Source organism: Trichosurus vulpecula, chromosome 6 (assembly GCF_011100635.1).
Source record: "Trichosurus vulpecula isolate mTriVul1 chromosome 6, mTriVul1.pri, whole genome shotgun sequence".
NCBI lineage: Eukaryota > Metazoa > Chordata > Mammalia > Diprotodontia > Phalangeridae > Trichosurus > Trichosurus vulpecula.
Genome location: NC_050578.1, coordinates 255,296,703 through 255,873,418, shown reverse-complemented (window position 1 = coordinate 255,873,418; position 576,716 = coordinate 255,296,703). Strand labels below are relative to the sequence as shown.

At 43.6% G+C, this 576,716-nt stretch overlaps 4 protein-coding genes across 7 annotated transcripts; 1 reads left to right on the top strand and 3 right to left on the bottom strand.

The window, feature by feature from the left end:
- The first annotated feature begins 195,571 nt into the window (after positions 1–195,571).
- Positions 195,572–253,827, top strand: ALX4 (ALX homeobox 4). The gene is made up of 4 exons (XM_036765593.1): positions 195,572–196,031; positions 245,947–246,257; positions 252,059–252,187; positions 253,501–253,827. Exons 1-4 carry the CDS (start codon positions 195,572–195,574, stop codon positions 253,825–253,827), a joined length of 1,227 nt encoding a protein of 408 aa, XP_036621488.1.
- A 28,177-nt stretch (positions 253,828–282,004) lies between these two features.
- Positions 282,005–471,376, bottom strand: EXT2 (exostosin glycosyltransferase 2). Of its 2 annotated transcripts, XM_036764387.1 has the most exons (15): positions 471,188–471,352; positions 463,524–464,089; positions 462,432–462,521; positions 442,842–442,958; positions 438,589–438,784; positions 434,033–434,172; positions 429,630–429,723; positions 380,314–380,445; positions 355,223–355,412; positions 341,221–341,387; positions 292,513–292,656; positions 290,607–290,735; positions 288,599–288,681; positions 284,840–285,060; positions 282,005–282,722 (listed from the first exon to the last, which is right to left on the bottom strand). In XM_036764387.1, the coding sequence occupies exons 2-15, from the start codon at positions 464,057–464,059 to the stop codon at positions 282,664–282,666; spliced, it is 2,298 nt and encodes a 765-aa protein (XP_036620282.1). In that variant the 5' UTR covers positions 464,060–464,089; positions 471,188–471,352; the 3' UTR covers positions 282,005–282,663. The 2 variants fall into 2 exon arrangements, with proteins under 2 accessions (XP_036620282.1, XP_036620283.1); XM_036764388.1 differs by lacking the exon at positions 284,840–285,060 and having other exon boundaries at positions 471,188–471,376.
- A 2,430-nt stretch (positions 471,377–473,806) lies between these two features.
- On the bottom strand, positions 473,807–495,476 carry ACCS (1-aminocyclopropane-1-carboxylate synthase homolog (inactive)). Of its 3 annotated transcripts, XM_036765414.1 has the most exons (16): positions 495,360–495,459; positions 494,961–495,015; positions 493,078–493,368; positions 488,258–488,317; positions 486,931–487,001; positions 484,798–484,867; positions 481,984–482,050; positions 480,429–480,526; positions 479,196–479,273; positions 478,437–478,537; positions 477,960–478,049; positions 477,109–477,154; positions 476,859–477,000; positions 476,472–476,614; positions 475,756–475,909; positions 473,807–474,235 (listed from the first exon to the last, which is right to left on the bottom strand). In XM_036765414.1, the coding sequence occupies exons 3-16, from the start codon at positions 493,366–493,368 to the stop codon at positions 474,138–474,140; spliced, it is 1,509 nt and encodes a 502-aa protein (XP_036621309.1). In that variant the 5' UTR covers positions 494,961–495,015; positions 495,360–495,459; the 3' UTR covers positions 473,807–474,137. The 3 variants fall into 3 exon arrangements, with proteins under 3 accessions (XP_036621309.1, XP_036621308.1, XP_036621310.1); XM_036765413.1 differs by lacking the exon at positions 494,961–495,015 and having other exon boundaries at positions 495,360–495,476; XM_036765415.1 differs by lacking the exons at positions 475,756–475,909; positions 494,961–495,015 and having other exon boundaries at positions 495,360–495,476.
- A 5,149-nt stretch (positions 495,477–500,625) lies between these two features.
- On the bottom strand, positions 500,626–520,513 carry LOC118854129 (1-aminocyclopropane-1-carboxylate synthase-like protein 1). Its single transcript, XM_036764463.1, has 14 exons — positions 520,156–520,513; positions 519,486–519,545; positions 518,243–518,313; positions 516,688–516,757; positions 515,378–515,444; positions 512,059–512,156; positions 511,761–511,838; positions 511,021–511,121; positions 509,595–509,684; positions 508,257–508,302; positions 507,995–508,136; positions 503,631–503,773; positions 503,328–503,481; positions 500,626–500,918 (listed from the first exon to the last, which is right to left on the bottom strand). The coding sequence occupies exons 1-14, from the start codon at positions 520,465–520,467 to the stop codon at positions 500,626–500,628; spliced, it is 1,725 nt and encodes a 574-aa protein (XP_036620358.1). The 5' UTR covers positions 520,468–520,513.
- Between the last annotated feature and the right edge of the window lie 56,203 nt (positions 520,514–576,716).

The window sequence follows — 576,716 nt, the reverse complement described above, 5'->3', positions numbered from 1 at the left end:
TTCTTTCAAGGCCATCCTGATGGCTGCCCAGACAGCACAGACCCCATGTGGGGGCCTTCACGCATCCTTCCCAGTTTCAGTGGTCCGTGTATCTTCTCCAGGGAGGAGAGGGAATGTCCCCGAGACAAGCCACCTCCCTGTCTTGTGGTCAGACTATTCTTGAGACTTTGCTTTTTTCCTCCTCGGCAGGGGTGGCAGACACCACCTCCGCTTGCCAGGCCTGGCCCATTGTGTGAAGCCTTTGGAGCCTGGCGACGTGGGTGGCGCAGGGGCTTCTGCAGCCTCCACACCCACCTGGGGTTCTTGCTGCTGTGGTGGGGAGTATGCTGAGCGGTTGACATTTCAGGGTGGAGGGGAGGGGGCGCCTCTGGGGTGGTGTTCCTTCTTGGCCAACACTGGCAGAACAAAAGAGGCCTTCTCTGTTAGAGGGGGGAGAAACTCACTTCTAATTGTGAAACAAACAAACAATCCTCCTTCCTTCCCCTTGGGGATGAAGGGAGGGAAAAGAAGGGTAATGGCCTGGTGTAGCCTCCTCCCATTTCCCAGACATGGAGTCAGGGTGAGAGGAAAACACTGCCCCCCCACATACACATACACATTCACACACATACACACACACACATGACTCATACACATACGCACATACACACATACACACACACACACAACTCATACACATACACACACATACACATACACATACACACACCAACCACTGTGACCAACTCATGGCAGGTTTGTAGGAGCACAAGCTACAAGGGACCTCGGAGATCATCAATTTGGAGTTGGAATGGACCTTGGAGGTCATTGAGCCCAACCCTCTCATTTCACAGAGAAGGAAACTGAGACCCAGAGAGGGCCTTCAGGACACAGCTGGTAGGTAGCCAGGGAGCTCCCTCCACCATCCGTCCAGTAGAGAGTTGGGAGCCATCCCCAGTCATCCTGATTCATATCTGGCCACTGGACCCAGATGGCTCTGGAGGAGAAAGTGAGGTTGGTGACTTTGCACAGCCCTCCCTCACTTACATCCAATCCACTCACAAGCATCACCTTCCTGATACCATGGTCTTCTTAAAGAATGAAGGACGAACAAAACAACAACAACCCGCCACCCTAGTGGAGTCTCTTATCACCTCTTACCTGGATTATCATGATTACCTCTTAAATGGTTTCCCTGTCTCCATTCTCTCCCAACTCCAATTCATTTATTTATTCGATATTTATTGAATATTCAACATTTATTCAATAATCACACCATCCTTCACATAGTTACCGAATTTATATTCCTCACAAGGTCACACTCCTCCTCAGTGAGCTCCACTGGTTTATTGTTTTGAGGAGAAAAGGAAAAACTGCTCTGGAATGGAAAGCCCTTCTCAGTCTATTATTTAAGTCTTATTATACAACATTCCTTGTCCTATGCTTTATATTCCTCTGTTTCTCATGCACAGCATTCCATCACCTGCACAGGCTTCCTTCATACTCTCTCACTTCATCTCTTCCTCTTAAAATCCTGTGCTTTCCATGAAAGCTAGGCTCAAACACTACCCCTCCCTACAATGAGCATTTTCACACCCACATCTTGAGATTCCCTTCTATGTACTATGTCCATATTTTATGTAGACTTACTTGTATACAGGTTGTCTCTTCTGGGAGACTGTAAGCCCCTTGAGGGCAGGAAATATTTTCTTTTTGTCTTTGCATCTACAACAGCTAGTGCAGTCCCTAATACACTGAAGGTGTTTGCTGTTTGACTGACTGTTTGCTCCTCTCTTTACATCTCAATACTTTGTTTCTGCAGGTGCTGAGGGGGTGGAATTCCCTTATTGCTGAGGATAGACGATACTGATGACACACTGCACCTCTCTGTGAGAAGGGATCTGATGGACCCTGAGATTCAGCAGAAGAGGCTGGCTTGGGGTCCACCTAAAGGGGGTTGAGTGCTAGAAGAGCTTTCTTACAACATGGTCCCAACCTTTGAAGTGATATCTCACACCATCACTTCTAAAGCTGCTGGTAGAAATCATCTTTTATGGCTCCAGAAACCTGTCTCTCCTGATGAAACATGAATATAAGCTCACTTTTAGCCACATCTGTAGCCGCTTGTTCTGGTTAGCACTGCATAATGGTGCTAGGACTTTAGGAACATAGAATGTCATGAGTTAGATGGAAAAAAAGCCTTTGAATAGAGACCATAAAACATCAAAGGTGAGAAGGACCATAGAACACAGAATGTCAGAGCTGGGAGGGACCTTGGAACACAGAAGGTCAGAGCTGGGAGGGACCTTGGAACATAGAATATCAGAGCTGGGAGGGACCTTAGAACACAGAAGGTCAGAGCTGGGAGGGACCTTGGAACACAGAAGGTCAGAACTGGGAGGGGCCTTAGAACACAGAATATCAGAGCTGGGAGATACCCTGGAACAAAGAATGTCAGAGCTGGGAGGGACCCTAGAACACAGAAGGTCAGAGCTGGGAGGGGCCTTAGAATATAGAATGTCAGAGCTGGGAGGGACCTTAGAATACAGAAGGTCAGAGCTGGGAGATACCCTGGAACAAAGAATGTCAGAGCTGGGAGGGACCTTAGAACACAGAAGGTCCAAACTGGGAGGGACCTTAGAACACAGAATGTCAGAGCTGGGAGGGACTTTAGAACACAGAAGGTCAGAGCTGGGAGAAACCCTAGAAGAAAGAATGCCAGAGCTGGAGGGGAACTTAGAACAGAAAATATCAGAGCTGGAGGGATCTTAGAACATGGAATGCCAGAACTAGAAGGAACCTTAAAATACAAAATATTAGAACTGGAAGTGCCCTTAAAAATGGAAGCTTCAACATTGTCTGTTGTGATCACTCCATTTTAGAGATGCACAGATAGATGACTTTCACAAAATCATATAACTTGAAGCATGACTTTCAGTGTGTGTACTTCTGCTAAAGCTCCTTTCAGTTTTTGAAGCCCCCACCCCCTTGTGAAGATGTGCTAGAAATCATGAAAATTTTCATTTACTCTTGGAGGCAGGACTTTCACTTGCCCTCCTCCCCATTTTGAAATAGTTACATATTCCTTTTGCCAAGGACACTCATTTCCTGATCCACCCCCTTAACCCTCCCTCCCTCCCAGTGGTTATTCTCTCTCTCCCTAACACCTTGTATTTAAGTGCCTGGTCCCCATTTTACATTCATTCTGCATTCTCTCTTACAAGCTCTGAGGTCCTTTCCAGATTTATATGCACAGTCCTATGATATGGACATGTTTTCTCTCTCATAGATTAAATTCTTTAGAGCCTATTCTCAATAGAATAGCTCCTTAATAGAAGGGACTGTTTCATTTTTACATCTTTGCATCCTCAGTATCTAACACACAATGGGCACGTAATCAATGCTCGTGAATAATAATAATAGCTAGGATTTCTATAGCATTGTATGGTTCGCAAGGCGCCTTACCAATATCTGATTTGATCTCGCAACCCTGGGATCTAGGCACTATTATTATCTTCATTTTATAGATAAGGAAACTAGGTAGACAGGCTAGGTGACTTGCCCAGGGTCACACAGCTAGTGTCTGAAGCTCTTGGCCCAGCAGTCTATCTGCCCGTATGCCCTGTTGACTAAATGTTTTCTTGATTCTGTCTTCTAAGGTTCTTGCCGCTCTAACATTTCATATTCTGAGAGGGTCCCTTTGAACTCACGCATGCTGCTTAACCGATGCTTTGATTGATGGGTTGCTTTATGGTACTTTGGGGATAAGATCAGCAGAGTAATGCCATCCATGTGTGGCACGGGCTGGCTGAGAACCATAAGTTATGGTGATGGCACACTATTTCTGGACTGCCTCCGAAATAAAAATTGCCACCAGGGAAAAAGCATACCTACCCCCACCCAAAGAGATACATAAAATTCAGTGCCCTGGGAGAAAGTGCCAGTGGCCTTGACCTAGTTAGAGAAGGGCAGTAGCAGCCATGGCTTTTGTTCCCAGACAGGTGTTACCAGAAATACTGACTGCCCAGTGTGAGGCAGAAAGAAAAGCATTTGGACTTGGCTGACAATGGTTGGGCTGTTGAGGAGGGGAGGATAGGGAGGAGACAGAACCAGAGGGGGAAAAGATGTTTTTAATGTGCATTATATTATGCAGCCAAACCAAGGGGCCTCTGCCCGGCTTTCCAGGCACGTTCCTGCCTGAAGACAACTTGATGACTTAAAGGGAACCGCGGTCAGATTGTATACCTGTCAGCTGCAGCTCAACACTCCCAGGGCCCGGGAGCCCTTAATGAATCCTGACACCTGGGGAATTCCACTGCAGATGGAGCAACCGTGGGGGCGTGGCATTGGCTGCCCTGGCCAGCTCCAGCCACCCCAGTGGACAGGCTTTCCCAGAGGAGGGCTTCACATTCCCCCGGGCCACTGGCTTAAGTAAGGAAGAAACCTGGCTCTGACATAGTCTCACCCATCATTCTATGGGGAATGATCCCCCACAGCACATACCCTGAATCTGCTGTTAGAGTGGACCTTTGGTGCCCTTGATACAATGAAGAAACATAAATAATGTCCCTTTTGGACACATCCATAGCTTCTCATTCTGCGTAAAGCCAAGCAGCAGCCCCCATGGAAACACCTCCTGTGGCTCTGAGTTCAAATCCCTCCTCTGACACTACCAACCTCTGGGACTTTAGACCTAAGCTACCTGGATCTCCATTTCCTCATTTGTAAAAGTGAGAAGGCCAGATTAAATGGCTTCTGAGCTCCCTTCCAGCTCTAGAGCTAGGATCCTATGGAAAGACCTTGGAAGATAGACTGTCACATCTGGAAAGATCAAAGAAGGAACACAGAATGTTAATGTGTAGAGGCTCCTAGAACATAAAATGTCTGAGCTGCAAGAACCCTTAGAATACAGAATGTTATATTTGGAAGGGCCCTTAGAACACAGAAGGTTAGCAGTGGAAGGGCCCTTAAAACACAGAATGTTAGCAGTGGAAAGGTCCTTAGAACTCAGACTGTTAGCGGTGGAAGGGACTTTAGGACACAAAATGTTAGAATTTCACAGTAATTTGGGAGTTGGAAGGGACCACAGCCACTAATTAGTCCAGTATTACTTAATTGTGGAGTCCATGAGATTCGTTTTATTTTTTCTATAACTGTATTTCATTATAATTGGTTTCTTTTCACAGTCACATCTTTCATTTTGTGGATTTAAAAACCTGACTCTGAGGTACCCCTGGGCTTCGCCAACCTTCCAAGGGGATCCATGGGACACAAACAGGAGCCTGTGGTCTGGACCAACTCATACACAAAAGGGCTTTGAAGGTTGGAAGGAATCTTAGAACAGAGAGAAGAGAAACTTCCAGGGCTGGAAGTTTTCAGGTTTTCTAGACCTTTAATTGACTAATGAATGAAAAAAAAACATTTATTAAGCTCTTATTGAGTGCCAGGCACTGGGGCATTCAAATGCAGAGGTCAACTTATATCCTGTGAGGGGAGACAAAATGCATATAAGGAGATAGACATGTGCCAAATAAATACGGTACAACAAATCCAGTGTCTATCGGAGTGTACTAGCAGAGAGGGGCAGACGGGATGGGAATCAGGAAAGTTGTCATGCAATCAGACAGGGTATAACGGGTATGAGAGATTCTGAGAGTTGGAGGTGAGGTGGGTGGGAGTGCATTCCAGGCATAGGGGACAACCAGTGCAAAAGCAAGGAGATGGGAGATGAAATGCCTCATGTGAAGAGCAGTAAGGCCAATTCCACTTGACCTTAGAGTGAAGGAACAAGGCCCCCGCCCTCCCTTCCCTCCATCTCCCTTTATATTATGTCAGGAAAATCTGGGTCCCAGCTGGGACATCTCAGCCATGTGGAAGGGAGCTGTCTTTGCAGGTCCATTTCCTAATTCTGGTTAGAAGCTGGTCTTATGCGGGGCCAGTGTAGGCGAGAGCATCCTGGCCTTGGAGTCAGAATCCTTGGACTCCAGAGTCCTGATGCTATTACTGACTAGCTATGTGACCACGGGGAAGACACATCCCTCTCTGAGCCTCATCTGTAAAATGGGCATGATAGCACCCACTTCCCAGGATTGTTGTGAGGATAAAAGAAGTTAATATTTGTAAAGCATTAGATAAATGCTATTGTAAGCAGAATCAAATACAAATAATGTCCTTTGAGGGGCCTTACTCACGTCATTTGTAAAATGAGAGGGTTCAACTAGATAATATCTGACATCCCTTCTAGCTCTATGATCCTCTCCAACTAGTGGGGTCACTAGCCCTCAGCTCAGGCCTTCTGATGACCCTGGTCATCACAGAGCTCCTCCCTCCCTTTGCAGGCCCCTGGCTTCCTCTGCCATCTGGAGTTGCCAAAATTGAACCAGATCCTCAGCCTTTCCCAACCTCAGCACCGCTGAGAGATCAGAGATTTAGTCTAAACAGAGACACTACACTCTGGGCTGTTCCAGGGTCCCACAGCTGGCAGGGGTCAGAGATGAGTCAGATGGGGCCCAGTTCCACTCCCTGTTACTACCCCGAGGCCAAAATATACCCTTGCTAGTAGAAACCAAGCACGATTGAATCACGGGATTTAGAAAGGGAAGGGGCCTTTGAAATCATCTAGTTCAGTCCCTTCATTTTACAAATGGAGAAATTGAGTTTCAGAGAAGGAGAAAAGTTCTGCTCATGTTCGTATAGGTAGTAAGTAGCAGAGGAAGAAAAAAATTCACATGACTCTAGTTCCAGCGTGGAGTTATGGAAGCCATTAAAGCAGCTGAGGTACAGAGCTTAAATAAAAAAAAAGACAGTGGTTTGGGATCTGAGCTGCAGCAGGCGTGGATGAAAAGGACAATGGGTCCTGTGAGATGTGTTAAAGGAGGCAAAGAGTGGAGATGAAGAACAGATGATACCTGATGAGAACTATCAGGGAAGGAGAAACTCCAGGTTCACAAAGGGGGTCCACAGGGAAACACTGCAGAGAGACATAAATCCTGGAGCACCCTGGTGGAGCTCCACCTAAGAAAGTAAGTTAGGGAGACTTTACAAGGCTTTGGAGGTGAGAGAGGTCCTTCCAGGGAAGGGGTTTGGTATCAATGCTCTAGGGACTTAGTTATGTACCTTTTGTGTGGCCATTAATTTGTAAAGGAAACTTATTTTGAGTCTTGTGAACTAGAGTGCTTGTAAGGAGAGCTGATGGCTACCCTTGGGGTGTACCACATGTTGAAGTTTCCTGGTTATCTGGGTGGTGTCAATAAGTCACAGAAGTAAGAGGTCTTCAAAGTACATCCAAGTCTTTTGTGTCATGAGGAGGTCTCTTACTCAGGGATTACATCTAAGGATGCCATTTAGGACTGATCACACTACTTGAATGTATGCTTTCTTTTTCTCCAACAACTTTTCTTGTCAGTTGAATCTGATTAAAAATGAATGACAAAGTCAGCTTTTAATCATAAAAGAAGCTATGAAAATACAGGCTTGGGAGGGGGAATATATTTAATAACATTAATAATGCCTTACATTTATATAGCAATAGATAGAAAGCACTTTGTATGCATTATATCTTTCAGTCTTTACCACAACTCCATGCAATAGGGAGTGAAGTGCGACTATCCTCATTTTCTAGAGAGGAAAACTAAATCAGAAAGCTTCAAAGGACTTGCCCTGGTTTTGCTCCATTTCTCACGGGCAGTGTTCTTGGAGAGATAGCAGAAAGTAAAGGACAGTCGTCTGTCTGGGAATCATAGGACCTCAGTAGAAAGTCTCATTTGCTCTGGGGCTTCCTAGTGGTACCAGCTAAGTTCCTTCATTTTATCTTCAAAACAAGAATGCTGGATCAAGGATCCTACCAGTTTTAACATTTTTTCCAAGTTCCTTCCAGCTTCTGTGTTCTAAGGTTCATTTGGTCTCTGATACTGTGTTTCAAGAAATCTTCTACCTCTAGCATTCTTTTTAACATCCTCTTGGCTCTGATATTCTATATTCTAAGGTCCATCTCAGCCCCAATAGTTTATGTCCTAGGGTCTATCTCAGCCCTGATCATCCATGTTCTAAGGAACCTTTCAGCTCTGGGATTCTATGATCTAAGGGCCCTCCCAGCTCTGACAGTGTATGTTCTGAGGTCCTTTCCAGCTCTTATGCCCTACGGTCTTTGACCTAAGCTTCCTTCCTTCTAGACCTAAGTCCCATAAGACTGCAGAGTTCTTCATTTCCATAGCTAGTAAGCTATGAAGACAGAACTCAGACCTCAATCTTTGGGGTCCTAGTACTTGTTGCCCTACAACTCATTGCTTTTATCAAAACACTACTCAGAGAGACAGATGAAAACCAGGCCCTTGATCCTCCAGAGGGGCTTGGCTGGGTCCCACCTCATCTATCTCCAAGAAACAAGCAGAACAGTTCTACTTCCACCAACATCTCTTGAAAAGACCTTCTTTCTCATTCAGAGACCTTGGACCCTGGGTGTAGCATTAAGTGGTCAGTTCTTTACGTACAGTTGGGTATGATCAAGGGAAAAGCTACCTCCAAATAATCTTGCCAGTTTGCATGACATAGTGGAATAAACACAGGATGTGGAGACAGAGGACATGGGCACAAGTCATTGTTATGGTTGTTGTTGAGTCATTTCAGTCATGTCTGACTCTCCATGATCCCATTTAGGGTTTTCTTGGGGAGGATACTAGAGTGGTTTGCCATTTCCTTCTCCAGCTCATTTTACAGATGAGGAAACTGAGGCAAAGAGGGTTAAGTGACTTGTTCAGGGTCACACAGCTAGTAAGTATCTGAGGCCAGACAAAGAATTTGGAGGCAGAGGATGGTATAAATTTCAATTCAGCAAGTCAGAATTTCTCTGTATCTCTTTCCCCATCTATAAAAAAGGGAATTCGATGTCCTCCGAGATCCCTCCCAACTTTCAATCTACGGTCCTATGATTCTTTGAAAACTGTGTTAATGAGGCCAGATCTCTAGACTCTATCCCCACTGGGGGAAATCAGCTCTATGCTCCATAACCAGCAATAGTACCAGTCTGACCAATCTGTGACTCATCTATACTTCCTGCACATCTGTGTCACTGGTCAGTGGGTAAAGAATCATGTATGATAACAGCAGAAAGGGTCCTCAGGCCGTATAAGATAGACTGTTAGAGCTGGCATATGATTCCTCTGCTCTAAAAACTTCAGTGGCTACTTATTGGCCAATGAGTAGGTTCAACTCCATCTGGTCTTACCCTTCTGTTTAGATGTTTCAAATTCCTCCCCACCAAATGGCCCATGCCCCAGCCAAGCTAGATGAATCCTCTGTCCTCTCCTACAACCTGGGCTTTCCTGCTTCTACTCATGTCTCCAATGCCTTCCTTCCTTCCTCTTTTCCCTTCTTTCTTTCCTTCCTTCTTTCTTTCCTTTCTGTCTCTTTTTCATTCTTCCTCTTTCTATTTCCTTCCCACCTGATGTCTCTTAGATTCCTATTCATCCCTTACCACCTGATTCAAATTCAAATTCAACATTCAGTTCTGCCCCTCTGGTATATGGGCCAGTATTTTGGGTACTTTTGGTTGTCCAAATGTCTTTGCACTCTTCTGAAGTGTACGCTCTGTGAAGTAAGGAGGAGGATTAATATACATTTAGCATCTTCCCCAACACATAACATAAGGCTCTGAACATTCAGGAGTCTATTAAGAAATACTGAATTGAAATGAATTGAATCAAATTGGAGGTGGAAAAGACCTTAGAACCTAGAGCGTAAGAGCTGGGAGAAACCTTACGACAAAGAATGTTAGAGCTAGGAGGGACCTTAGAACATAGAAGGTTATAGTGACAAGTAACTTAGAACAACAGTACCTAGAATGTTGGAGCTGAGAGGGACATTGGAATAGAGAAATGTCAGGGCTGGAAAGGGACCTTAGAACATAGAACATAGAAGGTTATGGTGAGAAGGAACTTAGAACAATATAAAACAGAATGTCAGAGATGAAAATTACATCAGAGATCAGAGAGTCCTCAAGGTGTGGTGGGACGCTACTATAATCCCTGCTCTTGAGGAAGCTAAGACTAAGTCTAGAAGCTGGTGAAACACTTGAACTTAAGAGTTCTGAGTTGCAATCAGATGTCTGCACTAAGTTGGAATCCAATATGCTGAGGACCTGGGAGCCTAAGAAGGAGTGAACTGGCCCAGGTAAGAAGGGAGAAAGTCGAAGCTCCTGCTTTGATCAGTGGTAGGGCCAGGTAGGTCAGTAGCTACTGCATTTCCAGTGTGGGTGGGGTAGGGAGACCTAATCTTAAAAAATAAAATAAAAAGAAAAGAAAAGAGAGAAAGACAAGAGGGAGGGAGGAAAGAAACTAGTAAAGGGTCAGAAATATGGATGGAATAGAGAAAGAGGAAGAATGAAAAAGAGAGAGACAGGAAAGAAAGAAGGAAGGAAGAAAAGAAAGAAGGGAAAAAGGAAGGAAGGAAGGAAGGAAGGAAGGAAGGAAGGAAGGAAGGAAGGAAGAAAGGAAGGAAAGGAAGGAAGGAAGAAGGAAAGGAAGGAAAGAAGGAAGGAAGGAAGGAAAGAAGGAAGGAAGGAAGGAAAGAAGGAAGGAAGGAAGGAAGGAGAAAGTAAAGAAAGAAAAAGATCGTTTGTCTCAAATCCCCATTTTACAGATGAAGAAGCTGAGGCCCAGTGAAAGAGACTTGCCCATGAAGAACTTCTCAACTCATCATAGGCCAAAAGGTAGTCAGTCCATGGGTGGATAATAAATCAACAAAAAAGGCAAAGTCAGTCAATGATGAAAAAAAGATGTGGAAAGGAGAAAGATTTGAGGAAAGACCTGTGAAGTTTCGGAAGAGGAGGTCCAAGCCAACAAGAAGAAGACATTCTCCCCAGCTGGGAAGGCAAGAACAGTCAGCAGCACCATTTATTAGTTTACTTCTTAGCTGGAAATATGAGCACCCAGCACTCTCCATGTAAGCCAGAGGAGCCCACCATCCAGGCTGCAGCCAAATTTCACTGACCCTCAACAGCAGCATCTTTCAAACCTTTTCCATCTGTGACTCACACTTGAGTTTGCCAGGACTTGAATGTGGGTATCCAAGCCCTCCTCTCTCCACTCATCATCCCATTTCAGTTTTCTCTCCATCTGTCTTTTCCCAACCCTGCCAATCACACTCCACCTAGGTAGTATTGCTAAGAGGCACTAAGGCCCAGTTTCCTCACCATTTTTTTTTTGTTTTTCAGTCATTTCCCTCGTGTCCGACTCCTTATGACCCCATTCAGGGTTTTCCTGTCAGAGACTGGAGTGGTTTGCCATTTCCTTCTCCAGCTCATTTACAGAAATGGAGGCAAACAAGGTTAAGTGACTTTCCCAGAGTCACACAGCTAATCAATGTCCGAGGCTGGATTTGGATGATCTTGACAACCACTAACACTTTATATTCTAAGGTCTATTCCTGTGCTAACATTCTATTTTCCATATTCTAAGGTCCATTTCATCACTAACTTTTTATTTTATGTTCTCTGATCCATTTGAGTTCTAACATTCTTTGTCCCATGTTCTAGGGTGCCTTTTGGCTCTGACATTCTATGTTCTAAGGTCTCTTCTAGTTTTGACAGTCTGTCTTCTAAGGTCACTTCTCACTCTGACATCCTGTGTTCTAAGATCCCTCCAAGTTCTGACATTCTATATTCTAAGATCTCTTCCAACTCTAACTTTCTGTTTTAAAGTACCTTTTGGCCCTGACATTCTATACCCTAAGGTCTCTCCCAGTTCTGCCCTTCTGTGTTCTACATATACACACAGAATAGCATCCCTCTACTCTCCAACATGGACACTGCCACCTCCATATACCATTCTGTGGTCCCCAGATGGCCAAAGAGACAAGTACATTCCATGATGTGTGGAGGCGCCCCCCAGATGCTGCTTGCCTGGGGATCCTTGTTCTTGAAACCCTGGCTTTCACCTCCTTACCTCCTGCCTCCTTTGGAGGAGTAAGAGAAGGAGGGATAAGGAGGAAGGAGGGGAGCGAAGGAGGCTCCAGAGAGCTTTCCCCTCCCCCCTTCCCATGCACCATTTCAGTTTCCCTTTTTTAAAAAAAAATTCTATTTTGGCTCCAAAGCACATACAGATGTGGGCCTGTCGGCCACAATCACTGGGCTCAGGTGGGGAATGGGGCCTGGCAGCCCTTGGCTTGTACTCATTTGCCTTTGCTGCAATTTCCCCATAATTACACTTCCTAACTTTTTAGCATCTGTGAAAGATCATCTTCTGACATAGCAGAATCAGGCTCAGGACATTCAGGAGGTGCGCGCCTTTCACCGGGAATCATTCCCAACAGGCAGAGGAAGACGGGCAGGGGGAAGCAGTCCTTTTCTTTTCCAGAGGTAGCTAAGGATAAGTGAATGAATGCCAGGCTCAGGGTGAGGAGACCTGGTTTTCATGCCCCAGTCCTGATATCAGCCTGGCCCTTTGACCTGCTTCTCCTCAGGGGTCAGTTTACTTATCTGTAAAATGGGCACAGACATACTTGCCCTAACAATAATAATCACACTGCCTCACGACTGTGGATGGCAGCAGCTAGTGGGCAGAGCAGATAGCTGGATTTGGAGTCAGGAAGAACTCAGTTCAAATCTTGCCTCACACTTACCAGCTTTGAGACTTTGGACAGAACACTTCATTTTCCTGGCCTTGGTTTCCTTATCTGTAAAGTGGGGATAATCTGAACACCCTTCTCCCAAGGCTGTTGTGGTGATCCTCTGAGGTATCGTATGTAAAATACTGCAAACTTTAAGGCAATATGAAATGCTAGGTATCATCATTACTATTAGCATTATCATTAGATCTCGCAGAGATATTGAAAAGTGAGATAAGGAGCTTTGGAAATAAGTTCGATACCAGCATCAGCTATTTCCTGGGAATTCCAGGTTCTTCAAGGGGAGAGTCCGGTTTCAATAACATTTACTCACCCCCAATTGATCCCTCCATCTCTCATCCTGTCATACACCGTTCCCCTCCTTCACTCCCACCATCCCCCAGTCACCTTGCTATCAGCTTACCCTCTCTCTCTCCCTCCCTCCCTCCCTCTCTCTCTCTCTCTTCCTCCCTCCCTCCCTCCCTCTCTCTCTCTGTCTGTCTGTCTCTGTCTCTCTGTCTCTGTCTCTCTCTGTCTCTCTCTCTCTCTCTCTCTCTCTCTCTCTGTCTCTCTCTGTCTCTCTCTCTCTCCCTCCCTCCCTCCCTCCCTCTCTCTCTCTGTCTGTCTCTGTCTGTCTCTCTGTCTCTGTCTCTGTCTCTCTCTCTCTCTGTCTCTCTGTCTGTCTCTGTCTCTCTCTCTCTCTCTCTCTCTCTCTCTCTCTCTCTCTCTCTCTCTCGCTTCACATCTCACCATCACACCCTTTTGCAGGTCATTGACTAGATGTATGACCTTGGGCAAGTCTTTAGGACTGAGTTTCCTCATTGTAAAAGGAAGAAGTTAGACTAAGTGACCTCTAGGGTCCTTTCTGGCTCTAAATCTATGAGTCTTTCTGTACTTCTTTACCCCTTGGGTTCATGAAAGATTTATTCCAAGGTTGTAGAATTTAGCGGTAGGACCTTGGAGATCAAGGGGCCCACAGGTTCTTAACCCATTAAATTTCAAAGGGCTCATGAACTTGGATGGAAAAAAACACATCACTGTTTTCACTAACCTCTATCTAAAATTTCATATTTCCTTCAGTTATTAGTGTGGGCCTCAAACAGTATTCTGCCAAGTGGCCCAGACTACCCAAGAGAACACATACACAATAATTTAAGCCTCTTAGCTAGTTCAAATTTCTCACCTTGCACCTGGGGAAACTGAGACCCTGGATGCATAATTAGTAAGCAGCAAGGCCAGGATTCAAATCTATCTCCTCAGATTCCAAATCTGGTGATGTTCCCACTAGACCATGAATAATAGGTGCTGGAAGCATTCAGAGTCCAACAAGGGAATCCCAGGATCTCAGCTGAGGAACCAGCATCTCCTAGAAGAAGAAGGACAGGAAGGAGTAACCTCAGCTATCCTGGTAAGAAAAGGGAGATGGTTCCTTTAAAAATGAAAAAAGGCATTGTAGATAGAGCTGAGGCCATCAGGAGCAATCAGTGACTCCTCCAGGGAGGACCTGTGACTGGTTTTTGTGAGTATGTTGACTAGGGATGCCTCTGGTTTTCCCTAATCTCCTCCAAATGTTCTTCTGATTACTCGGCCTGACAGCAAGATAGGGGCCCTGGAAGGAGCTTCACTGCCTCTGGCTAAATCAGATTGGGAGGCGGTGACTGTGAGGAGGGCTGTCATCCTTCTCCCAGTGTGGGAGAAACAAAATCCCGCATGGGAAATGAGTCATGCCTCCCGTCTCCTTTATTCTTGCCGCCAAGACTGCTTTCCTTTGCTCTGGCAATGTCCAAAGTGCGCCTGCAGGCCAAGTGGAACCCTCCCTACCTCTGAGACCAAGAACCACAGATCACGGAACCAAGGTTGAGAGCTGCAAGGGACCTTGGAATGTGGAATGTCCAAGTGGGAAGAAAGCTTAGAATTCAGAACATCTAGAGCAGGGAGAAGCCTTAGAACATAGAATATAGATAGTCAGAGCTAGAAGAGAACTCAAGGACGTTGAATGCCAGCACGGGAGAGGACCTTAGAATATAAAACATAGAATGTCGGATCTGAAAGAGAACTGAAAATATAGAACATGAAAGTAGGAAGAGACTTTAGAATATAAAACACAGAATGTTAGAGCTAGAATGGAGTTCGTAGTGTAGAATATTGGCTCTCAGAGGACCTCAGAGCTCAGGGAAAGCACGGTAAATGCCTGAGTAAGGAGTCTCGCTCGAAGGCGAACTCACACCCCATGTCCACAAGTGGGCTGTGAATTCCATGAAAGCAAATGCTGGCAGAGTGGGAAAAGTGGATCTTGGCACAGGAATATCTGGGCTTACGGCCTAGCTCTACAATTTAATTGCCAGGTGACTTCGTGCAAAGCCTTTTCCACCCTGAACCTTTATTTCCTCATCTGTCAAATGGGGCTAATAATTCTTGCACTCCTTAAGTCAACAGATTGTGGTGAGGAAAGCTTAAAACCTTAACTCCCTCGAGAAGCAGGCAGTATTATTCTAGAGGCCCAACAGTTATAACCCTGCAACTGTCAGCAGGCTCGAAGGATCATAGATGGAGAGTTGGAAAGAACCTCGGAGGCCACCTGGTCCGACACCCTTTGTTTACAGATGAGCCCAGAGAGGTAAAGCAATTTGTCTGGGGGTCACATAGGGATTAAGCTCAGGAGGTGGGATTAGAACCCCAGGCTCCTGACTCCAGGGCCAAAGCTCTCTCCCCTGCATCAGGAAGCCCAGAGACCTGGATTCCCCTATTGGCGAGCTCCAGGTGCAGTGGAGAAAAGATAGGGCCAGGAATCAGGAAACCTGGAACGAAGTTCTGGCTTTTCTACTTCCTGCCTGTGTGACCTCGGGCAAGTCTCTTTTTTTGGGGAAGCTGGAATGGAGGACCCTTCCAGACCTAATCCTATGATCCTAGAAAGGTGAGGCACAGGAGGGAAGCCCGTACAGTAACAGCAATGATCATGATAATTGCTATTTATGTGGCATTTCAAAGTTTGAAAAATGCTTTTCCATCTCTGTGAAACGGAAAGCAGAGTACACGCATCTGGGGGTAGAGAGGGCTGAACCTGTGATCTCATTGACGCAGAGGAAATTCTAGCGAGGAAATTTCCTCCACCAGTGCGGATCAGCCCCTTCTCTGCATACTGTAGCAGCTGCTGCTGTTGTTCGGTCATCTTTCAGTTGTGTCTGATTCTTCGTGACCTCATTGGGGGTTTTCTGAGCAGTTTTCCTTTGCCTTTTCCTTCCCCAGCTCGTTTTATAGATGAAGAAAACAAAGGCAAACAAAGTTAAGTGACTTGCCCAGGGTCACAGAGCTAGGAAGTGTCTGAGGCCAGATTTAAACTCAGGAAGATGAGTCTTCCTGACTCCTGTCCTGGCATTGGATTCACTGTGCCATTTACCTGCCCTTAATACCTTAATAGTTTACTACTACTACCACTGCTACTACTATTACTACTAGCTAACATTCAAATATTATTTTAAGATTTGCCAAGCACTTTACAAAATTATTTCATTTGATTTTCACAACAACCCTGTGAGGTGGATGCCATTAATCCCCATTTGACAAATGAGGAAACTGAGTCTGACCCAGGCTCAGTGACTTACCCAGGACTATACAGTTTGTAAGTGTCTAAGGGAGGATTAGAATTCAGGTCTTTCTGACTCAGGTCCAACATGACGTAACTGCTCTGGGGTTTAAGCCAGATCTCTGAATTCTTTGTTCCACATGCACAGAATCATGAAATGTTAGAAATGGAATTTCACACCCAGCAAGGCCCTCCCTAACCACAGATCCCCAGAGGTGGATTCCCCATTCTTCAGGCCCAACCTTATTGGAGCAGGGAAGGTAACAGCTTCAGACCCATTCCCCAGCACATTTGTCTTGCTGCCTTGAGGCAGCTCGACAGGACCCTTAAATCTCGACCTGCTCCTCATTCCCCTTAGTCCTTGACAATAGATTTGCCTGGTGTCGATGAGAAGTTGAAACCGGAGGGAGAGTACCACCTGGAAATAATCTTTCCCCAAACTAGCTACTTAAAAGTGAAAGCCATGCTTTTGATAGTCACCAAATGGCCTTTTTTCCTCTCTCCCTTTCCCTCTTTTTTTTAAATTGGGGGAGGAGGGGTGAAGGATAGATAAAGGTAGAGACAGTGAAGGAGGAGCAAGGAAGATCGCCTCAAAGACAACCGCAGCAGAGGCCCACTAAGGACACAGACACCACTCTACCGCTGACCTTCCCACCTTTTCCTGACTGTTCTCATGACTTCCTAATTGGTCTCCCTCTACCCGTCTCTCCCCAATCCAGCCCACCTCCCACCTGAGAAAGTGGTTTTCCTCAACATTGAAGTCTAAACATGTTACAACCCTACTCGATAAACTCCACTGTATTCCTGATACAGCTAAGATCAAATAGAGACTGCTTTATTTGGCAATGAAAACTCTTTACACCCTCGCCCATCCTCAGTTTTTCCCCATTCTTTTCCACATTCTCCTCCTGGCCTCTCGGACTCTTTAGTCCAGTCATATTGGCCTCTGTACTATTCTTCTTAACAGGATAGCCCATCTCCCAACTCCAAGCTTTTGCTTCTGGCTGAAATACCGCCCCCCCCACCCGCTTCTTGGTAAATCCCACTCTCTCACTTCTGCCTCTTAGAATCCCTGGATTCTTTCAAGGCCAGCTCAAACCCTATTTTCTCTAGAAGACCTTAACTTGTACACCTTAGAAGAAGGGGGAAAGGGAAAGAATTTATATAGCCAGGGGCAGCTAAGTGCTACAGTGAATAGAGTGCCATGCCTGGAGTTGGGAAGACCCATCTTCCTGAGTTCAAATCCAGCCTCAGACCCTTACTAGCTGTGTGACCCTGGGAAAGCCACTTAACCCTGTTTGCCTCAGTTTCCTCATCTGTAAAATAAGCTGGAAGAGGAAATGGCATACCCCTCCAGTATCTTTGCCAAGAAAGCCCCAAATGGGGTCACAAAGAATCGGACACAGTTGAACAACCACAATGTACCAGGCATTGTGTGTGCCAAGCACTTTTATAATTATTCCCTCATTAGATTCTCACAACAACCTGGGAGTTAGGTGTTATTATTGTCCTCATTTTACAGGTGAAACAGAGGTTAAGTGACTTGCCCAGGGCCACACAGCTAGTACACATCTGAACTCAGGTCTTCCTGACTCTAGGTCCAGTGCTCTATCTACTATGCTACCTGCCAATGCCTTCTTCTCCAAGGTAAGGTACTCTCTATTTATCCCATCTGTACATGTTGCCCCTTCCTTAGAATGTAAGCTTCTTGAGGGCAGAGACTGTTTGTACTTTTCTTTGTTTCTCTAGTACCTGGAACATAATAAGTGCTTACTTAATAAATACTTCTTGATCCCTCCTATTGACAGTAGGTCAGTCAGATTTACAAAACACTTTCCTGATGTCAGAGTCCTTTAATTCCACCTTGTACCTGCACAAAATCCTCTCTACAACAAGGACTTAAAGGTGGAAAGGACATCAGAGAAAATCTAGGCCAACCCTGTCATTTTACAGAAGAGAAAGCCAAGGCCCAGCAAGGTTGTGACTTACCCATGAGCAATCACATAGGTAATAAGTGGTAAAGGTAGGATTTGAATCCAGAGCCTTCCACTTTCCTGTGATGTCTCCTACCTCCCTGGCAAGTAGTCAGACAGTCTCTGTTTGAAGACTTGCAGTGATGGGGATCTTGCTCTTTCCCAAGAATAGCTCATTTTCACTTTGGAGTAATCCTAATTGTTGGGAAACTTTCTCTGATATCAAGACAAAGCCTGCTTCTCTACAAGTTTCCTTATCTGTTCCTAGATCTGCCTTCTGAGGCCAAGTGGAACAAATCTATTAGGTCTGATTGCTTTGCAGGTCCTGGAAGCAGTTGTAGACTACCTGGTTTTCTCTTCCCCCTGTGTCTCAATCCTAGTAAGAGAGACAGGATGTGGGGCTTGGGGATATGGGTTGGGATTTGAATCCAGGTCTTTTGACTTCAAATCCACTGTTTTTTCTTCTTCTGTTGGCAGGTAAAAGGGTCACACCATCCCCTGTCACCTTGAAAGATGACCCTTCTGGTCTCTGGACAACAGTGTGTCTTTGTGGATCAGCTTTAGAACCACAGGTGAGGAGGTTGGGAGCTAATGTCTTCATCTTGCTGTCCATGTGCCTTGTCGTGGCCCTCTAGAAGCCCTGACGGGGCTCTGGGCTCCATTCTCCTGGACAAGGGCAGATCAGGGAAGGAAGGAAATAAAAGGCTGAGTGTGAGCCTTAGGACTGAGTTTGCAGGGCTGTTTTTTTTTCTTCTGTTTCTTCATTTCTTCCCCAATATCAACTTAGGTAATATACCTGCAATTTGGGCAAGCTGCCACCAGGTGGGGTCTCATGAACAAGGCCTGCCCCTTTTATCTGTACAGTCAGATTTTCATAGGAGTAGTCAGTTGAGTCAAAGATAGCAGCGAAGGACAGGGGAAAGAGTGAGCCAGAAGGCCCAGGTTCAAAGCTCATCTCTAATACTTCATTTGTAACTTAAGCAGACCCCTTACACGCCCTAGGACTCAGCTTCTTCATCTGTAAAATGAGGAGGCTATGCTTGGCCTTTTCTAGTGCTAATTCTGATCCAACAAACATGAATGTGATTTTCTTCAATGCTTTGAGGATCTTTGTTTACCCTGTATATGTTTTCTTTGTACATAGTTGTTTGCAGATCACCTCCTCCTTTAGACTGTGAGCTCCTTGAGAGAAGGGGTTATTTTTTGCAGCCAGGTGGTTCGGTGCTGAGCTCAGAGTCAGGAATACTGGAGTTCAACTCCAACCTCAGCTGTGTGACCCTGGGCATGTCATTTAACCTCTGGTTGTCTCAGTTTCCTCAACTGTAAAATGAGGAATAATAATAGCCATTTTTGGCTGCCATATTTTAGGCAGAATATGAACAAGCCAGGGGATGCCCAAAGGAAGGTAGGGAAAATAGTGAGGAAGCTGGAGGCCATGTCTTACAAGTATCCTGGAAGGAACTGTAGAAGAGAAGACTTAATGGCAGAGCATGTGTTACTATGTGGATAAAATAAGATAATATTTCTAAAAAAATGCTTTGCACAGTGCCTGGTACATAGGAGGCGTATATAATTGCTTATTCCCTTTTCCCTTCCCTATTATGATCATATGATTCCTTCAGGATGAAGGTCATATGTTATCACCTCCATGAAGCCTTCCTTGATTCTGTCTTGCCCTCCTCCTTCAATCTGGAAATTATATTTCTTTTCTTATGCCTCATTCAGCATTTATTTTGCTACTCTCTGAGGCTTTACTTTGTATTGTAATTATTTGACCAATCAGTCAAGCATTTATTAATCTCCTATTAAGTACCAGGTACTGTGCTAGGCATTGACATATATAAGATGAAGCCAACTGCCCTCAATGAGCTTCTCTTTGGTCATGGCATCACTGTCCCGATGTCATGGTCTGCTTTGAGAATGAAGAACAAACAACAAAAACTAGAAGGAAGCTTTGAGCTCATCTGGTCAACTACATGAGGAAACTGAAGCTCAGAGCAGGGAATTCATTTGCCCAGGGTCAGATAGGTTGTAAGTAGCAGTGTCAGGATTTGAATCCAGGTCTTTGGACTTCAAATCCTGTTTTTTCTCCTTCTGATGGCAGGCAAAAGGGACACACCATCCCATGTCACCCTGAATGATGACCCCTCTAGTCTCTTGACAAGAGCGTTGTATCCTCGTTGATCTGTCTTTAGAACCATGGGTGGGATAACCAATTTGGACAACAAGGTTCAAAGAAACAAAAGAATGCATCCTCTCCCTCACCCAGCACACACTGACCAGCAACTCTTCCCGAGTTTCAAGCAGCATCCACTTGGTGGTGCTACAGCAATGTTTCAGTCAATCTTCGTTTGAAAACAATCTGAGAGCTTTAGTGGCCCACAAGCTCAACAGGAGTCAATAGTATGACACCTCAGCCCTACCCTGAAAAAAAAAGTGTGACTATACTCTTAAGCTACATCAAGAGAGGTGATGTTCACAATGTAGGAGGACATACTGTATTCTCTAACTTTGGAGATCACGTCCAGAGTACTTGTGTTCCATTCAGGGCACCATATTTGGACAAGCCAGGGATGCCCAGAGGAGAGCAAATAAATGGTGAAGAGATTGGAAGCCATGTTTTACATTTGTGGAAGAAACTGCGGCTATTTATCCCAGAGAAGTAAAGACTTAAAGGATGGAAGTTGGGGAGGGGAATCACTGTCAAGTTTCTGCTGGATTGTCATATGGAAAAAAATGGAATGGGCTGCTTTGGGAGGTGGCGAGCTCCCCTTCACTTGAGGTATTCAAGCAGAACCACTTCTTGGGTTTGTTGTAAAGAGAATTTTCACTCAGATGCAGGTCAGCCTAGCTGACCTCTGAGGTGCCTTCTCACTCTGAGATTCTGGGATTGTTTCTGCTTATCTTTCCATTAAATTACATGACATGTAGATGGCAAGGGCTATCTCTCAGGAAGACTTATAAGCTAGCTGTCTTCAATACTGATAGAAGTTGGGTCTTGGATTTATTCTTGCAGGTTTACACTCAATCTGGGTAGCATCTGGCTGAGAACCAGGAATTTATCAGGAATAAATATCCTCTGTACTCTCATTACATAATTAAATTAACTTTTATGGTGATGGAGCAAACTGAGTTAATGAAGATATTTTCCCCATTAGACAAAGGGGCAGCACTTTCCATCTCCTCCACCAGGATCATCTCCATCTCCAGGTCTCAAACTGTACACCAGTGGATCCCTTTTTATTGTATCTTCAGGCTAGAGAGTAAACTCCAGGAAGACAGAGCTCCACCCTGAATAAATCTTGATTGAATAGAAAGATCAAGATTTAAAGAAATACAAAACCTTGGAACACTGAGCCAAGCTCACTAAGCTTCAAATCATTGCCTGATCTAATCTTGGCTTCTCCTCAAAGTTTATCCAGATTCCTCACCCTGAACATTTCTTGAAGTAATCTGTAGCTCCAAAACATTCAGGGTCAAAACTCCTGAGCCTTTCTAAGACTCCCCCAGAAAAAAAAATTACTAGCCAAGACAGCACTTTGTTCCTCTCCCAGAGGTCTTTAGGCTGACTTGCCTGCATCCACCAAGAATTCTCTGAGTATTCAGAAATCCTGCATCTTTTTCTGTTCCCATAATATTTTAATAATAGAAATAATTATATTTTATACTTATTGATATGGGGCCCTATGATTTACAAAGTACTTTCTTCACATCAACCCCTTGAGATAAAGGCTTTGAATATTATTGTGCTCACTTTATAGATGCAGAAATTAAGGCTCGGGGGAGGCAGGAAGGAGAAAAAATAATCTTTTGTTTATTGAAAAAATACAATTAAATTTGAACAAAAAAAAAATCAAGCTTCAGTGGCAGAGCTGGCTCTTGAACTGAGGTCTTCTCACTCTAGGACCCAAGGCTTGCAAGGACACCCTGGTGTAACTTTCTCAATGACCTTTTAGAATCCTAAAACTAGAAGGAAACTTATGAGTCCAACACCTTTAACAGATGAGGAAACTGAGGCCCAGAAAAGGAAAGTGACTTGACCAAGGTCACATAGGTTGTTGTTCAGTTGTGTCTGACTCTTCATGACCCCATTTGTTGTTTTTTGTTGTTGTTTTAGCAAAGAGACTAAAGTGGTTCACCATTTCCTTTCCCAGCTCATTTTACAGATGAAGAAACTGAGGCAAAGGGGGTAAAGTGACTTGCCCAGGGTCACAAAGCTAGTAAGATTTGAACTCAGGTCTTCTCAACTCTAGACCTGGCACTTTTATTCATTGGGTCACTCAGAATTCAGACTGTCCTGATTGAGATCCCAGCCCTTTCCTCTCCACCCCATCCTACCTCCTGCTATTCCCTCTCAATTCTCTCCATTTTTTCTGAGGTAATTTGAAATTTTCCAAATATCTCATTCTCCAACCCCCAATTCTAATAATAAAAGGAAATTTAGAATTAATCAAGTTGCCAGGAGAGATTGGATGCCTGGGCTAGAAAAGCAAAGTGAAAATTGGCACCCCTCCCCCCATCCTCATGTTTGAGTTAACACTAAACATGCTTAAGGATGGATGCCTGGGGTGGAGGACGGAAGGTGACACTAGAAAGAGCTGAAATGCTAGTGATTCATGTACAAGATGTCCACACAGGCTGTGACCAGCACCCAAAGGAGCCCCTCTCAGGGATCCAGCAGCCTCCCATGGACCTGGCAGCCCAATCAGCAGGTTGTTCCGGCTCTCCCACACATAGTCCATGATGCTTGCTGGCCCCCACAGCTCCAACAGAAGCCAGACTAGGGCTAGTGATGGCTTCATAAAGCATTGAGATCAATTTACCCAGGCTACTTAGCCCAATTAATTCCAGCATGCGGGAGCCATTAAGGAGTTACTGGAACAGATAAAGCCTGAGTTACCCTTAGCCCCTGTTTCTCAATAAATATTCCACTGGGCTTCCTGGAGTGTCAATTTGGAACTCCAGCAATTAGCTTCCCTCTCTCTCTCTCTCTCTCTCTCTCTCTCTCTCTCTCTCTCTCTCTCTCCCGCTCCCTCTCTCTCTCTCTCTCTCTCTGTGTCTTTGTCTATCTCTCTCTGTCTGTCTCTCTTCCTCTCTGTCTCTGTTTCTCTCTGTCTGTCTCTCTTCCTCTGTCTCTCTCTCTCTCTTTCTCTGTCTCTATCTCTCTGTGTGTGTTTCTCTGTCTCTCTGCTGTGACTGTGGCCAAGTACCTTCACATATCTGGGCCTCAGTTTCCCCCTCTGTACAATGAAGGTGTTAGACAAGATTAACTCTGCAGTCCCTTTTGGCTTTGAATCTGTGACTCTGATCCCATGACTCTCTATAAGAAGCTGTATGTCACAGTGAAGAGAGTCTATGACTGAGAGTCATGACGAATTCAGTTCAAATCCCTCCTCACACCTTTCCTTGATGCATGACCCTGGGTCATTTAACTCCTATCTGAACTTTCATTTCCTTATCTATAAAATGGATCCCCTATTTAATGAGGATCAAGTGAAATAATATTGGTAAAGCATTTCACATTCCTTTAGGTGCTAAATAAATGTGCACTAATATTCTTAGATGATCCTGCCTTGCCTTCCTACAGGAGATTTAATTTGAGGACTGCTTCTCTCTTTTCATTGTATTCCAATTTGGCCCATCTGGGGTCTTCTCTAGAAAGATCTCCAGCCCCATTTCAGGCTGGACCCCCTGGTAAACTAGTGGGGCCCATGTCAGTCACCTTCTAAGAGGTTCAGTGACTTCTGTGGAACTTCCAGATGCCACACGGTCCTTGCCAGCCTCTACAAGTGGAGGGCTTAGGAACTCCCTGGAAGGGAGCCAGGAAGGCAGGTAGGACCATTTCCCCCCTTATCTGAACACTGAGTATCACAAAGGTAAAGGTATTATTACATATATATAGCATTATAAAATATAAAAATATCATACTATAGCCCATCCCATCCTATATTATATTATGTCATGCTGTGTTAGCTCGTAAAGGACACATGTTCAAAAGCACCCGGAAGTTGGAGCTCCAGAGTGAGCCACCTGAGACTCTGGGGAAGGGAGGTATAGTAGCCAGAGAGGACCTGGGTTCAAGTTCTGGTTCTGCCACTTACTAAGGGTATAGCCTTGGCCAAGTCACCTCAACTGTACAAGCCTCAGTTTCTTCACCTATAAAATGGGAATCATACCTATTCTATTGCAGATAAGGTAAGTGAGGATTAAATGAGAGTAAATAACAAGTTACAAAGTAGGTAACATATTACAAAGCCCTTTATCGATGGAAGTGCTTAGAGTAGTCTGTACAAACCTCTGTCCCCTCACTGACAGCACTAGGAATTTCAGCCCCTGATAACAGTCCCTATAGAGAAGAAATTCCTGAATTTCCGGTGACCAAAGGGGAGGAGGGGTGGGACGGGACATATAGGAACTCATTAAAATCATAGATTTTGAGCAGGAAGTCAACCCTCACTCTTGCTTTACAGATAGGAAAACTGAGGCTCGGGTCACACAGATGCTAAGTAGCACAGCTGGGTTTTAGTCTTGGGCCATTGAGGATAGGCTGCCTTTCACCATGCGTGTTATCAGGGCTTCTCTCACTGCAGCCCTATCTTTCCCAATTTTTCCCTCCACCCCCCCAACTCTTACCTCTGTCTGCTCCCTGCTCCCTTATGGTGGCCCTGAGATCAGGTTCAGTCTCTCTACCTTCCTGTCTGCTCTGTTTTGACCCTCACATGTATGGATAGGGCTGGGGGTGGGAGCGACAGGGAGGGGTGGATTGTGGAGGTCCACAGAGGGAGAATAGGGAGAAGGAGGAGGAAGGCAGCCCAGGGTTAGAGTGCCATCCCCCTGGGGGGAAACAGATGAGGGTCCTGCTTGAGCTTCTCAGTGTCTGCCCCTCCACCTAGGGTCTCTTTGTTGGGCATCCAGCCCCGAGGGGGAGGGCTGGAGACAAAGCCCTCCCTCTCTGGGCTGGGGGCACGACCCTGGCTCACTTTAGCTTATACACATCTTTGCGATCCCCGACTTTATCAGATTAACTTTAATTAGAGAAATAAAAATCACATGGCCCAGGGAGGAAGTGCTCAACTTTCAGGAGTTCCTTTCAACAAAGGGAAGGCAAGCAGGGTGGGGGATGTGAAAAGAGAGAGACATTGTGCACCAGTATGTGGGCAAACAGATGATGCATAGGTAGAGAAGGAACCACTGCCAGTGGATACCATTAAATCCCATTTCTACAAGTGAAACGAAGCACTTTCCTCACAACTTTGAGAAAGGAAGCGTGAGTATTATCATTCCCATTTTACAGACAAGGAAAGCAAGGTGTCCCTGTTTTTTCTAACATTGGCATGTTCTTCGAACCTTTGATTTAGAGCTGGGAGGGTCATAGAACCCATCTTCTAGAGTTGGAAGGGACCTCAGAAGGTCTTGTCTTCACTTTACAGTTGAGAAAGCTCAGACCCACTGAGGCTGAGTGATTTGTCCAATGTCACATGGGTAAGTAAACACCAGAGTTGTGATTCAAATCCAGGTCTTCTGACTCCAGAACCATCAGTGTTGTTGCCCATGATGTTAAGTGGCTTGTCTAATGAGATGGAGGTGGAGACAGCAGGACCAGAGAGGATTCAAATCCAGCTTCTCTGACTCCAAATCCAGGGCTCTCTCCAATGTGTCAGACCTGGGGCCAAAGCTAGGATACTCTGACTACGAGACTAGAAATGCCCTGTCGGCCAGTCAGTTGTAGTCAGCCAATAAGCTCAATAAATACTACTGAACTGGAGGATGACTTTGTACCAGGCACTATGCCAGGTGCCGAGGATATAAAGAAAGGGCAGAAAGCCAAGCCTAGTTCTCAAGGAGCTAATGGAAGAGACAACATGTAAATAATTAGATACACACAAGATATAGACAGAGGGAATGGAAAGAAAATGGTATCCAGCAAGACTGTATGGTCTGAGGTTATAGTAGGTGCCTCTCCAGTGCAAAGTAAAATGCCTCATTCAAAGAACTCATGGCAAGATAGGGTCATAAAGTTGAAAAGGACCTTAGATATCACCTGACCTAACTTGAGATCCCTGGGAAGAAGGATTAACTCTGTTCTGCTTGACCCCAGAGGGCAGAACACGGAGCACAGAGTGGAAGCTTCAGAGATGCAGATTTAGGCAGGATGTCAGGGAAACCATCCCAGCAATGAGAGTTGACCAACAGCGTGACCGGGGCTGCCTCAAAAGGTAATGGGTCCCTCCTTACTGGAGGTTACTAAGAGAAGTCTAGATTACCCTTTAGAAGGTTATAGAAGGGATGCCTTGTCAAGTATCTGTTGAGCTAGATAATAGCATCATGGGTTTTTATAGAATGTATCAGTTAGTAAGTCAACTAGCATTTATGAAGGACCTACTGTGTACCAGGCCCTATGCTAAGAGGTTACCCAGGCTAGAGGCAGCGAGGTGGTTTCAGAGTCCTAGACTTGGAGTCAGGAAGACCTGAGCTAAAATCCTGCCTCAGACTAGCTGTTTGACATTGGACAAGTCACTTTCCAACTCAGCCTCAGTTTTCTCATCTACAAACTAGGGGTAATAATATCACCTATCTTCCAGAATTATTCTGAGGATCAAATGGGACAGCATATATAAACTGCTTTACTAACCTCTATCACTATTCAACTTATATTCAACTATATCAACTTAGCCTTGAGGAAACTGATAAAAGAACCAAAGTTATAGAGGTAATAAGTGTCAGAGGCAGGATTTGAACCTAGGTCCTCTGACCCCAAATCTAACATTATTTCCACCCTACCATACTATCTTACATTACCCTCAGATGGCATCTGAGATCAACTCTAATTAAAATTCACGATCTCCTCTGTAACCTGTGACTCAGAACCAAAGCTCTGGGTTGACATAGGGCGAGATGGATTGTGGGAGCCTCTCTCACAAGTTCTTTGTGACTCTTGAATTCACCCAACTTTTCCCTGGGACCCCCTAATCAGGCTCCTGTCTAAGTATCCACAAAAGAGAAACTCTTAAGTCTATGACATTCAAGCTAAGAATCAAATGAATTCAGGACAGGATTCGACAGAGAACACTCATGAGGCCATGAGCAATCAGAACCTCTTCAGTTGGCCCAACTTTCCCCAAGGACCAATCTGGTCCTTCAGAGGTATAGTTCTCACCTGTGTGGGATTCCCTACAAAGAAAATGAACTTGGAGTTGATAAAGCATTGAGTCCCTTTCCTAGGATGAGTCTTTATTTCCTTAGAAAGCTCGTTAGTCCTCCTGACTCCAGACCTACACAATCTACATAATTTATAGTGTTAGTGATTCAGAAACCCAGCTAGAAGTGTCTCCTCTCCATTGTGTTCTGGACACTGGGTCCTTGACTCATCCAGCACCAATTCCATCACTCCACTGGCTCTGGCTCTCATTCATTCATCAGTTGGCTCAAGCATGACTCACCACTCCATTTCTGCCTCCCTCCAGGAGGCTCAGAGTTGCTCAGATTCCCCACCCCCCAAGAATCAAGCCCGAGCCTCTGAGTCCCCACTTCTGTTTATCCTTCCCACTGCTTGTACTCATTGTCATCCGTCTTTGGTCTTATCAAGGCCAAATCCAAGGTGCTCCTCTAATTCAGGTGTGTGTCCAGCCTTGACTCAACCATCTTCCAATGAGATGCCAATGGGCACATTCATACAGATGTCTTCAACGCCAGACAAAACCCTCCTGAGTGGCTAGCAACATATGCTGAAGAATGCTGAGATGCATCCTCCTAAAAGTATAACTCTCATTTACAGTTGAGGAAACTGAGGCTTCATAAATTACTTCATAAATCAAAGCTAAAGAGCAACAGAATAGAGTCTAGAACCTGGCTCTCCTCATTCCCTGACCATCGTTCATTATCTTTTTCCCAGTGCCTGTGATAATGACGCCTTAGCGGGGGCCTTCTGAAGGAGAAGGGTTGGAGACACCTGAGATTCTGTTGAACTTACTTTGCTTTTGGTAATAAATCAAACAGACATAAATAAAAATTATCCAATGACAATGGATGGACGTTAAGAGCTGTGATAGCGCCAACCTACTATGTTTAGCACAAATACTTTAATTCAGTAACTGTCTGGTGCGTTATGCCTGAAGCATGGAGTCCTGTACTGAGACAAAAGATAACTGAATTCTGGTCCAGGTACACCATCCCCTCCCGAATGTGCTAGTGTCTGCCTAGCTGGGGCATCAACTACAGAAAGGGGGAATCATAGAATGGCAGAGCTGGGGGAGGGGGCAGGGAACAGGCATCTATTAAGCACCTACTATGTGGTAGGCACTAAGTGCTTTACAAATATCACCTCAATATAGAGTTTCTCTGTCCAAGGGTGACATGATGTCCCTCTCAGCCCTGCATTTTAATACAGTTCACTTTCCATTGTGTTGTCTAATCAGAGATGATTGCTACCTCTCAGAAATACCTACTCTTTGAAGGGTATATGAACTGTGAGCCCACTGTCATGATTCTCTTTGGTCTAAGAGAGACAGTCAAATAACCATCCTTTTAATAAGGTGCTGGCCTTACTCAAAAAATGATTAAATTGCCCAGAAAAAATATCACTTCAATTGATCTGCACAGCAATGCTGTGGGGTGGGAGGTTTAGGTGCTATTATCCCCATTGTACAGTTGAAGAAACTGAAGGGAACAGAAGTTAAGTGCCTTGCTCAGGGTCACCCAGCTGGGAAGTATCTAAGGCTGGATTGGAACTCAGGTCTTCCTGACTCCAGGGTGAGTGTTTTATTCACTCTGCCACCTAGACCTCTAAGGAAGGATCTTAGAGCATCAAATGTTAAAATTGAAAGGAATCTTAGAACATAAAAAATAGAATATTAGAGCTAGATAGGACCTTGGAACATAGAACCATGGAATTGGAAAGGGCCTTAGAATATAGAACATGGAATGCAAGGGCTGGAAAAGGAATTTAGAAATTATCTCATTTGACCGCCAGATTTTAGAGGGATCCAAGAAAGGAAGCCATGCAAGGTCACCCAGTAAGTTAGTAAGGGACCAAAATGAAAACTGAGAGCAGAACCCTAGGCAAATACTCTGCTGAGGAAACTTCTGACTTTAAGGTCTAAGATTCTGTGTACTTGATCAGAGGGAGGTCCTGGACAGAACACTGGTCTGGGACCCAGGATACCTAGACTCTAATCCTAACTTCACTGCCATGAGCAAGTCATTTTCCCTCACTGGCCCTCAATTTCCCTATCTGTAAAATGAAGGTGCTCGATAAAATCATCTCTAAGGTTTCTTCTATGGGCTGAGATTTGGTGCCTGCTATTATCCTCTCCTTTCTCCTGTTCATCCATCTCTGGCCACTGGGCTCAGGGTCCCTAAGAGCCTAGACCCCCTAGAAGAATAACTAGGCATTGCCTATAAGGCCAAAGGGACCCCCCCCTCCTCAGCACTCTGGCAGGTCCCTGTTCTCAGGGGGTAAATGAGACCAGGGCAGGTCTTGACTTTTCCTCAGTGGATCTCCCTACCCCAAGCCCACCCGGCTGAAGCTAGGAGCGTCAATGAGACTCCATTAGGGCAGAATGGCCCCATAAAACCAGTTATGGGGTGTTGCTGAATTTACAAGCCTGTTCTTGTAAAGTTGCCAGATTTGGGGCAGCTATGGCCCCTGTGGAAGAATGACTGAAAAGGATTTCTTCTCTCCACCAGCTCTTGCCACCCACATGCCAACAGTTTCCATGGAAGCTAAAGGAAGGCCATTTCCTTACCTGGGGGCAGAAACTACCAGTTCCCTAGAGCTTATACATTACTCCTACCATTCCCCTTCAGTCTTCTTTCTCCTATCTCAGAATCCTTCCTCCACCACCTCTTACAGAGAGAGAGAGAGACAGAGAGAGAGAGAGAGAGAGAGAGAGACAGAGAGAGAGACAGAGAGAGACAGAGAGAAAGAGAGACAGAGAGAGAGACAGAGAGAGAGACAGAGAGACAGAGAGAGAGACAGAGAGAGAAAGACAGACAGACAGACAGACAAAGGGTTGGAGGAAACATTGTGATACTTTGGAAAAGGAGGGTCCTCGGAACCATTGGAGGTTAATATTTAGAGTTGACCTGAGTGGGTGCAAATCCCAGCTTAACCACCACATCAAGTTAGCTTGGCTAGGTGTTCATTTTCTCCTCTCTGGGCCTCAGTTTCTTCATCTATATAATAGTTTGGTTGCATTAGATGATGTACAAGATCACATCCACCTCTGATATTCTGAGGTCCACTTTAACAGCTCTAATATTACAAGATCCCTTTTAGCTCTGATATCCTATGTTCTAAGGTCCCTCCCAGCTCTGATGTTCTATGATGTTCTAGTTCTGATATTCTATGTATTCTATGTTCTAAGGACCGTTTGAACTCTAGGATTTAACAATCCTCCCATTCTCACTGAAGTGTTAGAGACCTACAGTTTCCCAAAGCTTCTACATTTAAAAAAAAGACCCACAAGTAGGACCCAATCCATTCCTTACCCAAAATAAACCTCCTATGGTAGACTTTCAGGCACTGTGCCAGGCAGATGGGGTGACATTTAAGAGCAAGAATTCTTGAGGAACGCCCTTTAGATCCCTTGTGTGTCTGCTTCCTGCCAAGCACTGTATGGATCCCTGGGTATATAAATACAAAAATGAACTTGTCCACAACCTTCAGCGAGCTTATATTCTTCTGGGAGTGGGAACAGTACACAGGTCAATGTATACAAATTATATACAGAATAAAGACAAAGATAATCTTTCTGGGAGTTGGTGGGGAGACCAGGAGAGATTCCTCAGGGAGTTGGACTTTGAACAAAGTTAAAGACTTTGGGATAGAGGCAAAATGGAAGCACATTCCAGGCATGGGCAAGAGCCTGAGCAAAGGTCTGGAGTCAGGTGGAGCATTGTGTGCTGTGAACAAGGCCAGTTTTGCTGGAACTTGGGGGGATGGGGAAGAGTAACAGGATTGCCATCTGGCTGGAGTCAAATTATAAAAAGCTTGGCATGGAAGATGGAGCCATCCATTTTTTCTCCTAGAGGCAATAGGGAGTACCTAAAGTTTCTTGAGGAAGGAAGAGAGTGACACAGTGAAACCTGTGATTTAGGAGCGTAAGTTTGGCAACTGTGTGGAGGTTGGCTCAGAGAGAGGTGAGAAGCAGGGAGACCACATCCATGACCATTCATTTTGGAGATATTGCTTTTGTAGCTCCTTCTGGCCCACAACTACAGAACCCAGCCCCACTCTCCCTCTTCTGGGTTGGTGACCAGTGGGTTGGAGGAGGAGGGGAGATCCACTGGTAGGCCTGGTTTGTGTTGCTGCCCCTACCATGTGCTTTGGGCAGGGCACGCAGGACTGGCCTGATATGTGATCTTTGGGGCTCATGTCCCCTGTTGTCAGCCTCTGGGCTAGAATGGTCTGTGTCAAAGCCCTCTAAAATGATTCAACCCAGAGCTGTGGGGAGCCTGGTTGGAAGACCTGGAAAATATGAGGTTACAATTGTATATTTCACCAAGGCACTTATTCCTTCAATAAACCAGGCCATCCCAGCTGTGAGAATTAAAGGAAAAGGGCAGGAGGATGGGGAAAGTTTTTCCCAGAGACTTTCATAAGCATTTCTAGGGAAGGAGCCCAAACTAGGGTTTGGAGTTTCTTGCCCAACACCCTAAGAGGCCCCCGGTTGCCTGAACTGGGATGGGGTAGGAACGGAGGGAGGGGGCATCAATATCTTGTCCCCTCCCTGCATGTTGCTTCTCCAGGATTGGAGCTTTAGGGGAACTGGGGTATGGTCAACACCCATAATCACTAATGCCAGAGAGAGGATGGTCCAAATCCTAAGACCTTCTCCAAGGATCACTATATCCAGAGCAGACAGCAGCCTTGGAGACTGTGCAGTTCAGTCCCATAGTTTTATAGGTGAGAAGGCTGTGACTTATCTCGGATCTTCTCTCCAAAGCTTCCTCATGAATCACAATATCTCACATTTTAATGGAAGTTTGCAATTTATAAAACACTGTCCTAAAAGAAAGTTGTGTTCAATCATGTCCAACTCTTCATGACTTCATTTGGGGTTTTCTTGGCGAAGAGACTGGAGTGGTTTGCCATTTCCTTCTCCAGCTCATTTTATAGATGAGGAAACTGAGGCAAACAGAGTAAAGTAACTTGTCCAGGGTCACACACAGCTAGTAAATGTCTAAAGCTGGATTTGAACTCAGGTCTTTGTGACTCACCAACAACAGTTTCTTTTAAGACTCTGTAGGATCAGATAGGGGAAAGATACCCAAGATCACCCTGTAGTAAGGATTCAAAAATCCAGTCTTCTGACTTCAAGCCCAGTGCTTGTCCCATTATACTTTGAAAGAACAGTTGAATTCAAAGAAGAGGAGGGAGGACATTTCAGGTGGTTGTATTGCTGCCCCTGGTGATAGTGGTTGCATTGGGAGAAACAGCTTGAGAAAAAATATGGAGACCATATTACAAGCGATGTGTCTTGGGGATGAGAGTTAACCAGTTTTTCTGGAGAGAAAGATCACTGTATCATAGATCTAAAGCTATTAAAAAGCCAGCCCCCTCATTTGACAGATGAGGAAACTAAGGCCCAGGAATATTACATAACTTTCCTAACATCACACAGGTAGAACATTCCAGAGGTGAGAATTGAGCTGACTCTTCTAACCCCAGACTTTGCCACACTGCTTCTATAAGGGAAAGGGCAGGAGACAAATAATGAGTGAAGTTTGGAGAGAAAAATAATGGCCAGATTGTGAGGAGCCTTGAATGCCAGTCTAAATAATGTAGTATATTTTGGTAAAATAAGAGCTTCTTATGAAGGAGTTTATTTTTGTCTTTATACCCCCAGCACCTAGGACAGTACCTGGCACAATGGCTGGCACAGTGTAGGCATGTAAAAAATATCTGTTGATTTATTGATTGACTGAAGTTTGAACTTTATCTTGTATGAAAAATGGAGGCAGTGAAGATGTTAATGGATGAGATTTGGGAAAATTCATCTGAGAGTAGGGTATGTGATGGTTTGTAGGGGAAGGTGACTCCAGTGTTTCCACTAGTTTCCATTGTCACACTCCAATCTTTATCATCTTCTGTCTTTGTTTAACCAGATCTATCCAGCTATCTCCCTGGCCCAAATCAGTCATTCCATCATCTTCCCCTCCACCCAAGACTTCTGCAGCTGCACTATGCATGGAACACCAGAGTGAGTCTGGAAACTGAGGCTTTACTCTTGGTTCTCCTAATAAGTGACAATGTGACCATGGGCAAGTCTCTCTCTCTCTCTCTCTCTCTCTCTCTCTCTCTCTCTCTCTCTCTCTCTTTCTCTCTCACTCACTCTCTCTCTCTCTCTCTCTCTCTCTCTCTCTCTCTCTCTCTCTCTCTTTCTCTCTCACTCACTCTCACTCTCTCTCTCTCCCTCCTTCCCTCTGTTTTCTCATCTATAAAATGATAAGGTAGAACTAGGTGACCTCTAAGATTTCTTCCGTCTCTGATATTCTATGTTGTAAAGTCTTTTCCATCTCTAATAACCTTGTGTTCTATGGTTCCTTACAGCTCTGACATTCAATGTTCTATGGTCCCTTCTAGTTCTGAATTTTATGTTCTAAAGTCCCCCTCCAACTCTGACATTCTATGTTCTAAGGCCTCCCTCAACTCTGACATTCTATGTTCTAAGGTCCCTCTCAATTCTGCATTCTCTGGTCTAAGATTCCTTCCAGCTCTAATAGTCTATATTCTTCCTTCTAAGGTCACTCCGGATCTAACAAACCATGTTTTAAAGTCCCTTGCAGTTCTAACATTCGTGTTCTATTGTAGAATCAACTAAAAGGTTAGTTTTGTCTTCTAAGAAAAAAAATTCAAAATACTAGCAAAGAGATTACAGCAATATATGACAAAGATCATATGCTATGACCAGTGGGATTTATACCAGAAATGCAGAGCTGGTTCAATATTAGGGAACCAATAGACATCATATTATTATTTCAATAGATGCAGAAAAATCTTTTGACAAAATACAGCACCCATTTCTATTAAAAAAACACTAGACAACATAGGAATAAATGGAACTTACCTTAAAATTATAAGCAATATTTATCTAAAACCATCAGCAAGCATTATCTGCAATAGGGTGAATCAGGGGTGAAGCAAGGATGTCCATTATTACCTCTATTATTTAATATTGTACTAAAAATGTTAGCTATAGCAATAAGAGAAGAAAAAGAAATTAAAAGAATTAGAATAGGCAATGAGGAAATAAAACTATAACTCTTTGCAGATGATATAATGTTATACTTAGAAAACCCTAGAGAATCATCTAAAAAGCTACTTGAAGTTATTAACAACTTTAGCAAAGTTGCAAGATACAAAATAAACCCATATAAATCATCAACATTTCTACATATTACCAACAAAGTTCCTCAACAAGAAAGAGAAAGACAAATCCCATTTAAAATAAATATAAATGATATAAAATATTTGGGAGTCTACCTGCCAAGATAAACCCTATATTTACAGAACTATAAAACACTTACACAAATAAAGTCATATCTAAATTGGAAAAATATTAGTTGCTCCTGGGTAGGCCGAACCAATATAATAAAAATTATAATCCTCCTTAAATTTATTTATTCAGTGCCATACCAATCAAATTATCAAAAATTATTTTATAGAGCTAGAAAAAATAACAAAATTCACTGGAAAGAACAAAAGCGCAAGGATATCAAGGGAAACAATGAAAAAAAAACTGCAAAAGAAGGTTGTTTAGCCATACCAGATCTCAAACTGTATTATAAAGCAGTAATTTTCAAAACAATCTGGTACTGGCTAAGAAATAGAGTGATGGATCAGTGGAATAGATTAGGTACAAATTACATTATAGTAAATGACCATAATAATCTAATATATGATAAACCTGAAGATCCAAGCTTTTGGAACAAAAATTCATTATTTGGCAAAAATTGCTGGGAAAACTAGAAAACAGTATGGCAGAAACTAGTTACAAACCAACATCTCACACTGCATACCAAAATAAGGTCAAAATTGGTACATAATTTATATATAATGGGTGATACCATAAGCAAATTAAGAGAGCATGGAATAGTTTATCTGTCAGATTTATGGATAAGGGAAGAATTTAGGACCAAAGAAGATACAGAAAACATGACAAAGTATAAAATAGATCATTTTGATTATATAAAATTAAAAAACATTTGTACAAACAAAACCAATGTAACCAAATTATAAGGAAAACAGAAAACTGGTGTGGGGGTGGGGGAGGATTTTGCAACAAGTATCTTTGATAAAGACCTCATTGGTTTTTTTTTTCAATTAGAACTTGTTTTGTTTGTTGTATTTCTTTTTTTAAAAGTTATTTATTTTTAGTTTTCAACATTCACTTTTATAAGATTTTGAGTTCTAAATTTCCCCCCTCCATCTCCTCTCCCCTCCCCAAGACAGCATGCAATCTGATATAAGCTATACATGTACAAACATATTAAATATATTTCCACATTAGTCATGTTGTGAAAGAAGAATCAAAACAAAAGGAAAAAACCATGAGAGAGAGAAAAAATAGAAAATAACATGCTTTGATCTGCATTCAGACTCCATATTTCTTTCTCTGGACATGAGTCTTTTGGAATTGTCTTAGATCCTTGCATTGCTGAAAAGAGCTAAGTCTATCAAGGTTGGTCATTGAAAATGCTGTTGTTACTGTGTTCAATGTTCTCTTGGTTCTGCTCACTTCACTCAGCACCAGTTCATTTAAGTCTTTCCAGGTTTTTTTGTAATCTGCCTGCTCATCTTTTCTTATGGAACAATAGTATTCCATTACATTCATATATCAAAACTTGTTCAGCCGTTCCTCAATTGATAGGCATCCCCTCAATTTCTAGTTCTTTGCCACCACAAAAAGAGCTGGTACAAATATCTTTGTACATGTGGGTCCCTTTCCCTCCTTTATGATCTCCTTAGGATACACACCCAGTAGTGGCACCACTGGATCAAAGGGTATGCACAGCTTTTAAAGGCCTCTTTTCTCATACACATAGAGAACTGAGTCAAATTTATAACAAATACAAGCCATTCCCCAATTAATAAATGGTCAAAGGATATGAACAGACAGTTTTCAGACAAAGAAATCAAAACTATCTAGTCATATGACAAAATGCTCTAAATCACTATTGATCAGAGAAATGCAAATTAAAATAATAAATCAGAATGACTGATAATGACAAAAAGAGGAAAATGATGGATGTTGAAGGGGATGCGGGAAAACTGGGATACTAACACACTGGAGTTGTTGGTGGAGTTGTGAACTGATCCAACCATTTTGGAGAGCAATTTGGAACTATGCCCAAAGGAGTATCCAACTGTGCATACCCTTTGATCTAGCAATACTACTACTAAGTCTATATCCCAAAGACATCCAAAAAAAGTGGGGGAGGACCTATTTGTACAAAGATATTTATAGCAGCTCTTTTTGTGGTGGCTAAAAATTAGAAATCAAAGGGATGCCCATCAATTGGGAATGGCTAAACAAGCTGTGGTTTATGATTGTAATGGAATATTATTGCCCTGTAAGAAATGACAAGCAGGATGATTTCAGAAAAACCTGGAAAGACTTGCATGAAATGATGCATAGTGAAATGAACAGAACCAGGAGAGCATTGTACACAGAAACAGCAATATTGTTCGATGAAGAACTGTGAGTGACTTAGCTATTCTCAGCAATACAATGATCTGAGACAATCTGAAAGAACAAATGAAACATATTATCTGCCTTGAAAAAGAATTGATACTGATTGACTTCAGACTGAAGCACACTATTTTCACTTTCTTTCTTTTTTCTTTTATTCAAGTCTTCTTGTACAAAATGACTAATATGGAAGTGTTTTACATAACCACACATGTATAACCTGTATCTGATTGCTTACTGTCTCATGGAGGAGGAAGGGGAGGGAGGGAAGGAGGGATAGAATTTGGAGCTCAAAACTTTAAATAAAAATGTTTAAAAAAATTTAAGGAAGAAAAAGAAAAAATTTCAGAATTTTTGAGGAATCACATAAATTCAGCACCAGCTTATACCAGGCCAAAGAGTCAAACCCAGGCACCCTTTTGATCTCAACTCCAACAGCTGAGATGGTTTATGAATTGGTTAAAAACCGCTATGAAGCCTGTGACTCATTGTGCTTTCTGGGCAGCTTCCTCTCTCCCACAGCTCCTCCCCACATTGTCACAGTCCCAGGGGGCTTCACTGTCACCTTCTCTGACTCAGTCTCAGAAGAGTGTGGGATGGAGACTTCTATTGTCAGAGACAGAGTTTCTCCAGCTTTCTTCCACCCTCTGCCTTTGAATCTGAGATCTGCCCCTGGATGATAAATCCTGGGGTTTTATTTCTTTGTTCCTCATTTCAGGCCCCCCAAGGCTGGGGGGCCACCAAAGTGCCCATAAATGAGACTTGTACTATTAGGATTGAGTAACAGCTGCAAGTGACGTCAGCAGACCCTGGCCCTGAGGCAAAGGGAGGCCATGGCTTTGACCCCATCCGGGCCATCTGGTTCCCAAGTTCCCCACCTATGCCCATCCAGACAAAAACTGGAGGCTTCCAGGCCTGGTGCTGCCTGACATTGACTGGGCTCTGTGTATAAGGTGGGGCCCCAAAGTGGCCTAGACCCTGGCTGGAAGGTGAAAATGCAAATGGTCTTGGCTGTTGAGGTCTATACAACACCAAGTAATTTACCTTTATAAAAAAATTAAATTCAGTTCAAATTTTTAAGTGTCTACTATGTTTTATACACTAAGAATACAAAATGACAAAAATTTCTCCTTCCCAGGAGTTTATATGCTACTATGGGGCAGAGAAAGGGAGGGGATGGAAAAGATTAGCAATCTAAAGCTGGGTCCATGGACACCATGAACTCGATCTTTTTCTTTTACACACAAAGACACTGGAGCTCAGCAAGGTCACAAAGCTTATGAATGTCTGAGGCAGTATTCGAACCTAGGTCTTCCTGGCTTCATGTCTAGTACTCTATCCACCAAAAAGGCAATGGAGCCCTGAAAATAGATTAAGAAGAGCCAAATTCAAATCCTCATTCTGATATTTGCTATTCATGTGATGTTGAGGTAACTAAGTGGATGCATTGTTGGGCCAGGAGTCAAAGAGAACTGAGTGTGAATCCAGCCTCAGACCCTTACTAGCTGTGTGACCATTGGCAAATACTTAACATTGTCTGCCTCCATTGCTTCAACTGTAAAATAGGGGTCATAATAGCACGTATTCCACAGGATTGTTGTGAAGATCAAATGGGGTACTCTTTGTAAAGCTCTCAGCACATTACTTGGCTGGGCTAAGTAGTTGCTTAATAAAACCTTATTCCTTCCCTCCCTCCCCGCTTGAATAAGTCCCTTCCCTCTCTATGATCCTCAGTCATTATATCTATACCTATTTCTTTTTATTTATTTTAAATTTCATTTTCTCTCAATTACATGTAGTTTTTAAAAAAAACATTCTTTCTTTAAATTTTGAATTCCAAATTCTTTTCCTCCCTCCCTTCACCCCTCCTTGAGGAGGCAAGTAATTTGATCTAAATTCTACATTCTCCACCTGTTCCTAAGAGTCCTTTCAGTCCTTCCTAAATCTCCTGATCTTGAGGTCCTCTTTGCCAAGGGAGGTCAATAGAATCAGGTCACTCTGGAGCATTTTGGGGGTCCAATTCTGAGCACCAAGTTCAAGGAGAGATATTGACCAAGAACAGTTCATCCTGAGTAGAGTGACCATGATGGGCAGCAGTCTGGAAACCATTTCACATGAGGAGCAGCTGAACAGACTGGGGATATTGGCACCCTCCACCCCCAAACGCCTCAGTATTTCCTTTGACTATAGGGCTTTTATAGATGTTGTTTTCGGGAATAGAATATAAGCTCTCTGAAGGCGCAGGGACTGAACCTTTCTAGTCTTTATATCTCCAGTGTCTAGAGTAAAGTGGATACTTAATAAGTGTTCATTGAATGATTAATACGGAAATAGGCTTTGCATGACTTCATATTATAATGGGTATCATACTGGTCACCTTCCCAGTGGGTGGGGAAGGGGCTGGAGGGAAGAGCAGAATTTGAGATTCAAAATTTTTAAAATAATGCTACACATAGACAGACAGACAGACAGATGGACGGACAGGCAGATAGACAAATGGAGATAGATAGATGGATGGATAGATAGATAGAGACAGACAGATACACAGATACATAGATAGATACATAGATATATAAATACATAGATACATACATTGATAGATACATAGATACACAGATACATAGATAAATACATAGATATATAAATACATAGATACATACATTGATAGATACATAGATACACAGATACATAGATAGATACATACATAGATAGATACATACATAGATAGATAGATACATAGATACATATATAGAAATAAATAGATACATACATAGATAGATACATAGACAGATGAACATGAAAGTAAAATTTTTAAAATGCCAGCTGATTGATTAGGAAGGTGTTGAGAAAGAGTGTTGTACTCAGACCCAGGAAGGTCTGGGTTCAAATTATATCTCAGGCGCTTGCTGTGTGACCCTGGATAAGTCACTTAACCTTCTTGTACCTCAGTTTCTTCCTCTTTAAAATGAGGAGGCTTGATTCCAAAGTCTCTTCTGGCTTTAAATCTCTGATCCTATGGTGGCTTGATTTGAGTGACCAAGAGTCAGAGAAGGCATGATCTCTGGAAATACCTGAAGGATTGTCATGTTAGATGTGTCCTGCTCGGTTCCGAAGGGAGACCTAGGAGGGATGAGTGGATGAGAGAAAACCTAGTACACAGGGGAAGGAGTACTCTAGACTCTGAGCAGGTGGAGACCTGGGTATGAATCTCAATTCTGATACTAATTGTAAATAACTTCTCTACATCTCAGTTTGCTCATCTGTAAAATGGGGCTGACTACCTACTTCACAGAGGTTTTGTGAGGAAAATGCTTTGTAAGCCTTCGAGTGCTATTTTGAGTGTGGATAAGGGGATGGATGTAGTAAAAAAGAGTTCTGCCTCTGAAGTTAGAGGACCCAGGTTCCAATCCCACCTTTGAAACTTGCTACCTTGTGATTTTGACCAAGTCACCTAACTTCCTTGGGTCTCAGTTTCTTCAGAGAGTCGGACCAGATGAATTCAACAGTGAAGAAACCTTTTTTTTAATGGACAGTCTTGCTAGAGAATGTGCTCTCCATCCCTGGAGAGGCTCATGGAGAAGATGGATGACCGCTTGTCTGTGACACCATACTAGCTCCCATTTGTGTGTTGGTCTGTTTGCCCTGTAGGCTTTTTCCAAAGCCAGGATTCTAGGATTCTGTTGATCAGTCATCCCCTGTGCAGGGACCTATGTTTCCCTTGACAGCTTTTACCAAGCATTAGGGACAATTATAAATCTGAAAAATGTAAGAGTGTATTTCTTTTGGGGTTTACATTGAAAAGCAAGATGGGAGTTGGAGGTCCAGATAAAATCCTTCATGTTTGCTTAGCCAGGGGTGGGGCATGGGGGGTGAGCAATAGCTTCTTTAGAACTGAGAATAGTTGGCTGGTCTGCTTTCACTCATCTAAGATCTATAAGGTACAAGAGCTTCAGATTTCAGTATCATCCATGGAAATAACCAGAATGGCCACAAAAGGATTTGCCCCACAACTTGCAGCCCAATAAAAGTTCATAGTTTTTCTATTTTTCTTTATGAGAAATAAGACAGAAAAAGTGAATCCACATTCTGTTCTGTGAAGTGTATGACTTTGGACAAACTTCAGTTACTTCATCTATAGAAAGGGAAGGTCAGTCAGTTAGGTGGCATCATAGATCTAGAGCTGGAATCAGGAAGCCTCAAGCTCAAATCCTGCCTTAGACATTTATTAACTGGGCAAGTCACTTAACCTCCCTCAGACTCAGTTTCCTCATCTGTAAAAAGGGGTAACAGTAGCACCTATTTTGCAGGGCTGTTGTGATGATCAAATGAGATAATATATAAAGCACTCTAATGTAGAAATATCACTTAATGTTATTGTCATTATTTTTTATTTATTATCATTAGATTTCTAAAGTTCCTTTCAGCTCTCCATCTTGTGATCGTGATCCCAAAGTTCAATTGATGCAGGGTGAGAAGGGCTGAGACATCTCAGATGGAGCCAGCTTCAGCCTCTGCACCACCTCTCCATAGCTATCTCTCATTCCCTTACTTAAGAATCTTAAATGTCTCCCCATTGCCTAGAGGAGAAAATTCAAACCCCTTAACCTTAAACAACTGGAATTTTGCCCTTCATCCCCTGGGTCCCAAGATGCTTCTCTGCCCTCCTTTCCCACAATCCCACTGAAAGAATACTGGCTTTGGCATTGGAGAACCTGGTTTCAAATCCTGGCTTTGCAGCCTATATTCTGTGGACCTTGGCACAAGTCACTTCCCTCTCTGGACCCCAGTTTCCGTATCTATAAAATGAGGCAGTTGGAAAAGATGCCCTCTGAGGTCCCTCCCAATTCAACAAGTGTTTATTAAACACCTACCATGTACAATGGCACCAGGATGGGTTTTAAGGACATAGAGACAAGAGGAAAACTCTCCTGCCCTCAGGTAGCTAACATTCTACTTAACGGTTGCAACTTCCAAACTGATGAGCAAATATATTATTTGAGGGCAGAAAGAGATCTATCAACTGGGGGTGGGGGTGGAGTGAAGGAGAAGATCAGGAAGGCTTCCTGTAGAAGGTAGGACAGAAGGTAGAAAGAAACTAAGGATTCTAAGACAGAGGTGAGAAAGGAAGGCATTCCAAGCATGGCACGCCAGGAGATAGAGTGCCAAGTTCAGGGAACAATGAAGAAGTCAAGGTGGTTTGAGATTCTATGATCCCATGGACCTTGTGTTCCAACTAAACTGGTCCCTTCTTCCTTTGATACCTTTGCTCATGCGGTCTGCCCACCTCTTTCTTGGTTTATCTAAGTCTTCCCCATTCTTCAAGGCTGAGTTCCCATTCTCTCCCTCCTGAGCCAAGTCTTCCCCAAGCCATCCTTCCTAGTAATCAGCATTTTAAAATCCTCACCAATCATGTGACACCTCTTTTCATCTCCAAACATCTTGTCTCTCCAAAGAGATACTCAGTTCCTTGAGGAAAAGAATTGTAGCCTCCCTTGGCATATGAGAAGTTGACCCATGGGTTTAGTTACCCAACCTGGTCCTGACACTTCCTTCCAAACTTCCCTGAGCCTGTCCCTGTGTAAGTGAAAGTCACTTGCTCCATTTTTGATATGACCCTTCCTTCTACCTTCATGTCAATAGAACACCCAGTGACTGTACAGTGTCACAGAGACACGCACACCATTAGCAAAATAGGAGTAAGTGTTGCATAACTATTTAGAATCACTGAGTGACACAATGTTAGAATCTGGAAGGAATGTTCAAACCTAGAACACAGAAAGTTGGATCTAGAAGAAACCTTGAAACCTAGAACAGAGACAGTTGGGAGGATATCTTGGAACCTAGAACATAAAATATTAGGAGGATACCATGGAACCTAGAACATAGATAGTTGGGACTAGAAGGGATCTTAGAGCATAGAATGTTAGAGCTGGAAGGGAATCTTAGAACAGAGACTGCTACCACTCAGAGGGACCTTAGAACATGGAAGGGCTTTTGAATATAGAATGTTAGACCTGGAAGAGACCTCAGATCATAGAACACAGAAAGAGCTGGAAGGAACCTTAGAACATAGAATGTTAGTGCTAAAAAGAACCATAGAGATCTGCCTATTACTAGTTATGTGACTTCAAAGTACTTCCCTCTGGGTCTCAGCCTGCTCATTTGTAAAATGAGAGTTGGCTCTTAAACTGGCTTTCTTCTCGTGTGGCAGTCTGGTAAAGCCTCCTAAGGTCCTCTCCTCAGAATGGTGTTTTTAAATGCTTGAAGTAAAATACATAGAATTTCAAAGGAAACTAAATAGGCAGTATTTAATTACACTGGACTCAATGACAGTACATTTAGATGGAAGCTAGCTGTTGAATGACCAAACCCAAATGAGTAGTAGGCATTTGATGTTAACTTGGAAGAAGGTCTCTAGCAGAGTGCCCCAGGGATCTGTGTCAATCAACATTTTTATTAATGACTTGGATTAAGGCATAACTATAATGCTTAGGCAAATGGTACAAAGCTGGAAGGTCTGGATAGCACAATGGATGACAAAATAAAGATCCTGCTAAAATCCTGACCTGCTAAGACAATGGGTTAAATTAATGAAGGTGAAATATAATGGACAGGAATAGGGACTGGACCTGTGATTTCATCTGGATAGGGAGTTCCCAATAAAGAACTTCCCTTACTCTCATCTTCCTCTGTAACTCAGATTTTTAGAGGATTTCCTAAGGCACTGAGGGGTTAAGTGGCTTATCCATGGTCACACACCTAATATGTTCTAGGGGTGGAACTTGAAAGCAAGGCTGGTTTTCTATCCACTATGCAAGATTACTTTCATTAAATAATGTTTAAGAGAAATAAATGAGAAGTCTTACTCTTGGGTTAAAAAATTCCACTCACACATAGGATGGAAGAATTATGACTAGGAAACAATTTCTCTGAAAAAAAGATCTGGGGGAATTAGTGACTGTAAGTTCAATGCAAGTCAGCAGTATGATATGGAGGTTAAAAAAAGTAATTAAGCAAGGAATATTATCTGGAGTGAAGGAGGAGTTTGTGCTCTGCTCTGGTCAGAGCCTATCTGTGTTCACTTTCAAGCTACACATTTTAAGGACATTGATTGAGAAGCTGAAACCCACCCAGAAGAGGGTGGAACAGTGAGAAGATAATGTCCTGTTACATTAGTTGAAGTATCCAGGAGCATTTAGCCTGGGGAAGAGAAGATTGAGGGTGGGGGAGGAAGGGGAACTGGCATAATCAATATCATGCTGTATTAAGAGGGATATCAGTCAGACTTGTCATTCTTGGCTCCAGAGGCAGATCCAAGATTGAGGGAGGGAAGATCTTTGTAACAAACAAAACTATCTCAAAGTAGAATGGCCCACTTAAGAAGGTAGTGAACTCCCCAATGCTAGGTGTCTTCAAGAAGACTTTGAATTACATGCACATTGAACTAGATGGCCTCTGAGGCTCTTTCCCACTTGGAGAATCAGTGTTTCCAAGATTCCTTCCAGTTCTAAATGATTCCTGTGATTTGATGACCAGGTTTCCCCATCTGAATAAGGACATATATTTTCAAGATCTTACTGGTATTATGTGTCTAAAGCTAGAAGGGACCTTAGAGGTCATCTAGTCCAAGAAGTCAAGCAGCTTGCCCAAGGTCACACAGAGAAGTAAATATGAGAGTTAGGATTTGAACCCAGATCCTTGGGTTGGTTGGTTGGTTGGTTGGTTGTTGTCCTTTGTTCTCAAAGAGGACTTGAAAATGATATTATGTTTGTAATACATCCAACGATGGCTGTTCAGACCAATAAGAGCTTGGAATGCTCTAGCACAAGTCAGACAATAATAGTCCATGTGAACATTTGGAGTGGATTCTCTCAATTTGCACATCTCAACTCTTTTCTCAGTATATGAAATTAACTGGCCAGGACCAAAGTTAGCCCCTGAGGTAGGGAGCAGGTCAAGACAACTTGACTCCAAATAGCAGACCCATGCCTCCATGAAACACCATCCCCTGCTCTACTGAGCTAACCAACAATAATACCACAGCTTTCTGGAAATGCCCCCAAGCTACTGGCTCTTGTGGGTAGGTAGGTATTTAGCCAGACCACGCTGTCTCTCTTGTCCTGGGCCATCTCAAGTCGCCTGTTCTCCATCAGCTCCTCTGACAACCATGTATGACTATTAGGGAAATGGGGTTTGGGTGTTAAATAATGAGCATGCGATTTATTTTGACAGCAAGGACCAAGGGGAGGAAATTGACAGTGGTGATTTTTCCATAAGCCTTGACAACTCTAATTAGTCTTAACTCCTTTGCAGGGGAGCCAACAGCCTGTGATAGCCTGGGTTGAGCCAAGGCCTATTGCCTGGTGATGGAGGACTATAGGATTTACAGCAGGAAAGGGACCTTGGAAGTCATCAGTCCCAGTGTTTTCTTATAACTGAAGCTGAGACCCAGCTAGGTACAGTGACTTAAACTCTAGGATCCAGCGGGATGGTGGTAAAAAATGCCTTAGATAAAGCTTAACCTCAGGCCAGAAGACTCATCCTCTCTCCTCCTGGGTGTAAGGAGTCATGGGAGGAGGCTGGAGAGGTGAGAAGTCTCAAAGGATACAAACATAGCTCACTCCCTGGTGAGCTTTCTCATTCCTGGGCAAGTTGGCCCTTCCCAAACCTAGCCTGACATTGGATAAATGGAGGAGCTGGCCAAAAGCTGTTGTTAGAGCCTGGATCTTTTCCCTTTGAGGATCTCTTCCATGCTCCTGTTTTTCTCCTCAGTCTGGACCTTCATCCCTACCCTATCCCCTCTCCTAGCCAGATCCCAATCCTGTATTCATGCCATTGGGAGCTGGGCCTCTCTGTATCTATCTCTTTGACTTTGTTTCTCTCTGTCTGTTTCTCACTCTCTTTATGTCTCTGTCAATGTCTCTGTGTCTTTGTCTGTCTTCTGACTCTAGGGCCAGTGGTTTTTCTGCTCTTCTAAAGGCCCTTCCAACTCTAAGTCCTACGATCAAGTTCAAATCCCATTTCTGCCATTTATCAGCTACATGACCTTGGATAAGTCAAGTTACCTATACGGGCCTCATATGTTTTTATGGTCTTTTAGCATTCCTAAAGTGATATTCTAGGATAGGAATTCTTAACCTAAGGTCCATGAACTTGGTTCTTTTGGTTTTGTTTTGTTTTTAGTAATTTGGTTTTGCTGTTTAGTCATTTTTAAGTTGTGTCTAAATCTTTGTGACCCCATTTGGGGTTTTCTTGGCAGAGATACTAGGATGATTTGCCATTTCCTTCTTCAGCTCATTTTACAGATGAGGAAACTGAGGCAAACAGGGTGAAGACACTTGCCCAGGTTCACATAGCTAGTGTCTGAGATCAGATTTGGACCCAGGCCCTCCTGACTCCAGGCCTGGTGTTCTATCCATTGTCCCACCCAGCTGCCCTATATTTTGCTAAATGCATTTCAATGTAACTGGTTCTCTTTGCAATTTTATATAGTTTATTTTATACATTTAAAAATATGATTCTGAGAAGGGGCACATAATTTTTACCACATTGCCAAAAGGGTCCAGGACACACAAAAGGTTGAAACCCCCCTGGGTAGTCCCCTTCTCCACTTCTGAATGCCAGGCTTCAAAGCCTTCAGCATGTTTCCAGCCCAGCCAACTGGAGGATTCCAGAATCTGGCCCTTTGGGGGAAGAGATACCTACCTCATCTGGCCACTCCATTAATCTGGCAAAGCCTCTTCCACTCTGAGAGATTCCTGCCTGTCCTAATCTGGGCCCGCGCTGGAGTGAAAGGGAGACCAGATCCCTCCATGACAGGGCATCTGCTCAGGGCCAGCCCCTTTTTACCATCTTGCCATAGACAGGAAGCACAGAGCCCAGCCCAGGCCTCTGCCTGGGGTCTGTCTGGGCCCCTGCTTCCCTCAGATGTCAGGGCTCTGCACTCAAACATCCCTGGGAAGCATGCCAGGGACTTTCATGTTTTGGATTTCTAGAATTAGAAAAGACCCCAAACTACCAATGAATCATCCCAGAACTATGTGGGGCTCCGTCTGGTGGGAGACCTTGAGGGTGAACACTTGAGCGGGCGTCCACTTTAATTTCACATGGTGTTTTCCAAACCCAAAACTCTTTATGCTTCCCAGGCTCAAGAAAGTTCCAAGAAAAGAAAAGCCCATTTGATGTTTCACACATCTAAGGAATTTATGTAGTTGTACGACCTTGGACAAGTCACCAGACCTCCCTAGTTTTCACTTGTTTCATCTGTAAAACGACAGGACTGGACCCTCCAAGATCCCTTCCACCTATGATATCCTATGATCTAAGGCCCCCTTCAGCTCAAATATTCCTTAGGATTGTAGATTTAGGCTCAAAAAGGCCCTTAAAATCATATAGCCTGACCACCCGCATTTTACAAATACAGAAACAGACTCTGGTGTTAGTGTCTTAGCCGTAAGTAGTAAATTGCTGAGCTGAGATTCAAACTCAGATCTCTCGGCTCCAGGTCAGCAGTCTCTTTATGGCATGATACTGCTTCCTTAAGGTCCGTGTTTTAAGGGCCTTCTCTGGTCAAATACTCTAATAATGAAAACAATTGTGACAAAGGCTAGCATTTATATAGTGTTCTAAGGTTTGAAAAGTCCCTTACATCTTTATCTCATTTGATCTTTACAACAACTCTGTAAGGAAGTTACTATTATTGGCTCCAATAACCGAGGCAAACAGGGTTAAGTGACTCGCCCAGGGTCACACCACTAGTAAGTGTCTGAGGACAGATTTGAACTCAGCTCTTCCTGACTCCAGGGCCCAGCACTATCCCCACTGCATCATCTAGCTATGGTAAGTAGGAATTTTTTTCACTTGAGACAGAAGTAGTTGGGGGGAAGTGTATAAAAGAGGAGAGGGAAGGAGGATAGTGATGGCAGCATAGAGGGGAGCCTGGCAAAGGGTAGGTCCACTTGGGGGAGGGGAAGAGGGTGACTTGTCCCCTAAAAGAACTGTTTTGACCATTACATACTGTGCCAGGTTAAAGTGACCCAGCTTTCTCGCTGCTCCCCTCTGTCCCTCTCTAAAAAGGATGGGACATTATGAGAAGCTCAAACTGTGCCAGTTCCTGGGATAGCTCTGTGCCAGTCAAGTCTCTACCCGCTGGCCCAGGATGAAAGATCCAGATGCTTTTCTGAAGCCAGCTAGAGACACAGGAATTTGCTTTTTGCAGTGTGTCAACAAGTCGGATTGATCTCTTGCATTCTCACAGACTTTTCCCTGTCCCTCTTCCCCATCTCCCCAGACCTCCCCCTACCACCACCTACCCTACCAGCTTCTCCTGCCTGCAGATGCCCAGGCTCAGCTCTTTGGCCTGGCAGAACAAGCAGGATCGTTATCTTGCTAAGACTTTCTGTGAACTCATCTCAAGCAAACAGAAATTTATCTCCCCACCTAGAACAGTCCAGGGAAGGGCAGATGTAGGTCAAGAAAAGCCACTCTGAAGTCCCAGGATGGGGCAGACCCAGAGTAGCATCCCTATAGATTCCCCTTGCCAATAAACTGGAACTAGACGACCTCTGAGGTCCTCGATGACCTCCAGGACCATCTGAGGTCCATCAGTCCTTCTGAGTAAAGGATTCATAGAATCTTGGATGGGGAAACTGGGTGGTGCTGGAGATAGAACACTGAGCTTTTGAGCTTCCACAAGAAACTCTTGATTCATGTGACCAAGCAGGTCACTAAAACCCTTAAATCTTTTTTTCCCCACAGTACCTATTGTCTAGCCATGCTTCCTCCATCCCGTTCTGATAAAGTTGAATGTTTGAACCCCAAGATAAAGCTTTATATTCCATCAGTTAGTCAGTCAACAAACATCTGAAATGGCCCATTGTGGAAGTCTGTTGAGATCTATACAAGGTGTTAGCTATTAAAGCTTGAAAGTTCACTAAGACTTTTGGGACACCCCGCATATGCAATTTTTGTCTCTCCTATTAAAATGAAAGCTTCTCGCGAGTAAGAACTGTTTTGTCCTCTGTCCTCTTATCTCCAACACTTAGCACAAGGTCTGGCGCATAGTGGGCCCATGCTGAATATTTGTTGGCCAATTAATTGATTATTTGAATCCAAACTTCGTCATTCAACATGTTAGCCATGTGCCCATTCACAGGATCTGTGAATCAGACAAGTATACCATCTATGCCTTCATATGAGTCATTGATAAAAATGTTGAACACAGGGCTGAGCACTGAGACCCTCCCTTTCTCCAAGTTGATAATGCCTACTCTTTGGATCCAGCCATTCTGAAACCACCTAATCCCTACCTCTCTACAACAGGTCCCAAAAGTCTTACTGTACTTTGAGGCTTTCAGAGCCTTTGGGGCTAAGACTTTTGAGACACTCCGTATCAAATCCATAACATGAAAGACACTCCCAAATACTTTGCTGAAATCTAAGCATATCATGTCCACAGCATTTCCCCAGTCTACTAACCTAGTTGATAAAGCTAACAAAGCTAACAAAGGAGTCTGGAGTGACCTGTTCCTGATGGAGCCAAGCCATATTTTAGTGATCACTGCTTCCCTTTCTAAATGTTCACCTACCAACCCTTTAACAAAGTGTTCCAGAATCTTGCCAGGAATAGTAGTCAAGCTAACTGTTTCTTCCCTTTAAAAAAGTGGAATAACACTTACCCTTTTCTAATCTTGCGTACCTTTCCTGTGGTTCAGAAGTCAAATCCACCAGTTCTTTCTGCACCCTAGGGTAGAGTTTATCCAGTCCTGTTTACTTGAACTCATTGGAGGTTAACTAGAAGCTGCCTTGTCATAATCTCCTCCCTTGCATTGGATTTCCACTCCTGGCTAAGCATCTTTGGCCATTCTCTCTAGAAGAGAAAGCAGAAGAAAATTAAAAGTTGTCACTCAGCTTTCTATCTCATACAGCCTCGGCAGGGGTTCTATCCCTTCTTTGACATATTCTTTCTGCTTTCAGAATAGCTTTGAAATCCCTTTGTGTCCACAGGATGACATTAAGAACTGCTGCAGAGTAAAGGAAGTAGGACCGGGAAAACAATATACATGATGGCTGCCATGTTGTCAGTTGAAAAAGCAAAAAAAAAAAAATGCCCTATAATTATAATGCCCTAGCTTAGTCTTTAGAATTTTATCACCAACATCAAGTAGTCCTGTAATTTAACTCAGCTGAAGCCATTTGTATAGAGTCCAGGAGCAAGAACCTGTGGCCTCAAGGCCCTCTAGGTCCTCAAGTGTGACCTTTTGACTGAATTCAAACTTCACAAAACAAATCTTTCTGATCCTCTGATCCTCTTTTGGATTCATCCTAAGTTACTTGTCCCTGCTTCCACCTTCTACACACAATCTGGGTTCCAACTGGGCTCTGAGAATTCATTTTTTCTTAATTATGCATGTTTGTTAAAAGAGTTTCGTTGTTTTCTTTTTTCTTTTTTTTTCCATTTGAAGCAGCAAGGTGAGAGGGAGAAAAAAATAGGTATTTGTTCATTGTTTAAAATGAAATAAAATTTAAATACAAATACATATACAGGTACATATGTGTGTATGTATACTATATACATATGTTCGTACGTATTGTATGTTTGAGTATATACATACATACATACATGTGTGTGCACACTCATAAGAAAACCAGCATGATGCAATGGAATGAGCTCCATACTTGCTGTTAAGAAAATTTGCCTTCCAATTCTGACTTTGATACTTGCTAACCATATAACCTGGAGAAAGTCATTCATCTTTCTTAATCTCAGTTTCCTAATATGTAAAGTGGGAGCAATGTCACTTACAAATACATTGTTGATAGGATTGTTGAGAGAGAAAATGCTTTATAAATCTTAAAGGTCTGCAAAAATGTGAATTACTATTATGTGAAAATGAAGGGAACTGAAGGAAGAAGTACGGTAGAGGTTGGTTGAGAAAACCATATGGCCTGGGGTGGTTGAGGGATACATGAGCTTTGTACTGAGGCTGACCAAAAGGAAACTGGTGCACAAATAAAGAAGATGGTCTGGGATAAAGCAACGCCTATATTTGCTTATTACAATATCACACATTGAATTGGCAGAGAAAGGCACATTCAAGTCAGTTTAGGGGCTGGATAAATGTTACCTTCATGGAATTCAGTGTCAGAAGAGGGCATCGATAAGCTAGAAGGGCTCCAGAGGAGAGTAAATACGGGAGTGTCCAGTCATACAGGAATAGCAAGGGATGAGCTTCCTCTTTAACTCCCTAAACTCCTGAGCTTCCTTCAAGCTTCTGCTCAGGTTTTGTCTCCTCCTTGACCTCCCTTCTTGATAACCCCAGATGCGACTGCCCTGTCCCTTCCCACTTCATTATTTTTTTGTATTGACTTTTACATATTTTGAATTTATCTGTGTACGTGCTGTCTACTGCAGTAAAATGTAAATTCCTTTTAATGGCTTTCATTCTTGTCTTTGTGCTCTCAGCACCTGGCACACAGTTGGCCTCCAATTAACGCCTGCTCAGTGAATACATGACTAACAGATGGACAGTCCCATGGTGAAAATCATAAAAGTCCCAAGGCAAGGCCCACCAGGTATTGGGAAGCTCCTCTATGGAGAAATCATGGAAAGAATCTCATGGGATGAGGAGGCATGCATGGGTTAGCATCCTTTTCCTATAGGGAGTGTCCATATTGATTGCAAGAAGCAGTGAGGTTTGGGAAGAGAGCCTGTCTCTGGAGTCAGAGGATCTGAGTTTGCCTTTTCCTTCTGGTACCCTGTGATGCTGGACCAGTTACTACACAGCTCTGGGCCTCAGTTTCCTCATCTGTAAAATGAAGGATTTGACTAAATGGCTTCCAGGGTCCCTTCTTGCTCTGGAACTATAATCCTATGACCCCCAGAAAACATGGGTCCAATGAAGTAATTATCATAACAACGACAATAGTAATCATTAGAACTTACACAGGCTTAGGGTTGTAAAGCTTTTTGCATATATGTTAATGTATCCTTTTTTTCCCAGCCCTCTCAGAGCTGGCCAATGGGGTCGTGTGAAAGCTCTTTGTGTCCTATCCACTAATATTCAAGTATCAGGGTTTCTCCTCACCCTTATCCAGTACAGAGGGACAGCCTACGTCTGGGCTGCAAGTGTCTGCTGCGTCAGAGGACCCAGGTTCAGATTCAGCCTCTGCAGGACTACCCACGTGACCTTGCATAAGATCCTTCCCCATTCTGGGCTTCATTTTCCTCATTAATAAAATTCATTTGGGCTAGAGAGCTTCTAGGATCACCTTTGGCCTGGAGAGTTATGACCTTACTCAGGTTGGTCCTTATTTTCGTGGTTTACCTGGGACTGGTCTCCAGATCCCAGATCACCAGGCTGTCTTCCCCAACAAGGGCTCATGTTGGTTGGCTATCTCCAAGGAACACAAGCCAAGATGAGAGGAGAATGGTGGGGTTGTGCTTATTGGAGCCAAACCTTGCAAGGCCCAGCCTGAGACAGAGCAACATCCAGTCTGGCAAGCCACCCCTGGGTCCCTGGAAAGGAGCTTCTCTCACTCCGTGGAATTGTGAAAAGGGCCGGGGGGGGGGGGGGAGAGAGAAGGAGGGGAAAACCAACAAAGAGAACACATCAAATGCCGGGCAACCCATGTGTTCTGGCAAGAAGAAAATTCTTGGTATTTCATTAGTTGGGGTCTGAGCTGAGAAGGGAATTCTCAGTTCCAGAGCCTTCCGCGGGCCACGGATTCTTGTATTTTTTTCTTTTTAATCTTAAAAAAATAAGAAAAGGAGAGAGAGAGAAAGAAAGGAAAAGCCTCTCCATCCTTTAATTGAATTACTGAACTGCCCTCTGGGGCTGACATTGGAATACATGAGTCTTTTGTATAATATCTAGAGGAATCCAGGGACAGAGGGAAGAATTTCAAAAGGGGAGGCAAAGGAAGGGGGTGGGTGGGGGGGTACTAAGCATAGCGTAAACTAATAGGGATGGGAATAATTCTTCAATGCTGGAGGGATAAGGGAGGTGGGGGAGTCTGAAGAAATTTAAAACTGCCTCTCCTTCCTCGCCCCAGGCCTTGCCCTGACCTGGGGTAAGTGCCCTCTCTCCAGACACCAGGACAGAGTTCAGGACGCGAGGAAAGCTGGATAAATATAAGACCCCTATCAGTGGCCTCATCCTGACACAAGAAGACCCTGCTGTCTATTCAAAAAGGAGAGCTCAGGATTACAGGCCTCCTCCCCTCTTCTCTCCCTCCTCCTCTTGTTGGGAGCCTGGCCCTGGATTGACTCTAACCCCTTCCCAATGAAAATGATGTCTTCCAAGTTTCCTTAGCATTCAACCAAAGGAGTGTAGTGTTATGAGAAGGCAGTTAAATTTGGAGTTAGAGGCCTGGCTTCCTAAGCATCAAAGGATCATGGATCCAGAAGCCCACAGAATGGACCTTAGAGGATATCAGCAGATGAGGAGCTGAGAGACAGTAAGTTGTCAACATCACACAAGTCTCAGACTCCAAAGCCAAGACTTTTTCCTCTGTATCATGCTTCCTCTTGTTCTGGCTCTGCCACCTTGGAACAGCTTCGACCCTTTCCTAGGTCTCAGTTTCCTCAGATGTAAATTCAGGAGTCTGGAATAGATGATCTTGAACATCCCTTTCTAATTCTGATCTATGATAACTCTCTCCAAGCTTAGCCAGAGCAGGAAGGATACTGAGTCAGTGGGCTTTTCTTGGCTCCCAACACCGGTCATGATTGCCAAGGGTTGGGCACCATTGTTGGCTCAGAGAAGGCAGGGACACAGAGGACATTGGGGAAAGGAAGGCCTGGGAGTCAGAAAAACAAAGGTCTAGTTCAAGTTCTAACACTCGTGGAGTTATCCTGAGGAAGTAATTTCTTTTCTCTGGACCCTAGTTTTCCCAGCAATCAAATGAGGAGATTGAAGCAGGTAATTTCCACAATCCTTCCTATTTCAAACAGTCTAAGATCCCTCCCTTCTCTGACAGTCTAAGTTCTAAAGCCCATCCCAGCTGTGACATTCTAGGTTCTAAGGGCCCTCCCAGCTCTGACATTCTAGGGTTTAAGGTCCCTCCTCATCTGACATTCTATATTGTAAGGTTCTCTTTCAGCTCTAATGTTCTAGCTCTAACAGCTAGGTGACATAATGGATAGCGGGATGGGCTTAGAGTTAAGAAGACCTGAATGGAAATCCAAACTCAGGCACTTAATAGCTGTGTGACTCTGGGGAAGTCTATCAAGCTCTGCTTATCTCCACAGCTATAAAATGCAAATGATAACAATAGCATCTACCCCCCAGGGCTGTTTGAGGAGCAAATGTTTGTAAAGTTCTTAGTACAGTGCCCTGCAGACAGAAGGAGCTTAATAAATGTTTGTTTCCTTCCCTCCTTCCTCCCTCCCTTCCTCCTTCCCTCCCTCCTTTCCTCCCTCCCTTTCTCCTTTCCTTCCTTCCTCCCTCCCTTCCTCCCTTCCTCTCTCCCTTCCTTCCTTCCTCTCTCCCTTCCTTCCTCTCTCCCTCTCTTCCTTCCTCCCTCCCTCTCTCCCTCCCTCCCTTCCTTCCTTCCTCCTTTCCTTCCTCCCTTCCTCCTTTCCTTCCTCCCTTCCTCCTTTCCTTCCTCCCTTCCTCCTTTCCTTCCTTCCTTCCTCCCTTCCTTCCTTCCTCCCTCCCTTTCTTCCTTCCTCCCTCCTTCTCTTCCTCCCTCCCTCCCTTCCTTCTTTCCTTCCTTCCTTCTTTCTTTCCCAGCTCTGACATTCTATATTCTAAAATTCCTTTCTAGCTCAGTCATTCTGTGTTCTAAGTCCCCCTCCAGCTTTGAAATTCTAAGTCCTGTGGTCCTTTACTAGCTCAGGCATTCTGTGTTCCAAGGTCTCTTCTAGCTTGGACATTCCACATATCCTATGGTCTTTTTCTTGCTACTTCAGTCAATGAATGAATGGATGGACATTGATTAAGCACTTTCTATGTGCTAAGGCTAGGCTCTAGGCAAAGACAAAAGTGAAATCTTTTCTGATCTCAAGTGGTATAGTGGATAGAGTACCTGGCCTGATACACATCTTCCTAAGTCCAAATCCAGCCTCAGACACTTACTAGCTGTGTGACCTTGAGCAAGTCACTTAACTCTGTTTGCCTCGGTTTCCTCGTCTGTAAAATGAAATGGAAAAGGAAATGGCAAACGACTCTAGTATCTTTATAAAGAAAATACCAAATGGGGTCATAAGTCAGAAACAACTGAAAGTGACTGAACAACAACAGCAAAGGTGCTGATAGCTACTCCTCTGACCCTGTTCAATCGATGAGCAAATAAAAAGTACATAACAACAAGAAAACAGCATGTAATAAAACCTCTAGTGAGCATTTGCCAATCTGCTTCTCTCCTAGATCCCAGACATCTTTAGACATAGGTTGAATTGGAATTAGGAGTATGTTGGCAAATGTTTAACAATCAGCTTCCCAGGAAAAAAAATGTATGCAAGACATACTTTTAATTTTCATCTGCATTATAGACATTTTCTCCCTCACTTTCTTAATTCTAGACAATCAAAAACAACAAATCACACCTTGATTTGGAGCCTTTGCTGATTTCTGAGGTGTAAATGCTTACACTAAAAATGTCAAAATTAACTCTCTCAAGCAGTTTGCACTTGCTCGAGTACACCCATAGTTGGAACCTAGAAGTTCTAGGAAACGGTCCAAGTCATCTTTCAAATGGGCAAAGGTGTGTAAAGAATAGTTTTCACAGGATTTTCGCCTCACTTGTGTAGAGTGGCTGATCTTTTGATGAAGACATTGGAATTCTGGACTTGCAATCTCAGCTCAGCCCTTGGTGTGGAACCTGTGCACACCAGAATTCATTACCAGGAAGGGGGGAGGGAAGGGAAAGGGAAAATATTTATATACAGCCTACTATGTGCTGGCCACTGTGCTAAGAGCTTTTCAGATATTATCTCTCCATAACAACCTTGCAATTATTGCTATTACGTCCCCATTTTATAGTTGAGTAAGTTAAGATTAGGTGCTGTCCTCCATCTCAGCTGACAGGGATCTTTGACTTCTGGCCTCAGCTAACCCATCATGGAACATGACCCAGTACTCAGACCCAGCAAAGGGCACCACCACCTTTGACCATATCTCCAATGCAGTCCACATCTGCTACAGCTGTGAGACTTCCTCCAACCTCTTCCTCTCTTGCTTCCCAAAGGGTCAACAGCCCACCGCCGCTAGCAGTGGGAAAAAAGGGACAGATGGGGGCGGCGAGTGTCTTCTTCCATAGCCCTTTCAATTTCCTCAGCTGGAAATTCAAGAGTTTGGGATGGGTGGTCTAGAACATACCTTCCTAATTCATAACCCTCCAGTTTAGCCAGAGCAAGAAGGAGATCAAGTCAATGGGCTTTCCTTGGCTCTCAACATTGGCTATTATTGTCAAGGGTAGGATCAGGAAGGAAAGTTAGAATAACTATACAGTGGTAAATATGGACAATAGAGTTTGCCAAGAATTCAAAACCCAGGCAGGACCTGGATCTGTGTCCATCCCCCCTCCCTTCCTTGGATTCCACCTTCCCTTATCTCTGCCCCAACTCCCCTTCTCCCTGCCATGTCTTCCTCCCTCCTTCTTACTCCCTTCTTCTGTCTAGTTTCTTTCTCTTTTCTTCTCATTTCTTTTCATTCTCCTCCCTCTCTCTTTTCTTCTCTTTCTCTTTCTTACCCCCTCCCTTTGTCTCCTTTTCCTGTTTTCTACTTCCTCTTTTCTCCCTCTCCTTTCTGGTTCCTTTTTCTTTCTCCCTCTCTACCTACCTTCTCTCTCTTCTTCCCCTCCTTTCTTTTCTTCCCTCCATCATTGCTTTCTCTTTTGCCTCCTTTTCCTAATCTTTCCTTCCCCTTTCCCCTTCTTTTCTTTTCTCCCACTCTTCTCCTCTCTTTCCCCCTCTCCTTCTATCCTCCTGCTGTGACATCAGAAAGAGGGTCAGAGCCTCCATGCCTTCCACATCTGTCTGAGAAACCAGTCACTCATTTACTACTGATTTCATTCTTTTCCATATACAAATGAAATTAAATCAGCTTCAGATGTGTAATTAAAGCATCCCGCCTGTTGCTATTTTAAAACCCCCAAAATAATTGTAACACTGATTAAAATTTTATAAGAATTTTTTTTAAAAAATCAGCCATCTAGCATCCCCACAGGACTCCACCTAATAGTCACTTTATTAATACAAAGTCTGGAACCAGGGATGTCTTGCATTACAATGATTTATTTTTTCCATGTATGTGGTGTGTCCTCCTCGGCTTCTTTTTAATAAATCTTGCAGGCTTCTCCTTCTGGAAAGACCTCCCAGCTGCATTATTTATACAACCACATGGATTTTTAAATAGGTGTGAAAGAACTGGCTTTAGAGTCAGAAGCAGAGTCTTAACTAGGGCAGGGTGACTAGCTCTCTGTGCCAGGATGCTGAAATTTAGAGTGTGTTGACTATACTTGTAGTCTTTCAAGAGTGTAGAAACAGCTAAGTTTGCAAGGATGAATGATTAAAATAGATAATCCTTCTTCCTTTGTTGGCAGCACCCCAAACAAGCTCACCCTCCATCCAGCTTTCTTGTGCCTTATTCATCCATCCCTCCTCTCTGCGATGGACCACACCAATAGCATCCTCATGGTGACTTCCTCCCTTTCTGGTCCAGATATATTTTGTACTACTTGCCTCAGTCACAAAAATTACTGGTTACAGCTCTTTTCAGAAGACCTGGGTCCAGATCCTGGCTCTCTCAATGACTACATGTGTTAACCTGGGCAAATCACTTTACTTTTGTGGTCTTCCATCTTCTCTACAAAATGAGTGTTGAACTAGATGGTCTCTGAGGTCTCTTCTAGCTTTAAATTCCAGGATCTTTCTAAATTTTAGTTCTTAAGGAAGCTTCACAGATTCCAGAGAATTAAAGTTGAGGATCACCAAGAGGGCAATGGAGAGATGCACAGTGGGCTAGAATAGGCTATAACATATTACCAAGGATGAAGAAGAGGAGCCATGCAAAGCAAGTCATCAAAGAGATGTGCAACCAGAAAAAAGTGGGTAGATTCATAGCCAGAGTAATGAATAACCATTGAAGAGCCCACGTATTCCATTTGCTTCCACACAAAGTCAAAAGATCTAGAGGAAGGCCCTCACCACATTACGTGAAAGTACCAATAGATTTCTGTGAAGACTTGACCAGGAGTTATGAAAGATGGGAAGACATTAGTGGGTGATAAACTGCCTTGGCAGAGGAAGAACTCACATCGATCTTCTCATAGATACACAGAAGTGTTGAATTCCATAGATATATCTTAGAATTCTCTTTTCTCCCAACCTTTGGGATATTTGAACCCCCATTTAATTACATGTATACACATATACACACAGAGAGTAACCTCACACTGTCCTCACACCCCTCTTGTATGCACAAAGACTATACTTACTATAAAGAACATTATTTCTGCATTTTTTGTCTAGACTTCATTTCATTTGTGCAAGGATGGTGTAGACATTCCCTCCTCCAATGTAAATCAGCAAATCATCTATAACTTGTAGTCTTTTTTCTTTTTAAAATTTATTTATTTATAGTTTTCAACATTCACTTCATAAGATTCTGAGTTCCACATTTTCTCCCCATCTTTCCACTCTCCCCACCCAAGACAGCATGTAAATTGATATAGGCTCAAGATGTACATTCGTATTAAACCTATTTTCATATTAGACAGATTGCACATAAGAATTAGAACCAATGGGAGAAACCATGAGAAAGAAGAAACATGAAAATAAAAGAAAGAGGGAGAGAGAGCACAAATATGTTTTGATCTGCATTCAGGTTCCACAGTTCTTTATCTGGACATGGATAGCATTTTCCATCATGAGACTTTTGGAGTTGCCTTAGATCCTTTCATTGCTAAGAAGAGATAAATCTATCAAAGTTAGTCATCATATAATGTGGCTGTTACTATATACAGTGTTCTTCTGGTTCTGCTCATTTCACTCTATATCAGTTCATATAAGTCTTTCTAAGTTTTTCTGAAGTCCGCCTGCTCATCATTTCTTATAGCACAACAGTATTCCATTACATTCATATACCACAGCTTGTTCAGCCATTCCCTGATTGATGGGCATCCCCTCAATTTCCAATTCTTAGCCACCACAAAAAGAGCTACTATCAATATTTTTGTACATATGGGTTATTTTCCCATTTGTATGATTACTTTAGGATACCGACCTAGAAGTAGTATTGCTGGGTCAAAGCACAGTTTTATAGCCCTTACATCACAGTTCTAAATTGCTCTGCAGAGTGGGTGGATCAGTTCACAATTCCACCAACAATGTACTAGTGTTCCAATTTTCCCACATCTTCTCTAGCATTCATCATTTTCCTGTTTTGTCATGTTAGCCAACCTGATATGAGTGATGTGTGATTTAGAGTGTTTTTTCATATGACTATATATAGCTTTGATTTCTTCATCTGAAAACTGCCTGTTCATATCCTTTGACTATTTATCAATTGGAGAATGACTTATATTCTTATAAATTTGACTCAGTTCTCTATATATTTTAGAAATGAGGCCTTTATCAGAGACACTGGTAGTAAAATTCTTTCCCAGTTTTTTGCTTCCCTGTTAATCTTGATTGTATTGGCTTTGTTTGTGCAAAACTTTTCAATTTAATGTAATTAAAATTATCCATTTTGCATGCCATAATGTTTTGTATCTCTTGTTTTGTTCTTTCATTCTCCATAAATCTGACAAGTAAACTATTCCTTGCTCTCCCAGTTTGATTATAATTTCACCCTTTATGCCTAAAGTGTTTACCCATTTTGACTTTATTTCGGTATACAGTGTAAGTCTATGCCTAGTTTCTGCCATACTACTTTCCAGTTTTCCCAATATTTTTTGTCAAATAATGAGTTCTTATCTCAGAAACTGGGGTCTTTGGGTTTATCAAACAGTAGATTACTATAGTCACTGACTACTGCATCTTGTGTACCTAACCTATTCCACTGATCTACCACTCTGTTTCTTAGCCAATACCAAGTAGTTTTGATGCTTGCTGCTTTATAATACAATTTAAGATCTGGTATGGCTAGGCCACCTTCCATAGCATTTCTTTTCATTAATTCCCATGATATTTTGGACCTTTTGTTCTTCCAGATGAATTTTGTTATTATTTTTTAGCTCTACAAAATAATTTTTTGGTAGTTTAGTTGCTTTGGCACTGAATAAATGAATCAATTTAGGTAGAATTGTCATTTTTTATATTGGCTCAGCCTAACCATGAGCAACTGATGTTTTTTCCAATTATTTAGATCTGACTTTATTTGTGTGACTGTAACTTGTAGTCTTAACAGAGCTTATCAGGGCACTAAGAAACAGCACAATATAGTATATTGGAATTAACCCAGGACTTGGAGTCAAAAGATATCCCACCTTTGCTCCCAACTAGCTATGTGACCATAGGCAGAACACTTTACCTTTCAACCTCAGTTTCCTTATTTGTAAACTGAGCAACACAAAATGGGTATCACCTGCCTCATTGGAGGGTTGATTTGACATAGTGTGTGAAAAGTCCTTTGGAGCCATTCAGGGCTGAGTGAATGTTAGCTACTATAGACCTGTCTGCCCTGTGCAGAACTATGTCCAACTCTCATACCAGCTTACTCTTACACACTACAATACATACCTGTCACCATTATACAACACATACATACACACACACATACACACACACACACACACACACACACACACACCCCTGCCATGCAGGACGATTCATCCTTCAATAGGCACTCTACCCCAGACATCCAAGCACATGCTTTCCTAAGAATTGCCAGCAAATATTCATATAGTGCTTTAAGGTTTGGAAAGTCCTAGGAGGCAGATACAATTATCATCCTCATTTACAATTGAGGAAAATGAGCCAGACAGAGGCCAAGTGACTTGCCCAGGGACACACAGCCAGTAAGTATCTAGGGCAGGGTTTGAACTCTGGTCTTCCTGACTTGCATCCTAAGTGTTCTATAGGGGCTGAGAGACAGTAATGACAGTAATAGTATTATAATGATAGCCTATGTAGAAACAATATAAATTTTACAAAGTATTTTCCCCATTAGCTCATTCGATCCTCACATTAACTCTGTGAAGCAAACGGTATTGTTATTCTTATTTTACAGGTGGCGAAACTGAGGCTTTTAACTAATAAGTGTTTAAGGAAAGATCCAAACTCAAGTCTTCTTTACCCCAAGTCCAGTGTTTTCTATAGTGCCATGTCTCCTACTATCTGTAGAAGTCCATGTAGGGCTTTCTTCTTATAGCTAGTGAAGCTGGTCTGTTTCTGGCCATTTCCTGGGTCTTTTACTCCTAAGGCTTCAGTTCTATGACTGTCAGTGAGCACAGTAGGAAGGTACCAAGGTTCCAGCCAGGGAAATCTGATTATAGTGTTAGGAAATTACTTGATCATATCAAGTAATCACATTTTCAGGAAATAATAGATTCTCCAGTAAAGACTCTAAAATCTACATAAAAACTGACTCAGGTGACCCAGTACTTCTTTTTTGAAAGCTCAAACTTTTATTCCATAAGTCTGGTTTTGGTCAGGTGAGGGTAATATAAGCAGAAAACAGGCTTTAGTTAACCAAAAAGTTGCAGGAGGAATGGCTCTGATGCCTGAACAAGGGCCTATGAATTTGGCCCAGTACTTTATGGACAGGGAGGTGGCATTGACTGGGAGTGGGGGGGGAGGGAGAATAGACAAGAAAATATGGGGCCAAAGATCATAAAGGTTGTCTTGGGATATCTTGAAATTTAATAATACCCCTAGCTCTGCTGGGAGCCTGTCCTGGCCCTTCACCTTGGGATTATATCATAGAATTTGAGGATGCCAAAGCTAGAAGAAATCATTGACCATATGATGTGAAAGCTGGAAGGGACTTTAGTCCATAGAAAATAAAATTCTAGAACTGGAAAAGATCTTACAACATAGGATGGTCAGAGCTAAAAGAAGCTACTTAGACCACTAAACATAGAATGTTACAATGGGGAGGAACCTTAGAACATGGAATGCTAAGGCTGAGAAGGACCTTAAAACAAAGAACATAGATTTCTAGAGTTGGGAGGTACCTCAGAAATCATCTAATCCAGCCCTGCTCTTAAACAGAGAAGGAAAGTTAAGCCCAAAGAGTCACACAGAAAAATCAGAATTAGAACTGAAGGTGTCCTGATTTCCAGTCCAATACTTCTGCTACTGTCACAGTATCACAGGCTTCAACAGTGTCTAGTCAACATTTCTATCAGTTCACCACCCTCGTCTTTACTCTGAGGGTAAATTGGGAATTTTCAGTCCACAGGATAGGCTCTCTGGGGAAGCTGGTGGTACCACTTCAAGAGTCTACCTTGTCACAACTTATTGGTTCACATCCAGTGACAAGCCTGGTTTGTCTCTTTAAAATCTACTGTATCCAGATAAAATCTCTGAGACAGTGTTTTCTAGTCATCTGTCCTATCTCTTCATGCTCAGTCTTTGACCTAATCCCAAGAAACCCAGTCTTAGCATCATTACCCAAGCAATCTATGGATATTCTTTGATCCCTTCCAGATACAGAAAGAAGGGGATATGGAACTCTTGAAAAGAGAAGCAGGTAAAGGGTCAGAAAGATAGATGGAATAGAAAAACAGAAAGAGTGGAAGAGAGAGAGAGAGGGAAAGGGAGGGAGAGAGAGAAAGGGAGGGATAGAAGAAGGAAGGAAGGAAGGAAGGAAGGAAGGAAGGAAGGAAGGAAGGAAGGAAGGAAGGAAGGAAAGAACAAAGGAAGGAAAGAAAGAAGGAAGGAAGAGAGAGGGGGAGGGAGGGAAGGAAGAAAATAGGAAAGGAGGGAGAGAGAAAAGAATAGAGAAAGAAGGAGTGAGAGAAAGAAGAAGGAAAGAGGGAGGGAGAAAGAAAGAGAAGATGAGAAAGAGAGAAAAAGAGAGACAGAGAGAGTAAGAGAGAAAAGCAGCCTTGCTTGACAATGACAACTTACCAAGGGAACTGAGAAAGACTGGTTTATGGTCCAATGTCTCTGACCTCATTGGCTTGTAAAAACCCACTGCCTTTCTTCCTCTGCCCATGGTGGCATAGTTTGAGGAAAGAAATTCAATTCTCTTAATAACTGGAGGGGTGGGGCTGGTTTTTCCACTGAGCAAGATGATGACTGCCCAGGAGTGGGCCTCTCTCTGTTCACCCACCCTGGGGCCAGTGTCACCTGGGGAGCAGCTTTTAGAAAGTCTCCTCAAAGGCATGTGCCAGTTTGTTTCTTTTCGCTTTGTTATAAGGAAGGGTTCTATATTTTTTATGAAATTGGCCCTAAAACTAAGAGCCTAAGTCTTTAGCTAAAGAACAAAGCCACCTTCTTGATCAACAATCTAGATATGATCCCTATCCCACCCCCATGCACTTTGCTATACTCTCAATATGCCAGTTTTGCCAATATGGGCCCCATGGGAGGTCAAAGGTTGTGGTAACTGAATTATAGCCCCCAGTGGAAGGTAGCAAAGCCTGTGTCTGGGGACAAGTTGACCTGGAAGAGACATTGAAGGCAATCTAATCTAACTCTCTCATTTAACAGATGAAGAAATGAAGGCCAGAGGATATGAGTGATTACTTGCTCAACACCACAGAGCATGTTAAAGATAGAGCTAGGATTAGAACCCAGGTCCTTTGACACCAAACCCAACATCCCTTTCTGGTTTCTATGTGGTCTAGGGACTTGGTCAGGGAAGAGAGGAAAGAGTTGATATATTGGACAAGAAGAAAACCAGGGGAGCTGGAAGAGGAAAACCCAACAGATTGAAGAGGTCAAAGTTTACTCGATGGTATCAGGGCCTCCTTTCATCCCAGCACTTCACCGTACACTGGAATCTTCCCTCTGCTTTACTTTAGGGAAGACCATGCGCTCTTTATTTCTGGTGCATGGAGATTGGAGCAGGAGGCTCAGTGTGGTGTTTTAATAACTTTGACTCTCCTGAACCAGAGACACATGCAGGCAGTTAGGGGAGTCTATAAACAGTGGTCTTCAGTCACAAAAATGTACTACGGCTGGTCCTCAGATAACCTTGAGGAGCCTGAGGCCAGGGGGAAGAGAGACAGGAGGCATGAATCCCACAGAGAAAGGAGGGGTGCTGCCAAGGCCCCTCAGCCAGAGACCCAGATGGCTAGTTGAGACACAGCCAGGCCTCTGGGGACCCTGGAATCCACAGAGCCCAGGGCCAGGGTCCTTGGCGATTCTCAGTGTCCCAGCTGTGTGGGAAAGGATATGGGAGATGTGGCAAATAAATATGGGGGGGGGAATCTCTGGAGGACCATTTTCAGTCATCTGGGACCATGTCCTTCATTTCACCAAGGACTCAACCAGCGCATAGGACTCCAAGGGAGGACGGAAGTATTTACACACTCAGTTCTGACCTGTGAAGTCAGATGGGGTGGTATAGACAGCAGCATGGCAGATCTCAGAAGTCAGACTCACATCCTGGGGGTAGAGGTGTACCTATCGCCTTTGGTTTTTTTCAATTTAATTCTCTCCCTTTGAATCATGATCAACCCAGCTCAGATCCTTGTCACCTACCTCCCAGACTACTTCATTAGTCCCTTGTTGGACCCCCAGCTTCCAGTCTCTCCTCTCTCTAATATAACCTCTGTTGTTGTTGTTTTGTGAATTAGTTATATCCAACTCTTCGTGACCCCATTTGGGGTTTTCTTGGCAGAGATACTCAAGTGCTTTACCATTTCTTTTTCCAGCTCATTTTATAGATGAGGAAACTAAGGCAAGCAAGGTTTAAGTGACTTGCCCAGGGTCACACAGCTAGCAAGTGGTTGAAGTTGGATTTGAACTCAGGTCCTCCTGACTCCAGGGCTGGTACTCTATCCGCTGTACCACCTAGCTATACCAATCTATCCTCTAGATACTGTTTAAAGGTTCTGACCATGTCCCTCCCTTGCCCAAGAATATTCAGTGGTTTCCTACTGCCTCTAGAATAAAATGCTAACCATAGAACATGGCATGTCAGATCTAGGAAAGACCTTAGAACATGGAATGTCAGAGTTCCAAGGGACCTTAAAGAACAGAATGCTAGAATTGTAATGGCCTTAGAACATGGAATATCAGATCTAGGAGAAAACTTAGAACATGGAATGTCCGAGACCTTAGAGAAGAGAATGTTTGAGTTGGAATGGACCTTAAAAGATAGAACTTGTAATGTTGATGCTTCAAGGTGTCTCAGGACACAGACTGTGGGAGGTAGAAGGATTGTTAGTGGTCTTCAAGTCCACCACCCTTTCCACCGTAGCCAGTTATCTTCTAAGGAGCAGAGATAAAAAGGAATAAGGAGTATATGTTTGGGGCCCAGGTGTTTCAAAAGAATCACACCTCCCCTACTTCCCTAAATCCTTAGGGAACAATAGAAGCCAAGACCTAAAATATTGGTGAAGTGATCCCCTCATTCATTAGGGATCCCCTGGTTGGGAACACAGACAGTGGCCTCCTTGCTCTTCTTTGGATACTCCATCTCTCAACTCCCAGCACTCTCATTGGCCAGCCCTCATACCTGAAATTCTCTCCCTCCTCATCTCTGCCTCCTGGTTTCCTTGAAATCCCATCTAAAATCCCACCTGTTACAGGAAGCCCTTCCCAATCTCCCTTAATGCTGGTGCCGTCCTATCTTCCTTGATTATTTCCCATTTATTCTGCAAATAGCTTGTTTGTCTAGTTAATCAACAGCAGGAACTGTCTCTTGTTCTTCTTTGGATCACTAGTGCTTAGTACCGTGCGTGACACATCATAGATACCTGACAAATGTTTATTGACTGACTAGGGCTGATGGACTTGAGATATAGGTTGAAATTCTGCCCAAGGAGCCCCAACATGACAGGGAGCCCAGAGAAATATGGGGCTCTCCCCTGGAAAGCTGCCACCTCATCATAGACTCATAGATGGAAAGTTACAGATAATTTAGTCCAACCCCTTCATTTTACAGATGAGGAAACTGAGGCTCATTGTGGTCAGGGCACTTGCCCAAAGTCATATTGGTAGAAAGTAACAACAGGGTTGGGATTCAAACTCAGGTCCTCTGACTTCAAAGCCAATACCCAAATCCAATTTCATGGAACCACACTGGGCAGATACCCTTAGCTTTATTTTTCCAGCTGGGAGGTTGGCTCTATTTAATAGTTCCTTTCCAATCTTTCCCAATAATTGAACTTGATCGACTGTGTTTATTTAACACCCACAACGTTCTCGGCTCCACATTAAACACAGAGAAGGCACAGTCCTCAGCCTCAGACAACTCGCCGCCTTCTGAAACTGAGCCAGGCAACCGCCATTTTGGTTTGCCCCAAAGAACCACAGATTTTCTCTCTCCTTTTCCAACATCGTTCCCTCCTTGCCACCTCTGGATCCCTATCTTAGCTTTCTTCTTGGAGAGTTCCTTCTTTTGTTTTCCCTTGCCTATTCTCTTTGTGTGTCATGGTTAAAAGCACATTATTGAAAGAACACCCAAATGCAAGTCTCTTCCTCTGTGCCTTTTTTCCACCCTTCTCTGGCACTCCCTTTAGCCCTTTCTATTGCCTCCTCTCTCCCCAAGCCCTTGCCGAGTCTTTCAGGGGCCACATAAGTCAAATGTCACCCTTTTCTCCAGAGACATTTCTGTCTGCTAGATTCTGTCTCCAGCTCTCAGACAGTTTTGGCCCTTAACCAGTACACTGTCTTCCTCCTGGGTGTGCAATGAGACACTGAGTGAGTTTGCTGCCCTGCCCTCAACAGATAATAAATAAAGGCGATTACTCCAAATCTGTTCTATCACAGCGTGGTTTCTGCTCTGCCAGGAGGAGTCGGCTGCTGGCCACATTCCCTCTTGCATGGTAAGTGGAGAGGCTCACAGCCTCACAGAAGCTACAGCCTAAACAAGCCTATATCCAGTTTAGTGTAACCCAATAAAACACTCTTCATTTCAGTTCAACAACCATTATTAAATGCTTAATGGGCTAGGGAATGGGATACAAAGAAGAAAAAAATAACACAGTCTGCCCTTAAGGAGGTTATAATTTAATAAGGAAGTGGAGTAGTGGACAGAGCATTGGACTTGGAGTCAGGAAGACCTGGGTTCAACTAGCTGTGTGACCCTAGGCTAATCATTTAACCTCAGCCTCAGTTTCCTCATTTGTAAAAAGAGGGCGCTCGGCTCAGCTCCAAATCCAAATAGCTATCTGTAGTACAAGTTGGGATATGACTTGGAGAATAGGAGAGCTCATGCAGAGTAGTCTGAGGAGTTCAGGGACAGACTGACCACTTTTACTGGTAATTGGGGAAGTAGGAAAAGAGGCTATCGAGAAGACTTCATGGAAGTGAGGACACCTGAGCTAGGCCAATGATAAAGAGAGGATTTTTAAAAGGTGGGGAGAAGTTCAAGCAGATTTTCTTTTTTAAATAAATTTTTATTTGATTTTTTTGTTTTGTTTTTATGTCACTGGAATTTTCCCTAGTATTCCTCATATCTCCTCTCCAGAGAGTCATTCCATGCAATAAATAATATGTTTAAAGGGAAAAAAAGAAAAAAGTAAGCAAAACAGATCAATACATTGGAAAATTCTAAACATATATGCAATGTTCCATACCCACGGACCTCTCATCTTTGCAGAAGAAGAGGGGTAGAGGGTCTTCTCATATGTCTCCACTGGGGCCACGTTTGTTATTTATAAATATGTAATTCCAGGCATGGGGGACAGCCAGAGAGAACACTCAGAACCAAGAGATGGAGTATCTTGTTCATGGAACAGCCAGGAGGCCAGGGTCACTAGACTGAAGAGCAAGAGACAGGGAGAGAGGTGGAAGAAGACTAGAAAGGTAAGAGGGGCTAGGTGATGAAGGACTTTGAATGCCAAACAGAACTGGAAGGAGCTATCTAATCCAATACCCCCTTGTTTTTACAAAAGAGAAGCTGAGCTCCAAAAAGGTTAAGGAACTGATTGCACAGGTTGGGAGATTTGAATCCTGATCCCCCGATTTTGGAACCGACTCTTTTTATACTATCTCCTACAGGTGTTAATATATTCATAAGAAAGCTAGGTTTCAATAGAAACCAAAATCTATACTCCCCGAAGAGATCAAAGAAAAGAAAAAAGGAACCATATGCACAAAAATATTTATAGCAGCTCTTTTGTGGTAGCAGAGAATTGGAAACTGAAGGAAAGCTCATCAATTGCGGAATGGCTGAACAAGTTATGGTACATGGACATGATGAAATACTGTTGTGCTATAAGCAATGGTGAAGGGGATGGTTTTAGAGAAATCTAGGAACACTTGTATGAACTGATGCAGAACCAGGAGAACAATTTACATGATAGCAACAATACTGTAAAGACAAACAGCTTTGAAGACTTAGGCACTCCAGTCAACACAATGACCCAGCTATAATTCCAGAGGACTCACGATGAAACAGGCTACTTTCCTCCAGAGAGAAAGAGCTGAAGGACTCAGAGTACAGCCTGAGACATATTTGTGATAGGTTTTGTTTTTCTTGCTTTTTTAGTGGAGGTGGAAGGAGAGAATATGGATCTGAAAATTGAACCAAAAAAGCAAAGATTCAACTATAACCATATCTATAGGAAAAACAACAAACCAATAAAGACCAAAAGATAGAGAGAATATGAGAGCTGGGCTGTAGGGAAGTTTATAAATAACTGAGGAGGTTTACAAAGGGAACTTTGAAGTGAGCGTGGAGAAAGGTAGGGACTTGGGGAGGCCCGGATGCATTTTGCTACGGGGAGGAGAGGACCAAGGCAGCAGCTGGAATGTGCCCCTGCCTTTCTTATCCCCATCCAAAGGTACAGGGATTCAGGCTAGATAGCACAGTAGGGACAGTTAGCCCCAGAGGGAAGGTGATGGACCCCTGGAGGAAGCAGCTCAGAAGCCAGGGAGATGGGTGGAAAGCATTCTGCCAGCTCATGGGAGACAAGTGTGTTCTTATGGAAGCATATTTTAAAAACCTATTTTTTTTTCAAATTCAACAGAAAGTATTAAGAAATAATATTTTCTCCAGACTAAAATCCTTTCCAGACTTTTCCTTTTAGGAAAGCAGATAGAGCAAAAGCTAGACCCTTTCTTAAGGAAACAGATTAAGGGTAATAACCAAATTTAACTTCTCTTTTATTTAGTAAGAGAGGTTTGATCCATGATATAGTGAAGGGTAGTGTCCTTCCCAGGGAGCAGGCCTTCCACACTTCATCTCTTGGCTCTGGGCATTCTCTTTGGCTGTCCCCTATGCCTAGAATACTCTCCCTCCTCTACTCCAACTGCTGACTTCCTTGGCTTCCTTTAAGTCCCAATTAAAATTCCACTTTCTATAGGAAGGCTTCCCTAACCCCTCTTAATTCTAGTGCTTTCCCTCTGTTATTTTCCTACTTATCCCCTATATAACTCGCTTTGTATATAATTGTATGTCATCTCCTTAATAAGATAGTAAGCTCCTTGAGGGGAGGGACTGTCTTTGGCTCTTTTTGTATCCACAGTATTTAGCACAGTGCCTGGCACGTAGTAAGTCCTTAAATGTTTATTGATTGATACTGATTTCAGGGAAGAAGTTTTTTCTTTTTAATCCTTGAAGTGTGTGGTACAAGAAGAAACCGAGTAGTGAGTATTGGAGAATGTTAACCCCAAACTATAATTTAACAGTATGATCTTTTCCTTGTTCAAGATTCCTGTAACTTAGAGCCGAAATCATCTTGGGGTAGAGATTCACTCTTGAGAGAGCACAGCAGGATCATGCCATTTTGAAGAGTTCTCTCTCTCTCTCTCTCTCTCTCTCTCTCTCTCTCTCTCTCTCTCTCTCTCTCTCTCTCTCTCTCCTGGAAATGCTTAGATATTAGATGAATGATAAATAAGTTTGTTTCTGCCAGACTTGTGCCTTACACCAAGCATAGTATTAATATCTTTCCACTGATGCCCTGACTTGCCAGTCCCTGGGGAAAACCTCTGCCTGCACAGCACTAGCTCTGATTCCTGTCCCTGCCCCTCCATAGAACATAAACTCATTGAGGGCAGTGGCCATTTCATTTTTGTCTTTGTGTCCCATAGTGATATTCCATATCCCTTTGGCACATAGTAGGCACTTCATGAATTCTTGTTGATTGATTAGTTTGGAGGGGGCAGGATTTGAACCTGGTTTTTCCAGACTCCAAGCCCAGTAATCTATCCATGATGCCAAATTACCTCTCTCATTTCTACTGTGGGGCTGATATTAGCCTGGGCTGCTATTTCTTCCCACTCACCCCTCTCCCATGCTCCCCCTCACCCAGCCCATAAAACTTCTTTGATCTGCTCAACAAGGGTCTCCTCTTCCTTCCCCTCCCCTCCAGCTGTGGACATCACATAGACAGCAACCTGCAGCCTCAGATGTTGGAGGGTAGGGGCAGGGAGAGAAGGGGAGATAATCCTCCTCCTCTCCCCTGCTCATTGTTCAAAGGCATGCTCACCATCAGTCCCATCTTGGACACGAGGCCCCCTCCCACTGGATCCTGGGCCCAGAGCAAAAAAGCACAGGCAAAAGCTCAAACATTGAATGAGCAGAAGCTGAAGATGCGGCTGCTCAAGTCAGAGGCAGAAGAATGAGAGAAAAGATGGGGCTGGGGATAATTACTTTCATCCAAATCCTATTCCCATAAATCCCCAGCCCTTTTTGAAGGCAATTTTCTCTTAATAAAAGGCAGGGTTATTAATCTATTCAAGTGGGAGCTTTTCTGTGCAGGACAATGGGCAATTCCCCAGGCAGGTTTGCTTCTTGCCTCCTGGACAGTACATGTCTATATGAGACCAACAGATGTATACAAATATCTGGTTCTGGCCCTGTGTCCTTTGTTGAAGTCAGGGAACAGCCCTGCAATGGAGTTTCCAGGAACACAGGCAGAAAAGTTCCCTTGCATCTCAGAAGTCCCTGCCCTTTGGCTACAGAGGCACAAAAAGCTCCACACAAGGGGTCCTAGGAGGGCACAGTTGAAACTCTGCTGTGTTGAAGCCATTAATTCAACAAGCATTTGTTAAGCTCCTGCTATGCACTAGGTACTTCAATAGGCACCAAGGATACAAAAACACAAGTGAAAATAGTCCTTGTGTGCAACAAGCTCTCAATCTGCTGCATCAGAGGGGAGGGAAGTAACATGTAAACACATAAGTAAATATCAGATAGATACAAGGTAATTTTACAAATAGATGGCTCAGGGGAGCAGCTAGGTGGTACAATGGATAGTGAGCCCTGAAGTGAGTTCAAATCCAGCCTCAGACACTTATTAGCGGTGTGACCCTGAGCAAGTCACTTAACTCTGTTTGCCTCAATTTCCTTATTTGCAAAATGAGCTGGAGAAGGAAATGGAAAACCACTCCAGTATCTCTGCCAAGAAAACCCCAAATGGGGTGATGAAGAATTGGACATGTCTCAGCAACAATTTTGTAACACAAAGTAATTTGGGGGTATAAGAGAGCACCAATAATTCGGGAAGGAAAGAATAAAGAAAGGTTTCCTGGAATGTCACATATAGGGAATATCCATAGTTTGACTGAAAGACTGAGTATGTGAAATAAATCTAAAAGGGTGGCTTGGAGTCATTGTAAAGCTCTTTAAATTAAAAAAAATACAGAAGAGTTTGTATTTTATACCAAAAGCAATAGGACACCACTGAAGCTCCTCAACCAGTCATTCCTGTCCAAGCGCAGACCTACACTCTGTGTAGATGCAACCTTTGAAACTCATCTCTCACTATTTGCTTTGCATTTGTTGGTGAACCTTTCCCTCAGTTACCCCAATGCTACCACCCTTGCAAGATTCCTTAATGCCACCCTATAGTCACAAACTCCTAGGTGTCTCCGGTCTCTTCTCTGGCCCATCCCTCATCACACACAGAGTGTCGGATGAATCTTCCTTAATGCACCACTTTGATTATGTGACTCCCCTGCTCAAAATCATCTGCGGCTCCCTAGTGTCTGCAGAAGTAAGTCCAAATTCTTGGGTTTGGTACTCAAGGCTCTCCAAAGTTTGGCCCCACTCTACCTTTTTGGGTTTATCTCAAATCACTTATCTCTGCTACATACTCTCTGCTCCAGCTAAACTGTAACACTGTCCATACTTCAGTCGTACCATACCACTATGCCTGGAAGGATCTCCTCTTTCATCACTGCCTATTGATACTTGACCCATGCCACTAAGGCCCCAATTCAAAATCCACTTCTTTATGGAATCTGAAAAAAATCCCCTTTACAAAGTCTTTAGTAAGTAGGCTTCTGGCCTTTACTTGTAGATCTCTAGAAAGGGGAGTACTCTAACTCCAGACTATCCATTCCAATCCATGAGAGCTCTAATTATTAACAAGTTTTTCTTGATATCAAGCCTACATCTGTGTCTTTATAATTTAGCCCCCATGGTCCTTCTTCTGCTCTTTGAGGTCAAGAAGAACAACTCTAATCTATGTTCCATGGAACACCCCTTATGAAGTGTAAAAAATAATTGCGATGCTTGAAAACAACTATCATATCCCTCCCTAAGTTTTCTTTTCTCCAAGTTCAGGCTTCCATGAAGTCTTCCTTGATTCTTCCTCCCTCCACAGTGGGATATCATCCTTTCTTTGAAGATCATAGAGAAAGGGATGGTTTCAGAGAAAATTGGGAAGGCTTTTATGAACTGATACAGAATGAAGTAAGCAGAACCAGAACAATTTCTACAATAACAACATTATAAAGATAAACAACTTTGAAAGACATGGATTTTTGACCAACTAGGACTCCAAAGAATTCAGGATGAAACACTCCTCCTACCTCCAGATAGAGGTGATACACTTAGACCAAAGATTAAGACATTAGGAGGGGACATGGCCAGTGTATGAATTTGCTTTTCTCAACTATATATGTTTGTAACAGAGGTTTTTATTTTCTTATAAATTTGGGAAGAAGAAGGAAGGATGGAGGAGGAAGAGAAGATGGATTTTTATTGACTGAAAAAGAATAAAATTTAATTCAAAAAAATTTTAGAGATAAACCAAGATCATAGAAGGAGACATAGAGCCAGAAGGGACCTCAGAGGTCATCTCATCCAGAAGTAGCCAAAACCAGATTAAAATGTAATTGGAAAATATTTCACAAAATAAAATAAAAATACAATAGAACATAGGCAATGCTAATATGTGGTTTTTTAAGTCAATATGTAGCCCACAGGGATCTTTGTTCACAGTTTAGTGCCCCCCAGTTCTATTTGAGTTTGACACCACTGATCTAATCCAACTCCTTTCTCCATTTTACAAAGAAAACTGATACTCCAAGGAGTTGAGTGACTTGCCCAAGGTCACACAACTAATAAGCATCAGAAGTGGGACTCAAACCTAGGTGTCTTTCTACTATACAACAAAAAGACCTGAATTCTCCACTTAGCTCCTCCCTTCCATCAATCAAATGATAAGTATTTACTCATTTGTTCATTTATGAATCCAGCTAATATTTATTGAGCCCCCTTCTGGGTATTAAGCTGCTATGCTGGAGGTTTGCTCTCTAATTAGAAACAAATGAGTCTAAATTTGTAAAGTGCTTTGCAAATCTTAAAGTTGTATATGTTAGCTGCTGTTATTACTGCATGGCAGATGGGAATGACAAAAGTAACCATCACTAGAAGAGAGCCTGTGTTAATGTCATGTGAATGGCTAAGATATTGGGAACTACTGAAACCCAAGGAAGGGAGTACTCGCTGGAGGCTGGGGTCGTCAGGGCTGGCTGGAAGAACTTGGGGCTTGAGCTTGACCTTCAAGAGAAGTATGAATTAGCTTGCTGGAGGTCAGGAGAACAGGAAAGAGGTCAGAAGCAGGGCTGTTCCAGGCCCTTGCTATGAAGCTAGAATGGACCACCACACATACTCCAGGCTCTAGCTCAGGCTTCTGCCCTTGGGATCCATGAAGTTGGGATTTTAAAAATATTTTGACAACTATATTTCAATATCATTACTTTCCTTTGTAATTATATTTTATTTATGTATAGAAAATATGCACTTAATGGATTTATCCACATATCTTATTTTATCCATTTAAAAACATTAATATGAAAAAGGGTCCAGTGGCTTCACTAGACTACCAAGAGGGTTCAGGACACAGACACACACACACGCACACAATTCTATTGGTTCCCCCTTCCGTTAGTGCTTTCTCCCCTCAAGAACCTGCTCTAAGTGTATGATACAAGGTAGGATCTGACCCATTCCCACAACATGCATGGCTCCCCAGTACTGTTATCACAGCATCTGAGGGTGGGTTTTGCCACTAGGACTCAGAACACAGACCAGACCCTCACAAACACTCTTAGAAACAATGAGCCTTGTGGGGTTGCACTGGCTAAGGCTACAAACTCCAGCCTTAACACACCCTAACTCTCTTATACAAACTGTGGGGTGTCCAAGCCACTGCCAACCCCTTCCCATAAGCTAATGTTCTTAAGCACAACTCCAAGGCACAGACCCACCAGAGGCCCCACTCTCAAAACTGATTGTTCCAAATGACCTCTCCTTTTCAGGAATCCACTCTGACCCTTGATACTGAAATCCAACCAATCCTATCAACAACCCACATGCTGAAACTCTTATCCTAAGCCAAGCTGCTCATGGTTCCCACAATGCCCCATACCAGCATCGAGGGTACCCCGGATGTCTCTTCAGCAGGACAGAAAAACGGCTGTCAGCACAGCCTCTGAGGCAGTCACTCCTCTTTTTAACCCAAGCCTCCTCAAGTGCTAACTCTGCTACACCTGAATTCAATTAAACAAACCAACAAAAAAAAACCCTCAGGTGGAAAAAGTTCTGCCTTTGGAGTCAGGGGACCCGAGTTTTAATCCCACCTCTGAAACCTAGCAAGTGCGTAGTTTGTGACCTGAGGCAAGTCACCCAGTCTCACTCAGTTTCCTCACTGCGAAATACGGATGATAATATTTGCATTATTGGGTTGCGACGAAACTTTATAACTCATAAATCGTGAAAGAAATGTGACTTGTTGCTGTTACTATGTATAAGCACTGTATTATGCACTAGGGGAGACAAGGTTTAGATAAGATTGAATCTCTTCCTTCACATAGTTTCTAGTTCAGTAGGGGGGTATAGAGCACATACAGAAATAATAATATATATCTTTAAAAAAAACAGAACTGTGATTCCATCTGCATAATGAATTCCCAGTGAGGAAAACCCCCTTTACCAATGCAGAACAATATCTACTTTGTAATTTGTAGTTTTAAAGAATTGCCCAGGGTCACACGGCCAGGATGTGTTAGAGGCATAATTGGAACCTGACTCGCCCTGACTTCCAGGCAGACTCTCTAACCAATCTGCCACACTGCCTTTCACACACTCAGAGATAACTATAATCCATAATAAATGAAGTGGAGGGATATTTCTATCTTTAGTCTAAATTTTAATATTTCATCTTGTCTATTCATGACCTATTATTATTGGGCACTTATCCTATGCTCCTCCATGATGAGTGTGTTTTCTTTCTCTTTGCCTGCAACCTAGCATCTGCCTTAGGTGCTAAGCTCCCCATGGGGAAGGTCACAATTGATGGACAGACATTGGTCTTTGTTCCTTCTTTAGAAGAGGATATGCTGCTCTCCCACCCTTGCCAAAGCCTCGAGCCCAGTGGGCTCAGACCTCCTCAACTGGGGTTGACTTTGCCAGCCAAGGAGGTCTGAACTCTTTTCTCTAACCCTGGCACTTTCTGCTCAGCCCAACCAATCTACTTTCAGGGCTTCTGTCATCTCTTTCCTCCTTTTGATCCTGTTCCATTCATAGATTCACAAACTAGTGGAGCTAGAGTTGATTTTTGGGGATCGGCTAGTCCAATCCCTTCATTTTACAGAGAAGGAAACTGAGACTTGGTTAAAGGCTTGCCAGGTGTCATACGGCCAATGTCATAGCCAAGGTCTAAACTCAGGCTCTCTCCACTCCACTCTTTAAGTACCTACCATGTGATAGGAACCTGCATTAGTTGCTGGAGGAGATAGAAAGAGAAAGGAACTCCTCAGTGCCTGCCCTCATAGAGGTTACAGTCTAGTAGGACTGTATGTGTGTGGTGTCACATACCCAAGGTCCACTCTTTCCCTGCTGACTGTTGCCATGCTGGCTTTTTATTCTGGGGGATTCTCTTCTACCTGACAAAGGCTGGTTCCTATTGAATTCCCCTCTTTTGATTTCCCCAGTCCCCCAAAATACTCCCACGCAATCAGAAGAACCCTCTGAACTGGCACCCTCTCCTTGCTCTCTGGCTTCATCCCCAATCATTCTGTTTTCCAGGCTCCGCAATCTAGCTCTCTCCATCTTGAGCTACTGGTTCCCATTGCTAGGAAGCTCCTTATTCCTGGCTTGGTCAGGATGAGCTTTGGAAACAATGCGTCATGGATCTAAGACTCTTTCCGGGCATGGCCCGTTCCCTGTGCAGGCCAGGGCGGGAACTGAAAGCAAAAGAACAAAGAGACGCCAGAGAATGGAGCAACGAGGGCCCCAGAAGGCCTAGGCTCTGTAGTGTGACTTCCAAGGGGCCGGTTTGGGAAGCCTGAGGGCGGGGGCTCAACATTGTGGTCAAGGGGGGTGGATCTGTGTTTGAGCCAGGTCCAGAGAGAAAGAGCAACCCGCAGCCAATTTTCCATGACATCCTGCCTAGCTTGAGCCTCCCCCAGACAGGGAGGAGGTTGGAAAGACAATTCTGCTCCCAAAGATACACTCAGAAAAAAATCCATCATTTGAGGGCCGTGGGGAAAAGTTCCCTCCCATAGGGATAGGATCAGGGTATCCTCCAGAAACATAACAGCGATAATAGCTAGCATTTACACAGAACTTTAAGGTTTACAAAGCACTTTATGTATTATCTCATTAGATCCTCACAACTACTCTGAGAAGGTGGCGCCATTATTATCTCCATTTTACAGACAAGGAAACTGAGGCAGAAAGTGGGTATTTTCCTTGTCCTGGGTCACAAAACTCCTAAATTTATGAGACCAGATTTGAATTCAGATCTTCCTTATTCCTAGTCCAATGTGGTACTTTCTAGGCTTCCCAGCTGCCTCCTCTCTAAAACAAGGGGACTCAGGTCCTAGGTCTTCCTCACTACAGATCCAATGCTTTATATCTCTGAGGACTTAAGAGAAAAATACGATCCCTCCAATTTCAGCAACCCCTATCCAGTTTCTCTATCAGGTGACCCCAAGATATGTGCAGTTGATGGGGGCAGGGAGAAAGGGGGACAGGGAAGGCATGTTCATATTTGAGGTCAAAGTCAAATCCACATCAGATCAGTAAGGCTGACTGGGAGGCTTCCCACAATCAGTGATCCCAATGTACATCTGACAGGTAGTGGGTAATCCCTGGCCATCCACCCTATATGGAAAGAATTCAGATGGTCCATACGCTTCCCACAATGTCAACCAGATGCACAGCACATGGAAATGAGAGACATGATTGAAATGACTATTTTCCTTCTCCCAAGCCCATCTTCTCCAATTGTTCCCTGCCTTCTATACCCATCAAACCACAGACTAATAATAAATTTCATTTATCACATAGATGTGTGAAATTTGACTTCATTCCATGCAAGCAAAACCCACATAGGAAAAAAAGTAGATAAAGAAATCTTTGTTCCTGACCATGACATGCTACTGGGTGAATAATCTGTAAAGCTAAAAAAATCAGTATATCCCTCTTGGGCAGATGCTACCAATGAATAGGAAGTTAGCCCTAGAATTGGGCAGGAAGAAGAGAGAAGGCTGAACTGAATTTGTCAAACTGAGCCATGCTTCCAATGATCCCACACCCCCCTCTGGCACAAAAATCCACCTTTTCAACTCCAGTTTTCTTTCAGAGATGCTACTTGACCGGGAATCATGGAATAGCACAGTAGCCAAAGAATTAAAAGTGAGAGGCCCTGAGAGCAAAGAATTGACTCACGGTGGAGTTCATATACCTACATAGGCTTCTCAGTGATAAGAAGTAGAGGAAAAGAGTGTTGAAGAAAAGTACCCTTGAAAAATAAGGAAAATGTAGAGAGAGCAGAGGGTAAGAGAGAGAGCAGTGGTAAGTGAAGCTTTTACTATCCCACGAGGTCTAGATATTAAAAGATCTAGACCATGGGCTTTTAACCTAGGATCTGTGAACTTGAAAAAAATTATAACTATATTTTAATATGTTTCCATTGTAATCAATTTTTATGCACTTACAAACATGATTCTGGAGAGTCCATAGGTTTCATCTGACTGCCAAAGGGCTCTGGGAGAGAAAGAAGAGCTAAGAGGAAGGCTTCCTGCATAGTGGATGGGTCGTCTTGGAGGATTTATGGGAGGACATGGACAAGAATTGTACAAGATGACAAGTTATAGATGGGTGGCAATCTGCACTGTTGGAGGGGTGCCCATGATGAGTTCATGGATCCGTTACAGAATTGAAAAATTGAAGAAGGAAATCATACAAACTGCAAACCAGGAGTTGATGAAGTGATGGCATTTACTGACCACTGTGCCAGGCTGCTGTAGTGACTATGGGGTTGGGTGCCCTCTAGCAATTGTTCCTGTGGTCTAGGATCCCTTTAGAATCATGTGTAGAATCATGGGTATAGACAGACTCAAACCAAGTGCCTCTTACCAGCTTTCATAATGTCCATTCGTGGGACTCTATCAGATGGGGTGCCATTTAACTAACTTGTATTAAGCATCAACTCTATGCAAGGCTCTCAGCCTGGGGCATACAAAGAGAGACACAAAACAAACCTTGCTCTCAAAGAGCTTCCAATCATGAGAGCTGAGTTCAAATCCTGTCTTTTATACTTACTAGCTGTGTGACCCTGGGCACATCACTTAGCCTCTGTTGGCCTCAATATCCTTCTCTGTAAAATGGGGATAATAATAGCACCTTCCTTCTAGGGTTGTTATAAGGCTAAAATGAAATGATTTTTGTAAAGCATTTTTCAAACCTTAAACTGCTATATAAATGCCAGCCAGTATTCTTACTCTAATGTAGCTGGTTGCATATTTTTACATGGGAAAGAGTAGGCCTTAGGCAGATAGAAAGCATAGCATCTAATGGGGTGTCCGAGTAGGACACACCTTGACTCACTTCTTACAGAGGCCTATTCACTGAATGGGTGTTACCTCACTCTAAGTGGGTACATGAAAAGGCCTTACCCTAAAATGGCCAGAGCCTCCCACTGCATCCTGGGTCATCTCCAGTTGTCCTCATGGATATCAGGCCATTGGACCCAGATGACTCTGGAGGAGAAAGTGAGGCTGGTGACCTTGCACAGCCTTCCCTCTTTCAAATCAAAGTCAACTACAAGTCATGTCATCATTTCCCTAATGTCATGGTCATCTTCTAAAACAAAGGACAAACGCAAGTCTGAGTAGGAAGGGTGAGAGACAATGGTGAAATACAGAGGCAGGAGATGATGAGGGGAATTAACTGGGACCCCTTGGCCTTTTGGGTGGCTTCATTCAGCAGAACACTTGAGCTGAGTAAGTCCCACCAATGCTGGTGTGTTCTCGGACTGGTTAATATTGAACCATTTGAAAGGACAGCTCTATGGGGAAGAATAAAACAGTAGGACCTTTCCCTTTTCTCCCAGTGTCTGTGTATAATCAGAGCATATCTTCTGCTCAAAAATTTTCACTAGCTCCCTCTGGCCTACCAAATAAAGTTGGAATTCAAGAGTATGGACCATTCACACGGTCCATACATTTCCCACAATGTCAACCAGATGCACAGCACATGGAAATGAGAGGCATGATGGGAAATGACTGTTCTCCTTCTCCCAAGCAGGTCTTCTCCAGTTGTTCCCTTCCTCATATAACCATCACACCACACTGCAGCCTCATTGCACGTGGCCCTAACCTACATGTTCTATACCTCAGCCAGACTTTCTGACCTCCATTCTGCCCTTCATCCAGACATTCTTCCCTCTCCCATTTTTATCTTTGTTCATGTCCATTCCCATGCTTGGAAAATGCCCTTCCCCCCTCATTGGCTGATGTCCCTCCCTTTCTTCAAGGTTTAATTGGGTGGGATCGTAAATTTAGTCCTAGAAGGACCTTAGAGGCTGCCAAATCCAACCCCCTCATTTTACAAAGGCAGAAAATGAGGCCCAGAGAGGCTGAGTAATTTACCCAGGGTCACATAGCTAATTAAGTGTCTGGGGCAGGATTTAAACTCAAGTTTTTCTGACTCCAAGCCCAGAACTCTAGCCCCTCCCCGGCTTCTTCCATGAAGCCTCCTATGACCTCTCCTCAGGTAAAAGTGATTACTGCCCCCTCAGACTGTCATAGCACTTTTCCAAGCCCTTTATCTCCTTCCTGTCTCACATTCTACCCTGACTCATCATCCCTTGTGTATGTGTCAGATCCTCTCTGCTCCCAGTTAGACAATAATCTTTTTGCAAGTGGGGCATATGTCCATATGTCATTTTTCATTATTGCCTACAAAACACAATGTCTTGAATATAATAAGCACTTAATAAATATTTATTATTTGCTATTGGCTGTCCACCAATTCCCTGGAAAACATCTTCAGAAGCACAAATAATGTTTATGGCCCTCAGGTTGCCTTAGCGACTTTGAAGCTACATTTTTGTGCCATTTTGAGGGTGAACTTAGGTCCCATTGATAGGTGGACCTGCATCCCAGATTCAGTCTAAAGCTTCCTTTCTGAGAGCCCTGCCTGAGCCCACTTCCTCATCCCTAAGTGGTGTGTCTATTTCAGGGATGAGAGGTGAGCATGGGAGCCATAGGGATGTCCAAGATTCTCCATTGTCTTTTTTCACAGCTCCTGAATGCCAGAGAAGTTAATTTATCAGAGAAGTTAATAATATCCCTTAGCCATTGCCAGATCATGGGCTTCCCTCTTGAACTGGTGGCAGAGAATGAGGGAGAGGAGGTAAGCCAAGGCCAGAAATTCCTCCTGCCTTCCTCAGTGTGTGAGCTTTGCATGACCCCCGTGTCGTCTGTTAATTACATTGACAGGAGAGAACGCCTTCTTCATTATTTAGCAGGTAGTCCCACAGTGCTCAAAGGGAAGCAGCAGCTATCAGGAAAATCAACATCTGGTTTGGATAATTCTGCGTATTTAGATTTTTCGTTGGAGAACTCCCTTTGGTCCCAAGTAATTGAAATCACTTATTCACAGCTTTGAGCAAGGGAGTTGGCGCTGGGCTCTAGTTTCGTGCAGTAGAATCTAACACCTACAGGTTCCAAAAGTCTCCCAGGTGAGGCTGGAAGTGATACGGCAAAGAGGGTTGAAGCAGGATTGGGCCGAGGGGATGGGGACTTCCACTGTGATCTTAGTTCCTCCGTCCCATGCCACTTCCATCCCTCTCAAGAACCGTCCTCCTCCCCAATCCACACCCAGGCAAGAGGAGCGGGGTCCACTGCTACTTTGGGGGAAAAAAACCAACCCAGCACAATTAGACTTGCTGTTTTTGGCTTGACTGTGTGTGGTGAAGTGCCCAGTATGACTTGGCAAGGGATCCGGCGGCCAGAGAGGTTCCCATGGTTAGATCTGGAGCCCGAGTGTTTGGAACAAATTAACACCAGCCAAGAAAGTGAGCTTAATTACTGAAATGCCAAGAGGAGGAGGTTGTTCTGCCTGCCACAGGCTGACTGCCATCCCAGGAGCCTTCCAGAGCTGCATTCCCACCCCATCCAGCCTTTGCCTCTTCCTCTCATCTAGAGACTGGCTAATGGACAGAGCTCTGGCCTTTCAACTCCAGGGCTACGAGGGCTACCAAATATGTCAGCAGCCCAGCAGGCTCATACAGGGCCGGGTAGATGGGATTCCGTAGCTTCTCTGAGAAACAGTAGGGGACCCTGGAGATGGGGGCAGGGATGATGGAGGAAAACTCACTCCTTCCATCTAAGTTTTCTCATTAGTGGTTTGCATTGTTGAAAAAATATCTTCATTGGAGGCCGAATGTTACAGCAACATGCTGCTTTAATCCAGGGCCTTTAATCTGGGGCTTGGAAAATGTGGCCCAGAACCCCCAATAAGAGAACAATTCTTTGCCCGAGTGCTATGCTAAATGCCAGCCTGTTCATTTTTCTCTCTACTGCTTCCCTTTCCTCACCCCTGTGTCTGCCTCTGGGGACAATTCTCTGTCCATACTACTGTCAACTTGGAGTCTGTTCCATATGGTTTTTGAAATATAGCCTCCTGTCGCTCTGTCTCTTTCTCTCTCTTTCTTTTTTCTGCCTCTGTTTCCCTCTTTCTGTATCTTGCTCTATATGCTTCCCTTTCTCTGTCTCTCTCTCTCTGTCTTTCTCTTTCTGTTTTTTCTATTCTTCTCTCTCTCTCTGTCGCTGTCTCTCTCTCTCTCTGTCTCTCTCTCTCTCTCTCTCTCTGTCTTTCTCTTTCTGTTTTCCTATTCTTCTCTCTGTCTCTCTTCCTTTTCTCTCTTAATCTCTCTCTCTGTTTCCCATTCCCACCTCTATGCTGACCCCTGTGACTCCCTCTGTCTTTCTTCTTTTTTCAATCTGCCCCTCACCTCCTACTTCTCTCTCCCTACTTTTCTGTCTCCTCTTCTGCTCTCTCCTTCTCTGTATCTCTCTGTCTGTCTGTCTTTCTCCCTCTGCCCTAAGTGGAATGTGTTAGCAAGAAGTAACTAGGACTAACATCAATACCCCAACTACAAGAAGAATTTCAGACTCTTAGCGTTAGAGGCAATCTCAATGGTCCCTCTTATCCAACCTTTCATTAAGCAAGAATCCCTTCTATAACATTTCTGACAAATGATTGTCTGTCCTCTATGTGAGAAGCCTAATGATAGGGAGCTCACTACCTCCCAGGGCAGCCCATTGCACTCTCAGATGCCTCTAATTATTAGGAAGTTTTTCTTTACAATAGATATGCCTCTTTGCAGATTTGTTCTGAGTTCTACCCCCTGGGGCTAGGGAGAATAAATCTTTAATACTTGAGGCGGGCCGTCAGCTTCCCTCAAAATCTTAAACAGATCTGACAACCCCAGCTGGAGGTCCATGGTCGGGCAGTGTTGCAGAAGTGGCCAGAGAATGTCTGGGGCTGAGAGATCGATCCATTCCTGGAGCCTGCCATGAAGGAACCCGACAGGCTCCTGCAAGTTCTCTGGGCAAATGAGTGCCTGCCTTTTCTCCTTGAATCCTACCTGTTTGGTCATGGAAGCCTCTGTCTACAATCTGGGCCTTTTCTGTTCTCACCCCCTACCCTAGCTCCTTTTGGATGCCTCTGCTCCTCTTCCCAAGTGCCCTCTTCTTGAACCAAGACCAAAGTGAGTATTAGAGGGCAAGAAAGTTGAGGACTTTTAAAAAATAATGTGGGTCCTGGCCTGTGCTTTTCATTGGTGTAGGGGATTAGAAATTCCCTCTCCCAGGGCAGATCTCTATGTATTCTACAACCTGAAGTCTCAGAGAGATGCTTGGGATGCTCGGAACCCCATCACCTCCCCCAAGAGACACCAGATACCTTGGTCCATTCTATCCTTTCTCCTGGGAATTTCCTACCTTTTCTTCTTCATCTATTAAATTCCTACCCAGCCTACATGGAGTATTCAGCAAACTCTAGCCCAACCCAGAACTAGAGAAATCAGTCTATAGTGATAAAGGCCTGGGATATGGAGACAGAAGAGCCAGGTTCAAACCCTAGTTCCATGAATTACTTAGTTGTGTAACACACGGTTCTGGTCCTGTATCCTTCTCCACCCTGGGGGAATAGGTGCTACTATCTCCTCATTTTACAGTTGAAGAAACTGAAGCAAACAGAGAGTTAAGTGACTTGCTCAGGGCCCCAGCTTTCCCTCTAAGAATCACAAACACTGCCTGGACAGCATTCAGGTTGACTGGATCTGACCCACTGCTAAAAACTGAAGCCCAAGAGATTGGCTCTAGATGTTTGGCCATGGGCAGATGGGCAGTAAGACAAGTGAGAGGGCAGACCCCCAGGGGAAGCTAGAATCTTGCGAACAGTAAGACTGAGAGTGGTGGCTTCCATTCCAAAAGTTCTCTGGATGAACCCTCCACACCCCATAGGAAACCATCCCCCATGAAGCTAATGAGAATTACTCACATTCAGAAAAATAAGGTGGTTGGATTCAGGATTCCCAGTCTTTTCTTGATGTGGCCCCTAACTCATTTCTTTGCCCCATTCCCTTTGTCTTATTATCATCAAAAGTTGTAAGATAAGGTCCTGCCCTCAGTAGATCTGACAGCCTATCTGTTCTAGGAAGTCTATCTCACTGGATTTCTAACCCTGAACCAGAAAGATGAGACATTGTCAGACACTAAGGTTTAAATGAGATTTTTATTTGTGTGTGTGTAAATATATATATATGTATTATACATACATACACACACACACACGTGTGTGTGTGTGTGTGTGTGTGTGTGTGTGTAACTCTTTGGAAACTTTAATTCCCTTTATAAATGTCAGCTGTTGTTAAAAGCATTGATAGAGGGAATTTCTTTTCCTGGAATCACAGGTAGTTAGCCAGTTAATAAGCATTTATTAAGCCACTTTACAGAAAAGGAAACTGAGTTTTAGCAGGCTAAGTGGCACAGTCCCTAAAGAACATATCTGAGAATCATGCCCAGACACTGTGACTTTGTAATTTGTTGTGAGTTTGAAGTATTGTTCAGTTTGATTGTTTCTTTGGTCAAGTTCTGCCATCAGTGAGATGAGACAACAGAGGTGTGAAGAAGTGGTTTGGAGATTGCCCTAAGAGTTCCAGCCAATACTATGTATGTCTGGTTTATCCCTCATGGTCTGGGGGAAGAATATTATCTCTAATCCTAATGGATCTGAGTCCATTTCACATAGAGATTCACAGAATGCCAAAGCTGGAAGGAAACTTGGGATGTGGATATCAAAATGAAACTCCATCACTTAGCAGGCATTCATTAAGTGCCTACTATGCGCCAAGCACTGAGTTGGGCATTAGGGATGCAAACAATAAATGGGACAATCCCCAAAAGGCATCTTAGAACATAGAACATTGACTGTGTTTGGATTCACAGAATTCTAGAATCTCAGAGTCAGAAAGAGGCTCCGTGGTCACCAAGTCCAGCTCCCACCTGACCCAGAACGAGCTCAACAACCTCCAAGGGGAGATGAGTTAGTCTTGGCCTGAAGTCTGCTGGTGAAGGGGGTCCCTCTGTCCCGAGGTAGTCCAGGCAACTTGGGGACAGCTCTGATTAGGAGGAAGATTTTCATGTCAAACCTAGACCCGCCTTACTTCTGCATCCTCTCCTTGTCCCTAAGGTTCTGCCTCATGGCGCCATACACAATAAGCGCGACCCTTCTTCCACGTAACGACCCTCATAAAGCCTTGAAAACAGCTATGATAGCCCTCCACCCCCTGCTACATACACACTCTCTTTTTCTCCAAGCTAAAATCCCCCAAGTCCCTCCTCCCATAGGCCTATCCTCATAAGGCTTGTTCTCTAAACCTTTGAAGCAACTAGAGGGCACAATGGGCCTGAAGTCAGGAAGATCAGGTGGACTCAGGTACTACCTGGGGGGCCCTGAGCAAATCACACCCTCTGTTTACCTCAGTTTTTCAACTGTAAAATGGGGAGATGTTAACACCTACCTCCCAGGGTTGTTGTGAGGATTAAATGAGATAATATATTTAAAGTAATAAGCACAGTATGTGGCAAACACTAGGTAATAAATGCTTGTCTCCTTCCTTTCTTCATTCTTTTCTTCTTTCCTTTCTTCTTTCTTTCCTTCTTTCCCTCCTTTCTTCCTTTTTGCCTTCTTTCTTTCTTTCCTTCATCTCTTCCTTATTTCCTTCTTTTCTTCCTCCATTCCTTCATTCCTTCTTTTCCTCCTTCCTCTCTTCTTCCTTTCTTTTCTTCCTTCCTTCCTTTCTTATTTCCTTCCCCTTCTTTCCTTCCTTCTATCCTTCCTTCTTTCTTTCCTTCCTTCTTTCTTTCCTTCCTTTCTTTTCTTCCTTCCTTCCTTTCTTCTTTCCTTCCTTCCCTTCTTTTTGCCTTCCTTCCATCTTCCCTTCTTCTTTCCCTCATTTTCTTCCTTCCTTCCTTCTCTCCTTCCTTCCTTCCTTCCTTCCTTCCTTCCTTTCTTCTTCCCTCCTTCTCTAGCCAGATCAGGTGGACAGTATTCACAAGGTCATCTTCTGGATCCTGCATTAATGTGGTTGACCTCTGGTCACTTTGGAGTGTTGGGCAAGTGAACCAAAGCCAGCACAGGCCTGAAGCAGCTTGGGATCCAGAACAATCTCACACTTAGAGTCTAAAGACCTGGGTTTATTATGTACTCGGCATTTCCTCCATCTCTGCCACCCACATTAATGGGTTCTCTGGATAGATTTTAAGCGCCAACTTTTCTAAAGCCAAGTTCAAGTTCACTGAGGTAATGGTGACCTTTGGCACTTACGGCATTCTCTCTGGGATTGTTCTTGCTGACTTCAACGAATGCTATAATCATTAGAACAAGATCAAGCCACTCATCGGTATGCATTTTTTCTTTTTGGTCAGTCATTTTCGGTCATATCCAACTTTTCATGACCCTGTTTGGGGTTCTCTTAGCAAAGCTGCTGGAGTGGTTTGCCATTTCCTTCTCCAGCTCATTTTACATATGGAGAAACTGAGGCAAACAGGGTTAAGTGACTTGCCTAGGGTCACACAGCTAGTGAGCATCTGAGGCCAGATTTGAACTCAAAATTTCCTGACTCCATACCCAGTGCTTTACACACTATGGCGCCACCTAGCTGCCCCCATGCATTTATTAAATACATTCTAAGAACCAGGCCGTGTGCTAAGATGAGTTAAAAATGAAGATAGCGATATAAGGACCTAGGGTTTGAATCTTGAGTGTGTGACTTTAAACGAATCACCTGACCTCTCTGGGCCTTACTTTCCTCATCTGTAAAAAGAGAGAGTTGGACTAAATGGTCCTAAGGTCTCAGCTCCAGAACCACGATCCTGTAAGCATCTCTTATCCTGTTTTCTTAGTTGTAAAATGAGGAGATTGGTCCAGATTATCTCTTAGATTACTTTCTGAGGAAGCCTGAGGTACAGTGAAAACAGCACAGTGTCATGGAGTCAGGAAGACCTGAGTTCCAATCCAGTTTCAGACACTTACTAGCTCTGTGACTCTGGGCAAGTCATTGAACCTCAGCCTGCTTCAGTTTCCTCATCTGTAAAATGAGAAGTTGGAGTCCATAGCCTCCAAGGTCCCTTCCAGTTCTAAAGACCCAGGCCGTGGGAATCCCCTTCGGACTTTGCTAGTGGCTGGACAAGTGCCCCCAGCAAGACTGTCTCTGAGAGTCCTAAGATCAAAGGATGAATGCCCCAAAGCCGGAAGGGACCTTAGGGGTCATCAAGTCCTACCCCCTACCACCTTCTTCTCTAAGATACTAAATATGAAATTATGTATTTATACATATACATATGTAAAGTATTCCAGCATAGCAATTGGTGGGGGGGGGGGGTAAGAAAATGTGTTTGAGTCCCTGGAGTCTCTGGAAGAGACTTACCTTGGCTCAGCCCAGAGGACAAGGCCATGGCAGACAAAAAGGATGGGGGAGATGAAGAAAGCAAGAGCCATCCAATACCGAAGGCCTGGGTTGCCATCTTTTCAGAGGCAAAAAAAGCCTGAGCTTCCTATATGCATGCCTCTTTCAAACTTATACCCCGAAAGCTATCCCTGACTATGGCCTTTGGACTGACTTAGTCCATGTGCCATGAAGGTGTTGGCAGAAACCTCTTGGCATCAGTATCAAAGATCAACTGTCCATCCTGGTGAAGCTCTGCTAAGAGGCAATCAGTAGCCTTCTGTGTGTGGTTCTTTCAGTTTCCCAGGAGACAGGTCAGAGGAGTTCCACTGTACCCCTATGGGCTCTCTCAGGGCCCACCCACCATGAAAGGAGTTCTCTACCTCTGGGTGGTGGGGAAACCTCACCCCTCCCTCCTGGGGTTGGAGGTTCCTTGGCCCAGATCCAAGGTCCTAGTCTCCCAAAAGTGGACTTCTTACACCATTCAATGAGTCCCAAGGCTAATACAGTGTGCTGCTTACTAAGAAGAATGATGTTTGCCTTGGGGCCAGAGAACATTATCACCCTCCCTGCACACACACACACACACACACACACACACACACACACACACACACCAGCTTTCTGTATTATTTATGCTCTCTTTAAAGAAGGCTTGCTGAAAAGACACTGAGAAGAAATGGAACTGTGGTTAGAGATATAAGGAACCAAACGCTCTGAGAAGCCCAGACTGGGTGTTTTTATGAACTATTATGGGCAGTTCAGAGGGGAGGGGGGCTATCGTTTTTTTAAAGAACTGGGTCATGCCTCATCAGGGCTGGGGAGGATGTGGGTGATGAGGTAGGGAGGTTCTTTGAGCTGCTTTGGAAATATGTAACAGCCCCATTCTGCCATATGACAAGACAGTGGAAGAACATGGCCTCCAAATCCTGTTCGGTATGTGTGGGTGACTTCCAAGGGCGTGGTGTCCTAATACAGAATGTCCCAGACAGTGTCAGTGACTCCTGAAAAATGTACTTCAGCCACAGAACCTTCTTGAATGTACCCATCTGGACAGGGGCACCAGGAAAGTAGCTTACAGCCTGGAAAAACAAAAGGGGCTTTCCATGGGCTTGTAAAGAGAATTCATGCATGGGATCTGAAGCTAGAAGGGAGGGTCCTTAGATAACAACATTTTATTTTACAGATGAGGAAACTGAGATCCAAAGAGGTTATGCTTGCTCACTCACACAGCTAGTCAGTAGCAAAGCTAGGATTCAAACCCAGGTTTTGTGACTCAAAATATGACTCTCTTTCCATGATAACATGCAATATTTAGTCAGCCATTTGACTGACATTTATTGAGGCTCAACTAAGAGTGTGCTGGTCAATATTCAACAACCAGCTCTCTAGGGAAAAATAATACTGTACACAAAATACACTTTTAATTTTGCTCTATATTAGCACTTTCTTAAGCCTAGATAATCAAAACATTAAATCAATCTCTGACTTGTAGTGCTTACCAATTTCCAAGGTATAAATGCTCACACTGAAAATTTAACAATCAACTCTTTGTGAGTCATTTGGAGCTAGCTTCAGCTCCATGTACCAACTGTGTGCAAGAAACTGTGGAGGATTAAAAAAAATAAGACTTGCCCTCCTGAATGTTATAGTCCTGTAGGGGATTTAAAACACTTACAAAATGTGACAGAATGGGGAAGACACTAGATTTGAGTAGCAAGAACTGGGCTCTGATTCTGGCTCCTCCATTCTATAGATGTGTGATTTTGGACAAGTCCTTTGACCTCTGTGAACTTTAGTTCTGTGAAATGGGGGTGATATCAGACTATATGAGAAAAGTGATTTATGGAATCATAAAGTGCTTTAGAAATGTGTTAGTAATATTACTACAACATAGAGTACGGCAACTGACATTCCAGTTTTGATATTCTTTATGTTTGGTTTAAAGCCCCTCCTAGCTCTGATATTTCATGTTCTAAGGTCCTTCCCAGCTTTGACATTCTATGTTCTAATGTCCCTTTCAGCTCTGACATCCAGTGTTCTAAAGCCCCTTCTAGCTCTGACTCTCTATGTCCTAAGCTCTCTTCCAGGTTTGACATTCTATGTTCTAAAGTCCCTTTCAGCTCTGACATCCAGTGTTCTAAAGCCCCTTCTAGCTCTGACTCTCTATGTCCTAAGCTCTCTTCCAGGTTTGACATTCTATGTTCTAAGGTCCTTTTCTTCTCTGAAACTCTATGTGATCCAAGGTCCCTACCAGCTGCAATATTCTATACTCTCTGCTTCCTCTCCAGCTCTAACATTCAATGTTCTATGCTCCCTCCCAGCTGCGACATTCTAAGTTTCTTCTAGAAGAGCTGTCTGGCAGGAAATCTAGGCCCCTCTGAAGTCAAAGGTAGATGAAATGGGATTCTCTTTTCCTCTCTAGATCCAGAGATGAGCAGCAGGGAATTGAAACCTGGCTAGATTTTTGTTATCAGTCAAGCACCAATGTCAGGGACTGAAACAGATGGCCAAAGGTCTGTCCTAGGGCAGTGAATAGCCCATATGGAAGCTTGTCACTGAGGACTTGGAATCAGGATCCAGAGCCTGGTCAGCAGGCTGCAAAAGGCTAGCAGTGTGGCATATCTCTGCCACATTTGTTCTCCACCTCGGTTTGCTGTGTTGGGACCTTGAAGTCTCCATAGAACTTTTCTTTTGTCTTGGATACCTTTATAGTGCTGGCAGCCTTCCCCTATCTTGAGAGCACTTCAAATGGTCAGACCTAGGAATCAACTCAACATGGGGAATAGCTTGCATTTCTATAAGGCTTGACCATCTCCAGTCCCTTTATCTCACAACAATCCCTTCTGCCTCCGTGTACAAAGTGTGAGTATTATCATCCTCATTTTACAGATAACAAAAGTGAGGGACAGAAAGACATGATGTGAGTTCACCCAAAGTCACACAGCTAACTAACTGCAGGCAGAGATGGCTCTCAAATACAGGTCATGAAACAGGCCTAGTGCCATTTCCACTAAACCACAGCTTCAAGTGGGGCAGCTAGGTGAATAGAGTGCCAGGTCTGGAGTTAGGAAGACTTGACTTCAAATCCAGCCTCACACATTTACTAGCTGGGTGATGCTGGGCAAGTTACTTAACCCTGTTTGCCTCAGTTTCCTCATCTATAAAATGAGCTGGAGAAGGAAGTTCAAAACCACTGCAGTCCCTCTGCTAAGAAAATTCTAAATAGGGTCAGACAAGACAGACCAACTGAACAATGACTAGCACCTAGGACAGTGACTGACACATAGTTGCCATTTAATGAATGTCTGTTGAATGAATGAATGAATGAATGAATGAAGTGACTTGTTGAAGGTCACAGAAGTGACCTTGACTTTCCTATATAAAGCAAGTAATAGTAAGCCTAGGATTTGAAACCATTTATTTTTTATTTATTTATTTATTTATTTGCTTTTTGGCAGGGCAGTTGGGGTTAAGTGGCTTGCCCAAGGTCACACAGCTAGTACATGTGTCAAGTGTCTGAGGCCAGATTTGAACTCAGGTCCTCCTGACTCCAGGGCTGGTGCTCTACTGACTGCGCCACCTAGCTACCCCTGAAACCATTTTTAAAAAAAAGTATGTGTTTTATTTTTCCCCGATTACATGTTAAAATAATTTTTACATTTTTTTAAGTTTTGAATTCCAAATTCTATCACTCCCTCTATTCCTCCCCTTTCCCCTTCCTGAGACAGCAAACAATCAGATATAGATTATCCACATGCAATCATGTAAACCATTTTCACATTAGGCATTACATACAAGAAGACTCGAATAAAAGAAAAAGAACGAAAGAAAGTGAAAAATAGTTCCACCGGTAGTCGGACAATATCAGTTCTTTCTCTGGAGGCAGATAGCATGCTTCATCATAAGTCCTGTGGCATTACCTTGGATCATTGTATTGCTGAGAATAGCCAAGTCATTCACAATTCTTCATCATACAACATTGCTGTTGTACTATGTACAAAGTTCTGGTTCTGCTAACTTCACTTTGTATCAGCTCATGCAAGTCTTTCCAGGTCTTTTCTGAAATCATCCTGCTTGTCATTTCTTAAAACCCAATAACATTTCTTCACAATCACGTGCTACAGCTTGTTTAGCCATTTGCTAATTGATGGGCCTCCCCTTGATTTCTAACTCCAGGATGAAAAGAGCTGCTATAAATATTTTTGTACAAATAGGTCCTTTTTCCCTTTTTTATGATCTCTTTGGGATATAGGCCTAGCAGTGGTATTGCTAGATCAAAGGGTATGTACAGTTTTATAGGCCTTTGGGCATAATTCCAAATTGCTCTCCAGAATATTTGGGTCGGTTCACAGCTCCACCAACAGTGCACTAGTCAGACCTCTAACTTTAAATCTAGTGCTCTTTCCACTCCCCGACTCTAGGGATTCAGGAGGCAGTTTCTATGCTCTCATGGAAATTGAACCTAAATGATTCCTATCCTAGGATGGAAGCCCCTTGAGGCTGGTGGCCCATTCCTGGGCACAAGAAGCCTCCCTCCACCTGATGAGGACTGTCCTGCCATAACACCCTGGCAGGAACCCAAGCATCAGAAGTCTAGCAGTTAGTGATCCCCCCAAAATTGATCCTGTGTATTTCATAGAACTACTAATCTATTGTGGGAACCTAAGGTCTAATGAAACAGATAAGATGAGTTCACTGATGTGTTACACTTTGACTGGGCAGCTGACTAGAGGTAGCTAGGTAGCACAGTGGATTAAGCACTGGGCCTGGGTCAGGATGACCATGGCCTCAGATACTTAGTAGCTCTGTAATCTTGGGTAAATTACTTAACCACTGTCTACCTCAGTTTCCTCACCAGTAAAATTGGGACAATAATAGCACTTCCCAAGGTTTTTATGAGGATCAAATGAGATAATAACTGTACATGCATAGCACAGTGCCTGGCACATAGTAAGCACCATACAAATGTTAGCTTTTATTACGATAGCAACAGACTTTGGCTGCAGTGTCATTACCATTATTCTAACACCCTCCAGCCATTGGGACATAACCCATTGTCTCTGGGAAGAAACTGGTCCCACCCCTCTCCTAGAAGATGGTCCAACAGAGTCCCAAAGGGAGGTGATTGACTCAGACAATTGAGTCATGCAGACAAGGAAAAGATTCCCATGAGTTCTGTGATGTTTAAAAAGAGCCCCGTCTTCTAGCAGGGCACAAGCTTGTCCTGGTTTCCCCCACACTGAGAGGTGGTGGCTTTTTTAATAAAGTAGAAAGCGCCCTGGCTCTGAAATTAAGACCTGGGTTCAAAACCACCTGTCACTCGCTACCTGTGTCACTTTGAGCAAGACATTCTATCTCTCTTGGCCTCGGTTTCCTAATCTGAAAAATGAAGGCATTAGATTAAACAGTGCCTGAGGTCCCTTCCTGTTCTGGCTCTATGATCCAATGATCCTCTGGGGTTAGTACTGACTTCAGTAAGTTCATGGATTCATGATGTCATTCACATAGGAGGCCTTTCCTCCAGAGCTGTCCCGGGGTCTTGCCATGAATCCCTCATAAAGAATGTGCTCAGTGGGCTGGAGAGCTTCCTCTGGCTCATGGATACCAGCACAACCCTCGGGCTACCCCTCAGTCATTCTTTTGTCCTGCTCTGGAGCTGGCCCTTCTTCTCTTCAGGTCACACAACTCCTTGTTGATGCCACTTCTTGTGGACAAGGCCTCCATGACCTCCTTACGCCCACCATGTTGGTGAAGGATAGGAATCATGACCACTCCCATTCCTATAGAACTATAAGGACCATGAAGCATTCTCCTCACAACAGTCTTAAGAAGGTGATGATGAATGCAACATTATCTACATTTTACAGAGAAGGAAACAAGCCCATGGAGGTGATTTGACCAAGAACTATACTATAAATCAAAGCTGGGATATGAACGCAGGTCCTTCCTGGTTCCAAGGTTGAAATGTTTTCCCTTATACTAGCTCAGAGCTATAGCTAGCAATTTTTGGCCACTGCAGAGCAAGTGGCAGGGGTGAAGGAGGTCTGACCAGGGGATGATAGGATCATAGATTTAGCTCTGGAAGAGGCCCTAGGGATCATCTAATCCAATTCCCTCCTTTTCTAGAGGAGAAAAATAAGATCCAGGGAGGTTTAAAAGGAAGGCCACCTCAGGCCCATCATGAGGTTTCTGTTTTGCTGAAGCAGGCAGCAGAACTTAGAAGGTGGCTATGAGAGGAGAAAGAACATTCTGGGATTGTCCTGTCTGCACTCTATAAATTCTCCACCCTGAGACAAAGCCCCCTGATATCACCCTAGTTACAGTATTGCTCCAGACTGCCCATCTAATTTACAGGGGACAATTCAAACCTTCAGGTTTGTTCGTGAGTCACTCTCAGGGCCTATGGGCCTCTCTAGTCAGCCATGCTCCTGGCCCACTTGTTCAAAGGTCATTCTGCCCTAGGCTTTAGAAGACTTTCCTTTGTGGAGGGAGCTGTTGATTCATATACCCATAAAGCCAACCATGTTCGGGCCCTAACAGCTCTCTGGCCCACCCAGGATTGGGCCTAATCACAGCCCCTAAAATTAGCTTCTTTGCCAAAAGGGCAGACTCAGAAGGGAAAAAAATGCCAAGTAAAACAAAACTTTAAAGTCTTAAGCTTATAGTTCTTTGTCCCACGTCCCTCAGCTAGATCCTTTACCCTGAACTGGCTATCATGCAAACTGGAGACATTCTCTAGCCAAGAAAGCTTACCACCAGCAGATTTTCAAGAATGTATGGGATTCTCTCCTTCTTCCTCCTGCCCCAAGCCCACCTAGCCCAGCCCTGTAGAACAGCTCAAAGCAGCTTGTCTCTAGACTCTGTCATTGGGGCCATTTGCTGCTCAGGGGTCCCTTTGGCTTGTCCCCAGCCAGCCAGGGACCATGGATGGGTTTCTCGTAATTCTGGTTCTCAGCCCGGCTCCCTTTTTAACATCATAAATTAAAAAATGTTTCCTTTATAAAAAAGAAAGAAAGAAAGGGAAAAAACACAACTCCAAACAAAACATAAAAGCCATTTAATGGAGGATATAATGAAGCCGAGGGAAAACAGGCTTAGCATTGAATTTCTTTGACATTTCACCTATTAAATTATGAACTTCTTAAGGAAGAACTTGGATTTTTTTTTTGGCCAATTAAGGTTCTTTAATGAAGAACAAAGCTACTATTGTCTTCCTTCAATGAGACCCAAGTCACATGGGTTGGGGGGGGTGGGATGAGCTCCAAGGGATGACCCTTGAGGTAGAAAAGCAGTCAGTCTCTCTCTGGAAGGACTAGAATAGTCAGAGGCCTGGCCCAGGGCCCAAAGCCCAACCCCCACCTCATGCCATGATCTCTAGACCAGGCTGCTCAGACCCCAGGCAGATCTTGGGATGGAGAAGGAGAGAGAAGAGAAGGCTCCAAAGACACTACCAGATTCAAAGTTATTGTTTGAATACAATTGAATCGAAGCCCAGAGAGATAGCAAACAGCATCAGTGGAATTTGAACTCACATCATCTGACTCCAATTCCAGATCTCTCTCCCTTGGGTCATGCTATCTGAAGACCCATGATACAATCTCAATTATTCTCAATTCTGTGCAATGTGGGGACAGTTCCTTTTTTTCCAGGCCTGTTTCTTCATTCCAATCCAATCCAACAAGCATCCATTATGAAGTGCCAGGCCCACATTTAGTGACATAAAGGTAAAATGTATGTCCATCCCTGTCCTCCAGGGCCTTACATTCTGGTGGTCTCTGTGCTCCCTTCCCATCCAATGGCTAGAGAGCCATGTTGCCCTGGGCATGTGGAAAGACCCCAAAGAGAAGGGCCACAGTCCCCCTTGAGAAGGATGAGATTAGAAAGGCAAAGGGAAACAGAAGACCAAGGGTCAAATTCCAGCTCAACCACTCTATCCATATGATCATGAGCAGATCACTTAACTTCTCCAGGACTCAGTTCTCTCATCTATAAAATGAGGGGTCTTAAGTGGCCTCTCTAAGTCTGTGATGCTAAAATCCTAGTGAACCCTGGATGTGGGGAGATCTCAGGATTGAAGGAAAAATATGTTCCCAAGTCTGTAAAGGGACCACAGGGAGTCTGGGAGAAAGTGTCTAAAAATAGAGCTGTCTTATAGATGGAAAGCAAAAAATGATACCCCCTTGGGATCACAGGCTCAAGGCTGGAAGGGGTGGACCTTAGAAATTATCTAATTTAATCCATTCATTTTACAAGGTATCTTATTTGCCCAAATTCACCAGCTCACTGAAAACAAAGCCAGGACCAGAGCCCATATTTTCTAACTTCCGGGCCAAGACTCTGGGAGCTTATTTCTATGAGTGACAGACAGTGAAGGTGATGGATTGTCTGTTGTTTCTCACCTGGCCTCCTTGGGAACCAGCAGCATACAGAGATCCAGAAGGAAGGATGTATTCTGTGGCTTAACATGAACAGTGTAAGCATCAGTTCCCTTAGGCAGCATGCTATAATGGATTTTCTCATTGACAAGTCATTATTCAGTCATGTCCAATTCTCCATGACCCCATTTGGGGTTCCTTGGCAAAGATACTAGAGTGGTTTGTTATTTCCTCCTCAAGCTCATCTTACAGATTAAGAAACTGAGGCAAACAGAATTAAGTGACTCATCACATAGCTAGAAAGTGTGTGAGACTGTATTTGAACTCAGGAAGAGGAGCCTGGTGCTCTATTCACTGCCCCATGCCATAATGGACAGGATGCTGAATTTGGAGTCAGGAAGACTGGAGTTCAAATCCTACACCATACTTACCAGCCTTGTGAACCCTTGTTTAACTTCTATGCCTCAGTTCCCTCATAAGGGTGTTGGATTCAATGCCCTGTAATGTTAATTTCTAACTTTAAATACATGATCCTATGAGCTAAGCTCTTAGGCCTTGGGTTCTCACCTACTACACTAATCCCCACTGATTTGGACCTGGGAAACCTAAGTTTGAATTCCTGCTCTACTAGTAAGCTGCATGACCTTGGGCAAGTCTCTTGACCATCCTGGTCCACTGTGTCTTCATCTGTCACAAGTGAAGACAGCCACTCAAGTCTCTTTCCACCTCTGAATTTCCTGATCTCATAGTGCAGGGAAGAAAGGAAGGAAGGGAGAAGGAAGGAAGGAAGGAAAGGAAGAAGGAAGGAAGGAAGGAAGGAAGGAAGGAAGGAAGGAAGGAAGGAAGGAAGGAAGGAAGAAGGAATAACAAGAGAAGAAAAGAAAGGAAAGGAAGAGAAAAGAAAAGAAGACAAGAGAGGGTCATTGAGGCAACTTTTTTTTTTAATGCAGAGGAAAAAAAAACAGAAGGAAGATGAGAAAGAAGCCTAAACCTTCAGGATACCTTTGAAAGCTACAGATTGAACTTACTATATACTTAAAAAGAAAAGCAGGCTGCACATAATAAAGACCTTCAGTTTTACATGCAATCCTTTTTCTGTTTTACAATGTAGATGGAAATGCCCATTTTGTTTGGTATTTGTAAAAATACCAAATACCATTTGTAAAAATAAAATAAAACGTATTTTAGAATCTTGACTTTTGTCCAATGTGTTAACTTTCTTTCATCTACAAATGTGATTTTTTTAAAATGCAGCTCATACTGACACTATTTATTTCATTGGCATAAGGGACACCCAGGTGAGGAAATTCCCTTTACTACTGAAGGTTGGTGCCTTCTTTGCCACTTACAGTCTTAAAGAATCGCCTAGAAATTAAGAGATTTGCCCAGGATCAAATAAGCAGTAAATGTCAAAGGCAGAACTTGGACTTAGGTCTTCTTGACTTCAAGGTTTCCTCTTTGTGTGCTTGGCCATAATGCCTCTCATACCTTTGTCCAGGTAATTGACAAAAATGATGAACAGCACAAGATCAAAGGCAAATCCCTCTGGAGAGGTTCCAAGTTGACACCAAGCATTAATGACTACTTTTGGGGATCAGGCCTTTTAACCATCTCTAGGTCCACCTAATTATACTATCATCATACCATCTCACCATCTTGTTCTCTTAGCAATAATATTAGATAATTTGTCAAATGTTTTGATATAACCTGGATGATTTATATTAAACAGCTGTCAAATGCTTTGCTAAAATATAGATAATCTAAATCTAGAGCCTGACCTGTTCCTGATGACACCTAGAGCCTGACCAGTTCCTGATGACACTGCTCACATTGGCTCTTCATGGTCACTATTTATTTTTCATTGTTTGCTAACCACCCCCTTAATGATATGTCATACCCTTATGTTAAATGTGCCAATTATGTCAAATATGCCAATAATATGTCAAAGCCCCTTGTGTGACCAAGAAAGCATGCCAGTCACTGTCCAGAGTGATGAAGCCAGCTAGGGAAGGTGAGCTAAAGCAGAGATTGAATGAGAACTAAAGAGGAGAGATTAGGGGAAAGGCTCCCTACTAGCGGCAGCTGCTGAATTTCCCTTCTCTGTCTGCCATGGTGGAATTAAGATAACCAGGCAGCTTACATAAACTTAGCAAACTCCCTTAGACTTGCATGGTATTAAAGGGATGTAAATACAACTAGATGCATACACTGGATAGCAGGTGAGAAGAAGAGGTAAAGATTGGGCAGTTGGGTCATCCAGGGAATAATGGAATTCCAATGTCCTCTGGGGTGATTTATTCATTTTAGGCACCCTGTTTTTTCTAAATACTAACTCTGGGTGCCCCATTTGTAAGAAAACAATTCTAAGTCCAGATTCTGGACCCTAGGGATGTTTTAAGTTAAAATCCCTGAATAAAGGCCCTGAAAGAGGATAGGAACAGAAGGGGCAAGGCAGAGAATGAATGGTCACTGAGGACATTTATAATACACTGCTATAATTTCTTTCTCCCATTTGTATTAAAGCCTTTCAATTGGTATGCTCATGTAAATGCCCTTAAATGAAATGCACCAGCGGAAGGACATAAGGAAGGAGCCAATTGGATGGGAGCCTGAGCTGTATATGACATGTGATTGAATGATGTAGACATAATCTCTACACTTTTACCATTCATGAAAGGCCAGAACCAAGGGATTTGTCAAGATGCTTTATTTTGTGTTTACAAATATATAAATGACAAGAGAGAGGGTCTACACTGTAAAACAGAAAAAAAGGATTGTATGTGAAACTTCAGGCCTCTATTCTTATTCTATTCCTTTTCCTGAAGAAAGACATCATACCTAGCTGATCAAGATTGGGCTCCGAGAGTCATTTAGAACTGTTGAGACAAATGCTATAACATTCTATGAGTGGCAAAGAATTTGAGACCAAGGCATTCCTTGTAAGATTTGGGCTCCTCATTCACCCCAGAAAGAACCACAAGAGTAGCACAGTGGGGGATTCCAATTGGCTAGCTTCCTTCGGGAAAAAAGGCCACATCTCTGTAGGAAAGTAGGAGAAGTGAGCTTCCAGGGCTTTCTCAGATAGGTTCTTTGGTTCAGAAAGTGATTGATAGTTCTGCCTGTCTTACTTGTCAGTGCAACCCTCTCTCCTGGATTGACTTCCATAACTTCAGCCCCATTTGATCCTCCCTATCCCTTCTCTGAAGCCTTTGAAATCTGCTCTACAAAAATATTATCGTAATTTCTAGGGTGTATGTCACAGTATTCCTCTAATATGAGTTCTAAGAAGGAATGGCCACTTCCCTTCAAGATGACCATGATTTCTAATTCAACAATTCATTCTGCCTTGTTTTTGGAGATTGGATGTTGAATGGGAGTTGCCCTTGTTGGTCCCTCTCTTTTTTGAAGGATGAAATTGAAATTAAATCCAGTCAATAAATTATGTGTTGCTCTGTTTATGGCAAAGAGAACTCCGATTGATGGCTAAATGAAATCCACCATTACAACTACATCCTGTGTCTGGGTCAGGCTGTGATCTATTTCCTGACATCCTCATCTATTTTCTCTCTTTGTCTAAGCATTGTGAGGTGGACTCTGATGATGAGGTTGCTTCACTATGTTTTTCTGTCTCCAGTCCCTGGATTTCCTCATATGGTCATTTCTTAATTACAATACTGTTCCATGCCTCCTTTTGGCCTATCCTATTACTTTTGAATAAGGTATACCTTTCTATATGTCATATTCTAGCCATGGATTTCATTATTTGCACCTTGCTCATCACTCTGGAATGTCTATCTATCTCTGCTGCCTTCTCATCCTGGAACATCCCTCCATCTTTGCAGTCCCCTTTTCCCATTTGATGAGTTCTTTCCAAGGTCCCCATTTTGGGGAGAGTCCAGATTGATCAACTTTCATTTCCCTCTCAGCTCTGCTTCTGACTTTTCAAATGTTGCCAGCTGCTGTCTCATTCTGGAACTTCCCTCAGTGCCTGGGGTCTTCTCACCCTGTAATATCCCTTGACTTCTCGCAGTTCCCATCATCCCATTGGTACATTCTTCTTGTAATCTCCATTTTGAGGAAGGGGCAAGGCTGCCCAGCTTTCATTCCTCTCTTGGCTCTGTTTCTTACTTTTCAGACTTCCTCAATGTGCCCCTCCTCCCAACCCCCACCCCCATGCTGGTACCTCCCCTCCACCACACATGATTATAGCTCTTTTATATGTCATCTTTCCCCTCTCCCCATTAGAAGGTAAGCTCCTGGAGGGCTAAGACTGACTTTCTTTTTATTTGTTTTTATATCCCCATGAATTGATAAATGCTTATGATCTGCTTGTCATAGTTGGTACTTTGGTATATAAACATGAGTTTTATGGTTTGTTCCTTTTTTTGATCTTGTCTCCCATGAATTTCTTGATTCTTCCTCCTATATTGTATCTATCTTCTATAGCTTATAGCTTGGTACATATACTTGGGCAGTTTCCTTTCTCCCATTTCATTTTCAGTGGAAAACAGTTTTGATGAGTTTTGACAGGTTCCAGGCAAATAGTTAGGTACATTCCATTCCTGGTCAAAAGCCTGGCATTCCTATGTTTTAAGTTGTAATGCAGAAGTCCAGATCTCATTCTCCAGCACCCTCTACTCATTCAAAAGATTTAGGTTTAAGTCCCAACTCTTCTACTTACTATGTTTCTAGTTATAGAAGCCTTCTGAGCCTCAATTTCCCCATATGAAAAATGAGGGAGTTGGACTAAATAATCTTTATGGCTTCTCCCAGCTCAGATGTCATGATTTTGTGTTTCTCTCTTCAATGAGACAAGGTATGTAAAATCTACTGTGAACTTTCAGGATAATATAAATGGCAATTACTATCATTATTCTGTGTTATATAGTTTCTTGAAGCTCTAACATTCCATGATGCTAAGATTCTGTGATCTTAAGTCACAAACACTTTGGTGTGAATTTGTTTTATCAAATAGCAACCTCTGAGGCAGAGGTAATGAGTGAATAATGTAAGGAGAAAACACCACTAAAACCAGGCATTGTTTTACATTTTATATAAAGTCTGGTTTTATATTTTATACAAAGCTTTGTTTTATGTTTTATATAAAGCTTCTTGGCTTTGTTTTGTACTTTTTCCTAGGGATCCCCTGTGGCTGAATGAGCAACTCGCGTCCAGACACTCTTTTTAGTTCTTTCTTCCCTAACCCTTCTCTAACTGTAAAGATTCTCAGGACACCCCCACTCTAAATTAGAGGTTTTTCCTGTCAATCAGGAATTCAAAGGAAAAGATAAAAAAATCTCTGACCTCAAGGAGCTTAAAATCTGTGCAAGGAGATAGCATATTTATACAAAACTGAGCAAAAATAAGGCAGCAGCTAACATAGTAAACAGAACTCCAGGCTGGAATCAGGAAGACCTGAGTTCAAATCTAACATCAGATGCTTACTAGTTGAGCAAGTCACTGCACCCTCTTTGCCTCAATTTCCTCATCTGTAAATTGAGTTAGAGAAGGAAATGGCAAACCACTCCAGTATCTTTGCCAAGAAAACCCAAATTGGGTTATGAAGAGCCAGGCACGACTGAAACTCCTGAACAACAATAGACATAAAGTGGAGGAAAAGTGTCTGGACCTGGAATTTAGTTGATATAGTGAGTTCCCAAATAAGGAACCTTCCCCTACCGTGGCAAGTAGCATCTACCTTAGGCAGTGAGAAATTTCATGCATTTCCAGGATCACATGACCAATGCTTGTCTGTGGCAGGACTTGAACCCACTTTTCTAGCTCTAAGACCTGCTATGTCTCCCCTTCACTAGGCTGCCCCTCTTTCCGGCAACCCTATCTCCCTCACCCCCAGAGTCAGCCCCTCCGCAGAGGGAAGGTGGGAAGCCCCACTCAGCTCTGCTCAGATACTTACTAGCCTCACGACCCGGGCCAGGCTCTCCACCCCCAGAGCTTCTCAGTCCTTCCCTGGGGCTGGGTCCAGGTTTAAAGGGAAGGCATTAGGCAGGCTAATCGCCAGTAATCACATTGTTTGAATTAGCATTGCTAGTACTTCCCACTAAACGGTTTGTTATTTTAAATAACCCTTGGTGTTTTGAATTATGTTCCCTGGACGGAATGCAGGGAGCTCCTCTCCAACTGCTTTATGGGGGGAAGGGCCTCATAAACCACAGGGTTTGCTCCATGAATCCTGACCTTTGTTCCCTGGGCCCAGCATAAAAAGGAGGTAGGGGTTGGTATCTTACTTGGTTAGACAGCAGAACTCTGCTGAGCTCTAAGAACCGAGAGAAGTTAACTCACCATTTCTAGGGTTCATAGGCAGCCTTGGTCAGAAAGAAGCCTAACTGATCGATTCTGTCTCAAAGAGAAAGAAACTGAGGCTCCAAAGTGACCCACCCACATTCACCCAGTTAAGACACGACAAACCCAGGTCTCAGGACATAGAGCCACCTGCCACCAAATTCAGCAGTCGTTGGCACTATCGCATGGCTTAATTTGTAGAGCGCTGCAGACACACTAGTTGTGTGACCTTGGGCAAGTTTGCCTCAGTTTCCTCATCTGTAACAGGGAGGGGGTGGACTCAGGGACTCTCTCAGCTAATTCAAAACAGTAGATAATCCAAACGCATTTGATGATTAGTTTTGGAATATGCTGCCCCGATTTCTAACCCACCCAAGGTACCTTCCAAATTAGTGTTGACTTAGACAAAGGTTAAAATCAGCTTACTTTTTATGAGAGTGAGGTTTGAAGGCAGGCTAAAAGCATATCTAAAGGCAGACAAGTCTAGACTGAAGTCTTGACTCACATCTCCTACCCCAGAGGTTCTTCACCTGGGCTCTGTGGACTTATTTTTAAAAATATTTTCATAACCGTATTTTAATATAATTGGCTTCCTTTGTAATATTACGTCTTATGCACTTGGAACATTATTCTGATAAGGGCTTCATTGGCCTCACCAGACTGCCCAGGAGTGGGGGTCCATGCTCTACACAGTAGAGAATCTCCACCTTGGGTAATTGAAAGAGACAAGGCTGGGAAGATCAATCATTTTGTTTTGCCAACTTTCAGCTACCCCACAAATCATTCCCCAGATGCCCAAAGCTTCATAGGGCCAGCCAAGCTCTCTTTTATCCAATTTGCTCTGAGTATCAGCCCTAAACTTCAGTTATAGCTGATGTTGAAAGGAAGAGTCACCCCCAATCCTACCCCAGAGGGCATGTACCATTCCTGTTATCTGCTCTTCATTCTAAGAGTCAAAAAACAAGAATAAGAGAATTAGAGACCATCAGACACTTTAGAATATGGAAATTACATGGGAAGGATTTTAAAACATAAAACATAGAATGCAAGAAGGAGGACTTACAGGATGGCAGAGCTGGAAGATGCCTTAGAACTATAGAACATGAAATGCTAGAACTTTAAGGGAACTTTAAGGAATATTAGAGGGGGACTTTAGGGATCATGCGAGCATCATTTTTAGAGCCCCATAGGTAATGTAGTCTAACCCATCTTTGTCAGATGAGGAAACTAAGGCTAAGAGGGATTGACAAGGGTCTCACATGAGCCATTTGAGGCTCCCACGTTTCACAAAGGGGCTCTAGAATGCAACCAACCAAAGTGATAGAATGACTCCTCTGTTAGAGCTGAACTGAGCAGCTCTATTCTCCCTTCCCAGGGCCAAACCTGGGCCAAGTGAGTTTGAGAAATACTAGCTACTTTATTTTTGTTTGCATCACTGGCTTAACCAACTCCAGAAAGGAAATCCCTGACTTATCACCTATCAAAGGATGCTGTCCAAGAGGAACTCTCAGGCCAGAAGACAAAGCTTTTCTTTCTGTCTGAGTATAGTAGGATGAACTCAAAATGCTCCCTGACTGTGCTCAGTGGAGTCTGGTGAAAGATGTGCCAGATGTAGAAAGCTGGGCTCAAATTTGGCCTCTGATTAGCTGTATGACCATGGACAGATCACCTTACCTCTCAGTTTCCCCATCTCAAAATTAGTGATAATAATACATATAGTTCTTCCCCCAAAGGCTGTTGCAAAGTTCAAAAAAGATGACCACGCAGTCATCGAGCATTTACTAAGAAGCTACTATGTGCCGGCCATTGTGCCAAGTACTAGTGATAAAAAAATAAAAATAGTCTCTGTCTCAAGGAGATTTTATACGATGAGGGGGAAGTAGGGGGAAAGAAGAGGTACGTGTGTATATGGTGTATGTTGGATTTATGTATGTATGTGTTCAAAATTAAAATAAGGCAATTTGGAAGTGGCAGTTATAAGCCTTAAAATATTACATAAAGTGGCTTAGAGTCCATTTACATAAGAGTCTTCATTGGTGGAAATTGATTACTCAGTGCTCCATGCGTTTGTGAATGGTAGAATAGATGAGAGCTTGGGAGAAGAGAGATCCTGGTCTTCTGCTTCCATCTTTGAGAAAGAAGAGATTCTCTTCATATCCCTGAAGGGAGAGGAAGACTCTGGGAAGAGGCTGACATATCGAGGAGCTGGTGTCTCAATCAAGCTCCACTCTAGAGCTAGAGTAGAAACTTCAGCAAATTTGACCAGCAGATAAGTTAACAAGGAATATAAGAGAATAGAATGGAAGATAGCCACCAAGACACATAAAGGAATCCAAATATTTCTAAAAAAAATATTTCAAGACAAAGGAAATTGAACCTGATGAGACATAGGACTCTATGAAGTCCCAAGAGAACATGCAGTCACAGACAGATGTTCTTAGATGGTTCAAGAGAGAAGAAGAAATGTGGAAGCAGAATTTATGCCCTGCACAGCAGACAAACTGGAAAAAATAGAAAAACTTGAATCCAAGACACTCTCCAAAGAAATAAAACAAAGGACAACTGATTAGAAACACAAATATACAGAAGTGAAGAGCAATCTGAAAGAATATAAGCCAAAGGCAATGAAGTTAAAAGAGTACACAATTTATATAAAAGAAAAACATATTGATCTTGAATCTATTAGATTGTGAGGGCTCCTTATAAGGGCAAAGACTTTCTTTTGCCTCATTTTCTATCCCCAGCACTCAGCATAGTACCTGGCACATAGTAGGTATTTAATAAATATTTGTTGATGGATTGATTGGATTGAAGACAGTATAAATAAAGGCAAATTAAAGACGGGAGGCCTCTAAGAACATGAAAAGCCAAAAACCTTAATACCAGAATACAAGAAATAATTCAAGAAACATCCAGTTCTGTCCAGAACTTCTGAATACAGAAAACAAAATACTAATGGAAAGAATCCACAGATATCCTCCTCTCCAGGAAAACAACTCTATGCTACAAATTCAAGATATATAATGGTTAAATGTATGATTCCGATGACAAACAAGTTCTTCAAGTGACAAGGCAAAAGACCTTCAAATATGAAGGATTGAGAATTCAAACAACACAAGATTATTTTATACCCACCAGAAGGGAATGAAATAAAATTCCAAAAATCAAAAGAGCTCCAGATATGACGTACACTGCAAGCCTAAGCCTAATCATTAATGGAAAAAATATATGGACATTCAATAAAGGGGAGATAGTTGAAACATCCCTATAATAAAAACAAGATGTGAGCAGATTATTCAATACGCAAACAACTCAGATAACAGAAACACAACAAAGGTAAATAAATAGAGTAACCAAGGAAAACACAAGTAACAAAATCAAATACTCCATCTCTGTTGACTATTAAAAGGGGGTAAAAACTAGAAAGAGAAAAACACCTACAGGAATTTTAAAAACTGCAACAACAACACAATAGAATGATAATTTTAAAAATAGAATTTAATTTTTAAAAATCTTGTCAAACTCTGTCATTCCTACCCTCTCAACATTTATATTTCTCATACCCCCTTCTCTCTGCACTCAAGCCCATCAACCTATTATAGGTCCTAATCAAGGAGCTTGTACTTGGGATGACAATATGTGCACAGATAAGCCTGTACAAAATAATTTCAGAAGGAGAGGAAACTAATACTTGAAAGGATCAAAAAAAAAAGACCAGCATCAGATATGGCAGTTGTGCTGAACTCTGAAGACAACTAGGGATTTTAAGAGGTGAGAGTGAAGAGGAAGTGGGTTCTAGCCTGTACAAAAGCATCATGGAGACGGAGATGAATGAAGGTTGTTCGTTGAATGAATGAAGGGAGCAGACACAGAATGAAGACACTAGGAGAGACCCAGACAAATATTTCAGCCTCCCCAACCTTCCCTAGAACTGTGTCTAATTCTCCATCTGTGGCACCAAAATGGCCAAGCAGGTAGCAGGCTACCATTCAAAGAGGACTGGGAGAAGGGGTAGATATTTTCAAATGCCTGGGGACTTAGGCTAGCAAGACAATGTTGGGTTTCCTGGGGTGGGGAGGGGGACTTCTCCAGGCCTTGCCCTGACACCCAGGTGAACCTTGAACTATGAAATTAAGTGAGATAGGGCAGGGCCAAAGGTGAGGGGTGCCCCTCTTAAGGCCCCCACATGGTATGGGAAATTAACTAATTAGGACCTTTCAACAGTGAAGTCCACAGAAGCCCCAGCTGCGCAGCTGGCCCTGTGCTGGAAAAGGCCCTTTTAGACTTAAGAGGTCTAAAAGGTCAGTCCTTCCCTGAAAGCAGGTCTGTTCTATCCCTGCTTCCCAATCTCTTCTCCCAACCTTCTCAGCCTGGGGGCCCCCAGGATGCCAAGGAAAACAAAATGTGCCTGTGAATACAAACATATACACACATAAAAATAGACACATACTTACTCAGATGGAGCTTATTTATGCCATTTTCTTAAGGTTATTGGCATGGTATAGGGCCAGGGACTTGGAGTCAGAGGACCTGGGTTCAGATCCTGCTTCTGGCATTTCCTACTTGTGTGACCTTGGGCCCCAGTTTCTTCAACTTTGAAATGAAGGAGTAGAAACAGATATAGATAGCCCTTCTACCTCTAAATCTGAGATTCTGATTCTGCCACTGCTGTGTAAATTTGAGCAAGGGATTTTACCTCTCTGAGTCTCAGTTTCCTTCTCTGAAAAAATGAGGGCAATGATATTTCTGCAATCGACCTCACAGGGCTATTATGAGAATTGAATGAGGTAATGTTAGAGACATAGAGCTTTCTGTAACCAGCCTATGAAGAGCTGTACAAATGGCAGGCAGTCATGGTAGCTGTTTGGTAGTGGTTGTCATCATCATGGTAGTAGCAACAGCACTACAAACAGTGTTTATGAGATCAGCTTGGGAGAGCTGTCATCAGGTCCCATCAGCAGAATTGACAAGTGTATGAAAGGAGAAAATGAAGGAAAGCCATTCTTGCCTTCCTGCATCATGGCTTTCCATTAGTGGTGTCATTAATTGACTGGCTCTTGCTTTTGCTAGGTTACTGGGTTTTCTTGCCAGTCAGACAACATGATGATCCTGGGCATGTTGTCAACAATCTTTCTCTACTCCGAGGCCAGTAGTTTCCTGAGGTCCTTGAAGGAGGTTGGAGCAGAACTCAGTTTGAATTAAATCACGCCAATTTCCATAACTCTTTTCCTCTCTCTTTTAATTCAACTAGCTAACAGTTAATTTAATAGTCTTGTTTGGTTTTTCACACAAGAAAAAGCAAGAAATAGCTCCTACTTTTACTTGTCAATTTAATGTGGTCTTTTGGCTTATAATTTTGTTACTCTCTTCCTTGATTTTCAGAATTTCTACTTTAGTGTTAAATTGTGGCATTTTGATTTATTACTTTTCTAGTTGAGTTTTTTTTTGTAACATTCCCTCCATATCACTTTAAGATTTACAAAGAAAGTTCTGCTTCATTTTACAAATGAGGGTCTCCTGTGGGATGTGTGTCCTTGTCCCTTCCTGTTCATAGGATCATAGATTTAGACCTGGATAGGATTGTAGAAATCGTCTAGTTCAAGTCCCTCATTTTATAGTTGAGGAAACATACAAGACATGAGAAGTGACTTGCCTAAGGCCACAGGAGTAATAAGTGGCAAAACCCAGTGTCAAACTACAATTTCAAACCTAACTTTGTTTTTCTACTGTGCCATCCCACTTTAGACTTTCTTTTTTCCTAAAAGATCTTATATTTACCTCTCTATGTACATAATAAATCCTTTCTCTTGACCCCCTCTTTGACCTTCTCCACCACCTATTCCTAGAAGAACATACACTCCTTGAGGACAGGGACAATCTCATATTTTGGCCTTTCTATCCCTGGTGCCTGGCAAAGGTCATGGTACTTCTTTGGGGTGTGTGGAAGGTGTGATCTGGGTCTGGGTTTCATTAGTGCAAGGAACTCTCATGAGAAGATACCTGTTCTACAATTTATAGTCTTGGAAATTTTTCTGCAGCATTCAGAGATTAACTGATTTGCCCATGGCCAATACAATCAATATGGCCTCAGAAGGCCATACAACAAATATTTCTCTGAGGAAGAACTTAAACTCAGGCCTTCCTAACTCTGAGGCCAGCTATCTATCCACTTTTCCATGTTGCCATGTATATAACAGGTATTTAATAAATGCTTGCAGAATGGAGTTGCATGAAAATATTACAATTCATGAAGGTCAAGACATTTGTTGCAGGTCAGAGCCAGGACTGGAACATAGGTCTTCTGACTTCTTGACAGGTTATCTTTCTACCGCAGAACATAGCTTTTCTAAGCACTTTCAGTGATGAAGATGTGAGGGACAGGGAAACCCTAGATTTTAAAAAAAGTCTTGAAGCTTTCTTGGTAATAACTTAGAGCAGGAGTTCTTAATGCTTTTTGTGCCATGTTCCGCTTTGGCAGTCTTGTGAAGCCTCAGCATCCTTTCTCAGAATCATGTTTGAAAATGCATAAAATAAAATATGCAAGATTACAAAGTAAACCTATTTTGTTGAAATGCAGTTATCAAAATATCTTTAAAAATCAAATTCACAGATCCCAGAGTGAGAACCCCTAGCTTAGAATCATGGAAAATGTAGTTCTTAGCCAGAGCTAAGGAAGTAGAGAGGGAAGGAAATGGATAGATACAAAGATAGACAGATGGGGGGGGGAGATCAATAGATAGATAATATATATAGTGCTAAGTTCTAGAGATACAAATACAAGCAAATAACATAACTCCTACCCTCAAGGAACATATATTCTAATAAAGGAAGACAATATGCAAAGGGGAATTGGCAAAGGAGGAAGGAGGAAGAATAGCTGTGCAGGCTCAAGACTATGGTCTAGGAAAAGAATGAGTCTGGATTATGAGCCGCAGCATGAAGCACGGCCAAGGTCCTTCCCAAAATGGTGGTTAGGTGAATAAGTCCCCAATCAGTAGGGCTGAGGCTCAGGTCAGAGATCTCTCCAGGAGAGCAAGGTGACAGGCCAGGAGAAGGAAGAGTCCTGAGAGGGAGGCCACATACCTTATACATCTATCTACTCAAAGCCCAGAGAGAACACTAAAGCTCAGAGAGATTAAGTGTTTGCCCATGGTCATGTAGCTAGTAATAAGAGGCAGGATTCCACCCCAGGACATGCCTGACTACAAATCCTATATTCTTGACATCATACCAGTGTATTAACCAAACCACCATCTGAATGGCTCTAGCTATGGGGACAATGCCTATGCTAGATCCCAAACAACTCACTTAGAGTCTTAGGGAATCCAACCTGTTCATATGCTGTAGATTTCAACTCTAGCCCCAGAGTCAAATATTCCCCACATAAACTTGGGGCTCACTTTCTCATGCTATTTATGGGAAGAATAGGCACACACATGGAGGATGTTAGTAGAGAGTCACACACATAGGGGGTGCACATGGCCAAGGTAACTCCCACATCTGGCAATGCAGGACCTCAAGGACATTGTTTTTCTCATGGTGTCCTCATGCTGGTCCCGCTGATCTCAGCTTATCTACTCGGCTCTCTGGGCTTCCTCTCCTCAGAAGCTGGATTTTCTGGACCCATTCTCTGCTGGGCATGGCATTTTCTACTGCAAAGTTGCTCTGGTACAAGACACCATTGCAGGAGAGCTAACCCCCTCGCCCTCACCATGCATTCTGGGAAAGCCACAAAGGAAAAGACAAGGAGTGAATCCCAAGGGAAAGATCACCTTCATTTTGGGGGGGTCTCTCCCTCCTCAGAGGGGTAAATAGACAAAAAATGAACCTCCTTTGGGAGGTGACAACTGAGTCTTGAAGGACACCCAGCTATCAAGAGACAGATGTGAGGAAGGCATCTTAGTCCAAGCCCCTCAATCTTTAGGGTGCAAACCCAAAGTCACACAGGTAGTAACACTCAGAGGCAGAAGTTGGAGGAAGACCTTCTGCCTCCAAATTAATCATCCCTCCAACTATAGCAAGCTGCCATCTTATTTTCTAATGACAAGTCCCTGCCTCACCCTGACTCTCAACACCATATGTTTATCATTGAATTTTCTTGAGCTGCTGTTCAAGACTTGTCTCCACCCCAGCCCCACCTCCTGGAAGCCTTTCCAAATTAGCCTTGTGGGTCTCCAGTCCTTCCCTCCAGTCCAGGGCTCTTTGCACAAAGGCAAAACTCCAACAAGTAGTCCTGGGCTCAGAGGCAGCTTCTGGGCTTTCTTCTGGCTACAGAATCCACATCAGCCTGTGATGAAGGAAGGGACCAGCTGTGTGATGGCCTTCTTACACTGGTGAGGCCAGGAGATGAGCCAGAAGCACTGCCTGTTTCCTCTCTTCCTCCCAATGACTCCATAGTCCCAAGCCCTTCCAGGTGTGAGCTACAATTCTCTCTGCTTATTTTCCCCAGCCCTTCTTCTTGCCTGAAGCCAAGAGTTTCTAAGCAATTAGTTCTTTTCTTTTCTTTTCTTTTCCTGGGGAAAAGGAAGTTTTTGTTCTCTCTCTTCTTGCTCCCTGGATCCCGGGAATACTCTAGTAGCTTGGAGGCACAGGTCTCCGTGATTAATAAGATCATTGAATATAAAGTTAAAAAGACCTTTAGGGATCATCTAATTCAATCCCTTCATTTTACAGTGAGAGAAACTGAGGCCCAGAGAGGAAAAGTAATTTGTATAGGTCACACACACGTATGCACATGCACATATACACATGTACATACATGTGCACACATAGACACATACATATATTTGTGTATATACACTCATATATACCCATTTGTACATATATTTACATATACACACATATGTACATACACACAATACAGACACATATCCAATCAGTTTCCAAATCTTGTTTCTATCCTTCACAATATCTGCATCCTATCCCTTCTCTCTACTCACATAGTTGTGACTTTCAGTCCTTCATCATCATCACCACTTGCATTAATCACAACAGCCTCCCACTTGGCCTCCCTGCCTCAAGTCTCCCCACTACAGTCCATCTTACACACTCCTGCCAAAGTAACCTTCTTTAATTATGGGTCTGACCATGTGATTCTTCCACTCAGTCAACTCAAGTGGCTTCCTATTGCATTTAAGATAAAATAGAAGCTTCTTTGTTCAGCTTTTAAAGCCCTTCACCACTTGGCCCCAATCTATCTTTCCAGTATTATTGTACCTTTCTCCACTTAAACATTGTGATCTGGTCAAATTGGCCTTCTCTCTGTTCCTCATACATGACACACTCTTTTCTGCCTCCACACTGCTGTAATGGCTGTCCTTGGTGACGAGAATGCATTCTCTCCTCACCTTGACTTCTCTTTTTAATGGACAGCTCAATCACCATCTTCTGCATGAAGTCTTTACTGAGCCTCCAACAGTTAGGACCTTCCCTCCTAACCTACCTTGAATTTAATTACTTTGCATATATTTGTATGGGCCAAGGGAATTCGGTAAGAACAGCAAACGCTGAAGGTCTGCAGAAACTAAGAGGAGACTTTGAAAAGTAACAGGGATGAAAAATACACACTCCCCACCTTAGAAAGTATGAGTCTTGAATATCAGAATTACATATAAAAGAGTACAGCTAAACAACGAATGTGGCTCCAGGGCATAGACTTTAGTCACCATCATCTCTAGCTAGTCATGTGTACAAGATTCCCAAAGGAGTATGGAAGGGGAAAAAAGGCTGATCACCGTAAAGGAATATCAAGTGGTTTACAAGGGGAAGGGGCTTTTGAGGGAGAAAGAATATGTTGAAAGAAGAGATATCTTCTCTCTTTTCTTGTCCAAATGGAACAAACACAGAGCTGAGGCTCTGAGAGAAGCAAATGGAAGAAACTTTTGTTCCTCTTAGTCAATAGTTAATAAATATTTATTAAGCACCTACTATGTGTCAAGCACTGTGCTAAGTCCTGGGGATACAAAGAAAGACAAAAGACAGTCCTTGCCCTCAAGGAGCTCACAATCTAATGGGAGAAGACAACAACATAAAAGAAACCAGAAGGGGGCAGTATGGAGGCAGTCAGATGGGAAATACTGGGAGGAGGTGTGAGTTGCAGAAGTGATTTAATCTTGCAGAATAATGAGTTTCTGGAGATCATGAAATGCAGGCAGTCAGTCAGGTAGAAAATGAGGTAAAATCCCTGGTTACTCTCTTCAAATAGAGGGAGAGATGGAACTCAGTGGTAGGGACTACAGAACAGGTAAGAGTTTCAGAGTTAATATCATCTTGTAGAATAATGAATTTCTGGAGATCATGAAATCCAGGAGGTCAGCTAAGGGAAAATGAATGGGAAGTGAGGGTCATTGTTCCAGCTAAAAGAGCTTTTGTGGCACTCTAGCTAAAGGCAGTACCATCCATTAAAGGGTAAACCAAGGATACTGGGAAATGAATGTGAGTATCCACATAAATACTATGCTGTGAAGAGCACAGTGGCAGAGTACTTTAGTAGCCAGGAATATACTTTAAGTCCCTTCTTTTGGGACTCTGGGTATATTTACGGGAAAGTCTACCCCTTGTGTTAGGAGAAATGATTTGTAACTACTGTTTTGCTAAATATCTAACTAGTCCTACTGTCTGATTATAGGTGAAACACACTGGTGGGGGCTCATGAGCTAATGTTTAAGAGGATAGCCATGTACAGAGTTATCTCTGGAACTCTAGGAGTAGTAACAGCCACCTTTATGAGGATCTCATGTTATATGCATTTATTCACTTTATATTATACTATATGTATTCATACATATATGTATATATGTGTATGTATGTGTATACATGTATATGTGTATATATACATCCACATATGGAGATATGTGTGTATATGTATGTATTTGCCTTTGCCTTTAAAATTAACTTCTTGCTAATAGGAATTATTAGAGCACTGGAGTCAGGAAGCCCTAAGTTCAAACCTGTTTTTAGATACTTACTAACTGTGTGGCTCTGGGCAAGTCGCTTATCTGTGCCTCATTTTCCTCATCTCTAAAATGAGGATAACAATAGGACCTCCCTTTCAAGGTTCTTGTGAGGAAAAAAAAATGAGATAATATTTGCAAACTGCTTTGCAAACCTTAAAGTCTAGCTATTATCTATAGCACTTAACATAGTGTCTGGCTCCTACTAGAAGCTTAATACATATTTTTTGAGTGCATAGTTGGTTGTTTGGCTAATTAGAAGAATTTCCTCAACGTCACACAGGTAGGAGAGCTGGGATCTGAGTCCACGTCTTAAATGTACTGCCTAGCCACCATTTTAAAGCACTTTTCCCATAGCAGGGAACACTGCAGCCGAACAAGAGGTCTTCAGTCAAGAATTTCAAGGTCCATTACAACATCGTCAGCCTTACTAGAAGGAAGCTGGTACTCTAGTTCTCCATTATATAGATGGGGAAACTGAGGCACAAAGTTAAAGTGTGGTCCCTCAAGAAATCTGAGACCAGGAACAAAGGGTTTTTTTGCTCTATTTTGAATCAATGGAATTAAGATGACCAAAAAAAAGCAGTGTTTACTATGTGCAAAACTAAGCACCCAGGTAGATGACTAGGAGAGCAGAAGCTTCTCTCTCTTTTGGGAGATTTTTGTAAAGCAGGTCTGCAGAAATCTGAAAGACCTCATCTCATCCATCCTCATCCCCTCTGTGGAGACTCGGAGTAATACTGTATGTGTCCCCATGTCATAACTTCATAAATTAATTATCGATTCAATATGCCATGGCATCTGTCTTTGGGTTTGTCCCATGAAACAAGTGACCCTTGACTCTCAAATGTGAGTCCCTTCTATGTCCATTAATTTGTAAATAAAAGCTTATGTTTTACTTCTTGTGATCCTGAGTATCTACAAGGGGAGCTGGGGGCTGCCCTTGGGAAAATGCCACATACTGGCGTTCACAGCTCATCATGGAGGCAACAAGCAAGAGAAGGGGGAGGGTCACAAAGCATACACAAAGCCAATGTCAATAGAGAGCCTCTATTACAAGAGTTACAGAACACTACAACTGAGTGGAACTTTAGGACCTAGAATATAAAATGTTGGAGCTGCAAAGAACCTTAGGACATAAAACACAAAATGTTAGTGCTGGAAGGGCTATTCTAATCCCTACTCCAATTATCTACTCCAATCCTCTCATTTTACACATAAAAAAGAAAACTGAAGGCCAGAGGAACAGTGACTTATTCAAGATCACATAGAGAGTTAGTGGGACAGTCAGAGGTAGAATTTGAGTGTCCTAACTCCAACTCCAGTGTTTTTTCCACATCTTCATCATCATCATCCTCTTTATACAGCATTTAAGCATTTGCAAAGTGCTTCTACAAATATTATCTCATTTAATCCTCACAACACTGGGAGGTAGGTGTTATAATTCTCCATTGGATAGATGAGGAAACTGAGACAGACAGAGGTTAAGCAGTTTGCCCAGAGTCATACATCTAGTGTCTGAGGCCAGATTTAAACCGATGTCGTTCTGACATTGCAGAAACTTCAGACAGTTATCAGATTTAAACCAAAACATCCCAACTAATTTCTTTGTGACCTAATGATAAGTTTATGCATGGCTATGTCAAGAAGGTAAATTGTGGCAGTTTCCAGCAGGATGCATAGGTTTCAAGGAGTGTCCCAACAATAAGTGCTGTATCTTCCTCCCTAGGACCAGCTTACCTAAGTCCAAAAAGATTTGGCTGGCCACATTATGATGCATTCTTTGGCCAAGGTAACTCAAGAGATAAAGAAAATTTTAAAAAGACCTTCAGTCCTGTGTGATCCCTATCAGTAACAGTCGCAGAGTGAGAAGAAAGGCAACAGAGGGTAGCAATAATCACAATTTTTAGCCTACCTATAAAATTGTCTTAACTGTTGGTATGCTAAATATCCAATGACCATTGTGTTGACATATTACTAGAAGAATTGAATTGTATCAATCTGCACATTCACACTATAAATGAAACCAGATGACAAAAGGAAGTTACAGCTAAGAGGAAAGAAGGCTCACAGGTTCTCCTTGGAGAAGTAAATAAGGGAGTTGTCGGTGTTGGTTTTATGATATGTCCAAAGGCAACAAAAAACATCATTTCATGGGATACGTGGCCATCTCATATTGCAGGGTTTGTGATGAACATTTGCAGAGGGACCACCATGAAGATAATTGCTAGACTCATGTACCAACATCTGTTGCAGAAGATGAGGAGGTAAAGAAATTCTACCAAGAACCTGATAAGACCTTCCAAGTTAAATCAACATACACTATAATACTTGATGGCTTCAATGCAAATATGGTCATTGGGGAAGAGAATGAAAAAGCTATGTTGGAAAATATGATTCAGGACTAAGAAATGAGAGAAGTCAAAGGTTTGAGGACTATTGAGAAGCCCCCTGCCTAGAGATCATGAATATTTTCTCTGAGAAGAAAGTCAGGAGTCATTGGACATGATGAGTACCAAATTACATCACTATGAAATGAGATTGATTATATCCTAATGAATAAGAAATGGATGGTTACCAACTAGGGAGTTATTTATGTTTCAGTAGCTTATGCACAATCAGATCACTGACTTATTAGTGGAAAAATCAAAGTCAATATCAAACCAGAAGAAATACAAATGAGATGTGGCATACAATCAAAATAGTCCCAACCTGACCTATTTTTCAAATATATTGATGACAAAATTTAGAGAATGGATGAAAGAACAGACATTGACACATAGCACTCTTTCAGCCATGAAAATAAGGAGACCTAAAGAGCCCAGAAACTACTTCAGCTAGAAATGCTTGATTACTTTGCCAAGCAGCCAATGGCAGCATCACTTTAGAAGATAAAGTATCTTTTAGTCTTATGGTTGAAATTAGTAGAAATAAGAATTATTAGAGGCAAAGAAAAATACTTTTAAATCCTTGATGAGAGACCCAATTAAGCATACTCATCCTGAGAGTATTAAGGATGAAATGGAAAGGAAGATGACAGATGAAAAAAAAAACCTGGAAAGATTCTTATAAGAAATTGTTTTCACTATCAATGACCATCAAGCCACTACATTTGGAATTTAATACCACAATTCCCAGTATGGTGCATAAAGATGTAGAAATGACAGGAAACAAATACTGGAAGATTACCTCAACTAGACCAAGTATACACAGGCCATCTACATTGGTGGTGACACAATCTTGAGAGATATAAGGGACTGAGTTGCATATATCTGAGAAGACGATAGTCAATGCTTGGGGGGAAATCTCCAATCTTATTGTTACAAGCCTGTCTTTAGACCTTCTGCTCTTCTTTCTCTACACTCTCTCACTTGGTAACCTCATCAGCTCTCATGGGTTTAATTAACATCTTTACACCGATGACTAGAAAATCTATCCAATCCTAGTCTATTTCTTGAGCTCCAGTCCACATCATTGTCTGTTTGATATATTAAACTGGACAACCCAGTATTCAACATGTCACTTATTCAATGCCATTCCAATGAAACTACCAAGGTATTACTTTATAGATCCAGAAAAAATAATGAAATTAATTTGGAGGAACCAAAGTATGAGACTCTCAAAAGAAATAAGGGGAAAAGTGAGAAAATAGGGATTCTAGCAGTATAATATTTCAAACTTTTCTACAAAGCAGTAATCACAAAAAGAATTCTGTACTGGCTAAGAAATCAAGAGGTGGTTCAGCAGTAGAGATTGCATACATAACACACAGATACCAACTAACCTAGTAGCCTAGAGTCTGATAAACCCACAGACCCAGCTTCTGTGGTAAACACTATCTTTAGGAAAATTGGAAAGCATTCTGGCAGAAAGTACATACCAACATCTCACAACATATACTGAGATAAACTTTAAATGAATACATGACTTAGATATTAAGGGTTACATCACAAACAAATTAGTGAATCACGGAAGAAATTGCCTTTCATATCTATGGATAGGGGAAGAGTTCATAACTAATAAGACATAGAAAGGAACACAAAAGGTAAAATAGACAATTTTGATTACATGAAATTTTAAAAACTTTTAGCCTTTTCAAAACCACAAACCAATGCAGCTAAGGTTAAGAGAGGAAACAGGTAAATTTAGTGTGTGTGTGTTTGGCGGGGGGGCTTTTTGCAGTAAATTTTGCTGATAAAGGTCTCATTTCCAAGATATAAAAAACCTGATTCATATCTGTAAGAATAAGGTCCATTCCCCAAATGGTCAAAGAGATGAACAGGCAGTATTCAAAGTAAGAAATACAAGCTATCAATAACCACAGGGGAAAAAACTACTAAAAATTAGGGAAATATAAATCAAAATAACTCTGATGTTCAACCTCACACCTTCATGATTAGCAAAGTTGACCAAAAGGAAAATGACAAACATTGGGAAAACAGGGACATTAATGATCTATTGTTGGAGCTATGAATTGGCCTAGCCATTATGAAAAGCAATTTGGAATTATGCTCCCCAAATTATTAAACTATTCATATCTTTTGACTCAGAGAAAGTATTACTAGGCCTACATACCAAAGAAATCAAAAAAAGAGGGAAAGGATACATATGTACAAAAATACAGCATGCCCAAAAGTCTTAACGCAGCTTTATGTGCTAATAGCTTAAAACTGCACTAAGACTTTTGGTTAACCCTTTATCTATAGCAGCTCTTTTTGTGGGCACAAAGATGTGAAAAACTCCATCAACTGGGGAATAACTGAGCAAACTATGGTACATGAATGGCATGAAATACTATTGTGCCATAAGAAAAGGAAGACAACAGTTTTATAGAAACCTGGGAAGACTTATATAAACTGATACAGACTGAAGTGAGCAGAACTAGAAGAACAATTAATACAATAACACCAGTCTTGTGAAAACAACTTTGAAAGCTGTAAGAACTCTCATCAATGCAATGAGCAGCTTTGATTTCAAAGGACTGATGATGAAGCATGCTACCCACATCTTAACAGAGAAGTTATGCTATCTATGTATATGTTTAGATACATATAAAATAGGAATTTGTTTTGTTTGACTATGTATATTTGTTTTAATAGTTTTTTTTTACTTGCGGGGGCAGAGTAATCAATTTTTGTTCATTAAAAAATAAAATTTAATTTTAAAAATTTTGAGTGAAAAAAACCATTCAACATGTTCAAAAGAGAATGCATTATCTTCACCCCCCTGCCAAAAAAAATAACCTTTTACTGAATTTCCCTATTTCTATTGTAAAATCAAGGTCTTAGGCCTGTCTTGTTGTGTGTGTGTGTGTGTGTGTGTGTGTGTGTGTGTGTGTTTCTAGAGAGCTTAACATTACTGCCTGTGGGCAGAATAGGCATTGCTAACCTGAAGAATCTGTGGGTGGGAGAAATTTTCCTTTCCATGGGAAAGTATGCTGTCTCTAGGCAGAATAATAAAAGGCACCTCTTTAACTTGCCAGACTAGGTCCCAGAATATCCCAATCCCAATTTGGCTACTGTGCCTTTTCTTCCTCTCTCTCACATTGTATTAATCCCCCATTTTCTTTCTATTCTACTTTCAACCTTCTCTTTTTCTTCTCAATATAATTATAAAACTATAAATTAGTCATCCATACTTAACTTGGGTAAAGAACAATGCTGTGAAGCATGTTTTCATATCCATCTTCCAGTTATCCCCTCGTGTCCACAAATAAGATGATTTTGTTATCTAAGGAAGACAAATGCAGAATATTGAGGCAATTCTTCAATACTATTGAGAAAGCCACTATCCTTCCAACCACCCAGTTTCACAACCACAATTACCCCCAACTCACTGCTCTCCCTTACCCTATCTACCCAGTCAGTTGCCATGTTTTGTCAATCCCACCTTCAAAACATCATTTAAATCTGTCTGCTATATAGATAGAAAGTGTCACAGCCAGGATGTTCAGCAAGACGTGGATCATGCTGAACTGTAAATCAGAAAAGAAAAGATGGGTGGCTATATGGATTTGGGAGTCATCTGCATAGTGATGGTAGTTGAACTCATTGTAGGTTATGAGGTCCCCAGCTGAGAAAGAAGAGAGAGAATGGAAGAAAGTGGATAAAATTGTTGGTGTCAGAACAAACCAGAACCAATACCAAAACCAAAACTACAACCAGAAAATTTAGAAATCAACAAAGGTTTATGGAGTTTACCAGCAAGGGAACCCCACCCACACTGACAGAGACTTTTCAGGAAACAAAAGGACAAAGCTTATATAGGTTTCAATTTAGGCAGGAGATAAATTGGATATTGGGTGCCTTAAGATCAGATGAGGCCTGTTGCTGGGGGCATGCAGGGTAGAAATAAGGGATGTGGTATTCCTTTATTGGACAAGGCTGTGTTGCTGGGGCTAGTAACAGGAAAGGCTCTTCTTTAGGTTAGCTATGCCTTGTAATTCCACCCTAATAGATAAGACTGTTCTTGTTATTTCAGCAGTAAGGAAGGTCACAGATAGGGTGAGGGTCAGGGCAAAGTAGAGGAATTACAGACAAAAACTGAGTTGCTTTAGCTTTCTCTGCTAAACATAAGAGCCTGGGACAGAGCCATCAGGTACACCCATGAATGGGGGATAAGAAATAAGTATTGGTCTCATGATGGAGCCCCAGAAGGAGCAGCCATTCTTAACCAATTTATATACATGCATTGCACTAGTTAATTTAAAAATTACAATTCTATTTTGTTAATTGGGGGGAAGTATAAAAAACCCAAGAGAGTTGGAGAGGGCAGGCCATTTACAAAAGCCCTCCATCAATTTCAGCCCCCAATCTGTATTTTCAGGTCAAAAAAAAGTAAAGATAATGACATTACACTTTGTGGAGAAGCATTCATCAAATAAGAAAATAAGTGTAAAATGCTTTGAAAACTTGTTGATTCCATATAAATATTTGTTATCATTATTATCAGCCACATCTATGATATTTTTGGAAATTTCAACTTAACAGATTTTAAAGACAAGTGTAAATTTCATATCTATGGCATTTTGTCAGCAAATTCCAAACATTTTCAGAAGATAAATCTCACATTGAGGTTTCACATAGGCAATCCCCACATTTAGACAAATTACCAATATTTTGATAGATTCACAAGTATACTGATATAGGTATTCTCTCTTCCAGTGCAGATCACCATCCATACGTGCCTTTTGTCCTTTGGGTTTTATGATGTCTAACACAGATGAAAGAAAGAAGGAAGGAAAGAAAGAAAGAAAGAAAGAAAGAAAGAAAGAAAGAAAGAAAGAAAGGGAGGAAGGAAGAAAGGAAGGAAAGGAGAAATAACTGACATTTCTAAAGTACTACAAGGTTTACAAAGTATTTTATAAACATTGATATCAATGGATCCCAGCATTCTATTTTTTTCTGTTTCAATATTTCATAAATGCTTATGCAAAATTTTGGGCATGTATCTGTTATCTCTCACTTCCAATATAAAACTATTTTGCCTCCTTTTTCCAGTCATACAAATCACTGACAACATCTCTTCTGCCACATCTTGGATGCATCCATTACATACTGGTACATGTACAGCCTGCTGACACTCATTTTTCCATTGCTCCCAGAGTCACCTGCAATTACACTTCCTCTGAAATCACATGTTTCGCGATTTGCATGTGTCATTGGAAGAATGCTCAAATACTCTAATGCAGCTGTGATCTCATCATTATGGGTATACCCTCTACATGTGCAGATTGTAACCCACCCTTGCCTACCCATCTTCTGCGATCATTGTCTATGTCCTCCCAGAAGATTGCCACAGGGCACCCACCTGATGGATGTGTGGCCTTCCTTACTTTCTCCTCCCATCCAAGGGTACCAGAGGAGCACCCAGGCCATCCATCTATCAACACTACCACCTAACAAGCTATTTTCTCTTCCCATTATACATTACTTCAATAATATCTTTTTTCTTCAAAGTTCTCTGTTGATTATATGTTACAGCCTGTTCCTACCCACTGTGTGCCTCACCATTACTTTTTCTGTGATACTCATTTTCAGTTCTTCAGAGAAATGTGTTCTATACCTCACAACCACACAATGCCAGAAGAAGATTGGTGTTAAAAAAGACAGATTTGGATGACAGCAAACAACTTAAATTGGCAAATTCTCTCTCTCTCTCTCTCTCTCTCTCTCTCTCTCTCTCTCTCACACACACACACACACACACACACACACATACACACACAGGCATAAACATATATACACACACCTGTAATAGAACTGAGTATGGGGGCCCAGTCCTTAGAGCATGTTCAATGTTCTCTGGCTACTACATATGCATATGTAGGCTTCATGAGCCTGATTTGGGAAATGTATACTTCAGAACAGGTGCAGATATACCATGACTGATTCCCGTTGGCTTAATATATGGTGAAGAGAAGCCTTTTAATTGGCTGCTGAGTAGTAACTGAAGTAACCTGTGTATAAAGCAGACAGGAAAATAAGAACACTGTGGACCTTAGAGGGGGGAGTATCAAAGTCAGCCTCCCCAGGGACAATAGGAAGGGCAGAAAGGGGAACCCATTTGCCTTGTCCAACAGAGTTTGGATTTCCCAGCCAGACAGCAAAACTCATTACTCATTAAGAAAGTGAAACTGAGTGGTTAGTTTCCTGATAGGAAAGTTGTCCAACAGCAAGACAGATAAAAAATCACTTGACTGATGGAGGAAAGTTCTTTCCATGTTCTTAATGATCTCTAGGAGGTCTGGTCACGTGGGAAAAGAAACACTGAAATATGCAGCATGGAAAATCCATAAAATCCATAGCACAAGAATGTTATCCAGCTCCAACACACAAACCAAAACTGGTACAACTCCTTCATTGTTACAGGTGAAGAAACTGAGACAGAGAGAACCTGAGTGAGTCACCCAAATTCACATAGAGAGTAACAATCAGAGGCAGGATTCGAACCCATGAACCCACTGGCTCTAGAGCAAATGCCTTTTCCACTCCATGTTATTCTACAGTCTCTTAATCACATCTTGCCACTATTCAAAACCAAGAACATAAGTCATGACGCAGGAGTGTGTGTGTGTGTGTGTGTGTGTGTGTGTGTATGACTTTCACTAGCATCTAAAGGGGGCCAAGTAAGCCAGCATATAGAAAGGAATAGAATGGAAGCCTAGAGAGGTAGGAAGGGATCAGGTTAACAAAGATTTTAAAAGCCAAACAGAGGATTTTATAATTGAATCTAGAGGAAATAGAGAAGGAAAGGAGCATTTATTAAATGCCTACTATATGCCAGGCATTGTGCTAAGCACTTGTCAGACATTATCTCATTTGATCCTCACAACAATCAGAAGCATAAAGAAGTTTAGTGACTTGCTCAGGGTCACACAGTTACTAAGTGTCTGAGGCTGAATTTGAACTCAGGTCTTCCTGACCCTGGGTCCAGCACTTTACCCACTCTACCACCTAGCTTCTTACACTCTAAGGTTGTTGTTGCTTTTCTTACTTCATTCAGTACTTTTGTCTTAAACTGAAGATATCCTCTGCTTGACTTATGAAAATGAACCCATTGATGGGGGCTCATGAGCTATAGTTTTAAAAGTGTGGACCCACAGGGTACATTGAAACTGAAGAGGTCATCCTCTGCAAGACCTGTCCAGAGAGTAAGGTGGGTGACCCCAGGCACCACGTGTGCATTATTTCATTTAAGCCTCCCAACTATGCTATAAAACAGATACTAAAGTTATCATTATCCTCATTTTATACTAGGGTGGTATGGCTAGTCACCATGTAGAGATGCGATTCAAACCCAAGTCTTCCCAGAGCCAAATCCAAGAAACCTAACCATTATTCCAAGAACCCCAGCTTTCTAGCTTTTAGTCCAGACTCCTTTCATTGAATCACTGTTCATCAGGCCCCAAATAAGAGATAGGAAGGTACAGTAGTACAGCAGATAGAGGTCCAGACATAGAGTCAGGAAAACTCATCTTCCTGAGTTCAAATCCAGCCCCAGACACTTACTAGCAAGTCATTTAACAGCGTTTGTCTCGGTTTCCTTATCTGGAGAAAGAAATGGCAAACCACTCCAGTATCTCTGCCAAGAAAACCCCAAATAGGGTCACAAAGAGTTGGATGTGACTGAAATAACTCAACAACAGCAAATAAAAGAAAGGCTTTGGAGTCAGGGGACCTGGGTTCAAATCCCTGCTACTTACTAGCTGTATGACCTTGAGCAAGTCACTTAACCTCACTAGGCCTCAGTTTCTTCACTTGTAAAATGAGAAGATCGACTAAATGGCCTCTTTGGTCCCTTCCAGCCCCAGCTCAATGAACCCATGAATGTCCACCCACGAGCCACTCTATTTCTGACCTTCTGCCCAGAGACCAGAGAAGGTGGGTAGAGAAAGGAAAGGCTCACCTCCACTATTACCCTCTGTGGAGCCAACAATGTCCAGCACAAGGGCAATGGCTGTGGAGAGCACGACTGAGGTCAATCTTCCCCCCCCACACCCGCTGCCTCCCCTCAATCGCCCCCACCAGTACCACCATATCAGTTCTGATTTTTACTTAGCCCCTTTTCGGCTGGATTTCAAAAGACAGCATTGCTAATGAGAAACACACAAGTTTTTGAAAGAAAGTTAACTGGGGGGGGCAGCAGAGGGAGGGGTGCCCTTCCTTTGGCTCCATCATTCTTTATTAGAACCACATTGTCCAGAAGAGTGGAAAAGCCGTTCTGCTTCTGACAGAAATCCGGGAGTTCTTTTTCACTAAGAGATCCAGGGAGGAGGCCTCTAGTACTGTGGCCTGGCACCCCTTGAGTAGGAAAATTCGATTTAAATTGTAAAAGAAAAAAAAGTAGCATCTTCACGTGAAGAGAATCCAGAATCTGTGTGACCACTCACTCACTCACTCCCTCTTCTTCCCTTCCTTATGGTGTGATCATTCACAGCACCTGTGGGAAAACAACCAAGGATGAATGTTGCAAAATCCCCAAGAACGTGTTTGGTTCCTAAGAAGATTTATGAGCAGAGACCCCTCCCCACTCCTTTGCAGAGGTGGGGAGGGGAAAGAGAGATGGGTTCTATGGGTATGGAACATTGTATACTAGTTCCAATTTTTTTCAATTTATGGATAGTTTTTCACTGATTTTTGTTTCTCTTTTCTCTTTTTCTATATAAAAAACCCCTCTTTGTTATGGCTTTCTGGGAGGGAGAGGGAAGCAGGGAGGAATTTGGGCAATGGAAGAACAAAAGAAATCAATAAAAAATTTACTTTCAAAAAACAGCATCCCCAAGGGACCAGGGTGATTTTTTTCTAGCCTGGTATGAAGAATGATGCTAACGCCTGAGCAAGCTTTTCACCTGAACTCAGCAGCTATTTAGGAAGCTTTTGTCTCATTCTGAGATCTGAAAAGTCCTGGTCATGGAAGGAGGGTGCTAGGAAGGATAGGAACCTCAGGCCTGTTCTGGAGCTCAAACAGAGGAAAGCCCAAGCCCTGAGAAATTATTTTAAGATCATAGAGTTGGAGCTGAAACTCACCATAAAGACCATCAAGTCCAGCCGATCTCAAACTTTTTTGGTCTCAGGACCTCTCTGCATTCTTAAAATTTATTGGGGACCTTAAAGAGTTTTTGTTTATCTTCTAATATTAACTATTTTGGAAACTAAAATGTTTTAGTGTTGGTATGAAAATGATTTTGACCTTCTAGACTTTGGGTCCCCGGACCACCAGCAAACCATTGCTGTGAGCTCTTCATTTTAGAGATGAGGAAACTGAGGCAAACAGGAGTTAAGTGACTTGGCCAGGTTCACACAACTAGTAAGTGACTGATGTGGAATTAGAATTCAAATCTTCCTGACTCCAAGCCCATTTCTGTATTCATTGGGCCATACAGCCTAAATCATTTTCATTTTTAGTCGTAGCATCCTCCAACCAGAAGAAAGCTAACCCCATATGTTCTAATGATCATTTTCTCTCCTGATGCTCTTCTACCAATCCACCAAAAGCCAGATGTGTTACCTTCTATCTGATTTCCATTCTATCTTCCTTGGTCATTATTTTGAGGAGCAGAGCCATATTGGAAAGAGCACTGAATTGAGCACCAAGAGACCAGGGTTTAAGTCCTATCTCTGAGACTAATCTACTGCATGGACTTCTCCATCTGTAAAATCAAGATGGTGGTCCAGATGGTCTCTCATATTCATCCCAGCTCTAACATTCTGTGTTCTAAGATTCCTTCCAGCTCTAATACTCTATGTTCTAAGGTCCCTTCTAGAACTAACACTTTATGTCCTATGTCCTAAGGTTTCTTCCACTTCTGACATTCTGTGTCCCAAGGTCTTCCAATGCCAACATTCCAATTGCTATATTTTAAAGACTCTTCTTTTGAATTTCTAAGCCCGTTTGGGGGAATAAGCATTCATAGAGCATTTAGTACATGTCAGGAACTGCCTTAATAGTTTTGCAAATATTTTCTCATTTGATCCTCATAACTCTAGAAAGTGATGCTATTATCATCCACGTTTTACAGTTAAGGAAACTGAGGCAAACAGAAGTTAAGTGACTTGGTCAGGATCTCACTGCTTGTAAGTATCTGAGGCCAGATTTGAACTCAAGCCTTCCTGACTCCAGGCCCAGAGCTCTGTGCACTGGAGGCCTCTCTACCTCATTTTTCACACTGCCGCTCCCTTCGAACAGCAAAAATCTCTTGTGCTTCTGTCCAAATATTGGGCTTCTACATTGGCTAGAAGTGGGACAACTCTATAGGAGAAGAAAGAAGGCCTCACAAACAGACATTCCAGTAGGAGGCACACCTGGGAATGGTCAGATACTCCAGGGCCCTGAGGAGACAGCAACAGAGGCCTGGTTGTGGATTCTGGACGTCAGAAACAGAGCTGGAAGGGGCAAGAGAGCTTGTCAATAAAATCGAAAGAGGCCATTGGGAACCACCTGTCCTAGGTAAGGCAAACCCAAATTTAATAATCTTTTTTAAGTTTGTTCATCATTCAGATTGTGTCTTAGGCTAAGTTTTGTATCTTCCCCATGACTGGTAGAGTGATTTGTACACGGTAAGCACTTAATAAATGTTTGTTGTTCAGGCCAATTCAACAAGCACTTATTGAATATCTGTAATGTGCTGAACACCCTCAATGCATCTACAATTCGAAGTGAGAGAACAGAAATAACATAAAGTAACAAAAATATGCACAAAGTCAATGTGGGTAGCACAGATATCATTACATTCTGATAAACCAAAGAGAATGGTGTGGCAAGAGAAGTATCTGTAGTCAAAAGACTTGAATTCAAATTCCTGTGTAACCCTAGGCAAGGGTCACCTTCCTTCCCAAGGCTTCAGTTTCACCATCTATAAAATGGGGGAGGGGCTTAGACTAGACTATCTCTGAGAGTTCTTCTTGCTCCCAGTCTTCCGCTCTGTGCTCCCATGAATACCCCCATTGTCCAATATTGGCACAGCTCCTCAAACAAATGATATGAAGGAAAACCATAGAAGGTGGTGTAGAAAGGTTGGCAGAACAAATGGAAACCAAGAATGGTGAAGGCGCCAGGGGCTGCTGTGGTCAAGATTGCCCTCTTGAGTGTCACAGACCTATATACCTTCATCGACAAAGAGGCTCCCTCTCCAAGGGCCAGGCTTTCCCCTGGGGGCTCATGCTCCCCACACTCTCTCCAACCATCCAGAGGACTAGCTAAATGTTAAAGATATCAATGCGCAAGATCCATTTCAGACCTCAGGACTGTGGTGGGCCCCTTCTCTGCATCTGGGGAAGAAATGTTTTCAGCAAAAGCAGGACCCTGAACAAAGCAAACTCTGAAAACTCCTTTGGTCACCTTGAAAGCAAAATGGTTTTTTCATTACCGTTTTATTTCTCTATCCACCATCCCACCTCCCTCAATAAACCAGGCCCCCAGGCCAGAGCTTCCTTTCTGTCTCAGTCTTCACAACATCCTCAGGCAGCTGGAAGGGAGTGATCTCAGCCGCCAACCACACAGAGTCCACCAGCACCCCCTCTGGCCCCCCTTCTCACAATGAGTTGTTTTTTCCTTCCTTGCCCACTGAGGAATCTCCTGGAGAGTTCCAGGTGGAGAAGCCTTCTTCCCTGCATGGTCTCTCCGCCTCCCAGTCTGAAGATATCCATCCAGAGGAGCTGTCCAAATGGCAGGAAAGTCATAGCACTCCCCCATCCCCCCCCCAAGATTGTTCCAGGGTGGTGGTGGGATTCTCCCTTCCCCTGAGGGTAGATCATCATTAGGATTATTTCCTTAAAAGGGAAGTTGGTTAAGGGCTGAAGCTGGGATGAATGCATGCTCTATGTAGTGTCTAATTAGTCAAATGGTGGGTTTTTTTTCTTTCTTCCTAAGGAATAGAGACTAGACCTACGATTTTATTGGTAGAAAGAATTCCCAGGTGAAGAAACTTGTCTACTGATGTAGATTGACATCTTGTCTGCAGTTCACAGTCTTAGAGATTTGCCTAGAGTACAGCGGAGAAGTGCTTTGCTCAATCCCAGTCATCAGTGGTGGGACTTGAACCCAAGGCTTCCTGGCTTCAAGGCCAGTTCTATATTCACTACTTTGTGCTCTTATTTACAAAAGGGGCCTGGGAGTCCTCTCACACCAGACAGTGGCAGGTACCAGTAACAGCAACGGTTAACATGTCCTTGGACAGAACCATGCCAACACCCAGCCTTCTCTGATTAGAGATCTGTTTCCTTATTAACACTCTCTCTGGGGTCAAAGGCAGTCTAGGGTACAAAAATCCTCAAGTTTGTCCAAAATACAGAAAATTTTTCTTCAATCAGCTCATTTTCACCCTAATCCAGACCAAGGAAAATTTCATTGTTTCAGCTGCTCTCTCAGTCCCAAGCCCCATCATTAGAGTTGTAGCCATATCAATTAGCATAAAAACACAAATAGACGTTTTTTGAAAGATGTAGTTGACTACAACATGACTCAGCAATGGATGAGTTAGATCCATTACCTGCTCCCCACTGATAGGAATGGAGAAACTGGGTGATAAGTGGTCACATAGGAATTTCTTTATCTTGGAGCCCCAGGGAATATTAGTTAATACCTACATTTTAATTCATAATCTAGGATCACATACATTGTGTTATAGAATCATAGGTTTAAATCTGGAAAAGACTTTAGAAGACATTGCATCCAATCCCTTCATTTTATTAATGAGTAAACTGAGTCCCAGGAAAGTTAAGCAATGTGCCCAGCAGACATAGCTAGTAAGTATCTGAGATGGTATTTGAACCCAAGCCTTCTTACTCTAGATCCAATACCCTATCATAGATGCCATTGATGAGTGCCTTGACTATTATGCCTTTCCTATGCCAGATATTATCATTATCATTGTTTTGTTATTACTGTTACTAAGGCAATGTGGAGTGGTGAAAAGAGCTCTGTGCAAGGAATCAAGAAGATCCCACTTCTCACACTTGAACAAGGTCAAGTCACTCAACCACTCTTGGACTCAGTTAACTCATCTATACACTAGGGATAACAACGCATATAGTACTCTACAAGTTTAAGGATCAAATGACATAATGTAAGGAGAGTGCTTAGCAAACCTTGAAGACCTTCATAAATGCCAGCTACTAGTTCTGCCACCAGAAAAGCACAAAAATTCCAACCCCCTGCTATTTCTCCTCAACCACACTCCCTCCTGTCTCCTCTGAGCTATGCTAGTTAGTCTAGTGTAAACCCTGCTCATTCCTGAGGGGAGAAGCCACTTCCTGAGGTGGAGTTGGTTTCTTCTTGAGATGCTATCTAGAAGACCAGCCAGAAATTGCTCAATTTCTAGCTTTTGGAGACTGCCCTCCCACCCTGATGCTCCCCAATATTCAACAGAGGATGTGGTTTCTAATAAGATTAGCTGTGAGCAAAAGGCACTTCCAGCCATCAGACAAGGGTGGCCGCCAGCAAAGACAAGACTAATGACCTCCCCTTTCTTCAGCCACGACCTCTCTTCCTAATTAGGCTGAGATAACATCTGCAGATGTGATACGTAAAACCACTCAAGGTGGGCTTGGAGGAATGGAGGAAACAGCTGGGCTCAGGGCCAGGCTAAGGCAAAATTGGGAAATTGCATGGATCTGGGGATTCTTCCCTCTCTCACCTTCTCTCCTCTTTCCTAGCCCTGACATCTTGTGTTCTAGGATCCCTTGCAACTCTGACCTTCTGTGTTTTCCCAGCTTTGATGGTCTCTCTTCTAAGGTCTCTTCCAGCTTGAGGTGTAGGTAGCTAGGTGGAGCAATGCATAGAGAATTAGGAACACCTGAGTTTGAATCCATCTCAAACAATTACCACCTGTGTGACCCTAGGCAAGTCACTTGACCTTTGTCAGTCTCAGTTCTCTGGGCCTCATTTTCCCAATGAGTTAAATGAGAGAACTTGATTAAATGACCTAGTTTGATTAGGCCCCTTCCAGCTCTAAATCTATGGTTGTGTCATTGTAACAGTAAGGCAATAAACACAATACCAACGATAATCATGAATATGCTTATGTAGTTCTGTATTGCAAGGTATGAGAGATTCTCCATAAAGAAGGTAAAAGAAGTATAACATTTATTCAGACACCAGAAAATCATATCCCATAACCAAAATATTCACCTCCCACAGCCAGTCAGCCCACTTTATCATAACAGCAAGGAATTTAAAACACCATATAACAGTCTGGAGCCTTGCCATCCCAAAACCTCTCTGACCCCCTGCTGGCGCCTTCCCCAAAACAAACTCTCAGTACAGCTAAGTCAGCCTGTTCAGTTCTAACAATCATGAGGATGGCCATTAGCAGCCATAACTGCTCTCTCTCAGCATTTCCTGTGACATAATTTCCTTTTCCTGTCAGGAAGCTCCTCCCACCACACGTGACTTGGACTTCCTGTGACGTAAGCTGGTCACATGGCCTATTAATGGGTGGGAAAGATCTTCAAATCTAAATTGCTACTACATATCTGCTTTATGTAATTTGAATAATAGAACATTAGGAGGAAGTACACCTCTAGCCAGAATGATGGTCTCGAATCTGCAAATTAGAAAACAGCAGACGCATAAGATCCAAAATACTGAGTACTGGACTGTGAGGGAAAATGTCCTACCACCGTATCCAGGAATACCTGGTTCAGCAGGATATGATTTACATTGTTTTGAAGACTTTGGGTTGGATAGAAAAGAGATAAGAAAAATCTCTACTGGGATATGTATGAGAATCTCTAAGAATCATTTTTGGATGGATATTACCTAAACCAGGATTAGCAGCTTAGGGAATACATGTGTTGGCTGGAGTGATAGATTCTAGTTATCAAGGAGAAATTATTGTGACACTCCAGAATTTAGGTGAAGAACCTATACAGCTGTGTAAAAATGATAAAATAGTTCAATTGATTATTATTCCTTGTGAAACAATACCTCTTGTGAAAACTGACCCTCCTCCAAAATAAGTATGAGAGGAAAGAAAGGATTTGGTTCTACTGATAGAATAAAATTGGTGGCTAAACTATGTGTAAAATGGAAGCTGGACTACATTCCAAAGGCTGCAGAAATGATAGCACATGGGAAAGACAATACTGTAACAGTAGTCTACCCAGGAGAAAATAATTATGACATTATACTCTTGATTCATGTATTCTATTGTGAATAAGGCTATGATAGTCTCTGTGTTTCTTTTTTGGCTTTTGTCCATTAAATTCATTTGTGAGATGTGTTTCCTGCAGGCTTAGTACCATCTACCTGCTTATGCCTGATCGCTTAAGCCAGGTGTCACCCTCTGATGTGTTCAGATGTCACCCCTGGACCGGTCCATGACTGTGATGTGTCATCCCTGGACCTGATGTCAACTGAGCTCCAGATGCCAGCTTGTTAAAGAGCTGAGCTCTCTAATAGGACTCTTAATCTCTTGGGGCAGGGACAGCTCTATGTCCAATTTCAGCAGGAAGAAGCTTTAGAGGACAAGACTTCACCCCTTACCCCAAGATTTTGAGCCCCATTCATTCAAGGGGGGAATGATGACATTGTTTTATATGCTTATCTTGTGTTATCCCTGTTATATTGTTTGGTAAAGTTCTGTTGACACCAGTTATCCCAGAATTCCCATTGCCCTATGTAATGGATAAGGAAGTTCTTGGGGCTGAATGTATTAGCAATTTAGATTTGAAGATCTTTTCCACCCATTAACAGGCCATGTGATCTGTTTACATCACAGGAAGCCTAAGTCACATGTGGTAGGAGGAGTTTCCTGACAGGAAAAGGAAGTTATGTCAAGGAAATGCTGAGAGAGAGAGAGAGATGTTATGGCTGCTAATGGCTGCAAATGGCCGCCCTCCTGATTGTTACAACTGAACAGGCTGACTTAGCTGTATTGTGAGTTTGTCTTTGGGAAGACCCCAGCAGAGGGTCAGAGAGGTTTTGGGATGGTGAGGCTCCAGGTTGTTATATTGTGTATTGAATATTTTGGGTTCCTTGCTGTTATGATGAAGTGGACTGACTGCATAAATGGCTTGTGGGATATGGTTCTCTGGTGTCTGAATAAACGGTTTACTTCTTCTACCTTCCATGTGGAGAGTCTCGTATATTTGCAATATAGAACTACATAGGCATTTTGACAATTATCATCTACGTTGTTATTGTTGCCTTACTGTTATAGTCCTTAAGCAAATACTTCCCCTGGGGATTAAATGTTCTCATATGCTCATGATCTCCCACAAGAGGGTGGGGATGTTCATGGGCCACTGAAGAGGATGTCTTTGGTAGGCAAATGGTCAGAAGGGGAGAGTCTTGGTAGTCTCTACATCCTGTTTTAGGGAGATAAGCAAGACCTTGGTCTTGCCAATTATTTCACAGTGGAAGCTAACCTTTACCATGGTAGTAGATGAAATCATACACACCTATACTTGCATGGAGAGAATAGGACTTTGTCCTATGACCCCAGTGTGGGGTTCCCTAATGGTTTACTGCTAGTCCATCATCGTGCAGCTTTACCACCTCCAAGCTGGCATTTCCAGGGTCCTCCACTTTTGAGACAGCCTTCCTACTCCAGAGGGTGAGAGCTGGACTTTCTGGGGAAATGGACCACTTCCTTTATTAATAGCAAGCCCAAGTGTTCCCCTCTGTGCCAATGGTTCCACCAACACCGAACCCCCATTGGCTTCCATCTTGCTGCAACCACCCCACCCCCACCCCAAACATTTTTGTCCCAGATGAAAAAAATTCTGGGTTACGATTCTGACAAAACAGAAGTATTGGCCACTGTCTGAATTTCTTCACTACTGAAAGGCAATTGAAAAGGAAAAGGAAAGGAGGTAAGGAACTGGGATTGGAGTGGGTAATTGGGAGTGGAAAGCAGGGTGATTAGTCTTCATTCTGAGGCTTTGATTTAAGTGGAAGAACAAACTGGCTGATTCAGATCAGTGCTAAGGAAGCAGCTCTGAGTGGGTAGGGTGGCCCCTCAGATGCAGCCCCAGGCTGGTTTGCTTCTAACAGTCCAGCTTTCATGACCCACTTTAGGCTCCAAAACAGCATGTTTACAACCTGGTCCAAAGAAAGAGGCAAGGGATTCATTGATTTCCAGGATTTCAGCCTTGAGGGACAGGGTAGAGGTTGGAGGGGATATAGGGAGGGGAGTGGTGTCACAAAGAACACTTTAAACAAAAATAATGATATTCTGGGTTTATATCCCAGATAAAAAATGCTTTCATGGGTATTATATCTCTACCAACATGGCAGAGTGGGAAAACACACACACACGCACACACACACACATATATGTGTATGTATTATATATGTGTGTATGTACTGTGTGTGTGTGTGTGTGTGTGTGTGTGTGTGTATGAGGAGTCAGAGGTCCTGGATTCAAATCCTGATTCTACATTTTACTACTTATGTGTCCTTGGGTTAAGTTCATTTGCCTATCTGAGGTTCCTCACTTTCCTCATAAGTAAATATGAGGGGTTGGTTAGGTAGGGTCTTAACCTTGAGTTCATGAACTTGGGGTTTTTAAAGATGTTTTATAACCAATTTGACATAACTGTTTTTCTTTGTAATCCTATGTAATTTATTTTATGCATTTAAAACATTGTTTTGAGAAGGAACCCATAGACTTCACCACTGTCAAAGGGGAAACTGCATTCCAGTGGCCCCTGTATCCACTCAGCTCTTCAGCAATGGCCCTGTAATGATGCCTACTCCATAGGTGACCCAGGTAGAATCAGTGTTTTCCCCCAGAACTTCTCCTCCTCTGATTTTCTTTCTGTGCCACAAATGCTACATTACCTGACTGCAGTTGAGGCAACGAACCCCAAACCAACATGAACCACACTAATTTTCTGAAGCCCAAACTGAACACAAATATTAATTTTCTACTAGACCTCAAACCAAGCTGAAGCTTTTTGAATGAATGAATGAAAAGGGATTCATTAAGTACACTTACCATGTACTAGGCACTGTGTTAAACCCTAGGGATAGAAATTCAAAAAGTGACAGTTCTTGCCCTCAAGGAGCTTACCTTCTAATATGGGAAGATAACATATTTATGGGAGTGTTGGCCACGAGAGGGGTGTTCTGGTCAGGGAAGTAACAGAGATGGTGAGTGGAGTCAGAGTAACTGACCTGCCTCTCCTTTCTCAGGGTTAGTAGTGGTGAAATGACTATTTTTCCCAAAGCTAAAGTGGTGTGTGTATGGGAGTATTTGTGTGTGTGTGTGTGTGTGTGTGTGTGTGTGTGTGTGTGAGAGAGAGAGAGAGAGAGAGAGAGAGAGAGAGAGAGAGAGAGAGAGATTGGAGGGAGAGAGAGGAGGAGGGGGGAAGAGGAGAGAGGAGGAGAAGGAGGAGAAGGAGGAGGAGGAGGAGGGGGAGGAGTACTGCCATGAGAAGGAGGATATCATATCAAACAGCTATCCTGAGAAATGAAAGCTGTCAGCCTCAGGGGGTTTAAGAGTCCTCCCTTGGTTTTTGAGTCAGTGCCCATGGCCAACCATGCCCCTTTTGGAAGAGAAGGTGATCACTGACAAAAGTGTCCTGATCCTTAAGAGATTAAGGACTCATGACTGTCTGACCAGGAGATCAGGACCTCCTCAGTTTCTCAGACAATATAGAACTGAGGTGAACATGGACTGTCTGTCCAACAATCTTTCAAAGTTGTCTTTATATCTTGGGAGCATATCATAGGTGGGATGACATTTTAAGTATTTGTTAACGTATGTTTATGTATGTTTTGTGTCTTAAGAATTTATTTTGAGTTTAATATGAATATATGTATAGAGCCTATATCAAATTACATGCCTTCTTGGGGTCAGTGGGGAGAAAATTAGAACTCAAAATCTTATGGAAGTGAATGTTGAAAACTAAAAATTTGTCAATTAATTTAATAAAAAAATAAAGAATTTCTTTTGAGGAAGAGGAAATAAATTGCTATCTGAGGCCAAATGACTGAACACATTAAGTACCTTATCCACAAGGAACTCTATTGGTCCCTTTTAGGGGATATCCTAGATAGGAACCGCACTTAAGCTTTGTTGTAGAGAGTTTCCCCTGGAACTCCAAGGTGGGGATACAATGAGCCAAAGCTTGATTTCTTTCTTTGGGGTCAAGATCCCCCAGAATTTAATCTAGTTTGTATGAGTCCACAGCAAAAGCCTTCCAGGCCATGGGTCACATCTATTATCTTTATTAAAAAAAAAAACTCTAAACCAGAATAAGGGCAGATATATCAAACATCCTCTAGACTAAACCAATCAAAAGGCTCTTTCTGTGTTTGAATACCTGACCCCAAAAGGTTAAAGGTGAAAAGGCAAAGAATATATTAGGCAGACAGCAGAAAGCTGTCCCATTTGGAAGGAATGGCCCGGCGTGTAATGACTTAGCTTGCCCCTCCTTTGCCCCCAGCATGGTCCCACAGAGAGTCCCATCCTGCTCACCTGACCACCTCCTTTACACAGAGCATATCCAATTGCTTCCTCTTACAGAGAAGCAAGAGCTAGAGAGGGGGAAGCCGCCGTCCCTCTTGCATGATCCTGCCCCAAAGCTGTCAGTTACAATCAGGACCCGAGGGAGGGACAGAGCAAGGAGCAGATCAGCAGGGACTGGGGGTCCTTTGGTCTGAAATATTTCTGTAAATGGGGTCTTGGGAGGTGGGAGGGGTAGCCGTTAGACAGAACCACTGAAGAAAAAGATTCTCTGTTCATGAAATATATGGAAATGAGGGTTTGCGAGGGTTCCGGGGGTGAAGAAAATGATTGCCAGTTCAGGGAAAAGGGATTCCTAAGGTCCTTTTCAGCTCCAACATTCTTTGTCCTGCATTCCTGCCCTGATGTCCCGAAGGCAATGTGAGGTAGTGGAAAGAGCCCTGGAGAGTTAGGCAGGAAGGACTGAGCTCAGGTTCTGCATTTCCTACCTTTGGGACTTGGGGCAAATTATTGAAATTCTCTAAGTCACATCTGCAAAATGGGGATAATACCTACCTAACAGGAGTGTTGTAATAAAAGCGTATTGTTATGCTAGAGCAGGGATTCTAAACTTTTCAAAACCAGAACCCCTTTGACAATCTTCATGAAGCCTATGGACCCCTTCTCAGAATCATGTTTATTTTTTTAATTATTAATTGAAGGACAGGCAGCTAGGTGGCACAGTGGATAGAGCACCAGCCCTGAAAGTCAGGAGGATCTGAGTTCAAATCCTGCCTCAGACAGTTGAGACTTACTAGCTGTGTGACCCTGGGCAAGTCACTTAACCCCAATTGCCTTACAATGGATCAACCAATAAATAAATAAATAGGAATAATTGAAGGAAATGTTAAATTTCAGTTAGAGGTGAGTGAAAATAAAGATGTCCTTTTCCCATCCAAATTTAGTCCCCCTGAAATCTACCCACAAACCCCTTGAAGGAGCTCATGGATCCTATATTAAGAACCCCTGCTCTGTAGAATTTTGAGCAAGAAGGGACCTTGGAGATCATGGAGTCCAACTCCTTCATTTTGCAGATGAAGAAGCAAAGAAAGCGGAAGGGATTAACAAATCACACCCCAGTAAGCAGCAAAGCCAGGATTCAAGCTCAGGTCTTTGAACCCTAAAGCCCAAGCTGTACTGTTTGTTCTCCATGGTCTAATGGATCCTTCCAGCTCAGATTTTCTTTGTTTGATTGCTCTGAGACTTTCAAGATTTTCACATTCTGTTCTAATGTCCCTTCGAGCACTGATACTCTATGGCTCTCCTTTGGTTACTGTGATTCTATGAAATACAAAAACAGAAATCATCCAACCCCCTCACTCATGTCCATTTTTTTCATGCGGAAGATGCACCTTGGATGGACTCCTCGTTTCTGTCAATGTTTGGGGCTACAAGAGTTTTGCAGTTTAGGCAGAAATCCTCTGGATAGTTCCCATAAGGCTGTGCATGTGCCTACAGTATGGTGATGTGAGCCATCACTGATTCTAAAGGTTGAAAGAACACTGAGGAGGAGTTAAAAGTCTGGGAGAGTCACAATTGACCCCAAAGTGGGGCAACTAGATGGGAGAGGAAGCAGATGAGAGCAGCAATTGTGTGGAATGAAAAGCCAGAGGTACATAGAGCCTTGGAAAGGAACATTCCTAAACTCCAGCATTCCATCTGGACCATGCTGACGGTGACAGACGCAGTGACAAGAGGCTCCAGTTTCCATATGGACTTGAGACATCTATATTCTCTAGATTCCCCATAACACTGAAGAAACTATAAATAGGGAGAGCAAGTATGGCCCCCAAATATTGCTCTTCGGCCATGAATTTGACCCAACAGTGACTTTTTCCTGGTATAGGAAGAATTCAAAGACACTAACGAAGGGTTGATTAGCGTTCCCCTGGATGTGTGGTAGATGGTGAGTCTTTCTATGGGAGCCAATACTTTTAAGTATCCTGTTGTATGAGGCTGTTTAATTTTAATTAGGACTTAATAGTGAGGTGATAGGGGGCTGTATTCACAGGACCTTGGGTTCAAATCCTAGCTCTGACATTTATTGTGGATGTGACACTGAGTAAGTCATTTAATCTTAGAGGCAACCGGTGGTGCAGTGGATAGAGTCCTGGACCTGGAAGATTTGAGGTCAAATCCAGCCTTAGACACTTACTAGCCATATCACCCAGGGTAGGTCACTTTACCTCAGTCTGCCTCAGTTTTCTTATCTGTAAAATGGAATCAAATAGTACCTTCCTCCCAGGGTTGTTGTGAGGACCAAATGAGACGAATCTGTAAAATGATTAGCACAGTGCCTGGCATGTAGTAGGTGCTGAAAAATGACTAAACAACAACAAATCCAGGAAGTAGTGAGGGGTCCCAGAACTGTGGGCCCCTGAATGAGATCCATGCCAAAAATCTTGTTTTTTTCTGCCCTGAGAAGCTTATAGGTTTCCTTTCCAACTCCCATGACATTCTTGGCCTTTACTACCTTGGAAAAGAACAGGATTGCCCTCCCAGAAAAGTCTTAAGGCAATAGCAGAATGGCCACATTTTGAGGTATGATATAGAGGGGATTGTCCTTCAGGTAGTTGGGCTAGATAGTCAAGGAGAATCTTTCCAACTCTGAGACTCTGAGTTTCTGTGACTCAGATTCAGAGACACAGAAAGACCTAAATGCTTCAGCTTTCTTTCCGTTTAGTTATGGAGGCTATTGGCCTTTGTAAGGTCAGGTGACTTTATCAGCCAATAGCCAACCTCCAGCCGTAGAATACGGCAACTGGCCCACAAGAAAGGTGGTCTCAGATTCAGGAGGGATGGTCATCTATCAGTCCCTACAGAGCGTTTGGGAAGAAGGAAAGGAAAGGAAAAGCTAAAGGGTAACTAGTGACATTCCAAACATCTCATCTTACAAAGGAAGAATGTTAAGTTCCTTGAGGTCAGAGGTGTAGCCCTAATGACTAGGAGAATGTCTGACACATAGTAGGAGCTTAATAAAGGCTTGTTTCCTTCCTAATTGATTGATTGGTTAATTAAGAATCAGAGGCCCAGAGGGAGCAAAAAAAATGATTAGAAGGAATCAGAAAAGACTAAGTTTGAAATGAAAGCAAGCTTCTTCATTAAGGAGCAGGCATTTCAAAGGGCGCAGTGGAAGGTGTGGGTAGATCTGAAGTGATGCCTTAGTAGGATAACATTGAGGTAGATAAGCCTAAGGGAACAATGAGTTGGGTCATGGAGAACAGGTAGCAGTTACAGAGTATTGAGGTGAGCTGACCACACAATGTTGGCAAGTCATTTAAACTCTAAATACCTTGGAAACTTTCTAAGACTATAAGATGCTGAGCAACTGCCAATCTGCAATGGTAGAGTGAATTCTCTACTCTAATGAAATCACAAGTCTGGTCCATAAAGTTGTCATTGCTTGTCCTTTGTTCTTGAAGAAGACCATGACATCAGGAAGGGGATGCCATGACATGCAAGTGCAAGGTCACCAGCCTCACTTTCTCCTCTGGAGCCATCTGGGTCCAGTGCCAAGACATAGATCAGGATAACTGGAGATGGCCCCAGAGGCAGTGGGAGACCTTGGCCTTTTTAAGCTAAGATCTTTCCCAGATCTCAGTTTGTCTGAGGTAATACCCATTCAGTGATTAAGCCCAGGTAAGAAATGCGACAAAGAATGGCCTCTTTTACCTAGTTAAAAAAAAACCAATATGGAAGGGCAAGACCCTCAGGGTTTCTGGCCAAAACAGAAATGATTTACACTCACTCTAAACCACCAGAACCCAAACAATGACCAAATGAGGCTTGAGCTGGGACCTTTGTTGGCCAATCAATGAGAGCCAGAGTGCTTTTGGTTTAAAGCAAGGTCTTTAAAAAAGAAATCTAAGCCTGTAAACCTCAAGATATATTGAGAGGTTTCAGTGATCAAAATTTATGTTCCTTTGGGCAGAGCACCCACAGGTAAGAGTATGATACCATAAGTGGACATACAGAGAGAGAAAAGGAGAGAAGGAGGGAAGGAAAAAAGAAAAGAGAAAAGGAGAGAAGGGAGGAAGGAAGGAAAGACCCTTTGCTTGTCCATACAGTACCACATAGTACCAGTTGTTATAAATATCAATGGGGATCATGTATATAAGCTGCTTTGCAGCTATATTAATGCTATATTAATCCTAATTATAGAGAGAGGAGAAAGACAGAGACAGATGGAGAAAGAGAAGAGAGGAGAGAAGAGGAGGAGGAGGAGGAGAAGAGAGAGACAGAGACAGAAAGAGACAGAGAGCGAGAACCGTTCCTGACAGAATAGTTATGGAGGAAAGCTGTGCAGACAGGCAGGCCTGGCAGCAGCAACCTCAGCCCTTTCAATAAAGCATTCCCATCTGCTGGCCCAGAGCATGCTCAGTACTCCTGCCCCAATGCCGTCACTCCTTTCGGCCACTGTAGGAACAAACCAGTGGGAGACTCAGTGATTGACACCATCCAAGATGAGGCCTGTCATCTTGGCGGCTGTTAACTCTGCAGGGGTGAAGCCAAGGGGGAAGATGAAGCTATATGGCCTGGAAAGAACTAAAGGCCCTCCCAGAGTGAGGTGCCTTCCCCAGAGCCAAGCCAGCTAGCTTCAGAGCCACCTATAAATCATCCCTAGGGACCGAGTTTTTGCAGACCCACTCCAGGCACCTTCTGAAACACCCTACAACAGCCCCTTAATGGAGATGGAGGGTGGAGAAGATACAAGGTGCAAGATTGATGATTTCATGGTGGATTTAAGGATAAGTCTCAATTTCAGGAGGCTGGGACGAGGGGCATTCCAAGAAGCCAACACGTCACTCTCAGGCCAGCTGCAATGACAGGGCCCATTTCACAGATTATCTGAAGATGCTGGTGGTCCTGAGGAGAGACCCCACAAGGGTGGATCAGATGGAATGGGGCAGCTGCAGCCATCATATCAGTTGATACACTTCTGGGGCAGAGGGGGAAGAAGGTTGGACTTGGGAGTAAAAAGAAACCCAGAGTCAAAACCTTGTTCCAATATTCGTCAGACCTTAACTTCTCTGAACAGAACTATCATTAGCCTGGGAGTAAATGAGACTGTTCCGGGGCACCCACATGTGGCCGGGCACAGGAGAGCAGGTTTCCTCCCAGGAGATCTGGGCTTCTTTCCTGAGGGCAGCCATCATCCCTGCATGTGACCTTGAGGCACTACTGATATGCTACAACACCCCAGGGTTCCATTGTGGCATCTCTCTCCCAGGCCCAGAATCCTCCCTAAACCCCAAAAGGGTAAGGATCTGACTGCCCATTCTACTGCACTGGAGGTTAGACTCTCCATCTCCCACCCATACAATTCTGCTCCACCACCACCACCCCCCAAAATAATATCCAGATAGGGTTCTGTCACCAAGCCTCAGTCTTCTTATCTCTAAAATGGGAACAATGGTGCTTTGCACTGCTTACCTCACACAGCTCTAAAGGGAAATCTTGCATAAGATGTGAAATGTTTTGCAAACAGAATTCATTGTTGCCCTCTAAAGATAGTTTTGAGATTTGGGCCTCCTTAGGACAGGGCAGGCCAATCCCCCCAACACTTCACTCGACCATCCACCTTCCAAAGGCAGCTGCCCACCATTTTCTCTATGAGTTCTGAGAAACCTCCCTGCTCTGCTTTCTTAGGGATGAGGCACAGAAATGGCAAAGGCTTGGTGTTCACCCAGTGGCCTGGGATCCTAGGACTCTGTGTACCAACAGCCAGTCCCCTAAACTGGGCAAGAGCAGCCACACCTGACAACGAGTGCCCTCTCTCTAGGCCCAGGCCTCTGGAAGCCTCCTGCTGCACATGGGACTGACTTTCAGCTGTCTGTGGTGTGCTGTGGGGTGGTTTAACGAGGGGAATCACCCCAAATTACCCATTTCAGCTTGTTCAGATCTTCCGCAGAAAAGCTTGGATCAACTGGAAAATCCTAACTACAGTTACATTTAAAACCTTCTCACAATCCAAATGTCAACACCAATAGAAACAATATGCTTATTTTCAGACCTCCTGCCAGACTGGATTAATTTCTACAGGCGGAGAGCCCGTTTTAGGACCGTAATGTCTCAATTTTACAGAAGAAAAAAAGCCCCAGGCCCAAACTATTCTCTGCCTTTTCTTTCTTTTTCCCTCTCTCTTTCTTCCTTCCTGTCTTCTTTTCTCTTTGTTGTTTCTCTGCTTGCTTCCTCCCTTTTTCTTCTTTTTTTTGCTTTCCTGTCTTCCTCTATCTTCCTTCCTTCTTTCTCTCCTCTTCTCCTCTTCCTCTCCCCTCCCTTTCTCCTCTCTCCTCTTCTCTTCTCTTCCCTCTTTCCTTTCTCTTCCTCTTCTCTTCTTCTTCTTCTTCTTCTCTGTTATTATTTTTCTCCTCTTTCTTCTTCTTCTTCTCTTTTCTCCTTCTTCTCCTTCTCCTTCTTCTCCTTCTCCTTCTTCTCCTCCTCCTCCTCCTCCTCCTCCTCCTCCTCCTCCTCCTCCTCCTCCTCCTCCTTCTTCTTCTTCTTCTTCTTCTTCTTCTTCTTCTTCTTCTTCTTCTTCTTCTTCTTCTTCCTCTTCTTCCTCTTCTTCCTCTTCTTCCTCTTCTTCCTCTTCTTCCTCTTCCTCTTCTTCCTCTTCTTCCTCTTCTTCTTCTTCTTCTTCTTCTTCTTCTTCTTCTTCTTCTTCTTCTTCTTCTTCTTCTTCTTCTTCTTCTTCTTCTTCTTCTTCTTCTTCTTCTTCTTCTTCTTCTTCTTCCCCTTCTCACTTTTGCTCACTCTTTACCTTTTCATAAATGGAGTTCATACTCCTGGTCTTCCACTGCAAGAGCACACCTCCACTCAAAGGTCCAAAACACTCTTCTCCCACCCAAATCCTCAGAGCTGTAACTAGGACAAGGACACCAACTCCCAAGGATATGGTACTTCCTCCATGTCTCCTGACCCAAATAGCCATCTCCCAGGATCCTGTTGCTGTGGCACTCCACTCCAGGGGCCCACCCAGCTGCTACCTCTGACACTTGTCTCCTCCTTGAGGTCAATGTCAGTTGTGCTCCAGGGACATAAGCTGTCCTGTGTGGGGATGGGCTGTCTCCTCTGCCTGGACTGGACCACTGTGCACAAGAGAGTCAAGTACCATGGCATCTTCTCCCAGTATGATTGCCATTGGGGAATGGATTGTCTCCTATTCCTATACCACATATCCCCTTACTCTCTCTCTTTGTCTCTCTGTCTCTCTCCCTCTTTTTCTGTCTCTGTCTCTCTGTTTCTGTCTCTCTGTCTCTGTCTGTCTCTCTCTCCCTCTCTGTCTCTTTGTCTGTCTGTCTTCTGTCTCTCTCTCTCTCTCTCTCTCTCTCACACACACACACACACACACACACACACACACACACACATCTCTGCTGGTTCTGGTGCCCATTGAATCTCCATCATTGATCACCTCTCCTCTAGGCACACCCTCTTCTCTCCTCCTTCTGCCTCAGTATTTCCTTTTTTTCTTATGGCTCACTAAGTGCTTGAGCTATTAGACTTAAGTGTCACATGCCAAACTGAGGGAAGAAACATCTCCTAGGCAGGCCCTTTGCTTGGGGCCCAGATGAGCTGTGGTCTGTGTTTGTGGCTTCCTAGGGGTAGCCCCTGTGTAAAGTGATCTAAAAAAGCTATGTTAGACTCTTATAGCAGGAGTACTTGTTCAGAATGAAACACATGGCTACATGAGATTAGGTACAAACGGAATTCCAGCAGAGACATGATAGTGACTCCTGGATTCCTATGAGTCATGGATAGATACTCCATCATGTCTGTATGCAATCTCTAATTTGTTAAGAATTAATTAGGTACCAACTATGTGCCAGGAGGCAGCTAGGGGGTGCAGTGGATAGAGCACCAGGACCAGAGTCAGGAAGATACTTACTAGCTGTGTGATCCTGGCAAGTCATTTCACCCTATTTGCCTCAGTTTCCTCATCTGTAAAATAAGCAGGAGATGGAAATGACAAACCACTCCAGCATCTCTACCAAGAAAACCCCAAATGGGGTCAGAAAGAGTCAGACACAACTGAAAAATGACTGAACAACGAATATGTGCCCAAGTATTCAGGATAAAAAGGAAGACTAAAAAACATGCCTTCCCTTATTCCAAAGTGCTCCCCTCCATTCATTCCCTGTTCCAGTCCTCCTGGCTGATGCTGGTACATGGAATTCCATCTTCTATCTGCATGCCTTCGCACACAGACCCCCACCCCATGCCTGAAAGTTCCTCCTTCCTCCCCTCCATCTCTCTTTAGCTTCCTTCAAAGGGGAGCTCAAAAGCCACACAAACCCTTTCCTAAGTCCCCTGGGTTTTTGGATCCGCCACAACAGAATACAAGTTTCTTGAGGGCAGGAATTGTTTCACTTTTTGTATTTATAGTACAGCATCGTGATTAATAACTGTTTCTTGGATCAAACTGAATTGAGGGTAGTGTCCACCAACTTGTCCGCCCATATGGAGAGAACTATGCCATGCTTCTGTTTCAACAGTTTTCTACCTCTCTTCCACACAAAACTGCTACAATCATTCATTCTTTCATTCATTCTATGTTTCAGCAAACATTAATTGGGTATCTCAAAGGGTCATGCGCCAAGGTCATAACATTTCATCCCCATCCTTTGTCTTCCATCTTCCAACTTGCCTTAGAACTTAACTCCCCTATTAGGTCAACTCCTTGAGAACAAGAGCCCAGCTCATTTTGCTTTGGCTCTTTCCCAACACCTAGCATCATTTATTGGTAGAGAATTCATAGATTTTTCTTGAAGACAGGGCTGTTCCTCACAATTTTTGCACCAATGACAAGTCTAAAAAACTGCGCCCACTGTTAAGCATCAGGAAATGTGCCCTCAAACATAATTGGGGAGGCAGCTGCAGGGATCGGGGGTTGAAGTAGGAGAGATTGTTGGTGTCCTTGATCCTTGAAGAGGACCAATAACTTCAGGAAGGTGATGTCTTGACTTGTAAGTGAACTGGCTTTAAGTGAGGCGGGGATATGCACAGTCACCAGCTTCCTTGTAGGAGAGAGCTTACCTGAAATGCAGCCCGTCCAACTTTCTATTTTTACTTATTCCTGCTCACTAGGTGGTGCTAAGTTCAATTACTTCAGTGCTACCCAAGGACTGCAAGGCAAAGCTCCAGTCACCCCACCTTTGTTCCAGCTCTTCTTGTAGGCTCAGCGCAAGCCCTGATCCAGAGTAGTTCTTTCCATTTTGAAAGGTTCCAGGGAGAAGCATATTATGTTCAGCTCAGGAACAAAAGGAGTCTGAGGTAGGACCCACTGGGGAGTATGAGCACATATATGAGCACATCTGAGGGGGAAGAACATTCCTGCAGTCACTTTTTTGTGGGGGAGAGGACCCAAAGCCCAAACAAGCCACAGAGACCTACCTGCAAAACCCTCAAACCAGCACAACTCAAATATTAGCTTTTGTTTTTAACCAGAACCATCAGTTAAACCAAAGGTTTTTTGACAAAGCCCTGAGAGCGTACCAGCTTGAACCAAACATCAGTTTGTCTATTTTCTAAATCTGCTGAACCAGAACTAAGTGGGAACATCCATCCCTGAGTCAAGCTGATATTTCAGGCTATTCAAGGCCCTTCATTTCTACTGATCCACTGACTTTCAGTGAAGCTGGGCTTGTTATTTGGTTGGGGGTGTAGAAAGGGGAGGGAGAGGTGAAGAGGAAACAGAGCACAAGAGAGAAGTAAAGAGCGTAGATCACATCTAATATAACCCGCTCATTTTATAGATGAGAAAACTGAAGCCCAGAAGAATTGTGACTTATCCAGAGTCACCTAGAATCATAGGTCTAGAGCTGAAAGACACCTTAGGGGCCATTTAGTCTAGCTCTCTCATTTTACAGATGATAAGGCTGATAAGCCCGAGAAACAGCAACCTCTCCATCCCCAACATACACATGCACTGCCACAACCATCATCACCATCTCCAGGGTCCTGAAATTCAACAAACAAATCAATTAAGTATTTCTTAAGCATCTCCCACATCTGAAAGCCTTGGTTGGGAGCTAAGTTTACAAAAATGGAAGATACTCCAACTGATAAATGGTAAAAAGATGTGAGCAGGCAGTTTTCAGAGGAAGAAATTAAAGCTATATATAATCATATGAAAAAATGCTCTAAATCACTATTGATTAGAGGAATGCAAATTAAAACAACTCTGATGTACCACCTCATACCTATCAGATTGGCTAATATTACAGAAAAGGAAAATGATTAATGTTGGAGAAGATGTGAGAAAATTGGAAAACTAATGCATTGTTGGTGGAGTTGTGAACTGATCCAACCATTCTGGAGAACAGTTTGGAACTATGCCCAAAGGGCAACCAAACTGTGCATACTCTTGATCCAGCAAACCCACTACTAGGTCTGTGTCCCAAAGAGATCATAAAAAGGGAAAAAGACACACATGTACAAAATATTTATAGCTGCTCTTTTTGTGGTGGTGGAAAATTGGAAATTGAGGAGATGAATGTCAGTTGGGGAATGGCTGAACAGGTTGTAGTATAAGAATGCAATGGAATACTGTGAAGAGCAGGAAGATTTCAGAAAGACTATGAATTGATGCTGAATGAAGTGAGCAGAACCAGGAGACTATTGTACACAGCAACGGAAACATTGTTGTGATGATTAACTATCATAGACTTAGCTCTTCTTAGAAATACAGTGATCCAAGATAATTCCAAAAGACTCAAAAGAAAATGCTGTCCACATCCAGAGAAAGAACTATGGAGTCTGAATGCAGATCAAAGCAGACTATTTTCGCTTTTTTGTTTTGGTTTGTTTTTTCTTTCTCATGATTTTTCCCTTGTATTCTGATTCTTCTTTCACAACATTACTAATGTGGAAATACATTTAATGTGATGGCACATGTATAACCTATATCAGATTGCTTGCTGCCTTGAGGGGGGGAGGGGAAAGGAGAGAAGAAGAAAATAAATGGAACTCAAAATTTCACAAAAAAAGAATTTTGAAAACTATTTTTATGTGTAATTGGGAAAAAATATTATTAAGGGGGGAAATGGGAGATAACACAGTTCCTGCCCATAAGAAGCTCACTATCAGGTTGTGAAGGGCTTTAAAAGCCAAACAGAGTTTATATTTGAATTCGACAGGTAATAGGAAGCCTATGGAAGTTTACTGAATAGAGAATTGACTTGGTGAGATCCTGGTCTTAGAAAAATCACCTGGTAGAAGAGGGTGTGGTTGACAAAACTCTTCCTGCACATTTGGAGAAGTCCAGAGGAGCTCGGCTGACTGGCTTTTTTAACCACAGTGTTACCCTTTCCTCTTCATTCTCCTTTACCCCCACATAGCCAATCAGCTGCCAAATATTATTATGCCTACCTTTACAACATCTCTCTCACCTGACTTCTCTCCAACCACAGGACCATCCCCTTAGTTCAGACCCTCATCACCTCCTATCTGGACTATTTCAATAACCTGATGGTTTGCCTCTCTACCTCAAGCCTTCCCCCCCCCCCAAGCCAACCTCCATCCTGCTGCCAGAGTGGTTTTTCTAAGACCAGGATCTGACCAAGTCAATTGTCTGTTCAGTAAACTTCCATAGGCTTCCTATTAACTGTAGAATTCAAATATAAACTCTGTTTGGCTTTTACAGCCCTTCACAAACTGACCCCATCCTGTCTTTCCAGATACCACGCTCAGTCAAACTGTCCTCTCTCTGCTTGTCACACACAGCACAACACCTCCAATTTCCATGACTTTGTATTGGCCATCCCCTATGCCTAGAATGCATGCCCTCTTCACCTCCACTTCAAAGAATCCCTCTTTTCCTTTAAGACCCACTTCACCTTCTGTAGAAGCCTTTCCTGAACCCCCTAATTGATAGTGTCCTCCCTCACTAACTACCCTGAACTTACTTTTCCATAGATAGATAAATGATAGACATGCACACACGTACGTACACACACATATGCATATGATTGATTGATCCATAAATTTATCTATCTATCTATATATCTATCTATTGTCTCCCAAAATAGAAGTACTTGAGAACAGGAATTGTTTCTTTCTTTATTTCTGTATCCCAGCACCCAACACAGTGATCATTAAATATTACACAATAATTAATTAATTATTAGGCAGGTCCAATTATACCGCCCACAACTCAGTATCTAGCTGCTCCCTATTACCTCCAGGATCAACCACAAAATCCTCTGTTTTGGTCTTCATAACCCAGCCCATCTCCCTCACCTTTCCAGGCTTCTTACACCTTATCCCTTCCACATAACTCCAATCTAGCAACAGTGGCCACCTTGTTGTTCCCCAAAACAAGACATTCTATGTGAGCTCAGGGCATTTTCTTTGCCTGGAATGCTCTCCTTCCTCATCTCTGCCTCCTGGCTTCCCTGGTTTCCCTCAAATCTCAACTAAAATAATGCCTGAAAGGGGCCTCAAAGATATTGGAGTTTAATCCATTTATTTTACAGATGAAGAAACTTATGAATCTCAGTTAAGGGAAGGGGCTTACCCTAAGGGCATAAAAACAGTAAGTTTACAGAGCCAAGATTTGAATTCAGACTCCAAACCCAGAATTCTTTCCACAGCACCATGGCTACCTTCCCTGTTACAGGGTAATATAGGCTAAAGCACCCTGGAATTCGATATTCTGGAGACCTGACGTCTAATCCCAGCTCTACACTAACTGACTGGATGACCATGGACCAATCATATTCTTACTCCTAGACCCTACTTTACCTATATGCCAATGAATGGTGTCCCAGGGGGTGTTATCTGTTGTTGTTTGTCCTTCATTCTCATAGAGAACCAATGACATCAGAAGAGTGATGTCTTGACTTGCAAGTGAATTGGATTTAAGTGAGGCAAATTATGTAAAGTCATTATCCTCACTCTCTCCCCAGGAGTCACTGGAGTCCAGTGGCAAGACATAGGTTAAGACCACTGGAGATGGCCCTGGATGCAGGTCTTTCCCAGGTCTCAGTTTGTCTGAGGCAACACCCATTCAGTGATTCAAGGTTAAGTTAGAAATGAGTGGAAAGATGACCTAGTTTGCCTTCACAAAAGAATCAGTCATGGAAGAAAAGACCCTCAGAGTTTCTCTAGGAGGTGCTACTTGGTGCCCCGAAGGCCTTGCTTAGTTGGACAGGAGGAAAAGGACAGCTCCCAGCTGCAAGACCTTCTGGAGAGGCAGCCTGGTATAGTTAGTGGCAAGAGCAGTGAATTGGATTTCACATAACCTGGTTTCAAATCCCAGTGCTACTTCTTACTGGTTCTGTGACCCCAACCAAGTTTCCTGGGCCTCAGTTTCTTCATCAGTTCAATGAGGTGGTTGGACAAAAGGATCTCTAAAACCCCTTCCAATTCTAAAACTGATGGTATAGACCTGCCCGCAACCACCCTTGCCCAGATGAGGGCAGCACTCTGGCCCCTCAACTTTCAATCTGCAAGAATTATCAGGAAAGAGAGGTCTCAGAACAGAAGAGTAAGATTGGCTGCCAAGAGCCCCTACCAGTTCGTGTCCACAACAAATGGGGTCCCTTCGTGGAAACATTTGCGAGAGTTACAGTGGCATCCTTTTCTCATCCCCCCATCCCACCCCCAGGGCCTCTCCTTTTCCAACTGGTCACAACCCCTCCTCCCCCTACAAGAAACTTCCAAAGCAAATGGGGAGGGGTGGGGTGGAATTGGGCAGGGACCAGGGAACTGGTCTAGCTACTGCTATTAACTCAATGTGACCTTGACCCTACCTAGCTTTAGTATTTTTTTTTCTGAGAGCTCAAGAATAGGAGGATGGCTTGAGGCCACCTTCTGGGAGATCTGATAAAGGCAGACCCAGGATCCAACCTAAGAAGACCAAGGCATTTTCTTGCAGCCAGTTCCTGAATGTCAGCAGCTTCTGTCCATCATGCTTGTAGGAGCTGCAGGCAGCAGGCTTCCCCTAACCCCTAAGGAGTTTCTTGTCATAAATGAGCTGTTTAGTTTTCCTGGGTTTCATTAATCTGCTGAGTCCAGGGGGCAGCCCTGAGACCACTGTACACCCGAGAGTTTTTCAGCATAACAAGAGGGCCCCTGGTACTATCAGAATAAGAGCCACACTGCAATTCAAGCCCAGGCAGCTCAGAAAAAGAATCTTATAAAATAAACAGGCACCATTCCTCTAACTCTCTCTCTCTCTCTCTCTCTCTCTCTCTCTCTCTCTCTCTCTCTCTCTCTCTCTCTCTCCCCCCCCCCAAATCCTTTCCTGCCAACCTCTCCAATTTTCCTGATCCAAGTTGGGAATTGCTTCCAATTAGACATCAAAACTTTGGAGTGACCCTAGCCAAGATCTGTCTCCTCTGCTTTGTTAGGGCTTTGGAGAACAGGCGGGTGCCCTCCTGGCTCAGCCACCAGGCTGAATCTCAGGTTACTATTGTGACAGGTCAGAGGGGGGCTTTACCTAGAATTCTGTCACAGGCCGAGGGACAGGCTTTGATCTCTAGAACGGTTCCATGATGAGTCTCTTTATCCCTGCCCCCCCCCCTTACCCCAGAAGGCTGGGCTGTCCTAATCAACCCACTAACCTGGACTAAGGGGAAGTAGAGGTCATCTTACCCCAATTGCCAGCATTTAGATTTTTCTCTGCCTGCCAGTCCTCAATCCCTCCCCCTCTTCTAGCCAAGTCCAAGGTACAAATGCAGACTGAGGTCATCTTTTGGGGCCTAGCCATGAGTAGCAACATCCTACTCCTAACCTCCTACCTTAACTCTAGCTACCCCTCCACCCCCACTCCTCACCAAGCTCAGCCCACAAATACCTCACATTCTTCAAAATTAGGATGTCCAGTCCCCATTGCTAGGGAGATGCAAGCAAACCTAAAATTTTCATTTTGTCAGTGCCCCCCCACAATGATTACAAGTTTTCTTGGGGCAGGGATTGGGTGTCCTGACTTTATTGTCTTTCTTTAGCTCCCAAGTTCTGGGTGCCACTTGAGTTTCCTCATAAGCCATAATAATAATTATGATTGAAAATAACCACTGCCTTGGCTTCCCCTGGCTAACCTGTAATTTGGGGTTGCTGATTTCTGGGGTAAGCTAACAAAGGCAAATAACCCAGTGCTTTGGCCTCACAGTTAATCTTCAGAGCAGATGTGGCTTGTATTACTGAAAGTGATTGAGGAAAACACTTCAATATTCCAAGCTGGTCTTGTATCTTTTCCCCCTAAAACGCATACACAATTTATAATGATGCATTTAATTAATGGTAAATGAGCATGGAATTCTGAAGGCCAACCCATCTGACAGCCACATTAGCACCAGATGAGGGGGTGGCAGGGTGTGTTGATATGGCATGGCCCTGGGAACCAAAGTGAATGAAGAGGGAGGGAGGCTGGGATTGATGGGGCCCCTCTGGTCCAAATCACTGGGTTTCAAAAGTAAAATAAAGAAAATAGGGATGAAAAGTCTGCAAGTGAGTAAGACAAAAATAAAATAAATTAACCTTCGTTGGTGATTAAAAAGAAAAAAACCAGATTCCCATTGAAATGTGATTTTTCTAACTTCAAGGAAAGGAGGAAGAGTGAACCCCAAGCCCTAGGCATGTTTTGTGTGAAAAGGATCCTCTGGGCTCCTGATTAATCTGTCCATTTCTGAGATGTCTGAAAGGTCATTTTAAAGAACAGATCTCCTCAAGATGAAGAGGGGCAAATTCGTTATTATATTGGATGGCTCTCTGGGAGAAAGAGAAATTTAGGCAATTTAAAAGCAAAACATCAATAAAAGTTAATGTTTAAAAGTTTAAAAATTAAAAGGGACTTAAGCCTAGTAATTGACCAAAAAAACTAGTATGTCTTATCAATACAATTGATAATAAAATATACTTCAAGGAAGGTGGAATTACCAGGATGGAATGTTATGTACATTATTAGGAGTGATCACCCTATGGGGTAGTTTTGCTTAACTGTTTTTCTTTGTTATAAAGGAGGGCTCAGTTTGGAGACTAGGGGAGTATTTCCAGATAAGACCGTGCTGTTTTAAAAAAAGGCATCAGATAAAACTTTTGTTTTTAAAAATTAAAAAGCTTCAAAATGGAGGGTGACCCCCTAAGAAGCCGAAGATCGGAAGAGTTTCCTTTAGTTAGAGATCGCCCCAAGCCAACTGGTGGTCTTTTCCAAAAGAGGCTGGGAGCCCGGCAGAGTAGAATGGTCTGTGCTCTCTTCCCTGGAAGTAAAGCTCCGACCTTATTGAAAACATTATCTTTTCCATCAATAATACCTCTAAGTTCTTTATTAGCAAACTCCCCGGCCAGGGCTGACATATTTACAGCGCGGCAGTAAACTTTATGTATCTGCAACAATATTAAAAGAGGTGGGGGTGAGGGGAGAGAGAAAAGGCGCACGGTCAGTGACCACAGCAAATCATCCAACCTTGCTTAGCTTGCTTCAGTGAAAGCTTAATTGTCCCGGAGTGCGGCCTTCCTGACAATCCCGGTCCTTTCCACCGCCAGAAAGAGTCTTAGCAAAGATGAAAAAAGTCTGTCTGAGGATTGGAAACATAAGAATACATAGTTTTTAAAAAAGAGAGAGAGAGAAGTCCAACTGATAGCACCGTCTAAGCTTAGCCAGAAACCTGATCTTTGCGCTGGAATGGTTAACATTTGGGGCCGTTTGGAGAGAATTGCTCCAAGCTGTTTGTGTTTCCAAAGTAGAGTTAAGGTAAGAAGCGCTGGGCAGGCAGTGCAGGTCAGAGTCACTGTGGGAGCCATTCCCCCCATTTCTTTCCAACTGACAAAGGTAGGGGCAAATTACTATTTTTCCCCTCCTCCCTTTCTTCACTGCATGGGCTGTTCGTTAACAAAGAGCTGGCCCCGAAAAATACCGACAGAGCTGGTTCCTTGACCCCCTCTGCCTGCTCTACTTTGCATCATTCTGCCAGCGTTCTCGTTCTCTCTCTCTATCTCTCTCTCTCTCTCTCTCTCTCTCTCTCTCTCTCTCTCTCTCTCTCTCTCTCTCTCTCTCTCCCTCTCTCTCTCACCTCCATTTCTACCCCAGCCACCGAGCTGGGGGCCTGGGATCCCCAGTTCCACTGGGAAGATTCTGGCCGCTTCATCCCCGTCCCCGCCCCACCAGCCAGTGTGGTTGAAGCGGGGCCGGGCCGCTCTGGCCTCCCGTTTGCTTCGGAAGAGGAAACCCGGCTACGAGAGAAAAGTTTGGCCTTGAAATGGGAAAGGAAGGGGGAGAGAACTAGGACCTCCGAAGATCTGGCCCAGCTTTGCAACCTGGGAAAGGATTTAGGGGAGCCCCTAAAGGGAGGAGGTGATGCTTTTCAAAGAAACCCCTCGGTCTTGTGAAAATTAGGCGCACCGGGCTTAGTTTGTAGCCGGGTACCCTGAATCCAAACAGAAGAGTATTAGGAAACCACCAGCTTCTGGGGACAGATGTATTTTTTTTTTCGTTTCATTTGATTTAGTACTTTTAGGGGAAACCGTCGGTCCAGGACAGTAGGCCGAGCTGCCTTGGCCCCTAGGAGGAATGGAGAAAAGGGATTTCCCTCCGGGAGCGGGGCTGCAGGCCGCATTTAGGAGGCACTTTGGAGCAGGCACTTTCAGAGTACTGCTCCCGTCTAGGGCCGGGGTACGATGCCAGTTCCTGAAATGCTTTTTCTTTCCAGGCCCATAGGGGGTTTTCTCTTAGGTCTACCTCCATTCATTGCCAAAAGAAAAAAAAAAAGGAAGTGATGAAAATTCGAACGCTCATTTTAAGGGTGTGAATCTGCATTTCACTAGACAAGGGGGAAGTGTGCAATCGTTCCCCAAAGGGAACTTTTCGTCCAAACCAACCCGAGAAAGTGGCGTCGAATGCCAACCTTCTCCATCGCCGAGCCCTGGTCCAACCCTCAACTGGGCTGCCCAGGTTTTGTTGTTGCTGTGGGGATGGGGGGGGGGGGTGAGATCTGTCAGAAACCGTCAATTTAATGCTGGTCCAAAGACTGCGCGTCCATCTCCAAAGGTTTGGGAGAGCAAGCAAGAAACCCGCCGCCGCCTCCCCCCCGCCATGTCCACGTGCCTCCGTACTTTTGCAGCGTGCCTCTTAAGTAAAGCCTTTTGTTTACATGTGTATGCATGCACACCAGGGTGCACAACCCATTGCAACAGGACGCTGGGTGGCGGAGGCTGCTCTAAGGGCCACGGCTAGGGCGAGCGGTCAGTTCTCTCTTCTGCTTTCGCATTCTGACCCGGGGAGGAGGAAAGGCGCGCAGGCAGGGCAGAGGTCTGCGAGTTGTTTGGGGTTGGAAATTAATGCCACCAAAAGCAACTTTCCTCTGAGTCCGAGGCAGCGGGGTGCCGCTGGGGGAAAGGGCGCCGCGTTGGGAATCCGACGGCCCGACGGCCTTGGAATCCGACCTCCATAATTAACTATATGACCTTGGAGGACTCCCTTAATCTCTCGGGGACTCAGTTTTCTCTTCTGTTAAATGACCAACCTGAACTAGAATGATCTCTAACGTTCTCTCAAGCCCGGTATCCCGCCGGGTATCACCCAGGACAACGAGGGTCGGGGCTGACGATGGAGAACTCGCCTTCGAAAAATCTTTACTTTGTCCCACGCGCGCTCTCTGAGCTGAGCAGCTCAAGGGATGAGCCCCAGTAGGACCTGAAGGGCGCTGGAATGGCAAGGGAACAATATTGGTAAAGCGTGACATATTGAAGGTCCCCTCCAGGTGGAAATCTACACTCCAACGATCCCATTTCTTACTGTTTCCTTAAAAATGCTTAAAAAAAAAAAAACCAGCACTGTCTCTCCCGGCCCTCCTCCGTCTGTTTTCGATTTTAAATCCATGCTGGAACTGTTTGGATTTCTGTTTTATCATCCGGAGTATAGCTGTTTCAGAACTGAATGCTGTGTATTTGAGGTGAACAGGCCTGAATTGAGAGGCCCTGGAGTTCAGATTTGGACGATTGAGGGTGCTGGGGTGGGGTGGGAAGGGTTTTAGAAAATTTCGCCCAGGCCTAAGTAGAGCTCTCTGTCCGGGGGAGTGGATTGGGGTTAAGGCTGGAGGGTTGGAGGACTGGGTGGAGGGCCTGGATGGCTGGAGCCGGCGCGGTGTGGGTCCCAGGCCAAGCTGCGCCGTCTCTGGTGCAGCTCCTTAGTCTGCCCCAGCCCCGGGGACCGCGGCGAGCTCCTCCCGGACTCCCTGGGACGCGGAGAAGGCTTTGCTGAAATTAAAAATGGAAACGGATTTTTTTAATGAATGTCTCTGTTGGGGGGGTGGAGGGACTACATGTTTTCGTGTGTTCGCTTTCTGGGGCAAAATTTCCTGTGCGGTTTGCTCCGCAAGATCAAAGGAAGCTAATTAACTTTTCTATAAGGTAAACAAAACTTTAACTTAAAATGGCCATCCCCCTGAAGTATGTGGGAAGCCGGTCTTTTGTGCGACGGAAAGGAGGGAGGGAGAGAGAGAGGGAGGGAGAAAGAGTAGAGCAAAAGAGTGAGCCCCCTCGAACTTGGCTTTCCAGCTCTGCAAGACACGGGAACATGATGGCCTAGGGAGGCGAGACTCGGAGTGGCTCTCTGCCTCTCTCCTCACTTTCATGTCTCTTGCTCTGTCTCCTTCTTCATCTCTTTAGCGCTCTCGTTTTGTCTGACTGACTGTCTCTGCGTCTCTCTCATTGTCTTTGTCTCTCAGTCTCCGTCGGTGTCTCTTACCGGTTTTGTCTCTCTACGGTTCTCTAGCTGTATTGTCTCTCTTCGGTCTTTTTCATTCCCTCTACCTCTTTTTTTTCTGTCAGTTTGTCTTTCTTCTGTTTCTTTCTCTCTCTCTTCTCTCCCTTTTGTCTCTCCATGTGGGTCTCTCTGTCGCTCTAGATCTCTTCTATGTGTCTTTGTGTGTTTCTTTTCTTTCCACCAAAATAATCTTTAAATCAAACGGCTGAAGCTCTGCCAAGTTCAAATCCCTCCTAAGATTAATAGCGCATTGTCCCGTTAATAGAAAATTCATTCTCCCTAAAGCCCCTTTAAGGAAAGCAGAGTGTGTGAGGGGACCCATACAAGAGTGTGGGAAAGTGGAAGTTATGGATACTCCCATCCTCCCCTCCACACCACCTCAAAAATGGGGTTTCGTTAAGAAATCTTGTTTTATTTTCAGTGATCCCAGGTGGTGTGTGTGTGGAGGGGGTGCATTCTAAATAAGAGATCTTTGTCTGAGCCATCCATCCAAAGAAATAAAATATGTAAGAAAGATGGGAAGAAAGAAAGAAAAAAGGAAAGGAAGAGAGAGAGAGAGAGAGAGAGAGAGAGAGAGAGAGAGAGAGAGAGAGAGAGAGAAAGAAGGAAGGAAGGAAGGAAGGAAGGAAGGAAGGAAGGAAGGAAGGAAGGAAGGAAGGAAGGAAGGAAGGAAGGAAAGTTGATTCAAAGGTATTTTCTTCACCCAAATGGAGGACTAAGCCCTGGATTTGTTTGGCGTCCTTTCCTTCCAGGTTGATCTCCTTTGCTCAGGACCCAAGCAATAAGCTGGAGGAAATGGCCCCTATTAGGGCATTAGGCTCTTTTGGGTTTTCCTCCTTCCCAGTCTCTGACCTTGGTTTAGGAGGGGCTTATAGGAAGGCCAGAGCCTGCGCCTTCCCTTTCACAGGCTGAACAGCTGCAAGAAGCCTCTTTCTGCTTGGAGAACAAAGAAAGCTTGGCTCTCAAGAGACAGGATTTGAATCTTACCTAGTTTCTCTTGGCTTCAGCCTCTCAGGGTATAGGGCTATCAGCCCTTTCTCCATTTGGGGGGAGGATGTAAAGGGGACTACTCTGTTCTTCCTTTGGTCAGTCACTTAGGGAGACAGCCTTGGGGATGGAAGGAAGTCAATCCCAACTGGTGCTTAAAAAAAATAGAGCTTAGCCTGAGTTACATCAATAAACTCATTTCTCTCAGTCTCAATTTCCTCATCTTTCATTCAATATGCATTAAGTATCTATGTTCCAGGCCCAGTAAAACATACTTAGGCATACAAAGACCAAAACAAAATACATCCTGCCTTTACAAAGGTTGTATTTGATTCAGTGACAATGTATTGTACACAGATAAGTAAATACAAAGTGAATGGAAAATAAATACAAAGTAATGAGGAGAAGTCTAAGAACTAGGGGATCCAAGAGAGGTCTCCTAGATGATTGTGCTTGAGATGAGCCTTAGATAGAGCTGAGTATTAGAAAAGGCAGAGTTTGAGGAGGGAGCACTTCCAGGTAGAGGGGACAGCCTAGGCGAAGGTGTGGCCATGAGGAATAAATGGAATGGATGGCTGCAACAGAAAGTGTTTGAGCTAGAGTAAGGCATAAACACCACTAAAATGTACAACATAATGCCTGCAGTGCCTGCCCTATCAAGTTGTTGGGAGATTCAAATAAGATAATGTACTACATATGTAAAGAACTTAGTAAGCCTAAGGGGCAGCCAGGTGATACAGTGGATAGACTGCTGGCCCTGGAGTTAGGAAGACCAGAGTTCAAATCTGGTCTCAGATTCTTACTATCTATGTGGTCCTGGCAAGTCATTTAACCTGTTTGCCTCAGTTTCCTCATCTGTAAATAAGCTGGAGGAGTAAATGACAAACCAGTCCAATACCTTTTCCAAGAAAGCTCTAAATGTGGTCACAAAGAATCAGATACAACTGAGATGACTCAACAACAACAGGCTTTATTTAAAAAAAAATCAGCTTCTAGCTTCTCCTCATTCTTAATATCACCCAGGCAAGGCAGAGGGAAGACCCCTTTTATGCAGACACACCCTTCAGGCTCTATGTGCTCTGATAGAATAGAAGCTCATTGAAAACGGGGGTTGTTTCCCTTTTTCTATCTTTGTAGCCCCACCCCCACCCTGCCTAGCATGTAGTCAGTGTTCTGGACTAATTGATTCAAAGCCATGCTGGAGGCAGCTTGGTCTATTGAAAAAGAATTTGGACTTGGGGCCTCTGACTCCAATGTCACAACTCTTTCCTCTGTCCTACACTGACTGGATTTGACATCAGGAGACATGAATTCAAAACCAAGACATATAACTAATTGTGTCATTGTGGGCAAGTCATTCTTCCCCTAGACTCCCGTCATCACTCCCCCAGTGCCTTTCCTCCCAGATTACTTTTCTTCTACTCTATAAATCTAAAGGATTCCCTGATATTTACATGTTTGCTCCCCCATTGGAATGTAATCTCATTGAGGGCAGGGATTGTCCTTTTGCCTTTCTTTGTGTCTTTAACACAGTGCCTGGTACATAGTAATCACTTAATAAAAAATGTTATTTACTGGCTGGCTGCCTTTCTGAGTCTCAGTTTCCCCAACTATAAAATGAAAATAATACCTGTATTCCAAGACTCCAAGGATTGTTTTGAGTTTTCTAAACCAGAAAGCACCATAGAAATGAAAACTCTTTTTGATATTATAATGAACTTTATCTCTGCAAAAATGGTAGGGAGAAGCCAAAAGAATCAAAGACCCAAGGATTTCCAAATTCGAAGGGGCCTCAGCACCACCCTACTACATACCCAAAATGAAGCCATCCTTAAATCAGGGGGAGTGCCTACCTCCCAAGGCTGCCCACTCCACTTTGGGATAGTTCTAACTATTAGGACATTTTAGGAAGCTCCCTGCAACCCCCACTCATTGCACCTGATTCTTTCTTCTGGGACCAGAGAGAACATGGTGCAGTGGGGAAATGGGCTAGCATTTTAAGATCAGAGGACCTCATTTCAGATCCTGACTCTATAACTTACTACCCATGCAACTTTGAGCAAGTCACCAAACCAATCATTGTGAGTCCCTTGAGGAGACAGATGTGATCTCCAGTGTCTGGCACATGGTAAATGCTTAATAAATCCTCATTACCTAGCACTTGTATAAATTATATAATCATATAAAGCTTTATGGTTCCTAAAGAACGTTACAAATATTATCTCATTCTGTCCTCATAACAACTCTGGGCCCAGTTTACAGATGAAGAAGCTGAGACAAAGGAAGTTGAAGTGACTTGCCTAGGGTCATACGACTAGTGTCTTTGGTGGTATTTGAACTCAGGTTGATTCCAACATTCTAACCTCTATAGTCATAGATGGCAGTTTCCTCATCTGTAAATTAACAAAATGACCTCTAAAGGAAGCAGGACATGCTTCCTAAAGCCATTGACCATATCTCCCCTACCTTACGACCTCTGAATCTAGACTATCTGTTTCTCTGTCTGTGTATTTCTCTATGTGTGTCTGTATTTCTTTGTCTTTTTGTCCATATATATGTGTCCATTTGTGTCTCTTTCTCTCTTTATCTTTTTCTCTATCTTTTTGCACCTCTCTCTGTCTCTCCCCATCTTTCTGTCTTTCTTTGTCTCAGTTTATCTCTCCTTCTGCCTATCTCTGTCTTTCTTTAGGTGTGTCTCTCTGTGTGTGTGTCTCTGTTTCTCTGTCTCTCTCTGTTTCTCTGTACCTCTGTCTTTCTGTCTCTATGTCTCTGTCTCTTTTTCTCTGTTTCTGTCTCTCCCTCTGTCACACACACACACACACACACACACACTCCATGAACTGGGAATACAATTCCACAACGGCATATCCACATCCCAGAACTGACTGTGAATGCTTTTCATCTCTCAGCCTAAGTGTAAGGACTGCTGTGAGGTGTCTCCTCCTCCCTCCCCCAAGCAGGAAAGCCCTGGTGAATGGATCTACATTTAACTCTTATGTTGATTGTAGGCTTCAATAGAATAGCAATAACATTGAATGAAATATGGATTTCTGAAGCACCTATTATGAGTAGTTCTAGGCCCAAAATTTTGGAGCTGACCTTTAATTTCTTTGGTATAAAGAACTCCTGGGAAGGAAATTCTCTATCAACGCAGTTCAGCATCTGTTCTTTAGAATGTTGCCTGGGGCATTAAAAGGTTAAATGACTTACCCAGGATCTTTTAGCCTGTATATGTCAGAGATGGGACTTGAACCCAGATCTGCCTGAGGACAGTTACTTCTCCACTCTGACCCACTGCTTCTCCAGAGACAAGAATACAAAGACAAAATAGCCCTTGCTGTCAAGGAGTATGTATGCTGCTAGAGAATTATAATGTGTATACAAATAAGTGAGCACAAAACAGATGCAAAGTAATGTGAAATAATTTTAAGAGGGAAAAATCAATGTCAAGTGAAGGCCACAAGAATTTGTTAAGTGCTTATTATGTGCCAAGCAATGTGGTAAGTGTTGGGGATATAACTACAAGAAAACTAAAATAAAAATAGTTCCTCCCCTGTGGAGGTTACATTCTAATGGGGAAAGATCCCACATAAAATGAAGGTGACAAGTAGGGGTAGGGAAGAGAGAAGGTACCCCCTAGGAGGGCATAGAAGAGTAAGAAGTCTAGAAGGTCAGGAGTTGGCCCCAGAAAGGAATAATGGAGTGAAAATGGCTGGCTGATCACTTCCTTCAAATGGAGGTTATTCTGGGAGAAACTGACCAAAGCAAAAGAAGGACCATGGGACTGGAGGGATCTTCCAGAGGGAAAATGTTTCCCGCATAGCAGCATCTTCCAGGGTGAGAATGCTGTTGGGGCATGGTGGAGAAAGAAATCCATAGGGTCAGAAGAGAATCAGGAAAGTCATCCCTGAGCTGTGCTTTAAAGGAAGCTGGGAATTCCATGATCGGGAGGTAAGGAAAGAGTGCCTTCCACACATAGCGCAAAGCCACAGAGGTGGCCAGTACACAGTAGAGCCCCGCCTGGGAACAGAGCACCTAGAAAATGTTTTTAAGGGTGATTATCCAAGTTTTATGGAAAGGGAAACTGAGACAATGAGTTCAGAAACAGGCTGGATCTGAACTGAGCAGTTACCTCACCGGTTACATGGGATTCATTGTGCTGTTTTGTCCCTTTTGTAATTAGACCTAGGACCTGAAAGTCAAGTTTTGTCTACATCTCTTTTGCTCTCCTTTCCTGTGACTCTTATCTATGTTCTCATTTGTGGGCTCTTCCCTTTAGACTCCCAGAGAAAGAAGACGGGAACAGTATGACTTAGTGGGGCAGGCAAAGGAGTAGTGTTGAATGGAAAAAGCAATTGACTTGTAGTCAGAAGACCTGGAATGTCCCCACCATTGGCTTCTGCCCATTTGAAGAGTAGAATGAGCACCATGGCACTGAAGTCTATGTGGCCATGGCCTGTTTAAGGATGCCATCAGGATATTCTGGGCTAGCACAGATTTGCTTCCACTAGTTCTTCCACTGACTAGCTATATGTTTCCCAAGTTTCTTCCTCTGTGAAATTAGGATACTAAATAAGATTCTGATTTCTCTTCTAAGGTTTCTTATGACCAGGATCTGGTGGTAAATGTTTAACAACCAGCTCTCCAAAGAAAAATATACTCAAGGCACACTTTTAAGTTAAATCTGCATTAACATTTTCTCCATCACTCAAGTCTATAAAATCAACAAAACAATAAATGAAGTCTTGATTAGTAGCATATGCTGATTTCCAAGGTGTAAATGCTCATGCTGAAAATTTAACAATCTAGTCTCAATATGAGCTGGATCCCTCACACCACTGCTTTCAGCTATAACTTTGTATATTCCCAGATCCTTTCCTCTTCTATCATTCTATATCTAAGGTCCCTTCCAGCTCTGACATTCCATATTCTAAGGTCTTGAACATTCTGTGTTCTGAGGTCACTCCCAACTGTAACATTCTATGTCTAAGGTCCTGACATCTATGTTCTAGGGACCCTCCCAGTTCTAACATTCTGTTCCCAAGGTCTCCTACACCTCTGTTCAGCTTATAAGGTCCCTTTCAGGTCTGATATTTCATGCTCTTTTTACTCTAAAATTGACTCTAAACTTGGAACAAGGCTTCTCATTAACCTAAAGCCATTATGACTATGAGGAACAAAGTCTCAGAGCCAGGCCATTTGGGGAGCATGTGCCCCATGGCTCTGCTTGATCTAGGATCCTGGAACCCCCACAAGGCTCAGCCTGTAGTGCCACTCCCTGTCTGGTAAGCTCAGCCAGCTGTTTCTAATGTGGGGTCCCAGGAAGCCCTACACTTCTCCTACACACACACACACACACACACACACACACACACACACACACAAATACATTTAGTGTCCTGTCCTTGACTTGGAGCCTTTGGGAGGGAAGGTAAGAAATCCCAGCTCTAGAAGAGGAGGGCCCATGGGCTTGCCAGTGTCCTTGGAGGGAAAACTTGGGCATCCCAGATTTCAGCTTCCAGCCCCAAGTGGGAACATTTGGTGTGTAGTCAGTTAGAAGATGTTGAGTGTTACTGGCAGGAGCATGTGGCTGGAATGGAACAGATGCTACTGTACTGAGGAGGGTACTTCCTGGGGATTTTCCCACACAGACTGAAAGCAGAGATGTTTCCCTCCCTGATACAACTAATGGCATCCATCCTCACTGCTGGTGTCCTCAGGATGACTTACTGCAATACAGCAATATTTTAAAGCTCTGTGATTTCCTTGTGGTAGGCGGTCCACATGTGCAGATTGCAGCCCCTCTGTGATTAATTTAGTAGGTGGTACTGGAATGCTGCTGTCGCTGAAGATTCATCCCTCTGTGGCCAGTATGGTTTGGAGCCTCTCTGAATTTAGTTAGATTAGTCTGAATGATGGGCATATAGTCTGTTATCAGGCTAGTCCTGGAGACTTTCCCAGCTTGGTAGGATCTGTCCAAGCCTAAATGCTAGAATAGCCTTTTAGAACCCAGTCAGTCCACTCCGGGCAAAAGAGGGAGAGGAAGAGGAGAAGGAAGAGGAGGAGGCTTTTTATTACTTAATTCAATTCAAGGATCATAGATTTGGAACAAGAAGGGAATTTAGAGGTCATTGAATATAATCCCTCATTTTACAGATTTAGAAACTGAGGTTCAGAGGCTGACTTGCCCAAAGCCACACAGGTAGTGTCAGAGGTGAGACTGAACTGCCACCAGTGTCCGTGCTTTTCCCATTACCTTTTTTAATTCCTTTCGACAAACTTGTGTTAAAGCGCCTACTTTATGTTAAGCACTCTGCTGGGTGCTGAGGATGCAAAACCAGAACAAGACAGCCCTTGTCCTCAAGGAGCAGCCATTCTGCAGAGGAAAGACAACAGGTACACTGATTGCTGACCATACTCTCCATGAGGTTTTCTTTGCAAAGATACTGGAGTGAGAGGATCTGTTTGCATGTTGTCTCTACATTAGATTGTAACCTCCTTGAGATCAGGGACTGTCTTTTACCTCTTTTTGTATTTTTAGTGCTTTGCATAGTGCCTGACATGTAGTAGGCACTTAATAAATTTTTACTGATTGATTGATTGAGGAGCCTATGCCAATGGTGGGGGAGGGGGGATGATACTGGAGTGGCTCATCATTTCCTTCTCCAAGTACACTGATAAGGAAATGCAAAACATACAGAGTTGGGTTCTTGTTTGTTTTTTATCAGACCTGTAATCCTATCATTATATGAAACTCCCAGTGGGAAAAACCCCTCTAGCAGTACAGATTGGCACCTGCCAAGCAACTTATAGTCTTAGAGTCACCTAGAATTATGAAAAGTTAAGTGATTTGTATAGGGTCACACAGCCAGTATGTGATAGAGGCAGCATTTGAGCCCAGGAGTTCCTAACTCAAAGGCCAGCCTTCTATCCACTGCCTTTTTGTATATGCAAATTAACAAAAGGAAGAGAGGTGCTAACAGAGAAAGAAAAAACCTCAGGTAGGAAGGAGCACCTGATCTTTGCTTTGAAGGAAGCCAGGGATTCTAAGCCATGGAGATGAAGTGGGAATACATTCCAGTATATATGGGAGACAGGTTGTGCCAAGGCAAGAGGTGGGAAGGCTGTTGGAGTCTTCCATTTATATTCAGGAAGGTGCTTGTTCATCCTTCCTTCTCTGAGAAGACCAATGACATCAGGAGGGCAAGAGATTGACTTGCTCATGAAGTAGATATGCGTGAGACAGAACCATCAGCCTCATTCTCTCCTCCAGAGTCAGGAAGGTAGGAGCAAAGTAGTAGCAGAAGCAGCAGCAGCAGTAGTAGTAGTAGTAGTGGTAGTGGTAGTGGTAGTAGTAGTTGCTGTTGTAGTTGTAGATTTCACTGCCATTCACCCTTCATTTTCAGAGGACCGATGACATCACAAGGGTGATAACTTGCAGATGAATTGGATGTAAGTAAGGTAGAGCTGTATAAAGTCTTCAGCCTCACTCTGTCTTCTGAAGTCATAAGAAACTAAAGAAGGAGGAGGGGAAACTTCTCTCCTCTGCTCTCTTCCATGTTTTTTTTTCCTATATCAACCTGGTTAGTAGACTAAGGAGAATATGCAACCCACTCCTTAAACACGGAGTAGTAGAAAAAGCCCTTTATTCAGATTCCAAGGACATGAGGTCAAATCTAGTCTTTTTCACCTACCAATGTGACCCTTGGTAAACAGCTTTCCCTCTATGGGCCTCAGTTTTCCCATCTGTAAAATGAGAGGATTGGATGAGATGATCTCAAAAGTCCTTTCCAGTTCTATGGCCTAAGGTCTCATAGCCCCTGGCAGGGACTCCCCATGCTGACTCCAATGTGTCAAGAGAGGCTGCCCTTAGGGAACATACTGTGTGCAGAGAATTGCTGCCACTGTGTGGCTACTGAGTGGCCCCTTCATAGCCAACCCTCACTGCTGAAAGCCACTGAGCCCTGGATCTGTGCACAGAATGGCTGTGCTCTGCATAGGAAAAACAATGTGGTGCAAAGGGATCCGTGGGGTTGGCTCTGGAGTCAGAGGACCTGGGCTCCAATAGCCTCACTGGCATTAAGACTTTAATAAGACTTTGATTTCGTAGGGGTACAGATTCAGAGAGGTACTGCTGGCATGGTTATATCCATTTCACAGATGCTAGTATCACAGATTTTTTGATCCAGAATGCTCTGCTTCTTATCATCTGTGTGACCTTGGGTGAATAGCCTCACCTCTAGGGCTACTTCACACAGCAATGCACCAGGCTCCTTCCAAGGTCACTGCTGAGTGCAGTGGAGCTGTCCTCCACATCTGCCCAATTGCATCCATTCAGCCCCCTGGCCAGCCTTGCAGACTGACCCTTGTAATGGAGCCTGAGGATGGGGAGGGGCCAGAGGGGACTTAGCAGGCTGGTGCCAGGCACAGATCCTAATCATTAGGCTTTTTCCTGCCTGGTTTCTGAAAAGTGCCAAAAGAGGAGTGGGATAGGATGAAGAGAACCTCCTTTATGGGGTTGATGCTCATAAATCCATTGTGGAGTAATTTATAGGAGCTCCCTGTAACACCTAATGCCAGTCAGTGTGAGAGGTTAATAGGAGAGGTTAAGGAACTGAGACTGAGGTGATTTATGGTCTAGTGGCTTTTATCCTGGTCACAGGTCTGGGGCCTATTGAAATTGAGAAGAGAGGAAAGGACAGAGAAAGGAGGGAGACAGAGATACGGAGACAGAGATACAGAGACAGAGAGACAGACAGAGACAAAGACAGATGGAGAGACAGAGACATGCAGATAGAGACAGAGAGAGGGGGAAGTAAGGAAGGTGGAGGGAGGGAGAGAGAAAGGAAGGAGACAGAGATACAAACAGAGACAGAGAGACAGAGACATGCAGTTAGAAACAGACAGAGAGGGAGAAGTAAGGGAGGAGAGGGGAGGGAGGGACAGAGAAAGGAGGGAGACAGAGATACAAATGGAGACAGAGCCAGACAGAGACAAAGACAGATGGAGAGTCAGAGACACACAGATAGAGACAAACAGAGAGAGGAAGAAGTAAGGAAGAAAAGAGGGAGATGAAGGGGGATAAGGAAGAGGTCAGGAAAATAGGTGAAGGGAGGAGAAAGATGGAAGCAGGAGAGGGGAGACAGGAAAAAAGAAGGACCAGTAGAAAGTGTGAGGAGTAAATAAGACAGTGAGGAGGGGGGTAGACAGGGAGAGAGGAACAGAGAGAGAAGAGAAAAGAAAGAGTGAAAAAGAAAGGGAGAGGAAAAGAGAGAGGAGAAGAGAAACAAAGCGCCTGTCAAACTTAACTGTGTGGATGTCACCCCTGGAGTAATGTATGCTTTAAACATAGTAGGTGCTTAATACTTGTATATTGTTGTGGATGAAATTGAAGGGGGGAAGAAACAGAAAAGACAAATTCCAGGCAAAAAAGTAAAAAGTGTTAATTTTTCTTTATGGTCTACAAAGTACTTTACTCATCTGAGCCTCATAGCACAACTCTATGAGGTAGATCTGATCTTTTCATTTATCATTTCTATTTTATAGATGAGGCTTCAAAGCCTCAGGAAAGTCAAGGGACTTGCTCAGGGTCACATAGCTAGTAAATGTCTGAGGCAGGACTCCAAAACAAGTCTTCCTGACTTCCAGTCTTGTGGTCCTTCCACCATACTAACTCAAGAAAGTGAGAGGTAAGAGATATTCCCAAAAGCATATACCTGTTTATAGGATCACAGCCATGGTGCAGTGGTCAGGGAGATGGTTTCAGTTCCCCTAGTGAGACAACATCCTTCCTAATCTAGACTATGTGTGTCATGGAATTGGGATTTCATCAAAGTTGGAAATGCCCAGAGTGGAAATTCACTCTACAGACATATATCTACACCTCCACTATAAATTATAAATGTAAAGAATCACCTGGTACCCTGAGAAGTTAATGACAGCCAAAGTCACACAGCCATGAAGTGTCGAAGGCAGAACCAAACTAGGTTTCTGACCAGGAATTATGCTACTTTTTCTCTCAATAGATAGCCAGAGATTGCTATATATGTATGTAAATATATACATATATTTATATGATCTTTTCACTTATTGTTATTCAAGATGCTACAGCTGGAAGTCAGGGCTGGCCCTCTGCAAAACTGCAAATAATGACCATACCTCACCTTAAACAATGCTTTACAATTTATAAAGCACTTTGCTAATCTATGAAATCAGGATTTGGAGCCACATGACCTCAAAAGTCCTTTGCCACTATAATACGCTGACATTGTGACTCCCATTCTCTGAGCTTCAATTTCCCCATCTACAAGAAGGATGGTTCACATCAAGACTTCTTAAATTTTTCCGCTCATGACCCCATTTTGCCCTTTGGCAGTGTTGGCACTGTGTGCCTGAGGGCATATGAAGTGCAAAGTGCTCATGGCTTTGTGTTCAGAACCAAGGCTCCAGTGAAGTTGTGCCATGCAACACAGGCAAGCGCTGCCAAAAGCACCTCAGATTCACTACGCTTCAGATTTTTTATTATTTAAATTGAATTTAATTAATTTTTGGTCATTGCTCATTCAGAGACCTTTTACTGCTGCCAAATTTTTCACAACTCCATATCAACCCACAGTTTAAGAAGCGCTGGTCTACGTGACCACCCTTCTTTCTTCAACACTCTATGCTTCCATGATTTCCATTCTTTGGATCTCAGTTTTCCAATTTGTCAAATGAAGATCTGGGACAACATAACCTCTTAAGCTCCTTTCTGGCTCTAACTCCCTTTGACTCTGATTCCCAGGCTCTAAACTCCATGTTACTCTTCTTTAAAACAAGGTTGGACTTGGTACCCTTCTAATTCTGGAACCCATAAATTTCCAAGAAAGTCTAACATAGGGGCAGCTAGGTGGTGCAGTGAGCAGAGTACCGGCCCTGGAGTCAGAAGGACCTGAGTTGCAATTTGGCCTCAGACACTTGACACACTTACTAGCTGTGTGACCTTGGGCAAGTCACTTAACCTCAGTTGCCCTGCCTTCCCCCCTCCAAAAAATAAAATAAAATAAAAATAAAGGGTAAAAATAAAGGGAGAGAACTTGGCATAAAAAAGAAAGTCTAACATAAGAGATTGACAGCTGCAGGGATCTGGAAGGATTTCATGCAGGAGGAGGCACATGCGATGAACTTTGAGGAGAATGGGCCTTTAATAAAGACATGTCGATTGATTGATTGAATGAAGCTAAAGATTCTCCAAGTTGAGTCATACAAGAAGAGTTCTAGAACTCTGCACAGCTCTAATGGTAGAGTAGTCTTTTATAAGTTAACATCTGCCTGATGCCTTTGCTCGAGAAAGCCCACCCAAGTCCCGAAGGCTGCTCACCAGGCTGCCATTTCAGCCTCGTTGTTCCCCAGATGTTCACAGCTGGGGCACGTTGTTAGACAATGCCCTTGGGGGGATGGGGCATGAAGTGTTTCTTCAGCCCACCAGGCTTGCTTCTGTCTGCTCTAGACCCCTGCACAGAAGTCTCTTGGCTACCCCACTTTCAGTTCCGCCTGCTTCATTCACACACCACCCAATACAGGTCTATTATGGACTTAAAACTGGATCTGCCATCAGTTCTCATGTCCTGAAAGCCAATGTTGCCCATTACTGTGGCATCTAGAAGGGAGAGGTAAGAATGAGCAGCCCCCATGACCCTGACCTTAAGTCATATCTTCTCAGACAGATTCCTGGGATCTCACAGCCCTGATAGGTGAGCTCTAGCCTTTTCTTCTAGAGGCAACTGGGGGCACAGTGAATAGAGTATGGGGCCAGGAGTCAGGAAGACCTGAGTTCAAATCTGGCCTGAGATACTTACCAGCTGTGAGACCCCAGGCAAGTCATTTAATCTCAGTTTCTTCAATTGTGACACAGAGATCATAATAGCGCCTACCCTGCAGTGTTGCTGTTAAGATCAAATGAGATATTTTCAAAAAGTCTCAGTTTGGTACCTAACACAATGCAGGTGCTATGTGTGTTTATTCCCCGCTCTCTTGCCAGGCTGCATCACTTTCTGGTCATATCCTCAACATGCTGCCACTTGTACCCCTCATCCCATATTCTATTTCCCACTTTGTGTCTTCTCTTCTCCCATTAGAATATAAGCCTCTTGTGGGGGGAGGCTATTTTGCTTGCTTAAGTTTTATCTGTCTAACTCTTCCTTTCCAAGGTGTGAAATATTATTGAAAGTTTGGGTGCCAAATGAGGTGGGGAAATTGCTATAAAGTGGGAAGGGAACCAGCTTGGGCATCAAACTAATTGTATCACCTTGACCAGGTCACTCTCCCTTCACCGGGGCTCAGGTTCAAAGAACCATCCAAGTCTGAAAGAGACCTTAGGACATAGGATGAGAATTGAAAGGAACCTTACAAATCATTGAGTTCAAGAGATTTTTTTCCTCCCATTCAATTTTACACATTTTATTGAGGCCAAGAGAAAAAATAGGACTTTCCACAAAATAAGGAGGATAATTTGAGATGATCTCTAAGGTTTCTTTCAATTCTAATATTCAAAATCTAAGGTCCCTTTCAGTTCTAAGTTTCTATTTCTAAAGTGTCTCTGATGATTCTCTTTCAAGTTCTAGTGTCTGTCCCAGCTCTGATACTTCGTATTCCACTGTCCTTTTTTAGCTCTGTGTTCTAAAGACCCTCCCAGCTCTAACATTCTGTGATTTCTCAAATACATTTGGGTCAAGAGTGGTAGATTTCATCTTTGATCTAGGGCCAAAAGCAACACCAATTTTACAGTTTAGAAACATTCAATTATGTGGTTGGAGTAATGGTGTACATTAAAAGCTACCAAGGAGAAATCTTTATTAACCAGCTCTTTAGGGCTCCAGAAGTGTGCTTAAGGTGGCTATTTATAACAATGACCCTAGGGGCCTTCAAATCCTCGGTTATCTTCTGAATATTCAAAGAAAGATCAATGTTGAATAGATTTTGGATGTTGAGTAGATGTAGGAGTTAGGGTGGAGTCTGGACTTGTGATTTCATCAGTGTGGGGAGTTTCTTGTATCATAACTCCTTCCAGAAAGCCAAATTTGCAACTCTTCTATAAATTAGAGTCTTAGAGGGATGCCCAAGGCATTGAGTGTTTAAGTTATTTGCTCAGGGTTATACAGCTAGTACAAGTAAATATTGAACTTGGGTCTTTTTTGATACCATGTTGTTATTCAGTCTTTTCAGTCCTATCTGACTCTTTATGACCCCATTGAGGTTTTCTTGGCAAAGGTACTAGAGTGGTTTACCATTTCCTCCTCCAACTCATTTGACAGATGAGGAAACTGAGGCAAGCAGAATTAAGGGATTTGCCCAGGATCATACAGCTAATAAGTGTCTGAGTTCAGATTTGAATTCTGGAAGATGAGTCTTCCTGACTACGGGTTGAGCACTCTATCCACTGCACCAGCTAGCTGGTCTTGACTCCATAGCTGACCGTCAATTGGCTGTACCAATTTGCCTCCCATACTTTATTCGTTTAAAATTAGACACCCTTGTACAGAATGTACAGTAATTCTCTAGGACCCCAAAGACTCATTCAGGATATCAATCACTCTGAAAAAGAGAGGGATTGCAGTAGTCTAGTCCTCCCCCTCCCTCCTCCAAAGGGGCAGTAAAGGAATGTTCCACATCATATCTCACTTAGAGATTGTCAAATGAGGAGTCAATCAGTTCTAAATGGGTCAGATTTTTGGTACTTCCTTCACTTCATTAGAACAGCACAATCCCAAGTTTCTTCTGAAATGATCTCCTTTGGGGTCTTTTCGTGATCTGATAAAGTGAATGAGTCAAAGTAGAGACAGCACAGAGGCAGAGGAACAGATGTTAGAGGTGGAATCCAAGGGCTTGGGTTCAAATCCTGGCCCTGTCAACTGGCTAACAGAAAAATGAGCAAATCACATCCATTCTCTGGACCTCATATTCCCCATCTAAAAATGAAAGGGTTGCACTACATGTCAACTAGGGACTCTACCAGTTCAAAATCCATCCGGCATCCTTCCCTAATTAGTAATCTACTAGTACTGAAAGCATGGGGAGAAAGAAAGCTCTGGGCCAGGTATTTATTCCTCCTATGCCCATTAAATCTAGGTTACCAAATTAGTCCAAACATGGAATTAGAGCAATTCATTCCAAAAAGCATTATTAAGCAGCGTGGCAGAGAGGACAGAGAGGGATCTGGCATTGAATCAGGGAAGACCTGTAGTGATGGGGGTAAAAGAGCCCCCAAGTTTCCACTTCAGACACACACTGGCTCTGGGACCCTAGGCAAATGACTTGACCTCACTCACTGCTCTAGGCAACTTTCTAAGCAGGGGCTGCCTTACATGAATAGACAGTTTCCCCATCTGGGAATTCCCTTTAATAATGAAATCATAAGTCCTGTCCCTATCTCTCTGCTGAAAAATGACATTTCAAAGACCAAAATGAAGCAGTCCCTACCCTTGAGGAACTTATAGTTTATCGGGAGAAATAATATGCTCACATAAATGGAAACAAAGTAAATTTACCATAGTTTGGGGGGTGAGAGGCACTCAAATCTTGGGAAATCAGGAAAAGCCCCATGGAAAAGATGCACTTGAGCTGAGTTTGAAAGGAAGCCAGGGATTCTAAGAGGTGGGACATGCTGCTGTGCTCAAATTCCAAGGCTTCAAGGGTCTGTGATTTTACCAGGTTGGGTACATCCTCTCCAATCATAGCCACAGGAGGTGGTTATCCCTGGGTCTCAGTTGCAGTCTAAATGAGAGGGTGGATATTCTGAAAAGCAATTTGGAACTATGCCCAAAGGGCTATAAAACTGTGCTTACCCTTTGATGCAGCAATATCACTGCTAGGTCTATACGCCAAATAGATTTTTTAAAAAGGGAAAAGGACCTATTTGTATAAAAAAAAATTTGTAAACTATATTTATAGCAGCTCTTTTTGTGGTGGTTAAGAATTGGAAATCGAGGGGATGCCCCTCAATTGGGGAATGGCTGAACAGGTTGTGGTATATGAATGTAATGGAATACTATTGTGCTATAAGAAATGACAAGCAGGATGATTTTGGGGAAACCTGGAAAGATTTACATGAACAGATGCAAAAGGAAGTGAACAGAACTAGGAGAATGTTGTACATAGTAACAGCAATATTGTATGATGAAGAAATATGAATGACTTAGCTATTCTCAGCAATACAACGATCCAGGACAATCCCAGAGGACTCATGATGAAACATATCCACCTGCAGAGAAAGAACTGATACTGCATGACTACAGACAATAGTAGCATGCTCTTTCTTTCTTTCTTTCTTTCTTTCTTTCTTTCTTTCTTTCTTTCTTTCTTTTTCTTTCTTTCTTCCTTCCTTCCTCCCTTCCTTCCTTCTTTTCTTTCATTTTTTGGAGTGTTCTTATACAAAATAACTAATGTGGAAAAGTTTTACATGATTGCACAATTATGATTTGTATCAAATTGCTCACTATCTCACGGAGGAGGGAGAGGAAGGAAGAAGAGAGGGAGAGAATTTTGAACTCAACTCTTTAAAAATGTTAAAAATTGTTTTTAACATGTAATTGGGAAAAAACAAAATAATATTTAAAAATAAATGAGAGGGTTGGACCAAATTGTTTCTATGGTCCTTTCCAGGTCTAAATCTGTGATCCTATGATCATGAGCGGTGTGGACCAAGGGGAAAAGAAACACCACCTTGGGCCCACCCTGTGCCTCTCTGAGCTTAGTTAAGTTACTCCACTTTTGGGTTCTTTGCAAAGCTTTTTCAGATCAGTAGGAACTTCCAGGCTTGGTGTTTCATTAGCATGCCCTGGTCCAGGGCCATGACCATGATTTCATGAGGCTGTGGATGAGGACTTTGAAGTAGGGAATCATAATAATTCCCATATATGTGGGAATATGATGCTTTGCTTTCCTCACAACGGACCTATGAGGGAGTCCTAGTAGTAGTAGTAGCAGCAGCAGCAGCAGCAGAAGTAGTAGTAACAGTGGCCGCAGTATCAGTAATAGCAGGAGGATCAGGTTGTGTGGTTTGTCTGTCATTCTCAAAGAGGACCGTGACATCAGGGAGACGGTAACATGACTTTGATTTGAGTGAGGGAGGGCTGTGCAAGGTCACCAGCCTCACTTTTTCCTCCAAAGGTATCTGGATCCAGTGGCCAGATATTCATCAGGATGACTGGAGATGGCCCAGGATGCACTGGGAGGCCCTGGCCCTTTCAGGCCTTAGTCTTTTCAAGTTCTCACTTTGAGTGAGATAACGCCCATTCGGTAAATAGACCTCTTTAAGACGTTAATCAAGGGATGGCCCCTTTAATAAAAACGATCAGACTGGGAGGGAAAGACTCTCAGAATTGCCGGCCAAAAGAGAAATAGCTACTATTTACATTCAGAGCCAAGAGGGCCCAAAAAATAACCATCTAGTGGTGCTTGGGCAGGGACCTATTGTTGTCCAGTCCCTGAGATCCAGACTGAATTGAGTTTAAAGCTTTGTCTTTGAGAAAGAAATCTATCTAGTAAATCCCAAATTAACTATGTAGTTTTGCCATCAAAATTTCCCTTCCTTTGGGCAGAACGTCCTCAGCAAAGGTGAGGGGAAAGGAGAGGGAAGGGGGAGAAGGGGAGGGGAGGGGAGGACCAGCTGAGTTGCCCAACTGGGTCCCCATTCAGGCAGCTCAGACTACTCACAGGCTGTGGTTTGTCCTTCATTCTCGAAGAAGATCTTGACATTAGAAAGAAGATGCCATGACTTGTAATTGACTTTGATTTGAGGGAGGGAGGGCTGTGCAAAGTCACCAGCCTCTCTTTCTCCTCTAGAGCCAGTAGCTACTACTCCAAAGCAGCAGCAGCAGCAGCAGCAGCAGAAGCAGCAGCAGCAGTAGTGATGGTGGTGGAAGTAACAGCAGCACCTAGCATTTTGTATAGCACTTTAGTGTTTGTAAAGTGTTTTAAATATGTTATCTCATTTGATGTACTAATAATATTATGCACATGAGGAAACTGAGGCTTTGTGATTTACCCATTGTCATATACCTAGCAAGTGTGGGAGAAGGTATTCAAACCCAGATCTGCTGATTCTGGGGTAAGCTCTCTTCCACTCTATAATGGTCTTCCCATGCATCCTCTTGACAGCATCCTCATAAAAACATTGTCTCTTTCCCTATTTCCATGCAGTCATTTTGTTTCTGAGAATGCTGAGAGAGAGAGAGAGAGAGAGAGAGAGAGAGAGAGAGAGAGAGAGAGAGAGAGAGAGAGAGAAACCCACTAATATCAGCCCCTGATCAGGCTTTCATTTCCTTCGGGCATGGAGCCAGGGTTCTGCCTCCTGAATGTGAGATCAGAGGACAATACCATTTGGGTCAGGATGCCAAAGGTTTCATGGGGTGTAAAGTGCTCAGCTCCCATTAAAACTTGGGAAAGGAGGGGGAGGGAGAGGAGAGAGTCCTGACTAAAAGGCTGCCAACCACTTTAAAAAGATCCAAGAAAAAATAATAAAGATCCAAGACTAGTCCTTATCTAGCTAAGCCCTGGAACCATTTATCTCTTCTTCCTTGAAATTGTTAAGGTTATTCATTTTAAAAATAATTATAATAATAAATGCAAGGACTGATGGTGAGTGCTTAGAAATAAAAAGACCTTTAAGTAAAGTCTGGAGTCAGACAGGGTACAGAATGGGATACAATCTAGTCCAATTCAGTCAAAGGAAATTCAGCTTCTTAACATTCACTGTTAATCAACCAACAAATATTTATTAAGCATGAATCAATTGACAAACATTTATTTGAAGCCTATTATGTGTTAGACAATGTGATAACTTATAGAGATAAAAGGACAGAAGTGAAACAGCATCTGCCCTCCAGATGCTTACACTCTGCCAGGGGAGATAAGATGTAGACCTGTAAGTATAGAGAGAATATATTCACAATTTGTAGAAGGCAGTTCAGAGAGAGAGGACACTCACAGTCAGGGGGATCAGGAAAATCTCTGTGTAGATGTTGGCTCTTGAACTGAGTCCTGAAGGAAACCAGGGATTCAAAGAGTCGGTAGTAAGGAGGGAAAGCATTACAGACATGGGGGACAGCCAGTCCAAAAGCACAGTGATGGGAGCATTTTATTGATATGTGTTATTATTGCTGTTATGACATGCAGCACTTTGCATTGGGCTACTGTGGGGTGATGCAAAGAAGACAACTTTGTCCTTGCTCTCAAAAAATTCACAGTCTAGTTGGAGAGGTTACAGGCACTGAAGAAGCTTCAAAAAACCATTCAAGAGCTGTTACAAGGCAGCATATAAATGATTGTCTGATGAAAGTAAGTGATATCTGAACTGAGGAAAGTGGTCTGGGGAGTCCTCCTAGAGGGAAGTGAACCTAAAATACCTCCTCCCTAGACCGTGATAGAGTAAGATGGGCAGATACCCTTAGACATGCCTAAAGTAAAATCCAACAGGTGTGTAAGCATGGGATAAAGAATCATTCATCAGGAAATTGTTTAGGTCCAGTTCTGCTCTGAGGTAGGAAAATAGAGTTACAACACAGCTATGGAATAGTATACATAATGATTCAACTTCCTGTAATGCTTCAAGGTTAATGACCTTGCTTCACAACAACTCTATGAGTAAGTTGTATTATTATACCCATTTTACAGATGAAACTCCCAGAAATGAAGCACCTTGTCCACACTGCCAGTTGGTACAGGAGTTAAAGTTCAAGTCAATCAAGAAACCTGCTTTTGTTATGTGCCCACTCTGTGCTAGGCAGCTGCCCTCAAGAAGTTTTCAGTCTACTGTGAGGGAAACAATATGTAGTCACACTAATATGTACAAAACAAATTTCATAAAATAAAACTTACAAACCATGCTAAAAAATGAGGAAGGAAAATGCTACCACAAAGTCCCTTTATCAAGCAAATATGGTGGTCCTCCTCAAACCAAGGGAAGCATAAAGAAAAGAAAAACTGTAGAGCAACAGCTCTCTGTATAAAGATGAATGACCAGTCAATAATGAATATTGATTCCAATGTTTTAAATAAAATCATCACAAAAATACTACAGGCACAAAAATCTACAAAGTACATATAAGGTAATTTTATAGATGGGGAGGCATGAGTGACCTGAAGGAAAGATCCCATGGGAGACGATCTTTGAAAGGATTTTTGAAAGAAATTAAGGTCTAATACATGAAGGTGGGAAGGTCTGATAATTGCTGTCCATGCTCTTTCTACTATAAAAGGACGCTTGTTTAATGAAAAAGATTCTTAATTTGAAGTTAAGAGACCCAGGCTCAAGTCAGCCTGTGACCTGAGAAAGTCACTTAGCCTCTGGACCTCCACTTCCTCATCTGTAGAACGGAGCTAGGAACAGTCACCCTGGATCAGATATGATCTAATGTCTGCAAAGTGCTCTGTAAACCCTAAAAAGCTTTGTAAACCATAAAGCACTATATAAATGTCAGCTGTTATTATTATCATCAACTTAACATCACTCCCAGTACTGTGGTTTTAATGCATAGGCATAAGGAAGGGGGACTGAATATTTCTTCCAGGTCTGAAATGAGTTGAGTCTATTTTATTTTAACTGGTTAAAGTCTATTTAAAATGGAGATAGCTGGTAATGCCTAGAAGGAACCCATAAAAGCAAAGGGGAAACTCAATGGGAATCCTCACCCTCAGTGGTCACCCCGATGGCCACCAGGGACAACAGCTCGTTGGCTTTCTAAAAACTGCTCATCACCGAGACTGGTTGCCCCAATCATTAACTGAAGACACTCCTTTGCCCTTCCCTGATTTCCAAGTGCTGGTTTTCCAATTTGTAGGGGCTTTATTAAAACCATCAGGCTAATCACCACTGAAGGGCTGTGTATTTTTGCCTTCCTCCTCCATACTGCCAGGCCCAACCCCAACCAAGAGCCCCCACCCCTTCTTCTGGAATGTAGCCATCAAAACAAACATTAAATGCAAAATGTTTGGCTTGAGTTATTACTTGCGAGGGTGCTGGGAGGAAAATTTATAGCAACATTACTGTGTTTTGCTAGAAATCTCTTAATGCACCAAAGTGGGAAGGTGTGTGTGTTTTTTATTAAAATGTTACACTCAATAAATCTGATCCACTGGGAGGACACAGGTGGCCTTGGCACTCAGCTGAGGGAACTGTCATTTCTAACTTTGGGGCAGGCGTTTCTGACTGTCTCTGCTCCCACAGCTGAAGATGTCTCTCTTTCTCTCCCTTTCTGTCTCCTTCCCTCTCTCTCTCCTATGCTCCAAACACAGTCTCTGATGCAGGCTAGAAAGCCTTGGAATCAGTGTGATCCCTTCTTATTACCATCATTCTGATTCTTATTTTTTAACAACTTTCATTATGCTGACCTTGGTCAGTCAAGGGCCATATGATTTTTTTCAAGCTCTAATTGGACACTGGGGGTCTCCTTGTATGTACCTACTTTATGAAGTTTCCCACAGTGCTGGGTTCAGTTTCAATTAAGCAACAACCACTGATTAAAAGCCAGAATCATGCTTGGCAGGGGGGTTGATGCAAAATAGATGAAATGGAGTTCCTGCCCTCATGGGGAATCCAGTCCACTAAGGGAACAGTTTACTTAAGCTTTGTTTGTATTTGTATAGTTCAATGAGCTCAGATCTATGCTGGTTTTTCATATTTCAGAATGCTCTTTTTAAAAATTATTTTCATTGATATCTTTTGTTTATACATCACATTCTCAAGGTTCTAATTCAGAGGACAAAAATCCTGTGTCACTCTATAACTCACATAATAATGTAAAAGGAGATGATATTCAGATAAAAATGTAGGTATGTAAGTATGGCTATTTTCAGACAGGCCCCCACTCTAAACCAATTAGCTACATGAAAATTCTGAGTCATACAAATGATAGTGGAAAGTGAACCTCCGTTTCCCAAAAGTATCCAAGGTAGGACTTCTTCTTAAAAGGAATCTTAAAAGGCACTTAAAATGCAGGTTTTTTCCTGAAAAGCTCTTTATCCATAGCTTTGCAGAGGGGGGGGGGGTAGCAGTGGGGGCTTTCTGCCCCTTGATATGACTTTTCACTTCTTTTATGTCACTCTGTGAGACTTTGTAGCCAAACACACGCATGGAGTATCACACGCTAAACTGTAAAGCAATTGATCACCAAACATTTATTAATAATGGGGGGGGAGGGGGCTCAGAGATGTTGCAGAGAAGAGAGGATGGTTTCCTATTTGTCTTTCTACAAGAGAAGTTCCTGGCACACAGTAGGCCTATTTCTTGTAATATTTTGTTCTAACAGTCCTGTGCATGCTGCATCTCCCAATAAATCGTTAGGTCCTGGAGAGCAGCGATTATTACATTTTGTTCTCCGCATCCCTAGAAGAGTGGACAGTGCCTAGGACAGTGAAAATGCATATAAAATGTTGGAATTGAATTGAAGGGAACTTGAGGCCTCCTTGGTTTGAAAGGAGGGGCGTCTGTCCATACGATGTGCCAGAGTTTCTAAAAGGCGGTTAGCTCCTGGACCTGCCAAGAGTGAGGGACCCTGTGCTAATTTTGTCTTTGGTTCCCCACCTCCCTCACCTTGTGCCCTCGCGTATCGTTCGCCCAAATTTCGTTTTTTCCAAACAAATTGATAGGACTTTGCAACTCGGGAAACTTCCAGCTGATTCAATTCCTTTAAGCCCAGAATATGTTCAGTCATAAGCGCCTGTGCTTCCGACTGAGGGAGTCGCAAAGAGTAAATAGATAGTGGCGGTCCTATCTCCGATATTCAACAGAAGAGAAAGCGACGCGTCCTGTGGAGGAACTGCTGGGCTCTCCGAACGCTCGGTGGAAAAATAAAAACGCCAAAAGTCCCCTAGGTGACTAGGACCCGCCTCCTACGAAATCGCCACCTTTCTATTCAGCAAAAGACATGGCAACCTTTTCCCAGACCCTACAAGCAAGGCAAATTCAGGTTTATCTCCCTGAAAAATTGAAATCGGATGAGTTGCCTTGGCAAGGAGAAGGGAGAAAGAGGGGGAGCCTGGACTTTTAAACCGAGCGTGTAATAAGCGTGAGCCAGAGCGGAGGGTCCCAAGCTTCCTTCACTTCACCCCTCCAAGAGGCTTTCGCTGGAGCTTGATCGAAAGGACAAACTCACTTAAAGACTGCTCGACCGAAGGGCATTTATTTCATCAGCTGGGTGATTTTATGGCAAACGGGGACTTTCGCAAGTTTACGACCCTCTCCTGGGGTCAAGCCTAGAACAGACTTGGGGGCCTCACCGCGCAGTTATACAACCCTGCCGAACCAGCAACTGCTGTAGGGACCCTCAGGGAAGGGGCAGCTGCAGGGGATTTTATACTGAAATCATGGAAAATTTCTGGGAAGCTCGGTAATCGGTCGCCTAAATTGTTTCAATCTCCCAAGACGCAATTTATTTTAGATAAAAATTAGTAGTTGGTAACAGAATTCTGAAAGTCCGGTTGATCGGAGGAAGGACAGAGCAGCCGCCGGAGGGATTGGGGGGGAGAACACTCAACGACCCAGTGCGGAACTCAGTCCAAGCAAATAGCTGCAAGGACACGCGCTGGGCTTCCAGAAAGGCACGGGGACTGCTTTGGGGTCGTAGCTCGTCTCAGGTTGCTCGATCTGAGTCCAGTCCTCCCCGACTCTGCCCGAGAAGCTCGGGATGGCTTTGCCCCGAACTGCGCAGTTCGAATTCCCCCTGGCCAAAACTCGGAATAGGGGATGACTACGTGAGAAGAGGTGAGATTTGTCCCCGAGGCCGGAGGAGGTGGGCAGAGGTCCCTGGGCTTCACAGTGAAGGCATACAGAAAGGAAAGTCTGCTTTTGCCCCAGGCCGTCGAGAGGCTCAGGGTAGGGCGCAGCATAGCTTCCCCTTCTTCCGTTAGCTCACCCAGCCAGTTCTCACCAGGAAGGACTCTCCCTTCTTTCTTTACAGAGACCTTGCTCGGAGTACAGCTTCCCACCACCCCCTAGCTCGTTTGCCCTTTGTCTTTCCTTTGTGAGTAGCCGAGGGGGGGGGGAGGGGGAAAGGAGTAGAGTAGCGAGCCGAGGTGAAGCCTTGCAGCACCCGGGGGCCGCCCAAGCTGAGGCCGGCCCCTGGAATAAGCAAGCAGAGAGGACCCGGGCCAGATGTGGTGGCTCCAAACGCCCAGAGAGCGCTGCGGCCTGCATTTGCTTTGATTACGTTATCTTATCGGCCGCTCACTGGGCTTTCAAAGCCGATTCGCTCCGGTAACGGTAACCTGGAAGGCCAGGCCTACGCCTGGTGGAAAGAAAGGCTGGGCCTTTGGGGGAAAGAAGGAGGGAGTTCGCCTAATCTCGGTGATTCGAGCTGCAGGACTCTTCATGGGGGGCCAGGGGTGAGCAGGGAGGAGGGAGACCCGACTCCTGCGCCTGGCTGTAGGTGTGAGGGCAGCTCGCAATGCAGGGAGTTGATATTGGACCAGAGACGTGGAGAATCGAGCAGTGAGACAGTAAGGCCAAGGTGGTGGGGAGCGGGCCCACGCACCCAGCCTTCCCAAGGGCAGAGAGAGACTCTCGCCTCACGCTTTCCTCCACACCTACCCTTGATCTTGGTCAGAGTAAAAGTTTGAAGAATTTTCCCTAGGGGAACTGAACCAGAGAGCTGGCATTTTCTTTGTGTCCAGATCTGGAATTTCAAGGGAGTGGGGAGCTTCCGGCATGCATGAAGTTAGACAATTAACTGATCCGTAATTTATCATTTCTCAGAGTCGCCTGGGCCACTGAGAAGTTCAGTTAATAACGTGTGAGTCCAAGGAAGGATTTGAACCGAAGTCTTTTTGACTCGAAGCCTGGCCAGCTGCGTACCACGGCACGCTAACTCTCTGTTGTTGGTATTATATATCTCTGTGGGCATCTGGGGGGCATCTTCCTATTTAATTCCCAGAAGACTGGGGAGAAGGAATAGAGACGGAGAGGGGAACGTCTTCTTCGCTACAATAGCAGCTAGTAGGCTAGGGGTGGGGGTAGGGGGGAAGAGAATGAAAGAGATAGGGCTGGGGATCTCTCTGGAATACTTTACCCAAGCATTGTATCTGCTTTTTCCTCTTTGTCTCACCCAGTCCTCACCACCACCACACACTCGCAACTTCTCACCCCACCCCCAACTCAGCCTTCTTGTAACTGCCCCCATCATCCAGTCACACGCCCCCAGGCTGGACTCCGGTTGCCAGCGACAGGTGCACCATCCCAGACCCTTGCCCTCACCCTTCCTCTCCTCCCCTTCCATCCGGAGTGTTGTCTCCTGCCTGACTGGGGGTGGGAAGAAGGATAAACCAAAGATGGGCGTGACCCTGGAGCCAAAGGCCGGGGTCTAGACCTCTCTGCCCTAAGCTATCCACGGTTCTCCACCCCGCCCCCATTATATCTCATCACCGGGACCTACAAAGAACACCAGCCCCTCCTTCTCTCCATCTCCTCAGCCTAGAACGATGAGGAGCAAGAATAGTAACTGCCCCTTTACCCCAGGACCCCAGCACCCCCTTCTCCCTCTATCCCACCCACCACAGGCAGTGAAGCTCCGGCTGACTTCAGCGCCCTGGAAGTCCTCACCCCTGGGAAGGGCCGTGGGAGCCTTGGGTTCCCTTCCCCCTAGCAACTTCAAAGGCTTTTTGGTGGAGGGAGGAGGGCAGAGGGTGAAAGGGAAGTCAACTCATTTCTTCTGCCATGCTGTTGGGCCCTGGCCCATCCCTGGATCAGAGGACCTGGTAGGAGAGCAAGAATGCATCAGCTAGCTCAGACTAGACAGTTCTTCAGATAGAATGGAAAGCAGACAACCTATAGCTTGCAGGGGGGAGGGGAACAGCAGTGTTTTCTGCGTATTTTTCTTCCAAGCCCGGCTTTCCCTGTCCTTTCCTTCCAATCTGACTCTCTCTGATTTCCAAGTCTTTCCTCATCATTATTCCACAGAAGCAGCATGGAGTAACCCAAACAATACTTCCTGGATTGGGAAAACTTGGTTCTGACCACTCTGTGGACAAATAGCTTAACATCTTTGGTCCTCAGTTTCAGATTCTGGTTATTCCAGCTTTGTGTGACCTTGGACAGGGTGCTTAACCTCTCTGGCCCTCAGCTTCCTCATCTGTAAAATGAGAGGACTGGACTCTGAGATCTAAGGTTCTTTCATAAATCTAAATTAAAAGTAGTTATTTAAATAAGCTCTGAATCAAAGCCTCCTTCCCATCAAAGGGAGGAAGAGTTAGAGAATAGTGTTGAGGGAATAGAATTTGGGTCATCAAAGTCTTTCCTCTATGGAATGATGGGCTATGGGGAAGGTGAAGAGTAGGTACAAATTGAAACCTTAGGAAAGACTCCAAAGTACCTGGTTAAGGGAGGGTGGGATTTTAGGAGTTTTCTAAAGGAGATCTGAAGAGGGGCTAATCATAGGATGACAGATTTAGACCTGGAAAGGACCTTAGAGATCATCTCTAGACCAAGTTCTCTCCTTACAGCTGAGGAGGCTGAGGATCAGAGAGGTTAAGCAACATGTCCAAGGCCACACAGGGAGTGGACAAGTAGGAGTTCTGATTCTAAATCCTTCCTTCTTTCCACAACTACACCACCCTGTCTCTGAAGATGGATTGTGATTGAAATGTATGTGTATATATGTGTGTATATATATATATATATATGTATATATACTGTCTACTTAATATATAGTAGTGGGAACTGTATATATGTATATTATAAACTGTCCATATGTACAGTAATGGCAACGGTGTCTATATGTATATCATAAATACTGTGTGTATATAATATGCAGTGGTGGGAACTGTGTGTGTGCGTGTGTGTGCGTGCGTGCGTGCGTGTGTGTGTGTGTGTGTGTGTGTGTGTGTGTGTGTGATCCTGAATACACATTATAAGGGCAGCTATGTGGTGCAGTGTATAGAGCACCCAGCCTGGAGTCGGGAACACATGAGTTCAAATGTGACCTCAGACACTTACTAGCTGTGTTACCCTGAGCTAATCATTTAACCCTGTTTGCCTCCCTTTCCTCACCTGAAAAATGACCTGGAGAAGGGAATGGCAAACCATTCCAGTATCTTTATAAAGAAAACCCAACAGGGGTCAGGAAAGGTCTCAGACGGACTGAGAAAGGACTACGATAACAACATCCATTGGTGGCACATCCAGGACTAGAGAGGAGTTCAGGACACTGAGGTTCCAAACAAAAGAAAAAAGAGAGGAGGGTGTAAATCTGATCGTGTCATTCCTCACCTGGAAAGTCCAGCGTTGCGCCCCATTTTTCGGCCTCCCCATGATCTCCCTGCACACTCACTACCTTGTCTTGATCCAGCCTCTTCATTTTAGAAACGAGGAAGCTAAGGACCAGCAAAGTTAAGCAATCTGTCCAAGGTCACAGAGCTAGCAGAGTTAGGACTCGAACTTGAAGCCCAGAGAGTGCACTCTATCGTCCAGCCTATTTGGACTGCTGCCTGCCCTTCCTACCCCCACTCCCTAAAAAGAGAAGGCAAGGGAAAGGGCATTCATTAAATGCCTATTGTGTGCCAAGCATTGGACTGAGCGCTGGACAAATATTACTTCGTGGGATTAAAACAAAATAAAACAGCATGCTCTTCACTCTCCCTCTCCCTGTTTCTCTCCTCTGTACTCTCCACGTTCCCTGAATCTCTCACAACCAACACCTTTGGGTGTTGAATTCTACCCTTCATAGCTCACACTAAGTGCAGCTTCCTAAGAGAAAATACCCCTGATCGTACCAGGAAGGTCTTCCCCTTCCAGCCTCTCGTAGCGCTCGGTTTGGCCCCTCTCCGAGCGCACCTTCCGAGTCGTGCTGCGTCTCGTGGTGCTTTCTTGTGTCTGTCTCCTAGTCCCCGTGTGCTGTTCTTAGGTCTCTACTAGACTGTATGCTCCTTGAGGGTAGGTACTAAACCTTTATCTAAAGTGGGCTCTGAACAGTAGGCGATTAATACTTGTTTGCTGAATAAATGAGTGAATGAATGAATGACAACATATGGGACCGCAATCTTGGGCAAAGCCCTTAATGGTCTGCACTCTAACATACCAGAATACATTTATGAAATCAGATATAATAAATGTACTGATGTAAGTCAATTCAGAACCAGCCAGATGCAGGACATGAGTTTGGGAGTTGTGGGGAAGAAGCTTCCCCTCCTGGGACTTGTTGGGTCTCCCCTGAACCGCCAAGAATTTCCATATTTGCTCTCCCGTGCCCCAAACCTGCCTGGGTGCGGATCTGCCGATCCAGATGTGGCAAGAATCCGTGAGAGCGGTGCGACCCTGATAGGAAGAAGGAGGCTATCAGCTGGGACTCCCCCACACCTGCTACTGCCAAGCTGGGGTTTCGGGGGGCGGGGGGGTGGGGAGTCTCGAGGCCAGGAGAAAAGGCGAGGCTTCTGCATTTCAGAGTGGTGTGAGAGGAGATACTTAAAGACGTCTGAGGTGTCTGGGCTGAAGCCCACAGCTCGGAAGGATAGACAGAGGAGACAGAGGGGGAAGGATTGGCCCGCGTCAGACGGGGATAGGGGGGCAAGATACGGGCAGATGGTACTTCCTCTCACCTATTTCCCCAGGCACAAGGAAGAGCTCCAGAATCCTAGCGGCTAGGGAAAAAGGGTCCCATAGCACTAGAAGGGAAAGAAGGGGGAGACACGGGAAAGCCAAAACCCACCCCCGCCAACTCCCGGTCCAGGGCAGGTTTGGAACAGCCCGGGAACTCGGGGCAGGGTGAGGGGAGGTGGTGGGTGTTGGAGCCAGAGCTGGCCTGGCGCGCTCCGACTCTCCCACACCAGCAGCAACTGGGAAAATCTCCTGCAACAAGAACTTGGAGAACGCAGTGTCTGTGGTCCTCTGGTCTGCTATGTTCTCCATCGCCTTACACACCCGGAGCCTTCCCTCAGCGTCTGCACTCATTATTGAGATGGAGAGGGCCACAGCTGCCTCCCCTACGGGGTTCTAATGTGGTCACGATTCTTACGCGCCTGAAGGGACCGGTTTATTCTTATCCCCCTTCTCCTCCACCCCTCAATAATCCCAGCGCTGTGCTGCCGGGGAAAGAGCGCAGGATTTGGAGTCCGGGTCCGGAGACCTGGCTTTGAATCCCAACCCTATTTACTCTCTTTGCAGGCAAAGCATGGCCCCCCTCTCTGCGCCACGGTTTCTTCCATAAAATGTTCTTTTCCTAAAATCTGACCTTTTCACTTCCCTACACAATAGACTCCAGTGGCTCCCCATTGTCTCTAGAATCAAATATAAGATGTTCTCTTTAAAACATTAAGCCCTCCTGAATGCTGATCCTGACCTGACTTTCCAAATATTTCTTATATATTGCTCGCCTTCCCCTCCCCCTCCCGGCACTCTTCAGTCGAGCCCAACCGGGCTTCTTGCTGTGCTAAGTCTTCTTTCGCACTCACCATTGCGCCAGCAGTCCCGGTACTTCGAACGCTCTTCTTCCTCGCCTCTGCCTCTGGATTGTGTGCTTTTGGAGAGCTCAAAGGCCATCTTCTAGAGGAAACCTTTCTGGATCCCTCCAGCTGTTAGAACCCTCCACTACCCACCCCAAATCATTTTGTATTTAGTGTGTGTGTGTGTGTGTGTGTGTGTGTGCATACATATATACGTACCTTTGTGTGTGTGCATACACAGTATATAAATGTGTCTATGTGTTGTATATATTTATTTGGTATACATACTTAAATGTGTGGCCCGAGTGAGATACACACCTGTACAGTCCCTACTGCCGCCAGCCTAAGGCCAGTGGATGGCTTGAGTTCAGTGGTCTTTAAGGTCCGGCACTGGCAGTGAAAGACCACTAGGAGGCCTAAAGAGTGGCAGAAGTGCAGTGGGTAGAGTCGCAGCTCTGGAGTCAGGAGAACCTGAATTCAAATCCGGGCTCACTTACTAGCTGCGTGATCTTGGGCAAGTCACTTAACTCCGATTGCCTCCACACGAAAACTCATTAGGAAAAAAAAAGAAAAAGAACTGATGTGTGTGTGTGTGTGTGTGTGTGTGTGTGTGTGTGTGTGTGTGTGTTTTAAAGAGGACAGAATTGATTTAAGTGGGGAAAACAGCAGGTCAAAGTTTCCCGACTAGGCTCTGGGTGAGATAGGAACCCCCAGGCTCAAACAAAACAAAAAGTAACTTATTTGTGTATTGTCTCCCTCTAAGGAGAATGTAAGCTCCTTAGGGGCAGGCACCACTTCATTTCTGTCTTGTTATCACCATAATCTAGTTCTAGCACAATGTCTGGCATATAGTAAGTGCTTAATAAATTCTTGGCCATTGATCGATTGACTGAAGTGGTTGGTTTCCAGCGGTAAAGTCAAATAGTATGCGAACTCTCCCAAGGTAAGGATTGTGTTATTATGTACCCCACCCCACCCCCAACCTACAATCTAGTGCTCTTAAAAAATGCTTCTTGAGTTGAATTATCCTAAGAATCTCTGGGTAGCTATGTAGCAAAATGGATAGAGTGTCCAGCCTGGAGTCAGGAAGACTCATCTTTCTGAATTCAAATCTGGCTTCAGATACTTACTGGCTGTTTGACCTTTGGAAAATCATTTAAGTCAATTTGCCTCAGTTTCATCATCTGTAAAAATGAGCTGGAGAAGCAAATGGTAAAGTATTCCAGTATCTTTGGCAAGAAAACCCCAAAAGGGACCATGCAGAGCTGGACACAATTGAACAACAACAAAGATCTCAAACCCTAGCAATCACTTTCCCTGTTGTCCCCGATCTGTGCTCTAAAGACTTTTCATCTGGTCTCACTTTAGGCTGAGAGCATAGGGATCAGCTTAGGGAGACTGTGAGGGGCACGGGGAAACCAGATGACTCTGGGTACTGCATAGCTCCCATACCTAGTCTTTCAGAACAGAGTTAAGGGGAGAACAAGACTGGGCTATTCATGCAAAGAGAATCATGGGCTAGAAGTGCATCGGCCCCAATCAATTTTATAAAGAAACTGAGGCTGGAAGGGGGGGGGTGACTCATCAGAGATTGGACACCTGGAACATAATTCCTTTGAAACCCCAACACTATATTACCCTCCCTTTTTAAGAGTTACTCTGCTAAGCAGCAAGGAAATCAATATTTCCCTCTGATTCTCCAGACCTATCCTCTCTGTGAGGTACCTTTGGATTCTTAATTTTGTCAAATGCAAAGGAGTTCTAGCACTACTACACATCCTCCTCTTCCTTTTCTTTTTAAATCTTCTGAGCTTTGGTCCCCACACCTGGCACCCCTTTGGTTTAAAAGTCAAACCTCTTCATAAGAACTTCATTCTACAGTGCCTTGCAATTTGCATGTCACCTTCCCCTTGATTCTGTAACAGAGTAGTGGAAATATTAGTATTCTTGGTTAACAGTGTGGGAAACAGGTTTGGAGAAATGAAATGTCTTACCCAGGGTCATACAGCTAATAAGTCTCAAAGTCAGAATTTGAATCTTGGTCCCAAGACTATTCCACTCTGAAGGGAAGCGAAGGAAGTTTTTGTAAGATAAGAAAGCAGAAGATCTGGGTTGAGTCCTAGCTTCCTATACTTTCTAGCCATATGTCTAGAGATTAAATCATTTCATCTCTAAGCCTCAGTTTCTTCATCTGGAACATAGGGTTAGAGGTACTTGTACCATCTAACTCCTCAGATTTCTGTGAAGAAAGCAATTTGTAACCATGAAGTGCTATAAATCATGAAACTACATTCATTGACTCTAAAGAAGGAAACAGATTTTCCGTTTAAAAAAAAAGTCACCACTGTCCACTTCCTCTAGGCACTTGGGGTACCTAATAGGTTGGATGAGAGGAATATTGGTATGGTGGATACGATATCAACTGGACTTAGGGTTAGAAAGAATTGGATTCAAATCCTGCCTTGTAACACACACTAGCCTTGTGACCCTGGGCAAATCACCTAACCATTCTGTGCCTCAGTTTCATCATCTGTAAAATGAGGAGTTGAATTAGATGGCCCTCCAAGGTTCTTTCTAGCTCCAAATCTATGGTCTTCTTTATGATGGCAACAAAAAACATAGGAACAGTCTTGGAAACCAAAGGATCTGGCACTAGTCTTCAAATCCCAGTAGCTGAGAAGGATGGACAGAGTTAACACCCCACTACTGCTAAGCCTGTATATAGTTCAAGATAGTGACTGAGCCCTGAGATGCCAGTAGGGCCCCAAAGCCATCTGGAGATGTGGTTGGTGGGACAGGCAGGAGAGATGGAAGCAGAGGGGGCTGCTGATTCCTTGTGGGTGCTGGCACAAGCACAAGTTAATTGCAGAATATCGATGAATAAAAAGACTTTGGAACCTAAAACACAGGATGTCACAGTTAGGAGTTTCAGCAGAATAGAAAATGTCAGAGTTGTAGAGGACCCTAGAACACAGATGCCAGAACTGGAAGCAGCTTAGGACATAGAACGTCAGAGTTGGGAAGGATCTAAGAACATGGAACCTCAGAATTTGAGAGTCCTTAGAACAGAGAACAGAGAACATGGGAGCTTGAAGGAATGTGAGATCCAAGCACAACTCAGATATTTTCAGGTTAGTCTGAGGGGAAAGGTCACACAGCTAGCAAGCAGAAGAGCCAGGTCTGAATCCTTCATTTTATACCCAAGGATATCAGCAAGTTTGCTAACTCTTAGTGTCTTCGGCTGGCAGGGTGGAGCAGCCTGTTGCTGGGGTCGGAGCAGGGCTGATGAGACTCCAGAAATAAATTGCAGCTACTCCCACTCCCACCCCCTCTTCATTCCACAGCCCATTTTGTGAGACCCGAGCAGAGGGTGGGGGAAGGGAGGGAAGGGGACCATTTCTAGCCCTGGTTGTATAAATAGGCTGCTAAGAATAACCTTGGATCTCAGCTCAGGTACCCAAAGGCCAAAAATTTCCTATTCTCCCCTAGCAAAGGATCTCCAAGCTTCTACCACTAGGACTCTTTAGCAGGCCTCAGTTCTAATAGCTTGGATCCAGATCTGAGGTGGTAAAGAGAGAAAAGAAAGCCCCGCCCCCCCCAACCCAAGAGAGGGCATTCTATTAAGACTTGCCTGGTCCTGGCTACCTTCCTGGGATAACAGGTTGGGAGCTAAGAGAATACTCTAAATATTCCACTAGGAGCAATTCAGAATATTGGACCTAGAAGGAACTGGAGAACTAGGATGTTAGAACAAAAAAAAATTTTTGAAATTGAGTCCCAAATGAGTGGAGTGATACACTGGTTCTCTCTTCCTTCTTCCCTCAATGGGAAGTCTGCTTTCAGAACCACATTCTATAAGTTATAACTCGATTCTTGTAGTTGGAGTGTCATATAATCGAAATCTCCCAACCCGAAGGGCTCCAGCCTGGGTTACAAGGACCTCTCCCTTTCTTCCCTTCTCCCCTTCCACCCAGATGACAGAATTCCCTTTCTCCTCTAAGGCCAAGGCTCAGCTTCCCACTGAGATGGGGGAAACAGGTCCTAGACCAAGGGAAGAACTTGCGACTAAGGTTCGAGACTCTTCAAGCTGAAAAGAACCCACAGGCATCCTAAGCCCCAAATCAGTGCCATCATCCACATAGACATCCTGAATGGATCAGCAGGGGGAATATTAGAGGTCATCGGTCCAGTCCCTTATTTTACAGGTGAGGAAGTTAAGACTCCAAAGGTTAAGTGACTTACTACCCAGGGCCACCCCCCTTGTAAATGTCTCAGAAAGGATTCGAAGTCAGGTCTTCCTGACTCCAAAACCAAATCCAGCACGCTATCCACTTGGCCTTTTCGGAGTGCTCCTCTGAAGAAACTTTCAGAATACAAACTAGCTTGCAACTCTGAAGTTAACAGGGTGGTGGGGAGAGAAAGGACTATATCCAAGCCCTTCTATGCCCCCAAATTATTCTCTTGTAGGAGAGTTCGGCAAATTTAATGAGGTGGTGAATAGGAATCGATTCATTCATTGTTTGTATCTCCTGTTCCTACAACAGTGTCTAGCACATAGTAGGTATTTAATAAATACATGGTGTTAATTGATTTGTTGGTCTTCTAAGTCATAAGATCAATAGTTGACATGGACCTTAGAATTCATCAAGTCCAGCCTTTTAGTTTTACATATGGGGAAACTGAGGCTCATAGAGATTAGGTGATTTGTCCAAGGACACATAGGCAATAAAATATCAAGAAAGGATTTTCGATGTCATTTAGTACAACATCCTCATTTTGCTGATGAGGAAAGGAGGATCAGAGAGGGAAAGCTAATGCCCAAGGTCACACAGCTAAGTCTCCTAACCCCCAGTCCAGGGTTCCTTCCAACACCCCTGGTCACATTGTATCAGCTTTTTGGCCTCCCTTTCTCCTGAGGGGAGAGAGGTGGTATGAGAGGCTTCTCAGGCCTCCATCCTCTAAAACCAGTTGTAAGACTCCTTCCAGCTACACCGCCCCTCAGACTCTTAGCAAGAGGAAGGAGCTCCCTACAGGACAAGACTGGGCTTTTTGAATAATCTCTGCCTTGGGTCTCTCCCTCAACCTTAACCAGGCAGATGCTTGGAATCATAGCTTCAGTTCATAAAGCTATTGTTATAGGGAGCTTCAGATACCATTGAGCTCAACCCTTCCCCTTCTTATTTTAAAGTTGAAACAGATTCCCAGAGATTTACATGACTTGCCCAAGGTATCAACAGGTAAACAAAACACCAATTGAAACTCAGATTCTCTGATTCTCACCTTTTCCACCATAGGTTCAAATGCTCACTCTGTAACGGGCTGGGTGATGTAGGGCAGGTCACTCCCCCCTCCCCCAGTATCAGTTTCCTGTGTCAAAAGAGGTTAAACTTTATGGATGAAAAGAAGGTACTCATTAAGCACTTTATATTGTATGTTCTCTCTCTCTCTCTCTCTCTCTCTCTCTCTCTCTCTCTCTCTCTCTCTCTCTCATCCCTTCCAGCAATGACCCTGAGGCCCCTTAGCCAAATACTCTGCCCCCTATCCGAATAAGGCTCTGTCTTTGAATTCCAGAGGGAGGGTCCTTGTGGTAGATTAGTAGTACCTAGTCTTAGACTGGGTGCTGGTGAAGTCAGGGCCAAGGAACCACAGCTGCAGCTTTGCCAATCCACAGGCAGGTTTCTTTTATGTTTCTCACAGCCAGGATAGTATCAGAAGGAAAAACATTCCTTTTTTCCCAGAATCAGCCCAGGAGCATCAGGTACCTAGGACACTCAAATCTGGACCTCTAGCTCCTGTCCAATTGCAGTAACTAGATGGGTTCACTGTGTGAGCTGAGGACAAGACTCCAAGGCCCTGGATAGCCCTGGTCTCTGATATCCAGAACAGCAGCCCCAGAAAGAGCTCTGGCTCCTTTGAGCCTGAAGACAGTAAATGAAGTTCAAGGTCTCACTTGGAAACTCCCTACCACTTCCTGGGCCTTCATGGATCATTAACCATGAGAGAATCCACTGGTTGGAAGGACTGGTAACCATAAGGGCTGTAGGTCTTGGGGAAGAACCCATACCCACAGACTATTAAAACAGAGATCTTCCAGATGGACCAAAGTTTCCAAGAAGGAAGGGACCATAAAAGGTCATCCTGTCCAATCCCCTCATTTTACAGATGGAGAAACTGAGACCTAATAGAGAAGTGACTTACTCAAGGTCACACCGTTAGTAAGTGACTGAGCTGAGGATTTGCCAAATCCAAATCAATTGGGATTTCCATTACTCACATGATTGTGCCCGGAAAAAGCCTAGAAAATAGCAATCTTCAGGGGCCTTTTGGTACCAGCTTATTGCTATTGCCCCTCTTCTAGAAGGAGGTCAGGGCATTCAGGGTTGCTAGAGTTGCTTTGCTGAAGGGAGTTGTAAGGAAAGAAGGCCTGGAAGCAGGGTGGGGAGGGGGCGGGGCGAAGAACATCTAGTTGGCACGCCACAACGCCAGTACTCAGGGCCCTGTAGTTACACTCTCCTGAGGGTTACTCAGTGCTGGTTCCCTGGTTAGGAGAAGAAAGAGCTGGGGCCTGAGATCCTCGGGGTCCCATCCCCTAAGCCCGAGGACTGGATCTCCTTTGTAAACCACAGAACCCCAACCGCAACGAAAGCCGAGGATCTGGACACTAAAGGCAAGGGGCATCCTAATAGCCTCGAGGCTGGGCCGAAACAGCAAGACCTGGGAGCCTACTTCCTGGGAGCAGTTGTAAAGGGGTCCCGCTTTCCAGGCAGTCTCGCCTACAGAAATGAGGACGGCCTATTTTCCCTAGGGCCCTCGCCCTGCAGCATGGAAGGGGCCCGGGAACCTTAGGTGACCCTTCGAGCAGCATTTGATTTTGTTTTTTAAAGAAATAAACGATTTTGAGGATTTGGTCTTTAAAAGGCTAGCTCCGGAAAGCTGGGGAAGAAGGAACCCCGGTCCGCAGCCAGTTAGTATCTAGGCAGATGCTCCGAGGTCCTGACACAGGAGAGCGCGGCGACCGTGGAGTGCGCTCCAGGCAACTGCTCAAAACCCAATTCACACGCGCGCACACTACCTGCCCCATCTACCTTGATCCTTTGCAAGCACAACGCCCAGTCCCAATCGTTCGTTCGCGCTCCCAAGCACCCCCATTCTTCCTCATGCACACCCCTTCATCCGCCTCTCATGCTCAAATACGGTGGGCGGATACACTTATCCCTGTTCATACACAAAAACACACATTGGCGATTCTGTCACACAGCCTCTCAAAAATAAAGTGTATTTGTATGATCTCGACCCCATTCACACACAGAGATTAAGTAACAGTCTCAAAGCCTCTCATAAGTACAAAAAAGTGAATGTGTACACTCACCGCCTCCCCAAATTAACACAAACAGTGAGGTCTTTACCTCTGCGTCTGGCACAATGTTTCTCATGCATAAACGGGTGGGGGGTGTTCCCTATGATACTCCCCTACACACACACACACACACACACACACACACACACACACACACACACATACACACCCTCTCACGCACACCCCCTTCATTCTCTCTCCGGATCCCAGCACGTGCAGGGAGGTGAGTTTGTAGAGCTGCAGCTCCCCACCCCCCCATTCTGCAGGACAAACCCAATCCCTTGCACACTCCGTGGCGGCGCCTGCCCGCGGGAGGGGGGTAGGAGTGGGGGACACGCTGCGGGCGGGAGTGCTTTCCTAGAGGCCCCAAGAGTAGCATTTTTACTCGGCTGTAGACACTACAGTGCCTCGGCTACTCTGGCTCTGACGAAGCCACTAGGGTGGGGGTAAAGGCGGGGGAGACCGGGAAGCATTAGGGGGGAAATCCTATTAATAAGCAAAGAATTAAGCAGGTAATAAAAAAAGACTCAAGGAGGAGAAGGCGCTGAAAGCTTTCTGGGGCGGAAAGCTGAGCTCTGCGGCTGGGCTTCAGCAGCCCGGGAGGCGGTTTGGAAATGCAGATGTGACCCCATCTGTATCTGCTCTGGGAGGACGCCTTGTTAGCCGGGTTGCTGTCTGGCGCTGAAGGCGGCCCCTCGCTTCCCCTTCGGCTTCTGCTTTTCACCCACCCTCGACTTTTCCTCCCCCAAATTCTTCTCTTTTGGGTCCTAGGTTTTAGAACTGGAAAAGACACCTAGTTTAACTCCTTTTATTCAACAGACTGAGGCCAAGGGAGTAAAGAGACATTGCCCGAAGTCATATTAGTAGAAAATGGAAGGGTCCAGATTGGAACCTAGGTCCTGGGACTCCAGATGCAGAGTCTTTTTTCAACTCTTTCCTCCTACATTTGTTCCTGGGGACTTGGCCAAAGAACAAAGCATCTCTTTACTTCCAGGAAGGGAAACTGTGTCACAAGAGAAGAAAGGCTAAGTTATTGATTGCTCAGCAGCAAAGCACTAAAAGATTGGCCCACACCTCGGAGAGGGGGCCCCACCGCCTCCCTCCACCACTACCCGTTTCTCTAAGATGCTTCTCCTCTCACAGCTACAAGCTTGAGGACACCGGGTTGTGTATCAGAATCTGCATTATCCTAATCATGGGAGGACTGAGTGAAGACTTGGGAAAAGGAATAGGGAGCAGCCAAAACTCCATGGTGGAGAAGGGGACACCGTGCTTGGGATTAGAGTGGGGGAGACAGATGAAGTCGAAGTCCCTTCTAAGACAGGAGGGGAAATGTTAGCAATATGAAAACACTTGGGGATCTTAGGTAGGGAGTGGGCACTGTGTGTGTGTGTGTGTGTGTGTGTGTGAGAGAGAGAGAGAGAGAGAGAGAGAGAGAGAGAGAGAGAGAGAGAGAGAGAGAGAGAGAGAGACTACAGGAGAAACACATTTACAATTCATTGTTTTTCGTTGTCTTTTAAACTCTCTATTAGCGTCTGTCAGAATAGGCTTTCTAGGGACAATTATAATGTCTGTGAGAATCAGGAAAGCCGGGTTCTAGTTCTAATAATAGTTATTTATGAGCTTCTAAGTAAGTCATTTGCCTTTTCTCGGCTTGCTCCTCCTTAAAGAGAAAGGGGAGGATTGGATTAGAATCTAGTCACTAGATAATCTCTAAGGTGCCGTCCATCTAGAACCAGTATCCTCTAAGGTCCTTCGAAATTATGACAAGATCTCTTCCAAATCTTAGATTCTGGATTCTATATTCTAAAACCTCTTTCATCTCTGACATTCTGCGGTCTGTATTCTAAGGCCCTTTCCATCTCTGACACTGTGTCCTCTGTTCTAAGTCCCTCTCCACCTCTGGTATTTTGTGTTCTACGCTTCAAGACTTCTCCAACTCTTACGATCGATGTTTTATGTTCTAAGGTTCCTCCCGCCTGGAACATTCTGTGAATGACGGGATCTCAGCCTGGTACCTTGGGTAGGCGCCTCACCAGCACTAGGCTAGCCCCAAGCAAGGTTCTCTGCCCCCCTGAAGCCCAAGACGGAGGCCCTGGGGCCACGGAGAGGAACTGCCTGGCCCCGGCACAGAAGGGGTTACGGCCCCGGCGCCCCTGGACGCGGGTTTGCGTAATATCTTTATTAGGCAGCACTTCAAGGTAAGCGCGCAATGGAAACCAGATGTGTGGACGCAAGAACCGCAGGAGAGCGAAGACTAAAAATAAGGGCGGGGGGGGGGGGGGACGGACAGCGCTGTCCGAGAGAGCAGAGGCCGAGGGGGCGGGAGGAGGGCACTGATTAACAATCTGAGGGGAGGCCAAGCGAAGGCAGGGGGAGACCCGCACGGAATTTTCTCTTCCAAGTTAATGGTTTATTCTTTTTAAAGGGGTGTTGAGGGGGATCTTCCCACTAGGCCTCTTCCTGCCCAGTTCTAGGTCCCACCTTGCTCTGTAGGCAGGGTTTCCCATGGACCCCTCCCTCTTTCCGCCACCCCTTCGGAGTAGGGCCTCTTTGTGGCTCCCTTCTGGCGGGACTTTTGCCCCCGGGCCTCGGCTGTCCTCCCGCCCGGGCTTATTAGGGATGAGCTATGGAGAGCAGGGAAGCAGTGACGTTTGGCGTCTCCCAGGCGCGGGGCTTCCCGAGGCCTCCAGCTCCCCTCCCCCACCCCACCCCACCCCGGGTGTCAGATCGCTAACACGTCTTGCCTGGGGGGCGGGGGGGGGGAAGAGAGGGGGCGGGGAAGAGATAGAAGGCCGAGCTAGGCCTAAACAAGGGAGTGAGGCTCTTCCCAGGGGGAAGGGAGGGAGGCAGAGAACACCGTGCCATCCTCCCAATACCCTGCCATCCCTGCCCCGGTTTGCGAGGTGGTGGTGAAGGGCGTCATAGATATATGCAGAGGGAAGGGAAACAAGGCAGAGGGAGCCCCATTTCCTTCTCTTCGACACTTTACCGTGGACAGAGAGCGAGAAGAATTGGGAAGAAATGGGGTGTCGGGGAGATTGTGGGCGTGTGTGTGTGTTGGAGGAGGGGTACTGAGGGAAGTCTTAATAGGCACCTTAAAGTCAGATGCCCAAAAAGTAACTGAAGTAGATGGGTGGAAGTCGGCTTCCGTGGAAGGAAACAGGACGGGAAGGCCAGGGCAAAGGACCAGGAGAAGGGCAGAAAAGGCTAGATTCCTGCAGCTACTCTTCCACAGCCAAGGGTGAAGAAGCCAAAAAGGATGGAGTGAAGCAGGAACCGGAGAGATCTTCCTCCTCTCTCCTCCTCTTCCTCTTCTTCCTCTTCCCCCTGCTTCTGCCACTTATAACCCCCAAACAGTTCCACAATCCATTTCCTCTACTAGCTAAGATTTGGTGGAGTTTTTTCTCGATCTGGAAACTATTTCTTCGTGTAACACCGCCCCTCAAAAAATTCTGACTGGGGACCCTCTTATCAGCGAGTACCCGTGCTCACTGGGGACCCTTCTCCGCCCATCGTCCACCGCCTGCTGCCGCTGGGGCGAGGAGCGAAGGAAGAAAGGAGGAACAGAGAGGTCGGGGGCTCGGAATCTCAGGCACTGGACTAGCAGCATCTCTTTAAGAGGAAAGGAAGGAGGGAAGGAGAAAGGGGTGGGAGAGGGAGAGAAGAGGAGGAGAGAAATAACACAAGGGAGGGAGAAAGAACGGGAAAGAGAGATTGGGAGAGAGAAGAAAGAAAGCATAAAAGATGTCCCTCTTTGCTCTTCAGAGCTTGAAGAGGGCTTTGGGGATCTGGTCAATTTTCCGAAACGTCTGAATCTTTTTACAACCTTGACTTCCGTCTGAAGGAGAGAGACAGAGAAGGGAGGAAAGGAGAGAGAGAGAGAGAGAGAGAGAGAGAGAGAGAGAGAGAGAGAGAGAGAGAGAGAGAGAGAGAGAGAGAGAGTTTTCAGAGCTGCTGTGGCTGCCTCTCCCTCTCCCTCCCTCCTCCTCCTCTTCCTCCCCCCTCCTTCCTCCTCCTCTTTTCTCTTCTCTCCTCCTCCTCTCCTCCTCCTCCCCCCGCACTCTCACCTCCCTCTCCAAATGCTCGCGAAGACCGGCGGCTTCTTGGCTGGCCCCCTCCCCTCGGCTCTGTCCCTCCCACTCCAGGCATGAATGCTGAGACGTGCGTCTCTTACTGTGACTCGCCCGCGGCCGCGATGGACGCCTACTACAGTCCGGTCTCCTCGCAGAGCCGCGAGAGCTCACCTTCTTTTCGGGCATTCCCCGCGGCTGACAAGTTCAGCACCGCGTTCCTGGCGGCCAAGGGCCAGAGCTACGGCGAGGCCAAGTGCCGGGGTCGCTACACCCCTCAGCAGCAGCAGCCGCCGCCGCCTCAGCCCCAGCAGCAGGACGCGGCTGCGCCCCTGGAGAGCAGAGCGGGCCAGGCGCAAAGCGGCGCCGGGCCGCGGGGCTCCTTCAGCAAGTATCCGCCGCCCCAGCAGCCGCAGCCCCAGCCTCCACCGCACCTCTACCTGCAAAGGGGATCTTGCAAAACGCCCCCGGACAGCAGCCTTAAGCTCCCAGAGGGCAGCGGCGGCCACAACGGGCCCCTGCAGGTCTCCTGCTACGGTGAGTGACTCCGTACTTCTTTCCTTGGGGAAGCGTGGGGAGCGGGGAGCAATTTGGGCAGAGCTCTCCCTCTGGAGTGCTTCCATTCCCGCGCCCCGGCAACGTCCCGGTTCCCCAAGTCAGACAGCACCGGAAGCCTCCGAAGGGTGGGGCAGGAGACAAGAGGCAAACCTGGGGGGAAGAGAAGGGAAGCGCAGGTCTGGGGGCTCGGGCCTGGCAAGTTGGCTCTTGGACAAGGACAAGGGGGTGAAGTAGACAAAATCGGGTTCCCTGGTTGCCTCCATGTTTTCTCTCGCCACCTCATAGGATAGTGTCCCAATTCCACGGCCAGACCACCTCACCCGAGCCGCCTGGGGACTCCAGGGGTTCGACTGAATTAAAAACCCCGTCTAACGTCCAGTCTTCGAGCCTCAGTCCTCCCTGTAGCTTGGGCAGGGCAGGGCAGACAGATCCCAGAATCTGGGGAGGCCCAAAGTTTCTTTTGGGCGGCTGAGACTTCGAAAAATCTAGGGGCGCAAAGTCCCCGGCTCAGGGCAATCACAGAGCTTGGGGTCAAGCTTCCCTCCCGAGCTCAGTAGGGCTGCCTCCAACCGTTCCGTAGGTGAGAAGTGTCACAGGTGGGAAAGCTGAAGGACCAAAGTTAGGTGACTTAGTTCTCTTCTTTTTTTCCCCCTCCTCCTCTTTCTCACTTCTTACCCGAAGTCTCCTGCGACTGTTTCTGAGACAAATACGTTTGGGAAACTCTCAACACTGAGACGTCCTGGAGAATCTGGGTTCTAGAAAACCAGAGATCTCTGGGTCCAGATCCCTGTAAGGCTTGGCAGCCAGCATTGGGGTGCGGGAGGGAGACCGAAGCCCGAGGTAGGGAGGTTACCCCCAGACTTATCTCCAGCTGAATCCTTGTCCCATCTGTATTCCTTAAAATAGTGCCAGACTGCCCCGCAAAGGGAGGGAAGCTTCTGAGAATAAAGCGACGGACACCCCAAGGGTGGGACCTGGTTTCCCTGTCCTTTGTCTAAGGCCAAGTCTTTTCCCTTTCCTTTCTTCCAGATCATAATTATCCACATTTTATATGGTCACAGTTCTTCACAGTTTACAAACGAATTTCCTAATAACTGCCCCAAGGTGAGGTCATCCCACCCCACTGGAAGGCCCTGAGAACTCAACTCACTAGGTCCTCAGTATAATCTCTGCTTCGACACATTTTTAGCTGCCTGTGTCTTTGGGCAAGTCATTTTTCCTTCAGTTTCATCACCTGTAAGAGGAGAGAGTCGGACTAAATGGTATCTGAGGTCTCTTTTTGACTTCCAAGTTTTGAAATTACATTTTACAAAAGAGAAAACTGAGGCTCATGGGGCTGGACCAACTTGCCCAAGGTCAAAGGACTAAGAAGTGACTGAGCAAGCCAGAAATGAAACAGTACTGTAGACTTTAAGTCTAGTGCTCTTTCTTTAGCAGGGCCTGACTCTGTCTGTCACAGAGCACCCTTCATCCTCTGTGGTTCCCAGGTCTCTATTTCTTGAGGAGTCCTAATGCCATTCCTTATGGGAGCATGATAGAGTGGAATTCCACAGAAGCATCTCCCTCTTCCTTTGGGGTGATGCCTGGAAGGCTAAGGAAAAATGTAATTTGGTCATTTCTAGGATTACCTCCTGAGCCCGGCCTTCGGTGGCCCTGAGGACTTCATTCCAGTCAGAGAGAGACCCATGGTTAGCCTTGGTATGGGAAGTACTCTCATAGGAGCCAAGCAAGGGGTCTTGGGCTATCTATCTGTGAAAAAAAGTGAAGATAGGGAAGAAAGTCATGCATTCCAAAGGGATTGAGGTTATATTCTTTTCTGCTATGCCAGGGGTTTTTAATCTTTTGTGTGTGCCTTAAACCCCTTGGACAATCTATGGACAACCTTCTCAGTTGTGTTTTCAAATGCATAAAATAAAATACATAAAATTACAATAGAAATCAATTATATTAAAATTCTGTGTGTATGTATGTGTATATATGTATGTATGTGTGTGTGTGTATATATATATGTATATATATATACATATATATATATATATAGTGTGTGTGTGTGTGTGTGTGCGCACGTGTATAAAGTTCATTGAGCCCAAGTTGATAATGTCTGCTCTGGGTGATGGGATGGGACAGGCTGTGGGTGCAGTTGACCTTGAGAGATATTTTTCCTTTCTCAGGAAGGAAAGAACTGAGTCAGATCTAGGGCCCAAATGTCCCCTGACCTGACCTCCCTCCCCAAGCTATTTGCCCCTACCAGGGGACTTAGCCAGATAGAGACTTGGTTTCCTTTTTAATATTCCCTGGGCACCTGAAATTCAGCAGGCATCCAGTGTAAGCTCAAGCCACCTGCTGATGCAGAAAGCTTCCACAGAACCTGGCAAAAGGACCAGTTCACTTCAGGAATAGGCCATAGGAATGGGGTTAGGCAGGGATGTAGCTTGAACTAACTTGGGAAAAATAGTACTCTGCTCTATATTCCCAGCTCTACCACTAACCAACCTGTAACCCTGAGGAAGTCATTTCATTTCTCCAGTCTCAATTTCCTCATCTGAAAAATTAAAGTGGTTGAATTAGGCTGTCTCTAAGATTTCTAGCAGCTATGAAAGTCTAGGGTTCTAAGTACAGGGACATTTGTCTACACCAGGTCCCATTTATCTAGATTTCTAGATCCTATCACTCTAAACCTAGGGATATGCACACATAAGCACATGGACATGCTCCAAGAATTCCCACCAGAACACTGAGACATACAAGTCTACAGATTTGGCTCTAACCCCCCTAACCTACCCTCACATGCTTTATCTCTCTGTTTCTATCAGTGAGACAATCAGTTTCTGGAGCTGGGGTCGGTGACCACCCCCTCTACTGCCCTCCCCACCCCACACACACACAACATAATCCTTTACCCCCTAGGATTGCAAGAACTTCTAGTCAAAATCCACTGTCTCTTGGGCTGGTGTTAGCTCAAACAGGGAGATGATGTGCCCCTTACATGGAGCCTTCATTTCTGAGGGTACTCAGAGATCTGTTAGCAAACTGCCAGCTATTGTTCAGCTGGAGAGGCTGGATCAGGAAAGGGGGATGTGGAGGAAGGGAGATTGCCTTGCAGTTCCTATAGGAATTTTTAAAAATAAAAAACAAAACCTCATCAAAGAGGCCTCCTATGTGGTTTTGTTTATGGGCCAAAGGGGCAAAAATCCTTTGGATAGATGAGATCTTTCTTCCTGGCCCCTAATGCTAACCCTTTTCCCTCTGAGAAAATGACCCTGAGACTAGACTCTTCCTTCTCCAGTAGTTACAAGGCCCTATAGCCAGAGGCTGGAGGGCTTGAGATGACCTTCGGTTTTGGGTGGGGGAGAGGAGTTGTTTATAAACCTCATTGCTGTCTCCCTGTTATGCTCCCTGGGATCTTGATAGCTGTTAAAACAAGTGAGGGTTAGTAAGACCCCAGACTCAGCTTCAGGGAGGATTTGGAGCACCAGATGACTGAGGTTTTCAGTCCTGAACCACCAAGATCTCTCCCTGACTCTTCGCTCCACCCAACCTGGCTTTCCCAGATTCTCAGACATAAAAATGATTTATTATCTCAATCACATAGACTTTTAAGCCTGAATAGATAGAACCATAATCCAGAGCAAAAACCTCTTCATTTTTTTCTGATAGGGAAACTGAAGGCAAGAAAGGTCAAATGATGCCTAGATGCCTAGAGTCCCATGGACAGAAAGCAGCTGGAACCTACAGCTTTTGTCTTCAGTTCCAGTGCCCTTTTTTATTACTGTTCTTGTTTTAATCCCCATTCTCCACTTCTTGTCTCAGATAAGAACAGAAGGGTTAGATTGAGGGTGATCTTTGAAAGGTAGAAAGCTGGTATTGGGCATAAAAAGAAGCAAAGGTACTGAGAAGACACAGGGATCTTCACATGGAGATGGGGTGGAATGGGGGGGGGGGCAGAGACACTTCTGGCCTCTAAATGTGTCACTTTTTCCACTCCCAACAACAGAGTAGGTATAACTTTGGGTGATATTCTTACAAAATTTGCAATCAGATTGCCCCCCAAAATTGAGGAAAAGTTCTGTCTTTCACTTGGAGGAAAGGATTCCATTTAGGAAATGGTGGTTGAAGTGTCTGCTCTCTTCCTATTTGAGTGTCAAGGCTACAAACACTACAGGGATTCAGGATTTCAGCTTCATGTGGTGTTGGTGATGGGGTAGGGGGGGGGAGGAAGGTTCCCTACCCTATGAGGGAAACCAGGGAAACTTGAGTTGGTAATTTCCAATCTGGCTGAAAGGAAAATATAAAGAAACCCGGTACTGGCCTGGGAGTTTGGCCACTGCCTGGACATCTCCAAGGAATGGCCCAAACTGGCGTCCAGCTGTCTGGAGGGAGGTCGACCTCCCAGCCGTAGGCCCTCCGGCTCCCTGTCCAACCTTTCCCTCCTGGGTCCCGAGCTCCCCAGAGAGAGGAAGGGACAAAAGGTGACCTTGGCTAAAACTACTACCCAGGACCTTTAAATACTCTGCACTCGAAGGGAGAACTCAAAACAGCTCCGTTAATGCTGCCAGACTCCGATGGGAGCTGAGCCGACCTTCACTCCCTACCAGTCCCCTTGTTCCCCTTTCCCCAAACCAGGTCTGAGCAACTCTGAGGGCCTCGTGTCTCCCGTTTCTTCAAGGTCCGTCTCAGGTCCTTCAACCCGAGAGATGGAGGAGTTTGGGAAAGTCAGCTAGGTCCACAAGTCTTTGACTCGGAACTGCCTTCTTCCTGAGCTCCGTGCGGAAAACAGTAGCAGCCTCAGTCTCAGCCTCCGATGGGCACAGCGTGGACACCTGGATTCCCGGGGCCTCTAAGAGCTCTTGAGGAAGAGGTGTCCACCTCTGAGCCCTGGTATGCATGAACATAGTGGAGAACTGGTCGTCCCTGGGGCTCGGTATGCTTGACCACTGTCTGAGACACCAGCGGCAGTCCCTCGATTTACTGAATGAAACCCCCAGGCAGCAGCGATCAGGCCTCTCCAGCTCCGCAAATCAAAGAGACGGGAACCCAAGGTTGTGGGTAGATGGCTGGGCTGTGTGAGAGAGTCCTCCGCTTTTTCCTTCTCTTTTGATGGGGGTGGGGAGACGAAGTTTTTGCTTTGATCCAACATTTAAAAACGGATCTGTCAAATCTGATCTCGCCTCCCCTGGCCAGGGGTTAGTTACAACCAAGTCCTATCGAAGCTTTCCCCCAGGAGCCGGCCGGAAACCCTCAGCACAGGGCCTGTGGAATGGGGGAAGGAGGGGGGAAGCAAGGATTTCTTTTTTCGATCAAATTAGACAGAATGTTTGGGGCTGGGTTTTGTTCTGAGTTTTCCCTCTGCGGTAACCTTGAGGCTGAGAAACAGAAAAGTGGTGACCGTTGGGTCGGGATTGTATCTGATCAGAGATTCTTACTGTTAAAGAAGAGATAGACAAAGAAAAGAGAATCTGGTTTAATCACAAAAGTGTTGAGAGAGAGAGAGATTGTAAACTCAAAAAACTAAAGAGTAAATATCATTCATAAAAAGGGAATAGGTGTCTGAGAGAGATACATATTTTCTCTCTCACAGATTCTTTGACCAGATACAAACCCAACCCAAAGATCACCACTTTGTTTGGTGAGAGGCACAGAGACAATGTGAAATGGAAAAACTACTATGTGTTTGTGAGAGGGAAAGAATGACAGAGAACAAAAGACTAAGTAGACAAAATATAAATTGTAAAATGTTATATGTGTACGACAGAAAGACAGAGACTAAAAGAATGGGATGGAAAAGCGACTATGTATTTGAGAGGAAAAGCGACAGAGACAGACATGGACAAACATATGATTTATAAAAGGGAATAATATAGAGAGAGATGGCGACAAAGAATGTGGCTGACAACATGAAGATAAGAGAGATGGGAAGGCAAAGTGGAGACAGTGAATGTGAATTCTAAAGTGGAATAAGCTTATAAAAGAGAGATCGAGAGTGGAAATAGAACATGAACATGAAGACAGAGATCAAGAAAGAGAGAAGCAGAAACCCAGAAACCTAAAGAGAGGAACAGAGAAAGTGAATTGTAACAAGGAATGTCCGTATGACAAACACAGCCTGAGGAGCAAGGACAAAGAGAATGAGGTTGTGGGCACAAATATGAGAGAAACGAAGAGACAGAGATTACGGAAGTATGAAATGGAATATATGAATGAGAGAGAGAGAGAGAGGAAGAGAGAGAGAGAGAGAGAGAGAGAGAGAGAGAGAGAGAGAGAGAGAGAGAGAGAGAATGGAATGTAAAAGAGAATATGTAAGAAAAGGGAGAGACGGAGAGAGACAAAGAGGCCGAGAGAGAAAACGGATTATAAGAGGTAATTAATGTATGAGATAGGGACGGACTCTGAGAGAATGAAGTTGTAAACGCAATTATGTATCGGAAGAGAGAGAGTTAAACAGACTGATCGACAGACAGACAGAAACAAGAGACATAGACCTAAAGAGACTGAAGGCAAACGGCAATTGTAAAAAGGACAGACTCAGAAAATGTAGTTGAAACAGTGAGTGCGTGAGACAGAGGAAGAGAGAAACCCAGAAAAAAACTGATGGTAAAAGTATGATTGTAAGAGTGTGTACGCGTGTGGAGGAGAGAGAAAGGAGAGGCGGGATTGGAGATTGTAAATGTGTGCGAGCGAAAGTGAGCGGGAGTGTGGATTTAAACAAGATAGCGGCGCCCTGGGTTTCAGATAAATCCGATTGCGATGAGAGGGATTTCCTTGTTAAACGGCCCCGCATCTAACCCGTAGTGTGGATTTTCTCCCATTCGCGCCCAAGCCCGGAATAGGCTGGCGACCAAATATAAAAATTAATGGATTCCGAGAGAGCTACCCAAGCCCAAGCTCTGAGGTGGAGGGCAATTATTTGTATTTATTATTACTGATTTGTATTTAAACACTTCGTGGTGTTCAGTTAGTTGAGGGTGGGGAGAAGACCGTGGAGTCAAAAGTTCCGCAGGCTAGGGCGCCTGGTTGTGTGTGCCTCTTCTGTCTAACTTGCCAGGGGACTGCATAAACGCGGCTGTTCGCCGGGCATGTGCCTGGAGCGGGAGGGGCAGTGCGGTGAGCTCTTCCCTGAGGCTAAGTGGTGCCTGAGGGCAAGTTGTTGTGCCAATAACCCGAGAACTTTACTCGTTTCCCATCTTTTATTTTTGTTCTCGAGGAAAGCCTGCGTGTCTCAGAATCACTAGGGCAGCGCTTTAAAACCCGACGTGAACACACCATCAATAAAAGTACTCCCCATCCCGGGGGATTTGCCCCTCAAGGGAAAAAAAAAATCCCAACTGTTTGCAATTATTTCTAAAATTAAAAAACAAAAGCAAAAACAAAAATAAAGTAAAAATGTGAGCCCTGGGGTCCCCCGGACCGTCGGATCTCGGGCCTCCCTCCGTCTGGAGTTGCGTGTTCTTTGTTGGGGGCTCAGAAATAGAAATGAAAAGCCGCTTTGCAGCTGCGCTCCAGAACCCCACTCGGGCTGGAGCCCTGAGATACGCACTCCGGGTGAGCTTCTGGGAGTCGCGGGGTCCAGGGGCTGTGAGTCCGCGCCCTCCTCAGGCCAGCAGCCCTCTGGCCGCTTCCCATGCGACTCGCGAGCAGCAGCGGCTACCTAAAATATGGGCTGGTCCCACGCGCCTCCTCTGAGGCTGCAGAGGACTGAGGGGCTGGGCGAGCGAGTGTATATTGGCGAGGGGCTTGGGGGCCCGTTATGTGGAGCTCGGCACGTTTTCCGGGGTCATTTCAGAATCCCTTGCTAGTAGCGAGTCTGACACAACTAAAGGAGCAGGGGCTCGAATCCCGCCTTCGACGCTTTGGTCACTACTTGTGTGGCGTTGGGCGAGTCACTTGATGTCCCTGTGCCTGTTTCCTCATATGTAAGATGAAGGGATTGAACTCGGTGATCTCTGAGGTTCCCTGAAGCTCTGAATCTTCTGTCCTATGATCCCTTAGCCTCCATCTCATTTCCATTAGGGTAAATGGAGGCCAGCCGAGCTGAAGAGTGCCTATTCCAACACACCCAACCACCCACTCCCTGCCCCAGGAATTGGAAAAAAAAAAAAAAAAAGGATTTAGGCGTCTGGAGTTCCCAGGGCAGCAATGTTTTTCTCCTTCTCAACCTCCCCCCCCAAAGTTCCAGACCTCCTGCGGTGTTAGGAGGGTCCAGAAATCCTCTTTGGGGGGTGGGGCTGCGGGGCAGAAGTCATTGTGCCTTTCCCGAAAGCCGCTTTCTTCCAGGCGGTGGGAGGGCAAGGACGACGTTGGCATCTTCTCCTTTCAACTTGGGGGATGGCCCCGCTAGGCTTTTGATAGTCACAGCGGCGCCCAAGTTTCTCAAAACTGTTGGGGCTGGGGACGGGGGGCGGGATAGCAAGTGATGTCTGAAGGAGAAACTGAGTCGAAGAGAAACACCAAATCTCTCCGGCGATCCCAGAGGCAAAGCTATGCCAGGTGAGCAGACTGTTCCACAAACTTAGTGGAAGGGACAGACTCCTCAGCAAAGATCCACCCACCGAGAGTCGCCCACGGGTCTGGAATAGTTTCCTTGCACTAGGAAGGACCTCGTGGCCAGATCACCGGACAGCTACGGTGTGGGGAAGGACTCCACTCCAGGCGACACCGAGGAGTGTTCCAGAAGGAGGGAGAACAAGATAACCTATTCCTTCTCTCGTTATCGTGTCTCCCTCCCCCCCCGCCCCCATCCCAACCCAGCTCCAGCCCCAGCAGCCTCTCCTCTGTCGCCGGAGGCCCAGACTTAGAGGTGGGCGGGCAGGCTCCGGTACAGATGTTGCGGCCCTGGGCCTCTGAGTTGCAGATGAGCAACCCTGCTTCCTCCCGTCCCATTCCAGATGTGCTGCCGGCACCGCCCCTCCCTTTTTTGTCCTCCTCCCCTAGGCTAGTTGCAGGTGTACGGAGTAGCCCAGGAATTTCTCTGACAAACACGACTCCCAACGTCCGCCTGTCCTTCTTGTGTGTGTCCAGGGCCTAGTAAATCCCAATCGGACCAGATCCCAACCACCTCACCCCTACCTTTCCAAAACTTTTAACTGATTTGCTTGGCTGCTGGACTGACTCAGAGGCGCCGCTGCTAAGATCTCCTAGGTGGAGGGGGAGGGGGCAGAACTGAGGGAAGCTAGGTAGCAAAGGAGAGCAACTGTGGATACAGCCTGGCTCCTCCATTGGCCACAGGCTCCTGGTTCTGAACAGATGCAAGCTCTTGGGGAAGAAAGGAGATAGTTATCTGGACTGGAGAGCGGACTTAGGGTTAAATTCCACCTTGGACGTTTACTAGCTGTGTGGCCAAGGACCAGTCATTTAACAGCCCTGGGCCTCAGTTTCCTCATCTGTAAAACGACTGCACTCCCTGATTTTCAGGCTATGATCTTTCGAAGGATGGAGAAAGTCAGTGGAAGAAAGAGCCAGAGACAATCTGGAGTTTTTAGAGAGCTGTGGTTTAGTAGCAAGTCCACTACACTGAATTGGAGTAGAGGGGTTATATTATTTACCAGCAAAGCAACCTTGGGTAAGTCACATCAGTTCACTGGGTCTGTTTCCTCTTCTGTAAAAATGAAGGGGCGGGACAAGAAGACCTCTCAAGTGCCTTCCAGCTCTAACTGTTATGGATTGACAAAGACTGAAAGGAATCGGGCCCAGAGGATACAGCCTGTGTGTTTTCTCCACTCAGGCTTCCTGTCCAGTCCTCTTGAATCTCCTCAACAAGCGGCTGGATGGAGATGATGGTACTGCCTGGGGACTTTTTCCCTTAATAGAAGATCAGAATTAGGGTTAGGGTCACAGACTGCCATACCCTGGCCCCAGGGGAAGCTCAGCCTGGCTGAACTATGAATGGCGGTGGTGGGCTCTCAGAGAGAAAGTTGGGGGTTTGAAGAACTCAGAAAACTGGCTTGGTCTCTAGAAAATAACATGTTTATTCATCTGGGGAATTAGATCTGCAGAAATGCATGGGGCTCTAGTTTCAGCTTAGGGGCAGTGTGCTCCCAGACCAGCTTGGGAGGCAGAAGATCTGGGTCATTGTGTAGCCCCTTCTAGCTATAGCCAGGACCAGACAGGCACCAGCTCACAGCCAGGGAGCCAGAGACCAAGGGGTTTAAACAGAGATACCAAAAATTGGGAGGAAGGACTAAGGGTCAAATTCTCATGACCACCTCCTCAATGAAGTCCCATTAACAAGGACTTCATCTTTCCAACCTTATCTCATAACATTCCCAGAATGCTTATTGTGCTTCAGACCAACTGGACAATTCTCTACCCTACCCAGCCCACACACCTCTACACAGATTCACACTCTACCTTCCAAGGCAGGCTTTTTCTTAGCCCAGGAACCCCATTCCCTTCCTCTCTTAACTACGGACTCTTAATTTGGTCCAATTCAATTCCACCAGTATATATTAAAGCTCCTACTATGGTCCAGGGAGCAGGGCATAGAACACACAAAAGGAAACAACCCCTGACCTTGAGGAGTTTTCAGAATACCTGGGGATTGGGGAGGGAGGGAAGGTGGGGTGCCTACAAGTTCACAGATAAGAAAACATAAAATACAGACTTACAAAGGAAAATAAAGGATACATACAATGTTATTTGGGGCAGAGCAGGGGAAAGCCCTAAAAATGAGAAGGACCAGGAAAGGCTTCATGCAGCCTTTAGAGTGAGCTCTAAATGCAGTAAGGGATTACAAGTGAAGGTAAGAAAAGGAGAGCCTTCCTGGCATGGGGTAGAGCCCAATTCCAATGCCACCTCCTCCAGGAAGCCTTCCCTAATCCCCTGGCTTTGTGAGGAACTCCCCCTCCCCTCTCCCATCTTGACTTCCCATGACAATTTCAACAAACATTCTTTAGGACCTCACAATGCATCAGGTACTATGGGGTTACCTGCCCTCAGAGAGCTTATTTCCCTTTGCATCAAATATCTATGAAGAGCCATTCCCTAATGAATATGTTCTTAGACAGTCATAGATTTATGGCAGAAACTCAGCACAACCACTTCATTTTAGAGGTGAAGAAATTATCTTAGCTTAAGTGACTTGGCCAGGGTCATACATAGTTAGTAAGTGTATGAGGTAGATGAACTCAGGTCTTCCAACTATCTCCTTTCATCACTTTGTTGGGCTCCCTCTAATGTTTTTATTGTGAATGTCATGTTTTCTACATCCGTTGGTATCTCACCCTTACTAGACCCAAATCCATGAGATCAGGGAACCTGTTTCTTTTATCTAAACTTTCTATCTTCCCACCTAAAGGATCCTAGATTTGGAGCTGGAATATATGTTTTATTATTTTTTTGGAGGAGGGGAGGCAAGGCAATTGGGGTTAAGTGACTTGCCCAAGGTCACACAGCTAGTAAGTGTCAAGTGTCTGAGTCCAAATTTGAACTCAGGTCCTCCTGACTCCAGGGCCAGTGCTCTATTCACTGCACCACCTAGCTGCCCCAGGAATACATGTTTTAGACCAGAGTCCAACGCTTCCAAAATTTTTCGAAGGAAGAAACTGATCTTGACTTGCTGAAGGTCACACAACTAAATTAGTAGTTAACACACAATTAGTGCCTACCACATACCAGCTCTGTGACCTTGGACTAGTCACTTCTTGGTGCTCTGAGCACTGGATTCCTCTAAGATTATAAACTGTAGAGAAGGTGCTGATGTACATTGGTGGGGGTAGTTTTTGCATAAAGTACCTATTTGTTGTTCAGTCTTTTCAGGTGTGTCCAACTCTTCATGATGCCATTTTGAGTTTTCTTGGCAGAGGTACTGGAGTGATTTGCCATTTCCTTCTTCTTACAGATTGAGGAAACTGAGGCAAACAGGGTTAAGTGTCTTGCCCAGGGTCGTACAGCTAGTAAGTGTCTGAGGTCAGATTTGAACTCAGTTCTTCCTGACACCAGGCCTGGGTTCTATCCATTGAGCCACCTCACTGCCCTCATAAAGTCCCTATAACAATGAATTAAATCATCAGTCCAGTTAAAAAAATTCTCCCTGAACCAAGCATTGTGCTCAGCACACAGGAGGCATCTAATAAATGCTTGTTGAATGCTTTTGAATGCATTCATGAAGTGAATGCCAAGTGACTATGTGCGCAGCGTGGATATGTGTAAGACAGCAGGGTCAACCTTAGGGCTGGCAAACAGGGCCAATAATACTGTAAGCTACCCCTGCCTTGAAAAAGAAACAGAGCAGCCTTGAGCTATGGAAAGAGGTAAGGGAGTCTTGTGGCCGGGGATCTACCTGGAGCATGTGCATCAGCAATCACATTTCTATGCTTCCACTATAGGCTTTCATTGAAATTGTGTGTGGGGGGGGTGCTTTTTTCTTGCCAGCAGCTTGTGCTATCTTTTTCTCACCCAGGATTGCCTCCTTGGCTTCTAGCCACCTAGTTCCCTTGGGCTGGCCTCTATATCTCTACTCTTCAAAAAGAAAATCCTGCTCCCAAACCAAAATCCTAAACTAGGGACAGCTCTGTGTGTGACCAAGGGCTAGTGCATCTGTGAGTTATACAGTGTGCCGTCAGATAAAGGTACCTGACATTGTATATGTGGACAAAAATATGCTTACGTCTTTGTATGTGTATATATCTCTGTGTGTCATTTACTAGTCCTAAGTGTTTTCCTACTGTGGAAGCCCACACCCAAGGGTTCTGCTACTTACTGCCTTATGGGCAAGTCATTTAACTTCTCTGGTCCTCAGTTTCCTCATCTGTAAAATGAGGAGGTTGGGCTTAATGGCCTCTAAGGTCCTTTCCAGCTCCAGATCTATGATCTTACATTCTGATGATTAAGCCAGTTGTTCCTGGGTCAAGGCTCCTAGGGAGAAAATGACTCAGAAAAAAACTGACCTACTTTCATCCCAGGGACCTAGCTGCCTCCCACAGTATACAGCGCCAGCCACCCCTCTGGCCCACCAGCCCAACAAAGTCCACTCCAATCTAATGGACCCATATTTGTCCTTCTGATCCCTCTCCTGCCAGAGCTTATCGGGAATAAGGTGAACCTCACCCTACGGGCATGATGGCCTTTGGCCAACCCAACCAGAGACCCTCCTCATAGAGGCCTAGAAAAACTTCACAGATTAAACACTTCTCTGTGGATGAAATAAACCTCCAGCTGGATTCTGGAGGGGGTCTGGCTGCAGAGAGAAGGGGCCATCCAGGCTGTCAGTCTCAGCCCATGTCTGATGCCATATTGCATTTTGGGTGGGGCAGAGGGCATCTGAGAGCTGATGGGATGGGAGGAAATGAGAAGTGAGGTGGGCATATACATCTTTCTGTGAAATGGGAGCCAGGGCAACCAATCCCTTAGGAATGGAGGGTGACAAAGAGAGCATTGTTTCTACTCAAGTTATTTGGGGCTAGAAGAAGGGAGGTGGGGGAGAAAACATTTGGTGCTAGGGAGTGAGCAATGAGCTTTTATCAAAGCCTCTGCCATTTGCCATTTATGTGACCTTAGGGTTACCAACCTCATCTCCCCACCTGTAAAATGAGAGACTTGACTTAAATCAACATTTCTTAACCCCTTTCCAACGTCATGGTCCCTTTTGGCATTCTGGAAAAACCTATGGCTCCCTTCTCAGAAAAAAAAAATCATAATTGAAGGAAATGCTAGATTTTAGTGAGAGATTAGTGAAAATAAAGATGCAAATTTTCTCCCATCCAAGTTCATGAACCTCCTGAATCTGTGCACCTCAAGTTAGGAACACCTGGATAAGATAACCTTTGGGTTCATGATCCAAGACCAGCTCTGTTCTCTGGGGTCTCCTTCCCTCTTTTTCCCTCTCCCACTCTTTCCCCAACTCCCCACACCGGACAGCATCTCTCTCACCTCAGTGAGGTCTATTTCCCATGTATCTGTTTGGACGGAGAGACCAGATTTGAGTCAGGTCTCTCTCTGCATCTGGAGAAGTGCAGGGTCTCCCCTCTTCCCCCTCAGGAGCAGGTCTCTGTGCTGTCTTTGAAAAGGACCGGGTAAAGAGATGTTGAGGTATCATCTTGATCGGAGATCTCCTTCCCCTGGTGCTGTGGTCTGTCTGGGCTTGCTCTCTCTAGTCCACCCTCGGAACTCTCTCAGAGGCAGCTATACTCATGGTTCCCAAGAAGCCAGCATATCTACAGGCCCCCTTTAGGGTTGTAAGGCCTTGGTTTCATGTCCACCTGCATGAAATGCCATTCATGGGCCCCCGAACTGCCTGAATGGGAACAATTCCAACTGATGGCACCTTTGACATTTTCCAAAGTTCTCTCTCCTCACAACAGACCCAGAATGTAGTTCCTACAGAGATTCTTATCCCCATTTTGTGGATGGGGAAAGTGAGATCCAGAAAGGTCATATGATTGACACAGCTTATACATTTCAGAGCCAGGTGTGGGGAAGGCTCTCTTTCTGGCTCATTTCCTCCTCTTCCTCCTTATCTGTCAAATGAAGTAAAGCGGATTTTCCAAGTCAGTGAATGGGCCCCTATGCCCATCCAAAAGCTTCTAGAACTCTCATCAGAATCAGGCTTCAGGGCTCAGAGGAGTTGAGAGGAGTGAGCAGTAGGCTTTCTTTCCCCCTCTTCTCCTTTAAGTTCCCCATAGTCAGTTTTTCTTTCACACCTCTCTTCTCTCTCCTCTTTCCCCTTTTTCTCTTTCCCTCCTGCTCTTTTCCTTTTCTCCTTCTCTCTTCTCTTTTCCCCTTTTCTTCTTCCTCATCAACTAGAAAATATTTATTAAGTGTCAGACACTGTGCTAGGCACCGAGGATACAAAGTCTGAAATGAAACCATTCCTGCCTTCAAGGAACTTACTACTGGGGAGACAATATGTACACATTTAATCATATAAAATCTATACAGGGTGATTTTCTAGGGTGAGTCGCTAACAGCTGTGAGAATGGCCTCATGGAGGACGTGGCATTTGAGCCAGCCTTGAAAGAAACTAAGGTCTCTAAGAGCTCTCCGGAGCCTTGGAGATTATTAAGAACATCAAGAAACAAAATGAAGGAGCACATTCCAGGCACACAAGATAGCCTGGCCAAAAGCAGAGAGGTGGGAAATGGCACACTGTGTGTGAGCAAGCATCAACACTGAACTTGACTCAAAAGGCAGAGGAACATACCTGGCGGGGTAGACAAACAGGGCTGATGACTTGTCTAAGTGATATCAAAGATCTCGATTAGAACGCAGGCGACAACCTTCTCCACCCCTCTTTTTGGGACGCCCCTCACCATTTCTCACACTCTTGTTCTAGCCAAATTGGACTCCTACCTTGGAACTTTAGCACAGGCTGTTCCTCATTTCTGGTATGCTTTCCCTCCTTATAACTGCTTCTTAGAACCCTTGGCTCCAATTCAAGGTCCAGCTTAGCTGCCACCTCCTTCCAAAGGCCTTTCCCACTAATTAATGCCTGCTCCCCACCCCTCATCACTCTGAATTTATAGTTTATCCTATGTATAGTCACTCTGTTTACTTCTCTGTGAACATGCTAGATTCTCCCTGGAGAGTATGAGCTCCTTTCTGGCAGGGACTCACTACAGTATTTGTATTTCCAGCAACTTGGGCAATGCCTGGCACAGAGTTGGTAATTATTTAAAGCTTGTTGATTGGTTGGTTGGTTGACTAGGAAGGAGGTGGACTGGTCATGGTCAAGATCAAGAGAGAAAGAGGTCGATAGCCACATGTAGCATTTTAAAATGGAGTAAGAGCTCCATTGCTATAGCTGGTAAGTGGTACAGATGTGGTGACCTGCCACCAGAATGGTTCTTGACAGATGAAGTGTTGGCATTAGCATATAACTTCAAAGCAAGATTCCTGGAATTTCCTCTCAACTGGCTTCAAAACAATTGTTCTTCATTTAGTGTTTGGGATCCTCTCTTCCTCTAATCCAGGGATCTTTAAACTGTCATCTGGGAACTTATTTTTTTTATATTTTGCTAACTAGATTTTAGTACACTTTTCTTCAGTAATTTGGTATATTTTGTGTTATATGTTTAAAAAATGTTCTTCGTTTAGTGTTTGGGATTCTCTCTTCCTCTGATTCAGGGATTTTTAAACTGGCATCTGGGAACTTTTTTTTTTTAATATTTTGCTAACCAGATTTTAGTATAATTTTCCTTTGTAATTTAGTGTATTTTGTGTTATATGTTTTAAAATGTTCTTCATTTAGTGTTTGGGATCCTCCCTTCCTCTAATTCAGGTATTTTAAACCTGGAATCTAGGAACTTACTTTTTAAAAATATTTTGCTAACCAGATTTTAGTATAATTTCCTTTGTAATTTGATGTATTTTGTGTTACATGTTTAAAAACATTATTCTAAGAAGGTGTCCATAGGGTTTGTCAGACTGCCATTGGACCCATGCAACAAAAAGGGCTAAGAATGCCTGCTCTGCTTGCTCCCAACACTTTCAGCTTGAAATCTAAGTTCTTTCTTGTATTCATTTAACAGTATTTATTAAGCCACTCCTGTGTACAGAGTGCTAGGGGAGGTACAAAGTTTAGAGAAGACCAGATTCCACTTTCATGGAGCTCATGGTTTCTTAGGGAGCTAAGATCCAGGTAAAGATAATGATAGCCCACCATCTTTCCAAAGTACCTTGAAGAAATGTGAAGTCCTCTGTTAGGGTGTAAGAGATAAGCCATTGCCAACAGGCTTGATCAGGGAAGGCTTCCAGGAAGAAAAGGTTTGGATCCTGGCTCTGTCCCTTACTACCTATGTGACCTTGGGTAGGGTACCTCACTTTACTCAACCTCAATTTCCTCACCTGTAAAATGAAGAGGTTGAACTGGGTGTCTTTTGAGGGTCCTCCATGAAGGGTTTATGGGAGGAAAAGGTTAAGAATCTGACTCCATGAAAAGCCTTGGGGGGTTGGTGACCTGATTTGGGAGAGGAAAGACTGTAAGGGATAGAGGTAGATAGATGCCATGTGGCCATTGAAGGCATCGTTTGGAGGAGGAAGGACACGGGGCCATAGTAATAATAATGGCTACCTCATTTTCTCCTCACAACAATCCTGGGAGGTAGGTGCTGTGTTCACCCCCAGTTCACAGACAGTTTCCTACCTTATAACTCAGGGATTCTTGTGAGAATCTCAGTCTCAGTGATGTCTATTAGTTTCTTTCTGATTTTTTCAATCATACCACACAAATGATAGTCATCACTATTATTGTCATCATTATGACTTAAGTGGGAAGGAAAAGAAGAAGACATAAGATTGATGCTTGTTTGGAGGCTGGGGTGGGAGGAAGTGTTTTAATGGCTACAGTAGGGCAGCTAGGTGGCTTAGTGGATGAAGTGCCAGGCCTGGAGTCAGGAAGACCTGAGCTCAAATCCAGCCTCAGACACTTAGTAGCTATGTGATCCTGGGTAAGTCACTTACCCCTGTTTGTCTCAGTTTCCTCATCTGTAAAATGAGCTAGAGAAGGAAATGGCAAACCACTCCAGTATCTTTGCCAAGAAAACCTAAAATGGAGTCATGAAGAGTCGGACAGGGCTGTAAATGACGGAACAACAAAAACAGTGAGGCAATTGCAGGCCCTTCTCTGTCCGCAGCTGGTACTGGCTTTGGGGGCCAGAGAACCTGGGTTCAAATCGGGAAAGTCACATACCCTCCCTGATCCTTGGTTTCATCTGTCAGAGGAGAGGGTGGAACTAAAGGTGACTGAGGTCCCTTCCATCTCTGTGGCTAGATCTGGATTCCATGGGTGTATCCTAAGGAGACTTGACGCCATCCTGTTTTTCCCTGGACAATCCAACAGTAAATTCTTCTGGCTGTTGGTTTGCAGGGCAGTATCTCAGGAATATCAGGCCGCCTCCACGCTGAAAGAAGGACTTGAGTCATAGGACCTGAAGTCTCACCCTTCCTTTGGGTCTCTGAAGGCTTTTCCATCTCCTAGAACTGCCTGCGAAAATGCCGATGCCTGAGGAGGGGGTTCTATCTCAAGCCTCAAAGGTCCTTTCCGGTTCTAAATCTACGATCCTGTGGTCTTTCCCCTTCTTTGGATCTCAGTTTTCTCGGTCCGACTAGCTGGCCTTGGTGGCTCCTTCCAGTTCTAGGCCTTTTCCCCTGTGAGCTGTTAACTAATCCCCATCCCAGGTTCCTCATCCAGTGCGATGCCCGGCCATGCCTTTCTGTCAGTCCTCCAGAGAGGATTAGAGGGCCATGGAGTTGGAGGAGTCTACTCAGCCCCCATCTTAGAGATGATGACAATGAGGCTGAGGAGGTTAATTGAGTTGTCCAAGGTCACCAGGGAGTAAGCATTACAGACAGGATCTGAACCCAGGTCCCCTGACTCCAAAGCCAGTGTTGTTTTCACTATAACATGGTGAGAGAAGACAGGTACCTGAGAGAGAGGCATCACCTGGGAATCAGGAGTGAGGAAGAGGGTTCAGAGAGAGAGAGGAAGGCTGAAAGGGCCATGAGAGGGTGCTAGAGAAGAATATTAGAGCCACTGAAATGACATGGCCACCTCTGGGGCAAATGACCACCATCCCAGGCATCCAGCTGATGTCTTCCCTGGAGACATCTGGAAATGCCAACCCTTGATTGGGCCTCTCAGGGTCTCTGAGGTCTCAATAGACTTATGAACCTATGACCTGCCAAGAAAGGCATTATGGAAGGAACTTTGACCTAGGAATCTGAAGCTCTGGGCTCAGAATCTTGGCTCTGGTACTATCAATCTGCAAATTGTTTAGCCTCCGTGGGCCTCAGTTTCCTCATCCATGAATTGGGTACATTAATGCCTCTTCTGGGTCTCAGTTTTCTCATTTGTAACCTGGGGGAGTTAAGCTGGATGAGTTCTATGTTCTATGAACTTCCAGTGGTTCCCCAGCATTCATCTGCATAAATTCTAGTTGTCAAATGGAACACTTTCAGAAACAGCCTTTGTCAGCCTGCTTGCTGTTCTCCGAACTCAAAATTCCATCTCCTGCCTGCCTGCCTTTGCACAGGAAGCCCCTTGTGCCTGGAATGCCCTCCTTCCTCAGCTTGGCCCTTCAGCATCACTAGCTTCTAGTCTCACCTCCTAAGCCATTTCCCTACTGAAAGCCTTTCCTGGTACCCACAGTTTTCTGGGTTCCCTCCCTCCTCAAATTATCACATGCATTTCCATCTGTTAACATGTTGCTTCCCCCAGTAGAATGCCCTCCTTGAAGGACTGCTCCTTGAAGGCAGGAGCTGGTCTTCATCTTGTTTGGTTTGCCTTTGGCCCCGCCAATCCCTGGCATGGTGCCCTCCACTTAGTGGTCACTTAATACGTGCTTGTTTAATTGGATTGGAGGACTAGCTGGTCTAAGGTCCCTTTGACCTCTCATTTCATAGAGTCTGTCTATTAAAAGCAGCTGAGGGCAGTGGGGGGGGGGGATTGTTGGCTACTCTCTGACCCTCAGGTCTTTTTTTAGCACTTGGCTATAGGAGGCTCCTCCTCTACTCCCTACACACACCCCCCCTCCACTTCTGAGTCACTGCCCAGCTGCCTGAATCCAGCAGCATAGACTAGGAGACACCAAATGGAAGCCCTGGGGTGATTGTCCTGGTTTTCTGCCCCCAGGGGTGGCTTTGGTCAGAGGAGGTGGTGGGGGGAAGCTGGGTCCCATGGAAACACCACCAGGTTTCCTTCCCAACATTTCTCACCCTGGGAGCCTTTAGTCGCCTGGGAGTCTCTCCTCCTGCTGACCCAAAGGAAGCCTTGGTGTTTTTCTGTTTCTCCATTCCCTGCAGAGAATTCCAGGGCCTTTCTTGCCCTGCAACCTGACTCCTTGATCTGTCCTTCCTTCATTTCATTCTTTGGAGCTCCCTGCCGAGAAGGGCCCATGTCAGGGGGCTAGAGAGAAGGAAATGCCTCTTGGTCCCCATCATCCTCCCCACCACTCACACACCCCCACGGAGAATTCTGAAGCTGGGCCTACCTCGAAGAAAAAAAAAACCTTTGTATCCCTGCTGTCCTCAGGCTCCCACACATGGTGGACCCTAGCCAGAGCTTTCTGGGGGCCTCATTGCCTTTTTGCCTGATCTGCAAGCCCTGAGAAAGATGCTGGGGTAACCTTAGCCTCCAGCCCTTAGGGATGGGTAAGGCCAGCTAGTAGCCAATGCCTCCCACCCTCAACTACAGTGCCTCAGAAGACTTACCCTTCATCAACAGAGTCTACACTCCTGGCTTTCTCTTCTCCCCCTCACTCCCAATCCAAACTTGTCTGTCCAATGTTTCATCCCCTGAGATCCCTGCTTTCTGGTAGGTGAGGGTGAGCTGGTCTAGGACAAAAAGGTTAAGAGTGAAGAGGACCTCCTTTAGAAACAGTCTAGTCTGAACTCTTTTTCCAGGCTAAGATATTAGTGAGCTCTGGGAAAATTGGGTGACTAACCCAAGATCTAAGAAGTGAATCCCAATTAGGCAAAGAGATTATACCTGTGAGTTCATTGGGATAAGGAACTGCCAGGTGAGGGAGTCTTTCTACTAATGCCAGCCAGTGCCTTCTCCACAACTTACAGTCTGAGAGAGGTAATCGGGATTTTAGTGTGAGATGAATCCACAGGAATACAGAATAACATAATTTTTCAATTAGGAGGGACTTGGGGACCATTTAATTCAACTCATACCCCCCAAAAATCCATATTTCAACATACCTGACAAATGCTCATCCAGCTTCTGCTGGGTGATGGAAACCCCCACCTCAAGGCAGTCTGTTGGGGCAGCCCTAATAGTTAGGAAATCTTTTCTTCTATTAAGCTTCAATTGGTCTCTTTTCACCTTCCACCCATACCTACTGGATTTACCCTCTGCTGCTAAGCAGTCTATGCCCTCTTGTGCATGACTATGCTGATGGTTTGAGCTCATCCAAGGTGCCCAAAGGCTCTCTTGTTATCTCCTTACTTATCTTAGTGATCAATTCCCTATTGGCCATTTTTGTTCCATCCACCCATAGAGAAAGCAGGTCTGGCGACTCCTTACTTCAGTGAAAGCCCCAATCCACTTAGAATCTGCTCCCCATCTTGTCTCTAGGAAAGAGTCTGCCAGGTTCTCCATTTCTGCCCCTTGAACAACAGCCCTGCAGCTGCTGTGACCCCTCTAGGTCTCTGGTCCCCTGGATGAGGAAGCTTCTCTATGGGACTCCAAAGATTCCCTTTGTAGGCTTCAGGTCATCCTTTGATGGTGACCTTTGATGAAGATGTGCAGCTGCCTTCTTTACCCCCCCAGGAGGCTCCGAAGCTCTGGGCTCCTAGAAGTTTTACCCCTCCACCCTGGTCTGTTTCTCTCACTCCAGGCCAGTGTGACTAAAGTACATTCCTTAATAGGGAGTTTGGTTTTGTTGCCTAGTGGTCTAAGCTACTATCTTTGCTTAGACTCCATTGATTTCTTGGGTCCTTGGTGGGAGGCTTAGACTCTGCCTGAAAGCAGAGACAGCTCCTCTCCATTCCAAAAGCCTGCCCCCTGCCTCTACACATGCTCGCTCACACACACACACACACACACACACACACACACACACACACACACACACGCACTCACACACCCCTCACTTTGGCCTTCTCATCAAACTTCCATCTCTGACTGATACTCCTCACTCTTTTGCCAAATACAAATGATTGGTGGATCTTGAGCCTGAAGACACATTGATCCTTCCCTCACTCAAGCAACCAATAAAAACCCCTGCCCCAAATTTTCCTTGATTTATCCCTCAGGTGGCATTACTTCTACCTTTCCTAAATCCTCCCATTATAGAATCCACCAATCACAAAGCAAAAATAACAGTCACATGTTAGCAGAGCTGCCGATTGGCTGGGTGACCCTGGACTAATCATTTCATTCCTCTGGGTCTCCAGTTCTTTACCTGGAGAGGTAGAGTCACATAGAAAATGGCATACTAGACTCAGAGAAAAGACAAATCGGGTTCAAATCTAGTTTCTTTTGATCAAATGATATCTAACTCCCCTTCCAGACCTAACATCATTCGCTCTGAGGTCTCTCCTAGCTCTGATATTCTACATTCTAAATTTCCTTCCAGCTCTGACATTCTATGTTTTATATTATAAGCATTCTTCTAGCTCTGACAATGTTCTATGTCCCAAAGTCCTTCCAAGCTCTGACACTTTGTCTTCTAAAGTCCCTTCTAAGGGACTTTCCTGGTTGGACATTTTATGTACCATTTCCTGAGGTCCTTCCCAATGCTGACATTTTGTGACTGTAATTTTTGCCAAGGGAAGAAGAGGGCTTTCACTCACTGAAGGATCCTCTCTGTCTGGCTCAGTACTTATTATCTCATTGACAAAATATCCTCCGAGTGGAGGGTACTGAAGAATCCAATGGCTTTGAGAGACCTATAAGGTCATCTAATCCATCCTTTTGTCTTGAGATCAATGAATGGCTATTTTCTCTGAGACTGGGTGTTATGTATTCCTGAGAATTAGGGATGATAAGTTGGTGAGTAAATAAAAAAACATCACCAAATGAAGCCAGTCATGATACTTTGACTTTGAAATTGTCTGAGATTAGGCAGAAAGATCCAGACCATCTAATTACCATCCATAGAATGATAGATTTTATAATTTGAAGGGGTTAGAATTTAGAAGTCATTTAGTCCCCTTCATCTCATAAAGAAGGATGGTGAGGCCCCCAAAGTCTATACTGACTTGCCAAAGCTAACAAAGGTGGTCAGTAAGCACCAAAATAGGTATATGAACCCACATACTCCAACTCAAAAGTCCGCATTCTTTCCATCACACCATGTTTCTCTAATTATTCAATCAATCAACTATTTAGTAAGCATCTACTGTGCCCCAGAAACTGAGCTGAACCTTATAAATACAAAGACAAAAATAAAACAGTCCCTGTCCTCAAAAAGCTTACATTCCATCAAGGGATTCAACCATTCTCTCTCTCTCTCTCTCTCTCTCTCTCTCTCTCTCTCTCTCTCTCTCTCTCTCTCTCTCATCCCTGTGGTTCCTGCCTCCCAAGTGGACCTCTTCTTCTCTCCATCCTAGTATCTCTCATGGTAATTTGCTCCTCTTTCACATACTTACATTTCAATTTTATTTTTGCTTATCAGTGTTTATTTTTCTGAAACAGGATTATTTCCAGTCATCCTGCAGTCTGGCTTGGGTTAGTGATTTAGGGTTTAAAATAATTCTGAAAACCTAAGTACAAATGTTTCTCCCCAGGATTGGATTGTTACTCGGTATTTTATTTATTGCATGTACCAGAAAGTAGAAACCAGCTTTGCACCCTCCTGTTACTTGGGAGAAATATTTTCTGATCAGGAAAGAGATTATGTTTAGAGAGAATGGACATTCCTACATCCTAGAAACAGTTTCAAAAAAGAGTACCCTCCCCTATCAAAAATCATTTTGTCTTGCCTGTGTCTTATAAATGTATATTTATATGAATATATATGATTATATACATTTAATATATATGTATATATAAAATGTTTCATGTACTTTTTGGGGGGAGGCAATCAGGGTTAAGTGACTTGTCCAGGGTCACACAGCTAGCAAGTGTCTGAGACTGGGTTTGAACTCAGGTCCTTCTGATTTCAGGGCTGGTGCTCTATCCACTGTGCCACTTAGCTACCTCTGTATTGTGGTTCAGCCAGCCTCAAAGTAATACAACTTCCCTTTCTTTCATAAATATATAAATATATATATGTATATATATACATACATGTGTGTATATGTAGTATGTGTCACACATACATATACATATATATGACTCTGTGACTAGCCAGTCACTTGAATTCTCTCTGCCTCAGTTTCCCCATCAGCAAAATGGGGATAATAATAATTTCTGTCTCTTAGAGCTGTGAGGATCAAATGAGCTTGTGTCTATCATGTGCTCTGAGAATCTCCAAGCACTAGAGAAATGCTAGCTCTAATTAGAGACATTTGGGGACAGCATCATCATGAAGTCTGGTAATGGAGTAAAGCAGAAAGAACACTGGACCCAGAACCGGATCTCGTTTCGAATCTTGCTTTTGTCATTTGTATCTGTGAGACCTTTCATTTGTCTAAACTTCGGTTGTTTCATTTGTAAAGTCCAAGGGTTAGATTAAGTGATCCCCCCCCCAAGGTCCTTTTAAGCTCAGAATCTAGGACCCCAAGCCTCAATCTGTCTCTCATCAGCCTCCTTCCATTGCTGCTAATTCTTCTCATTCAGGCTGAGCAGAGCAAATCTGACCCATCTTGCCTATGACAGCCCTATAAAGGCCTAGACTCAGCTCACTCATTGACTGTCCAAGTATCTCTTCAGCCTGTCCCATTCTTGGGAAGGACAAGTTCCATAAACTTTGTCCTTGCCATGGGAGGCAGCATCATGGAGAAGCAATATGACTTGGGGTCAGAAGACTGGAGTCTGAGTCCTTATTCTCCCATTCATCAGCCATATGACCTTAGCCAGGTCAATTTACTTTTCCAAGCCTCATTTTTTTTCATTTGCAAAATGAGGCAGATTTCATTAAATAATCTCTAGGCTCTCTGTCATATTTAACAGGCTAGGATTTTTTTCAATCAATCCCAGCTCAGCCACCTGTGGGCAAGTCATTTTTTACCTGAAACCTCATTTCCTGTTCTATAAAATGGAGGTAATCCTATCTACATTACCTTTCTCACAGGGTTATTAAGAAAATACTTTGTAAATTGTAAAGTGTTCTAAAAAAGTGACCCAGTATTCTGGTTGTTATTATAGCACAATCAGAGTACAAAGGATGAGAGCCCAGAACCTCAGGGTTCTTGGCTCTTTTTGTATCTTTGATCCTACATTAACGTGATCTTCTTCTTAGGACTGGGCAGCTGGTACAGTGGGTATAGCCAGACCTGGAGTCAGAAAGATCTGAGTTCAAATTACTTACTAGCTGTGTGACCCTGGGAAAGTCACTTAACCCTATCTGCCTCAGTTTCTTTACCTGAGTTCAAATCTGGCTTCAGATACTCACTAGCTGTGTGACTGTGGACAAGTCACTTAACCCTGTTTGCCTCAGTTTCCTCATCTGTAAAATGAACTGGAAAAGGAAACGACAAACTACTTCAGTATCTTTGCCAAGAAACCCCAAATGAGGTCACGAAGAGTCCAACCAGAATTGAACAACAGCACCTTCTTAAGGATGCAATGAGAAAAGACCTTCATGGACGGAAAAGTACTGTATAAATGGTGGTGATTGTTGTCCCACATTAGGCTCAATGTCTACTTTCTCACCTCTCCCACTGAAAAAGACATTCAATCTCTGCCTCTTTACCTTCCAAACAGCGCCCCCTCCTCTCCTGTCTCCTAACCTGTAAGCTAATTTGGGACAATGGAAAGGACATTGAGCCTAGAATCCTCTGACTCAATTCAATTTAAATCTGGGCTCTGACATTCATCACCTCTGTAATCCGAAACAAATCATTTAACCTCTCTAGGTGTTAGTTTCTTCATCTGAAGGAGGAAGAAATTGGACTATATGACTTCCAATGTCCCTTTCAACTCCAAGTCTATGAACCTATCATCTTCAACTCTCCTTTCCAAGAATTCCAGAACAGTGAGATCCCTGAGGATCCCCAGAATCCATCCTAGGAAATGGGGACAGACCCTTCAAGCCCTAAGTTGAGACAACAAATCATGGCAGTCTTCCAATATCCATTGGAAGCCTAGGGATCCCCTGTGGTAATAGCTCTTCTCCCTGTCCCACAAGAGGATCTAAGGGACCTGAGGGGGGTGGGTAGGAGCCAAGTGGAACCATTTTAAGCCTCAAATTCACTGCACTAGGCATGTACGTGCTCCTCCATCTGAGGTCAGCTAAGGTTAATGGAGCCTGAGGTGTCGCTGTTGTATCCAGACCTTTGGGAGTAATTAAATTCAATATTTATTTAGATTATGAAAAGGTTACTGGCAGAATCCAGGGAAGCCAAAGGAAAATACTTTGGAAATGGCAAACTCCCTTTCTTTCTTTACATAGTCAGCCCCATCAACTTCCTCGTGGGGATTGGAATTAAAGAACTAGACAGGAACACTCCATAGAAACAACATTTTTGTTTCTCTTCCTGAAGTCATCCTGTTGCTTACCGACTTGGTCATTGCATATTCTTCACAGCCGAGGCTAATGGATAAAGGCTTCACTAAGGGAAGATGCCAGCACCACACCATTAAAAGCATCAAATCCATGGAAAGAATACTGGCCTTTGGATTTAGAAGACCTGCTGTTGAATTCTAGCCCTGTCATTCTCTGGCTATGTGACCTTGGCAGAGACATAACTAGGGCAAGGCAACTAGGACTTTGTCCCCAGTGACTATGACATTTAGGAGGCACTGACAGTACTTATATATTTTTTCCCAGCCACAGAGAACCAGCTGATGGTAAGAAAAGAGCTAGATTAATAAAAACAAAAAGTTACGAAATGATCCTAGCAAGCAAGCAACAATAACAACAACAACAACAACACACACACACACACACACACACACACCTATCACCACCACCACCACCTCCACCACCTACACCACCTCCACCACCACCTCCACCACCTCCACCACCACCTCCACCACCTACACCACCTCCACCACCTACACCACCTCCACCACGTACACCACCACCTCCACCACCTACACCACCTCCACCACCTACACCACCTCCACCACCTACACCACCTCCACCACCACCTCCACCACCTCCACCACCACCTACACCACCTACACCACCTCCACCACCTCCACCACCTCCACCACCTACACCACCACCTCCACCACCTCCACCACCTACACCACCTCCACCACCTCCACCACCTCCACCACCTACACCACCACCTCCACCACCTCCACCACCTACACCACCTCCACCACCTCCACCACCACCTCCACCACCTCCACCACCACCTCCACCACCTCCACCACCACCTCCACCACCTCCACCACCACCTCCACCACCTACACCACCACCACCACCACGGGCTGCTCCAGCAGCTGACTCACAATGTCCCAGGATCTCTTTAAAATGACTCTTTTTAGAGAATGTTTTGTGACACTTTCCTTGGGCATTAAAATCCTCCAGTTACGGATCTGGAGCTTCTGCAGGTCATTCAGTTTTTCTGAGCTTCAGTTTCCTCATCTTCAAAATGAAAGAGCTTCATGAAGCTCAAAAATCCTCTGATCTTCTTTGTGATTTGGATAATACTGAAGCTAGATCAGAAACCTCTATGAAGTGAAAATGATCCTCCATTTCAGTACATTAATAACATTTGCTCAGATTAGTAGAAGGTTTTGGAGACTACAAAGTATTTGATAATGATTTCAGGGTCATTTTGATAAGAACGTGCTAAGGTAGATGATGACTTCACTAAAAACAAGAACAAATCAAAACTGAAATGACAAATTTGTGTATAATTTTATTGGGGGGGGGGATTGGTAGTGTTTTTTTCCTGAGGCAGTTGGGGTTAAGTGACTTGCCCAGGACCACAAAGCAAGTAAATATTCAAGGCTGGATTTGAATTCAGGACCTCCTGACTCCAGAACCAGCACTCTATCTGCTGCACCACCTAGCTGTCCCTTTGCATATATTTTTAAAATGAATTTTGCTATTTTATTTTAAGTCTTTATAAATTTTGCAATGGATTTGAGTTACAGATGTAAAATTTTAAAAATAATTTATTTCATCCAAGTGGGAAAGGGTAGGAGGGAAGAAGCAGATACAACTTGTACCCAAGTAAGTAAATACAAGTAATTTCAAGAGGGAGAGAGTACTAATGGGGAGGGAAGAGCTCAAAGCCTTGCTCTAGACAGAGAAGAAAAAGAGGAAGTGCATTCCAGACATGTGGGACAACTGGGGTTACCCTGAAGTGCTTGTTATGTGCCAGCTTTGCCATATTTTACGTTAAAATTTCTTAGTTTTTATTTACTAAAAAGATCTGAATAAAAACTCAATTTATCTTTTAAAATCTGATTTTAAAACATTTTTATAGGTAGCCTTTTCCAAAGTGCTGTAGTACAAGATAGGTCTTGGTTGAGACGGAACATCTGGTCTCTATTTCCCATGAGGAACATAAAATACTGTGCTGTGAAATAGGAAGTCATGAGCTATCAACAGAAGAGCTGATTATTTGGTGAGGGGAATGGAGGGTGGCACGGGGGAAGTCTCTGTTTTGATGACCCTACTTTTGTCTAGTAGGGATAGGTGGGGGAGGGAGCCAGACAAGCCCTGGGAGTATTTGAAGAAATACTACTTTCAGCTGGGGGTCAACAAAAGATACAGTGGGAAGATGACACCAGAGCTGAGCCTTAAATGTCAGAATAAGAAGTTTATTTCCTATCTTAGACGTAATAGCGAGCCACTAAACTTCTGAGGTGATATGATCAAACCTGTATCATCGACATTTTTGACAACTGTGTATTTAGAGGATCAAAGAAGGGAAAGGCTGGAAGTAGGAAGATCAACTAAGTTATTATAATAGTCTAGCAAAGAGATGAGGGCAAGTAGGTGGTGCAGTGGATAGAGCTCTGAGCCTGGACACAGGAAAACTCATCTTTCTAAGTTGAAATCTGGCCTCAGACATTTACTAGCTGTGTGACCCTGGGCAGGTCACTTAACCTTGTTTGCTTCAGTTTGCTCATTTGTAAAATGAGCTGGAGAAGGAAATAGCAAACCACTCTAGTATCTCTGCCAAGAAAACCCCAAATGGAGTCATGGAAAGTCAGATATAACTGAACAACAGCAAAGGAGAGAGATGAGAACGTGAACTAAGGTGATAAAAGCAAGAACAGAGAGAATGGGGCAGGTGAAAGATGTCATAGACATAGAAATGACAAAATTTGTCAACTGATCGGAGATGGGTGTGAAGGAGAGTCAAAGACCTTAGACATGTGTTTTAAGGGTCCTTCTAGCACCAGTGTCTGCCTCATTAGAACACTAAACTCCATGCAAGCAGGGATTGTTTTATTCTTTGTATTTGCATATATTAAGTGCTTAATTAATGTTTGTTGGTTGCTTGCTTATAGTAGGTGCTTAATAAATGTTTGTTGATTGATTGCTTGGAAGGGCATTTTCAGCACTGGTCTTCTATGTGCTAAGGTCCGTTTTATATTCTACAGTTCCTTTTAATACTGATTTTGATTTTCTAAGGTTACTGCTAGCCCTATGTCAGCTACATACTATGTTTTAAAGTCCCTTCTAGCTCTGAGATATCTTTTCAGAACTGACATTCTATATTTTTAGTTCTTTTCTAGCTGTGGTGTTCTACATTCTAAGTTCCTTCCCAGATAAGATATCCTATTAGCTCTTGCAGAGAAACAGATGACAATTAATCAATTTTGTTGTTGAGTCGTTTCAGTTGCAACCCACTCTTCATGACCCCACTGGGGGTTTTCTTGGCAAAGATACTAGAGTGGTTTGCCATTTCCTTCTCCAGCTCATTTTACAGAAGTGGAAACTGAGGCAAGCAAGGTTAAGTGACTTGTCCACAGTCACACAGCTAGTATTTGAAGCCAGATTTGAACTCAGAAAGATGAGCCTTCCTGACTTCGGCCCCAGCACTCTACTTTGCCACCCAGCTGTCCCCATTATTAATTAATTAATCAATTAACCAAGTAGCCCAGTTTTTTACTCCCCTGCCCTACCTAAAGAGTGTAGTGACATGTCATTGTGTAGCATAGCAGATATTTGGAGCCAGGAAGACTCAGGTTTGACATCTGTGAAATGGTGTTTAAAAATAGCACACTTCACAGGGCTGTTGTGAACATCAAGTGAGGTGCGTATAAAGGACTTTGCAACTCTTGGGGAGCTATAGAAATGTGAACTATTATTGTTGTGAAATGTGAGCCGTGACAATGACCGAGAACATCGTGTTGGTGCCCTACGGGGAGGACAGAGAGGAGGCAGCAGCTGGGTTGCTGAGATCAGCTTTGCCTCTCCCTCCTCTCCCCCAGCCCCCACCACCTTCCAGGCCCTGTTAGGCATTAGGAGCTAGTCTCCAAATGTTGGCTCTGAAACGGGATTGTTCTCAGTCATCCCAAAGTCTGGTTTGGGTTAGTGATTTAGGGTTTAAAATAATTCTGAAAACATAAGTACAAATGCTTCTCCCCAGGATTGGATTGTTACTCGGTATTTTATTTATTGCATGTACCAGAAAGTGGAAACCAGCTTTGCACCCTCCTGTTACTTGGGAGAGATTTCTTCTCCTCATTTCTTCTCATTATGGTCAGAAAGAATAGACCTTCCTACATCCTAGCAACAGTTAAAAAAAGAGAGAGTACCCTCCCCTAGCAAAAATCATTTCGCTTTGCAAATGTATATTTATATGTGTATATGTACTTAATATATGTGATTATATACATTGAATATATATATATGCATATATAGAAAATGTTTCATCTACTTTTTGGGGAGGCAATTTGCGTTAAGTGACTTGCCAAGGGCCACACAACTGGCAAGTGCCTGAGGCAGAGTTTGAACTCAAATCCTCCTGACTTCAGGGCTGGTGCTCTATCCAGCTCTATCCAGCCTCCCCGAACGCACTTTTTAATGTTTGTGATTCCCCAAAAGAACGTAAGTTTCTTGAGGGGAAGGATCGCCTCATTTTTCTCTTTGTATTGCCAGTACCTTGCACATAATAAGTGCTTAATAACTATTGATTGGTTGATTCAAATAAAGCAGAGATCCATTGGAATGGTAACCTGTGAGTTTACAGAATCAGTATTTAGAGTCGCAAAGGATCTTGGGGATTGTGTCCAATTCCCCTCCCCTCCACTGCATTTTGCACTGGAGACTGACAGGAAGAAAGGGAAAGTGAATTGTCTAAATTTGTGCAGCTAGGAAACATCTGGGGTGAGCTGCAAACCCAGGTTCTTGACTCCCAATCCAGTGTTCTTTCCACCGCACTATAGTTCAACCAACCTCGAAGTGATACAACTTCCCTTTCATATTCATATGTGTATGTATGTATGTATGTGCATATACACACATGTGTGTACGCGTGTACATGTATACACATACACATATATACATATATATAGTTTCTGCACCAACCCTGATGTGGTTACCTGGTCTTTGAAGATTGGAAAGAAGATTGTATTTGGAGTCATAGAATAGAGAGCTTGAACTGAAATCCCAGCTCTGTCCTTTCCTACCTATGTGACCATAGGCAAGTCACATGATCTTTCCGGACCCACACCTATGGTCTCATTTCCATTTCCATGTTAAATGAGGAGACTGGACTAGGTGACCTCTAGGGTGCTTTCCAGCTGCACTCGCTATGATTCAGTAAACTCCCATGACAGAGAACTTGTTCTAACCTAAGTTATCAGTTCTATATGGGTACAGTTCTAATTCTTAGAAAATGTTTCCTTATATTGACCTGAAATTTTCCTCCTTGGAATTTCCACCCTTTGGGCTTTGTTCTGCCCTTTGGAGCAGCATGGACTAAGCCACCCCCCAGTTAGAGCTCTTCATATCCCCAAGAAAGGACCTTCAATGCCTCTTTGTATGGCATGGGTTCTAGTCCCTCCACCATCCCAATCACCCTCCTCTTAGTACTCTCCAGATTGTCCCAGTCATTCCCACCACGCGCAATCCAGAACAAGACTCCAGATCTATTGGGTCCAAGGCTGAAGGCAGCCCTGCTTTCCCCTCCTGGGTTCTGGTCACTAGGCTTCTTGAAATTTCCGTGTTGTTCTTTCTCTGCTCTTTCATTTCCCAACAGGACTAGAAAGTGGCAGTAGTTCCGAAGGCTGGGAGAAGTTTTTTCAGTACAGGTGTCTGTGAGAACAGTCTCCATCACCCCACTCTCACCTCCACAAGCATCCACCCAGAGCCTGACTCAGACACTTACTATGTGACCCTACAAGCCACCTGACCTTTGTCTGCCTCAGTTTCCTCATCTGTAAAATGGGCATGATAACAATAGCATTTACCTCCCAGGGTAACTGTGAGGATAAAATGAAAAAAAAATTGCACAGCACTTTGCAGATCTTAAAGCACTATATATTCCAACTGTTTTTGTTATTCGTATTGCTGTCAGAGGGAACATTGCAAACATATTAACTACCTCCTTAGAGACGCCAAGAGCAGAAGAGCTGGGGAAAGGAAGATATCCTTTCTTTCTTTTTGCTGTTCAGTCCTTTCTGTCATGTCTGACTCTTTGTGACCCCATTTGGGATTTTCTTGGCAAAGATACTGGAGAGGTTTGCCATTTTCTTCTCCAGCTCATTTTACAGATGGAGAAACTGAGACCAACAGGGTTAAGTGACTAACCCAGGATCACATAGCTAGTAAGTTATCTAAGGCTGGATTTGAACTCAGGAAGATGAATCTTCTTGACTCCAGGACTCTGTGCCAAGTTGCTAAAGATCTTCTAACAGATAAGGAACAAGGCCAGGGAGACCAGAGTGGTGGAAGTACCATAGAATCATAACTTTAAAGCCAGAAGAAGCCTTAGAGGGCACCAAATTCAACTCCTTCCTATGTTACAAGCTTGAAAACAAGCCCCAAAAGTGAAGTGACTTGCCCAGGGTCACTCACACTTACTGAGGTGTGTTTTGTTTCCAGGTCTTCCAGATTGCAAGTTCAACACCATCCACTAGGAATCACACATGCATATATCCACTTTCCCCTCCCCACCATATTTCTTGAGTGGGATCTATTGTCCTTTCTCTGATGCTGAATGATCATTAGGTGGCTGGGGTGGCAAGATGGGGGGGGGAGTGCTAAGATCAAAATTATATACAGAAAAACCATGAGAAAGAAAAAGCACAAAAAAGTAAAAATACTATTTTTAGACCTGCGTTCAGACTCCATGGTTCTTTCTCTGGATGTGGATAGCATTTTCCATCATGAGTCTTTTGGACTTGTCTTGGATCATTGTATTGCTGAGAAGAGCTAAGTCTATCATAACTGACCATCACACAATGTTGCTATTACTGTGTACAATGTTCTCCTGTTTCTGCTCACCACTCAGCATCAGTTCATGGAAGTCTTTCCAGGTTTTTCTGAAGTCTGCCTGCTCATCATTTCTTATAGCACAATAGTATTCCATTACATTCATATACCACAACTTGTTCAGTTATCCCCTTAATTTCCAATTTTTTGCCACCACAAAAAGAGCTACTATAAATATTTATGTACATGTGGGACCTTTTCCCTTTTTTATGATCTCTTTGGGATACGGACCTAGTAGTGGTATTACTGGAACAAAGGGTATGCAGTTTGATGGCCCTTTGGGCATAGTTCCATTGCTTTCCAAAATGGTTGGATCAGTTGACAACTCCACCAAAGATGCATTAGTGTTCCAATTTTCCCACATCTTTTCTAACATTTATCATTTTCCTTTTCTGTAATATTAGCCAGTCTGATAGGTGTGAGGTGGTACCTCAGAGTTGTTTTAATTTGTATTTCTCTAATCAATAGTGATTTAGATCATTTTCATATGACTACTGATAGCTTTAATTTCTTCATCTGAAAACTGCCTGTTTATATCCTTTGACCATTTATCAATTGGGGAATGACTCGTATTCTTATAAATTTGATTCAGTTCTCTATATATTTGAGAAACAAGACCTTTATCAGAAACACTGGCTGTAAAAATTGTTTCCCACCTTTCTGCTTTCCTTCTAATCTTGAATGCATTCATTTTGTTTTTGCAAAAACTATGTAATTTAATGTAATCAAAATTATCCATTTTGCATTTCATAATATTCTCTATCTCTTATAAAATCACCCTTTATATCTAAATTATGTACCTATTTGACCTTATATTCATATACTGTGTGAGATGTTGGTCTATGCCTAGTTTCTGCCATACTATTTTCCACTGTGTCTTATGTACCTTATCTATTCCACTGATTCACCATTCTATTTCTTAGCCAATACCAAATAGTTTTGATGACTGCTGCTTTATAATATAGTTTTAAACCTGGTATGACTAGGCCATCTTCCTTTTGCATTTTTGCATTAATTTCCTTGATATTCTTGACCTTTTGTTCTTCCAGATGAATTTTGTTATTATTTTCTCCAGCTCTATAAAATATTTTTTGCAGTTTGATTGGTATGGCACTGAATAAATAAATTAATTTAGGTAGAATTGTCATTTTTATTGTATTAGCTCGGCCTAACCATGAGCAGTTGATATTTTTCCAATTGTTTAGATCTGACTTTATTTGTGTAAAAAGTGTTTTATAATTGTGTTCATACAGTTCCTGGGTTTATCTTGGCAGATAGACTCCCAAATATCTTATATTGTCTATAGTTATTTTGAATTTATCTTTCTATCTCTTGCCACTGTTAACTTGTTTTTTAAAGGTTTGATAACTATATTTCAACATATTTGTTGTTATATATTTAAAAAAAAACATTATTTTGAGAAAAGGTCCATAGGCTGGCCAACAGCTAGGTCACTAATGCAGTGGATAGACTACAAGGCCAGAGTCAAGAAGACTCATTCATCTTCCTGAGTTCAAATCTAGCCTCAGACATTTACTAGCTGTGTGACCTTGGGCAAGTCATTTCACCCAGTTTGCCTCCATTTCTTCATCTGTAAAATGAGCTAAAGAATGAAATGGCAAACCACTCCAGTATATTTGCCAAGAAAACCCCAAAATGAGGTCACAAAGAGTCAGACATGACTGAAATGTTTGAACAACAACAAAAAAGAATATTCAGTCTAGATTGCTCCTAAGGTCTGTTCCAGTTATAGTTCTGTGACCATGGGGACCAGAGAGGTTAAATAACTTAGGATAAGTAGATGATAGATTTAGAACTGGACTGGCCCTTACAGGAATCTAGGCGAAATTGCTCATTATGCAATGAGAAATCTGAAGTGAAGTGAGAGGTTAAATGACTTGTCCAAGGTCACACAGCTTGTGAATTTCTGAGGCAGGATGTGAGAACAGCTTTTCCTGGTTCCAGGTCCAGTGCCCCATTGACTATACCATGCCAAGGGCAGCATATTGAGGTGGTGATGGATCAAGGAGCAGAATCCTGCCTCTCTTGAGTTTCATTTCGATGTCTTTGCCTCCAAACATATCACTAATATATCTACTTAGCAAAGGATAGGGGTAAGAAGAACCATAGTGAGTATTTAGTAAGACATCTTTCCTGGCCTCAAGGGGCTCTTGGCCCAATTCAGGAGACAAACTATAGATATGCATGAAAGATGGCTGAAGTTGGATGTGCTCAGAGCCCAACAAATGGCTGGCAGAGACAATATTCCAGGGAGGAAAGACACCTTGGTCAGTGGAAGAGTCAGTCAGCCAATAAGCACTTAGGAGAGGGATACGAAGTGGGATCAGCAGGATGGGCAAGATTTGAGCAAAGATGGAGGAGGAAGACATCCCGTATGAGGTGAATGGACTTGGGGATTAATGACATGAGGGAAAATGAATATATTGAGATGGAGAAAAGTGAGGAATGCAACAGGCTTTCCCAATTCCAATCCTCCATGGCCACCAAAATTAGATACTAATTAATTAATCAACAAACATTTATTAAGCACCTACTTTGTGCCAGACACTGTCCTGAAACTAGTCTCATAATGTGACCCCTTCCAACTCTAAATCTATGATCTCACGTTCCTTGTCTACTCAAATCTTCAATGGCTGCCCATTGCCAGGTGAGCAAAGTTCATGGTCTGTCTCTTGGCACTCAAGATTCTCCACAATCTGGCACCTCATACCTTTCCCACCTCACTTCAAATCACTTCCCTCTCTGTACTCCATGCTCCAGCCAAGCTGAACCACTATATTCTTTTGTTTTTGTAAATTATAGACCACTATAGGAATATGGGCTATTGCTCCTTGTAGATAGAAAGTATTTTCCAGGCACATAGAATGAGACAGGTAGAAAGGATTTCACATGGTTCCTAGTCCAACCTGTACCTGAAACAAGAATTCTCTCTCTAACATCCCTGACAAGTAGTTTCCCTGCCTGTGCTTAGAGGCCTCCACCAAGGGGAAAGCCACTACCACCAGAGGCAGCCCAGTCTGCTTTGGGATAGCTCTGATTGCTAGGAAGTGTTTCCTTACAGCCAGTGAAAATCTACTGTCTAAAATCTTCCACCCACTGCTTTTACTTCTACCCACAAGGACCAAGTAGAATAAAGCTAATCCGCCTTTCAAGTGAAGCTCTTCAAATTCTTGAAGGTGGCCCTAGACCTCTGCTGCCCCTTTTTCCCCAATAAATCTTGTTTTCCTCAGAGTAAAATGTCAGTTTCTTATGATCTATGGCCCTCCATCATTCTGATTGCCATCCTCTGGGCAGTCTCTAATTTATCAACTGTCCTTCTGACAATAGGACATGAAGGAATTCTTCTTGCCTCTCTGGAATAAAGCCAGCATGTACCCAAGTCTCTGGCACTGCATGATAAAGAGAGGAGAAATTAGTCCAGCTGAGGAAGATCAGAACTGAGCCATGAATTCATCCAAAGAACTCCTTGTCTCACCATCTAGTTGTGAAGAAAAGGCTTTGTGAAACCAATTAATATACAACATGACTGTGGATTATTATTGGAGTTTCAAAGTTGGAAGGGACCTTAAAACCTAGAAACTCAGAACTGGAATATAAAACTCATATAAAAGAATATGAGAACCTTTAAAGGCAGAGCTAGAAGGGACCCTAGAACATAAAACATAGAACATTAGAGCTGGAATAAACCTTAGAATATAGAATTTAGGATGCCAGAGTTGGGACAGACTTTAGATATTAGAATAGGAAGTATTCAAACTGAAAGGGCCCTTAGAACAGAAAATGATGGCTTTGGAAAGAGCAATTCTTTTCTGATATCTCGTGTCTGGGAAGGCTTCATGAAGGAGGCAGGGCTTGAAGGAGGGGAAGGACTTCAAGTGGTGAAAATAGTAGGGGGAACCTCTAAAAGTATTTGTGAATTTCTAGCAGGAAGACATGGCTCGATGTAAGAGAAAACATACCAACACTTACAGGTGTCTAAAAATAAGATAGGTTGCCTTATGAGGTAGTGAGTTCCCCATCACTGGAAGCAGAGGTTATATGACCTGAACCAGGTCCAAGGCTAGGTCTCTATTCATTATGCTATACTTCTCCATTTCCATCATATAAAAGGAAGAGGAAGAAAAGGAGGAGGAAAGGGAGAAAGAGAAAGAGGAGGAAGCAACACAGGAAGATGTTTGTGGCTTAATGCATTGCCCTGACTGGCATCACTTACATGATCAAAGAGAACCCAGACTAGGAGAGGGCAATGCTTAAACTCAATGGAATTTAATCCAACAAATTAAGTTCACATGCCACTGACCCCATCTAATTTTGACTTGGTCCCCTGAGAACCTTGGTGTTCTAAGTGGTCAGAATGGCCCAAGCTGGCAGGTGTAGATGAATGCATTGTCCCACACTGGGAAGGCTTTACCGTATGAAAACAGTTCCCATCCCCAGCCTATCCCAAGCTTCCCTAAAGGATGCATAAGGAATAGGAGATGCCCAAGTCCAGAAGATATACTACCCATTCCTAGTCCCCATTTGCTCCTCTCTACAGGGGATGGCTGTCTAGATTTGAGGCAGACACCCAAGGAAAGGACACCCTTCTCCTAGAGCTGGGTCCTTTCCAGTTGGGACCACATTGAGAAAAGAGTCCTCCACTGGTAGCCTCCCTGACAAAGCAGGGTTTGCGACTAGATCCAGTATGAAACTTTTTGAAGGTTCTAGATTCAGGAGGGAAAGGATTGGAGTTTGCAAAGCAATAGGGTTGTGAAAGGATGAGCATTTTCCCAAAGCAGACCAGGTTAACCCTAGCCATGGAACTGACTATTGTATTAGCCCCACCAATCAATCCACTATGAGTCAGCATTCACTGAGCTGCTAGAGCTTAGAATATTAGTCTTGGGAGGGGCTTTAGAACATAGAATGTCAGACCTAGGAAGGACCCTTAGATCATCCACCATCAAAGCTATGAAGGACCTTATATCAATGTACATCAGAGTATGAGGTACCTTAGAACACAGAATGTTAGAACTGGAAGGAACCTTAGAACCTTAATAAATAGAATGTTTTTGCCTTCTTTTGTATTCCCAGTGGTTAGCACACTGCTGGCACATTAATAGATGCTTTAGAAAAGTTTGTTGACTCGACTCAACTTGACCTTAGAGCATAGAACACAGAATGTTAGAGAATGAAGAAACTTCAGAACAGAGTATTGGATACCAGAATCAGAAGGACCCTCAGAGATTGCCTAGTGACTCCAACCTTTTTAATTTGTATATAGGCTCTGAGAGAGAAAGGGACTTTTTAAAGGTCTCATAGCTAGAGGCAGAGCCTATTCTAGAACTCTCGATGCCTCCCCTCCCTTTTTTCTGAGACTAGATCTCCATGTCTCCTCCAGGCTAATGCTGGCTCCCTCCTATTGGTGATCAGCACAGAAGCTTTGACCTGGACAGGTTTGCCCCTCTTGAGGCAGTCTGGTGGTCCTCTGATTCTGGGGGCTTATCACTTTGCTGTCAGACACTGGATTGACATTAACTCGAGAGCAGCTCAGAATCCTCAAACCCAAGTGATCCACCAACTTCAGCCTCCCTCTGTCCCAGCAGCAGAGAGTATAGGCATGCAACACCCCCATCCCCCCCCACACACGTGCCCCTGGATCTAATGCCCCCTTTAACAAGTTGTGTTGCTTTTGTTTATTAAACCACAGTCATTTCAAAATAGCCTCTCTTCCCGGGGAAGCTTCCCTTGTAGAAATAGAATACAGTATATATTTTTATACAAATAGGAACAGGAGGGCAAAGCCTTGCTAATCTAACAGGACACGCAACTTAGTTGCCCTCCTCTCTACCTAGAGGGGAGAAATGTGTTTCACTATCTGACCTTCCAGGACCAAAGCTGATTATCCATTAAGCCTGAAGTCAGATGCCTTTTAGGCAATAATTAGGCAATATTTCCATTTATACTGTTGCAGTTGCCACATACATGGTTCTCCTGGCTCTACTTTCTTCCCTTTGCATCAGTTCATAGAAGTCTTCCCAGGTTTCTCCAAACTCTTCATATTCATCAATAACCCTCCGTTACATTTACATGCTACAGTTTGTCCAGCCACTTACCACTCTGTTTCTAGTATTTTGCTCCCACAAAAAGCGCTGTAAGGAAAATTTTGGTATCCATGGGGTGTTCACTTCTCTTTTTAAGCTCCCAGGGTACGTGTCTAACAATGGAATCGCCTGGGTCTAAAGCTAATACTCTTTTCACTATGTAATAGTGGGTACAAAACACCGTACTTGGTATGGAGCATGAGAGGGAGAGAAGGAGGTGGAGGAGGGGGGAAGGAAAGAGAAGGCGCGATCTCTGCCCTCCAGGTGTTTACAATCGCTCAGGATCTCCCTAGAGGACTGACATCCTTAGCCTGGGGCGGGGTCTGTGCTTATTTATTGGGACTGAAGTGTCTCCTAGTGGCCAGTCTGGGTAACTGCAACCTTGGAGTTTGCTCTCTAGCTCGTTATATAACCTGACAATAGACCTTGGAAATCCATCCGTCCACAAATCAGCAAGAACTGATTAAGCACCCACTGTGTGCCAGGTAATGAGAAGAACGAAGCTTTCCTAATCTGCCCCCAGCACCTGTTCCTCCCTCCCTATCTCCTCTGCTCCCCCTCCCCATTCTTGATTATTTCTGCCGTCCATTGGTCTACTGGGTTCCATATTCCCAAGTTGACTTGTCTTTGGTGGAGGTGGTAATGGTGGTGGTAGTGGTGGAAACTGAGGCACTAGACAGTAAAGTTTTGCGGGGGGGGGGGGGGAGGGCGCGCTATGCTGTAATCTGTGTATCTGCCCCATCATCTAGCACAAGGTATGCACATTCTAGGGGCGGGGTGGGTAACAAATGTTGAACGAGTGATACAGTTTTTAAATCCTCCGGTGGATCAGAATCATGTGCTTTTTTAAAAAATTTTTAGAGAACTGCGCTTCATTTGTATTCCCCAGTTCCCTGCTTCCGTTCCTCCCCTCATTAACTCTTTGAGTTGGAGAGGCTAAGCAATTTCCCCGGTCATTTAGCCAGAAGTTATCTTTCAGTGTTTTCCTCCTTGTCCTGCTGCTGAGCTCACAGAGTTCCCTGCCCCCTCCCCCCACCTCTGCCTGCCTCCACCGCACATCTGACCATATCTGGCTCTTATTGGGGATGAGGCACTCCGGGGTTCAAAGCCCAGCTCTGAACTCTGCCCAGCTTTGTTATCCATGAGCCCCTGGGCTCCTTAGGTCTAGAACTGGAAAGGACCTCAGAAGCTGTCTAATTCAAACCCATGGTTTAACCCATGGGGAAACTGAGATACAAAGCAATGGTCACACAGGTCATAAGTGGCAGAACCAGGATTGGAAATCCAAGGTCCTGCGACTCTCCATAAGTTCAGAGCTCTCGCCATTGCTCTACACTAACTATGGGGCAGGTCTCTGAGGGAGGCCCCCATCTGAGGCCCCTAAATACTTCATGAAGTGGGTCCCCAGGCTAGGCTTTGGCAGGAGCTGGAGTTTTTGAGCTGCAGCTGTGGTAGCAAGAGCAGCAGCTGAAGCTACAGGAGACATCCCTCTACCTCCCCTATCCCAAGCCCTGAGTCCAGAGCCCTCTGAGGCTTGGGTGAGACAGAAGTGGACTTGGTTAGCACCTTTTAAATAGCATAAATGTGCAGTAAGATTGCCTATTTCAATCCCTTAGATCATTACTTCGTCTCAAAGCTCCAAGTCCTTCAGCTCTGAGTCAGGCGCATGTGGTTGGACAGAAGCAGAAAGATCAACCTTGTTCCTATTCCTGTTACATACATGTTGTTTCATCCGATGACCTTGTGAGAAACACACAGGGACTCTGACATGCATGTGAATTCAACTAGGCATAGGATTACACATCATAGACTTAGACATGAAAAGGACCTTAGAGGTCTGATCCCTCCTCATTTGAAGAAACTGAGGCCCAGAAAGGTTGATTTGCCCAAGGTCACACAGCTGGTAAGTATCAGAGCCAATTCTCAGCTACAGGTATGCTTGATTCCAAGTCCATCACTACAAGGAACCCCTCCCCCTCCAGACACAGGCAAATAACTCAGACCCCACCTTAATGGCTTATTGATTCTACATAGATGGCATTTAACAATCTTTGAGTTTTTTTAATGAAACAAATATTTAAAGCCACAGACTCTCCATATGAAAGAAGGAATACTCTTGAGCACAGTGAGGGACTAGCTGCATTCATATGCCACCTTCTATGTGCCAGGTACTTTGAAAAAAATATTATCTCAAGAGATCTTTACAACAACCCTTAGAAGTAGGTGATATTATTATCATCCTCATTTACAGTTGAGGAAGTTGAGGCAAAGAGAGGTTAAGTGACTTGCCCAGGGTCATACAGCTAATAAGCATCTAAAGTTGAATTTGAACTCAGGACTTCCTGTCTAGCATTCTATCTGCTGCACCACCAGCTAGCTGCCTCATGCTGTTGTTTCAGTTGGGTCCAACTCTCTGTGACCCCATTTGGGGTTTTCTTGGCGGAGATACTGAAGTGCTTTGCCATTTCCTTCTCCAGCTCATTTTACAGATAAGGAAATTGAGGCAAACAAAGTTACATGACACAGATAGTAAGTGTCTGAGTTCACATTTGAACTCAGGAAGGTGAGTCCTCCTGACAGCAGGCCTGGAGCTCAATCTATTGAACTACCAGCTGCCTCACATGCAGAGCTGATTCTGGGAGTAGCAATCACATCAGGTGGTATCACAGAAGGGGGTGTGTGTAAAGAAAGGCAAGAACTACTCAGTTAGGTGGTGCCTCATTATCATCATCACTGCTGGTTTTCATTTCCTGCCTCTGACCCTTATTAATGAGATAAATGTAAAGCACTTCACAAATCTGAAAGTACTGAATAAACATTAGCTATTGTCAGTTGTAGGCTGCTGCTGCTGCTGTTACTACTACTACTGCTACTACTACTACTACTACTACTACTACTACTACTACTACTACTACTACTACTACCACCAGCACCATTTCAGCTACTGCTGCTACTGCTTACTACTACTATATGTGTGACCCTGGACACATCACATCTCTTATGTAAGCCTCAGTTCCCCCATCTGTAAAATAAGGAGACTGGACCATCTGCCTCTAAGATTCCTTCTGGCTCTCCGCTAGAAGCCAGTGAAAGCCAGCCCTCCTTGTCCTTCTCACATTCAACTTCATCTTATACTTACTACATGTGGGGGAGGGGGGTGACAAGGTGGAAAGAGTGGGAGTCAGTGGACCTACGTATAAGACCTTTTCTTTCTTCAATCTCTTTGGGGTACAGACCTAAAAATTCTACTTTTGGAACAAATTAAATGATACTCAAACTATGTGACTTCTGGGATTTAAAAAATCTGAGTCTGCCTTATGTCAGTCTAGTCCTTTCCCCTCTTCATCTCCTTCTCTGTTGCATTGGTTGAAGGAAATGGGGCTATTTAGCCTGGAGAATGGAAGGGGAGTGGGGAGGAGCAGACTTCATTACTGTATTCAAATACTTGAAAGGTCATCTTATGGAGGAGGAATTAGACTTATTGGGACCTACTATGTGCTATAAGACCTACTATGTGCCAGTAAATCTCAGAGAATAAGTTTTTAAAGAGGAGAATGTATGTTGTATATATGTGTGTGTATGTATATATATGCATGTGTGTGTGTGTGTGTGTGTGTATACTTGGAAATATTAATCTGCTTCATTAACATTTTATCCAACACTTTTTTTTAGTCTAGACCAGGGCTGTCCAACCTTAGATTTTTCTTGAAACAATAGACAATATGTTTTAATTTGCCATTTTAGTGAGAGCTCTGCAGTAGCTCAGCTTCATTTACAGTGTTTGCAGTGTTTGCCAATTTACGAGGTGTGAATACTCATACCAAAAATTCAACATAGCTTGTCTGAGATGGCGCCAGCATGCCCCTGTATGTATGCATGTATGTATCTATGTATGTGTGTTTGTACCTATGTGTATGTACATGTATGTCTCCAGTGCTTCAGACAGAGTAGTCATTTAATAATTGTTTGATGAAGGAATCTGAAGAAGTTTCTAACCAATCTGAGCCTTGTGAAAGTGAACCAGGCTGCCTCATGAGTTGGTGAGCTTCCTGTCAGCAGAAGTGTTTAAGGAAAGGGGAGATGACTGCTTGTCAAGATTGCTGGAGAGTCAGTCACTAAGCATTTATTAAATGCCTATTGTGTGCCAGGCACTGTGCTAAGTGCTGGAAGGAGCCATGCTTCAGGCAGGTGTTGGACTGTATAAGCTCTAAGGTTCCAGCTCTGAGTTCCTATGTTGTGATAATTAGGGATTTTTAAGCTGGGGTCCAGGAAGTTGCTTTTTAAAATATATTGAAAACTGTCTTTGAATATATGTAATATAACAGGACTTTTCGGTCGTATGTATTTTACTTTATGCATTTTTAGAATGTTGTTCTAGCCCTCAGCACAGCTCTGGGCATACAATAGGTGCTTAATGAATTCCTGTTGACTTAATAAATGCCTGTTCTAAGAAAGGGTTCATGGGCTTCCCCAGGCTGCCTAAGGGTCCCTTACACACACACACACACACACACACACACACACACACACACACACACACACTTCATAGTCCTTGCTTTTAGAGGGAGTGCAGGATAATAGGAAGAGCTAGGGAAAGATCTAGAATCAGACCTGGGATCTTAGCCCTAGGTTAGAGCCTAACAGAGTAACCCTAGAAAGCGGCTGAAATTCCAAAGACTCCGGCAGATGCAATTCTTCCAGGAGGAAGAAAATGAGGATTTTTCTAAGAGATTTGGAGTTTTAGAAGACAAGGAAGGAAGATGAAAGGAAAGGCAGGCAAGAAAGAATGGATCCCACAGTGGGACCTCGTCCTCTAAGTGCACCATCAGGAGCTCTGACCTCAGGATGTGGTCATTAGTAGATTAGTCATTAGTCATTAGTGATGCTGTCAGAAGCACTGAAGCTCATAATGAGCTGAGGCTGGAGAAGAACGCTAAGGAAACAAAAAAAGTTCATTTTTAGAAGGGAAAAGAAGGGTGATCAAAGAAGAACGAGGACCCCTGCTCAGTCAACAGGTTAATGATGATGGATGAAGGCAGAAATACTCAACTCTTGTTACGTTTCTCTTTCCTCTGCCAAGAAGAATGATCTTTGGAATAGAAAGGAACCAACTGATTGATCAACCAGCACCTCTTAATCACATACTAGATGCCAGGTACTCTGGGAGGTGCCAGAGCTATAAATGAAACCATGACCACCACAATAATGATAATAGTAACAACCCCAACAGTTCCTACTCTCTAAGGGGCTCCATTTCATGAAGGGAGACAAGTATAGGGATGTATATCAAAGAATAAATGAGTGTAGTTAAAATGAAACCACGCCATCCCATTTTAGCCTTGATACCTTAACTCTAGGTAAGAATATGTCTCAATCATTAAATCATTTATAGGCCTTAGATGAAAGAAGGAAGGATAGAAGCATTTATTAAGGCACGGTGTTAAGTGCTTTATGAATATCTCCTTTGAACCTTACAGCCACCCCAGGAAGTAGATGCATCTTACAGTTAAAGAAACTGAGGCAGAGAGATGTTAAGTGACTTGTCCAGGGTCACACAGCTAGTAAAAGTCTGAGGCCAGATTTGAACTCAGGAAAATGAGTTTCTCTGACCCTAGGCCAGGCACTCTATCCACTGCAGTGCCACCTAGCTGCCCCTTATTAATTACAAATCTCCAAACTCATAGGATTCAACCATACACTGTGATATGTATCAGCAGCATCAAACAACATAGAAAATGCCAGTGAACATAAACAGTGACTTGTTAAGTCATGTTTCAGTTGTGTCTGACTCTTTGTGACCTCATTGGGGATTTTCTTGGTAAGGATACTAGAGATTTTCCATTTCCTTCTCCAGCTCATTTTATAGATAGGGAAACTGAGGCAGACAAGGTTAAGTGACTTGCCTAGGTTCACACAGCTAATAAATATCTGAGGCTGGATTTGAACTCAAGAAGATGAGTCTTCCTGACTCCAGGCCCAGCACTCTATCCACTGCAGAGCCACCTAACTGCCTACCCTGCCCTCCTCCCCAAATAGTGACTCACAGGTATAATAATCCATTTGATTCCCTTCCCTTCCCTTCCTTTCCTCTCGCTACCTGCCTCTACACTAGCTAGAGAGGGACAGAAAGGGAGGTGTGATCAGGAGTTCCCACAGCATATAGACCCAGGGAGGCTGGGAACAAAGACCTGTCCTCTGCTTGCTCTCACCAAACAGCTGGCAGTTTGACCCAATTTGGTCCTGGTCCCTCTCCTGGGTTTCCTATCCTCCCTCCTTCTGGCTGGCTCCAGGCCACCCCTGACATATGCCTGCCATTGATCCGCTCTCATCTTCCTGCTTCCATGCACACTCCCCCAAAAGATTTTCGTTCGTACTTCACATTTCCCTGCTTTTGTTCACAGAGGGCAGTGCACCTGTCCCAAGATCCTTGCTTTGATAGGACAAGTACAGCACTGAGGTGGCCACTTCTTCCTGACCCCATATATCTCCCCCCCACCAAAAAAAAATCCTGGGTGAATGTCTCTTCAAGGCCCAAGGACACTGGAAACCTGGGAACTCAGGGAAAATGTGTGTCTGCCCACACATTCCAACCCCCCAACTTTCTATGACTTTTAGTCTTTCAAAGTCCATGATCCCTGGAATGGCCTTCTGCATCTTCTTGGTTCTCAGAAAAATGCAACTATACTATAGTCTTTGTTCTTGGGTCCCTTCCAGCTCTAATATTCTATGTTCTATAACATTCTATGTTCTACATCCTCCAGATAGAACATTCTATGACTGTAAAATTTGCGTTCTCTCAGTTCCTGGCTCCATCCAGAAGCACTATATTGCCTCTAGAGATCGGCCCATCCTAAGGCTGACTCCAGAAGATGCTGGCTACTGTATTTGTAGATTTTGCTTAGAGGCCTACATGGTCTGACTGACAAATCAGGGTCTCCTCCCAGGAGGAGAAATATGGTGCTGCCCCCAGCCCATTAAGACCTTCCTCAGTTTCATTTCTGGGGTCTGTTGCATATTCATTTTGAGTGACATTGGGTGGTTTTCTCCCCCTTAAGAGCAGTTTTTTAAAAATAAAATGATTCGTGCCCAGAGAAGATAAATATCTTTGCTGAAAGCTCCCAGCCAGCTTGCCAGCTGCAATCTGCATTGTGCTGTCTATGAAGCTCAGGCTTGGCAGACCCATCTGCATCTGTGTGTGTCTGTGTGTGGGTGCGTTGGTGTGCGTGCGCACGCGCACACACATGCTGTGCAGCTGCTGCATCCCAAAGGGACCTGCCCATCCAGGCAGCTCTCAAACCAACTCCTGGTCCCTTGTCCACCATCTTTAGCTCTTCTTAGCTCCAGTCTCCTTTTTCTGAGGGGAGCATTAAGCCAATGACCACATTTCTGTGTATCTAGTGGTAATTTGTGATGAGAGGTTACCTTGTTTGTCTGTCCTGTGGCTCTATGATCCTCTTTCAGTAAAGTATGGAATCCCATTGCCAGTAGTAAAGATGGGCTGTCCTGAGCCCTCTTCACTCATCTGTATTTAGAAGCCAATTCCCTGCCTGGCCCAGTGGGTGCCAAACTTGCCTAATCAGTTGCGTGCTCAATAATCCATCACTGTGTAATATCAGGCAAGTCCCCTTCTTTAAGCCTCAGTCTTTTCAACTGGAACAAGGGCATGATAATATTTGCTCCACTTTCTTCACAGGGTTATTGAATGGGACATGTTTTATAAATCTGAAAGTTCTGTATAGAAATGGGGGCTGCGACTTCTCAGTTTCTAAATGTTTACATCTTTCTGGCTAAATGTACCCAAAGACTGGGGCTGGTGAAGCAAAAACAGAGACCTGGGATCAGAGGACATGAGTTTGAGTCCTAGTTCTATAGCTCGCTAACCACATGACATGAGGCAGGCCACTTCCTTCTCTGAACTTCAGTGGCCCCGTCTCTAAAATGGAGATAGTAATATTTTTACATCACAGGGTTGTTGGGGGGGGATCAAATGAGATAGTGAATATAAAGTGCTTTTAAGCCTCAAAGCCTTATATAAAATCAGCTCTAAAATGGGGATGATAACAGCAGAAATGGGGCAACTAAGAAGTGCAGTGGATAGAATGTCCAGCCTGGAGTCAGGAAGACTCTTTGCCCTGAGTTCAAATTCAGTCTCAGACATTTACTAGCTGTGTGACCCTGGGCAAGTCACGTAACCCCAATTGCCTCCAAAGAAAGAAAAAACCAAATTGAGAGGGCCTTGATTCTCTACCTTGTTACCATGCCCCTGGCATCTTACTCTTTGGATACTGGACAGGATGATTCTCAAGTGTCTTCGAGCCCTGAATTCAATGTGTATGGGACTACTCCAAAGAGCTTGAAAACAGACCCATAACTAAAGCATCATGACTCCGGTGTTGTCTCAGGGCAGCCCCGTTTAGAGAGCGCAATGATTTATTTTAGCACATGAGCTCCTGGAGTCAGACTTTTGGAATAAATTCCCTCTCCCCCTCTACTGAATTGGTCTTGATTCATCCTTGTAATTTTTTTTCATATTTATGAGTTACAAAGTTTATTTGAGGGAGAATTCATGTTGCTTGCTCCAGACATGATTCTCCCCCCAGCACATCAGAGTCTCCTAATCATGTTTCTTTTCAATTATCCCCTGAAGTTTTGAGGCTTCTTTGAACATTACAGGTCCAATGGGTTTGCCAGCCAAGATCAGAACTGAGAAATTACCACAGTGGCTGCAGGGGTAACTATGTGACTTTGGCCACAGGGCCACGGCATCCTGTTTTCTATGATTCTATGTTTAAAGGGACTCAGGGCTTGGTCCCAAAGACAACAGGACTGTTATGAACAGACGTTACGTGAAAAGATAGAAAGTGGGAGCAGCATAGCAGTAGGGAATGTTGTGGGGAGAATCAGAGTGGCAGATTGAAAACAATGTTGGGCTTAGACTCAAGAATCCTGACTCTTCAATTTAGTTGCCTTAGGTGAATCTCTTAACCTCTCTGAGGCTCAGTTTCTCCATCTGTAGAATGGAGATAGGAATGATTGCTCTACCTGCCACACAAAGCTTTTGTGAGGCAAACGTTCAATCATTCATTTGATAAGCTTTTAAAAATTTATTTGTTTTAATTAGTAAAATCCATTTTCTCTCCCTCCCAACCCATCCCGCTGGAAAAAAGATAAAAAAAGAAAAACAAAATCTTTCAACCACCATTTTAAAGTAACTGTTACATACCAGACACTGAAAATATAAAGACAAAAAAAGAAACAGTTCCTGCCCTTGAGGAGTTTATACTCAATCTAGAGAAACAGACTTTATACATTTGAGTAAATAGGAAATAGATACAAAGTAAACACTTGGAAAACATTAAAGGCAGCCATTATTCTAAAGTGGCCACCTCTGTGGATGGGTGTTCAATGTATCCTCATTATCAATCTGGGGCTCTGGAGTGGCAAAGGAGGTTATGAGACTAGCAGAAGACCCAGGTCACCAGTCACTTCTCATTTCACCTCCCAGAGGCTCAGTCCCTCCTCTGTAAGATGAAGAAGGGTTGGATTGGATGAATTCTAAGGTCTCTCCCAGCTGTACATCTCTAATCCTGTGATCCATCTGTAAAATGAGGGAGTCAGGCTAGGTGATTTCTCATGTTCCAGTTCTTAAAATCCCTGGCTGGAACCATGCCCTGCTTGATGGGGATGGCTATGGGCCAGCGTCCACCAGCTGTGTCCAAATGAAGCCAGATGTGACAGACTGTCAATTAGCCCTGGGAAAATGCACAGGGAGTCTGTCAACCCAGCACTGTCAATGGGAAGATCGTCAATTTACACCTGAGTATCCCTGGCTGGCAGAGGAAACAGGGAATGGGCACTGTTTTCAATCAGGAAACATGACCCACTGCAAGGAAAACAAACATATCTTTCTGTCTGATAATGGGCAAGACTTGGGAGAGACATGAGATCGCCATGTGGGTCCACTCAGCAGTTGTTAATCTCTGCCCAGGGACAGGGTACATGCAGCTGGTTCTGGGGTGGGGCAGAAAGTAAGCACTGGGCTTTCTCACCATCATCCCACCAAAAAATTTTTTTAAATGGCCACAGTGAGGCAGGCAGGAAGTGAGGAGGAATCCTAAGCATACTGAAATGCTGCCCATTGCCAAAGTCCTGGCTGAAGTAAAAATATCATTGCTCTTGGTGCCTCAGTTTAACTGCCTGAAAACAGAGACAGTATCCACAGGTCAGCCCCTCAGAGAAGTGTTAGGGAAGTAAGGACCTGGTCCCAAAGATCCAGAGACTAAAGGAGATCAGGGACTAGAGACCATGGACGTTCATGGCATGGGCTACTCTGATCATAGAACCATGGATGTGAGCTGGAAGGGTCCTCAGAAGTCACCTAGTTCAACACTTTCCATTTTCCCAATAAGGAAACTGAGACACAGAGAGGGGAAATGTCTTTCCCAAGGTCACAGAACTAGGATTTGAAACCAGATCCTCTGGATTCAAATACAACAATCTTTGCACTGTACAACAAAGCTCATAGGGAAGGGCCATGGAGGTAACATACCTACAGCCTCATGGTATGGGAAGTTACTTCTTCTCTGTCCTCCTTTCCCTCTCAATCTTCACATGATTGGAGCCATGCCTCAGTTTTCATATTCAAGAGTGACTGGCCTGGGTGGCCATGGGCAAATCACTGGATTTCTCTGAGCCTCAGTTTCTCCACCTGAAAAGTGGACAGTACCATTGGCTGTAGTTATCTCTCAAGTTTGTTGTGCATAAAGTCATTCTTCAACCTAAAAGTCCTGGAGAAAACCATAATGTTATTATCATGATTGGCTTTTTGGCTACCTGCTTAATTGTCTGTATCTTTATTTTCTTCCTTTTCTACCTCTCTGCCTGCTCCCTCAGCCAAAGAAAGTTCCTTGGGAGAAACTGAGATAGCACCCAACTCTGATGCGGTGGGGATGGACAGCAACTACCTCGGCGTGAAGGAGGCTGGGGTAAAGGGTTCCCAGGACAGGGCCGGCACAGATCTACCCAGCCCCATGGAGAAGGCCGACTCAGAAAGCAACAAAGGGAAAAAGCGACGGAACCGTACAACTTTCACTAGCTACCAGCTGGAGGAGCTGGAGAAGGTTTTCCAGAAGACCCACTACCCAGATGTGTATGCCCGAGAGCAGCTGGCCATGAGGACGGACCTCACAGAGGCTCGGGTGCAGGTCAGTCTGGTGTGGGGTCAAGGAAGGGAGGGATGACAATCTGAGAGGCTCTCTCAGGCCCAGAATTCAAGCCAGGTCAAGAGGTCAATCAGGTACACCTGATTTGGGCAATTCGAGGGAGGAGAGAAGAAGGCAGCATCCTTGCCTTTGAGGGCCTCACACTGATGGGTTAGACTGGAAAAAACATTTTTAAAAATCAAGGAACACAAACATCACAGAATCTCAGAGTGGGAAGGGGCTATCTTGGTCCAACTCATACCCAAACAAGAATCCCCATGAATCCCCCACTAGAACATTCCCTACAAATAGTCAGCCATTCACTGCTTAGAGATTTCCCAGGAAGGGTAACGCCTCCCCCAACTGAGATAAAAAGTTCTAATTCTTAGGAGATTGTCCTTTACATGAAGCCCAGATCTTCTCTGCAACCTCCCAGCAGAAACAGTTGTCACCTTTTAAGAAGAGGAGGACATGTAGGATGTGTTTTAAAAGCTTGGCATAGTGGATCCTGGATTCAACTCCTACCCTACATCTTGGCTGTGAGACCCCAAGTAAATCCCCTAACTTCTCAGTGCCCTGGATAATTCTCTGAAACCATAAATTACAGAAAAGGGGCCAAGCTGCCATGGTAGAAGGAGCTTCCTTCAATGAATTCAACAGGTCTAGTTCATGTCCCTTCAATTAAAAAGATACATTTTCAAAGCCCTGTTTATCTAAGATGGTAAAGTCTTACCCTTGAAAACCTTACCTTCATCATTTTATTGCATTCACTCTTCATATTGACTCTATGTGTTAGAGCAGGAAATATTGTCTCCATTTGACAGATGGGAATATGGAGGACAAATGATTGCCCAAGGTTACCCAGTTGACTGGTGGCTGAGTCCAAACTAGCTCTCCTAAACCAATGATCTTCCCATTATCCCTGGTGTCTTTAATCAACCACCACCTCTTTTTGCTGAATAAAGACACCCAGCTAAGCCACAAAGCAGGAAGTGGAGGGAGCTGAATAATGTAACGTAACAAAGTGAACATTTATGAAACTCCTACTGTGTGCTTAGCCCTGAGGAATGTGTTTAGATAAAATACAGCTTCTGCCCTCATTGCATTTCTTGTATAGTAAGAGGATAGGGAGTTAAAAAAAACACAGCGTTATGTGAGAGCTGATGGAGAAGGTTGTTACCAACTGGAGGGAATCAGGGAAAGCTTCCTGTAGGAGGTAGCATTCAACTCAGGATTTAAAGAATAGATGAGGATACACAAGGCAGGGGGAGCCAAGCAATGACACAGGTGATTGGGACAGACAACAAGCAAATGCGATTAGAGCACAGAGTGTGTGAGGGGAAGAATGTGAGATAAGACAAGACTGGCCCCAGACGATGAATGGCCTTGAATGCCACAAAAAGAAATCTGAACTTGACTCAGTAGACGAGGCAGAGGTGAGGCCAAAGCAAGGTTCTAAAATGAAGAAGGTACGTGTATTGGTGGAAAAGAAGGCTGAGGGAAATACTAAGCAGGAGGAACAGTTCATGCCTGTAATGAGGAGACATCAGTTCAATAAGCATTTGTTAAGCACCTACTATGGGCCAGGTGCTATCCTGGGACCCAAGGACCGCAATGAAAACCAACTCTGCCCTCAAGGAGCTTCCATTCCACTAATATTATAACACGGGAGTGTGGTGGAGAGGAAAGATCACTGCGCTAGAAGTCAAGAGACCCGAGCCCCAAACCAGATTGTGCCTTCAATAAAGGAACAAATGAGTCAATGAATGGGTGAATGCACAAATGAAGGAATCACTTACTATGTGCCAAGCACCATGCTAAACGCTGGGGATACAAATCCAGAAGCCATGGCGGGGCCCCTGGTATCAAGGTGCTTACATTCTAACAGAGGAAGAGGAGAGGAAAGACCAGGAAAGTTACTCCCTGAGTGATCCAGGGGACATCACTTCACATTTGTACCTGTTTCCTCATCAGCTTGTGCTTGCATGTATCTATGTGAATGTGAATATGTGTATGTAGGTCTGTATACACACATAACATCTATATTATACATACGTGTGCATAACAAATACACACATGCACACATACATGCTACTTCCAAGTTATAAGGCAGGAAGTGAAAGCCTTTCTCTGCCTGGAGAGAAGAGCATACTGGAGGACCAGATGACTTCCACCCCATGCAGCCTAGGGACTCTCCTGCTGGGGACCCTGGGTGCCTGGAGCCAAGCTGAGGAGAACAGAGATGGAGTAGGAGGGGTGGACTTTTCCTAGGAGGGAGCCTGACATTTGGCTGGGCTCCAGGTGCTGGAGGGGCCTCTTCTGTGCCTGTCTAGAATTCCAATCTCTGCAGCTGGTGTCTGAAGACAGTAAGGCCTCCCCATCCCTGGCCCACCCCACCCTGGCCCCAGATGGGCTGTGGTTGGTTAGTGTGAGCTTTGCCAAGGCAGTTGGTTCCTTGCGTGGCTCAGCCCCCCAGAGAGGCCTGTGTTGAGTAGGCCTATGCTTGGGGCTGGGGTTCAGAGGCGTGGTGGTCCCGAAGCTCAGGATTTGAGAACTTCAGCAGCTTCAGGACGCTAGCACTGATGAAGACCAGGCACTTAGAATTCTTCAGATCCTGGATTCTAGAATAGAGACCTTGGGGAATCCACACAATTCCAAAGCCTGAGGACTTGGGAATGTGGCTGGGGAAAAGGAGAGGATCTGAAAGCCAGGGATTTGAGTTTCAGGGTGGTGTGGATGGGGGAGTGAGGAGTAGGGACAGGGAGCTAGACTTTGTAGATTTTGGAAGCCACAGGATGGAAAGCCTGTCAGGTTCTAGGGCTCAGGAATGCAGACTCTAATCAGTCAGTCAGTCAGTCAATGAGGATTTGTTAAGGGCTTACTATGTGCCAGATACTCCTTCCCTAGGGGAGATCTGCCCCACCCCTAATTCCACCCCTACATCCTGGTTGGACTGTAAACTGAGATTGGATTTAGAACCATAGAATGTCAAGAGTTCAAAGGGACCTTAGAACAGTCTGAGCTGGGAATGACCTTAGAACATAGAAAGTCAGAGCTGGATGGAAGCTTTGAACATAGAATATAAGAGCCAGGGGGGAACTTAAGACATAGGACAGAATGGAGGAGCTGGATGGGACCCCAGAACAGTCATCCATGAGCTCTCTCTGTCTCTCTCTGTCTCTCTGTCTCTGTCTCTCTCTTTGTCTCTCTCACCTACTCCTGCCTTTTTCTCCTTGCACACTCATTTAACATTGGTGGAGCTCACTTGGAGGGACCCTCCTCCCTTCCCTTCCCACAGATATCTTTATCTGCATTAACCCCATTCATCCTCCTTAACCAGCATACTAATAGCCTTCTCCCTCACACCTGTCTTGCTTATTCCTCACCTCCACTTTACCTCCTCTTCTCACCTCACCCCCTTAACTCCTCTCTTCCCCTAACCACTTGTCTCTCCTCCTCCCTCCTCCTTCTCCTCCTCCTCCTTCCTCCTCCTTCCTCCTCCTCCTTCCTCCTCCTTCCTCTTCCTCCTTCCTCTTCCTCCTTCCTCTTCCTCCTTCCTCTTCCTCCTTCCTCTTCCTCCTTCCTCTTCCTCCTTCCTCTTCCTCCTTCCTCTTCCTCATCCTCCCTAGAGAAGCAACATGCCCCTATCACCTTCTGCCCCACACATCTAAACAACCCTCCTTTCTCAAGGCAGTTCCTAGGCTAAGATGTTCATGTGTCAGGGAACCCCAGCCCCCTCCCAGGCACCAGCCATTCCCAATTCACCCCCACGAGGGACCTGAGACTTGAGCAAGTGGGAAAGGAAGCTTTAGAGGCTGCTTAGCGTTTTCCTCCTTGTCTCTTTCTTCTAAACAGGAAAAAAAGCAGCAATATATCTTGATGCCTCTCATCCCCCTCCTCATGTAGCCCCCCCTTGCCTTCCCTCAGCTTCCCCCACATAAAACCCTGGGAGGCTGAGGCAGGAGGGGCGGAAAGACTGAGCTAAGCCTGCAGGAAATTAAACATGAAATGAAAACAAGCTTTGGCTCTTCCCTCTCTCATCCTGCCCTCCACCCCCCCCCCATTCCAGGCCACTGATAAAACAGGATCCAGTTTCATTGGGAGATGAAGCCTGGCTCTGTGCTCTGGGCCCTTAGGGATGAGAGGCAGGCTGGGGCATCAGCCTGGGATGTTCATTGGCAGGAAGAGGCAGGGGACAGGACAGTATGGCACCGAGGCCCAAGGGAAACTCGGGGAGCAGAGTCAGGGGAAGCCCAGGGGAGAAGGAGCCATGGGAGGACATGATGACTGCTTCTTAAAGAAGAGAGTCACATGTGTTTTGCTTGGTCCCAGAGGGCAAGGCTATGAACAATGGAGAAAAGTTACAAAGAGGCATATTTAGACTAGATATTGGGGAAAAACTTCCTGACTCTTAGGGTTATTTCCTGGAAGTCTTTAAACAAAAGGTGGATGACCCATTGCCAGATATGTTGCAGTGGGGTATGGATTAGGCTAGATCACCCACCACTGAGGTCCCTTCCTACCCTGAGACTCTGTGACTAATGTTCTAACCCTAGCTCTGCCTCTCACTAGCCAGCCATACAACCTTGGACACATTCCCTGATCTCACCGGGCTGCTGCAAGGATCAAGTGAGCTGGATGATGGAGGCAATGCATGTCTGACTAGAATCCCCATTTCACAGATGATGTCTTTGAATGTGCTCTGCTTCTCTTGGCCTACCAAACCCCTCTGCCCCTTTCCTCTATTTCATCCTTCCTGGCTTTGTTTTCTCTGGCAGTGTCTCCCCTAATCCAAAGGAACCTTTTTAATCAGCTCCCAGTTAGAGGTGAAAAACCATTCCTGTACTTGATGCTGCCTCTTCCCACTTTCTCCTGCCCCGCCCCAGCTCCCTCCAACCCCAGGGCACAATCAGAGTCATAGAGTTTCAGGGCTGGCAGAGATCTCTGACACCACAGAAGTCACAGGATTCATCTCGTCCAACCCCCTCCTTTCACTGATGACCTAAACCAAGTCCAGAAGGAGGATGTGACCTACCCCAAATCACAGGGATCATAAGTAGCTGAGCACATATTTTAAAAGCAAGTCTCCTGACTCCATATTCGGAGTTCTTTCCACTACAACAAGCTGCCTTATTTAGAACAGCCCCAACTTCAGTTATGAACTCCCTCTACAACAGTCAGAAACAAGCCTCTGCTTGAAGACTTCCCATGACAGGGAGCTCCCTCCCTCCCAAGGCAACTCATCCCATTGTTGGATAGATCTAACTGTTGGGCCATCCAGCGAGCGTCTTTGTCCCTGGAACTGCTATCCATTGGTTTTAGTTTTCCTTGCCACCGCTAGCCAATGTGATGATGACAATGATGTCCAATGATGACATCATCACCACCACCACCATCATCATCGTCATCACCACCACCACCACCACCACCATCATCATCATCAATGACAACATAGCATGTCTGTGTCAGAACCTGAAGACATGCAAACCATTCTACATATATCTTTTAATTTCATCTCCACGTCTTTTGGCAGTAATGGCTATTATTACTTCCATTTAACAGGTGAGGAAACTGAGTCTGAGTGAGGTTAAATGATTTGCCCAAAGTTACAGAGCTATTAAGTGTCTGCAGCATAATTTGAGCTCAGGTCTTCCTGAGTCCAAGTCCAGAGCTCCTACCTATTGTGCCACATCTCAAAAGGATTAAGGAATTAAAAGCTAAACAGAGCACTGGGTGGGGCCCTCAGACCCTGTCCTTAGAGACCCTATCTCTACCCCACTCCCCACATGTACTTCTATCCTCAGGTCTGGTTCCAGAACCGACGGGCGAAATGGAGGAAGCGGGAGAGGTTTGGGCAGATACAGCAGGTTCGCACCCACTTCTCTACAGCCTATGAGCTGCCCCTCCTTACCAGAGCTGAGAACTATGCCCAGGTGAGTGCTCCACCCCAATCCCAGTCCAGCCCCAGCCCATGCTAAGATTGGGTATCGAGTGTTGGAGAGTGAGGACCAAGGTCTTGTCATCATTTCTCCCTGACCCCTGACCCATCATTTGCCATCTTTTGGAACAAAGAACTCATGAGCGCCGCTCCTTCCATTATGATAAGTTCTTTGAGATCCTGCCTCCAAGAGCACGGAGAAGAATGGAATGTTGGGGTTATTGGGGGAGGGAGTGGTGGTCTAGGAAGTTTATGCTCATCCCAAAAGAGATGCCATGCCAGGGAACTCTGTGACAGCTGGCTTGCTGTCTCCTCTCTGTGCCTACAGAGCTTTGGGGGATCTAGGGGACAGAACTTGGCTGGGCCTTAGGGAAACAAAGATTTATCTCCCCATTTTCCCTTTTTCTGATTTTGTCACCTTCTGGGTGAGCAGCCTGACTCTTGGCCATCTCACAGAGGAAGCCCCTCTTTCTGGCCTCCTCTCTGCCCCACCAAGCTGTAGTTCTGCTTTGTCTGAAGTGCCTGGCCTCCAATGTCTGTACAGGCTAAGGGATAGTGGGCTTCCCATCCCCAGGAGGCCTCCTAGAGAACTTGGTTCTCAGGGAGGGGGGGGCCTGAAACCTGGGAGCTTCTGGGAAGCCTGGCCCTCCAACCTGGCCTACATTTTCCAAAGCCCCCAGGCTCCCAACCCAGATGCTGGGCCTGCTTTCTGCAGAACTGGGAGGTCAACAAAGTTTGACTTTGGTGCTTCTCAGCCCCCTGCTCTGGGCCCCTTCCCCCTTCCTGGCCCCAGCCTTTCTTTAGATGCCTCTCCTATATCCCATTCCCTATTCCTATTTTCAGAAGACATTGGTCTCAGCTGGTTGTCAGCTAATAAAATCTTAGTGACCTTAGATGCCATCCCCTCCTGCCTCTCTCTTAATACAGAAATGCCCTCAACAACATCCACAACAGATATTTGAATGACACCAGTGATGCAGACCAGTGCCTTTTTAGACCCTGATTCTGTGATGCTACCTGCCTTCATATATCTGCCATCCCATAAAGACCCAAAGATAGCTCTCTCTCTCTCTCTCTCTCTCTGTCTCTCTCTCTCTCTCTCTCTCTCTCTCTCCCTCTCTCTCTCTCTCTCTCTTCCCCCCCCCCCCGCCCCCCTCTCTCCCTCTCCCTCTGCCTCCCCTCCCTCTGAGGTGGGGAAGATGTTCCAGTATCCTTCAAATGGTACCCCTCCATTTACCATCACATAAAGGCCCCCTTGGCTGGTTCTCTAGGAGCCAGCCTGTGATTTCTCTACTTGCCTCTTCCTAGATCCAAAACCCATCTTGGATTGGTAACAATGGAGCAGCTTCGCCTGTCCCAGCCTGCGTGGTCCCCTGTGATCCGGTGCCCACCTGCATGTCTCCTCATGCCCATCCCCCTGGTGCCAGTGCTGGCGTCTCTGACTTCCTGAGTGTCTCCGGAGCCAGCAGCCATGTGGGCCAGACACACATGGGCAGTCTGTTTGGGGCCACGGGCCTCAGCCCTGGCCTCAACGCTTATGAGCTCAACAGTGAACCTGACCGGAAGACCTCCAGCATCGCGGCCCTGAGGATGAAGGCCAAAGAGCACAGTGCTGCCATTTCTTGGGCCACATGACAGGGCCCCTCATACTTTCCCCCTACCCCCTTCCCCTGCCTCGGGGCATTGGCCAAGCCCCTGGTCCCCAGGCCAACTGCCAATTGGACTCTCCTCATTGCCCAAGGCCCTGGGAGCCAGGGTAGTTTCAGGAAGATGGGAGAGCACTTTTAGCTGCCCAAGGTCTGGGCTGATTGAGTCCTCATGGACTTCCTGATGGGCAAGGGAACAGGCCTGGCCTCTCCTCACTCTGAGGCTCTTGTCCCACCCACTCTGGGTAAAAAGGCAGTAGAAAAAGTCCTGTTGTCAAGTTCTGAAGCTTTTCGTCCATTGGAAATGGAGACCATCTCTCCACAGTCTGAGCCCCAATTCCCTCCAACAAGATTCCCGTCCAGATAGGGCCTGACCCAGGAGTGGAGCCCATCCCTCTTTGTGATCTATCTCTTCCCCTAGCATGAATGCCTTTTTCTAGAATCTTCTAGTGGAATGGTCACTATGCACCAATGAGACATTTCCCACCCACTCCTCCACCTCCCCTTCTCTCCCTGATCTAACACAAGTGCCTGCCTCTGAAACCCAGGGCTACCCTGCTTCTCTCTGCTGCTGTCACATTTGCCAAAGCCCAGATTGGGTACTTGACTGAGACTCCCTTAAACTGGATGCCCACTGGGAAGGAGGGGCTGGTGACCTTTGTGGAGCTTTTGGGGAGGAGGGGAGGGAGGGAGAAGTCACAAAAAGATACATCCTTAGGACTGATGGGATGCAGATTGGGTCAGGGAGGACAGGAGGTTGGGGTGGAGGCTGGGACAGAAGAATGGACAGATACCCAAGGAGATAGTCTCCCATCTTCCTCCTGTCCAAGAGACTGAGTGCTAAGAATCAAAGGGGGATAAAGTGGAGGAAGAGAAAGATCAGACTCAGGGGATAGGCGAAGAGGAAAGAGGGATCTCTTTCAGTGCTGGATTCCTCATATCACTGAATCCAAAAGGAAAGGACCTCAGTAAGGAAGAGCAAGCTGCTGTGTGTGGAGGGAGTCCCCAGCACAGTAACAGGCTGGTACTAAAAGTGCAAAGCACAGAGATGGGAGGTGAGCCCAGAGAAGAGCAAGGGACAGATAAAGGGAAACTGGATCCTCCTCATCCTCATTTCCCAACCTGCCCCAGCTCACAAGTTTGGGAGACAGGAGGGAATGGGGAGGATCCTCAGTCTGCTGAGGCAGCTAGGTCCAGATCCCCTAGAGATGCCAGAGACACTAGCTCTAGGTCCCCAGGAGAGACAGACTAGAGCTTTTCGGTGAGAAACTAGAAGGAAGGCTTTATACTATCTTCCTACTGCTGGGGAGGAGGTACTTTGGAATGGAACCACCAGAGGTCATCTGGTTCCTCCTCTGCCCCCAGGCTGTGCTGCCCACCAACTATCTCAGATCAATTCCATTCTTTTTCCCTGTTGGTGTTCTTCCAGCAGTTCATAACTTATTCTGCCAGGGTATTATTTCATCTAGCCCCAATCCTTCCAATAAAAGTTGAAATTCACACTCTCCTGACCCCAGATAAAATAGTTATTGTCTTCATAACAGCCCTGAAGACCTTTCAATGAATTCCTCCTCAGCCTTCTCTTCTTCAGTAGAAAGAACCCCCTAACCCTTTATTCTTTCGAGCTTCCATAGAAGAAATCAAATGTTTCTAGCTAAGGGGGTGGCTCCTGACTCTTTACCCGCCTCTCTGTGCAATGCCACATGCCCAGTGGCTGGATCCTGTGCAGTCTGATGCTTTACCCACCTCTCTGTGCAATGCCACATGCCCAGTGGCTGGATCCTGTGCAGTCTGATGCTTTACCCACCTCTCTGTGCAATGCCACATGCCCAGTGGCTGGATCCTGTGCAGTCTGATGCTTTACCCACCTCTCTGTGCAATGCCACATGCCCGGTGGCTGGATCCTGTGCAGTCTGATGCTTTACCCACCTCTCTGTGCAATGCCACATGCCCAGTGGCTGGATCCTGTGCAGTCTGATGCTTTACCCACCTCTCTGTGCAATGCCACATGCCCGGTGGCTGGATCCTGTGCAGTCTGATGCTTTACCCACCTCTCTGTGCAATGCCACATGCCCAGTGGCTGGATCCTGTGCAGTCTGATGCTTTACCCACCTCTCTGTGCAATGCCACATGCCCAGTGGCTGGATCCTGTGCAGTCTGATGCTTTACCCACCTCTCTGTGCAATGCCACATGCCCAGTGGCTGGATCCTGTGCAGTCTGATGCTTTACCCACCTCTCTGTGCAATGCCACATGCCCAGTGGCTGGATCCTGTGCAGTCTGATGCTTTACCCACCTCTCTGTGCAATGCCACATGCCCAGTGGCTGGATCCTGTGCAGTCTGATGCTTTACCCACCTCTCTGTGCAATGCCACATGCCCAGTGGCTGGATCCTGTGCAGTCTGATGCTTTACCCACCTCTCTGTGCAATGCCACATGCCCAGTGGCTGGATCCTGTGCAGTCTGATGCTTTACCCACCTCTCTGTGCAATGCCACATGCCCAGTGGCTGGATCCTGTGCAGTCTGATGCTTTACCCACCTCTCTGTGCAATGCCACATGCCCAGTGGCTGGATCCTGTGCAGTCTGATGCCAGGGACCCTTCAGAGCTAGACAGAGAGACTGATCGTTTCTGTGAATGTTTCCTCCAGGAAAACCTCCCAGGGGTTGGATATAAATAGAGTAGATATCGATTATCATCATCAGAACCTTCCAGCCTACTTGGCCAGTTCCAATCCCCACCAAGATCTTTAGCTCCAGCTACACTAATGAGAGTATCCTCCCCCATGCTGGTTCCTTTAACTTGAGTCCAAAACCCTTGCCCCCGTGGTGGCAAGTCTGGAGTGGTGTGCACACTGGCTGCTCTCTCTGCGATTCAAGCCAACAGACATTTATTATTGCCTATCTAGTATAAGATATTCACAGGAAGGGAACTCAGAGGCTACCCATTCTAACTCACTCATTTTTACAGATGAGGAAACTGAGTCCCAGGAGGTGAAGTTACTTGCCCACACAGGTAGCAAATCTCAAATTGAATTTAAACCCACCCCCTCAGCCTCCAGAGCCAATAATCTCTCTAAGGGTAAGATTTGGTGGGGGAAGAGATACCACAGAGGCTTAGTTCTCAAGGAGGTGGTGAATATTGGGGTAGTGTGAGGAGAACAAATGTACTATTATTACAATACAAAGGACTGTGAGATCAGAGCAAAGGAGAAATTGGGGCAAAGTGATAAGAGGTATTTGAGAAAGGAGACCACTTTCATGGGTCGGGCATGGGGAACAAGGCAGAAAAGGTTTTCTGGAGGATTTAGCATCTAAGTTGGACTTTGAAGGAAGAGAGAGCCCTCAATAGCCAGAGGTGATGGATGGTACAGAGACAGAAGAGAGCAGGATGGCTGGGGAGACAGAGAATTGTCCAGTTTGCTTGGAATGTAGCATAAGTGGAGGGTTATAGTTTGAGATAAAGGTTCTCTTGGGGAACCTGAGCCCTTCTCACCCTTTGGAATAGTGCTCCCTGCCCCAGTTGTAGACACCGGAATGCTGCCTCTCTCCTTTGCCTGGTCTCCTGGGTCTTCTTCTCATGTGAGGAGGCAGAGAGGTGGTCTTCATAGAGGAAGGCAGTTCTGACTCTGACCTTACCCAAGAATCCTATTCATTGAAAAGCCCCACAAATGGTACTCACTAGACTCCATCGCCTTCTCCTCCCCCACCCCACCCCCACCCCAATCCAGGAGTGGTGGGTCAGCTGCTTTGAGGTTCAGGTTCTTATACATAGGATCATAGATCTAGAGTTAGAAGGCACCTCAGAGTCCAACTCTCCACCCAATTTTACAGAAGAGGAAACTGAGGCCCATGGAGGTTAAGAGAGTTGGCCAAGGTCACACAGGTAATAGAAGTCAGATTAGGCCCACATGACTCCAAATCTAGCACTCATGCTACCTGTGCAAAATTCATCAGAACCCAGGTGAGAGGAGGCCAATTCCTCCTAATCTACCCTCGAGGGCAATGTGTGTCTGAGGATCTCCATGGACAAATGGGAAATCCGAGGCACAATGAGGAGAAAGCATTCACCTAAGATCACTCCCCAGAGGCAAAGTGAAGATGGAACCCCCAGTCTCACCATTTGTCACCTGGTGATCTCATCCAGAGACGCCTGTTTGGCAATGAGTGAATCCCCAAGAAATAAGTCAGAAAATGAGGGTTGGAGAAGGGAAGAAGGAGCAGGAATTGGCCCCTCAGTGGGGTGCAGCCTCAAAGCTGATTTTTGCTGAGGTGAAAAGTGGCCCTTTGACTCTCTGGGATTAAGTGTTCTTGGACCTGCTCTTTGAGCAATGGCCTGTCAAAGGAGCTTGGAATGATGCCACTTCCAGGCTCCAGTCACTGAAGGGAATAACACCCTTTCTGCTCCACCTTCTTCCCAGAGGAAAGCATGGTCACCTGGAAAGGAACAGAGGAACATTCAATAGGTTTTTGTTATCTCAGCAAGATCACAGGATTTAGAGCTGGGGAAGACTAAGGAATCACCTGGTCCATTTCCCTCATTTTATAGATGAGAAAGTGGAGTTCTGGAAATGACTTACCTGAAGTCACTCAACCAGTAAATAGCAGAGTTCTGCCTCCAAATCAGGAGGAGGACATTTCAAAGGGATGACTTCAGAAATATTCCCAGAAGAAATGATCATGGAAATTCCAGCATCCAGAAATCCAAGTAAATTGATTCATCAGGCTGGAAGAGACTCCTATAAGTCAATTCCCATCCCTTGCCAGGAGCCTAGGGATTACTTGCCAGCCCAAATAGGGGCCTTCTGATTCTTTTAAAGATCCTGAGGCTACAAGTTTCTCCAACTACTACTGCAGCCCTGTGGAATCTGGGAAACCTTTTATAGAACTTAATGGGTAAGGAAGAGTCCATACAGAGGAGCAGATGCCAATGGCTGTATGCTACAGTTGGCATTAGAGAACACAGAAATCTCTCCCTAAACCTTGCTCATCCAGCTCCCATATTTTCTGCTCCCTTCATTCAGAGCCTTCTCCCTAAGAAGGTAGGTTTGGTCCATTGCTCGCACTTCACTGAAGTAACTGGGCTCTGGTCCTCTAATTCCTATGGCAGAGGGGAAGAGGAAGCTAACAGAGTCACCTGACATCTTGGGCTCCTTTTGTTCTCTCTCAGTGGGGATCAGAAATAACTCCAATGAAGAGTGGGCAATTAGGATGGTTTGTTTGGTAATTGTTACACCAGAAGGTTGACCAGAAGCAACCCACTGGCTTTAGCTTAGCCCAGAATAGGACCTAAGGAATAAGGAAGGAAGTCACAACTGAGCCAAAATGCCTCCTCCAGTAAGAAGTAAGAGACAGTGGGGGTCTTCAAGTCTCATCTCTGTATGGTGGGGTTCCCCTAGAACTAACCCCATCTCAACGTCCAAATTTAAAAATAATGATCTCTGTTTTCATACAGAATGAACCTCTTTGAGACAGGTTCCCCCTCCATCAAGGTGTGAAGCTGGGGGAATATTTTAGATAAGGTTCTTGTTCAGACCTGAATTGGCCTAGAAAACTTATAAGGTCTTTTCCAAATGTGGCATTCCTAGATTCTTGTGTTCCTCTTCTGCCCAGACTGGGCAGGGCAGTGCCGTGCCGCTGAAGGCTTAAGACTAAGGAGGTGCAGTCCTCTTTTTCTGGCCCACCTGAAGGTAGGGACTGGGGAATCCAGACAGAAAGCAATAGAAAGGTGGATGAGTGGGAAGAATGGCAAAACCTGAGTTTAAATGACCTCCTAGGGATGACTGCTTTCATTTTGACTTGAGTCTGAGAGCTGGGAAATATACTCCCAAGTGTCTATGACCCCTGGGATCCAAGGTGTAAGGAGGAGAGGTGTGGGAGGACCAAGGAGAGGTATGACCCTATCAATAATCTCCACACCTAATTTATACATTTCCTACCTCTCTACTCACCATGGCAGTGATTCCATCCACTGATTCTGCCAATCTACTGAGTATGTTCGGTACACCACTCACACAAACACATGGCCACAGAGATTGGGGGAGGGGCTTGAAAAACACCTCTGTGTTTCAACTCTGTTTGCTTGCCTCCACACTCCACAGCCAGAGCAGCCAAGCCATCTCAGCTTGGGGAAAATGGTTCAGAGAATGAGACTCTGAATATCCAAGCTGATTGGCCAATCAGCTTGGCTATTTCCAAAATATACGAGCTGATCAATGGGGACATTCCCTCCACTGGTCAGGTACCAAGTCCACCATGTTGTCTCATCTCATGCAATTCTCATCCATCTCTTTCCTCGAAGCCTCCACAGAGGGTCTACTCAACTCCCTGGAAACCTTCCTTTGGTTCTTCTGATATTTCAAAAACACCAGTTTAGCACTCGTTCATCTGTCCTTCACTCACACTACATGACCTGACCAACCTCCTTTTTGTGTGCCATCCTCGCTTCTGTCTTTTCCATCGCTTCCCACTCGCAAATCACTGCTGGTAATGTGTTGCAGCCTACCCCCCAAACATTTTTTCAGTGCCCTTTGATCACAGGATTTGGAGCTGAAAATGACCTCAAAGGTTATCTGGCCCAACTTCTTCACTTTAAAGATGAGGAAAAAACCAGAAGCGACTAAACCAAGATCGTTGGTAGCAAAGCTGAGGTTCAAATCCCATTCCCAGGAGCTGACTTTAGTTCCAGTGTTCTTCCTGAAATTCATCACAGGTGATCAAAAGAAGGGGAAAAATCCTGTAGAACCTCCTCCCTCCTCCTTGCAATTCCCATCAACGTCCACAACTTTTGATAGAGGGTGCCATGGGGAAGACAAGTATTTCCAACGTACTTCAAGGGCTCTGTTGGCCAAGCCATTTCCCCCGCCCCACTCCCAGCCCACTTCGAGGCCGCCCCCAATCCCCTTCACGTACGTATGTAGAACTAGGACTTTATACTACTGATTTTGAAGGACAGTTTTCAATGTCTAATAATATATCTGTTTGGGTGTGCAGTGGTTGAAAGAGCTGGAGAGAGAAGGAACACAAACCTCAACCAGTACTATCGTTCTTATTGTAAGATATTTTAACCTTGTATAAACGCAAACTTTTCTTTAGCTTAACGACCTGGGGTGGAATATTAAATATATATTATATAATATTAAAAAGTCTGTAAAATACATGAAAGAAGAAAAAGAAGAAAAATCCTAAAAAACAAAAACTGCCCCAAAATGCCCAAGGTTGACTCCATAAAGTTTTATTGCCTTATACCACCATGTACTACAAGTTCATTGCTGCAAAATATTAAGAAAAAATGTTCTTGCCTTTGGTTTATTTCATTGAAAGTAAGTTATTGCACTTACATAATTTGGGGAGAGGGGGTCGTCTTGAGAAAGGGGCTTCAGGGTGTGTTCTGGGACAAGATGGAGAGTAGAAGCAGCTGGGCTTTCCCAGAGTCTCCCATCACTGGACACCGGCCCAAATGATTTGCTTGGTTGTTGTTGTTTGCAATAAACTTCTCCTCTCTCCTCCCAACTGGAATCTGTCTGTTTTGTTCCCAACTTGTGACATGTGAAATGTGATCGGAGGGGGGCCTCGGAAATCTCACGTTAATTGAAGTCGGCAAAAAATACTAACAGTGCCCTTTTGAACTGCTGACACAGTACAGAATGGATTACTCAGGGCTAGATTAACAACAGGTGGCAGGGGACAGGCGCTCCCCTTTACAAAGAGGTAGTTGAGGAGCTGGGGCATGGACTCAGATGCTTCCCTCCCCCCGGCTTATCCCAGAGGAGGGGCCTGGATGACCAGCCAGCAGGCCTCCACTACTGAGCCCTCCACCTCTACCCCACCCCCCACCCAATCTCAGGCCTTGGAGGCAAAGCAATCTTTTATCCTCCCCTTCCCTTTTCATGCTTGCAGGAGGATCTCAAAGGGAGAAACTCAGTATGGTATCTTCTACAGACCTTCTTCAGCATCCCTGCAGAAATGAAACAGCTTCATGGGGGCCTTGTCCCAGATACTGGTAAAGGAAGGAGTGGAAGTCTTTCTTTTTCCTTTCAATTAGCGTTTCTGAATTACTTTCCAGGTACAAAGCCTCATGTTAGGAGATGGGGACACAATTTACTGGGAGGAGAAACAATATGTATACAATTAAATAAATACAAAAAATTTACAAAAAGTACAAAATACTTCAGAGAGGGGAGCAATGTCAGGTGGGGAAATTGAGGCATAGATTTGCATTGGTGTAGAAGATTTTCTAGTCCTTATGGAAATTGTCTAAATGGTAAAGCAGAAAGTCCCAAAGCCTCCCTAGAGAAGGAGTCAGCCTTGAGTTGGTCAACTGAAGAGGCGAGGGGCTAGTTTTGTTTAGAGGAAGACATTATTTTCTCTCTTAAAAGCACTACGAGTCTATGTGATGCTTTCTCCCCATCCCAGGATACTGCCGGTCCTGCCTAATAATCTAGAACGAGGCTGACATCAGCCTGAATATGAAATCTGATGCCTTTGGGGATGGGACTTTCATGCTCAAGATGTATTCTCTTCAATTCCATGGAAGATTACTTACAACATGAAGCATAGAGCTAATATTCGAGCCAGGAGGGACCTTAGAATGGAGAATGTGGGAGTACGAAGTGACCTTTAAAGTCATCTAGTTCAACCCCACATGTGCCAGATGAGGAAGTAAAGGCCCATTGAAGTTAGTGTGAATTGTCTGAGGTCACATAGCCAATCAACTACAGAGATCAGATATGAACCCAGGTCTCCTGATTCCTAGTCCTGTACACTGGATTAGACAGGAATAACAGAACCACAGTAGAGAGGGACCTCAGAAGCCATCCAGTCAAGTCCAGACCTAGTCCAGAATTCCTTCAACAAAATCACCCAAAAGGGGCCATTCATTATTTACTTAAACAGTCTAGTGATGAGGAATCTGATCTTTCTGGGGGCACATTATTCAAATCATTAAACAATCATTCAGTAAGAATCACGCATGAGGAAAGTTTTCCAGACCTCCAGCTGAAACCAATCCCCGTACACACCCTGCTTCTGGTTCTACCCTCAAAGGGCTAAGCATATCAAGCTTGTTCTCTCTTCCTTGTGGCAGCCCTTCAAATATTTGAAGATAGGTCCTGGCTAAGTCTTCTCTGCTCCAGGCTAAAAATATCTCTGCTTTCTTTAACCCATCTTCATATGGCGTGCTCTCCCGTCTTCTCGCCATCTCCTGGATCTTCTCCAGATTGTCTCTGTTCTTCCTAAATATGGCACCCAGAGATGAATGTGGTCTGACTAGGAAAGTACCCAGGAATGACTTTTTCCCTTCTCTGAATATAATGCCTCTCACAAGAGATATTTTTTTCAGCTGCTATCTCACACTGTTGGTTCATATCAAATTTGCAATCCATCAGAACCTTCCAATTTCTTTCTTGGGAACTAATGCCTTCTCCTTCCTCACCTCCCCCTCTCCTTCCAGCCCCCGGACTTGTGAAGTTGACATTTTAAAAATCCAACTAGAAAAATTCTCATTCACACCTACTAAATCCTCATTCATTAGATTTGACCCATTGTTCTAGCTCTTTGAAATGATTTTGGATCCTGACTCTAATTCACCGTGGCAGGTTCTATCATCTGCAAATTCAATAAGCCGCCAGTTTCTATGGTCTCATCCAAGGCACGGATGGAAATGCCAAACAACACAAAATCAAAGGAAGGCTTTATCAGAGGCTTCTATCAGAGGCTCCCTCTAAGTTGACATTGACCATTAATGAGGAACTAGAAAGAAGAATCCTCAAAGAAAGGGAATTTGAACCACTCTGTTCCTTTAAAGGAATCACCTGAGGTCTGTTTCCAGACTCTGCTGTTCATCAGCTTCACAAATCCTGACCCCTCCCCATTTTCTCGTCTATAAAAAGATTGGGTTGGATTAGTTGATGTCTAAGGTCTCTGAATGCTCAAACTCATTGATTGCATTCCATGTACCAGGCAAATCATGACAGGATTATTGAAACCAACCTTTTAGAGGAAGATTAGCCAGGGGAGAACTGTGGGCAGAGGCAGCAGGAGGAGAGAACCTGAAGGCTTTTATTCCCACTCCCTCTACTGCCTTGGTCTGGCTCCTCAGGGACCATCAGAGTATGGAGCTCATTGCTGTTGTTGAGTCTTTTCAGTTGTGTCCAACTCTCCATCACACCATTTGGGGTTCTCTTCACAAAGCTGCTAGAGCAATTTGCCATTTCCTTCTCCACCTCATTTTGCAGATGAGGAAACTGAGTAAAATAAGGTTAAGTGACTTGACCAGGGTCACACAGCTGGGAAGTGTCTGAGACTGGATTTGAACTCAAGAAGATGAGTCTTTCTGACTTCAGGGCTAGTGCTCCAACTAAGACCCTATCATTCCAGTCGCTGCTGGATGATTTCTCATCGTTCCCCAAATCCTAGGGACAAAAGCCCAGAGCAGCTAGGGAGTGAAAGATAGATGAAGTGAAAATAAAGATGCAGGGGCAGCTAGGTGGCGCAGTGAGTAGAGCACTGGCCCTGGAGTCAGGAGGACCTGAGTTCAAATCCAGCCTCAGATACTTCACACACGTACTGGCTATGTGACCTTGGGCAAGTCACTTAACCCCAATTGCCCTGCCTTCTCCCCTCCAAAAGCAAACAAAAAAAACACTCGGCCCCCACAGCACCAAGACACCATCAGAAGGGAGTGAGATGGCTAATGGGATTTAGGAGTCCTGAAGATCATGTTGTAGATCCCCTAATTTTACATACAAGGAAGTTGAGGCCCAGGGAGTTGTAGGAACAATTTGACTAGCAGCTGTTGTAGGGGTGAAAGACCAACACGAACCCAACGACAAGAACGCTTCTAGCACAGATTCTTTGATCTGCTTTACTAAGGAAAGTAACATTAAGGGGTTAACAGTCTTACTTTAATCAAACATATATACATATAAACTCACTTAGTTCAGGAGGAAAAGTCAGAAACCTGAACTTCAGAGCAAATACAAACAAATTACAAACATACACAACATAAACAGATCAAATCACAATTCATAGTTACCGGGAAAGCATCAACATCTGGGTTTACGAGACGGGAAGCTCTTAACAATGTCACACACCACTCTTGCAGTGACTGAGACTCCCTAAAGTCAAAGGCCAATCTTGGATCTTATATACCAATGTGTAACAACAATCTGCTAGCAGCTACTGTAGGAGTGTAAGACCCGCCAACAACCTGCACACAGAAAGCTGCCAACACAGGTTCTTTGATCTGCTTTTCTAAGGAAAGCAACTTTAAGGGGTTAACAATCTCAGTTTAATCAAACATACAAATATCATTCACAGTTCAGGGGGAAAAGATCAGGGGCTCAGTAATCTCATCCATAAAAGGGTAAGTGGGTGGGGGTGAGGGTTTGGACAAGGTGGTCTCTGAAGTCTTTTAATTTTCACAGCTAGACAAGGCTAGATCAAAGCGGGGCGCAGGTAAAATAACAACTGAGAGATCATAGGACATAGGTGAACACTCAACCAGAAAGACCACCACCATCTTTTCTGCTTTGAGGAAAGCCAGACCAAATGACTAATGAGGCCTTTCTCCTCTTCCTTAGGATGGTTCAACTCAGGGCCAACCCAGTCCAGTCTGGGGGAAGTCTAGAATCAGCTGTAGGGTGCTGGGGGCCCTTCTGGTGGATAGCAAAAGACTAGATTTGATATGGGCAGCTAGGTGTCACAGTGGATAGAGTGCAGGCCTGAAGTCATGAAGACTGATCTTCATGCTTGCCTTAACCCTGCTTGCCTCAGTTTCCTCATCTATAAAATGAGCTGGAGAAGGAAATGGCAAACCACTCCAATATCTTTGCTAAGAAAACCCCAAATGGGGCCACGAAAAGTTGGATACCACTGAAAAACAATAGTTCGTTCCTTTGTGTGTCTTGGCAGGTAGATTCCAAATATTTTATATCATCATTTTTAAATCGACTTTCTCTATAACTTCCTGCTGGATTGTGTTGGTAATATATAGAAATTCTAATGCTTTATGTGGGTTTATTTTACATCCTGCAATTTTGCTGAAGTTGTTAATTGTTTTAATTAGTTTTTTAGTAGACTCTTTAGTTTTTTTTTAAGTAAACCATCATATCACCTGCAAAAAGTAAAAATTTTGTTTCTTCTTCATTCATGTTTATTCTCTCAATTTCTTTTTCTTGTCTTATTGCTATAACTCATATTTCTTGTATTTCTAGTACTATGTTGAATAGTAATGGTGATAATGACTATCTTGGCCTTAGTCCTGATCTTATTGGAAAGGCCTGTAGACATTACAGAGTGCTGGCTCTTGGTTCTAGATAGATACTACTTATCATATTAAGGAAAGCTCCATTTATTCTTATGCTTTCTAGTGGCTTTAAACAGGAATGAATCTTTTATCTTATCAAAAGCCTTTTTGCATATATTGATGCAATAATATGATTTTTATTGTCCTTTTTATTAATATAATTTTCCTAATATTGAACCAACCCTGAATCATTGGTATAAATCCAGACAGGCAATAGATTATAATATTTGTGATATATAGCCATAGTCTTTTGGTTGATGTTTTATTTACAATTTTTGCATTAAGATCCATTAGGGATATTGGTCTATTGCTTTCTTCATCTATTTTGACTTTGCCTGGTTAAGGTATTAAGACATAGAAGGAGTTTGGTGGGATCACTTCTTTTCCTATTTTTAAATTTTGTGTAGTATTAGAATTATTTGTTCTTTTGAAGTGATAGAATTGACTCGTAAATCCATCTAGTCCTGTTTTCTCCCCTTTGGGAGTTCATTTATGGCTTCTTCAATATCTTTTTCTAAAATTGTGTTTAAGTATTATATTTCTTTTTTTATGAGTCTGGGCATTTTATTGTAACTATTCATCCATTTCATTTAGATTGTCAGTTTCATTGGAATATAGTTGGGCAAAATAGTTCCTAATAATTTTTTTTTATTCTTAATTTGTTGTGAATTTCTTTCTTTCTTGATACTGGTAATTTGGTTTTCTTCTTTTAAAAATCATATTAGCTAATGATTTAACTGTTTTATTGCATTTTTTTAACAATACCCTGGTTTTATTTATTGATAGCTTTTTCCTATCAATTTTGTCCACCTCTTTTTCAGTTTTCAGGATTTCTCTTTTGGTATTTAATTGAATGTCTTTAGTTTATTTGTTTTCTAGGTTTTTTTCCACTTGCATGATCGATAAGTATTTAGAGATATAAAATTTCCCAAAGTAGTCTATATGCCACAAATTTTGGTATATTTTCTAATTGTGGTCATTATTTTTCCTGAAATTATTGTTTTTAAGGTTTGTTCTTTGACCTAATAATTTTTTTGGTATTATATATTTAGTCTCCAACTGATTTTAAATCTTTACTTCAAAGGCCCTTTATTAAATATAATTGCTGTTGCATTTGGATCTCTAAAAGATGAATTTGATGTTTTCGCTTTTCTGCATTTGTTTGTGAGGTGTTTTTAATGACTAAATATATAATCAATTATTGTGAATTTTAGCTGCATGTACAGCTAAGAAATAGGCATATTACTTTCTGTTCCCACTCAATAATCTCCAGGAGTTTATCATATCTAGCTTTTCTAAAATTCTATTGAGGCCTTTCCTTTGTTTATTATTTATTTTTGTTAGATTTATAAAGATCTGAGAGGGATAAATTGAGATCCCCCACTGTCACAGTTTTTTTCTGTATTTTAAGAATTCAGATCCTATGCACATGTATGTAGTTTTGACATTTATCTGTAATCTATAGTATCTTTCAGAAAAATGCAGTTTCCTTGCTTATTTCCTTTAATTACTTCTGTTTTTGCTTTGTCTAAAATCATGATTCCTAACCCTAGCCTTTTTAAAAAAAAAAAAAACTTTACCTGAAACATAATAGGTTTTGCTTATTTAAAGTCACTTATTTGAATTCAGTGTATACTTTTCTGTTTCAGGTAGGTTTCATGTAAATGACATATTGTTAGATTCTGGTTTCTAGCCCATTCTGCAATCCTCTTTCATTTAATGGGTGAATTCATGTCACTCACATTTACAGTTATGACTGTTAATTATGTATTTCTCTCAGTCTTATTTTCTTATACTTATCCTTCTAGGTTTCCCACCCCCTCTTCAAGAGTTTGTTTTGCTTAAAACTCATCTCTCTCTTAATCCATCCTCCATCTTATTCTCCCCTCTTTTCCTCTTTCCCTCCTGTTTTTTCATTGAGTGAAATTTATTTCTGTACTCAACTCTGTGTGTATGTATGTTACTTGTGTATTTTCCCCTCCTTAAATCAGTTCTGATAACAGTGAGGTTCAAGTGATGCTTGTTCCCAGCATTACTTCTTGCTTTTATAGTCTTCTAATTATAACCCAATTGTGTGAGAGTTTTCCCTTCCTTACTCTCTTTATCCCTGCCTTCTTTCATGTACTCCTTTACCCTTTCCTTTCCATTCTTCTTTTAAGATCATCAAAACTTAACTAAATGACTTTTAGGTCTGCTATCTAATTAGACTTCTTCTATGACCCATGATGGTGATGGAGTTCTGAGTATATTATCTGAGTGTATTAATATTATCATATATCCTCTCCCCCATATATAAACAGTTTGTCCTTGTTTAGTCCCTTATGACCACTCACTCATGTTTACCTTTTTATGTTACTATTTATTCCCATGTTTGTATTTCAAACTTTTTACTCAGATCTGCTTTTTTCATCAGGAATGCTTGGAAGTCCTCTATTTCATTAAAGATCCATTTTTTTTCTCCCTGTAGCATCATACTCAGTTTTGCTGGATAAGTTATTCTTGGTTATGAGCCTAGATCTTTTGTCTGCTGGAATATGGTATCCCAAGCTCTATATTCCTTTGTAATGGGAGCTGCTAAATATTGCATGATTCTGACTCTGACTCCTCAGTATTTGAATGATTTGTCTGTCTACTCACAGTATTTTTTCTTTAATCTAGAAGCTCTGGATCTTGGCAATAGTATCCTTGGTGGTTCTCATTTTAGGGTTTCTTTCAGGAGGTTATTGGTGGATTCTTTCTATTTCTACCTTGCCCTCTGTTTCCAAGATACCTGGGTAGTTTTCTTTTATGATTTCTTGAAATATGATGTCTAGGTGTTTTTTCTTTGATATGGCTTTCAGGTAGTTTAATGATTATTAAATTATCTCTCTTTGATCTTCTTTCCAAGTCAGTTGTTTTTGCTAAGAGATATTTTGCATTTTGGGCCTAGTGATACTCAATCACTTAGTATCCCTGGTTGGAAGTTTCAGTAGATTGCCGCTAATTTCAGTCAGTATCAGCTAGCTGGGATGTTCTGCCAGTTCAGTGACAGTATTGCAAACTCACCTTTGGTTTAAGATTTCTGACTTGGTTATTTCCCCACTGACTTCAGACTGGGCTAAAGGATGGAACTGAGACACTGATCTGCTCCTGGGGTCCAAGCCACATAGCTGCTGCTTCTTCCTGAAACAGCTCCTCTCTTGGTACACAGCCCAGAGCCTGCAACTACTCCTTACCCTGGAATGCCACCCCCAGGTGCAAGTGCCTTCCTAAGTCCTCCCTGGATCTGTGAAGCAGAACTGGGTAGTGAGCAAAAGAGCTACCAGTGGGCACCTGTTCTCACACTTTGCACAAGATCAGGTACCCCAGTATGGGTGTGAGACCCTATCTTGCCCTGGTGCCCAACTTAATCCTCTTGCAGCTCCTGGGTGCTAGAATGTTCTACATGACACACTCCTGGCCAAACCCCATACCCAGTGTCTACAGATTTCTCCATCTCCCTAAGCCAGCCTGGGTCAGAAAAAAAGTCTTCTTCAACTTCCTGATCAAGGCTTGGCCCACCACATTTCCTAGATCTTTGTGGAAGATGTGTTAAAGGAGCTAGGTTATTCTTGTTTCTTCTACTCTTCCACCTTAGTTGCCTTCCTAATTATTAAAGTCATTGAGGCTGGTTCTCTGCTTTGTTCCAGATAATATACAATTCTCTGATATATAGAAAAGTGGAGTCATTTTATCCTGTTCCTGAATTTTTCCCTTTCAATAGCTTGGAAGATAGGGATTCTAAGATATGGCAGTAAGGAGGATGTGCATTCCATGACCAGGGCACAGCTTGTGCAAATGCTTGAAGATAGGAGGTGGAATATCATGTACAAAGAACACCAAGTAGAACTGTTTCATTGGAATGTAGTTTGGGCAGGAGAATAATACACAATAAGCTTAGTGAGCTGGTGATCTTGTGTTGACCTGAGGTTGGCCCGTATATCCATACACTGACCTCTCTACTCTGAGTCCCTTAGGTTTGGCAACTATCCAACTCTCAGAGATGAAGGAAAGATTTCAGGACCACAGGCACTGACCTTAGCCCATTTTCCACATGAACAACTGTGCCAAGTGGAATTAAAAAACACTGGATTTGGGGTCAGGAAACCTGAGTTTGGATCCAAGTTTCTATACTTATTATCTGTGTGACCCTGGGCAAGTCTCTGAGATTCAGTATCCTTATCTAAAAACACCGACAACACCTCCTCACAGAGTTGCTGTGGGGAACTTTGTAGATCATAATGGATTATGGAAATGACAATCATTTTGGTGACTAAGCTGCCAGACCCCCGGATTCACTGTCTTCCTGCTTCTGCCTTCCTCCACCAAGAAAAACTATTGCAAAATCCTGCCCTCCCCAGTTGAGTACCCCAAGTCCTCCAGGCCCCTATCTCCCCAGAGGAAGCTATGATTGGCTCCCTCCATGACACAATTTTAATGAGACTTTTGCCCCCCTCTATGTCCCCTGGCTTTTAGCCCTTTTACAAAGCAATGCCCTGGCATCCTCATGAAGAAGACTCTCTCCATTCTAGGGCTTTCTTCTTCCAAGAAGTCCAGCTGACAAGTAGAGAATCATTTCCCTAAATTGTGCGCTTGACAGCCAAGGAAAGCTGAGCTTCCCAGATAACAAACAAATCCCAAACAAACCCAGTCTGCTTTTGGTGCTGAACCTTCCATCCATCCCCATGGGCAAGAATCTCCATACTGGCTCCAGACATAATGGGGTGTGAGAGTTGATATTTTCCCAGGAATCCTGTGACTCCAAACAGATCTTTCTATTTTTTTAAGAGGACAACATAGACTCACTGGTTTCAGAAAGGGCAAACTTCATTAAGGGTCTCTGGTTTATGACCATATGCAGCCCATGTGTTAAGGTGTTGCCTTAAACAGATAGAAGCAAATGCAGCCATGGGGTCTGCATGCTATTTCCCTCCGTGGCACTTCTTGGGGTGTTGCTTAGATGTGCAGACGATCCACTGTGTTCTCCCTCTGCCTCCTGGGATTTTTCCTCCCATTTCATCTTTTTTTTTTTTGAGTCTCCTCCCCTCCACACTCTGATATTTCCTGGATTTGTGGGAAAGGGAAGAATTTTGTTCCTTTGGTATCATGTGGGCTGTGCTACACCATACAGCATGAAGTAGAAAAGGAGGGGGGAACCTTGGAGAGAGACAGAGATAGAATAGGAGCAGGGAAGAAACCCAAGGGTACCAGAAGTCCCCCACCCCCATTGACAGTGATGGAAGCTTCCAGCCAGATGAGGGAATAGAGGTGTGTGGGCTGAGGCTTGGATACTCAGCAAGTCAGATGGGATCTCTCGGCAGGCGGGGGCCAACAGGATGGAACCCCACCCAAACAAGAATGAGAAGATGGCCACAAGTCAAGTTGCTGTGTTTCACAACCAGTTGTCACAATGTCTTAGATCACTGAGATCCTCAAGAGAATATCTTTGGGGTAGCTGCAATGGCCTGGGTCTCCTCAGTTCATGGCCAATTTGTGTCCGTGATGGAAACATGGGATAATGAAAGCTAACATGATCTTTGTGGACATAATGTAGTTGGTTGTGGTGGCCTGCTCTTCTCCAGCACTGTGGGCACCACTAGACCTTGATAAGTTTCTGCACAGGTTCCTTCCTGCTCTCATCACCTTAGTTCATTACTACCTCATCTGTAGACTTATTGTACTAACCTCATTCACCTCCTTTTTCTAGACTCCTCCAGTCCATCATTCATAAAAATACCAGATTAATCTATCTAAACCATTACTTTGATTGTACCAGGCCTCATCCCAAAGATTATCAATGACTCCCCCATCTACCTAACTCCCTAAACTCCCTAGCCTGGAACTGAATCCAGTCCAAGAAATAATACCAAACTCTTACATTAAAATATGCAAGGTATTGCAGATATGGAATTCAAAATAGGATAAAGGAAATAGCCCTTGATCTCAAGGAGCTTATATTTGGCTGGGGGAAAAACCAACACGTACCCAGGCAAATATATAAATGCTAAGGATGAAGAGGAAAAGAGCACTCCAGCATCAAGGGGCCAGAGAGGAGCACTGAAAACTGTCTGTGATCTGGGCCCTGCCTCCTTCTCCAACAGCCCCTCACAGTGCTTCCCAACACAATGGCCCCAGAGGTTCCTTCCAACTTCATGATTCTGCAATCCAATGGCTTGTTATTTCCAGAAAATGGGGAGAAAATCTTCTTCCCCATTGCACTTTTTCTTATGTTATTCTCTGCAATCTTTTCCTATCTTTGTGAACCCGGGTTCTAATTCCCACCCTCTTCCTACTCCAACTTGGTGAATGAGAGCACTATGTTTAGTTGTCACCCACAGTTCCATTTTTTGGAGAAGGGCCAGGTCACTACAAGAATCTGGAAGACAGAAGGCTTGTTCTCCATTCCACCTGAATCCACAACACCCTGGAAGGGAAGAAGCTGAAGAAGGGAAGGTGTCCTGATTCTGTCTCCATGACTGCCTTGTTAGTGATAAAAGCAAGGATCTTGGGAAGACCAGACCCATCAGACAAGGCCCAGGGCTAGAGGTGGGGGGAGGAGGTGATGGATGTGAGCCTCTCAAAGCCTACCCCAGGAAGACTATTGGGAATCCTGTTGGAGCTGCTGCCACCAATGGGCAATTTCAGCTAATTACCACAATTGTTGCCGTTATCCCCTTAATGAAAAACACAGCTTTACTTCTAAGCAGGCACTGGGCCTGGCAGAAAGATGAAACCTGAAAATCAGCAGACACAAGGCTGAACACAGTTCTTTCTATTGAAATTAAGCCATGTTCAAGGCACACTGGGGAAGGGCTGGAAATAGCTTCAGACTGAAGCCAGCCACCCATGGCCCACACCAGGCACCGGATGGACATGCTCTTGGCTAGTCAAGAGGCCCAAATCCCAAGTGCTCGGTTCAATAATGTAAGAAAATAAACATGGGACTTATTTATAGCACAGGAAGAGGGCTGCTGCAGGAGGATTGGGCATTTGGTAATCCACCCTGACGGAGCCAGATAGGATCCAGACCCCCAGGTTCTTTGGTGACTGGGTGAGTGAGATTCCAAGCCAGAAGGAAGAGGGACTGGCTGCCAACATCACCAGGTATAGACAAAGGGCATCCTCTGTCTAAGGGGGAGGCAGAGTAGTGGAAAAAGCCTTGGACTGGTAGACAGATGACCTGAGTTCCAATCACAGCTCTGGGAGGGTTCCTCTAAGTCTGTTTCCTCTTCTGTAAAATGATTTCTATGGTTCCTTCTGGTTCTAAATCCTCTGGCAAGAATGGGGAAGTTCCAGGGTACTGTGCTAGGACCAAAAGAACGTCAGCTTGGCTGTTCTGCTCTGACCCTTAGAAGTCTTTCCCTGAGCTGTTCACGACACCATTAATAATCTAAGTTTGTAGCTACTACCAAAATCCTGAAAGACAAAAAAATCTATCTTCTCCAAGACTTAGAGCCAAACAGCTACGTTATGAAGGGGGAAAGTCTGTGAAAGGTGGCACAGCTTAACAGCTCCTACTGCAGCAGGCCTTTAAAGCTCACAGAGTGCCACGGCCTTGCGAGGTAGGCGGTACGTAGAATATCCCTCTTTATAGACAAGGAGTCTGAGGTTCGGAGAAGTGACTGATAGGACTTCCAATCGAGTGCCCTAGGTCCATAGCACACTGCTGCTGTGGCCACTGAGATTAGGATGTGTTCTGATTCTGGTCTCCTGATTCTAACTGAAGTGGCCTCCCCACTGTGCTCATTTAGCCTGGCACTCATGAAGTGTAGGCTCTATTGTTATTTCTAGCTTACAGACTAGTTCAATGACCTTAGGACTGTTCTTCTTTGGGTACCCTGGCTTACACATGTGGAATAACATGTATATTTATATATAGATATATACATACATATGTATATACATACACACACATATATGTATATATATGCATACAGATAGGTATATATGTATGTAAGAGGATGATATTTTCCCCCTTACCTTGAAGCCTAGCAAGATAACTTTGTGCTAAGCATGGTAATCTTACAAGGACAATTATAGAAACGTGATAGCTTTATAGCCTCCAGTGGGCATAGCTGTTTGGGGAGTTCTATGCCCTTTTCATGTGTCAACTCTGAGCAATATATAGGTGGGGATGGGATGGATGGGGCGGGGGAAGATGCAGCCATGAGACCCAGCCAGCTGGGAGCAGAACAGAGGGAAATGTCCCTCCCTAGAAAGCTGTAAATTTGAGGAAAACAAAACACCCTCCAATGCAGACATTGGTGACTAAGCTGCTTCTTGAAAAGGAAGGAGGCCTGAAAGGCTGGAAAAAAAGAGCCAAATTCTCCCCAGGCGGCCTCCCTCCTGGTGCCAGTGATGGCTAGCCTGCAAAAGAAAAGCCACAGGCAAATAGACGCCTGCAGAGTGACACACACCCTCCTTGGGAAACTAGAGGCCTCAACAGCTTCAGGATGGAGCAGCTTCATGGTACAGCACAGCTAGATCCTATTACCTGCAGCTCTGCAGAAAAAGGACACTGGGGTGCTACTGAGCTCTGATACCATGGAAAAGCAGCCTTAGGGGCACAGAAAGGAAGGCAGTATGAGGTAGTGGGTGTGGTGTCCAGACCAATGGATTTGGAGAAGACTCGAGTTTAAATTTATTACTTCCTATGAGACCTCAAATGTCCCTTAACCTCTGCTTCCTTATCTGTAAAATGGGTACGTGGAAGTTGGGGCGTGGGGGTGGGGAGAGATTGGATTGAATTAACCATCTATGCAGCTCCTTCAAGCTCTAGATTCTTTGAATTGGAGGTGCGCCCAATCAAAGGATGCGTTCCTCAGGCTTCGTTTTCCTGGGCAGGAGAAGATACAGATTGGGGTCAAATTCTTGGAGAACACAGGCCTTGAAAACCGAGGGGAAAGGACCACAAATAATAAAAGAGTGGTCAATGTTGAAGGATCCATGAGAATACAGGTACACCACTACACTGTTGGTGCAGCTGTCGTTTAGTTCAACCATTCTAGGAGATGATCTAGACCTATGCTAGAAAAATTACCAAATTGTTTAGACCCTTCTACCCAGGGGTACCGCTACTGGAATTTAATCCCAAAGAGGTCACTGACAAAGGCAAAGGTAGACAAAAATATTTATAACAAGACTTTGTGCGGTAGCAAAAAACTGAGAAATGAAGGAAGTGACTATCGATCAGAGAGGACTGCACAAGCTGTAGCACGTGAATGAGACAGATTACTATTGTGCTACGATGAACAGGAATAGGAAAACTTCCAATCTGGGAAGGCTTCCATGAGCCAATGGAGAAGGAAGTGAGCAGAGCCAGGGAAACCATATATACAATGACCACAACAATGCAAAAGAGAACAGTAAAAGATGTCAGAACTCAGAATGAAGACTGTACTTCTTTTGGTTCAAGAAAGGATTCTCTGGGAATGGATGGTGCTGAAAAATAACAGCGATGGTTTTTAAAAGCTTGATTAAAACTTTTTTTTTTATTTTCTTAAGGGACCCCACTTGGTTCTAAGAGAGTAAGCAAGGGTGGGGTCTGTGCTGAGGGGCAAGGTCTGGAGGCTCACTTGGCCTCCAGATCCCAAGATGGAGGGCCGTGAAGGCTTCCAAAACATTCTTCGATGGGAAAGCCTGCCAATTCAGTTAAAATTCCCGCTAGGATTGCTTCACAGGAAGCAGCTGGGACAGGCAAAGAGACTCACTCAAAACTCCCCGTGTTCCTCACAGGACCAGGGTCATTTCAGAAACAGAATGGTGGCTTCTATTTGCAACAAGGGAAGCCTATATCTTTGTCAAGAAGTCGGAAAAAATGAAGTCCTTCTCTGAGATGCTACCATCCTTAAAGGGGAAGCAAGCCTGCTAGCTGGACTAAAGGCTCCAACATTAGAGGGCTTCCCACTTTCCAATCTGTTTTCCACAACAGAGCCACAGATACTCAGGATCTAATTAGCATGATTGTTCTGATTCTGAAACCAGACTCCCTGGTTTCCCGTGGGCATGTTGTGATTAAGATCTTGGAGAGCAGTTCTCCAACCCCGATCTGGGATGAATAAACCGACATGGCTGAATTTCTACTCACCATGATCCATAAGCCTTTATCTTCTCTCTGGATTGTTCCTGCTCTGAAATTGCATGTGTTACCTAGAGCAGAACTCTGGGCTTGGACTTGGAATGAATCTAGGATCCCCTACTTAATCCCTGTGACCTTGGGCACATCGATTAACCTCTTTGGGTCTCAGCTTCTTCATCAGCAAAATCCTGGAGTTGGTCTGGATCATCTTCCACCTCTAATGCCCGGAACACTATGAGATACCTTGGATCCCGTATAGTACTTGATTTTGCAGCATTCTCGATGAAAAAAAGCATCCATCAGGGGCTTATGATGTGCCTGAAACTGTGTGTTAAGCACAGGGGATACAAAAACAATCCCTGTCCTCAGGGAATTTACATACTAGTTGAGAAGGATATAAAATCCAGGACTGGTGCTTAGGGTTTTGGTCAAGGGAATCACACAGGGATGGTGAGTGCATTCACAGAGAAACTGTTTGACACATTTCTTTCCAGGAACGTTGTAGATTACTATTCTCAGAGAAAGAGGCAGAAAGGGGGTACGATATGAGAGTGTCAGGCACGGCATGAACATGGCCAGGGAACAGCAGCATGGAGGCTGGGTGCATCTGGGCTGAGCTCCAGTCAGGAGCCCAGATCCCCAGTGCAGTTGATGGGAATGACTGGGCCAGAAGTGGAGTCAGGAGCTTATTCAATGGTTTTATTTGTTTGGTTTTTTTTGTGGGTTTTTTTTTTTTTGTATAGCTAGTATATTAGCTGCCTTGTCAGACTGTAAGTTCTATGAAGGCCAGGATCCTGTCTCATCTATTCTTATCTCCCGAGGGCCTACCCTAGCACTGTGTTCTAAAGAGAAAGAACAAGTGATTTATTGGGAAACCCCTTATTGGAGTCCTTTGACTGAATGAATGAGGTAGGTTTCAGTGGCCCAGAATACCCACACTGTGGTCTTTCTGCTGTTGGTCCAGCCCAGCCCCCACCTCTAGGGAGGGTCCCCCATGTGCAGAAGCTGGGATCCAAGATTGAGGATACTCTCAACTCAAGAGAGCAGCCAAGTAGAACAAGGAACATTCCCTGCCCCACACAACACATCACACATGTGTGTGTACACACAAACACTCACACACACACACATACAAACACACAGTCACCTTCATTCTTTTCAGCCCTGTGGTAAGGGGAAATTATAGTGAGATATGGTGAAAAAGAGTGAGCACAGGGTTTGGCTTCCAAGGACCTAGGTTCAAATCCCAACTCATTCCCATGTCTGGGGCCATGTCACTTTCCCCCAGTGCAGGCCTCTATAAAATGATGGAATTGGACCAAATGATATCTAAAGTCTTGGACTGTGAGGTCTCAAAGAAGCTACATGTGATAGTCTGGTCAGTGTTGCCTTTGCTAAAAGCATCAGGGGGTGAGAGAGCTCCAGACCAGGGACTCTCTACTAGGAGGGAGAAACCAAGTCAGCCCTTAGGAAGGCAGGTGCCTGAGGTGACCAAATTACAAGGTCTGCATCAGAGTGGAAAAAGTTCAATCTTCCCTTCCCAGATGCAGGACCTGTGAAGTGCTATGTCTGAGCTGATTCAGGACTTCACACCACACGAAATTCAAGTCAATGCTTCTGCATTTCTCTTTTAGTTTCTCCAGGAAAGGTCAATTGAAAAAAAGAGAGAGAATGAAAGAAAGAGGGAGAGGAAGAGGCAGGTAGAGAAGCAAGCAATGATAAAGCACATAAGGTAAAAATGTCAGTAAGTCTCATATTAAGGAGCAAAGATTTCATTCAAACACAGAACTCTTGTGAAACTTCAACAAGGCCCTGACAGTGGAAAAAGCCCAGCAGGTCCCCCAGGGCTGAGGGGAAAGAGCGGCTGAGTCCAGGGACAACTTGGGTTCACCTTCTCCGTGGGCTGGTGGAACGCACTCTCTTTAAAAAGATTTCTCAATGTGAAACCAGCTGCCGGCTGCTGTGGGCCAAACATGACATTCTAATTAGCATCACTGTTCTGCTTCTGAAACAAGGCTCGCAGGCCCCCACCCCCCAAGGCCAGATGCTGCGTGGGGGCTGAGGGGCTGCTTATTGGGCCTAGCCCTCTTCACAGCTCCGAGAATCACTGACGCTTCCATGCACGGCTGTAATCATGGATACTGTCCGAGCTATTTCTCCTCTGGGATTCTTGCCCTGTGCCTAAGCAAGGCTAGGCACTGGACTGGACTGGATCTGAGAACAGACACCCCAGAATGGCTCTTGGGGCTGGAACAGTTCATTTTAGTGCAGACCCCCACCCCCCAGTGTAATGCAAAGAGCTTGGGACTCAGAAAGTCAAAAGAAGCCTGGGCTTGCACCCCACCTACGCCCATACTAGGTGACCTGAGGGAAGTCACTGCCGTACCTGTAAAAGGACATTAAAAATATCTGGTTTGTTAGAATTAAATGAAATGATGTACTAAAATTCTTTGTAAGTCATAATACAAGATCTAAATATCAGCTATTACTATTTTACAGATGACAAAAAGGAGATTCAAGGAGATACGTCTTCCAATGCCTCGTCATGGTGTAGGGATGACTGGGTTCCCTAAGCCTCTGCCAGCCAAGCACAAGCACTGTCTGACCATTCCTAACCAAGCCAGATTGGCCTCAAGAAGAGCCTGGTGGGGGACTGTGTCTACAGTCTGAGGCCCAGCCTTGCCAAGGGCAGAGAAGCCCACCCATCCTCGGTGGGGGGACTCTAGATGAGCCAGCTTTCAATTGAGGAAGAACAAGGATTAAGTCGCTGGAAGGGCTGCAGTCTACACCAAGCTAGTCATGGATTCTTGAGGGAACATTACTGGAATTCCAAGTCAAAGGGCTTGTTGGTGAGGGTAGACCTCTGAGACTGGGTCACTGTGCAAGGTCACTCTGTAGAGAAGGATCACGTGTGGAGAAAAGAGAGCCACTGGCTTTTCCACCACAGCCTCTACAGGCCTCAGCTGGGCTCAAGGATCTTAAAGGTTCCTTCTAGCTCTAAGTCTTAGAGACTTCGACTTTCTGGGGACATCCCTCAGAGTGTCCTGAGCCAGAAATGCAGATCAGGAGGCCACGGCAATGGAGTAAACTGCCACATGCTCATGTGCAGTTATGCCACCTCCATCAGGACCCATACCTCCTGTTTCCTCACCTGGCTGTTCTACTCTCATCTCAGTGTTAGGACGGGAGGGCTGTATGTGCCTGCTCAGGCCCCCACCTTGGTAACAGCTGATCATCCAAATCCTATTCTTTAAGCACATGTATTCACAGCAGGTTGCATTGTGGAGAAAAGTTTTGACTTAGAAGCAAGAGAGACCTGGGTTCAAATCCTGGTTCTGCTTCCTTCCTTCTCTACTTTCCAGCTCAAAATCCTAAGTCCCTTAACTTGTGGGTCTCAGTTTCCTCAGTGATACAATAATAATGAAAAGACATGATGGCACCTTCTTGGATACTCCATGATGCCTGGGGCTTCAACATCAGGATAGTGACTACGGAAATTCGGTGCTAGTCTGTTAGGGCCCTCTTATACCTTCCTAAAATAGTTTTGTAATTTTCTCTCTGAAGGAAAAGAGATTTTCTGAGGGAAAACTAGACTCACTTGCAACTTCAGAACTTTGCTCAACATTTAGAACCTCTCCAACGCTGGTAAAAAGTTTCACTCTACTTCCCCTTTCATGACTAACAACAGAAATTAGACTTATTAGAGTTTTGGAACAGGTATACGGTCACGTATCTCTCAAAGTTGTTTGTTTTCCCCATATTATTGTCAATGTATACATTATTCTCTTGGTTTTATTCACTTCACTCTGCATCAGTTCATATAAATCTTCCCAGGTTTCTCTGAAATCATCCTGCTTGTCATTTCTGAAAGTACAATCGTGTTCCATCACATTTATACACCACAACTTGTTCAGCCATTACCCAAATGATGGGCACTCCCTCAGATTCTCATTCTTTGCCACCTCAAAAAGAGTTATTAATATTTTTGTACACCCTTGGTTTGTTTCACTTGGGAAAAATTCCTCCCATAATCTACCTGTCTTCTAATTCCCTTCTCCTCTTTCCCTGTTGAGTGAAAGGTATTTCTGTATGCAGCTCCGTATATTTTTCTCTTCCCTACTTTCTCTCCTTGTCTGCACAGGCATCTTCTTGGGTGCCCTGATTTTGTGAGACCATTTTACCTAAACTTCCTATCCTCTTTCCATTTTTCTCTTAAGATCATTAAGACATAAGAGAACCTGTCTCAGACCTGTCAAATTGGACTCCCTCTATGACCCCTGATGATGAGAAGGTTCAGAGGGGACACACAGATCATCACACCATGTTTGAATGGAAGCAGTTTATCTTTGTTTAGTCCCTTGTTCATTTGTGTTTAGTTTTTTACCTTTCTTTTCACTTCTGTGTTTGAATTTCAAAGTTACTACAAAGTCATTAATTACTTTTCCAATTCTTTCTTCCAATAGTTCTTTTTCTTTTCCATTTTTTTCCTCTAGTGCTCTCATTTAATTTAAAAAAAGATTTTAAAAGTCTTTCTTCATCTCATCTAAGAATTCTAGCTGAATGTTTTTCTAGCTGTGTTTTTCTCTGAGGCTTTACTGGTAGATGTTTTAGTGATTCTCTTCTTTTGGGTTTGTATCTTGACCATCCCTATCAGCATCACAGCTTTTAATGGGGAAAGGAGGGGTAGGAGAAACACATTTTTTGCTTTTTCTTCCAACCTACTTTCTGACTTCATCCCAAATGTTAGGGTCAGGCTCCTGCACTTTTGGAGAGAAGGCCTGAGCTGTTGCTGTCGCTGCTGTGTTGAGGTGTTGAGTGTTGTGTGATTCTAGGATCTCAGGGATGGCTGAGGATAGGCATGACAAGCTTTCATTCACACTTTCATCCAGGGCAAAGTCAGATTGTTGCTCCCCTGGTCTGACTAAGCTCCTGACCTGGGTTTGGGTCTAGTAACAGCAGACTGCTGCTGAATTCAGTTAGTATCAGCCAGCCAGGGAGCTCTTTTGGTTCAGAGTGACAGAGCCATAGGCTCCCTTTTGGTCACAGATTTCTGTCCTGGTTATTCTTCTGTAGGATTCAGACCTGGCTAGAAGCTGAACCTGAGACCCCACTCTGCTCCTGGGATCTGAGCCACACATTAGCCACTTCCCTCTGAACCTGCTCCTTGCTCAGTACATAGTTTAGGACTCATGGCCACTTCCTCCCCTAAAACTGTCCTGCTCAGTCCTCCCAGGTTCTGTGTGAGGTGCCAGTTGGCACCTGTTTCCACACCCTGCACGTAGTGCCCTGGTACAGGTCTGGGACATCCTCTTGTACTGGTTCAGTTTCTCTTTGGGCCCTAGTGAGCTCCATGAGACTGCAGACACCTGGTCAGACCCTACTCCCAGTGTTCACAGATCTCTCAGTCTGCTTCCCTATGCCAAGGTGGAATGGAAAAAATGCCTTCCTGTGACTTTTCCTTGGGTTTCCCCATCAGGATTCAGTCTGGTGCACTTTCTAGGCCTTTTGGGCAGAGGAGGGAGTTTGCTCTGCTGATACTCCACCATCTTGGCTCTGTTTCCAACCATGAATATCTGACGCAGCCAGCTCTGACATTCCACCTTCCAGTGCGGTACTCCCATTGAAGGCCATGGCAATGCTATCTCCTTCCAGATCTAGGCCGCACTGTTTTTCAGGGACAGAAGATAGGCAGGCCTAGAAATATATCCACATATATGGAGGCTGATATGGCTGATCAGAATTGATATTAAATAACAAACCAGGGAAAAAGGTAAAAAATAAAATTTAATTATATTAAAAAGCCAGACCAAGGAACAATGGTACATGGTACGCAAGGGACCTCAAGCTGCTCCTCTTGAACCAAGTCCCACAACTCTAGGTTGCAGCCAATGCATCATCTATAAATCATGATCTGCTGTTTGGTATGTGAACCCAAGTCAGGTTTTTCTTTTCCCCAAAGAGCCTACTGATTTGGAAAAAGTAAAAGTGAGATGGGGATGCTTTTTTTTTCATGATTTCCTTAGGCTAAGAACTGTAGGCAGGCAATGTCTCAAATGTGCTAAGGCCAGAATAGACAGGCAGTCACAACAAGTCAGAGGTCTTGGAATTTCAGTCTGCAGGAAATATAGACGCTATGGACCCAGCCTTCCATTCTGCATTGTTCAATGGGTTCACCAGAGCCCATAATGCCTACCTTCTGGGGGAAGAGAGGAAAGGTGATTACTATACTCCCATATTTGGGAGGTCAAAGCCCCCCTCGAGAGCCCTTGCCCAGGTACCCTGGCCCCCGGAGCACTGAGTCCCCTGCTTCTTTTCAACACGTGGTCCTCTGGCAGTCACATCTTTCACAAGCTGCCAATGTTGGGGAAGCTCTTCAGCTTTTCCGGGAAGTCGTCTTTATAGAGGACTGGGTCAGCTCGGTGCTCTACCACTTTGAGGGGCATGGTCCCAAAGACAGAGGCAAATTTGTTGATGCATTCAGATCTGTAGAAAGAGGGAAGGCAGAAGGCTGAGATGAGCCAGCATTCACACAGGGCCTCAAGGTTTGCATAGCACTTTACACCCACCCAGGGAGGAGGGTGCTTTGTTGTTCCCTTTTTAAAGACGAGGAGACTGAGGCAGATACAAGTTAAATGTCTTGTCCAGGGTCACAGGGCTAGGAAATATCTGAAGCCGGATTAGAACTAAGGTCTTTCTGACTCCAAGTCCAAGATTCTAGTCACTATGTCATGCTTTCTCCTGTATACAAATGACCATGGCAGGCAACAGAGGAAGATCTCTTATCTGAAGGCTGATCCTCTGCTCTTAGGAAGGGATTTAACCAGTTCCCTTCATTCAGAAGTAGGGGTCTGAGCTCCTCAGTGGGAATTCAAGGAGAGGAGAAGGGGAGGAGAGGAGAAGGGAGAAGAGAGGAGAAGGTAGAGGAGAGGAGAGGGAAAGAGAGGAGAGGAGAAGGGAGAGGAGAGGAGAGGAGAGGAGAGGAGAGGAGAGGAAAGGAGAGGAAAGGAGAGGAGAGCAGAGGGAAGGGATGCTGCCAGAAAGCCCTGCACACTTGCAAGTCAGTTTCCTTCCCCTCCCCCTAAAATTCCAGTCATTCTTCCAGCCACGTATGAGCACATGCCGTAAACCAAGGTGGATTAGCTGCCAAGATGTTTCTTAACCCCTTGGTTGCCAGTCAGAATGAGGGTAAAGAGAAGAGAGGAAAGAGTCGGCTACTTTTGTCTGTGCTTGGTTTAAAGGCAAGGAGGAAGCCTGCACTGGAGAAAATGGAAGGGACAAATGGTAGAAATGAATACTGAACTCTGAGCCAGAAAAGCTGGGCTCCAGGCCTGGCCATGCCCATGCCCATACGAGATCATGGACAAGACATTTACTCTCCTTTAGCATCAGCTTCCTCAAGACACTCCCTATCTCCCAGGACTGTTGTGAGGAAATCCCTCTGTGCACTACCAAGTCCTGCCTGAGGGAGGGAGGCACGGGGCCAGCTTCTTTGGGCCTGCTGGGAGAGACACAGCTCCACGACATGAAGAGTCTCCATAGGCCACAGACACCAGCAGCAGCTGCAGGACTGGGTCACCTCGGGGAGAGCTGTGCTGCACTGGTGTGCCATCAGAAGTAGAAGGAAGGGAAGCTGCAGACTCTGGGCCTGTGCCTGATTCCTCCCCTCCTCCTGCTCTCCTGGAGCCCTGCTGGTGACCCCTCTGAGGTGAATGGGTCAGACTCTCCAGGGGAGCCTTCACAAGCAGTCTCGGTCAATCATGCCAACTAAGTGTGACAGCTGAGGGATGAAGAGAGCTTTGGCCCTAACCCGGGGGGGGACTCCAAGGCACCCCCAAAAAGCAAAACAAGAAACCCCAAACACACCAAGCCATAAAAATCTCCTTTGAAGTAGATGGGATGCCAAGGCTAGATTTCAGAAAGGTCAGTTCCCTCTCTATTCAGCCAAACCATGGCACCTTAATTAACTAAAACAAGGGCTAACTAATACGAGGGTCTTCCTTAGACCCAGGTACTGAGACAGGGAGAAGCAATGAGGAGCTTCTAACAATGCTAGCTCTTTGGCTGTTTCCAAGCACTCAGATTTACTGGTGAGCTAGGGAGAGGATTCTCACAAATGTCCAAAGGCTGAGGGTTTGAGAGTGATGATGGAGGGGATAGTGCTTCATGCTGGCCAAGCAGAGGCTAGGTGTGAGCTTCCCCTTCTTCCTTCACAACTCTGAATTCCACTGTAGGAGCATGAGGCCTGAGTGAGATTGAAGCAACCTTCAGAGGACCAAGAGACCTGTCTTGGGCACCAGGGGCCCAGAGTTCTGTTCTCACTGGCTCTGTGACCTGGGGTGGCAGCCTGGTGATCACCACATTCTTTTGATAAGGAAGGTTTCAGGACACCCAGGAGGTATGCTAGCAGAAGGCATAGGTTTCTAACCTGGCTTACTGTAGCCATTTGGTCAACAAGCACTGATGAAGGACCTACTATGTGCCAGACACTGTGCTGAGTACTGAGGAGAAAAAGAAAAGCCAAACACAGTCCCTTCCCTCAAGGAGCTCAGTCTAATGGGGGAGACAACATACAAACAACCACGTCCACAAGAAATACATACACAGCAGGTAGAAGGTCATTTCAGGGGAAGGCCCTGGCAGTGGGAGAGGGGTGACAGGACCAGAAAAAGCCTCCTGTAGAAGGTGGGGTTGAAGCTGAGTCTGGAGGGAAGTCAGGGAAATGAGGAGGTGACGAGGAGAGAGGGCACTCCAGGCAGTCAGGACATGAGATGTCATGTATGCAGGATGGTTAGAAAGCCAATGTTGCTGGATCACAAAGTCCCTGGGGAAACGGGAAAGGTAAGAAAGGGGCAACTCATTAAAGGCTTTAAATGTCAGAGAATTTTGTACTTGATTTAGAGATCCCAGGGAACCACTAGAGTTGAATGAGTGGGAAGGCAAGCTGAATGGAGAAGGACTGGAGTAGGCTGAGACTTGAGGCCAACAGAGCTACCAGTGGCTAATGCCCACGGTCACACAACTAGTAAGTGGCTGAGACAAGACTCGAATCCAGGTCTCTCCACTGTGCCGTGCTTGCCTGTCTGTGTACAGAGTATATACTTCTCTGCTCCCTGGTAGGCACAGTGTTTCCTTATGGGCAAGAAGCTCTGCTGTAAGGTGCCATGAGGAAGGGAGAGGAGAGAAAACCCGCTCCCCCTTCCTTGTCTCTTCCGCTCCCTCATCCCTGGAGTTAGGAAGACCTGAGTTCAAATCCAGCCTGAGAAACTTATTGTCCGTGTGACCCTGGACAAGTCACTTAGCCTCTGGGCTTCACTTCCTTAGCTGTAATATGGTGATAACAATACACCTGTCTCTCAGGGTTGTTGTAAGGATCAAACAAGATCATGTTTATAAAGAACTTAGCGTAGTGCCTGGCGCATAGTAGGCCCTGTAGATGCTTATTCCTTCCTCCTTCTTTCTGGGAGGGGCATGATTCACATTCCACACAGTTGCTCCCAGCCTCACAAGCCTGGCAACAAGGAGTCGTGTTGTGGGAGCTCCGCTGAGAGCCCTGGCTAGCAGCGGCACTGCAGCCAGTGGGGAGCGGCATGAGGACACCCAAGGCCACATAATACCAGAGGCATGAGATGCCTCAGCCACGCACATTTCCTGTGTGTAATAGTAGTGGTGGTGATAGTAACAATAGTAGTAGTGGTGGTGGTGGTGGTGGTAGTAGTGGTAGTGGTAGAAGCATGGACCCACAGGGTACCCTAGAATTCTGGGAAAGAAGCCCAGAAGGGGTGTTATGTCCCACAGTAAACTGGGGAGTAGGACAAAACTGAGGACAACTGGCATAATGGAGTAGGGCAAGCTCCAGACAATGCCTCAGTGCCTCGGATGCTGCAGATCTGGGCCTCTGATACCACAGCAATCGCTGGTTAAATCTTTTCTATTCAAGGTACTATTTTTTCGCTGTGCCTTTGGTTTAAAATGATCAAACATGCAGATTCTTCAAGTTTCCAAGCATTATTCATCACACTTAGCAAAGCCTGATGGTGCCCAACATGTAAACTGGTGAGTGTCAGCTGAGAAATGAGACCCATTTTGGCTGAGGGCAGCAGCTCCGTAGCGGGCAGAGCATTTTGGGGATCACTAGGGACGGACCCTCCCCTGTAACAGGATCTGACAACATCAGGGCTGCAAAGCCCAGGCAAGAAGCCACAGGGGTGCTCGCTCCTCCCTGAGGGCCCTTTGACTGCCCTGAGTCTGAGGAATGATTTCTTTTTTCTTCCCTATGGCCCACCCTTGAGAAGGTGCTTGCCTTCCTTGAATGATAATGGTTCCCACTCCATTGCCAGATGAACCTATTTCCTAGTTTCTTTTCCCTAGGTCCACTCAGAAAGAGGGAGTGTTGCCCAGTGATAAGAACACTGAGGTTAATGCCTGAGACCTTGGGTTTGAAGCCTAGCTCAGCCATGTATATGCTGTGTGACCTCAGGTAAGTCACTTCATTTCTCTGGCAGCTCAATTTTCTCATCTGTAGAATGGGAGGGTTAGCCTACCTCCCCTCTTGTTCTCAGTCCCTGTGCCAATTCCTTATGAAATTCTGGCCATCACCACATGTGACTGCCGATGACCCCATAGGGGCATAAGAAGGTTCCATCAATAACTGCCTCTAATCTGACATAAGCCTCTCCTTTTCTACGAAACATGGAGATACTAAGGGCTGCTTCTGGAGACGTGGAAGGAGTCAGAAAGGGACTAATTAGCGGCTTTCTGGCTTCCTTTTAAAGACCTGCCATTTTGTGGGGGTGATCTGGTGCCAATGGAACCAATCCTGGGTCTAGGTCATGACACTTTGACCCTGCCTGGCAGCAGTTTGGGGCAGATGTATTGGTTGGAGCCCACAGGGAAGTTATGAGCCAGGGTGCTGAGCCCAGCCCCACCCAGCTGGTGCTCTTGGACCCTAGTCCTGTCACTTTAAACTTCAGAACAAAGAATCTTCAGTAAGGACTCCCACACACCCTCTGAGCTGTCTTTAGATCTATTGTTTTGAATCTTGAATATTACAGGACTGATGAGTGCTGCCAGCCATTTTTACAAAGGGGAACATTTCAAGGCTATGGTAAAGGACACTGTCTGTGAAAGCCACTTAGCTTATACAGGGAGAGGGGATATGGACCTACTGAATCTTGGATTTCGCTGATGTGGGAAGCTTCTCTTTGTCAGTACAGGCTGGCACTTTATAACTCCTAGTCAGCTGGTCGGGAAGCACCTACTATGTGCTGGGCACCCAGAAAGTTGTCCAGGGCACTAAGAAATGAAATGATTTGGCCAGGGTCCCACCGGAAGCTTGCCTGAGTTTGGCCCTGGAGCCAGGTCTCCCTGGCTTCTACCCCAACTGCACCCACTGGGCTAGACTGTACCACTACCTCACCTAGAAATGGCTTAAATCACATTCCTCTTTCTCTCTTCCAACCTATGTTTACTTAGCAGTCAGTGATCCACTGGGCAAAAGCCACGTCTCTGGCACACTGGTACCACAGGGCTGAACATGTGCTTTGCGTTGAGATATTGACAAAGAGTTGAGAAATGAGCTGAGTTGATTGTTTCTGCCATCACTTGAAGAGAGCAGAGACCATGTGTTACCTAATTTTTCTACCTCCCCATGTTTGTTGAATGGAGACGAACTGATGTGGTCCCTGTATACCTGGTGCTCATGAGACTGAGAATCTAAAAGATCCTCATGAGGACTGAGGGCCCCCATGCTTGATGATCAGCTCTCTGAGGGCAGGGACCATGTCCTCTCTCTCTTTTGCACTTATTAAGACCTGGTATAATGCTCTATGCATGGCAGGCAAGGCACAGTGAATAAATGAACGCTTGACTAGGAGTCAGAACATGAATATTATGGATACGCCCAGTGCCTTTCCTCTACGAATTTAAAAGCTTTCAATGTGTTCCTCATCTTGGCTGGTAGCTCAGTAGTGCTGGCAAAGGTCATTTGTTCCCTGGTTGCTTTGTTTTTAATTCTGACCATTCAAATTTGCACTATAACACAGACATTCTGCTCTTAAAAACGAGCCAGTTTCCAATTATCAGAGACTGAGGATGGTTAACTACTTAGTAAATATGGAGACTCTGGCTCTTGGAGATGAAGGCTGACCACACTCCTGAGCCCTCCCAGTCATTATGATGTTGGCAAGTAACATTCCAGATTTATTCTCTGGGTGACCTGAGCTTGAACCCAAACCCTATTCCCACAGAGCAAAGGGACTAGGAGCTACCAGCTGCCATCCTAATGTCTCAGGACATTCCCACAAACAGGCCAGCAGCAGGAGAGGGGAGCTGAGCAGAGCCTCAGGCCCAGGTTCACTCACCTTTCCACCATATGTGTCTGGTCCAGGGAGAGCCCATCGATGGCTGTGCATTCAGGACATTTGAACTTTTTACGTGGAGTCACCTGGGGGCAGAGATCCATGAAAAAGAGTGCACCGTCAGTACCAGGAATGCTAACTGCACACCTGCCATGCTGTTCAACGTGCCTCTGTGCTGTAAGCTGACCTCCTCCTCTCCACACATACGCATGCAGACGTGCGCGCGCGCATACACACACACGCACACACACACACACACACACATACACACACACACACACCTCTCACTCTTCCTCCATTCAATCCCATCTGGCCCAGCCAAGAGCAGAGCTCACAAGGGCCCAATAAAAATGGCTTGGAGGCTTTGCCTTCTGTAACTGGAAAGAAGCAGTGATGACAAGCTGCTTAATTCCTGTTTAATGACTGTTTTCTCACTGCCAAGGCCCCTGTATAAACACCATTTGTTCTTGCAGTCATAAGGGCGATGAAATATGGCTTCCCTACTCTCACCGTAACCTTACCCCAACAGACTGTCTTTCTGCTCCTTCCAGCTCGGAGCTGCCTCTGGGCCAGAGGAGGTGCCAGGTTACTTGGAGGGCCCTTATTTCAGAAGAAACCCTTATATTCTCTCCCCTCCTCCCCACAATCCAAGGCCCACCACTCTCTCTTTCCTTTATCTTAGCAGAAGGTTTTCCTAGGAAACCTGCCAGGGCTGTCCTGGCCAGGAGAAGTGTACAGAATGGGGTGGGGGAAGGGGAGCCCAGGTAGTGAGGCAAGGCTAGGCCTAATCATACTCCACTTTCACAGTCTTTGAAAGGAGAGTCCAGAGTAGTTGTCCAAAGTTTAAAATATACAAACACATGTCAAGGGCTTAAAATGAACCCTGTGGCCCCCCCACCCCCCAAACATTCTCCCAATTAGCATGTCAGCTACTTGTCCACTCTGAGATGGACAGGCTGAGCAGGGGCTGGGGAGGCCCCAAGGACCTCGGGGTTTTCCCTCTTTGCCTCTCTGCTGCACAGGCTCCCCTGGATGCTGATCTCAGGAAGGATGCATTTCTATGATGGACATCACCCCACGGGACTAAAAAGATCCAAAGGATCCCATCTTCACAGAGAAATCAATGAGGCTCTTCATCTCTCATCCCACATATCATGTCCTGACTCTGAATGCAGCTCCTTCTTTGAGGCCTTGCCCACTGTCTGCTTCAGGCAGTGACAGACACCACAGGAGAGTACAAGCAGGCCTAAGTCAAGAGTCAGCAGAATAAGCCCTGTGACTTTGCCTATGTCGCTTGTCCACAAACATAGATTAAACACCTAGAGTGGGCAGGGCATGGAAGAAGAAGCAGTGATTTCATCAGCATGGGGCACTCTTGGGTGTGAGTCTAAGACTTAGGAGATGAGTCCTAAGGAGCGGCCAGAGGTACAGATTCAGTGACTTACTAAAGGTAATAAAATCAGATAAATAGCAGGAGTGGCATTTGAACCCAGTTCTCCCAGACTCAAAGCCTATCACTCTATCCCCTCAACCACAGTGTTGAGTCAATAAAAGACAAAAACAAAGCAGTTCTGGCCCTCAGGGAGTTTATCTTCTATGGGGGAGGAAGGGGAAACATAAAGCAATTCCAAGAAAGTCAGAATGGCAGTAAAAGGGCAGATGGGGAAGCCCTGGATTCAGCACCAAGCTTCACTTCGCAGAAAGTTAGAAATTCTAAGAGTTGGGAATGAAGAGGGTGAGGGACAGCCTGTGCAGAGGCCTGGGGATGGCCTGACCCTAAATGCGCACTGGTAAGCTAGAGCTTGCCTAACTTGACCTGTTTCCTTATTTGAAACTAGAGATAATATCTGCTGCATCTACTGTTAGAAGGATCTAGGGAGATAACATACAGAGAATTATATAATCTCCAAAGCTCTACACAAATGTAAGGTAAGACCCTGGATAGGCAGGAAATATATATTTGTACAAAGTCCTCTTCAGCTTTAAAACTGCACGACGGTAAGAATCCCACCTTAATGACAGCTTTGCCTGTAACATTGGCCACCAAGAAATTCATGGCGATGTCCTCGCAGTTCATGTGGGCGTCCACCCAGTTCTTGATGTCTCCAGGCATTTTGTAAGTGTACAGGTAATTAAAATACTGTAGAAGGAGAGAAAACAAGAGGTCTTCTTGTATTAGTTCAAACCATGTTCCCGTTCATATAGCGTTACTACAAACAACCTGAGGATAGGGTAAGCACAGACCCTACCTTACGGAGTCCGGGATCTGAGCTTATGTCAGTCATCTAAACCCAGCCAGCCACCTACTTTTGTACTATGAACTAAGAATGGTTTTTTTTAAAAAATTTATTTAAAAATGTAAAAACCAATCTTAGCCCAAGGGCTATTGCCAGAGCTTGCCAACCTTTGGTCTAGATGGGAAAAAAAGTGCCAGTTATATATAATACACAATATGTATGACAAATAAGGTCGACAGACATGATATAAATATTCCCATATTGTTTCTATGGGTGGCTAGGTAGCATAGTGGATAGAGTATTGGGCCTGGATTCAGGAAGACATCTTCCTGAGTTCAAATCTGGCCTCAGACACTTCCTACCTGTGTGACCCTGGGCAAGTCCTTAACACTGTCTGCCTCAGTTTCCCCATCTGTAAAATGAGCTAGAAAGGAAATGGCAAACCATTCTAGTGTCTTTACCAAGAAAACCCCAAATGGGGTCACGAAGAGTTTTCATGACTGAAAACAACTGAACAAATATTGTTTCTACCTTATCCCAATATCCTTCTCGTTCAGTAAAAACCTCTCTGAGTCTCATACCACTTGCTTAAAAGGGAACACCTGGAAAATTCTACGTAATTTTAAAAATGTATTACATGCCTTCTAGGTGCTAGGGATACAAAGACACATTACAGTCTCTGTTCTTGAGGAATTCACATTGGAGATAAGAGGGAGCACTCAAAACAAGAGAATCAGGCAAGTTTTTACAGACTTGAGTCTTGAAGCAAGATTCTAAGAGTTGGAAATGAGGAAGCAGTGCATACTAGCATGGTGGATGGCTTGCACAAATGCACAGAGATGGGTTTGTCTGGAAGTAGGCTGCATGAAAGAGAGTAGCATGCAATAAGGCTGGAAAAGTTGGGCTGGAGCCAGATTGTGGAAGGCCTTAAATACAGCCTGAGAAGTTTCTACTTTTGCCTAAAGGCACCAGGGAATGACAGGGTCAGACTTGAGCTTAAGAAAGATTACTTGGGCAGCTGCTTGGAGCATGGCAAAGAGAGGGAGAAAGTGGAAATCAGTCAAATGTTCAAGTGAAAGGTAAGGAGGGCTGGTGAAGGAGAAGGGGACCCATCAAAGAGAGGCTGTGGACGGAGGCTCCTGACTGAGAGGAAAGAGTCAAGGGTAATTCTGATTATAAACCTGGGTGAATGTCAGAGAGGTGGTGCCTTGGCTAGAGGAGTTGAGAGAAGGGTGTTTAAAGAAGGTAGAGATATACGCATGTTTCCAAGTAACAGGAAAGAGTATGGGGGGTGGGGAAGGAGAAGGAAGGAGAGAGGAAAAGAGGCGGAGATTGAGAGGGATAAACAGAGAGAAAAAGCAGAAAGAATGAATATGATTGAAAGAACAAGCTCATGGGAATGCAGAAAGTGACAGAATCGATGGCACAAGTAGAGGAGTCATCACATTTTACTTTAGAAAGCCAAATGCTGTAGTTTTCACTGTCTCTCATCTGACTGGTTTTGTTCTAAAAGCCCCTTCCCAATGCTATGACATTTCCAAATCATTTTCACTTCTATTTTTTGAGCTTCACAGAATGTATGGAAAACCAAGGTGACCTAATAAAAATCATTCTTCATGTTCACCAGAAGACCAGCTCTGGGTGGTTAACTATCACTTTCCCCGAGGACTCCTTAATTACCTTGTGGTAAAAAGCTACTCCCGTGAGTACCATGGATACTTCATTGGTCCACTCCGACTCATACTTCCACTTGCTCATCTCATGGTCCCAGAGGTGCAGGCGGCCTGGGTATCCCACCAGTCTGTCAGGAAACTCACGCCAAACCTGAGAATGAAGACATATGGCTGATTATTTTCCTGGACAAACTGCAGGCAAAGGCTAATGAAAAGGTCCCAGAACAGATACTGATAGATGGGCAGAAATCTTCATATTCTGGTACAGAGCCTATTCTCTCTAAGTAAGCAGGACAGCAGGTGGTGAAACTGCTGGAAGATCTTTGTAAAGGATGCTCCTGCTCATCTAAGATCAGAAGGCAGAAATTGGGTCCTGATTTCTTTGGCAAAAACTTCTAGTATCTCTTCTGGGTCAAATCTACCAATCTAACACTACAACACTTCACAAATTATTGGAGCTATAATGAAATGACACTATTGGATAACTGGAGCAACTAAGAAGAAACTATATTGACTGAATCTAGACATCTGTCAACATGAGAAATCACTGGTTCTAAAAGAAGACCTTCATTTTTCTGAGTACATGCCCAGTCTTTCCTAGTACCCATGGCCTATTAGGAGTGTAATGTTTGAGGAACATGTCTGCTAAGTATTGGCCTTATCACCAAAAGACTTGGATTTCAATCCCAACTCCATCACTAACTTTTGAATTTTATTATCATGAACTTAAACACAAAAAATAGCATTTCCATATATACAAAAATTGTGTATGCAAACTTGAATATCCATTTCATAACATTTGCTTTTAAAAATATTTATTTTATTTCATTAAACATTTCCAAATTACATGTAAAATTTTTTGACATTCATTCTTTTTTAACATTTTGAGTTCCAAATTCTCTCCCTTCCACCCATCTCTCCACGCTTTCAGAAGGCAAGCAATTTGATATTGGTTACACATGTGACATCATGCAAAACATATTCCCATATTAGCCATGTTGCCGAAGAAAACACAGACAAAAAAAGAAAAAGAATTTTTTTTAAAGTATGCATTAATCCGCATTCAGAATTCAGCAATTTTCTCTCTGGAGGCAGATAGCATTTTACATCATGCATCTTTTGGAACTGTCTTAGATCACCTAGACTAGAGTAGTTAAGTCTTTCACAATTAATCATCCTTACAATATTGCTGTGACTGTGTACAATGTTCTCCTGGTTCTGCTCACTTTACTTTGCACCAGCTCATATAAGTCTTCCAAGGTTTTTCTGAAACCATCCTGCTCATCATTTCTTATAACAATTGTATTCCATCACAATCATATACCACAATTTGTTCAGCCATTCCCCAATTGATGAGCATCCCCTCAGTTTCCAATTCTTTGTCACCACAAAAAGAGCTGCTATAAACATTTTTGTACAAATAGGTCCTTTTCCCTTTTATTTTCATCTCTTTGGGATACAGATCCAGTATTGCTAGGTCAAAGGGTATGCACAGTTTTATAGCCCCTTGGGCATAGATCCAAATTGTTCCCCAGAATGGTTAGACTAGTTCACAACACCAACAATGCATTAGTGTCCCAATTTTTCCATATCCTCTCCAACATGTATCATTTTCTTTTTCTGTCATGTTAGCTAGTCTGATAGGTATGAAGTGGTACCTCAGAGTTGTTGATACTACTTATCATTTAAAGAAAGGTTCCATTTATTCCTATGCTTTCTAGTGTTTTTTTTATAGGAATGGGTGTTGTATTTTGTCAAAGGCTTTTTCTACATCTATTGATATAATCATATGACTTTTGTTGTTTTTATAATTTATATGATCAATTATGTCAATGGTTTTCCCAATATTGAGCCAGTCCTGCATTCCTGCTATAAATCTCACCTGTCACAGTACATGATCTCTGTGATATACTGCCGTCATCTCCTTGCTTGTATGTTATTTAAATTTTTTGCATCAATATTCAGTCTATGGTTTTCTCAGTTTTTGGTCTCCCTGGTTTAGGTATCAAAACTACATTTGTGTCATAAAAGGAATTTGGTAGGACTCTTTCTTTACCTATTTTTTAAAATAGTTTAAATAGTGTTGGGATTGTTCCTTAAATGTCTGGTAGAATTCACTTGTAAATCTATCTGGTCCTGGGGACTTTTTTCTTAGGGAGCTCATTAATGGTTTGTTCAATTTCCTTTTCTAAGATAAGGTTATTTAGGTATTCTTCTTTTGTTAATCTGGGCAGTTTATATTTTTGTAAATGTTTACCAATTTCAGTGTCATGTCAGTTTTACTGGCATATAATTGGGCAAAATAATTCCTAATAATTCCTTTAATTTCATCTTCTCTGGTGGTACATTAATTCTTTTTTATTTTTGATACTGGTAATTTGGTTTTCCTTTTTTATTCAAATTAACCAATGATTTATATATTTTAACGGTTTTTTCCATAAAACTAGCTCCTACTTTGATTTATTAGTTTTTTTTTACTTTCAATTTAATTAATCTCTCCTTTGATTTTTCAGAATTTCCATTTTTGTGTTTAATCAGAGTTCAAATTTTGTTAATATATTCTACAAGTTACTTTCAAAATTGTTCTCCTTGTTTGTGCTTCTGAAGTTCTTTCTACTCTCTCCGATTCATTTAAAAAATGTTTCAATGGCCCTCTTTCTTTTTGTGTCACTATAGATATCTCCTCACTCACCCCTTTTTCCCATCCCCATTAAAATAAAGGAAGTAAAAAAAAAACAAAAAACCTTGTAATGAATAAACACAGTCAAGCAAAATTAATCAACACAGTAGATATGTCCAAAAATGTAGGTCTCTTTCTACACCTTGCAAGCATCACCTCTGTCAGGAGGTAGATAACAAGAGGCTTTATGATGGGGTCCTCTGGAGACATGGCTGGTCATTATATTGATCGGTCTTTCAGAGATATTTTTCTTCACAAAGTTGTCATCCTTGGATAAATTGTTCTCCAGCTTCTGCTCATGCCACTGCCTCAGTTTATACTGCCCAGGATTCTCGGAAAATATTTCTTGTCTCCTTTTGGCACAATAAATAATATTCCATTGCATTCACATAACACAATTTGTTCAGCCATTCCCCCATTTACAGGCAACCCTCTAAGATTCTAGTTCTTTCCCTTTTTCTCCCTTTTTAATCCCCACACTTCAGGATCAGGAAGTTTATTTTGCTTGTGGCTATTTTCTCCCTCTTAAGCCCTCCTCCATCCCTGCCCATTCCCTAGTTGAGTTTGATGTATTTGTGCATCAAAGTGTTCATGTGCATGTGTTTAACCCTATTGTCCACTTCAAATGCAGATGAGGTTCATCTGATGCTTGTTCTACCCTTCCTCTATATTTAAATTCTTATTTTCTTTAATTAAGTTCCACCTGCTTCTTCTTTCTTTATTCATGAGTGTGTTCCTTTTATTTTCTTCTCTTTATTTTCTAACAACTTTCAGAAAAGACTCAATCCACCCCCAAGTCCTTTGTTTCTTATTATTCAATCTCCTCACTAAGGTTTTGAAAGGACACTTGTACTACATAATAATCTATATCATATCACTCCTTCCAATTGCTAGAATAAATTTACCTTTCTAGGTTTCTCTTTATTCTTGTGTTTATATTTCAAAGTTCCTACACAGCTCTGGTCTTTTCAACACAACTTTCTGAAAGTTTTCTTTGCATTAAAGATTTATTTCCAACTGGTCCAACCATTCTGGAGAACAATTTGGAACTATGTGCAAAGAGCTATAAAACTGTACATATCCTGTGACCCAGCAGTACCACTACTAGGTCAGTATCCCAAAGAGATCAAAGAAAAAGGAAAAAGACCTATATGCACAGGAATATTTCTAGCAGCTCTTTTCATGGTGGCAAAGAGTCAGAAATTGAGGGGATGCCCATCAATTGAGGAATGGGTGAATAAGTTGCAGTATATGACTGAAATGGAATATTATTGTGCTATAAGAAATGAAGAAGAAGATGGTTTCAGAAGTGAAGTGAGCAAAACTAGGAAAATAGGAGTATACGATAATAGCAAAATTTTAACAACTATCAATTGTGAAAGACTTAGTTACTCTGATCAACACAATGATCCACAACAATTCCAAAGGATTCATGTTGAAAAATGCTATCTACCACCAGAGAAAGAACTGATGAACTCTGAGTGCAGACTGAAGCATATTTTTTTCACTTTATTTTTCTTGTTTTTTTTTTCAAAATGGCTAAGGTGGAAATACATTTTGAATGACTTCATATTATAATGGGTATTGTTTTTCTTATTTTCTTAATGGGCATGGGGGGCGAGGGGATTTGAAACTGAAAATAAAAATTAAAAAAAATTAAGTCTACTCCCCATTCCCCTCCCTTTCTCCCAATATGGTTATACTCAACTTTGCAGGATAAGTTATTGTTGGTTGTAAGCCTGTATTTCTTGACATTTGGAATATTGTATTCCAAGATCTCCTCTAGTTTGTAGAGGAAGTGACAGATCTTGTATGATCCTGACTGCGATTCCTCCTTCCTGGATGCGTGCAGTACATTTACAAATTTGAGGTGGAAGATCTGGATTTTCACTAGGACATTCCTGGGACTTTTACTTTTGAATTTAAGGATGTCATTGGCAAAGTATTTCAATCTTCACTTTTCCTACTTGTTCTGGTAGATCTGGGCAGTAGGCAGTTTTATCTGTGATTTCCTGAAATATAGTGTCAGGACTTTTTAAAAAAATCATGTCTTTCTTTAAAAAAAAAAACAAAACATTTCTACATTAGTCATGCTGTAAAGAAGAATTAGAACCAAAGGGAAAAACCACCAGAAAGAAGAAACAAAAGAGGAAGGGGCGGGGGGGAGAGAGAGAGAGGGAGAGAGAGAATAGCATGCTTCGATCTGCATTCAGATTCCATAGTTATTCCTCTGGATGTGGAGAGCATTTTCCACCAAGGGTCAAAAATCATGGTTTTCAAGGAGCCAAATGATTCTTACATTATCTTCTGTGACCTATTTTCAAGGTCAGTTGTTTTGTTGTTGCTGTTGTTTATGTCAGATAGCTGATGTTTTCTTCAATTCCTAAAAACTTTTTGAGTTTATTCTAATATTTCTTCCTATTTCACAGAGACACTGATTTCTCTTTCTTTAATTCCAGTTTTCAGGGAATCCATTATTTGGTTTTGATTTACCACTTTCTCTTGTAAGCTATTTATTCTCCATCCAATTCTTTCTTCCAGAGTTTTTATATCATTTAAGCTCCTATTTCATTCATTCTAGGAATTAATATAGCACCTGTGAAAAATCCACTTTCTCCTTTTGTCTGCTTGAAGTAATTACAGGATCACTTCCTCCTTCTAGGCTGGATTTTGGGGGCATAACAATTTTTTTTTTCATTCCAGTCAGTGTAGGATTTAATTTCTGAATCAGAGGGTTTGGCTAGATGCTAAAGTTCTTTCTGCCTCTTAAACTGTATAAGTCTATGAACAATTGCTCAAGCCTTCTAGGTAATTCTTCCATTAAAATGCATATTCTCAGAGCATGGAAAACGAGGTGCCTCCTTCATCCTCTTCCTGTTGCGTTTTCCCTTCTCATGCTTCTCACTGGTCCTGGCTTTAAACAGAAGGTATAAAGTCTCTGTCTTCATTAATGATTTTTACTCTCCTCTTTTTTGAAGAATAAGTTCAGCTCTGTAGGATATGTTTCAACAATCCGGCTAGCAACTTTTGTGGGGGTGTAAGATCCACCAACAGCCAGCACCCAGAAAGCTGCCAGCACGCTGCAAAAGCACAGGTTCTTTTTGATCTGCTTAACTAAGGAAAGCTATGTGAAGGGGTTGACAAGTTTACTTTTAATTCAGCATACAAATATCATGTACTTAGTTCCAGGGAAAAAGACCAGCACACTGAACTTCAGAGCAAAATACAAACAAAGTACAAACATCAACAGACAGACCTTGCCTGATTCGAATCCCAATACACAGTTACCAGAGTTTATCAAAGTCTCAGCATCTGGGTTTACGAGCTGGAGGGCTTCTTAGCTACAGCTGCCTGGAGTCTCTGCATCAGCACCATCACGAGTGGGAGCCCTTAAACAAATTACAAACAGACAGACCCAATACAATTCATAATTACCAATATCTAGGTTCAGCCCGGGAGCTCAGAACAAGGGCTGGCCCAGAGTTATGCACGCCACCACTGCTGTGGGTAAGAGCTCCAAAGAAGAGAAGGCCAACCCCTGGTTTTATATCTTTTTCAGCATCAGGGGTGAGTCACACATGCAACTCACCCACGTGACCTAAAATCGTCACAAAGAGGTGACTTAAACCCACATGGTCTAAGAGCCTCTGATGTCCCAAACCTATCACTCAAACTCATTTGTAAACTAGGCCCTCCCCTGAGTTAGCCCTACCTTGGGCCCCACCTTAGTTACCAATCCACACCCACATAGGCTTTACAGCTAATAGGGGTTTGGGCCTGGGGCTTAGCACCTATTAAGGCTCAATGAAATACACTGAATTATTACTCAAAGGAAACAAACCAAACTCTTGAAGGGCACTTGTTTGAACGAAGTGCTAAGGAGCCCGTTTTGCTTACCAACACAGATAATATGGGACAAGCTATCGGAAAACCACAGTAAAGACATGAAGCTTTCTAGTGTAAGATCACAATCCCATGCTGTTAAACCTGGCTGACTTTCTAAATAGAGAATTAAGCCCTTCGGCACAGCTCCCAGAGTCAGCAGCACAGAGACGAGCTCTTCCGGCTGCCATTGAGTCCAATCCTCTCATTTTAAAGATGAAGAAAAAAGGGGACAAAGATAAGTTACTTGGCCAAGGTCACAAAGGCAGGACGTTGTTAATAGTGATGATGCTATTGCTTCCAAATACGATGATGACGTTACAGACCTATGTCTTGAATTGCTCTTCCAGAAATGGAAATGGGTTTCTCCATAGTCCTTCTTCTTCTCTTGCCCCATCCCACGTTGTGACCAACAGGCTATTTGTGAGACATCTGGCTATGGATGTGAAACAGAGTTTGCCTCTGTGTGAGGATAATTCACCATCTAACAGGGCTTCAGTCTGCAACCTCAGCCTCATGAGCACCATGCACTTCAGCCACAGTCAGAAGAAGACAAGTGGCAGACGATTAACAGCAGGTCAGACATTTCTTCAGATTGAACTCTAGGGATGCTTTCACTCTACTTTGCAACTCGGAGACCATTCTCCTCCATGCCAGTGAGCCCTGGGTTTCTGCTGGTTTATTTCATGGCCCATTACCCACAAATCCCCAAGTGCCATTGGGGGTGTAGTGTGGGGTGAGGGTTTCTTCTTTATTTTCCCCAGACCTACCAATCCAAAACAGCTCCCAGGTTATGGCCAGAGTCCTTTTGCCCAGCCAACTCCTAGGCTTTCTGGAACAGAAGGTTTTTCCAGGGAAGTGGCAAGACTGTTGATGGAAGTGATGAGGTGCAAAGAAACAACAGGACAGCGTGAGAAGGGTGCTCAGTGTGGAGACAGAGACCTCGGTTCCAGCCCTAGCTTTGCCAAATAGCCAACATTCCTAAGGGGAACTGAACTTTTTCTCAAGAAAACCCTGTGACAAAAGTGGCATGAGGATTATTATCTCCATCTTACAGATGAGGAAACTGAGATGACTTGCCTCTATGTTCATGCAGGAGTCCTGAGAAAGTCAGGCTGATTGAATAGGAACAGCAAGGCCCTGCACTGTGCCATAGCCCTGAATGAGTGCTGCTGCTACACGCAGAGCTCCCTGCTCCTGACTCAGTCCTGGCAGCTGGATGCAATCAAGATACCATCCTTGTCACTTCATCTATTACTGTGCAGCTGACTATGGGATCAAAATGGAGGAGAGAAGAATGAGGATGGGCCATCCCTAATAAAGCTGGAGTGGAGCAAGATGGTGATCATGTTATATAATGGACTTCCCTAGCTAGACAAGCAAGAACCCCAGCTCCACCCTCCTCCTCCTCCTTCCCACAGTAAATTCAAGGGATTCTTTTTGCTCAGGGGGGAATGTTCTGGGGTTGCTTTGGAGCCATTACTGACAGATGTCTTTTCATGTTAATGGCACTGACATTTTCAACTACGCATTATTCATTCAGCAACAGTCATAAATATTTGTATAGCCCTTTATACTTGCAAAGCGTTTTACAGTCTCAGAAGAATTATTTAAATAGGCTAGACTCTCGATATAGCCATAAGCAGCCTTATCATCTTATTTTCATTCGTAATACATCTCGGGAGTGGACAGTCTCCCAGAATACAACTAGGCTGCCAGGCAAAGACAGTGGCAGTGGAGAAAGTGGGTTATTTGGGGACTCCTTCTTTTGTATATTTCTTCTACATTACCCATAGGTGTCTTTCAAGGGTTGTAATTTAATTGAACAAACATCTCCTAGGCTCTTACTATGGTCTTGCAGTCTGCTAGGGTGTAGGAGGAGATGAAATAAGGCATGGCTCCTCCATGCACATGGCTTGATGGAATAACGAGAGCTCCCGTTTTTCCAGTGCATTATTGACCTGGAGAGGTCGACTGTGCAAATATTATTCTTCTCATGTTACAAATGAGGAAACTAAGGACTGGAGGGACCATTCATGTCTGAGTCAGGCTCCTGGTCCGGTGCTGCTTCTTCTACCTGCAGCATGCTAGAGGAACACATCTATGTAGAACTTCACAAAGCACCCTCCTTCCACAACTCTGCTGATCATCATGATTCTCATCACTGCTTCAGTGACCACAGAAAAGTGGGCATTCAGGGTTAGGCTTACAGGCATGGAGCGGCATCCAGTGGGAAGCAGGGATGGAGAGGAACACCTCGACGTGCCCAAGGGGATCTCAAAGTTACGGTGACCACAGGTCCGAGTACCACAGGAGGTTTCTACTTCTCATTTGGATCTGATAACCTAGTGCCTTATGATCAGGATTAAGACGCTCACCTGCTGTTCCCAAGGTCCTTAACAGGCAGCCCTGAGTTGACCAGCTTGCCTCTTATAAGAGAAAAACTGAGAAGAGGTGGAAAGAGACTCCAGCTCCAGTCAAACAGCTAACATCACCACTTTGACTACCAGTTCATACTTCCATAATGCTTTATGGTTTACAAAGTACTATGACAATACCCCAGATAGGTAGGTAGTAGAAATATTACAGATGAAGAAAATGAGGCCCAGATGTATCCCTAATCACATAGTCCATATGGATATCAGTACAAGGACTTGAACCTGGATCTCATGACTCTAAATCTAGAAATCTTTTCAAAACCCCTCAGCACAGAGGCAGCAAGATGATGCAGTGAATAGAGCATTGGGTCTGAGACCTGAACACCAACCCAGCCTCGGACAAACTACTGTGTAAACCTGGGAATGTCACTTAATCTGTCTGCCTCTGTTTCAACTGCCAACATGGGGATAGCAGCACTTGCCTCCCAGGGTTTTTGTGACAATGAACTAAGATAGCATTTGCAAAGTGCTTAGCACAGTGACTGGAACAGCAGGCACTTAATAAATGTTTGTTTCCTTCCTACTTCTTGACTCTGGGAAGGTTGGTTAACCTCTCTGGGCCTCAGACTCCTAAGTTAAATGGCACTAGGGCACTAGACTTGGAATCAGGAAGATCTGAGTTCAAATCCTGCTTCTGAACTTTACTAGTTGTGTGACTTTGAGGAAGCCACTTTACCTCTTATAGCCTCAGTTTTCCCATCTGTAAAATGGAGATGATAACTATAGTGCCTGTCTCATAGGGCTGTTGTTAGGATGCTGACAGATAATATGAATAAAGCACTCTGCCAACCTTATGGTGCTATATGTTAGCCATCATCATCATCATCCACATGAAGGGGGTAGACCGGGTCATCTCTAAAGTCTCATAAACTTCCTCCTGCTAATACTCTGGCACTGGCCACCTCTGTCAGTCTTGGACAAAATGCTATCTGTCCTCAACATTGTGCTCAACCTCAAAGGGTAAGTTAATAAAGAGTATGAAGGGAGTGGTTTAACCCTTAATGGTACCTAACAAATGCTCTGAGTGAGAAGGACAATACGTTACAACCTAAACCAGCTTGCCAGGCACATTTTCAATGCAGAGTGCATGTTAACTATAGTCAGATTCTGGAATCTGGTTGAGCAGCAAAAGAGAAAGAAGGTGTAACACAGGTGGTGCCCATCTGGGATGTAAAAGTATGAAATTACGTGTCTGCTCTAGGGAGAAAAATGACCCTCCAAGTAGCTGCTGTAATCACCATATCTTCAAAGGCAAAAGGTGCCCAGGGGTGCTGCTACTGGGCACCTGGGCTGGTTATACTTACAGGGCCCATGGGCCACAGTGACAAGGCTTTAGATAATAACAACTTATACTGGATTTACATTCACACACATTTTAAGTTCTCGAAGCACTTTTCTTGGTCCGACCCCATGAGATAGGGATGCAAATTGATGCTTACCTCCATCTTACATATGAAGGGTCACACTGAGTAAGGATGTGGCACAGGGCATGGCCCTGGTGACCCTGGAAAAATCCCTCAACCTCTCTCTGAGCCTAAGTGTCCTCATCTTTAAAAGTGAGGAGAGGAATAGCACCTATCCTTCTGGTGTTGTTGAGAGGATGTGTGACTGATAGAAAAGCGAGTCCCTGCCCCCATCTGGGGGTTCAGTGACAAGGCAGATGGAAAGGTCCCACAGTCTTTGAGGTACAGGATGGTCATGCCTCTTCTTTAATGACATTTCACTGAGAAAATCTTATCAGTTACTGGGGCTGAGCCACTTGCCAGTACCAAGGACTCTCCTAAGGAGTAGTCGCCAGCTCTGTTCACAGGCATTGCTTCCCAGGATGACGTCTGCAGGCACCGGGCTCTGGGGTTCAGGGTCTCAGGAGGTCCCTTTTGGGCTTTGAGGGGAGGTGGGATCAACGTAGTGGTGGTTCACCTTGCTGCCTCCTGTCTCTCCCTTAGGGTTTCTGGCTGCTTCTGTTAGGCTGGCTGGCCTCCTCCCCACCAGAGCTGCTTCCCTGATAGCCAGGAGGACTGGACTGGAAGCAGGATCGGTGTTTGGGGTGGGGGGTTGGAGGGGAGGTGCTGCTGCTCCCAGGGCTTTTGTGCTTCTCTGCCCATTGTTCAAAGTTAGTCAGCAGCTGTCGCTCATGGTGGGGAGGGGGTGGGGCCCTTCTTCAGGATTATTTCTCTCCTCAGTGATGGCTATGGATAGCTGGAATAAGAAGCTGGTTTGGTGCTTTGTGAGACAATGCAATTACCCAGGCTCTTGGGTTCAGGGTCAAAAGAGAACGAATATAAAGTGCTTTGCAAACTTTACCTAGAAAGAGAAGTAGAGCTATTTGTATCCATTAATGAGCAAGCATTTATAAAGCAACTACTAGCAAGCACAGTCCTAGGCACCAAGAATACAAGGACACATATGAAAACAGTCCTTACCTTCAGGGAGCTTACAACCAATCAGGGGAGAAAACCTGTATACATATAAGTACGTACAGAATACAAGGCAGATCCAAGGAAATCTTCATCGGGTAGGGGAAGGGACACTGGCAGTTGGGAAGGCCAGAAATGCCCTCATGTGGGTGACGGCATAGGGTTCTGTGAGGTGGAGGTGAGGAGGGAATGGTACAAGGTGGGTGTTCCCAAAGTGTGAGGACGAAGCTATTAGAGCCTAAAAGTGCCCTAAGACTTTAGGGACACCCACCCTGTATGTGAGCAACAACAAGACAGTCAGTTTAGCTGGACTATGGAGTGCAGGAAGGAGAGAAATTATGAAATAACCCTGGAGAAATCAGCTGGAGCCAGTATGTCAAGAGGCTGGAGGGATACAATCAGACCTGGGCTTTTGGAAGTTCATTTTGGCAGCTCAGCCGTGAAGAGGCTGGATGGGAGTGGGGAGAGACCTGAGGCAGGGAGGCCAAGAGAAATGCTCTGGCAATAACCAAGGCGAGATTTGTTTCATTCATGGGCTGTTTGAGTTGGGCAATCCTCTGGTCATCAAACCCTATTTATGGCACCCAGCTCAAACCTCTCTGAAATGAGTGTGGGTGGATCTGATTGAAGATAGAGTTCTGGAAACAGGATGCAAAAGGTTTTTGTGCAGGAATTTTAAAAACAACTCCTATCCATGGAATATTTTTAAGGTTACCAAGTTAACACTTTACAGCAACTACCACAAGTCAGGATGGATAAATACACAAACAGTATTATCCCCATTTTATAGATAAGAAAACAGCCTCTCAGAGGTAAAGTTACTTGCTCAGGGCCTAACTAATTGCTCATTACTTTTTTTGAACCAGTAGCCTTTGGTTGGTTTCCCTACCTCCAGTTTTGTCCTACTTGAATCCATCCTCTACACCAGAAGTGTCAAACTTGTGGCCCCAGGAAAACTCTTGTGCATGGAACTAGATTAAAATTCAGGCCTTTAATCCTCTTTTCCTGTTTTTGTAATGTATGTTTATAGAAGTTTATGACTTTCCCCTAAGGACTGCTTTAGCTGCATCCCATAAATTTTGGTATTTTTTCATCATTATAATTTTTTACACAGTTATTATTTCAATGATTTCTTCTTTCACCCATTCATTATTTAGGTTTTTCATCGTTAAGTCTCCATTTGGGTTTGTGCATTTTGTTTGTGGTGCCTGAACTTAACTGTGATTTTTATTGCATTATTGTCTATAAACAATATATTAACTATTTTTGCCTTTTTATATGTTTGCAATATCTCTGTGACCTAGTACATGGTCAATTTTTATAAAAGTTTCATGTGGTGCTGAGATTTATGTATATCTTTTTACTCTCCCATTTAGAAGACTCTATACACCTTTTAATTCTGGTTTCTCCAGAAATTTCTTCATTTCCATATCCTGTTGTTTATCTTTCTGTTAGACTTCTCCAAAGCTGAGAGAAGAGTACTGAAGTCTCCTGTCATATTGTATTAGTCTACGTCTTCTTGTACCTCAGATGCTTCTTTTATGAATTTGGCTGCTACAGCATTTGGAGCATATAAGTTTATGACAGGTATTAGTTTGTTGTCAATGGTTCTTTTCAGCATAATACTGTTGCCTTGTTTATCTCCTTATTTGAATTTTTTTTTTGCTTTGTCAGCAAGATGGCAATTCCTGCTTTTTTGGAGTCACTTGATGGATAATTAAACTTCCCTACCCACTTCCTCAGTTTTATTTTGTGTATGTCTTTGTTTCTTCAAGATGTTTCTTGTAATCAACAGATTGTAGGCTTTTGTAGTAGCAGGCTTTTTTTTTCCTTATTCAATCTGCCACTTTTTTTCATTTTATTGGCTTGTTTAATTCATTCAGATTTAAAGTTGTGAGAGTCAGATTTAGATTTTCCTCCATCTGTCACTAATATTAGTCCCCCCAACTTATGATCCCCCACCCTTGTGCTGTAAACACAGTACTATGTGTCTTCAGTTACTTTATCTTAATCTTCTTCAAGGTGGCCTTGTTCCCCTTGGCTCTCTTCCCCTCACTCCTGATCCCTCCTTCTCATTGTTACCCCTTTCCCTTTGTATTTTTGCTTACTAGTTCCCTTTTCTCTCTCCCCTGTTTTTATATGGTTACATAGTTCTTCCTCTCTTTTTTCTTCTCAGTCAGGTAGATTCTCCCTTCTACTCCTCCCCTTCAACTAGCTCTGTTCATTCGTTTTTAAAAATTCATTTTTTTGGCTTCCCTTTCCAAAACAGATTTCTCTCATTCTCTTCATTATCTATTCTCTTTTCCTGCCTACTCCAGACTTTCATTCAATTATTCATGATCCCTATAATAATCTGGGCTCTCTCCTTTCTCTGTAGTCCTAAGGCAACAGCAGCTTCCAAGGGGTCCGTACTAGGCTTTTCTTCAGGCAGTTTCTACCACTGCCTTGTAGAGCTTGTCCTGTGGATTCTCCTCTTCCACTGTGCCCAACTCCCAGAACAATACTAATTATTACAGGTGTTGGAGATGACACTGTCCCATGATATGCCCTCCACCACCACATTCCTGATTATACAGGCAACCACTTATCTATACCCTCCCCTGATTACTTTTTTCCCCTCATTTGCCTCAAAATTCCTTCCCAGGGTCCATGCTTTCAAGTGTCAGTATCCCCAAGAAGTTCTAAATACCTCCTACCCCACAGTAGGATGGGTAGAATTTTCTAGTACCAAATCCCCCCACTCATACCCAGTACAAGTATTCCCTTAGAGACCATTTTATTTCACCCACAGGAGCATTCATCAGAGGAACCCACTCCCACCACCAAAGAAGGGCCTCTTTCCTTCTCCCCACCTCTTTTCTAACTTTCCTCCCTTCTCCTCACCCACTCCTCTGTAGGCAATCCTCTATCTAAGACCACAGGGGTCTCCTTCCCCTCACTGCTAGCCTTTGAATTGACACTGGCACACATTCCTTTCTATCGTTCTACTATTCTCCTCCTCCCCCCCTTTCATGTTCTTCTCTCCTCCCATGCTGTAATATAGTCCCACACAAAAAACCCCCAACAAAAACAAAAACAAAACTGATTTACCTATAAACAGTGTCCCTAGGTTGTATCCACAATGTCCCATATCCACTTCTTCACTGTTACCTCTTCAGTTGGTTTTCTTTCTAAAAATGTTTCAAATGGCTAATACTGAATGTCAATCTTTTTTCATGTATTGTTAAGCTCAGATTTGCAAAGTAAGTCACCTTGGGCTGAATCCTGAGCTCCACTGACCTTTGGAACACATTATTCCATTCCTTCCCACATCATAATGAGGGGCCTATCTCCAGTCGTCCTGATATGCATCTGGCCACTGTACCCAAATGGCTCCAGAGGAGAAAGTGAGGTGGTGACTTTGTGCAGCCCTCCTTCACTTTAATCCAATTCACTTGAAAGTCATAGCATCACCCTCCTGATGCCATGGTCCTCTTCCAGAACGAAGCACAAACAATAAAATCATAATGAAGGAAATGATAGAAAAGAACCTCCTGGAACTTCTGAACAAAGAAAATGAAATACCAATTGAAACACTCTACAGATTACCTTCAGAACACAATACAAGGCTGCAAACTTCAACACACATAGTCGCTAAAATAAATAATGCAATTCAGAAACAAATTCTGAAAGAGATTTCCTCTTGTACTTCTGTTGTTTGGGGTGTTTGAGAGGTGATATAGCAGCTAAGGACAACAACAGCAACAGAGTGACAACAGGGAGACAAATAAAAAAAAGAGATCAGGAGAAAGACCTCCAAACACAATGGAAAAGAAATTCAAATAATGCAGGACTATTCCACACTCACTGAAAAATGGAGGAGGGAATGGAACGATGTGTTCCAAAGGACAGTGGAGCTCAAGATGTAGCTGAGTGGCCTACTCTGCAATTCTGGACATTTTTAGAAAGAAAACCAGATGTGCTCCTGTCTGGATGCTCCGCTCTTTCTCTCAGGCTTAGTGGAAGGCTCATGGCCCTCCGCCCCCTTCAACTCCACAAACTTACATGATGTCCTATGGTGTCTACTCTCAGTTTCTTGTTCCATTTCCTCTGTTCCTTCATTCTCTGACCTGGCAAAGGAATGACTAGCAGTTCAGAACTTTGCTGGCTGGTGCCACGTGGGGTTGTCCACCCCAGCACTAGAAGTTCAGAGTTTGGCAGCACTGGTGCTATCGGGCTATGGCTGCTTCCACAGCCTGGAGCCAGGGTTTCCATGGCACTAAAAGGAGGAAGGAAAAACTGAGATGTGGGGATGGGCTTTAAGTCTGTGTTGGGTCCTTGAATCTGCTAGTGCAGCCTTGATGCCCATAGTATGGGAGGGAAGAGTGTTGAGTGAGCTCAGGGTCAGTTAACATCAGTCCATGAGTTTTTGGTTTTTATTTTTAACCATTTGGGGGGGTGGTATCTTAGACCATGTAAACAGCTGAAATTCCAGCACATAATTTCTATTTTTGAGAGGTTTGAAAGGTTGTGGGGATCACACAAAATGTCTAGTCCTCCATTTTATTGCTCATATAAGCCAGAAGTTCTCCTTTGTGGTTTTCTAATTCTGTGGCATGTGCAAGTATCCATTTCACACCACTGTTCTACACCAGTGGTGTCAAACTCAAAGAGAAATGGGATCACTAAACTGTACATAAGTATCCCTGTGGGCTGCATATTAGTTCTAAAATGTAAAGTTATCTATGTTCTATTTTATTTTTATTTATTTTGTCAAATACTTCCCAATTACACTTTAATTTGGTCCAGGTCTAACTCAAGAGTGTTACAAGCAGTGTGTCTGACACTTCTGCTCTGGAAAGACACCAAAGTGATTTTCCTAAGTTGTTGTTCAATCATTTCCAGTCATGTCTGATTCTTCATGATCCCATTTGGGGTTTTCTTGGCAAAGATACTGGAGCAGTTTGTCATTTCCTTCTCCAGCTCATTTTACAGGTTAGGAAACTGAGGCAAACAGTTAAGTGACTTGCCCAGGATCACACAGCCAGTAAGTGCCTGAGGCTAGATTTGAACTCAGGTCCTCCTGACTCTAGACCTAGTGCTCTATCCACGGTGACACCTAGCTGCCTCGATTTTCCTAAAGCCCAGTTCTAACCATATTACCCCTATTCGCAGTAAGTAGCAGTGGTGCTTTGTTACCTCTAGGATGAACTACAAACTTTCCTGTTTGGCATCTAAAGGTCTTTACAAGCTGGACAATTCCTACCTTTCCAATCTTTTCAGACTCTACTCCCCTGCACCTAGGCTACAGTCCAGGTGCACTGACTGGCTCACTGTTCTGTATCCAGTGCCATTTTCCATCTGGTGCCTTTGCAGTGGCTGTCCCCCTGGAATGTTTTCTCTCCTTGCCTCAGCCTCTTAGAATCCCAGGCTTCCTTAAAGACTCGGCTCGTTTACAGCTCTTCCCCTATGCCCTAGCTATAAGGACTTTCTCCTCTAAAACTGCCTTCCACACAATCCGTACGTAGCTCATGTGCACATATTTTTCACATGTTGTCTCCTCCATTAAAAGTAAGCTCCCGAGAGCAGGGCCTGTATTTTAGTTTTCCTGGGTATCCCTAGTGCTATGTATCCCTGGTGTCAGCACAGAGTTAAGCACTTAAAAGTTTGTGGGTTAACAGACAAGTCTAACCTTTTTCCACTGCTCCACTCTGCCTCTTTCTCCTAGGCTGTCCTTGACACAATAAGTAGAAGTGGATTGTTTCATGACTGGTTTCTACCAAGTATCACAGTTACAGATTCTCTCATAGACCACACCAAGCTCCTGGATTAACTCTACAACATGCACCAAAGCTCATCTCTTATATTTAGCTTTCCATACAGGAAGAGGAGTAAACCTTGGTGGTGTAACTTGTTGGAATGGTGGGTCTGACTTGCTTCATTTTCAGCTCATGACTTTAATGAAATTCATGCCTGACAGCACATTTGGCACTGGACAACCTTCAGAAAGCTCAAATAAACCTTTGGCCATGTCTGGGACACAATCCTAAACGGACACTAGATTTCCCAGAAAAGGGAGTGAGGGAGTTGTCACCTGGAATTTCATAATACTGATTGGTTCTGACAAACACATGCATGTGTTATGTTATGTGTTAACATTCCCCGTTAGATCATTTTCAGGCTGTGTGGTTAAGGGCATTGATTAAAATATGCCAACCAATCACAGAATCACAGCATCTCAGAGTTGGAAGGAAACCCAGAGGTCACGCTACTGGGGTTTTGGCAGGCAGCCCACTCACCACAATCTGACTACAGGGAAGTGTCTGAATAACGGGATGTGGCATTCATGCTTTACAAATCTAGGGCTGGGGCACAGAAGGAGCACATGAGAACTATCTGAAGTTGACTAGAATTGATTTGGGAATGAATCTAATTAGAATTGGAAAGGGCATTAAATTTGGAGTCCGAGGGCCTGCGCTTGGATTTGAGCTCTGTCCTTTACTACACCTGCGATATTGGGAATATCACTTCCCTGTTCTGGGTCTCAGTTTCTCCATCTATAAAATAAGGAGGTTGGAGTAGGTGGTCCCTAAAGTCCCTTTCAATTCTAAATCTATTTTGCTAAAATCCCCAGATACTTGTTGTTGTCTTTGTCCTTCATTCTCGAAGAGGACCGTGCCATCGGGGAAATGATGACGTGACTTGCAGTTGACTTTGTTTTGAGCGAGGGAGGGCTGTGCTAAAAGGTCACCAGCTTCACCTTCTCCTCCAGAGTCATCTGGGTCCAGTGGCCAGATATTCATCAGGATCACTGGAGATGGCCCAGGATGCACTGCAAGACCCTGACCCTTTCGGGCTAAGGTCTTTTTAGGTTCTCACTTTGATTGAGGTAATACCTATTCAGTGAATAGGCCTCTTTAAGAAGTTAATCAAGGAATGACCCCTTTAATCGAAAACTCAAAAAAAAAAATCAAACTGATAGGGGAGACCCTCAGGGTTCCTGCTCAAAAGAGAAACAATTATCATTTAGTATTTACATTCACTCTGTGCTAGGAGGGCAGGGACCTATTGTCCAATCTATGAGCTCCAGACTGAGCTGGGTTTAAGACTTGGTTTTTGAGAAAGAAATCTAGCCAGTAAACTCAAGAAGGTAGCACTGGAAAGAAAGGCCTTTTGGGGGGGGGGAGTGGGGAATGATAGGATTTTAGAGTAGGAAGAGATCTTAGATCCTTCATTGCCCTGGGTCACAAAGCTTGTAAATGACAAACCCAGCACTTGAACCCTGGTCTTCCGGTTCCTAGTTTGGGGCTCTTTAAATCACTCTGCCTCTCACCAGAATCATCATTCCAAAGAATACCACTGTTTTCTCAATGTTTGAGATGGGACTAACACTGCAGCAATCTCAACTGACTGCCACACTTAAAAGTAGTCTCCTCTTCAACTCAATTCTTTAAAGTCCTTGTAGTTCATACCACTCTTTTCATATGACCCACTGCCTGACGGTGGTAGTTGTCTTATTTAAGTCATATTATTCCTTAGTTCCCTGAAGGCAGAGAGAATATCTTACTTATTTACATCTCCTCCAAAGCACCTAAAACAAGGTCTCCTACAGTGTAACTGTGCAGCAAATACTGAGGGATTAAACAGGGGAAGGCAGGCTTAGAGCCCAATCACCAGCTGTCTCCACTCAATATCTTCAATTTTGCTAACATTTGTTAAGGCCTTACTGGGCACGAGAAACTGCACAACGCTGGTGAGAAAAAGAAAACAGCAACTGCACAGAAGGAGAGAACACTTTTCTGGGTGCTGAAGAGAGACAGTAGGTATATAGGTAAAGGGGGTGGGGGTGGGGGTGAAGCCAAGATGGCAGAGGAAAGAAAGGATTCCTGCCAAATTCTCCCAATATTTTCCTCCAAACAACTTTAAATCACATCACATCAAATGGTGGAGCAGCACAGCCAACAAAAGGTTGGGGTGAGCCATTTTTCCAGCCCCAGACAACTTAGGAGGTCAGAAGAAGACACCTGTGACGCCGGAACCCGGGTTGGCCTGTGGGGCAGGACGGCAGCAACACCATCTGTTGGTGTTAGAGGCAGCAGCGGTAACAGCAGCAGCAGTACTGGGATCTCTTACCACCCAGAAAAGGTAAGGGATGGACAATGGTCAGAGAGGGATTGCGGGTAACCCCTGTGCAGGCACTGGGTGTAGGACCAGGTACCAGGTACTCCACTGGCTATTACCCAGGGGCAGGTTGCATTTATAGGGTAGAAAGGAGCACCTGTAGTCACAAGAGAGCAGAGGCCTCAGTTCCTGGTTGTGATTCCAGGGCAGAGAGGACGCTAGCGCCTGCATTCCCAAAGAAGCAAAGACCCTTTCTGAAAAAGGAGCAAGAAGGCGGCGACCACACTTCTCTCATGTCACACCACCCTGGAAGAGCCAAAAGCTTACAGAACCCAGAACTGTGAAAAAGGCAGGGCGAAAAAGCCTGAAGGTCGAGACAGCCCCTCCCCCACCTCGCTCCCGATGAGCAAGGCCCATGTCTAATATAAAGTTCTAAGTCACGAAACAGACTAGAAAAATAAACAAACAACAAAAAGAACCTGATCATAAAAAAGCTGGTGACAGGGAAGCTCAAGACACAAACTCAGAGGAAGACAATCATATGAAAACATCTACAAACAAAGCTCCAAGAAAAATGTAGATTAGACACAAACCCAATAGGAATTCCCAGAAAAGCTAAGGAAAGAGATAATAAAAAGGGCAAACAAATTATTTTAAAAATCAAACAAGAGGGTTAAGGGAAAAATTGGGAAAAGAAATAAGAGCAATACAATAAAATTATGAAAAGAGAATCAACAGCTTAGCTAAGTAGGCACACACAAAAAATGCTGAAGAAAATATCTCCTTAAAAAATAGAAGTGGCCAAATGGTAAAGAAAGAACTCCTTAAAAAGCATAATTGGTCAAATGGTAAGAAATATAAAACAGGCACAAAAGTTCACTGAATAAAATCATTCTTTAAAAATTATGATTGGTCAAGCAGAAGCTAATGATTCCATAAGATATCAAGAAACAGTCAAAGTCAAAAGAATGAAAAAAATGTGAAACATCTTAATGGAAAAATAACCAGCCTGGAAACTAGATTAAGGAGAAATAGTTAAAGAATTATTGGACTACCTGAAAGCCATGATAAATAAAAGAGTCTAGACGTATTTCAAGAAATTAAAAAGGAAAACTGCCCCCACATCTTAGAACCAGAGGGTGAGATACAAATTGAAAGAATCCAATCACCTCTTGAAAGAGATCCCAAAATGAAAAATTCAAAGAATATTGTGGCCAAATTCCAGAGCTCCCAGGTCAAGAAGAAAATACTGAAAGCAGCCAGAAAAAAACTTTTCAAATACCAAAGAGCCACAGTGAGGATCACATAAGATTCAGGAGTACCACAGTATAAGAGTAGAAGGTTTGGGATATGACATTCAGTAAGGCAAAATAACCAGATTACAACCCAGAATAACCTACCCAGCAAAACTGAGGGATATCAGGGGATAAAAAATGGACAATTAATTAAATAGAGGACTTCTGCATTGCTGACAAAAAGACCAGAAGTGAATAAAAAATTTGATATTCAAACACAAGACTCAAGAGAGGCATAATAAGATAAACAAGAGGGAGAAATCACAAGGAACTTAATAAGGTTAAACAATTCATTATTCCAAATGGGATCCCAAGAACTTTTTCATCATTAAGGCCATTAGAGGCATCTACTTAGAGGGCATGGGTATGAGCCTATTATGTTCAGATGATCTCAAAACAGAAGGATGAGAAAGAGGCATGTACCGGAAGAAGGGAGAAGAAAGAGGGAGAATGGGAAAAATCGTCTCATATAAAAGTAGCGTACAAGAAAGAGTTTTACAATGGGGGGGTAGTGGAGGTGGGGAGTGAGCAACACTTGAACCTCACTCTCATCTGAACTGCTTCAAAGAGGAAAGAATATATATACACACTCAGCTGGTTAAGAAATCCATCTGACCCAACAGGGAAGTAGGAGGGGAAGAAAAGAAAGAGGGGAGGGGTGTGATAAGAGGAAGGGCAGATTACAGGTGGCAGGGGTCAGATATATAAAGGTAAGTAAATGTACAAAGTGCAAACCAAGTAATTCCAAAAACTAGAGAGCACGAACACGGGGAGAACATTAGTAAGTAGCAGAATGAGGCTCCATCCCCAGGCTCCCCGACTCCAAAGCCAGCATTCTTTCCTCCTGATGCTTTAAGAGACTGAAATGCCACCCAAAATTTCTTTGTCCATTTTAAGCCCATGATTCTACTATAAATAAATAAAAATTCAAAGGCTGTTTTTTTCCAATGGCATTTGCCCAATATCTCTGTAGGTCTCTCATGATCCTCCTCTCCAAAGAAGCATGAAGAGTCAGTGAACACTGCTGTGTGAAAGCCGCAGTTCTGGCTTCTGGAGTTACTGGTTTAAGGCACGTTTAGTGTCAAGCAGGTCCAAAACACTAGCACTTTTAATGGGCTGTGGCAGCCTCAGTTTCCTCATCTACAAAACATCTGAGGGAAGGGAGCTGAACTAGGTTATGATTCCTTAATGTCTAGGCCCGCCCCTGCCAAAGTGTATATTCTATAGTTCTTTTGTACCAATTTAGTATTTCAATGTCATAATGCTGTTGACCATTTTTCTATTTGCCTTTTATCTCCAAATAAATCTGAGAACGGGACCAGAAGCAGAATCCTGAATTTCTCTCCTCCACTGCCACTCCAAAGTTTAGCAAAGTGTCTTTTGTACAGTGGGCATACAAGTTGGTTAATCTGATGAGCAATGAAAGAGCCACAGTCACCAGAGGAAGATGCCCCTCCAGGTATTGCTGATGGACCTGGGAACGGATAGAAGCAGTTTCTTACCAAGATGCAAGGTGGATTTGTAAAGTAAGGGCCCAGGTTCCTGTGCAGAATAACCCAGGCAGACGTTGAGTTTCCTTGCCTCCATCCTGAGCTCTCTGCTAAAAGCCTAGGGCTTTTTTGTGAATGTGGTTTGCATTTAGAGCACAAAGCAGCTCACTCACACTATTAAGATCAGTGACTCCACCAGCTGTCATCCGGCACTGCAGTAATTAATTGGTGAGGTTCCCCAAGAAACTTGTACACACTGAGTGAAGCCTTGGCTTCTGCAACGCTCTCATGCAGTGACTGACACTGGAGAAAAGCAGCTGAAGGAAAAATAAAACTCCACTCCTATTTCTCATAAGACAATGTGTTCCCTTGAGGTGGAATGAGATGAGAGAAGGGTGGGAGTGGGAAGAGATGAAGTAGGATCTGTTCTTCTAATCTGGGGCTCCTGAAAGCATCCAAATATAAAATAACCGTCACCTCTCTAACCCCCATGCCAACGTGGTACTCACTATTTTGAGTTCAGGCCTTAGAGAACAGTTTATGAAACTACAAAGAAAGGTGGCACAGCGAGATCTAGTCAAATAGCTTCTTTTTCAAGTTGACTGTAATGAATAGAAATGGAGATCCCGCTTCGGATCTTCAATCATTCACTTACTGAACCAACAAATCCTGATTGTGTGCCTATTATATGAAAGCACTCTAGCTGGTTTCTCCAGCTAAAGAAATTACCTCTCCCTGGGCCCCAGAAGATTTGCATTTTGCATTGGGTGCAGGGCCACAATCAGCCTCCTCTTACTTTAGCTCGTCACTTCAGCCAATAATTCTGCTATAGTTAAACTGATCAATTTGAGAAGTCCCAAAACAGCAGCACTCCTCTGACCATGGGCTGTGTGTCCAACCTGCCTTCCACCCCACCCCACCCCATCCCAACTCCAGCCATAGTCTGAGGAAGGTGAGCCAGGCAAGCGCCTTCGTGCCCGCCCTAACTCCTTGGGCCATAGCTACTGCTTGCCTATGCATCGGCTACTAGGCCTTTCTTTTTCTTTCTTTTGGGGGACCAGGGGTGTGGGAAGAAGAGAAAATAAACACTTTTTAATTTTATGAAAATTAAGTTTAATTTTTTTTTTAAGAAAAAAGTTCTTGATGTCAAAGTCCTTAGCCCCATCGAATGGTTCAGAACTTAACACTGGCTTTATTGATGGAAATGTTTTAAAGATGCTTTATATGTTATTGTCTCCTATTCTAATGTGAGCTCCTTAAGAGCAAAGATTGTCTTTTCCATTTGTACCCTTGGTGTTTAGCTCAAGGCTCTGTACACAAGTGTTTCATAAGTGCTTTTTCATTCATTTATTCATTCCAAACTAGGTCTTGGCTGAAATCAAGAAAGTGACAAAATAACGTCCCAATAACACAATGACTTCTCTGTAGTTTATGAACGTTAGCTTTTGACTTCATGACATCACGGGAGCATATGGAACAGAGAACTGGACTTGGAATCATGAAGGCTTAAATTCTAATGCTGCCCTACTGTGTGACCCTGGGCAAGTCACTTAGCCACTCTCAGACTCAGCTTCTTTACCTATAAAATGGAGCACTTGGACTTGCTTGGCCACTACAATCCCTTCTACCCCTAAATCTATGATCTTATGATCCCATCCATTCTTATGGGGGGGGGCGTTGTAGAAGGAGAAGAAATAGAGTAAGAGTCAGCCTGGCATCCTCTTTGTTGCCAACACCTGGGTCAGTGATCAGGCGAACACTGCAGCATTAATCTCAGGAAGGACACTAAGGCAACTGGATGGTTTTCTGAGTTTTAATTATTCCTTATCCTCTTACTGGCAGAGAGAAGCTCCAAGTAAGGAAAGCACCATTCAAACACAATTTAAAGAGGCACCAACACCCCTGGAGTGAGTGAGTACATGCACGCACATGTGTGCACATACATATACACAGAGTAACTTTAAGTGACCTCATGCCACCATTAGCAGTCAGCCTGGGGTCAGCACCCTCTCTCCCTTCCAGACTCAGGTCTTGAGCACCTCCTTCTCCCAGGAAATGCTGCTAGACTCAAAGCAAGAAAAGGATGAGGATGCGGCATACCACTTCTCCTTCATTTACTCACTCAGTGAGCATTAACTAAGCACCATCTGTGTGCCAGGTAGTATGGTAGGCCAAGGATAAAAAGCCGAAACAAGCCATCATCTTGGCCCTTGTTATCTAGGAGGGAGGTGTGATGTATGCCACAGAGTTAAAATAGGAAGTAGAATGTGGTTCCTCACAGAAGCACAAAGTAGGCAACATTCAATGAGGAAGCTCATTCTTGCTAAGGTGTTGGTGGGGAGTGAACCAGGGCACCTGTGTGAATCTAGAAAGAAAGGCAGATTTCCACAGGTGAGATTTGAGAGTGAGCCGCAGAAGTGGGAGAGGGAGTGTTGCTGTTGTGGTGGTGTGCAAAAGCTCTGTTCCTGGCCTCGGGACATGCAAACTTAAAAACACAAGCACTTTTAAAAGGCTACTGACTTCTGCCTCAGTTTCTCCACCTGGAAAATGAGTAGAGTAGATGACCTCTAAGGTCGCTTCTTGCTCAGACATTCTAGGAATCTGAGTCTAAACCAAGAGATATGCAGGAATTAATACCTCTAAAACTTAACATACCAAGCCACCCTTGGGCACCAGTTTTCAAGACTCAGGAGGTAGATTTCATCTAACTGGTAATTTCTACATATTGATGCTAGTTTCCTTTATTTTGATTTTCCTAACCTATATGTCTTCCATGTCAAAAACCACTATCCCAAAACCTCTTTCTAAGGTCAGGGCACCTAGTGTGATCCCATATGTTCCCTTCCTTTCAAAATGTGGAGTTAATCACCACTTCTTATGCAAGAGCAATCATAAACCACTGTCTCAAATCCTGGATTTTCCATCCAGTTTTACAACTAGAAACAAAGGGAGTGGCTTAAAGTTCAGAGAAACATATTACAATATTTTCCTCTGAAAAGAACAAGCAAAGGGCCTTCCTTGGGGAATTGGGGGAACAAAATAAATAAGGCCTCTGGCTGTGACTATCCCTTTGGCCCTGAGCAAATCCCTGTTTAGACAGCCTGTCCAAAATCAATGCAAATGAACTGCCCATCCAAGACAAATTTTCCAAAGCCCCCAAATCTCAAACTAATGTTTGAAGCCTAGTAATTCCTGTAGCAGCTGATGTTATCCTGTAATCCATCCCAAGAAGACAGCATGCTCCAAATTGGGACCATACCCCAATTGACATGTATCTTTTCATGGATGACAATATTATTACATTTGGCTCCATTTGAAAGAGGCAGGGGGCAGGGGAGGAAAGTGATGCACTAACCTTAAACAGTGAAATTACAGTACCTCTTAAAAGTAATTGACCCAGAACAATGGTTCACATGGATAGATCTCATTTATCTAGCACTTTGTGTCTCACAAAGCATTCTTCTTACCCTGATGCTGTGAGGTGGGTAAATGCAAGTATTAGTACCCCCACTTTCCAGATAATGTAACAGAAGTGTCAGAGTGATCTGCCAATGGACACATAGTGAATAAGTGGCCATTTCTTCTAATTTTAGGTCAGCTTAAGTGCCACCTCAATCTTCATTCCCCCTCAACCTCTCTGCAGTCTTTGACCCTGCTGATTCTCCTCTCCTCCATACTCCATGTTCTCTAGATTTTTGGGACACCACTCTCTCCTGGCTCTCCTCCTACCTATCTGACCACTCCTTCTCGGACTCTTGCTGGATCCTCAACCAGGTCATGCCCTCTAACCACAGGTGTCTCTCAGAGTTTTGTCCTGGGCCCTTTTCTCTTCTCCTTCAATACTGCTTCATTTGGAGATCTCATCAGTACCCATAGATTGAATGACCATATCTACGCTGATGATCTTCAAATCTATCTAACCTGCTCTAACCTCTATGCTGACCTCCAATCTTGCATCTCCAACTGCCTTTCAGACATCTCAAAGGGGATGTCCAGTAGACATCTGAAACTCAACAGGTCCAAAATGAGCTCATTATCTTTCCCCCAACTTCCAATCTTCCCTATTACAGCAGAGGGAGACACCATCTTCAGAGTCCTTCAGGCTTGCCACCTAGAGGTCATCCTAGATTGCTCACTGTCTCTCCCCTCCCCCATCTAAGCTATTGCCAAGGGCTGTTGATTTCATCATTCCCACATGTCTCAAACATAGCCCCTCTCTCCTCTGACGCTGTCACTACTCTAGTGCAGGCTTTTACCACCTCACTCCTTGATCACTGTACTAGCTGCTGGGGGAGTCTGACTGCCTCACCTCTCTCCTCATTCCAAGTTATGCTCCACTGAACCACCAAAGTGGTTTTCCTAAAGTGCAGGTCTGTGTTGGCAATCAAAATGGGCTCTTAGCACTCAGTTCAACCAAGTGCCCTTGAAGATTTTGGCCTTTGTTTCCTTGATTAGATTGGGAGTCCTTGGTGACCTCCTTGCCTCAGCAGAGGGCCTAGTTTACATGGGTTTGAGTGGCATGTTTGGGACATCAGAGGCTTTTAGACCACATGGGTGAGTCGCATGTGTGACTCACCCTTGACTCTGAAAAAGATATAAAACCAGGGGTTGGCTTTCTCTTTTTCAGAGCTCTGACCCACAAGCAGTGGTGGTGCGGGACTCTGGGCCAGCCCTTGTTATGAGCTCCCAGGCTGAACTTAGATGTTGGTAACTATGAATTGTATTTGGTCTGTCTGTCAATGTTTGTAATTTGTTTGTATTTGCTCTGAAGTTCAGGCTGCTGGCTTTCCCCCTGAACTAAGTGAATGGTATTTGTATGCCAGATTAAAGTAAGATTGTTAACCCCTTAACGTTGCTTTCCTTAGTGAAGCAGATCAAAAGAACCTGGGCTTTTGCAGTATGCTGGTAGCATGCTTGTTGTTGGGCTTGTGTTGGTCTTTCACTCCCACAACAGCTGCTAGCAGGATTGTTGAAGCAAGGTCTGAGCATGGCCTCTTCTTCCTCAGTAAACTCCAGTGGCTTCCTGTTGTCTCTGGGAGCAAATACAAAATGTTGTTTGGCACTCAGAGCTCTTCATAACCTAGCCCTAGCCAATCTTCTTACATCTTATTCCCCGCCATGAACTCTTTGATCCAGTGACCCCAGCCTCCTGGCTTCTCCTTCATCTCTTGGCTCTGGGCATTTTCTCTAGCTGTCCCCCCATGCCTGGAATGCTCTCTCTCCTCATCTCCACCTACTAGCTTCCTTGGCTTCCTTTTTTTTTTTTAACATTTAACGTAATTTTATTCATGCTTGCTTTGGGATGGGGAACAGATCATTCAGTAAAACAAAGCATGTCTTACCATATGCAACTTTTAACCTACCATAATGATGTGCCTTAATTACGTCCATGTACACAAGTCTAATATTACACATACTTAAGACTTCTAGAAGCATTTTATAATAAAGTAAGCCCTAATTTTTCTCTGTAGATAGATCAAGCACATCCAAAATACAAATTTCTATACATAGTGAGCGCTTTACTTAAAATGAACCCTTAAGTAAACTGAGTACACGAACAGCCTCAGAACAAGCTGACATTCTAATATTCAGCTAGGAAGGCAACAAGCCATAGTGTCCTTGGCATCCTTTAAGTCCAACCAAAATTCCATCTTTTACAAGAAGCCTTTCCAACGCCTCTTAATTCTAGTGCCTTCCCTCTTAATTACTTCCTATTTATCCTGCACATAGCTCATTCGTATATATTTGTTTGCATGTTGTCTCCCTCATTAGATTGTGAGCTCCTTGAGGTCAGGGACTGTTTTTTGCCTCTTTTTGTATCCCCAGAACTTAACACAGAGCCTGACACGTACAGGTGCTTAGTAAATGTTTATTGCCTGATTGACCTCCTACCAGAGGCAGATCCTAATCAGTTGCTAGTGAAATGATTTTGCATATTTTTTGTATTTACTTATCATATTCTGTGTTCTGAATTTCCACACCTCCCCTTCTGACTGCTCCCAATAGAATAAAAGGTCCACAAGGGTAGGGGCTTTCATATTTTGTTTTTATACCACCACCACCACCCCCAACGCCAGCACGTAGCAAGGTGCCTGGCTCCTAGTAGGCCTTTAGTAAATGCTTATTGTTGAATGCTCTTTCTACTGGATGACATTGTTTCTAATGGTAATTAGCTCTTCAGGATGGCAAGCCTCCTCAAGGCTAACAGGTAAGTTGCTGCCTCCAAAGGTGTGACTGAGGCTGGTATGATGGAACCAGAGAAGGCAGGATGACTATTTTTATCAAGTGAGGATCAAAATAGACTCAAGTTTAGCTTCTTCAGAGAAAATGCTACCAGGGGTGAGGAACCTGTGACCTCAACGCCATGGGTGGCCTTTTAGATTCTTAAGTGTGGTCTTCTGACTGAATCCAAATTTTACAGAATTCTGCAAAATTTGGATTCAGTCAAAAGGCCGCATCTAAGGATCTAGAAGGCCACGGGTTCCCCACCCCTGTAGCTAGACAAATAGCACTGGTGTGTTTGTTACTGAATGTGAAGGAAAGGTGATGCAGAAGGCTCTTGGTGCTAGCACAAAGCACAGTCCCACCCCTATGGGGCAGGAAGCCTCCCGTCCTACATTGGATGTTGCATCAATAGCCGCGTAAACAAATCCTAAACTCACCGTTTGAATTTGCTCAGTTGGGAAGAAAAAAGTGCCACTTCACTGTGATTTTCAACTGGGCGCTTTTAAAAAAGATCAGATGTTACTGTGATGCTTCGGGCACACATCTGACTTCCTTCCCTCAATATTTGTTTGACTTTTTTCTCCGATGGGGATCGGGTGGTTTGCAAACAGTTGGGAGAGGTCAGCCTTCACTGCCTCTTCTCTCAGCACCTCCCTGAGCTTCTGCTCAGCTTGCTTGGATTTCCTATCTTCTTGCAGCAATGCTCTCTGCCACAGCAACTTGCATCAGCTACTTTCCCTCCAGCTCCCATGAGCCTTCAGTGTGTAAATCAATTCAAGCTGTAGGTAAAGCAGTCTTCACAGATTACTTAAAATTCCTCAAGAGAATCCAAAGGGGAGGAGCTTACCCTATCTTGCAGAAGGCATTTTTAAAAAAAAAATATTCACTTCTAACTACCGGTCTTCTAGTATAAATGACCCTTGATGGCTCTTCACTTCAGAGATGTTCCCACTATGCCTTGAAGACCGGAACACTCCTAGTACTGAGCTGAATGTCCGACTATCTCCTCTTTGAGGATAACAGCTTCTTCAGCAATTCTTCATCATGTACTTGAAAAGAGTGAGGGCAATAAAAAATGCTTAGAAAAGGTGAATTTTAATAGCCACCTTGTGATCATGCCTAGACTAGGTAATTTTAGAGAACAATAGCCATCCAGACATAACTAACAAGCTGCAATCTTAGCATGCCTCCTGTGGGAGAATATCGTAGTATCATCCAGGAAGACTCTTGCTTCCATGAAGCTCGGCCTTGGCATAGTTCTGAGCAAGACAAGATGCAAGGAAAACCTATATTTGTGCAGGCCCAAAGATGGCTTAGGTCTAGCTGGGCTTTTAGAAGCAGAGTCTGAACCCATTAGCGCAGAATGGTCACTTGGCCTGACTCCTGGATCTTAACCAGGATGCTCTCATTCTATAATCAATTAACCACGTGAGACAGAAACACAAAAATCTTCAGCCTTCTTAGCTACCACACCGTGCTAGATGTTGTATGAGTTGTGGCCTTACACGCAGAGTAACAGGGCCAGCCAGAAGGGACCTCCAAACTGCTGGCTCTTGCTGAAAAGCTCAAACACTCAGAGATTTGGCAGGGTCTGCCTTAGTTATATTTCCACAAGATTATATATTGATGTGCCTTTCTTTAGAGACAGAAACGTTTATTTTACCTTAACTGTGTAAATATCTCATCCTGTTGCTTTACCATATGACAAAGAGGAGATCTTGGGTTCTCAAAGTCTATGCCAGCAGAGTGCAAGCTCAGATAGGCTCTGCCAATTTGGAAAGGCTTCCTGTAGGGTTCCAGGGACAGGCTGTTGCCAAAGGACAGGAGGTTCCGTCATCAAGGTTAAGCTACTAGGTGATGAATTCTTTGGCCGTGATGATGCATGAGGCTGCACGAGAGCCTAATCTGTTGTAAATGTTTACACTGACCTGGAGGCCTAAACTATCCCTAGATAGCACAGTGGAGCTATGGCCAGAAGGAAAGGACTTCTTGCTGAGACCCTCCCTGGAATCCTGTAATGAGGCCCAAGCAAATATGACCAGATCTAGGGAAGACAGAAATTCATTTTCATAACCAAAAGGCTGCCTTGGACACTAAGTCAAGTAGTCAGACACATGCTCTGACACCAATCAAAAACTCAGTAGTTTTAATTGCCTGGCACATACGCGATCTAGGGGCTTGTGCCAACAGGCTGATGACAACAGCAGTAATCAAATGACCACCCAAGTGCCTCAGCTGTCTGACCACATAATTGCTGTGAGATATTATAAAACGTGGGTCACCGTAAGTAAAGTTTCACTAATAACGGTATTTTTATTGTTGTTGTTCAGTCTTCTCCAGCTCTTCATGACCCGATGGCCCACAGCACGCCAATACTGTTTTCTTGGCCATGAAACTGAGTAGTTTTATATTTCCTCCTACAGTGGATTAAGGCAAACAGAAGTTAAGTGACTTGCCCAAGGTCACACAGCTAGTAGACGTCTGAGGCCAGGTTGAACTCAGGTCTTCCTGACTCCAGGCCCAGCACTCCATCCACTGAGCCACCGAGGGTGCCTAATAATAGTAACAGTAATTATAATAATGACAGCAGCTAGCATTTATAGAGCACTGTAAGGTTTGCTATTATTATCCCCATTTTACAGAAGAAGAAACTGAGGCAGAAAGGCCATGTTATCTGCCCAGGATCACACAGTCACTAAGTATGTAGGGCAGGACTAGAACTTAGGTTTTCCCAACTCTGGGTCCAATGTTCTCTCCACTAAACCACCTGGCTGCGTATCTGAAAGGCACGCAATGCAGGTATTTAGGATCTTTATTTTACAGAGGGGAAAACTGAGTCTAGGAAAGGCTAAGTGGTATGCTTATAGGTCACACAACTAGTATCAAAGCTATCATCATCACTATGCATTCTGTACACCTGGTCAAGTATAATGTCTCTTCTCCCCCAGTAAACAGGGCAGCTAGGCAGCATGGGAGATATAGTGCCAGGCCTGGAGTAAAGAAGACTCAACTTCCTGACCTCAGGCAAATGTGACCTCAGACATTTACTAGCTGTGTGACCCTGGACAAGTCATTTCACCCTGTTTACCTCAGTTTCCTCATCTGTAAAATGATCTGGGGAAAGAAATGGCAAACCACTGCACTATCTCTGCCAAGAAAACCCCAAATGAGGTCACAAAGATTCAGACACGACTGAAAAACAATTCAACAACAAAAAACAGGGCAAAGGGCTTTTTGGGGAAAAGTGTGACTAGAACACACATTAAGTTTTGACTTTATAACCAACATTAACCCAAAGAATTTAACTTCTCTCAAGTGAAAAATGTTTAACACTTGAGTGCTACTAATATTTTTTTATGATGAAAATGAAGATCAAAGTTTAGAAGGAAAAAAAGAGAGATACCCTGCTTTATCCAGCCAAGTTTGTGTGGCTCGAAGCTTCTGCCACATGTTTTAAACTCCTGGACGGGGGAGGGGCGAAGTGGTGAATCGCTCTGTGTTTCCCAACTCCTTCGTCCTGAAGTAAAAGCAGATGAACTTAAAAAAAAGAATCAAACATTCTGGTAGCACTATATGCTGCTACTGTTTCCCCAGGAGTCCCTTGCAAATAAGTACCAAGAACTCAATAGATACTTTCCTGGTAAAATACATAAATAGATAAATAAATTATCACTGGCTGAGGAGCATTTCAACATCTGGTAGCTCACTAACGCCTGTCAAACAAGTCAAGAGACACACAGGGCCAGAGAAGATCAATCTACAGCTCCTGATTTGAGAACTGGAAAGGAGAAGTTCTATCCCTGCTTCCCCTCCCCTCCCCTTCCCAGTGAGAACACGACCCACTTAAATCAGTGAGTGACCATGATGTTTTCTTCCAATGAAATAGGAATTTAACTGGAGCTCAAGCCTGCTGGAGTCACAGGCAGCTCTGCATTGATTCCCAGGAGCTTCTCAACGGTGTAACTTTAAAGTCAGATACAAGCTAGCTTTCCTAGGTTCAAATCCTGCTACAGACATTTAACTGTGTGATCCTGAGCAATTCCCTTAATCTCTGTCTGCCTCAGGTTCCTCATCTGTAAAACGGGTGTCCCAATAGCCCCTACCTCCCAGGGCTGCTGGGAGAATAACATGGCGTAATATTTTAAAGCCCTTACAGACCTTAATGTGCTATATAGAAAAGCTAGCTATGTTATGAAGCAGAATTCTAACTATTATTGCCACATTTGCCATGGTATAGGATTCAACCATCATGCCTGGACGCCCCCGGGTTATCTGCTCATAGAATTACTGAATATTAGAATGGAAAGGGAGAGCTGGAAAGCCCATGAGAACATTGGCACTGGAAGGGACATGAAAACATAATATCAGAACTGGGAGGGATCTCATATATAAAATGTCAGGGTTAGATGAGACCACAGAACACCAGAACCATAGAGACGCCGCCCAATTCCCCCATTTAACAGAGTGGATAGAGCTCCCTAGAACTGGCTGCCAGATCTTTTTGGCCTGGATTTTCTGATTTTTATTCCATTGATAATTCTATGTTCCCACCTACTTTTTGTACCAGGTTTAAATGATCTTCCTAATGCTTTGGTAAACTAGTGGTGGGTATATTAGCATGCTGTCTGCTCTATTGTTCCTTAGCCAGGCTATACAGCGTTTGGCTTTTAAAAATCCTCCATAAATCAGTTCTTTCATTCCCTTAAGCAAAAGTGCTGTTCTGCCCTTTGAATGAGCTCCAGTTGAAGTCTTGGCTCAGTGTGTGATGTCTCCATCTGTGTTCTGTGCCTCAGATAAAGTGTCATCGCAAAGTGATGACTGGCTCCTCCTTCTCTAGGTTGGGGCATAGGAACCCCCTGTATAACCCCCAAACACTTGTTGCCATGTCCGTTGCTCCCAAACTTTGATGGGCTCCTAGTACCTGCTGGATCAAGTCTCTTGATATACAGTTTGAACTACTTGCCACCCTGAAGCATGTTCCATCCTTTACTTGTCTTTCTATGTTCCAGCTGTTCCATCTATGATGCCCTCTTTCCCAGTTTCTACCTAGTGACAGCCAGCAAATTCCTCAAAGGCTACTTGCTTCATGACGCCTCCCCTGAGCCCTGGTCCAGTGACTGATGTTCAGGGTCCTTCCCACCTCTAGATCCTAACACATATGGGAGAATAAGGATAAAAATTAAATTTTTATTTAAGAATTAAACTGAAAGGATTTTCTTAAAAAGATGCTCTTCAGTTTGTAAAGATCTGACTTATGCAAGGAGGTCTTTGGTGTTTTCCATATTTCCCAAAGACAGACAGAAGTAAAGGTAATAGATTTGAAATCGAGGAACTAGAGCAGGCAAGGATGATAGAGAGTATACTATGGACCACCAGAACAGAAAGAGGAAAGAGGTAAGAGTTTGGGAAACAGATCATATGCCTGGCAAAGAGGCATAATAGGGGAGTGATGGGGGACTTCAATTATCCAGACATCTGCTGTAGCTCTCTGCCAAAGGCAGGACAGCTAATCACTTCTTTACTTGCCTTAGAAATAAGCTGACCCTTTAAAAAGTAGCAGAACCAATAACAGAAAATTCTATCTCAGGAAAGCTAAGAGGCGGCATGGCAGTATGGACAGAAAGCAAGATCTGGGTTCAAGTCCTGCCTCTGACCCATTCTAGCTATGTGTCCCCAGGACTCTAAGCAACCCCCTAAGAGTATAAGAGATAGGGAGGGAAGTCTCTTCATCTGGGAGTTCCTATACTAATGTAATCACAGGTCTAATTCCCATGCCTACGTATACAGCAGATAAGTTCCCAAGGATTATAAACTACTACAAAGGGAAGTTGACTCAGGAAGGAAAGGAGATGTGAAAAGATGAAATTCTGAAGACACAAAGAGAAACACTTCTAACAAGGAGGACACATGGGATTTGTCTGAAGATCAATGTGGATACACAGGTAACATACCAACTAGCCAACTGAGATTTTAAACAGATATGTGCAGAAGGTGAAAGAAAGTTCAGACAGCAGTGGACAGGAGCAGGGCAGAGTCCTGTAAAACATGTCAGGGCACCAATGCTCAAAATGAACTGAGCGGGGAGAGTTAAGAACCCAGAACATCTTGTGAAATTACATCAGGAGTTAAAGCACCTGGAGGGGGTGAGAAGGGTAATGATGACAAAAATCAGATAGCAAGCACAGCATCTCAATCCTTACTTTGCTTCTGTTTTCTCTGCCAAAGAGAATGAAAACTGGAAATGATAGAAATGACTAATATGGAATATGGCTTATGTAGATGACATAATGAATAGGATGCTCGACTCTAACAGAAGTCAGGAAAACCTGAGTTCAAATCTTGGCTCAGACACTTATGAGCTGGGCAAGTGCAAGTCATTGATTTTTCTCTGTACATGTAAAGTGAGGAGACTAGACTGAGTATCCTCTAAGGTCCCTTGAAGATCTAACTCTATGACCTTATAATCCCCAAGATGAACTGAATCCTTCAGTTCTGAAAAAGAAACTGGCAGATGTTATTGAGCTACTGTCAGTAACATTTGAAAGATCATGGAAGAGTGTTTCTAGGTCACATGACCAATAAGATGAAGGACTAGATATCTTCTCTCATCCTAATAATCTCTAAAACCTCTCCAAAATAGGTATTAGGCATTGGAGATAAAGCAACTTCAATTGTGTCTCCATAAACTAGGACAGACACCAAGAACACAAACAAGGTAAAAACCTAAACTAACAGCAGAGAAGGGCCATATTCCTTAAACCCTACCATGCACTCACTTAGCCCCCTCCTCAACTACTTATCATGCTCCCAGCCATAGGGTTGTACAAGTCAACCCATATGTGCTCGCAACCAAACTCAATTCCACACCTCAGTCCACTCCCCCTCTGAATGTGGAGGAGATCCCAGTGGCAAAAATTTGCTCAGGATGCAATAGGTGCTCTGTGCACCAATATGGAGGAAGAGAGGGAACGGTGTGCATGGGACCATGCGTGTAACAGAATTCAACTCTATAGCCCTCCTTCTTTCCCTCATGCCACCTCCCCAGGGCTGGAAAGTCAAACTCCAAATGGCAGAAATTTGATCACATGGCAATAGCACTCTGTGCTGCTGGGTCAGAGCTGGAGAACAGAGGGAACAGGGCAGGACCCACATGTGGGGGAAGAGGGGCAGTGTGGCACTACAGTAAGCTTAAGGGAAAGAGCCCAGAGTGTAGCTGGGGCCAGTTGTGTTCCCTCAGAAATAACTTGGGGCAGAGACTGAGCCTGGTGAACTGTAATCTGCTCAATGTGAGTGGAGGTCAAGACAGCTTTGAGGTCCAGGCTTTGGGGAGGTAGCCAGCGAATAATAGGAAAGAAAATAAGAGAAAAAAGACTGAAATTACCAAATCTATTAGGAGAAAGAGAATTCAAAGACCTTGAAGCAAATAAATAAACAGGGGAAATATTAATAGCACAAGGAATATGGCCTCCAGATCAAGCAACAGAGTTCAGGCATCTATAAATAAGCACCATAAAACAAAAACAAACAAACAAACAAAACAAATCAACACTTAATGAGGCAGAGGACCCTGAGGATTCTAAAGTGAAAAAGGAACCATAGCACACTGTTCCTGAATGGTTTAAGAGAAATAAGAATTGTGAGAGCAGAATTTATGGCCTGCACAGAAGAAATAATTAGCAGAATTAAAAAAAATTTGCATCAGTGGTGGCAAGTCTCACCAAAGAAACAAGAGAGGATAACTGATTTGGAATACAAATACACAGAAATGAAGGACAATCAGAAAGAAGAGAAACAAAAAGCAGTAACAATAAAAGAAAGCAAGATCTCCATACAACAAAACACATTGCTCTAGAAGACACGATGGATGTATAGAGACAACTTAAAGATTATAGTGTTCCCAGAAGAATACAAGTAAAAAAAACCCTGAACAGCATAAAGCAAGGAATAATACAAGAAAACTAACCAAAACTTCTGAACACAGAAAACAAAGTAGCAATCTAAAGAATCCATAGATTGCCTCCAGGAAAAAAAAGTTCTAGGATGAAAATTTCAAGATATAGTGGTTGAACTGGACAATTCTACCGACACAACAAATTCTGCAAGCAATTAGGGGGGAAAAACCTTCAGATGTAAGGGACAAGAAATTCAAATAATGCAAGACTATTCTGCATCCATGGGTAATTGCAGAATGGAATGGAATAAGATATTCCAAAGAGCAAAGGTGCTGAAGATGCAGTCCGAATTGACTTACCTTGCAAATCTGAGCCCATCTGTAAACGAAAAATGCTGAACATTTAAAAAGGCATTTGAAACATTCCTAGAAAGAAAAACCAAACCTGAAGAGATGATTTGCTTCTCAAACACCCCAGACAACAGAAATACAAGAAGGGTAAACAAACACAGCAACCAAGGACTTTACTCATATCCTTTGACCATTTAACATTTGGGGAATGGCATTTGTTTTTTAACATGCAAATATAATGCATACACATATGTATTTCCAATTGAACCACTGCCCTTCTTATTTGAGATGCATTAATTTTGCTTGTACAGAGGGACTTAAGTTTCATAGAGTCAAAGTTATTTATCTTAAATTTTGTAACTGCCTGTATTCCTTGTTTGGTTAAGAATGTCTCCCCCACCCATAGATGTGAAAGATGCTTCTTTTCTAATGTTTTTTTAAGGTATGATCTTTAATATTAAGATCTCATATCGATTTTATTATGGAATAAGTAATAAGGTCTAACCTCAATTTCTGCCAGATTGCTTTCCAGTTTTCCCAGTAGTTTATATCAAATAGGGAGTTCTTTCTTAAGTAATTTATGTTTTTCAGTTTATCAAACACTGAATCCAGTTCCACATTGAGTTGCATTGTTTCTGATTCTCCCTTGTTTGGTATGTTCCACTGATTTGCTTCTTTATTTTTTAACCAATTCCAAATGCTTCTAATGACTGCTGATTTATATACTTTGAAGTCTGAAAGTACTATTCCACCTTAATCCCTACATTTTTATATTATTTCTCTTGATATTCTAGATCTTTTGTTTCTCCAAATGAAATTAGTTATTATTTTATTGAGTGCTATAAAGTATCCCTTTGATAGTTTGATTGTTAGCATTAAAACTATAAATTAACTGATATTGTAATTTTTATTATACTGGCATAGTTTCAGTCATGAGAACTTAACATTCTTCCAGCTATAAAGTTATTCTTTGTTTCTTTGGAACATTTTTGTAGTTGAATCTATACAAGTATTTTGAGTGCTTTGGAAGAACTGATACCCAAATATTTTATGCATTTGTAGTTATTTTGAATGTGATTTCCTTTTTTATCATTGCCTCTTGGATTTCATTATCATATAAAATGCTGTTAATTTTTATAGGTTTATTTTATAGCCTACAACTCTGTTTAGCTATTAATTATCAATAGTTTTGCTGACTCCCCAGGAATTTCTAAGTAAACCATCATGTCATCAGCAAATATGGGCCTTTTTATCTACTCTTTGCCTATATTTATGCCTTTAATTTCTTCCTCTTGTCTTCTTGCTATTGCAAGTATTTCTAGAACACTATCACAGAGTAGCAAGGAGAATTAGCATCCTTGCTTTACTGCTGTATTTACTGGGAAAGCTTCTAAGGTATTTTCATTACACTTGATGCTTGCTTTTGGTTTTAGATACTTTTTATGATATTAAAAAGTCCCTTTATGCCTATGCTTTATAGGATTTTTAGATTAAATAAGTGTTACATTTTATCAAAGGCTTTTTTTTGCATCTAATGAAAAAATCATGTAATTTTAGATGTTTTTGTTTTTAACATAATTAATTATGTTGATTGTTCTCCAAATGTTAAACCATCCTTACATTCCTGGTGTAAATCCAACTTGAACATAACGAATAATTTCTTCAGTGAAGTGATGTAGTCTGATAAGATTTTATTTAAAATTTTGTAATTAGTACTAATTAATGACATTGATCTATAATTCTTGGAGTGCTTTCTTTCTCAACTTTTGAGAATAATGTGTAGTATTGGTAATAATTGTTTTTAAGTTAGACATAATTATCCTGTGAATCCATTAGAACCAACTTTTATTTTTCATTTTTTCCCTTGTAATAGTTCCTTTATAGCTACTTCCATTTCCTTTTATCAGATTGGATCATTTAAAATCTCTACTTAATACTCAACTAGTTTCAGTTATATTTTTCTATTGCTTTTGTATTCTCAGTTTTGTTAATATATAACTCTGCAAAGTAGGTTCTATTAATTCTTTTTATTTCTCCTGGTTTTACTGTGATTTCACCTTGATCTTTTGCTATTTTGATTTTCTGACTTGCTCTTTTTAATAAGCTTGGCTAAAGGTTTAATTCTTTTCATATTTTCAGTGAACCAACTTTTAGTTTTATCACTTCTATGCTATTTTTGGTTTCCAGTTTCAGCTTTTTCCTCTAATTTTGAATGTCTCCTCTTTCATGCCTTTTCGGGGTTTATTTATTTGTTGGCTAAGTTTTTTAAAGTAACATTCAGTTCTACTTTGTTAGTGTATGTTTTCAGCGATATGACTTTTTCCCCTGAGGACCACTTTACTTGCATTCTGGAAATTGTGTCATGTTTATTTCAGTATAATTTTCTTTTACATAATTATCAATTGTTTCTATGATTTGTTTTCTGATCAATTCATTATTTAGGATTCCCTTGTTAAGTCTCCATAGGAGTCTAGGTTTTTTGCTTGTACCCTCTTAACTGTTTTTTGTTGAATTACGGGTTGTAAACAATGTATTTACTATTTCTGCCTTTTCTCATTTATTTGCAATATCTCCCTGCCCGAACACAAAGTCACTTTTTGTAAAAGCTCCATGTGGTGCTGAGATATATGTATATTCTTTAGCAGTCCCTTTTAAGTCTTTTGTGACTTTCTCCAACAATTTGCTCTATATTTTCACCCTTGTTAGCTATTTGTTAAATTTGTCCAAAATTGAGAAAGGGACAATAAAAGTCTCCTGCTCTTATTGTATTATAATTGTCTTCTTATAATTCAGTTCATTTTTTCTTTATGGATTTAGATGCTATAGCATTTGGGGTACATACATTTGATATTGATATTGATTTGTTATATATGGCTGCTTTCAGCATAATGTGGTTTCTTTGTTTAGCTGTATGCTATGAATTTCTACTTTTGGTTTGTCTGATAGCATAACTGCAGACCTGCTTCTTCAGGACTCGTATATTGAAAAAGTAAATTCTGTTCTAGCCACTCATTGTTATTCTGTTTAGGTATTTGCTTTTTTAAGTATGATTCTTGTAAGCAACTGATTGCGAGGTTTTTTTTTTTCTTATCCAATCTGCCACTCTCTTTTGTTTGATTGCTCGGTTTGATTTATTTACATTTAAAGTTATGAGAATTAGGTTTTATATTATCCTCCATTTGTCTCTAATACTGCTTTCTTTTTTCCTGAATTAGGATTGTCCTACTCTTTCTCTGTAAAGACAGTACACTGTCTCTCGTTATTTCTGCTTAATCTACTTCAAGGCACGAGCTGATTTTGTGGCTCTCTTCCTACCTCCCTGTAGCCCCTTCACCCTTCTATTTGCTCCCCTTTCACCTCATTTTGCACTTGTACTTAACTTGTTAATTCCTTTTTCTTTTGCCCCTCTATCTAGTTATAGAATTCTTTCTCGCTTTTTTTTTCTTAGTTCAGTAAAACCCCCTTCTCTTTCTGTTCAACTTCTTTTCTCAGTGACCTACTCCTACCTTTCCTTTGTAACCTTGCCCATTCTCCTATAGCCCCTTTTCTTCCTCACAGCCCATAGGAATCATTTGCCACTGACTTGCTTAGGGTACATCACATATTTCTCTCAATCTTCTTCCCCCTCCCCTGTTATAAGCCTTCCCATTCTGCAGTTTAGTCTCACAAAAACAGTGATTTACTGGAGGCTTAGTCCATGATGTTTTAGGCCTGTTCCTCTTCCACTCTCTTAGTTAAGTTCTTCTCTCACCCATAGGCTCATCGAATCCTTTTAGAGAGAAGTCTCTTATTTGTCCCTCTGTTATGTTGTTTCTTACCTCATAGAAGTCTTTCTCTTTCTAGTTTTTTGTTTGTTTGTTTTTGTCTTTCTTCGAGGGGGCAATTTCATTACTTGTGCTTTACTTGGTTGCTGTATTTGTTTATCTTTCTTATGTTTCTCTTGTCTGGGGAGTCTGCAAAGCAAATAATCTGTTTGGGTTTTGTTTGTTTGTTTTTTGTAGACATGCTTCAAATGCCTTTCTTTTATTGAACCTCCATCATCTAACATGGATGACTTAGCTGAAGTCTGCAGGGGATTTTGCTTAGGGGTTCATCTTGAGGCCCATAATTTTTGGAACACATAATTCCATTCCCATCTTTAGTTTCTGGTGAGTACCTGATAGTCCTGTTATTCAAAAATCTTTCCTTCATATTTAAAGGTCTTTTCCTAGTCTCTTGAAGAATTTGTTGTTTGTTTTTGGAACTGTTCAATTTAATTGCTATGTTTCTTGTGGTTTGCAGCAAATGAGATAATATTTGTAAAGTGCTTAGCACAGTGCCTGGTACATAATCACTTAATAAATGCCTGTTCCTGTCTTTCTTTCCATTGGTTTTTGTTTTCTAGAGGCAATTTGTGTATTATTTCAATTGGTATTTTGTTTTCAGTGCTCATAAGTAATGGACAATTTTCTTGCATTTTTTCTTGCATTCTGGTATTTATAGCTGTTTTTTTCATTGTTACATTCTTTTGGGAGACCTATGATCCTTTGGTTGTCTATGCATGGTCTGTCTTCAAGACCGGTTTTATTTGTATAAGGATCATATGTTCTTATAACATTATCATTTTGTTTTTCTTTTCTTTCAGGTTGATCTTCACTTCTGTGTATTTGTATTCAAAAGTTGGGCTCAAAATGTTCATACCCTTTGACCCAGCAATACCACTTCTAGGGTTGTATCCCAAAGAAATCACACAAGCGGGAAAAGGACCCATATGTACAAAAATATTTATAGCAGCTCTTTTTGTGGTAGCTAAGAATTGGAAATCAAAGGGATGCCCATCAATTGGGGAATGGCTGAACAAGCTGTGGTATATGAAGGTGATGGAATACTATTGTGCCATAAGAAATGGGGATGATGCAGACTTCATAACAACCTGGAAAAACCTACACGACATAATGCTGAGTGAGTGGAGCAGAGCCAGGAGAACGTTGTGCACAGACACAGATATATGGATCCCGTGAGGACCAACCCTGACATACTGCGCTTTTCTCAGCAACCTAAGGGGCAAGGACAACTCCAGGGGACTCACGATGGAGAATGCTATCTTCATCCAGAGAAAGAACTGCGAAGTTTGAATACAGATCGAGGCGTACTACATGCTCGCCTTTTTTGCTTCTTTTTTTGTTTTTGTTTTTGGGGTTTTTTTTTGGTTCTGTCTCTTCTTTCTCATGATTCATTCCATTGGTCAAAATTCTTCTCCACGACTTGACTAGTGCATAAATTAATTCAATGCGAAAAAAAAAATATGAGGGAAAAAAGTCATAAACTTGAATTTATATCCACAATCAGCTGTGATTCTTATGAGCAGATCATAGAAAATTCTAGAAAATGGGCATGTTTTAGAAACTTTTGAGTTAAATAATAATAAATTTAAATATTATAGTAAAAAAAAAAAAGTTGGGCTCAGTCAAAGGGCCAAACTTGAGGACCTAGAGGGTCACATGTGGCCTCAAGGCCACAGGTTTGCCACCCCAGCCAGGGTCTTTGCCTTATCTCCCTTTGTCTTACAATGTATCTGAATAAGCAAGTTTGGATTCATTTGGGGGGCCATCTTCCCTTCTGTTATTATTTTCTTCCCTGTTGATTTATCTGATTTTGCTCAAGGCTTTTAACTGCATTTTCTTCCTCCTAAGATTTCTGGTAATTTCTTTTTTGTTTTTTTTCCTCATGTTCCCTTTGCTCACTTTCTAACTTGTCCTTTAATGGCAGTTCCCCTGAAGGCTGGACCTCAAAGCTGTCACAGACTCTTTCCATGCTGGAGGAATTTCACTGGCTTCAGTCCCTGTCTCAAGTGACTCCCTCAAGGACAAAACTGGCCCCAGGTGGTTGCAGGATCCTTTGCTTCATGCAGGTCTGGTCTGGCAGCAGTGACAAATGGGTGCTTTGCCCTGCTTCCCTCTATTCCTTAGTGCCCTGGCTGAGCACCACTGCAGTGAAGCATGTCACTTCTGCTTTCATATACTTCTGCCTCCTGACACATAGGAAGTACATAAATATTTGTTGACTGACTGACTTATTTGCAATTCAATGCCACATGCCAGTTGGCCCCAGGACTCTGACTTCCCTTCTCTTGAGGCAGGACACTGCCCTTGAAAGGACAATACTATCTCAGAGGAGGTAGTTTTCCCAGGCATGAACTCTACCCCCCCCCGCCCCCACCCCACCCCAAACTGAGCCCATAGTAAGGGCACATTTCTCATTACAGAATATCTCTTGTCCCCATGGGAGTGCTCTTCAGTGGGACTCCTCCCCTCAATTAGGTCAAGATTTCCCCTTTTTTTTTCCCTCTGTTTGAATTCTTCCTTCTGATACTGCATGCAATATCTTAAAGTCCTTCTTCTTGCTAAGAGACTTTAGGAGTGAGTTATCTTTCCTCCCTGGTACTCACAAACTTGATTATAATATATCATAAATTTCTCTCAGTCTTCCACTTCCTCTCTATTCTTTTATTTAGCTTTCAATTCTGCAATTTAGACCTACCAAAATACAGTGATTCACGTGGAAAGGGAGAAGGAAGGTTAGGAGGTTTAGCCCATGATATCTCAGACCTACTTCTCCATTATAACTTTGTTTCTTTAAATTCTGCCTTCTTTATTACTCTGTGTACTTTTAGAAAGAAATCTCTTAATGAACCCTCTGGTTATGTGACCCAATAGGTGGCTTTCTCATAATAGTTGGGGTTTTTTTAAATAGTCTCTTGAGATGGGGTAATTTATTTCATTACTTACTCCTTCCTTGGTAATTACACAGAAAGTCTTATGTTATTTTAATTTCCTTTCCTTCATATTTGAAGGTCTTTTTCCTGGTTTCTTGCAGAATTATTGTCTGTCATTGGAACTATTAAATGTATCCACTGTGCCTCAGGGTCAGCAGCTCAATTTGCTTTCATTTTTTCTTAGGAGATATGCATATTCTTTCTATGGGAAGGAAGGAAGGAAGAAAGGAAGGAAGGAAGGAAGGAAGGAAATAAGCATTTATCATGTGCCTATCATGTGACAGGTACTTTAGTATTTTGTTTTCTATATTCCTAAGTTCTGGGTATTTTTCTGGTATTATTTCTCACATTATAGTGTTTGTCTCTGTGTATCTTCTGTTTAAGATTAATGTACCTGCTGGCATAGACGTCACATGTGCTTTTAACAATATTGCTCTTTGCTTTTCTTCCAGATTGTCCTTCACTTGTGTACTTATATTCCCAATCTCTTATCCCCTTTTTTGCTTCTTTCAGGAGACTTGCCACTGTGGATTCGAGTTTTTCTATTCTGCTAATTATTTCTTCTGTGAAGGCCATAAATTCTGCCATGTATTTGTTCAGTCTTCTTGAAAGATCGTTACCTCCTTCTTGGCGCATTCTGGAACATTCTGCTATGGTTTCATACTCTCTTGGGAATCCATAGAGTTTTGTGTTTCATCAAGTGTGTTGGTTCTATTTCTTCTGTCTTGTAGTATTTATTTAGAGAGGTGTGCAATCTCTTGGATGTTTGGTAGTCATCTTGCCTTCTGATTTTAGTATCTGTTGATTTATCTGTCTGTGCTCTAGGTTTTTAACTGACTTTTCCTCCCCTAGAGAACACTGGCAGTTTTAGTCTTTTTCCTTTATGTCCCCCTGTTGCTTGCTTTCTGACTCCCCCTAACTTGATGGTGGCTTTATCATAAAAGCTAGATGCCAAAGTTGTCTCAGCTTCCTCTCATGCTGAAGAATTTACTTTTCACCAACATTTCACTTATGTAGCTTCTGGGGGGACAAGATTAGTTCCAAATGGATTCCAGGGCCCTCTCCTTCAGTTGCTATGAAGCTACACACATTGGTTCCCTGCCCCAGTTCCCTCTAATCTTTAGCTCTGACAGGGATGAGTCGGCATCAGTCACTTTCCGTAGGATTGGAGGAAGACAAGGTGGGCACTGGAGCAGAGTTCCTATTGCTTTGGGATTCCCTAAATTAAGGCTGACCCAGGAAGTAGAATAATCTTTCCCTCTGATAATCTCTCCCTCTTCCCCTTACCACTATCTCCACCTTAAATGCCTGGGCAGAGCTGATGTTCACAGTTTGTGGCCACAGAATGCTGGGGGAAAAGAAGTGTTGAAGTTTGCCATCAGAGTCTATGGCAGGGGGGAAATTCCTTCATGGATCCCAATGTGAAATCTACAAGTCAGTTTGTACATCCTGCCAGAAAGCTGTTGCTTTGTTGGGTTGTTTGTCCTTAGAAACAACTATGATAGCTCTATCCTTGGTGCAGAATTCCTTTTTGTGAGCACTTTGAGTGTTACTGGGGACTGGAGCAAATACCTAAACTTCATCTTATTGGTTACATGACCCAAAAGTCCTCACTTCCTTTTCTTTCAGTAGTAAACATGGTGCTTTCTTTAACAGGTTGGCACCAAAAAAGTGTAATGTTGGGAACACAACCAGCTCATTTTCTCTTCACATTCTACACAAGTTTTCCTGAATGCTAAATTAGTCACCATCTGTGCCTTCTGTACATACCAAACATAGCTTCTTGTTTTAAACAGTGACTCAAGATGGAATGTGAAGACAGGCAATGCAAACAACTTACTCTCTGTCCATCATAGCACAAAAGAGACATCAGAAAAAACACTGAAAGTATGGGCTCTTAGAAACTTTTCACCTTTTTCCTGAATTATTTTCAACAAAATACTGAAATGATGACCAAATCATAATCTAGTGACTACTGGTAAAATCAGTTTAAAATTCCAGCTAAGAAAATACTGACAGAGATCTTAGTATCTTCTCCCTCTCCATTTTGTCACATACTTATAGCTGTGTCAGCCTGTATTTTGTCTTCCTTCTAGAGAGATGTTTTCATGAGTCAAGTACTCTAATGATTTTTAAAGGTAAATAACAGTAGAAAGAAGTGGAAGAAACAAATTCAATTCTGCCAAGTTTTGTCCGTTCTCCTCATTGATTCCTTTTTATTGATAATATTTTAATCTCTTTTAGAATCAAGATGAAAAGACAAGCATAGGCTGTAACTGACATCATCACTGCATCTTATCCAGCCATCCACCCAGGCTATCTTGTCATGTATTTGCTGACATTGTCATATTCCTCTGGACCTCTAGGATTCATATCCCCAGTGTCCCTGGGGAAATTAATCTAATCATCTTTGGAACTGTCAGTCTGGAGTCTAGCAGCCTTAACTATTGTCTGAGTGAATCCAACCTTACCTAACTCACTATATCTAGCTGGTGCCCAACTCCATACCAGACCATGTTTCACTTTCACATCCCATTCAGTCATCCACCCAGGGCATTTTCCTGTTTCCCCTGCTTTCCACCTCTTGAACTTCTAAAAAGTACCTTCCAACTGACTGCTCTATACATCAAATCTCCATCCCTGTGACTCCGCAGATACTCTCTTCTCTGGTCACCACTCTCCTAAATGTGTCATCTTCCCTAATTAGAATGCAAGTTCCTTGAGGGTAAGGGATGTTCTCATTTTTAAAATTTGCAACTCCATTTTTAGAATTTTGCCCAGCATACAGCAGCTGTATAATAAATTATTTTTTATTCTCAGTCATTTATCACATTAGGGAAATCAGAAATTATCAATGCCCATCAAAGCCTTTAGAATCCAAGAATTAAACAGGACTTAAATGAGGCCATAGATCACAGGACCTCAGTTCCTTAGAAAGATCAGAGTTCATCTCATCAACGTAAGTCTGAGCAGAAATTCCCCGGAGAGCATCCTTGACAAATTCATCAATGAGCTTTCACTGAAAGATCTTTACAGATGGAAACTCTGTTCTCTCTAGAGGCAGCACGCCCACTTCTGGATGATTCTAACTGTTAACAAGCTTTACTCCTTTTTCAGAGAGTCAAAATTTCCCTGCACCTTCTGCCCATTGCTCCAGGTTCCTCTCTCTGAAGCCAAGCTGAACAATTCAAATCTGTCTTCTACATGAATGACAGGCCTTTAAATATCTGGAGACAGCAATCCCTTCCTCCCCCTCCCCTATCCTGTGCCTTCTACAGCCTAAACATTCAACAGTTCAACATTTAATTCATTCCTTTACCTCTAGGCAACTCTGATCCTGGAAAAGTAGTTTGTCCTCTCAAAGAAAGAAATCTGAGCCACAATACAAGGAAGTACCTTAAAGACCCTTCTCTAACATTCTCTTTTCTCTCAGTTGTAAAGGAAACTCACATATAAAGTTTGGAATTAGAAGCAGTGATGACATAACATACCATCAGAAGACATTGTTCTCCTGGCTGTGACTTGGCTGGAGAAGCAAACACCTTAAGAGTTATGGGAATGCTGGTCTGATTATGAGAAGCCTTCCTTGGATACAGCATCAAAATTATTTCAAATGCTTAAGAAAGAAATCTGAGAAAATTGAGTATAAACTTTTTCATTTGGCCTCTCAACTCTTTCTCTAAAACCACTGTTAGGTGAGATATAACATTGGGGTAGGACGGAGTTAAAAGCCAAGAAGTCTTGGGTTCCTGTCCTGCCTATGACAAATTATTGGCTGTGTGACCCTGGGCAAATCATTAAAAATCTCAGTGCTCTAGGTAATTTCCTAAAACAACAAGTGGCAAAGAAGATATCGGCCTCAACTGGCAGAAGGAGTTTCATCACATGGGAGTTCCCTCTCTCATGCCCTTTCATAATGGAGGCATTAATATGGCGGTCGGAACACTATTTGTCAGTTCCATAGCAGTTTCTCTTAAGTTCACCCAATGTTATAAAATCTAGTTGTTAACATCAGAGAGGACAGGCTCTTTGATTTCCTACAACTGTAGAGCTAGAAGGAAACTTCAAAGTTCAATATCCTTGTTTAATAAATGAAGAAAGTGATGTCTGGAGATAGAAAACTGATTCGGCCAGACAAGTTAATGGAAAAGCAAATCCAGGCTCAATGATCTCCAGGCCAGTATTCTTTCCACTATGCTGTCTCAAATGTATTTTCCTAAAAAACAAATCCATATAAACAAAATCCTTCATACAAAGATTTTTTAATAAAATCTGGTGGGATTCACACGCCAAGCCTGGATTAGCTTCATCAAAGTTCCTTATTTCTTAAGAATTTCAAATCCAAGCCATTTCTGAACCCAACTGAAGGAAGTTGCCTCTATTCAAGGAGGTGAATTGGGGGAATACATTTTGTCACTTTCCCCTGTGTCTAGCTGTGGCTAATTGATTTGGACTCTCTGTTTTCCTTAGATTCGATACCATCATTACCACAGCAGTCACTAGGCTAAGCCTGTCTCCATCATGAATTTCATATACTTCCTCCCTGACAGCACTCATCAATCCCTATTGCTTTTTACCCAGCCAGAGCCCAGCACTTTCCCCTGGGGAGACCTCTGCTACACTCGATACTTAACCCCTGAACCTGGCCTAATCCATCACCTCCAGCTGAACAGTGACACAGACGAGGTCTCTCCCTGAAGGCAGGGCTACTCGCCTTTCCACTTGGAAAGCAGGGACAGAGCCATCCACGGCATCCGTCTGCTTTCTTTTTGTCCCCACTGCCTGGTGCTCCCCATAATGACAGCTTTACTGTTAGGGTACTTGGCTGCATTAGTTGGGGTGGGGGAGGAGTGCATTTAATGCAGCATCTTCTATGTTTTTGTTAAATCCTTAGGAGGTTCCTTTGGGAATACCTGAGAGAACTCTCTTTCCTTGAGTGTACTCAGAAGAAGAAACTATAATTCTGGAATAAGGTTTTCCCTCAAAGTCTTCAAGCAAAAACTTTCCCATATTCTTATGGATAGACATCTTCTGAATCCTAATAAAGGGATGAGAAACCCTGACTCCAGAGGAGAGAACTGATCTTTCCTAAATCTAACACATGGCTGAACAGCAACCAGTCCTTAAAAAACAAGACAAAACCATACATCTACACATATGTGCATATGGATCAATGAACACGTCTGACTTACCTCATAACCAAACTGCAGCTCATCAGCAGTCAGCATGATGATGTCATCATCAATAGCAAGCACTGCTTCTGTTTCGATTTCATCATACGGGTAAAAACGATTACTCAGTTTGTTTTCAGCTGTTCTCACGACTTTCAAAGGAACGCGGATCTTGGGCCAAAGAGAATCTGAGAGGAGAAACACCAAACAGGAGAAAGTAGGTACTCATTTTATTTCACCATAAATATATTGCATATTTGTATGTAATTGTTATATTTATTTTGCTAACTTCTGATTGTTTCCAAATGGGGGAAGGGAATGGTGGGGAGGGACAGTCCCTGAAAAATGAGCTTTTCCTTATGGCAATGAGGTCTAGGAGAAAGTACTGGCCTGGGGGCAGACAACCATGGCTGAGTTCTGTCTCCCACACTCACTGATTTGTGGGATCCTGGACAAGTTGTTTTACTTGTCTGAATCATGGGTCCTTCAGTAGGAAAACAAAAGTGCTAATACTTACACTACAAACCTGAAGGTACTGATGTGAAGAATTTGAGAAATATTAAAGTGATGTAGAAATGAAAGCTATTATGATTATAAGGCAAGTATTAGGAGGTTTATGGGTATCTTGTTTGTACATTAAAAACCAAACCTTGGGGGCAGCTAGGTGGCACAGTGAGTAGAGCACTGGCCCTAGAAGCAGGAGGACCTGAGTTTAAATCTGGCCTCAGACACTTGACACATGTACTAGCTGTGTGACCTTGGGCAAGTCACTTAACCCCAACTACCCTGCCCCCCCCAAAAAAACCCCAAACCTCTATTGTGTACCTACTGTGGAAAAAACACCGGGTACAGCATTGAGCATACAAAACAAAGTTATATAGCTCCTGCCTTCAAAGAGCTTATACTTCAACAGGGGAAAATAAAATACGGGCAGACAATACTTCTAACTCCTAAGAACTTCCTCATTATTAGGGCAGTTAGAGGGGATATATAGGTTGTGAACAGAATATTATGAGATGATATATAAAAAACAATTAAGAGGTGAGAAAAAAGGATGCACTGGGAGAAGGGAGAAGGGAAGAGGTAGAATGAGGTCAGTTATCTCATATAAAAGAGGCATGAAAGAGCTTTTACATTGGAGGGGAAGATGGAGGATGTGGGAGGAGTGCTTGAACTTAACTCTCATAGGAATTGGCTCAAACAGGAAATAACATACACACTCAGTTGGGTATAGAAATCTATCTTGCCCTACAGGAAAATAGGAGGAGAAGGGGATAAGGTAGGGGGGAGGTGCTGATGGGAGAGAAGGTGGATTTGGAGAGGCAAGAATCTCAAGCAAAACGGTTCTGAGGATGGACAGGGTTGAAAGGAGAAAGAGAAGAGGATAAAGAGGGGGAAATAAACAGTAATAACTGTGAAAAAATGTACAGCAAGTTTCTCTCACAAAGATCTCATTTCTCAAATATATAGAGAAGTCAAATTTATAAGACTACAAGCAAATCACCAATTGATAAATGGTCAAACGATATGAATAGGAAGGTATCAGACAAAGTAATCAACGCCATCTAGTCATGAAAAAAAATGCTCCAAATCACTACTGTTAAGAGAAATGCAAATTAAAGCAACTCTGAGATACCTATCAGATTGGCTAATATGACAGAAAAGGAAAATGACAAATATTGGAGAGGATGTATGAAGATTGAGACACCAATGCAGTGCTGGAGGAGTTATGAACTTATTCAAACACTGTGGAGAGCAATTTGGATCTATGCCCAAAGGGCTATAAAAGCATGCATACCCTTTCACATAACAATTCCACTATTAGATCTATATCCCAAAGAGATTCTTAAAAAAGAATGAAAAGAAAAAAAACCTATATGTACAAAAATATTTATGACAGCTCTTTTAGTGGTGGCAAAGAATTGGAAATTAAGGGGTTGCCCATCAATTGGGGAATGGCTGAACAAGTTGTGGTATATGATTGTGACGGAATACTACTGTGCTATAAGAAATGATGAGCAGGATGCTCTCATAAAAGCCTCAAAAGACTTACATAAACTGATACAAAATAAAACTAACAGAACCAAAAGAACATTGTACACAGTAACAGCTATACTGATGATGATCAACTATGAATGACTTAGCTATTCTCAGCAGTACAATAACCCAAGAGAATTCCAAAGGATTTTAAAAATGCTATACACCTCCAGAGAAAGAACTGATAGAGTCTGAATGCAGATTGCAGAACCCTTTTTTTTTAAACTTTCTTTATTTTTCTTGGGTTTTTTTTTTTGGGGGGAGGGGCTGTGTTTTCTTTCACATGGTTAATATGGAAATATGTTTTGCATGATTGTATGTGTATTACTTATTATCAAATTACTTGTGTTCTCAAGGATGGGGGAGGGAAGAGATGGAAGAAGGGAAGAAAAGAATTTGGAACTCAAATTTTAAAAAAACAATGTTAAAAACTGGGAATATAAGTGGGAAAAAATAAAATATTAAATTTTTAAAAATTATTCAGGATTTGCTAGACAACACCATATTCATCTTGACTTAAGTTATACAGGTGGATGACAGTAGAACAAGTCTTTTATTCCCTTCCATGCTAACAATGACTTGAACCAATTCCAGTTCAATTTCCTTAAAAATAAAAAATGTTCTATTTAAAAGAGTATGAAATTAAGATTTTTTGGTAAAATGCATATCTCCAGAATTTTTTTTTTCTCACAACATATCTGGGAAGATGAGAAGGGAGGAGCAAAGGCAGTTGGTTTTAGGCAGGACAACTTGGGCACAAAGTTGTTTAAGTTACATAAGCCAAGTCTAGAGAAAGCCTTTTGGGAAAGCCAGAAAAAAAGCACTGATATGCCAACACATCTCAATGTACTTGATCTAAAAATGAAAATCACACCCCTCCTGCTCTAGTACAATTGGTGTCCTCCCCTCAATCCATAAGAGGAGGGCCACCACTGTCCCAGATGCCTCCCTCACAGTCTCTGGATGTTTCAAGAAGCCGGCAGGCTATCCATTGGTCATTGCTATATAATGAGGCCATCTTCTCTTTGGATCGTTTATTGGATACCACTGATACCTTCATACCACTTGTTGTACACAAGTCTCGATGGTAATGGGCTACTCTCTGCTTATACACACCTGAAGCCTCACCACTGCCCTCTGGGTGATGCCCAACCTCAATTCCTGGGAGTCTGTGGCATCCCCAGACAGCACCCCTAGAAGTCACTGATCTTCAGGGAGAAGCTTAGGATCACTCAAAGAACTTCAGCCTGCTCCATGGTTTCTGTTTAAATGGTTACAGTATACATTTCCTTTTTCCTGGATGCACAGTTAGGTCAAACTCTTTTCACTAAGAACTAAGAGCGTGGGAGTGGGCCTACAAAGAAGATATGGATCAAAGACTGAAAAAAAAAAAAGCAGATTAAGTACCTAAGAGTCTTTGCACCTGAATTATCACAATAAGGAAAAGGGCCTTCAACAATCCTTCCCTGTACCATGAATTTACTGTGTGACCAAAGGCAAATCACTTGTCCTCTCTAGTTTCAGTTTCTCCATTTGTAAAGTGATGGGGCCAGATGAGCCCCAAAAGTCCTTCTAACTCCCAAGCCCTATAATTCTGTAATTCTACTATGTGAACTATTTTTCCACATGGGGAGGTGACAGGAGACTTGAGCAAGTCACCTAAACAGTTTGGGTCTTAGTTCCTTAATGTCTACACTCAGGAGATGGGATTCTGGATTAGAGATGACAGAGGTCTGGTTGGAGACCCCAGGTGTGCAGAGACAATTTAGGGAGCGCATAAACCAAGAGGAGAAAAAATAATTAGACCTTGATGTTCACTGACCTCCACCAAAGTTTAGCTTCCTTTCAGCTATTTAAAAACATAATTCTGAGGAGTCCCTAGGCCCTCACAGACAACCGAAGGGTTCCATTCAATCACACACACACACAGAACACATGTGCATACTCGCATCCAAACACACAAGAGTGGAGAAGCAGCACTGCGTATGTTTGCCACTTGGGCAAAACACATATATTCCTCCGAGCCAGCTGAAGTTTGTATTTTGATGTGTTGACATTAAAACTATAGATAATTTGGCCTATTTGTTTTCCAGATGTGGACATCCAAAGAGGTGCATTGTTGAAATAGAACTAATCTTTCCACTTACCCTGTAATGTTTTCAGATGCCAAAAGGCTTTGAGATTTTGATGGGGACAACGTTAGCCAGGGAAGCTGAACTTGGAACTTGGGTTCAAGAAAGAGGACTGAATCCTGATATTTACTGAAAGTGTAACCAGCATGATTTCCTGCCCCAAGACTGACCACACAGAGCCAGAGAAGAGCTCTGCTACATGAGATGCTCCTGCTGGGGATGAGAAGCCAAGGGCCAGCACTGACTCTGGCTCCTATCCTTGCCTTCTTTTCCTTCCAGTGAGGGGGAGGCCTTCATGATGGGGAACACATGATAGTGTTAGCAGGCCTGAAAGGAAAAGTATTGTCACTAATTTCTCCTTCCCTCAAAGGAATCCTACTATATGGGAGGGAGAAGTCAAGTAGAACAACTAGGACCTGAGAAGAAGAGACCCCCATAACAGGGATGGCAACTTGGGCAGAGCTACTTCCAAAAGGTGTTTTCCAAAGGCAATTTAGTTTCCTGCCCTTCACTAAACCTAGGCCAGGCCTCAGCTTTTACAAGCAAACAACAACCAATGGAGAGAAGACACTTCCCTTCATCTAAACATTTACTGGCCTCCACAGATAGATCCCGGCAATGCCCCCAAGGAGTTCATTGCCTCACTGGCAAAAGAAAAAGTGTAGGCAGAGAAGCTTAGGAATTGCTCCAGAGAAAGGGTCTCCAATCTGGTTGGCCAGCCTAGGTTAAACTAGGTTTTTCTTTCTCTTTCCCCTCTGTAGCTTGAATGGAACAAGACTGGCCCCTCATATCTTGTGCCTCATCCTGTTTGGGGGTGGGGTGGGGTAGGGTAAGGTGGGGGTGAAGGGGACAAAATAGAAATGTCATCTTCCATTCATAGAGTATCCAGGAAAAATATTTCTTAAACACTTGGCAAACTTTATGAAAAACAAACAGTTGCGCAGGATGAATCAGTAACCTCATTCTCTCTCACAGGCTCAGCTTTTAGCCCAACCTGAAGAGAAAAAAGGACTTTTTGTGTCAATCTAAAAAAGACTAAAGGTATTGACTAGCTCTTGTCCCCATGCAGGATGCCAAAAAAGATGTGTGAGCAAAGGAAATGTTTTTCCAACTTGGCAAAGGTGCTAAAAAGTATGAGATGACTGATGTGACCCTGAGCCCATCTGGCCCACCACCACCACAAGCACAACCACAGGTCCCAAGAATCAACATTCACTTCCTTGCCAAATGTCGAACCACTTTAGGAGATGCTAAGTTACCCTTGGCAGCTGGGATCTTGAGACAGGACTGTAGAACACAAGGGCCAGTATCAGGAGATGGCTCCATTTTCTCACCCAAGCCAATGGCAATTTGAGAATGGGAAAGAACCCTGACTGTGGAGTCGGAAGACCTGGGTTCAGGTCCTGTCTCTGGCTCAGGCAAGCCATTTCCTCTCAGGTTTCTCATTGGTAAAATGTGGTGGTTAGCCTAAATGATTTCTCCAGTTCTTCCCTCCCAGATCTAAGTCCTATGATCCCTTGCCACCTCCTCTGGATTTCCCATCCTGCCTTTCCAAAGCCAAACCCACCTTGCCTGTCAAAGTATTCAAACAACCACAGCTGGATACGGTCACTGCTGAGGAGGGATAGATGTTGCAAGGCTATCTCAACCACAGAATTAAAATCAATTAAAACAGAAGACCTAATGCAAACTTGTCCAAAATGTACAAGAGATTATTAACCTTACTGAGGTAAGGGCTCTAGTCAAACAATCTCTTTCTCCATTAAGCTTGAAAAGCAAGAAGGGGCAGAGGAAAAATCAGTGATCATCTTTTTCTTCTGACAGAATTGAAAACCAATGTGATGAAAGCAAGCCAGAAATTTCTATTGCTAATCCTAAGTATTCACTTAAACTTTAAACTAGCAATTTTAATTTGTGTTTAGTTGAGTTAGAGCAAGGAGGAGGGGAAAGGGTAGGGAATAAAGAGACAGAGTCAGAGACACAGAGAAAAACATTGCTGCCTACACCAATACTCTAAGCAGCAGACATGCTAACCGCAATATTTATTTTAGTAAATGCAGAGAAAGTGAAAAACATCACTTTTGCCTCTAATATTTCAAAGCCCTGAATGCTTTAAAAAATTACTAATGCTTTACATTAAAAGTCACATGTATTTGCAGGCATGGGGACTAGTCAGAGCTGACAGCTACACTTACCAACTGAACAAACACTCTACTGAAGATTAAACGTGGTTCATATTCTTTCAAAACAACCATATCTCCAGGGCCAACACCTCAATTAAAACCACCATACAAAAAAAAAGTGGGTCCATTTTTTAAAGTGTCAAAATTTGGCCCTTATCAGATAAAGTCTCTTCATAATGTTCCCTCACCCTGTAAGATTCAAAAAACAGTCAGAACTCTCAAAGACCCAGGATTTCTGGCTCAAAGGCATTGGTTTTCTGAACCCAGCACTGCAGTCAGCAGTACTCAGGGTTATGTGACACCATCAAATCACCTCAGGTAACAAGGTGTGGTCAAAGGAAGAACTGTGAGAGCTGGGGGAATATTTGGAGCAAAGGGAGAGGTAATTTAGCATAAGACAATGAATTGTCCCTAGGATCCTTTTGGACATAAAGAAAATGAGGTTCAGAGAAGTGAGATCACTGGCCAAAGGTTACACAGGATTGGTCATAGGTAGCAGGGCGAGGTTAGAAGTTTGGCTGCCTGACTCCAAAACCAGTGCTCTCTTCAGTACAACGTGCTGCCTTCCCTTCCTCTCCATCCATGGCATCCCCACAAACAGCAGCTTTACCCCAGGGCTTGCTAGGGCCCTCTTCTCTTCTCCCTCTAAACTATCTCACTCAGCTCCCATGGGTTCAATTATCACCTCTTTTCAGATGACTCCCAGATCTCTATATCTTTCCCTAGTCTCTCTCCTGTGCTCCCAACCCACATCAACAACTAACTGCCTTTCAGGCATGTGAAACTCAATCTTTCAAAGACATTTCAAACTCAACTTATCTGAAACAGAACTCAGAATTTTTCCTCCTACACCCTCCCCTCTTTCCAAAGGTCCTCTTCCTGGCACCCTCCCTGTTAACACTGACTCAAATCTAGGGGTCGCCTTTGCATCCTCTTGCTCCCCCACCTATCTAGCCCACTGATAAGTCTTGCCATTTCCACCTTCACATGTCCAGTATCTGTCTCCTCTCCCTCACACAGCGGCCACCTTTGTAAAGGCCCTCATCACCTCTTCCTTGGGCCACTGCAATAGCCCAAGTAGTCTCCCTGCCTCAAACCTCCCCTGCCCCCCCCCCCCCACACTTCAATTCATTCTCTGCCCAATGCCAACATGGTTTTTCCAAAGTGCAGGCTTGACCATGACAAACCCTGCTCACTGAGCTCCAGTGCCTGCCTGTTCTATGGGGTGCTTAGCATCTAAAACTTCACAGTCTGGCCCATCTAACCTTCCTATACTTTCCTCTCCTACACATACACACACATACACACACACACACACCCTCTACAGGCACTTCCTTAAACATTACGTGTCCCATCCCCTCTGCTTGGAATCCTCTGCACCCTCACTTCAGCCCCTTAGATTTCCTGGCTTCTTTCTCTCAGCTCAAATCTCACCTGCTCCAAGAGGCCTTTTCTGCTCCCCCAGCTACAGAGGCTTTCCCTGCCCCAAGTGCCTTCCACCTACTCTGTAGAGATCTTTAGCGGCCTGGTTGTTTCTAGTTGTTTCTCCCACTAGAGTGTAAGCTCCCGGGGGGCAGGAACTCTATTTTTCCCTTTGCTTGTATCGTTAGCACTTAGCACAGTGCCGAGCAGATCCTTAGCACTTAATGGTTTGACTTGATTCTTCACATTCTCCCCTGCTCCTTTTCTTTTCCTTTTCTCCTATTATTACAAACCTTCTAGCACAGTTCTAGAAAAGTCTGATATAAAAGGCAGTTTTTAGAGAGGGAAAAAGATCCACGGTGCTTCAGAATCAAGCAAATAGCATGAGATAGCCCTTTCATTTGAAAAAAGCAGTCATTTCACTGATTCAAACTATTGCTTCCCAGATTCACAAAGAAAGCAGATGGCATTTAAAGGGAACTCAAGGCTCACTGCATCAAGGTAGCTAACACTCTCTGTTCCACAATGGTCAAGTCATTTCACGTTTTGGAGATTCAGCTTCTTCCTCTGTCAAACGAGGACATTAATATCTGCACTACCTGGGGATTCTGGGATTGTGGGAGGGAAAAGCTTTGTAAATTTTATTGCATATCCCACGAGGCTGTAGTAAGAGTGAAATGTCTTCTGTTTGTGCAGGTTTTTAAGGTTTTCAAAGTCACAAAAACAAAAAAAGAATCCTCCCTCCTTTGACAACCTCCTGACACGTCACTAGGACATGACAGCAGGCCTGTGCTTCTGAATGCTATGCTAGAAGAGCACGGACTCTGGGAGAGCATTGTCCACAGACCAGCTTACTTAAGTTTGCTGATGCTCATCACCAGGTAACCTGCAGAGTGATGAACTTTTCAGCCAGAGCAATTCTTAAAGACCATATCCTAAGTTGTAGAGGGGCTATGCTATGATCAGTGTGGACAGAGGGCACATATGTTGAACTCCCTGCTCCTCAGAGTAAATCTAAAATGTCTGCATAATGTTCAGTTATTTTGCTATTCCTATGTGAAGCCTTGGAAAGTTATATTGGTGGCATCTCCCAAACCACCTCCCCTAGCACCCTTCTTTCCACAAAATGCTATGGAAACGAGAGTGAACATTGTTATCGCACTTAGAGAACCAGAAATAATAGAGCTTTGAGGGTTCCCAAATAGATCTTGGACATAAAAACTCATCTTTTTAACATCAACATGATCTGGGTGTTGTAATGAATCAAGGAACATAAGGATCCTTGAAGAATCAAAGTTCTGGGTAATTCAAAAGACATGTTGGATATGAACAGACTAACAACATATCAGCATATTGCTAATGATGACCAAATGCAAGACAGACATCATCAAAATTACAAAGGACAACAAAAGGTGGTGGGCCAGTCGAAGGCCTAGGGGTGTTTGAAGAAGGGCCTCCAATACTGTGTTTGACACAAGAAAGACAAGGACTTAAGACAAAAGCAGAATGGTACCCTGGTCAGGGCCTCAGATACCACCCCTTACACCAAAAAGCCATGCCTCCCAGCAAAAGGATAAATGGTGCTTGGAGAGTGAACGTTACTTCAGTTTTGCCCTCCATCTTCATAGATCCTTAGAGAATGGAATCACAAACTAACTGGTATTTTCCCAGTCTTATTTCCTGCTCCCCAAATCACTCTAATTCACAGGTAACATCTTCTGAAGTGAGAATCTCATTTCTCTTCTGTTCTCACCATGCCTTCACCCCTCTGTCTCTCCGCTGCCAACAGCTCTTTCTCTCCTCTGCCTTCCCATTCCATTGCATCCCCCGGTACCCTCACTCTACTGTTAAACTTCCTTTCATCCTTTTTCTCTTCATTTCACAATGTTCTGATCTTATTGTGCTCATGGAAGCCTTATTCTCCCCAGAAAATGCTACATCCCTGACCAGTAATGCTTCTTAATTCTCCCTGAAAAACCAGGGCATGAAGTGGACTTGCATCCTCCCTGGCCTTCTTCTGCTACCCTCCCTCTGTGCTCTCTTCTTCTCTGAGGTTCTCTTTATCCATCCATATCACCCGGTCCAGACCTTCATTGCCATGATCCACCAGCCTCCAGGTCACTCTCTTTCCTTTGTCAAGAAGTACGTGGCTCATAGTAGTCTTCTCTGCTATCATCCTTTGAAACTTTGATATGCAAATTGATAATCAGAGAGCTGGCCTCCAACTTCATCAATTTCCTCCACGTCAATGTTCAGGTACTAACAGTACAGTCAGACTTTAGTTCCCACTATCACCTCCATCCCACCTCCATAATCTTGAACTCTGAAATTCTCCTCTGATTGTACATTCCTAACTTTCTACCTCAATCCTCCCAAACTCATTCTATGTCCTAACAGTGACCTCTAGTCTTTCTACCCTTCCTCTCATCCCAATCCATCATCCTTATTCTGGCTCCACGTTTACTCCCTTTGTTAATCAATTTAAGTATATGCATCCCTCCAGAATTCCTTGTACCCTTGTTCTTTTGGTGGCTATTCTAGAGCAATCCTTCATCCTGGATCACCCCACTACCTGCCTTTTCTGCTCCTATTCCTATGCTGCTGAAGAACGCTGGGGGGAGTCCTAACAAAGTATCGGTTAGGTTGATCAGACATTCATGTAATCTGATCTCAAATGAAACTGTTTTTCCCAAGGTCAACAATGATCTCTGAACTTCCAGATCCAAGATCTCTGTTCTCATCTTCCATGAACTCTTTTTGTGGCTTTGACCCCGCTAATTACTCTGGTCCTCATACCCCTTCTCTTTCCTTGACTGCTATGACATTACAGCTCTTGCCTGGTTATCTTCCCACCCATCTGACTCTTCCTTCTCAGTCTTACTTCATCCTAACTGTCCTCCTGTCCTCTAACCACTGTACTCCTGCCAGGAGCTGCCTTGAATTCACTTAGTTTCCCATTCAATACTCTTTCCTTTCAGGGTCTCATTTGTTTCCATCTGCTTAATTATTGCTATGCAAAATCTATCCAAGTCTATCCTTAATTCCTCTATGAAATTACAGTCCCACATCATTAACATTCTTCTCCTAGATGTCTCATTCCAAAGTTAAAATGTCTTCATAAGTTCCAGCTAATTCCGCAATATTGACATTAAATCTCCTACTTGTAGGCATTAACATAAGCCATTACTCGTGGCCAGAATGTACTTCCTCCTTTCCTCTTCCTCTCACGACACTTTTCTTTCCCCTTTGAGGTTCAGCTCAGATTCTCTCTTCTCCATGAATCCTTCTCTGATCACCTCAATATTTACTACATTGACCTGCTCAATTTACTTTTTGTTGCTGTTTATTGTTCAGTCATGTCTAACGCTTCGTGACCCTATCTGTGATTTTCTTGGCAAAGATCCTAGAGTGGTTTGTCATTTCCTACTCCAGCTCATTTTCCAGATGAGAAACTGAGGCAAACAAGGTGAAGTGACTTGCCCAGGGTCACACAGCTGGTAAGTGTCTGAGGCCAGATCTGAACTCATGAAGATGAGTCTGCCAGATTCTAAGCCCAGTTCTCTATGCACTGAACCATCCGGCTGCCCCTTTACATGCCACTTATTTTGGGTACATGTTATATTCCCCAAATAGAATGGAAGCACCTACAGAGCAGAGGATGTTTTTCTATCTTTGAACTTCCAGCACATAGCACAATACCTGGCACTCAGAAAGTGCTCAATGAAGGATTATTAGATTGACTGGAAACATGGAAGATGTGGGCTAGAAAATGGCACCACTAGATAAATTCAGAACTGAGTGGTAGGACTCAGAGAGCAGTTATTAATGATCAAATGCTCACTTCACAGGAATTCTCCAGGAGATGACTGCCTTGGCAATCTGTGCTGGGCCTCCACTATTTATTGCATCTATCAATGACTTGGATAGGAATACTGAGCATTCTTGGCAACTCTACAAATGACACAAAGTAAAGTGGGACAGCTAGCATGCTAGATGACAGTCGGTATCCAAAATGGTCTTGACTGGTTAGAACACTAAGCAGAATCTAGGAGAATAGAACTTCATGGGGAAAATTGTCAAGTCCTACACTTCAGGGCAAAAAAATAACCTTCACAAGTATAAGATTAGATAGCAGTTTATATGAAAAAAAGCTGGGGGGTTTAGTCAGTTACAAGCTCAATCTGAGTCAGTAGCGGGATGTATTAGCCATAAAGAGTAATTGGATTTTGGAAGGCAGGAAGAGAGATACAACTGCTGGGAAAGAAATGCCAGTGCTGCTGTTTTCTGTTCCGGGCTCAGTCCCTGTCTGGAGTATACTGTACGCAGTTCTGGGTGACGCCATTAGGTAGGACAATGATTCTCCCCTAACTGGAGAGTATCCAGAGGATGGCCACCAGAACGGTCCTTGTCATATGAAGAACAGGTGAAGTTCTTCTGGAGAAGAAAACATCTAAGGGGACATGATGATAGCTGCCTTTAAGAGGTGTGGAGGGCTGGCATATGAAGGGGAATTAGATTGTCTGTGGATGAGGCATCATCATCTTTCTCCTACTCTAGAACAGGAGTTCTTAAACTGGGGTCCTTGGACTTGGGCTTTTTTAATGGGTGCCAGTTGCCAAAAGCTAAATTTAGCCATGAAGCAAAGAAGAACATCGTGACAAGCAGAAGAAGTGGGGAGTGAATGTGTCCTCTTCAGAGGTTTCAAGGAGAAACTGGCTAACTTCTTCTGGGGTACATTGTTATGGGTTGGACTAAAGAGCCACAGAGGTCCCTTCTATTCCACACCTTCTGGGATTCTGTGAATGTAGCAGAAATAACAGATTACTGGTAGAGAACCTGAGTATTAATGCCAAGAGGATATTAAATGAGAGGCACAAGTCAAAACCAATATGAATGGCCTGGAAGTCCTGCAACTGCCCCAATGGATAAAGTACTCCTGTCCGTAATGTCACTGGTCCATCAAGGGGCACAAGTATTATGATAAATGAAAGAATTTCATCAAGCAAACTAGAGCCAGTCTCACATCAATCAGCAACCAGTCTAGACCAGGAATGTCCTCTAGGCAGTGGCCAGGAGTTGAGATCCCAGCTTTACGAAGCCCAATTAGAAGAGAATAGCTATAAAGTGCAGATACTACAGCCAGGCCATAAACCAGGCCTTATCAGTGACAGGGAGGCACATTACACCAACTTCAAACTCATTCCTTGCTCTAATCCATCAGAAACTTCCTGGCTTTAATAGGCTATAAATGGCAAGGGCTTTGAAGTCCCTGGGATTAGGATCTGGGATAGACAGACTGAATGAGAAACTCAATGCAGGTGGAAAGTACTCTATGAGTCTGAATTAAAAACAAATCCAATTAATCAGAAAGTCCTCATCCCTGGCTGCCAGTGAGGAGATTATAGGAGTGGCCAGTGCATTAAAAATAAACAAATAGGGGCAGGCCCGGTGGGCAGGAGTGACAAAGTGCTTAAGGGCGGCCAATGGGAGGCTCTGGCCAGTGCTCACTTTGGGGTGCTAAGCCAAAGGCTATGAGGGGCATGCACTGCTGACCTTCCCAGTAAGAGGCAAGGGCATGTTCTTTTGGAAAGCCAGCACAGTATCAGAGCAGAGATAAGGAAGGAGAAAACTAATGCCTTTTAAGTTGAGTTTTTGTGTAAACAAATCATCTGGGATTGCTGAGGGAAGCTGGGGTCTGTTTTCCTCAGTTTGTGAGGCTTTGATCCCCTGTGATTCCTAGTATTCCCAAAGCTAGGCCACAGCATACACCATGCACGGCTCTGACTAAAGTGGGCCACTCTAGAACCTAAATGGGCAGTCTGTGAGCAGTGGACTCAGGGTCTCTTTTGGGCAGGCATCATTCTGCTTTTTTTCACCGCTATCACAGTACTGGGGAAGCAACTTTGGGCTTAATCAGACACACGGGTGCTCTCAATTTACATTCCAGTTTCGCCTATTATTACCCTGTGTGAACTTCTCACTCTCTGGATCTTGGCTTCCTCATTTGTAAAACAGTGGCCCAGCACCAATTGATTTCCCAAATGCCAGGAAGGTGGAGGATGTCATCTCCACGCCCGCCTCTGCAGGTACACTCGGCATGGGACCTTGGCTGAGGCACTGTGCCTCAGAGCCGCAGATTCCTCATCTCTAAAATAGAGACATCTCTAGCGTGCATCATAGAGACAGGAACCAACCCAAGCAGAAACCCAAACTAGGCCCCATCACCATCAATTTTCCTCCTTTTCTTACCTTCTGGAGGGTTTTTATTCTGATTGTTCCAGACAACTAACAGCTTTGAGAGGCTGGGCACCTTAGATACCTCCGTGATGACTCTGAAGAGGCTCTCCACACGATCATAGGTGAGGACAATGGCAGTGAAACCCTGGGACTGTGGCGGGATCAGTGGAAGGAACAAAGGATTGCTCACACTGCTCCATTTCTGTAAGATGCCAAATAAACAAAGATCAAAACAATGGGACTGCCCCTTTCCCTTCAAATGCCCCAGCATCTTCATAAATCTGCTAACTACCACCAAGACAGAGGTTCAGAGATCCTACTGACTGTCTCTCCTTCCCTCTAACTCAATGTAACCTTGCTGGAAGCACACTAGAAGGACAAGGGAATTAATCATGGTGGGCTCAAGGCTCCAGGGGGCTTCAATCCTGACTCTGCCATGTACACAAGGCACATGACTCAGTTCTCTAAGCTTCAGAACCTTCTGTGAAATGATCCTTATATTACCTACTTCACAGAGAGATTCTGAAGAAAGCAGTTTGCAAGCAATAAATCAGTACAAAAACTGGAGGTTCTATTATTGTTGTTTGGCACAGCCTAGGAGACTGGGTGATGGAAGACGAATGGTGCCAAGATGCCCATGGGGCTAAGGCACACAAACAATTGCTTGTGCCGTGATCTCCCCGATATGGTGTATGGGCAACTCTGCCCTGGTATTCCCATCCCTGAAGAGATCTGAGAGACTCTCCATAACTGTATGACAGTTTCCTGGTATATGTCACGTAGTCAGAACCCCAAGGTATCCTACAACCACACCCAGACCACTGGTGGGCAGCCATTGCCATTGTACATGACAGCAGCTGCTTCCCAGATGGAACAGTTTAGGACAAGAAATGCATAAACCCCATGAATTACACATGAAATGAGAATTCATGGAGACAGGATGGGATGACTGGAACTGCAACGTAATGAGAAGAGTGGGGCCAACAAAGCCCACACTGCACCAGATCTGAATTTCACAACAGAAAGAGACACTGGGAAAGGTCATCCTCCAAAGGCTGACTTCCTCCCCAGGACTCTCATTCTCTCCTCTTCAGCTATATACGCCCTTAAGAAGGTGGGTGATTCCAACTATTTTTTTTATTAGCATCTAACTACATGTCTTAAAATTCTCTGGAGTTTCCATCCCCAAAGTCTTCTCATTCTTCATATTCCACAATTTTATATGGAGGCTTAAGGGCAGAAATGACACAAGATTCATCATAATTAACCACCAGGGGTCATAGAAACCCCCAAGTTGGAAACTGTTGAAGGAGAAAGGAACAGAAAGATCACAGAGACTGAGAGAAGGGGCTGTGTGAGGGAGGGCGTTAGCAGCATTCTAAAGGAGAAGGGACTCAAGAATCTGGTAAAGGGCACTTCTGACTGTGTCCTTCTCCCTGAAAATATTCAGTGGCTGCCTACTGCTTTTAAGACGAACTCTGAACCCCTCAGATTGTTGTTTAGAGACCTCTCAAATCTGGTTCTGCCTTACCTTCCTGGCCTTATTTCAAGTTATCCCCCTTCGCATCCTTGGTGGTATAACCAACATGGAACACTAGCTGTTCCCTGAACTTAACATGGCAGAGCCCATTCCACCTCTCTGCACGGTCCGCCCCATGCTCCGAGAAGGCATGTTCTTCTCGACCCTGCCTTTCAGAATCCTTCAGATCTCTCAGAGTTCAGCTCAGGTACCATCTCTTGTTCTGGAAAAGCTTCCCTGCTTCTCTCCCACCTCCACTCCCCTCATTAATGCGTGCTCTCTCTCCCCTCAGTACTCTGTATTTAGCTGAGTATGTGTTTGCACTCCCAGTAGAATGGAAGCTTCTTGATATTGGGGACTTTAAGGCACCGGACCTTAAACAAAGCAGAGGCTTGTTGAACTGAATTTAACTGAATGAAGAAACTGACGTTTGATTTACAGTTTATTCCTCTCAGTTTTTCTCCAAGAGAGGCCACTAAAAGCCCTTTACCCTTTGTGGTTAAATCTAGTCACTGAGCAAAGCCCATCTCCAAATGCAGTGATTTCAGAAAGGAAATGGAATGAAATGCACCAAATATTTAATCCTAAAACAAAACGGGTACACAAATAAAAAATGTAAATACTGCTATTTACACAGAAGGAGAATATATCAAAACTCTAACAAAACCCAGTTTGTTCTTTGGATGGGGGGGTAGGGGTAGGAAAACAACAGACTCAAATGCCACTGATCTTTCAAAAGGAGGAAAGTTCCCTGAAAGATATCGATTTCAGGGAATAGTTCCATGGGAATTCAAACTGGAGCACCCCTCGTGGTGTACAGCCAGATTGGCTGGTGAAGCACACAATGCATAGCTTGGATCTCAGCCTGTGTGCCGATTCTTGCTTGGGGAAATGAAGGGAAGGAGGACAAATGGGGAATCCTCTGGGTGAGTAAGAGACAGCAGTCTCTGTAGATATTCAGCTCTTCCACACCCCAACATCGCCTAGCATGAGGTCAGAGGACATGAGGACAGGCAGGCAGTCTAAGTGGCACACTGGGGACATGGACACAACTTTTCAGTGGCATCAGATACTTGACTGATTGCGAAAAGGATGGAAATTCTGCCACTGTTCCACCATGAACCAGACAAACTCACATCAAAACCTAAGAATGAGAAGCAGAATTAGACAAGCCAAGAGCACTGCTGAGCTGAGTCTAAGGCACGAGGCACCCTTTTCTAGGAACGACAGAGTCAAAGTCACCTCTTCTCTCCTCTTCCTCACCTCCTATCATTTGGATGCCTCTGCCACAATATCCTCCTTCCCCCCGTCTCACACAAAGAAGTGAGCTCAGCAAAGCTAACTCTGCGACCTACACACGTGATCCCATTCCATCCTGTCTCTTCCAACAGATCCCCCTTTAGTCATCCTCACTCTGTCTTAGCACAGCTTCTGGCATAAGTAGGACCTTAATAGATGTTCATTAACCAACTGATTGAATTAATCTAAATGACTTGGATGAAAAGCTAAATCATAAAATCTTGAGTTGAAAGGAGCCTTAGCAATCAAATGCAACCTTTTCAGTTTGTAGGTAAGAAAGGGGAAAGAAGTTACTCACCTACATCACACAAGAAGTAAGCAGAGCAGAGATTTGAAACAAGGTTCTCTGACTCCAGATCCAAGCTCCCTCCTCTTGACCTCACCTTGTGGTAATTGGTTTGCCTAGGTCTCGGAATTTCAAAGTTGGATAGGGCCTCAGAGGCCATCTAGTCCAACCTGAATCTTAAAGGAAATCCCCTTCCCAACTGGTGGGGAAGAAGAAAGAAAAGACAAAAAGAAGGGTAGGGAATACAGCTGCCCCCAGAAGAGGTCTGTTAGCAGAAGTTGGATGACTATCTCTTTGGGGCTGCAGATCACAAAATCTCAGTTGGGAGGATGTCAGTAGCCAGTAATGTAGCCTATCCTCATATAGGAAATTTTTCATACCGCCCCAGCGAGCAGTCAGCAAGCCCAGGCTCCCTCCAGATAGACTGCTGCCATTCCTTCCCTGCCCTTTCTGTTGGCTCTCCCTTCCTAGTCTTCAGATCTTGGTGAAGTTAAAGCCAACCATATGATTTAATCTGGTGAGACTTCTTTGGGCATTTTCAGAGTGTAGTTTAAAAAGTGATTCCAGGTAAAATAAGATATATCCAAGGCCTAGAAATGAATGATTAAATTTCTAAATGGTACAGTAGTTCCAGTGCTGGACCTGGAGTCAGGAAGACCTGAGTTCAAATCCCACCTCAGACACTTGATAGCTATGTGATCCTGAGCAACTCATTTGCCTTCTCTGTGCTGCAGTCTCCTTACTTGTAAATTGGGGACAACAGCACCTCCCTCCCAGGACTGATGGAAAGGACCAAATGAGATCATATAGAGGAAGCACTCTGCAATCCTTAAAGCAGTCATCCTCAAAGTGTGGCCCAGGGATCCCTAGGAGTCCTCAAGATCCTTCTGGGGGATTGTGAGGTCAAAACTATTTTCATAAAAGTATTAAAATACTTTAATTTCTAATATGGTAAATATTGATACAAATGACCTACATAAACAAAAGTTCCTTAGGAAGTCTTCAATAATTTTTAGGATAGTAAAAGGAGTCCTGAGCCCCAAAAATCTGAGAGCTACTACCTCAGGGCATGACATAAATGCTATCTATGATATGTTGAATGAGTCCTGGGTGCAGGCCGTTCTCCCTTCTTTCTGTTTAGGCTTCCTTTCCATCCCAGCCCCTATTCTTCTACCAGTGGGACAGAAAATACATGTTCACACTGCATGGAATACTGCAGCCCCCCAGTTCCTCAATCTCCATGGCTCCACCTCAGGCATATACAGAGATCATCACACCCTTGACCTCACCATCACCTACATTCTACTTCCATGACAGAAAATTCTGAAATTCCTCTATCTCCAAATAATCTTCAATCAACAAATATTTATTAAGCAATACTATGAGTCATCAACTGTGCTAGGTACTAGAAATACAAATATGGGGAATAAAATAATCTTTACTCTTTCTCTCTCTCTCTCCATCTCTTCTTCTCCTCTCTTTCTCTCTTTCCCTCTCTCTTCTCTCTCCTTCTCTCTCTCTCTCTCTCTCTCTCTCTCTCTCTCTCTCTCTCTCTCTCTTCCCATCTCCGTCTGCATCTTTCTTCATCTCTCTCCTTCTCTCTCCATCTCTCTCTGTCTCTCTCTTTCCCCCCACCCCCCGCCACTTTCCTTCTCATCTCTATCTAGCTATCCATAATCTCAACTTCTGTTCTAGTTTATCTTCTAATGGGGAAGACAACAAGAACATATTAAAATATATATACTTAAATATAAAGTTAAAAGCTACATGGGAGGGACTCTATGAGGCAGAGCTAGGCATGGGAAATGGCCAGTACAAAGGCAGAGATGGGATATGGAGGACTGTAAAGGAGACAGGGAGACGGCCAGTGTGGCTGGGCTGGGCAGGCAGGCTGGGACCAGTGTGGATCAGGCTTTAGAAGCTAAACAGAAGAGTTTACATTGTAACCTAAAGGCCCTAGGAAACCACTGGAGAGGGTTAAGTAGGGTAGTCCCACGGTCAGATCTAAGTTTAAGGAAAATGACTGTGGCAGTAGCATGGAGGACGGCCTGGAGTGAGGAGATACAGGAAGACCAATGAAGAGGCTGCTCCACTGAGCCAGGCCAGAGGTAAGGCCTGGACTAAGGTGGCTGAGGCGGGACAAGGTGCCAAACGTGAGAGAAGTTGTGAAGGTAGAAAAGACAAAACTGGCCATTGTTTGGGTGCACACAGTATAGGGGAGTACGAAGAGTCAACGAGAACACCAAAATGATGAAGCTAAGCCACTGGAAGGAAAATGGCGATTTTAATAGAAACAGGGACATTTGGATGAATGGAAAGGTTTCAGGGAAAAGAGAATGAGTTCAGTTTTATATATATTTTTGTTTTCAAAATAAAATTTTATTAGTGCCTTTTGTGTGTGTTTTTTTTTATCTTCTAAATTGTCTCCTGTATCCTGCTCTCTCCTTTCCCCTCCCAGAGGGTTAAGGCACACAACAAAGAATATCCCTTACTATGAATCATTCTTCCCAAACTTGGTGCTTTGTCCTCATTGTGAACTCAGTGTGCAGGTCCCAATGTATGAATCCTGCTCAGGCTGCATTTTCCTATCTTCCCAATCTTGACCATACAATTCATCAATTCAAAGTTACATTGTCTTCTTCTCTTGAATCCATTGCTCCCTTATCATTTCTTGACAAACTTTAGCCAGCTCCCTCCCTGCTTCCCATTCTCATGCTGTGAAGAGGTCAGGTAACCTTGCTATTCTGATACACTACAACTCTGTAATGCAAATTCACATGGGCCCTCACTGCTACAAGGCAATCCTTTTACTCCTCCCTAATTGATTCTCTAACTCCTAAGAGTAGATGTTTCAAGCCACCTCTTCTTTCCTGAAGCCTCCCACTGCACCTTTGTCCCTTCCTCTCAGTAGATGGTCTTGTCTCATCCTTTGCCTTGAGAGCCCTAATCATTCCTTTTCTAGATCTCTAAATCCCATGGCATCTTCCTTGATTCTCTCTTCTTTTACTTTAGTGTCTGGCAAAAGTGACCTTTCTTCTCTCTAATCCCTCTACTTATACTTTTGATTCCATATTTTCTCATCTCCTTCAAAAGACTGAAAACACAAACATCCCTTATCTGTACTCTTTCTCTCTAGCTACTAGCTCATTCTCTGCTGCCTGAAAACACAAGCAGGTCTCTCCCATTCACATGGAAAAATGGGTCTGAGCCCTGGCTCTACTACTACTTACCACCATGAGCTGGACCTTAGTTTTCTCAATAAAATGGCTCTAAATCCTAAACCTAGGCAACCTCAACACACCTGGATCTAACCTGAACATCAGTTCTACCACCAGTCTCAATCCAGGATTTTATGTAGGGGACAGAAGAAATCAGAATGGTTGGTTTCTCTTAATGCCCTGTCCCACACCGACTGACACTGCCTGACCCAGCCATGAAGTTCCTATCTCTCTTCCATGTTGTACTCTGTGGCAAAGGAAATCACAGACTGACAAACTGAGAGCTATAAGAGACATTGCAGCCTGTCTCATCTAGTCTTCTCATTTTAGAGATTAGGAAACTAATAGCAATCAATCAATATTTATTAAGCACCTATTATGTGCTAGAATAATGCTAAGCACTGGATGGAAATGAGGCTGAGTCACCCAAGGTCAAACAGATATTACGTGAGATACGCAGGATCTGAATCCAAGCCCCCTATGTTCTTCCCACTGAACCATGTGGCCTCTAACTTTACATATTCCCCTAGTAGCAAGCACAGGGCTCTGCAGTGAGCAGGCATGTAATCAGTGTTTGTTCTCTGATGAAGCCCATTCATGTATGGATTAGGTTGGACCAGATGCCAACTGAAGTCCTTTTCCATCCTGGGATTCTGTTCATCTCCTGGGGCTGGGGAAACATTCCAGACATTTGAGGAGAGTCAGGAGCAACCAGGAAAAAGTTCTGAGGTCCCAGACGAGCAAGGCATGAATTCCTTAGCCCCATACCTTCCCCCCATGTTCAAGAGAAGAGTTAGGAAACGAATTAATTGGGAAAGAAGGCAAGCGATCTGGAGTAGATGGTACCCACTCTAAGATGGAGCATCAGAATTGACTGTGGCTAGAGCCTCTTTCTACCTCCCCCTCCTCCCTCCTTAGGCCTGCTCCTAACAATATTTTCCTTCCCTCACATTCTTATCCTGCCCTCTCTCCTCTCTGTTTTTTCTTACCCCATCTCTCATGTCTATAATGAATTTCTTCATCTTGCCTTTAGCTCCTCTCTTTCTGGAATGAAGTCTTCCTTGACCACTCCACAGTTTAAAATGATCTGTCCCTCCTCAAACTTCTTGTTGTACTTTTCATTCTCATTCTCTTTGCCTGGACCTCCCCTCTGCACTTGTCACACTCTCTCCTATCACCAACATGGATGTATATGTCTGTCTCCTGTTCAATACAGGTCCACATTTCATCTTTCTCTCTCCAGCACCTGACAGCACCCACAGTACGTACCTGGTAAATATCTGTTGAATTGTATTCATCTATTAATTTACTCATGCCCAGTTTTCTGACAAGTAGGCATGCTACATTCTCCTCTATGGTTCTACAATATGTGCTCCTTATTGTTTAGTTGAGTAGTCTTGTCTGAATCTTTGTGACTCCCATCTGGGGTTTACTATTTCCTTCTCCAGATCATTTTACAGATGAGGAAATTGAGGCAAACAGGGCTAAGTGACTTGCCTAGGATCACAGAGCTAGTAAGTATCTGAGGCTGCATTTGAACTCAGGTTCTTCTGATTCCAGGGCTGGCACTCTTATCCACTGAGGCTCGTTGCTCAATATGTGCTCCTCTTGCCTTCTAAAATGTTGATGGTCACTATCTGGCAGCTTGGAGAAGGAAATGGCAAACCACTCCAGCATCTTTGCCAGGAAAACCCCACATGGGGTCACGAAGAGTCATTCAAACTGTAACGAGTGAACAACAAAAACTTGGCAGCTAGCCCAAATGGGGTTCATTCTACTCTTCTGGAACATTTCTAGATGTCAACTGCCCGAGGATCAACCTAGCTAAATTCAGAGATGCTTCATCAGAAGGCTGGTCAATGGGTGACAAACGTTTCTAGCCACAACAACTTATGAGAACCAAGGTGTAGAGAGATTGTAATCTATTTATGGAGTAAATACCTACTACCAATGAAATCATGGATCCTTGTATTACTGCTTTCTCACTAGTATAATTTTACTGTAAGACCAGAAACATTAATGTGGCTACCTTTTCATCCGCTCTTAAAGTTCAGCTATAGGAGCTGCTGATCCACAACTGGAATTCCTACTTACTCTGCAAATATAAACCTTTCTGTCCTGGGAGTACATGGCGACAACCTGGAGAAAGGCAGCTCTTAACACTGGTACATGTAAGCCTTCCATACAGATGCCTGAGCAAAAGTCTACACTTCCTTGTACAGGGGCTGGCCTATTCAACCAACTCAACCTCACCTCCCCACCCCCCAAAGCAACAAAAAGAATTTCACTGGACAGGGACATTTGGAAAAGGGCAGTTAGTCACCCCTGAAGTGCCATTAAGAACTAACCCCCTGCTGACTGATTGAAGAGAGTGTCTATAGTCAGAGACCTCCTGACCCCACTTTCTACAGGAAATCGGGCAAATTTAAACCTCCATAATTTACTCAAGACTCTGACTCTTGCCAGAGAAAAGGCAAACAATGCTGGCAATTAACTCAGCCTGATTAAATCCCCATTATGGCAAGCAGGGCATGAAATCAGGAAGCCAGCTCCCAGCAATGGAAGAAATCCAAACAAGAGGAAGGTCATTTGTTGCAATCTTGCATCAGGAAGTGTGGAAGAGAAAGGCCTGCTAAACCTGCTCATTCAAAGATGGAGAAGAGATATCTATCACAATGACAAAATGCTGACATTTAGCTAGGGAAAAAGCAGGTGTGCCACCCCACCACGTGCTCCCCATCTCCCTACGTATCACTCCCTACTCTTACAGCAAGTATTCATTTCAGAAGCCAAGACTGATAGATTACTATCACATGACCCTGATCCATAACAGCCAGTTGTAAGAACCCAAAGCTGGCTTCTGAACAGCTGTCTCAGCTTGCCAGCTGTGCCAGGTCCTGGTGTCCAGCTAGGGACGATCCTGGGAGCCGAAGCCAAGGGGCTCAGGGGAAACCTGCTGGACACCGAGCCAGACCAGAACCCTTCCAAAGCTGCAATCTTCTCTAAGAAGAAGCAGGTTGGTTTGTGGCACTCCTATACCACTGGCAAGTGAAATTGTCCGGACTCTCATCATAATTCTATCTACATGCTAGCAAATGCTAGAGGTTGGAGATAGTAGAATTAGTTCTAGGGTGGGCCTAATCAAACATTCTAGCCAAGGGGGGCTATAGAATGAAAAAGGAAAGCTGGTCAATATGATAAAAGAATAGCTTGTACTGAAGATACTCAAACCTGTGGCTTTGTCATTTATCTAGGATCTTTTAGGAATGGCTTAGTGTGAGGGCTAGGCGCACAGATCTAACAAACTTTTAAAAGTCCCTTTTATTCCAAAAATAAACCAAACCAAATACCACCAGACAGGCTTTGAGGAAACAAAGCTGAAATCCAGGGTGATTCATAGTCTTAACCCTCATAACTCACACCTACACAGGGAATTTTTATGTCCCAATGTGTAAGTTTGTCTTAAAATAGGCAATACCAAGTCACTAGATATTTGAGTAAGAACACATTCGATGTAAGTAGGGACATTCAAGAAAAACTAAGAGAAAAGTCATAGAAGAGAGGGATGGAGGAGCAGACAGAAGCGACTCCCTGCTGCCCAGAAGCTGAACAGCTACTGGGATGGCAGAGCTCTACCTACTTTTACCTTGGTAGAGAAGAGAATTTTCTCGGTCATTTTAAAATATCAATTCCAACCTCAATGTGGTTTCAATTATGAATTACCAGACTCAAAAAAAGCTTTGATTTATTCTATTTTGCTCCAATTATGCATGATGTGTTTCCACCAAAGACTTTGAGAAAGTATTTCATCATGCTTCCCATCCTGGAATGGTCAAAGGGCAAAACCAAAGGAGTTAACCCTCCCATCTCTTCTCTAGGTTCTGCCACACTCAACCTCAATGAACGCAGATCAAGAACTTTGAAGTGAACTGGGCCAAGGAAGGGTTAAGCATTAGCATAATATTATTGAAGAGAATGAGGTGGATGTCCCTTCTCCAAAATGGTGAGATGATATTTACGACTAATGGTCACTGGGAGTCTGGGAGCAGGACAATCCGTAATGCAACCCACGTTTCCTTAACCATTAAACTTCAATGGCCCCAGCTCACCATAACACAGCAAGCTGCTTAGTATGTGCTGACTTGGAAAGCTAGAATTATAGAGTCTTAAAGTTGTTTTCAAAGGTGCTCTCTTGGGAGCAACAAGGGAACAGAAACTATGGGAGCTGAAGTCTCTGAAGTCTATTCATTGTTCTCTGTATTTTTAGTTCATCTCACTTGTTGGTGGAATTCAGCTGGGATTCAAAAGCTAGACGACGGATGATCTGGGAAGAAACCCTGATTCTTATGCCAAGTTCACTGCTCAATGCCCCAAAGCAGACTTCCCTAGCAGAGAAGGCCAAACCTCACTGACTTGACCAGAAAAGACGCCAAGAGTGGAAGAAACCAAAGGCAGATTCATTTAACATTTCAGAACCAGATACATTTACGTGAACTTGAGAATCCACTAGCTCTTACAGACAGCATGACAAAATAGTAAGAGAGTCAGCTTTGAATCCTGGGTTCAAATCTGCTACTTGCCACCCATGAAACTTGGAATAAAGTACTTCACTTCCTTATGTGCCTCAGTTTCTTCATGTGTTAAATGAGTCTTAAGTGTTGGATGGAATATATTTGAGGGGGGAAGAAATCTACATTCAGACCAATGTGATAAATGTGAGCTACTGCATTTTTCACCTGCCCCAGAATCATAGATGAGGAAGTGGATGCGTAGAGACCTGGTAACATTCCCAGTTACACATTTAGAATCAAACTCACAGAACCAGAGTTGCTGGCTATCATTTAATTTAGTCTACTGATCTCCCCACCTGAAAGCAGAATATATTTGGCTGAATGCTGCTGCTATAATTTGGGTGCAATATATTCTTTTGTCTTTCATTTCTTTACATAGCAGTGAGGTTCAGGTCTGGTTAAATGCCCGCCCCTCCTCACCTCTATAAAGCTGCTGCTGCCAGAAAGAGCTGAAACTGATTTATTTTCAGGTAGTAGTGGGGAAAGTTGACATTTTATCCCTCACTCCAGGATGAAGCTTAGCCAGCAGTTTGCAGGAGCCTGTGGCTGGCTGCAGCTTCCACCCGAGGGATGGAGAGAAGCCAATTAGACGGCTCCGTGCAAAAGAAAAACCAAAAAGTTCTTGGAACGAGGAAAATGACGACTCCAAATGCCGATGCTTTTAATAATTCAAGTTATCTCAGACTACAAGTAATAAATGAAACTAACCCAATCTCTGCCAGCCAGACTTCAAGAGGGTTTTTTTTAAAATATTATCTAACCAATAATATGAGTGAATATAACAAATTAGAGGGGAAAATATCACAGCATTGGACTGATGTGTCATCACTTGATATCTCCTAAGAGAACAACTGATTTATAATAAAAAGAAAGATGTAGACTACTTTCTGAGAACAATTCACACACACACACACACACACACACACACACACACACACACACAATTCAGCTTAACCTTTAAGTGTTAAAGAAAATCTCAAAACAAAAAAGTTTTATTAGATAAATAAAAGTCCAATATGACCAAAACAGACAAGGATATTCTCTAATCTAACCAAAAGCAAGATTTTCAGGAATATGAGCATAGGCTCGTGATACTATATCTCATAGGAGAGATAAAATAAATTTATAAGTTCATTTGACTATATACCATGTATGAAATGCTCTTTCAGTTTGACAAAGGAAGCCCTTTCTCTTCCCTGGTCTGGGTAGGGGAATGCTTGTTGTCAGTCCAACTAGAGGGTAGCAATCTGCTGAAGTGTAGATGAACAGTTTACAGCTCAGTGAAAATGACCTCTCTTGGCAATGATTAAACCAGTTTCAAGCACACGCGCTTGAAACACCACGGCAGTCATGACCAATTAAGTCAAAATATTTTGTAGGTTTGGACCTAAAAGACTTCACCGTCATCAATTCAAACTGAATCTTTTGGACTTTAGAGCTAGAGGGGACCTTTCCATAGCATCCTGTCCAATCTTGGCTCAAAGAAACACAACATGGCAGTAGTAGAAGAAAGCCTAGAACCTAGGCCTCCAGATTCACAGTCCATTAGTCTTCTTGCCACTAATTTCATGAGTCTACTTGAAAAAATAATAATTACTCTTCACAATTTATGAAGTGCTTTTCTCACAGATCCTTGTGGTATAGATAGCACAAGTATTACTTGATCCCTTTTATAAATAAAAAAACTAAGGCTGAAAGGTTAAAAAAACGGGCCCAAGATCATACAGCTATTTAATGTCAGAACCAGGATTCAAAAACAGGCCATGTCCTTGGATCTTTCAACTACAGTATGCTCTCTAGTCAATCCAAAGAAGAAAAGGCAGAGGCAGCATGGTGCAGTGGAAAGAGGGCTAGATATAGAGTAAGAGAACTTGGGTGCAAGTCCCCATGTGACCTTGGACAAGTCACTTAAAACTCTTCGGTCTTGGTTTCTTCATCTATAAAATGAAGAGGTTGGGTAAAATGACAAATAAATTCCTTTCCATCTCAAAAACTATAAGCTTATTAACAATAATCAACATCCAGGTAAATAATGTGACAAACCCTCAAATCTACAGTTACATTGACTAATTCACTGGAGCGTTTGCTTTATAATATGTCAAGACCTATTGTCATCCATTTGACTTTGCCAAAAGTATATTGAGACTCATGATGCATAGATCTTCATTGCTCTGAATGTATGCATCCTATTAAGTTTTGATTTCAGATGCCACTCAGTCTCTTAATATTTGTTATTGTTTGGTCATTTTGCATTTGTGTCCAACTCTCTGTGACCCCATTTGGGGTTTTTTTGGCAAAGATACTGGAGTGGTTTGCCCTTTTCTTCTTCAGCTCATTTTACAGAGGAGGAAACTGAGGCAAAAAGGGTGAAGTGACTTGCCCAGGGTCACAGAGCTAGGAAGTATCTGAGATCAAATTCAAACTTAGGAAGATGAGTCTGGACTACTATGTAGTGCACCACCTGGCGGCCCTCTCTTAATATACGTAGCCTCAGTTACCTTCTTAATACCCTTATGCTGGATAAGGCCTTGTCTAGAGAAAACCAAGGTATTACCTTCATTCACTAGTTCAATTTGACCTCTGGATTCAAACCAAAATCTTACAGCACCTATCTTTTCTTGTCATATAGTAAAAGCTTTATACCTATCAAATCCAAATGACATTGATATTGGTGTAGAAAATTTCCGTAAGATAAAGTTGCTATTTAATTCCCCCCTCCCCACCAGTGGAGCTTTAGAACTTGATGTCATCCATGAATATTAAATGATTAATTTGATGCTTTGATATGACTTTCTCTGTTCTGAAAGTCAAGCTCCGATATATTCAGGATGATGATAGCTTGCTTAAGACCAAGCAGAACCACAGCAGGTTTAAAATGTTTCCCTAGAAGGTGCCATGTTCAATTCCAATGTTTCTTGACATTGTTGCGTTGGTGTCATGTTCTAAATAGAAAATAGTTTTCCAACAAGGCATCAAATATTTCAGCATTCTCACAATGCTTGGGCCTATTTTATATATTTCCAACACTTAAACAAAGCATGAGTGCAGAACTTAGTTAAAAGCTCTTTGATAATCAATAACAGAATGTAAGCATAATAGCACTTTGAGGTGTCTTGTTCAAAAACCACTGAGTTCGCAATGCTTTTTACACCTTTGGGACTTTGGGGGCAACCTTTTAGATCCCCAGCCAATTTATTGTTTTCTTATAAGAATTAATAAGTCTTTTTCATCATATAAGCTATGAATACTTTGTATTAAGTATATAAATACATAATTGGCCTACATTTGGAGTGGTCATTGGTATTTTCCTCTTTTGGTAATAAACATGTGATGCTTTCTCTTAAGAAAGAGGGGAAGAGGCTTACATCTCGAAATTCATGTTTTGCTGTCAAGTGTCTAAGCCAATAAGTATGGCTCAAATATTCATTCATCACATATCCAGTCTTGCAGAGAAGACAGAAATTGTTTTATTATTCATCTTCATAACAACATGCAAGCTCTATTTCACATTTGATCCAACTTGAACTTACATTGTGTTGGGTCTCTTTCGACTATCTTGATGACCAGAAATCTCCCACGTTCTCCTTCCCTGGAGGTTCTCGCTTTTCAAGCCTCCATTGTGTTGTGTTTGACTGATGACAAATAGTTGAGTTTGCTCTCTGTGCTGCTTTGATACCCTGGGTCACCTTATTACCCTTTCAGTTTTCACTTTCAACTGTTAATGGCATCAAGAATTTCTGACATGTACTTATTTTCCAGATTCCAAGCCAAATAATTCTTTTTAGTATGCCCTTTAATCAAGTATTGGAGCTTTCGATTATGCATATTGGATAGACATTGGTACAATCTTCCAGTTTCTTCCTGTAGGTCCTCAATAGTTTTCTCAAGCTGATTCTGTCATGGTGGTATCTGACACCTGTTCTTCAGGGTACCGCTAGTATTAATATATTCATTTTTCCTGTGGTGCTAGCCTTGGCACAACTGTAGCAGGCATTATGTCCAGGTCCTAAAATGTTTCTATACTATTTCTGTTAAAGAACATGGGAGAATGCAATTGCTTATGACAGTTATAGCAGATAAAAGCTTCTTAAATTATTCTATCCTGTTAGAGGTGGTCTAGCCTTTGGATTTGTGATGTCAAACTCAAAAAAAAGACTTCGACAAATTTGAAGTATGCCCATCTCCTTTTCAAATCAATTGAGACACTGACGTTATTTTTACCATTGCTTTCATTGAGTAGCACTTCCAAAGTTCTTTTAAGTAAGGATTTTCAATGTCTTCAGGTTCTTTGTCTTTTCCTCCAGATTTAAATAATTCCTCAGTTCCATTTATTTCATTTAATCTGGGCTTAGGAATGACATAATTTCTTATGATTGCCTTGTACTGATAATAACAGCAATTATATAATGCTTCATAGTTTGCAAAGCACTTTAAATGTGTAATATCATTTGATTCTCACAAAAATTCAGTGAGGAAGGTGCTATAATTATTCCCATCTTACAGATAAGTAAACTGATGCTAAGAAAGGTTAAGTGACTTTGTCTAGGGTCACACAGCTAGTAAGTGTATCGAGGTGAGAATGAACAATTCTCTAACCACTATGCAACCTAGCTGCCGAAAATAATCTATGGTACACTGTTGTATAACTTGAAACTCCATATATAATTGACAAGAAGCAATATGAAGTTGTGGCCTATTGCTGGTGGATCTGTTACTGATTTTAGGATGTAATGCCATAGTATTAGCAGATGATAAAGGTACTCTGATCTGTACCCTATTTCATGTATACTCATGGTTTGCCCCCTTAAAGTAGTCAGTTTCATTTCAAGCAGGTGGGGTATTCACTTTTCTGTTTTGTTCTGAGCTGCCATAACAGTCTTTGGGCACAGAGAGTGCCCTCTGTAATAACCCTAGCTGGAATACCCTTACTTTACCATTATCCCTTCCAATAAATGAGGCTTTGAAAGGATTCTTCTTCTTCTTGTTATCTTCTCATTTTTCTGATCTTTTTTAAAGGGGCTCAGATAAAAACCCTCCTCAGACAAAATGCTATTCCGTTGCCATTCCTTTAAAAATCTTTACCTGATCTAGCCAGCCCCAGGTCAGGGACTGTCTTCAGCCTTTTTTTTTTTTTTTGTTTCCTCAGCATTTAGCACAGTGCCTGGCACTAGGTGAGTACTTAACAAATATTTATGACTGAATAAGAATTTTACATTTATCAAGTCCAAAGGATACTTTGTTGTCACTGGAGAAAGACTCAACAAAATGAAGTTGTTTAATTTGCTTTTCAGTGGAGTCATAAAGCTTGATGTCATCCACACATACTGAGTGGTTAATTAGAAGCTTTGGTTCAGCTCCTTCCTTAATCTGGAAGCTATATTTCATTCTAATTAGGAGATATGATAAGGGATTTCAGACTTGGCAGGACCATAATGGGATTAAACTCTCTTCCTGAAATATAAATTTTTTATGAATTGTTTACGACATTTTGTTAGTGGCATGTTTTAAATAGAGAACAGTTTTCCTTGTGGACATCAAATACTCTAGAAGTCCCACTACATGTGGTGGTGTTTTCTATATCTGCAGTGTGTAAATAAACCATGACTGTGGAAAGGAGTCAACGACTTCATGAAAAGCAGTGAAACAAAAATCAACTTCTCTGCTATGGCACTTTCAAACAGACTGCTCAATAAACATTGATACAATAGTAAATTTCTTCCTACTACCCCCCAGGACTTTGGGGCACACCCTTTTTGCTTCACAGACAACAGATTATTTTCTTAAGTGCATTTTTTTTATGTTGATACTGCGAATACTTCATACAAAAAAAGTACTTGTCCTATATATGAAGGGATCATTAATATTCTTATCAATTGGTATAAACAGGTAAGCGATGCCATAAGTTAAGAGAAGGTGTCATGAGGCTTATGTCTGATGGCAAGCTTGGAAAGTGCCTTGCTAGTAATTCATGAGTCACTGTGAAGCTTTCAAGCCAATAATTTTGGCTTGGCCTTAGCTGGCCCTGCTGCAATTCTGAGGACGCTAGAATATCAATAAGTTCTTTCGATGTACTATTCTGTTGTTCACTGTATTAATGGCATGCAAGCTTGTTTGATCCAACCTGCCTTTTCATTGGGTTGGACATCTTGGGTCCATACTGATGAACAACATCTCTTACATCCTCCTTCTTTCTCTCCTGCCCCAGATTCCTTTACTTCTCAAGCCTCTGTGGTCAAGTTTTGTGACTGATGTTTAATTGTTTCCTTTGTTCTTTGCAAAGTTTGGGATCCTTGAATTATCTTAACCTTTTAACTTTTGTTTCCAATTACTGATTACAGGGATCTCAAATTTCCAATATGCTTTATTTTACAATCTTCCAATGCCTTTCCACAGATGTTCAAGAGTTCCTTCAAGTCGCTTCTGCCAGGTAGTGTATGATGTCTGTCCCTGTGCTTACTCCTTGATGCTTCCACCTTTCCTCCTACGATCTTTACCAGGCAACAGCTGCCACCTGTACTGCCATGCAGGTCCTTAAATGGTTTTATACTTCCTGTCAAATACTATTGTTCATGATAGTTACAGCACATACCATTTTTTTCTGAATGACTCTGTTTTGATATATTTGTTCTGTCGCTAATATTCATACTATCAAACTCAAAAAGGGCCTTTGAAATTCCAGTCTAAGTATACCCATCTTCTTTTCAAAATTACTTGAAACCATTCCCATTTTTGTCATCTCTTTCATTACTAGGTGTAATTTCTGGAATCTGCATTAAGTGAATATTTTCAGTGAACTGGAGACTTCAACTTTTTTTTCTCCGGATTTTAGCAACTCCTCAACTTTATCTTTTATTTCATCTAATCTAGACCTAAGAATGAACTTACTTTTTTATGGTTGCCCTACATTAGTGAGCAATACATTGTCATATGACTTGAAGCTAAGGATAACATTGAAAAAAAAAGCAATATGAAGCCATTATAACTGGTGATATCTGTTTTCAATTTTTTAAAAGACATAGTATTACTTCACAATGAAAGTATTCATGTCTTCAGTCCATGTCAGTCCTCTTATGGTTTCCCTGCTTTAGTGGCTGGCACCATTGGCACTAAAATATTTACAGCAAGGGGGTATTGGTATTATTATTTTTGTTGTTATTATTTAGAGATAGTATGGTATAATAATAGAAACCTAGCTTTGGAATCAAGAAGACAAGCTCAAGCCACAACCTGTGTGGCCCCGGCCAAGTCATTTAACATCTTAACACCCCCAAGCAACTCTCTACAAGTATAAGTGCTTCAGAAGTTTCTTATATGCAATAGTAGATGGAATTTCCTCCCCAGGAATTTTCTATGCCAGTGAAACCACTGGTCTTCTCTCGATCAAAAAATTTTAAGAAATCATCCCCATCATTATTACATAGTCATAGCAATAACTCATAAACGACTTAGGCAAGGAGACAGGGCATGCCTGTACCCAGGGAAGGGTTGGTAAACTTGTTGAGTTGGCCACATTTCTAATCAAACTCTGTTCCGTACATACGGCGGTTGTTATAAACATTCAGACCCATGTAGAATTAACACTAATCTGTCTAAATTCCATGAATATATTTCCTAACCCTAAGTAGTGAGATGAAGATGATGCTAACAAGCTAAGCAAGGTTCCAAGATAACTGAGCAAGTTTTCAAGTACCAGAAAAGCATCCTACAAAGCTGAGAAATGAAAGGAAATAAGCTAAGTTGTAAAAGACTTTGAAATGTTTAGCTTTTCAACATAATATTCTATGGATCTGAAGCAGAGTTCTTGGGCCTCATAGTTATGTATAACTGGTAAGGACCTGTAGATGAATAACATTTTAAGCTGCAGGACACAATTACCATCTTAAGAAATAAGGATTGCTATCTCGACATCTCAACAGAGAAAACTCTGGGTTCCATGTGTATGTAGCAGAAGCAGCTGAAGTTTAAGTAGCCTATTCTATACCTGTTGTTGTTGCTGTCATGCCATTTAGGTTGTGTCCAACCCTTTGTGACCCCATTTTGGGGTTTTCTTGGCAAGAGATATCAGAGTAGTTTGCCATTTCCTTCTCCAGATCACTTCACAGATGAGGAAATGTGGTAAAATGGTCTAAATGACTTGCCCAGGGTCACACAACTACTAAGTGTACGAGGCCAGATTTGAACTCATGAAGATGAAGTCTTCCTGAATCCAAGCCCAGTACTCTATCCACTGCACCACCTAACCATTCATTTTATACCTAACATACTTCTAAGCCGATTATATCATAATTCAGAGGTCTAGAGTAAATAAGTAGCCTTCTAAGGGGTAGAGAAAAAGCTGCTTAAAGCTGACTTCTCAATGAGGGAGTCAGGACACAATAAGGAATCACTATGAGTTACCTGCTAAGCCATGGCAAGCATACTCACAGCTCTCCCTTCCACTCTTCTTGGGGATAGCCTACTGTCAGATTGATCCTGGCTTTATATCCTGTGTCCCTATGTGGCAACTCATGTCCCTCCCTCCTGCTTAGAATATTAGAGCTGGAAGGCACTCTATTTGCAAAAGTGTCAAATGGCCCACAAAACTTCCAACGGCCAAATGTATTAAATGTAATTAAATGTATATATGTAAATGTATGTAATTAAAATGTAATTGGGAGGGGGCGGAGCCAAGATGGCAGCTGGAAAGCAGTGAATTCCCCACCGAGTCCCTCCAAAAACCTATTAAAAAAAGGCTCTGAACCAATTCTAGAACTGCAGAACCCACAAAACAGCAGAGGGAAGCAGGGCTCCAGCCCAGGACAGCCTGGATGGTCTCTGGGTGAGGTCTATCCCACACGGAGCTGGGAGCTGGGAGCGGAGCAGAGCAGAGCAGAGCCCAGCGTGAGCTGCTCAAACAACCAGACCAGGAGCCCGGGGAGCAGGCCCTAGTGCCCTGTGGCAGTTACCAGACTTCTCAACCCACAAACACCAAAGACAGCGGAGAAGGTTAGTGGGAAAAGCTGCAGGAGTGGAAGGAGTTCACGGTTAGGCCACCGCCCCGGGGCAGCGGAGGTGGGGCAGCTACAGCTGCTGTTGCTTCCGGACCCAGGCCCACCTGGTGGGAGGAATTAAGTGGCAGATCAGAGCAGGAGTGAAGAGCCTGCTGAAGATCTAAGCCCAGTCCAGGTTGGGGGTTCTTGGGGAAGGAGGAGTGTTGGTGCGGCAGAGCTGGCACCACCCCCCCAAACGTGGAACATAGAACTCTTTAGTCTACAAGCAGTCATACACCGCTGAAAAACTCAAGGGTCAAGTTAGTTGGTTGGGAATATGGCCAGGCAGCGAAAACACACCCAGACTCAGTCTCAGACTTTGGATTCTTTCTTTGGTGACAAAGAAGACCAAAACATACAGCCTAAAGAAGTCAACAAAGTGCAAGAGCCTACACCAAAAGCCTCCAAGAAAAACATGAACTGGTCTCAGGCCATGGAAGAGCTCAAAAAGGATTTGGAAAAGCAAGTTAGAGAAGTAGAGGAAAAATTGGGAAGAGAAATGAGAAGGATGTGAGAAAACCATGAAAAACAAGTCAATGACTTGCTAAAGGAGACCCAAAAAAATACTGAAAAATATACTGAAGAAAACAACACCTTAAAAAATAGACTACCTCAAATGGCAAAAGAGCTCCAAAAAGCCAATGAGGAGAAGAATGCCTTGAAAGGCAGAATTAGCCAAATGGAAAAGGAGGTCCAGAAGACCACTGAAGAAAATACTACCTTAAAAATTAGATTGGAGCAAGTGGAAGCTAGTGACTTTATGAGAAATCAAGATATTATAAAACAGAACCAAAGGAATGAAAAAATGGAAGGCAATGTGAAATATCTCATTGGAAAAACCACTGACCTGGAAAATAGATCCAGGAGAGATAATTTAAAAATTATTGGACTACCTGAAAGCCATGATCAAAAAAAGAGCCTAGATATCATCTTTCAAGAAATTATCAAGGAGAACTGCCCTGATATTCTAGAGCCACAGGGAAAAATAGAAATTGAAAGAATCCATTGATCACCTCCTCAAATAGATCCCAAAAAGAAATCTCCTAGGAATATTGTCACCAAATTCCAGGCTGCCAGATCAAGGAGAAAATACTGCAAGCAGCCAGAAAGAAACAATTTGAGTATTGTGGAAACACAATCAGAATAACCCAAGATCTGGCAGCTTCTACATTAAGAGATCAAAGGGCTTGGAATACGATATTCCGGAGGTCAATGGAGCTAGGATTAAAACCTAGAATCACCTACCCAGCAAAACTGAGTATCATGCTCCAAGGCAAAATATGGACTTTCAATAAAATAGAGGACTTTTAAGCTTTCTCAGTGAAAAGACCAGAGCTGAATAGAAAATTTGACTTTCAAACACAAGAATCAAGAGAAGCATGAAAAAGGTAAAACAAGAAAGAGAAATCATAAGGGACTTACTAAAGAACTGTTTTGTCTACATTCCTACATAGAAAGATGATGTGTATGATTCATGAGACCTCAATATCATAGTAGCTGAAAGGAATATGCATATATATATATATATATGTTATGTGTATATATATATACACATATATATATAAAAATAAATGAATGTGCATGTATGTATATATGTATGTGTGTGTATATATATATATATATATATATATATATATATATAGGGAGAGAGAGAGAGAGAGAGAGAGAGAGAGAGAGAGAGAGAGCGGATACAGTGTGAGTGGAAGATAAAGGGAAGATATCTAAAAGAAATAAAATCAAATTAAGGGATGAGAGAGGAATATATTGAGAGAGGGAGATAGGGAGAGATAGAATGGGGTGGATTATCTTGCATAAAGGTGGCAAAAGGAAGCAGTTCTGTGGGAGGAGGGGAGAGGGCAGGTGAGGGGGGAATGAGTGAATCTTGCTCTCATCAAATTTGGCCTGAGGAGGGAATACCATACATACTCAATTGGGTATCTTACCCCACAGGAAAGAAGACGGAAGAAGATAAAAAAGGGGGGATGATAGAAGGGAGGGCAGATGGGGGAGGAGGTAATCAAAAACAAACACTTTCAAAAACGGACAGGGTCAAGGGAGAAAATTCAATAAAGGGGGATGGGTTGGGAAGGAGCAAAACATGAGTATTATGGAAGGGTTATACATAATGATACACATGTGGCCTATGTTGAATTGCTTGACTTCTGTGGGAGGGTAGGTGGGAAGGGAAGAGGGGAGAGAATTTGGAACTCAAAGTTTTAAAAACAGATGTTCAAAAACAAAAAAAAAAAGTTTTTCCATGCAACTAGAAAATAAGATACACAGGCAATGGGGCATAGAAATTTATCTTGCCCTACAAGAAAGGAAGGGAAAAGGGGATGGGAGGGGAGTGGGGTGACAGAAGGAGGGCTGAATGGGGAACAGGGCAACCAGAATATACGTCATCTTGGAGTGGGGGGGAGGGTAGAAATGGGGAGAAAATTTGTAATTCAAACTCTTGTAAAAATCAATGCTGAAAACTAAATATGTTAAATAAATAAATTTTAAAAATAAAAAAAAATGTAATTGGGAAATGTTTAACAAAAATGAAAATAACAACATAACATATATAATGTTAATCTGTGGTTCTCTAAGTCAATATGTAGTCTTCAGGGACCCATTTCTACTTGAGTTTGACACTACTGCTTTAGAAGTTCAAGAATGAAACCACACTACATACAAAGTGCTCGAAAAGTAATTATCCAGTCCCTTGGATTAGAACTTCTTGATACTAGAAATGATGTCATTTTTCCTCCTTCCATCCCTTGAATCTAATACACAATTCCTTTAGTACATGCTTAATATTTGTTTAATTGAATTGTTCAATAAATATTTGTTTAATTGAATCTTTCAAGTCCCTTCAAATAAGAGAAGTAGTAATCTTGATGGTACATGGAATGCTGGATTGATCTTGATTAAGGGAAAGGATGAGAAGGCATCCAGTGGTATGTGATACAGGTAAATATGAAATTGACCTGCTTCGGATGAGGAAAAAGGATCACATTTCTAGACCATACTTATGTAAAACTAGTGACTTACTTTATCATGGAATACACACTTGAGTCTTAATCAATCACTTCAAACTGAAAAAGAAGCATATGGCCCACTCCTCCCCCTACTATGAATAAATTTGGAGAAGGTGAAGAATTCATGACAGCACTTCTCTGAAAAGCGGAGCAGACCATAATTTACTAAGATCTATATTCACTCCTACCCCTAAGAGTCTGATATTGTAAATGAGTTGTAGTCTAGAGGGAAAACTCCCATACAGACTGGCCTCACAGTGATCTTGCTTACTGTAGGTGAAATATTTCTCAAGGTAAGAAAAAAAAACAGCTGTAAATAAATTATGCTACTTAGGCCTCTTGTCCGTTGCTTTAACTGAATGATGGCTGAAATACACAAGATGGAGCTTTAAATCAGGGCCCTCTTCATCTGAGCCTGAGAGAAAAGATAAAGACCAGCTCATCCTTAGCTGCAAGAGCTATTTAGGAAGGAATTAAAAAAGAAACAGAATGCTTCCCATTGCTGTTCTGTATTTGCTTCCAGCAATCCTAAAGCTGCCCTGAGAGCTGCCACAGGCCAGAAATTGGACCTTTTGGTCCAAGAATAAGATTTTGCCTCCTTCACTCTTTCCCTCCCTCTTCTTGGAGCCAAGATTCTTCTGACGGGCAGGGATGAGGTCCTTGCCCCTTGTCCTCTTTAAACAGCTCAGGGTGCTTTGTGCAGAAGCCCAGAGAAAGTGGGCCCATCTTGACCCTGTCTGTATTTGGGCCATGCCAATCCTACCCGACTATGGGACAAACAGGGCAGTCTTCACTGTCTGACCCCAGACTAGCAGCACCCCCTTGGGCTGCTATGAGACACGGGCCTCGCTCGGCCCCTCAAAGGTGCCTTAGATCCCTGTCAGCTTCTTTCAGCTGTCCCCTTCACCACAAGCACCTTTCTTTCTTGCCCCAACTAAGTTGGGCTATCAGTGGATGCTGGCTCAACAATTCAGAACCAAACCAAGTTCCCCTGCTTTGCTCTCTCAGAATCCCTCTGTGTTCCTTTTCAGTTTCTCTGAACCGCTTAATGGATGGCACCTGGTGCATGAATCCCCTTTCCAATAGCCCTGACAAGGAGTCAGCCAGTCTGTGAGGGATGGCCTTTGGTTTCAGGGAACTCACCATCTTTCAACCGTGAAATTCTTCTCAACACAGCTGGAATAAGAAGATGCCATCAATATTTGAATACTCCAAGGACTTCACTTCGTCTGCATGGACACTCTCTTTACCAACGAAGCTCGCTATCTCTCCTACTTTTTAAGAGCTACTTCCATTGAAAATGCATCACCTTGTGGCTAAGTTGGTATCGCGCCTCCCTGAACTAAGCTAGTGTCATTCTTTGGTCAACAGACACTCAGGCTGTCACAGGGCCCACACTCAAATCAAGTCTTATTCGTTCAGTAGGACTAGACAGATTTTTTGTTCTACTATATAGCCTCCAAGAACCCAGGGTTTCTTCCATACTACAGGGAGTCGTGAGAGTGAACTTCAGCGGTCATGTTAATAGTAAAAGCAGCTCACATTTATAAAGAACTTCAAAGTTTATAAAACATTAAGAATATGGCCTTTTATAAAAGTGGATGTTGGATTCATGCTTTGGACAGGAGCTGGACTGGATGACCTCTGAGATGCTAAGAACATACTAATTTCTGCCATTCCAAAGAACAGTAATTGACCAACAGGACAAAACCAACCCTAGCCTCCAGGTACCACACTTCCCTACTGGAAATGACTTCAGACAAGGAGGCACGGCATCCCTGCATGGAATGCTTCTCAAACATTTAAAGAGCTATTATCAGGGTTGTTAGTGTTCTGAATTGCCAACACAATGCTAGTGCTTTGGCATCCAGTCCAATCTCGTCCTGTTCCCCTAGCCATCCTCCAAATAATAGAGTGGTATTCTGGGTCTCTGCCACATGTATCAGACCTCACAAACTAGTACTTGAATGTTTCTCTTTTTTGAACTCTTCTCAGAACAGTTCTGGTCAGTCATCAGGCACAAAGCTTATAATGTTTGCCCATCAAATGGTTTTCTTTGAAAAACTACAATTTAAGTAACCAATATACCAAAAGCACTTTCAGTACTGCCTAGTCCTGACAGGAGGACTATTTTAGAGGGGTACCTGCATTCACTTACAACAGCGGGAGGATCATTCCACTCTTCATAAGAGATGGCAGCATAGGGGTAGATGCGGTCATTGATGATCTGAAGGGTGGCCATGGCAATAGATTTCATTGACTGGAAGTAGGCTTCCCAGAACCATCTTGCCTGCAAGAGAAAGTAACCAATAGTGAAGAAGTACAGAAGATGCTTCACTCAGCAAAGAGTGAGCAAGGTCTCTCTCCTTCCTTGTGGCTCTCCCACCCTTCTGTTTGACCACTCCTAGGCTTACTCACTTCCCACTGGAGCACTTGCTCTTGTTATCTGTGTGGGTGTTTCTCTTGTTTAGTACCTGAATCACTAGCTTCCTCTCTTTCTCAGCTCTTGCTCTTATATTAGGGCACTTGAACATCTACATTGAGACTCTGTCAAATTCTCTTTGTTGTTTTCTTGTTTCACTTGCATCCAACTCTCCATTGACCCCCTTTTGGGGGGGGGGGGAGTTTCTTGGCAGATATACGGGAGGGTTGCCATTTCCTTCTCCAACTCACTGTCCAGTCAAATTCTCTAACCTCCCTAAATCCCATGACATGTTCCTTCCCTCTCTCTCAGGGTCACACCCTGCAGCTTACCATTATCCACAAGTATTCCCCTTCTTTAATCAAAAACATTAACATTGTTCTCTCTGACTCTAGCCTCCCATCATGCCATCTCTCCTCAGGTGTTATCCCTCCTAAGCTTATTCTTTGCCTTCATTAGGATCTCGAATCCCTCCACACCTCAGCTCTTTCTGAGTCTTTTGACTTCACTTTGCTCTCCTCCAAATCTTGACTCTATAGTTAGCCAATTTAATTCCACAGTCATCAAATGTCAAATCCTTTATTCCCTTGTCTGATCATTGCTCCTCTTTTGCCAAACCCCAGTCCTGGATTACTCCCACCATCTGCCTCCTCCTCTCCAACTCACATGCTGATTAATGGAGCTGGAGGAAGTCACACAACCATGTTGAATGGGTATACTATAAATTCATGTTATCCAACTTCAACTGGGCCATCTTCGGAGGAAGCCAATCCTTTTATTCGTCCCTAATTGATTCCCTATTTCACTCCCCATAGATACTTTTTCAAACCTCTTCTCAAGTTTTCCATACTTCCCTTTCCTCCTACTCTTCTAGCTGAGAACTGCACCTCTTGCTTTACTATGAAAAATAAGGCCACTTGCCATAAGCTTCCTCTTCTACCCTTCTCTTCAACCAAAAACTCTCCAACATCTTCCCAGTATTTTCTCCCTTCCCCCAAAGTCTCTAATAACGAGATGGCCCTTCTTGCCAAGGCCAACCACTCTTTATATTCCCTCGATCCCATCTCCTACCATCTTCTCCAGCAGACTGCCCCTTCATCCATCCCCTCATCCTCATTCTCATCTTCAAACTCTTCCTATCTACTGATTCCTTCCCTACTACTTTCAAAAATGTCCAAATTTCCCCCAGTCTTAAAAAAAAAAAAACACCTTCACTATTCCCTATGATCTCCTCAACCTACTGTCCTAGATCTCTCTCCTTCCTTTCTGAGCAAACCCCCCAGAAGCTTTCTACCCTATTTTGTTACATTCACTTTCTGTCTTTTCTCTCACTCACTCCTGAAACTTTCACAATCAGGTTTACAACCTCATCACTTAATAGTGGTGAGACACTGCAGCCCGCTCACAATCACTCTGAGTCTCTCCATTGTCCCTTCAGGTCGCCTACAACTTTACTTGGTCTCAGACTATGAACATACTGCAGGTTGTTTGCCAGCCATAAAGCAATCACTGGGAGCCAATTTTCTCTATCTCTGACTACCGAAACAACCCATCTAAATCTGTTCAATTTTATATTGCTTTTCTCTTTTCTTTGCCTGTGAATTTCAAATCTGCAAAGGAAAATAGCTCCTTAAACTTTGCTACTCAGCTAATTTCCCAAGGAGGTCAAAGATGCAGGAAAGTCCCACATACACCAAAATAGCACCTTGACTGCAGAATGACTAATTACATTCTAATATGAATGTGGTAGAACAACACTAAAGCCCAATAAAAACAATGACTATAAAAAATTCTGGAAGACAGGAGGATTTGTTAGGAACTAATGCAGAATGAAGTGAAGAGTGTCAGAACAATCTACATGATAACTACAGTAATATAAAAGAAATAAACCCAGAATACCATCAGAATGACAGTACCATCAAGCAGGGAGTGACCAATCACTACCTTAGCAGAATAACAATGAAGCATGCCTCCTTACTCTAAGAGAAAGGTGGTCATCTCTAGGTGTGTTAATGGACACAGGCTACCCCACTTGGCCAGTATGCTTCCCTGTTTTGCTTAGCTGTACTTTTTTGTTGTGAAGGAAGATTCAAATGATGGCCCAGAGAGTCAAAGGGGAATATGGTTTAAGGAGGTTATAGGAAATGACAGTGATGTTTAAGGAACATCAACAAAACATTTATTTAAAAACATTTTTCAAAGAACATTTGTGTTTAAAAGATGGGATTCATGTTTAAATGATGAACCCTTGTTTTAAGGAGAAGCTTGAGGTCATCAAAAGTACTTGATTTTCCAAAGGCAATCCAACCCACTGTCTTCCTCTTAATTAATTCTGGATCCAGTTCAGTGTCCATTTACAATGTTTATCCAAGATCACTATAGCGATGGACCAACTCTATGGGCCATCTATCCATTGCAAGTCTAGTGTAGACAATAAGCATACACTATTTAATATGTCCACAGCAACCCATTCAAACATGAGACATTATTAAAAGTGAGTCACAGAATATGCTCAATTAAGAACTGCTGCATTTATTATTATTAATGAATATAATAAAATATTTTGTGCCATTGTATTATTTAGCTCACACTTCCACGGTGTCTTAAGATTTACAAAGTGCTTTCCTAACAATGGATCTGAAGCAATACTCGAGTCAGTTCCTCCCTTTTCAAGTGATCGTACAACCTACACTCCAGTCTCATGCTCCAAAAAACCAAATGAACCCAAGCATTGAGAGCTTATTTTTTTTAATCTAAGTTAAGAAGCTTTGGATAAATATGCCAAGGTTCTGTGCCCATAGCTAATCCATGGAGGAGACAGAAACTCTTAGAGCTGGTAGGAAAGAGTGTGTGGTAACCAATCTGCCCAGAACATTAGCCAAAAGTGTAGCTAGAGAATATGGTTTCAAAGTTGAGATGCCTCAAATCATCCAAGCCTGTCCACCCATCCTCAGCCCCATAGGAAAGGAAGCCTGCTTTGCCAAGAATCACAGCTCAAGTGTTTTAGCCTGGGGTTAAGTGAACTTCCCAGATTAAATTGCTTCTGCAGCTCCTCAGTAACAACTCGGTATGTCCAGAAGGCATTTTAATTTATAGTTCTCAAGGACTCCAGGGCAGCAATTTGCCTCAGGGCAAAGGGACCCCACATAAAACTTTGTGACTTTTATCTAGAGGGCAGAATCAAATGGTCAGCATGATTGTTTTTTCTAAAATACCTGCCACATTTACATCCAGATAGTGAATTCTTCAATTGTGTCTCAAAGAAGCCCCAGGAGGAAAGGCCCTCCCCAGCTGTGACCAACAGAATTTTTAGAACTTTTTTTTTTGGAGGGGGGAATGCAGGGCAATTGGGGTTAAGTGACTTGCCCAAGGTCACACTGCTAGTAAGTGTGTCAAGCGTGTGAGGCCAGATTTGAACTCAGGTCCTCCTGACTCCAGGGCCGGTGCTCTACTCACTGCGCCACCTAGCTGCCCCACATTTTAGAACTTTCAAAGCACTTTTCTCATAACAGTGCTGTGACTAGAGCAGTATACAGACTAGCATACAATAGTTTAAAAATTAAATATCTCGATTTATTAAGTTAAAAGGGAATATTATTTTTCCAGTTTTCCAGTGATCTTCAGAAAACTAAATAATAGCTAACAAATTGCCACAGGTCAACTATTACAGAATTTAGGTATATGCAAAATGTAGTAATTAACTTTTAGTTCCATTGTGTTGGCACTATCCCCACAGGAGACTGCACCTATTTCAACCTCAAAACTGACATTGGGAAAGGACCGGTGGGGAGTGCGTAGGAGACCAGTATTCCAGGCCCAGATGCATGAACCTAAACAAGCCATAACCTCTCTAGGATTCTGTTTCCTCACCTGTAAAATGAAACAATACTTATACCACTTACTTCAGGATTGTTGTAAGGTATAAATGACAATATATATAAAATGCTTTGTAATTGTAATAGGAATGAGAGAAGAAAAAAATAAACACATCAAAATGGGAAAAGTGGAATAACCTAAATAGAGAAAACACATGAATCAGAAAGTCATTGGTGGCAAAATCCAAGTGTGCTTCTAAATTTCCAACAAGGACACCATTAAAATTTTGGGACTTCCAGAGGAAAGACAAATAAAGTAGCAGCCTATGCCATCTAAAACTAGTCCTTTTCATTCAACAAATTCTCAAGACAGCCAACTTTCAGTTGTACAGAATTCCCAGTGCCATTCAAATAATAAAGTGTCCAACAGTTCAAAGAACACCACGGACATCTACACTTTTTTGGAACATCAGTCTAGGAGCAAAGTGGACAAAGGCTCTGTCCCGGCTCCTGTTTGTTCAATAGGGAACCAATGACTTGAATGAAGGCAAAGGTGATATGATGATCAGTTTTTGAAATGAAACAAAGCTGAAAAGAATCGCTAGCATTGTGGGTGACAGAATCCAAGAATAGAACCTTGGAGTGAATTCAAGTGGTTTTGTAAAGTGCAGGTCCAATCATGTCACACCACCCGTTCCCCAACACACACACACACACACACACAAACACACACACACACACACACACACACACACACACACACACACTCTCTCTAAGTTCCTCCAGGATCAGGTCAGATACATAATGCTCTGTTTGACATTCAAAACCCTTTATAACATAGCCGCCTCCTACCTTTTCAGTTTTCTTAGACCATATTCCCAATACATACTCTTTGGTACAGTGACACTGGCTTCCTGGCTGTTCCACAAACCAGATACTCCATCACTCAGTTCTGGGCATTCATTCTGGCTGCCCCCATGCCTGGAACCATCTCCCTCCTCCACTCTGACAACTGACCTCCCTGACTTTCTTTAAGTCCCAACTAAAATCCTACTTTCTAAGAAAGCCTTCCTGAGTTCCAGTGCCTTCCCTCTGTTAATTATTTCCCATTTATCCTGTATATTGTTTGATTTGTATATATTTATTTTCATGTTGCCCCCCCCATTAGACTGTAAGCTCTAAGTGCCTGGCACTTAACAGGTACTTAATAAATGTCAATTGATTTGTTAATTAAAAAAATAATTTTGAAAAAGACACTGTGCTAGTGTAGCAGCAACCACATTGGCATACCCAGGATGGCTGCTAGTGCAGGTTCTTTTATCGACTTTACTAAGGAAAGAGCTATTTCAGGGGTCAACAATCTTTCTTTTTTAATCACATAAAATACAAACACAGGAAATACTGGGAAGAGAAATAAAAGAGCAACAGACAGGGCTCTACTGCCTCAATCAAAACTTTACATCCACTACTGAAATGAGAGAGCCTTTGCCTCTGAGGAGTCAGGGGGTTCTGAACATACAGCCACTCAGAGTCTTGACCAGGGAATCATATCATTCTCATAAGTGAGCCCCCAAAGCAAGAGCTCACCTCTCAGGATATATACTCTTTAGGCACAGTGCCTAATTAGAAATTTACAAAAGGTGTGTAAGCCTTCCTACAAGCAAGCAAGCTTCCCGTAATGAGCTCCACATGAGGCCTCTTGATGGGCGGGGAAGATCTTATTCCCCTTTGACCTTATAGCTAGATGCTGGAGATACAAAGACAAAAATCAAACAGTCCTTGCCCTCAAGAAGTTTACATTCTATTGGTGAAAACAATATATTCAGAGATAAGTAAATACAAGGTAACCTAAAAGAAAAAAAGCTCAAACAAGGATCTGAGGATCATAGAGATACAATGTTCCCTATCGGTCATCTAATGCAGTGGTATTAAGTGGAAGACTTGGGGTTTAAACCTAGGTCTTCTAGCTCCAAATCTATCAATGATTTAATCAATAAGCATTTATTATGCACCTAATACATGTCAGGCACTGGGTATACAGAGAAAACCAGAGCAGTTGTTTTTCATAGTAGGTATCTCAAATTCTCTTCTATTTTAAAAATCTTTTGATTTTGTTCTAGTATTTCTTGAGGTCTCATGAAACCAAAGATTTCTGTCTGATCTATTCTAATTTTTATTCTAATTTTAATTTTAATATTCTAACTTATTACTTGGGTAAGGCTTTCACATTCTTATCTAAGTTATTCATTCCCCTTTTAATCTTTTCCTCTAAAACCCGTATTCCATATATAATTCTATTTTTTTAAGCTCTTGGTTCATTCTTTCCAGGTACTCTTGAGGTCCTTGTGACCAAAAAATTTTTTTTCTCTGAAATGGTCTCTTCTTCTGAGTTGAACTCTTCATTGTATCTTGACCCAAAATATTTCTCCATAGTATTTGGTGCCTTCTGCTTACTCATAATGGGTTTTTGTGCTAGGGATAGTCTTTCCCTCTTATGCTTAAGGGTGGTCATATCCTGCTTGGTTCTGATCCCTGTTTGCTGGTCTCTTGATGCTGAATGCTACCTCCTTCACTGTGTCTGTACCCAGAGTGCTAAAAGACTTCAATGGATGCAAGAGTAGAGTTCAACTGTAACTTTCCTAATTAGATGAAATGCCTTTTCTAACTAAACCTAATAGGGCCAGCCCTCCCCACCCCCCACCATAGCCATTTTCCCTTTTTTGTCAACTTTGTCAATGTGATGGGTGTAATGTGAAACCTTTGCATATTTAAATACACAACCAAACAGTCACTTTCATTTGCATTCTTCTAATTATTAGGGAGTGGATTTTTTTTTCATATGGCTATAAATGGTTTTGATTTCTTCCATTGAGAACTGCTTATTTATATCCTTTAACCATTTATCAACCAGAGGACGGCTCTGGATTCCTACAAATTTGAATCAGTTCAATATATATCCTGGAAATGAGACCTTTAGGTGAGAAACTTGCAATGGAGATCTTTTTTTTTCCAGTTAGCTGTTTCCCTTCAAATCTTGGCCTCATTTGAATATCTTTGTGGAAAATCTTTTTAACTTTACATAATCAAAACTCTCCATATATCTTCTGTGATCTTCTCTATCCCTTATTTGATCATGACTTCTCTTATCTGTGGATCTGAAAGATAGTTTTTATCTAATTTCTGTAATTTGTTAAGGACGTAACCTTTTAGACCTAGAGGCAGCTAGATGCTATAGCGAATAGAGTGCTGGAAGGGGAGTCAGGAAGACCCAAGTTCAAATCCTACCTCAGACACTTAAACTAGCTAGTTGTGTGACTCTAAACAAGTACATACTATCTAGGTAAATGCAAGTTTGGTTAAGTCAGTTAAGTCATCACACATATAATCAAATCATATTGTTTGCCTTCTCAATGGGTGCAGGAGGGGCGAGAGGGAGGAATTTGGAACTTAAATTTTTAAAAAATGAATGTTAGAAATTTTATATGTAATTTAGAAGTATTCAATGAAATAAATAAAAACATTTAAAAAAAGAAAAAAGTTAAATCAATCTTAACCTCATTTGTAACATGGGGATAACAATAGAACATACTTCCTACGATTGTGAAGATAAAATGAGAAAATTGCACTTTGCAAACCTTAAAGGGCCCCACAAATGCTAAGCTATTATCATTGTTATTTAAGTCATATGTCCATTTGGAGTTTAGCTTAGTATATGGTGTGAGGAGTTTGTTGGTCTGTCCTAAACTACGGCAGTGGGCTTCTGGCTGGACTCGAGGCCACAAGTCTTGCCCCACTCCTACCTCTCCCTCGCTCAGCCACCAGGGTGCTTCTTCTAAAGCTTAGGTCTGACCTCAGGAGCTCCAGTACTCCCCATAAAATCCTCTGTTTGGCTTTTAAAGCTCTTTGGAAGCTGGTCCTCTCCTACTTGCCCTGTTTCTTACACTTTACTTCCCTCCACACATTCTCTGATCCAATGACCCTTCGTAAACGATGCTCCACCCCTGATTCTATCCCTTTGCCCTGGCGGTCCCCCATGCAGGGAATGCCACGCTCCCTCAGTCTGGCCTCTTAGTCCCCTCCAGTTTCCTTCAAGACTCAGTTCAAATCCCAGCTTCTGTAGGGGGAGCCTTTTCCTAGTTCCCCCAGCCACCAGCGCCTTCCTCTCTCAGACTCCTCTCTAGCTACTCAGATGTTAGAGGCACCTAGGTAGCAGAGTGGACAGAGTAGGGGGCCTAGAGTCAGGAAAACCTGAGTTCAAATCCAGCCTTGGATATTTATTAGCTATGTGACCTTGGACAAGTCACTTAATTTTTGTCTCCCTCAGTTTCTTCCACTGCAAAGTGGGGATAATAATGGCATCTATCTCCTAGGGTTTTGTAAAGATCAGATGAGATTATATCTCTCAAGTGTTTAGCACAGTGTCTGGCACATAGTCAGTGCTATAGAAATGCTAGCTATCATCATCGTATTGTCATCATCATCATAGCTTGTAGGTACCTATTTTAGGGCAGTTAGGCAGAACAGTGGATAGAGTGCCAGGCCCAGAGTCTGGAAGACTCCTCTTCCTGAGTTCAAATCTGGCCTCAGACACTTACTAGCTGCGACCCTGGGCAAGTCACCTAATTGTTTGCCTCAGTTTCCTCATCTGTAAATGAGCTGGAGAAGGAAATGGCAAACCCCTCCGGTGTCTTTGCCAAGAAGACCCAAAATGGGGTCACAAAAAGTGGGAAATAGCTGAAAAATGACTAAACAACAAACAACAACAAAATGTACCTATTTACATGTTCTTTACACGTCGTCTTCCCCGTTACAATACCAGTTCCCTGAAGGCAGGGACTGTTTCAGCACAGTGCTGGGCACAGAGTAAGTACTTAATAAATGCTTGTTACATTCCTGAGTAAGAACCCAGAAGGCAGGAAGAGCGGTCTTGAATGGTGCAGCTTCACCACATTGTAGACATGATCATACTGCTCCCCACAGGCCTCGAAGAGAATCTAAGAACTCCTCCATAGATGCCCCAAGCCTGGCCAGCGGATTTCTGGTAGCCATCTAGTCAGAGAATGCTGCAATGAATCAATAAACTTTCAAGCCTCCTCTTATGGCTCAGCTCTTCTGGGCAGCATCAAGCCTGGATCTTAGGGGCCTGCTCCGGTCAGCAAAGGCTCTATTTTAAGCCTCCCAGCCCCAGGAGAACAGCTGAAGACCATTTTAAAATGCAGTCAATGCCCAGAGCAGTATCAAATATATCATACTTTAATGGGGTTTTCATTCCTTCCCTAGAGAACTCATACTCAGTCTAATGAGCTCTTCAAATAGTTAATCTCTATTAGGATAGAGTCTCCAAGGAGTCCATGACTTTAGTCCACTTTTCCCACCTTATCATTTTTTTTAAATCGACACTTACCAACCCCTTCCTTGCAGTTGCAAAGGTGGTAAAATGGATAAAATTAGAATTCCATATATAATACAGAATGATAGAGCCCTAGAACTGAAGGGATCTTAGAAATTAATTTAATTCAGTGATTCTCAAAATAGAGAGACCTTTTCAGGAGGTCTATGAGGCCAAAAATGTTTTTATAATAATGTTGACATTTTCATCTCTAAGATGGTAAATATCAATACATATAACCTCCATTAAAATAGCTCTTGGCGGGAGGTGGGGGAGGGGGTGGTGTCTTAATAAGTTTTAAAAGTATAAAATGGTCCTCAGACCAAAGTTTGAGAATTGCCAATTTAGTCATGTATTCTCATTCAACAGTCTTCTGAGGCCTACAGAGTGGAAGTGATAGAACTCAGCACTGGGACAGATGAGATCGGAAATTCTCAATGGGAAGAGAGACTAAGAGTGAGGGATCCTATGCCTTAAAATATCTCCTTCAAAAAGAGGGAAGGTTCCATGGATAGCAGAGGCAAAACAGCGTCAGACTGCAGAGTTGGCAGGATATTGGACCTTTATGTACTGGAGACGATAGGCCCACCAGACTCATGCTGGAAAATCTGGACAGTTAACGCCAGGCAGTCTGCAATTTGGATGGACTTAAATTATTCATTTAAATATGCTTGTAAATCTGCTCTGCTTCTGACCTCTGGCCTGCTCTTTTGATCCCAATGTTCTTCTTAAACAGAATTAATCAGTAATAGCTACAAAGGACTTTAGAGACCAGCTAATCAAAACCTATTATTTACAGATGAGAAAACATTCAGTGAGGCTGATGACTTGGCTCAGGGTCATACAGGTAATAAATTGGTGCTGAGAGAAGCAGAATTTGAATCTGGGTCCACTGTCTCCTAATCTGTGATCTTTTCAGTTGAAAAATTGACAGGGGGTGGAGCATCATGTTTGAGGGGTCACTGGATCAGAGAATGTGTGGAGGGGAGTAAAGTGAAAGAAAAGAAGCCAAGTAGGCAGGGCGAGCTTCCAAAGAGCTCTGATCCCTCTCCGCTTCGCTCTCCAAAATCTCCAGATCTTGGGGCATCTCAGGATGATGGCACTGTCAGCACCCACCTTCCTTTTCCCACAACCAGAGAGGTCTTGGCCTCCATCAGAAAAGGGGGAGGGGCCCTGTTCTACAAAGGGGCCTGCACGGGACAATTTCTCCTTTCTATGGTCACAACTGGTGGTTTTAGACTTGTCTCACCAGAGTCACTATAAGGTTAAGAAATAGCAAACACACAGACCATTTCTCAAACACTGCTTCTAAACATGGATAACTAGGGAATTCAGAGGCTCATGTGCAAGAAAAAGCCCACCCTTTAGCGAAAAAATCTCCTTCTATTCAAATCCAGTGTCATACTTCATTCAAGGAGTTTGGGGGAAGAAAAGAAAAAAGAGTTCTATGGGATTTCATTGGAAAGAATTCCTTCCTCCCCACCAAAAAAAAATAAAAAAATAAAAAGACACGCATAGCATAAACTCCTAAATAAGCACAAAACTCAGGAAAGAAGTTTGAATAGCAAAGACCAGGGAAAAGAAGTCAATTGATGATGGTAATAAAACCTCCTATTTCTATAGTGCTTTACCAAGCACCACAGGCTTACTTTCCCTGTGAGGTTTGTGGTACAAGGATTATTATGCCCATTTTTCACACGAGAAGACTTAGGTTCAGAGAGTAACCTACCCAAAGCCATGAAGCTGATAAGCACCCAAACTAGGCTCTAAACCTAGGTCTCTGGATTCCATGCACAGCATTCATTCCTTTACAGCACTTTACTTCTCCAAAAGCAGGACAATTCCTGAAAGTTCCCATTTGGAGGTGGTGTTTTCCTTCGAAATAAAAACACCAGGGGCCAATAGCTCTTTACAAGCTCTTTACGAGCTCACACAGCATCATGTTACATGGTTCATTCATAGAAAGACTTTTAAAGCCTAGTGTTAATGTTGGAGAATAGAGATGAGATTGATAGAAATCTTCCATGCCTAGAGCTGGAATGAGAACACAAGCACAGGAAAAGAAGAGTACAAAAATGGAAAGCCACTTCATGGCCACCAGGATAGGCCTCAGTTTCTCCATCTATTACAGAACAGAAAATGGAAATTCAGCAAATTGGTAGCTAAACAAGAAGTGATTGCCAGGGAGAATACCAAGAAAGAGGAATCCAGTGGGAGAAGTCACCCCCTAGGACACTTTCAGGCCACAAAGTCTTCACAAAACAGCTTTGCCTCAAGGGAAAAGCCAAGTGCCCCTAGGAACACAGATGACAAGCCTAATACCTGCTTCTACTCTTCAGCTGCTGTCCTGGAGGCTTCTGGGTGCAGGGCCTTCTCTACACATCCTGAATCAGGCAGCTAACACAGGAGCCTTCCCCTTCCAAGTGAGTATGTTGATAGGATCAATGGATACCCTCAAGGATGCCTTCTTCTTTGTCTTGGGCCAGCCCCCTTTACACCATGGCATATACACCATGTACACACATTAGTAATCATTGAAAAGGGCACTGAATTTGAAGTCAGAGGATCAGGATTCAAAGGCATGCCATCACAGCAGCAACGTGACTATTTGGATAAGACCACCTCAAGGAGATTGCAGAGAATCTGCTCACTCTACCCTTCTCAAAAGTGAGATGCCATTGCTGTTGGAGTTTTAGACTGATCCAACCATTCTGGAGAGCAATTTGGAACTATGCCCAAAGGCTATAAAATTGTTCATATCCTTTGATCCAGCAATACCACTACTAGGTCTATATCCCAAAGAGATCATAAAAATGGGAAAAGGACCCATATGTACAAAAATATTTATTGCAGCTCTTTTTGTGGTGGCTGCTATAAATATTTTGGAATTGGAATTGGAAATTGAGGGGATGCCAATCAATCGGGGAATGGCTGAACAAATTGTGGTACATGAATGTAATGGATATTATTGTTCCATAAGAAATGATGAGCAGGCAGACTTCAGAAAAACCTGGAAAAACCTGCATGAACTGATGCTGAGTGAAGTGAGCAGAACCAGGAGAACACTGTACATAGTAACAGCAACATTGCGCAATGACCAACTTTGATAGACTTGGCTCCTGTCAGCAATGCAATGATCCAAGACAATTCCAAAAGACTCATGATGGAAAATGCCATCCACATCCAGAGAAAGAACCGTGGAGTCTGAATAGAGATTAAAGCAGACTATTTTCTTTGTTTTGTTTTTATTTTTTCTTTCTCGTGGTTTTTCCCTTCTGTTCTGATTCTTCTTTCACAACATGACTAATGTGGAAATATGCTTAATATGATTGTACATGTATAGTCTATGTCAGATTTCATGCTGTCTTGGAGAGGGAGGAGTGTGGGAGATATTTAGAACTCAAAATCTTATAAAAGTGAATGTTGAAAACTAAAAATAAATAAATTTATTATTATTATTATTATTTTAAAGTGAGATGCCAGAAAATCACCAAATCTGTAATTCCTACAAGCTCACACTGTTTTTGCCCCTGGTTACTGGAAGGCAGTGTGTCCCTCCTTACCCTCCTTACCTGTGAAGAAGGTTACTATTGTTTCAAGGTAAAGAAATAAAGGCCCTCCAAGATCATGTGACAAGTCAAAGTTCACACACTAGGACTCAGTGGCAGAGACAGGAATGGAAAAGACAAGCCTATTCTAATGCCTCTAATGAGGATAAACAATTGCCAAGTTCTTCCTCTCCTAGTCCGGTGCTCAGCTCACAGTTCCCTTAATAGTATTGTTCTGCATAGTGTTCCACATCATGTGAAAATCAATGGTGTAGTTGCCTGGCCTCCCAATAAAAGTGATTACAAAATTAAAGTTAAACCCTATCCCAAAAGGCCCAAAAATATAAAATTGTATGTCTGACCCCGCTCCAACATACAGAAACCCCCAGCCCCCAAAGCTGACATCAGATTTGGTATATGAAAACAATGCTAGGTTTTTTAAAAAGTCTCTAAAAGCCACAGTTTTTTCCCAGGCCCAGCTCATTAGCAAGTAATGTAAATATTATGGCCAGCTGTTAAAGGAGTGTGGCATTAGTAAACTTGGGTTAAATGGACTAACAAAGGGAAAACAACTTTCTAAGAGATTATTTTCCCGTTTTACAGAAGATCAACTTCAAAGCCTCTGTCTATGAAGGTTTTTCTGAAAAGCTTGCGGCCTGGCTCTTTGCCAAGGAGAATCTATTGTTCAGGAAAGGTCCTTATGAATCAGGTAAGGTAGGGATTCCATTTCAGCAGAGGCAGCCAATGAGGGATGATCTGGGATGGAAGAGACTTGACCATTTCACTTTCATCAAACTGATGGACATGAACAATTCTGACTCCCATTTCTGAAGCATCTGTGCAAGGGGTTTGCTTTATGCCAATGCCGTGATGTGAGTAGAGCAAGTGTTATTATCCTCTTTTTACAAGTGGGAAAACTCATGCTGAAAGAGATAAATGACTTGTCCAAGGATACACAGAGGATCCCCAAATTTCTGATTCAGAAAGGAACTCAGTGGGCATCTAGTCCAACCCAAGGCCAAAAAAGAACACCAACAGTCAATGATTCACCTCTGCCCTGCTGAAAGACCCCCAAGGAGGAAGAGCACCGTCCCTCTCTAGACAGCTCTAATGTTTCCTGACAAGGCCAAATGTGCCCCTTGGCATCTTTCCCCATTGTTCCCAGTTCTGCCTTCGGGGGCCAAGCAGAATGTTTCCTCTCTCACACATAGCCCTTCAATTACATGGAAAAAAACATTCCTATCTTCCCTGAGTCATCTTGTCTCCAGGGTAAATATCCCCAAGTTCCTTCAAGTGATTGTTGTATAACATGGACTTGAGTTCCTTCACCATTGCTAGTTTTTCTCCTATAACCACTCTCCAGCATGACACTGTCCTTTCTAAAATGTGGTCCCCAGAAGTGATCCCAAGAGTCCAGCTAGGGGCTGAGTAGGACAGAACATAGCAACACAATTGCCTCCTTATTCCTAAAAGCAAGGTACTCCAAGATCACATTTGCTTTTGTTTGGTTCCCATAGAACAGTTCATTTGTGTGTACTAACATCTCCAGACCTTCTTGAGACAATCTGCTCTCTTACCATTTCTCTACCCATCTACCCCCAACTTAGAGCTGTGATGTTGATTTCTTGAACAGAAGAGTAAGACTTTACATCTATTCTATTAAACGATGTTCATCGTTGGGTGGCAGCAGAGCTAGCATTTAACTAGTGGTCTCCTAAGTCCAATGCTCTCCCTCTCTAAATGTGATTTAAAGAATCTAGCTCAGTTAGTGGCAACAATGACATGGAGTCAGACCACTTGAATTCAAAGGCCTCTTCTGCTACTTACAGCTTTTATTTGAAAAGCCTTTGGTTGGCTTGGGTCAGTCACTCACCTGAGCCTCAGTGTCCCCACCCCACTCAGGTTAAATAACAAGGGATGAAGATGGCTACTAAAGGGTCAAAAGTGGAATAGGGAAGATTGGGTCCTGCCTCTGACACAGAGGACACTGGACACGGTATCAAAGATACACAGGAAGGCTTAGAGAAATTGAGGAGATCAGAATGAATATAAGGATAGAAATAACAAATTCTCAGATGGGAAGCCAAACTCTGAGCAATTACAAAGACCAATTCCAGTCCTAGAGAACTGCCGACAAAACCTTGTGCCGCCTTTTTCAGCTTAGAGCAGAGAGTCACTGGCTGCCAAAGGCTAAGCATGCTACCAGGCAAGGCCAGGGTGCCCAGTGATATGATGAGATCTGGGAATGATTGCTGTACCCCTAACATACAGGAGAAAAACTGAGCAGCAGAGAGTTTAATAGCTTCCCCAAGGTAATTCTGCTGCTAACAGTGGGTGACTAAGCAGAGCCAGGGCTAACACCCAGGGATCTTCTGGTGGGAAGAGGAGCAGGCTCTTTTTAATGCAGTAGGGCTGCCAATAATTACCATTTGCACTCAAGGGAGTGTGTATAGCTCATATATATGTAATGTTTTAAGGTTTGCAAAGAGCTTTTAATACATTATTTCATCTTATCTTTATAACCCTTTGAATTAGGTGCTGTATTACCTCCATTTTATAGATGGGAATGCAAAGTTTATGGTGATCTAAAGATGACGGGAGAGTAATAGAGAAACAAAGGTGTAGGTTTGGGGAGATACTTCTCTTGCCCCTTTCCTGTTTAAGAGCAGGAATATCTTTACATTACTCTTATATGCATCTTATATGCATTCCACTTCTTTTTTTTTTGGAGGGGGGAAGGCAGGGCAATTGGGGTTAAGTGACTTGCCCAAGGTCACACAGCTAGTACATGTGTCAAGTGTCTGAGGCCAAATTTGAACTCAGGTCGGCCTGACTGCAGGGCTGGTACTCTGCTCACTGAGCCACCCAGCTGCCCCATTCCACCTCTTAAAAAAAAAAAAAAAGATCACCTATGCCCAAATGCTCAGGTTTGTTGTTGTTTTTTTTCCTCACAAAAACGAATAGCTTCCCCCTGAGTTAATCACTTAAGAAAATCTCCAAGCCTTTTACAAAACTCCTTCCCCATTTATTTTATTATAACTCTGTACCTCAACCTTCCCTTTCTGGAATCCAGTGTATTCCAGTCCCCCCAAGGCACAGAGGAATCTTTCCACTATTGTTGCACAGAAGTAGATACTTAAGAAGCCTAAGAACACCACGTTTGACACAATGCTAGAAAAGCCAGCAATAAAATAAGTGAGAAGAATTCAAGATGGAAACATCAACAAAAGGAGACAAAACTGTCCCCATTCGCAGAGAACATGATTTTTAACTTAGAAAACCTCAGAGAATCAGGAAAGAAACTGAGACAATTAATAGTTCAGTAAAGTAGTAAGATAAATCAGGGGAAGGATAGCTCAGCTCCCAGTAAGTAATCATGTTAAAAATATATCTGCTAAAGGAGAGCTTTATTTCACATAAAAGAAAATGCAAAAGTGTCACATACTAGCCCCAGCTAAGATCATTCACTCTCTTTCATTCTTTTTTCCTAAAATACTGTTATGACACTTTATATATCAAAATTAAACATAAATAGTTATTGAGTAATTTTAGTTGGCTTTAATGACATTCAATGTTGGGTTTGTTTGTTTTTAAACAAAACAAGTAATAAAAATTTTCAATCAATGAGTTAATCTTGACCATATAGCACGGAACAATGAAAAGAAGGCTGGATTTCAGGACAGAGAACTTGGGTTCAAATCCCAGCTGTTGCCACTTAATACCTGGGTGACCTTGGGCTTAACCTGTTTGGGCACTGGTTTCCTCATCTTTACAGTGAGAGTTGTAGCCTCTAAAGTTCCTTCCAAATCTAAATTTATGATCCTATTATCACAAACCTCTTATTGAGCACATCATTATTCCTTACGAATCCTTCGAAATAAAAGCCCCAGAGAGGAAACCTCTAGACACAATCTCGCAGTAAGTCAACGGCAGAAGCAAGCTTCAGTTCCTGATATTGGGTCTTCTTATCAAGCTAAACACTCAATCTCTGCTTGATGGTAGGCGGAGATCTTTCCATCACTGCCTTTTCTTCATCAGAACGCATTTGGGTCATTTTGTTAACATCAATATTTGATTCGCATCTACGTATCCGCCAAAAGGGAAAAGATTCTCCAACTCCCATCTAAAATAGAGCCATAAGCGTATAACACAAAGGACTCACACCTAAGTCCAGGAGGAAGCAAAACAAGTTCACCTTTCACTGCCAAGTCACTGGTTTAAATCGCAGGAGCAATGCTATACTTTCATGTTTAAGAAATCAGGTTATTATAGCACTTGCCATCACGGTTAGAAATTAAATTTCTTCACTCTGTCTTTTTATACTTCCTGGCCTTTGATGACATAATATTCTTATGTAATATTACAAACTGTAATATAATAATTATAATAATAGGTGCTCTAGTTGGGCAGCCTGGTCTTTGACCACCTATTGTTCCCACTGTCTGAAATGCCCTTCCTTCCCGTTGTCTGTTGAATACCTCCCCTTTCCTTAAACCCAATGTGTTTACCACCTTCTCCATGGGGCGTTCTCTGATTCCCCTTGTTGCTTACAACGTCCCACTCAACTTCACATTACCTGACCTCTAATTTGCTTATTATGCAATATTGCGAATTATAATAACAGCTTCTAGTATCTTACCTCACTGCAGTTAGGTGGCAAGATTCTTGTGGGTGGAAAGCATGTCTTATCTAAATTTAGTATTCCCCAACCCCCTGGTAGCATTCTACAAACCAAAAGTCCTTAATAATTTCTTGGTGGCAAGGAGATAATCATATTTTAACAGTACAGCATAGAAAATAGCTTTCCCTTCCAATGGCCAACAGTTATTTGTTTTCTCCTTTCATAAAAACAGTTTTCCTCCTTTCCTTTGAAAACTGCACTTTTCAAGATAGGGAAACAAAGCCCAACAGTAAAACCTCCTGTAATACCCATGGTCCCCCTAGTTTGAGGCACAAGACTGTTTAATCTCTCCCCCACCTTCAAGTCCCCCACCCACTGGAGCACAGCCCTATTTTTTAACTGACCTGGTCACTATCGCTGAAAAGGGAGAATCATGGAATCTCTGAATTGGGAAGAAGCCCAGGAATCACATGGTCAGGCCTACACCTAGACAGGAATTCCCTCTATAATACCTTGGAAAGGTCTGCATCCATCTAAAGCCTTCGGGCCTAAGCCCTCAGGTTGTGGCTGCTCTAACTGTTGGAGAGGTCTAATGGGTAGGAAGCTTTTCTGGATGCTAAGCAGCTTTCATCTATTGCTCCCAGTTCTTCTCCTGGGGGCCAAGGAAAACAACTCAGCCCTTTTCAACCTGACAGCCCTTCAAATCCTGGTAGACTACTATAAAGTACCCCCTGAGCAGAACTTCTTGACCTAGAGTCAGTGAACTTGTTTTCTTAATATTTTGAGAACTATATTTCGACATATTTAGTTTCCTTTGTGATCCTATGTATTTTGTTTTGTGCATTTAAAACCAGGATTCTGAGACAGGTACTCATAGGCTCCACAAGACTGCTCAAGGGGTTCAAGGCAAAGATCCTCAGTCCCTTTCTTCCACAGATCCTTGCAGAAACAAGCACCCCAGGAAAAAGAAGTTTCTACCCAGAGATACCTTTGCGTTCAAGGGCCTCGAAATGCCCCCTTCCCACATAAACACAAAAGCTTTTACTCCTGTTCAGCAGGCAAGAGAGAAGCTTCCTCTACTACTTTCCTGTCTTCCTGGGCCTGCCGCCAGGCTATGTCCCCACCATAGGCAATACAGTGTGAAGTCCAAGAGAAATACAGCCAGGCTGCCCCATCCCAGGTAGCTTTCTGTTGGGGGAGCTAAAAAAGGATCTTTGGCCTTATAAATGGAACCAGTTCAATCTAGAAACATTCACAAGGAATACAGAATCCTTCCATGTCAGTTTTACTGTCTATTTTGCTTCTAACAAATACAGCTTCTGATTTTCAAGTCTCACCCCCATTCTTTAAAATCTCCAAAAGAAACATTGAGCAATCTGGATTTCTACTCAAAGGGAAGATCAGAGAAAAAAAGAGGATGGAGAAACTAAGGGGGGATGGGAGCAGTATGTATATACTCTGAGGGAATGTTCAAATGTTATATGACCTCCTGTCCAAAGGGAGATGATGTGGGGGAGGGGAGGAAAGAGGGGACGGCTGAGCCATGTTTCTTGACAAATGACAGACAGCTTCTGAAACTGAAAGCCATACGTTTCAAGTCTCAGGGGTATTACCTTCAAATACGTCAGTGTTCTAAAGGTGGATCAGCTTTCCCTGCTGCATCCACCCCGCTGAGAGGTGAGATCCCAAGGCAAACACAAGATTCTGACTGGGAGCCTTTGAGGTGGTAGGAGCCATGAGGAGTTCAAAGGCAAGGCCGGCTAGTGGCTTACACCTCCAGGCGCTCCAAGGGTGAAAGGTTACTAAAGCAGGAGCCACTGACCAATAAAGGAGGGTTCGGCTGGGCCCTCTAGGCAGATAAACTGGAGCTCCATTTACCCCTTTCCCAGCTTTCCTAGGAAGCCTCGCCTCATTCTCACTGCACCCAGGGCCAGCTCTCTGGGCAGCTCTCTCTCTCCTGCCTGGCTCTGTGGAGCAGCTGGAGGGGGCTTGAAAACCTGTAATCAGGATCCAGCATCAAAAATAAATAAATGAGAGCGCAACTTATGTCAACTGCCACAAGAAGATCTGCCAGGGTTGAGCCTACCCCGACTAGCACCAGAAAGAGGGAAACTAAAAGGTCTGGATTAGAGGAGGCTTGTGCAGAACAAGCCCCAGGCCAATCCCACACACTTGAAAGGCTTCAGTATGTGTACACAGACTTTCACAAAGGTTGTGATTTCATCAGTGTCTCTGCTCCCACCAGAGCAGAGCAGATCTATGATCTCCTCCCAGATGAAAGGCCCACTTCTTTCTGGAGTTTATCCTTGAAGGCTCTCCAGCTTCACTGGACAGGTATATGAGAGCTTATCTCCTTTCAGACCTTGGAAAGGGCACCAATGGCCTATCTATTGATGGGGGAAATGCCTAGAGGTGGTACAGTAAAGAGCGAACTGGGCCTGGAGCCAGGAAGACCTGAGTCCAATCCAACCTCAGAACCCTGGCCAAATCATTTAACCCTGTTTGCCTCAGTTTCCTCATCTGTAAAATGAACTGGAGAAGGAAATGGCAAACTGCTCCAGTATCTTTGCCAAGAAAATCCCAAATGGGGTCACAAGGAGTCAGAAATGACTGAATCAACTGAACAACAACTTATCTATACGGGGGTGGGGGTGACGGAAGTGTGGAGGAGAGGGACTGAAGAAGTACTGGAGGGATGGCCAGCCTCTGACCCCGGAAAACATAGGCTCAAGTCCTCATATGATCCATATGGGCTATATGGCTGGGCATGTTCCTTCTGTGTCTCAGAACATTCTCAAAGACTCAAAGCAGAAAAGTAGCCGCTAATCAGCATGAGGGAGTGAATGCCCAATATTGACAGAAAATCCATGGAAGCTTCCCTTCATCTGAGCACACCTTAACTAAGCACAGTCAATCCTCAACTTTCTCAGGGGTAATGTTCCTAATGTTGGTACACTGAACAAGGAGTTAGGTACCCCCAACCACCAAAAACTGTAACCTTTCTCTAGAGATTGCTGAAAATAGACTTTTCTGCATACAATTCTTTATAACAAAACACTAATTCTGATAATATGCATTTATCCTAACATAATAATCATGAAATAATTCATAAAATGCAGTACACAAAATAAAAATGTTAATGTGCAAAACATATTTTCTTGCTAGTAATTCCCTAGAATTCTGTGACTTACTATGCTAACATCTCAAAAAAAAAATAAACCCAAACACACAACCATTGTTTTATGACAATATTCACTTTTCAAAATACATGAAATCTACAGTACCATAAATGCTGTACAGCAAATAAAATTCTTAAAACTAAAACTTTTTTTTACTGTGCACACCCTTTGACCCAGCAATACCACTTCAAGGTCTGTATCCCAAAGAGATCATAAAAATGGGAAAATGACCCACACGTACAAAAATAAGTATAGCAACTCTTTTTTGGTGGCCAAGAAAAGAGAAATTGAAGGCATGCCCATCAATTAGGGAACGGTTGAACAAGTTGTGGTATATGAATGTAATGGAATACTATTGTTCCCTAAGAAATGATATGAGAACAGGCAGCTTTCAGGAAAACCTGGAAAGACTTGCATGAACTGATGCTGAGTGAAGTAAGCAGAACCAGGAGAACATTGGACACAGCAACAGCAACCACTGTGAGATGACCTACTTTAATAGACTTAGCTCTTCTCAGCAATTCAATGACCTAAGACAATTGCAAAAGACTCATGATGGAAAACGCTATCCAAATCCAGAGAAAGAGTTTTGGAGTCTGAATACAGATTAAAGCATACTATTTTCTTTCTTTTGTTGTTTTTTATTTTTTCCCTTTTGTTCTGATTTCTTCTTTCACAATACGACTAATGTGGAAATATGTTTAATATGATTGTACATGTATAGCCTATATCAGATTTCATGCTGTCTTGGGGAGGGGAATGGAAAGGAGGGGGGGAAATTTAGAACTCAAAATCATATAAAAGTGAATGCTGAAAACTAAAAATAAAAAACTAAAACATTTTTTAACCTGATTCTTACCTTCCATTGTATCAGATGGTGGTACGAGGGCACTGTACTACTGTATACTATACCGCAGTAAACCTCTACCTTGGATGCCCTCTGAAAAACAAGAGAGATGTTTGCTAGGACTTTAGTCACTGCTGTTGGAAGATGCCAAGACTGACAAGGTCTTGACATCACCTCTGACAATGTCCTTGAAGGCTGGTGGACTGTGTTAAGAAATCAAGAAGGAGGGGATGCCCATCAATTGGGGAATAGCTGGACAAACTGTGGTATATGATTATGATGGAATATTATTGTGCTATAAGAAATGACAAGCAGGATGATTTCAGAAAAACCTGGAAAGACTTACATGAATTGATGCAGAGTAAAGTGAGCAGAACCCAGAGACTATTGTACATAGTAACAGCAATATTGTATGATGAAGAATTGTGAATGACTTAGCTATTCTCAGCAATACAATGATCCAAGGTAATGCCACAGGACTTATGATGAAGCATGCTATCCACTTTCAGAGAAAGAACTGATATTGTCTGAATACGGACTGAAGCATACTATTTTTCACTTTCTTTTTCCTTTCTCTCTCTCTTCCTTTTCTCCTTTCTTCTTTCCTTCCTTCTTTCTGTTAGAGTTTTCTTGTACAAAATGGCTAATATGGAAATGTTTTACATGATTGCACATGTATAAGCTATATCAGATTGTTTACCATCTCAGGAAGCGGGGAGATAGAGTTTGGAACCCAAAACTTTTTTAAAAAGTTTAAAATTGCTTTAATGTATAATGGGGGGGGGGATAAAATATTAATAACAAAAAAGAGAGTAAGAGAACTCAAGAAGGGCTGCTACCTTGAAATAATCCATTGAAATAATGCCATTTAAGAAGCTTACAGGTCTCAGACTATGGGAGCAAAGCACAGGCAAATTGACATTTAGCCTTGAGGCTGTGATCAGTGATGGGATCAGCAGCCTCAATGTCTCTAGTCGACTGGTCAATTATGCTGAGTAGGATACTAGCCTCTCCACAAACTCCTGCACATCGAGCCTCTAGTGAGGATTTTTTTCCACTAGTGAGAATAGCCACAAATGTGCACAGTTGCCAACACAAAAGTGAAAATGATGTTACTAATAAAATCACCCAAAAGCTTAAAGTCACAAATGTTAAATGCTTGAACACTGAAGACTGACCGTACCTCCTACTCTATGCCAGGTCCTGGGCTCAGCTCTAGAGAGACGACTCAATGACCTTCCATTCTCCTGGAGGCCTACAAAATGCTCACACTGGCAACAGCACACTAATAAACAGGCGAAGGCAGAATCAGGAGGTGGAAACCTTTATGGAGGATGCAGCACCTAAGCTAAGCCCTGAAAGAAGCTACTAGGCACAAAGGCTAGGGGGAAGCCTCTACAAAGGCAGGGAAGTGGGAAATGACAAGCTGAGTTCAAGAAACAGCTAAGACGGCAGCTTGTATAGAACAACTATAAATCAACATATGAAGAAGCAAAAGTCTCTCTGGTTCTTTCCATTTGCAAGGCCACTCCCTGTCTCTCCCAGCTGTCTTTCGTGTGGCCACAACCCAATGAAAGGCCAAGGAGACGCTCTCAGAATCTATGACTAAGAGAACAACTTGTCAGACTTTGCTCTGAGGAAACAACCCTCCTCCTTCCTTGGGGGAAAGATCTCAGATTTTTTCCCCCATACACATAAATGTGAGGATGTGTGATTTCCTTATTATGTTGAAACCTCCCCTACCCAATCAAGACAGTTCCACCTAAGGAGATCATAACCATCTAACTCATGAGTCTTAGAGAAATACCTGAGGAATACTTCAATTAACTGACTTGCCCACATTCACACTCATAATGTTAGGCGTGAGTCTTAGAGGTCTTCCTGACTCTACAAGTTCAGTGTTCTACCCACTGTGCAACACAGTCTTCCTCTGCCTGAAAAGGGATTTTCCATCCCTCCCCGAGAGGCTATGCTGTGTGTGATGAAAGCTTCCATCCCAACTGTGGATCTGGCAAAGTGTCACTGAAGATGTGGCATATAGGGAGATGATAATAATCAAAGGTCCTAGCTGAGAATGTGGCTCCATTCTAGAACAGGGTTTCCCCCTCTTTATTCTTACCTTCCTTGCACATTCAAAGCATGAGGTCAAGGACACTTTCAATAGTTAACCACCACCAGGGATAGCAGAATATCACCTATCAACACTGGATCCTCTATGAAGTACTACTGGCTACTATTGAAATTCTTTCATTCCTTGTTGGTGGCTGCTTTCATGAAGGTTGGCTCCTCTGGCTGTACGCAGGAGGGATCTATCCATGCTGGAAGAGGTCTCATCAGAGATGGGTCCTGTTCCATATGCCTGGATTTCTAGCTCCTCCTTTTTGGAAGCTGACCACACTAAGGGAGCCTCCAATCCATAAGCAGTATTAAAGATACTTGCAAAGTGTCACTGGACAAAATTTCATTCAGAAGTCAACTACAGGCTGCCAAAGAAATGGATCCCAGGGTGCTATTCTGGGTTCATGCCCAGATCCACCGAGCACTTCACAGAACAGTACAATGAGACTGTCAACAAGGTAAACCTGTATCCATTATGCCTCCACCACAGGACAAAACATTTAGTGAGCCTAATTTCTAAGCCCTGGTATCAGACTTCAAATTAGTTCAAAAGAAACGAACCACTACTATGGTACTGTAGTAAGAATGACAGGGATGGGATAGGAAGGGGAAAGATACAAACAATTAGAAGACAGAATCTTTGTTTTTGAGGGTCTCCTAGGTCAGGGAGGGACAATTCAGAAACTATTCCATCTCTTTAGCTAAGTGGTCTTGCGGATTCTCCCAGTCTGCACATACCAAGACCTGTGTGCACCATGAGGATGCTGTGAGCAGGTCCCGATCACATGTAACCTGCCACCTGATGGTGTCGACCAGTTACTGCACAAGCTGAAATCCAAAGTTTCCAAATTCTCCTGAAGGGTTCCACCTTTCTCCTTCCTCATGCCTCAAACATTCTCCCTCCCACATCTTACCAACTGAAATTCAATAGTCCATCTCCTTTATGACGCTGGCCAGCTCTAGTCCTCTCCTCCACTTGGACGCTCTGCTTTGTGATATGTTCATCTATACGTATGTCTTTATTTCCCACAGTCACTGTAGCCTTGTGGACAAGTACGGTATCCATTTCATTTCTGCCTCCCACCATACCCAGTACATTGTTTTGGATACAGTGGGTGCTCAATAAACATTTGTGAAATCTAAACAAAATTAGGAAGGGTACCTCGAGAGTCATAGACGATGACTTCGGAGTATATAGTTTCTCAAAACTTTAACAGTCCTAAATAAAGACAAGCTGAATGAAAATTGGATCTTATTTTAAAATAAACTCTGATATCTGAAACAAAATGACTTGTTCATATCAAAAGTACTGAAGATGTGATGATCAAGTCAATGACCTACTGCTGGACAGCCGCCAGCACTTCTCATCAACAAGAGCATAAGGGCACAGAAAGACAAGAAAAAATGTCAGCCTGAAACCTCCCAGGAGGGAGAAATCTGTCTCCATGTCACAAAGTGCTCTTCTACACAGGGCTGCTTAGGGCTCAATTCTTGTTAAATTTAGCATTAAGAAATGTTTTTGACCAGACTTGTAATTCCCTTTGGTATAGCGATGAAATTAATATACTAATGTGATATACTAGGGAGCTTTGGAATCAGGAATCCTGCATTTAAAACCCAGGTAGCTCTGCCACTGTGGGACCCGAGACAAGTCACCTCCCTTCTCCGTAAGTCATCAGTTTGCTACTTTGTAAAATGGGATGCTGGATTGGAGTTCCCTACTGTTCTAAAATCCTGTGAGCCTAACAAAGTTGTCTGGAATTCTTAATTCAGAACAGAACAGTACAATGAGACTGTCAACAAGGTAAACCTGTATCCATTATGCCTCCACCACAGGACAAAACATTTAGTGAGCCTAATTTCTAAGCCCTGGTATCAGACTTCAAATTAGTTCAAAAGAAACGAACCACTACTATGTACTGTAGTAAGAATGACAGGGATGGGATAGGAAGGGGAAAGATACAAACAATTAGAAGACAGAATCTTTGTTTTTGAGGGTCTCCTAGGTCAGGGAGGGACAATTCAGAAACTATTCCATCTCTTTAGGTGTCAACAGGTCACACAAAAGAAAATGATGATCTCAGAGGAAAGCATCAGAATTACTCTGAGGTGTTGAACCTCATCACTTCCAAATTGGTCATAGTTTCTACAGAAGTGACCCCTATCTAGCCAATTACTTCTAAGCAGCTATCCCCTTATCTGAAACGGGATAAATGAAAAACACTGAAAGTACTTCTTTTAGAAAACTCAAAATCCTTCAAAACCAAATGAAGCCCAATGTTCTTTGGATAACTTCCCCCCTTAGAAAATTGAGGCTATTGCTGAATTATGGGTCAGTGACAACAGATTTTTCCTCTGGGGAGGAAAAAAAAAGAGGGACCTAGGAGTTGGAAATGTTCAACCTATTTCTGCTCAGACAACATAAAAACAGCTGAAGCTCTTAGCCTCAAACTTGGCCCAATTGTAGTTCTCATCAAAGAAGGAAAAAATAAATCAAGCCACATTTGAAAACAGACCATTTTATGTATTTAGTTACAAAGGCCTCAAATGACATCTTTCTTAGTGTAGGAGAATTGAATTTTAAAGGCTGTTTGGAGAAAAGTACCTTGTCTATGTCTCTACTGACATTTGGTCTTTATTTCTCCATTTTCTCCTCAAATTTCTTTTTTTCCCTTTAAAAAAAGAAAGCAAATTTACCTCAAATAAGAAGAAATTAAACATATAAAATCCATGCAACATGACAGTTAAGTAAAAAAAAATACGCAAGTCGGAAAATTCAACCAACTTCAGCCCACAGCAGGATGGAGTCAGATGCAGGGTGAATTGTTTCTTCTTTGTGTGTATGAAAAAGACCATCCCACAGATATTTCAAAGTACACAAACCAGCTTATCCCTTATTAATGAATACGTTTATATGAAAACGATGAATTCCATTCTGGCACTTTATCTTTGTCACAATTTAGCCTTTTACAAACGGACCCACTAAAAGCAATCTGGAATTATGCTTTAAAAAAAAAAAGGAACAAAAATGTCTCTGCTTTTGACCTAGAGTTCTCACTGCTAGAGTATATACCTCATGGTGTCAAAATCAAAAAGAAAGGCTCCAGGTTCGTTCAGAGGAAAGACTGCTTCAAGTTCGTGTGTGTATGCGTATATGTGTGGGTGTGTGGATGTGTATGTGTGTAGAAATAATTCTAGTTGTTACTGAATGATGCTAACTTCTTTTTTATGTGTGCGTGTGTTTAAAAATAAATTCTAGGGATTAGTGAATGATGCTAACTTCTTTTACATAGTATATTGGGCTACTTTTCAATACTTGCCCCCTTTTATTAAAATTAATTTTGTGTCTGTAAATATCAAAAAAGAAAAAATAGAGGATCGTATATGAAACCATGAGTCTCTATTTTATACTAGATTTTTTAAAGTACAATAAAAATTTCACACATTACTTTCGAAATTGCTCTGTCTGTGCTTTTTTTCTGAATTTCTTTCTTTTCTCTGTACATTTTTAAAATATTTTGACAGCTCTCTTCTGTAGGGGCAGGGGGACATCACTATTGCTAATTGTCTACCCACCCCATCAAAAACCTGGACATCATTTTCCAACAAATCATAGAAGAAAATTTTCCAGAACTACCAGAACCAGGGGGCAAACTGAATATAAATGTTCATGAATGCTCCTGAAAGAAAGCTCAAATTTAGCATCCCCCGAAACATGATTACTAGACTCTCGAGAGTTTTCATATTAAAGAGAGACTATTTCAAATCAACAGGAAATGTCAGAAGACATAGCAAAGAACTCCTTTAAAAGTCACAAAGAAATGTACAACAAATATGATAATGGAATATGATAATGAAAAGAATGGAATGCAGTCTAACAAAAAGAAAAGACCTTTGCCCAAGAATAATTTATCCTAAAACAGAACTAATAGAATCAATGGCTTTCAACATTCCTGTTGAAACTGGTAAAATTTGTGAAATGCAAATGCAGGAGAAAGAAACCTATAAAGGTAAACATGTCAGAGCAACATGGGAACTAGATGAGCGCTATCAAGTCTCTTTCAGGGATAAAGACGATCATCCTGAAAGGGACGAGGGGTGGGAAGGAAGAAGCTAGTGTTCCTTAAGAACTGAACCAACCAATAAGTAGAGTCCCTGGCACACAGTAGGCACCTGCTAAATGTTTGTTGACAGTCCATCAGCATGCATTTAGTAAATGCCTATTATGTGCTAGATACTGCACTGGGCTCTGGGGCTATAAAGACCCTCAAGGAGCTTATATATATTCTAATGTATAATAAGCCTGGAATGATCTGTTGGTATGAAGTTGTGACAAGCTACAAATGTCAAATAGAGGAGTTGGAATTTAATCCTAGAAATAAGAGAGAAACAGGAGATGATGGGGCAGAGCAGTAACATGGCCAGATTTAGGAATATTACATTATTTTTCTATCTATGCATAGCACTCTCCAATGACTGGCTATTTGCTAAGGCATAAAAAAGCTCATAAACGAGCAAAAAGATTAAACATATACTTTACAGACCACAAAATGATAAAAATTATAAGCAATAAGAGAAATCTGAAGGACTCAAATGAAAACTAAATGCTATTCTAAAGAATGAGTGGGGAATCCAAGAGCAAACATAGAAATAATATATAATTCTATCAAACAAAATAATGAGTGATATACCTAATAGAACAAAGCTCCTTAAGAGCAAAGAGTTTTTCTTTTTCTTTTCCTCTTTGTATCCTCAGTGCCAGCACAGTGCCTGGCATATAATAAGTACTTAATAAATATGTGCTAGTTGACTTTTTTTTAACACCAAAACTTATGGGATTGTGGCCAAAGCAGGTTTAAGGGAAAAGTTCTCTCTCTAAGCGCTTACATCAACAAAAGAAATCAGTGAATCCGTAGGATTTATAAATTTAATGTGTGTGTGTGTGTATCCACACATATACGTGTATCGACACAGGTGTGTGGCTGTGGATGTGGATCCTCACAAAGGCCCTAAATCCTCCCAACAACCTTTGGAGGGAAGGAGGCGATACTATTCCCATTTTACACATGAGGAAACTGTGGCAAACAGAGGTTAGGAGACTCGCCCAGGGTCACACAGCTAGCTAGTATCTCCTGACTTCAGGCCTGGTGCTCTATCCATTGAGCAACCCAACGACAGTGCCATCTAAGTTAGACATTTACTATCGTACCATAACCAAAGGGTTACTTTGTACAACTAGACAAAACAATAAAAATTCAACTGAAGAAACGACAGCAATCTCCAGGAAAGCAATTTAAAAAAAAAAAGGAAGAAGGTCTGGCGTTACCACATCACACCCAGACCACCCAGGTGAGCTGGGGAGGCTGAGGATGGTGAGCCTGGGCGTTCTTAAAGCCCATCGGGTACCTCCTCTCCGCCCATCGCCAACCTGGTGAGGCCTCAGGAGTCAAAGGCTAGCTTCCAGCACTTCTTCGTGAACAAGGAGTAATTTATGTTGCTGGGTTTACTGCACGCTGGCCCTGACAGGATAGAGCTTCCACGCCAAGTGGGAGTGGGGTCAGGCCCGTGGATGGCTGTTCCACTTCTCGCCTGAATGAGACAGGGAGACCCAGGGTCCAAAGCAACAGCAATCAAACTACATGGCGCTGTTTTCAAAAGTCAAAAAGTAGATCGGTGGAACCGATTAGGGATGCAAGCCCCTAGTGTTCAATACACCCAACAACATAAATTACTGGGGTACAAATTACTCCTTATTCAAGCAGAATTGCTTGGAAACTGAAAAGTAGTTTGGCAGAAATTAAGTTCAGAGTCAAATATACACTATGTACCAGAAATCCCCAAAGCATACACAATCTAAATGTAGAAGGTCACTTCACAAAAAAAATAAGGAGAATAGGAGCTTTGCACAATCATCTGTGGGGGTGAGGAGAGGGAGAGAATTTTTAACCAAAGGAGAGCAATAATCACAGAATAACTAGATAATTTTGACTACATAAAATTTAAAAGTTTTTGCACAAAGAAAATCAATATGGATAGACTAAATTATTAATTTGGGGAAAAAATCTTTCCCACAAAATCAGTGGATAGAGCACTAGGCCTGAAGTCAGGAAGATCTGAGTTCAAACTTGGCCTCAGGCACTTACTAATTGTGACCCTGTCACTTAATCCTGTTATTTAACTCTGTTGCTTCAGTTTCCTAATTTGTAAAATGAGCTGGAGAAGGAAACGGGAAACCACTCCAGAATTTCTGTCAAGAAAACCCCCCCAAAAGGGATCACAATGAGGTAGACACAACTGAAACAACCAAACAACAAAAAAGATCTCCTAGCTAAGATGCAGAAAGAACTGAATGGTCATTCTCTAAGATATTAATGTTTAAAGGATATGAACAGGTCATTGTCAAATGAAGAAATGCAAACTCTCAACAACGATATATGAAAGGATGCTTTCAGTCATTAACAAGAAGAAAATTGCAAATTAAAACAACTTTGTGAGTCACCTTCTAGCCATCAGACAAAGACTACAAAAGACTAAAATGATTAATTTTGGAGGGACAGTCAGAAGCCAAGATGACCAATGTACATGGAGCGCGAAGTGGCCCAAATCTTGTAAAGCAACTAGGAATTAAACTAAAATTATATAAATTAAATTAAACACATCCTTTGACTCGGCGACAGCTGAAAATCCAGAGAAACTTGAGATATGTATAGAGATATAGGCTGTCTTTCCAACAGTAAACATTTTAGTCTTTTGTAATCTTTGTCTATCTGATGGCTAGACGGTGACCCACAAAGTTGTTTTAATTTGCATTTCTCTTCTTAATGATCGAGAACATCCTTTCATATGTGCTCATTGAGAGTGCAGTGAGCAGAGGCTAGAAAACAATTTTACAGTGACCACAATAATGCAAAGGAAAAGTGCTGAAAGTATGAAAAGCTTGAGCTCTGCACAATGACCATTATGATTTCAGAGGCCTGAAAAATGGCAGACGAAAGGAGTGGGACAAGGCCTACACTGTAATACATGGCTAGGATGATTACTGGTTTTGTTTAGTTGTATTTCTTAGTTTCATGGAAGACTTCTCTGGACTGGCTAGAAAGTGGTAGCAAGAATTTTTTAAAAGAGTATCAATAAAACATTAAAAAAAAAACCAGGTCTCTGTCTACAAATCCATCATGTTTTCCCCTGTAACACACCGCCCTATCAAGGTTAAATCCTTGCTAATAAAGTTATTGTTATTAACAATTCACATTCACAAACACTTCAAGGTTTCAAAAGTGATTTTCTTACAACAGCATCATGAAGAAGCTAGTATAATTATTGCAACCATTTTACAGATGAGCAAACGGAGTTCAGCAAGAAGGGAATTGCCTAGAAGCATGGGGCTTACAAGTGCTGGAGCCAAGGCTGGAATCTGGGCCCTGAGACATCAGATCCAATGTTCTTTGCATCACTCGGCTCCCTATTTGTTTCATCAACGCTCTTGGCAATACTCTAATAATTTATACTTTTCTCCATAGATGTTCCTTTTTTCCCACAAAAGTATAAAGAACAGTTTTGTGGGGTTTTTGTTTTATAAAAAGAGGCAAATCCCACACCCAAAGGAAGTATACAAATAAGAAAAATAAAACAATCTAGAATTGTGTATTCCTTGTACGATGTAAATTACCACACTAGATGAACAGCTACACACACTACTGCCATAACATGGAAATTCTGTCTCTACTGTACTGTCTGCCCTGCCCCTTCAAGAATAGCCTGTGACAATAATCACAATTTGTATTTATATAGTACTTTGGGTTTGTAAAGCACTTCCTATAGCTCAAACAAAATCATCAGATCACGTTTTCCATTAATGAATAAACAGGCTTGTCCAAGTTGGTCTAGTCCACCTCCCTCCCATCCAAAATAGAACCAGTTTCTGCACACAAGGAATTCTGGGTCATTACGAAAAGGACTTGGAATAGTCAGCCTTCTTAATAAAATCCATTTCGCAGAGACTCAAATTAGAGGACAGAAGACAGGCTTATGCAGCGGATACTCATAGGACAAATTTTTTCCTCCCTCTGAAGGGGTTGGGAGGAGAACAGAGAAGGTAGGGTAGACATGCTCTTTATAAAATGCATGGAAAAAAAAATTCTGGTCAGAGATGCCAAAGATTCTGAAACTCCCCTCAGGCTGTTGGCCACAGTCCAGGTAATGGTTTTTCCTTCCCCTCAGCTGTCTGTTAAAAGATTACTGCATGTGATTTTCCACCAAAGAGAGAAGGGAGACACTACGGGAGAAAGGGAAGAGTCATGTGTGCCTACTTCCCTGTAAGTATGAGTGGAAGAAAGGGCCAATCTTCCCAAGATGGCATTAATGGACAACTCAGTATTTTCAAAAAGCACTGGGGAGGGGTGCAGCGCAGCAGGATTATTGAAGTGTTAGCTGATCTAATCACACAGCAGCAAACTAACGAAAGGATCTTTATATTTGATCATGATAATCCTTGACAGCCAAGAATTGGGCTGGCAAAGGTGCATAGGCAGGTCTGGTCACTCAAACTGCCTTCAGAAAAATGCTCAGGGAATCTAACCACCTATCCATCACGGATTCCCTATTTAACTGCCTAATGTTGTAAAGGAAAAATTACTAATGGAATGGCATTTTTAGTTACAGGATTTTTTAAAAGCCCTGTGAAAACCTTTGTTGTCTTAACTCCTACTGCCCTGCCCCCACCATCCAAATACAGAAATCAATTTGGCCTTCACCCTGGAAAGGGTTCATTGAATACCATGCCAGCTAATTATCTTCCCACCCACCCCCAATGGCTGCTGTGCCCACCTGATCCCTTCAGATCTGCCTGGCATTTTTTCAATTTAAGAATGAGAAGTTTCACACGCCAGCCTGAGCTCCCTGGAGCCAGCAGAAAGGCCCATATAGCTGTCAGCAAACTGATAAGAGCTTTAAAATGACTCCACAGGGCCCTCTTTAAAAAAGAGAGCCAAAGGAACCCATAAAGGAAGGGGGCAGGGGCCACGGAAACCAGTCCCTCACACCGTTTTAACGTGGTACTAAAACGAGCTGCAGATTTATGGGAGTCTTTTAGCCTTCAGTCCAATTCATCGGGGACATTAAGCTCACCTCTCTACCGCTCTCCAACAGAATTCCTTAAAGCACAAGATGAAGTTGGCTGGATGGGAAGTGGGGGGAATGAGGGACCAGGACTAGAGAAGGATGGGAGAGAGACTTAAGATGGCACTAGGGAAAGTTTTACTGCATCAAATGACATTGTCCTTCCTCATTAAAGCATTTGGAAAAGATTTTTCACAAGCCCCATCAAATTCACTTATGAATTTGCATTTGGCCTGACATTAGACCAAGCAAAATTACGCCTAAGCAATCATTCTATTTTCAGTTCTGACCTTGACTAGTCATTTACAAAAAGTTAAGTTTTTAGTTTATGTGTTTTCCCCCAAATGAATAAGCTAGTATTAGGAGGAGAGAAAAAGGCCAAGAATACGCAATAGTTCTCACTGGGAGAACGTAAAATGACCAAATAAGCCTCCCCCCACAACATGCCCCTAAAATATGGAATCACCTAATTTTTCTCTCTTTCTTCCCAGTGACCTGTAATTAAAACAGAGAAAAGACAAGCTCCAGGTAACTCTAAGTGGTGATCCAACTCCTGATAACAGTCAGCAGGCCCAGAGGCACCACACCCTGAATCACAGCATGGGATAATGGAAAAAGCAACGGCCTGAGAGTTTAAAAACAGGGAGGTGGGTTCAAGTCCCAGTTTTGCTTACTAGCAGCCTCATCTAAGCACTCTGTGCCTCAATTTCCTCACCTATTAAACGGGAATGACAATGGGACACTGTCTCAAAGAATTGTGAAGAATAAAGATACAATATGCATGAAATGATTTATAATGCTAAACTGTATTTTGTGGTTGTTCAGTTCGGTCATGTCTGACTCTTCATGACCCCATTTGGGATTTTCCTGGCAAAGATATTGGATTGGTTTGCTATTTCTTTCTCCAGATCATTTTACAGATGAGTAAACTGAGGCAAACAGGGTTAAGTGACTTGCCCGGGATCACACAGATAGTAAAGAGTCTGAGGCCAGATTTGAACTCAGGTCTTCCTGACTCCAGTCCTGGTGCTCTATCCACTGTACTACCCAGCTACCCTATAAATTGCTATATAAATGCATATTATTCTTATTGTTACCAGCTTCCAGAACCACAAACATGTTTAAACATGCCCAGAGTAGGAAGCTCCTTATAATTCTTGAAAACCATGCCCACAATTAATATCTTGATACAAGAAGAATCCTATTAGAGTCAGCCAAATGCAGATTGGAAGTCAATACTCCCTAGCGGGCTTTCCAGTGCCAGGCTGTAGAAAGTACAATGGACTGAGAATTCAGAGTCCAGGGATTCCAGTCCCAGATGATTCCTTAACTAGACACGTGAGCCACGCCACAGCTCTGGCCTCCATTTCTCCATCTGTAAACTGAGAGGTGTAGATGAAATTATGTCTAAGTTCTCTTCCAGCTCTATAATTCTTTATGAACTTCTTTACTGATGGTGCTTTCTCCTTTCATGAAATAAGAGCATTTTTGGTTTTGTTTTTTTTTTTTTTTACTAATGTAACATTTGCTTTTGCTAATTGTAATGGGTTCCCTAGAAACAATGTTCTCTGCCCTGTTGGTGTGAAAAAGCCCTCCGTGACCCAATCCCTTCTTTCCTACTCAACCTCACTTCCCACAATATGGAATCCAAAAGTCCTCGGCACAAGACCCTTGGTTCCAAGGAGACCAATCTCTTCTCTACTTCATTCTTTCTCTTACAAAGATCATCTTCTACCCTAATTTCCAACTCCTGTTTAGCTATTCAAATCTTAACCAGCCCTCAGAAGCAAACCACCCTATCAAGGACTCTTCCAATAATTTGAACCCACAATGACCACTCCCTGTCTTCACCTTGCAGGGCACTGGCTCTATTCAACACTTATTTCTGTCATTTCATCTATCCCTTCTTCTTCGATACTTCAAAGGGGCCATGACTTCATCAATATAGATACTCCCTCCACTGATAACAGAAAATCCCTCCAAGTCGCAGCTGATGGTCTTCCAAAGTTAGCACAGTCAAAACAAGCCACCATGTGGCGTCAGCCTAGGCCACATCGTGGCCAATGTCCCAGGGATGAGCCTATCCAAACCCAGCCAGGCTTGCTCCTAGAAAACAAGCAGGTAGCCCAACACCAAGCCGTGTCCATGATGCCTCTGCAGCTTGGCAGGATCCAATGGTGCTTAGCAGAGCTTTTGAGAAGTTGTGGTCAGCTCTAGGTCAAAGAGAAGGAGCATGACAACAGAGGGCCTTTGCCTTCCAACATTCTCTAATTATTTTACATCTCTAAGTCCCATCAGCCCCCACAACCAGACTGTGGGCTCCTTAAGGGCAGAGTTTTTATGAGATGCTCTTTTGGTCTCTCCCATTGTGCCCTACACATTCTTATATACATAATGGGCACTTAATACATATTTTTCAATTGAAATGCATTCCACAATTTTTAAACTACACGACCTCAGACTTTTGAAGGTAGTTGTGATATAAAGGGAAAAGCAATAGATGTGGTCAGAAGACCTGAGTTTCAAGGCTAGCTCTATTATTTACTATATAGCAAAAGTGAGCAGGTCCCTTCGCTTCTCTGGTCTGTAAAATGAGGGCATTAGACAAGTCAGCCCTACTTCCAGAACAAAACTAGCAAAGTACAAGATCAGTCCATGAATCACCCTGTGTGTTTTTGTCAATACCAAGAGCCTTCTAAAGCTCCCAAAGAAAGGGGTTTTATGCTCTTCCCATCTGGACTGTGAGGATTTAAATCTCCAAGGCTGGATCAAATACCTGCAAATAAACCCAAACCTGAAAGACAAGGAAATTTATTTGCATACCCTAGTGTGCTATAAATTTGAGACAGTTCTATTAAAATGCTTTTCTTGGCTTTCCATCAGATATTTGGCAAACAGTCTTTTTCCAGCAAGGTTCTTAATACCAAGCTTGAAAAAAATACTCTCATTTAAGAATCTTACATTAAATGAGCTCTTCTTAGTCTGTCTTGATTTAAACAACACATGTGACCAGGATACTTCATAATTTAGATTTGTGAGCCCAAGAATGCTCACACACAGAGGATACAGTGCTACTGACAACATGGGAAATGGTCAAATTGTGAAATTCTAAGTCCTCTGCAACGTGATCACATCTACTTCCAACACGCTATCATTTGATGGGGAGGAGAATGCAGGGAAGAAGCCGTGATTCTCAGAATGGAGTTTCTGTTTCACTGGCCACATGAACACCAACATAAAAACTGAGTGTTAGGCTTAAAGGTACAACATCTAGTATCATGTATAGGGGGGCAGACAAGCATGAGAGGAGACTGGGAAATAACTTTCAATGGCATTTGACAAGAGGAAAATATTTAGTGCTTTTTAAAGCCACAAGAACTCAATTTATTGAAAATCAAATTTCCCAGTGGGGGCGTGGGAACGAGAGACATTGCAACACCAGCCCTAGAATTACAAGTAAAACCTTTTCCACATTGCTTTGCTCAGCCTCGATTTCCAGAGTTGTGTCCAGTCTTAAATGTCTTAAGCAACCACTTCTCCTAGAAGACTGTTCCACAACCTAATAGCTTTAACTGTCAGGAAGTCTGTCCTGATTTTCAGCCTCCAGCTAGGCCACACAAGCTTCACGGTTGGAGCAGAGCTGTGGGCGGCAAAGTAGGGAATGCTCCCAGGCTGCCCCTCACCTACTGTGCGGTCCTGGATGGCTCACTTAGGCTTCTGATCTCCACGTTCCTCCCATACAAGATCTGGACCCCTCTTCTAATTGCCCATCTCAGGGCTGAGCTGAGATACATTTTCTCAAGCATGGGGGAGCCCATGGGGAGAATGCTCTGTAAGTATCAATGAAACCTCAACTATCCAGAACTGCCAAGGAATGAATCATTCTAGAGAAGCAGATTTTCTGGATAAGTGAGGAAAGAGACAAACAAATGAATATTTTTTCAAAATTTTGATCCCTTTGGATGGAAGCTTTTCTATAAATGTTCCTTAATTTCTTATGGGGAGGATACCCAATATAATTTCACCTCTTCTTGATGACATGGGGTCATTTCTTTTCACATTGATCATTGTTCTATGGCATAATATGTATGTCCTCAGAGCCTCTTGAGGGGTATGGAGATGTTTGCCTCTATACTAACATCCCAGAGACTGATCTAGTTTGTAAAGCCTTGTGTCATCTTTTTTACAGTTGTTCCACCTCTCCCCTTACTGTCAGCATCGCTGCCTCAGGTCCTCCCTGTACCAGTCCTTCCTTCCCCCATCTCATTAGCTGTGTGCTAGAAACCAAATGACCCAAATGACTCTCCCTCCCAGACTCGTGGGGCATCTTAGGCCTTTCTCTGGACTATCTGAATGAGCTGCTGGTGGCTTCCTTTCAGTCATGTCTCTTCACTTCCCCCTGGGGTTAGGCAGTTCTTTTCTATACTCCCTTTCTCTGATTCTTGAGCATCTTTTGGGTTTTTTAAGTCCCCCAAACCTATGACTCCCCATTCAGTTTTGGCCTCAGAAGAATCCTACAGGGACATTCCCTACTCCCTGCCCCAAAATACAACTAATACTGGGCCTAACTTCCTATAAGGAATATAGGAAGAAGAGAACGATTATGTGTAAATTGACATCATTAGGTTTCTACAATCTCCCACTCCTTTAGGAAAATGTATGTGGCTTTCTTGTGACACATGGCTTGCTTCCTTCTAGGCTCACACAGTACTTTAAGAATGATCAAACAATCGCTGAGAGCAAGCAGGCAGAGTGGAAAGAGCATTAACGCTGACCAGGGAAGACCAGGGTAAGAGGCCCAGTTCCGACACCTTCTACACACAGGACGACGAGCAAGTCTTGTCACTCTCCGGGCCTCAGCTTGGCCATCTCTAAGATGGTGAGAATACCCATGGTACCAACCTCCCTGGCTGGACTTCTATGAGGACCAAATGAGACATGACAGAGAACATTGGCAGCAGTGCCACCCCACGACACTGATGTGGAGCTGCAAGGATTACTGCTCCTCCCCACAGCCCAGGCTTGCAGGCAGGTGACGGGCCTGGACAGCTCAAACGGGATAGTCTTTCTTTCTTCCTAATCATTATATTCTCTTAGCAAGCACCCGCCCCCTAATTCATAAAGCCCTCTGTTTCCTAAATAAAAAGAAAACAACAAAACTCCCAATGAGATGGCTTCTTCTCTTCCCCAGCTCACCATGGCCATGAACAACACTACAGCAGCCATTCCTCCCATGGCCAAATGCTCTCCCTCCCAGACGCGTGGGGTGTCTTAGGCCTTTCTCTGGACTATCTGAATGAGCCGCTGGTGGCTTCCTTTCAGTCATGTCTCTTCACTTCCCCCTGGGGTTAGGCAGTTCTTTTCTATACTCCCTTTCTCTGATTCTTGAGCATCTTTTGGGTTTTTTAAGCCCCCCAAACCTATGACTCTCCATTCAGTTTTGGCCTCAGAAGAATCCTACAGGGACATTCCCTACTCCCTGCCCCAAAATACAACTAATACTGGGCCTAGCTTCCTATAAGGAATATAGGAAGAAGAGAAGAAATTCTAGTGAAAACATGGGAAAAGTCATAAGAGCAAAAATAATCATATGACACAAGAGATAGGGAGAAGGGCATCAGAGATCAGGGACAGAAGCCCAAGACATACACAACTGACCGAAGAGAAACATATTTCAACTGGGACCAGACTGTGGAAGCTAAAGAGAAAGGTGGATACTTCTGCCATCTCCAAGGCTCCTAGTCATGGGAGCACAAAGAAGAGTTCAAAGGCAAGGCAGGCTGCTGACTTCCACCTCCTATTGTGGCTGAGGTCAGAGGTCTCTGCTGTTGGAGCCACTGACCAATAAAAGTATGTTTGGAAACTTTACTAGGCAGATAAATTAGGGATCCATTTACACCTTCCTCCCTATCCACACAAACACTTCTTACTATGTGGTCTAGAGAGGCAGTGTCTTCCTGGGTCTAGTTTGACTTTCTTTGTGACTAAGACTAGAGGTAAGTCTGGGGAACACAAGAATCCATTTGATTGAAGGATTATATCCAACCGAATCTGTTTCTCCATCTGCCCATCAGTGTAAGGGAGGCAAATGATAGTTTCTCCCTCTGCTTTGCTGACCTATCTTTATAATGAAAAAAAATCATAAATTTTGGAGCTAGATGGAAGGTCAGAGGTCATCTAGGCCAACTCTCTCACTTTATGGCTGAAGAAACCAAAGTCCAAGGCTAATCAGCATCAAAGTCCCTAATGCTGCATTCACCATGCCAAGACGCCACAAGTTTTCCTTGCAATCCTTTCATTTTCTAATTCCTTCTGTACTTACTATCTTTGCTATGCAAGTTTTCAGGTGTGTGTATATCACAGCTGTCTCTGTGCATCCCCACTGACTCACCAATGCAAGGCATATCCTATGTGGGAACCCATTCTACCACACTGAGAGGCAACTGCTTTGTATGTTACATCTTTGAAAACTGCCAGAGGCACTGAGGGGTAATGTGGCTTTCACACAGGTAAAATATGTACTTCACTGTACAATTAGTTCTTGACTCTTTGCTCTCTTGGTCTCTGATTGTTTGGTGTGTGTGTGTAAGCAAATCTGTCCTGGGGTCTGTGGTATTCAACTTTTTATTCCATAATTGGAATATGGTGAATTAAAGAACAAACAAATGGTTAAGAAGATGGGATCTGACAAAAGGATTTGGATTTCTGGACCTCATCTTAAAACAGAAAAATGCCAGGTGCCTAGTCAAGGATGGAATGCAACGAGGACAGGTTGGTAAGAAGATATTTGTCTAGTGTCTTGGAAATTTAATTTTAAAAAAGCTTTAAACTAAAAAAGCTGAGGGAGGAAAAAAACTTTCTGGGTATATCTAAACTAAACATAGAGAGAATCTATATAATTGGAAGAAGAGCTGTTGAAATCTTGGGGGGAAGTAACTACTTCCTCCTAGAGTTGATGATAGTACAGAGGAAAGCCAGGCATAGTTTGACATGCAGCCTGGCTTTTGAGGAGAATACACTATAAAGAGTTCATAGGATAGCTCAGTAGGATTCCATAAATCAAAATTCTACAGGGGAATGAGCCAACAAGAGATGGGAATCTCTCTAGAATGAAATTCTGAAGACAAATGGAAACAATTTTGATGACATGGGAAAGGCCAATGTAGATATTCAGAAAACTCACCAAACAACTTTGAGGATGACTCCTAGGTTGTGAGTCTGAGGGACAGAGGAGATAGATAGTAATGTCCTCTACAGGAACAGGAAAGTTAGGAGGTGGAAAGGGTTTAAGGGGAACGATAAAGAGTTCAGTGTTGGACATGCTGACTTTAAGATGTCTAATGTACATCCAGTGGAGGTGTGGAGGTCAGCAAAAAAGTTAGGAGTGAGCAGGAGTAATGTTAATCAGGGAATGATTTTTTGCTGTTCTTCTCTTAAGTGCCTTTAATGAGTCTGGCCTTTGAATGTGGTAGGTAAAGTGGTATCTTTTTTGTCTTGGAGTGTTTCTCAGCACCAAGACCATCAAGAGTCATTGATTTGTATATGATGTGGTGCTTTCCTATATTCTGGTGTTAGTGATTTCTCATACCCTAAATGGTAAGCTTCAAGCCCTCAGGGCCCTAAACACCATATATGTACTGGAAGGTTAGCATTTCACTTTGGGGGGTACACTCATTGAAAGAATGTGGGTGACGAGATTCTTGGCAAGCCATTGAACCTGCCCCGCCCCCCGGCTTTGTAACCCAGACGTCGGTGCTCTCTGGTAACTATGAATTGTGATTGGAATCAGACAAGGTCTGTCTGTTGATGTTTGTAATTTCTGTTTGTATGTGCCCTGAAGTTCAGTTGGCTGATCTTTTCCCCCAGAACTAAGTGAATGATATATGTGTTTGATTAAACTGAGATTGTTAACCCCTTAAAGTTGCTTTCCTTAGAAAAGTAGATCGAAGAACCTGTGTTGGCAGCCTTCCTGTGTGTTGTTGTTGTTGTTGTTGGTCTTACACAGCCACAGTAGCCACTAGCAATATTATTGTTACAGCAGGATAGGTAGCTGTAAGAACTGTCAGCATAGAAATTAAAATTAATTAAATCCATGGGAGATGATGAGATCACCAAGTCAAGTAGTATAGAGAGAGAAGAAAAGAAGAGCCCAGGACAGAATCCTGTGGGATATCTATGGTTAGAGGGCATGATCTAGAAGAGGATCATGCAAAGGAAATAAAGAAAGAGCAGTCAGATAAGAGAAGAACAAGGAGAGAGTGGTATACTGAAAATCTAGAGAGAAGAGAGTATCAGGAGAAGAGCAGGATCACCAGTGTCACAGGCTGCAGAGAGGGCGAGGAGAATGAGGATTAAGAAAAGGTCTTTGGATCTGGCAACTAAGAGATCATTGGTAATTTTGGATAGAACAGTTTCAGTGGAATGATGAGGTTGGAAGTTGGATTGTAGGGGATTAAGAAGAAAGTAAAAGGAAAGAAAGAGGAGGTACCTATTATAGATTTCCCTTTGAAGGAGTTTAGCCACAAAGGGCTAGGACATAGTTAGCAGGGATGGAAGGATCAAGTGAGTTTTTGTCAGGATGGGCGAGACATGGGCATGTTTGTAGGCAGTAGGAAATGAGCCGGGGAAAAGGAGAGACTAAAAATAAGTGAAAGAACAGGAATGGCAAAGAAGGAAATCTGTTGGAGAAGACAGGATGGATCATATGAGACAGGGGTTAGAAAGTGGCAGAAGACAACTGAGTGAAGTAAGATGAGGAGAGGGAAGACAAAGAAATTCGTGGTGAATGGCTTCAATTTTTCCTGTAAGATATGAGGCAAGGCTCTCTGCTGAGACAGTAGGAAAGGAGAGCCATAGGAGGTTCAAGGAAGGATAAAAAGTTTTGGAGAACAGCTGTGGAGAGTGGGAGAGTGAGCTGATGAGGGAGGTGAAACAGGATTACTGGGAAGCAGTAAGGGCCCAGTTGAGGTTATGTAACAGAAATCTGTAGTGGACCCAGTCAAAACGGTTGAATGATTTCCTCCACCTTTGTTCAACAGCATGTGTAAAGGAGGGAAGGCAATGAACGGTGGGTGGAATGAAAAGCTGAAGCTTGGTTGGGTGTAATGGACAATATGAGGAGGGGACTAAAGAGTCAAAAGAGGACAGTGTAAACTTGGATTGGTTCAGCAAGGGGCCATGGAGAGAAAAGGAGAGAGTGGCTAGTGTAAGGGAGCTGCTCTGGGACAGAACTGATGGGTCAAGAGATTGGAGATCATGGTGAGGATGAAGAGTACAGTTTTGTAAGGGAAGACAGACAGAGAAGTGGAAAACCAACAGATTATGGGAAAATGTGGGGATTTTGGAATTCTTGAACATGGAGATTGTTCATTTGTGGGTGATGGCAAGATCAAAGGTATAATCATCTTTGTGTGTGGCTGAGGGAGGGGTGGAGGAATAGCTCATGGGAAATGAATAAGTTGAGGAACCAAGTTGTCAGGGTTTTTGCAGTACAGTCAATGTGTATATTGAAGCCCCTAGTATAAGGACAGGAATAAGGGAGGAGAGAAAAATCATGAGCCATGTACCAAATTCATTGAGGAAGGAAGGGGAATGACCTGGAGGTCTGCAGACAACAGCTACTAGAATTTTGGTTGGGTGGTAGATATGAATGGCATGGACCTCAAAAGGAGGAGAGTTTACTGAATGATAAAGGTAGGGAGAGAACCTGGAAGTGGCGATGGGAAGCAAAGAGTATCCCAACTCCCCCACCTGACTGGTGAGCCAAGAAGAATGAATAAAGGCACAGCCAATACTGGAAGGGGTGACCAGGGAGGCTGCGTCCTCAGCGGGAGCCAGGTTTTAGTAAGATGGAAGGAGTGGGAATGGAATACATTCAGGATGAAGGGAAATTTGTTATCTACGGAACAGGCATTGTGCAGGGCACAGTGGAAGGGCAGAGTAGTATTTGGTTGAAACTTTGGGGTGGGAGGGTTGAGGTGGATGGGAATAAGGAACTGGGAGCTGGCAGGTGGAGAATGGGGCTTGAACGATGACCTAGAGGGGTTCATAATCACTGGTATGTGAAAGTTAAAGTTATTAAACTATATCAGGGAAATGCTATGTAGTATTCCCACATTTTACCAAAGCATTTGATAAAATGTCCCCTGTTCCTCTTGTAGAAAAGATAGAGAGATGAGAGCTATGTGACAAAACCCTTAGACAGATTCAGAGCTGACTGAATGGCTGGGCTTATGGAGATATTAATGGTTCTTCATCAATTTGGAAGGAGGTGTTCAGTGGAATACTGCAGGGATTAGTGCTTGGCACTGTATCGATAATGACTTGATATAAAGGGAAAGGGAGAAGGAAACAAGCATAAAAACATCTTCATCAAATATGCAGATGAAACAAAACTCAGAAGGATAGCTAATGTACTGGAAAATACAGCCATACTCTACAAAGGTCCTTCTAGGCTAGAACACTGAGCTAAATCTATTAAGTTGAAATTTAAAAGGGTAAATGTAAGGTCTTACATTTGAGATCCAAAAAAGCAACTTCACAAGTCCAAGATGGGGAAGCATAATTAGACAGCAGTTTGTGTGAAAAAAAAGAGCCACTCACAAAAGGCCTAGTGGATTACAAGCCTGATGAGCCAACAGCATGCCACAGCAGGATGTACCACCAAGGTAACGGCACACTCTGTGAAAAGATACAGTTTTCAGGAAGAAGGAGGCACGTCAGAGTCTTCCTCTCCTGTGCCCTGGTCATAACTCACCTGGAGCTTGAGTTTAGTTCTATATGCCACAGTGGAGGAATGACACCAATAAACTGAAGAGTTTCCAAAGGAGAGGAACTTAGACGGTTAAAAGCCTTGAGGCCACTCTATGAGAATCGGTGGAAGGGACTGGAGATGTTCATCCTGAAATAGACTCAAGGGGGAAAAACTAGCTGCGCCCAAGTAATTGGGTGGCCATCCCATGGAAGAAGGATTAAATTTTTTTTCTGGTTGACCCAAAAGACAGACCTAGAAGCAATGGTAAAGTTGCAAAATGTTGTGAACTTGGCCTTGATTAAAGGAAAAACTTCCTAACAACTAGAACAATGGGTCTCAAACTTTCTTTGCTCCCCAAATAATATTATTCTTTTCTGAGGGAATTCTTAGCATGCTGCAAGAGGGTTGGGAGACTCATGTAGACAAGCAAAAATTCTACATAATTTGTATAATTCTATAGGACTTCTAGCTGAGACTGGTGGCACCTTTCTGAAAACCACTTAACTAACTTAACCACTCAAAAATGCAATGGATGCCTCCAGAAGTACAGAGCTCCGCTCTCACTGGAGGTCTTCAAACAAAGGCCCCTTAATGGATGTGTTGTAGGATTTCTTTTTTTGAGTATGGCTTAAACTAGATGGCCAGTGAAGTCCCTTCCAACTTAGAAATTCTGTGATTCTGGTTTAAAGGCACAGATGACACATTTCTCAAAGCTAGGAGGAAAAGTTAATGGATGGATAACAGTCAGGATCCAAAAAGATCTTGACAAAATAGAACAGGGGTCTAGCAAACTACTACTGGCAAGTCACCCATTTTTGCGATGCCTTGCCAAAATAAAACTTTCTTTAAAAATGTAAAAACCATTATTAGCTCTTTAGCCAAGCAAAAATAGGCTGTTGGATTGGATTTAGCCCTCAGGCTGTGGTCTGCCGATCCCTAGTTTAGAACAATGGGCTAATTATATTAAGATAAAATTGAATAAACGTAAAGTTCTACATAGGGTTTCAAATAATCAATTTCAAAAAATAGAAGATGAGCAAATATTGGCTAGATCCTGTGGGGACAAAACACATAGGACTTAGTGGATTGCAAATGCAATATAGGTCAACAGTGTGACCTGGCAGTCAAAAACCGTAATGATTTTAGGATGCATTAAGAAAGGCATAGAGATGTGATAGTTCTGCCATCCCCTGCCCTGGTCAGATGTAATCTGTCATGTAATGTCCAGTTCTGAACACTACATTCTAGGAAGGGCACTGACAAGTTAAGGCATGTTCAGAAAAGGAAGGACAAGATGATGAAGGGACTGGAAAATATGCTATACAAAGGTCAACTCAAGGAACTGGGGCAGTTTAGCCCAAAGACAAGCATTAGGAAGGGCCTAATTGCTATCTTCAGGTATCTGAGGAGCTGTCAGAGGAAAAGGGACTAGGTTTGTTTGCCTGGCTCCAAAAGAAAGAACAAGGAACTGATCGAACTCTAATTCTGAGGTGAAAGTTGAAGAGCAGCAGATTTGGGCTTGACATGAGGAAAGACTTCCTAACAATTAGAGCTATCTATAAGCAAGACATAGACCTCTGAAAGCAGAAGGCTCCTCCGTCACCAGAGATGTCCAAGTACAGGCTGGAGGACAACCTGTCAACAGCGCCGTGGATGGTATTCTGGGTCAGGGATGGACTGGACTAAATGGCATCTGAGATTCCATGTTGGTTCCTTATGGGCAAGCACTCTGCCTTATACTTCCTGTGTACTCCCCCATAATGCCCAGTGTCAAGTGTATAGTAGAGTCTCAAAAATTACATGTTGATAACTGGTATAATTTGCTCTTTTAAGGACCCCAAGATTCTCCCAGAAACAAAGGCCAGATCTTTTTAGGACCAACATGTTGCTGTATGGCAACGAGATGGGATGAAATAATCTCAAAGAATTAAAAACGATCACCACAAAGTGGGCAACAGAAAGGCATAGGGTGGATGTGAGCAGGCTGCAAAGAACAGGAATTCTGAAGGGGAATAAGTGATGTATCAGGGAAATGTCTGCTAGGAAGAGAAGACAGGCTGGCAAAATGGCAAGTGCAAGAGATGACTGGCATCCTCATGATGCCAGATAAACATCTACTGATGCAGTGAATTTATAGCAGGCATGGACAAGAGTCACAAAGAATAGGCAGGGATAGGGGCCCATGCGCTCTGTATCACTGAAGAGAACATTCAAATCATTGAGATCACAGGTCCATTTCAGTATTTGAGTGATGCAGGTTGATGACACATTGGGGGGATAACTAAGGTTGGTATGCTAAGATTATTTGAAGTACCTTATGTTTTATTCTATTATTAAAATCATCTTATTTTTAACCCTTCTGCTAGACCCCACACAGTCCAGCTTGGTGACAGCCAAGATGATGAGGAGTAGCAGTTGCCTAGAAAAGTAGTTATCAGCCCTAGAAATGGAATTCTCCATGTGAACTCCAGGTCTTCTGCAACCACAGTTATATTTCTTGTAGGCCCTTTTTCTGCTACTCTGGCTAAATAAGTGTCATTCCTTGTCTCAGCTACAAGTGACATGCATACTCTTCTGACTGTCATCCAAGTCCCCAAGGCAAGATCTGCGGTTGTGATCTGTTTGCCCCAGTTTACAGGCACGTCAGGGGGCAGCCTCTGCCTGTTACAGACCTGACCCAAGGCCTGGTTCTGTTTCTACCCACCATCCTCAGGTTGCTCACTTCACTCACTTCTCTGGAATCGTTTCCTCAGATGTAAAATGAAAAGCTGTCTCTAGAACACTGTGAAGGTCTGTTCCAGTTAGGTGCTATGATCACTAGGCCTCTACAATCAAGGCTAAGATTGCCATCCTTCAGTGAACACTGCTTCTTCCCCCCACAGGTACCAGAATGGGACTCTGGGGAATTGCTCCAAAGATGGGAGAGGTACTAAAGTGGCCCTGAGAAGCTGGCTGGGGAATCTCTACACAGACCCAGACCAAATAGAGTCTAGAGACTGAGGAAATGGAGACCCCTGGTGGCCACCTACTCACCCTGTGCTAACAGTGGAGTCCCTAGGAGGAAAGTTTTTCTAGAGACTCCCCTTTCTTTACCCAGCCTCTATTTCCCAATGAAATATCCATTAGGCTCTCCAATGTGGGACTGAGGATGGAGCCCCAGAGATCATTGTGCAGGTTTAAAGAGATCTCACTTTGAATTCCCTAGACAGAGTTCATTAAGCTACGTGACACTGGCTTATGCTTACCCTCAGATTCTCTAGGAGCCAGCTTCAAGTAGCACGTCAATATGGGAAGAGGAGGGGCTTGAAACTGGGGAGACTTGAGCCCTAATCCTGCCCCAATCACTTATAGTCGTATAACTCTGGGCAAGTCACTTAGACTCTGCCTCAGTTTCCCTATCTGGAATGGCAATTATAATAGAAATTACCTCACAGGGTACAGTGAGGACCAAAGGTATGTAAAGTATCTTGCAAACCTTAAAGTCCTCTCTATAAGTCTGAACTGTTATTATGAAAGCCACCAGTAAATCAACCAATAGACATTTGTTAAGTGCCTACTATGTATTTCTACTGTGCTAAGCACTGTAGAAATAAATGAAAAAAGAGTCCCTGCCCTCAAAGAATTTACAATATACTGGGGGAGAAAACAAGCAAATAAATATATACAAAGCAACCTATATACAGAACGAATAAGAAATTATTAACAGAAAGAAGGCACTGGCTTAGAACACATCAAGATCAAATCAGACCAGTCTTAGAAAAGAAGTTCGACCTGAGTTCAAATCCTCCCTCCAATGTTATTAGCTGTGTGTCCCTGGGCAAGTCACATAACCTCTTGGCCTCCAATTCTTCATCTATAAAATGGGGATAACAAAAGGACAGTGGGAGGAATGAATGAGATGGTATTTGCAAGGCATGTGGTAACCTTAAAGAATGATCGAAGTGCGCTCTATTATCGGCACGATCATCCTTATAGGAAGGAAAAATGACAAGGAAATTCAGGGAATGGCGCTCTCTACTCAGTCTTCAGTCATGTTTCTCCCAATCTTAGAATAAGGAAGAGAATAACTAGACGTGGAAAACCCTACAACTGATAGATTGTTCCTGGTCTCCAAAACCACGGACGGGAAAATTAGGAATGATTCTTCTTCGGTACAAAGGGACAAAGAAGAAATACCCTCATGTTTCACAACCAAAAAGGATAGAAGATTATTTATATTCAACTCTGCAGCCTGGTGGCACAGTGGGTAGCGTGCTGGGCCTGGAGTCAAGAAGGCTCATCTTCCTAAACTCAAATCTGGCCTCAGACACTAGCCATGTGACTGGGCAAGTTGCTAAATCCTGTTCGCCTCAGTCCCCCCATCCGTCTAATGAGCTGGAGAAGGAAACGGCAATCCGTTCCAGTATCTTTGCCAAGACAGCCCTAAATGGGGTCACAAAGAGTCGAGCATGACAGAAATGACCGAAAAACAACAACTGAATTGGGAGCTGAAGAGAACAACGTCTAGCCGGCACCTAAACTCTGCTCAGCCACCACTCAGCCTGGAGACAATCCAGGCCTCAAACAGAAACGCATCCCTGTGGGGGCATCTTAACTTAGAAAACCACAAATGGACATTATCTATGATGTTGTATGTTGTATTTTATTACGCGTTTCCCCATTCCATTTTAACCAGGTTTGGTTTGACACCCCTGATTTGGGTTAAACTCGTGGCTCTGCCACTTAGAAAGAAGTCTGTGACCTTGGTCAAGTTACCTGACTCTGAGCTTCATTCTTCTCCTCCACTGAACAGGGATATTCTTCATGTTTTGAGGCCCAAATTAGAAAAGTTACATGACCCATTTTATAACTGTTGTAAAGGGCTTTGTAGACAGATAAGAGTTTTTTCCTTGTTACTAATCATTTGAGACAATAGCAGTTAACTACTTATCTGTAGATGCTATTTTTAAGTTTATTTTTTAAACTGTTTCTAGACTAATATTACAGAATTCTGGGGTTGGATGAACCCTCCAACACATCCTAGAAGAAAATCCCCAACTATGGCATGCCTCTGCTTGAAGGACTCCCATGAGGGGATCCTCCCTTGCTGGGGCAGCAGGCCCATTCCACAGAGGGACGGCATTGTCATCAACACTACCTTTGCCTCCTGGATCAGCCCATGCCAGCTTTCACAGACACTATGTGCTGTACAGCTCAATATTCTCAGCTATCTGACATTCCCCTGTCCTTTCCCCTGGCTCCTCCTCCTCCCTGGCACTGCCATGGGCTGTGACCACATGCAGAGGCAGCTCCAGCCCCATACGGCAGGCTGGGCTGTACTTGTCAGGAGCATACTAAATGCTCTCATCTAAAGCTCTTACTGACCTTCAGTTCCTTTCTCTGTGAAGTGAGAGGGCTGGAGCAGAGGACCTCTAAGACCTCTCCCTACTCTATGATCTGATGACCCCATGTCCCTGCTACATACATGGAGAGACCTTTGAGACGCACCTGCACCTCACCCATACCTGCTTCTCCAGTTTCAGAGTGTAGAAGAGGAAATCTATCTCGCTGACAAGGAGGATGCTCTTCTAAAGAAGAGGTGGAGAGCAGTTGAAACCTCCCATTGTACCCCACAGGAGGAGGCTCCAGGAGGGAGCCCACACTCTCTACTGGACCCAGTCCTTACCTGTCTTTGCATTTCCTCAATCTGCCTCTGGGGGATGCTCCGCAGCACACTGTACATCTCTCGCATTTTCTCCTCAGGTATAACCACAGATGCCCTGAAGGTAAAAGAGATCATGGAAGGGGTGAGAGGGGAAAACCAAGACTGGAATAAGTCAATTCCACCATTCTAACTAGCACTGCTAGCTGCCTCAGGGAACAAGCTGAGGCCTGGAGGTACATCTAACTTACTCAAAGGATTACGAGGACACGTTCTTTTGGAAGGCAGTACCTAGGAAGAGGAGGGAGAAAGGGCAGACAGCACAAGGACCAAGGTGACAAACTTCACTGACCTGCCTTGGGCCATGATGCTAAGGACATCACAAAGAACAAAAGGGCCTTCAGAGAGTATCTAGTCTGGTCCATCCTTCTGTAATGATCCTGACAAATGGTCAGCCAGGCTGTCTGATGACCTTCAGGAACTGGGAACAGATTGCCTCCCAGGGCAACTTATTCCATTTGGGGACAGATCTCATTCTTTAAAGCTTTTTTATTTTCTCAAGCTAAAATCTGCCCCTCCAACTTCTACCACTATTGGTTCTGCCTCAGGAGTCAAGTTAAATAAGTCTAATCCCTCTTTCATAACAGCTCCTTATACACATGAAGACACTGATCACATCTGCCCATAAATCACCTCTTCTCTAGGCCAAACATCCCCAGTTCCTAGGCCTTATCCTTGTACAGCACGTCTTACAGTTTCCTCACCATCCAGATCACCCTCCCCTGAACAGTCTAGTTCACTAATGTCTTTCCTAAAGGAAGACCCTAGAGCCAAAATATATTTTTCCAGATGTTCTCTGGGCAAGGCAGAGTCCAGAGTGATTATCACCCTCTCTATCACAGAGATGATGATATAAAAAGTCGAGCCCATGACCAACAGCCATGGTTAAAATAGACCATTTATGCCACCCCAAGAAACTCTCTTATATTGACTCCTAAAATGACCCAGGTCTAGAAACAGTCATTCAGAAAGGTGGTGAAGAAGAAATTAACTAGGCATTCAAGGCAGGACTAGGCAGAGAATACAGAGTGCCAACTAAGCTTCATCAACCATTACTCTTTACCCTTCCCAAGTCTTCCACAGAATTATCACATGATGAAAACTTGCGTGGTGATGGGGGGCCAGAGCCAAGATGGCAGCTTGCTTAAGCTGTCCCCCAAATCCCTCCAAACACCTGTAAAAAATGGCTCTGAACAAATTCTAGAGCTGCAGAACCCACAGAATAGCAGAGGGAAACAGGTCTCCAGCCCAGGAGAGCCTAGATGGTCACCAGGAAGGGTCTATCCCACGCTGCTGAGAGCAGAGGGCAGCCCAGTGTGGGCCACGCCAGCACAGACCAGACCCATAATCAGCCAGCCGGAACAGGCCTTGGGGCCATGAAACAGTGAGCTGTGGCAGTTATCAGACTTCCCAACCCACAAACCCCAAAGAGCAAGTTAGGGGGAAATCGCGGGATCGAGTTCAGAGCAGTCCGGCCACCAGCTCTGGGGGTGGAGGAGGTGGTACATCGGTGGCAGTGGCAGCAGCAGGAAGCTCCTAAGGCTGCTTCCAGAGCTCCAGAGTCACCTGCTTCCCAAGTCCCTGGCTCACACAGTGGGAGGAATCTAGCAACGGATCAGAGCAGGAGTGCAAGGAGCGCTTTGTGGGCACAAAGGCAGATTCTCTTGCTGTGCCCTGCTTGGATCTGTATTGTGGTCCTGGTTGGTGGTTCTTGGGGGAGGAGGAGCACTGCTGGGACAGAGCCTGGGATGACAGTGGAGTAGAGATAGCTCTGAAAACAGCAGTGCTTGGACCCTAAAGCTTCGAACAAAGTACTTTCTACAAGCAGTCATACACTGACAAAAAGCTCAAGGGTCAAGTAGTTGGCTGGGAACATGAACAGGCAGCAAAAAAGGTCTCAGATTCAGACTCAGACTTTGGAATCTTTCTTTGGTAACAAAGAAGATCAAAACATACAGCCAGAAGAAGTCAACAAAGTCAAAGAGCCTACATCAAAAGCCTCCAAGAAAAATATAAATTGGGCTCAGGCCATGGAAGAGCTCAAAAAGGATTTGGAAAAGCAAGTAAGAGAAGTGGAGGAAGAATTGGGAAGAGAAATGAGAATGATGCAAGAAAACCATGAAAAACAAGTCAATGACTTGCTAAAGGAGACCCAAAAAAATACTGTAGAAAATAACACCTTAAAAAAAAGACTAACTCAAATGGCAAAAGAGCTGCAAAAAGCCAATGAGGAGAAGAATGCCTTGAAAGGCAGAATTAGCCAAATGGAAAAGGAGGTCCAAAAGACCACTGAAGAAAATACCACCTTAAAAATTAGATTGGAGCAAGTGGAAGCTAGTGACTTTATAAGAAACCAAGATATTATAAAACAGAACCAAAGGAATGAAAAAAAGGAAGACAATGTGAGATATCTCATTGGAAAAACCACTGACCCGGAGAATAGATTCAGGAGAGATAATTTAAAAAATCCAATACCTGAAAGCTATGATCAAAAAAAGTGCCTACACATCATCTTTCAAGAAATTATCAAGGAAAACTGTCCTGATATTCTAGAGCCAGAGGGTAAAATAGAAATTGAAAGAAGCCATTGATCACCTCTTGAAAAAGATCCCAAAAAGAAAACTCCTAGGAATATTGTTGCGAAATTCCAAAGTTTCCAGGTCAAGAAGAAAATACTACAAGCAGCCAGAAAGAAACAATTTGAATATTGTGGAAACACAGTCAGGATAACACAAGATCTAGCAGCTTCTACATTAAGGGACTGATGAGCTTGGAATATGTTATTCCGGAGGTCAAAGCAGCTAGGATTAAAACCAAGAATCACCTACTGAGCAAAACTGAGTATAATGCTCCAAGGCAAAATATGGATTTTCAATAAAAAAGAGGACTTTCAAGCTTTCCCAATGACAAGACCAGAGCTGAATAGAAAATCTGACTTTCAAACACAAGAATCAAGAGAAGCATGAAAAGGTAAACAAGAAAGAGAATTCATAAGGGACTTACTAAAGTTGAACTGTTATGTTTACATTCCTACATGGAAAGATGTGTGTGTAATTCATGAGGCCTTTCTCAGTATTAGGCGAATTGAAGGGAATATAGACAGAGGGCACAGGATGAGTTGAATATGAAGGGAGGATATCTCAAAAAATGAAATAAAATTAAGGGGTGAGGGAGGAATATATTGAGACAAGGAGAAAGGGAGAGAGAGAATGGGGTAAATCATCTCACATAAAAGTGGCAAGAAAAGGCAGTTCTGTTGGAAGGGAAGAGGGCACAGATGAGGGGGAATGAGTGAATCATACTCTCATCAGATCCAACTTAAGGAGGGAATAACATACACACTCAAATGGGTATCTTACTCCACAGGAAAGTAAGGGGAAGGGGATAAAAAAAAAAGAAGGGATGACAGAAGGGAGGGCAGATGGGGGAGGAGGTAATCAAAAGCAAACACCTTTGAAAAGGGACAGTGTCAAGGGAGAAAATTGAATAAAGGGGGACAGGATAGGATGGAAGGAAATATAGTTAGCCTTGCACAACATGAGCATTGTGGAAGTGTTTTACATAATGATACATGTGTGATCTATGTTGAATTGCTTGCCTTCCTAGGGAGGGTGGGTGGGAAGGGATGAGGGGAGGGAATTTGGAACTCAAAGTTTTAAAAACAGATGCTTAAAAAAATAAATAAAAAGTTGTTTTTTACATGCAGCTGGGAAACAGGATATATAGGGAATGGGGCATAGAAATCTATCCTGCCCTACAAGAAAGTAAGGGGAAAGGGGATGGGGGGTGGGAGTGAGGTGAAAGAGGGGAGGGTTGACTGGGGAACGAAGCAATCAGAATATATGCTATCTTGGAATGGGGGGGACGGTAGAAATGGGGAGAAAATTTGTAATTCAAAATCTTGTGGAAATCAATGTTGAAAACTAAAATATTAAATAAAAAAATAATTTGAGTAAGGTTAAAAAAAACTCACATGGTACTATAACATTATTGCAAGACATTTTCATAGTACTCTACAAGTGCCTTTTTTTTCTTTTTACAAAGCACTTCCCTCAAAACAACCCTGTGATTTGGTGCAAGTTTAATCTATCTACTTTACAGATGAGGAAACTGAGGCTTATAGAGGGTAAGTGACCAGACAGGAAGCTATTTGATGAACTACTCTCAAGGTTACCCACACGCCCAACTCTCTAGTGACCAAAAACACACTTTAATTTGACCCAGAGAAATTCTAGGGCATTTTCTGGGCCTTTCATCCAATACTACACGTCAGGCACATCTGAGTCCTATCAGCAGAAGCAACAGGCCAACACCCTGAAAGGGAAATAAGCCAAAAGAGACAAGGCAGAGGGCAGAAATCAACGTACCTCTTCCAGTCCAGAACCTCCGAAAAGGGCAGGATGTAGGAATCGGCGACGATGACTGGGACACAGCCAGCCTGAAGAACATCACTCAGAGCCGCCTGGCCCAGCCGGGCTCCACGAAGGACCGCGCAGAAAGAAGCCTCCTACAGGTGAGAGAATCAACGATGGGAGACTGAGAGACAGGCCAGCCCAAGGGACCTATCTACAGAAGATTCTGAAGATCAAATTTTCTATGGTTGGAAACCAAGCAAGGCCAACACACCCAGATACCGCAAGTTCAGCTTTTTAAAAAAATAATATTTTAATTTTTTCCCAATTACAAGTAAAGATGATTTTTAATATTCAGATTTTTTTTAATTTTGAGTTCCAAATTTTCTCCCTCTCTCCCTCACCTCCCCAAGACAGTAAGCAATTTGATACATAGGTTATACATTTGCAATCGTGCTAAACATATTTCCATATTAGTCGCGTTATTAGAAGAAGACAGAGACCAAAAGAAAAAAAATGAAAAATAGAATGCTTTGATCTGCACTTGAACTCCATCAGTTCTTCCAGCTTTTTTAACAGTTATCAGTGCTCACCAATACAACTGGAAATGTCCTATCAGTTCACAACAGCCAGTCAGGCAACAAGTATATAAGTGCCTACTATGTGCCAGGCACTGTGCTACATGCTAAGGATGTCTTCCAGCATCCCATCAGTGATAATACTGGCAGTAAAGAGAACCAGAATTACCAAAGAATAAGGAGGCAATGATCATGAAGCTCAAACAATTTAAAACTGGAAAAGACTCGTTTTTCTCATCATAGAGGCTGTGATTTGCCCAAGATCATACAAGTATGAGGCAGGAACAGAGCTGAAATTCAAAGCTAGGTCCTTGGATTCCAAACCCCTGCTCCCTTATCCCCATGCTGCTTCATATCACTACCACAGACAGTAGTGACAGGAATCAGTTTTTGATACCCAACAATCTGATCTGTCACAGATAACTTATTTCAGGCCTAGCTAGGTCATTTAAGCTTCCATGCCAATGTCCCAAACTCCAAGTTGACTACATGTTGCTTGAAAAAGTCAGAGTTTTCATGTTGTAAGACTGGTCTGCCAAGCAGAGCTATAAGTTCTCAAAAGGATGCAGTAGGCATGAGAAACCTTTGACTGAAGTTTCTTACCATATCCTCACAGACAAGACGGAGGAGAAGCTAGAAGATAAAACTTTCAAAGGACCTGAATAATTATGTCCAAAGAGTACTGATTAAGGCACCAAGGTCAATTGGGGGAAATACTCTAGTCATATACTTCAAGGCTCTATGGTCAGTTCTTCCTTGTTCCAAATCATAGTGATGGACTCCGCCAACAAGGTAGAAGATGTGCTAAACAAATCTGTAGATGGAATAGTGCTGGCAGGGGTCAATTCTACACTGGATGACAGATACAAGAGCCAAAAAACAATAGCAGGAAATGACAGGTGAGAACAAAAAATGAAATTAAATAAAGATAAATGCAAAGTCCCACCTTAAGTTCAGAAGAATCACCTCAACAAAAGGAAGATGAGAAGAGCCAATATAATAATCATTTTTGTGGGAAAAATCCCAAAGTTCTGGTTAAGTCAACACCAAGGTGAGACAGCTGCTGTCCAAAAACCTAATGCAATTGTAAGCTCCATTAATAAAAGTCCAAAGCTCAAAACAAAGGAAGTCCTCTTCCCTGGTCTAACCACACATGGAGTGCTGTTCCATTCCAGGTACCACATTTTTGGAAGGATACTGATAAGCTGGAGGACATTCAGCTTTGGGGGACCCAGAATAACAAGGAGGCTGGAAACCATGCCACATGAGGATCAGCTAAAGTAGCAACCAGGGATTTTAACCTGGAAAACAAGAATTAGGTGGGGAGCTAAGGGATAGAGAGCAGAGGGGAAGTATGACAACTGACTAAAAATATCTGAATAGCTGTCAACAGAAGAAGGATTAAACTTACTTTGCATGACACCAAAGAGCAAAACTAGGACCAATGGGTTGCAGTTGCATTAAGAAGATCTCAGCTTCATTTTCTAAAAGTAGAATGGACTACTGAGGAAGGGAAGAATTCCCTATCCCAGGAGGGCTTTCAGCAGAGTCTGGATGACCCTTGTTGGTGATACTCTAGAGATTTCTGTCCAAGCACAGACTGGCCCAAATGACCTCTACAGTCATTTCCGACTTGGAGAGTCTAGTACTTAATACTCCCCTGATCATTCTTGGAGATTAAGTTCTGAATGCCACAACTGAAGAGGCAGATGAACAAAACGTAGAGACACCAAAATGAAGAAGGATAGAGGAAGAGCTAACGAACGGGAAAGAGAAGACAAGGGTGGGGGTGGGACAAGAGGGAAGCATGCCAGCCACCTTCAGATTTTTACAGGACTGTCATTTGGAAAAGAGATGAAACTTCTTCAGTTTCCAGGGAACTGGAACTAGGACTAGAATTTGCAAAGAGTCAAAATTCAGTTTAATATGTGAAAGAATTTTCTGGTAACTAGAGTTGTTCAAAGATGAACTGTCTTGTGAAATAGCAAGAGCCATGTCGCCAGATGCTTTCAAGTAAGGGGATGCTGCAGAGGAGATGGAGGAGTAGAATGCGAGGTAAAGAGGAACTGCTTTCTGAGGCCCCTTCAAAGGCTACGATATGACGGTCAGTTCATAATCAGTGCATCTTCTGACACGTCTTGAGTCTTTGGCTACCTCCACTCCACACAAGCACTCAGAGAAACCCAAGGCTCCTGCACACCTAACAGTCTCCTAAGCAACATCTGCAGTTGCCAGAAGAAGATGATGTTGTCTGGGAAATTGCAATGAAAGAAGGGGAACAATGTTGGCAGGTCCTATCTTTTTTTAGATGTGTAAAGAGCCGTTATGAAAATCTCCATAGCAGATTTCAAAAGTAATAAACAGAAAACACCCTGGGAAGGGTGGGGAAGGAGAGAAAAGATGGTGACAAGACTAAGACTCTTTATTCAGCACCTCTAGGGAAGGAGCACTGAAGCAGCCAGGATGGGCTCCAATTCACCAAGAGAAGAGAGGAAAAGTGATTCACCTAAGCCTTCTACGAAATCTACTTACCTAGGGCCTTTGGAGGGAAAAAATACTGGTAAACTCATTAAGGGTCATTCTGCATTTACCTGGAAACAAGGTAAATATGTCCAATTTTAAACACACACACACACACACACACACACACTCCAAAAATTTTGTAAAAGGTCACTTTCTTAAGTACTAGGTCTAACCCTCCCACCTGGTATTTATGGAACAAGAAATGTAGAGGATCCAAATGGCTGCAAGAGGAGAAGCAGACCAGGAAGAGACCCCAAAACTCCAAACACCCAAGTTCTCCCTATGCCCTCTCCTACTCCCCCAAAAGATAAGAAACTATTTTGAAGTGTTCTGAGATAAACAGAGACAAAAGAAAGCTATAGGGAAAACCCAATATTCTAGACTCTTCTAAAGATAAATGAGAAAGACACACAATTCTAAGAAGAAAACGAGTCACTGCATCTTCCAGTGGCAGGTGGAAAGCCCCAATTTGGCCTGGAGAGACAACCATCCAGATGTGGACACACATGCTGATAACCGTTTTTCCTGTCTAGACAAAGGTTACTATAAATACATCTGCTCACATCATCGCTGTTATCAGCTAGACATTCCAGAGGGAGATGCCCTGCTTTGTGAGGGAAAGTATTTTAACAATCTCAGCATGAGCCAACTCTCTTTGGAGTTCAAAAGAGTACCCCATCTCCTCGAGAGCTCTCCTTGGGCAAGCCTGTCTGAATTTCAAGTAGCTAAGTGAACAAAACTCAATTGTTCTCTTTGGATGAGGGTTTCAGAATTCTCCTTTCCCTGCCCCCACACCCAAGGAATGCTAAACATCTTGCCTATAAAAACATCCCCAGAGGAGCAGATGATGCTGCTCTGCCTCAGGAGGTTGGAAGTGTCGCTCATTCACTTGAGACAAGGAATCCATACCTAGTACAGAAGGGTCATGCAAGTACTGCCCACCTTTCCCTGGGAGTGAAGCAGCAAAGGTCACTGCTCACGTTCTTCAAGTTGGCAAGTCTAAGAACAGTCGAACCCTGGACTGGTCTCAAGGCAAGAGGAAGAAGCTAAACGTGTTTCCCTCCCATACTGAAATGGCTTATTTGCAAGGCTGGCTATCTGGTCTGTGGTGCTGGGATGGCCTTATTTAGAGCTGAGTCACAGGACCATAAGCCTCAGATTTGGAAAGCCAGTTATAAATCATGTAACGCTTCCCTATTCATCTTGAAGATGAAAAAAGACAAAGAAAGATTAAGTGACTTGCCCAAGGTGACCTGGGTAATAAGGAACAGAGCTAAGACTGGCCTCAAGGTCTTCAGACCTCTAAACTCAATACACTGTCCATGGCAACTCCCTTACAAACACACAATGTCAGATCTCTAAATACAGCCTGAAGCATATCGAGGAACAAGGTGCTATGCAACACCATGCTCCTACATTAGACTTCACCTAGTTTCATGTGGTAAGAAATAGGTAGGGAACAGTACTGACCTGCAGGATTTGCGGGTAATCAAAGACCTGGTCCTTGTGGCATCGTTTGCGTGTGGAAAGGACGCCCTCGGAGAGATTGGTACACTTCTCCAGGACTAGCACCGACTCCCCATGCTTGGCTTGGAGGGCCTCCAGGTCTGAGCGGTATTCAGGATGAAGAGCCATCTGCGATGACAGAAGAAAATACCTCCTGGGGCTGAGAGGAAGAGATCAAAGTGATTGGAAGGCCTCGGGCAGATGCTCTAGGCAGGCCTAGAAAGTCTTTGAAGTTAGACTTAGAGCAAAGAGCATTTTCCCTTTAAAATATCTGTCATGGAACAGGCTTCCCCTTACTTTAGTTGGAAATTATGGGCATATAGTGTTACCTTCTGTTCATGCATATATTTCACAAATATTTATTACGCACCCACTATATACAAAGTCTATTGTTAGATGCTGATGGTGATGCAAAGTTGAAATAAGAATTCATCCCTGCCCTTATGGAACTTATAGTCCAGTCAGAAGTAAGATACATAAGTAACTAGAATATGCCATATCACAGTGTAAGAGCAGTAGAGAAGACAAAACGCAGGTCCACAAGTGGGCCCATGCCCAAAAATGGTACTTCAAGGATGGTTCTGAGAAAGTTTGAGGGTCCCACCTAACCCAGCCAAAGTCCCAACCTAACCCCAGAAAGGACTAAGGTCAGAGAAAGGGATGCGGGGGAGGTGCCACATGGACTTCTGCCAGCCACGTCAATCTATGGCTAAGTTACATAAGGACAAAATGCCAATATTCTGTACATTTGCAGATATCTAAGTCATTGTTGGGGGTAGGAATTGATTCTTTTTCCTTAGTTCCTCAGTAAAAGATCCTTTTGAAATGGCATATCAGATGAAGACGTGAAGCAGTCCATTTAGCAGATTGCATGACTCGTCCAGGTTCACCCCGGTAACAAGGGCCAGGAGAGGCTCTAGCCCTTGGCTCTTGGCTCCTCATGCTACCACAATACGCTGCCTCTCTCATGTAGCTCTGAGGCCTTAGTTTCACCTTCTGAGAAAAGGATCAGATTCATCCCATTCTTCAAAGGGAGGACAAGGTGAGAAGTAAATGTAAATACACAAAGCACTCAGGTACCATATCAGTATCAATTCAAAGCAATATGGAATGGGGACAAAAGTGTTATGAGAGGCAAGATTAGCTAGAGGCCACAAGGTAAATCAAGGCAACAAGAAAAGCTCCCAAGAATCTAGTGGAGGAGTCAGAGCGCCCATGTTCACACCACTTCCTTGGGAGGAAAGCAGTTTCCACATCCTGAAGGGGATCACTGGTTAGAAAGCCAGTCATTAACACACACATAGGCATCCCTCGGAGGGTGGTGAAGCGCTCTTCTCCCAACAGCCTCGTGAGGTAGAGAATGCCAAGAACACTATGGCCATCGATGAGCTAGGCAACTGAGGGCTGAGAGGTGGAGGAGAGGAGAAGAGAGATTTTCTGGGTCACAGAACAAGTCAACGCTGGAGCTGGGACTCAGGCTCCAAATCCAGGAATCTTTCTCCTACCCCGTCGGTGAAATCACTCCTCTTCACATCTAAGTTTTATTGTCATCATCATTAGAATTTTCTGTGGTGTGCCAAACAAAGAAAAATGCGATTTCTGGGAGTGACCCAGTTGGGATCAGGGCCAAAAACTGATTTCATTCTTCCACTAAATCATAAGCAGAAGCCGGGGAGAGGGTTTGGCTGGGCTTCACTACACAGAAGCCAAGCAGAGATTCAGGAACTCATTCATATCACAATCATCTAGTCAATGTCTACCCACCCACTCCCACCAGCTCCCCCTTAGCTTCAACCCCTTCAATTTAAATATTCATATGTGAACAAGGAAAAGCATCCAACTATCCCGATGACTTACTTACCTGGCATTCAAGGCTTTCCCCAATCTGCCTTACCTTCTCAAGCTGAGCACATTTGCTCCCTTCTAAGTGCTAACCGAATTGGACTGTCTCCCCTCTCAGTCACCTTACTTTGGCTCACACAGTTCCTTCTGTCTAGAATGCCCCACCCTTCCTCATTTATTGAATTCTTACTTCATTCACTCAACATTCAACAAGCCTACTGTGTGACAGGCACTAGGCTAAGCAGTGGATACACAAAGACAAAAAGGAAACATTCTCTGCCTTATTACCTCGTAAAGGCCTAAGCAAATGCTACCTTTTCTCCTACCTCTCATTCAGACGTGCATTTTTTTTAAAATATAGCTGTACAATGCACTAACCACACAGTATGGTGGCATACAGAGGCCTGAAACATCAAAAGCCTGCCAAACTCTCAGCGGCTACCACAAAGTGATTCAAATGAAATTGGGAAATGTTTAACAAAATAAGTTAAAATACGATGCAACAGAGATAATGTTAATAGGGATGTTCCTTGAGTTGGAGTCAGAGGATGTGAACAGGAATCCAGATCTGCTGCTTATTACCCGTGCTTAAAGTCAAAACTAGAGGACCTCAGTTTCTTTAACTGTAAAATGAGAAAACTGGACTAGGTGATCGCCAAGGTGATCCCATGGACCTTCATACTGTGCCTGCGTCTTCTCTTCATGCCAGCCATAAGGCCCACAAGGGCAAAGACCCTGTCTTAGCTAAACTCCACATCTCCTCCAGCTCCCACCTCCCCAAAGTCCTCTGTGTAGAGTAAGAGCTTAATTAACGCTGTTGTCATTATCTTCCCCTTTCTGCCAGGACTGCCTGAGCTGATGGGTGCACAGATCTTTAACAAACACCATTTAGAAATAGGTTTGTTTTATTATATGTCCTCTTAAAAAAAGAATAAAAAGAAAAAAGTCACTGATTCACCCAATAGTCCAAATTCAAATTTAAAAAAAGATCATGTGACCTTCCAAGTCTGTCACTTGTGAAAGCTATAAACTCCTAACTTAGCTCCTTATAAAGAAAAAAATGACAAAAATCCCACCTGAAGCCAAAACACCTTGCAAGACACTAGCAGTAATGACCTTCCATTCCCATTAGGGGAAAATCGGTAAAAAGGGTGGAGGGAAGAGATTGAAAATAAAAGACAACGGTCTGACCATCCCTATACATACTTCAGGAAATGTGGCAAACACCCCCAAGAAGCAATTATCACAAAGTGCAACATATCCAAAACACTTCTGTCCCTACCCCACCCCCACCTCCCCATGGGTGGTAAGAGTGTCCTTGCCTCTATCAAGGGACAGAAGAAGAGGAAGAGACCAGGACAGAAGTGTAAGCTTTGAGGGTAAAGGGAGACTGGGCTCGGTGGTAGACAGCTGCCTAGCACATGGCACTCCTCTCACCAACTACAACCTATCACTTCCTTCTGCCTACCAAGAAGAATCACAGGATAAATAGGAGTTGGGACAGCTAGGCTGTGCAGTGAGTAGAGCACCTGCCCTAGAGTCAGGAAGACCTGAATTCAAATCTAACCTCAGACATTTGACATACTTGCTAGCTGTGTGACCTTGGGCAAGTCACTTAACCCCAATTGCCCTGCCTTCCCCCTTCCAAAAAAAAAAAGAAAAAGGAAAAAGGATAAATAGGAATTTAGGATTTAAAGTTCCTAGGTGTCTTAGAGAATATTATCACTGTGATGGCTGGCATGCACATATAGCACTTCAAAGTTTACGACCTCAGAGCTCAGGGGGGTTAAGTAATTTGTTCAAGTTGACAAGAGGTTCCAACTGCAGACCATTCACCCATTCTGCCTCTCCTAGGCCAACCCTTCATTTTACATATAGGGAAACTGAGGTCCTAAGAGGGGAGACAATGAGAAAGCATTGCAGGGCTCAGAGCTGGAGGTGATCTTCTCCCACCCCCTTATTTCACAGATGAGGAAACCACAGGCCAAGAGATGGGACAGCTCGCCCTGGCCACGCCGGTAGATGAGTGGTTGAAGTTGGCCTCAACCCCAGGCCTTCTGACTCCAAATCCAGTATGCTTTCCATTACATCCCTTCATTCCATTAGACCCCACACCAAGTCATGAGGTGGTCTGCTCCCCTCATTACCAACCCCCAGGCCCTAATAATCAGCCTATAAGTGGAAGTAAAACTGTTTCCAGATTACCAAGGCTTCTTATATTGTTGAAATAAGAGCATATCTTATACATGGGGGAAAGGGGGAAAGGGAGAGGGGAAAAAAAGCCCTCAGGGCTGTGGCCAGGTGCATTGCCTATGCCATGCCTCATAGCCCTCTCATGTATAGGGAAAGAATAGGTTGTGTGGGGAGCACCTTACCCTGGTCCTCTCTCTGGTAGATCCACCTCAGCTGACAGGGAGCTATAGACAGGAATGCTGACATCATAGCCTTGGCGATAGGTCCATGTGGAGAAGCCACCGCCAGCCAGAAGAGCCCTGAAAGTAAAAAATTTCAGGAAACTGTAAGGAATATGGGTTCCAATTCAGTCATACTCCAGTCCAAGCAGACTGGACCAAAAGAGACTCTTTCTGGGACAACCAATGTTTTCCTTCCTTGACTCAGTCTTTCTGCCTCTAGGATCCCAAATTCAGTCTTCTACTCCACTATTTAAAAAATGGGTGGTCTCAAGGAAGAGCCTCAAACACCATAAACTACCTACCCCTCAGAGACTCCCCACCCCCCTAACATCATGACTCTTGTGAGAGTTGGGTAATGAAAGGTGTCTGCTCAAGACCATCTAAGGCTCTGTATTCAGCCAAGGTGAAGGGAAAGGAAAGGGAAGGAAGGGGAGGGAAGGAGGTAGAAGCAAAAAGGAAGAAGCTGGGCTGTGAAAAGGAGGTAAAAAGGCCAATAGCTTTAGGGGATGGATAGTAGGGTCTAATAGAGGTTTTTTCAAGTCCCAGAAGGGAAAGCAGATACTCCTGGCTCCCCATTGTCACTTCGACTTTGACATCATCTCTTACTTTCTCTCCAACATTGGAAGAAGGCTTAACAGTACCAGATATCAAACTATGCTACAAAGCAGAAATTATCAAAATGCTCTGATACTGGTTAAGAAATTGAACACAATAGTCTAGTGTTTGATAAACCCAAAGATTCCAGCTATTGTAATAAAAACTCACTATTCAACAAAAACTGCTGGGAAAACTAGAAAATATCATGGCAGAAACTAAATCAATATCTCCTACCATACACCAAGATAATAAAAAAAATTAGAGGAACAAGGAAGAATTCATGACCAAAAAGAAGACCACAGAAGACAAAATGGACAATTTTTGTTACACAAAACAAAGGAAATTAATACAACTAAAATCAGAAATGAAACAGATAACTGGGGGAGGGGGTGTGTGTGGAATTTGCAGCAGTTTCTCTAATAATGGTCTCCTTTCCAAGAGATGCAGAAATAGATTCAAATGTATAAGAATAGGAGCCATTCCCCAACTGATAGTCAAACAATATGAACATGTAGTCTTCAAAGGAAGAAATCCAAACTATCAATAGCCATATGGAAAAAAAATGTTCCAAATCACTAATATTGGAGAAACAAAAATTAAAGTAACTCTGAGGTTCTGCCTGACACCCATCAGACTGCCAAAGCCGACAAAAAAAAAAAAAGGAAAATCACAAGTGTTAGAGTGGATGTGGGAAAACGGGTACATCAGTGCATTGTTGGTGGGGCTGTGAACTAATCCAGACATTCTGGAGAACAATTTGGAACCATGTTCTTCTCCTGACCTGGAGTTAGGAGAACGCTTGACACACTTACTAGCTGTGTGACCTTGGGCAAGTCACTTAACCCCAATTACCCTGCTTTCCCCCCTCCAAAAAAAAAAGTTTCTACCCTTTGACCCAGTGATATCACTAATAAATATGTCAAGGCACCAAAGATTCAAAGAAAGAGGAAAAAGACCCATATGCACAAAAATATTTATAGTAGCTTTGATTGTAATGGCAAAGAAATGGAAACCAAGCAGGGTATCAATTAGTTAAGAAATGGATAATTAAATTATGGCTTATTAATTTAATGGAATACTATTGTGCTGTACCTGACGGCTTCTGAGAAACCTGGGAAGATTTACATGTACTGATACAGAATAAAGTGGCCAGAACAGGTAAATTTCTACAATAATAGCATTGTTAAAACAAACAACTTTGAGAGATTTAATAACTCTAATCAGTACAATGACCAACCATAAGTCCAGAAGACTAATGATGAAACATGCTACCCATCTCCTGAAAGAGAAGTAATGGATTCAGGGTGCAGACCAAGACTTTTTTTTCCTAGACGTGGCCAATATAGTGGTAATTTGTTTTGTTTTGACTACGCATATTTGTTTCAAAGATTTTATTTTTCTTTCTTTTTCAATGGGGTAGAAAGGAAGGAGGGAGAGATGGGTGAAATTTTTTTCACTGAAAAAAAATTAAATTAAAAAAAAGGCTTCTTTTTAAGTCTGTTTGGTTATTCCAGAAATATCTCAAACTCAACATGTCCAAAACTGAATGCATCATCTTTCCACCAAAGTCTTTCTTTCTTCCAAATATTCCTGTTCTGTTGAAGGTTGAAGGACCCCATCCTTCTGGTCTCTTATGTTCATAACCTGGGCTCCTCATTGTCTTTCACCCCACATAGCCAATTAATGGTCAAATCTTGCCATTTCTCCCTTCACAACATCTCTAGCATCCAAGCCCTTCTCTCCACAAACTTCGGGCTCTCCTCACAAATTCCCTCAATTACTGCAAGACTCCTGAATGGTCTCCATGTCTCTGGTCTTTCACCACTCTAGTCTGGTCTACATACTGCTTCCAAAGTAATTTTCCTCATATGCAGATCTGACCATGTGATTCTCCTGTTCAACTCCTGGCTTCCTATTTATTGTCTTTAGGTCTCATAAACTTCTCTGGTTAGCTTGCACAGCCCTACACAACCCGGCCCCAATCTATCTTTGCAGACTCGCTGGACATTCATTACTCCTCCTTCTACACTATAGGCTCCAACCAATGTAGTCTTTCCTGTGTTCCTCACACACAACATGCCATTTTTCACTTCAGTGCCTTTGCACTGGTCATCCCCCAGGCCTAGAAAACATCCCTTCATTACCACTGCCTCATAATGTCCCTGCAGGAAGCATCTCCTAAATCCTCTCTTTCCCACCCCCACTCCCAACTTTGCACCCCAGTTACCTGCTTCATTTCTGATTTTAGTCGTATTAATTTTCTGTGTTTTGTATGACAAAATTGTCTATTTTGTCTTCTGTGGTCTTCTTTAGTCATGAATTCTTCCTTGTTCCTCTAATTTGTTTATTGTCTTGGTGGACAAACTACCTGATATTTAACTATTCTGTGTGTGTCTGTGTGTGTGTGAACTTCAAACTTGCACCATATTGATTTTAATACAGGCATACCTCATCTTATCGTGCTCTGCTTTACTGCGCTTTGCAGACGTTGCATTTTTTATAAAGTGAAGGTTTGGGCAACCCGGTATTGAGCAAGTCTATTTTTTTCCAATAGCAGGCACTCATATCCTGTCTTTGTGTCACATTTTGGTAATTTTTGCAATATTTCCATTTTTTTTATTATTAGTCTATCTGTCATGGTGATCTGTGATCAGTGATCATTGACGTTACTGTTGTAACTGTTTTGGGGCACCATGGGCCATATAACACCCTTGGAAGACAGTGAACTAAATCCATAAATGTTGTGTGTGTTCTGACTGCTTCACCAACCAGCTGTTTCCCATCTCTCTCCCTCACTTTGGGCCTCCCTATCCCCTGAGAACGATATTGAAACTTTTGGTTGTTTTCTCACTTGTATCCGACTCTTTGTGACTCCATTTCGGGTTTTCTTGGCAAAGATGCTGCAGTAGTTTGCCATTTCCTTCTCCAGCTCATTTTACAGATGAGGTAAATGAGGCAAACAGGGTTAAGTGACTTGCCCCAGGTCATATAGCGAGTGTCTAAGGCCAGATTGGAACTCATAAAGATGAGTCTTCCTGACTCCAGACCCAGCACTACCCAGTGTACCACCTAGCTGAATTTAAATTAGGCCAATTAATGACCCTGTAATGGCCACTAAGTGTTCAAGTGAAAGAAGAGTGAATGTGACAAACTTCATTGTTGTCTCATTTTAAGAAAGTGCCAGAGCTACCCAACCTTCGGCAACCACCAACCTGATCAGTCAGTTGCCATCAACACTGAGGCAAGACCCTCCACCAGCAAAAAGATTATTACTCACTGAAGGTTCAGATAATGCTTAGCATTTTTTTTGCCATGAAGTATTTTTCTAATCAAGGCATGTACACTATTTTTTAGACATAATACTACTGCACACTTAATAGACTACAGTATTGTATAAATATAACTTTTATATGCAGTGGGAAAGCAAAAAAATTTGTGTGACTTACTTTATTGTGGTATTGCTTTATTGTGGTGGTCTGGAAGCAAACCTGCAATACCTCGGAGGTACGGCTTCATCTACTTGTTGTGTTGTTCCCTCTCCCCCCACATCAGAACATAAGCTCTTTGTGAGCAGGGCCTGCTGCGTTCCTTGTATTTGCATTCCCTTCTAGCATGCTCAAACCTGCCAGTTTAGGAGCTCCTCTCCTATGTGGGAACATTGGCCTCCCTGGTGCTCCCAACTCCAGCATTCTCACTGGCTCTCCCCTAAGCATGGGAGTCTCTCCCTCCTCCTCTGCCTCCTTCAATCCCCAGCTAAAATTCTGCTTTCAGCAAGAAGTCTTTTTCCCAGTCCCCTCTGTATGTGAGTGCCTTTACTCTGAGATTATCTCCAATTTACCTCGTATACACCTTGTTTTTATATAGTTGCTTGCATGTTGTCTCCCTCACCAGCTAAGGACAGGGGCTAGTTTTTTCCTTCTTTGTATTCCCAGCACTTAGCACAGTGCCTGGCACATAGAAGGTGCTTAATAAATGCTTAGTGACTTGACTTGACCCAAGAGACATAGCCTCAGTGACCCAGGGTCATGCCCGGTGAGACACCAGAGTAGATTATTACATTGCAAAATGATAAAAAAAATTTTTTACATTAAAGCTGGACATAGATTATGAGAGTTGGAAGGAAGGAGCATGTCCCGGTAATATCCTGAGAGAGCAAAAGGCAGAGATGTCTCTGGGGGAAAAAAAAAATGCCAGCAAGCAGTGGGACTCCGAATAACTCAGGAAGGTTCAGGTGGACATTCTAGCTGGGCTCAGAAGTTGCTTGGCAAACCCCAGCTCCCAACTGAGTCACTGTACCCACCTTCCCCCCAACCCCGCCTATTTCCACAATTTTTCAGGGCCACTGAGGTGTAGCCTCATCTGTCAGCTGTCACACACTGCCCTGCCCCCATGCCAACCTTCTGCCTTGTTAATCCAATTCCCAGGCAGTGTGCACAGAGACCAGGAATGGGGTGAGCCATGAATGCTGCCTTTGCAATTTTCCAGCCCTAAACCTCCATTCTCCCTCATTAGGAAACAGCGGCCAAGGGGCTTTAATTGGATCTGGTGAGTAGGATGATGACACCTCATCAGCCAGAGGAAAGCAGGTGTGGGTCAGATCAGTTTTTACAGTTCCTCTTTCTCTAGGGGACAAACACCCCACAAAAGAGCTGACGAGAGCAGGAGCTTTACCATTCCCATGTGCTGCAGCCTGTGCCAAGGGGGCTGAAGCTGAGAAACCACACATTCTACAGCCCTGATTGCTCCCAAACCCCTCTCCACCCTGATGACAGCCTACATCCCATCTAACAGGCCAGTTTAAGTTCAAACACTTTCTAACTACCCCTCAAAATCCCAAACTGTTTGCTTAAGCTTTGTTGAAACCAAGAACAGGTAAGTGACGTAATACTAGGGGAGAAAACCCTCTCCAGCTGCAAGGCCCTTCTGTACAACCTCAGGATGCTCCCTGGTACCGCCAGGTGGGTTTATTGTATCCTGATTAGCATAGAGCACTGCATCCAGCCCCAAAGGGCTTGGGCAGTTTCCAAGAACATGATGGCATGCAGGCTCTTTCTGGGTCTCTGTAATAGGCAAGCAGCTAGGGTTCTAATAAACACATGCAAACAGCAGCCCTGAGAAGCTGGGAAAAGTCAATTGCCCCCACAACTCTGAGAAACCCTGCAGGATGCATTTCTAGAGTACATTATTTTGGTAGGGCTCTAGGGCTTTAAGATTTCACTTTATCATGTTATTAGCCTCATTATCAATTATGTACTATATTACACTTAACAATGAGGCACAAGGTTGTAGTAGACCCTAACATGTTAAGGTTTTAAAGCTCTCAATCAATTTCATGCTTTAACATCTTATACAAATCAAGTCACACAAGAAAGGAGACTAAGGAAAGTGTGGCCTAAACAGGAGCATGGCTCAAAGAAGGCAAGTAGCCCGGGTTCATTCCTAGCTCTGCTACTAACTACCCTTCAGTGTGGCACCTGGCCTAGTTTGCATGTGTGTAAAATGAAGGGCCCAGACAAGATGACCTCTGAAGAGAGCGGCTCTGACCTTCTGTGTTCTAAGGTCCCTCCTACCAGCTCTGACATTATGGCATGTTTAACTTCCCTCCATCTTTACGTGGGAAAAACTCTATAGACACTTCTTGCTTTAATAGTAACAGCTCACACTTATACAGCGCTTTAAGGTTTGCAAAGCACTTTACAAATATCTCATTCGATCTTCATCTTAGAGGGAGGTGCTACTGGAATGCTCAGTTCGCAAATGAAGAAACTGAGGTTACAACTTGCCCAGAGTCATAAAGATAATTAGTATCTGAGATCAGATATGAACTCAAGTCTCCCAGATTCCAAGTCCAATATTTTATCCACTGAACCATCCACTTATCTGATACATATTTTATAGAAAACTTAGTCAGAAAGTGATTTTCTGCAAAACATATTCTTTTTGCCAGTTAACATATTACGAAATCAGAGATAATTCCATAGGGGGAAAAAGTTAACAGACTGAGTTGAAGATTTAAAACATAAGAAATTTTTATGTGTAGCAAAACATGAGAGCTTAGGTGAGTTGTAAATGCAGTGGAAATGAGTTAATGCAATGTCAAGTGAAGTGCCCGACAGAAAGGATTCTAAGTGAGCCAGGTTTTAAGTCACTTTTTAGGTATGTTACTGAGCTTGTGAATACCAAGTGTGGAGTAGGATGCGTTGTTGGTTCTATTTCCAAAGGAAGCTCCTATTCTATGTTCTAGAACACTGACACTCCTTCAATCAGTTTCCCATCCATCTCATAATTTTTGCATAATCCCTAAGCTTTTTAGATATTTACCTTTTACTTTTGAAAAGTAACTGGATGAACATGGAGGGGCGCAGCCAAGATGGCAGCTGTAAAGAAGGGACTAGCACGAGCTCCCCGCCGAGTCCCTCCAAAAACCTATAAAAAATGGCTCTGAACAAATTCTAGAACTGCAGAACCCACAAAACAGCAGAGGGAAGCAGGACTCTAGCCCAGCACAGCCTGGATGGTTGCTGAGTGAGGTCTTTCGAGCACGGAGCTGTGAGCAGAGCAGAGCCCAGCGTGGGCCGCGCGGACCAACCAGACCAGGAGCTGGGCAGAGCAGGCCCTGAATCAGGGAGCTGTGGCAGCTGCCAGACTTCTCAACCCACAAACACCAAAGACAACAGAGAAGAACTGCAGAACCCACAAAATACCAGAGGGAAGCAGGGCTCTAGCCCAGGACAGCCTGGATGGTCTCTGGGTAAGTTCTACCCCGCACAGAGCTGGAAGTGGAGCAGAATGGAGCAGAGACCAGTGTGGGCGGCGCGGACCAACCAGACCAAGAGCCAGGCAGAGCGTGCCCTAGTGCCCTGAATCAGTGAGCTGCAGCAGTTACCAGACTTCTCAACCCACAAACACCAAAGACAACAGAGAAGGTTAGTGGGAAAAGCTGCCGGGGACAGGGGGATAGAGTTGGCAGTTCAGCCACCACCCTGGGGGCAGCGGAGGTGGGGCAGCTACAGAACTACAGCTGCAGTTACTTCCGGCCCCAGGCCCACCTGGTGGGAGGAATTAAGTGGCGGATCAGAGCAAGAGTGAAGAGCCTGCTGAAGATCTAAGTCCAGTCCAGGTTGGGGGTCCTTGGGGAAGGAGGAGTGCTGGTGCGGCAGAGCTGCCTGTAATAGCTCTGAAATCAACAGCGCATCAACCCAAGCTTGGAACATAGTACTCTTTACTCTACAAGCAGTCATACACCGCTGAAAAACTCAAGGGTCAAGTAAGTTGGCTGGGAACATGGCCAGGCAGCGAAAACGCACCCAGATTCAGTTTCAGACTTTGGAATCTTTCTTTGGTGACAAAAGACCAAAACATACAGCCAGAAGAACTCAACACAGTCAAAGAGCCTACAACAAAAGCCTCCAAGAAAAACATGAACTGGTCTCAGGCCATGGAAGAGCTCAAAAAGGATTTGGAAAAGCAAGTTAGAGAAGTAGAGGAAAAATTGGGAAGAGAAATGAGAAGGATGTGAGAAAACCATGAAAAACAAGTCAATGACTTGCTAAAGGAGACCCAAAAAAATACTGAAAAATATACTGAAGAAAACAACACCTTAAAAAATAGACTACCTCAAATGGCAAAAGAGTTCCAAAAAGCCAATGAGGAGAAGAATGCCTTGAAAGGCAGAATTAGCCAAATGGAAAAGGAGGTCCAAAAGACCACTGAAGAAAATACTACCTAAAAAATTAGATTGGAGCAAGTGGAAGCTAGTGACTTTATGAGAAATCAAGATATTATAAAACAGAACAAAAGGAATGAAAAAGTGGAAGACAAAGTGAAATATCTCACTGGAAAAACCACTGACCTGGAAAATAGATTCAGGAGAGATAATTTAAAAATTATTGGACTACCTGAAAGCCATGATCAAAAAAAGAGCCTAGATATCATCTTTCAAGAAATTATCAGGGAGAACTGCCCTGATATTCTAGAGCCACAGGGCAAAATAGAAATTGAAAGAATCCATCGATCACCTCCTCAAATAGATCCCAAAAAGAAATCTCCTAGGAATATTGTCACCAAATTCCAGAGCTCCCAGATCAAGGAGAAAATACTGCAAGCAGCCAGAAAGAAACAATTTGAGTATTGTGGAAACCCAATCAGAATAACCCAAGATCTGGCAGCCTCTACATTAAGAGATCGAAGGGCTTGGAATACGATATTCTGGAGGTCAATGGAGCTAGGATTAAAACCAAGAATCACCTACCCAGCAAAACTGAGCATCATGCTCCAAGGCAAAATATGGACTTTCAATAAAATAGAGGACTTTCAAGCTTTCTCAGTGAAAAGACCAGAGCTGAATAGAAAATTTGACTTTCAAACACAAGAATCAAGAGAAGCATGAAAAGGTAATCAAGAAAAAGAACAAGAAAAAGAAATCGCAAGGGACTTACTCAAGTTGAACTGTTTTGTTTACATTCCTACATGGAAAGATGATGTGTTTGATTCATGAGACCTCCGTATTAGGGCAGCTGAAGGGAATATGCATATATGTATGTGTGTGTGTGTATGTATGTATATATATGTATATGTGTGTGTATGTATATATGTATGTGTGTGTATATATATATATATATATATATATATATATATAGAGAGAGAGAGAGAGAGAGAGAGAGATAGGGCACAGGGTGAGTTGAAGATGAAGAGAAAATATCTAAAAGAAATAAAATCAAATTAAGGGATGAGGGAGGAATATATTGAGAGAGGGAGAAAGGGAGAGATAGAATGGGGTAAATTATCTTGCATAAAAGTGGCAAGAAAAAGCAGTTCTGTAGGAAGAGAAGAGAAGGCAGGTGAGGGGGAATGAGTGAATCTTGCTCTCATCAGATTTGACCTGAGGAGGGAATACCATACACACTCAATTGGGTATCTTACCCCACAGGAAAGAAGGAGGAAGAAGATAAAAAAGGGGGGATGATAGAAGGGAGGGCAGATGGGGGAGGAGGTAATCAAAAACAAACACTTTCAAAAACGGACAGGGTCAAGGGAGAAAATTGGATAAAGGCGGATAGGTTAGGAAGGAGCAAAATATAGTTAGTCTTTCACAACATGAGGATTATGGAAGGGTTATACATAATGATAGGCATGTGGCCTATGTTGAATTGCTTGACTTCTTAGGGAGGGTGGGTGGGAAGGAAAGAGAGGAGAGAATTTGGAACTCAAAGTTTTAAAAACAGATGTTCAAAAACAAAAAAAAAAAAGTTTTTGCATGCAACTAGAAAATAAGATACACTGGCAATGGGGCGTAGAAATTTATCTTGCCCTACAAGAAAGGAAGGGAAAAGGGGATGGGAGGGGAGTGGGGTGACAGAAGGGAGGGCTGACTGGGGAACAGGGCAACCAGAATATACCCCATCTTGGAGTGGGGGGGAGGGTAGAAATGGGGAGAAAATTTGTAATTCAAACTCTTGTGAAAATCAATGCTGAAAACTCAATATAGTTAAAAAAAAAAGTAACTTGATGTGAAGTATACAATTTGAAGTACTTTCAAAACATTCTAATAGTGAAATAAATGCTTAATTTGGTGTGATTACGGAGTTAACTTGTTACAGTCCTCGGGCTCGAGGCAGACTGCATACTGTTGTCCAGGTTGGACCGAATTCTCAGAACTCTGAAACCCTTTGCCAAGACTAAGATTCCCTTTCTGCCACTCAGTCCCCTGCAGTCTTCTTCCCAGTCCCTGGTTCATTCCTCAGATGATGGGAATTCTTTCTAACATGCTGAGGTATCTCTTAACGCTCCTAGATCACCTCCTCTCTTATGTGGGTATTTACAATGCCTAACAGAGCTATCCTGTAATTTCACACTCAACTACCTCCTAATATATGATATAATCCAGCCTGAAAATTTCTAAGTTCAAGGCATCAAGGTGTTTAAAAAGAATTTGTGCCCTACCTTTTCAATTCTATAAATTCAAAATTCTACCAAACAAATTTATTTAAACCAAGGGTGAAGAATCTGCAGCCTTAAGGACACATGTAGCCTTCTAGGTCCTTGGGTCCAGCCTTTTGACTGAATCCAAGTTTTACAGAACAGACCTTTTTATTAAGGGGATTTGTTCTGTGAAGTCTGGATTCAGTCAAAGGGCTGCACTTGAGGACATAGAGAGTCACATGTGGCCTTGGGGCCAAAGGTTCCCCACCCAATTTAAACCAACAGACATATATATTTACCCTACAGGGGCATGTTAAGATTAGCTCCTGAAAACTGCCCCACTAAAAACCCCATAAAAATACGAAGCAGCAGCAGTAGTGGCGAAAGCAAGTAAGATCAGTAGATTTGCCTAGCCAATGACAGTTAGAGCCACCAAGGGGACTGGCTTCTCCTCCTTCGATTCTGACCCTGGTATTTCCTGGGTAGAAACTCTTAGTGAAGATTCATAGACCATTAGCACAGAAGGAGACCTGAGCACACAGAATGTAGAACATTCCCACAGGAAGGACCTGAGATAGCACTCACTGTTAAAAGGGTTTTTTTGATTCCCAGATCATGCCAATTTTGAATGTGGAACAATAAGAAAATTAACAAAAATGACTACTGACCATTCCCCAATTCAGAAGCCTATTTGTCTGCAAGATAAAACTTTCCATATGAGATGAAATAAAATGATTCATCACTCACCATTTGGAAGCCAATGATTACGTGCATGTGTGTGCATATAAGAAATATTATTTCGCTTTTGGGAACCTTACCATTCAGGAATTAACAGGAAGCCAAAGTAAGCTCTGTTTACCTGATATCCCCTTGCCAGAATATGAAATGCTATTTAACATGTGTGCCTGATAAAAATGAAATTGATCTCCCATTCACTTCTACACACTATCCCAACAATAATGTGCCAAACAGAGCTGAGATTTTGCAAAAAACAAAGACGGGAGCAGGAGGTAAAGACATTGCATTGCTAACAGCTCTTTTCTTTTGCAGCTCAGTCTCCTCAAGTGTTTCACATTCCAAGACAACCAAACCCATAATAAAGTAGCCCATTCGGAAGCCCACAAGCCTAGGGAGGGAGGGACAGCGATCTCTGGTTGTGCTGAGACTTCCTCCTCCAGGGGAGACTGCATGTGGTTTGACTGCCCTCTACAGATTGGTGGCTTTCCCACACCCACTTTGGGGTCAGGATCCTCCATTTAGCAAGATTGTTGTTGGCAGGAATAGGGCTCAGAGTGGTCCCTGCTGCTTTCCAGAGTATTTGGTACCCCCACGAAGGGCACAGATCAGTTTCTAAATTCAAACATAATATTTCTTAACTCTTAAAACCGCCCCTTGAGAAGCTAGAAGAGAGATCTTGGCTGAAGCCAATAAACTCTAGTCTCAGGTCTGTCACAAAGACTGAGCAAGTCACCCCAACTGTGGCCAATTTTCCTTATCTATAAAATGGGGGAGCTGGACTAGGTGCCTTCTAAGGTCGTTTCCAGCTCAACGTCTTTAGGTAACGTATGTCTATGAATTAATATACATTCCTTCATTCAAACGTTCAAAGTACTGTGGGTGGTCCTAAGGAAAAGACGATGATAATGGAGAGGCTAAGAAGTGCTCTGGGGCCATTGTGAATAGCCCCAAGTACTGATTCAAATACAGAATGGAATGAAAGCTGGCAGAGAACTACCCAGAATGCAAGAGGAAAATGGGCTCGAATTGATTCAGGTATAAAAATAAAGCAGCAGCAGCAGCATTGATGGGCAGCCAGGTAACGGAGTGGATGGAGTACCAGGCCTGAAGTCAGGAAGATTCACCTTCGTGTGTTCAAATCTGGCCTCAGACACTTACTGACTGAGTGACCCTGAGCAAGTCATTTTGCCCTGTTTGCCTCAGTTTCCTCATCTGTAAAATGTGCTGGAGAAGGAAATGGCAGCCACTCCAGTATCTCTGCCAAGAAAACCCCAAATGGGGTCATGAAGAGTAGGACAGGACTAAAACAGATGAATAGCAAGCTAATATTGATACAGTGCTTTAAGGTTTGCAAAGTGTTTTTATATGTGTTAATGGATTTGGACCTCACAACAACCCTGTGAGGGAGGCAATTATTATCTCCCTTTACAGATGAAGAAATCAAGGCACAAAGCATCAAGACAACAGGGTTGAGTGATTTGCCCAGGGTCACACAGCTGGAAAGTATCTGAGGCAACATTCAAACTCAGGTCTTCCTGACTCCAAGTCCTGTGCTCTATCCAATGTGCCACCTAGCTACCTCCTATTTTAAGCTTTTGAACCCTGGAGTTTGAAAATCTTTCTAAAATTTTACTAACTTGATAAATCCAAGGTAGTGAATCTAACTGAAAATTTACTGGCGTATTGAGGATCTTGAGTGGTTTCTGAGTTATCATCTGGAGCCTTAATAATCATCATACAGAACTGTAGATTTAAGTGGAGAAGGTAAAAAGACTGACTAAATCTATATAGACTCCTAAAAGTTGCCTTTTTAAAATAAATCCCTGACATATCATTTTTTAAAAATAAGACAGATTGATAAATGATAAGTAAGCCATGGCCCCTTGTCCTCAAGGCAGGTGGGCTAATACTCTCCCTTTATATCATCTCCAGGAAGTGAGCCTACAGGACTTACATGCTTGCTGTATACAATATGGCTAGATGCACAGAAGGTGAATCATCAACCTGAACAGCAACTTCATTCCTCAAGAGAGGCCAAGAAGGCTACAGAGGGGTGGGGAGGGGGGACATTTTTCAAATTGCTATCCCCTCCTCAGCTACTGCCCTATAAAAGCCTGATGCTTCAAGGGGGCACAAATATAATCCTGGATCTCCAAAGGCAACAGCAGAGGAAGCCAAGCTTTGGCAGGTTCTACAACCAAGGAGGGTGTTATGTATGGACTCAATACCAAGGACCAAGGGCTGGCCACCACGTAATACTTTTTTTTTTTCAGCAACCACAACTTATGAAGCCATCTACTAGGGCATTAGGGGAGCAACGAAGGAAGAATTCACATGGGTGTAATCACAGTTCTTTTAAATAGTGCAGTAAGTATCCTTCTTTATAAGAGCAGGCATTGATGCTGTAGAGATGGGGAACCATGTGCAGATGCTGTTGGATACTATCAATGTGATGGCTGATTTGGCTGAACAATGTAAAACTCACTGGTTAGAGAAGGGAAGAAGGGAGAGATACGAAGAAATGACTGCAACATTAAAACAAAAGGCATTCACTAAAAAAGAAAAGGAAAAAAAAAGCACAAGAAGGCCTTTACTTATATGATAATGGCCAAAGGAGGCCCAAGAAACAGCAAATCCGTAACAATGTTCAAGAGTGTGCAAGACTAATAAAAACAACTGCCTGGAAACCATGCCAGTGTGTCTGCCTCCTCCGGGGCTTGCTGAGCCCCAGACCTTGGTCCCAGCCAGAAAAAGATGCTGATGATGCAACGGTCCCAAGGAATCAGAACTGACCCTGAAGCAACATTTGCCTATTCCAAGTTTTTTCAGTCTCTTTAATTGGATGAACCTCGAGACATGAGCCCCCAATTTCCGCACAGCTTATCCATGGGGGTTACTTTTGGAGGGAAAAATGAAAGAGGGGAAAGGGCTGGGCTTGGGGTCAGAACACTTGGGTCCAAGGATCCTGTCTCTGACCATTTACTGGCAAGTTACTTCCCATCCCAAGCCGCCTTCTCCTCCACTCTACCCACAGTATGCTAGAGAAATGTATTGACCTTAAGATGACTAAAGCATCAAGGTGGCCCAGTGAATACACAGAGCGCTCAGCCTAGAGTCAGGAATTCAAATGTGGTCTCACTTTACTAGCTGTGTGAATCTGGGCAAGTCACTTCACCTCTGCTGCCTCAGTTTCCTAATCTGTAAAAATGGGGAAAATAATACCTTTCCCTCTCAGGGTTGGTATGTAGATGGTCGCTATTGTTATTGCTGCTGCTGCTACAACCATGACCACGACTCACTCTTTTTCCTTTCTTCCTCCTCCTCTTCCTTCTCCTTCTCCTTCTCCTCCTCCTTTTTGCAGTACAGGGGTACAGATGCTCCCTCCACTGGTATAGATTTCAATCCACTCATGCTTTAGTACATGATCTTCAGGAATTGCCATGAGCCACCCTGCAGTGATGGGCCTTTCTGATATTTGTTGGCAAGTCCTGAGATAAGACTTACATTCTGCTGACAGACTCCACTCAAACCTTCTCAAATGCCAGAGTTGGCACTCATCTGACAGAGCCAATGCAAACATGGAGCCCTAGAATCTTAGACTCTAAGTGCCAGAAAGTGCCTCCAAGGCCTTCTACCACACACGTCTGCACTGAGGGATCGTCCGGCCCCGACCTGAAGACCTGTAGCAAAGACGGGACCCATGACCTCACAAGCTGGTCTGTTCCTCTGTGCTGGCTCCCACTGTGATTAACTCCTGATTACCAAACTAAAACATGCCTCTTTGTGACTTCCCACCCACTGGTTCTAGTTCTGCCTTGCATGGAATGTTCTCCAGTCTCCTCACTATCCTGATCTCTCTCTTCCACATGGACTCTAGCTTCTCTATGTCTTTCCTAGATAAGCAGAGAGATACAGAAATAGAAAAATAAAAAGAGCAGGCAATTTTTTTTAAACACTTACTGTGTATCAGGCCCTGTGCTAAGTGCTAGGGAGACTAGAAAAAAAAGAAGAAAAAGCCAGCCAGTCCCTGCCCTAAGATCACATTCTAACGGGAGGAAGATCACACTTAAAGAAGAGGTGAGGAGCTGGAGGAGGGTGGCACGTGCTCAGTGGCACAGCTAGAGAAGTCCTTGAAGTATCTAGAACTGAGCAAAATAAGGCTAAAGCTGGCCTACAAAGTCCCGGTTGACGCCCTGGGGGGAATATCAGGTGGGGAAGGAGATGAGGGGCCCAACTGGAATACAGACAGTATTTCCTAAAATGTGGTGCCCAGAAGTGGACGAAGTCCTCCAGATGTAGCCCAACCCAAGGAGGGAATAATGGAACTCCCAATGACTCCTATAGCCTTGACGTTGAAGGTTCGATGGGGTTTTTTCACCTTCCATGTTAGGTCATTAACAATAGCTAGGCCTCTATGATCTTGTCATCATTCAGCTCCCTGCCTCACAGAGCTCTCATAAGGAGAGAGCTTGGTAAAGTTTGAAGAACTGTCAAAATGGGATTTGTTATTGTCATTACATTCAAGGCAGAATAATAGTTTAGACTAGATGGCCTCTGAGCTTCCCTTCCAAAATCATGGTTCTATTTACAAAGTTGATTTTGGGAAGAAAAGTACAGAATTTTACATTTAATCCTATTCAATTTCACCTTATTACTTTTGCCCAACAATTCTAGCCTGTCAAGATCTTTTTTGCATACACCACTAACTTTTCCTCCCAGTTTCATGTCATTTACAAATTTGATAAGCACGTCATCTATGCCTTTATTCAAGTCACTGATAAAATTAATTGAGCAGCAATTGAGGCCAAGAACAAGTGTCAGGGGGATTCAACTAGAGGTTGAATCTTTTCAGTCTAGCCATCCAACCAGTTCCAAAGCCATCTAGCTATACTAACATCTAGCTTATATCTCCTAATTGTATCCACAAGCACAGCATGAAGAAGCTTAGCACAGTCTGTCTACATCCCCCAACTAACCAGTCAAATTACTCTGATAAGAAGAGAAATGAAGTCAAGATGGCAGGACCTATTCTGGACGAAGCCATGCTGGCTTTTAGAAACCCCTGTCCTACCCCAAGTGCTCACAATTCTCTCCCTTAATAATATGTTCTCAATATTTTCCCAGCAATATTAGCCAAGCTCACTGGTTTCTCATTTTCCCACTTTACTCTCTTCCCTTTTTTTGAAAACAGAGCCATCTGCCTTCTTCCCATCCTGCAAGAGCTCTCTAGTTCTTTCCAAAAAGTCTTTCACAGGTCACTGCTGGTGACCCAGCAATCACACCTGCTGGCTCTTCCTCTAAGATGGCATTGGTCCAGGTATGACAATTTGAAATCACATACAGTAACCAGACACTGCCTTACTGCCTCTTCGCTTGTTTTGGGTTTCCAACCCCTGCTAATATTTTTTGCTCCATTCTTCATAATCCAAAATCTTCTTAGTAGAGAAAACACAGAAGCCAAGAAGGAGCTAATCTGAGTTTTCTTAGCATGCCCCATGATCATTCTTCTTACTCCTGCCTAGAGGACTAATCTAGACATCAGCTCATTATCAGATCCTATGGTATGTCTCCTCTTTTAGCTATAACAACATTTCCTCCAAAGCTCTCATACAACAGGATGTTTCCATCTGTGCATCAAAATCATTCAGGATGCCTGGAGAGATATCACAACAGAGATAATCTTATCCAAGGATCTTCTCATAATGAATACACAAAGAGGCAAAGAAATAAGAAGACGCTTGCCAAAGTAGTTCATCACTACCAAGAAGGAGATTCAGTGCAGGGTCCGAGTCGAAGAACAATTACCTGAAGATGGTGAGGGCTTCTAAATGTTCCCACATGCAAATGACATTGTGCTGATGACACAGAGCCTCCAAACACTGACGATGCTCCTGGATGAAATTCATCCCCACTTAAAGAGTCTGGCCTCTGAAAATGGTCAAACGATATGAACCAGCTCTCAAAGGAAGAAACCCAACAACTACATAAGAATCACTAATAAGAAAAACGCAAATTAGAACAACTCTGATGTTCTATTTCATACCCACCAGATTGGCAAAGATGGCAACAAAGGAAAACATTAGTTGTTGTAGGGGGAATGTAGGAGGACTGGCACACGAACGCACTACTTGTTGACAGTACTCTGATATGGCCCAGCCATTCCAGACAGCAATTTGGAACTATAACCAAAAAGTCATTCAAGTAAAATTGTGCTTACCCTTTGACCTAGTGATACTATTATTAGCTTTATATCCCAAAGACATGAAAGACAAAGGGAATGGACCCATACATATGAAAATATTTTATAGCAGTACTTTCTTTCTTGCAAAGAACTGGAAAATATGGCGGTGCTCATCAAATGAGCAGTTAGAGTATATAAATTTAATGGAATGTTATTGAATCATGGGGAAATTATGAAAGGGATGGACTCAGAGAAACCAGGGGAGACTTGTATGAATTAAAATAGAGTGAAGAGAATAGAGCCAGGAGAAAAACTTATACAAAGACAACAGTGGAAAGAAAAACAATCCTGACAGACATAAGAACTCTGATCAATGTGATGACCAACCATAATTCAAGGGCAATGATGTTAAAGCATGCTACCTACTCCTGACAGGAGGGGATGGATGCAATCTTTGCAAGATGCAAAGTGTGAGATATATATACATATATATATATATATATATATTCAGACATAGGCAAGGTGTGGATTTTTTTTGACTGTTTATTTGTCACAAAGAAGGGATTGTAGGTTTTTTTAAATTTCAGGGAAAATGGGAAGTGGGATGAGGATGTAAAAAAAAAAAGAGGGTCACAGAAGCATTTTTAAAAACCTAAAGAAGAGAACGAAAGGAGGATTGGAGGGAGATATAGACAAGCAGTATAGCTTTAAAACATGCTGAATTTATTGTGTATTTTTTAAAAGGGCAAACTTTTTATAATTTAGATTTGCAGTTTCATGTACAAGCCTCATTTTCTGTTCTTTATATTTGGAAATGTTCATGTTAGTTAGCATTTATCAGGTATAATAGTATGGCCCAAACATCTACACAGGAAAAACCGAGTGTATGAAAAGTACCTATTGTCCAGATTAAAAAATGCAATTAGATAGACAACCTATTGCGTTTGCCCATCAGTATATTTACATTGGACAAACGCTGCAAATGGATGAATGGAGCCCAGAATAAAAGAAGAAGAGGAAAGCAGACTAGATTGTCTATGGGAAATGGCAGAGCTCTTTTAATGATCCCAAACTTCTCCCTTAAATCCAGGTCTATCTTTTTACTACCAGTATGGCCGCAAGTCATGGAACACTATGGTCTCTGAAGAATTAAAATTCAGCACCACTGAAAAAACTATGGGGAGACAGATATATTGTGAGGGTGAGGAATCCAGAATACATAATAAACTACAAAGAACAACCAGATGCCATCAAAGAAATATACGAAAATAGAAAAAAAGGTGAACTGTTTATGAGTTTATCTATCCACAGACTCCAGCTGTCCTCATTGGCCAGCCCACATGCTCCACTGCTGTCCACAAAATGTCAAGCAAAAGAAAGGCCCCCACTATACAGGGTGGCCTCCTCACAGTGAACTTACGGAAGGAAATGGACAAGAATCACATAAGATAGGCAGGCATGGATATTCTACCTCTTGGAGGTAGAATATCCACGTCAAAGAGAACACGGATCCATTTGAGTACTACTGTTATATCACAATTATTAAAAAAGAGTGACTAGAAACCAGGGTAGAGTCAACATGACTGGGTAGTTATCAGGTAGTCACTCAGGCCCTAATCAGTGTGTCCTTTGGAAGAAGTAAAATTCTAGCTGCCACAAATAGTCCCATCCTCAGAAGCTCTTCCCAGGTATCTGCTCCAGCCAACTTTCCATCAAAGTTCCAGCTTGATGTAAAAATGACTTTTGCACTGGTGCCCAACAACATCTAAGTCAAGGTGTCTTAACCTTTTCTGTGTCATGCACCCCTTTCGCAGTCCGGTGAAACCAATACACCCCTTCTCAGAATAACAGGGTTTTTTAAAAGTCATAATTGAAGGAAAGTTTAAGTATCAGTTAGAAGTTAGTGATTTTTTCCCCATCCGAGTTCACAGAGCCTCCGAAAACTGTCTACGGACCCTAGTTTAAAAATCCCTAATGTAAACTCTCTTAAAGATGGTTTCTTTCATGTGGAAGAAAGGGATAGGTCAATGGATTCTAGTAAATAGCAGAAACTACATCATTCACTTGCTATGGATCTTCAGTGACCTCCCATAACAGAGTCAAAGGCTACCTACCTGTCTCTGGGAACATCCAGGGCCGTATTATAATCTGGAGGTTCCCCAGGTAACATATTGAACAATAGCTGATTTGTGCCTCGATCCCACCTATTAAAAAACAAAAAGAGGAACAGGAGATTTTGAAGGTTAATTAGTAGGAAGCAAAGAGCTACCAATGGCATTCTGGCCCCCAGCCTAAAAAGGGACTTCAGTAATGGGCAGAGAATATTCTGGGAGTCCCATCATCCCAGGAGGCATCTTTCGGGTTCCCTCAAAGCACACATGGATATGAAGATAGTCTCATTTAAGATACTCAGGTTTTATCTGCAATTCACATTCCTGCTTTCTCACTGACCTTACAAAGTGATCTGCACAAGGATTAGGCTGGTCTGATTGGAGCAGACCATCACTGAAGACAGTGAAAACTTCAAGAAAGAATTTGCTCCCACCCTACTGCATATGGGCAGGAGCCCCACACTCATCCCTGATGCTTGGTACAGAGTCAGCACTTAACATATGCTTCTCCAAAGAAAAGAAAGAAGGGAGTAATTGAGGACATTTTCCCAAATGCATAGAAGAGGACAGAAAAAAATGTGGAAGGAAAAAGAGACAGGCAGGACAGCTTTAAAACATATGGAAGTTACATGTTTTTTTAAAAAAGCAAGCTGTATAATAAAGATTTGCAGTTTCCCATAAAAAAAGTGGAAGGCCTGGTTTCATTTGTCCACTCCAGAGGCTGAGGACTTTTCCACTACCACAGCAGAAATAGTACTGGGTTCACTTGTCATTACCATCTCCTCCCTGCTACTTCCAAAAAGCCACTGCTTCTAACCACAAGGGTCAAGGGCAAGCACCAGCTCTTTCTCTGCTCGTGAGTCATCAGGCAACAGCACTCCCCATCTTCTTTGGGTGGGGGAGATGCAGAGGGCTGACTGCCATCAGACATCAACCAGCCCAAACCCAAAACCTTCAACAGGATGACTTGGGGAGCATACAGCTAACCCCACAGTCCCTGGTCCTTCACTCTTCAAGAGGGCATACCCAGAAACAAGGACTGGAAAGGGGCCTGGACCTGTAGCTATGTTACTTATAGGACTAAGGTATAGGTACCTGGCAAGTTGGGCTAATGCCTGTGCCGTCTCCTTAATGCGCAGCGTCTTCTGGTTGAGCACGTCTATAGATGGCACAAAGAGGCAGGCCCGGTTGATGTCATCTGTGTAGAAATCACTGTCTGAAATGGCTGTGAGCAGCTCATTGTACTCCCGGGAAATGGTGTTGCTGACTGGTACCCCAAAGTCATCGACATACTTTTTCAGTGAGTAGATATACACCTTGATTTTGTTCTTCGGGTTGAAACCACAGCGGTAGACATCAAAGCAGGTATGCATTCGGCAGCTGAGGTCTCCCCGCTCTGGGATGGGGCTGTCAGCGGGCAGTTTGACCACTGGCACATCGTGGACACTGCGCTTCTCCACTGTCCAGTCACTTGAAGACTCGATGGAATGGGGCCAAAACTGGAACACGCCAGTGGCAATGAGGCCTAGTAAAACAACTGAGAAGAGCGTGATATAGTAGAGACGGTGCTTAGTCTTCATTCTTGGGATAAGGGCAGGACCCCGGATGTTGTACTTGACCGACGCACACATACTGACTCAGACAGACTCCTCCCTGCACTCCTGGAGGCCAGAAACAAGCACATGTTAAGTAAATGCCTGGGAAGACAGAAGAGAGAATAGGGGGGCTCAACTCCTCAGAAGCCCATATCTATCTTTGAAGTTGAGGAAGTAACAAATAGAATCTTAGATTCAGCTTGTAAAAAAGGCTGTAAAAAAAACTTGTGGTTTTTTTTTGTTTTTTTTTTTAGTGCAGGCTGGTAAATTTGCGGGGTTTGATATGCAGGCAAATAGAAAATGAATAAAATGTAGTCGTTTTTCTATTCCATAGTCTAGTGAAAAGAGTCCTCAACATGTATAGAAGACCTTCTTTAGCTGTCTGTCTTTTGAACTCCACAGAATCAAAGAATTTTGAGCAGGAAAGAACCTTAGTAATCTTTTAATCCCTCATTTTACAGGAAAGAAAACTGAGTCTGGGAGAGGTGGAGTGACTCTCCCTTCCTCCCCCAAGGAGTAAATGGAAGAGCCAGGATTCAAGGTCAGGGCCTTGGCTTCCATGTCTGATGCTCTTTCCATCATTTCACTCGCTCTGGTTTCTTTGTCTGTCAGATGGGAATGGCAACGCTAAGCCACCTCCCTTCACAGCATGGTTCTAAACACCAAATGAGGAATGTAGGAAAAGGGCTATATCATGACCTTGCCCCACCTTTTACAAACTGGGGCCTCCTTGGACAAAGACATTAAGTGGCCGTTAGGGCAACAGAAGTAAACCCTGGCCGACACTTGTGAGTAATGAGTAATAAAATCATTTCCCAGAGTATGAAGGGGAAAAGCAACTTTAACTTCCCACTGAAATTCTTTAAGGTAGAAACTGACCCTCACTTCTTCCCAGATTACCATTTATTCATCAAAAAGAATGCTCCTGTCTAATACGTGCAGGGCAAGAAGGGGAACATTAATGGTTCATATTTATATAAGAATAGCCAACATTTATATAACTCTTACCATGAGCCAGGCACGGTGCTAGTGCTAATATTTACAAATACGCTCTCCTTTGATCCTACCAACAATGTGGAGAGGCATCATTATCCTCATTTTACAGCTGAGGAAACTGAGCCAGGCAGCGGTCCCACAAGGTCTGAGACAGGGTTTGAAGTCGTGTCTTCCTGGCTCCAGGCCCAGAGCTCTGTGCACTGTGACGATATGGTACATGCCCCTGGGATGAGAGGTGGGTCCTAGCTTGACTTACCCTGGACTCACTGTATAAGATATGACTTCTGTATATATTTATTCTCTATATACTCACATATGTACATGGTGCCTCCTTGAGAGCAAGGACGGTTTATTTTTTTTAACCTTTTCATCCCCAGCTCTCAGCGTAGTACCTGGCACACAGCAGGCAGGTTGATTGACCAATGTCCCCTTAGCATCTCAAATTCACCAGGTTCAAAGCTAAATTCCTCCATTTCCCCTCTAAATCTCCCTATTTCCATAGAGGGCACCACAATTGTCCTTGTCACTGAAGTTTGTAACCTAAGAGTCATCCTGGATAGGTTTTTCTCTCCTTCACATCCAATCAGGAGCCAAGTACTATCCCTTCCACCCCCACCATCACTCTCTCACAAGCATAAAAGCATGGTTCACATCCCTTCAAATGGCTCGAATCCCACCTGTCATCTTTATCTAGGCCACCCCTCATCACCTAGATTATCTCAGTAGCTTCCCAATGGTTCTCTGCACCTCCAATCTCTCCTCTTTCTGATCATGACTCTCTGGTCCCCCTAGGATAAAATACAGGCTCCTTAGCCTGGCATCTAATCAAGGCTCTTTATAATCCAGCTCCACCCCAGCTTTGTGGTTTGTTTCACTACAGCCCTTTATACAGGGTATCCCTAAAAAGTCTGGACACATAGGCAAAAATGCATATTTTGAAATATTTGGAATATTAACAGACCTTAGCCCCCTTGATTTGTTTTTCTGGGGTATGCTAAAAGAGAAGGTGTACTCAATGAAAATCACAGATGCAACACACTTGATTGAACGTATAAAGAGTGAATGTGCTAAAACTGATGGCAATGTGGAGTTATTGCATCGAGCTCACATGAATCTTGCAAAGCGCATCAAACTTTGCATGACAAATGATGGAAATCATGTTGAAGATGTCATTTGTTAATATTGCAATTAAATAAAATGTTGTTGAAAATTTCATTCATTTTGTTTCTTGAAAATATGCATTTTTGCCTATGTGTCCAGACTTTAGGAACACCCTGTATGCTGGACTGCCAGCTCTTCCTTCAAGCCCAGCTTCCATCCCTGACTGCTACGCCCTCACCACCTCCAGCTCAGTCTGGACTGCCCTTCGAGACCCAGACCAGGGGTCACGTCTTAAGTGAAGCCTTTCGTGATTCTCCTAGTTACTGGCTCTCTTTCCTGCTTCAGATCACATTGTATTAGGACTGAGTCTGAAATCACAACTCCACTACTAAGTTTCTATGTGGCCTTCACCAGGTTGGCCTCTGTTTCCTCATCTGCAAAACAAGCCGACCTGCACTAGATGACCTTCCATTCCAGCTACAAATCGATGGTCTTAGGAGATCTTGAGAGTACCATGAGAACAGTGCTCTGCATTTTCCTCAGAAGGGTAGGCTCTCTGAGTACCATCCAGCATAGTGCCTTGTACCCTTTGAACCTCTCTGGGCTTCAGTAAAATGAAGGTGCTGGCTAAGATGATTTCTAAGGTCTGTCCCAACTTGAAAGCCTACAATCCTAAAAATCCAATCTAAGAAAATCCTATAGATTGATGCTCATATAGTACAGCTCATTAACTGTACCACAGAGTTTCAGTGAAAATCACCTATTAAAGAATATGTGAGGAGAAAAAAGTGGAATAGTCAGCTAGTCAACAAGTATTTATTAAGCCCTTATATGTGCTAGGGAACACTAAATGCTTGGGATACAGAGAAAAGTAGAACCACTGTCCCTACCCTCAGAGCTCACGGTCTAGTGAGGGAGACAATATGTAAATAACTATATATGTAGAGGCTACAGAGAAGTTTGTCGAATGATAACCACAAAGAGGAAAATGCAAACACCAAGCTACAGAGACCGCACCCAAAAAGAGGAAATCAAATCAACACTTTTTTCTATGAGTACGTGTGCAGAATGCACAAGTGTGAGTGCCATTCACTATTAAATATGAAAGATGTCAGACTAAATCAGGCTTCTATCTTCCAATTCTATCAATGAGTCTACAACTGAACAAGAGATGGGATACCGTGCTAATTCTCTGCTCATCTCCTCAACTGTAGTAGAAAGGATACTTCCAAAGAGTCAAAGACAATGACTTTCACCAAGGCTACTCTTCCCTTGCTGCCTTACTCCACCACCACAGACACACACAGACACAGTCTCCACACACACACACACACACACACACACACACACACACACAATCAATCTAAACCTTCCCCAGGCTACCCAGACTCTCACTCTCTTTACCTTTAGTCAACGCTTAATTTCTTTCAGATTGGCCCCAACCAAGAACACCAGAAACCTACCCCTTGACACACACGTCCCATTCCCAAAGCAAAAAATTGCTTTTCATTCCCAAAACAAAAACTATTATCAAAACTGACTCAGAGGCGACAAGTGCCTTCAAAAACCAACTCAACCTCCCCAGAGCACATCACCAAGATGTCACACACACCCCGCTTACCCCCCTCATTCAGTTTCTCAATGGAGGACAGCCCTGGAGGAAATATGTCCATCTACTCCTGAATGAATGCTACTACTAATGCCACCCCAAGTACTCTGGACCAAAATGAAAAGAATTTCATAATACCCATCTACTTTATCAAGTCCTATAAACTTCATCTCCTGTTAAACAAATCAAACGTGCCCTGACAAAACACAAGAATCATTTGACTAGTTGCCAGGCACTGAGTCACTGGAAAAGTCTATCATTCACCCTTGCACTACTGCCTAGATAAAATGAAATGATCTCTTCTTGGAATTACTTATTCCAAGAATCTGCCTGAATATTTCCCAAAGGCTTTGGACCATGACATATTTTCTTAGTCCAGTGTTTCAAATCACAGCATCTTCTTCCTCTAGCTCCCTATAAAAGAACCAGCAGGACCCTCTGCCCAGTTGTGAGGACAATGTTACCAAACAAGCTAAGCATGAAAAGTCAGGGATGGTTCTGCACCTGATATAACAACATGCTCGTTAAAGATATGTCCTTTTCACTCCACGATATAAAATACTGGCTGATGAACAAAGACCTGAATCTTCCTAAGACTGAAGGGATTGGACAGGCACACAAATAAAGGGCAAAATAATACTTCTAATCTAAAAATAGGCAGCAAATACCTTTTCTGGGAAGACAGGAACTACCTTATGAAACAAGAGTTCTTTCTAGCATTGACTTCGGCAGTAAATAAACTTCACTGCATCCATTCCCTTCCATGTTAACGCAAATTATAAGTGAAAGATATAAATCTAATTATTATAACAGCACTTGGAATAGGGAAGGAAGTAATCAGCCTCAGGGTATAAGTCAAGGGAAGTGGGAAATGGAGAAAACCCAATCAATCATCTATTTTAACGACCTCCACATAAATGTTAATGTCTACTTACTATGTCTATTTTGATGAACAATCTTTTTAAGCTTTAATTACCCATCATTTTAGACAATTTACTTTAGGCTCTCTGAAGTTCAGAGGCATTTTACTGGGAGCAGGCTTCTCATCAGTGGAGATGACATCTGGGTGAGAGTAAAACCTTGAAGACAGAGTCAAGACCACTGAGCTCTAGTCGTGGCTCTACCATCGACCAGTCATATTACCTTGGCTGTTGGCCTCAGATACCTCACCTGTAATATAACAGGAGATGGTGTAGACAAGAGCTCACAATTACATCAAATTCTTTAAAGTCTGGAAAGACTTTTGGATACAGAGCTGACCTCAAAGCAGGAGGAGCTGAGGTTAAGGACCACACCTGATACATATTGTCTGTGTGACCCTGGACAAGTCACTGAACTTCTCAATACTCTAGGCAACTCTCTAAGACTATACATTGCAGAGAAGGTGCCAACCTGCATTAGCAGAGGAAGTGTCCTTATCCAGGAGTTCCCTCTGTCAATGAAATCACAGGTTGGGTCCTTATCTCTATCTCTATAGTTTACAAAAAAAATTTCCCCAGAACAAATCTGAAGGAGGTCGGTGTGTTACAATTTTACCAATTGTAACATCAGTACATGTTACGTGGAGACACTTAGACTCAAAAGGTGAATGGTTAATTCATCCATCCTACCAGTGGGTGGCAAGGCCAGGACTCAAACTTCAGTGTTCTGACTGCAAATCCAGCATGAGCTAAGTCTCAGCTTTAAAATACTATGACTCTATAACCTCCCCAAGATGCTAACCACCCAGTTAAATTGCTTTTAAAAACTGAACTCAGGATCTACAGATGATTAAGCCAGCAACCCTATCACTCCAATAAGAGCACAACCAAGATCAAGACTCAGAATTCAAAACTCGGAACCACCGATTTCACAAAGTCCTCAGCAATCATCCAATCCAATCTCCTCTTTTTCCAGACGGAGTAACTGAGAGCCAGAGAAATGAAATCATTTCCCTGAAGTTTCAGGGGATAATAGTCTCTCTCCTAAGCCAAAGTCCCGCATCACCAGCTGCTTTTTAGACCTCTCCAACCGGATGTCCCGCAGGCATTTCACACTCAACATGACCAAAAGAGAAAGTCATTCACCAGCCCTCACCGCAAACCTTTCTATCTTCCAAATTTGCCCAGGGTGCCCCCACCTTATCTTCCCAGTTACCTCGGCTCCCTTTCTGGGTGTCATCCTTGATTCCTCACTCACCTCACATACTCAGTCTGTTGCCAAATCTTGTTGTTTCTGCCTTCATGGCATCTCTCATATACATCCACTTTTCTCCACTCACACTGCCCCTTACCTAGTTCACCTCTAGATAGATGCCAAAGCATTTTTTCCTAACGTGTCAGTCTGCCTAGACCACAGCCTTACTCAATTAACTCCAATGGTTCCCTATTACTTCCAGGATCAAACAGATTCTGTTTGGCATTTTGCCTGCCTACTATGTGCCAGGCACTTTGCTCGGTGCAAGATGAAACAAGCAACAAGATGGGAGGGACATGAGCTACCTTGAATCTTCGAAGGAGTGGCAGGTAGGGAAAGGTCAAAGTGGGAGTGTGGCTGTGGCTGAAAAGGAAATCTTACTAAATCCCTGCGGCAGGTTAAGAGTTTAGAGAAAGAGGGGGATGCGATTACAAGAAACAAATTAGGGAAAAGCCAATGAGAAAGGTGAACCTAAGACCATGAGAAGAGGGAGAGCAAAGGGGACAGAAGTGGAAACGTTTGAGAAAGTTAACAAATTCTGAGAACGCTTGCATTTTAAAAAAGAGGGGTAGGTGCTTTTCCAAATGTCCAAAATCAGTCCCCTCCCAAAACTAAGTTGGGGAGGCAGAAGGGGGCCCTTTTTCTTCTTTCTTTCCTCTCCCATTTGACTTTCTGCCAACTCCCTTCCCTTATCTTTTGGGGTGCATTGCCCTGATTCCCCCAGTTGGCTGAGATGCAGGAATAAATGATAGCTCTTCCCACCATTCTGCTGGTGATGGGTGGGGATGGGGGGCTATTCCTTGACACTCCTCCCTCCTCCATTCTCCTGACTGGGCACATTACCCCCGACCCCTTCCCCCATTGGGGGATCACACTATCATACCCCACCCCCCATTCCAGGGGAGCACATCACCCCTGACCTCCCTCTCCCACTGAAGGAGTCACACTATCCCCCACCACCTCATTTTGGGGGGGAGGACATCACCCCCGACCTCCCTCCCCCACTGAGGGCGTCACACTATCACACCTACCCCCATTCTGGGGGAGCACATTGCTCGTGACCTCCCTCCCCCACTGGGGGGTCACAGTATCCCCCACCCCCATTCTGAAGGAGCACATCACCCCTGACCTCCCTCCCCCACTGAGGGGTTCACACTATCTTACCTACCCCATTCTGGGGGAGCACATTGCTCCTTATCTCCTTTCCCCCACTGGGGGGGTCACACTACCCCCCACCCCCCACTTTGGGGGGCACGCCGCCCATGCCCCAGCCCCGGCCTCACCTCCTCCTCAGGCCCCGCGCGGCGCCCCCGGGCTCCGTCACCGCCTCATGCCCCGGTCAGGGACGAGAGGCTGATGATGGGGGGCTTCGGGCCGGGGTCGCCTCCAGTTCCGGAAGAGAGGCCGGCGGCCGCAGACACACTGGGAGGCCGGCCCAGCCCCCTGACACTGACAGGCTGCGCGCGGCGAACTGCGCATGCGGGAGCAAAGTCCGAGTGGAGCCTGCGGCCTGGGCGGGCGGTCGCCCTCTGGCGGTTCGGAGGTGCCAGAGCGGGTTTCGCCTCTCGAAAAAGGAGGTCTGCCCCCTCCTAGAAGGCAGGCAACCCAATCTACGAAGGAAACTCTGGAAGAAACGACCTGCGCAAGCGCGAAAACAAGTGGCGTCTGCAGCCTGAGCAACGAAGCGCGTCCGTAATTTCTTTCGCCTCTATTCCGTAGACTTTGAGGATAGGGTTAGGGTTAAACTCAGGACGCGGCATCATCACAGGAAGTATTGAGGCTGGACCGAAGTCTGGACTTGGACCCAGGAGCTCTGGGTTCCAATGTGCTACTTATTATCTTTGTGACCTTGGACAAGGCACCGTCCCCCTTCTGAAACGCAGTTTCCTCGTCTATAAAATGGGATCGTAAGGTTATAGTCGGAAGGAATCAGAGAGCATCTAGTTCGACCCCTTGGTTTTCCAGACGAGGGGACCAAGGCCAAGAGAAGCTAAGACTTGCCCAAGATCACCTGGACTTGAACACGGGTCCTCTCACTCCAAGTCCAGGGCTCTTTCCACTGTGCAGGGATGATGATACCTATGGTACCGCTATCACAGGGGATTGGGAGGACGAGATGAGATCATCGTTATTCAAACCCTTCATCTGAGGCACTAGCTGTGTGACCACAGTTGACATACAACCTCTCAGCTTCATTTCCCCCCATCTGTAAAAATGGGGACAATCCTGAAATGGTGTCATGGGATGATGCAAAGCAGGAAAGCCTTGGAGTTGGTAAGACCTGGGTTCACATCCCTCCTCTGACTCCTCGTGCGACCAGAGGCAAATCTTCTACCCTCTCTGAGTCTGTTACAAAATGGAGATGATGCCTCAACAGCTGGGGTAAGGTTCAAATGAGACACCGCTTACAAAGTGCTTTGAAAACCTTATCAATCTTTATTATTAAGAAATAATGCCTCTGACTCCCCTCAGATTCACAGAAGCCCTGGCTTCTTTCAGCAAGCAAATCCAGCACAGCTTCTATACCAAGCTTTTCCTTAATCCACTCAACTGTTAAAGTAACCACCTTGCATTTATTTTGAATACAAAATCTCCACCCACTCAGGTTGCACAGCGCCCTGAATCCTTGTGATTTTGCCTCCAATGTGGTACATCTAAGGGAACATGGACTCCCAAATGACTGAAAGAACCCTCAACTTCAACTTCAGACTGCCTTAGGCAGTACTGGGATCTCTTCAGATATGCTTGGAGGGCTTTGAGACAGTTGAGAAAGGCAAGCTTATACTTTTAAATGATGGAGAGTATTCCTTTCTGGAGTCAAAGACGTGAGAAACCACCCCCAAAATGTCCTTTGACTTCCAGTACCTAAAAACCCTAGAGAATGTTGAGAGAATTTACCTAGGTAAAACCATTCTCTTTCCTTGGAGACTGAAACCTTGCCTCTGTTCTTTCGATCTGCATACTTTCTCCAATTTCTGTTTACTGCTTACTTTGATGAGGCTATAAGAGATGGTCTTTTGAGTAACCAGTGTTTAATGGAAAGACATTAAGCTGGAGAGAATAAGAAGAGTATTATCTTCCCCTTGAGAGCTATTAGAGAAAGTAATGTTTATCTTAGGCCCTACCAAAGTATGGTACCTTGAGACTATCAATTTTTGAAATGTGGTGGACAGATATAATTCTAATACAATACTCCTCCTAGAGATCGTCAAAGAAAGGATCGAGGATCCAGCCAACTACCTTCCTCCTGCTTCCCACAAAGGTGGAAACTACATTTTTCCTTGGAGAGGGTCAGATCAGAAATCTATCCATGCCACATACCAGCCAAGTTCTCTTTACATGTACATGACCCAACATGTGTATACTTACATTTTACTTTCAAAAAAACTCCAAAGACTTTGTCTGCTGGAATGGACAGAGAGCTGGACAGAAAGCTGATCTCAAACTTTTTATTGCATAGGATGGCTGGGGGTGGGGCAGAGAAGGAGGGATGCAAGAGGGAATTTGCGTGATGTAAAAACAAGACATCAATAAAAATGTATTTGAAAGCTGGCCTCAGAGTCGGGAACAGAGAGTCCAAGTATTGCCTCTGATACATACTGCCTGTGACCCTGGACAAGTTCTTAGCCCTCAAAGTGCTCTGGGTGACTCTCTAAGATTATGAATTGCAGAGAAAGCTCTGGCCTGCATTGGCAGAGGGAATTCCTCACTTGGGCTTTCTATGACAGTAAAATCAATGCTCCAGTTCCAATACCAATACAGATGTATATGCAGCTTGTTGGTCCAGTAGGATCTAAATGAGAGAGGGTCTTGTTTTGTTTTGTCTCCATACCCCCAGCACCTGGCTTGGGGCCCAGCATAGAGCAGTCAGTTTACCGACTGAACAACAGAGAAAATAATGAGACTGTCAAAGGGAAAGCCTTTATTTCGTTTTGATGCTTCAAGAAGGGGCTGAGGACTCCCAGGGAGAGGAGCAGAAGCCAGCTTTGCCAGGCAGTTTCCTGCCCATTCTGCTCAAGCAGAAGGAGAAACAGAAAAGTATCATACATGACAGAGAGAGGTGTCCAACAGCCCAAAGTACTATCTCTCTCCTTGGGGCAGGCACCCCAGGCTTCCCTCTGGTAAACAATTTGGTTAGGCTTGCTCTTCTGTGGCCGGTCAGACAGGTGAGGGAATCTTGTTTCCAGCCCAAACCTAGCATCCAGCTCCTTGGGCCCTGAGTCAGAAGCCACCTCACCTCAATTGACTGCTCTTCTCCACGGGCTGGCTGGGTGAAGGGGTCTTGGCCACCTGGGGCTCCTTCTCAAGCACCTCCCGGATCCGCTGCATGCCTAGGGAAGGAAAGGAAGGATCAAGCAGCATTGGAGGTGCCAGTAGGCATTGCAGGTGTCAATAAGAAAATCTGAGGGGCCTGGGTCTCTACAAGGGGCTAGAGAAGTCACAGGGAAAATCTTCCTGATGGAGTCCTTTTCCCATCAGGCTCAGCTCTGTGGCCACTTTCTCTATGAAGCCTTTACAGTTAACTCTGTTAAGAGAGCTCTCCCTGCTCTCAAGCTTTTCTGCACTGTCTGTTTCTGGATCTCCTCTTGGGCCCATCACACTTGAGTTTGTATTTTAGCTATTTATACCCCAATCTGATAGAACCTACACTCTCTAAGAACTCCCACATGCCATGTACACAGCAGGCACTTAATAAATTCCGAATGATTGACTGATCAATGTCTCAATCCCCTTAACAGGCAAGAAGCTCCTTAAGGGCAGGACCTGCTTCATTTTTGTCTTATATCCCCAACTCCTGTTACAGTGCCTGGCATACAATAGGAGTCTAATAAATGCTTGTTTAATGGACTTTGTCATTATATTTCCAATTCTGAGAAAAGGCCTTACACATAGGAAGCATGTAGGAAGGATTGGTCAAATTGAATCAAATAAATGAATAGATATTAATGGATTGGTGGATGGATGAAAGAATTATTAGGCAATTACTTTATGCTAGCTAAGCATTAGAAATACAAATAGAAGGGAAGAGAGGAAGGGGAAAGGCAGAAGAGAGGAAGGAAAAAAGGACAGAAGGAAGGAAAAGAAGGAAGAAAGGAAAAGGAAGGAAGAAAGGGAAAAAGGAAGGAAAAGAAAAAATAAGGAAAGAAGAGAAGGAAAGAAAGAAAAAAGAAAGGAAAAAAGAAATCAAAAGTGCAAAAGGAAGGAAAAGAAGGAAGAAACAAAAAGGAAGGAAGGTAAGGAGACAAAGGAAGAAAGGAAGGATAAAAGGACAGATGGAAGGAAAAGAAAGGAAAGAAAAGAAGGAAGGAAAGGGAAGAGAAAGAAGGAAGGAAGGAAGGAAGGAAGGAAGGAAGGAAGGAAGGAAGGAAGGAAGGAAGGAAGGAAGGAAGGAAGGGAAGGAAGGAAGGAAGGAAGGGAAGGAAGGGAAGGAAGGGAAAGAAGGGAAGGAGAAGGGAGGAGGGAGGGAGGAAAGAAGCAAAGAAGAAAACATTAAGTGCTCATTATGTGCCAAGCTCTGTGCTAAGCACTTTACAAATAGTATCTCACTCATATGATCCTCACAATACCCTTGGGAGGTACAAGTAGAAATGGGAAAGTAACAGCCCCTGCTCTCAAGGCTCTCACGCTCTGAGAGAAATAACAAATAGAGGAGGGTTCAGCTTTCGGGTGGACGGAAAGGCTGGGAAGTGCTAAGGGAGGAGCTGCAGGGCAAATAGCAAGACCCAGGAGTTCAAAAGGAAGGGAGAGGAAAAGAAAGAGCCAGACAGGAAGATATGGAGACAATTTTAGGGATCCAGAGTTCACCAGCATAGTGGGAAGAAGAGAGGAAAAGGGCGAATCTCCCTCTCACCTAGCCTCAGCCTATGGATCTTGTCTGAGAAGACGAGGCGGAACCAGCCGGGTTCCTTGCACTCAAAGGCCTTTCCACAGGACAAAAGCACCTTGTGGTCTAGGAAACGGTGCCACAAGGAGAACTCCTCCTCAAAGGTGTCCATGCACAGGTACTAGGAGCAAGTTAGGAGACTTAAAGAGAGAAGCTCATGGGCAGCTCCTACCACAATCCCTCTTGGTCTCCCAACCTCAAACCTCTCACTCTGAGACCATCCTCCACACAGCTGCCAAGCTAACATTGGGTTACATCCATTCTCAATTCTATGTCACTTTTCAAGGAGGTCTAGTGGCTCCCAGGGAAAACACTCTTTTTTTTTTCGACATTTACCATCCTTCACAATCTGGATCCAGACAATTTTTCCAAGTACACTGTTCATTACATGAAACTTTTCCTGATCTCCCCCATCTCCTCTCCATAGTCATTGCTAGTTTTCTCCCCTATCCAAAATTACTTTCTAATTATTTTGTATATTTTTTGCATTTGTTTATTTGAATTTGGAATCTTCTTCCCCTCCCCTGCTATAGGATATAAGCTCCCTGAAGGCAAGGTCTATTTCATTGTTGTCTCTGGGTTTCCAGCACCTAGGTCAGCTCCAGGCACATTAAATGCTTGTTCAACTAATGAATAAATCATTCCTTTATCTCGAATTGGCCCCAACCCATAACTGTCCTTACCTTTCTCAAGTCTATCCAGACAAAGAAACCAGCTTTGGTCCTGAGGAAGGGGATGTTCAGGGTCTCTAGCTCTTCTGTGATGTAGGCATGGGCAGCCCTGAGCCGGGCATGGTTTTCAGATAGGTATACCTGGTTGATCCAGTCTGCTCGGGTGGAAGGATGCCCCAAAGAGAAATTGTACCACCCCACCAATTCTGCTTCTAAAACATCACCCCACTGATTTCAACAGTAGAAGCTTCTCCTCCCTATCTACTTTCAAGACCCATCACTGTGGGGAAGATGGGCAAATCCTACTGTCTATGCAGTTTTCCACATCACTCCCTATTTTTTTTTTTTTTTACTGAGCCCAAGACTCCCAGCTTCAGGTCAGAAGCCCAGCTGTGTCACCTCGGTCCCGAAGCAGCTGTGTCATCTGGTACTGGACAGTGCCACAGATGCCATGCAGACAACCAAGGGAGGCCACAGCATTGGCTACATCCTGGTTCTCTGTGTAGAGGGTGCCAAAGCGAAAACCTGAGATCCCAAAGTCCTGTAGAAAAGACACCAAATGGTGGCCAGCCCTTCCCCAACCCCCCAGGGGAAATTCATTCTTTCTTTCACTCCAATACCCCTGAGTCTGATCTGATGAGGGGCTCACCTTGCTGGTCCCCCATATCACATGGGTCCTCTGAGGATCAGGAAGCCTGTAGTGAGAATATGCATAAAGGAATCGGAGATAGAATATGATCCAGTAGGAAAAGCACATAACCCTCAGTAGTCAATGAATGACAGGTCTAGCTCTGACTGCCATTGACTTTGTCACTGAGCTCTGGGTAAATCACTGAATTTCTCCTTGTCAGTTTTCCTTATTTGTGCTGCCCAATGCAGTGGAAAGAACCCAGTGTTTTTCCAGAATCAGGAAACCTTGGGTCAAACCCTAGCTCTGATATTCACTAGCTGTGTGACCAAAGGCAAATCAATACATCCTCTGAGCCATAGCTTCCTCATCTGAGAAACGAGGATTTTAATTTCCTAACATATCTCACAGTCATTTCAAAGAACCAATGAATTAAGGGTAACAGCTGGCACTGATACGGTACTTCAACATTTACAGAGCATATACATTCCCTCATTAGAGCCTCATAAAAACCCTGTGACTTAGGGGCTATACTTGTCCCCACTTTACAGATGAAGAAACTGAGACTGAGTCACACAGGTAGCAAGCCTCAGAGATGGGATTTAAGCCAGGTCCTCAGACTCCAAGCACAGCCTTCTTTTCACAACACCATGCTACCCCTCGGAATGACAACATTAAGAGCTCAGGAGAAGGAAGCCTCAGAGTGTAGGACATGCAGGATACATGAGGCTGGGCCATACAGAAAGGGTCTCAGATGATGGAGTACTCACTCCCACATCAGGCCATATCCCAGGGTGACATGCTCTAATCAGGGGTTTTCTAGGGAGTGGGGAATGTGTCCCATCTCTCACCAACACAGCCCCAGCCCTTACCTGTCCATGCCCAGGACACTTTGGAACTTGGCAGACTCATCAAAAACTGACAACATGTACACCTCATCCACTATCACGTGAAGCCCGTGCCTGGGTCAGAGGAAAGGAGAGATGGTAAAATGGCTCCACCATAGGCTGGTGGCAGAGGGTGACATCTTGGTCCCTATTGTTCATCACGGAATACCAGGAACTGTATGGTCTATCCCAACATCTACAAAGCAACTCTTAATGACTGACCACTGTTCTCTTTCCAACCTGGGAGGGGGAGGTAGAAATTGGCCATTAGACAGCCCCCTGCCCTACTATACCCTAAATCCCTCATCTCCAACCTACTACCAGTAGATGGAATCCATATTTTAGAAGGAAAGGGATTCTATCTTTTCTCACCAACACATACACCAAGGCCCAGCACCTGAGGGCTTCATCTTTTCACCCAAGTATAGGGGGGGGGGCAGGGAGGGACGGGTGAGACCACACCTCTTTGCAAACTCCAGGTACTCCTGCATCTGTTCCTGAGAGTAGATGTCACCCAGAGGGTTTTGGGGGTTGATGAGAATGAGGCCTTTGACATTAATTCCCTGAAACAACATGAGTGGTGTGGATGGAGGAGTTGGATCAGGAAGCACCTAACTTACCTCTATCTACCACCACCATTGCCACCTCAACCCACCCCACCCCCATCAAGAATCATGACTCAGGATAATGTCACTGAATGATACGAATTGTTAGAGCTAGAAAGACCTTCGGAAATCAGAGATGGCAGGGGGTGCACTTGATAGTAATGGGCTTGAATCTAGAAGACCTCCATTCAGATCCTGCCTCAGAAACTCCCTTAGCTATGTAGTCCTCTTTCTGACTCAGTTTCTTTATCTATATAATAAAGATAATATAGCACCTCTCTCTCAGGGATATCATGAGAATCAAAGGACAAAACATAAGTTATGTGCTTTGCAAATCTTAAAATGCCATAGAAATGCTAGATATTCTCATCTCTGAAGAGAAAATACTTTTATTTTACAGAAAAGGAAACTGAGACTCAGTTTCTGACTTGTCTGAGGTCACACAACAATCTGTTGAAGAAGATAAATCTTTGTGTGGTCATTTCCTACTCAGAAGAGCCACCTACTTCTCATCATGCCCCTACAACCCAAGTGAACCCCACAGGTTTCACAGCCTGGGAAGGAATCAGCCTCGGCAACTGGAGTCATCATTGGTTTGGGGCTGAGATCCACATACCTCAGACTTGGCTCCCTGAAGGGCTATCTCCAGCTTCTTGACCAAGGGTTGGAAGGGGCAGCTGTCCATCCCAGTGACCTAGAAAGACCTTTCAAATCACTTGTGCTAAATCCCATTGGCTGACGAGACCCAAACACTAAGTCCTTCCCTCCCCCTCCTTCCCCATAGTTCTATGGCTCCCTATCACCTCTAGGACTACAAATAATGTCCCCTCTTTGGCAGTTAAATGCTGTCATAACCTGGCCCCAGTGTATCTTTCCAGCCTTATTACACATTATTCTCCTTTCTATTCCCTACAGACTAGTCAAACTGGCTTTCTTATTTCTCCCTCATGCACAGCCTCCATTTCCTTGTCTTTGCTTTGGGTGTTCCCCTGGAATGCACTCCTTCCTTACCCCTATCTCTTAGAATCCCTAGTCTCTTTCAAGACTCAGCCCAGGAGCCATCTTCTACATGAGGCCTTTCCCAATTGCCACACCTCCTAGTGGCAGCCCCCTAAAAATCCTTTACATATATTTTGCATATACTTTGTAAATACTTATGACACTTAACCTCTGTCTGCCTCAATTTCTTCATCTGTGAACATGGGGACCATAATAGCACCTATCTCCCAGGCAGGATACGATCCAGTGAAAATCAAATGAGATATTATTTGTAAATCCAGCTTAATCCAGTGCCTGGCATATAGTTGGCACTATATAAATGCTAGTTATCATTATTTTTTTAAATTATGTTATATTATGTCCATGTTGTCACCTGATAGAATATAAGCCACTTGGAAGAAGACAAGGTTTCACCGTTGTCTTTGTAGTTCCAGTGTCTTTCACAATGCCTGGCAAATAAGAGGTGCTTAGTAAATTCTTATTGATTGATTGGAGGAACTACCTTTCACATAGATGTCTGTGCCTGGTGAATATACATACAAGTATGTGCCTCGCCATCCCCATCTTGCCATTAGACTGTAAGCTCCCTGAGGACAAGACATTGGCATTCCATTTCTTCTCCAGAGGACAGAGCTTGAGGGCCACTAAGAATACTAACCAATCACCTTGTATTAGCCCTAAACTATCTGGGAGGTGATTAGGGACTTCGTTTTCACCCCTAGTCCTGGATACTTCAAATGCATTGCCTTCTCCACCTTAGTGCCCACTTCAAAATTCAGAAAATTCCCTTTTCTTCTTGAGATCCAACCACAAAGCTCAGGTCCCGTATGGGAGTCCCGGAATCTCTTACCTTACTGTCCAGGTGGGCATAGACCAGACGAACATTCCCATAGAGGTATACATGTTGAGTGATGGCCCCATAATAAGGGCTGAAGATCAGAAAAGCCTCTGTAAGCAAAGAGTAGGAGAGGCCGTCATTCTAATGAGATTTCCTCCAAGCATCACAGTCAGCTCTGCTTACCCCATCCCCATCCTTCATCTCCTGGCCCATCCCAACTGTCTCTGTCTTTCAGGAATATTTATAAGGAGTTTTTTTGCTCTAGAAGATTTTTACACCTCCCAACACTCCAACCCCAAAGTTAAGACAGCAATGTGGCACAGTGGAATCAGAGATTCTGGGTTCAAATCCCAGCTTGTGGGACAAGCCTTGGCAATAGGCTGGATATCAGGGGTGAGAGACAGTGGAGAGCTGAGATTTTATACCTGTAAAATGAGGGGATTTGCCTGACTGTGCATATTTGTTACAAGGATTTTGCTTTTCTTTTTTCAACTGGAAGAGGAGGTGGGAGAAGAAAATTTTTGTTAATACAAAAAATTAATATGTTTAAAAGGGGGAAAATGAAATGATGGGGTTAGACTTAATCACCTCTAAAGTCCCTTCCAGCTCTAAACCAATGATTGTATAAAGGTAATCCTGACCCAGGGGAATTTGAGCAGAAATATTAGGTTTCACAGAAATGTTGGCATCGACCTTTTTATTTCCTTCTGAAAGAGAATGTTTTATTGTGGAATACAGTATAACACAGTGAACAAAAGACTAACACAGTTCAACAGGTACCCCATACATCATATCTGAATAATATGTAAAAATTTATTAACAATTAATTAAATAATTTATAATAATAATATGAAATAATTATTATTATATTATTCAATACAATTTATTATCATGTATTTTATCTAATATACAATATAATATGTTATAATATTTATGACTGAATTTGGAGTCAAAAGATTTGGGTTCCTATCCCAGCTCTTTTATCTACTACCTGTGTGGCCTTGGGCACATCACTGTGAGCCTCAGTTTCCTCCTCTAAAACTCAAGGAGGTTCAACTAAATAAGGGGTTCTCAACCTTTATTATATCGTGAATCCTTTTGAGAGTGTGGTGAAGCCTACTCAGAACCCTTCTTGGAATAATGCCATATTCATAATGGAAAGAAATGCTAAATTTCAGTTAGAGGTGAGTGAAAATAAAAATGTAATTTTTTTCCCATCCAAGCTCATGGACCTTCTAAAATCTGTCTTTGTGGACCCTCTAAAATTTGTCTTCACGGGCCCTCTAAAATCTTTCTTCACGGACCCCCTAAAATTTGTCCACAGACAAATTTTGGGGTTGGGAAGTTGGAGGTATCTATAAATACTAAGTTAAGAATTCCTGAATTACACTAAATTCCCTTCCAGATCTAATATTTAGAGAGGGAATTAGAAAAATGGAAAAATGGTGCTCTCACTCTTGATGTGAAGGTGACTCCTTTAAGCCTGGTGCCTGGAGTACTATTGCTTACTCATGGTCATGTCACAACCCAGATCCCAGCACCCCATGGCTCAGGAAAGCTCACTCACCCCCTGGATCACACAGGACTGTGGCCAAGGCAGAGAAGAGAGAGGCACAGCCATTCACCACAACCACCTGAGGAGACACAGGAAGGAAAGGAGGAAGAAAGGAAGGAGAGAGGGAAGAAGGAAGGAAGGGAGGAAGGAAGGAAGGAGGGAAGGAAGGAAGGAAGGAAGGAAGGAAGGAAGGAAGGAAGGAAGGGAGGAAGGAGGGAAGGAGGGAAGGAAGGAAGGAAGGAAGGAAGGAAGGAAGGAAGGAAGGAAGGAAGGAAGGAGGGAGGGAAGGAGGGAAGGAAGGAAGGAAGGAAGGAAGGAAGGAAGGAAGGAAGGAAGGGAAGGAAGGAAGGAAGGAGGGAGGGAAGGAAGGAAGGAAGGAAGGAAGGAAGGAAGGAAGGAAGGAGGGAGGGAAGGACGGAAGGAAGGAAGGAAGAAGGGAGGGAGGGGAAGGAAGAAGGAAGGAAGGAAGGAAGAAAGGAAGGAAGGAAGGAAGGAGGGAGGGAGGGAGGGAAGGAGGGAAGGAAGGAAGGAAGGAAGGAAGGAAGGAGGGAAGGAGGGAGGGAGGAAGAGGAAGGAAGGAAGGAAGGAAGGAAGGAAGGAAGGAAGGAAGGGAGGGAGGAAGGAAGGAAGGAGGGAAGGAAGGAGGGAGGGAGGAAGGAAGGAGGGAGGGAGGGAAGGGGGGAAGGAAGGAAGGAAGGAAGGAAGGAAGGAAGGAAGGAAGGAAGGAGGGAAGGAGGGAGGGAGGAAGGAAGGAGGGAAGGAAGGAAGGAAGGAAGGAAGGAAGGAAGGAAGGAAGGAAGGAAGGAGGGAGGGAGGGAAGGGGGGAAGGAAGGAAGGAAGGAAGGAAGAAAGGAAGGAGGGAAGGAGGGAGGGAGGAAGGAAGGAGGGAAGGAAGGAAGGAAGGAAGGAAGGAGGGAGGGAGGGAAGGGGGGAAGGAAGGAAGGAAGGAAGGAAGGAAGGAAGGAAGGAAGGAAGGAAGGAGGGAGGGAGGGAAGGGGGGAAGGAAGGAAGGAAGGAAGGAAGGAAGGAAGGAAGGAAGGAGGGAAGGAGGGAGGGAGGAAGGAAGGAGGGAAGGAAGGAAGGAAGGAAGGAAGGAAGGAAGGAAGGAAGGAAGGAAGGAAGGAGGGAGGGAGGGAGGGAGGGAAGGAGGGAAGGAAGGAAGGAAGGAAGGAAGGAGGGAAGGAGGGAGGGAGGAAGAGGAAGGAAGGAAGGTAGGAAGGAAGAAGGGAGGGAGGGGAAGGAAGAAGGAAGGAAGGAAGGAAGAAAGGAAGGAAGGAAGGAAGGAAAGGAGGGAGGGAGGGAAGGAGGAATGGAAGGAAGGAACATTTATTAAGTATTGTACCTACTATGTGCCAGGTACTGTGCTAAGTGTTTTGCAAATATCATGTCTGAGTCTGACAGTTAGGTACTATTATTATCCCCATTTACAGTTGAGGAAACTGAGGCAGACAAGTTAAATGACTTGCCCAGGGTCACACATAAAGGTCTCTTTGATTTGAACTCAGGTCTTCCTGACTCCAGGCCCAGTGCTCTATCCACTGTGCTATCTAGATTCCACTAGGTACAGAAGAGACAAAGATGAGGGCATCTCCAGAAAAAGCAATGACCAGAAAGATTTTGACAAGGGGAAGTTGCTCCACCTGGAGGGAGAGGCCTGGCCATCTCCTCTCCCTCAGGCTTATGGGGCTGGGGGCAGGGGGAGAGAAGGGAAAGTTGTGCCCAAAGGCCCTTCCTGCTCAGGCTCCTGCTCCTAGGTCAAGTGAAAACCCAGCTGAGAAGGCTTGACTTGACAGGACAGGAGATAGAGATCTTGTGATCAGTCTAAGGGCACCTCAGATTGGGGAGGGAGGGGGGACAGATGGTTCAAGAAAGAATCACAGAGCCAAGTGAATCACAGCTAGACCCTGCATTGCTCCTGTTTCTAAAAGCCAATTCAAATGAGACCTCCTCCTCCATGAAGCCCTCTCTGATCCCCTCATTGGTTCCTATTCCCTCCCTTCCCAACACCCCTCATTTGTTTTGCCAATCTCTGACTCACTAGGGATATTATACTAATCAAAGAAGGCAGGATGGTGTGCAACAGGTGCCAACCTACAGTGGTAGAGGGGGTTTCTTCACCGGTAGTTCCCTAAACCAAGGATATCATAAGGCTGGTCCAAAAAAAGAATGTCTAAAGGAGGCAACCTGGTGGTTAGGGAACAGAAACATATGGGTTCAAAGCTGAGGTCTATTCCTTACTAGCTGCATGACCCTAGACAGGTCATTTAACTAGTGCTCCCCTGTGCCTCAGTTTCCCTTTCCTGTAAAGGAGGGATAAAGATAGCACCTTCCACAAGGTGGTTGTGAAGACTACATGAGACAAGATATGTAAAATGATAGTCAGCAATTATAATAATACTTTTAAAAGTGCTTGTGTCTTGTTCGAATGCAACAATATTTATTAAGCTCTTACTATAGTGCCTGGCATATAGCAGATGCCTAATAAGTGCTTGTTCCCTCCCTCCCTCCCTCCCTCTAGTTCCCTACAGCACCAGAAGCTCTGTCAGAATGGGGAATCTTATCTAAACTCTGCATCACCCCTTGCACACTACACAGTAAGTGTTTAAGAAAGGTTTGTTGTCTGATGAGATGGATGGATGGGTATATGAATACCTCCAACCCAGAGTAGGGAAAGGAAGATAAATCCTTCCTCAAAGGTTACTAACACACACTAAGAAAAAAGGCAGCTAGGCTAGCCCCCATCCCCCCACCCAGATAGCACACTCATTACCCTCAAGGATCCCAGGGGGCTAATGTCAAGAAAAGCTGAAGAACAGGATTACTTACATTCTCTGGTTTGAGGGGAACAGGAGCCTTGCAGTAGTAGGACAGGAACCCAGCCACTTCATCCCGCAGCCTATAAAACAAGCAAACAAACACATGGAATGAGGTAGCAATGATGGATCTCGAAGCCACATCAGGATACTTTTAGGGTTCCCCCCAGACTTATGGAGAGTTCCACCTCTGAAGGACAAGGTTCAAAGGTTCCTTCAGCTTTGACATTCTCTTTTCTAAGGTCTCTTCCAGTTCTGACATTCTCTGTTCTAAGGTCTCTTCCAACTCTGATGTTCTCTGTTCTAAGGTCCCTTCCAACTCTGATGTTCTCTGTTCTCTGTTCTAAGGTCCCTTCCAGCTCTGACATTCTCTGTTCTAAGGTCCCTTCCAGCTCCGACATTCTCTGTTCTAAGGTCCCTTCCAGCTCCGACATTCTCTGTTCTAAGGTCCCTTCCAGCTCCGACGTTCTCTGTTCTAAGGTCCCTTCCAGCTCCGACGTTCTCTGTTCTAAGGTCCCTTCTAGCTCCGACGTTCTCTGTTCTGAGGTCCCTTCTAGCTCCGATGTTCTCTCTTCTGAGGTCCCTTCTAGCTCCGATGTTCTCTCTTCTGAGGTCCCTTCTAGCTCCGATGTTCTCTCTTCTGAGGTCCCTTCTAGCTCTGATGTTCTCTCTTCTAAGGTTCCTTTTAGCTCCGATGTTTGCTGTTCTAAGGTCCCTTCTAGCTCCGATGTTCTCTGTTCTAAGGTCCTGTCTAGCTCTGATGTTCTCTGTTCTAAGGTCCCTTCTAGCTCTGATGTTCTCTCTTCTAAGGTTCCCTTTAGCTCCGATGTTTGCTGTTCTAAGGTCCTATCTAGCTCTGATGTTCTCTGTTCTAAGGTCCTGTCTAGCTCTGCTGTTCTCTCTCCTAAGGTCCCTTCTAGCTTTGATGTTCTCTGTTCTAAGGTCCCTTCTAGCTCCGATGTTCTCTGTTCTAAGGTCCCGTCTAGCTCCGATGTTCTCTGTTCTAAGGTCCCGTCTAGCTCCGATGTTCTCTGTTCTAAGGTCCCTTCTAGCTCCGATGTTCTCTGTTCTAAGGTCCCATCTAGCTCCGATGTTCTCTGTTCTAAGGTCCCATCTAGCTCCGATGTTCTCTGTTCTGAGGTCCCTTCTAGCTCTGATGTTCTCTGTTCTGAGGTCCCTTCTAGCTCTGATGTTCTCTGTTCTAAGGTCCTGTCTAGCTCCGATGTTCTCTGTTCTAAGGTCCCTTCTAGCTCTGATATTCTCTGTTCTAAGGTCCCTTCTAGCTCTGATGTTCTCTGTTTTCTGTTCTAAGGTCCTTTCCAGCTCTGATGTTCATTCTATGTTCTTTGATCTAAGGATCATAAGGTCATAGATATAGAGCTGGAAAGAATCTCAGAGGTGAGCTAACACTTTCAGTTTGCAAAGAAGCTATAGCCTAGGGAGTTTAAGTGATTTTCCTAGTCACACCAGTAATGATGCTAATAATAGTAACAGCTAGCATTTATATAACATCTATGCCAGGCACTGTGCTAAGCACTTTACAGTTATGATCTTTTTTGATCCTCGAAACCACCTTGGCACATAGGTGCTATTATTATCCCTTTTAACAGATAAGGAAACCAAGGCAAACAGTGATTAAGTGATTTCCCCAGGGTCACACAGCTAGTAAGTGTCTGAGGCTAAACTTGAACTCAGATCTTCCTGACTCCAAGCACAGCTCTCTTTCCAACATGCCATGCTGCCTCTCCTAAGATCTCTTCTAGCTTTAACATTCTCTGTTCTAAGTTGTAGGTTTTCTCCCAGCTCTAATATTCTATGTTGTAAGGTCTCTCACCGCCCTAACATTCTAGGTGAGCACATTCAATGCTTAGCACAATGCCTGACACACAGTAGGCATGTAATAAATGTTTGTTGACTTATTTATTGGTAGGGTTCTAGGTTAGATTCTCCTTCAGCTCTAGTATTTTAGGTTCCAAAGTGTCTTCTGGCTTTAACATATGTTCCAGACTAGTCTAAGGTCCCTTCTCCTACAAAGCCCCTTCCAGCCCTAAGTACTATGACCCCAAAAAGCCATCCCCTTCCCCCTTCTCCCAGAAGTCACCTGTGTACTCAGGTCTCCAAAGTGAGGCAGCTAGTAACTACTTACCACATGTGTCCTTTCCAGTCTGGATACTGCAACAAGGAAGGCTCAATGTGGTGCATGTCCCTCTGATTCAGCTGCAGGGGAAAGATACAGCAGAGCTGTGAGACCTGGGCAGGTGCACAGCCCAGGAGCAGCAAGGACCTCCCAGGCCCAGGTAGGGTGTGAGGGCAAGCACACAGGCCAGGTGATGGAGAAAACACATGTCAGGAGCATTGTGCATGAACCCAGCCCATGTCCTTGAGAGATTGCTATTGAACGCTCCCACACAGCCCCACAGCTGCTCGAAGAGATGCTGCTTGAGCTTGATCACTAAGGAGAAACACAGAAGAGCAGAAAGAGCCCTGGACTTGGGAGGCCAACATGTCAGAATCTGGTCCTAGCTCTGCTTCCCACGAGCTGTTACCTGAAGCAGGTCACGTAACTTCTCTGACACTCAGTTTCCTCACCTGAGACAAATATGGCCTTAGCATATTGAGAGCTAGCTTCCTGAAGCCAGGGAGAACTGGGTCTGCAGGCCTGGGTCAGTGACGTACCCTCTTAGCACCCAGGGTACATCTAAGACTTTCCAGTTGTCAATGGGCCTGGGCAGAAGAGCTTTCCTCACCCTGTGTCAACGGAATCACAAGTCATGACCACCACCCCTAAAAAAAATCTGGGGCTCATGGGGCTGTTATGAAGAAAATGAGAGACGGTCTGTAAAGAACTTAGTAAGGACTAATTGTAAATTTCTATCAACCACCAGACTGTAAGCCCCAAGAAGGAATGGATGGGGTCGCACCTGAGCACTAGCTTACTATCCAGAAGACATTTAACCAAAGATGCTTCATGTTAATGCTCAGTTTTACAAAATGTGTTCCCCAAAAGAACCCTGTGAAGCACAGGCAGCATTTCCCTCGTTTTACAGATGTGGAAACTGAGGTCCTGAGGGAGAAAGGACTTATTCAAATTCATAGAAACAGAATAAGTAGGAGAGTCAGGATTCAAACTCAGGCTTCCTGACTTCAAATCCAATGTTCTCTCTACTGTGGCCCCCTCAACCCTCATGTACATAAAAACACATGCACACGCAGAGAGACATAAACACACACACACACACACACACAACACACACACACCAGACAGCAGACAGCACCCTGTCTCTGTTCACTGACCTGGCCTAAAACTCTTCTGTGTTTCCCATGCCTTCTTACTCTGGCCTCTGGCTATCCCTTTAAAGGCCATGCCCATGCTCAAGAAAAAAAATTGTGATATTCCCCTCAGTCTTTTCTGGGCTATTCCTTATTCAAGAGAAAACAGTATGTATATCTTCAGCTGGACACGCAGGACTCACCCGGCTGGACAGCAGATCAAAGCAGAGCTTGTTTTCACTGGTTCCAAAATTAATGATTCCCTGGAGGTGGGAGAGAAAGAGGAAGAGGTGAGATGGGTATGGTAGAGGAGCCTGCCTCTGTAGGTAAGGAAGACCCACCCCTAACCAATGCAATGGACGAGCAGGCATTGTAACCCCAACAGATCCCTCCGTTCTTTGAGTATTTCATTGTCACAGAAGAAAAAAGCATGGGGTCCCTTGATGATGATGATGATGATGATGATGATGATGATGATGATGATAGCTAGAATTTATATGGTTCTTTAAGGTTTGCAGAAGACTTTATAGGCATTATCTCATTCGATTCTCACAACTCCATGGGGTAGGTGATGATCCCCCTTTTCTACAATTTAATTTTTTAGTGAATAAAAATCTACTTTTTTCTACCTCCCATCTTTCCCATGGCCAATGGAAAGAAAAAGAAAAAGAAAAAGAAAAAGAAAAAGAAAATCTTTGTAACAAACACGCATAGCCAAACAAAACAAATCCCCCTCTTGGCCGTGTCCTAAAATGCTAAGTCTTAATCTGCATCTTAAATCCATCACCTCTGTCAAGAGGTAGAATATTTCACTTGTGGTTCCTCTGGAATTAAGGTTGATCATCACACTGACCAGAGTTAAGTCTTACAAAGTGTTTTGTCTTTAAATTGTTGCTGTTATTATGTTAATTGTTCTCCTGGTTATGCTCACTTTGCTCTGCATCAGTTTATATAAATCTTCTCAAGTTTCTCTAAAACCATTCCCTTCATCAGTCCTTACAGCACAATAAATAGTATTCCATCACATTCACATTCTATAACTTGTTGAGCCCCTCCACCCCATTTGCCAACTGATGGTCATCTCCTTATTCTCCAGTTCTTTGCCACTGTGAAAGGAGATGCCATAAATATTTTTGTAATAATCCCCATTTTGGAGGGGGAAAGGCAAAGCAATTGGAGTTAAGGTCACACAGCTAGTATGTGTCAAGTGTTTGAGGCTGGATTTGAACTCAGGTCCTCCTGACTCCAGGGCCAATGCTCTACTCACTGCATCACCTAGCTGCCCCTTTAAAAATAATCCCCATTTTACAGATGAGGAAATGGCTTATCTGTAAAGTGAGAAGGCTGGACTAAATCAATCACTGCCAACTTGAAAAAAAGAGAAACCCTATGAAGGGAGAATGAGTTGTTACAAGGGGCCCTCAAAGTCACATGCAAATCCATAAACAAGTCAACACACCTTCTGAATACTTGATAAATAATGTCTCACACATATAACTTTCTCAAAAGTATGTATAATGAATGCAAATTCATCTTGATATATTACTAAAGAATAACACCTTTTATCACAATGGGTCTTTTCAATTAACATATGTTACTAGTGTAACTACTGTCATGTTCATGTCTTTAATATATTTTTGACATTTAAATGCAGTCTTCCTATTTGGAAAGTTTGGGAACCACTGGGCTAAGTGATCTCTAAATTCTTCTCAGCTTTAATGTTCTTTGTACTAAAAAATACTGTCCAGTTTTGACAGTATTCAATCTAAGATTTATTCCAGCTGTGATATTCTATGTTCCATGTACTAAGGTCCCTCCTAATTCTGACACTCTATGTTCTAAGATTCCTTCCATATCTAATATTTTATATTGTAAGGTCCTTTCTTACTCTTACATTGTGTTCTAATGTTCTTTAGCACTCACATTCTATATTCTAAGGTTCCTTCCAGTTCTGATATTTTATGTTCTAAAATTCCTTCCAATTCTAATATTTTATGTCCTATGGTCCCCCCAAACTGTGACATTCTGAGTTCTATATTCTAAGGTTCCTGACAGGTCTGACAGTGTAATGTTCTTACATCAACCCTTCCTGACATTCTATGTTCTATCTTACAAGGTGCCCTTCCAACTCTAACATTCTATTGTTCTTTATTTAAAACCCAGAGCTCCATGTCAGGGCTGATACACACAAAGGAATCACAAGCAGTACTCCTTAGCCCATAGAAATGCCAACAAGGTCTTGACCTCATTAAAATGTAGGGTCAGAAATGGGGGGCGGGGGCGGGGAGCAGTGAGTAAGTAGTGGAAGACTGAGTGAATTCAGCTAAGAAAAAAATAGAAGGCAGTTCTATTTTGATACTGGGGCAAGTAAGTTTAGGGAACACATCACTTCAATTGTTTATACAAGCTGAAAATATAACTACAGCTGCAAAAAAGTTTAGAGAAATTCATGGATGACAGTGCCATGTAATCATTGTGAGAAACCAGGGTATTTGGGGGAGAAATCCCTATCTCTTGGTCATCATTTCCTTCCCACAAATTGTCCCTTATTGATGCTGACTGAGGCAGGTAATTGGGCTAGATTAAGGATCAATAAGCTTTAAAGGGAAAAGAGTCATCTTTTTGTAACCGCCACATTATATGTGTGCATGTGCATATATATATATATACATATATATATATATACACACACATCATGCATCATACTTTAATTTGTACAAGTTCACACAGTCTAATGGAGTACTCACCTCTATGGCTAGTGATTCATTGTTTCTGGTACATATTTCTGAATTACTTAGATGAGTCAGCATATGGATCCAGACTTGTTCCTTTATTGTGGCTAAAAGCCATAAAGGATGTGCACGGAACCAAACAGGGCCCAAGTTGCCGACCCCTGGGTGAGATGGACTGGGGAATCTGATGCAGATGGTGATTCTTACATTGCAATCTCCAAAAGAGATTGCATTGTTCATTCACAGAGTCTCAGGAGAGGAAGGACCTCAGTGACCATCTAGGCCAACCCACACCCAAACAAGAGTCCTCTCTACACCATCCCCAGCAAAGGCTCATCCATCTTTTTCTTGAAAACTTCCAATGAGACAGAACTCACCACCTTCCTTGGCAGCCCATTTCACTTTTGGACAACTCTAAGTGTTAGGAAGTTTTTCCTTACAATGAGATTCAGAAATCTGCCTTTCTCTCACTCATGGCTCCTAGTTCTGCCTTTGGAGGCCAAGTAGGACAAATCTAATCCTTCTTCCATACAAACCCTTTAAATATTTGAAGACAATTATATCTCTCCAAGTCTTCTCCTCTCCAGGTTAAACATTCCTAGTTCCTTTCGCTGATCCTTGTACAGTTTTGTCTCAAAGGCCTTTGCCATCTTGGTTGCCTTCTTCTAGAGCAGGCCTGTACACCCTGAGGTCCATGGGCTACTTACAGCCCATGGGCCTCCTCTGGCACATCAAAGGATTTCAGTCTTCCCACAAAAAATGCAAAGGAAAACATCCTCAACATTTTTCAAAAGAAATCCTTTGTCATGCCCATGGGCCATAAGTGGCCAATGGGCTACAGGCTGTATAGGCCTGTTCCAGAGGCTGCCCAACTTGCAGTATCCTGAACTGCATATAATATAATATATATATATAATTATAATATATATAATATAATATAATATAATATAATATAATATAATATAATATAATATAATATAATATAATATAATATAATATAATATAATGCTGTATTTACAGCAAGACTATAACCACCCTAGTCCTGGACACCATATCTCTCTTAATGCCACCTAAGATGCCACTACCATTTTGGGCTGCCATGTCACTCTACTGTACAGTAGTGCTTCTGGTCTACTAAAACCCAAAGATCATTATCACACAAACCAAAAAAGCCTAGGTGTGTCTCCCTCATCTTACACCTGTGTAATTTTTTTTAATCCAAGGGTAACTTCATATTTATCTCTGTTAGGTTTCATCTTACTATTTTGTCCATCGCTTTCAACTGTTGTGATAGATGGACCCCTATTTTATTGGACCCCTATTTTATTCCAATCAGTATTAATCAGTTTGATATGATTCCATAGGAGTGGTAATTATAAATTCTGCATATTAGGCCCCAGATCTGTGAACTGCAGATTGTAAGTTCATTTGCCTAATCATAGGAAACCAACTAGAGGACATCCAGCCTTGTTTTTCTTTGTTATGGAGACCAAGCCCAGCATGACAGAGGTGACTCAATTACATGGAAAGCAGCCCCCCCCCCAGCTATTTTTGTTGCCCCTCCATCCCTCATAATCCTTCTCTTACCCAACATGGGGGGATGACCGTGATCTTGTAGTCAATGAGTGACCTTGGTTGCCAGACTGTGGCCTGCCCTTCTACCAGCCCGTGTGCCCGTGTAGATGTTTTGACATCCGCTCATCAGTCGATGAGCCTGTTCATTGACTTTGGTAGGTCAAGAAGGTCAAGATAGGTGTGTTAAGGTCCGCTCCCCTGCCTGTTTCTCAGCCATGAGATTCTGTATTTTGTGTAGACCTTCCTAACAGGTCAAGAGCAAGGTCTATCCACCAATCAGACTCTCTATTTTTGACCTGCTCCACTTGTATTGTCCCGATATCTAGCACTATAAAACTAAGGCCCTAGAGGAAGTGGGCAGCTCAGATCATGAGGAAGATCTGAGGTCCATTTCATTGGTGGGGGCCATGGACCCTTAAATAAAGTGCCATTGGCTCAGAGCTCTGCCTCAGTGGTTTTTCTTGCAGATTGGACATTTTTGAAAATCCTTACGCTGCTGAGATTTTTAGAAATTGGATCCTAATGTCTAATCAAGGTAAACAACAGGAGTCTTCTTACATCAGAAGATCATTCAGGCATCTACTCTGAAGTTAAACAATCAATTGGGAGTTCCCCTAGTTGGCAAGATGGAGCTTGGGCTAGCAGCAACCCTACCTTCTCCACACTGCCTACCCCCAGGACTTCTCCCTGTGACTTCCCAGGGCAGGTGCACTCACGTTGGGGTTCTTGTCTTCGTCATACTCATCCAAGTGGTAGGCCTTATATCCTTCCTCAGCTGCATCCCGAAAACACTTAATGATGCTTCCTCGAGAAGACAGGTATGGGTTCATCTGAGAGAACTTGGCAGCAGGATCACCCAGTCCATAGGAATCCACAGGCTCCTGATCTGTCTTCCCAGAGGATTCACTGTCCGGGCGCTCTCCATGGGTAGTGTCCAAGTCCTGAGTGTATGGTGAAGCAAGGGGGGTGGCCAGCCCTCTGGCCTCCTGCTTGAAGTTGCTGAACATCTAGGAGAAGATTAAGATACAGAACTTAAAATTATGCTCTAGTACTTCTCCTGGGATCAAAGATAAGCCAGGTTGGAAGCAGGGGTATGCTAGTAAAAATTCAACAACTAACCCAAAATATACTGTGACACAGTTTCAAGTTTAATCTGCATTATTAATGTTTTATCTCTCACTTTCTTGAGTCTAAATAATCAACAAAACAATAAACCAAGCTTTGAGTTGTAGTGTTGGCAGATGATAATGTAAATATGCTGAAATTTTAACAATTGGCTCTCTTCCAACACCATACCAGTTGACTCCACCACACCTCTAGCTGGAAGCCATCAGTCCCTTAGCCATACTTTTTATTTTTGTAATCATATTAAATAATAAAATCTTAATAAAAAAAACAACAAATGAACGGGCAAAAGGAAATAACTTTTAACAGCCCTCTGTGACACTTCTGGATGGGATCCATGTTGTCCAATTCATTTCTTTAGACTTGTTTTCTCATACTAACCTATAATATAGTAGAGGACCTGAATTCAGGGTCCACAAATTCCATCCCAGTTCTGACATTCTCTGATTCCGTAAGATTCCATTAGCGCTGAAAATGAGGAGGTGGAGACTAGGCAGGAGACACGTTACTTTGCACATCTCTGATACACAAATTCAAAATAACAGGCTATTGGCTAAGCCGAGTGCTGGCAGTGACTTTTCAGCCAAAGCTCCTCTCTCCAGAGCCTAACAGAGTGCTTTAGTGATTCCTCAGAACCTAACGCTAGGCTCCCTGCTCAGGAACCCCTTTATCCAAGTTTACCGAACTAAAATCCGTTAAATGTTATGATTCTACGAAATGAGAAAAGCTTCCGGCCTGAGACAGAAGTGGATCACACGTGGAATCACGAGAGCCTTCTCTAAGGTCCCAACCCATCAAGAACCTCAGCCCAGTCTATCTCTGAGTTCTGGGGAGAAACCACCAGTCAAAATGCAAGACTGTTTGTAGGAGGGACTTCGTGCAGTCCCACCCACCCTGTTTATTCCAAAGGGTAGGGAAGGGTAGCAGCTTGGAAAGATTTAGATAACAAATTACATACAGTAGAGACAAAGCTTATGATAGGGCTTAATAAATATTTGCGGAACCTAACGGAAACATTTCAGGTTTTAAGAGAGGCCCAATCCTGAAGTTTAAATTAAGATGAATGAAGAAAGGCTCCCATTGGCTATATGAGGCACACTCTAAGGACCATAGATTTACCCAAGTTCGTAAAGGGGGGGGGGGGGGGCAAAGAGGAGGAAGGGGGCGTGGCCCACATTCGGCCTCTTCTTCCTTATCTCCAGGAGACTTGGAGAGAAATTTGGTTCTTTGACTATTTGGGGAGTGATTTCATTGGTATAGAGAATCCCCGGAGAGAAATTCCTTCCACCAAACCGAATGCCGTCTTCTCTGGGGCACTGAGAAGTTAAGAGACGTGCCTAGGGTCACACACTGCCAGGGTGTAGGCGGCGGGACTTCAGCCCAGAATTTCTGGACTCGGAGGCCAGCTCACTTGCCAGCTCCACGGGCCGCCTGCCTCTCCTCTGGCTTCTGGACTAGAATTTGAAAGACCTACGTTCTAGTTCCGGTTCCGTGCTGCAAGCCGTCTCCTCGCTGTTTCCTCCAGGCCTCTGTAAAATGAGGGGGTTCAGATGGTCCCTTCAAGCTTTGACATTTCGGGACACCAGTCTCAGGGGAGGTGTTTGTTGGGGATGGAAGAGAGCTAGCTAAGCCCAAGTAAGTGCGGCACGCCAATGCACGGGGAGACCCCAGCCCCAAATCAACGCTATCTCTCCTCTGCAGAAGGAGGTTGGACCCAGGTTCGTCCAGGACTTGGACCACACTCTCCAAGGACGTGGGGGAATAGGTCAATGGGGGGATTGGAGAGGTGTTCGATGTAAGGAGGAGAGAGAGTGATCAGGTAAAGTCCTCCCTCCTCTGAGGCGGAGGCAGGATCAAAGCTGAACTCACTTACTTCCCAGACTAGGGTCCGAGTCCAACTCGAGGGTATTGTCGCGTCCCCAGCTCGGTGAGAACGTGGAGCCCGGAAGAGACGCTGCAGGGGAAACGGAGGAAGGGGCTGGCCAGTTCGTCCCGTGGGAGGAGCGCCCAGGGCTACAACCAACCTGTCAGAGGAGTGTTGGAGACCAGACCATCTGGGCGGGGCCCGGCTGAAGGAGCCCCGGGCCAATTCCGCTGAAGCTTTGGGCAGCCCTGGTGCTTTTCTTTAGCCTCCTAATCCACTTCCGAGAGGGTGTTGAGGGGATCCGGGTGAGATGGGGCCGGCCTGTAGAGGCGATCATAAGTACGAGCATTTACACCTCGGACAGGGATGAACGCTACAAAATCAAGGCTTGTTTTGTCCATCTGTCTAAACTAGACTTTAAATACACACACACACACACACACACACACACACACACACATTATATATACACATATGTGTGTGTACGTATATACATACATATATGTATATATTTATTTACATATATGTATATGTATATATTTGGATAAAATGTTAATGATGCAGATTAAACTTAAAAGTGTGTCCAGCCTGCATTTTTCCAGAAGAGTCGTTTAACATTTGCCAGCACACCTCTGGATAATTCTCAACGAGTCATTGGGATGGCCTCATCTCACTTGAACCTCATGAGTGAGAGGATGTAATCCGAACCTAGAGATGAGGAAACTTGTTCCGAGATGTTCGAGGATGTACAATTAGTGACTGTCAAAAGGATGGATTTAAAGCTGCCTCTGTCCTGAGTCTGAGTCCAGGAGACTCCGTGACAGGGGGTCTTCACCCCTTTTGTGTCTCGGACTCCAACAATCTGGTGGAGCCTAAGAATGGAGCCCTTCTCAGATTCCTGTTTGTAAATGCTTCAAATAAACATATCGGTATAAAATAAAAAACATTGCATTACAAAAGAAACCAATTCTATTGAAATGTGTGTGTGTGTGTGTGTGTGTGTGTGTGTGTGTGTGTGTGTGTGTTTTAAACAAGTTCATGGAGGTTTAGAATCCCTACTCCAGGCTCTGTTCTAAGGTCCCTTTGAGCTGTCAGTCCATATTCCGTATAAAGTCCCTCTCATCTCTGACTTTCTATGGACCCCCTCCAGCTCTGACGTCTCGTGCTCCGAGATTCTGTCCAGATCTCACTCGAGGTTCTATGGCCTAAGCTTAAGTTCCTTTCCAGCTGATATTCTACTTTCCTAAGGTCCCTTCCTATTCTGACATTCAACATTTTTTAATGATTTATTATACTCAATGTTAAATATCAATTAAAACATTCAAATTGACTCTTCAGCTACTCAGATTTTTAAAAATTATTTTCAACACATAAAATACCCATATCTTGTCATTCATTCCCTCAGTTAGGCTAGGTTGGTGGTGAAAGCCTGTAACCCAGGAAGGCTGAGGCTGGGGGATCTCTTGAGTTCAGGAGTTCTGAGTTGCAGTGGACTAAACTTAAACCCATTGGGCATCCCTATTAAGTTCAGCCCAAGAAGGGGCAAACTGGCTGAAGTGGGAAACAATGTATTGGGGTGGGAACCTGTGGCCTGGAGGCCACACATGGCCCTCTAGGTCCTTGAGTGCAGCCCTTTGACTGAATCCAAAATTCATTGAATCCCCCCACTGACCTTCATTGAAGTTTGGATTCAGTCAAAGGGCCTCACTTGAGGACCCAGAGGGCCACATGTGGCCTCCAGGCAACAGGTCCCCCACCCCTGGTGTAAGTGAAAGCCCACGGGAGTATCAGAGTGTGTGGGAACGGCTCCTGAGTAGCTCCTACACTTCCCGGCTGAGGAAAATAGGGAGACCCAGTCTTTAAAAAAAAAAGTCCCTCCAGCATCTCTATAAACTTCACTTCTTTTCACAATTGGGCATCCACAGGTGTCTGGCTCCACTTTATGTATTTATTTGCTTTGCATTATTTCATAAGGACTGTCTGTAGTTCCTTATATTGCTCAAAAGTGTAGCCCTTATCTGTCTCATGACATTCCAGGGAGGGAGTATTGGTCTAGTAATGGGCCTGGATTCAAAGCCTACCTCTGGCACAGAGTGACTGTGGGAACCAATGCAAATCACTTAAATCAACTGCTCAGGGCCAGCATCTATCCCTGTTTTATCACGCTAATGTCCCGTGATTTATTCAAATCTTCTTTCTTTCTTGGACATTGGGTTTCTAGCATTTTGCAATTGCAAATAATGCTACTATTAATATATTTGAACAGCTAGGTCCTTATGTTCCTTTTTTGCTTACTTCCTGAGGGCATACGTACCCAACAATGGAATTATTGGATGAAAGGGTGGGATAATTTTTTGTAAAATTTTAAGAGCCGTCAGATTTCTTGTCTCGGCTTTATTTTTAGACTTCCATCACCCCATCTCAACAAGGCTGGAAAGGAAGGGGATACCACTGCTGATTGGCTGGGGAACTTTGACCTGCTGCTTCTGATCTGGAGCTGTTTGCCCTTCGTTTAGCAAGCTGGTAGCAGTGCCCCACCAATCTCTCAAGGACTCATTATGCTGTCATTCAACTTAGTGTAGACATCCCATTGACATAATCCACTGCAGCTCAGAATGCCTCAAGAGACTGGACAGCCTCCACCTCCCAGTTGTTGGGATCTCAGGTATGGACTGCCCCCTGCCCTGCTTCCTAAGGGAATCCGTTTGAATTTCTACCAACAATAATTGTACCTCTCTCCAAACCCTGCCAGCATTGATTTTAATTATTATATATAATTATTTAATTTAATTAAATTATTATTTAATTATTAATTGGGTCAGCCGATTGAGTAGGTGAGGGCGTATCTCAAAGTTGGTTTATGTTTCATTGATTATAAAGAACTTGAACATTTTTTCCAGGCTTTTTCATTTAAATTTTTATTATTTTGCTCCTATTTCACCATCACATCCCTATATAGCCCTCCATTCACTTGCCAGAGTCATCTCTTCTAACAAAAAATAAAAAAAGGGAAGAAAATGTGACATTCAATTAATGAATAAATCGACCAAGTCCCATGCTATGTGCAAAGTTCCACACCATAGGTGTGAGGATACAGAATGTACCAAAGGGGTCCAGGCACACCCCAAAGTCTCTCCAAAAAAGTGGTTTTACATTCTAATTTAATCACATGATGTCGTCTTCTAGTGTTCCAAGTATGGATTATTATATTATACATAAATATTCTTTTCCATTTCTTCACTCTGAAATTTCCAACACAGAGGAAGGCACCCTTAAGCCCTATCCTGGTGATGCTTGAGCTTTAGGGTGTTTTTTTTTAACTTTTATTTACTAAATAAAAATAACATCCTTCATGGCTGAATATTCAATAGAAGTTCACCTATAAAAAATAAATCAAATTCCTTTGGTGCACACACCAATAAAAAGTACTGAGCCAATATGTTCCACACCCCTAGTCCCCCTCTTCTGCAAAAGTATCTTCTCCTATCTGTTATTTGAGGACAAACTGGGACATTAGAATTCCACAGTGTTCAGTTTCATTTGTCTTTAGTTATTGTTTTTTTCAATTAAATGTTTGGAGTCAGCTTGAGCAGTTTTTCAAGTAATTGTCATTGTCTCCTATTCCCCTTTTGTAAGTGGTCTGTTCCAGAAAGAACTGATGGAATTTGAATACAGATGGAAACATTGCACATTTTTTGTTCTTGGGTTTTTTTTTCTTTTGATCTGTTTCTTCTTTCACAACATGACTCAAGACCCAGGGCTCTGTCCACCACACCATGCTGCTTCCTTTTCAGCCCCACATCAACTTTAGGATAATGGTAATATGGAGGGCAAGTGGGTGGCTAGGATAGAGTGCTGGGCCTGGAGTCAGGAAGACTCAACTTCCTGAGTTCAAATCCATTAATAGTGTGTGACCTTGGGCAAGGCGCTTAATGGTGTTTGTCTCGGTTTCCTCATCTGTAAAATGAGCTGGGAAAGAAATGGCAAACTATACCAGTATTTATGCCAAGAAAACCCCAAAGGGGGTCACAAAGAGTTTAACATGACTGATCAGCAACATGGAGGAAGTAATTTTAGAAACCTAAAAATGGAGGGAAAAACCATTCTTTGGAGAAACGGGGACCTATGAGTACATAATACTTGTCAGATACGGTTGCTATGTTGGTTGCTTTCGTTTTTTTTTCTTGATGGGGGTGGGGGGAAAACAGTTACAAGAGAAGTCTTTCTATGAGGGTGCGATATATCTAGTAATTCTTGTGATATAAAAACAAAAGACCCCAATTAAGCATTCTTTTAAAAGTGGAAGGGACATTGTGTGACTAATGGGTCCCACTGATTGACCTCCCTTTTTAGCCAGTATCAAATCATTTTGAGGATTACTGCTTTGCTATATGGTTTGAGATCTGGCACTTCTAGGTCCCCTGCCTTCCCACTTATTTTTTCATTATTACCTTGAGGAACCTTTTGTTCCTCCAGATGAACTTCATTACATTTTTTTCTATCTTGACAAAATAATCTTTTGATAGTTTGATTGGTATGGCATTGAAAAAGGAAGTTATAGTCCTTTTTTTATTAGATTGACTCAACCTAACTATGAGCAATTAATACTTCTCCAGTCATTTAGATTTACCTTTTATTCCTGTAAAGAACATTTTGTGATTGTATTCGTCTAGTTCCTAAGTAGGTCTTGGACTTCCAAATTCTTTATACATTATGTGATTATGTTAAATGAAATTTCTCTTTCTATCTCTTCTTGCTGGGTTCTGTTGCATTATCAAGATCCTAGATTTAGGGCTGGAAGGAACTTCAGAGGTCAAGTCCAACCCTCTAGTTTTACAAATAAAGACACTGAGGTCAGTGAGGGAAATTAAAGTAAATGACAAGAGACTAGAAAATTGGAAAGCAAACCAGAAATTTATTAGACACCAGATAGAAAAACAACAATCTCCAAAGTTACTTAGGAAGGAAGACTGGGGTACAAGGCTTAGCCCCCCACCCTGCTTCCAAGAGTCCTACCCCCTTAGAAGAACCATGGGGAAGAGAGTGACTGCCCCCCCCCCCAAACCAACACACCAAATTAGCTCCTGAACAAAATGATTGGCCCATCTCAGACACCAGAAGAGAGGGCGCTCGGGGTAGATCTATGTTCTTCAGAAGGCTCCTGAGACTGGCTCAGGCAGAAACCTCCTTCATTCTTGTTTGCAACGGGACGCTCCCTGGCTCCAAAAGGAGGCTGTTTCCCTGCACTGCTACCCAGGCCCTCATGCGTGAGCCCCTACTGTTTGCTGGCTAGCTTGTGAAGCACATCCGAGGCCCCAGGCTGCTCCTGGGCCAATTGCTCCAAGGAGCCTTTCTGCAGCCAGGCAGGTGAGCATATCTGTTGATGAAGCAGCCCGATTAGGTCACCCGTGTTGGTCCCACTAGGTGGCCCCTGCTGCCTGGGGACATACACAGCCTCTTCGGTGCTGTCTGCCTGGGCTTCCTGCTCCAAAAGCTGCCTGGGCACAGATAACTTCTGATGCAGCTCCTGGGCCTGCTGCTCCAGCACTTGCCGGATCCTCTGCATTCCTGCAGTGGGGACATGGGGAGAGGATGGGGGAGGGAGGGGAGAGGGTTAATGCACAGGTAGGTGTCCAGTGGCAACTCTGGAGAGCGGCTTGTGCAGGAAACCCTCAGCCATCAGAAGCTGTTAGAAATGAAGCAGCTAGTTCAGGCCCCCTCATTGGACAGAGGGGGCAACAGAGGCCAAGATACAGTAAGTGACCTGCTCAACGTCACATGGTTGGCAGAGAAAGATTTGCATCTAGGTCTCCTGACACTCATTTCTTACAGCATAGCATTATTTCGTTACATTTATATTACACCTACTACCCAGACTTCTCTGAGTTGGCTAGCTAATCTGGAAAATGACTAGGCTGAATTAGATGATCTCTTTTCTAATATTAACATCACATGTTCTATATTCTAAGATCCCTTCCAGTTCTAACATTCTGTGTTCTAAGGTCCCTCCCACTTTTGACATCCTGTGTTCTAAGGTCCCTCCCAGCTCTTACATTCTCTGTTCTAAGCTCTGACATTCTGTGTTCTAAGGTCCCTCCCAGCTCTTACATTCTCTGTTCTAAGCTCTGACATTCTGTGTTCTAAGGTCCCTCCCAGCTCTTACATTCTCTGTTCTAAGCTCTGACATCCTGTGTTCTAAGGTCCCTCCCAGCTCTTACATTCTCTGTTCTAAGTTCTGACATGCTATATTCTAAGGTCCCTCCCAACTCTTACATTCTCTGTTCTAAGCTCTGGCATTCTGTGTTCTAAGGTCCCTCCCAGCTCTTACATTCTCTGTTCTAAGCTCTGACATTCTGTGTTCTAAGGTCCCTCCCAGCTCTTACATTCTCTGTTCTAAGCTCTGACATCCTGTGTTCTAAGGTCCCTCCCAGCTCTTACATTCTCTGTTCTAAGTTCTGACATGCTATATTCTAAGGTCCCTCCCAGCTCTTACATTCTCTGTTCTAAGCTCTGACATTCTGTGTTCTAAGGTCCCTCCCAGCTCTTACATTCTCTGTTCTAAGCTCTGACATCCTGTGTTCTAAGGTCCCTCCCAGCTCTTACATTCTCTGTTCTAAGCTCTGACATCCTGTGTTCTAAGGTCCCTCCCAGCTCTTACATTCTCTGTTCTAAGCTCTGACATTCTGTGTTCTAAGGTCCCTCCCAGCTCTTACATTCTCTGTTCTAAGTTCTGACATGCTATATTCTAAGGTCCCTCCCAGCTCTCACATTCTCTGTTCTAAGCTCTGATATTCTGTGTTTTAAGGTCCCTTCTAGTTCTAACATTCTGTGTTCTAAGGTCCCTCCAAGTTCTGACATTCCATGTTCTAAGATCTGTGTTCTAAGATATCCTATGTTCCAAAGTCCCTTCCAGCTCTGATACTCTCCCATTTAAGGTCCCTCTTAGGTTTGACATTCTTTGTCTAGCTATGATATTCTGTTTTCTGTCTCCTAAGGTCCCTTGCAGAAATAACATTCTATGTTCTCTGTTTCTGTCTCTGGCATTCTTTGTTCCACTCCCTACCCACACTTCCCCTAGACTACAAACTTCTTGAGAAAACAAATTGTTTCATTCTTTCATCCTAGCACGGGCCTTAGCACAGACAAGGAGTCTGGGGCTCACTGATTCATTAAGACACATCTGAGCTCTGACACTCTCTGCTTGAAGGACCTTCCCACGGCTTGATTCTAAGTTCCACCTCCTCCATGACCACTTCACCCTAGATACCTTTCCCTGCCACAACTCCGACAGCATTGAAACAACTGTTGTTTTACGTATATTCTGTCCAGTCTCCTCAAATGGACTCTAAGCTCCTTGAGGGCAGGCACTATGCTCTAGAGACCTGTGAACATCCCCACTGTTCTTTAACACAGTCATGTTTAAGTGTCATAATAAAGATAGAGAGTGAGAATGGTTAGAGACATTGGTTATCAACTGGGATGAAGAAGGGTGGTCCTGACTGAGGAGGGGAAGGGAGCAGAGACCAGAGAAAGCAGCTTAGAGGGAGGAGCATTTAGAAAAGAACTGACGCTTTGCCAAACATTACTCTATCCACCTGCCCACACTGCAGCCAAACTGGCCCGTTTACTGTTCCCTGTGCACAAAATTACATCTCTTGCCTTCATGCTTGGAGTACCTCTCCGGGCCTCAGTTTATCTCTAAAATGAGGAAATGGATGGGGCACTTTCTAAGGCTCCTTCCAGTTCGAATCAATGATCCTATGTTCTTCCAATTCTGTGATCTGTATGATCTTGGGGAAGTCACTTTATTTAACTTGGCCTCAGGTTCCTCATCTGTAAAATGAGGGGATTGGATGAGGTAGTCTCTGAGGTCCCTTCCAGCTCTAAATATCTGACCCAATACTCTGTGTATCTGATCCAATACCCCACAGTGTACAAGTTTAGAGATAAAGGCGGGCGACAGTTGGCCATGCTCACCCAACTGCAGCTGGTGGACCTTGTTCGCAAAGACGAGACGGAACCAGCCAGGCTCGAAGCACTGGAAACCCTTGCCACAGGACAGCAGCACTTTGTTATGCAGGAAACGGTGACATAGCGACAGCTCCTCCTCAAAGGTGCCTGTGTGGAGGTACTGGGAGAAATCCACGGGTATGGGGGTAAGGGGTGGGAGACAATAAGAACTCAGGGAGCTCTCCTCAACCTAGGCAGATCTCTAACAAGCCTGCCCCATTCCCAGATTCACCCATCCCCACCCTGAGCCTCCCTCTTTCTCACACTCACCCTCCTAAGGTCAAGCCAAATGTATAAGCCAGAATTGCGGTTGAGGAAGGGGATGCCCAGGGTTTTCAGCTCATCCGTGATGTAGGTGTGGGCAGCTTTGAGCCGGGAGTGATTAGTTGGCAGGTAAACTTGATTGATCCAATCTACTCAGGGAAAGAGAGACCCCAAAGTTTCTTATTTCTTCGATGGCCCAAAGATGGGCCCCCCCAAATGCCACTCTTTCCTACAATGGCTCCCTCTAAACCAACAATAAATGTTAAATGCCAATTTGTGCAAAACACAAGGCTAGATGATGGGGAAGGGATATATAGTACTCCAAGGTAAATAAAGTACTTTCCTCACAATAACCTTGTAAAGTATTCAGTCTACTATCCTCATTTTATGGGGGAGGAAACCGAAGCAGACATTCACTTGTACTCATCTAGCTAGCAAATCTCAAAGCCAGAATTCAAAATTCATGAGTCCAAGTCTGATGACTCTTGGGATTAGACCGTACTGCCCACAGAGAGCTTACAACCTCCCTAGAACAATAAGAGAGAGTAACAGAATATGGGAGATGAAAAAACCTTGTCAATCACCTAGTAGGACAATCCTCTATTTGACAGAAGGAGAAATGGAAGCCAAAATAGGTGAAGGAATTGGGTCCAGGCTATATCGATGGTTGGAGACAGAACCAGATGTTCATCATTGCCCAACCTAATGGCCTTTCCTCAGTGCTCACCCTTCCTGACCTCTCTGCACCCTCTGACACTGTCAAAATGTCTTCTCCTTGATACCCTCTTCTCTTTAGGCTTTTGTGACACTCATGAGTCCTGCTTCTCCTCCTACCTTTCCGATTGCCCCTTCTCAGTCTCCTTTGCTGAATCTTCAGCCGGCACTTCTAACCACAGGTATGTCCCAAAGCTCTAGCCCTGGCCCTCTTCTCTTCTTCCTCTAAGTTATCTCACATGGTGATCTCATCAGCTCCCATGGATTTAATTATGACATATATGCTAATGATTCTCAGATCCATTTACCCAGCTCTAACCTTTCTCTTGACTTCCAGTCTTGCATCTTCAACTGCCTAGCAGATGTCTGGAACTGGATGTCCTTAAACTCAACATGTCCAAAACGGAGCTCATTATGCTCTCTCCCCAGACCCTCCTCTCTTCTCAATTTCCCTATTACAATGGAGAGTACCCCCCCACAGTCACCCAGGCTCACAGCCTAGGTGTCACCCTCAAATTCTCACTGGTCCCAAAGACCCAATCTCTACCTTCAATGTCTACCTTCACAACATCTCCTATGTATATCCCCTTCTCTTCTCTGAAACAGTCAACACTCTTTCACAGGCCCTCATCACCTCGTGCCTGGATGACTTCAGTACCCTACTGGTTGGTCTCCCTGCTTCAAGTTTCTTCCCACTCCACTCAGCTATCAAAGGGATCTTCCTAAAGCACAGGTCTGACTATGTCACTTCTCACCCCCATTCAGTAAACTGCTATGGCTCCCTAGCACCTCCAAGATCATTAAATATAAAATCCTCTGACTTGTACAGCCTTTCATAACCTGGCCCCTTCCAATCTTTCCAGTCCTCTTTACACTTGACTTCCTTCCACATACTGTACAGTCCACTGATATGGACCTTTTTGCTGTTCCTCACATTCCATCTCCAAAATCTAAGCCTATGCATTGGCTGTCCCTTGTACCTGGAATGTTCTCCCTCCTAGACCCCACCTCCTGGTTTCCCTGGTTACCTTCAAGATTCAGATCATATCTTACCTTCTATATGAAGTCTTTTCTGGTCCCCCTTAATGCTAGTACCTTCCCTCAGCGATAACCTACAATTCAGCCTGGATATATTTTATGACTGCATGGTTTTGTATGTTGTTTCTCCCTTTAGAGTGAGATTTCCTCAAGGATGGACACAGTTTTTGTCATCCTTCATATCCCAGTGCTTGGTATATACTAGGTGATTAATAAATGCTTGCTGACTTGAGCCATACCCTCAGAGTCCCAAATCAATCAAGTATTTATTAAGCATTTAATTTGTCCTGGGGACTGTGCTAATGGAGAAGGCTTTCTACCACACATGATACCTCTCTTGAGTACAGCCTATTACACCCAAATTGGAGCATACCCAGGGTGTTTATTCACCTCTGGGTGCCACATTTTGGGAAGGAAATTGATGAACTGGGCAATGTCCAAAGAAAGGCCACAAGAAGAGTGAAGTTTAGTGAAGTTTGAAGCTATGAAAGCTACTATGTTTAAATTTAGACTATTAAAGCTCAAAATGGCACCAAGACTTTTGGGACACCCTGTAGATGAAGATTTATTGGAAAAAAATAAGGATATGTTTGGACTAGAAAGGAAAGACATGGAGGAGCCAAATTCTTCATGAATTTGAAGGGCCATCTTTGGAAGAGGGATCAGTCTTGTTTTGCTTGGCCCCCCAGGGAAAGGAAAAGAGTAACAGTGGAAGTTTCTTCTAGGTAGATTTAGACTTGGTTCCTAATGGTTCGTGCCATCCCAGAGTGGAAGGGGCTGCCTCAGGATTAAGGGAGGGATGAAGGAAGAAGGGAGGCAGGGAGGGAGTCACCTACACTGGAAGTTTTCAAGGATCACTTCCTATGTATGTTGCAGGTAAAGGTTAGCTTTGATGGTCTCTGGGGTCCCTCCTAAGCTCTGAGCTACTAAGTTCAATCACGTCACCTCCAAATCCACTGCCAATAATCAAAGGACTGAAAGATCATAGACCTGGATCTGGAGGGGCCTCCAAAGGCCATCCAGGCCAACCCCTTCATATTACATATGACATGTCTGAGTCCAGGGAGGCAACCACTTATTAAGTACTGACTATGTGCTCGATGCTGGAAGACCAAAAAAAGAGCAGTCTTTGACCTCAAGGAACGAACAATCTACTGAGCAGGGGAACATGCTACAGCATGTGGATCATTAAATATATCCGGAGTAATTTCAGGAGAAGAGAGAGAATGCTAACAACTATGGGCATCAAGGAAGGCTTCCCATTGGATGTGACCCATGAGGGAATCCAAGGATGCCAAGAAGTAGAGGTGAAAAGGGAGAACATCCTAGGCTTGAGGGATAGTCTAGGTTAACATGGCAGCAGGTGGTGTAGGGCTGAGGTTAGGGACAAGCCATGTGGGCCAACTTAGCTGTAATTTAGAAAATTTAAAACAAAGCTGGAAAGGCTGGACCTAGACTATGAAGGGCTTTAAGCGAGAAGCTACCAAGTTTGTGTTTTATTATAGAGAAAACAGGAAGCCCACGATGGTTCTTGAGCACAGGAATAACGGACAGACTTGTGCTTCAGGAAGATAATTTTGGAAGGTGTGAAGAAGATGGCTTGGATTCCAGTCTAGACAAATTGTTCCTCACATGTGGAATTTCATCTCCTATCCCCACGTCTTTGCAGACTGCCCTCCAAGACTGGAATGCACTCCTTCCTCGCCACACAGCCTCTTAGCATCCCCAAAGCTCTTTGTAACATATTACGCACTTTCTTATGTGTACACATTGTCTCCTCCAAGGGAATATAAGCTGCTTGAGGACAAGGACTTCCATTTTTGTCTTCGTGTTTCTGGTGCCCAACATAGTGCCTGATGTATGGTAAGTGTTTGTTGGTTGACTAATCGATTGAGAGACTAGAAGCCAGGATTTCAAAGTGGAGGTTAGTGAAATAGTCTAGATGAGAGAGGGTGAAGGCTTGAGTCATGTGAGTGGAGAGAAGGGGGTGCCCACAAGAGATGCTGTGTAGAAAGAATTGACATGACTTGTTACGTAACTGGATGTAGGGAGATGAAGAAGGGAGGAGGAGCCAAGGATGACTCCAGCGTTGACTGGAAGGAGGGGTGGTGGTGGACTGAAAAGAAAGAAGAGTTTGGAGAAGGAGTGACGGTTAGGAAGGAAGAGGGTGGGGATTCTACATTCCATTTCTGACACACTGAGTTGAAGATGCCTCTAGATGGAGATGTCCAAAGTGATGTAGTACTGGACCTCAGGTGAGAAACTGAGTCAAATGCATACAGATGTCCCACAGAAGGTCATGAGGTCACCAAAAGATAAGATAGAGAGAAAGAAAATAAGGGGCACTCATGGTTAAGGAGTACATGTGGATGATGATCCAGCCAAGGAAACTAAGGAGTGAGCAGGGAGATAGGAGGAGGGCCAAGTAGGGTAGGAGAAGCAAGAGAGGCCCAAAGCAGAAAACCCCCCAGAAAGGAGGGAGTATTCAGGAAAGGGCGGTGGAGAGCAATCTGTAACCCTTCTAGCATTTCATTGAATCCATCATTCAAGTATAATGCAGCATACCCCTCCTCCATCCTACCTCCAATCTCCCACCATCACTGGGTCCAAATAGTTACCATGGTCCCCCAGCAGCTGAGCCATCTTGTACTGCATGATGCCACTGATGCCATGCAAATAGCCCAGCTTGGCCACGGCACTGGATACATCCTTGTTTTCTGTGTATAGTGCACCAAATCGGGTCCCAGACATACCAAAGTCCTAGAGAGAAGACACACCTAAACAATCTGTCATGACTCCCTCCCTTCTCCCAGCTGTCTCTACTCCTCCGCTCTAGGAGTCATTACAAAATCATCATCATTATAAAATGACGATGCTCACCTTGCTGGTCCCCCACATGACATGGGTCCTTTGAGGGTCTGGCAGCCTGCAGGGAGGACAAGAGGAGGCAGGTTATGGGAGAGTTGGGCTCAGTTCTGGAATGTCATCAAATCATCAGAAGTTGCTATCAGGGCAGAGGACTCAGCAGTACTTTCAGTGAGCATGGTCAAGTGAAGTAGAAAGAAGTCTATAGTATAGTAGACCCTTAATAAAAAGATCTGTTCTGTGAAGTCTGGATTCAGTCACAGGGCCGCACTTGAGGACCTAGAGGGCTATATGTGGCCTTGAGGCTGCAACTTCCCCACCCCTGGTCTAATACTATCAGGGTCCCACAAGCCCTGACTGTAAATGTTCCATGATGTCTGACACTGGCCAACTCATGAGAAGAGGGGAGAACATAGAAGCTGCTGTAAAGCATGCAGCCATTGCCAGCCTTGTAACAGAGGGCAGGGATGCCTAGGGAACATGGACTGGGCGTGCCTTCCCTGAAGGGGAAAGTCCAATAAGAACGTTCCCCAAGGCCATGCTGACACACCTGGCCTTACTCCAGGAATGTCGATAGCACAGGGTAATCACCCAGCTGTTTGTGTTTCACACCTAAGACCTTAGGCATCCTGAAGCACAGACTGACACACAAACATTCCCAAGGAGGGCACAAATAACTCAAGGGAAGCCGGACACAGGCATGCAGGAAAGTACTGCTGTGAAGCAGTGGCACCAGATTCTCTTGCTTCATTTGCTGTCAATATAACCAGCTCTCAAGCCAGAATATAAGGGCGAATTTTAGGATCATCATTCTGGGTCTTTCTCTACTTTTAACTAGTGTCTGACAGCAAACTTGTAGTAGTAAAGAGTTAGTGCCCTCATGTGGGCAGTGGGCAGCAGCTGCTACCTGCCTGCCTCCTTAGCTCAACTACCCTCACTGCCTGATTTCATCTAATATTTGGGGGCAGACATGTCAAACATGCCACATGGTGGCCCGCAACACTGCTGAGTGTAGTCCAAACCATCTAAAACATAAACATAAAATAAATTATTATAAATGATGAAATAAAAATAAAATATCCTTTCTGATTTTAATGGGTTAATGTATTAATAAAAAATACACATTGTGGTGTTCTACTTAATATGAGACCTGCAGGGATCCTTATGCATGATTTGGTGGCCCTCATTTCTATTTGAACTTGACATCGCTGCTTTAGGGTGAATTCCAAGCTATACAGGTTCTGAATGAGAGTAGGGCATTGTTTAAGAGGAATAAGAAGAGATAACCTGGTGAAGAGGAAATACTTCCCACTCCCTCCTCCTCCCCTCACATGCCAGTGGTTGCCAGCTCACCTGTCCATGCTCAGCACGCTGTGGAATGTGACTGACTCATCAAACACCGACAGCATGTAGAGCTCATCCAGGATGATGTGCAACTCATGCCTAGGGATGGGGAAGGAGGACCGTTCCAGCACATTCACTACCATCCTTCTGAACTCAGAATCCCCACGAGGATTACCACAGTTATATCAACTGCCCAAGCAGCCCCCAAATGGCCAGAAGAGCCTCTCCCAGAGCATACAGAGAAGCTAACAGCTTGCCCCAAAGTCACCCACATGGAAAGCTAAGGAGCTGCTATTCCAAACTAGGTCCAAAGAAAGCTCTTTCTACGACCCCATGCAGCCTGCCGCCAACCTCATCTTGGGCCCATTCTCCCCAACTCATTGGAAAAACCAAAAAAAAAAAAAAGACATGGACCATAAGAGCAGCCCCCAGCCCTCATCCCCTTGGTTTCCACAGTGAAAGAAAGTTATATAGGTTTGCAAAGTGCTTTACAAATCCTTTCTAATTCCATCCTCACAACAACCCTGTGAGGGCTACATGACCCCTGTGTTAGGAGAAGCTGAATAACTTGCCCAGAGTCACTTAATAATAATAACTAACACTTACATACCACCTACTATGTGCTAGGCACTATTCTAAGCACTATACAAATATTATTTCATTTCTATCCTCGAAACAATATTAGGAGGTAGGTGCTATTATCACTTCTATTTTTTTGTTTTTGTTAAATTATTTTTCAGACTCTGACTCCATCTGGGGTTTTCTAGGCAGAAATATGAGTAGTTTGTTATTTCCTTCTCCAGTTAATTTTACAGATGAGGAAACTGAGGCAAACAGAAGCTAAGTGACTTGCTCAAGGTCACATGGCTAGGAAGTGTCTGAGGCTGAATTTGAACTCAGGTCTTCCCAACTCCAGGTTCAGTCTTCCATTCCCTCTCTCCTGCTTGATTAGAGTATCTGGGTCATCTAGGAGAAGAAGCTATGGGCCAGACCCCTTGGCAAATCCTCTAGGGTTTGCTCTTTTTTCAGGTAGGATTACAAGCCTTTCTCAAGGCTTAGGAGTATTACTCCAGGCACCTCTCATGATGACCCAAATTTGTTAACAGGAATGGAAACAACCCTGTCCCAGAAATCAGCCGAAGAGGATTAGTTCTGGCCCCAGCTCTGCTTCTAACCTGCTCTATGACCACAGGGAAACCAATTCACCTCTGTGGACTCCATTTTCCTCATCTGTAAAATGGGACTATTATGGATCTTTTGTACTTCACAGGATTGTTTTTAGGATCCAATGACTGAAAGGATATGAAGCGCTTGGGAAAGCACAGATCACTAAATCTATATGAGGTATTACAATTATTGCTGCTCCCTCTCCTCAGCCCTAGCTGGACTTCTTGACTGCAGAGACAGTGGGACGGAGGGAGGAAGATGATCACACCTCTTGGCAAACTCCAGGTATTCCAGCAGCTCTTCTTGGGAGTAGATGTCCCCCAATGGATTATGGGGGTTGATGAGAATGAGACCTTTGACACGCACCCCCTAAAAACCAAGCCGAGCATAAGGGGATTAGCAAAGACCTTATGCCAACCCAGCCTCAGCCCCTCGCTCCTTAACTCGGTCATTCCCAGTCTAACTTGGGCCCTTCATTCAGGCCTTCAGGGTCTGAGCACCTTCCATCATGGCAGACTGATGGAGACAGCCAAAAGCTTTTGCAGCAGCATGGGAAGAAAGAAATGCCTGAGTGTGAGCATCCAGAGGCTGTCCTCTAAAGAAACAAATCTTCATCTTGACAATAGGAAGGTGAAGAGAATGTGACTTCCCAGAGGGAGCTCCCTACAACTCTGCTGCTGCTCCAGATGAGCAGAGGCCAGGAGGCTGGTAATTCAATTAATTACAATCAAATTCAACCATTCGATTGAATTAAACTAATTCAGTTCAACTCAGCAAACACTTACTGAGTAAGTACAGGGCCTGGAGTACCCAAATTCTCAAAGTTTGTCTGTAAACTCAACAAGGACGGGGCTGTTATCCGGCCTAAATTTTCTCTCTCCCTAATGCCTAATACATTGCATATCATCCAGTAGGTGCTTAATAAATGCATGTCGAATGAAATAATAAATACTTGGCTCTCTTCCTCTATCAGCAGAGGCCAACCCATGGTTAAAGTTCCCCTCTTACCTCAGACCTGGCTCCCTGCAAGGCTGTCTCCAGTTTCTCCACAGTAAGCTGGAAGGGGCGGGTGTTGGTCTCTGTGATCTGGAAGAAGCCCAAACCCTGGCTGAGGCTCACCAGCCTGAATCGTCATCTTAGGACTTTGGTTCCCCTTCCCTGACATCACCTGCTCAAGGAGCAGTGTCTTGCCTCCCAACTGGAATACTCTCCTGATCCAAGGTAGCCATAAACCCAGTCTTAGCATCATTCCCAGGAAAGTTCAGCACCACCTAGATGGACAGTGAGAGGGGGACCCAGCTCTGACCTTGCTGTCCAGGTGAACAAAGACCAGCTGGACATTCCCATAGAGGTAGATACTGTTGCTGATTCCACCATAAAAGGGAGTAGGGATCATAAGGGCCTCTGAAAAAAGGAGAGAAAAGATGTCATCAGCCTCCAACCTCTGGTACCCAGAGCACCCCTTCCACCCAGATGGATCAGACCAATCTAAAAAGCTTTTCCCAAATTACATTACTGAAGAATTTTTTAGTTGAAAGGGGTTTCAGAGGCTGTCCAATCCAAGAGATAACTGAACCCTCCCTCTAAAACATACGCAAGTGGCCATCCACCATTTGCTTGCAAACCTCAAGTGAAGGGAAAGCCAGTGTCTACAGAAGCAACCCATTACACATTTAGGTAGCTTTATTTGGTCAATGTTTTACAGCAATCCCAAATACGCTTCTCTTTTGCTTTAACTCATTGTTCCTAGGTTTGCCCTCTGAGGTCATGAAGAGCAAATCTACCCACAAAAAGGTTCTTTTAACACAACAACAACAACATGACAAAAATAATAATAGCCAGCATTTATAGCGTACTTTAAGGTTAACAAAGAGCTTTACAAATATTATCTCATTCGATCAACCCTGGGGGCTGGGTGAGGGGGTAGGTGCTACTATTATGATGTCCATTTTACAGTTGAGAAACTGAGGCAGGAAAAGGTTAACTGACTTGCCCAGGGTCACACAGCTAGGGCATGTCTGAGGCAGGATTTGAACTCAGGTCTTCGGGACTCCAGATCCAACGCTTTCATTGCCCCACCTAGCTGCTTCTAAGAAGGCAGATATCATGGCCTTCAGAAGGCTCTTCTTGCCCAGGCTAACCATCCTCCCTTTCCTTCAATGACACGACGCTGAGGTCTTTTACTATTTTGCTCACTCTCCTCTGGAAATGCTTTACCTTCTCGGTGGCCCTTCTAAAATGTGGTTTCCAGAACTGAGCAGTGTGCTCTAGATATGGTCTCACCAGGGCTAAGGACAGGGTGACCATCGCCTCCCTAGACCTGGATGCTGAGTTTTGCTTAATATAGCCTAAGATTACACTTTAGTTTTTGTTTGTTTTAACTTGCCACGTTATATTATTGATTTATACTCTGTGCTTGCAGCCCACAAAGACCTCCAGATTTTTTTCAGATGTGGTTCTGGCTAGCCATGCCTCTCCCTTCTTCTACTTCTGTGGTTGATTTTTTGAGCCCAAGGGAAAAGCTTTACAATGATCTCCATCACATTTTACCACCACAGTCAGCTACAGGGTGCAGTGGATAGAGTACTGGGCCTGGTTTCAGGAAGATCTGAGTTCAAATTTGGTCTCAGATACTAATTGTGTGACCTCTGTCTGCCTTAGTTTGTTCAACTTAAAACTGGGGTAATAATAAAGCACCTACCTCACCTTAGGGCTGTTGTGAAGATTAAATTAAATAATATTTATAAAAATGCTTGCAATGCCTGGCACATAGTAGGTATTTAATAAATGCTTGTTTCCTTCCTTCCATTAAAATCAGCCTAATATTTTAACTTGTCAAGATCTTTTTTGGATCTAAATTTTGTCATATAATGTCATATAATCCATCTTAGGCCTGATTCATTTGCACATTTGATAGACAAGCTATATATGCCTCTATCTGAGTCATTGATAAAATTGGGCACTGGGGTAGGCCTAGATCTATGGGTCATTCCACTGGAGACCTCCTTTCGAGTTCATATAAATGAGTCTAGACATTTTTACCAGTTCTAAACCTAACTATATTATGATCCAGACCATTTTGTGCCATCTTGTCCACAAGCATAATAGAAAAATCTTTGCCAAATTCTTTGTCAAAATCTAGAAAATTATATCCAGAACAGGGGTTCTTGGTTTATTTGTGTCATGGACCCCCTTGGGCAGTCTGCTGGAGCCTAGGGACTCCTTGGGAGCATTTTTTCAAATTCATAAATTATATAGAATTCCAAAGGTAACATATATATTGAAATGTAGTTATCAAAATATTTTTCAAATAAGTTCATGGACCACAAGTAAGAATCCCTGATTCTAGAGCATTCCCCTGCTTCTATCACAAATCCTAAGTTGGAGTGGTCATTTTCTCTCTAAGGTTCTATCATTTCTGTTCCAGCAATCTGTTTCTCATTGGTGAAAATCAGGTCCAGAAGAGAGTTCTCCTTGTGGTCATTAATGTAGTGCTTTGCACATTTTGTAAGATGAAATGATCACTAAGGCCAACCAAGAAAGTGTTATTAAATTGGTTTTGGGCAGCAAGAGCTCCAAAAGCTGTCCAGATAACCGAAGCCCCTCATTACTACCATATCATGTCTCTGTGCTAGGCTTGTGGTATGTTTCCCAAACTCATCATCTATTTCCTCTTTCTGTCCAGGTGGTCTGTAGTATATTCCAAGGACAATATTGCTTCTGATCCTGTCTTGGCTGGTTTCACCCAAATGTTCCTTACCATACTTACCTGCTCTGGCTCTGGGATTTCTTGACATGAGTATATCTTCTTAATATACAAAGCCACTTCTTATTTCTCCCTATTACCTGTCTTCTTCCTTTTAAATATAATTCCCAAGCCATAGTTCTCCTCATATTGTTTATGGCCCAGTTATAAAGATAAGTATAAAGTAATAGATCTGATAGATAAGTGGGGGTACATTAGTAAGGTCACAGATTTTGTTGCTAGCTCTTTTCTTGGACTTTGATGTCCTATTAATTTGTGAGTACATCTATTACTATTCTTACTCCTCCAAAATGTTCACTCTTGGGCTTTTGGTCTGGTGGACATAAACAGAGGCAATTTTCACTCTTGCAAGGTATAGAGTTTCTTCCAAAAATTTTCCTCATTCAAGGTTCACTCTAGGCTTACTAACGTACTCTCACCCACCCACTACACCCATTATTTTATATTCATATCTTATTACTGAACCATAAACAATATTTCTCAACTTGATCACCCGCCTCATTTACCAGAGTTTGTTCCAAATGACTATTGCTTCAAAAAACGTAATGCATTCTCAAAGGATGACAATAATAATTGCTAACGTTATTTTAGCCCTTTCAGGTTTACAGAGGGTTTTACAGAAATTGTCTCAATTGAGCCTCATAACAACACTAAGAGGTAGGGAATGCAAATATTATTTATTCCTGTTTTACAAATGAGGAAATCGTTTTAGAAAGGTGTGATGTTTCCTAGAATCACCCTGCTAGTTAATTGTTAAATGGAAGATTCAAACCCAGGTTCTTTCATTCTAAATCTAGAGATCACTTTTCTATACTATAATGCCTCTCAAACATGGTTGGCTTGGACAGTGCCCACTTACCCCCAGGGTCACACAGAACTGTGGCCAGTGCTGAGAAGACAGAACTGCAGCCATTGAGCAGGGTTACCTAAGGACAACACATTAGGTGCAAAGATGTAACCAGCATTGACAGGACCAATAACCAACCATTTAAACTGAGTTAGCAGCCCTGTCTACTACTCCCAAAAGGGAGAAAAGTGAGATGTCAGAAGAGGCCCTGGCCCTCATTTAACCTCTGTGGAGGAAACAGAACTACAGCCGTCCTCTTCCACAGCTCCACTGCCCATGCCCAATTCTGAAAAGCCCAGATTTCCCTAACAGCCTCAATTCACACCAAGGCTCCAACCCAGGGAACATGGCCCGGTCCATGCTTGGCAACCCCAGGTAGTCCACAGATGGATGGGAGAGCTCCTGGGAAAGGACAGCAAAGCAAAACAGAATTGTGGGATATAAGATCAAATATTTAGGGTTGGAAGGGACCCAGAGGTCATCTAATTGAACCCTCTTATTTTAAAGATGAGGAATTGAAGCCTAGTGAAACTAAGTGACTTGACCAAAGCCACATAGGTTATATGAGAGTGGTTAGGATGAGGAAGGAGGCAAGACAAGCTTTCAGAGACAAAAGCTCACAGACTCTCTACCTTATATCCTTGCTCTTAAATTTGCCCTACACATTATCTCTCCTATCAGACTGTCAGCTGCTTGAGGACAGGGGTCATTCTTCCTTTTTCTATGAATTCCTAGTACTTAGCACAATGTCCGGTATATAGTAAGTACTTAATAAATGCTTGATGATTGACTGAATGGAAAAAGACATCCAACTTTTCTTCCTTCCTTCCTTCCATCCTTCTTTCCCTCTCTCCCTTCCTTCCTTTTCCTCTTTCTTTCTTCCTTCTCTTTCTCTCTCTCCCTTCCTTTTGCTATTTCTTTCTTTCTCTCTTCCTTCCTTCCTTTTCTTTCTTTCTCTCTTCTTCCTTCCTTTCTTTTATCCTTCCTTTCTCTTTTTCTTTCTTCTTTTTCTTCTTCCTTCCTTTCTCTCTTCCTTCCATCCTCCCTTCCTGTCTTCCTTCCTCCCTTCCTGTCTTCCTTCCTTCCTTTCTTTTTCTCTTTCCTTCTTTCTTTTTCTTCCTTTTGTGCTTTCTTTCTTCCTTCCTTCCATCCTTCTTTTTCTCTTTCTCTCTTTTTCTTTCTTCCTTTTGCTTTTTCTTTTTCCTTTCCTTCTTTCTAGTTCTCTTTCTCACTTTCTTTTTCCTTTCTTTCAACTGAGAAAAATACAAGCTCTTTATTCTGATACCAGCAGGGGACCAGAGGGTATGGGGCTGGTGACTCACATTTTCTGGCTTGAGTGGAGTGGGAGCCTTGCAGTAGTAGGTCAGGAACCGGGCCACTTCTTCACGAAGACTGTAACAAAGACACACAGCCAGAGAGATACTGACCAGGGAACTCACGGCTTCTCCCAGGGCACAGGGTTTCTTATCCTAAAAATTGTCCTCATTCTGGATTGAACATGAGACCTTTTCCACACTACTGGGCACAGACCAGGGCCAGAGGAATGTCTCAACTTTTGCTGGGAGGCTCCTTCCTGCCCACCCAAACAGACAAGGAGAGAACCAAGGAGTCCAACTCACATGCCTTTACGCTAGAATGGAATGATGAACTATCCCAGTTTTCCCTGAACCAGGCCCTAGGAGGCCATGCATCTTTTAGACTCAGACTATCTGATATGGAAAGAACCACAGAGACACAGGCATAGAATCACAGTGGCTCAGAGTTGGAAAGGATCTCAGAAATCATTGAGTCCTATCTATACATGGACAGGAATTCTCTCTTCAACAATTAGTCATCCAGCCTCTCCTTGAAGACCTTTTGGGATGGGGACCCCACTACTTTCCATTTTAGGACAGCTTGACTCATGGACATGATGGGGCTAGCTAGAACCACTTAAATTTTAGGTGTAAGCATTTACATCTCAGAAATTAACAATCACTACAAATTGGGTTTACTGTTTTGTCAATTATCTAGACTTAAGAAAGTGACAGAGAAAAATGCTAATAATATATATTAAACTGAAAAGAGAGTGTGTGTGTGTGTGTGTGTGTGTGTGTGTGTGTGTAAGTTGGTTTTTTTTTATGTTGTTATATCCCCTGGAGAGTCTGATTGTTAAATATTTACCAGCACACTCCTGGCTCTACTTTGTGGGAAGCTTTTCCTTGTGTCCTATTGAAATTTGCTAATTCTGCTCACTAGGACCAAGAAAAACAAGGCCAATCCCTCTTCCACATGAAGATCCTTCAAAATGAAATACTTCTTTTCTCTGATTAAAGGTGTTTAAATCCCCACTTTTGAAGTTTGAGATCTTTTCTTATTTTTGAGGATCTTTTTAACCTTATCTGTGGTTTTATTAGTATAGGGAATACACAGTAAGGAAAATCCCTCTACTAATTCAGACTCAAAACAGCTCTGTAACTTACTTCATTGGTAGGTTGCCCTGAGCATTGATAAGTGACTTGCCCAGGGTCACACAACTAGTATATGTCACAAGTAGGACTTGGTCCCAGATGTTCCCAATTCTCAGGCCAGCTCTTTATCTGCCCTACCATGGTCGCCTATCTGAACCTTCAAATTCTAAGGGAAATCCAACAAGTTTAAATGCTATCTCCATCTTGTTCCAACCTTCTCTTTTTGTAGGTCCAGAGATGAGAAGTGACTTGCCCCAATGGGCACACTAGTGGGAAGTAGGAAGCCCAGAACTTGAACCCAAGTCTTCTGTTTCTAAGTCACAGCTCAGTCCACTTATATCTCACTCTTTCCCCCCTTCCCCGGCCCCACTCAGCTCACCTTGGCCAGCTTTTGAATGCCAATAGGGCAGGACCCCCGGCTACTTACAACATGTGTCCCCTCCAGTCTGCATACTGCATTAAGGGGGGTTCGATGTGATGCATATCACTCTGATTCAGCTGTTGGAAAAAACAAGATAGTCCTAAGGATGTCCTCAGTCCACCCAGGTGCGCCCCACAGGTACCATCCGCACATACAGAGGCCACACACCAAGGCTGATATTATAAATGAATACCATCAGCTCTTCTGTATCCATGTGCCATGGTGCCTGTTGGGGCATCTACCCCTTAATTCTCACTAAGAGACAACAACCACAGAATTGGCTGATGATACTTCCCAGACATTCAACTTGGGAGGGTCTCGCTTATTCTTACTTCCAGGGTGTTGCAAGCTCTGGCCCAAGCCTGCCCAAGATAATAGGGAAAGGCTGAAAAGGAGGTGTCAAGGACATAGCTGTCACTGACCTTGTAATCCAGCCATTATTACTCAATGCTTTGGTGTATTTCAGGACCTCCAGCAGCTGGCAGTATATCCTGCTTCCCATGATTCTTTGAGGAACACCCACAACACAGGGTAACACAAACAAAGACACATGGAGAAGACTACCAAAGGAGCTAGACTCCCCAGAGCCAGAATGCTCTGGGAAAAAGCAGTCACGCCTGGCTCTTTTGCACTCCCTTCTGTCAGTTCTAAGACATAGGGGCTGGTTTAGGAAAGCCAGCCCAAACGGCTGGGTTAGCTCTGGTTTTATAGGTCAATAACAGGTATAAGTGGTGTTGGAGCAGGGGGTAGGTTTTAGGGAGAAGCTGGTACCCACATCAGAGTTCCTGGCAGCAGCTGTTGCCTTCCAGGCCCACATACTTCTGCCCTGCCTTCCTTATATTTGGGAGGAGGGAGATGGGGTCCAGACCTGTGATTTCATTGGCACACGGAACTATAGTAGGGGAAACTCTCTCTAGCGATGCAGATCAGCAATTTTTCCCTAACTTAAAGTCTTAGAGACAGTGACCTGGGCATTGAGAGCTTAAGGGGCTTTCCCAGGATCAGAAAGTCAGTATGTGTCCAAGGCAGGACTTGAACTCAGGTCCTCCTGACACTAAAGTTAGTTCTCTATCTTCTCTACTACATTATTGCTTTCCTTCTTGACTGATTAGTGGCAATGGTCCAATGGCCTTCTGTCTCTAAGCTCTGCCAAGCAGAAGACAACCTTCTCCGCTTCTGTCTTCCATTTACTTGGGGCGCTTGAAGCTGGCCTGAACAGAAAGAAAGGGCCACCCAGGGCAACACTTACCCGTTTGGACAACAGATCAAAGCACAGTTTGTTCTCACTGATCCCAAAGTTAATGATGCCCTAGAGAAGGGAGGGAGGAAATGGGGTCACTGCTGGCTCTGAAGAGGAGGGTCAGTCCCCTGCTTTGCAGGAAGGGCTGCCTCCTTTTGGATTGGGGTGAGGATGGGGAGCCTATAGCAGAAAGAAGACCAAATGGCTTCCAAAGAGGAAGACCAAGGCAAAGAACAAAGCCCTCAGGCCTACTTCATGGTGGCTCATCGACATCAGATTCTTAAGCAAGTTTTCCAGTCAAGTTTCCAGAAACCAGGCTGTGACATTCTGAACCAGAAACCCCGTCATGATACACATCTGGGTCTCCACCCCACTGGCCCGGGAACAGAGGTAAAAGGTTTCCTGTCAGTTGAAACAGGGGGCTTACCAGGCTCAGAATCTTAGCTCTAGAGCTGGAAAGGACCTCAGAGGCCATCTAGCTTAACCCTCATCTTACAGAGATGGAAACTGAGGCAAGCCCAGAAAGGTTCAGTGATTTGCCCAGGACAGTTAGCAATCATCAGTGGTTGTATTTGAACCCAGGTTCCATGATTAGTCTAGACCAGCCTCATTCCACTGTTCTCTGTCGGATCCCTCTAACCCAGCTTCACCCTCAGGCTTCCAAGATACCCATACTCACATTGGGGTTTTTGTCTTCATCGTATTTGTCCGCATAGTAGGCTGCGATGCCCTCGTCAGCGACACCATGTCTGAATTTAATGTCATTCCCTCGGCTGGAGAGGAAGGTGCTTCCCTGAAGGTGTTTGGTTCCAGGGTTACTCAGCCCAGAGAAGCCCTGGGACATCTGCTCTGGCCCCTGGGGTATTCTGGCTCCCCTGGGGTTGCCAGGGGCCAAGCCAAAGCCCTGCCAGGGCATCGGGGCTGATGGGCCAGGGACAGCCCCACTTCCCTGCTTGAGGATGCCGAGCATCTGGGCAAAGATTCCAAACATTCGGAACTCGTGTTCCCGCTCCAACTCTAGGCGGCGCTGTTCTAGCTGCACCCGCCGCTCCTCCAGCTCCAGGTCTCGCTGGACCCGCAGCTCCTCCAGATGCAGGAATCGCTGTTCCATGGCTTGTTGGGATGTCAGCACCTTCAGCAGCAGTTCATCCACGGGGTCTCGGACCCTCAAGCTCTTCCACCTCCGCCTGAGCCGGTGTATAGTAGGAAAATCAGGCTGGGGCCCCTCACTTGGGAGCTGGGAGGAGGAGGAGGCTAGATTAGGTTCACTAAAACCTGCAAAAATGAAAGGGAGTCATTACTCTGGCGTCACGGTGGGAGCTCTCCCCTTACCCACCATCTTAAGGCCATCACTCAATGAAGGGTCCTTAGAATCCCAGGGATGGGCTGCCTCCTCTCAGGAATGACTGGCTCCCTCTGGGCTGAGCAAACCCCAGAAAAGGCCATTTGATACAGCAGTAAAAGCACAGGAGCTGGAATCAGGAGACCTGGGTTCAAATCTTAGCTTTGATACTTCTAGGCTATGTGGCCTTCAGCAAATCACTTAGCCTCCCTGGACTAGATGACAGCTGAGGTTCCTTCCTATGCTACATCTATGAGGCTAATGACTCACTTTATGTCTCTGAGACTCAATTTCTAAATCTGTAAAATGGGGGTTAATAATCAAGAAAACTTGAATTCAAACCCAGCTTCAGACGCTTACTAGCTGTGTGACCTTGGGCAAGTCACTTATCCCTGTTTGCCTCAGTTTCCTAATCTGTAAAATGAGCTAGAGAAGGAACTGGCAAACCACTCCAGTATCTTTGCCAAGAAAATCCCAAATGGGGTCAGGAAGAGTCAGATAGGACTAAAAAAACAATGAAACAACATAAATGGGGGTAATAATATCGACTATTAGGGCTAATGAGGATAACATGAGATAATATGTATAAAGTGCTTTACCAGACTTTCGACACTATCCATGGGGTTTTCTTGGCAAAGATACTGAAGTGGGTGGCCATCTCCTTCGCCTTCTCAATCAACTTTGAAAGACTGAAAGATCAAGACAATGACCTACCACAACTCCAAAGACTCACGATGAAACACGCTATCTGCCTCCAAACAGAGTGGCACTGGGCTCAGAGTCCTGACTGAAGCATATTTTCTCTTTCTTACTTTTTTTTAACATAGCTAACATGAAATTTTGTCGTACATGATTACACATATTTATAATATTTTTTCTTGTCTTATCAATGGGTATGGGATATGGGGGAGAGGGGATGGAAAGAATTTGGAACCGAAAATAAAATAAGTGACAGGGAGAGGTATCTGGGACAAGTTCTAGCAGAAATGCTATCCACATTTCTGTATACTCCAGGGCCCAGAGGAATGGTGATACCCTGGACTGGTGATACCTGGGTAGGACAGAGAACTCATCTCTGATGATCCTTGTCTGTTTGACCTGAGGCAGATCTTTCAGCTTTGAATGCCAATTTTCTCAGTTGTAAAATGAAGGCATTGGACTTGATGGCCTTTGAGGCCCTTTCCAACTCTAGAGCTATGATCCCAGGAATCCTGAAGTGCCTACTATAGGTATTACCATCTTCATTTTACAGGTGAAGAAACTGAGGCTGAGGGGTGTGATGCCCAAGACTACAAAGGCAGTGTCGCAGGTAGGATTTGAACCAGGCTGTCTCTGCTTATAATAATAGTTTTCATTTGTACATTGTTTTGTAGTAAGTGAAGCAATTTCAGAGGGAGTCTCATTGCCCAGGCTTTCAGGGTAATTCCAGAATGTGGAAGTAATACTCCCTTCATTTCTAATCTAACTGGCTTGGCTGAATCAAAGACTCAGGCCTTCCATTCCCCTGAATTCGAATCTAGTCTTAATGCTGCATGTGTCTCCCTCATTGAGAGATTTACCTTTCCCAATTTAGGAAAAGTAAATTTTCCTCAACTGCCCAATCTGTAGAATGAGGGGGTTGTACCAGATGGCCTCTGAGGTCTCTCATACCTCAGAATCTTCTGATCTTCTATCATCTTTGAGTAAAATTTCCAAAGGGAGATTTTTATTTGTATTAGCCTGGCTTAGTGAACAGAACCCTCAATTAAGAGTCAAAAGACATGAGTTTGAGTCTTGGCTCTGCCACTTACTGTTTGGCCCTAGGCCAAGTTGCTTCCCTGTGCCACCACCCTCATTTTCCATGACCCACAGATATTTTGGCTGCAAGGGTGAGGCAAGGAGGTGGGGAGAGGAGGAGAGGAGAACACCAGGTCTTGAGAGTCTTAATAAAAAAAAAATCCTAATGGGATTTTGTGGAATGAAGTTGACACTAATCACATGTATGATCCTGGCTGGTCTGGTTTGGGCTTCAGAAACAAAGAAAAACTGGGTGAAGGGGCATTAACTGCAATTCATTTTGAATGGAGACAAGCAGGCTGGTTCCTCCTCCAATCAGCTCTCATCCCTGCACCACATGAACTGTAACAACACAAAATAGTCTTTGTTCAAGGTAGAGCAGGTGAACAAGCCTGCCTTGTACATCCTTAGGACTTTTCCAGGTTTACTTTTTATTCATTTGGTCATTTTTTCAGTTGTATCCAATTCTCCACGACCCCATTTGGGGTTTTCTTGGCAGAGATACTGCAGTGGTTTGCCATTTCCTTCTCCAGCTCATTTTACAGATGAGAACAGTGAGGCAAACAGGGTTAAGTGTCTTGCCCAGGGTCACACAGCCAGTAAGTGTTGGAGACTGGATTTGAACTCAGGAAGGTGAATCTTCCTAGCTTCAGGCCCACTGCTCTGTGCACTATGGTGCCCCCTAGCTGCCCAATGACTTTCCATTATTTCCCGTTTCAGCAGCATCAGCTAATTTGCTGTCTCCTCCCCACCCCCACCCCACCACCATCTTTTACCATCTCTATGCCTCTGCATAAGTCAGTTTGCATCTTGGAAGCTACCACTTCCACACTTCCATCATCAGACCTATGCTATCCCTTCCCAGTTATTAGTACTTCTTCCTCCCCAAAACATTACTTTGTATATACTTGAAGTTACTTCTCTGTGGATTGTATTTTATTCCAGTAGAGTATAAGTTTCTTGAGGGCAAGGACTGCTTTCACTTTTGTCTTTATCGCTTGTCTCCTGTGCCTACCATGTAGCAGACACTTAAAAATCAACAAACATTTATTATTAAATTGCCTACTATGTGCCAGGCAATGGGTCAGAGGAACATATATTTAGAGCCAAAAGAGACCTTTGAGACCCCTGGGTCCAATTCCCTCATTTTACAAATGAGGAAACAGACACAAGGTTAAGTGACTTGACCACGGTCCTACAGCTAGCATCTGAGTCAGCATTTGAACACAGGTCTTTTAGACTCCTAGTCCAGCATTTCCTCCATTGTACCCCATACCTGCTTCTACAATTGAATTGGATGCTTTTTAAAGTTCAGCTTAGGACTATTCCATCTTTTCTTCTCTTTACCCATATGGACAAATCGCATCACTTTTCTGGCCTCAGTTTCCCCACTTGTAAAATGGAAGGGTTGGTCTACATGATCTCTATGGTTCCTTCCAGCTCTATCTCTTTTCCACAGGGAACCTAATTAGCAGGTGGAGATATAGATGGATGTGCATGAAGTTGGCCTTGCAGAGAGCCAATCATATTTTTCACCTCCATGGCTGATCCAGTTAGACCCCAAAAGGACCCCAGTGTCCTCATCTCCAAATTCTTTCTCACCTTTGGTGGTGAGATCAGGATGGGAGGCAGATGGGGTATATGGAAAAAAAAAACATAGATCTGGACAGGAGGCAAGAGAGCAAAGAGACTTAGAACATGACCTAGAACCCACTCCCAGCCCTGCCAACTGGCTCACTATGTGACTTTGTTGCACAAATCACTTAACCTTTCATTTGCCTCTACTTTCTCATTTGTTACACGCATCTTTGCCTCACAGGGTCATTGTGAACATCACCTGGAATACCATACATGCATTCACATCCTAAGCATGGTACACTCTACAGACACAACGGTGATGATGTGATAACATCTGGGAGAATGATGGGCAGTGGGGAAGTAGCAGAGATCAGGAAGGAAGGCAATAACAGAGAAGGAATATAGATCATGGAAGACAGCATGCTTTTGGGAGGGGGCAACAGTACAGTTTTCTTGGGCTCACTGAGTCATTCTTAACACCAGGCTTCCCCAACAATGAATTCAGGCCTCTTCAATTACAAAATTCCCTTGTATTGGGGGCAGTGTAGATCGCTGGACCTGGAGTCAGAAGACCTAGATTTCATCAGTCAATAAGCATTTATTAAATCCCTACTAGATGCTATGGATACAAAGACATGAAACAGTACCTGCCCTCAAGGAGCTTACATTCTATCATTCAATTCCTGGTTCTTCCACCCACTAGGCGAATGATCTGGAGCAGGCCATACCCTTTACTGAGTCTCAGTTTCTTCATGTGTAAAGTGATGAGGGTGCCCTAGATGGTGTCTAGGGTCCTCAAAGCTCTAGAAGCTACCATGCTATGAAGTGCACCCAAGGGACGTCCTTCCCTCTCTCCCTGGCAGTCTACAAAGAACTCAATCAGGATGGACATATGATGGATGCAGGGGACAGATCTCCCAGAGGCTGACCCTTTCCATTTCTAAGATTACAGAGTCTAGTAAAGCCTAGGTTCAGAAGAATAAGCAGTCACCTTGCCTGCCTCTCTCCTTTACCAGCAGAGAATTCCATGCAGCCCCCCTCCCCTGCCAACCCCCTACCTGAAGGTGAGATACTGGTTTCGATGGGAACCTCTACCCTGGAGAGGGGGGAGTCATTCCGTCCCCTCTCCAGAAAGCTGTGCTCTGTTTGCTGGTCCTTGGGGGAGACTGGCTGGTAGGCCATGGGGAGAGGAGGCTTAGGGGTTGGGTCCTGCTCATCAGAGTCCACCTGCTCACACTTGATCTCCATCATCTCTGGTGGGTGCTGGGAATGACCAAAGGGGAGGCTGGGAGGGGTGAAATGAGGATGGTAACTTTCCACAAAGTCCGCGGGCAGCCCAGGCTGGGTGATCGCATTCTCCATCATGGGATTGTAGGAGATGGAAGGCCTGCTGGTAAGGACCCTGTCCATCACCTCGTAGAACTTCCACGTGCGGCCTCCCCGACTGCCTTTGCTGCTGTCCTTGATCTTCCGGTATTCCAACTTCATCTTCTTAATCTTCTCCCGGCACTGGTCCCCCGTGCGGTGGATCCCCTTGTCCCGGAGCACCTCGGCGATCCGGTTAAACACATGCTGGTTCCGGAGACAGCTCTCCAGCTCCAGCTGGACCGACTTGTCAGCCCACAGCTGGAGCAGCTCCATTACCTCGGGATCCGACCAGTTGCTTCCTCGCTCATATTTCCGGCCCCGGAAATCCATGCGCCCACCCCGGGCAGAAGCAGTCCTCTTGCCCTCTCCCGCCACAGGAGCCGTGAGGGGCATGGGAAAAGAGGTCTGAGGTTGGGAAAAAGAAAATGGAGGAGGATGGACCGAATGGGGCGTTGGAAGGGAGGAGATGAGGACAGGGCAACTTCCCTTAAAGGCTGATGCAGTGCCACTGGGAGGAAAATGTGAAGCTAGGCTGCCAAAGCAGAGAGTCAGAAGTTTTAAGATCCCGCATGGGACAGTGGGGGGAAAGGGGAAGAAAGAAGGTTGAAGTCAGACTAGAGGAGAAGCAACCCTGATGCACTGGGAAAAGACGAATCAGGGGGACCTCCATTCAAATCCCTGTCCTGCCATCGTTACCTGTACACTCTGGGTCAATCTATGTCCGTCTGTCCTCCTTTGAAAACAGAACCAGATGACTTCTAAGGTCTCTTCTAGCTCTAAATCATGATCCTACGATTTCCAGTTCCATTTAGGCAACCTTTCTGGGCCTCAGTTTCCCCATCTGCAAAAGAATGCTAGACCTGGCTAGATAACCCCTGTGGTCTCTAAAGTTAAAGTCCTATGATCTCCTTACAATCCAGCACTGCTGACTAAGACTAGTTGTCTAGGCAATGACCCTGAAAGTGGCTTCAGCTCCCGGGGCCTCAGTTTCCTCATAAGAAGAATGAAGCTCTTAAACTAAGGTACCTTATCTTTCTAATGCACAAGAAGTCTATAAAAAAACCCTGCTTTCTGGGATCAGATAAAAAAAAAAGTTGATTTGTGACACTGTCAATAAAGGCCTGGGCTTGGACCTTTCCTGGCTCGGTGCAGACTCATGGAAAAGGTTGGAGGAAAGGGGAGCCCTCTGGCCCCTAACCCTCCCTTTCTCCCTCCTCTCTCTCCCTCGGCTCCCTGGGTCCCCTAGAAGCAGGATTCCGTAGCTTGGCTCAGATCGGATCGGCACGGATTGGGGCTTGGTCTGGCTGCGTCCTCAGTGGTCCAGAACAGCCCGCCAAGTGCCAGCCCAGGAGGAAAGGTGGTGGTGGGCGGGTGGGTGGGAGTGGGGGCTGGAAGAGGGGGCTGGGGAGCAGGGCTGGCCGCCAGTTCACATCCGGGTTGACGGCACATGCGTGCAGCCTTTATTCCGGGATAACTTTGGCCCGTGTCAGTCAAATACTTCTCCGCGGATGCAGCTGGGCTAAACCGGGATAAGAAGCTGCCCACATCCCCCGTCCCCGCCCTGCCTTCCCCACCGCCCTCAGCCTAGCCTCCTCCCCGCCCCAGCCCACACACACTACAAGGGGCCTTGGGACCTCAGCCCTCCTTCCCCTTCCATCCTGCATCCCATTTCCATCCAACCTCCGAAGCTCCCTGCGCGCCCTGAGTTGGAGCACCCTCTCCTGGACCAGGCAGCCTCAGCCCCAGACATCCCAGGAGAGAACACGCCTGCCCGTCCCAGCCAAGCCTAGCCCGGACAGCTCCTTGGGCAGCCGGACAGCTCCCCCACACCCTGACCTTCCCTCCCTTGCCCCGCCCCCAAGGAAGGGAGAGAAGCAGAGAGCTCCTCCAACGTAAGTTCGAATCCCGACTCCGAGACAAAGTAACCAGGACCTTAAGAGTGACTGTGAACAAACAGGTGGAAAGGATCTTACAGTTCGTCCCAGCTTATTCAAATCTCCTCCCCGGCCAGCGCTCTTGTTTTACAGGCGAGGAAACTGAGGCCCAGACAGGAGAAGAGCAGGAATGCTACTGAAATCCTCCCCTGCCAGATTCGCTTTGCTTTCCACAGCACCCTGCTGCTCTTCATTTAGCTCTCTGAGGCCCAGATTTCCAAGAAAAGCACTTTGCCAACCTTAAAGGACGTTGTGTATGCACTATGGCTTCCCCCCAGCAGAGCGATCAGCTCTGTCAAACAGCATCACAGCTGGATGTGCAAATGGAATATAAATAGTATTAATAACAATAATAATAATGAGGCGGATGAAGAGGATGGTATCTATGATATCAATGTAAGGAGCTCTCGGTGAGAGAATCCTTCCGCCAATACAGATCTCCAGAGTCTTAGAGGGTTGTTGGGACTGAAAGGTTATGAGTGATTTTCCCAGTAACCGACTACACAGTCAGTAAGTAGTGTTGGAATTGAAACTTCAGCCTAGCTTTTCCTGCCCTAAGGACAGCTCCCTATGCACTAGGCTGCACTGTATCTCCCCCAGAGAGTAAAAGACTAAATGTTGAGTGATATATGTGTCAGCCCCCCCCATAGATACACACACATACACATATATTGTGTATATGTATGTGTGTACATATATACATACATATTTTTATGTTGATATTCAGATCATGGATTTAGACCTAGCAGGAAGCTTAGAGATTATCTAGTCAAGTGCACTTATTTTGAAAACAAGGAAACATATCCAGAGTTCAAAGGACTCACTCACACAGATAGTCATATTATTAATAGTGAAATACTTGCTAAAATAATTAGCTCACCCTAGGCCTAAGGGCAATATGATGTCCTAAGGTCTGTTTGGTTCCTTTGTCTTTAGCTTTAGGGAGTTAGAGGAAAAGTTATTAGTTCAATTACTTTGAGCCCCCACTTAGGCAAATTCCTAATGTTTAGGCAGAAATTAGGTTCTCTGCCTAAATTTTTTTTATCTCTAGTTAAATACCAGCCTCTTTGCAATTGAGGCAAAATTCACTTTACTAAAAATGTTTGGGTAATGAAACAGGGATTACAGAGTTGACGGCCTTTCTTGATAACCGACTTCTGTGCCACAGCTCAGGCCAACCTTAACTTGAGCTCTCTCTCCTGCCTAACTCAGCATTTAATAATTTGAGCTATCTTAATACTTCTATACAGGACTCAGAGGTCTGTCGATCAATTCCACATTTACATTCTCTATTCCCCCTTCCTCAGTTTTGATATTTGCTTCCCCTTGAAATCTCTGAGAGTGTATTTAGCAAAGCCAATAATCCCAAACCATAGATAGCTCTGAGTGTTACCACCCATAATCAAATCTGCTTATTAAAATTCTTCCCTCTCTAGAAGATTTAAATTCTCATTATAAGGCAGAAAACTCTGCCTTCAAGTTCTGATACCAAGAGAGCCTCCTCCCTTCCCAGTGTGGGAAGAAATAGAACTCTCAAGGTCTCTACCACTTGGTACCCCTCCCTCCACAAGGCAGTGAGTCCAAACCTTGCTGAAACAACTGATTCCTGTGATAATGACAATTGGTAGGCTATGCAAAATAGCCAGATTATGTGCCCATAGCTAACAACAAAGTAAGCATGATTAACAAGCTGTGCAATACATGCATGATGGTAATAGAAAAACAAATGTATTGAAGAGAAAAATAATAAAACTGGAACATTCAGCAATTAATATGTGCATCAAGGAACAGATATAATTACACGCAAGGTGCACATTGCATCAGTAAGAATTGGCATCACTGTTTAATGTGCAGCTGTTTTCCCAGGGATATTGTAAGTCAGTCTGGTCACTGCTCTTCTGTGACTGGCTGAGTTATCTAATCCTATATCACTGTTGGTTGATGGTAGTGGCTGACCAGAATACTAACCAGAACCATAGTCCTACCTTCCTAAATCTGAGCTTATAGACCACCTAACAGTGTTATTCATTCTTGAGGATCAATGTACAAAGTCTTCGTTGTTTACAGTGTCCATTTCTGAGCCAGTCTGGGGAAATCTGTCCAGAACTGGGGAATTCCAGGAAGTGCGCAAGTGTAGCTTTCCAGTAAAACTCCTAAAGAACTGTCTGGGTGGGGGGTCAAGGGAAAGGGAGGCCTCAGTTTTGACCTTGACCAGGTTTCCTTCTTTCTCCCATTTCCTGACCCCTCCCAACTTTGGCCAGAAAAGGGCCTTGCAGATTTCAAAGAGTCCAGAGGATTTAGACTTCTCATCTTTCCACTGGTGCCCAGCTGATGGCAGTGTTTGTATCAGGAGCCAAGGACAGACTGAATACAGATTCCCAGCTCAATGAGGATCCCAAGAAAGAAGGTATACAATAGTTAAGGTAGCTTCTTAACACCCCCCCCCAATTGCCACCCCCACCCCACCCCCCACCATACCCGGCAATGCTCTACCAGACATGGAAAGGCTTCTGGGAATTTTCCCCAGGAAGGGCTAGTTGCAAATCAGCCTAACTAACTTCAAAGCAGCTCATTATCAGAAAAGAGAGAGCTAGATACCAGAGGACTAACGGTTTTTCTTTGTTTACTATATTCTCCCACTTTCAAGTCTTTGTTCAGTCAATTTCCCCTCCTACTAGGAATGTTCTCCTTTTCTCTCCCTTCACGTTTGGAATTCCTCCCCTTCTTTTAAAACCCAAATGAAAGGAAGGAAGGAAACAAACATTTTTAAAGAACCTACTATGTGCCAGGCACTGTGCTAAGTGCTTTACTTATATTAGCTCATTTGATAAAGACAACCACATCCCTGGGTAATGTCTTAGTGAGTTTCCTCTAACACTAAAGGTGCTAGTTACTTGTCTCAGGACCTCAGAAAGCACTTTTTAGGCATCCCTTCAGTGCCCTCATCTCCTTTGATGTTGTACATGGTGGGGTCATGCCCCTATCAGACTGTTAGTTCTGAATGGGATGGATAATTGTGAAGACTTCACAGGGTATGTCTAATGGAGAGGTTTTGGGATTTGGCCTTGTAATTTTGGAAGGCATGCCCTTCCCCACCTCTCTCTCAGATGTTAGAAGATAATGACCTTCCTGTGAGCTATTTGTTCTCTGCTCCAGAAAGGGTCTCTCCTCCCCCCCACCCCATTTCTTCTCCTAGACTTTCAGATGCCACCTTGGCAGTTGAGTTCTGATAGGGAAAAACCTGAATGGACCGGATCAACCTTGGTCCTCTGTGTAGTTTTCGCGCCTAGACTGTAAGCACACCTTCCAGCCAATGGTGAGAAGGGATAGAGGTGGGTGGGAATCTTCATTAAGACTATAAATTAAGGCAGGTTCCCTTTTACCTCGCCTCCTCCATTATGGAGGTGTGCCCAAATCTTGCAAGGTTTGTAGAATAAATTTACTTTGTTTCTCCTAAAGATGTCTCTCCTATTATTTAAAAATTCTGTCCCATACAGTTCCATGAGGCCAGGGGCCTGGCCTAATGATAGGGATTGGAATAGGGACTGGACCTGTGATTTCATTAGTATAGGGAACTCCCAGGTGAGGAAACTCCCTCCACCATTTCTGGTTGGCACTTCCTCTACAACTTAGTCTTAGTGAGTTTCCTCTAACACTAAAGGTGCTAGTTACTTGTCCAGGGTCATTCAGACACTATGTGTTAAAGGTAGGACTTGAACGCAGGTCTTCTTGGCTTTGAGGCACTTTATATACATGATTTCATTTCATTCTGAATCCCTGGTTTGCCATTTGTTACCTGTCTGTCCTTGGGCAAGTTACTAAATTTCCCTGAGCCTCTGAGGTTGGATACCTCTCTGCAACAAGGCTGACCCTCTTCCAACTCTTCTCTGTAGCTCTCCCCCACTCCCACAACCAGTTTTGTCTTAGGTTAAAAAATTCCTAATTCTAGCCCATTTAGCGCCATCTGCCTCGCCCAGGTTGAGTCAACTCAACTCAGCAAACATTTATTCAGCACTGACTGCATGCAAGGTGTTGTGTTAACCTTTACTGAGGAAATGAGGACTGTTTAGCAGGATGCAGAGAGGAGAAGCTCAGGACTGTCAGTAGAGGAGATGCTGGTCCAACTGTCAGACAGAAGGTGGAGCACAGGATCAGGGCTCTGCTGGGGAACCAGAGCTGGGATCCAAAGTGTTTGCAGCTGAGGAACTGTTCTCTTCTGCAATACCAGGCAACATGTGCACTAAGCCATTGAAATAACCTTCCTGCACTTTCACCCTTCTCATCTGATATTTATAGCCCTTTACAACCCAGCCCAACCTCTCTTTCCAGCCTTATTCCCATGACTTTCACGTACTCTACAATCCAGTCAAAGTTGCCTTCTTACTGTTCCTCATGAACAGCACTCCATTTACCTTCATCATGCTTTTGACCTTGCTGTGCCCCCTGCCTGCCTCTCCACTGAATCCCATCCAACAGCTCCCTTCCTGAAAGCCAAAGCTTCCAAAGGAAACCTTTGTTGGATCAGTACAGTAGCAATAGTCTTCCTTGCTACCTCCTCCCTGCGTGCCCTTGAACAAATCATTTACCTTTTTCTGGACCCCAATTTCCTTGTCCGAATTAAAATGAGAGGCATAGAGGATGGACTTCACAGGATCATATAGTTAGAACTGGCATAGAATCCTTCCTTTTACAGTTGAGGAAACTTTAGCCCACAGAGGTCAAGTGACTGCTCAGGTGATTTTCTGACCATGCCAGTGACTCCCTATTACTTCCAAGATGGGATATAAAATCCCTTGGTGATAAAAGCTCTTCAGAATGTACTCTTCCTACCCTTTGTGACTTCTTAGATTTAATTCCCTCCAAGCATTCTATGATCCAGCTACATTGACACATTCTTCAAACATGACCGCCCATGGCCCACCCTTGTGGCTTTGTGCTGGCTTTGTGCCATGCCTGGAAAGCCCTCTCTCTGCACCCATGCCTCTTAGTGTCTCTGGCTTCTTTCATCAATCAGCTCCAATCCCATCTTCCTCAGAGGGCTGCCTCCTGATCCCACTCACCACCCCCAGCTGCCAGCACCTTCCTCTCTGAGGCTTCTTGTTTAATTATTTTGGCCATATGTGACTCTTCATGACCCCTTGGGGGATTTTCTTGGCAAAGCTGCAGAAGTGGTTTGCCATTTCCTTCTCCAACTGATTTTACTGAAACTGAGGCAAACAGTTTAAAGGACTTGCCCAGGGTCACACAGCTCTCAGTGTCTAAGGCAGCATTTGAACTCAGGTCATCCTGACTTCAGGCCCACTTTGCCACCTAGCTGCCGACAACAACATACGCTTATTTGCATCTTGTCTCTGTCATTAGAATGTGAATTCCTCCAGGGGCAAGGGTTGTTTTTTTGGTTTGGTTTTTACTTTCTTCCCTCCCTCCTGTCCATCATTGGTGCAGTGCCAGGTACATAGTACACACTTAATACATACACTGACCCACTGACTACACTTCCCCTTCCCCACCCCACTCCCATCTTTTGACAGTTCACTGGGTCTGAGTTTCCTCGACTACAAAACAGGAAAGAGGAAAATATGGGACTGGATGATATCTATGGTGTCTTTTACCTCTGACATTCTGTGGTTCCCCATATAATCCTATTAAAAGACATTGTGGAAATCAGTAACTGCCAAATTAACATGCTAAATGTATTTTCTCTCTGAAACCAGAGTTCAGTGGAATCATTTTTAAAAGCTTTTATTTCAGGAATTTGATAGAATATGGGCCTAAGAGACTTGCCTTTAAAAGCCCCCAAGTCCTTGTGATCTGTCATTTCTCAACTTCCCTGTTTCGTTTCTACCTCCTCTTTCTTGATTGACATCTTATATTACATCGTAGACTCCTGGAGCTCAAAGAGCCTTAGAACCTATAATGCAGAGCACATAGCCAGTGCTGCTGGGAGATGGCTCATCCTATAGGACCAGAGACTTAGAGCCAGAAGAAAATCAGAGGTCACCAAGCCCAACCTCCTCAACTTTACAGACAAGGAAACTGAGGCTTTTTAGAAAGTGAATCATTCATGGTGATTCAGCTAGTGTGTATCAGATGAGAGCCTTGAAGCCAGGACCCCCTCCCTCTAAGTCAGAGTACAATGTCCACTAGATGATGCTGGGAGAGCTTCGTTCCCAGCCATCTTGAAAGCTGGCCTAGAAGACTAGCTCTTCCAGCGCTGCCTGCATGACCCTGAGCAAGTCACTTAACCTCTCTTGGAATGGGTTTCCTCATTTAAAAAATAAGAGGTTCTATTCCAGCTCCAAATCTATGCTCTTGTGTCCTTCTCTCCCCCTTCTCTCTGGCCCTCTCTGTGTCTGTCTGTCTCTGTCTGTGTGTGTGTGTCTCTCTTCTACCTCCCCTCATTTTAATGTGAACTCTGTCCAGTGCCAAGAGACTCGTACCTACCCTAATACCTCCAAGACCCCCATCCCCAGCTCCTAGGTATGTGGAGAGCAAACCCACCACAGAAGCTAACATCACTGCTCCATCATCAGGAGCCCCTAACAACTGGTTCTCCATCAAGTCTATGGGCTAGCAAATTCCCACTGCCTGCTCTCTGAATCCCTGTGGTTCACTTGCCATTTGCTGAGATTTTAAAAGCACAAAAACCACCACAGGCATTTCCCTTGGCATCTCTCTCCCTGCACCCTCACTCCTCTCCAACCCAGTTCAGTACTGCCTTCCCAATCCCTATCCTTCTCAACCTGGAGTCTTCATCTACTACTAGACAGTCCTTATCCTAGATCTCCTTGTCTTGCCTTCTTTCTGCCACTCACTGACCACTCTGGATCTCCACAGAGGATGTCCCCTCCCTGGCCATCCTCTTTCAGTATAGGCTATGCTCTCTCTCTCTCTCTTTCTATCTCTCTGTCTATCTCTCTGTCCATCTCTCTGTCTATCTATCTATCTCTGCCTGTCTATCTCTGTCTGTCTCTCCCCTCTCTGTCTCTCTCTCCTCTCTGTCTGTCTCTGTCTCTTTCTCCATCTCTCTCTCTGTCTCTCTCTCCCTCTGTCTCTCTGTCTCTGTCTCTGTCTCTCTGTCTCTGTCCGTCCGTCCGTCTGTCTGTCTGTCTGTCTGTCACTCTCCCCCACCCCCTTCCAAACACACTAGATCAGGAGGAGTTAGGCTCTTCCTTGTCACTTCTGCTCCTTACAGAACCTCCTCTTACTTTCATTGCTCAGTAATTTCTCCTTTGAAGTTTACACCATCCATCTCTATCATAGGGCTCAGATCCTCACGGCTTCTTATACCAGTCTTTAGGTCACTGGCCCTACTTTCTTAAGACATTTGTTATAGTCTCCCTTTCCACCCCAATCCCTGCCTTCATACTTGGGTCTTCAATATATACATTAATGTTTCCTTGAAGACTCCCTGGCTGATCAACATCATCAACTCTTATATACATAAATAGATGTGTGTGTGTGTGTGTGTGTGTGTGTGTGTGTGTGTGTGTGTGTATACATATATAAATTATAGGTGTGTATACACCTAGCTATAGCTAGGCAGCTAGGTGGTGCCATAGTGCATAGAGCACTGGACCTGGAATCAAGAAGACCTATATTCAAATGTGACTTTAGACTCTTACTAGCTGTGTGACCCTGGGCAAGTCACTTTACCTCTGTCTGCTTCAGCTTCCCCAACTGTAAAATAAAGATAATAATAGCACCTACCTCCCAAGTTGTTGTGAGGATCAAATTAGATATTTGTAAAATACTTAGCACGTGCTTGGCTCACAGTAGGCACTTAATAAAAGTTCATTCCCTTCCCTTTATATAATCCGCTTTCCTTAGTTCCTACCCTCTAGGACTCTGCTCTTTATTTATTTATGTATCTACTAGAAGATGAGGAAGCTGATGAGGCCAAGCAGCCAGGTCTGGATTCAAATTTAAGGCTTGTGACTTCCAATGTAGCTTGCTTTCCACTCACAACTACCTTTCCATGATCTCTCTTCTGTACTGAAAGTTCTAAAAAAGCCTTTCTAACAGCCACTGTTGGCTCACCTAAAGAGTCATAACCCTTCAAGGGTTAGTAAATTTGTTCTAAAAGCTGACTGAGGCTACTAGCTAATTATCGATGGGAAGCACACTGGTGAGAGCTCATGAATGGCAGCACTGGAAACCTAGACCAGGGCTGGGGAACCTGTGGCCTCGAGACCACATGTGGCCCTCTAGGTCCTCAAGTGTAGCCCTTTGACTGAATCTAAACTTCACAGAATCCTTTGGATTCAGTCAAAGGGCCACACTTGAAGACCTAGAGGGCCACATATGGCCTTGAGACTCTAGGTTCCCCACCCCTGGCCTAGTCACTAGTCAAAAAACATTTATTAAGCACCTGCTGTATGCTAGGCATTGCGCTAAGCACTGGGGATACAAAGAAAGGTGAAAGACAGTCTTTGACTTTAAGCTCATACTCTAGTGGGGGAGACAACACATAAAAAGAAGGTGGAAAGGGGAGGGGGTAGAGGAGAAAACAGACGGGGGGGTGGGGCAGGGAGATCCACAAGTCCCAATTTAGCCAATTGCATTGCCTTTGGCCAAGGCTACTAGAGATCTTTATTGCCATGTATGCTAAGCACAGTGCCTGGCACATAGTAGGTACTATATTAAAATAATAATAATATTTAGGGTAGCCACCGATGGGACTTCTGGGTCTCCAAACTCCCCAGATCACCTGGATGCTCCCACCTTAGGTTAACACTCATTCAGCAAGGATTAGCAAAGGTTTACTCAGACCCAGGTAACTATTTGCACTCATAGCCCCCATGGCCAGGTGGGAAGCAGGCCTACTGAACCTCCCCCCTCCAGGACTCTCAAGACCAGCTTTAAGTAATAATCCTGCTTCATATAAACTGCAAAGGAAAAGAGAATGATGTTGGGCTGTGTACCTTCTGTATACACACCTAGCTCCAGCTCAGTAACCCCTGCTACCAGAGCATCAGTTTTTCTTATACATAGCCAATCAGAAGACTTGGTCATCACACAGTACTGGTGCCTCAGCCTCTACTCCCATCCCAGGCTTCCACATGGTACCATGGCCTGGAACTAGGCACCTTCCCCAAGGACTGGCTCCCCATAAACAATTCCATCCATACTGTCTACAGACAAGGAAACTGAGGCCCCCAAAGAAGAAATGGTTTGCCCAAGGTCACCTAAGTAGTGAGTAGCTGAGCAGGGATTTGAGCTCGGGCTGAAGGCTGCTCATTCTACCTTCGTTCAACAAATACCCTACAACACCTTCACTGGTCCCCCAAGGAATGTGTAGAGAAAATGGGCAGCTAGGTGGTGCAGTGAGTAGAACACCAGCCCTGGAGTCAGGAGGACCTGAATTCAAATCTGGCCTCAGACACTTGACACACTTACTGGCTGTGTGACATTGGGCAAGTCATTTAACCCCAATTGCCCTGCCTTTCCCCTCAAAAAAAGAGAGAAAATGGTTAGACCACAACAGAAGCCTGAGGAGAAGGATCCTGCCCAGCTTTCAAAGAAAGGTGCCCTAATCTGTCAGGAACTGGCAGGGTTCCTCCATCATGAGTTGGAGTGTTAAACCCTAGGGTACATTCTGCTGAAGGGTAGAAACAATTTCCCCCACCCCTAAATCCCCTTCCCTAAAAAGCTGCTCCAAGCCTAAGCAAAATCTGGCTTGAATAGCATCATTTCAATCCAACAGAATTTATTGAGACATATGCGATAGTGAAAGGAGGTTGCTCTCCAAGTCAGGACTCCCAGATTCTCTTTACAATTCCCAGTTACATGACTATGGGCACTTAAACTTCTCTGTGCCTCAGTTTCCTCATATGCAAATTGGGAATAATAATCACCGCACTTCACATCTCACAGGGCTGTTATGGGGAGAGCGGTCTGCAAAGTCCTATAGAACTTTGAGTGAATATTTATATAATGCCTACTAGGTGCAAGACATTTTTCTGGGAGAGATAAAGGCCAATAAGACACATGCCTTATCTTTTAGAAGAAGGGTTCTATGCAAACCAAATCCCGAATGTCAAAAATCCTTAGAATAGGGGTCAGAAAGGGAGAGCAGACACCTGGGGACACAAGGAGGAGGCAGGCTTTTCTAGGTCTAAGACTCCATCAGGAAAAACTTAGTCCTCCATGTGATACTGTGATACCTGAACAGCCAGCTATTGCTAGAAAAACCCTGCCCCCAGCCCCTAACTAAAAAACCCCATTTTGTGTAAGAAAATCAGACTTAGTTCCTGCCGTTTGGCGTTCAGTGGGTGTCCTTGACACCCCCCCCCCCCCCCGCCCCGTGACTGTTCTGGGAGTATGGAGTATGGCCAAGGGAAGGGCCTGATGCTTAGCAATCTCTGTTTCTTTCCTGAGCGGGCTGAGAGACATCTCTATCTTGTGTCAACAAACCCAGCTGGAGCATCCCTTGGTCTGCCTATGACCTTGAAGGATGAAGGCCTCAGCCCCGGACATTCTCTTGAATTCCTTATTCTTATCTTATGTTGTGGGATGTAAATGGCAAATTGAACAGAGAGATCCTGGGTTGTAATTCAGTTGACACTTTGTCAGCAGTATGATATGCTGTACTTGCAGTCTGTTAGGAGGTTCCTCTTCATGTATCATGATCACAAAGGTGGAAGAGGCTTGCCAAGCCTGCTAAAATAACATATGCAAGTTTCAAGAGATAACTAACCACTGCTCTTTGATCTACTGTATAAATTTGACTTCTCCACCCCAAACTCTTGGTCATTTTGATTTGGGTTGAACCCGAATGACCTCCGGCTAATAAATTCTCCATTTAAAACTTATACTCTGTGGAGTGTCTCCAGTACCACCCCAACCTGAATGGGAGGGACAAATCCCCCCATCTTCGAACTTCAATCAATCACCAAGCATTTACTAAGTAGATGTTATGGGCCAGGCATTGGGATACTAGGGGCACAAAGAAAAAGCAAAGCCAACCCCTGCCCTCAAGTTGCTTATATTCTAACGAGGGAAATAACATGTATCAAACAGAACAAACAAAAGAACTACAAAGTAGATAGAAGATACAGTATGTATCAAAGAGAACAAACAGCATAACTACAAAGTAGATAGAGGATATCTTTAGAAGGGACCGTACACACTGGCAGCTGAGGAGAAAGCCAGGACGGGCCTCCTGGAGGAGGCAATGCTTGAGTTTAGCCTGGAAGGAAGCCAAGAAGTTGGCGGTCGGGAGGGAGAGTGTTCCAAGCGTGGGGAACAGCCAGTGCCAAGGCATGGAGATAGAGCACGAAGTGCAAAGTACAGCCAGGAGGCCTGTGTGGCCGAACCACAGAGCTCCAAGGGGGAGTGGAATGTAAGATTAAAGAGATAATAACAAGGAGCCCAGTTGTGAGGTGCTTTAAATGACAAATAAAGGGCCTTATATCTAGCTCAGAATTAATAGGAAGACCCTGGAGTTTATTGAGCAAGAGAGTAACATGGGCAGAGCTACACTTGATTTAGGGTGCATCGTAGTGGGGAGAGACTTGGAGCAAAGGGACCAGTTAAAAGGCTATTGCAGTAGTCCAGGCATGAGCTAGGGTGTAGTGGGGAGAGAAAAGGGGACACACATGAGAGACGCCCGAGAGAAGGAAACGTCAGTATGCTAGCAATTGATTGGCCAGGCAGGTCATTAAGAGAGTGGTGTTAAGAATAACCCCAATGATGGGCACCTGTGTATTTCAGTTTCCTTATCTGTAAAACAGGCACAGAAATACTTGTAGTATTCACCCTCACAGGGATGTAAGGCTCAAAGGAGATGCTGTATATGATGGGCTTTCTCTCAGTGCTAGATAATTTTCCTTCTTCTAAAATGAATCTGCCAAGCCTTCTTAGAGAGGTGTGAAAGCTGCTCTCCTGAGGTCCAAATGGCACGTGTGACTCACAAACCCAGGTCTGGGAAACTCAGGACAGTGGTGCCAGAGTCCCAGGAAGGAGAGTTTTCAAGTCAAGGAGCATCTTCCATACTTTTCTCAAGCTGGGCCAGTCTTTCTGGCAATAGAAGCTATAACAGGAATTCGCCAACAGGGGGTGCTCCTCCCCCATCTTCCTGCAGAGTACCAAAAACTGCACCAGGGCTGGAGCCCAGGCCAGGCCAATTCAGGACAAAGGAAGATCACAGAACTGAGGACTAGACATACTTCAGAGCACAGGGCATGGAATGCAAGAGCTGGCAAGGACTTTGAGACAAAGGGCACTGAATATTAGAGCCGAAAGGAAGCTAGGGAGCATAGAATGTCAGAGCTAGAGGGAACCTTAGAACACAGAAGGTCAGAGCTGGGAGGGACCTTAGAACACAGGTCAGAGCTGGGAGCATCTTAGAACACAGAAAGTCAGAGCTGGGAGGGACCATAGAACACAGAAGGTCAGAGCTGGGAGGGACCTTAGAATATAGCATGTCAGAGGTGGAGGAGACTTCGGAACACAGAATTTCAGAACTAGGAGAGAGTTATAATAGGGAATATCAGAGCTGGGAGGGACCTTAGAACACAGAAGATCAGAGCTGGGAGGGGCCTTCAGTTCCAGATGGAAAAATAACCTTAAAGATCATCTAATCCAACCTTTCGTATTATGTAGAGGGAGCTAAGGATGATTTCTCTGGCCTCTAGAACCTCTGGCCTCTGTGGTCTCTTCCCACATCAGCTATATGTGATTCTGAGTCACCTGCCTGACCTTCATTTGTCCTTCTGCAGAATGGGAAAATGGCTTTTGGTCCAACCAACTGGATCTGATTTGGGGGTTGTTGTTCAGTCATTTACAGTCATATCCAACTCTTCGTGACCCCATTTGGAGTTTTCTTGGCAAAGATACTGGAATGGTTTGCTGTTTCCTTCTCCAACTCATTTTGCAGATGAGGAAACTGAGACAAACAGGTTAAGTTACTTGCCCAGGGTCATATAGACAGTAAGTGTCTGAGGCCAGATTTGAACTCAGATCCTCCTGACTCCAGGTCCCAGCTCCATCCACCATGCTACCTATTAGAAAGTAGAGACTTACAAGTTCACTTCATCCCTGCCTTCCATGGAACTGTATGACCATGAGCAAGTTTCATTCTTTTTTTCTTCCTTTTTGTCTCCCTCCATTTTCCTATATACAAAGTCCTATGGGGGTGGGGAGGAAGGGAAGGAGCTGGCTGGGGTGGTGGAGAGAACTTTTTTTCTCAAAACACCCATCTGTAAGACTGCTTCGGGTGTGGAAAGTGTGGAGGTGTTGGTGTTGCTAGGCAGGAGAGGGCCTGGGAACTGCACCAAATCCTCCAGGCGGCTCTTGGCTGCCTCAGCCCTTCAGAGCATCCATCAGACACACGCTTCCAGAATGCTGCAATGGACCACCAACAGATTGCTGTTCAAAAGTCTAGAAAGGACTTAGCCAACCAACCCTGGAGGAGCACAAGGGAGTCTGGGAATGGCAGAGCCCTCAGAAGGAGGTGGCCCAGACAGAGGAATGTGGGGCTTGGGTCAGGACACCCAAATTCCCAGTACTAGCATCGGGACCATCAATTTACAGTTGGGAGGGACCTTCAAAGCTATCTAGCCCAACCTTCTCATTCTGCAGAGAAGGAAATTAAGGCCAAGAAATGTGAATTGTTCAAGGGCATACACACATAAGATTTGAACCTGAGCCTCTGACTTCAAATCTAGAACTCTTTCTAATTCTTGCTCCACTTTTTTTGCTACCTATAAGACCGCACCTGGGTGATGCAGTGGTTAAAACACTGGATCTGACCTGGAGTCAAGAAGTTCAAATTCAGCCTCAGACATTTATTAGCTGAATGACCCTGGGTAAGTCACTTAACCTCTGTTTGCCTCAATTTCCTCAGCTGTAAAATGGATATTGTAATAGTACCTACTTCCCAGGGTTCCTATAAGGATTAAATGTGATATTATTGGTAATGTGGTTAGCATAGAACCTAGCACATAGTAAGTATCATGAATATTTGTTTCACATCCTAGTGAATACTTGTTTCCTTCCTTCTTTCCACAAGTAAGTCACTTAACTATCAGTTCCTCAGTTTCAACATTTATGAAATGGGGCTAAGCTCATTTGCATTGCCTACTCCCAGTGTTACTTCGGGGAAAACATTTAACAAACCTTCCGCCCTTAAAGAAATGTGAATTGTTAATGGGTTGGTCAGACCTGTGACAGAGTACTATAGATGGAATCAAAAGACCCGTGTTCAAATCTAGAACTGCTACTCAGTTACTAGTTGTGAGACCTTCAACATGATTTTGAGCAAACTATGTAATCTCTATAAGTTCCCCATCTGAAAATTATACGAGGTTATCAGGGGTTAAACAAGGATGTCCATTATCACCCCTATTATTCAATTTGGTGCTAGAAATGTTAGCTTTAGCATTATGAGAAGAAAAAGAAATTGAAGGAATTAGAATAGGAAAAGAAGAAACTAAGCTATCACTCTTTGCAGATGATATAATGATTTACTTAGAGAATCCTAGAGAATCAAGTAAAAAAATACTTGAAAAAATAAATAACTTTGGCAAAGTTGCAGGATATAAAATAAACCCACATAAATCCTCGGCATTCCTATACATTACTAACAAAGCCCAACAGCAAAAGATAGAAAGAGAAATTCCATTTAAAGTTACTGTAGACATTATAAAATATTTGGGAGTCTCTCTGCCAAGACAAACCCAGGGCCTATATGAACACAATTATGAAACACTTTTCACACAAATAAAGTCAGATCTAAATAAATGGAAAAGCATCAGTTGTTCATGGTTAGGCTGAGCTAATAGAATAAAAATGAGAATTTTACCTAAATTAATTTACTTATTCAGTGTCACACCAATCAAACTACCAAAAAAATATTTTATAGACCTGGATAAAATAATAAAAAAAATTCATCTGGAAGAACAAAAGGTCCAGAATATCAAGGGAATTAATGAAAAGAAATACTAGGGAAGATGGCCTAGCCATACCAGATATTAAACTGTACTATAAAGCAGCAGTCATCAAAACTACTCGGTACTGGCTAAGAAACAGAATGGTGGATCAGTGGAATAGGATAGGTACACAAGATGCAGAAGTCAACAACTACAGCAATCTACTCTTTGATAAACCCAAAGAATCCAGCTTCTGGGCTAAGAATTCACTATTTCACAAAAATTGCTGGGAAAATTGGAAAATGGTATGGCAGAAACTGGACACAGACCAATATCTTATACCATGTACCAAAATAAAGTCAAAATGGGTTCATGATTTAGGAATAAAGGCTGATACTATAAGTAATTTGGGAGAGCAAGGAATAGTTTACCTATCAGATCTATGGGAAAGGGAAGAATTCCTGACCCAACAAGAGATAGAGAGCATTACAAAATGCAAAATGGATAATTTTGATTATGTTATATTGAAAAGTTTTTGTATAAACAAAGTCAATGCAACAAAGATTAGGAGAAAAGCAGAGAATTGGGGGAAAATCTTTACAACTAGTGTCTCTGATAAAGGCCTCATGTCTAAAATATACAGGGAACTGAGCCAAATTTATAGGAATACAAGTCATTCTCCAGTTGAGAAATGGTCAAAGGATATGAACAGGCAGTTTTCAGAGGAAGAAATTGAAGGTATCTATAGGCATATGAAAAAATGCTCTAAATAACTTGATTAGAGAATGCTAATCAAAGCAACTCTTAGGTACCACATCTCTCCTGGTAGATTGCTAACATGACAAAACAGGAAAATGATAAATGCTGGAGAGGATGTGGGAAAATTGGAACACTGTTGCATTGTTGGTGGAGTTGTGAACTGATCCAGCCATTCTGGAGAGCAATTTGGAACTATGCCCAAAGGGCTATAAAAATGTTCATACCCCTTGACCCAGCAATCCCAAAGAGATCACACAAGTGGGAAAGGAACATGTATATACAAAAATATTTGTAGCAGCTCTTTCTGTGGTGGCAAAGAATTGGAAATCAAGGAGATGCCCATCAATTGGGGAATGGCTAAACAGGTTGTGGTATATGAATGTAATGGAATACTATTGTGCCATAAGAAATGGGGAAGATATGGACTTCATAATAACTTGGAAAGACCTACATGTTCTGATGCTGATTAAGGGGAGCAGAACCAGGAAAACACTGGACACAACCACAGTCATATTGCTTCTGTGATGACTAACTTTGATAGACTTGGCTCTTCTCAGCAATACAAGGTTCAAAGACAGCTCCAAAGGACTCATGATGGAAAAGGCTATCTACACCCAGAGAAAGAATGACGGAGTCTGAATGCAAATTGAGGCAAACTATTTTCTCTCCTTTTTTTTCCTCCTCTTTTTTGGCTTTGTTTCTTCTCTCTCAGGATTCATTCCATTGGTCAAAATTCTTCTTTACAACTTGACTATTGTGTAAATAAGTGTAATGAGAAGGTTTATGTAGAATCTATATCGGACTGCATGCCATCTTGGAGGGGAGGGAGGGGAAGAAAATTTGGAACTCAAAAACTTGTGGAACTAAGTATAGTAAACTAAAGATAAAAATAATATAATAAAAAATACTTGGGAAAAAGAAAATTATACAAGGTTGTTATAAGACCTTAATGAGATAATTTTCATAAAATCTTTGGTAACTCACAAAGAACCATGGAAATGGATGTAACTACTATTTCATAAGTCATGGTCTGAGGTATTTTTTCAGTCCTTTTATTAAACTACTAATCTTAGCTCTGACCTGCCATATGGAGAGGGTAACATGGGTGACGGGTGCCCAGCAGATCCTCAGTGGTCCCTTTGGGGGCATCATAGCTTTGGAATAACATTGATAAACTAGAGAGGATCAAAAGCATAGACAAGTCTGGGGGTCCTCAGCTCATGCCATGTGAGGATCATTTGAAGGAACTGGTGGCATTTAGCCCTGAGGAGGAGGGTGGAGCTGTTGGTTGTCTTCAAGTATTTAAAAGGCTGGGGTTAGCTTTGTTCTGCTTGGCCCTAGAAGACAGAACAATGGGTGGAAATCATAGAGCATAATGATTTGCCACAATTCCTGGCCATTAGGGATCCCCTGGGTGGCCTTGGAAGGGAGTGGGTTCCTCCTTGAGTCTTCAAGCCAAGGCTGCGTAATCACTCCTTGGGTAGGATGTACAAGTGAGGATTCTCGGACAGGGATGAGTTGGATTACATTGGCCCCAAGGTTCCCTTCAATTCTGAAATTCTATGGTTCTGACTAGTGTTCAGAAATCTAGACTCCCAGGCTTTTCATATATGAGATCAGTAATGGTATAAAATAGAATAACATTTATTAAGCCTTTACTTTGTGCCAGGCACCTGTGGTCAGTACTGAAGACACACATCCAAGGAAGCAACCATTCCCTCAAAGAACTTGTAGGGGAAGACAGCCCATATACTTGTATCCAATAACTACGTTTTTAAAATCTCAACTATAATGGGATGACTGCCACAGAACAGGAGAGCTCAGTTTGCATGATGCGAAGCCAATGCCGCTTCCTGCTCTTAGCATCATCAGATTTGGTGCTGGAAGTGATGTTAGAAATCAGGTCAACCTTCGTGTGATTGATGGGGAGATGAGGCCCAGAGTGGGAAATGATTTACCCAAGGGCACACACAGGAAGTAAGTAGCACAATTCAAACCCAAGTCATCTGACTCCAAATATAGTACTCTTTCTATGACAGGGGTGGGGAACCTGTGGCCTCGAGGCCACATGTGGCCCTCTAGGTCCTCAGGTGTGGCCCTTTGGCTGAATCCAAACTTCACAGAGCAAATCACCTTCAAAAAAGCATTTGTTCTGGAAAACTTGGCCTCAGTCAAAAGGCCGTACCCGAGGACCTAGAAGGCCACACCCAAGGGCCTAGAAGGCCACATGTGGCCTAAAATCTGTTTGGATTCCATCAAAGGGCTGCACTTGAGGACCTAGAGGGCCACATGTGGCATACAGGCCGCAGGTTCCCCACCCCTGCTCTATGACATTGGGCAGCAAGGTGGCCCAGTGGATAGGGCTCTGGACCTGGAGTCAGGAAGAGCTGAGTTCAAATTTGGCCTCGTATACTTACTAGTTGTGTGACCCTGACTAAGTCCCTTAGGTTCTGTTTGCCTCTGTTTCCTCAACTCTAAAGTGGGGGTGGTAACAGCACCTACCTTGTGGAGTTGTTATGAGGATCAAATGAGATAATGTTTGTTTTTTAAAAAATTCCTTTCATGGTGCCTGGCACATAGTAGGTGCAAAATAACTGCTTATTCTCTTCCCCTGTCATAGCACTCTCCAGCCTCCAGACATGTAGTCAATGTAGGTGACACTATAGGCTCGTGGGTAGATGCCTGCTGTGGGACGCCAGCTTCTGTGATACCGTGCACAGACACTCCAGCTTTCTCATCCTTCAGTGCCCAACCCAAATCCCCCAAGTTCCCAAAAGCCCACTTGCCCATTTCTGCCCAAATGATGCTTGTCTTATCCTGCATTTCCCACTCAACTCCCTGAGGCCTTTCCTTGTTTTCCATCTCATGTGTGCAACTGCACAGACTGTCACTTATTCCTTTTGAGGCAGTCGATTCATTGAAGACCACCTACTCTGTTCCAATTAGTATCAATCAATCTGATGTGATGATAAGTTCTGGCCCCAGAGCTGTGAGCTGCAGATGCTAAGATCATTTGCGTCATCATGGGAAGCTGGATGGAGGCCTTCCACCCCTTGTCGGGGTGACCAAGCCAATGTGTTGGAAGTGATTCAACTACATGAAAAGTCCCCTAAAATTATTGTTATGCCGCTTGACCATTTTCCCTTGTCCAACATGAGCAGGTGCCCATCTTGTGACCATCTTATGATCACCTAGTCAGTGGAGGTATCCCTTGCTTTGCCCAATTCATGACCCTGCTAATATGTCGTTTTGGTTATTTTAGCCAAGGCATCATATGTCAACCAATGAAATTATTCTGTTTTTGACTGTTTACATATCAAATATAAAAATAGGGCCCTGGGAGGAGGAGGAGGAAAATCTGAAGTCCACTTCATCAGAGGGGACCATGGACCCTCTAATAAAGTGCCATTGACTCAGAGCTCTGCATCAGTTTCTCTTATTGTAGGTTGGATAATTTTTTTCCCAACATAAATGGTGACTCTGCCGTGACAGCAATGGGTGGGCCCCAACCTCTTTTGGCCAGCCTCTACAAGGGACCCAAAGAGGAAGTGCACACCGGGTCTAATTTTTACTGATATCTATCCCACAGACACTGGCACTGGGAGGTTGGACTCCCCTCACTGTCTGTACCCAATTCTCTGAACCTAAGGTAAGTCTTTTCAAGATTCATGAGTCTGCCTTGATTTACCCTAAATTCATTTTCTTTAAGAAGGGTCCTTGATTAGGCTAAGAGGGACTATTTGAATTTGTGTCTAATCTGTCTAAATATATAAGCTCTGGAGCACTCAAATTCTATTTTTTAAATAAAATTATATGACCATAATTTTAACTTTTTAAACACAGGTTACTGGGGGTTTTCCCCTCTTTTTATTACTTTCGTATTTTAAGACCAAGGAGATTCAGTGGAATTGCTAGTTCCTCATTTTCAGCCAGCTAGCCACCAAGTTAATTTTAAAACTTCCTCTTAGCTGGGTTAAAACAGGTTTTTTTTGTCTCTGATTCTTTTAACAAGGAATAATTAAAGAATTTTTGTCATCAGTAGAGAAACCTCTCAAATTGCTTGAGGAGGACCTTTTGGGACCTTAGAGGAGAGATTCCTGACCCTAACAGCAAGCTGTCAAGGCTGTGACCATCCTGGGAGCAATCCCACCCTCTTTTAATCTGAGAAGCCTTATTTTAGTTTTACAGATATGAGGAAAGGAAAAGGTTATTTTCACTTATATTTGCTTAGGATTAAGTCAGAGCTAGATTTTCAGGAAGTTTTCAAGTTTTAAAGGCATAAATTTTGATGAATTAAGCACCTTTAGGCCTTAACTGACCTGTCTTAGGAGCCTAGAGGTTAAGCCTAGAAATTAAGAATTGGAAGTATAGGAGAAAATCCCGAAGCAAATTCTTGAATATTAGTGTTAGCTGTAGGAAAGAAGCCCATGTAGGCAGAACTCAGGCAGGTTGGAAATTATCTTCCTTGCTTTATTTTGAGACCTGGGAAAAGAGTGAACTCCCTGTCCAGGAGGGATATCTGAGGGAGGTAAGCTCTAAGTGCCTTCAGTTGGGGAACTTCTCAGACAGAATAAATGGAGAAGCAGGTATCCCAGGAACTTAGTCCAATTCTCTAAAGGGAAGTTCCTCCAAAGAGTGCCAGCCACTCCTGGTCGGGACACCTGCAGGAGAGATGGGGTAGGACATAAGAGGAGAAATGTATCCTACAGGATCCCCATTATGGCCTGGGAAAAGGGTGGACTCTCTGTCCAGGGGGTGGGGATGACTAAAGAAAGAGCTATTAAGCTGGGCAAAGTTTGGTTTGAGAATACAAAAAGTTTAGTGGATTGTTTTGGCCAAAACACAGAACTTTTCATTACTTAAAAAGTTGAGGAATTTTATTGAATAACCTCCCAAATCAGCTTAGAATAAATGAACTCCTGATATTGCTAAATCCTTCATCATTCTCAGTTTTTCTTCCTGGGATTATACTTTGGCACAAAGTCTCAAGGAACGGAACTGGAACCAGCTCTTCTATCTAGGCTAGGGACTTGTTCTAAATACAACGTGCACTTTAAATGGGTGAACCCTAGCTAGCAAAGGCAAATTAGACTGGAGCAATTTGTATTGTTACTAAATTACAAGTTTTGTTGATAGGACTCTAAAAGCATTAATATAATTAGGAAAGAGCAGAATTATCTTAGGCTGACAGAAGGACCCCAGCCACAAGATGGTCGTGAGTTCTAGACTAAATAAAGGAGACAGGTAAGATCTTGACTTTAAAATCTCTTAGAGAAAACTTAGAAGTTCAGGCTTGATTTAATGTTGTGTCTTGTTATGTGTTCTGGGTATGTGTGTTTGAAACTAGGTTTAGGAATAATGGGCTCTTTATTTCAGATAGAAAGGGACCTTATAGAATCAATCAGGACAATCTTTAAGAGAATGGGAAATAGGTGTCTGTTTTGTCTGTGCCATTCATGCTTTGTGCTAACTCATAGCTAACAGATGTTCTACTTTATGCCTTTTCTTTTGGTGTGATCAACCAGAAGGAACAGGTTGTATAAAATAAATAAATCTAAACTTTTTTTAAAAAAAAAGGCTTAAAAGAAGACAAATCTCTCTTTTTTCTCTGTTTCTAATACTGGCCATGTTGGAGACTGATGAGCTGAAAGGCAGATACAAAAATTAATGAAAACTAAGATACCAAAAAAGTAAAGAAAAATGACTGGAAATTTTTTGTGAAAAAGGAATAATCAAATTTCTTTCATTTCAAACTATAATTTTGGATGTCTTTATAAAGTATTTTGACAAGCTTATAAGGTACTACCAAACTCTGTAGAGTTTAGTGAAAATGACAATAACAAACAAAATTCACAGATCACTTATTCTTTAAAGGGGACCTTTAAAATGACTAGGGACTGATTTAAAGCTGAAGTGTGCATTTTGAGAACTGTCTTAGTAGTCATGAGATAGTTCAGGAGAGATTCAGTGAAATAGGAAATTCAGGAAAGTGTTCAAATTTTTAAAAACTTAGGAAATAGTATAGGAGAAATTGGATTAAAAATCTTATGAGTTTAAATAATTCCACAATTCAGAATTTAAAAGGGAAACAAATTTGCTAAGACTGAAGAAGTTTCAGTTAGCCAGTCTTTAATTCTGAAGTTTTGGGGTATCAATCTGTGAAATGGGTTTTAATTTTAGTATAGAATAAAGGCATACATTCAAAATTGTACTCAAAGTTGGGATAAATTTATCATAGGAAGGAATTTTTATTATTAGAAGATAGAATAAGGAAATTGAAGACCATCTTCAAAAAAGAATAAAAATGGGCAGATCTGGGGTTCATTTACCTTTCTGTTGTTTACTGCTTTTAAACAACAACCTGAGGGCACCAAGAAAGTCCTAATTTGGGGTTTGGAGGAACAGGGCACTGTGATTCCAGCTGTAAAGAGTAGGGGCTAGCAGGGAAGCCCTGTAACCCTTTAATAGGAGAGAAAGGTCCTTAGTAGCTTTCATGGTATTAGGGGTGATTAAAGCAACACCAAGGCCTTTTGGACTAGCTCTCACTGATGGCAGCTTTGAAAGTAAGGGTGGCCAGTCTGAAAGCCATGAAAAGCCATCGATGATCATAATCATAAATGATCAAGAGTGCTCAGATTTAAAAAATCAAATTAAAATCAGCGTGTAGCTTCTAAAAGTATAAAATACTGAAATGTTGAGAGGGAAAAGCAGAACTCACACATTATTTTGGGACAAATAAACATTTTATAGGATGAAATCGGGGACCTTCCAATATAAAGGAAGTTCTTATTAATTGGAAGCTTGAAAAGTCATAAAACAGTGACTTGGAATCTCTACCAAATGATTCCTTACAATAGGTTGGGCAAATAAATAAATGGACTTAATTTTAAGTGATTTGAAAGGAAATAGGCAAAAAGTTATACCCTGAGCCCTTCAGAAAAGTACAATCTCTATCAGGTAGTTTTAAGTAGCACAATTCCTGTTAACTCTGTAGTAAGTCAAAAACTGTTTTAATAAAGATAGAAATTTTAAATCAAGAAACTGTTATACTTCAAATAAAAGGATCTTTCTAATTCAAATCATTGTCAAATATATATTAAAGCAGGAAAATACTGACAATATTGGACCCTGAAATTTGAAATCTTGGCGGTTAATGTCCTTTGTAGAAGCTGAGATTTTTAAAAAAATTATTTAACTCTTTCATTTAGGTGAATTCAAAGTTAAATTAATGTAATAAGGACTTCTGTTCATTTATAACTATTAGGAAATTAGCTCCTCTTTTGGTGGGAGGCAAACATAAAATTCCTAATAGGGAGATGGAAGCTTTGGAAAATATCAAAACTTTGTAAAAAGAAAGAGACAGTTAGGAATCCGGAATCTGGATCATTCCCAGTTAACAGGCACCAAAAGGAAGTTGCCTTTGAGAAAACTGTCCATTGTTTCATTAAGAGTGAATAATAAAAAGAGAGTAATGCTTGTAATTTAGTATTGTGAGAAGAGCAGAGAACATTTCAGGGCACCAATAGCTGTGACATTTCTGTGCTATAGTTGGGCTTTGGCAGATCCCCCTTGGGCAGTGCTGAAATAGCTGGATGAATGCCTTTCCAGCATATAAAAGGTTAACTTTGAGAAGGAGGCAAACAATTTCTTCTCTAAACTTATCCTGCTTGCTAAAATCTGTGACACTTTAAAATGAGGAATTTGTGCAGAGTAGCTTTTGAGTCAATTTACCTATCGCTTATAAAAACTGTGATTGTAACTAATCCTAGTTGCCTAAAAGCCCTTAAAGAAATTGGTATTAACTGTAACCACTAAAGAACCAAAAACGAGAGAAATTAAGCAAGTAGAAGAAAAAAAGAAGAATGTTGCATAAGGAGATGAGAAAAGTTACGGATGAGTAGATGGGTGAAGAAAGTTAGAGTTTGTTTGCACTGACAACATAAATTCAGGGTTCGAAGGTCAAAGAGTTTTGAGGTTTTGAAAGGGAGATTTCAGAGAGCGTCTTAATCTCACTGACATAGAAAAGATGGAGGAATTTTTTTAAGCAATGCTCCTTTGGTAGTTGCTGCATGTCTTCCTCACTCAATATAAATCTACAAAATATGTTTCATCGAATGTTAATTAATTAATTGGTAGAGAAAAGATTATCTCTATGCTCTGGTATTTCACGGGCCTAATTGTCACAGATTTCAGGCTGATTTTTTTTTTGCAAAAAAGTGGGGTACAACCACTTTGTGAAGCTTTTTAAAAAAATTTGTGCCAGTAATGCCATATCACGTGACTTACTCATGGCTGCTTTGCCTGCTCACCCACTCGCCTTGTGCCTATGGCTTTTGGAAATATACTGACAATGCTCGTGCCCTGAGAATTCTAGGCTCAGGGCTCGAAATGCTCAAGAGATAAATGCGTATCCATATGCCACTGGTGAATATATTGCTGCTCTGTCTGCCTTTTAAGTGGCATGAGGAACTGAATTATACCATGTGACAATTACATGATGAAAGGTTATAAACTAATTGTTTTGGACTGAAAGACCAAGATGCAATGATTATGGCAGGGTGACGATTACGTGGTGAAACATGGTAGTCATACTAAAGGATTAGTCATTTAGGAAATTTTAAGGAACTGATTTGGGTCTTTGGGTACCTCAAAGATACAAAGAAGCAGGAATAGGAAGTTGGGCATGTCACCATGGAATTTTTTTTTAATATAAGCCAACTAAAAATAATGGAACCTTGTCCAAAATGAAGTTTAGTTATTGCCATTAACCTTTATAAATCAAAATTGATCCGGTTGAAAATATTGTAAATTAGAGAATCTAATCAGTTCTTATATGTACAAAGGGAATAATAAATATTTACACCTATCTCCCAGGGTTGTTGAGAGAAACACAGTTGTGAAGTGCTAACATAGTGCCTGGCTTGTGTAAAGGAGAAGCACTGTGGTATTCAGACCTTGTAGGAATACAATTGAATAAAACATCATCTCATCTATAGGTACTTTTCCTAACTGGCATGGAACATACAAATTTGGAAAATTATAGATTAAGCATTTTAAAGTATTACTAAAAAAACAGGCTTGAGCAACTTTCAAGACATGGAAGAAGCCTGGCATGGGGTAGGTACTACATAAACTACTATGATTGGCATGAAACTGCCAGGGATAATACAATAAAAGACTTTCTATGAATTAATAAGTTTGAAAGGTATTAAACTAAATTATTATCACCTGATTGGTGATGTTTTAAATACAAGAAGGCTAAGAGAAGCTGTTAAACCAAGTTTCTTCCTTTTTCAATCTGAATTACATTATAAATACATCTGTTATATGATTATTGGAGTATATATTTTTAAAACCCTAGAAAATAATAACAGTAGTAGTAGTAAATGACTTACTATTGGGAGAAAAGCGTGGCAAAATCCTTTTAGGAGAGCTTTGTCTGTGAGGTTCCTCAGGATGAGTCCTACTGACAAGGTGATGTGAAGCTTGGCAGCACTGCTATTTGAGGAACTAAGCCCTCTCCCACCTAAAGTGGAAAAAAGGAAACTTTTTGAGCAAGTGGGTGTCATTTGGGACCATTTGGAAACTCAAGTAATTGTATCTTTTAATGCTATTATTTTGAACCAACTATTCGCTGTATATGAACTTGTGGTGAAGAAGTGGGAACAATGCTGAACAGATCTCTTGGGTCTGGGTGACTGGGATAGATAAGCCAGCCACTCCTCCCCAGATTTACTTTTTTTAGTTCCTAAGGAGGGGGTCATTGTGGCACACAAGGGATAATAGATTCAATTAAGAATGGGTTATTCCAGACACCACCCCAGTGGCAATGTGACAGCCACTAGTCCAACTTGTGTAGCTTTTAATCAGCTAGCCTTTCAAGTCACATCCATTGGTGGCCATCTGTTAGCTTGCACACTCTTACAGAAAAAGTTTATATTATCATGTACAAGTCAGTCCTTGACCAAGATTGAACTATTCCTTAGTTCTAAAGCCACAATTCCTTCTAATATCATAGCTTTCACCAAGGAAATTGTGCCCAAATATGACCCACTTGTCTACATGGACTTTAATAGGAGTCTCATCTCATTGTATTCTAGAAATGGTCTGACCTCCCATTGGCTATATCTGCAGACCAAGGTGGGAATGATAAGGGGAAATATATGAAATTTGTGAATGGTTAAAAAAATTCTGGATGAAATTTTGAGGCTAATATATGAGAAAAATGGCAGTTATCTAGCCCTGAATTCTAATTAGTGAAATTTTGCTGTTTAAGGAAGAGTCTCTTGGGACTCCAGTTTGCTGCTATTATAAGTCTTGAATCCAGGTATAAGTGTCTTGACCTTGCATAAAGCTGCTGGTTCGTCATTCAAGGGAAATGCCATGTGGCCCTGCAGTCTGAGGACTGCTATAAGTGGATGTCTGTTGCTGGGAAAGTCGAGAGAACAACCTTTCGAAGGTGAAGGTAGGATTCTCTTGACCTATCCTCATCTTGGTAAGTAAGAAATTTTCCCACCTGGTTAATTCTGAGGCTGGCTATGCATCCTGTCATACAATTGGTTGACTATGACTCATCCCTGAAATCGAACAGAACTGATGCTGCTATGTCCCTACCATTCTCCTCACATAGCAAATTCCATTGATAAGGGCAAGGGTAGTCATTTGAACCACAAATAATAGAGACCATGAAGGCTTACAACTGGTAGGTTATTTAATTTATAAGAAATCATCTATAACATTCTTTCAACGTGATAGTCTGATTAGTAGATGTGACACAATTTTCAAAATTGGATTAAGAATTTTACATGTGAAAATTGTTTTAAATATCTATCTAATAATATTAGGAGAGACAAAGACTCGTCTTCCTATTTAGGCCCTCATGATGCAACAATTAAAATTCTCTAAAGCTTCATAGATTAATACTGGAGATAAGTTTTGAGTTATGTAGCCTAAAATTTTAGTCTTTCCTAAAATTAATGTGAGGATAATTAGGTATTTATGCAACAGTTTATGGGGTCAAATTGTTTTTCTATCAATTATCAAGCTGAAAACAGAAACATCTTCAGTTTCGGTTTGAAGAAAAGAATGTTAGAATAACTTGAGTTATCTAAATGGGCTAAGCCAATTCTATTTGGGTCTGTATCACCTGGATATTGAGCCTGTCCTGAAAGACAAACATGTTTTATTATAAATAACTTATTCAATCTGCACTGTCTTGAAATTGACTACTCAATGCATTTATACATTCCAAAGGATCGGAGTAGGTCAGAGAGATTTTTTTTAACAAAATCTGGGTTGCTTTGGGGAGGAGTGGTTCCTTTCCCCTAGGCCAAGTCTGCTAAAGCCTGGTCTATGACCCTTCAAAATAGTAATGAGAGCTGCCATTTACACAGGACTTTACAGTTTGCAGAGTGTTCTATAAGCATCATCTCCTCTGAGCTGCATAGCAACTGTCTGCAAGTATTATTCTGATCTTACTGATGGGGGAGCTGAGGCTCAGGGGACTTAAGTGATTTGCTCAGGGTCATTCAGCTAGAAAGTCTCCAAGACAGGACTTGAACCCAGGCGTTTCTCACTCCAAGTCCAGCTCAGCATGTCTGACTGCCTCTCCTAGGGGAAGTTGGGTCATGTTGGCAGCTGCCTTGGGGGCTCCCAGACCTTTGAGGAAGCCCAGCATCACTGGAATGGAGGAGTCATTGCCCTGAATGTCCTTTCAGAATGAATCTGGTCTCCAACTCTGGTCTTTAAAAGAAAAACCCTCAACTTAGCTGCAAAAGCGAAAACAGTGGACAGCCTCAAGTTTCTCTGGGGCTTCTCTCTCTCTCTCTCTCTCTCTCTCTCTCTCTCTCTCTCTCTCTCTCTCTCTCTCTCTCTCTCTCTGTCTCTCTCTTTCTCCATCTCTCTGTCTCTGTCTCTGTCTCTGTCTCTCTCTCTGTCTCTCTGTCTCTCCCTCTACTTCTCTCTTTCCCTCTCCCTCTCCCTTTCTCCTCTCTTCTCCCCATTCCCCACTCTCCCAATGTTTTACTCTCCCTCCCTCTCATTCTAGTTCCTTCCTCTCCCTCCTTGTCCTTTCTTCTCCCTCTCCTTCCTTTCCCTCCCTCCTCCTTTTACTCTCTCTGTCACTTCCCTCTCCCTCATCCTCTTCCCTCTCCTCCCTCCCCCTCCTCTTGCTGGCTCCGTCTCTGCCTTGCTGTGTTTAGCTTGATGGCGACGCCCCGTCCTTCCAGCACTTAGCATGCTGCCAACATTTAATACCTCTTAAAATATGAATAAGCAACAGCATTTGCCAGCTTTATGTGTTGCTTCTAAGTCTGGGTTGGGGGAGGGGGAAGATTTCTCTGTTGGACTCCCAGCTTTCCTACTTGATCTGTTCCAAGGGAGTCACACTCCCTCTTTCCAGCAAAGAACGTCCCGGACCAGACTGTCCAGAACCATCAGACACTGGCAGAATCTTGTGATCTACATCAAGGGGAGTCTTTCTTCAGGTGCTCCCATCATGCTCTTTGCAGCCCTCCCAATGAAATCAGGCAGGGACAGACACCAGGCTAAAGGCAGAAGCCCATTTGGGCAATTCTGCCTGTTGGTCTCATGACCACTTGCCGGGTCATGGTCATCTTCGGCTGGCAGGCACCTTCCTCGTCTTTAGGCCCCCTACTCAGAGCTTCCCCCCATATTTCTGTCCCTGACAAACCTTAGACACTTACACACAGAGAATCTTTCCTTTTTCTTCCCCTTCCCAATGACCAAGGATCACAGAATTAGAATATGCTTTGGGGCTTCATTTTATAGAGGAGGAAACTGAGGCCCACAAAGATTAATTGGTTTGCCCAAGGTCACACAGGTAGCTAATAAGTGGCAGAGCTGGGATGCAGACCCAGATCCTCAGATACAGGCATTTCCATTACACCATCCTGCCTGGAACCCCAAGACATGGGGCCCAAACCCCTCATTTTACAGACAAAGAAACTAAGGACCAGAGAAGTTAACTGACTTTCCTGCAGCCACACAACCAGGAGGGAGCAGAGCTGGAATTTGAATGGTTCTCTGGCTCTAAGTCCAGTGTCCATTACAACTGGTCCATTTATCCACTGAAAATACTTCCCGATCACCCACTCCCATCTCAGCGGCCATGCAGAACACTTTCCTTACACACACACACACACACACTCACACACACACACACACACACACACATACACAACACAGACATGCATGCGTGCACGCACCCAGAGGTAAGTAAAGTAGTGTTACTGTGTCCATTTTACAGATGACTGAACTGAGGCCCAAGGTCACAGAACCAAGCCTTCTGACTCCGAGACCAGTGCCCTTTCCACTACAACAGGCCAGTTCAGCAAAGAGCTGGCTATGATTCAGCGGCAAACGAATAGTAGAGAAAATGTACTCACTGTAAGAATCCCAAGGAGAGAAGCTGTGGGAGGCTGGCTGCAGAGAGTCACTGCAGAGACAAGGTGGGCTTCGAACGGGGCCCTGAAGGATGGGGAGAATTGGAGTTGGTGCGAGCAGGAAGAGCATTCAAGGCAGGGGACAGTGTGTGAGCAAATTTAATGGAGGGGGATGGAGGGAGGGGGATGAAGGGAGGGGAAAGGAAGGGGATGGATATGAACAATGTATGGTTGAAGAAAGGAAAGGAGGCCTGGCTGGAGTCAAGTGTTCACGTTGAAAGCTAGATTAATCGGACCTCGAATGCCAGGCTGAGGAGTTGGGACTGGACTTGGGAGGCCAGGTGTCCCCTCCCCATCCTCGGCCACATTAGCCAGAGTCTTCCTCTCCCCACTCCCCCCAGCTCTGTCCCTTCTCCCCATCCCCACCCCCACCCCCACCTTCTGTGGTCATTTTGGCAAGGAGAAGATGGAGGAGACCTCAGCGACAGATGGTAGTGTCCAATGCATTGGTCAGGGAAACCACCCTTGTCCCCCAAGATCTTCTGCTTCCGCTTTAGCCTCATCTGATGGCTGTCCCTCCATACATGACGCACTCTACGAGCCAGACAACCCTCCATGTGCTCTCCACTCTCCCGGTCCTGTGGCTTTGCTCATACTATTCCTGATTGTCTGAGCTTCCTGAATGCCTGCTTTTTAAAAGTCCTACTAGAATGAAGGCTTTCATCATGTCTCTTCTCCCTGGCCCATCACAAACAACCTCATCTCCAAGGGCACTTTCTGGTGCATCTATTTAATGTACTTATCATGCCTTTTTTTAAAAAAAAAATTAGACATCTGATTTAGAGGGATAGGAAACTCCTTATGAGGAATCTTCCTCTACCCATACAAATCAGCATCTGCTCTGAAACTTATAGTTTTAGAGACATGCTTGGGACACAAAGAGGTTGTGAATTCCCCAGGGTCACACATCCGGTATGTCAGAGGCTAGATTTGAACCCAGGTCTTCTTTTTTTAATGTATTTTATTTTTAATTTATGGAATAAAACAAGCATTTCTATAACATTATATAATAAAAAAAGATAATTACACATGAAACTGCAAATCTATTACATACAACTCACTATTCCTTTTAAATATATAATAAGTTATGTTGGAGGGGATGTGGAAAAATTGGGACACTAATTCATTGTTGGTGGAATGGTCAACTGAACTCTGGTCTTCTTGACTCTCTATGCTACAATGTCCCTTGTGTACCATCTAATATGTTGTTATTCAGTTACTTTTCAGTCACGTCTGACTTTTTCTCATGACCTCATTTTGGGGTTTTCTTGGCAAAGATACAAGAGCGGTTTGCCATTTCCTTCTCTAGCTCATTTGACAGATGAGTAAACTGAGGCAAAGAGGATGAAGTGACTTGCCCAGGGTCATACAACTAGTAAGTGTCTGAGGCCAGATTTGAACTCCGGGAGAGGAGTCCTCCTGCCTCCAAGCCCAGTGCTCTGTGCACTATGGCACCACCTAGCTGCCCAATTATTTCCTACATATATATGTATATATATATATATATATATATGTAAACTATCTATAGTTGTGTGTTACCTCCCTTCTAAACTTGAAGCTCCTTGAGGTCAGAGACAATACCTTATAAGGTATTGTATATTTATATATAAATTTTGTATTTCCAGAGTCCTCTGTGCCAAAGCTGTAATTACAAATTTGGGAACCTGAGGTATGCTACACAAAAGACTTCAAATCAACTTTGTAATTCATAATATAGAAATACAAGAAGTAATTACAACCAAAGAAATACTTACTATAATAATGGCTCTTGGCTGCTGAAGAAGTACTTGTATTAAATTTTTGTACCTTTAAAATTTTAGCACCCTGGGGCACAGCCCCATTGGTCCACCCTAGTTCCCTAGTTATAGCTTTTCTCTGCACTTAATAGTCACTTAATGAAATGTTTGTTGAAATATACTCCAAAAATCTAAAGAAGTTCAAATACCTCAATCATAGGGGGCAGCGGTGTTTGACTCGGGGTTGGAGGGTGACCCAGATTTCCTTCTGGGGTGCTGCAGGCAAATTTCACCAGTTTCATAACTGTGTCTCCGGCTGGCAATGAACACTGGGCACCGGCCAGGTTCCTGTGACTCACCCATTGTTGAATTTGAAATCCCCTGGTTAAATAGTATTAGCTCTCATTTCTGCTTTAAGGCTTACAACCTGGGATCGTAGGCAGGGCTGTGTCATTAGCACCTTCTTTTTACAAAAGAGGGAACTGAAGTTCTTGAAGGTAAATTTGGAGCCGGGAGACCCACTCCCTGTTCTCTGGGGCCTTTGGCAAGTCACTCAACTCCCATAGGGCTCGGCTGCTCCAACCAGGTGATCTCAAAGGTCCCTATCAGCTCCATCAGATGGTGTAGCTACAGAGCACTGACTGGGAGCCAGGAGGACACGAGTGCAAATGGAGCCTCAGGCATTTACTAGCTGTGTGACCTGGGTAAGTCATGTAGCGTCTCTGTGCCTCAGTCTCTTTGTCAATAAAATGGGAATAAGTATAGAACCTATCTCCTAGTGTCATTGCGAGAATAAACGAGGGAGTATTTGTAAAATACTTTGCAAACTTTTAAACACTATGTGAATGCTAGCTGTTATTATTAATCCTGTGGAAGAACAGAATCAGGATTTGAACTCAGGTCTTAAGCGGCACCGTGGATAGAGTGCTGGGCCTGGAGTCAGAAAGACCCGAGGTCAAATTTGGCCTCAGATACTTCCTAGCTATGTGACTGTGGGCAAGTCACTTTACCCTGTTTGCCTCAGTTTCTTCATCTGTAACCATTCCAGTATCTTTGTCAATAAAGCCCCAAATGGGGTCATGAAACGTTGGACATGACAGAAAGACGACTGAATAACGACACAGCCAGTAAATGGCAGAACCATCATTTGAACCTAGATGTCCCAAGCTCCCTCTAAGTGGTAGAACTTGAACCCAGAGCCTTTGACTCCAAGGCCAGTGCTCACTGTGTTCCAGCCTGGCATTCTCTCTACTCCACCCTCCCCCAACCAGAACAGAAAACACACACACACACACACACACACACACACACACACACACACACACACACACACAAAACCAAAAAGCCCCAAACATCTACGTCCTCAGAATTCTTGGCCCAGGAAGGGAATTTTCCATGGGGACTCGGCCTCATTCCTTTAACAAAGGGAGCTATACTGATTTCTCCTCAAGAAAAGCTTGGGATAAAAATCACCCCCTCAAGGAGGCCAGTTTCCAGGCTGTGGGTGTCTTCTATGAAAACACAGCAGGAGACTGGGATCTGAAGTGGGGGGAGGCTGAGGCTCGAGGGGGAAGTGGAAGGGGAAGGGGAAAGGGAGAGGGAGGGGAAGGGAGGAGGGAAAGGGGAGGAGGGAAAGGGGAGGAGGGAAAGGGGAGGAGGGAAGGGAAGGGGGAAGGAAAGGGGGAAGGGAAGGAGAACCGGAAGGAGGAAGGGAAGGGGGAAGGGAAAGGGGAAGGGAAGGGGGAAGGGAAAGGGGAAGGGAAGGGGGAAGGGAAGGGGGAAGGGAAAAGAAGGGGGACGAGAAAAGAAGGGGGCTTGTTCAACCCTCCATGGTCTCGTGAGGGGAAGGGAGCATCACAGAAGAACTCAGAAGTGAGCACAGGGTCAGAGATTTCTCAGAGCTATCCAGCCCAATCTCTCATTTTACAGATGAGGAAATTGAGGCCCAGGAGATAATAATAAAATTACAATTATAATAACTAGCATTTATATATGCCATGGGGGCCGCTAGGGGGCGCCGGAGTGCACAGAGGGCAGGGCCTGGAGTCAGGCCAACTCATCTTCCTGAGTTCAAATCCAGCATCAGACACTTACTGGCTGTGTGACCCTGGGTAAGTCACCTAACCCTCTTTGGCTCCGTTTCCTCATCTGTCAAATAAGCTGGAGAAGGAAATGGCAAACCCCTCTAGTATCTCTGCCAAGAAAACCCCAAATTAAGAAGAGCAGGACAAAACTGAAATGGCTGAACAAGCATATACCATACAGCATGTTAAACACATTACAAATGTTATCTCATTTAATCGCCACAACAACCCTGGAAGGTATATTATCCCCACTTTACAGCTGAGAAAACTGAGGCCCAGAATGGTCAGGTGACTTGACCAGGGTCACACAGGCATAGTCCAGGTCAGGTCTTCTGAGTCCAAGGCCCAGGCCTTTCCCATCATCCCACACTACCTTCCAGGCAATGGGACTCGGTCTGTTTAGATGAGGGGCTCTAGTCTTCCTTTCCCTTAGAGAAGTTTCGTGGCAGGGTGGACACATTGCTGGATCTGGGTTTACATCTTGCCTTCTGACAGGACTATTTGCCCGTGGGCAAGCCGTTTACCCTCATAGGCCTCAGGTTCCCTAGCTGTACAATGGGTGTTACAATACCCACAGCACCTTCCACACAGTACTGTTCTGAGGTTCCCATGAGATGCACATATTAAGGTGCCCCATAAACGCCAGTCATTAGGATTCTCCAGACTCACTCGGGAACAGGGCAGGTCTTATAAGGATGTAGCCCATTCTGTGCTGTGTTTTCAGGGGCCTCAGGGTAGGACCAGCCCCCTGCCCTCCAATGCCAAAGATGCTGACAATGATGGCGGACTAAGCGATGTCACTGTAGGTTGAGAAAGGGCTTGGTGTCTGTGGCCTCTGAGCCTCTACTCTCCCCATTATAACCTTCTCCTTTGGGTCACCTGTGTGACCTCTGGCAAGTCACCTCATCTCCTCAGGCCTGTTTCCTCCTCTGTAAGATGAGGGTGTTGGGCTAAATGGCCTCTGAGGTCCCTTCCTGCCCAGGATCCTCAAAGACAAAGCTTAAGCAGTGAGAAGCAGAGCCAGAATTGGAACCCAGGGCTTTGGACTCCGTTCCCATTAAAGAAAGCTCATCAGCACACACCTAAGCAAGGATTTGTTCTGTCAGAGCATCTCAGAGCAAGAACAGGACAGAAGAGAGGGTCTGGGTGGTGACAGAGGACTGTTTCAGGAGAGGAGAGAGGAGGATGACCTGGAGGGAAAGGAGAATTTCTGATCCAGAAGGTGGGAGGCTACTGAAGACATCTCTCTGTAGAGAGTCTCCTGAAGACAGAGCAATGTTTGTATGGCTGGTAGCTAGTCAATAGTGATGACTAATGGTGACAATGATGGTGATGAGGATGAGGATTTTCAGAGGTGCTGTAACAGGAGTCCCCACGGCCCCAGCAGGGCTGTCTCCCCTCCCCCCCACTCTAGCCACCACCTTTGCCTCCTCATCACTAGTATTTACAGGGCTTTCTTGAAATCCCTCCAAGTCTCATAATTTCCATGATCTGTCTCTAGTCACTGGGATTAATGAGAGACAAAAATAAGTAGAATGGGGTCCAAGTATGACAGTTTTTTTCCCTGACCCACAAAAGACACAGTAGGAAATGCCAATTGAGTGTGGGACTGCAGCACCTGAGTGCTGAGCAGGGAGAGGTGAACGCAGCCAGGAGTGAGAATCTGGGACCTTTGGTCTAAAGGACGAGTGGACAGCCACCCGCTGGGGTCACCTGCTGGAGCCCTTTGGGGCTGGGCTGTGGGAACTCAATCAGAAGAATAGAGAAGTGTTACGTAGCTCAGAGACATTCCAACCATGGGCCTGCCTGAAGGGTGAGAAACGTGTCAAATGCCCCAGAAGCATGTGGGTTCTGTCTGTCCCTTTCTTACACCTCTGTAAGAAACAGAGCAGGCAGTGGGAGCCTAACAGAAAGTTCTATGGGAATGAACAAACTCGGACAATTCCCTGCTCTGGCAGTGTACTACGAGCCACATAGGTAATGCTCTAAGTTCTATCTTTATGGAATGTGCAGGGATGGGGTCTCAATCGAGGGTAAAGAGTATTCTTTATCTATAGATACAGATAGACATCCTTTCTATATTCTTCTTGTATTCAATAAAACCTGTTCTATGTGTGATGCCTTGTTAGCCTGAATGCTTTCAGTGAAGCTGATTATATCTGTTCTGAGGGAACACCATGCACTGATGTTGCCAGCTGTCACTTGGGTGGGGCTAACACAAGGCAGATACTCAGATTCCCAGGGTTCCCCTGGCACCCTCTCCCTCCCATAAAAGATCCAGAGAGAATTAGTGAGAAGCCATCTCCAAATTCACCCCCAGGTTATCATATTAGGAGGGATTGATGATTTGACAGTAGAGTTACTCTAGGAAGGAACTGAGGCATGAAGAAATTAAATGAATTGTTCAAGGTAACACACACACATACCCACACATGCACATGTGCTTATACATACATATACACATTCACATATGTGTACACATATACACATACATACACACACAACCCATATAAGAATAAACAAACACAGTAGTAAGCATTGTCTGAACACTTGAACTCAGGTCCTCTGGCTCCGTAGTAGCCCATGTTCTTTCTGCAACCCCAAACTGCCCATGATTTCACTGCATCTGAATTATAACTACATCATTCCTAAGTATCTGGACTTGGGTAGAGCCCTTGTCTCAAAGAAACTCCCATCACTCCTCAGACATTGGCCCCTCCATCCTTCCCTTGGCCTTGGGAATGGCATGGTGCCCAAAGGTGGCACAAACAGGGACTTCCACATTCTCTAGCTCCTTGTTTTGCTTGGAGGGATGGAGACCCATTGAGGAGCAGGGACCTTCTCAAGGTCACTCACAGAACCAGGAACAGAGCCCTGGATTTAGAGCTAGACAGACTAAGAAAACATATCAGTTGACTCCTATTTCTATATTCTTTTTGTCAGGTATAAATAGATATGTTGGGAAAAGAGAAAGTAGAAAATTGAAATGAGGGTGGATCTCATGGAATCACAGAATTTTCAGAGTGGGAAGGACCTCAGTAAGACATCTAGTTCAACCTATTCCTGAAAAAAAGAATTTGCACTATCACACACACACACACACACAGAGATGATGAAACCGGTCATCAGCTTTGGTCTGAAGACTCCTAGTGGCTGCCTATTCCACCACGGCATTGCTCAAATTGTTAGGGTGCGTTTCCTGACATCAAGCCGGCATGGTGCAATAGGGGTGGCTATTGAGTCGAAGAACCTGAGTTTGAATCTCACCTCTTAGCACCCTTAGCATTGGTGAGTCAATTAAACTTTCTAGCTCTGCTTCAACTGCAAAATGAAAAGTTTGGATCAGATGGTCTCTAAGATCTCTTTCAGCTCTGAAACTATGATTCCATCGAATTCCATAAGTTTTTATACGTAATTATATTTAAGGTATTGGGATATAAATACAGTCCCAAATACAGTGAAACAGTCCCTGCCCTCAAGGATCTTACTTCCTAGTAGGGGGATACAACATGTGAACAGATAAAATTCATGGTACATATCACCCAGAAGTGAACACAATGCTCCAGGACATGTAACCAGGACCGGGGACAGAGCTGGAAATTCTACTTTTCAATTCAACCCAAGATCATATTAACTCCTTTGTCTTCCACAATACACTATTGGCTCATATACAGCACATAATAATAGCCTGTTACATTTGTAAAATTCTTTACAATTTACAAAACACCTGCTTTATTCATCTCCTAAAGTGGGAAGGGTAATTCTCATAGAGTAATAATTAATCATGGCTTATATTTGCATAGAACTTACAACCCTTCAAAGCACTTTTATATCTATTATCTATTTATTCCTTATAAAAATTCTAGGGTTCAAATATTATCATTCTTATTTTCCAGACAAGGAAACCAAGTTGGGCAAATGACAAATGGCTCTTCAGGAGAATCTCTGCTTGGTCATTACACTGTCCAGGACAGAGCCGGGATCATGCTTCTGAATGGGCATCCCCATGTTGATGTCTCAGTTAAATGGTTCCTCCATTAACCTTCTCTTCCAGTCTTCACGGGGCACAGATACAACTCTGAGTCCTTTAAAACTATGCCAGTGAAGCCCTGCTTTAGCAGAACATAAGCTTTCTGAGGGCAGGAATGGTTTCATTTCTGTCTTGTAGCCGAGTGCTGAGTATAGGACCTTGTAAATAATAGGCTCTTAATGAATGTTCTTTTAACTGAACTGAAGCTCTGGTAGATACTGGAAAATATCTCCCAAATCACTTGTATCTATTCTGTCAATTCATCTGTCTATGGATATCTATCTATCTATCTACCCATCTATCATCTTTCTGTCCATCTTTCCATCTGACTATATCTACTTATCTGTCCATCCATCCGTTGTGTATCTGTCCATCTAGCTATCTGTCTATATCTATCAGTTTATTTGTCTATCCATCTATCCATCCATCCATCTATCTATCTCTGTGTGTGTGTGTCTGTTTACGCATCTGTCTATCCATCCATCCATCCATCTAATCTGTCTGTCCATCCATCCATTTATCCATCTCTCTATCTATGTTTTCTCTCCCAGGTAGAATGTAAGCAGGACAATTCCACTTTCATCTTTGTACGATGGGCCTAGCATGGTGTCTGGCACACATTTAATAAGTGCTTGTTGGTTGATTGGATAGGGTACAAATCTAGACTTTGTAATGAACTACATGTGTCTGTAACCAAAGAATCAGCCTGGTCAGAAAGACTCCTCACTAAAGGTTAGTCACCAGGTGATGACATTTTTTTGGCCACAGCCACTCATGGACTTGCCTACTTTACCATAAATCTGTCCGTCTAAGTTGCAGTAAGGTTGCAATCTGAGTCCATGAAAAAAGCACCTACACCATAAAATCATGAATCCAGAGCTATAACTAGGGTGAGACCATGGATCTTTGCTCCAGAGACTGAAATTTAGAGGGCACAAAGATTGAACATGTGCACGGCTGATCAAATATGAACTCTAGAGCAATTGGCTCATTCATTTTTGTCTTGGTGTCTTTAGAACCTAGCAGAGTGCCTGGTGCAAAGAAGGTGCTTAATAAATGCTTATCGATTGATTCATTGCTTTAACACTGAGGGTAGCTAGATAGCAAAGGAGATAAAATTTGGGGCTTTGCAGGAGGAAGACCTACATTCAAATCCCTGCTTCAGATACTGGCTGGCTATATGACCCTGGGCAAGTCACTTAACCTAGGCTGCTAGGTGGTGGAGGAGAGCACAGGAATTGGAATCAGGAAGATGGGAGTTGAAATCCTACCACTCACATTAACTAGCTGTGTGATCTTAGGTAAGTCACTTAACCTCTGTCTTCCCTCAGTTTCCATATCTGTAAAAGTTGGATAATTTCACCTACTTCCCAGGGTTAACGTGATCTACTGGTTGTAGCATTCTTTGAAACCTTAAAGTGCCATATAAATGCTAGTTTTTTATTATTATTTCCCAGCCAACTTCAGTTGCAACAATTCAGGATGGATTTGGGAACTACCTCCACTCCCAGTTGTGGACATGTTCACTCTCACTGTTATTTACGCACTGAATTGGTGAATATGGCCAGCATGCTCATTCCCCTAGGATCTCAGTTAGCTCTCCAGGGTGGTCACTATTCCTCTAGGAGCCAAACTGTGAGAAATCCAGCTATCTCCCATGCCAGCCATGGCAACCAAACCAGCTAAACTAAGGAAACAGCGGCAGCAGCCACTATAAACAAAACAAAACATGGCTTTTTCCACTCCAGAAATATCCCAGGAGAGCCCAACCCCACTCACCCACTGGAACAACAATACGTTGAAATTAATCCAGTTGGTTCAGGGTCCTGGTGGCCTTGAGACTTGCTCTAACAGCAAATGGAATTGAAGATAAACTCGCTTCCAGGCTGACCTGTTCCTCATAGGCCTCCTGAGTTCTCCTTCAGGCAGGGGTCTCTCCTGGGTCTCCCTTGTCATAATGGGGGTTCACTGATTGGAGACAAGGTTGGGTTATGTCTGTGAGGGATGGTGCATGGGGAAGAGTCACAGGATCATGAATTGATTGAGAGCATAATCTGGAAGGGGCCTTAAAGATCATTTAGCCCTATCTCTGACTTATAAATGGAAGTAACTGAGACATAAATGGAGGATGACTTAGCCAAGGTCACACAGCTATTTAGTGACAAAACCTAGATTCAAACCCAGTTCAACCACTTGTAAAGTGAGTTTTCTTTCCACTATGCTACACTGACATGCCTGAAATCCAGTTTTTCTTTTTGCTTTGTTTTTATATTTGTCTCACTTCTAACACCACAGAGGCAACGATTCTGCCCCACATCTATGATATAAGAAGCCTGATGAGTTTTCAGAAGCTTTCTATAGAGACCTTTCTAGTCTTCTCCTTCTGTCAGATGAATTTTGGGATGAACCCAGGCCTCTGGGTGCCAAACCAACAACACAGATGATTTCTACAGCATTTAAAGATTTGCAAAGCCAACCTAATAGGAAGGGTGGAGACCCCTGACCTCTCTCCTCTCGGCTCTGCTACTAACCAGCTACTTGACCGGGAATAAGTTATTCCCTCTTTCTGGGCCTTTTGCTCAGGGTCCAATGAGTGAGTTGGATTGTCTCTGACATTCTGTGTTCTATGTTCTAAGGCCCCTTCTAGCTCTAACAGTTTTTTTATGTTCTAAAGTCCCTCTCAGTTCTAAGCTTCCATATTCCATGATCTAAGCTTCTGACATTATAGATTCTATCTAACATTCCATTACTTTATTCCCTAAGCTCCCTTTTCATATCTCCTTTTTAGGTTTTCTATTCTATTTCTATTTCTATTCTATTTCTATTTCTATTCTATCCAGTTCTGACATATGATGTTTCCTATTAATTCACATGATCCTTTACCTCAAAGGAAGGTCTAGGAACCTTAACCAATCAACAGGTATTTCCTAAGGGTCAGCAAGGTGCTTCCCACCATGCCAAACAACAGCCATGATGCCCTGGATTGATTTTGTCCATAGGTCCCACAATGTGCTTTTCCAGACACCATCTCCTATTCCTTCATCACCCCCCAGTCAAGTGGGCATACTCATAGCTCATATTTCTATAGGATGTTGGGGGCCATCTCCAGTCATCCTGATCTATATCTTTCCACAGGACCCAGATGGCTCTGGAGGAGAAAGTGAGGCTGGTAACTTTGCACAGCCCTCCCTCACTTAAATCCAATTCATTTTCAAGTCACAGCATCACCTCCCTGATGTCACAGCCCTCTTCAAGAATGAAGGACAAACAACAAAAGAAACAACAAGGAGTAGAATGTTTCAGCTCACAAAGCGATTTCCTTGCAGCAGCCTGTGAGGTAACTCACGCCTTTTCCGGTGGCCCCCACTGCAAATCGCTCCCAACAGGAGATTCCCTCCAAGCTGTTTGCATCTACCTTTGGCCAGCCAGACTATCCTGGCATGAGGCCCTGCTGGGAGGCTGGGCACACAGTGTACACAACCCCCAAACCACCTTTCTAAATATAGAAATTCAGCTATGTTGACGCCATCGCCCAGGAGGGGGCTTAGAGACTATCCGCGTGATCCTCCGGCATTCTCGTTTTTCCCCTTCCTCACTTTCAGCCTTCCTTCCTGAATCTTGCAAATACTCCTGTGTCACCCCATCCCTTTCAGTGTCTCCAGAGCAAGTTACAGGCCTGTTAACAAGTTGAGTGTTCATAGCTCTACCTTCGGATGCAGTGGGCTCCCCCTAACTGGAGGTCTTTAAGCAAAGGCTGAATGACCACTTGTCAGGAGGTATCCTAGAGAAAATTCATGTTTATGTTTTATCCCCCTCCTAACTGTCCTTCTGACTTGCTGGACTTAACTGACTTCTCACCCTGGCGCATCCCACCACCATGCTAGTCCCCATCTCTCATTGGAATTCCTTTAGAGCCTCCATTTTGGGAACAGGCCCAGGCCACCCATACTCACTTTCTTTTTGGCTGTGCTTCTGTCTCTCTTAACATCACCACCTATTGTGGTCCAATCTGTGAGCTTCAGAGTGAACTGGGTTTAAGGTTTTGTGAAAGAAGGAAGGAAAGAAAAAAAGAAGGAAGAAAGGAAGGAAGGAAGGAAGGAAGGAAGGAAGGAAAGAAGGAAGGAAGGAAGGAAGGAAGGAGGGAAGGAAGGAAGGAAGGAAGGAAGGAAGGAAGAAAGAAAGAAAGAAAGAAAGAAAGAAAGAAAGAAAGAAAGAAAGAAAGGAAGGAAGAAAGAAAGAAACCTAACCAGTAAACCCCAAGTTAAGTGGGCAGCTTCTGGCCATCAAAATTTACCTTCCTTTGGAGAGGAGAAGGAGAGAGCAATGGAGAGGTAGAGGGAAAGGACAGCTGAGTTACCCAGCTAGCTGAGTCCCCCTTCAGGCAGCTTGGTCTATTCACTGAATGGTCGTTACCTCACTCTAAGTGAGTACATGAAAAGGCCTGAGCCTAAAAGGGCCAGGGCCTCCCATTGCATCCTGGGCCATTTCCAGTCATCTTGATGAATACCTGGTCACAGGTTCCAGATGACTCTGGAGGAGAAAGTGACACTGGTGACCTTGCACAGCCCTCCCTCATTCAAACCAAAGTCAACTGCAAGTCACGTCATCATTTCCCTGATGCCATGGCCCTCTTCAAAAACGGACAAACACAACAACGTCACCACCACTCCCCTCCCACAGGTGCCTTTGCTCCCACCTTTTTAATTCTCTTTTACCTGTCATCTTCCTCTATTAGAATGTAAGCTCCTTGAGGGTGGGGATTGTGTTTCTTGTGGTTGCATTTATATCTCCCCCATGCTCAGTACAGTGCCTATCACATAGTAAAAGCTTAATAAATTTTTGCCACCTGACTGATACATAGTCTCTTCCCACAAATGTTCTCTCTGTACATGTTCTCTCCTGGTGGTGAGGCAACCTGTGGGAAAGTGTACCCCACGTGCATATAAGGGGATCCTTTCTTGTCACCTCATTACATATGTTAGTTGGTTAAATGTCTTTTGTTTTAAACAAATGTGATAAAAGGAAACACCCTGGTGGGGGTTCACAAACTATGATTTTGAGCAAGAGTTGGCCCATGCAGAGTGCCTTAAACCTAGGGTTTTTATGGGGGTCCACATTTTGTAGGGATATGACAGGTCCTAGAAAGATAATGTGCCTAGAAAAAGGATCTCATGAGGTCTTAGAGTGCTGCTTTGTGAGCCCCTATTTCCTTACAGAATCATGAGATTTAGAGCTAGAAAAGATTTGTCCAACCTCCTCATTTTATGGATAAAACTAAGGTTTCCCCGGGGAGTTGAAGGTCTCACCCAAGGTCATCCATAAAATGGCAGTAATAAGACACTATTTATCTCACAGGACTATTGTGAAGAAAGCACTTTGTAAATGTTGTAATGCAGTAGAATTAAGATTGACTATTATTATTATTATAATTAGTGCCCGACCTCCTGTGGTCTGTACCTCCCTTCTTGCCAGGCAGATGTTGAGTAAGGGATTGAGGTACATTTCCTTAAAGAACAAGACACTTCCCTGCTACTCATTAAGGCATCCACTCCCTAATTGCTCCAACTATGGGCTCCCACTCTGGTGGATAATGGTCCCTTTTTTTTCCAAGCTGATCTACAGAAGGCAAAGAGACCAGGGTTGTGTGGGTGGGGAGTTGGGGGAGCAGGAGGGGAGAGCAGCATCTTTATTTCTGTCAATGAAGAAAGCAGATGCACGATGAAAGAATAGTTCGTTGAAGTCAAGATTCAAGAGTATTTATGAACCACAAAAAAAGAAAAAGAAAGCCCACCCTTAATGGAAACTGGGACACCTGCCTGAAATCAACGCTTCCCTCGGATTTCGGGGAAAATGCTCCCACCAGCTTTGGTTGTGGGAAGCAAGCCTCTTGCAAAATTTAATTCTAAACATAAAGGCTAGATAAATTTAACAGCCTTCACCACCAGCTAATAATAATAGTGAAGTAGAAACTTAATAGTGCTTGTTGGTTAATTAATTTCAGCAATTCTTTAAAGTTGGTAAAGTGATCTATACATATTTTGTCTCATTTTGAGTCTCAGGGTCACCCTGTGGGGTTATTATCCCCAATTTGCAGAAGAGGAAACTGAGTCCCAGAGAGGTGAAGGAGCAAAGTTGAGATTAGAGCTCAGTTCCTGTGAGTCCACTGCACCACGTTCCCCATGGTCATACTGTTAATAAGGAAGGGTCAGAGGCAAAATTTGAACCTGGGTCCTCCCTGACCCCAAGTCTAGCCCTGGATGTTATTTCTTCTTCAGTAATCTTAGTATGCCTGATTTCCTTGGTGTGAGCCTTTCTTCTACCATTACTTGTGTGATGTTGGACGAGTCCCCCCATCTCTCTGGGCCTCAGTAAAATGGGGGTCGGGAAGGGGTTCGACTAGGTCACCTCTGAGGTCCCTTCCAGTTCCAGAACCTATGATCCCACTCTCCGACCTCTACTAAATAGTCTTCGTAAATCACTGTGGCCAAAACAATTCAGTAGCTCATGCCCAGTCTGGTGATGGGCTCCTCCAAAGGGCAGTCTGGGGTGGTCCTTGGACAAAAGTTATATAGGCTGTTGCTGGGCCCAAACCTGAAGTCTCTCTAGCCTGGTTAGATTAGGCGACTAGTTGACACAGTGAACAGGGTCCTGGGCTTGGAGTCAGGAAGACCTGAGTGCAAATCTGGCCTCAGATACTTACTAGTTGTGAGACCCTGGGCAAGTCACTTAACCTCTGTCTGCCTCAGTTTCCTTTTCTGTACAACGAAGCTAATAATGGCACCTGCCTCCCTGGGTTATGGTAAGGATGACATGATATATTTGTAAAGTACTTTGCAAAATGTAAAGCCCTATGTAAATGCCAGTTCCTTTGTATAGCTATCATTATTATCATGACCGATCACATCTGGCCTGCGTGTGCGCTGTGAGAGCGAACACAACCGCCCCTCAGAAAGGGGACTGCGATACAAAGCCAAGCCCGGAGTTAGCGCTGACCGTCTGCCCTCATGGAGCTCGTAGTCTGATGATAGCGGCTCACGGTTACATGGCACCTTAAGGTTTGCAAAGAATTTCACGTATGTTGTCTTATTTGATCCTTGAAATAATAATGTGAAGGAGATGCTATGGTTATTCCCTTTTTATATAGAAGAAAACTGAGACTCAGAAAGCTTCAATGCCTTGCCCAGGGTCACACAGATAATAAGTGCCGTAGGTGGGATTCAAACCCAGGTTCTTCACTTGATTCCAAAGCCAGAGCTCTGTGGGCTGTAAGATAAAGAGCTGATTCTAATATATCACATTAAATAAGTGAATTAGAGAGATTTTGATCTCCTTGAGGCCACTAGGTGGCACCATAGTGCATGGGGGGGTGGGGAACCTGCAGCCTCGAGGCCACGTGTGGCCTTCTAGGTCCTCAAGTGCAGCCCTTTGACTGAATCCAAACTTCACAGAATAAATCCCCTTCATAAAAGGATTTGTTCTGTAGAACTTGGACTCAGTCAAAAGGCCTTGAGGCTGAAGGTCCCTCACCCCTGAGACCAAGTCTGGAGTCAGGAAGACTCATCTTCCTGTATTCAAATCCAGCTTCAGACACTTACTAGCTGCGTAACCTTGGGCAAGTCATTGAATCCTGTCTGCCTCAGTTTCCTCATCTGTAAAATGAACCAGAGAAGGAAATGCCAAACCTCTCCAGGATCTCTGCCAAGCCCCAAATGGGGTCACACAGAGCTGGACAAGACTGAACAACAATGAGGCCCTCGAGAGCTATTTCCCTAGCATGAGGCACACAGAGGTCAGTAAACCACAGCCTAGGCCCTCCATGAGCTTACACTCATATAAGGGGAGGGGGAATGAATAAATGAGCATTCGTTGAGCTCTTACTATGTGCAAAGCTCTATTTAAGCTCTGAAGGATGCACATAGAAAAGCAAGACAGTCTCTGCTGTCCAGGAGCCCATGTTCTAGGCCCTGTGGTCCTTAGGGCATGATCCAAGAACAAAGCACACAGCAGAGTCCATTCTTCATTGTCCTTTTCATGGATAAAAATCTGTTTTCAATGTTGAGCCGCTTGGCAGCACCCAGGACTTTGGGGTTTTATGGTAAAAAGAACACTGCGTAACTAAGGGGAGGGGAGAAGGAAAGACCTTGACACTACAGGGGCACCCATCCACCAGGGCATGGCTTAGCAAATTGTGGTATATGAATGGAACAGAATCTTATTGGACTAAAAGAGAAGAGTCAAGAGAATCCTGGGAAGCAGGCAGAGACACAGAAAGAAGGGAGCAGAACCAAGAGAACAGGAGGAAGGGAAGAGAAGGGAAGGAAGAAGGGAAGGAGGAAGGGAAGGAGGAAGGGAAAGAACAAGGGAAAGAACAAGGGAAAGAGGAAGGGAAGGAAGAAGGGAAGGGAAGAAAAAAGAGAAGGAAAAGAAGAAGGGAAGGGAAGAAAGGAAGGAAGAAGAAAAGGGAAGGAGAAAGGGAAGGGAAGGAAGAAGAGAAGAAAGGAAGGAAGAGAAGAAAGGAAGAAAAGAAAGGAGGGAAGAAGGGAAGAAAGAAAGGAAGGGGAAAAAGGAAGGAAGGGAAGGAAAAAGATAATGGAAAGAAGAAGAGAAAGGAAAGAAGGGAAGGAAGAAGAGAAGGGTGGAGAAGGGAAAAATGAAGAAGAGAAGGCAAGAGAAGAGAAGGAAAGGGAAGAAGAGGACAACCACCAAGACATTTTACAAGTGCACAGAGAAGGAAGCTCAACAGGAATCCCAAACACCCAGGACACTGCATTTTGCTCTGATGGCCCACACACCACATTCCATCTCTCCATTCATCAGCTTTTGCACTGTTTCCTATTCCTGTGATACCAACCCTTCTCACTGCTGTCTCTTATTTTTCCTGTTTTAAAATCAACAGGTTAAATCTATTATGCATGTTTCTTAAAAAAGCAAGGGGTATATAAGAGAAGTTCCTTTTTTGGTGTTCTACTTTAAATATGGAAATTCTCTTTTTGGGGGGTGGTGCCTGAGAATCCAAGTTCAAATCCTAGCCCTGCTGCTGTTACCTGTGTTGACCTTGGACAAGTACTTTCCTTCTCAGGTCTCAGCTTCTACGGCTATAAGACATAGGGGACGGGCTGGTTGGCTTTGGAGGGCCCCACCCACCCAGGTCTAAATCCTCAGATCCTTCCCAGTCCCCTGAACTGCAGACAGCTGAGAATCAGCTGGCAAAGGGAACCTTTTGCTTCAGACTGGGGAATGTCTGGCCCTGAGAGAGCAGCCTGAAGCCAGGGGGGCCCTTTGCTCTCTCAAATCATTTCAAGGAAAAACTCAGCCTCCTGGGAGCCATCAATCTCAGGGAAGGGTGGGGGCATGGCAGCCAATGGGGGGCAAGGATCAGAGATGCCTAATCAGACTCTGCACACACTTAAAGAAAAAGCTGTTCTGGAAGTAAAGGAACAAACACGCAAGATCTGAGCTCCCCAGAGGCCCGTTTGACAGCCCCCTCCCTCCACCAGCTCTGAGGGACGCCAGGTAGTGACAGACTCTGGCCTTGTATGGGCAATTTTCCTCCCAAGTCTGGCCCTGATTGTCAGAGCTGTTTCCAAAATGGAAGAAGTAGCTATTTCAGACGGAGGAGGAGAAGGAGGTAGTGAGCACTTCTCTCCCCAGGCTCATTGGATTAGACAGCTCCCTCCCTCCCACCCTTGGCAAAAACCCCCTGGCCCTTCTGACCTAAGGAAGGCCTCTATCCTGGCCGGGGGGTTGGCTCCACATTACAGAATGCGCCCGCGTTGCCTGGCCCTCTCTCTGTGCAAGGAACAGATCATTAGCAGAAAGCAGCTGAGGAGCCAAGGATGCTCATTGCAATTGGACTCCAGCATGAGGCCACGGAGTCCAACCCCTGCATTTTATAGATGAGGACACTTCCTAGCTGTGTGACCCTGGTCGAGTCACTTAACTGTTTGCCTCTGTTTGCTCATCTGTGAAATGAGCTGGAGAAGAAAGTGGCATGGCCAGTGGCCCCATCCTTCTTATAAGAGCATCAGACTTAGAGATGGGAGGAATAACCTTGTCCTATCCCCTCTCCTTTATTTTATTGATGGTCCGTAAGAGGGCAAATCGTGGTACACTGAGGCAGCAGGCTCTGAGTTCAAGAGCAAAAGTATCCTAGATTTAGAGCTGGAAGGGGCCTTCAGGGCCATCAAGTGCAACCTCTTCATTTTACAGATGAGGAAACTGAGGCCCAGTCCAGGATCACACTTAACACCAAGTCCAGTGCTCTCCATCCACTGCCCCGAGATTCAGCTCAAGGCTCTGCTGCTCACTCATCACTGTGTCCCTTAAGCAAATTGTTTTACCTCTCCAGGCCTTAGTTTCCTCATCTCTAAAATGAGGGGGTTGGGCTCGAAGACCTCTAACGTCCTTTCTAGGACTAAATCTGTGACCTTAAGCAAAAGTTACCTAACTAGCTAAAGTCAGAGCTTAGGATCTGACCCCCAGGCTGCAGATGCCAAATGCATCCTTCTTCCCTCCCCTGTTTTTAGTGTTCACTGACTAGATCCTAGAAAGCCAGAGGGCCCAGGGATAGGGAAAGATGTGCCAAGATCCGGGGGAGCCATCCTGATCTAATCTGGAGGCAGCCCTTCAGTTTTCCCTCAGCTCCCACTCCCCATTTAGGAATGTAGGCCATCCCTCATGCTCCAGCCAGGCTCGGTCTGTAATCTGCCTGGGTGGGAGAGGAGTGGCCCAGGCCCTGTGGGATGAGCCCTTCCTCCTAGGGCCAGGGGCCAGGACAGGAGAGGAGGAAGAAGTTGTTTGATTGTCTGGCTAGCAAACACTGAAGGACCTGCCTCTCACAGCTGGGTGGTCCACTCTAGGAGACCAGCAAGCTTTCAGTATGAAAGTCTCATAGTATGTTAAACCATCAGCACCATGAGGGACCTCAGAAATCCTAGTTCTAATCCTTCTTTCTTGGACAGAAGGAGAAACTGAAGCCCACAGGGGGCAAGTGTTTCGATCAAGATCCTCTCATCCACCATAAACAAATGGAATACTAAGTAATTTGGTCGGGGAGGGAGCAGGCACTAACGGGGTGGGGGTGGGGGGGGAGAGGGCTTTGTATTAGGAAGAAGCCTGAAGCTGGGCCCTGAAAGGAGCAAGGGATTCCAGGAGGCAGAAGGGGTGTCCCAAAGAGGTGGGCTCTGAGTCACTCCTGGTCTGCACAAATGTCGATTAGCTCCCCAACAGGCTGGGTGAGTCATGGTCTCTAGGTCTCAATTTCCCAATCTCTAAAGTAGAGGGATTAGATGCGATGACCTCTAAATTCCCTTCCAATGTCAGAGCCCAGAAATACCAAGTTCTTCTTTTAAAATTTAATTTATTTAATATATTGAGTTTTCAGCATTGATTTTCACAAGAGTTTGAATTACAAATTTTCTCCCCATTTCTACCCTCCCCCCCACTCCAAGATGGGGTATATTCTGGTTGCCCTGTTCCCCAGTCAGCCCTCCCTTCTGTCACCCCACTCCCCTCCCATCCCCTTTTCCCTTCCTTTCTTGTAGGGCAAGATAAATTTCTACGCCCCATTGCCTGTGTATCCTATTTTCTAGTTGCATGCAAAAACTTTTTTTTGTTGTTTTTGAACATCTGTTTTTAAAACTTTGAGTTCCAAATTCTCTCCCCTCTTCCGTTCCCACCCACCCTCCCTAAGAAGGCAAGCAATTCAACATAGGCCACATGCATATCATTATGTATAACCCTTCCACAATACTCGTGTTGTGAAAGACTAACTTTATTTTGCTCCTTCCTAACCTATCCGCCTTTATCCAATTTTCTCCCTTGACCCTGTCCGTTTTTGAAAGTGTTTGTTTTTGATTACCTCCTCCCCCATCTGCCCTCCCTTCTATCATCCCCCCTTTTTTATCTTCTTCCTCCTTCTTTCCTGTGGGGTAAGATACCCAATTGAGTGTGTATGGTATTCCCTCCTCAGGTCAAATCTGATGAGAGAAAGATTCACTCATTCCCCCTCACCTGCCTTCTCTTCTTTTCCTACAGACCTGTTTTTCTTGCCACTTTTATGCAAGATAATTTACCCCATTCTATCTCTCCCTTTCTCCCTCTCTCAATATATTCCTCCCTCATCCCTTAATTTGATTTTATTTCTTTTAGATATCATCCCTTCATCTTCAATTTACCCTGTGCCCTCTCTCTCTCTCTCTCTCTCTATATATATATATATATACACATACATATATACATACATACACACATATACATATATATATACATACACATATATATATATATGCATATTCC

Excerpts from the sequence above, each read along its gene's own strand:
- EXT2 (XM_036764387.1), bottom strand. The coding sequence starts at position 464,059 with ATGTGTGCGTCGGTCAAGTACAACATCCGGGGTCCTGCCCTTATCCCA. Across the intron at positions 290,736-292,512 it reads GAGTAGCTTTTTACCACAAG|TATTTTAATTACCTGTACAC; the intron begins GTAATTAAGGAG and ends CTCCTTCTACAG. Across the intron at positions 288,682-290,606 it reads CAGGCAAAGCTGTCATTAAG|GTGACTCCACGTAAAAAGTT; the intron begins GTGGGATTCTTA and ends CTCTGCCCCCAG.
- ALX4 (XM_036765593.1), top strand. The coding sequence starts at position 195,572 with ATGAATGCTGAGACGTGCGTCTCTTACTGTGACTCGCCCGCGGCCGCG. Across the intron at positions 246,258-252,058 it reads TCACAGAGGCTCGGGTGCAG|GTCTGGTTCCAGAACCGACG; the intron begins GTCAGTCTGGTG and ends TTCTATCCTCAG. Across the intron at positions 252,188-253,500 it reads GAGCTGAGAACTATGCCCAG|ATCCAAAACCCATCTTGGAT; the intron begins GTGAGTGCTCCA and ends GCCTCTTCCTAG.
- LOC118854129 (XM_036764463.1), bottom strand. The coding sequence starts at position 520,467 with ATGTTTGGAATCTTTGCCCAGATGCTCGGCATCCTCAAGCAGGGAAGT. Across the intron at positions 519,546-520,155 it reads ATGAAGACAAAAACCCCAAT|GGCATCATTAACTTTGGGAT; the intron begins GTGAGTATGGGT and ends TCCCTTCTCTAG. Across the intron at positions 516,758-518,242 it reads GACTGGAGGGGACACATGTT|TCTTCGTGAAGAAGTGGCCC; the intron begins GTAAGTAGCCGG and ends TCTTTGTTACAG.
- ACCS (XM_036765413.1), bottom strand. The coding sequence starts at position 493,368 with ATGTTCAGCAACTTCAAGCAGGAGGCCAGAGGGCTGGCCACCCCCCTT. Across the intron at positions 482,051-484,797 it reads TTCCCCTCAAACCAGAGAAT|GTGGTTGTGGTGAATGGCTG; the intron begins GTAAGTAATCCT and ends GTGTCTCCTCAG. Across the intron at positions 475,910-476,471 it reads TCTGGATAGACTTGAGAAAG|TACCTGTGCATGGACACCTT; the intron begins GTAAGGACAGTT and ends ACTTGCTCCTAG.